General features: G+C 44.7%; 7 protein-coding genes and 2 long non-coding RNA genes across 52 annotated transcripts; 5 read left to right on the top strand and 4 right to left on the bottom strand.

Moving 5' to 3' along the window:
• Positions 1 to 1268: 1268 nt before the first annotated feature.
• On the bottom strand, positions 1269 to 23708 carry GDE1 (glycerophosphodiester phosphodiesterase 1). 3 transcript variants are annotated; one of them, XM_055299044.2, is made up of 6 exons: positions 21867 to 23708; positions 16503 to 16678; positions 10033 to 10138; positions 6921 to 7013; positions 4106 to 4317; positions 1269 to 2844 (listed from the first exon to the last, which is right to left on the bottom strand). In XM_055299044.2, the coding sequence occupies exons 1-6, from the start codon at positions 22125 to 22127 to the stop codon at positions 2697 to 2699; spliced, it is 996 nt and encodes a 331-aa protein (XP_055155019.1). In that variant the 5' UTR covers positions 22128 to 23708; the 3' UTR covers positions 1269 to 2696. The 3 variants fall into 3 exon arrangements, with proteins under 3 accessions (XP_055155019.1, XP_055155021.1, XP_055155020.1); XM_055299046.1 differs by having other exon boundaries at positions 16503 to 16674; positions 21867 to 22008; XM_055299045.2 differs by lacking the exon at positions 6921 to 7013 and having other exon boundaries at positions 21867 to 22277.
• A 298-nt stretch (positions 23709 to 24006) lies between these two features.
• CCP110 (centriolar coiled-coil protein 110) lies at positions 24007 to 54591 on the top strand. Of its 12 annotated transcripts, XM_063612142.1 has the most exons (17): positions 24007 to 24249; positions 24941 to 25180; positions 25790 to 25932; positions 27932 to 28087; positions 32443 to 32571; positions 36778 to 38425; positions 41547 to 41677; positions 42767 to 42944; positions 43494 to 43633; positions 43750 to 43866; positions 45669 to 45770; positions 46290 to 46406; positions 47002 to 47075; positions 47594 to 47656; positions 49143 to 49202; positions 49703 to 49788; positions 52387 to 54591. In XM_063612142.1, the coding sequence occupies exons 4-17, from the start codon at positions 27947 to 27949 to the stop codon at positions 52437 to 52439; spliced, it is 3039 nt and encodes a 1012-aa protein (XP_063468212.1). In that variant the 5' UTR covers positions 24007 to 24249; positions 24941 to 25180; positions 25790 to 25932; positions 27932 to 27946; the 3' UTR covers positions 52440 to 54591. The 12 variants fall into 12 exon arrangements, with proteins under 12 accessions (XP_063468212.1, XP_063468213.1, XP_063468211.1 ...); XM_063612143.1 differs by lacking the exon at positions 25790 to 25932; XM_063612141.1 differs by lacking the exon at positions 25790 to 25932 and having other exon boundaries at positions 24941 to 25383.
• Positions 54592 to 56666: 2075 nt separating this feature from the next.
• VPS35L (VPS35 endosomal protein sorting factor like) lies at positions 56667 to 204533 on the top strand. Of its 6 annotated transcripts, XM_055299028.2 has the most exons (31): positions 56667 to 56924; positions 67412 to 67511; positions 71957 to 72124; positions 75642 to 75764; positions 77613 to 77637; positions 81590 to 81666; positions 84067 to 84195; positions 94252 to 94336; positions 104139 to 104198; positions 110654 to 110750; positions 111458 to 111505; positions 112803 to 112896; positions 118618 to 118695; positions 119186 to 119308; positions 128970 to 129016; positions 130472 to 130583; positions 131415 to 131531; positions 132529 to 132582; positions 135845 to 135925; positions 140376 to 140438; positions 142793 to 142878; positions 145079 to 145159; positions 147816 to 147879; positions 150752 to 150850; positions 154854 to 154931; positions 156428 to 156542; positions 173497 to 173636; positions 186913 to 187078; positions 193744 to 193862; positions 203349 to 203495; positions 204225 to 204533. In XM_055299028.2, exons 1-31 carry the CDS (start codon positions 56857 to 56859, stop codon positions 204321 to 204323), a joined length of 2943 nt encoding a protein of 980 aa, XP_055155003.1. In that variant the 5' UTR covers positions 56667 to 56856; the 3' UTR covers positions 204324 to 204533. The 6 variants fall into 6 exon arrangements, with proteins under 6 accessions (XP_055155003.1, XP_055155006.1, XP_063468220.1 ...); XM_055299030.2 differs by lacking the exon at positions 203349 to 203495 and having other exon boundaries at positions 56790 to 56924; XM_055299029.2 differs by lacking the exon at positions 154854 to 154931 and having other exon boundaries at positions 56801 to 56924.
• Positions 204534 to 210209: 5676 nt separating this feature from the next.
• KNOP1 (lysine rich nucleolar protein 1) lies at positions 210210 to 222959 on the bottom strand. 10 transcript variants are annotated; one of them, XM_063612154.1, is made up of 6 exons: positions 222353 to 222654; positions 221899 to 221959; positions 218642 to 219558; positions 215924 to 215992; positions 215053 to 215130; positions 210210 to 211081 (listed from the first exon to the last, which is right to left on the bottom strand). In XM_063612154.1, exons 1-6 carry the CDS (start codon positions 222386 to 222388, stop codon positions 210770 to 210772), a joined length of 1473 nt encoding a protein of 490 aa, XP_063468224.1. In that variant the 5' UTR covers positions 222389 to 222654; the 3' UTR covers positions 210210 to 210769. The 10 variants fall into 10 exon arrangements, with proteins under 10 accessions (XP_063468224.1, XP_063468226.1, XP_055155014.1 ...); XM_063612156.1 differs by having other exon boundaries at positions 218789 to 219558; positions 222353 to 222593; XM_055299039.2 differs by lacking the exons at positions 221899 to 221959; positions 222353 to 222654 and adding an exon at positions 222831 to 222959.
• On the top strand, positions 222757 to 363590 carry IQCK (IQ motif containing K). 16 transcript variants are annotated; one of them, XR_010114254.1, is made up of 13 exons: positions 222757 to 222937; positions 232998 to 233062; positions 236546 to 236675; positions 238190 to 238287; positions 268049 to 268101; positions 268236 to 268313; positions 293222 to 293306; positions 327748 to 327821; positions 332198 to 332309; positions 336942 to 337017; positions 360587 to 360810; positions 362544 to 362618; positions 363505 to 363590. XR_010114254.1 is itself a non-coding variant. In XM_055299048.1 (10 exons), the coding sequence occupies exons 1-9, from the start codon at positions 222757 to 222759 to the stop codon at positions 362603 to 362605; spliced, it is 864 nt and encodes a 287-aa protein (XP_055155023.1). In that variant the 3' UTR covers positions 362606 to 362618; positions 363505 to 363590. The 16 variants fall into 16 exon arrangements, 5 of the variants coding, with proteins under 5 accessions (XP_055155023.1, XP_055155025.1, XP_055155024.1 ...); XR_010114255.1 differs by lacking the exon at positions 327748 to 327821; XR_008661061.1 differs by lacking the exon at positions 360587 to 360810.
• On the top strand, positions 247720 to 249312 carry LOC129493190 (large ribosomal subunit protein uL16m). The gene has a single exon (XM_055299054.2). The coding sequence runs from the start codon at positions 248333 to 248335 to the stop codon at positions 249086 to 249088; it is 756 nt and encodes a 251-aa protein (XP_055155029.1). The 5' UTR covers positions 247720 to 248332; the 3' UTR covers positions 249089 to 249312.
• LOC134731738 (uncharacterized) lies at positions 264967 to 270737 on the bottom strand. Its single transcript, XR_010114259.1, has 4 exons — positions 270167 to 270737; positions 266970 to 267223; positions 266056 to 266224; positions 264967 to 265762 (listed from the first exon to the last, which is right to left on the bottom strand). It is a non-coding gene; the product is annotated as an uncharacterized lncRNA (long non-coding RNA).
• A 1429-nt stretch (positions 363591 to 365019) lies between the features above and the next one.
• On the bottom strand, positions 365020 to 391684 carry GPRC5B (G protein-coupled receptor class C group 5 member B). 2 transcript variants are annotated; one of them, XM_055299041.2, is made up of 4 exons: positions 391614 to 391684; positions 378212 to 379242; positions 367903 to 368039; positions 365020 to 366590 (listed from the first exon to the last, which is right to left on the bottom strand). In XM_055299041.2, exons 2-4 carry the CDS (start codon positions 379239 to 379241, stop codon positions 366546 to 366548), a joined length of 1212 nt encoding a protein of 403 aa, XP_055155016.1. In that variant the 5' UTR covers position 379242; positions 391614 to 391684; the 3' UTR covers positions 365020 to 366545. The 2 variants fall into 2 exon arrangements, with proteins under 2 accessions (XP_055155016.1, XP_055155015.1); XM_055299040.2 differs by lacking the exon at positions 391614 to 391684 and adding an exon at positions 391145 to 391313.
• Positions 391685 to 462626: 70942 nt separating this feature from the next.
• LOC129493192 (uncharacterized) lies at positions 462627 to 466462 on the top strand. The gene is made up of 3 exons (XR_008661070.2): positions 462627 to 462774; positions 463571 to 463629; positions 466386 to 466462. It is a non-coding gene; the product is annotated as an uncharacterized lncRNA (long non-coding RNA).
• The last annotated feature ends 21125 nt before the right edge of the window (positions 466463 to 487587 follow it).

Below are 487587 nucleotides of genomic sequence, written 5' to 3'. Positions count from 1 at the left end.
TGGTGACAGGTGGAACCCATAAACCCTACTGGTAGGGAGTTTGTGAGACCCTTTTGAGGCCCTGACCATCTTAGCATAGGATCTAAATCCTTAATTTGGCCTGGCTGAATCAAAGGCAAAATGGATTTGGGATAAAGATCAAGAGACAGAGCTCTCATGGCTCTTTAGAGATCTTCCCACAATACAAAGGGATATTATTATTATTATGAAATTTTTAGAGATTGGAGTCAAACTCTGTCGCCCAGGCCAGAGTGCAGTGACACGATTCTAGCTCACTGCAGCCTCAACCTGCTAGGCTCCAGTGATCCTCCCATCTCAGCCCCAATTTTTAAATTTTTTGTAGAGATGGAGTCTCACTATGTTGCCCAGGCTAGTGTTGAACTCCTGGCTTCAAGCAGTCCTCCCGCCTTGGCTTCCCAAAGTGACAGGATTACAGGCATAAGTCACCATACTTGGCCAAGGGATATTAACTCCATACCGCCCCCAAGAGAAATCTTTCCCTGCCAGTTGCCGTGTACCCTCAGAAGGTACCCCAGGTCTGAATTCAGTTCACGGAGGTATCTTTTTTTTTTTTTTTTGAGACAGAGTCTCGCTCTCTGGCCTAGGCTGGAGTGCAGTGGTGCAATCTTGTCTCACTGCAACCTCTGACTCCTGGGTTCAAGCAATTCTCCTTGCTTCAGCCTCCTGAGTAGCTGGGATTACAGGCATGTGCCACCATGCCCAGCTAGTTTGTATTTTTAGTAGAGACGGGGTTTCCCCATCATGGCCAAGGCTGGTCTCAAATTCCTGGCCTCGAGTGATCCACCCGCCTCAGCCTCCCAAAGTGCTGGGATTACAGGTATGAGCCACCGCACCTGGCCTGATGTATCTTCTTTGGTCACTTTTTCCTCCCTCTTTCACTCTAGTCATAACATGGCACGGAAGTACATGCAGTTTAGACATTTGTTCCACTCAATGAACAAATCTTTGTTGTTCACTTTAAAATTCAAGACAACTTTTTTGCAAATGCTGATTCAAAATGTACCAAGCCCCATCTATCTATCATGCCTATGCCAATACAATCTGTCACAAAAAAGTTTGCTTCTCATCGTCACATAGCTGTGGGGACTGGTGGCCTTCTAAAATCACTGTCCGGCTGCTGCAAGTGTGAGGCCAGCAACCCACGGCAGGGATGCAGGAGGGAAGCCATGGCTAAACTGTGGGCCTGGACAAAAGCCACAGATGGGGTTGAAAGGTGAGAAGGGGTAAGCTAGAGGAGACAGACGGCGTTGCCATTAAAAAAAAATTCAACTTCATTTTAATGTTGCTACTTAAGTTCACAATAAAATCCCTGGAAGTTCAAATTGGAAAGAGCAGAGTTGGGGTCATGGGCTCAACAATATAAAGGCAGATTCAGTGGGGGGTAAGGGTAGTGGCTCTGGGGGCAGACTGACCTAGATTTGAATGCCAATTGTACCAGACTCAAGACACCTTGAGTAAGTGGTTTTATGAAGTACCTCAGTTCTTCATCAGTAGAAAGAGTGCTAACACCTCCATAAGACTTTTGTATGGATTGAGTAAGATAATGCATGTTAAACCACTTGTATAGTTTCTGGCTAACTGTAAACAAGAAGTTCTAGTTATCTTTTTTTTTTTTTTTAAGAGTCAGGTTCTCACTGTGTCACCAAGGTTGTAGTGCCATGGTGTAATCATGGCTCATTGCAGCCTTGAACTTCTGGGCTCAAGTGATCCTCCCACCTCAACCTCCTGAGTAGCTGGGAATACAGGCATGCATCACCATGCCTAATTTTTTAGAGATGGGGTCTTGCTATGTTGCCCAGTCTGGCCTCAAGTAATCCTCCTGCCTCAGCTTTCTGAATTGCTGGGATTATCAGCATAAGCCACTGTGCCCAGCTAAGTTGTGACTTTTGAGGCAACCCCTTCCCTTCCACAGAGTTTAGTTTCCTCATTTGTAAAATGAGGACAAACCTACATGCTTTTGGAAGTTTCTTCCAGTTCTAATTGCCTATGCTCTCATCTGTTGCAGCTTCCTAAAAAGCCTGGAAAAGTGCAACTCTGCCCCCTGGTGGTTTGCAGCTCTCTATTCAAGATGCTGTAAATCCTTCATTGGTTTCAAGACCTCCCTACCATTTTGGTTGCTGCACATTGAAGCCTCACTGGATTGCATGGTGGCTTCCCCAAATTCCGTATGCCTTAGGATAGGATGCTTGGCACACAGTTTTCCTTTAGTGCTCCTTTTAATGATTTTATTAGTAATGCCACAAGTTTGATGTCTACAGTACATGTTAACATAGCTGAGTACAAATATTTGAAATAAGTGTGGCAAGTTTTAAAATGTCAACTCTGAGTTATCATGCATGTCCCATGCATTTACATCTGCATCTGCAAATTGTACAATTCAATCTGTGCTTATCCTCACTGGGTCTCCCTGTGTGCCTCAGCTAGAGCAGGGCAGGGGCTGTTGTGTTTTTTCAGACCCAGATTTTCAAGAGCAACAGTGTTGAACTCTGGCATTCCACGGTGCACGGTGGCAACACTGGGTTTAGCTTTGGTTCAGGTAAAAATGCAATGACCAACTATTGCATTTGTGTGAGTCACCTGATTCCCCAGGGCCTGGGCTAGCACAAAGGGTATTTTGATATCCCTGTATGAGGCCCCTGGCAGTTTCTGAACCCGTTTCGTCCCAGCGTAAAAGTCTAGAAGTGAGGTTCGCAGTCTTCCACCATGCTGTCAGTGATATAGCTGGAACCAAGATGGGACTCGTAGTAACTCTTTTCATCAAAGGTATTAACAGTCCAACCAACAACCTGGATTCCTTTAGCTGACCACTTCTTCAAGTAAGCCCTGGGGAAAGAGGAAAGCCAATCCTGTTAGAAGAATAAGCAGCTGTCTCAGGAATCTATAATGGCCACTATGTATGGTGTTCACTGCATACCAATAGTGCCCAGAGAATGCCTCCTACCTGGCCTCTGCACTGTGATCAGAGGGACTGTTCCAAAACCCAGGATGCCATGAACCTCCCTACATTGTCCCAGCTTAAAACATTTCAGTAGCTCACTAATGATCGCCACCCCCAACTGTCCTTGGCACAGCCACTGAAGGTGTGCCTGACCTGGCCCCGACCTGTCTCCTTGGCTTCATATCACACCACACTCCCCCTTTCTTTTCCGTGCTGATTAATTTTAAATTAATTGAAAGAATATTCATTTTCTTTCAATTCCTAGAAAGAACCATGCTTCTTCCTGCCAGAGCACATTACATGTATTTTTCTCTCTGATCTGGATTCCTCCCAATTCCCACTCACCCTTCAGATCTTAGCTTAACTGTCACTTCCTTGGGGATGCTGTTTCTGACAACCCAGACCAGATCAGATTACAGTCCGTGCACACTGTTCTCTCTGACATAGCCTGTATCTTAGTTTTAACTTTATATTGATTGGATTTTTATTTGATTAGCATCTCTCTCTCTCCCACTTGGCTGTAAATGTCACAAGGGCAGAGATCATGGCTTTCTTTACCCACTGCATCTTCAGCTTCTCAATATGGAACCTTGCAATAGTGTAGGCACTTACCAAATATTTATTGAACTGAATCATGTATGTCTGAAATAATACTAGACTTACAACTCTAAATAGCTGAAATATACAGATATAGAATTGCCAAAGAAATGATTCCGAGATCACTAGCAGGTTAGGAAACGGAAATTTTATGGGGAGAGGTGGGGGAGTGCCTATAACGTAAGATGGTAGCGGGGAGGATGGTGCCCACAGGATGTCTTCACTGTGGTTCTCTCCAGGATCCTGTGTTGGCTTTCAAAAAAACCAGTCACAGAAATAAAATCCCTTTCTCAGCATAGTTTCACAGGTTCATTTTTTTTTCTTCAAAATACACTAAAAAACCAAAAATATGTGATCGACTTGGTCTGAAAACAGTGAAATATGCCTGAACTCTTCCCACCTAAGAAGTGAAACTGGCAATCCAATTTAGAGGCATGGTAAGCTTTGCAGGTCAAAACCAATTCAGGTTGTCTACTCTGTTAATCTTTCGTTTCGAATAGGAGCATTCAGGACATGTGTCTGGGTAAAATAAAAAACCTTCCAACTTACGGGGATACAAAATCCTTTTGCATGAGGAAAGCTGAAATTCCACACAGGTACCACAAGATATTATGCATGCTCCAATCGAGCAAAATGTCCATCATAACAAATATAAAGTGTTTCCAGAAAGTATCATAGCGTGGTTTCCCATCTCCTGTATGGCTTAGGCTCCAAGGTCTGTGAGTTAATGCTGTTATTACATCCCGATCTGTTTGTCTCATCTGAAAAGGAATTTGGGGAAGTAAAATAATGATCATATATAAAGTTGAATACTTATTAGTTTAGATTTAGCCAATGTGCTCAACCAGATGAGGTGGTCATGGTTGGTACCCTGCCCCGCTATCTACTAAATAAGTTCTCAATCATAAACCCTTTGAGAAAATAATGTGAAGAATGTAAAGCATTAATATGTGGCACATATGAGAACATTTTTTTTCACAAACCTTAAAAACTGCAATCCGATCTTTAAAATGGAAAAATTAAAACCTCAGGATCAAATTTTAATAACGTCACGAGAATAAACTTTTAACTGGATATCAACTTAAATCCTGGCCGGAGATAATTAATTAGAAGTCAATGAGGATGGAACCAAGGTCAGTTCAAGATGGGCCGTTTAGTTTTGACCCTTTCCAGAGCAAATGGCTGAAGAGTTGCAGGGGTGAGGAGGAGGATGGGGAAGTGAGGTGGGAATGGAGAGAAGGAATTGTGACGAGAGAATGGGAGAGGACAATACAGAAATGAAGAGTTTCTTCAGTCTCTGCTCTTGTGCTCCTCTGGGGGAATGTCTTACACATTTTAAAGGACTCTGTGGTCAAGGAAGTTTGGGAAACACTGTTCCAAATGTCTACAAGCCCCATGACCCTATTCATCTCCATGACAGCTTCTATTGATAGGCTCTATCCTCACTGTAAAAATTTTCCGTGTATGCTCTGTTGGTCACTGGTAAAGAATGCTATGGAACCAGCTCATTATTTTGCAAACTGGTAAATAAAAGGAAAGATTAAGCATTTATTCTGCCTATTTGGTAACTAAATAGTAGAGGAGGGAAAGTTTCTTTTTATAGATCTATTTCAGCTAATGCAAGAAGTAATAGAATTAAAATATCAACATTTTGTAGCTCCCTAGAAAATGTACAGATCTGGCCAATGAGCATCAACAGCAGCTAACAACAACAGGAGTCAACCAGATGTCAAGTGCCTCCTGATGGACAAACACCCTCATCTCTAGAGTTACCTTGCCAAGAATAACCAACCCTAACCTCAACAAGGCAAGCTTCCAGCTCTCGCTACCAGTTTATAGAAAATAAAGAGAAAAAAGTATTAAACCATATCATGGCATAATCAGCAAAATCTGGATTTGGGTAAACTCTACAAAACAATAATCTGGTTTCTTCAGTAAATACAAAACAAGAAGTCCCCCCCCAAAAACAAACAAACAAACAAAACCCAAAAAAACAGAGAGAGAGAGAGACAGAACCTGCAAGTTTTAAGATTTACAGTTGCCGGCAGGGCACAGTGGCTCACACCTGTAATCACTTTGGGAGGCCGAGGCAGGCAGATCACCTGAGGTCAGGAGCTCGAGACCAGCCTGGCCAACATGGCGAAACCCTGTCTCTACTAAAATACAAAAAAAATTAGCCAGGCATGGTGGTGTGTGCTTGTAATCCCAGCTACTCAGGAGGCTGAGGCAAGAGAATTGCTTGAACCCGGGAGGCAGAGGTTGCGATGAGCCGAGATCATACCACTGGGCGACAGAGTGGGACTCTGTCTCAAAAACAAACAAAAAAAGATTTACAATTGTAACACGCAGATCTTATTTGGGTCCCATTCAAATGAGCAATTTATGAAAAACAAAAAACCATTTATGACATTTCTGAGACAAGTCAAAATTTAAACACTGGATTATTTGATGATATGAAGAATTTATTGTTAATAATTTTTAGATGGGACAATGGCATTGTGGCTATGTTTTTAAAAAGGCATCACTAGGTTGGTTATGGTGGCTCATGCCTGTAATCCCAGCACCTTGAAAGGCTGAGGCGGAAGGATTGCTTGAGCTTAGGAGTTGGAGAACTGCCTGGGTAACACATGGAGACCCTGTCTCTACAAAAAATAAAAATAAAAAATTAGCCAGGTGTGGTGACGTGCTCCTGTCGTCCCAGCTACTTGGAAGGCTAAGACAGGAGGATCATTTGAGCCTGGAAGGTCAAGAGTGCAGTGAGCTGTGATCACACCACTGCACTCTAGCCTGGGAAACTGAGGGAGAACCCGTCTTTAAAAATAAATAAATAAATAAATAAAATTAAATTAAATTAAAATAAAATGGCATCACTTTTTAAAGATTCTTAATGCAATTTTATGGATAGAATAAGATTTGCTTCAAAATAACACTGGGGAGGATCAGTAGGGTTATGGGTGAAATGAGCTGGATCATGGTTAAGGGGGGGTGCACTGTACTACTCTATTTTATGCATGTTTTAGATTCTCCATAATTAAGAATTTATTTTATGAAGGTATGTTCTGCTGTTAGTTGGTGAGAAGAGGGGGCTACATAATTCTTTTCTGTTGTGAGAATTTTACCACAGTAATCTGAATGAGCCTATAAACAACATAAAAGAAGGGGCAAAAGAGGAATAATGGCATTCTGTAAGGGGTATCAGTACATTCCCCTTCTGGAATTTCTCTTGTTAATTTAAAAGAGGGGCTTCTCAACTGTGACCTTGACGCAGTTCAATTTAATAGGCATCTATCCTGTGCTTACGCAGCCCATTGCAATTATCTACACCAGCTCACCTAATACGTACAAGAAAAATCCCGAATGTTACCTTATAGATAACTTCTGGCAAGAAAGAACAGACCACACTATTATTGTACAGTTGAGGAAATTCCATATACATTTTCTTTAGAGCCTCAGTAGCCTGTAAAATAAAGAGATTCATATATTTAAAATTGATTAAAATGTGATAGATAGCCTCAGCCAGTAACTATCATATATTAAGTACAACCCTATGGAATAAAACAGAAGTTTACTAGAAATGGAGGTGCTGAAAGTATTGGCAGAATCTATTATCCACTGGGATGCATTTTAAACTCACACCAGCAGCAAACAAGGAAGAAGGTGGAGTACTGCTGCTTTACTCCTTCTGAGGGCCTCACCCCTTTTGTCATACTTTTGAAAAGTGTGGTAAGCCGTAGGCCAGATGAGGCCAGAGGCAAAATTTTCCTTGCCTTATACTCTAGTTTAGCCACTATGAAAAGTCTTTTCATACCCACAAGCTCTATCACTGTGCCTCTTCCAAACGAAACATGAGCCAGCCAGTCTGGGAACTACAGAGGGTAGACTGCTCAGTCCAGGGGACTGAGAGGACGTATTACCCATCACCAGTATGGAGGGAGAAGCAATGGGGCAAGGGTAGGAGGGACTGGGAAGAGTTAAGGGGCTCCCAATTCTTCCCAAGGTGAATGGAAGTTTCTTTTTATAGTAGTCTAGCTACGAAATGAAGAAGACATGATAGAATTTAAGTATTATTTGGTAACCCCTAGTGAAGTGACATCAATAGCAGCTAACAACAAGAAAGTTACCAGCCATGTAGGACGCAATGCTGCTGCTGCATAATTTGTGAAACACTGCTAATTTTTGGAATGTCACACATACCCCTAACCAAATATGTTGGGCAAAATGCATTCTCCCACCAAAATAAAAAAAAACACAAATTATCTATATCATGCCTCTTCTTCACTAATGCAACTGAAGGTAAGCTATAGAAAGCTGTTTTTTCTTTTTCTTTTTTTTTTTTTTTGCTGTTTGAACAAAGACATGCACTATAAACTCTTTGCTTTTACATTATTTAATTTTCACAACAACCCTATGTGGTAACTGCTTTTAGTATCCCCATTTTACCCATGAAAAAACTGAAGCTCATCAAAGTTAAGGTTACCCTGTAGTAAGAGCTCAGTCAAAGACTGTTGGAGTCCCAAGCCCATGATTTTGGCCACCGTGCTCTACTAGCTCCACTTTGTTGCCTACACTTGTCCCTTCTACTACCATCTTGGTGAATTAGGTCACTATGTTCTACCCAGTCTTGGCAGAACACCCATGAGCACCCATCCAGAAAACCAAATGGCTAGATTTTTTTTTAAAATATCTACTTCTTTTTAAAAGGTATTCTAAGAGAAGGCAGGTGTGGTGGCTCACACCTGTAATCCCAGCACTTTGGGAGGCCAAGGTGGGCGGATCACTCGAGGCCAGGAGTTTGAGACCAGTCTGGCCAACATGGCAGAGACCGGGGAGACGGAGGTTGCAGTGAGCTGAGATTGTGCCAGTAGTACTCCAGCCTGGGTGACAGAGTGAGACTTCGTCTCAAAAAAAAAAAAAAAAAAAAACCTGAAATGTGGAGCCTAAGTATACACTCTAATTTTATTATAGTTAACTCTTATTTTTGAAGAAGGAAGAGAATGGTAACTAATGTATTATTCTGGTAAACTGATAGTTGTATACATCTAGGTTTTCCAATCGGTCTGCATTAGAATCACCTGGCATATCTATTTTAAAATACAAATTCCTGGGCCATTCTCCCTAGGGAAGAGATTCTGAAAATGTCTAGGGTGGGCTCAAGGAACATGTATTTTTAATGAGCACCTCAGGTGCTCATTGTTGATGTTGCAGCCCGCATTTGGGAACCCTGATAGGTCCTACATTTCACCCATGGTATACTGACTTTCATGCTTATTCTCTTAGTTTTTTTTTTTTTTTTTTTTTTTTTTGAGACAGAGTCTCACTCTGTCACCTAGGCTGGAGTGCATTGGTGTGATCTCGGCTCACTGCAACCTCTGCCTCTGGGTTCAAGCAATTCTCCTGCCTCAGCCTCCCGAGTAGCTGGGATTACAGGTGCCCACCACCACGTCCAGCTAATTTTTTATTTTTAGTGGAGACGGGGTTTCGCCATGTTGGCCAGGCTGGTCTCGAACTCCTGACCTCAGGTGATCCACCCGCCTCGGCCTCCCAAAGTGCTGGGATTACAGGCGTGAGCCACCCCACCCGGCCCATTTTGGGTTTTAACAACTGGTTTCAATGATATCATGGGATTAATAAAAAAAAAAATTGGCATCGTCAGAATTCTCAACCAGTAGATGGCCATTACCGATTATTAATATTGCTAGGGGAAAAATACTCAAGTTGCCCAAATGGGGAAAAAAGTACTTGCACTTGAAAAGCTGGTTATAAGAGAACAAATGTAATCAGAATCATATCTTCCCACTGATTTTCACTGTAATAATATGTTCTTATGAGTAAAAGTGCAGGCCCTAAAATTTAAGCAAAATTTTACCTAGGAATGTCAAACACATTTGAAGAAAATAAATGATTTTCTGATAAAAGTATAACTGCTAAAATCAATGAATAAAAAACTATACATAAGGGATATAAATTATACAAAGGGATACATCTATGTAAAAGGTATGTGTTCTGTTAACTATTAGAAGCTTTTAATATAGGAATTCTCTTTAAATGCGGTCCATAGTTGTCCATATAAGGCCCTTAACTTTTAAGCTAGATAAAATTGGTCTTGTGTACAACTTCGGAATTCCTTTTTATGAGGTTACTTGAGTGGTTTTTTCTAGAAGTGCCTTTTTTACTATTTACTTAATATCTTTTGTAAATGCTTTATGTAAATAATAGAAACTTGACTCTTCCATTTTGTGCTGGTTATTGAATATCAGAAGTTTTGTAAAGGTTCCATAAAAGGTTAAAAAGTTCCATAATGTACTGTTTCCTTAAATGATATAGATTCCTGCATTGTACACTTCCATTAAACAAATATAATTTATAAAAATAAGTTTTAAAAAGAATAAATCACAAAATATATGTAACTTTGGAAATGACTGTCAATGAAATAAGATGTCTTTTTAACAAAGTGAAGTCCACAGTTTAAACTGTACCTTGTTTGCATGGCCTTTGACATCAAAGAAGATTGTGAGGTTATGGTTTAGGCACTCTGCAATGGCTTCCCTCAGGGTAGGGATCTTTTCATCAGGGAAATCATTCCTGTAAGAGAAGAGAAAACACATTGTAAGAAAAAAGAGAAACAGATAAACTATATTGTAACAAACATTTTGCAAATGTCTCTCAATCAAAAGGAAAGAATGTTTTCTCCAACTTCCTTTCTTCGACCATGGCAAAGTCCAACGATAATTTACTGTAAGTTTTTTTTTTTTTTTGAGACAGAGTCTTGCTCTATTGCCCAGGCTGGAGTGTAGCGGTGCAATCTTAGCTCACTGGAACCACCAACTCCCAGGTTCAAGCAATTCTTCTGCCCCAGTCTCCTGAGTAGCTAGGACTACAGGCATGTGACACCACGCCTGGCTAATTTTTTGTATTTTTAGTAGAGGCGGGGTTTCACCATGTTGGCCAGGCTGGTCTTGAACTCCTGACCTCAAGTGATCTACCTGCCTTGGCCTCCCAAAGTGCTAGGATTCCAGGTGTGAGCCACCACGCCTGTCCTACTGTAATAATTTGAACCAAATTATATTCTTTTTTCCACATTTTTATTGCTATATACTTAGACATATTTTTGTGATATGCGCCTAATGTATACTGATGAAATCAGGGTCTTTAGGATGTCCATCACCCCAAATATTTATCATTTCTTTGTGTTAGGAACATCCAAATCTCCTAGCTATTTTGAAATATACAACAGATTGTTAACTATAATCACCCTACTATGTTATTGAACACTAGAATTTATACCTTCTAACTGTATGTTTGTACTCATTAACCAAATTCTCTTTATTCTCCTCTTCCCCCAACCCTATACCCTTCCCAGCCTCTGGTAACTATCATTCTCCTCTCTACCTCCATGAGATCAACTTTTTTAGCTCCCATATATGAGTGACAACATGTAATATTTGCCTTTCTGTGCCTGGCTTATCTTATTTCATTTAACATAATACCTTCAGTTCCATCCATGTTGCTGCAAATAACAGGATATCATCCCTTTTTATGGCTACATAGTATTCCATTGAGTATATTTACCACAGTTTCTTTATCCATTCATCCACTGATGAACACTTAGGTTGATTCTGTATCTTGGCTATCGTGAATAGTGTTGCAATAAACCTGGGGGTGCAAGTATGCCTTTGATACACTAGTTTCCTTTCCTTTGGATAGATACCAACTAGTGGGATTACTGGATTGTATGGTAGTTCTATATTTTTAGTTTTTTGAGAAACCTCCATACTGTTTTCCATAATGGCTGTACTAATTTACATTCCCACCAACGAATATGAGTTCCTTTTGCTCTGTATCCTCGCCAGCATCTGTTATTTTAAAAATCTTTTAAATAATGGCCATTCTAACTAGATAAAATGGTATTTCATTGTGGTTTTGATTTGCATTTCTCTAATAATTTGTGGTGTTTTTTCATATGCCTGTTGGCCATTTGTGTATCCTCTTTTGAAAAATGTCTATTCAAATTAGGATTTGAGTAGATGTTTTTAATGGGATTATTATTGTTTTTGCTGTTGAGTTCCTTGTATATTCTGGATATTAGTTACTTGTCTGTTGAATAGTTTGCAAATATTTTCTCCTATTCAACAGGTTTTCTTTTTACCCTGTTGATTGTTTCCTTTGCTATGCAGAAGCTTTTTAGTTTAATATAGTCGCATTTGCCTGTTTTTTTTGCCTATGCTTTTGAGGTCTTAGCCATAAAATCTTTGCCTAGACCAATGTCGCAGAGCATTTCCCCTATGTTTTCTTCTAGTAGTTTTATAGTTTCTGGTCTTAAATTTAAACTTTTAATCCATTTTGTGTTGATTTTCTAAATATGGTGAGAGATAGGGGTCGTTTCATTATCCTGCATATGGATATCCAGTTTACCCAGTACCAGTTATTGAAGAGAGTGTCCTTTCCCCCACTGTATGTTCTTGGTGCCTTCATGGAAAATCAGTTGGCTGTAAATATATGGATTTATTTCTTGATTCTCTATCGTATTCCATTGGTCTATGTATCTGTTTTGTGTGTGTGTGTGAGTTTTTACACCAATACCATGCTGTTTACTGTGGCTTTGTAGTATATCTTGAAGTGAGGTAGTGTGATACATCCAGCTTTGTCCTTTTTGCTCAGTATTGCTTTAGCTATTTGGGCTTCTTTATGGCTCCATATGAATTTTAGGATTGTTGCTTTTCTATTTCTCTGAAGAATGTCTTTGATATTTTGATAGAGATTGCACTGAATTGTAAATTATTTTGAGTAGAATGGTCACTTTAGGAATATTAATTTTTCTGATCCATGAGCATGGGATGTCTTTCCATTTGTTTGTGTCCTCTTTAATTTTTCTCATCAGTGTTTTGTAGTTTTCCTTGTAGAGCTCTTTCACCTCTTTGGTTATATTTATTCCTAGGTATTTTATTGGGTTTTTTTGGGTAGCTATGTAAATGGGATTGCTTTCTTGATTTCTTTTACAGCTAGTTCATTATTTACGTATGGACATGCTACTGATTTTTGTACATTGATTTTATATGCTGCAATTTTACTAAATTTGTTTATCAGTTCTAACAGTTTTTTGGTGAAGTCTTTAGGTTTTTCTACATACAAAATCATGTTGTCGGCAAAGAGGGACAATCTGACTTCCTCTTTTTCCAATTTGGATGCCTTTTATTTCTTTCTCTTTCCTGATTGTTCTGGCTAGTCAATCATTCCATATTTAGCAAAATTGATATGAAGGTCGAAAGAATCATGGAGGAAGTAAATCATATTATCCAGAGTTTGCTGTACTTGGGACTGATAAAACCGAAAGCATCCAGTAAGTACAGACTAAATGCAATCATAAACTTCCCTTTTATTGCATGAGACTTTCAAACATGCTATGGTTGCTTTTAACCACAAGTAGGTTGGGCTGTAATTGTGTAAGAAGCAACAAGTAAATGGTTTGCACAAGCACTTTTAGAAAGGTTAAGACAACTGGACCACATGGTGGTGCCTAAGACATTTTTAATTCATATCCTGGTGACAAGTGAGCATTGAAAACCCAAGACTCACAGGTGAGAAGAATTGAAGCACACAGATACCTGAGCACAGAGATTAGAGACTGACGGTCTTTGGTTTCTTACATTGTATAATGGATGTTACTTTTCTGTTTTTTGTATTGTTTTGTTTTGTTTTGATTTGTTTTCCTTTTCTGGTAATTCTGTGCTTCTGACACTAGCTATAAATTGGGGTTCCCACCTCCTCCTCCTTGGGTTCAATTAATTTGTTAGAGTGGCTTGTGGAACTCAAATAAACATGTTTACAGGTTTATTACAAAGGATGTTACACAGGATACAGATGAAGAGATGCGTAGGGTGAGGTATGGGGAAAGGGGCATAGAGCTTCCATGCCCTTTCTGGGTGCTCCATCATTCAGGAACCTCCATGTGTTCAAATACAGATATTCTTGACCAAAGACCAGCAACAACAAAAATCATTTAATTTTTGAGAAATCACTGAATTTCTATTGAATTAATAACATTATTAATAAATAACCCTACTCCCCAAAGGGCAGAGTATATGCCACCTTTGGAAAACTCAGAGACTTAATTTTCAGATTGTGATTTCCCTAATAGAACCCTATCCAGGAGGAATTCTTAGGAATACATAAATCTGGCCGGGCACGGTGGCTCACGCCTGTAATCCCAGCACTTTGGGAGGCCGAGGCGGGCGGATCACGAGGTCAGGAGATCGAGACCATCCTGGCTAACATGGTGAAACCCCGTCTCTACTAAAAATACAAAAAAAAAAAAAAAAAATTAGCCGGGTGTGGTGGTGGGCGCCTGTAGTCCCAGCTACTCTGGAGGCTGAGGCAGGAGAATGGTGTGAACCCGGGAGGCAGAGCTTGCAGTGAGCCGAGATCACGCCACTGCACTCCAGCCTGGGTGAAAGAGCGAGACTCCGTCTCAAAAAAAAAAAAAAAAAAAAAAAAAAAGGAATACATAAATCTGTTAACTGTATTGTGTATTTATTTAAGTGCAACTGTTTAAAATAAATAATTTTCTAAGACATAATTTTCTGATAAAGAAAATGAAAACTAAGTGCTTGATACAAAAGAAATTAGCTTTTCTCTCATAATAAAATTATTATTTAACTTAATGCTAATTCAACTGCATTATTTCAACTGTAAGATCATGCTTTAAAAAAAGGGTAAGGATAGGCCAGGTACAGTGGGCTCATGCCTGTAATTTCAGCACTTTGGGGAGCCGAGGTGGGCAGATCACCTGAGGTCAGGAGTTTGAGACCAGCCTGGCCAACATGGCGAAACCCCGTTTCTACTAAAAATGCAAAAATTAGCCAGGTGTGGTGGCATGTGCCTGTAATCCCAGCTACTCTGGAGGCTGAGGCAGGAGAATCGCTTGAACCCAGAAGGTGGAGGTTGCAGTGAGCCAAGACCATGCCATTGCACTCCAGCCTGGGCAACAAGAGTGAAATTCCATCTCAAAAAAAAAAGATAAGGATAATTTAAACATTACAGGCAATTATCCTAGCCATTCTAATCAATTTCTATTCCCTGAGAGTGAAAGATGGGAGACCTGAATTCGTTGTTCCTTTGGCTGATCTTAGTTTCCTCCTTACCCTCCTCTCAGGACACGCATCTACCACACTGAACATAATTCTAGAGAAAATATCTATTTCTTCCCACAACATGATCTGTAAACACAAGCCAATTACTTTATTTAGTGTTCAATCATAGAAAACACACTCCGTTCCAATAGTGGAGCAAAGACTGATTGTGTTAAAGATATTGGGATAATATGTTGCCTTTGCTATGGTGTCTTCTTAAGGGATTTTTTTGAAAATCACAATTTTTTTTCCTAGGATGCACAAATTCCAGAGAAATGGACTCAGTGCTCCCTTAAAGGATTTTTAAGGGTAATGATGACCCTAAACATTTTTGCTTTAAGTATTAACTTTGAACCTGACATTTTATTAGTTGCAATGTCATTATAATATTAAAACCAGCCTTTCCCTTGCATAAGCAGAACAATACAATATCTGATGACAGTCAAGAACAATTCTAGCAACTTGGACTCATAATTCTCAAGTGTTACCAATATTCTTTCCTGCCTACAGTATGATTTCCTTCGGCTGACTAATGTTTTCAGATCCTAGGAAAATAGGTCTGAATCATCTTTTAGGAAAAAGTATAACTTAATTGTTGGGTCAAATACTTAATTTTCCAAGAGAATCGATCATTGTCTGGATAATTGATATTACATGAATAACCAGTGAGCACACACTTTTCAGTACTGCAAAGATGACAAGCAGAGAGGGATTTAAATAACCACATTCCAAAGTACAGTATATTACTCAGCATACCAATTCCAAGGGTGCTTACAGCTGTAAGTGGGGAAGAGGATGTAGGTTCTGTGGTCATGTAAGTTTGAGAAAAGCTAAGTTACAAGTAAGAATCAGCTGATGTGGACTGTTTATCCACAACAGAAGTATTCAGAGTACACTGTTTGATCTTATTTGAACCCTGTTTTTGTGGAACAGCTTGTAAGATTAGCTCTGGTGTATATACTTTGGAAACTATGTGTACACTCTACCAGGAAGGAATTAAATTAGACACTGAAAGAACTTTTGCTCTTACAGGGTTGAAAGACTAGGGGCAGCTAAAAACAGCATGATTTGGACTAAAACGGGATAGATTCTAGTTTTGGCTTCTTTATGAACTAGTTATTTGCCCTTGAGTAAATAATTTAACTTTTCTGGGATTATCTCTAAAGGCAAGATTGATCTAGATCTGTAGTATCCTATATGGTAGCCACACATGGCTATTTCAGTTTAAATTTACATTTAAATTAAAAATTCACTTCCTTGTGTCACTAGCCACATATCAAGTGCTCAATAACCACAGGTACCTACCATATTACACAGTGCAGATATAAAATATTTCCATCACTGCAGAAAGTTCTACTGCAAAGTGCTATTCTAGATGATTTCTAGGATACTCTCTATTCCTACAATTCTGTGATTCCTCAGAAGTTTGTTATGAGGATCAGAAGAATTAAATGGGTTAAGTTAAAATGTGATATTATAATGCTACTTGAAGCTTTCATTGAATGTATAATTTGCTTCTTGGTACACCTGAAGGCAAGAAGATTGCCAAGCAAGGGCTTTCAGCCTCATGATTCTATAATGACTAGACAGTATTATCTTGAGAATAATTCTGAAGCCAAATTTAACCTCAGTGGGAAAGATTAAAAACATAATGCCGAATTTCTGTTGTTCCTGGCACTTGCTCATTACTTAGGAGACCTATATACAGTTCAAAACAAAACAAGACAACTCTCCTGGGGCAGATGTAATTAGAAGGCACCAGTGTCTGTGATTTCCAATAAAAGCTAAAAGATCTGTTTAAGTGACAATAAACTACTTACCTGAGTCTGTGGTTTGCTGCAGGATTCAGCTTCCTAATTTGTTCAAACGTCAAATCACACAATCGACCAGTCCCATCAGTCGTCCTATCTACTGTGTTATCGTGCATTAAGACAGGAATCCCGTCAGAAGTAAACTCAATGTCCAACTCCACGCCTGTTGCTCCATTCTTAGCTGCCTTAACAAAAACATCAACAATATTGCTGTCAAAGGGCCACAAACATTATTTTGCATCTAACCACCTAAAAGACCAGCAGGGCTCCTAAGACAGCTGTCCTTTTTGATTCACTTTCCTTCCACTTCCCCACCAAACAGCAATCCTGACCTGTTTCTGTTTTCTGTGTATATAACCTTACTTCAATTCCTAACTGATGGGTTCTTTAAAAACTTTTAAAAAATTTTCCCACTCTTCTTACTTTCACAGTGGAAGACTAGGAGACTTCAGGAACTTATGTTTTCTCTGGATGTTTAACTATATGGGTCATCAATGGCTTTTGAACACTTAGACAATTCCACTGTTTACCTGCACTCTTTGTTGGTACAGCGGTTCTGATGATCACCCTATGGTTGTTGATTAGTCAGATATTTCACTACTTTGGCATAAATGAGTCAGGTTTTTGTTGGTTTAATTCCACCCTCTACCACAAAGACACCACGCCTGCTTCTAGGACATATCACATTTTGTTTATGTAAGCGGCACTGGCTGTTGGCCAGTAAGTTGTTAAGCTTGATGAGGTAGATTAGAATTTATCTAAAAAGAGAATTTGAACCTTAAATTATACGAGTCATGCTCCTCTGGAGACACACTATTTAATGTTTGCTTCCTTGGCTTCCTCATCACAATAAAGATGTGAAATGCTCATTACGATCAAGATTTCTTTTTTTTTTGGAGACAGCCTGTTGCCCAGGCTGGAGTGCAGTGGCATGATCTCAGCTCACTAAAACCTCCACCTCCTGGGCTTAAGCCATCCTCCCACCTCAGCCTCCCAAGTAGCCGGGACTACCGGCACGTGCCACCATGCCCAGCTAATTTTTGTATTTTTTGTAGAGATGGGGTTTCACCACGTTGTCCAGGCTGGTCTTGAACTCCTGAGATCAAGCAATCCTCCTGCCTCAGCCTCCCAAAGTGCTGAGATTACAGGTATGAGCCACTGTGCCCAGCCATGATCAAGATTTTTAATTTTTTAAAAAATATTTTAAGTCATGGTCTATTGCAAACATCTACAGTAAAAAAGATATAACCTATGTGAATATTTTGACCTAATTTCCTCAGTCTCTTTCTGTACTAAAACAAAAACAAAAACTATTATTTATTGAGCCTTTTCTATTTGCCAGGCACTCTTCTAAGTGCTTTAAATGTATTAACTCATTTGATCCTCACAACCCTGAAGCAGGTACTATTAATATTCTCATTTAACAGATAAGAAAACTGAGACAAAGAAAGAGTAGGAAACTTGCCCAGGGCTGCACAAGCTAAGATGCAGAAGTTGCACTCTTATCCACTTCAGTTTTACTATCAACACTACAGATACAGCTGAAATTCTCCCTTTCATTCTCCTCCTTTCCTCTCCAGAGGTAATTACCATCTTAAAGTTGGTGTGTATCATTCTCATGTCACTCCCTTACAGGTTTTTATTTAAGTACCCATAAACAACACAGAGCACTGTGCTAGTGAATAGTTAAGATTTCAATAAATGTCAGCCATTGTTATTTATTATGTCCTTTTAAACACATCTTTAAAGGTAATATAGTCAAATTTATCAGTAATGTCCTTTATGGGTGGAGCTTTTTCTGCCTTATTTAAATCTTTTCCTTTTCCCATGTGACACAGATGTACAACTATTTTGGAAAAACACATCACATTTTCCCTCTGCTCTCACAACAATCAACCCTGACTTCTGTGACCAAAAATGTGGGGGTTTTTCCCCACCGATAAGTAGTGGACACCAGCTGGGCATCCTCCGACTCAATTCTGACACTATCTACCTGGAGATAGTGTCAGATCATAGGTTGAGGGCTTGGTCCCCAAGACTGCACCCCACCCTCCTCCAGACACAAATAGCAAGCTGGGGCCTCTGGAACTTCTGACCAATTGGCTTCAAGTCCTCTTAGGTTTATTTTAGTTTTTATTTTTTTAATTCCTCTTAGGTTTTTATGGAAGCTTCATGATGTCAGCATTCCTTCCCCCAGGGTATAGGGTGGGGTCCCTCTCTGAGGAGGGTCTTAAGACTCACAATTTGAAAGACAGGGAAAGATTCCAGTCCTGCCTTGGGGTAGGTGAAAGGAGGGCAGGAGAAAGTCGGAGAGATTCTGTTTCCTTTCCTGAGGTCTGCTCCTAACGCCTAGGATGCCTAACAAAAGACTGTAGCAAGGGCTAAGAGTTATGAGCCAGGAACCATGGATGAAAACCTATATATGTGTGTATATGTGCATATATATATATATATATATATATATACATACACAATACTTAATAGATTACAATATAGTGTAAACATAACTTTTATATGCACTGGGAAACCAAAAAATTTGTGACTCCCTTTATTACAATATTTGCTTTATTGACTATTTACTCAGGTCTGGAACTGAACTTGCAATATCTCCTATATATACTAATATGTGAATTAGAACCAGGGGTTCATCTTTTTTTTTTTTTTTTTGAGACAGAGTCTCGCTGTAGCCCAGGCTGGAGTGCAGTGGTGCGATCTCGGCTCACTGCAGGCTCCGCCCCCTGGGGTTCACGCCATTCTCCTGCCTCAGCCTCCCGAGTAGCTGGGACTACAGGTACCTCAGCCTCCCAAGTAGCCGGGACTACCGGCACGTGCCACCATGCCCAGCTAATTTTTGTATTTTTTGTAGAGATGGGGTTTCACCATGTTGTCCAGGCTGGTCTTGAACTCCTGAGATCAAGCAATCCTCCTGCCTCAGCCTCCCAAAGTGCTGAGATTACAGGTATGAGCCACTGTGCCCCAGCCATGATCAAGATTTTTAATTTTTTAAAAAATATTTTAAGTCATGGTCTATTGCAAACATCTACAGTAAAAAAGATATATCCTATGTGAATATTTTGACCTAATTTCCTCAGTCTCTTTCTGTACTAAAACAAAAAAACTATTATTTATTGAGCCTTTTCTATTTGCCAGGCACTCTTCTAAGTGCTTTAAATGTATTAACTCATTTGATCCTCACAACCCCCGCCACCTCACCCGGCTAATTTTTTTGTATTTTTAGTAGAGATGGGGTTTCACTGTGTTACCCAGGATGGTCTCGATCTCCTGACCTCGTGATCCGCCCGCCTCGGCCTCCCAAAGTGCTGGGATTACAGGCGGTTCATCTTTTTATCTCAATTACTGGAATAACATAGAAGTACTGGTAAAGCTGGCCAGGCAGTGGCTCATGCCTGTAATCCCAGCACTCTGTAATCCACTGAGGCAGGTGGATCACTTGAGGTCAGGAGTTCGAGACCAGCCTTGCCAACATGGCAAAACACCATCTCTACTAAAAAAAAAAAAAAAAAAAATTAGCCGGGAGTGGAGGAGCACGTCTGTAATCTTAGCTACTTGGAAGCCTGAGGCACAAGAATCGCTTCAACCTGGGAGTTGGAAGTTGCAGTGAGCTGAGATCACCCCGCTGCACTCAAACCTGGGTGACAGAGAGAGATCCTGTCTCAAAAATAAATAAATAAATAAATAAATAAATAAATAAAATTATTGGTAAAGTTGAATGTATATATACATATATACATTTCTGACAGTGCTAGAATTTCTGGTAGATTATAAATGAGATATAGAAGGAAAAACTTGATAAATGTGAGTTGAGTGTATTCCAAAAACAGATACACTATTGTAACAGTGGCAAAGGAATGAAATTACACCCAGAGTACATTCTCCACACGGGCCAGAGTGCAGCTTTAAAAGTATAAATCTTGGCTGGGCACAGTGGCTCATGCCTGTAATCCTAGCTACTCGGGAGGCTGAGGCAGTAGAATCACTTGAACCTGGGATACAGAGGTTGCAGTGAGCTGAGGTTGCACCGATGCACTGTAGCCTGGGAGACAGTGAGACTTCGTTTAAAAAAAAAGAAGAAAAAAAAAGAAAAAGGGAGGCCAGGCGTGATGGCTCATGCCTGTAATCCTAGTACCTTGGGAGGCCGAGGCGGGTGGATCACTTTGAGGCCAGGAGTTTGAGACCAGTCTGGCCAACACAGCAGAACCCCATCTCTACTAAAAATACAAAAATTAGCTGGGCGCGGTGGCACACGCCTGTAATCCCAGCTACTCCTGAGGCTGAGGCACGAGAATCGCTTGAACACGGGAGGCAGGGGTTGTAGTGTGTGGAGATTGCACCACTGCCCTCCAGTCTGGTTAAAAGAGTGAGACTCTGTAAAGTTAAAAAAAAAAAAAAAAAAAAAAGAAGGAAGGAAGGAGAGAGAAAAAAATAATAAAGAAGAGAATCAGATATATTTACACAGATGCAAAAGTGCCTAATCCACTGAAAAGCCCTCTCTGTAAATTGTCATTATTATGAAGCCAGGAGAATGCCAAGAGCTGGGAGGTACCAAAAGTTTCAGGAGTGCCTTGTGAAAAGGAGGGGGCAGAAACTGATATGAGTCCAGCTGCCAGGGTTGTGCGAGTGCGAATGTGTGTGTCTGGGGAAAAGGTGATAAGAAAATTACTCAAGTGATTCAGAAGACAAGCAAACATATGTCCTGTGAAGGGTGATCTATTTAGACTAACCTCAATTACTGACCAAGACCCTATTTGACCTGACCCATTTTCTGTTTCATTCACACATCAGTCTTTGTTCTGTTCCTTGAAGTCAGGCCACACACTGCCTCTTCTGTTACCTGAACACCCCTATATTATTCCCATCTCAAGACCTTCTGCACCTGCCTGGCTCCTTATAATTCTGGCTTCTGTTCAAAATGTTGCTTCTTCGGAGACGATTTCCCTTGACTATTCCATCTAAATAAAATAGCGTAACTCTTTCCTTCGAGTTCCCCCGATTTCTTCATTGCACCTTTCACTCTCTTAAAGTTATCTCATTTATGTGTTTACTTGTTTAAGGCTTGCCTCCCCCACTCCGATGTACACTCTGTAAACCAGGGACACTTTTGACCTTGTTCCTGGATGTAACCTCAGCGTCAGGCGCACAGAAACTATATACATATCTGCTGTTTTCTGTAAATATAAAACCTCAAGTCCGGAGATCCCTAGACACTGGGAGGGATCAAGGGCCGGGAGCGTGCCTTGTGGACGAATGAGGAAGTGGGAAGGCCGTCCTGAGAAGATCGGGGAACCCTGGGAAGGAAAAGTAGAAGTCCGAGCTCTCGGGAGGACCAAGGGGCGCGAGGCGTGGGGGTCTCACCTGCCGAATGGCCGCCAGCGTGTTCTCGGGCGCGTCGTGGCTGCCGCCGCGGTGGGCGATGGCAGAAATGCGGTCCCGGGGCTTGAGCACCTGCAGGGCCCTGCAAGAGGGCACCGGCTCAAAGCTGAAGACGCGCAGCAGAACGAAGAGGCTGCCGGTGAGGAGGCAGGCATTGACGGGGCTCCGCGTCACCAGCAGCAGCACCAGCAGCAGGAAGGAGAAAGGGCCCAGGAGGCCGCCCTGGTCCTCCCACAGCCACATGCCGGCGCCTGCACCGGCACAGACGGGAGTCCCGGACCCGCCGGGCTCCTGGGGCAGGAGAGTGAGAAGCGAGGGGGAGGGTCCAAGGCACCGGCAGCACCAAGAACCCTCTGAGGGGACCAGCGCCGCACAATGGCGGTAGCGGACACATCCAGAGAGGGAGTAGGCCGCCCAGCCAATCAGGGATCGGGATTCGCAGCGCTAGTGGGCGGAGCCGCTCCATGGCAACGGGGGCGGGCCCAGGCCCCAGGCCCCCAGCCTCACGTTCCAAACCCAAAGTGGGTTAGGGTTTTCCGGGGTCTGAACTTCAACCTGGGCGTTCAGACTCCTAGGCGAGAAAAGGAGGGATAAGAACCGTCCTAAAGCTGTAGGACTGGAAGGGATTTTAGTGACTCCTTTATCTGCCTTTGAGGAAACTGAATTCCAGGGAACTTGGAGAGGCAGGATGCTTAGACTATCAATTCAATCTAATTCAATTCAATTCAGTTCAGTTCAGTTCAATTCAAGATGTGCCAAATACCGGTCCAGGTGCTCTGGACACAGTTGAACAGGACCTACAGGGTTTTTGCTCTTATGGGACTCACATTCTCGTGGGGGGAAATAAAAGTTAGCAAGTACACCTAACGTTTACAGAGCATTTATCATGTCCCAGGTACTTGGTGAGCAAATACTTTATATGCTTATCTCATTCTCAATACAGCCTAACAGTTACTATCTCAGGAGACTGATTTCAATCGACTTTATTTTCCTGATTCTGGGGGACTGGAAGAGCCTAGGAAAGAAGGCACAATCGGATTATAAAACTGGAAGGGGTTTTAAGGATTCCCTCATTTCATAGATAAGGAAACTGAGGATAGGTGAATTAAGCAGTTAATGGCAGGGTGGGGACTGACATAAAGGCCTCCCCAGTGATTTGTGACATTTTCACTCCTCCTCCCCCTAATCTTACTTCTGCTAAGGGCTTTTGTACCAGGCACTGTGCAAGAGTTACCTCAACTGTGCCTCACAACCACCCTTGTGATAGGCACTTTTAAAACCCCCATTTTACATATGCAAAAACAGGCACTGGAAGGAGGGTAAGAGAGATAGACCGTAAAGCCGAGTTAGGGAATGAAAAGGGGCCCCTGGACATATTTTGGAAGGCTGGTAACATTTTTATGTAGAGAACTTTGCAAAAATATTCAGGGGTTTTTCTGTTACCTTTTTTTCCTTTAGTGCATTTTCCCACTGACTTGCAAAAGGGGATAGCTCTCTTAAGCCTTCCAGTTGGCATCTAGGATTCAGCCTTTTTTTTTTCTTTCACACAGTCTCACTGTATCGCCCAGGTTGGAATGCAGTGGTGCAATCATGGCTCACTGCAGCGTCGACCTCCTGGGCTCAAGCGATCTTCCGACCTCAGCCTCCTGAGTAGCTGCGACCACAGGCTCACGCCACCCCACCCGGCTAATGTTTAAAATTTTTGTAGAGATGCCGTCTCCCTTTGTTGCCCAGGCTGATCTCGAACTCCTGGGCTCAAGCGATCCTCCCGCCTCCAAAATGTTGGAATTATAGGCGTAAGCCATCACGCCCGATGGGTTCAGCAAGTTTTTACCTACAAGAAAATATTTTGGTGAATGTTACATGTTTTCTAACGGCTGCATAGAAAGGGGTATCTTTATACAGATAAGAAAAAAAAGGCAACTTCAAGGAACACTTCAGGGGGCTTCAGACGCTGAGGGGTGTTCCTATTCTACTAAATAAGTAAATTTATTAATAAATTCTAGTCTCTAGCTTGCAGTGAAGACTACGTTTCCCGGCGTGCAGCGTGCTGGCTGTAAGCATTACGTCCTCCCTCGCGGGCGCGCAATGCACCTCGGGGATGGTAGTGTTCTGGTGGCCCAACGGTTTTAACAGCCCGGGAAGCAACCACCGGAAGTGCCGGCCCTGAGAGGTGGAGTCGGGGTGGCAGCGGCGGCGGTTGCCAGGAGCCCGCGTTGCAGCCTGAGATCCGTAATATGGCGGGGAGGAGGAGGAGAAGGCGGCGGCGGACCGAGCTGCGCTCTGTCAGTGCCATTTGAGCCATTCGCTTCCTGACAAGGCCCGTGGCGAAGGGAGAGGAGCTGAAGGGGCCCTGGGGGATCAGGTGTGTGCATGAGGAGGGGGCTCGAGCCTCGATGGGTCCGGGCTGAGAGGTGGTCTGGCTAGGCGAAATTGGCGCCCTGAGAAGCTGAGGGCGGGCTCTGTGCTGGGCTCCCGGGCCTCGAGCCCCATGGAAAGGCGCCGGCTGTTGGGAGGCGGGACCCCCGGGGCAGCCAGCACCTGGCGCTGAGGTGATGCTCCGATGCCGGCCCCGCCTGGAGGGCCCGCGGTTTGGAGTCTTAAATCGGAGGAGCTGGAGGAGGTGGGCATGGGGCGCTGGGGAGAGGGCAGGGGGTCGTCCTTGGTGAATAAAACGCGGGCCAGAGCCGGAGAACCCCATGGTGGTGATCAAATTATTTGGGCCGTTTTTCTTCTCCCTCCCACGGTGCTGGAGAGGGAGGCTTCCCCGGGGTGTGCGTTGGCCATTTATGAGCCCCGGTTACCACAACCAAGGCCCTAGGAGCGCTGCTTACTTCGCCTTTGCCACTCTGGGGCATAAACTTGAGGATAATAAAGTAATTGATTGCCCCTGGAGTTGCTAGATGGTTCCCACCCTTTGATTCTATTCTGGTTACGATCCAAGCTCCCTACCCCCAGTTTAGGCAAATGGCAGCCATCTCGAGATTGATTTGACGGGGAGAGGTCTCGGGACAGGGAAATGAGGAAGCCGTTGTCCCCTTTTCTGTATTTTTCAGTTTCATTTGAATCCTACGGGGAACAAAGCACCGTCGCTGCCCTCCAGGAATTCATACTCTACTGCTAAAAATCGTCATCATCATTATCCTCTTAATAAGAAAAGCAGTCCCCATTATTTGTTGCTTTCTGCGTGTTCTGCACTATGCTAATTGCCCTACATGCATTAGCTCATTGAATTCTTACAAGATTCCTTTGAGACGGATACTGTGATCATCCCTCTTTTACGGAGGAGGAAACAGGTGTGGGGACGGTAACTGGCTTGCCAAGAACTTGCAGCTAGTATGCATCCGAATAAGAAATCTTCCCCTTTACCGCTTTTACAAGAAGTTTGCGTCTTTGGGGGAACTGACGGGCAAAGAAACACTAGGTTCTGCAAAAAAAGCAAGATCTGTTCTGTGTTACTTTTAGCACTCCTTTCAGTGACATGTCTGGCAGAGCACGGGTAAGGAGCAGATAGGACCATGAGTCTATGGGGTTTGCAAAGAGGCTCATTTGGACAAGGGTCAGTGGTTCTCTGTGGTATAAATGGAGAAGACAGGGCATGTCTGAACCTGCTGTAGCTGACAAATTATTACTGGAAGTGGACCAGTGATGCCTGATGGCAAGGTATAGGGCGGTAGATTTGTGGTTGGGGTAGCCTTGTAGTCAAGGCTCCCTTAAAATAAAACCTTGCTGACAGTGGTAATTGTAGTGTGAAAGGCATAGTGTCCTCTTGCTTAATCATGGGATATGGACTGCTCACTTCTTAAATGGTTACCTTTGCAGTCTGCCTTCTTTTTTTCTTCTGGTTTACATTATTGTTTGAGCTTATTATTATTCTTATTCATTTATTCAATACTTTTATCAAGTGCCTGCTGTGTGCTGATACTGTTCTGTGTAATGGGGATTCAGTGAACAAGACTGAAAAGGTACCTGTACTTATGGCGCTTAAATTTTGGTGGAGGAAGACAGACAAAAATCAAGGAAATAAACACGATAATTTCAGATAGTGGTAAGTGCTATGAAAATTGGGAAACAGCAGGGTAATGTGATAGTGATCGAGGCAGAGTTAATTTAGATGGGGTCATCAGGGATGCCTTCTCTGAGGAGGGGATATCCAAGCTGAGACTAAAGGATAAGAAGGATCCAGTCATGCTGTAAGGATCTAGTAATTTGTATAATCTCCATATTAGCACTCATATTTGAATGAGTAATGCGTTGTCATATGCTGTGTTATGCTGTAATAATAATATAGTATTATACATCTGCAAGATGTAGGACATACATGTACTATTTAAGGGATGTGAATAACTTTCTGAAACAATGAGGCATAGCTCTATGATGTTGAAAGAAAAATAAAACTATGGCCATAAAAGTATTATATTTCCTTAGTAATTTCCCTCACTTCTAAAACTGAATTTCATGCTTTGCTTGAGTATCCATAGAAGATATATTACTTTATTTGTATAATCTATTTACATTCTGTGTATTGCTGAATGCATGGCATGATTAAAAAATAAAATATTTGAGCAGAAATGGGGTTAAGAAATAATGTGAGTTGAAACCTAGACCTAAAAAAAGGCTATGCGTTAAGGTGTTTTATTGTTTTTACTTTTGCTTTTTAAAAATAAATAAAAGCTTGTAAAATAGTCTCACTCACACTGTAGAGAACCATTTGTTTGTCATTAGATTCCTACTTTAAATAGATTGAACACAAATAATTACAATTGATTGAATAGTAGGAAGAAGTTTTGTTATTGATTAGACTAGTTAGTAAAAAATAGCATTGTATCTTATTCCTTTATAACCTGATTGTAATTTTGACTATTTTTTTTCCCATTTCTCATTGCAGTATAATTTGTCCCTGATACTTTGGTGTACTGAATTTTTAAGTACTTTGAGGCCTACCGAGGACATATCCTATTTCATCTTTGCATATCCCACATCATGAATTGAATTTCCCTGCCCTCTCTTTTTTTGTTAAGAAGCTAATTATTTTAAAATGAAGACATAAAGGAACATTATTGTATTCTATTTTCTGTTTCCATAGTTCATACTGTTGCTGCTTATGATTCTGATGTCTTTTTATTTTCCCTTGCTTATTTAAAGGAAACAGTGCCACACATAATGCTGTCCAAATAAGCAATCAATATTTACTGTTTGCTAAATGAATGAATATGATGCCTAATCCCTCCTGGTTACCTTGTATTTTCATAATCACAATTTCCCAGAAACTGTGAAATTACTGGAATTGTTTTAAGTAGTTTAGTGATGGTTCCAATTTTCAACAATAAAATATAATTAATATCAGAGCCAATCGATTTTCTGTTTTTTACCTCTGACTGAGTTGGCTGGTGCCATGCAGTCCAAGTATAGTGTTAAGATAGGCAAATTGAGGCAGGAGGATTGCTTGAGTCTCGGAGTTTGAGACTATAGTGCACTGTGATTGAACCTGTGAATAGTCACTGGAATCCAGTTTGGGCAACATGGTGAGACTCTATCTCTTTAAAAAAAAAAAAAAAAAGATATGAGAGTAACCTTCGAACTTCAAAATAGAAAAATTTTAAAAGTAAATATTATTTGATTTAAGTAGGCATTTTTACTACAGTCTTTCTACCTGTGTATGATATAGTTTTTCTTGTGTAGATAAGTCCTGTTAAAGAAAATATAATATCCTGTTTTACAATCTGAAGTTAGTAAAGGTTTACAGAACTTTGTTTCCTTTAAGAAGGTTTTACTGAATTCTTAGCTAAATTAATCCCATTTAAAGATTGATTTACATGCAATAATATTCAGAAATATTTAATATGTAAAGTAAATCTTAATTGGACTGGTTCTTGGAGTGAATTACCATACCCAAGAATTAGCTCCTGATCAGTAAGACAATTCTGGGAGGACCAGTTATAGGAATTGTGAAATTACAGGGACTCTGTCATGCTCTACAAAATCTGCCAAATAATTAAGATCTGTTTTTCGCAGTACATTAAAAATAACATTTTTCTCTCTTGTAGTGTGACTGTGGGAAGATGGAGGAGTATGAGAAGTTTTGTGAAAAAAGTCTTGCCAGAATACAAGAAGCATCACTATCCACAGAGAGCTTTCTCCCTGCTCAGTCTGAAAGTATCTCACTTATTCGCTTTCATGGAGTGGCTATCCTTTCTCCACTGGTAAACTTGCTTTGTTTCTAAATAGTTTTTTTCTGTAGCGAACAACTAAAACAGTTCGTGGAAAAACAAAAGAGAGGCTTATAAACATTTGAAGAGATGCCCTTATTCAGAATTAGAGAAATGCAAATGAATTGGCATTTTTTACTTACTATTATAGATTGGCAAAGACCTAATAGAACCTTGTGTTCCTTAGATTGTGGAGAAAATGCACTTTTGCTAAAAGAATCAGTTTATTTTATTTCTAGATGAGCAGTTTGGTAGAATTTAAAAGCATACATAGCCTTTGGGTCAGGAGTTCCATTTTTGTGTATATCCTGCAATTATATGTGAGCCCAAAGAAATAAGTACAAAGTTACATTAGCATTGTTTAAAATAGCAAAGGTTGACGAACAACCTAAATGTCCATCAGTAGTGGAGGAGTTTATGGTCCATTTTATAAAATCTCATACATACCATTACAGTAATGCAGATGTAAATGTTGAGGCATGGAAGGATCTCGATGATCTAGTGTAAAACACAGTGTGCAGCATGCTGTCAGGGGCAGTACAGAGTCATGATTAGAGGTCCAGGCTCTGGGCCAGGCACAATGGCTCACACCTATAGTCCCAATGCTTTGAGAGGCCGGAAGGAAGAGGATTGCTTGAGACCAGGAATTCAAGACTAGCCTGGTCAACATAGCGAGACCTCATCTCTACAAAAACATTTTAAAAAATTAGCCTGGCGCAGTGACATGTGCCTGTAGTCCCAGCTACTCGAAGGCTAAGGCGGAAGGAGCGCTTGAACCTAGGAGTTGCAGGCTGCAGTGAGCCAGGATTGCATCATTGCCTGGACTACAGAGAAAGACCCTATCCCAAAAGAAGGAAAAACACTCCAGCCTGGGCTACAGAGCAAGACCCTATCCCAGAAGAAGGAAAAAAAAGCCTAGGCTGTGGAGCCTTCTGGCCTGGGTCCAAATCCTTGCTTTGCTACTTACTTGCTGTGTAAACTTGTGGTCTATTTTCTTATTTGTTAAATGGGGATAAAATAGTGCCTACCTCTTAAGGCTATTTTGAAGATTAAATGAATTTGTAGATATAAAATGGTTAAAATACCACCCGGATCATAAGAGGTACCCAATATAAGTTAACCATTTGGGTTTTTCAAAGGATGGCTATTCCTTTTCTGGGGAGTAGTGAGAGAATATAGGATAATAGGGAAGACACTTCATCATACACCCTTTGATACTAATTGGATATTTTAAAAATGTATATGACTTTATTTTAAATCACAAACTAATATTAGAAAAAAGTGAGCTTTAAATTTATTTTTAAATTTAATTTAATTAATTGAATTGAATTTTTAAAGACACCAGAGCTAACTGCCAGCTTTTTGTAATGAAACTTTCAAACATACAGCAAAGTTGAAAGGATAGTGCAGTGACCACCCATAGATTTACTATTAGATTAAATAATTTTTAACATTTTTGTCATCTTTGCTTTATTGTGTTTGTGATTTTTATATACATGTATGTGTGTGTGTACATATGACATACATTTTTAAAAATTGCCTAGCTATTTGAAAACCACAGAGACCTGACATTGCTCCCCTAAATATTTTGGCATACATCTCTTAAAAATAAAGACATTCTCCTATGTAAAGCCCCAATACCATTATCACATCTTAAGAAAATAATTTTTAATAATACCTAATAATTCTGTTCATATTAAAATTTTTCCATTTGTGCTCAAAATGCCTTTTATAACTTTATTCCCCCAATCTGGATCCAAAGTTCACAATTAGTATTTATTTGCTTGTTATGTTTCTTCATTTTAATCTAGAACAACTACTCTACGTCTTAAAAACAATTTTTTTTATTGGTTGGGCATGGTGCCTCACGCCAGTAATCCCAGCACTTTGGGAGGCTGAGGCGGGTGGATTGCATTGCTTAATCCCCAGAGTTTGAGACCAGTCAGGGCAACGTGGTGAAATCTCATCCCTACAAGAAATACAAAAATCAGCCGGGTGTGGTGGCGTGCACCAGGAGTCTCAGCTGCTCTAGAGGCTGAGGTGGGAGGATCACTTGAGCCCCGGAGGCTGAGGTCGCAGTGAACCCTGATCATGCCACTGCACTCCAACCTGGGTGACAGAGTGAGATACTATCTTTAAAAAAAAACAAAACTATGATGCTGAATTTTTAAAGAGACCAGAGCTATCGTCTTGTAGAATTCCTTAGATCTTGGATTTGTCTCATTGTTTCCTAATAGTGATATTTAACTTGTTTCTCTAGTCCCTGTAGTTCTTATGAACTGGAAGTGAAGTTTGATAAACAGGTTAAAGATTTTTGGAATTCTTTGAAGATAGGGCTGGGCGGGGTGGCTCATGCCTGTGATCCCAGCACTTTGGGAGGCTGAGACCAGCCTGGCCAATGTGACGAAACCCCGTCTCTACTAAAAATACAAAAATTAGCTGGGCGTGGTGGTGGATGCCTGTAATCCCAGCTATGTGGGAGGCTGAGACAGGAGGATCACTTGAACCCAGGAGGCGAAGGTTGCAGTGAGCCAAGATCCACTGAACCCAGGAGGCAAAGGTAGTGAGCCGAGATCAAGCCACTGCACAACAGCCTGGGCAACAGAGTGAGACCCTGTCTCAAAAAAAAAAAAAAAATGTAATCCCAGCACTTTGGGAGCCCGAGACAGGTGTATCACTTGAGGTCAGGAGTTCGAGACCAGCCTGGCCAACATGGCGAAACCCCTTGTCTACTAAAAATATAAAAATTAGCTAGACATGATGGTGGGTGCCTGTGATCCCAGCTGTGCAGGAGGCCGAGGCAGGAGAATGGCTTGAACCCAGGAGGGACTGGGATCACACCACTGTATTCCAACCTGAGACTCCATCTCAAAAAAAAAAGGAATTCTTTGGAGATGATGCCCTGTACTTCATACTAAATTAAATCAGAAGTTACAAAATGTTTAGTTGCCCTCTATTTGTGATGTTTAGTTTGAACACTTGCTTACAGTAGTGACTGCCAGATGGCTCTTTAAAGTACACATTTTCTCCTTTTGATTAGCAAGTAAATTGTGTAATGATTCTTTGGTACCATGCAATTAGGAAAAAGTTTTAAAACAACATATTTATCAGCTATTTGATAACATATTGCTTGATTTAATGTGGACCAAAATGTCTGAGGCTTGTTGTATAGGGTCTATGACTCCATGTTATTTATTTATAAGCAAAATCTGATGTTTATGGACCTAATCCACACTTTTATGTTGTATTTGATAGGTGAATATTGCAACTTTTGAAATAATTTTTTAATGATATATTTTCTATTTGTGTAAGTCTATGATAAGTTTTGACTGTTAACAGTGACTTAATTTCCCAGGACTTAATAATTAAGATTGAAATCCATTATAAAGAGATACAATGCTTAGAAGCCTTCCATTTTTTAGGTACATTATATTTTTATTGGAAGGTAGAGTGAGGTGAAAGAAAAGATGTATTCTGCTTTTGTAGGCAAATAATACATTATCTGTTTCTTTTATCATTAAACCTTTGGACATTTTTTGAGGCAGCAAAGAGTTAAATTGTACACTGCTTAGAAAATTAAAAGTTATGGAATCCAATTGACCAAGTGAAATAAGATACTGAACGTGGGCCAGGCGCGGTGGCTCACGCCTGTAATCCCAGCACTTTGGGAGGCTGAGGTGGGCGGATCACAAAGTCAGGAGTTCGAGACCAGCCTGACCAACATGGTGAAACCCTATCTCTACTAAAAATACAAAAATTAGCTGGGCGGGGTGGCGTGCGCCTGTAAGCCCATCTACTCCGGAGGCTGAGGCAGGAGAATCGCTTGAACCCAGGAGGTGGAGGTTGCAGTGAGGCGAGATCGTACCATTGCACTCCAGCCTAGGTGACAGAGCAAGACTCCGTCTCAAAAAAAAAAAAAAAAGAAGGATACTGAACGTGAATATTCAAGTCAATATTCAAGTGAAGTAATAAAAAACTCAGCAGTGGCCAAAAGGGCTTTAATTTTATTTCTGTCATTTTAGAACATTTGATTAGTGAACAAACTTTTTTCTTTTTAACTGAAAATAATTTACACATAGCAAAATGCACAGATCTTAAGTGTTAAAGTTCCATGAGTTTTGATATATGGCATACACATGTATAGCTCCCACCCACACAGGATATTTTCTTCACCATGGAAAGATCTCTAATGCCCCATCCCACTCAGTACCCAGTCCACTGTTCTGATTTCTTTCACTATAGATTAGTTTTGCCTATTGCACATGTTTTTAATCTTTCTGATTCAGAACTTCCCGATTTTATGATATTTTTATCGTGGGAAATAATTACATTTTTATGATGTTTTGCAGCTTAACATTGAGAAAAGAAAGGAAATGCAACAAGAAAAGCAGAAAGCACTTGATGTAGAAGCAAGAAAGCAGGTTAACAGGAAGAAAGCTTTACTGACTCGTGTCCAGGAGATTCTTGACAATGTTCAGGTGTGTGATTTCAGCTGTTTCAGTTATAATAAAGAAATCATAAGATAAGCATTGATGATAATTTTTCTGAAATATATTTGCACTTAACTAATTACTAATGTACTTTACTGTTACATTTGAGAAGCTTCATAATTTGTGATTTTCCATTTCAGTTACTCCAGAGAGAATGTACTTGCTTGTTAGTGATGCCCAGTACTTGAATCAGAGGATATTTACACAATGGAACCATACACTGAATATAATTGCTTATTGTTTGCATCTTATGACTCTAAAAACATTGGATTCTCAGTGACAAAATGATAGAATTGGGTATTATTGTTTACCCCAAACTAATTAGACTATTGACTAAATGACCTTATTCTCATTCTTTGCTTAAGTAAATAACTGCCTCCAATTTTTTTTTGATGAAAACTCTTAGATACACAAAATGCAGATTAGATAACATTGAATTGTTTAGATGCATCCTATGTCTAAAAACTATTTAAACAACACATCTACACCTTGTGCAGTTATTTTTAGATTTTTTTTTTTTTTTTGAGACGGAGTCTTTCTCTGTCCCCAAGGCTGGAGTGCAGTGGCGCGATCTCAGCTCACCGCAACCTCCATCTCCTGGGTTCACGCCATTCTCCTGCCTCAGCCTCCCGAGTAGCTGGGACTACAGGCGCCCGCCAACACGCCCGGCTAATTTTTTGTATTTTTAGTAGAGACGGGGTTTCACCGTGTTAGCCAGGATGGTCTCGATCTCCTGACCTCGTGATCCACCCGCCTCGGCCTCCCAAAGTGCTGGGATTACAGGCTTGAGCCACTGCGCCCGGCCTATTTTTAGATTTGTATAAACAATTTGTTCTGATATGTGGATCATTTTGTACTAAAAAGAAAAACAAATGAATTAGATTGAACAAATAATTTCTAAACATATAGCAGTGTTCTGCTGGTAACATCTTTTTGTTTTTTCATAATCTTAGGAGTTTGTGGTTTGTCTGTTTAATTCATATCAGATGACACGGTATAATGAACCTTAAGGGTTCATTTCTCTGTTGGTAGTGTAAACCGAAGAAAATGACTGAGGCAAGTCTCAATCGATTTAGAAGTTTGTTTTGCCAAGGTTGAGGATGTGCCAAGGAAAAAGAGACAAAAGTTACAGTAGAATCTGTGGCTTGTGCTTTTCCAGAAGAGGTTTTGAGGACTTCAGTATATAAAGGGGAAAGAACAGCAGGAGGGGAAAGAGGAAAGAAAAAAAAGGAGGGTAGGTAATGAGATAAGTGATCACATTTTTGTGAGGCTTTGATTAGCACTCACTGAATCCACATGTCGTGTGAGAAAGGTGGGGGTAGAGGAACAGTCAGTTATGCATTCATCTCAAGCTCAATAAATCTGCATTTTACATAGGATAAAGTAAGCAGAGTAGAGGCAGAAGTCAAATATACATTTGTCTCCAAAGGGATGATTTCTAGTCATCTTTGGTCTTTGTCGGTATCTTGTCAGAGTGAGATTCAGCAGAACTCTGGGTTGGTGTAAAGATTTTGGGGCCTACGAGGAATTTCCTCGTGAGCAATTTGCAAGAGAGTCTGCCTGGGTAGATAGGTGGCCTTCTATTTTGCAGCTATCTGTTTAGGAATAAAAGGAAGGCAGTTTTTGTATGACTCAGTTCCTAAGCTTTACTTTTTCCTTTGACATGTGATTTTCCATTTCAGTTACTCGAAATCCCTATGTAATGAGTCTTCAGAATCTGATGAAAAAGTCAAAGGAATATATAGAAAGAGAACAATCTAGACGCAGTCTAAGAGGTAGTATTAAGAGAATTGTTAATGAGAGTCATAGTGACTCTCATTTGACATAGTTAAGTTTGGGGTCCTGAGATTTTATTTCCCTTTCACAGTAGTATATAGTGTGTGGGTAGTAGATTTCATTTTGCAGATTATAATTACTGTCCATATTAAGTTTAAAAATATGTATTGAGTAGCACTAATTTAACAATAAGTGGTGGGTTTTTTACTTACTAGATATTTCCTGTGATTGAAATAAAAATGGCATATATTCTTGGTCCATTGAGGGAAGACAAAATATACTACTAATAAAATTGTTAAAAGAGCATGTATAATGTTGAACTGTAATGAATTAATTATTCAGATAGGAAAATTTTATATAATACAATTAGATTTCTGCTTCACCTGTAAAACCTAAGATTCTATGATAGATTTTTTTCTTGTTGTTATTTAACTTGTCTAACTAAAGGCTCATTTTAGTGACGTATAAACAACATAGCTTCCGAATATCACAAATGTGAAATATTTTATATAAGGAAATCATCTGTTTTACTTAAACCTGTGAACATGTTCATGGATTTCATAAATATGCATCATTTTTGTTTTATTTTGGTCCTGAGGCTGTGACTAAGTATGTCTTGTACTGTTGATTGCATAGTACCTGGAAAGCTTTTTGCATCTTTTTTGTTTTATTTTGGTTCTGAGGTTGTGACTAAGTATGTCTTATTGTACTATGTATTGCATAGTACCTGGAAGCCATTACCTGTCTTGGGATTTGTAAGGTAAAACAGGAGAGCCATGTAGTCTAGAAAAAAACAAGCACATTCAAAACAACCAAAAAATATTGTAATATTCAGACTTTTTTTTTTTTTTTTTGAGACGTCATCTCGCTCTGTCGCCCAGGCTGGAGTGCAGTGACGCAATCTCAGCTCACTGCAAGCTCCGCCTTCCGGGTTCATGCTATTCTCTTGCTTCAGCCTCCTGAGTAGCTGGGACTACAGGCGCCCACCACCAAGCCCAGCTAATTTTTTGTATTTTTAGTAGAGACGGAGTTTCACTGTGTTAGCCAGGATGATCTTGATCTCCTGACCTCATGATCCGCCCGCCTCGGCCTCCCAAAGTGCTGGGATTACAGGCGTGAGCCACCATGCCCGGCTAATATTCAGGCTTTTGATGTCTGTATTCGTATGATAATACAATGATTTTTGCCAGTTTAATATACGGATGTATAATTACCTTTAGAAACTATCCTAGTTCTCTTTTTATTCTTTTGCAAAGTTGGATTATTTAGATACAAAATATCTATTTTTACATTCATTCATTCATTCATTTATTTATTTATTTTTGAGACAGAGTCTTACTCTGTCACCCAGGATGGAGTACAGTGATGTGATCTCAGCTCACTGCAACCTCCACCACCTGGGTTCAAGTGATTCTCCTGCCTCAGCCTCCTGAGTAGTTGGGATTACAGGTACCTGCCACCATGCCTGGCCAATTTTTGTATTTTTTGTAGAGATGAGGTTTTGCCATGTTGGCCAGGCTGGTCTCGAACTCCTAGCCTCAAGCAGTTCACCTGCCTTGGCCGCCCAAAGTGCTGAGATTACAGGCATGAGCCATCTCACCTGGCTTTACATATATTTTACATTTTTTTTTCTCGTATATATAGTTGTTCTCATCCTTATCCACCAGATGTTTACCTATTTTGGCTGTTCAGAAACTCATTAACAAGTTGCTGTTTTAACTAAGCATCAATTAATCAAATTGAATTTTGTTTTAATGAATTGAGTTTTAAGTTGAAATATTTCTTATTTCTAAATAATTTAAGCTGCATGGCTGGGCTATTGTTTACTACAAATTTGCCTCATTTTATGGAGGGATTTTAGTTAAACTTTGGAGTAAGCATGTGGGTGCAGGAGTCTTATTACTGAATCATTTTTGCTTAATCAACGTCCTGGACAAGTTAGTCTTTGTTAGAGAGGGAATCGTTTAAGTAAGACATTTCATTGTTTGCTGTTTATTGCATATATTATTAACCTTGGATGATAGCTATCCTAGGAGGAATAGTTGGTAATGTTAATAACATATGACTAGAAGAAATGTAAGTGCTTCTATTCTAAAATTAAATTGCACATGGATATATGAATATATCTGTGTGTGTATACACATATATGTTCATATTTGTATCAGATTAGATGTTTCTTTTTATAACTCTTATAACTCTTTTAATAACTTAGGCAGGATGACCAGTAGGCGTTTTTTCAATAATAATTTGAACCCCCTGTGATACAGGATACCATAGATACCTGTCATCTTAGTTTTTCTTTATGTTTTGAAATGTCAGAATTCTGAATCTTCAATTTCACTTTTATTTTAGAAAACAGTGAAATCAGAGACTTTTTGTGCAATGAGGAAATATTAATTTTTAAATTTCCTGTTTCAGGTTAGAAAAGCACCTAATGCTAGTGATTTTGATCAGTGGGAGATGGAAACAGTTTACTCTAATTCAGAAGTCAGAAACTTGAATGTTCCTGCTACATTTCCAAATAGCTTTCCAAGCCATACTGAACACTCTACTGCAGCAAAGCTTGATAAGATAGCTGGGATTTTGCCATTGGATAATGAGGACCAATGTAAAACTAATGGAATAGACTTACCTAGAGATTCAGAAGGATTTAATTCTCCGAAGCAATGTGATAGTTCCAATATTAGTCATGTAGAAAATGAAGCTTTTCCAAAGACCTCTTCAGCAACCCCACCAGAAACTCTTATTTCTGATGGTCTCTTCTCAGTAAATGAACAACAGGATCTACCACTTTTGGCAGAAGTCACCCCAGATCCCTATGTAATGAGTCTTCAGAATCTGATGAAAAAGTCAAAGGAATATATAGAAAGGGAACAATCTAGATGCAGTCTGAGAGGTACTATGAACAGAATTGTTAATGAGAGTCATTTAGACAAAGAACATGATGCTGTTAAAGTGGCTGACTGTGTAAAAGAGAAGGCCCAGTTGACAGGCAAACACTGTGTCTCAGTTATTCCTGACAAACCAAGCCTTAATAAATCAAATGTTCTTCTCCAAGGTGCTTCCACTCAAGCAAGCAGCATGAGTATGCCAGTTTTAGCTAGCTTTTCAAAAGTGGACATACCTATACGAACTGGCCATCCCACTGTTCTAGAGTCTAATTCTGATTTTAAAGTTATTCCCACTTTTGTTACCGAAAATAATGTTATCAAAAGTCTTACAGGTTCCTATGCCAAATTACCTAGTCCAGAGCCAAGTGTGAGTCCTAAAATGCACCGAAGACGTTCCAGGACATCATCAGCATGTCATATACTTATAAATAACCCAATAAATGCCTGTGAATTAAGCCCTAAAGGAAAAGAACAGGCAATGGACTTAATTGTTCAAGATACTGATGAAAACACAAATGTGCCCGAAATTGTGCCAAAGTTACCAACTGATTTAGCAGGAGTTTGTTCAAGCAAGGTTTATGTGGGCAAAAATACATCTGAAGTCAAAGAAGATGTGGTTTTAGGTAAATCAAATCAGGTATGTCAATCTTCAGGAAATCATTTAGAAAATAAAGTTATTCATGGACTTGTTACTGTGGAAGGTCAGTTAACATCCGATGAGAGAGGCGCACACATAATGAACAGTACCTGTGCTGCGATGCCAAAGCTGCATGAACCATATGCCAGCAGTCAGTGTATAGCAAGTCCAAACTTTGGAACTGTGAGTGGACTCAAGCCAGCCAGTATGTTAGAGAAAAACTGCAGTTTGCAAACGGAACTGAATAAATCTTACGATGTAAAAAACCCTTCTCCTTTATTGATGCAAAACCAGAATACGAGACAGCAGATGGACACACCTACGGTGTCCTGTGGAAATGAACAATTTTTGGATAACAGTTTTGAGAAAGTTAAACGGAGACTTGATTTAGATATTGATGGTTTGCAAAAAGAAAACTGCCCTTATGTCATAACCAGTGGAATAACTGAACAAGAAAGGCAACATTTGCCAGAAAAAAGATACCCTAAGGGATCTGTCTTCGTTAACAAGAATAAAATGTTAGGAACTAGTTCCAAAGGTAAGGAATCTTTGAAGCGTTTGATACCTTCTATGCAGATAATACCTTTATTTTAATACTCTTAATGGACATTTTTGGGAAAAAAATGGTCTTTATTCATATGGGCACTTAATTTTATTTATCTTATTAGAAAGCATATAGTCAGCTACAGTTTATTGCCATTTGATAGGCTTTCTTAAAGATTTTCTTGAGACAAGGTCTGGCTCTATCACCCCAGTTTGGAGTGAAGTGGCATGACTTCAGCTCACTGCAGCCTCCGCCTCCTGGGCTCAAGCCATCCTCTCACCTCATCCTCCCAAGTAGCTGGGACTACAGGCTCATGCCACCATGCCCGGCTAATTTTTGTATTTTTTGTACTGTAGAGATGGGGTTTCCGGCATGTTGCCCAGGCTGGTCTCAAACTCGTGAGCTCAGGTGAGCCTCCCGTCTCAGCCTTCCAAAACTGTGGGATTACAGGCGTGAGCCATGGCCCCCAGCCAGGATTTTCTTTTTTGAGACAGTCTGGCACTGTTGCCCAGGCTGGAGTGCAGTGGCACAACCTTGGCTAACTGCAACCTCCACCTCCCAGTCCAGGCAATTCTCATGCCTCAGCCTTCTGAGTAGCTGGGATTACAGGCATGAGCCACCATGGCTGGATGGATCTTCTTATTTAAATGATGAAGCTTTCATAGTCCACTTGGTATTATTGAGAATATTAATAATTGGAGGAAACAGTTCTTTTTTTTTTTTTTTTTTGAGACAGTCTTGCTCTGTCGCCAGGCTGCAGTGCAGTGGCGGGTTCTCACCTCATTGCAACCTCTGCTTCCTGGGTTCAATTGATTTTCGTGCCTCAGCCTCCAGAGTAGCTGGGATTACAGGTGCATACCACCTGGCCCGGCTAATTTTTATATTTTTAGTAGAGATGTGGTTTCGCCATGTTGGCCAGGCTGCTCTCAAGCTCCTGGCCTCAAGCGATCCACCTGCCTCAGCCTCCCAAAGTGCTGGAATTACAGGCGTGAGCCACTGCACCCAGCCCCAAACAGTCTTGCCTGAAACATCACTCACAGTTTTAATTCACTGTATTGCTATGAGGTCTTTCTTTTGGACTATAGATTCTAATGTTTATTTCAATTAGCTTTTTCATTTGTAGTACGAGCTTCATGTAATTGGCCCTTCAGTAAACACTTTAACATCAAATTATTAGACAAAGTATCAGAAATAAGGCTCTGAGTAGGTGGTTCAAAGGCCGGCGCAGTTGCTCACGCCTGTAATCCCAGCACTTTGGGAGGCCGAGGTGGGTGGATCACTTGAGGTCAGGAGTTCGAGACCAACCTGACAAACATGGAAAAACCCCATCTCTACTAAAAATACAAAAATTAGCTGGGCGTAATTGTGCACGTCTTTAATCCCAGCTACTTGGGAGGCTGAGGCAGGAGAATTGGATGAACCCAGGAGGCAGAGGTTGCAGTGAGCCGAGATTGCACCATTGTACTCCAGCCTGGGTGACAGAGCCAGATTCCGTCTCAAAAAATAATAATAATAATAATAAAGGTTCTTAATAAAAATTATTATTTCAGTTTTTTTCTGTTGTATCCATTAACAGCAATTTATTAAAGCATGTTTTTCTCCTTCATTACCCCTTACTTTGTTGTCATGGTTGATAATTCTTTATTACTGATACAGAAGACATACAAATCAAGTAAATTAAGCTCTTAGGGCTTATGGGAAATACAGGGTTGGATCAGACTGCTTAAAACCTGTCCAACTTTGTTTTTTTTTTAATTTTTTTTTTTTGAGACAGGGTCTTGCTCTGTCACCCAGGCTGGATTGCTGTGGTGCGATCTCAGTTCACTGCAGGCCTGGGTTCAAGCGATTCTCTTGCCTCAGCCTTCCAAGTAGCCGAGATTTACAGGCATGCGCCGCCACGCCCAGCTAACTGTTATATTTTTTGTGGAGACAGGGTTTCACCATGTTGGCCAGGCTGGTCTTGAACTCCTAGGCTCCAGTGATTAGCCCTCCTTGGCCTCCCAAAGTGCTGGGATTACAGGTTTGAGCCACCAGCCCTGGCCCATCCTGTGCAACTTTATAAGAGCTCTAATAAAAACAACCACTGTTACCTGGGGAGCCAACTTGGATCTTCCAAGTAGACAGCATAGCAAGGTAAGAGGCTGCCTCAGTGAATATCAGGAGTACATAAGACCAACAGAGTGGAAATTTCTTTTTTTTTTTTTTGAGATGGAGTTTCACTCTTGTTGCCCAGGCTGGAGTGCAATGGTGCGATCTCAGCTCACTGCAACCTCCGCCTCCCAGGTTCAAGCGATTCTCCTGCCTCAGCCTCCCAAGTAGCTGAGATTACAGGCATGTGCTTGTATTTTTTTAGTAGAGATCGGGTTTCACCATGTTGGTCATGCTGGTCTCGAATTCCTGACCTCAATTGATCCACCTGCCTTGGCCTCCCAAAGTACTGGGATTACAGACATGAGCCACCACACCTGGCCCATACTTGGTATTTGTACATTTCAACATATCTTACCACATTCTATTTAGGAAGCTTGTATTGTCATAATGTTTTCTCTTAGTTAGTAACTAAAATATCTGGAATTTTAATGTCCAGTCCTTTTTGAAACCTCAAGCTGAGAAAGCTTTATACCATCAAGGAAACACTTTCTTTGAAAATCAAAACAAGGCAAAACAAGCTACAATACCAGAGATCCTGGAGGACAAGTGTCAAAAAAACAAATGGTGGTAGGATGCAGTGGAGGACCACATCTGAAAGTTAAGTAGAGTCAGGAGAATCTTGTCTGAATATATAGTCCTGGGTCTGTCATTTCAGATCAGGATGGGATCTGCCGAATGAGTGGGTAAAAGTAATGCAATACAGGTCTTACTTTATTGAGTAGCATGAAATAAAAGGAGTGGAAAGAGGAGTGGAAAAGGTGATGCAATACAGGTCTTACTTTATTGAGTAGCATGAAATAAAAGGAGTGTGGTTCGAAGTAGAGACCCAGCTATATCTTGATTGTATTATGTCAGATCCAGGAATATTCTCTTGTCAGAAGGATAATTTAAATTGATGGTATAAAATATCAGACATGAGACTTGTAGTGAATTTTCTAAATTGAGGAAACATGTTTCTTTTCAGAAAGCGAGGAGTTACTAAAAAGCAAGATGTTAGCTTTTGAAGAAATGCGGAAGAGACTAGAAGAACAGCACGCCCAGCAGTTATCACTACTCATAGCTGAGCAGGAAAGGGAACAAGAAAGACTGCAAAAGGTGAGGAGTGTGGAGGGAGATAGAACTGGTAAGTGAAATTTAGCCAAGGATACCTATGAATTTTGGTCATGTATAGAATACTTGTAATTTTTTCCTCCATATATCTTAAGGTAAGGGAGTCATTTTGATATGTGAATGGTATTTTTTGTCAAAATATGAAGTTTGATATTTAGATCCTTATCTAAAAGTAATTGCATAATTTATCGAGAATATTTTATTGAATCCTTGATTTAAAGCTTAATATTTTAAAAAGGTATTTTATAAATAGGTGCTAAAGTACACATTCCACAGGAGTTATATCATAAAAATGACACTCGTGCTGGGTGTGGTATCATGAGCCTGTAGTCCCAGCTATGCAGGAGGCTGAGGTGGGAGGATTGCTTGAGCCCAGAAATTCAAGGCTGCAGTGAGCTATGATTTCACCTTTGTGTAGCCACTGCACTCCAGCCTGGGCAACAGAGGGAGACCCTGTCTCTATAAAAAGAAAAAAAAAAGAACGACACTTGTTATGATATTATAATTAATAATTTATACATTATCACATATTAAAATAAATTATAGCCTGGGCGTGGTGGCTCACGCCTGTAATCCCAGCACTTTGGGAGGCTGAGGTGGGTGGATCACCTGAGGTCAGGAGTTTGAGACCAGCCTGGCCAACATATAGTGAAATCCCATCTCTACTAAAAAATACAAAATAGTGGTGCACACCTGTAGTCCCAGCTACTTGGGAAACTGAGGCAGGACAATCACTTGAACCCGCGAGGTGGAGATTGCAGTGAACCGAGATCGTGCCACTGCACTCCAGCCTGGGGGACAGAGCGAAATTCTGTTTCCTGAAACAAGAAAGAGAAGAGAGAGAGAGGGAGAGAGAGAGAGAGAGAAAGGAAGGAAGGAAGGAAAAGAAAAAAGAAAAGAAAAGAAAAAGGAGGGAGGGAAGGGAGAAGGAAGGAAGGATAATTTGAGGAAGAAAAACTTGAAATAAATAATAATTGCTGGTAATTACATGTACTTTTGGCTAAGCCTAAAATGATATCATTTTGGGACATAATTAAAAGGTTTAGCATGTTACAATAAACTGTTCATGTATAGGAAATAGAAGAGCAGGAGAAAATGTTAAAACAGAAGAAGGCAATGACAGCGGAAGCCTCTGAGTTGGACACTAACAATGCAGTGGAATTAGAATGGAGAAAAATAAGTGACTCTAGTTTGCTGGAAACAATGCTGTCTCAAGCAGACTCACTCCATACTTCAAATTCAAATAGTTCTGGTAAGTATTTAAAAATCCTTTTACATTTGGGAAAATGATCCTACAGTAAGATATTTATTTGGCACACTGTAAGATTATATCTCCTGTTTTCAAATGATTCCATGTCCAACCCTCTTTGCCAGCTGCTTAGTAACCAGTGAAAAATGACATGATAGGAGATCAAAGACTTGTGAGAAGATGTTTGTGAGCAAAGATTACCTTTGCTAGGAAAAGATCAGGAAATTTGGCTCAGAGCCCAGTCTGATCATTCATGCAGCAGGTGATATACTTCAAGTGAATGCTCTCTCCTGAGTGATCTTGAATTACCTCTAATTCCCTAGTCCCTTTAAATAGCTTATCTTCATATCTCAATTATCCTGAGATGCTGTTTGTGTTGAAAAGATCCATCTGGTATGTAAGCTTTAAAGTCCATAAATATTTTAAGTCAGCATGTGGGTCAGTTTTGGAGGCAGTTGTTATTCTTAATGAGTGTCACAAGTGTTTATTGGGATGTTCTTCGTATTCTAATTATATGACATCAAGTATAATACTATACGTATGTTTCTCTAGGTTTCACAAATTCTGCTCTGCAATATAGCTTTGTTTCTGCAAACGAAGCACCATTCTACCTCTGGGGATCATCAACTAGTGGCTTGACAAAACTCTCAGTAACAAGGCCTTTTGGAAGAGCCAAAACTAGATGGTCTCAAGTGAGTAAACTTAATGATACATGCCATCTATCTATTTATCTTTTCTTAAGAGCTATATTATCTTAGACTGTATAAATGAACACCAATAAACATTGTGTCTGTCTTCTTTCTTCTAGGTTTTTAGTCCAGAAATACAAGCAAAATTTAACAAAATAACTGCGGTGGCAAAAGGATTTCTTACTCGTAGACTTATGCAGACAGATAAGCTGAAGCAACTTCGACAAACTGTAAAAGTAAGATTCCTGTAAATCATTTGTATTTCACTTCTGTCTTAGTTTCTATCAGTCTTATGATAGCTGAGCTAACAGAGTAGTTCAGAACTTAAACGCTTTTTAGTCATTGTAATCTAGGCAGTTTTAGAAGTCTGATTGTTTGTTTCGGGAAGTCAGGGACCCCAAACGGAGGGACCAGCTGGAGCCACAGCAGAGGGATATAAATTGTGAAGATTTCATTTTAATATGGACATATATCAGTTCCCAAATACTTTTATAATTTCTTATGCCTGTCTTCAATCACTGAACATAAATTGTGAAGATTTCATTTTAATATAGACATTTATCAGTTCCCAAAATTAATACTTTTATAATTTCTTATGCCTGTCTTTAATCTCTTAATCCTGTTATCTTCATAAGCTGAGGATGTACATCACCTCAGGACCACTATTGTGTTAACTCTACAAATTGATTGCAAAGCATGTGTTTTTGAACAATATGAAATCAGTGCAACTTGAAAAAGAACAGAATAACAGCGATTTTCAGGGAACAAGGGAAGACAACCATAAGGTCTGACTGCCTGCGAGGTCGGGCGAAATAGAGCCATATTTTTCTTCTTGCAGAGAGCCTATAAACGGACGTGCAAGTAGGGAAGATATCGCTAAATTATTTTCCTAGCAAGGAATATTAATAATTAATAACCTGGGGAAGGAATGCATTCCTGGGGGGAGGTATGTAAACGGCCGCTCTGGGAGTGTCTGTCTTATGTGGTTGAGATAAGAACTGAAATATGCCCTGGTCTCCTGCAGTACCCTCAGGCTTACTAGGATTGGGAAACTCCACCCTGGTAAATTTGTGGTTGGACCAGTTCTCTGCTCTCGAACCCTGTTTCCTTTTGTTTAAGATGTTTATCAAGACAATACGTGCACAGCTGAACATAGACCCTTATCAGTAGTTCTGATTTTGCCCTTGTCCTGTTTCCTCAGAAGCATGTGATCTTTGTTCTCCTTTTTGCCCTTTGAAGCATGTGATCTTTGTGACCTACTCCCTGTTCTTGCACCCCCTCCCCTTTTGAAGTCCTTAATAAAACTTGCTAGCTTTAAGGCTCAGGTGGGCATCACGGTCTTACCGATATGTGATGTCACCCCCGGAGGCCCAGCAGTAAAATTCCTCTCTTTGTACTCTTTCTCTTTATTTCTCATCCAGCTGACACTTATGAAAAATAGAAAGAATCTATGTTGAAATATTGGGGGCTGGTTCCCCCAATAATTGTTAATCTTTCTTAGATAATATTATGAATAACATGTAAATGAAGCAGTTTGTGTGTTTTTGACTTGCTTGAAAGTGAGTGCTGTTTGACTTCTAATAAGTAATAGTTTTATTTATGTTCTTAGTACAGTTGGTCCTGTATCTCTGGGTTCCACATCTGTGGATTCAACCAACCATGGATCAAAAATAATTCAGAAAAAACAAATGATGGTTGTGTCTGTACTGAACATGTACAGATTTTTTTTGCCTTGTCATTATTTCCTAAACAATATAACAACTATTTACATAGCATGTACATTTGTTAGGTATTTTAACTAATCTAGAGATGATTTAAAGTATATGGGAGATGTGCTTAGGTTATATGCAGATAACTATTTTATATAAGGGACTCCAGCATCCTTGGATTTTGGTATCTGAGGGATTCCTGGAACCAGACCCCCATAGATACTGAGGAAAGACTGTAATTTTGGATTGACTGAGAAAAAAAAAAGGAAACTCCAGTGATCACAAATCTTTCTAGAAAAATGTTTTTGAAGGAGCATTTCTTTTTTCAGGATACTATGGAATTCATAAGAAGTTTTCAGTCAGAAGCACCGTTAAAGAGAGGCATTGTTTCAGCTCAAGATGCTTCACTTCAGGAAAGAGTGTTAGCTCAGGTAAATACATGGATCCTGAAGGCTTTTAAGACATGGACATATTAGGCCGGGCGCGGTGGCTCAAGCCTGTAATCCCAGCACTTTGGGAGGCCGAGGCGGGCGGATCACGAGGTCAGGAGATCGAGACCATCCTGGCTAACACGGTGAAACCCTGTCTCTACTAAAAATACAAAAAATTAGCTGGGCATGTTGGCGGGCACCTGTAGTCCCAGCTCCTCAGGAGGCTGAGGCAGGAGAATGGCCTGAACCCGGGAGGCGGAGCTTGCAGTGAGCCGAGATCGCGCCACTGCACTCCAGCCTGGGTGACACAGCAAGACTCCGTCTCAAAAAAAAAAAAAAAAAAAAAAAAAAAAGACATGGACGTATTATATTTCTCCTTTTTTATTTAATCACTGAAAATAGGTTTCAATGAAAACTAGTTTAATCTTTTTCTATAAATAAGTGTACATGGTATATAGTATTCCTGAACTCTAACCTCATCTTTTAAATGTATACAATATTTTCTTCTCTTGTGCCTAGTTGCGAGCTGCCCTGTATGGTATTCATGATATATTCTTTGTAATGGATGCAGCTGAAAGAATGTCTATTCTACATCATGATCGAGAAGTTCGCAAAGAGAAAATGCTCAGGCAAATGGTATGTTATATGATTTCTAATGAATAGAGTTCTTCTGGGTTTAGGGTAATTGATACTAAATGTCAGTTTTGGTTGACTTCAGCACCCTTCTGATAATTCTTAAGCACAAGTAATTCCTGGAATTACTAGCAACATTTAAATCTGTAGACAGATTTAAAAGAATTACATCATTTAAGAATTACATATTGTTTTCTGATTGGATTTTAGAGTTGAAGCTTTGAATGTTTTGCTCAGATGGCTTATACAATCTATCAGCTGCTCCTAATTGAATTTCCTTGAATTCAATTATAACGTGGGTTTTGCTTTTTTTGAAATCTAGTTAGAAAACAGGCTCCAAGTTAATTTGAAGTATATCAGAGTTTGTGATTTGAATCAATTATCTTAGTGTGATTGGCAAGCAAGCAAAATTTACATAATTCTAATTATTTAATTCTTAGAATTAGACTGATTCAAAAATACAAAACAAGATGATTTAACTAAATTAAAAATGTTAGTAGAGAGAAGCTTTGCCAGGCAATTTGGGATCATTCTGTATTATAATATAGTGGTATTAATTGGTTCCAGTAGGGTTTGACATTACTTTTGTATATTAAAGGATAAAATGAAAAGTCCACGAGTGGCTCTTTCAGCTGCAACACAGAAGTCTCTTGATAGGAAGAAATACATGAAGTAAGTTTTTTGTATCATGTCATGTTAGTTATCAAACCAATTAATTTTAGTCATCTGTTGGTCTATTTGCATAAATTTAGAAATAAAGAAGAGTTAATTTTTCTGCAGTTGAGCTGATAGAAATCCCCTTTATATAAAGAAATTTATTAAAATCAGGTGCTAAAATCTCATTTCATCTTAGATGAATTTATTTACTAAATTTGACAACATTCAACTCATATAACTGATAGCTGATCAATCTTAAAAACAGTTAATTTTTATATTCAGTGCCTAAATATATTCCTTTTCTGATGTCCTAAAGGTTTCTTGGGAATAAAGACTTAATGGGAAAAATATCTTAATAACTTTTTAAAAAAATTCTTCGTTCTTGAATGCAGTCTTTAATATGCTTAGTACAGGTCTTCCAGTAGTACACTAGCTTCTAAATGATGATGTTTCTGTCATCCTGTATTACATTTGTAAGCATGTTTTCTTCCCTTCTCTAAATACATTATGTCCTTATTTTTATATTGTGTTAGAGCTGCTGAAATGGGAATGCCAAATAAGAAATTTCTGGTTAAACAAAATCCTTCTGAAACAAGGTGAGAAAAATCACTTAGTCTTAATGAGAGGCTTTTTGTTTTTTATAGAAAAAAAAAATTGGCTGGGCACGGTGGCTCACGCCTGTAATCCCAGCACTTTGGGAGGCCAAGACGGATGGATCACCTGAGGTCGGGAGTTTGAGACCAGCCTGACCAACATGGAAAACTCCATCTCGACTAAAAATACAAAATTAGCTGGGCGTGGTGGCACATGCCTGTAATCCCAGCTACTCAAGAGGCCGAGGCAGGAGAATCACTTGAACCCAGGAGGCAGAGGTTGCAGTGAGCCAAGATTGCGCCACTGCACTCCAGCCTGGGCAACAAGAGTGAAACTCTATCTCAAAAAAAAAAAAAAAAAAAAAAATTAAAAAATTAAAATTTAAATCCCAAACTTCATTTTTGTTGACTTTGTTCTACTTGACATCAATAGAACACTTCTTGCTGAATTGGTTCGGGGGTGGTCCTCAGGCTCAAGATTCATACCAATACCTGGCCATATACCTGGTCACATGTCAGACCAGATGTGCCTGGAGCTTTTGTAGGACATGCTATCTGTGGTAGAAATTTTGAGCGTGATATGTCTTGAGTTCAGTTACACAGTCCAGAGGATCTTTGATACTTATTTAAAAACCTCAGAAAGCTAACTTAAGCTGGGCCGGGAGCAGTGGCTCATGCCTGTTATCCTAGCACTCTGGGAGGGTGAGGCGGGTGGATCACGAGGTCAGGAGTTCAAGACCAGCCTGGCCAAGATGGTGAAACCCTGTCTCTACTAAAAATACAAAAATAAAAGATACAAAAAGCCATGTATGATGGCGCATGCCTGTAATCTCAGCTACTCAGGAGGCTGAGGCAGGAGAATTGCTTAGGGAGGCGGAGGTTGCAGTGAGCCAAGACTGCACCACTGTACTCCATCCTGGGCGACAGAGCAAGACTCCATCTCAAAAAAAAGCTAACTTAAGATGGGCACAGTGGCATGCTCCTATGGTCCCAGGTACTCAGGAGGCTGAGGCAGGAGGATAGCTTAAGCCCAGAAATTCAAACCAGTATGGGTAACATAGTAAGACCCATCTCAAAAAAATAAATAAATAAGAAATAAAGAAAACTAAAAAGCGAACTTTAATATTTCTGATCTGTTTTTTACTCCTGTAAAATGAGAGCTATACTTTCTTCTCTCACTGGTTTGAAGGGAAAAGTTAGCTTTTGTAAAGCATATGTATAAGAAAATTATCTAAAAGCACAAGGGTTAGTCTATATGTTGGACATTTCTTTGCTGATAAAAACCTAAGGTTTGGACTCTTAGTGAGCAAAATATAAGTATCATATTAATATGCTTTAGTCGATTTGCTCTGCTTTGTGGTAATATATAGGCCATATTATCACATAGTTGACCTTTACCTTACGGTCATCATCTTTCATCCATTGAATGAAAATGGGAAAAAATGGAGTTTAACCTTTTAAATTAATTTTTTATTTAATTTGTCAACAGAGTCCTTCAGCCAAACCAAGGACAGAATGCACCTGGTCATAGGCTACTTAGTAGACAAGGGTAAGAATGCCACACACGGGTATTGAAAACTATGGAAACCAAGATTAGATTTGAGAGGGAAAAATAAATCTAGTGTTCTTTACGTAAAGGATAATGGTTTTTCAATGGGATTTTTTTTCTTTATAGCATTGGGAAAGATATTTTAAAGTTTTGTCTTCAAATGTAACCCTCTTGGTGTACTGTTGTGTATTCTTATTACTGTCTTATGTTGGCATGTTTTTACTTTTCATTTCATACCATTTTACTCATAAAGTATTTTAAATATCCATATAGTAAGTTCAGCATCACCGAAGTGATTCTCCAACAGAGTATGACTCATGCTTATAGTCTCCTGCTGAAGCCAGAGTTTAGCTTTCCTTACTGTGCGCATGCATGAGACTTCAGTTCTTTTCAAGCTTATTTGTGCTTTGGACAGTTGATGCAATGTGATTGCTTTCTTTGAATTTTGAACATTTAGACCTTAATGCCAGTGACTTATTAATTTTTTTATATTCAATTAGAACCCCTAAGACAACAGTGAAGGGGGTTGTGCAAAATAGACAGAAGCCTTCACAGAGCAGAGTGCCTAACAGAGTGCCTGTTTCAGGTTTGTAGAAAATAAATTCCTGAAGCCCATTCAATAGAAGGAAGTGCACAAGCTGCCCCGTAACTCAGGCCACAGAAGTGGAATAGATTGTCTTTCCTTGCCACCATAATTTTGGCATATTCACAGTCATCTTATTAGTGTTCTTTGGTCTTTGCATTGTATGGCAGTCAGGAAGTCTTAGTAACTAAGTGTGATTCCAGTCTTCATTTCTATAATATTTCTATGGAAAGCACCATGTATTTTTCATTCTGAAAAAATTGTAGAATTTGCCATGCTTAATTCAGAAAACCTTTTTATTTAATGAATAAAAGATAATGATCATCTCTGGTGCTAAGTCCGTGCATTGTCTGTTCAGCTTGGGGAAGTGTATCTGCACATAAGGGGATAAAACTTTCTCCCTCGGACTGTAAGATCACATGTGAATATGCCAGTGGGAGGAGGGCTTCATATTTTGCTCAGTCCAAAGCTTGAGCTAAATCTCTCCTTATGTTCATTATTTGAGGATTAAGAGCTAAACTAAACACTGTATTTTAAAATTCTGTTTATGGTGGCAAGAAGACAAACTCATTCTTGAGCTAATTCAAAGCTCTTAACCAAATGCTTTAATATTTTTTAGGTATCTTTGTTAAGACACTTTGATTAAGCTCACTTAAAAATTATGTGATCCATTTAAAAATACTTTCCAAATGTTGTGCTTTAACTATACTGCTTTCTAGACATTTACAAGAAACCTAAATTAATCACCAGGCATTGAAGATTAAACCTTTAATCAATTTTAATCTTTCCATTAATATACAATTAGGCAAATTTTAGAGCTTTTCTTACTAAGCGATTTCCTTCAAATTAGGAGGGAACAAGCTATTGATTGTAACTTTGAAATGATGGCTGACCTTTTGTATGTAGGTAGTGAATGTAATTCATAGTGTCACACATATATAGGATAATTTAAAAGGTCATCTTTGGAAATCATTGTGAGTGACAGTTAATGGAATTGTCTTAAAGGATTACATAGCTGAAGATACTGTTTACTCCAGAGGCAGTCAGAATAAGCTAGTTTGAAAGATAACCATTTGAAAGGACTCAGACCAAACACCAGACCTGTGGAATTTTAAGACATTTTCTGTTTTTCTCATGTTAGTATTCTATATTGCACTGAAACTTAGCAAGTTGGAAAATCATTGAGGACTTAGTATTGTTTTGCCTGATATCAATTTGCCACAGTGACTACTCTCCATGTTCTTTTCTCATGCATTTCATCTCCACTATTTGTCACTTGTGAACTTATAAGCAAAATAGCAAGTACTGTTTTTATTCAGCAATACTCAACAGTATAAAGGATGTATAGTCAGTCATTGAAGTTAGTAACATACAATGAAGTTCATTATTTTGAACTATTGAGATTTAATTGCATTGCAACATAATTATTAATACAAATAAACTTAACCCTTGAATTAATATGTATCTAAACAAGTACAAAAGTCTGTTGCTGTTGTTTTCTAAAGATTTACTTATACATGAGTGCATATTTAGATAATTGAAAGAAACTAAATAATTGTATTCTTTTTTTTTTTTTTGAGACAGAGTCTCGTTCTGTTGCCCAGGCTGGAGTGCATTGGTGTGATCTTGGCTCACTGCAATCTCCACCTCCCGGGTTCAAGCCATTCTCCTGCCTCAGCCTCCCGAGTAGCTGGAATTACAGGCGCATGCCACCATGCCCAGCTAATTTCTTGTATTTTTAGTAGAGATGGGGTTTTACCATATTGGCCAGGCTAGTCTCGAACGCCTGACCTCAGGTGATCCGCCCACCTCGGCCTCCCAGAGCTCTGGGATTACAGGTGTAAGCCACCGCGTCCAGCCAGAATTGTATTCTTTTATATAAACTGAGAGTTTGGGATATTGGCTGGTTAAAATGCTAACTATGAATCTGAACACAGGAATCCACTGTCACTCTTGAAAAGATTACTCTTTCTTGCTTAGAGTTTTAATGGTCTGAATTATGTTTTAAACAAATTTGAAATTATGTTTTGATTTGCTCTAAATGGAGGCAAATCCTTTGTTAAGCAATTAGTAGAAAACTAACTTTTGTTATGATAGAATATCACTCTTAGACTGAAGTAGAATTCTAAAATGTTAAAGTATGCTGCAAAGCATTTAGTTATTTATAGTTTTACAAACCTACATTGCAATGTCTGATGTTATCGTAAGTGATCTTTGACTTACAGTTTTAAAACACATTTCTTCATTTGATGTTTTGTGCTTGCCTAGAGTTTATATAGTGAAATTCAGAAACCACTAATCAAAGCAGAGTAGGAGGTGGTCATGCAAAATGGTTAAGTAAAATAACACATCAGGTGGAACTGGGTTATCAGAGTTCTTACTTCTAGCTCTGTTCCTTAGGCAAGTGCTCTCCTATGCCTCAGTTTAATTACCCTTAAAATGGTCATAACAATTTCTACCTCAGGATGATTCATATAAGGATTAAATATGATAATGTATATTGCCTAGCTCAGTGTTTGTTCCAGAGTAAAAACTCATTAAATTGTATCATTATAGAAAACCTCCCATTGAGAAGTAATACTAGTTTTGCTCTATTTTTAGGAGTATATGCAGGAAAAATCCAAAGAAAGCGGCCAAATGTTGCGACAATTTAAGAAGACAACATTCATTAGGATAAAACGGGGGGAAGGATTATTACTCATGTTATTTTCCCTGCCCAAGACTTTATTTAACCCTGGACTCCGTTTACACAGACAAAGTGACATCAGAAGGCTGAGCACTTATCTGGATCATTTGGTCAGTTTGGTAATTCCTGCTCCACGCCCCTATTTTCCTCTTAATAGTAAGTTTGGGTGAAGACAAATTAGTGTTTAGTAATTGCATCATCTCTGTGCTTACCTATACAAACATAAGTTTATTTTATATGCCCAGATGTCTACAGAGACCCTTTTTGTAAACATCAAGGACATTTGGGTTTACTTTTACAGAATATTGAAAAGATAAGACAAATTATAAATAAGTTCTAAAACAAATTTAATTCATCTCTGCATATTGATTTTTGAATTTGATTCAAAGGGAAATTATTGCAGAAGAATGCCTTTCCCTCATTTTATAACTTTAAAAACTTGGATTAACCGCTCAATGTCCACATTCTTTAACTTACAGTATAACGATGTAGCCAATTGTGGTCCACTAAAATCTACAGAAGTTAATGTGGGTCACCATTTTGGTCAGAAGCATACATTCCGGTCAACAACTAGTTGTCTTACAGAAATGTTAGGCTTCATGTATGCTACCCCAGTACTGTTAGAAACATTTGTACTAGGTTATAAGATCTTTCTGTGACAGGTAACAAATTTGGGGAAGACAGCACAATCTTCTTGAATGTAGCTCTTGGGAATGCATTATTACATCCATTTCTGTAACATAATAATATGTTGCATGCAGTTATATTTTCTATTTAGTCTGTATATTTTGTTCTTCATAGTCTTTTTTCTAGCATGCTTGATTTAGGAGAGAATAAAGGGCTATATAATAATAAATCCAGATTTCAGGATAAGAATATTGCCTGGTTAAAATTCTGCATTGCTTAAAGACACCCATGTTTAAGATTTTTCATCACTAACATATCCATTAAAAGTATCAACTGGCCGGGCAGGGTGGCTCACGCCTGTAATCCCAACACTTTGGGAGGCCAAGGCGGGTGGATCACCTGAGGTCAGGAGTTTGAGACCAGCCTGACCAAACATGGTGAAACCCCATCTGTACTGAAAATACAAAAATTAGGCATGGTGGTACATGCCTGTAGTTCCAGCTACTTGGGAGGCTGAGACAGGAGAATTGCTTGAACCTGGGAGGCAGAGGTTGCAGTGAGCCGAGATTGTGCCATTGCACTCCAGCCTGGTTAACAGAGCGAGACACTGTCTCAAAAAAAAAAAAAGTATCAACCAACAAATGTTACCAAGAAAACATGACTTCATGAGGGAGAATGTCACTATTAATTTATCATACCATTTCCAAAAAGGGCTTTGTGCTTTTCACATAAAATTGGGACAGTGTATATTTAATCTAATTTAAATTTTAAAGAGATACTGGTATTTTGAAAATGCAGCCTATATATATTCTTAATATCCTTTCAAGAATATGGAGATGAAGATTGTTTTCTCCAATTTTCTGTGCCATTTTAAATTTAACTTTGACATCCAGCTACAGACAGAAATAATAAGCCACCCTGGGTGTAAACTTGATTTTCTTTATTCAGATGTATCATGTATTGAATGAGTGAACCAGAAAATTAGAAGATGGTCAAAAAAAGTCCAAGTTACCAATTTTTTAAAATTTATAGGCAAAGTATAAAATTGTCTTAATATGATAAACTGTGCTTTATCGTTCTGAAAACTCAGGATACAGCTTATTCATAGCATTGTGGGTCTCTCCAGTACGAAAGATGCTAAAAGTTTTGTGCACTTTTTGTGTGTGTAATGCAAATTAGTTAAAACAAATAGTATGTTTTGGAGAAAGTTAAAACTAGCTTTAGAGTAAGGATGAGAAACTTGAGTGTGTTTTTAATTTAAAGATAAAAGCGTGTGTTTTACACATTCTTTTTTGGTGTTCATAGCTTTTTCTTATACAAGTGCCAGACACTGTTTGTGCTTTTGATGGATTTTTATTTATATACATTTTTTTGCTTATTTTTACTTTGAGTGGAATGTTCATTAATGTAAATTGTATTTATTTTTATATTTTTATTTTCACTAGTTTTGCTTCTAGGCAAAAAACAAAATAAACTTTTCATCTTAAAGAAAATCTAGTTTGATTGTTTTTATTTACCAGGGGAAGGACTATTAAGAAATAGGCCAGGCATGGTGGCTCATGCCTGTAATTCCAGCACTTTGGGAGGCCAAGGTGGGTGGATCATGAGATCAGGAGTTTGAGACCAGCCTGGCTAACATGGTGAAACCCCATATCTACTAAAAATACAAAATTAGCTGGGCGTAGTGATGCATGCCTGTAGTTCCAGCTACTTGGGAGGCTGAAGCAGGAGAATCGCCTGAGCCTGGAATGGGGAGGCTACAGTGAGCCGAGATTGTGCCACTGCACTGCAGCCTGGGTGACAGAGCAAGACTCCATATCAAAACAAAACAAAAAAGAAATAGATATTAGCCAGGCATGGCGGTTCACATCTGTAGTCCTAGGTACTCTGGAGGCTGAGGCAGGAGGATCACTTGAGCCCAGGAGTTACAGGCCGCAGTGAGCTATAATCGCACCACTGCACTCCAGCCTGAATGAGACTTTGTCTCCAAAACAAAAAAGAAAAAAAGAAACAGATAGTGAAAAGTATTTGGCCAAAACAAATATTGTATATAATCATTCTTTACAAGTTCCATGAAAGATATATCTCATTATTTAATATGTCCCCTGGGCCAGGTGTGGTGGCTCACGCCTGTAATCCCAACACTTTGGGAGGCCAAGGCGGGAGGATCACCTGAGGTCGGGAGTTTGAGACCAGCCTGGCCAACATGGTGAATCCCCGTCTCTACTAAAAGTTGGACTTTTCGGAAGGTAAAACTCAAGTCTGGAAATGTCTTAACTTATTAAGAGATAGAAGCCTGCTAACGGAAGGAGAGGGAGAAAAGAGAATGCGAAGGTTGAAGCTCACATCAAAGCTGTTAATTTGTACAACTTTAAGAATCCTCCTTTTGTTACTGCCTAATCATGTAGTGTGAGCCTAGGAAAAGGCTCTTCACCTTGACCTCTTACTGAGATGTTGCATGTGATAACATGCACGGCTGTATGGGAAGAGCTCCTCGCTTTCTCGTGGCCACCCTTTAACCCTTGTTCACTTCCAGTGTTGGGAATAGTAGGTATGACTGGAAATACTTTCCTACTCATACTGAGCTGAACACTGGAGGGCCCGTTCCGGAGATGATCCTTTTCCCTGTCATAGGTTAGCATCCCATGAACAACCACAGACCACCACCCCCGAAGGAAAAGTAAGCGTTATAAAAACACTGAATGCTTTCTCTCTAAGGGACCATAATGGATATCTAAGGAAGTTATAAAAGTAATACTTAAAAAAAAAATTTTTTTTTGAGACGGAGTTTCGCTCTTGTAGCCCAGGCTGGAGTGCAATGGCGCAATCTCGGCTCACTGCAACCTCTGCCTCCCGGGTTGGAGCAATTCTCCTGCTTCAGCCTCCCGAGTAGCTGGCGCCCGCCACCATGCCCAACTAGTTTTTGTATTTTTTAGTAGAGACGGGGTTTCACCATGTTGGCCAGGCTGGTCCCGAACTCCTGACATCAGGTGACCCACCCGCTTCGGCCTCCCAAAGTTCTGGGATTATAGGCCTGAGCCACCGCTCCCGGCCTAAAATAATTTTTAAAAACGTTGTGTGGTCGAAATGGATATCCACCTTCCTAGAAACACTGCTTTGCCAAGTTGGACGAAATGCGAACCCTAATTTCCCCACGTGCATTAGCTGTAGTCAATCATATTGGATCTAGGGCAGCCCTTGGTTGCTAGTCGTGGGAAGGGCTTTCTGCAAGTGCCTAAAACCGCCCGCAAAGCAGTGGGTAAAGCAGCGGCCTAGAGGGGGCATGGCTGACCCACACCAAACAGCGCATTAGCCGCAAAACCAGGTGCTGGCTGAGCCTCAGTTTGCGTCTTCGCTCCGCCGCCTTCTGGGGTCCTTTCTGCCTCTAGAGGACGCGGGTGGGCTAAGCAGCAGTCATGCCTTTTACCATCATGACGCCCGCAGGCGGGACCACCCGACACTGTAGACAGCTGCCCTTTACAATCATGGCTCATAGAAACTCTACGGCACTGTGGCCGTGGGCGACGTTGCTCCTCAGAAGCATGGCGCCGGCGGAAGTTGTAACCCGGGCTATCCAGAGCGGGCAACTGCCCCTCACAAGCATGGCGTCTGCTGAAAATGAAGCCTGTGCTCTGCGGAGCGTCGCCTGACCCTCACAAGCATGGCGTTTGCAGAACGTGCAGTGCGGACTCTGCGGGGCGGGCAGGTGCCCTTCACAAACATGGCGGCCGGGCGGTGCGGGGCGTTGTGGGATCTGGATGGGAAGCCGAGCAGACGGCCCCAGAACAAGCGGTCATGTGACTGGGAAGATGGCCGTCTTTCCTTGGTAAGGAAGCAGCGGCGGGTGGGCTTTGGGGAGGAGCTGTCCTTAGTTGTGATGGGGTCGGCCTGGGTCTGAGAGTGTGAATTCCTCTCTTGCGGGTTCTGGTGGTCGACCGCCCACCCCCAAGTTGTCTTGACCGTAGAATCCCTGGCCGCTACCGCGGTCCAGCGGAGCAATCTGAAGCCAGACTGGCGGGTTCTTGGTTCTTTCCCCGTCTGCTGCCTCTCTGCGCCTTCCACGGGCCCCTGTCCATTCATTCCCCAAAGAAAACTTGAGTTTCCAGGCTTCCGCGTCCCCAGGAGTTGGCCCGGGTTCTGGGGTCGCTGGATGAGGGTAATGGTGGACTCAGCTCTAAGTTTGGACGAGTCGGGAGATCTGGCTGTTGGTCAGTTTCCTGAGCTCCTCTGTTCACCTGGAGACTTGCTTTTCTCATCTGTAAAACGGCCACCATTCATCCTACTCTAAGCACAGCCCTCAGACTTATCCCTTGGCCTCCAGGAGCTGACAGTATAATGGGGCAGACACACAGTAGAGGGATGTCCAAAGAAGGCATTCGGATGAGGCACCAAGAAGGGAGTGATTATCCCCACCAGGGGGCTAGGGGAAGGCTAGAGAGGAAGAGTTAAATTGGGTCTTGGAGGATGAATAGGAGTTCACCATAGGGGAGGGCGTGGCGTGTGCCTGGTTGGCAGGCCCATAGGTCCCTTGTGGTTGGAGTAGCTAGGAGTGAGTGACTGAAGCTTCAGGGTTCAGCAGGTGGTATGTGTGTGAGTGAAGAACTTGAGGAAGTTGTGTTGTTGATGATAGTGGGATTTGGGGACGGGGAATCTCTCCTGCATCTCAGAAAGCGAGATAATTTACTTTCTCTTCAAATGATGTGAAGTAGCTTAGATTAAATGAGCAAATGAAAGACCTTAGAAATAATCAGGTACAACCTTTGCTTTTGAGCTTGATAAACAGTTCATTTTGTCTTATTCCTTTCATTTGCCCAACACTTAAGAGACTGCTTCCTTGACACACTACATCAGCATTGAATGCCTCTGAGCACTTCCACACCCTGAGGTTTTTTTTTTTTTTTTTTTTTTCAGTTAATAGTCATACTGGCTGGGTACAGTGGCTCACGCCTGTAATCCCAGCACTTTGGGAGGCCGAGGCTGGCGGATCAACTGAGGTCAGGGGTTCGAGACCAGTCTGGCCAACATGGCGAAACCTAATCTCTACTAAAAATACAAAAATTAGCTGGGCTAAATTAGTGGTGGCACGCACCTGTAATCCCAGCTACTTGGGAGGGTGAGGCAGGAGAGTCGCTTGAACCTGGGAGGCGGAAGTTGCAGTGAACGGAGATCATGCCACTGCAGTCCAGCCTGGGCAACAGAGTGAGACTCTGTCTCAAAAAAATAATAAAAAATAAAAAAGTCATGCTGGCTTGACCAAAAAGCTAACCAAAAACATGAGAAACATTTGACTTCAGTGGATTTATCTGGAGTTTGCAGTCAGAAAATCCAGGAAGATGCTATCTTAATCTCTGCATCCCAGTACATTTTTACCTTTGGAATTTTAATTTTATATTACAAGCAGGCAAACAGGTGCCATAACGCTTTTAGTGTTTAGGGTCTCTATAGTTCCTAATCTGGCCGTGCTCTAAACATTTTGTTGTTGTTTTTGTTGAGATGGAGTCTCGCCCAGGCTTGAGTGCAGTGGCGTGATCTTGGCTCACCGCAAACTCCGCCTCCCGGTTCAAGTGATTCTTCGCCTCACTCTCCCGAGCAGCTGGAATTACAGGTGACGCCACCACGCCAGGCTAATTTTTGTATTTTTAGTAGAGACGGTGTTTCACCATGTTGGCCAGGCTGGTCTCGAACTCCTGACCTTAAGTGATCCGCCCACCTCGGGTTCCCAAAGTGCTGGGATTACAGGCGTGAGCTACCGCACCTGGCCCGTGCTCTGAACATTTCCTTTTGAAGTATGCATTCATCTTTCAGTTTCCCTAATAGACTTCCTGCTCCTTAAAAGTTAAAAGAACTGGCTGGGCGCGGTCACTCATGCCTGTAATCCCAGCGCTTTGGGAGGTCGAGGCGGGCGGACCACCTGAGATCAGGAGTTCCAAGACCAGCCTGCCCAACATGGTGAAAGCCCATCTCTACAAAAATACAAAAAGTAGCCGGGCATGACGGCAGGTTCCTGTAATCCCAGCTACGTGGGAGGCTGAAGTGGGAGAATCTCTTGATCCCGGGAGAATCACTTGATCCCAGGAGGCGGAGGTTGCAGTGAGCCGAGATCGTGCCATTGCACTCCAGCCTGAGCTACTAAGCGAGACCCCGTCTCAAAAAAAAAAAAAAAAAAAGTTAAAGGGACTGAGTTTTGTCCATCTTTGTATGTGGAGCCTAGAACATGATGGTGAGTGCTGAATAATATTTATGAATGAATGAGGAAACTGAGGAGGACCGCAGAGGAGAAACGAGTTTCTGTCATTAAATTTACATTTATCAAGTCCTTATTTTCTGTCAGACATCACTCGTAAAGTGTATAACGTGTAACGTCATTAGGTTCTTATAACAACCCCATGTTTCGGAGGAAGAAATAGAGGCAGAGAGATGAAGCAGTTTACTTAAATTAGCCCCACAAGGGATAGCTGAGGTTTGGAAGCCAGAGGCTATGATAGTAATCATCCTCACCAGCTGGACTTCAAATCTATATCCTGGGCTGAGGTTTCTGGCTTGGGGGGGTTCCCCAAATCCCACTGCCTTGTCGTGGGTCTCCCCAGGAATGCCTCTTTTTACCCACAGTTTTTGCTATCCCTGCTATATTTTGGCCTGGCTAGGAGATGAGATGTCCTGTATGCCCTAGATCACATTTTCCGTTTAATCCTGTGGTTATAGCACACTTGGAAATACCACCCTTTGGGCCGGGCAAGGTGGCTCTTGCCTCTAATCCCAGCACTTTGGGAGGCCAAGGCCAGTGGATCACTTGATGTCTGGAGTTCAAGACACGCCTGACCAACATAGTGAAACCCTGTCTCTACTAGAAAAAAAAAATTCCTCAGGCGTGGTGACGGGTGCCTGTAGTCCCAGCTACTCCGGAGGCTGAGGCAGGAGAATTGCTTGAACCCAGGAGGCAGAGGCTGCAGTGAGCTGAGATCGCGCCACTGCACTCCAGCCTGGATGACACAGTGAGACTCCGTCTCAAAAAAAAAAAAAACAAAAAACAAAAAAACAATCCTTGGAGTCAGAATCTCTACATCATTTTAAGAGTTTTTTTATGTGTAGCGGTGATGGGGGCTGGGTAATATTGTGATTATGGAAGAAAAAGCTGTGTGGTCTGATTATGTGATTAGTAACCAAAAACTTATTTGAGAATTAAAATAGTTGAGCAAAGCATTTAGTGGATTTCGGTGTTTCCAGTATAAGGAGATTAATTTGGTTAATCATAGTGGGATTTCTGTGTATCCATATTATCAGAGGTAAATAATTTAAAAATAGGCTGTTGTCAACCTTTAATGTGCATATAAACCACCTGAGGATTTAGTTAAAATGCAGATTCTGATTCTGTAGGCCTGGAGTATTTTAGCCCGCCCAGATGGTGTCATTGCTGGTGATCTGTGAACCACACTTTGAATAGCCAAGGACTAAGCCCAGCCAACAGTGGAGGTGTGAAATGGTGGCCTTTTTTCCTGTGGCAGGTGCCAGTGATCCAGACAAGCCCTTTACATTGCTGGGGGTTGGAATTATGGGGAATTTTTACCAGTTTTTATCAACTGTGTTAGCAAAAAGAAAAGGAATGATTTTTGACAAAATGCCCACAAGAGGTCGCTGTTAGCCTTACCAAAGACCCAGAGATAAAAGAAAATGCTTTAAAATATCAGACTTGGGGATCAGAGAGCAAATTTGAGGAAATCATCAAAGAAGTGGTAGAAAATCAAAATATGATGATTTACTGTGGGCTTTCAGAAGGAAAAAAAATTTTTTTTAAGATTTATTTCCACAAGCAATATATATATATATTTTTTGAGATGTAGTCTCTCCTGCCACGATCTTGGCTCACTGCAACCTCCACCTCCCGGGTTCAAGCAGTTCTTGTGCCTCAGCCTCCCGAGTATCTGGGATTACAGGTGTGTGTGACCATGCCTGGCTAATTTTTTTGTGTTTCTAGTAGAAACGGGTTTTGCCATGTTGGCCAGGCTGGTCTCGAACTCCTGACCTCAGGTGATCCACCCACCTTGGCCTCCCAAAGTGCTGGGTAAATTACAGGCATGAGCCACCGTGCCCGGCCCAGAAGCAGTATTTTTTCACCACCATCCCCCTTTTAAAAAAAAATAAAATTCGTTCCAAAACTTGGCTCTTTTAAGGGAAATAGACATATGCTTAAATTTTAAAGTTCTCAGCATGACTTATAGATAATCTATGGAACTACTGAATCTGTTTCTATTGCTGCTCTCGCTTTCGACAAGTTTCCAACATTCTAACAGCCTCAGCTTCTTCATCTGAAAAATCGGCGTAGTACCTACCTTACTGGGTTGATTAAATGAAGAAACAGAGGTAAAGGCTGGCCCAGAGCCTGGTATACAGTAAGTGCATAATAAATGAGAACAGTTATTTGATTGTTGCATATGAAGTCATATTTCTGTTTCGATCTAGCATTTGCTCAGCTGTTGATTGTTAGTAATTCTAATAGGGACAGAAAACACATTTGGAACAGACTTTCCTGTCACATAAAATTTTCTACTTTGTTAAATGAACCTTTCAACATTCTACTTTTCTTGACACCAGATAAAATTAAGAGTCATTTGAGGCTGGGCGTGGTGGATCACACCTATAATCCCAGCACTTTGGGAGGCCAAGGTGGGTGGTTCACATGAGGTCGGGAGTTCTAGACCAGCCTGGCCAAAATGGTAAAAGCCCGTCTCTACCAAAAATACAAAAATTAGCAAGGCGTGGTGACACACAACTGTAATCCCAGTCACTTGGGAGGCTGAGGCAGGAGAATTGGGTGAATCCAGGAGGCAGAGGTTGCAGTGATCCGAGATCATGCCACTGCACTCCATCCTGGGGGAAAAAGCAAGACTGTGTCTCAAAAAAAGGAAAAAAAAGTGATTTGAAAAGAAGAAAAATATACTTTGATGTTTTAAACTCCATCTTGACTGTTGATGACTCTTATTCAAATTTATCCTTTGTGGTTTTTTTTTTTAAATAAATCGAGGATTGCCTGATAGCATCCTTGATGGGATGGGAGTTTGGAGGAATATTTCATAGGTGATTTCTATTGCAATCTTTTGGAAGATGAAGATAGTGTATATTTTGTAAATATGACCCCAGAGCGACTAGGCAAATTATTGTGAAAGGGATTTTCCCTTAAAAAAAAAATAAAAGTAGGGGCCAGGTGCGGTGGCTCACGCCTGTAATCCCAGCACTTTGGGAAGCTGAGGCGGGCAGATCACGAGGTCGGGAGATCGAGACCATCCTGGCTAACACGGTGAAACCCCCGTCTCTACTAAAAATACAAAAAAATTAGCCAGGCGTGGTGGCGGGCACCTGTAGTCCCAGCTACTCGGGAGGCTGAGGCAGGAGAATGGCGTGAACCCGGGAGGCGGAGCTTGCACTGAGTGGAGATCGCACCACTGTACTCCAGCCTGGGCGACAGAGTGAGACTCCGCCTCAAAAAATAAAATGAAAGTAGAACTGGCTTATTATTGTCAACCAGCCTTTCTCCTCCTTTCCTACACTCAAAGCCGAGTTCATTTAGAAAGGATTGAAATGAAATGACATGGGAGCTCAATTCGTTTGTGCTGGCTTGGGTTTCTGGGTTAATGGAGGATATTGGGTAAAGCTGACTAGTTGTACAGCACAATTAGATCTGGGGTGCTAGTATTTCATACAAAGGTTAATGAAGTTGGGAATCTAAATGGGAGCAGAAGGTGCGGCGGGGGGATGAATTTAAGGGACTTGGAGGCCAAGGAAAGTCCCTGTGCTCTCTGAGGTTCTTCTTTCCCTAAAGTGGGTTGGGGGAGACAAGAATTGTCCCATGTGCCCAGAAAAGCTGTTTTTCTGGGATGTGATATTTTACAAATGCGAAGTGCACATGTCTTTTGTTAAAGAAAAACTATTGGCCGGGCTCAGTGGCTCACGTTTCTAATCCCAGCAGTTTGGGAGACTGAGGCAGGCAGATCACCTGAGGTCAGGAGTTCGGGACCAGCTTGGCCAACATGGTGAAACCCCGTTTCTAATAAAAAATACAAAAATTAGCCAGGTGTGGGGGTGTGCCTATGGTCCCAGCTACTCAGGAGGCTGAGGCAGGAGGATGGCTTAAACCTGAGATGCGGAGGTTGCAGTGAGCTGAGATCGCACCACTGCACTCCAGCGAGACTCTTATGTCAAACAAAAACAAAAACAAAAAAAAATTATTCATGGTGCTTGTTAAAGGAAATGAGACAGGCTTTATTCCGGGGGGCTTCTATAGTGGGGTTTTGCAATAGGGGACAGAGATTGGCCTCAGCTCCTAATGCAACAAGGAATAGTGGGAATTTATAGCCAAGTATGGGTAGAAGAAGAATTTGATCAGATATTGAGGGCAACTGGATATGGAGGGGGATTCTGGCTCAATCAGCTTGACAGAATTCTTGCTAAAACTGGGCGGTGCAAAAACAAACGTGGAAACCCAATAGCTGAGCACTAGCTGGGGAGAACTCAGAGGAACCTGCCCAGAGTTTGGTCAAGGAGAGACTTTGTCACTTTCTGTACTGGCTGAGATGTTCTCCTGCTTGTAGAGTCAATGGAGGAGATGAGAAAGGGGTCAAATGGGTTAACTTGTCTATGACTTTGTGGCCCTGACGTTCTATGACTATGGTAGCTTTTAAAATTATATGTGGATACACACATTGCATAAACAATTTGGTTAAGTATGTGAGTTAAAAAAATTTTTTAACTATAACCTATGAAATTAAATTCTCAGATCTTTGTAATAGAGATTAAGAAATGTAAAGACAATCATTTAAAAACATTTTCTGCCTTCCCCCTGCTCCCATATTCCTCTCCTTCAGATTTTTTTCTTTTTAAGAGAGAGGGACTCATTCTGTTGCCCAGGATGGAGTGCAGTGGTGCGATTATAGCTCATCGCAGTTTTGAGCTCCTGGATTCAAGCGATCCTTCCACCTCAGCCTCTAGAATAGCTGGGACTACAGGCACACACCACCACACCCAGCAAATTTATTTATTTGTTTTGTAGAGATGGGGTTTCGCCATGTTGCCCAGGCTGGTTTCAAACTCCTGGGCTCAAGCAGTCCATCATCTGTACCTCCCAAAGTGCTGGGATTATAGGTGTGAGCCACCATGCCTGGCGGAGAATTTCTTAAAAGGAAAACGGATACTTTATTTTCAAAGGAGCAACAATAAGACTATTATTGCAGCACAAAGATGAGCACAGAAGACACAGGGACCGTATCTTTAAAATGCTCAAAGAAGGCTGGGCATGGTGGCTCATGCCTGTAATCCCGGCACTTTGGGAGGCTGAGGCAGGAGGATCACTTGGGCTCAGGAGTTTAAGACCAGCCTGGGCAACATAGGAAGACGCCATCTCTCAAAAAAACTTAAAAAAAAAAAAAAAGGAAAAGGAAAAATTCTGTTTGGTTTCTATACATTTTACTATAAAGGCTCCAAGTGTGTTTTGTTTATTTGCTTTTGTACTCGTCCTGCTTGGGCCACAAATGTTTCTTGAGTCTGTAGCTTGATGTCTTTCTTTGGTTTTGGAAAAGTTTCACCTGTTATCTCTTCAGAGACTGTTCTTGCACATTCTCTCTCTCCTCCTCTTTGGGATTCCAGTCATACGTGTGTTAGGCCTTCTCTTCACGTTGCTTGTGTCTTTGAAATTCTGCCTGTCTTCCTGTGCTTTTTCTGCTCCATGCTTCAGTCTCCCCCTTTATTTTCCAGCTCACAAATCCTTTCTCTTGTTGAATCCTCAGGAAACCAATGAAAACATGGTGAGCTCTTCATCTCCTTTCTGTGCGGCTCCTTTCTCTTGCCCTATGCAGCTCAATGGGCGAATACCTTGAGGGGAAATCTAGGCTGGATTTCTGTCTTTTCTGTGCTCTCTCCTCTTCCTCCTGGCTGTCTTGATAACTCTGAACACCTGTTTATCTGTGCAGCTCTTTGAGGTTTCCTTAGAGCCCTTTTAGCTGCTCTGCTGCCTCACAGCTGCCTGTGCTTGGCATCAGCCTCTTGTCCTGTGCTGAGAATTCACAAATGCCCTGAGCGGGAAAGCTGGGCAAGGAGTGTTAGAGTCACCTTGTGTCCGGAGTTGGTGGGTTCTTGGTCTGACTTCAAGAATGAAGCCGCGGACCCTCGCGGTGAGTGTTAGAGCTCTTAAGGTGGCACGTCTGGAGTTTGTTCCTTTTGATGTTCGGATGTGTTCGGAGTTTCTTCCTTCTGGTGGGCTCGTGGTCTCACTGGCTTGAGGAGTGAAGCTACAGACCTTCGGTGAGTGTTACAGCTCTTAAGGCAGCACGTCTGGAGTTGTTTGTTCCTCCCGGTGGGCTAGTGGGCTCGCAGGCCTCAGGAGTGAAGCTGCAGACCTTCGTGGTGAGTGTTACAGCTCTTAAGGCAGCATGGACCCAAAGAGTGAGCAGTAGCAAGATTTATTGCAAAGAGCGAAAGAACAAAGCTTCCACAGTGTGGAAGGGGACCCGAGCGGGTTGCCACTGCTGGCTGGGCAGCCTGCTTTTATTCTTTTATCTGGCCCCACCCACGTCCTGCTGATTGGTAGAGCCCAGTGGTCTGTTCTGACAGGGCGCTGATTGGTGCGTTTACAATCCCTGAGCTAGACACAAAGGTTCTCCACGTCCCCACCAGATTAGTTAGATACAGAGTATGGACACAAAGGTTCTCCAAGGCCCCACCAGAGTAGCTAGATACAGAGTGTCGATTGGTGCATTCACAAAGCCTGAGCTAGACACAGGGTGCTGATTGGTGTGTTTACAAACCTTGAAATAGATACAGAGTGCCGATTGGTGTATTTACAATCCCTGAGCTAGACATAAAGGTTCTCCAAGGCCCCACCAGACTCAGAAGCCCAGCTGGCTTCACCCAGTGGATCCTGCACCGCGGCTGCAGGTGGAGCTGCCTGCCAGTCCCGCACCGTGCGCCTGCACTCCTCAGCCCTTGGGTGGTTGATGGGACTGGGCACCTTGGAGCAGGGGGTGGCGCTCGTCAGGGAGGCTCCGGCTGCACAGGGTCGGGAGCCCTGCCCCACGAGCTAAGGCCTGGTGAGAAATCGAGTGCGGCGCCGGTGGGCTGGCACTGCTGGGGGACCCGGTACACCCTCCGCAGCCGCTGGCCCAGGTGCTAAGCCCCTCATTGCCTGGGGCCGGCAGGACCGGCTGGCTGCTCCGAGTGTGGGGCCCGCCAAGGCCATGCCCACCCGGAACTCCAGCTGGCCCGCAAGCTCCACACGCAGCCCCAGTTCCCACTCGCACCAGCCTCCACACCTCCCTGCAAGCTGAGGGAGTGGGCTCCGGCCTTGGCCAGCCCAGAAAGGGGCTCCCACAGTGCAGCGGTGGGCTGAAGGGCTCCTCAAGTGCCGCCAAAGTGGGAGCCCAGGCAGAGGAGGTGCCGAGAGCAAGCGAGGGCTGTGAGGACTGCCAGCACGCTGTCACCTCTCAACCTTAGTGAGTTTCCCTTTGTTCTGGTGTGTGGCATGACAAGTCCAGTATGCTGGCAGGTCTTTATACCTTTAAATATATCTATTTTTTGAGATGGAGTCTCACTCTTTTCCCCAGGCTGGAGTGCAGTGGCATGATCTTGGCTCACTGGAACCTCTACCTCCTGGGTTCAAGCGATTCTCCTGCCTCAGCCTCCCAAGTAGCTGGGATTACAGGCATGTGCCACCACACCTGGCTAATTTTTTGTATTTTTAGTAGAGACGGGGTTTCACCATGTTAGCTAGGATGGTCTCAATCTCCTGACCTCATGATCTGCCTGCCTCAGCCTCCCAAAGTGCTGGAATTACAGGCATGAGCCACCGCGCCTGGCCAAACAGGTTTTTTTAAATGTTGTGTTTTGTTTTTTATTTGCTATGGAGTCTTGCTCTGTGGCCCAGGCTGGAGTGGAGTGGTGTGATCTTGTTCACCGTGACCTCCACCTCCCAAGTTCAAGCAATTCTTCTGCATCAGCCTCCCAGGTAGCTGGGATTACAGGCATGCACTACCATACCCACCTAATTTTTGTATTTTTAGTAAAGATGGTGTTTTACCATGTTGGTCAGGCTGGTCTCAAACTCCTGACCTCACGTGATCCACCCACCTAGGCTGCCCAAATTGCTAGGATTACAGGTGTGAGCCACTGCGCCTGGCCAAAAAATTTGTTTTTAAATGTAGTTTCTTTTTGACTTTGGTGGGAATATTGTGCTATTCTTAAACTACTTCGTCATTGAAGAAGTCTCATCAGAAGTTGTTAGCGTTTTAAGTACCCCCATCCACTAATTGGCTGTGTTTCGCTGTTTACCAGGCACTCCAGGAACAGGAACTACAAAGCTGAATTTGCATCATGCCGACTGGAGGCTGTACCACTGGAGTTTGGGGACTATCACCCTCTGAAACCTATAACTGTAAGTTTTGTTAAGGGTCTTTCTGAATGATATTCTTATCCCCTAAAATGAAAGACAATCTTCCTGAGTCTTTTCCGTTTTGCCAGTGGTAGCCACTTTTGCATATTTGATTTTTTTTTTTTTTCAGACAGAGTCTTGCTCTGTCACCCAGGCTGGAGTGCTGTGTTGGCTCACTGCAACCTCTGACCTCTGTCTCCTAGGTTTAAGCGATTCTCCTGCCTCAGCCTCCCGAGTAGCTGGGACTATAGGCATACGCCACCATGCCTGGCTACGTTTTTGTATTTTTTTAGTAGAGATGGGGTTTCGCCATGTTGCCCAGGCTGGTCTCGAACTCCTGAGCTCAGACAGTCTGTCCACCTCTGCCTCACAAAGTGCTAGGATTACGGCTGTGAGCCACCGTGCCCAGCCTGATTTATTTTTGAGATGGAATCACTTTGTAGCCCAGGCTGGAGTGCAGTGGTGCGATCTCAGCTCATGGCAACCTCTGCCTCCCAGGTTCAAGCAATTCACCCGCCTCAGCCTCCCAAGTAGCTGGGAGTACAGGCATGCACCATCACTCTTGGCTAATTTTTGCTAATTTTTAAATTTTTAGTAGAGACATGGTTTCGCCATGTTGGCCAGGCTGGTCTCGAACCCTTGACCTCAGGTGATCCACCCACCTTGGCCTCCCAAAGTGCTGAGATTACAGGAGTGAGCCACCTCACCTGGCCTGCATATTTAAATCAACCACTTTGTTCACTGCCTCTTTTTTGTAATATTGGCCTCGCCTAGCACCATTTTTTACTCCCTTCCTTCCTCCTTAGTGAGGTCACCAAGTGAATGGGATGACTTTGTTCCTGATTTGGCTGTGTCAACAAAATGTATCTTGACTTTTAATTTTTGTATTTGTAATGTAAGAGTCACTCTAATTGCCAGCAGAGAATGCTGTCCTGAATAGCATCTTAGTCTATCTGTGGGTTTATTTAAAAAATAAAACAAAAGCAGGCAAGAGGCTTGGCAGTTCCTCTCTGCCAGGTTGGTACTGTCTTATTAGCAAGTAATAGGAACTACATGGTTGTCATGTTGGGGAGAAGAGAAGATGTGATTGTCAGCATGGAGGCTCTGGGAATGTATGGAGATGATTGCATAAAGCAGAAGACCCCAAGACTGAGACTCAGCCTCCCAGGACCCCTTCAGTCCCCATGCTGTTGTGTGGCTGTGGGTGACCTCAGCATAGCCACAGTTGGCGTTCATTCTCAGGTGCCCATTCCCCATGTTAAAAGAAAATTCTTGGCCGGGCTCCATGCCTCACACCCATAATTTCAGCACTTTGGGAGGCTGAAGCGGGTGGATCACCTGAGGTTAGGAGTTCGAGACCAGCCTGGCCAACATGGCAAAACCCCATCTCTACTAAAAATACAAAAATTAGCTGGGCATAGTGGCGTGTGCCTGTAGTCCCAGCTGCTCAGGAGACTAAGGCAGGAGAATCACTTAAACCCAGGAGGCAGAGGTTGCAGTGAGCCGAGATCACACCACTGCCCTCCATCCTGGGCAACAGAGAGAGACTCCATCTCAAAAAAATAAAAAGAAAATTCTCAGCCAAATTAAATTTAATGGAGCTTAATTAAGCAAAGAGTAATTCATGAATCGGGCAGCCTCCTGAGCCAGAGTAGGTTCAGAGAGGCTCCAGCACAGTTACGTGGTAGAAGAAGATTTATGCACACAAAAAGGAAAGTGACATTCAGAAAATAGAAGTGAGGTACAGAAACAGCCGGATCGGTTACAGTTCAGCATTTGCCTTATTTGAACCCAATTTGAACAGTTGCCCCCCCCCCCCTTTTTTTTTCTTTTTTTTGAGACGGAGTTTCACTCTTGCCCAGGCTGGAGTGCAGTGGCACCATCTCAACTCACTGCAACCTCTGCCTCCCGGGTTCAAGCGATTCTCCTGCTTCAGCCTCCCAAGTAGCTGGGACTACAGGCGCCCGCCACCATGCCTGGCTAATTTTTTTGTCTTTTTAGTAGAGACACAGTTTCACCATGTTGGCCAGGCTGGTCTCAAACTCCTGACCTCAGGTGATCCGCCTGCCTCAGCCTCCCCAAGTGCTGGGATTACAGGTGTGAGCCACTGTGCCTGGCCCAGTTGGCCCCCTTTAATTGGCCAGAACTTGGTGATTGGCACAAGGGTAGGTTACACTCTGTTTACATGTCCAGTGAGGTTATAGTTCACTATGTGCAGGGAAAATTTAGGCCAAACTTAAAATACATAAGGAGACAGCTTTAGGCTAAATTTGATTTAACACCCATACCATAACAGAATAGCTGAGAAGAGCTGCTACAGCTCCAGGCCTATCCTGTTAGGTTAGCAACATTGGCAGCAGGAAAATGCTTTTCTCGAGCAGTTTTCATTGACCCAGTTTTGTTATGCGCTCTACCCTGAACCAGCATTGGTGACCTGCTGTATAGGATAAGTTGATAGATTGGGGTAGGTCTAATGCTCACCTTGGGAACTGAGAACAGAGTTCACCGCACCAGGCCTGTAGGAACTGAGTGTGGGGGAGAGATGTTTTCTCAAATAAAAATTGGAGTATTAAATATTAAGCCTGTGAGGTGGAGGAATGGGTGCCAGGCAGACAAAAACAGCAAATGTACCCCAATGGGAGGTGCTTCTCTCCCTCCTCTAAACTGCAGTTCAACTCCATTCAGGCAGCTGTCACCAGCAATTAGCATCTGACTCGACAGGTTTGAGGGCAGGGTCCTCAGTGAGACAGCCCTGGCCCAGTGTGGTGGCTCATGCCTGTAATCCCAGCACTTTGGGATGCTAGATGGGAGGATCCCTTGGGCCCAGTTCGAGACCAGCCTGGGCAACATAGTGATACCCCACCTCTACAAAAAGTAAAAAAAAAATTAGCAGAGTGTGATAGTGTGCTTGTAGTCCCAGCTACTCGGGAGGCTGAGGCAGGAAGATTGCTTGTGCCCAGGATGTCGAGGGTACAGTGAACCGTGATCACACCATTGCACTCCAGGCTTAGTGACAAAGCGAGACCTTGTCTCCAAAAAAAAGAAAAAAAGACATCTTCACTTCAGAAACTCCAACTTTGCTACACGTTGGGAGTTCCCATGCCTCCCTCCCTCATGTTCAATAATTTGCTATAATGGCTCACAGAACTAGGGAAACATTTACTTATACTTACCAGTTTATTATTAAGGATATACAAAGAATACAGATGAACAGCCAGATGAAGTGGTATGTAGGGTGAGGCCCAGGGGAAGGGGTGCACAGAGCTTTCATGTCCCCTCCAGGTACCTCGATGTGTTCTTGTTCACCTACCCGGAAGCTCTTCAAACCCCATTTTTTTTTTTTTTTTTGAGACAGGGTCTCACTGTATCGCCCAGCTGGAGTGCAATGGCACAATCTCAGCTCACTGCAACCTCTGCCTCCCGAAACTCCATTTTTTTTTTTTTTTTTTGAGGCATCATTGCATAGGCATGATTGATTATTAATTCAGTCTCCAGCCCTCTCACCTTCACGAAGGATGGGGAATGGGGCTGAAAGCTCCAAGCTTCTAATCATGGCTTGGTCTTTCTGGTGACCAGACCCCATCCTGAAGCTCTGCAGGAGCCCATCGGGAGTCACCTTATTAGGACATAAGATGCTCCTATCACCCAGGAAATCTCCCAGGGTATTAGGAGCTCTGTGGGAGGAACTGGGGGCAGAGACCACATAAATTTAACAGCTTGGAGTGCAGTGGTACAATCTCGGCTCACTGCAACCTCCACCTCCTGGGTTCCAGCCGTCCTCCCACTTCAGCCTTCTGAGTAGCTGGGACCACAGGCATGTACCACCACACCTGGATTATTTTCGTATCTTTTGTAGAGATAGGATTTCGCCATGTTGCCCAGGCTGGTCTCAAACGCCTGGCTTCAAGTGATCCTCCTGCCTCAGCATCCCAAAGTGTTGGGATACAGGCATGAGCCATTGCACCCAGCAGAAAACTTAACTTTTATGAGGTGTTCAAGGGAGAAAGACAAGAAAAAGTACCTGGTTAAAGTAGAAATTCCCTGCTTAGAGGTTAGTTGTCAGTTTTGATTGGTAGTCTCTAGTTAGCGGGTAGGTGGCGATTTGCAACTGATTAAGCTTAAGTTCCATTTTGCTACTTATATTGAGTTGGATTTTGGTTTGCTGCATAGGCAACCCCAGGTGCTGTAGCCATCTCAGTCCAGTGACCTCTCAATTAATTTCTTTAACACTTCCTAACCTTAACTTCCCACTTTCCCTTCCTTGACAGCTGTGATCCTGAGTCATGTCCATTTGTCACAAAAACTAAGCATCCCCTGCAGATGGATAAGTCTCTGCTGCAAATGAACCATCCATTCAACTACCAGAATGGGAGGAAAGTACCCACTGGAGTGTTTCACTGGGGAGAGTTGTGGGAGCTCTGTTTTACCTCCAGAAATTTTCCTTACAGGTCACAGAGTCAAAGACAAAGAAAGTGAACCGGAAAGGAAGCACTTCTTCCACGTCCTCCTCCTCCTCCAGCTCCGTGGTGGACCCGCTGAGCAGCGTCCTCGATGGGACTGACCCCCTCTCCATGTTTGCAGCCACTGCTGACCCCGCAGCCTTGGCAGCTGCCACGGTAATGCACCCTGGCCATGGTCGTCCAGTGGGGGTTGGTTTTGTGGGTGCAGGAATGGGTGGTTTTCTCGTGCCCTACCCTTTTTTTTCCCCTAAGAGACAGAGTCTCACTCTGTCACCCAGGCTGGAGTGCAGTGGTGTGGTCATGGCTCACTGCAGCCTCCAACTCCAGGGCTCAGGCAATTCTCCCACCTCACCCTCCTGAATAGCTGGGATTATAGGTACGCACTACTGTGCCTGATTAATTTTTTATTTTGTTGTAGAGGCGGGGTCTTGCTGTGTTGCCCAGGGTGGTCTCGTACTCCAAGCCTCAAGCGATCCTCCCACCTGAGCCTCCTAAAGCTTCTTCCCCTTTTTTAAGTTGCACAAGTAATGCACACGGTACATTCTGGTTGGAACAGTTCAGGTCATCCAGACATGAGAGATTGGTGTAGCTCTGTAAAATCTTTTTCTTTTTTGTTTGAAAGCATTTAAAAATTTATTTTTATTTTTTAATTTAATTTAATTTCTTTTGAGATAGCCTTGCTGTGTCACCCAAACTGGAGTGCAGTGGTGCGATCTCACTGCAGCCTCTGCCTCCGGGTTCAAGCAATTCTCCCACCTCAGCCTGTTGAATTGCTGGGACAGGCATGCACCACCACGCCCAGCTAATTTTTGTGTTTTTGGTAGAGATGGGGTTTCATCATGTCGGCCAGGCTGGTCTGGAACTCTTGAGCTCAAGTGATCCACCTGCCTCAGCCTCCCAAAGCGCTGGGATTACAGGCATGAGCCACTGTACCTGGCTCTTAAAATTTATTTTTAATTTTAATTTTATTCTTCTTATAAATCTTTTTACATAATTACATAAGTAAATCACTCATTTTGATGTGAAAAAGTCAGACACTACAGATAAAGTCACGTAGAGCAATCCTCATTCCAGTCTCCACCCTGGCGGTTGTGAGAATGATGGCTGTAATGTGTCTTCTTCCATAGCTTTCCCCCTGTATTTTCACAGATACTTCCGACAGCAGTTTCTGAGCATTCCCATACATACTCATATATAAATAATTACAGCATCAACTTACTGCATGGCAGGCATTTTTTCGGAGTGCATTTCGTATTTGGTTCTCTTACTACCTTGTGAGAGGTATTGGAATCCTCATTAAAGAGGCAGCCATGGAGGGATAGAGATATCAAGTCACATCCAAGTTGGGATTCAAACCCGGCCAGTCTGACTTCAGAATACATGCTCTCAATCATCATCTTATGTTGTGTTTCATATTTTTTTCTTTTTTTGAGATGAAGTCTCACACTGTCACCTGGGCTGGTGTGCAGTGGGGTTATCTCGGCTCACTGCAGCCTCCACCTCCCGGGTTCAAGTGATTCTCCTGCCTCAGCCTCCCGAGTGGCTGGGACTACAGGCACGTGCCACCACGCCCAGCTAATTTTTGTATTTTTAGTAGAGACGGGGTTTCACTATGTTGGCCAGGCTGGTTTCGAACTCCTGACCTCGTGATCCACCCACCTCGGCCTCCCAAAGTCCTGGGATTACAGGCATGAGCCACTGCGCCCGGCCTGTGTTTCATATATTATTTACCATTGTTACATAAATGGAACTGCTGTTTTGTGACTTGTTTTTTTGGAGATAGTCTTGCTCTGTTGCCTAGGCTGGACTGCAGTGGCATAATCATAGCTGGCTGCAACCTTAAACTCCTGGGCTCAAACAATCCCCCTGCCTCAGCCTCTCAAGCAGCTGGGACTTCAGGTGTGCGCCACCGCGCTCGGCTAATTTTGGATTTTTTGGTAGAGTCAGGGTCTCACTGTGTTGCCAAAGCTGGTCTCAAACTCCTGGGTGCAAGCAATCCTCCTGCCTTGGCCTACCAGAGTGCTGGGATTACAGGCCTGAGCCACTGCACCCCACAACTTTTTCTTTTTTTTAATTTAATTTTTTAAATTTTCTTTATTTTTTTTGAGACGGAGTCTCATTCTGTTGCCCAGGCTGGAGTGCAGTGGCACGATCTTGGCTCACCGTGACCTCTGTCTCCTGGGTTCAAGTGATTCTCCTGCCTCAGCCTCCCTGGTAGCTGGGATTACAGGCATGTGCCACCACACCCAGCTAATTTTTGTATTTTTTGTAGAGACAAGATTTCGTCACATTGGCCAGGCTAGTCTCGAACTCCTAACCTCAGGTGATCTGCCCACATTGGCCTCCCAAAGTGCTGGGATTACAGGTTTGAGCCATGCCGCCCAGCCAAGTTTTTTTTTTTTTTTTTTTAACTTGATCATATGTCTTGGAGAACTATCCATGTTAGTACATTTAGAACAACCTTATTATTTTGACCAGCCGTATTGTATTCTAAAGACTGGATTTACCTACTTTAATTTGCCATTCTCCTACTGATGTATCCATCAGATAGAGGATATCCCAGATAGTTTCTGGGTTTTGCTGGTACAAACAGCAGTGCACCATGTGTCTCGAACATACACACATCTTGGTGCACGTCTGCAAGGATTTCTGCAGGATAGCTTCCTAGAAGTTCTTTGCTGGTTGGCCAGGCACAGTGGCTCACGCCTGTAATCCCAGCACTTTGGGAGGCTGAGGCGGGCGGATCACGAGGTCAGGAGTTCGAGACCAGCCAGACCAACGTGGTGAAACAACATCTCTACTAAAAATACAAAAATTAGTTGGGCGTGGTGGCACGCACCTGTAATCCCAGCTACTCGGGAGGCTGAGACAGGGGAATCGCTTGAACCGGGGAGGCGGAGATTGCAGTGAACAGAGATCACGCCTCTGCACTCCAGCCTGGGCGACAGAGCGAGACTCCGTCTCTTTGCTGGCATAAGGCAATGTGTATTTAAGGTTTTGATGGCTATCACCAAATTGTCCTCCAAAAGGAGTTAACCAGTCTGTATTTCCACCAGTGATGTTGAAGAGGGCCTGTTTCCCTGCATCCGTGCTAGCCTGACATCAGCCAGCATTTTAACTCTGACATTCTGATAGTTGAAAAAGTGGTCTTTTCCAACTATCCTTTCCTTAATTTGTAATGAGTTTGAGCATTTTTTGATATGTTTATTGTCCATTTGTGATGAAATGGCCTGAAATTTTTTTTTTTTTTTTTTTGAGATAGAGTCTTGCTCTGTCACTCAGACTGGAGTGCAGTGGTGCAATCTTGGCTCACTGCAACCTCTGCCTTCCAGGTTCAAGCGATTCTCCTGCCTCAGCCTCCTGAGTAGCTGGGACTACAGGCATTCACCTGGCTAATTTTTGTATTTTTAGTACAGATGGGGTTTTACCATGTTGGCCAGGCTGGTGTTAAACCCCTGCCCTCAAGTGATCCATCCACCTTGGCCTCCCAAAGTGCTGGGATTACAGGTATGAGCCACCATGCCTGGCGCTGTAATTTTTTTTATGATAGTAAACCTTGAGACAGGTCTCTTTTATTCCACAGTAAAGGACTATCTGCCTTCTATTTATATATGTATATATTTAAAGATTAAAATGATATTGCTGCTAAAGAGATTATCTTGCCTTTCTTTAGGACAGCTGCAGAAAGAAACGTGATAGAGATGATAACTCCGTTGTAGGATTGGATTTTGAGCCTTGGGCCAACAAACGGGGAGAAATCCTTGCCCGGTATACCACTACTGAGAAGCTGTCTATTGTGAGTACCCGGAGACCCTCTCCCGGGGTCTACTTTGGAGTTAGTAGTAATTTCTTTTTGTTATGTTGCTTCAACTCCTGGGCTCTGTAAGTTTCACTTATTTATTTATTTTTCTACTTCTCTTAAAAGCTCACATATAAGGCTTCACGTAGTATGTCAGTGTTGTTGGCAGAAAAATGTGCTGACAGGTTTCCCAAAAAAATATGTTAAGCATCAGGGATGTGGCACAGGCCAGAGAAAGAATCAGAACAGCAGAGTCTTGTCTTTGGAGGAGGTTTGAATTATGAAGGGAGGAGGTCGGGCACGGTGGCTCACGCCTGTTATCCCAGCACTTTGGGAGGCCAAGGTGGCCAGATCACTTGAGGTCAGGAGTTCGAGACCAGCCTGGCCAACATAGTGAAACCCCGTCTCTACTAAAAAAATTAGCTGGGTGTGGTGATGGGCACCTGTAATCCTAGCTACTCGGGAGGTTGAGGCATGAGAATTGCTTGAACCCGGGAAGTGGAGGTTGCATTGAGCAGAGATCACGCCACTGCACTCCAGCCTTGGTGACAGAGTGAGACCCTGTCTCGAAAATAATTAATTAATTAATTAATTTTAAAAATGAATTAAGGAAGGAGAGCACAACACTGGAGGAGAAAGGTGTCACTCAGTAAGTCCCACATAGCGGGGTTTTCTCCTGGAGCTGGAAATTCACTGTTTCTCTGGATGGCCATTAGGTGAAGTAGTTGGCTTCGGCCTCGAGACACTTAGCTTACCCTCCACTTGGCAAATTGCTATGGAAGGAGAGACTCAGGAGGGCTGAGACCAACGCAGTCGGGTTAATGCCTGTGTCAGTTAGGACTGGGTTCAGTTGCTTAGAACTAAAGTCCCTGCTAACATTGTAAACAAGAATGACCTGTATCCCTCCTTACACTGGAGAAAAGTCTCAAGGAGAGGAGTCCAGGGCTGGTTTGGCAGCTCCAAGGCATCAGGGTTCCACCACATTCTTTCTTGCTCCTCGGCTGTGTTGAGTGTTGCCTCACATTCATGTTGGTAGACAGAGGGAGGAAAGGGAAAGAAAGATGCGCCCCCTCCCATTTAGCAAGACTTCTTGGGGTCCCCCAACACTTTCAGTTACATTTGTCTTGAAGGTGTGGTCATGGGCCACGCGTAGATGCAGGGAGGCTGAGAAATGTAGCAGCGTGTCCATCTACAAATGGGCCTGTGCCCTGGAGGAAGCAGTGAACTCGGCAGGCCACGGGGAACGCTTGGCCACAATGCCTCTTCTCTTCATTTTTTCCTCCCAGGGTAGCAGAACACTCATTGAACAGAATGACAGGCAGAATTGCTGGACTATTTAAATTGAGTCTTTTTTTTTTTTAACTGTACAGAGTTAACTTAGAGCAGTGATTCTCAACCAGGAGTAATTTTTACCCCTGGGTCATCATTTGGCAATATCTAGAGACATTTTTGACTGTCACAGTTGTGGGGGTGGTACTGAGATTTATTGGGGGGAGGCCAGAGATGCGGCTAAACATCCAACGGTACACAGAATTAATCTCCCACAAAAAGTTATCTGGCCTCAAATGACGATAGTGTAGAGGGTGATAAACCCTGATGCAGAGTAGGTTAAAAATAGTTCTATTATGTGACTCTGCTGGCATATCAAAAATTTTAGTATTTGTCTGCTGCCTTTGAGAGCCCTGACTTGAGTAGAAATTTGAATCTCCAGTGGTTTTTAGTGACTGTATTTTCCTTCTTTGAATATATATTTCTTTCTCTTGGGTATGTAAATGGCTTTGTTGGAAAACAGTGAACATACTGCCTTAGATTTTTAAAATATTAATGAATTTTATGTCTCTGCAGAATCTGTTTATGGGATCTGAAAAAGGTAAGATGAGTTTGTTGTTGTTTTGATGGGAAAATTCTGGCATTACTTTTAATATAATTTTACAAAGGAAAAAAGTTTATGTGATATGATTCTGATGTTTGATTCAGTTGGAGCTGCTATTTCTTAGATTGTGGATAGACATAGAAATAAAATACATATTTAGAGCATGAATTAAAAAAATACCAAATACCAGCACTTTGGGAGGCCAAGGTGGGCAGATCACCTGAGGTCAGGAGTTCGGTACCAGCCTGGCCAACATGGTGAAATCCCATCTCTACTAAAAATACAAAAAATTGCTGGGCGTGGTGGTGCACGCCCGTAATCCCAGCTACTCAGAAGGCTGAAGCAGGAGAATCGCTTGAACCTGGGAGGCGGAGGTTTCAGTGAGCCAAGATTGCACCATTGCACTCCAGCCTGGGTGACAGGAGCAAAATTCTGTCTAAAAAAAAAAATATATATATATATATATATATATATATATATATATATATACAGCCAGGCACGATGTCTTACACCTGTAATCCCAGCACTTTGGGAGGCCAAGGCAGGCAGATCACCTGAGGTCAGGAGTTTGAGACCAGCCTGGCCAACGTGGTGAAACCCCATTTCTACTAAAAATACAAAATTTTGCTGGGTGTGGTGGTACATGCCTATAATCCCAGCTACACAGGAGGCTGAGGCAGCAGAATTGATTGAACCTGGGAGGCGGAAGTTGCAGTGAGCCGAGATTGCACTCCAGCCTGGGCAACAAGAGTGAAATTCTGTATTAAAAAAAATATATATATGGCCTGGTGCAGTGGCTCACACCTATAATCCCAGCAGTTTGGGAGGCCAAGGCGGGCAGATCACTTGAGGTCAGGAGTTGCAGACCAGCCTGGCCAACATGGTGAAACTCCGATTCTACTAAAAAAAAAAAAATTAGCCAGGCGTGGTGACAGACGCCTATAATCCCAGCTACTTGGGAGGCTGAGGCAGAAGAATTGCTTGAACCTGGGAGGTGGAGGTTGCAGTGAGCCAAGATCTCTCCATTGCATTCCATTCTGGGTGACAGAGCAAGACTCTGTCTCAAAAAAAAAAAAAAAAAAAATACCAAAGAGGTTACTAGGAGTAAAACATAAGCTTACTGTTTAAGAATTACAGAGGAAGTAGTCTCCCCCTTATTGTGCCTCCCTCACTAACTGGGGTTTAGAGAGCCTTTCCCTTGCCTTAAGTCCTTGTGCAATAAGATATGTTGGTGAGGGGGTCACATGCTTAGTCTTGTAGGCCACTGGTCCCTGAATGCAGTTCTCAGCTTCCTCTCCTAAGACACACAGTCAGAAGCTCTGGACCAGGGTGTCTCAAACTGCCGTGTAGCAGGATTTCCTGAGGAACTTTTGTATGAATGTGGATGCCTGGCCCCCACTTGCTCAATTAATCTTGCAGGATGGGATCCCAGAATTCCTATTTTGATGCTCCAAGGTGATTCTGGAGCAACTGATGGATCATGTGCTGCTGGGTGCAGATGAGCACAATCATAGTTCATTGCAGGTCTCTGATATGGCAGCTGCCATTCTCCCCATGGCTCTGCTGGATGAGACAGCACGTTAGAAATCAAGAGAGTGGGAACAGCTTTGTTATGCACAGAATTTTTTTTTTTGAGATGGAATTTTGCTCTGTCACCCATAATGCAGTGCAACCTCCGCCTCCTGGGTTCAAGCAATTCTCCCACCTCAGCCTTCTGAGTTACTGGGACTATAGGTGTGCACCACCAAGCCCAGCTAATATTTGTATTTTAAGTAGAGACGGTTTCACCACGTTGGCCAGGCTGATCTCAAACTCTTGACCTCAAGTGGTCTGCCCGCCTCGGCCTCCCAAAGTGCTGGGATTACAGGTGTGAACTACCACACCCAGCTTGTTATGGACAGAATTTTGATCCCAGACCATAAAAGGTAAATCATACCAGCACGTACCCACCAGTTTGTAAAGATCAAATAGAGTGATGATACCAAGTGTCTTAGTTTGTTTAGTGGTACTATAAAGGAATACCAGAGGCTGGCTAATTTATAAGGAAGAGAGATTTACTTGGCTTATGGTTCCACAGGCTATATAAGAAGCATGGTGCAGCATCTGCTGTTGGTGAGGGCCTCAGGCTGCTTCCACTTATGGTGAAAGCAAACGAGAGCAGGTGTGTGCAGAGATTGCATGGCAAGAGAAGGGAGGAGAGAGAAGGAGAAGATGCCAGGCTTTTTTCAACAGCCAGTTCTCATGGGAACTAAGAATAAGAACTCACTCATTACTGCAAGGATGGCACCAAGCCATTCATGATGGATCTTCCCTTACAACCCAGACACCTCCCACCAGGCCCCACCTCCAACAATGGGGATCACATTTCAACATGAGACTTGGTATGAATATAGAGCAATAGGAACTCTCATATGCTGCTGGTGGGAATGTAAAATGGCACAACCACCTTGTAGAACACTTTTGCATTTTTTATTTTATTTGAAGACAGGTGCTGTGGTCTGATTGTGCCTAACCCCACTCCCCTGCCCCGATTCATATGTTGAAATCCTAACCCCAAGATGATGGGATTAGGAGATGGGTCCTTTTCAGAGGTGATTAGGTCATGAGGGTGGAACCCTCATGAATGGGATTAGTGCCCTATAAAAGAGGTCCAAGGGCACTCCCCTCACCTCTTCCACCAAGTGAAAACACAGCAGGAGGACATCATCTATGAACCAAACCGGAAAGCAGGCCCTCATCAGGCACTGGGACCTAATCTGCTGGGACCTTGATCTTGGACTTCCCAGCCTTTAGGACTGCAAGAAATACATTGCTCTTATTTATAAGCCACCCACTTTGTAGCATTTTGTTATAGCAGCTCAAAGGGATTAACACAATGAGCCAACCCTTTGATCCAGCATTCCACTACTAGGGGTATCCCCAGATCAGGGGTTGGTAAACTGCATGCTGCAGGCCAAGTCTGGTCCACTGTCTGTTTTTTAAGTACAGCTTTATAGGAACAGAGCCCTATCAATTTGTTTACGTGTTATCTATGCCTGCTCTTGTGCTACAACAGTAGAGTTGAGTAGTTGGAGCAGACACTTTGTGACTCTCAAAACCTAAAACATTTGTCAGGCTTACAAAAAGAGTTCTGCAGCTCGACCCTAAGTCCACATTTCTTTTTTTTTTCTTTCTTTTTTTTTTTTTCTTTTGAGATGGAGGTTACAGTGAGTCGAGATCGCACCACCGCACTCCAGCCTGGGCGACAGAGTAAGACCCCTTCTCAAAAAAAAAAAAAAAAAAGGTACTAGAGCAGAGGCCCCCTTTAGATGGGGGAAGGATTCTGAAATAGATGGCCGCAGAGGGCAGCAGTCAGCTGGATGCATCGCCCTGCCTGATGGCTGGCCTGTGGCCTGGGGGCCTTTCCTTCATCCCTCCACCAGTCCCTGCTGATGGCGAAATTGTGCTGACAGGTGCTGGAAGGAGGCACAGCTAGTCCTGTTTGCTCGAAGACAGGGCTTTGAAGCCCTAGTGTTTCCACCCTGGGTAGACAGTGAGATGGTTGTTTTGTTAGCAGAAGAGCACAATTCTACACTGTGAGTAAGAGCCTAAGAGGGCCTTTTGTTCATAGAAAACAATTAAATGACGGATTTTTGGCATCCTTATCTGGACTGCCTTTCTTTAGGAATAAACAGATGATACAGAGCAAAGTTTGTAAATCTCAAATGCAGCAGTTAACCTCTTTGAGGCTGGCCCACTGGGCTCCCAGGGGCAGCTTCTATGTGGGAAATGTTTCAATGGAATTCTGGTTACATAAGGAAGTTGCTTTGAAAATCTGGGATAGTTTTCTATAATGGAATCATTCCCTTGTGTCTTTATTCACGATGAAGTTTAGAGTGAAAGATGCCTCCGCTGAGGGTATTGGTGCATGAGAAAAGCCACCTGTGTGATGTAAATTCATTCTGTTTAGGCAAAGCCGGGACTGCCACATTGGCAATGTCAGAGAAGGTTCGGACCCGGCTGGAGGAGCTGGATGACTTTGAGGAGGTGAGCAAGTCATTTGTGGAGTGCAGGGAGTGGGAGAGCTTTTCCTTCCTCCTGCCAAGTGAGACCAACCTCAGTGGCTGCTCTTTGATTAATTCCCGGGCTGTGCATTGTGCTTGGTCCTCCTGAGGCAATGACTCCATCCAGGGAAGGGTGCCGGTGTGCAGCTGGCTGAGCTCACAGAAGCCTGACTGGGGCTGCTTTTCTAGAGGCCTGTTTTCTCATTGTGATGCCTGAGCAAGGCTGGGTCGCCTGGCGACAGTGTCTAATGGTAAAAACCAACTGCAAGGCCGGGCACAATGGCTCACGCTTGTAATCCCAACACTTTGGGAGGCCAAGGCGGGAGGATCACCTGAGGTCAGGAGTTCAAGACCAGCCTGACCAATATGGTGAAACCCTGACTCTACTAAAAATACAAAAATTAGCCAGGCGTGGTGGTGGCTGCCTGTAATCCCAGCTACTCGGGAGGCTGAGGCAGGAGAATTGCTTAAACCTGGGAGGTGGAGGTTGCAGTGAGCTGAGATCGCGCCACTGCACTCCAGCCTGGGCGAAAGAGTAAGACTTTGTCTAAAAAAAAAAAAACCCAACTTCAGTCACCTCCCTGAGAAGCAGCCTTATGGAGTACAAAGACCTTGCTTTGCAACAGACGCTGTTCTGGCTGGCTGGATATGGCCCATAGGAATCTTTTAATTGGCCTACATGTACTTTGAAAAAAAAGTGAGTCTTTTGCCAACACTTAAACATTGGTAAATGTAACCAACAAATACAGAATTTCTTGAAAAAAAACTTGGCCGGGTGCGGTGGTTCATGCCTGTAATCCCAGCACTTTAGGAGACTGAGGCAGGTGGATCTCCTGAGGTCAGGAGTTCGAGACCAGCCTGGCCAACGTGGTGAAACCCCGTCTCTACTAAAAATACAAAAATTAGCTGGGTGTGGTGGCGGGTGCCTGTAATCCCAGCTACTCGGGAGGCTGAAGTAGGAGAATTGCTTGAACCCAAGAGTTGGAGGTTGCAGGTCACTCTGTCGCCCAGGCTAGAGTGCAGTGGTGCAATCTCAGCTCACTACAACCTCTGCCTCCTAGGTTAAAGCAATTCTCCTGCCTCAGCCTCCCAAGTAACTGGGATTATAGGCACGTGCCACCATGCCCAGCTGATTTTTGTATTTTTAGGTGAGACAGGGTTTCACCATGTTGGCCAGGCTGATCTCAAACTCCTGACCTCAAATGATCCACCCGCCTCGGCCTCCCAATGTGCTGAGATTATAGAGGTGAGCCACCATGCCCGGCCTACTCTTACTTCTTTAATAAAGAGTTTTCCACTTTGGATTGTAGGAAATATACATATAAACGTTGGTTCCAGGTCTCATCATGTGTGTTCGCATGACCTTCACTCCTGTGAGTTGTGTGAAGAGCCTCTTAACAATAGCCCAGGGTTAAGGAGCATCTTCTGTGCGTCAGGGACTGTGCCAAGTCTTTACCTACATGGTTATTTCATCCCCATGACAATCCCTTGCTCAGCTGCCAAGGGTTTTGCTATGGTTGTCTTTCTGTACTGATTACTCTCTCCTTGGTCTAATTAACACCCCCACACTCTGCAGTACTTGTACTCCCCTGAGAGTTTGTCTCAATTATCACTCCTCCAGGAAGCCATTCCTGATCCCCCATCACAGTTTACAGTCTATTTCTTTGTTACCATATTTCTTCCAGTCTGAGATGTACCATTTATCTCACATTTGAATATCTCTGAAATTGGGGTATATGTTCCTCAGTTGGTTCCCATCAGTGATCAGCATATTTTTCTTCCTTAGTAGCCCATGAAACAGTTGTGCTATTTCCAATGGGCACCTCAGATCCAGTGAACTATGATATGTGTCCCCATAGAATTGTATTTTCTCCTGAGCATTTATCTCAGTTTGAGTTAATATCCAACTGTCTTCAGTATCTTAAGCTCCATTAGTGCTGAAATACCCTGTCATGTCTTATTGCTTGGGAATCTTGAGCAAAAATGTCTTTGTATCTCGAGCATTTAGTCCTATGTCCTGCACACAGGAGGCCCACAGTTGGTTTAATGAGGTAAGTCTTGTTACCTCAATTCACAGATGAGGCTGTGAGAGGAAAGTAGTGACCCAGGGTCACACAGCTACTTGGTGACTGAGGTAGGAGGTGGCTTAGGTCTGACTTACTTCCAAGGCCAGCCTTTCAACCCACAGCACTCTGTCCATCTTTGTCAGAAAACTCAAAAGAACCTCTTTGATTGCAAATTGCAAGGCAAAGCTGTCAATCCTGGCGGGGATATGAGGAAAATTTAGAGACCAAAACTCAGCCAATACCTAGTATTCTTTATAAGGGTGTAGTTGAGCAATATTTTTCCTGCTATGCCTTCACCTTCTGCCTTCTCCCCACAGGGTTCCCAAAAGGAGCTGTTGAACTTGACTCAGCAGGATTACGTGAACCGCATAGAGGAGCTCAACCAATCGCTGAAGGATGCCTGGGCCTCAGACCAGAAAGTGAAGGCTCTAAAAATAGTCATCCAGGTTAGATTTGGTGATCCCCCCGCCCCCACCCAGAATTTCCTATGTAAAATTCCACTGTGAGACTTAGAGTTTTCAGGGGCCTGCCTGCAGGGTCTTACCCTTGTTTTTTCATCCCTTTCGTTTTCATATACTTCCTGTGAAAAGCCATGATTATGAATCCGTGTTTTTATGAGATGGCTAATCCCAGGGTTACCATGTGCAGCTGCACAGGTTGTACACTGCACAACTCCAGGAAGCACTCTTCACCCTAGGTTACAGAATTGATGATACCCTATGTGTCGTGCAGTACATTAACCATGGTGCAACCCCTGACATATTTATGATTTGTACACACTAAAGATTGAGCAACTTTCTTTTGGGATTCCTTGACTGCATTGGCTTGGTATCTTTGGAATTAATGACGTATGTCCCTAATAAATGAATATTTCAGACATATTATGCATGCTTATGTGACAAGGAGAAGAAGTTTACAGCATTGGGAGAGGTACATACATTGAATCTTCTTTGTTGACAAATTTGTTAAGCCAGTGACAATTCATGAACCACAAGAACAAGTACTATGTGGAAAACAGCTTATATTTCTTGGTCCTAAAGATCCTGCTATCTCAGCAAAATGTGCTCAGAAGCACATTTGGAAAGGAATAATTCATTAAGTTATCATTTTCAAAGCAGAGTCAACAAAGGATTTCTGAACTGCCATTTTAGTTCAAAAGGACAGATCCCATTCTCATTCCATGTTATGATAATGTGACATTTGTTTTCTCACATGTTCTTTTGAAAGACAGGAGAGTCAGGGAGTCTTCACACTGGACACTCGAAGTCTTTTAAGATGACTCCTTCTATAGTAGGGGTGATTTCTTTGGTCTTTCATGGTGGGAGGCAAACCCACGCCTGTTTCTCTTCAATCACTGTTGTTAGTTTACAGAGTAAATAGTCCCGAAGGCCAGGCCTCTCATCCTGGAAGCCCATGGAGAGAGTTGCTTGCTGAGTGTCCCGAGTGAGAAACTATCTGAACTAACAAGTGCTTCTTCACAATATTTGCATTGGCAGCATCTCTCCATAGATTATTATAGTTTCGAATCGTGTCTTCTAAGAGGTTTACACCTGGGAGAGATTTGATTCATGTCTTCACAAACAAAATAATCATAAGTGTGTTTCATCAGCTCCACATCTGGCTAATAGTAACGATTCAACAATACATTAAGGACTGCCTTCTTTATCCAAAAGACATAGTCAAGGCTGGGCACAGTGGCTTACATCTGTAATCCCAGCGTGTTGGGAGGCTGAGGCAGGTGGATCACTTGAGCGCAGGAGTTTGAGACCAGCCTGGCCAACGTGGTGAAACCCATCTCTACTAAAAATACAAAAATTAGCCAGGCTAATTTGCTATATGGTGAAATTTTTTTGTGTGTGTTGGGGGGGTACCCGGTGGCTGCTTTACTAAGGCATATTTTACGTATCATAAAGTCCACCCATTATAAGTGTGTAATTCAGTGATTTTTTTTTACTAAATTTATAGAGTTGTGCAACTAACATGCAATCTAGTTTTAAAACATTTTTATACCTCCCCAGATTCCCCCAAGCCTGTTTGTAATCAAACCCCACTGCCATACCCAACCCCAGAAAACCACAAGTCTGTTTTCTGCCTCTATAAATCTGCCTTTCCTGGACATTTCATATACATGGGATTATTCAGTAGATAATCTTTTGGATCTGGCTTCTCTCACATAGTATAATGTGCCTTTTTAATTGATACATAATAATTCTACATATTTATGGGGTACAGAGTGATAGTTTGATATATGTATTCCGTGTGCAATGATCAAATCCAAGTAATTAGCATATTCATCACCTCACACGTCTCTGATTTCTTTGTGTTGGGAACATTCAAAATCTTCTCCTCTAGCTATTTGAAAATACACAATAAGCTGGGCCTGGTGGCACACCCCTGTAATCCCAGTTACTTGGGAGGCTGAGGCACGAGAATTGCTTGAACATGGGAGGTGGAGGTTGCAGTGAGCTGAGATCGCACCACAGCACTCCAGCCTGGGTGACAGAGTGAGACTGTCTCAAAAAAAAAAAAGAAAGAAAAGAAAATACACAATAAATTTTGAACTGTAGTCACCCTAGGTGCTGTTGAACACTAGAACTTATTCCTCATATGTAGCTGTAATTTTGTACCTATTAACCAACCTCTTTGTTCTCCCCTTGCCCCTACCCTTCCCAGCCTCTAGTTGTCGCTGTTCTACTCTCTACTTCTATGAGCTCAACTTTCATAGCTCCCACATATGAGTGAGGACATGCAGTATTTATCTTTCTGTGCCTATTTCACTTAACATGATGGCTTCCAGGCTCATTTGTGTTGCTGTGAATTACAGAGTTTCATTTTTTTATGGCCAAATAATGTTCCTGTGTGTACCATGTTTTCTTTATCCATTCATCCATTTGTGTACATTTAGATTGATTTCATATCTTAGCTATTATGAATAGTGCTGCAATAAACATGGTACTGCTAGTATTTCTTTGATATACTGATTTTCTTTTCTTTAGATGATAACCTAGTTGTGGGATTACTACATCATATGGTAGTTCTATTTTTAGTTTTTTGAGAAATTTCCATACTGTTTTCTAGAATCGTTACACTAATTTGCATTTCTACCCACAGTGTATAAGAGTTCCCTTTTCGGCTGGGTGTGGTGGCTCACGCCTGTAATCCCAGCACTTTGGGAGGCTGAGGCAGGTGGATCACCTGAGGTCAGGAGTTTGAGACCAGCCTGGCCAGTGTGGTGAAACCCCATCTCTACTAAAAATACAAAAATTAGCTGGGCATGGTGGCAGGTGCCTGTTAATCCCAGCTACTTGGGAAGCTGAGGCAGGAGAATCGCTTGAACCCAGGAGGCGGAGGTTGCAGTGAGCCAAGATTGCACCATTGCACTCCAACATGGGTAACGAGCAAAACTCTGTCTCAAAAAAAAAAAAAAAAAGAATTTCCTTTTCTCTGTATTCTTATCAGCGTTTTTTTTCTTTTTTTTTTTTTCTTAAGAGATGAGGTTGCCCAGGCTGGAGTGCAGTGGCTATTCACAGGCATGATCATACTGCATTACAGCCTAGAAATCCCAGACTCAAGTGATCCTCCCACCTCAGCCTCCCAAGTAGCTGGGACTGTAGGCACATACCACCATACCCATCCTATTTTTGTCTTTTTGATAGTAGCCATTTTCATGTGGTTTTCATTTGATGATTCCCCTGATGATGAGTGATGCTGAGCATGTTTTCACATACTTGTTGGCTAATTTGTGTATCATCTTTTGAGAAATGTCTCTTCAGCTCTTTTGTCCACTTTTTAATTGGATTATTTTTTTCGGCATAATATGTTTGAGGTTCATCCACATCATATTACGTGTGGGTACTTTGTTCCTTTTTACTGCTGAATTGTATTCTAATGTGTAGTTATCTTAACAAGTTGATGGGCATTTGGGTTGTTCCCACTCTCTGGCTGTTATGAATAATGCTGTTCTGCACATTTGCATACAATTATTTGCATGGACTTACGTTTTTATTACTCTTAGGTAAAATTTTAGGAATGGAATTGCTGGGTCATATGGTAAGTTAGGATTAACTTGTTGAGAAACTGCCAAACTATTTTCCAAATGGCTGTACCATTTACATGAGGGTTCTGATTCCTCCACATCTTCTCTGACACTTGGCATTGTCCATCTTTTTTTCTGTTTTCTTTTTTTTTTTTTTTTCAGACAGGGTTTCACTCTGTCACCCAGGCTGGAGTGCAGTGGTATGATCATAGCTCACTGCAGCCTCAAACTCTGGCCTCAAGAGATCCTTCCACCTCAGCCTCCTGAGTAGCTGGGACTACAATTGGCCACAACCATGCTCAGTTTATTTTTAAAAAAATTTTTTATAGAGACAGGGCCATGCTGTGTTGCTCAGTCTGGTCTTGAACTCCTGGCTTCAAGTGATCTTCCCATCTCAGCCTCCCAAAGTGCTGGGATTACAGGTCTGAGCCATCACACCTGGCCTATCACTTTTGTTATAACCCTCCTACCATCCTAGTGGGTTTGAAGTGGTACTTCATTGTGGTTTTAATTTGTATATCCCTAACAGTGATGTTGAGCATCTTTGTACGTGCTTATTGGCTATTTGTATATCTATGGTGAAATGTCTATTCAAGGCCTGCCCATTTAAAAATTGTGTTATTTGGTTGAGTTATAACAATTTTTTTTTCTTTGGGAGACAGGGTCTTGCTGTGTGACTCCAGATGGAGTGCAGTGGTGCCATCACAGCTCACTATAGCCTTCACCTCCCGGGTTCAAGTGATCCTCCCATCTCAGCCTCCCCAGTAGCTAGGACTATAGATATGTGCTGCCACACCCGGCTAATTTTTAAATTTTTTGTAGAAATGGAGGGTTTTACTTTGTTGTGCAGGCTGGTCTCAAACTCCCGTGCTCAACTGATCCTTTCATCTTGGCCTCCCAAAGTGCTAGGATTACAGGCATGAGCCAATGCACCTGGCCAGTTGTAACAATTCTTTATATATTTTTGACACTATTTCTTTGTCAAATATGGGATGTCCTAGTCTGTGACTTGTCTTTTTGTTTTCATAATTGTGTCTTTGAAGTGCGGAAGTATGTACGTATGTATGTATTTATTTATTTTTTTGAGACAGAGTTTTGCTCTCGTTGCCCAGGCTGGAGTGCAGTGGCGTGATCTCAGCTCACTGCAACCTCCGCTTCCTGAGTTCAAGCGATTCTCGTGCCTCAGCCTCCTGAGTAGCTGGGATTACAGGCACCCGCTACCACGCCCAGCTAATTTTTGTATTTTTAGTAGGGATGGGGTTTTGCCATGTTAGCCAGGCTGGTCTCAAACTCCTGACCTCAAGTGATCTACCTGCCTTGGCCTCCCAAAGTGCTGGGATTACAGGCATGAGTCACTGTGCCCAGTCAGAAGTTTTTACTTTCAGCTGCATTCTCAATTTTCTCTTTTTAGCTTATGCTTTTATAGTTGTATCTAAGAACTCTTTGCCTAGCTCAAGGTCATGAAGATTTTTTTGTTTTCTTCTAGAAGTTTTATAACTGTAGCACTTACATTTAGGTCAGTGGTTCATTTTGAATTACTTTTTATATATGGTATAAGGTAAGGATCTAAATAATTTTTTTTTGCATGTGGAGCTACAGTTGTCTCAGCAACATTTGTTGAAAAGACTATTGTAGTAGTCCATTCTTGCATTGTTATAAAGAACTACCTGAGACTGGGTAATTTATGAAGAAAAGAGGTTTAATTGACTCACAGTTCTGCAGGCTGTGTAGGAAGCATGGCTGTGGAGGCCTCAGGGAACTTAAAATCGTGGCGGAAGGCAAAGGGGAAGCAGGTACATCTTTCCATAGCAGAGCAGGAGAGAGAGAGAGAGAGAGGGAGAGCGCAAACAGGGAGGTGACACAGGTTTTCAAACAACCAGAACTGTCTCACAGGAACAGCAAGCGGAAAGTCTGCCCTATGGTTCAGTTACCTCCCACCAGGCCTTTCCTCCAACACTGGGGATTACAATTCAACATGAGATTTGGGTGGGAACACAGAGCCAAACCATATTAATTATCTTTGTCTCTACTGAGACCTTGGCACTTTTGTTAAAAATCAATTGACCAAGGCCGGGCGTGGTGGCTCATGCTTGTAATCCTAGCACTTTGGGAGGCCGAGGTGGGCGGATCACCTGAGGTCGGGAGTTCAAGACCAGCCTGACCAACATGGAGAAACCCTGTCTCTACTGAAAATACAGAATTAGCTGAGTGTGGTGGTGCATGCCTGAAATCTCAGCTACTTGGGAGGTTGAGGCAGGAGAATCACCTGAACCTGGGAGGCAGAGGTTGCGGTGAGCCAAGATTGTGCCATTGCACTCCAGCCTGGGCAACAAGAGTGAAATTTCGTCTCAAAAAAAAAAAAAATTGACCACTGGTGGCAAATTCAGACTACTTAAAAAACAAAAAAACAAAAATCAATCGACCATAAATGTAAGGGTTTATTTCTGGACTCTCACTGTCATTCTGTTGATCCATAAGTCAATCCTTACGCCAGTTCCACATTGTCTTTTTTTTTTTTTTTTTTTGAGACAGAGTCTTGCTCTGTCACCGAGGCTGGAGTGCAGTGGCGTGATCTCTGCTCACTGCAACCTCTGCCTCCCAGGTTCAAGCGATTTTCATGCCTTAGCCTCCCCAGTAGCTGGGATTATAGGTGTGTGCCACCACACCTAGCTAATTTTTGTATTTTTAATAGAGGTGGGGTTTCACCATGTTGGCCAGGGTGGTCTCAAACTCCTGACCTCGAGTGATCCACCCACCTCGGCCTCCCAAAGTGCTGGGATTAAAGGCATGAGCCACTGTGCCTGGCCAGTTCCATATTGTTTTGATTACTATGGCATTATAGCATGTTTGAAACTGGGTAATATAAGTCTTTATTTATTTATTTTTTGAGACAGAGTCTTGCTCTTGTCCAGGCTGGAGTGCAGTGGCATCATCTTGGCTCGGCTCACTGAAACCTTCACCTCCCAGATTCAAGCAATTCTCCCACCTCAGCCTCCCGAGTAGCTTGGATTACAGGCATCTGCCACCATGCCCGGCTGATTTTTGTATTTTTAGTAGAGACGGGGTTTCACCATGTTGGCCAGGCTGGTCTAATTTCAAACTCCTGACCTCAGGTGATCCACCCACCTTGCCCCCCAAAAGTGCTAGGATTAAGGCATGAGCCACCGCGCCTGGCCTGGGTCGTATAAGTCTTTTAACTTTTTTTTCTTCTTCTTCTTTTTTTAAATTATTTTCACTGTTATGGGCCCTTTGCATTTCTGTGTGAATTTTAGGATCAGCTTGTCAATTTTTACAAAATAAAAAAAACCTTCTGGGATTCTGACAGGGACTGCATTGAGTATGAAATCATCTTCTGATGCATAAATTTTGCCATCTGTTGATGAGCATCTGGCTCTTTTCTTTTTTCACTACATGGACGATGTCGCTGTGAGCAAGCTTGGTCACGTTTGCTGGTGCCCATGTAAAGCTTTTCTCTAGATAAGAGCCTATACCTAAGAGTAGAACTGCTCTGTGCCTCTTCAGCTTTTCCAGATAATGCTAAGTTATTTTCCGTAGTAGCTGTGCCAACATACGCTTGTAGTAGCATGTGGGCGTGTGAGAGTCTGTGCTATTCAACATTCTACCACCATTTGGTATGAGCAGATTTTCTATTTTAATTTTTCCAGTCATATTTTCTTGTGGTTTTAATGTGCAGTTCCTCGATTACTAATAAAAATGAGCATCTTTTCACATGTTTATAGGCCATTGGGGTTTCCTTTTTTGTAAAATGCCCTTTGCTGATTTCTTTTGCCCATTTTTCCATTTTGTTATCTGTGTTTTTCGTACTGAGTTTTGGAATTTTTAAGATGTATTGTGGATAGTAATGGTCTACTTCTTTCCTTCCTACTCAGGTCATCTTTGAATGTATGCATTTGTTCTGGCTATTCAAATTTTTTTAACCTTGTTTTTGAGACAGATTCTTGCTCTGTCTTCCAGACTGGAGTGCAGTGGGGCGGTCTCAGCTCACTGCAGCCTCTGCTTCCCTGGCCCGAGTGTCTCCCACCTCAGCCTCCTGAGTAGTTAGGGCTACAGGCACACACCACCATGCCTGGATAATTTTTGTATTTTTTTGTAGAAACTGGGGTCTCACTACATTGCCCATGCTGGTCTCAAACTCCTGGGCCCAGGCGATCTTCCTGCCTCAGCCTCCCAAAGTGCTGGGATTACAGGCGTGAGCCACCATGCCCAGCTGGGATTTGTATTGTTAACACATACCTGGGTTACCTGATTCTTATCAGACAAGTTTAGGAAGCGGCACCAAAGCTTTAAAAACTGTGGCATCTTCAAAACAGTAATTTAAAAAGTAACTTCAATTTATAAGATCATTATAGCTTTAACTTTGGATTAAAAACATAATCTTGTTCCTGTTGTCCTTTATAAAATATATGTTCTATGAAACCGGCTTGGGAGAAAATCAATGCACAGATGTTTGGGAAGCCCCAGCTGTGTTTAATTTGAAATCCTCTGTTTAAATTGTCTCTCTCACCTCACCAGTGGGTAGTAACTCATCTCTGAGAGACTGTGCAAGCCCAGCTCTGGGCAGAACTCAGAGATGTCACATCCCTAGGAACCGAGAACTGTGTATTGTAAACAGTCTCTAAGATTTGGAGTTGTTAGCTTTTTCCAGCCTTGAAATCTCATGGGGCAGTTGTTTAAGTTGGAACTCTCACAAAGGGCATATGAAAATCGCAGAGTGAGGTGTCAGGAAATGGAATTCCACATACATCCAATTGCCACGGTTGGTGTCAGCACTATTGTTTTTACAGCTTACATTCCCGCCCCCCCCCCCTCCATAACATCTGGGCTGTAAGAGGATGTTTCGCAAATCAGACACGTTGTTTACTTTTAGGCCTGTAATGCTATGGAGAAACTTGGTGACTCTAACAATTTAGATGTTGGGTAACAACATCAAACTGAAAACACATGTCAACCTATCTCTTGACATGGTGAACGTTCTCACCATTCTCTGCATATTGGAATTGCATATTAAATAATCCTTTCTAAATGTCTGAACATCTTTTTTTACATTTTTAAATGACATTTTTCTTGAGGGTCAACCACTGGGGTGATGAAGTGTAGCAGTTATTTATTTCCTTATGCTGACTTTTGAATTTGTAAAGACTTCAGAGCATGGCGTTAAATTTAGTTCTTCAAAGTAGAAAGAGCTTCTCTGTTTCTGATGATAAAAGATAATCTAAGGTGTTTGGGGCCACATTGCGTGACTGCGGTCTTCCATTAAGAGTCCTGAACACTGAATAGCAGATGAGTACTCAAAAAAAAGAGTTCTGAACATGTTGGCCGGGTGCAGTGGCTCATGCCTGTATTTGCAGCACTTTGGGAGGCTGAGGTGGGAGGACTGCTTGAGGTCAGGAGTTCAAGACCAGCCTGAGCAACATAGTGAGAACCTGCCTCTACATAAAATTAAAGAAACAAAATTAGCCAGCCATGGTGGTACATACCTGTAGTCCCAGCTACTCGGGAGGCTGAGGCGGGAGGAGTGCTTGAGCCCAGGAGTTCATTGCTGCAGTGAGCTATGATTGCACCAATGTACTCCAGCCTGAGCGACAGAGCAAAACCTTATCTCTAATAAAATAATAATAAAATTTAAAAAAATTAAATAAAGAGTCCTGAACATGGCTGTGACCCTTTGGCATGAATGAGAATGTAGAATTCAGCAATTCCCCACAAAGCTGAAATGTTTTCAGCATTGAAGGTCATATTTCCAGAGTAACATGTATTCATTGAAGCTATGTTCCTTTTAGGGGGGAATTTGGGACTGAGTATAAATAATCAGTGTGAGTTTATGAAGCCTTGGGGATTTACTTATAGGGTCATTTCTTAGAAAAGAATGTTTAAGGATGCTGATCACCCTGAAATCAACAGAAGAAGCCAGTCGGCAAAGCAGTTGAACAAAGATGGGGGCCATAGATGAGGACTGTGATGAGAGAGATGTCATTCACTTCTGTCAGTGATTCTGAGTGCTTCCTGGTTCAGTATACAAGCAGGATCCTTTTGGATAAGGCTTTCCTGAAGAAGGTGATAGTGTATTTCCTTAAGAGACTGTGTTATGGGCCGGGTGCGGTGGCTCACACCTGTAATCCCAGCACTTTGGGAGGCTGAAGTGGGAGGATCACTTGAGGTTGGGAGTTTAAGGCCAACCTGGGCAACATAGCGAGACCCCATCTCTACAAAAAAAAAAAAAAAGAAGGGAAAAAAAAAAGAGATTCTGTTGTGAGCAGAGTCCGGCTCTGTCTGTCAAAAGCACAGTGCTTTAGCTTGTCATTGTATGCTCAGTGCCTCGCACAGGCCTTGGCACATAGTAAGTATCTCAACTTGTTTCTAGAAACCATTAATTTTTCAGATCTGGAGTGTCCTACCCATACCAGACATGCCAGAGTGAATTTTCTCTTTTTTTCTCTTTTTTTAGTGTTCAAAGCTTCTTTCAGACACCAGTGTTATTCAGTTCTACCCAAGCAAATTTGTCCTTATCACCGACATACTTGATACATTTGGTAAGTACCTGTCATATGCACCTTAGATCTAGGAAATGTGTTCGTTTTGTCAAGAATTGGGTGGTAGAGTTACTGTAAATTAGGTTCTGCTGTGGTTTAAGTTATTAAGTAAGTCATGAGAGAGATCAAACCATCCCCCCACGCCCATTAATAAGGGTGCTATTTTTGAAACATTCTAAAATTTATAAAATTTTATTTTTTCTTCTTTTTTTTTTTTGAGTCAGGGTCTTGCTCTGTCATCCAGACTGGAGGGCAGTGGCGCAGTCATAGCTCACTGCAGCCTCGAACTCCTGGGCTCAAACCATCTTCCTACCTCAGCCTCCTGAGTAGCTGGGGCTACAGGCTCATGCCACCATGCCCAGCTAAGTTTTTTTTTTTTTTTGGTAGAGACAGAGTCTCGCAGTGTTGCCCAGGCTGGTCTCAAACTCCTAGCCTCAAGTGATCCTCCTGCCTTGGCCTCCCAAAGTGCTGGAATTACAGGCATGAGCCACCGTGCCTGGCCTGTTTTTCCTAATCTTGTGATAGCTTAGTAAAGTGAATGAGTGAAGCAGGGCAGGCTGGGAGCACTAAGCAGCATGGGTCCCTTGCCGTCTCACAGGTACCTGAAACTGAACTTGGCATCTGTTCCCAGCCTTTTCCCTTTTTCCACTGAGTTTCTGTCTCCAGGAGTGGCACTACCATGTACCCAGTTGCCTGAGATGGGAATCTGAGCATCTTCCCCCACATGCCCATGTCCAGTCACCACATTCTTCAGTTCAGCCTCCTAAAGCTCTCCCCAGCATGTCTATTTTTTTCTTTCTTCACTGTTAAAATTTTTCTTTTTTCTTTTTGGAGATAAAGTCTCTGTCCCTCAGGCTAGAGTACAGTGGCATGATGTCGGCTCACTGCAACCTCTGCCTCCGGGGTTCAAGTGATTCTCCTGCCTCAGCCTCACCAGTAGCTGGGATTACAGGCATGCACCACCATGCCTAGCTAGTTTTTGTATTTTTAGTAGAGATGGGATTTCATCATGTTGGCTAGGCTGGTCTCAAACTCCTGACCTCAAGTGATCTGCCCGCCTCGGCCTCCCTAAGTGTTAGGATGACAGGCAGGAGCCACTGTGCCCAGCCTCACTGTTAAAATTTTAATCCTAGCCACAGTCCTCTCCCACCTGGATACCTTCCTGCATCACTGTGGCTGCCCCTAGTCCCACACACCACCTCACAGGTAGAGAGGCCTTTTGGAGCCAGGTAGAAAAGGTTTAGACTGAAGAGAATAACCTGGAGGAGCAGGAGGCCCCTGTGCTGCTTGGCAGTGGTTGGTTAGGCCAGAACATTGTGCCATTAGCAGTTTGCTCAAACCATGCAGCCCTCTAAGCTGTATGTGATGTGCCCCACAGCGAGGCACCCCACCAGAACTAGGAAATAAGGGCGCCTTCTGAGAGTTGAACACGTGGAAGATTAGAATAGAGACATTCAGTGTCTTACAGGGACCAATGGGCTCCCAACCCAGCAAATCTTATCTGTAACCCATTGAAAGATATAATGTGTCAGAAAGCAAACTGTCAATCTGAGAGACTCATTCATTTCTGTGCATCCCAGTCCTGTCCAAGAGACCGGAGGCCTGAGTGTGCTAGCTAAAACAAGTGACAAGAAAGCTAACTAACCTTGAAAAAGTGGGTATTTATTGGCTTATGCTGAAAAGTCCAGGGGTAGTTTGGCTTCAGGTGCAGCTAGATCCAGGAACCCAAACAATGTCATTAAGACCTTGCCCTTGGGTCGGGCATGGTGGCTCACACTTGTAAACCCAACACTTTGGGAGGCCGAGGTGGGTGGATCATCTGCAGTCAGAAGTTCAAGACCAGCCTGGCCAACATGGCGAAACCCCGTCTCTACTAAAAATACAAAAATTAGCTGGATGTTGTGGTGCGCACCTGTAGTCCCAGCTACTTGGGAGGCTGAGGCAGGAGAATTGAACCCAGGAGGTGGAGATTGCAGTGGGCCACTGCACTCCAGCCTGGGTGACAGGGCGAGATTCCGTCTCCAAAAAAAAAAGAAAAGAGAAAAAAAAGACCTTGCCCTTGGGTTGGGTGCATTCTCGACTTCACAAGCTGTCCTCAGCTTCTGCTGGCTTTACTGCTAGTGGTCCCAGGGCATGGAAAGAGCTGCTTTCTCCAAGCATTCCCACAGAAGTTTCAGAATCCCATCTCATTGGCCTGGCTTGGATCATATGTCAGTCCCTGAGCCAGTTGTGTTATCTGGGGGATGAAATGCACTGATTATCCAGGCCTGGGTCACCTCAAATCTAAAAGAGTGATACAGTTAGCAGAAGAAAGGGGAGTGATGCTACCTGGGCAAAAAGAAGAGATGTTCCAGCTGACAGATGAGGCCTGATGGGTTCAGATGGCCCGGAGAGGTGGTATCAGGCTCTCTGCAGGCCACTAGGGAGGTGTCCACAAATGGAAGGGATAAAAATCCTTGCCTTGGCTAGGCACAGTGGCTCACACCTGTAATCCTAACACTTTGGGAGGCTGAGGCGGTTGGATCACTTCAGGTCAGGAGTTCGAGACCAGACTGGCTAACCTGGTGAAACCGCATCTCTACTAAAAATATAAAAATTAGCCAGGCGTGGTGGCAGGCACCTGTAATTGCAGCTACTCGGGAGGATGAGGCAGGAGAATCGCTTGAACACGGGAGGTGGAAGTTGCAGTGAGCTGAGATCATGCCACTGCACTCTAGCCTGTGCCACAGAGCTGAGATTTCATCTCAAAATAAAAAAAACATAAAAAGAAAGAAAAGAAAAAAAATCCTCACCTTTGTGGTGCTTATGTTTGCAAAAAAGAGAATTTACAAAACAATAAGTCAACCCAATTTTATGTTAGACCATGATCCATGCTATGGAGAAAACCAAACAGAGTGGGGTGAGGGGGTGAAGAGGAATGGAGGGAATTAGGTGAGGGGGTAGGGGTGCAATTTTAAGTAAGGTGCTCAGAGGAGGCCTCATTGAGAGGTTACCTGAGCGGGTGCTTGAAGGCGGTGAGAGGGGAGAGATGAGCCCGCTGGGTCTATGGGGTAGAGGCCAGGGGCAGAAGAGGCCAAGGAACAGCTTGTGCGGAGATCCTGGGGTGGGAGCATTGGGAGCATGCCAGGCTAGCCTGAGAACCAAGGAGGCTAAGAGACAGGCGATGAGATGAGCCCGGGAGAGGGGCAGAAGCTGACATGGTCAGAGATCGTGGTGGCCTTGGGGGCCACTGGAAGGACTTGGGCTTTGACTCTGACTGTGAGGGCAGGAGGGGCCACCAGAGGGTGTTGAGCAGAGGAGGGAGGTGATCCCACGTGGGATTTAACAGGCTCTGTGTTGAGACTAGACTGTAGGGCGGGGGTAGAGCCTGGAGCCTGTGGCAGCACTTGTGGTGAGAGGCAGGGGTGGCGTGGCCCTGGGAGGTGGTGGAGATGGTGAGGAGAGACCCAGGATGGATTAGGGCTTTAGGTTCTCAGGTTAGATGTCAAATCATACACTGCTGGTCCTTGACGTGTCCATGCACACGGCTTACCTTCAGGGAGTGTGAGGCCCTCACTGGTGGGGAGACAGGCTGGTGGCTGTGTCTGGCTCCCCTGGCAGTCTCATTCCTCCTGTGAATTAACCTCTTGGCCTTCTGGTTCCCTAGCCAGCCTCTCCTAAGTTTCTTTTGTATGAGTCAGCTTTCCTGAGCAAGATTAGCTCTGAGACACTGATTAGCTCTATCCTGCAAGCCTGGCCAGACCCAGACAGCTCACTCACCTTGCAAGAACTCTGAGCAGCCACTCTGCCAGCTCCTGCCAGCAGCTCCCCAGCCCCGTCCTGGACTCGCCGGGCTGTAGTGCAGATGCTGCTGTCCTTTTTGCGTCCCAGAAAATAGCCGGGCTGGGAGTTGGGAACAGCAGTGGTAAACCTTCAAGAGATGATGACCTTGGGCAGATTGTTTAGGTGCTTTATAGATATTAAGTCCCGGCCAGATGCAGTGGCTCACACCTGTAATCCCAGCACTTTGGGAGGCCAAGGTGGGCGGATCACAAGGTCAGAAGTTCAAGACCAGCCTGGCCAATATGGTGAAACCTCGTCTCTACTAAAAATACAAAAATTAGCCGGGCATGGTGATGGGCGCCTGTAGTCCCAGCTACTCGGGAAGCTGAGGCAGGAGAAAAAAAAAGATATTAAGTCCCATAATCTGCGTAACAGCCCTGTGAGATGGGTCTGGTTGTTATCCCCATTTTATAGATGAGGAACCTGAGGCTTGGAGAAGGAAAGTAGCTTGCCCAGGGTCACCGTTATAGTGAATTGCAGAGCTGAGGCTCAACTAGCTCTCTGCAGTCAAAGTACCTACTTTATTTCTCTTTATACATTGCTTATGGGGGAATGCAAATGCATATACCTTTTTTTTTTTTTTTTTTTTTTTTGAGACAGGGTCTCACTTCATTGCCCAGGCCACAGTGCAATGGGGAGATCATGGCTCACTGCAGCCTTGATCTCCTTGACTCAAAGGATCCTCTTGTCTCAGTCTCCCAAGTAACTGGGACCACAGGTGTGTGCCACCATGCCTAGCGAATTTTTTTTTTTTTTTCAGCAATGGGATCTCCCTGTGTGGCCCAGGCTGGTCTCAAACTCCTGGAGTCAAGGCATTCTCCCACCTTGGCCTCCCAAAGTGCTGGGATTATAGGCATGAGTCACTGCACCTGGCCTAAATGTATATACATTTAACCCAACAGTTTCACCTCTGGGAATCTGTCCCACCTGTAATAGCAAACTATAAGAAGCAACTCAAGTGACCATCAATAGGAGCTGGCTAAATAAATTATGGTGTGTCTGTATAGTGGAGTACTAGTGGCTCTATGAAATGAAAAAGCTGGGCATGGTGGCTCACACTTGTAATCCCAGCACTTTGGGAGACCAAGGCGGGCAGATCACTTTGAGCTTAGGAATTCGAGACCAGCCTGGCCAACATGGTGAAACCCGTCTTTACTAAAAATACAAAAATTAGCTGCGTGAGGTGGTATGCACCTGTAATCCCAGCTACTCGGGAGGCTTAGGTGGGGGAATTGCTTGAACCCAGGAGGCAGAGGTTGCAGTGAACTGAGATCAAGCCACTGCACTCCATTCTGGGCGATAAAGTGAGACTCTGTCTCAGAAAAACAAACCACAACAACAACAACAACAAAACAACAAAGCAAAGAAGGGAAGGAAAGAGCCGGGCATGGTGGCTCACACCTGTAATCCCATAATCCCAGCACTTTGGGAGGCTGAGGCAGGAGGATAACTTGAGTCCAGGAGTTCAAGACCATCCTGGGCAACATAGCAAAACCCCATCCCTACAAAAGATTTTTAAAAAATAGCTAGGTGTGGTGGTACGAGCCTGTAGTCCCAGCTACTCAGGAGGCTGAGGCAGGCAGATTCCTTGAGCCCAAGAAGTTTGAGACTGCAGTGAGCTATGATAGTACCACTGCACCTTAGCAAAAGTAAGACCCTGTCTCAAAAAGAAGAAAAAAAAAAGGAGGAAAATGTAGAATACATGTTGATATTCACTTATGTCTCCCTAAGGAGACATTAAAAGGATACCCAAGAAACCGATAGAAGTGGTTTCTCTCAGAGGGTGCGCAGGGCAGTGAGGTGGATGGGATGGGCCAGGAGAGAAACCGCACTTGATACCGTCTGCAGCCTTTTTGAATTTTGAACCATGGGAATGTTTTACCTATTCAAAACCAAACATTCACACAAAGTAGCTGCTTTCAGCACTTCCCAAAGTCCCTGTCCTTCCTCTCCACTTCAGAATGGTGTTCCCAGGGTGCTGTTGTTTAAGTCTATTGTGAATAATATTCCTCAGGACTGTTGAGGCAGCCTGCATGGACAGGTGCTCAAAGAGTCTTTATTAAGATTTGGGGCTAATGAGCGTTCACTTTATAAAAAAGGAGTGAAACCCTGACTTGCTTGGTGGAAATGTGGAGTCCTGAGCTCCATTTTTCTGCACATGGTCATTACTCTGCTCTAAAAGAAGATGCATGGACATGTGCATGGAAGATACAGGGACAGGTGTTTCATGGTTGTTGACATCGTTGACAAGAGGGTCAGAGCATCTTGCTGTGCCAGGGATGCAGGCTAGGGCCCCAGCATCCACAGAGACTGGCATGCACAGTGGGAAGACATGTGCCTGGTTTCTGCTGGGATTTCACTAGAGACATTGGGTACAGAGGTGGGCTTCTGGCTTCCAATGCCTGCGTCTCCTCTTTCAGGGTTGTGTGAACTTGAGCCTCAGTTTCTCTAGCTGTAGAATGGGGCTTTTGTAGACCCTGTCTCCAAGGGTTTCTGGAGAGGACTAAATGAGAGGATTCATAGGAAGTATAATGTCTTTTCTAAGAGCTTGCTGGCAGGATTAAACGACCTTGAATAGTGCTTGGCACAAAGTAAATGCTCAGAAAATGCTAGCTGTTACCACTGTTATTATTTATCTCTTTTAGTGCCTTTGATTTATAAGAAAGCAAATCAAGACAGGAAATAAATCTAGGATCAAGTGTTATTTCTCAAAATAGTTGTCTACTAGCTTAACAGTAGACAAATCGCTTTTTTCAGTAAAACTAATTTTGTGGTTAAAGGGTCCTTAAAATATGAAAGTGAGGCCCAGTACAGTGGCTCATATCTGTAATCCCAGCACTTTGGGAAGCCAGGGCAGAAGGATTGCTTGAGCCCGGGAGTTCGAGACCAGCCTGAGCAAATGGTGAGACCTCGTCTCTATGAAAAATTTAAAAGTTAGCCAGGCGAGGTGGCGCGTGCCTGTGGTCCCAGCTACTCAGGAGGCAGAGGTGGGAGGATCCCCTGAGCCCAGGAAGTTGAGGCTGCAGTGAGCTGTGATTGCTCCACTGCACTCCAGCCTGGGTGACAGAGCAAGATTCTGTCTCTAAAAAAAAAAAAATAAAAAAGAATGTGGAGATGAAATTTTTTTTTTTTTAAAAAAGCTAGTTTTAGAGGGATGGCAACTTTTGTGTAGGAAATAAAGGTGTTTTGTGCTGGGTTCATTCTGTGCACCATGGGAGATGAGAAGTTATGCAGCCGCCTAGCGTGGTTTGCTGTGTGATGGTCCGAGGTAACATTGCATGCATCCCTAATGCCAGGGTTCTGGGGTCACCACAGGGGAGGCCTCTCTCTACACGAGGTGTGGCTGCTATAGGGAACCCAGAGCCCCTGAAAAGGAAAGCTCGTTCTGCCAGGAGGAAAAAGGCAGGTGGCTTTGAGACCTGGGGCTTGTTCTCTAAGGCCTTCCAGGGGCTTCTAAATGGAGCCAGTGGTTTGGAGCAGTGCTTCTCATACTTGGCTGCACATTGAAATCACATAGGGAGCTTTACAAACACCCGCAAAGTCCCAGCTGCGTCCAGACCATTTATATGAGGACCTCTGAGGATGGACGCAGACATCCACATATTTTCAAGAGTCCCAGGTGCTTGGAGTCTGCAGCCCAGTTGGAGAAGCACTGGCTCAGAAGGAAGAGGGAGGTTTGTTGCTGTTTCTGTAGATTCCAGAGGCAAGGCAAGTTTTAGCTCAGAGACCCATTGGTGTCTGCCTAAATCAGTGGTTCTCACACTTCAGCGTGTATAAGGATTTCCCAGCAAGGTTATTCAAAAATCCATATTCCTAGTCCTCATCCTCCAAAATACTTTTTTTTTTTTTTTTTTTTTTTTTTTTTAAGAGAGACAGTGTCTCACTCTGTTGCCCCAGGCTGGAGTGCAGCGGCACAATCATAGCTTCTATCTCTGCCTCTCAAGTAGCTGGGACTACACGTGTGCACCACCACGTCTGGCTATAAAATATTCTTTTCCAGTAGCTATAAGGTGGGCCCCAGGAATCTGTATTTTCAACAAGCACCTTCAGGAAATTTTAATGTAGGTGGGCCAAGGCCAGGCATGGTGGTTCACACCTATAATCCCAGCACTTTGGGAGGCTAAGGCAAGCAGTCACTTGAGCCCAGGAGTTGGAGACCAGCTTGGGCTGGGAACATAGGAAAATCCCATCTCTACAAAAAAATAATTAGCCAAGCATGGCAGCGCATGCCTGTGGTCCCAGCTACATAGGAGGCTGAGGTGGAAGGATTGCTTGAGCCCAGGAGGTGGAGGCCATAGTGAGCTGTGATCACGCCACTGCACTGCAGCCTAGTGACAGAGTGAGACCCTATCTAAATGAATGAATGAATGAATGTAGGTAGGTAGGTATTTAGGTAGGTGGCTCATACTAGGAGAAGCACCTGGGTGGTACCTCTTAGCTTGGCTGGTTTCCTTCACTTAATCCTAACATTGTGTCATCTCTTGATATCATTTGATCGCACGTTCTTTGACTTGAAATGATCTTTGTATTTTCCTGTCTCTTTTTCCATGTATGGACAAGCTGTGTTGTTCTTTATTGCCCTGAATAAAGGGTTATGGAAAAAAAAAAACCCATAGAGGGAAATACTTTCACATTGAAAGTGACTTAGGAGAGCTCAGAAAATGAGTAAGAACTCTAATTTTTTACTTCCACGTATTGATAACATTTTGAAAATACATGCACAGAATAAATAAAACTTTTGGTACCAGTTTAGGGGTCCAGGCTGCCCACCTGTTGTGTAGAGTTTTATCGGAACACAGCCACATCCATTTGTTTGCACATTGTGGCCACTTTTGTGCTACAGTGGCAAAGATGAGTCGTCAAGAAAGTGACCTATGACCTGCAAAACCTCTAGTATGTTCATCCATCCAACAAATATTGAGTACCCCCTGTGTGCCAGGCACTGATCAGTACTGGGAATATGTCAGTGAACAAAACAAGCACAAATCTCTGCCTTTGTGGAGCTTGCATTCTAGTTGAATCTCAAATTCTGATGCTTCTAGGGACCAGGCAGGTCACATAAAAGAGTGAAAAGCAGGCTGATGATGAGAGACGGTAGGGAATGGTGGAGACTGTGGCAAACTGGTTAGTGTATATGCCATTTCAAGGGGCAGCTACTAATTTGCTCTAGCTGTGTTATCCTATAGAGATATGGCCACATTTTTGGCATATTTTATGTGAAGAAGGAGAAAATAAGGCACGTGAGTTCTCCCAAGTTGTAGAGTTTGTTTTAGTTTTTGTTTTTGAGACAGGGTCTTTACTCTGTCACCCAGACGGGAGGGCAGTGGGCGATCATGGCTCACTGCAGCCTTGAACTCCTGGGCTCAAGCAAGCCTCCTGAGTAGCTGAAACTACAGGCGTGCGCTGCCATGCCTGGCTAATTTTTTAATTTTTTGTACATACCCGGTCTCACAACGTTGTCCAGGCCGCTGTTGAACTCCTGGGCTCAAGCAGTCTTCCTGCCTCGGCTTCCCAAAGTGCTAGGATTACAGGCGTGAGCCACTATGCCCAGCCTCTCCCAGTTTTTACCTGTTGGTAACCAATTCAAAAAATGTTAAAACACTTTGTGGGCTGTTGTGGTGAGGCCACGCACAACTGGTCACGGGCTGGATTCAGCCCACGGGCTGCCCATTTTCACCTCTGGCCTAGCATAGAGTGTGGACCATCGTCTGAGTGGATGGAGATACTTGAGACTCCTTTAGACTCCAAAGGGTAAAACGATCACTTTTCTGCCTTTCAAAGAAAGTAAAAGTCTACTGCAAAAACTAAAAACAAAACAAAAAAATGTGGCTTAAAATCTGTCCCACCAGGTGGCAGCATACCATCACAAGTTAAAGCCTGTCTGGGCAGTGATAGCTCTGGGTCCCTAATTAACAAACATTTATTTACTGTTTGCTCCTGAAGAGTGTGATACTAACACCATCTGTCCTTTTCCTCCCAGGAAAGCTCGTGTACGAGCGCATCTTTTCCATGTGTATGGATAACCGCAGTGTCTTACCAGGTAATGTCACAGCTGTTCCTGGGGTGTCGTTCTGCCCTGGAGTCAGGACTAGAAGGCTTTTATTGAGTCAGGATTCATTGGAACTTGATAAAGGTTTTAATTTTGGGTGTGTTAAAGTAAAAGAAACACCTTTGAAGATTTCTGATTATCTCGGTCTTCTAAAAATATTAGAAGGTTTCTAAATGGCCCGTGTAGGAACTCGGGCAAATAATTTGAATCTGCCAAAATGAAAAGGCATCACAGTTAGATTCAGCTGAACTTTCGCACCAACATATTTTCTTCTGCTGCTTGACTTTAATATTTTTCCTATGTATCGTTCCCTCCTAAGAAGCAAATTGCTTGGAAAAAAAAAACAAAAACGACTTTATGTATATTAAAGAACGATGTCAAATAGATCAATAGTAATTGATGCTTTGAATTCACAATCTATACCCAAGTGATTTTGCATTAAATTGACTGTCAATCAAGTTTAAATTCCTGAGAGGTTATAATGGAACAAGTGGATGATGAATTTCTCTTGTCATATAACTGGTAAGAATGATATGTCTGGCAATGCAGGACTCTCAGCCGCAGCATCCTTTGCCTTTATTCCTCTTTTTAACTTCCGAGCACTGCTATGAGGAAATGTTCTCATCTGTCCAAGCTAGAGCAACCAGCTTACTCCGTTGCCGCTCCACTTCCCCCTGCTCCTGCAGTGGGGCTTCCCAGGAGGTGAATGGAAAGTGTTTGTGACAGTAACCTATAACCTGACCTATATCCTTCCGTCTTTCCTCTTTCCTTTATTCCTCCCTCCTTCCCCTTCTCTCTCTTCCTCTCCCTCCTCCTCTCCCACCTTCTCCTTTTCTCTCTCCTTCTGCTTCCTATCTGTCCATCAATCAATCAATTTATCTTTATTTAATTTTTTTGAGATGGACTCTTGCTCTGTCACCCAGGCTGGAGGGCAGTGGCACAATCTCGGCTCACTGCAGCCTTCGCCTCCCGGATTCAAGCGATTCTCCTGCTTCTGAGTAGCTGGGACTACTGGTGCCTGCCACCACACCTGGCTAATTTTTGTATTTTTAGTAGAGATGGGGTTTTTACTATGTTGGCCAGGCTGGTCTCAAACTCCTGACTTCAAGTGATTCATCTGCCTCGGCCTCCCAAAGTGCCGGGATTATAGGCATGAGCAACCGTGCCTGTCCCTTTTTTTTTTTTCTATTTAATATTTTTACTTTTTCATCTTTGTAGACACAGGGTCTCCCTATGTTGCCCAAGCTGCTCTCAAACTTCTGGGCCCAAGCAGTCCTCCCACCTCAGCCTCCCAAAGTGCCAGGATTATAGGCATGAGCCACTATGCTTGGTCTGTCTTTTTAATACTATTTAATGTGCACATTTGTCAGAAAGAAAGAGACAGAACTCAACAGGCTTTTAGGTTTTTTAGGTCTCAAAGTGCTTTAGGTCTCGAAGGCTTTTTAGGTCTCGAAGTGCTTTTAGGACCCATCTTGTTTCATCAGAGATGGGCAGACCCAGTACGGAAGAGTCTTGCCCAGGGCCCTGCCACCAGCTACTGAGAGCCTTGCTCTTTCTTAGTGCTGCATCTACATTGTCCAGTACAGCAGCCACTGGCCACGTGTTGCTCTTGAGCACTTGAGATGTGGCCAGTCCAAATTGAGATGCGACGTTAACTATTAAAAAAGACACTGGATTTCAGAGACTCAGTACAAGTAAAAGACAGTAAAGTAGCTCACTAATAGTGTTTATGTTGATTACATGTTGAAATGGTATTCTGGATGAATCGGGTTAAAGTACATGATTAAAATTAATTTCCCCAGTTTTTGACCTTTTTAATGTGGCTCACGTGGTTTTTCTTTGGGACCCTCTATGCCACTGCGTCACACCTGTGATGATGTTTTTTCAGCAGCTCCTCCCATGTTCTGGCCATCTCAGGGTTGGAGGCAGTGATCTGGGAAAGGCAGGCAGAGGCCAGCCCAAGTGGAAAGGAAAGGCCTTCTCTGCTGGCTTGAGGATTTGGGAAATATGAATTGTTTACTTATTTATTTATTTATTTTTGAGACGGAGTTTCACTCTTGTTGCCCAGGCTGGAGGGCAATGATGCAATCTTGGCTCACTGTAACATCTGCCTCCTGGGTTCAAGCGATTCTCCTGCCTCAGCCTCCCAAGTAGCTGGGATTACAGGTGTCCACCACCACACCCAGCTAATTTTTGTATTTTTAGTAGAGATGGGGTTTCACCATGTTGGCCAGGCTGGTCTTGAACTCTTGACCTCAGGTGATCCACCCGCTTTGGCCTCCCAAACTGCTGGGATTACAGGCGTGAGCCACCATGCCCGGCCGAATCCATTTATTTAATTCACACTTGCCACCATGTAGCATGCTATATACCATTGGCAGCAAACTTGAGCCGACAGGTGGGATTGAACCAAAATAGGTCTTTTTTTTTTGGCAACAACAGCATTAAAAAAAAAAAAAAAAAGACTTTTAATACAGGCTCTAGTTCTTCCTATTGTTGTATACCCAACCTCTTAAAAATTTTCATATTTACCTGCCTGTCCCCTAGAGGCATTTGAGTTTGCCTCTACTGCAATAATCTTCCTTTCTCTCAGTCTTCAATGACTATACAAACAACATTTTAGGGCCAATTAAGGAAAAATTACTAATAACTAACTCCTTGCCTAAAATTAAAAGTTCAAAACAACAGATCAGTCCTTGTTTAGATATGTTAATTATAGCACTTTTATCACTAAAATTCTTCCCTCTCCAAATAACTATTTTTGACCTTGACCAAAGCAAATCATTTGTTTTTTTTCTTTAAATGATATCATTGTTTGTTTTCCTTTTAGCTAAAATTTTCATCTGCTTGTGTTCGCTCCAGTTCCAAGAACCTGAAAAGAACAGTAGATTATGTTTTCAAAGTTGTTGGTGATCTGAGGAATGACTCTTAAGTATAATTATCATGAAAGCTTTAGAAATCTCCTGTGCCGAATTCTGCCCAAAGAGATTGTGTGTGAAGAGAAATTTGGTGGCATTTGTACTCATTCTTTCCATTTAAATCAAGTTCTGTTGGGTGAATTTCATACTTGAGCCCTTTGCCTTCAGGAATTTTAACTAAGGTATAGCTCTTCGGAGTTGAGAAAGATACAGTGTCTTTTGGGTTCATGAAAAGCACACACTACTAGATGTGGTCATTTTTTCCCAACAGTTCTTAATCCAGCTTATGCATAAAGAGGCCATCGACTCTGAGAAGCCAAATCATTTTATTTCCAGCTTGGGAGAGATAATTTGGGTTTATTGTATTATGGTTCCCATCACCATCTTCTCAGCATTCCCATCTTCAGTTTTCCCCTGTGGCTGATGTGGGCCACATCGGGATAAGCAGTGGCCTTAACTGACCTGGCCTTTCCAGCACATGCTACCTAAGATGGTGCCAATCCCTATAACACTGTTACGTAAAGAGACCTCTCGCTGCTAGGGTAGAGACTTGGCAAATAAATGAAAGAACTAGACTCATTGGTCTCCTGCCTCCTCTTAAAATACCCACAGAAGTTCAGGTCTGAAAAAAAGCAGCACCATAAGAGAAAAATAAGTGGGAGCTAGAAAGAGAATCTCTGTTCTTTGTTATATTGAAGTGTCTTCTGAATTAATTTCCAGATTTTGAAGGAGTCTCCATGTAGCAGCCCAAGTGCTGAAGTCTAAACCGTGTCATGTCATTGCCATTCCTGTGCTCAGAACCCTTCAGGGGGCTTCCATTATGTTTAGAAAAACTCTCAAACTCCTCACCAAGGCTTCAGCCCTGTATGAACTGGCTTGTGAAGCTGGCTGCACCCCTTTCTGCTCAGCAAATTGGCTTGCTTTTTGTTCTTTGACCATAGTGAGGTTATACCAACCTCAGGGCCTTGCACTTGCTGTTTTCTCTCCCTGGAATATATTTCTTCCACATCTGGGCATGGCTGGCTCCCTTTCATAATTCAGGGCTCAGCTCAAATGCTGCCTCTGTGGGAGCCTTCTCTGACCACTGCATCTAATGAGCCCCTTCCCCTAAATCTCACTCAAGTCACTCTTTATTCCAATACCTAATTTAGTGTCTTTAATAGTACTTACTGCTGTTAGATATTAACTTATTTGTTTGCCTGCTTATTCTCTTTCCTGTTTATCATTTGTCTCACCCTACTGGAATGTAAGTTTCATGAAGATAGGATCTACCTTGTGCACTGTTATCTCCCCAAAGCCTAGAACACCACCTTTAGTTGGCCCTTAAGGCATTTGTGTTGAGCACATGAAGTAAAGAAATATAGTATTTAGTTTGCTGTAAGATCTTAAAGTCCCGCATAACATAATCCTTTTCCTAAATTATCTCTTGAGCTGGAAGGAAAGCCTAAAGATTCTGTATTGGTGTATGCAGATTGTCGTATAGCTTGTAGTCAGTGTGTGTATGCAGGGCAGCCTGCCTTTAGCCTGATTTCCAACTCTTTCAGGCAACCCAAACCAGTTTGTTTTAGCCTTTGCTAGTTCCTTCAACTAGACAGTGAGAGATTTTATAGATGACCTCAGAGACCTATTTTTGCTTTTGGATTTTAAGCCACAAGATTCAGTCATATGAAGGGAAATTAACACTGCTCTTCCCTCTCCCCAAAGAGAAGATTGACAAATGAATGTAAGAATAACTGCTATCTTTTCCTGTCTGGATCTCTTGAAAGTAGAAAAAAAGTTACTTCATGTGTAGAGATCTAGGCTGGAAAGGGGAAAATGGTCATTTCCCATCCTTTTGAAAATGGTAAGCAAATAGTTCTCAAGTGAATGAGGCATGCCAGACATCCAAAAATAGAGTGAGGAGATTGCAATTTCAAAATATCTGTAGTTGTGATTAGTGACTGTTCTCTGCTAGAGAAGTACCTAGAGGTTTATCTTTTTTTGCTGATTCTATGGGAATTTTGATCACCTTCATATACCGCCAAATGACAGAATCAGGGATGACAATGACTCATTGCAAAACAGGATGAAAGCCAACAAGCTAAGAATCATTTGCTATATTCTAAAGTAATTAACTTCTCCCTTTTAATTTATGTATTCATTTTTTTTAGAGACAAGGTCTTGCTCTGTCTTACTCTGTCTCGCTCTGCCCAGGCTGGAGTGCAGTGGCTCGATCATAGCTCACTGCAGCCTCAAACTCCTGGGCTCTATTGATCCTCCCAACTCAACCTTCCGAGTAGTTGGGGCTACAGGCTTGAGCCACTGTGCCTGGCCAGCTTCTCCCTTTTTGAATTAATCCTAGAAGTATAAAACACCCAGTGGTGGGATAGAGCTCTAATCTTTGCCAAAATCATTTAGAAGAAATCATTTCCATGTGAGAGGTTAACAATGGCCTTCATGGTGTTGATAAGTTTTGTGTTTTTTCATTCGTTTCTCCATATTCTCTTCCATTCCTTAAGATGTATGTCAAGTCCAGAACTGTAAGAAATAAATTTCTGCTGTTTAAAAATATGTATGTCAAAATCAAGCTTGGGTACCAGTTCCAGAAAACTCAAAATAACAGTAATGAAGGTCAGAGCTGATGGGCCAGCTAGCCCCTGGTACCAAGGATCCTCACTTCTGTCTTGTTGCTGTCATGGTCAGTATGGCTGCAGAGGTTCCAGCTGTCATGTCTGCATTCCAGTCAGTGAGCAGGAAGAAGGAGTGAGGGAAGGCAAGCACCTTCCCTTAAAGATACTTCTCAGAAGTTTCCCTTCTATTTATATATCCTGGGACCAGAACTTGACCCACATGATCACACCTAGCTGCAAGGATGGCCCTGTGCCCTGCAGGAAAATGTGAGTTCTTTTATTAAAGAGGAAGAGAATAGCTAATGGAATAAACTGGCAGTTTCACAAGGTGACTCGTCTTGGAGCCAGTCGTGAGCTGGCAACATAATTCTGGCTGGTTTTTCATCTCAGGGGCCTTGCTTTACCTTCCTCTGGCCCATTGGGATGTGTAGAGCAGTCGCAGGTCCCTAAAGCATCTGGAATTCTCAACAATGTTGTCATAGTTACTGGTAGGTAACCAAGAACCTCTGGATTATATTAGAGGCAGTGGCTAAGAATGCTGGCCGCAGGGCCAGACTGCCTGGGTTGAATTCCAGCTCTTACATTTGCTTGCTGTGTGCCTTGGGTGAGTCACTACATTCCACTGTGCCTTGGTCTCTGCAGCTGTAAGATAAGATAATAAAAGTACATACCTCAGAGGGTTGCTATATGGGATCAGGTGAGCTGTCTGTAAAGCACTGCGAACAACACTTGGCACTTAGAAAGCCTGTGTTTGTGTAAACTATTGTTATCATCAGTTACTTCCTAATAGTGATATTTGGAAGGAAAGACACAGGCTGAGTCACCCCCTTTTCTGCTCCAGGGTAATGTGTTCCCATCTGGGGATTTACACAGATCCTGAGATTTAGGAGGGCTGATGGGTCTTGTTTTTGTATTACAGATCACTTTTCTCCAGAGAATGCAAATGACACCGCCAAGGAAACATGCCTAAATTGGTTTTTCAAGATTGCCTCCATCAGGGAACTCATTCCAAGATTGTATCCTTTTTTTTTTTTTTTTTTTTTTGTCTGATGATTTTAAAGATAGGCTAAAAGAGTTGTACTGTTAATAGAAGCCATGTGATGGGATACCCTGACATTCTGATTGAAAATTTGGTCCCGTTACGGTTGCTAGCCTGAAAACACATACAGGGCAAGCCACATTGTAGAAACCCTTGGACTCTTGCTCTTTCCAGTTTTTTGTCTTTTACTTTGAATACAATGCCATGTGTCAAGCATTTGTTTCCTTGAGGAACATTCCCACCTTAATTCTCTCAATTAAAATGCTTCATATTTGTGTTTTCTCTGATTCCAAGAACTTGAAAGAACAGGGTCAAGCTTTGCAGGGCAAATGCCAATATTGAAGAGCAGAGAAATCGACTTATACATAAATTGCATCTTAGTTATCTAAAGTTTTTTTCTTTCCCCATAAAGCATTGATTAGAAGTGCTCAAAACCCAGTTTATATTTCAGCATGCAACTATGAGTCAACGTGTAACATTTTCCACAATTTATTTTAAATAAGTATGAAACCTTGAAAACCATATGTAGAAACTATAAGCTACCTTAGTTCGCTGGATTGTTGAGGGCCACTGTGGTCCCCGTCTCCTAAGACCTGTCTACTTCTATTCATGGATAGTTTAGTCTTTTCTCCATAGGGAGTAGACCTTCTGGAAAACATCTTCCTTAACAGGATGTTTTTGTAGTTACGTGGAGGCATCCATCCTGAAATGTAACAAATTCCTCTCCAAAACGTAAGGCTTTTCGGTAAAATCTAGAACCATAAAATTTCTAAAAATCTCCCGTGTGTACACAGATAGTAGTGGCAGTGTAATAGTAGCCATTATTCACTGAGTACTTAATGTGTGTTAAGCACCTTCTGTGCATTTTCTCATTGAATCCAAATGAAAACTGAATGAAGTGGAGACACCATCCTAATCCCCATATTAGGGAGAGGAAAACTCAAGTCTGGAGAAGTTGGTTGAGGAGGTCATGGAAGATCAGCTCAACTACATTTGAATCTTGGCTGTACTGGTACTAGCTGTATGGTCTTGAGCAAGTTATTTACAGCCGCAGAACCTCAGGCTCCCTCTCCTGGGAACATGGCCCTAACAAGAGCTTTGGATCACACATGCAACAATTAGAGTCACACCTGGCACATGGTGGGCCCGTCCTCCATGTTGACTGCTGCTGTTGATAATGATGATGATGAAAATGATGACATCAGAAGCAGAAGCCTTTGCCGTTAGTGTTTTAGGTCCATGCTACTCAATTTATCACAATGTTTTGAGAGTAGTTACAGGATGTGGGGGACCCAGATCTGCTTTCTGCAGAGCAGGTGAAATGCTGAGTCATGTTAGATAGCTAGATAATAAATTCCTTGAAGCCCAGCAGTGACTGATTCGTGATGCTCCACAGATAGCTCTTCTGATTGGATTTAGAATTTATCTCAAGTGTGTTGGATTTGGATCTAGGGATGGCTGGAGTAGTTTGGGGGAATAACATGGGTGCTGAAGAAACATTATTTTGCCTCACCAGTTGGAGGAAGATAATGCCTTAGGCAGAGGGGAGACATAGGTTGCAGGAGAAATAAATCGTAATTCACATTGTTGGTGGTTGGAGGATGTCAGATGCCAGCCTGAGATTCACGGAACGAACAGGATACGGGACAGTAAATCTGTGGCAAACGAAAATAGATGTGGAGAGAAGATCAACGGGTGCCCAGTTGATGGGAAATAATTGAAGACAAAAACTGTTAAAATTAATAAAATAAATGTGACCTCGATTGGGGAAAAAATGTGGTTAGCCTCCACCACTGAGCAAATGATAACGATGAAAGAAATCATTCAATGAATGAATTGTATCAGAAGAGAAAGACTGTTGTTACATTGCCTTAGAAAACTGAAACTTTGACCTTGGTTTGTTACTGAAACTTGATTTTTCTTCCCCCCACTCCCCGAAATTTAGGAAGTTTTTATCTTTATTTTAAAAATAAAAGAACAGCGAGTTCTCACATTGAGTATAATGCTGGCCATTTTTTGTCTCTCGCAGGGGAATTTCAGAGTGCCTGCCCCGGTTGACATGCATGATCAGAGGGATCGGAGACCCGCTGGTGTCGGTGTATGCCCGTGCCTACCTGTGCCGGGTAGGCCATGCAAGTCACTGCCCTTGACGGCACGGCTGTCGCCCGTCTCCTTGAATGTTCACACAGGGCCCTCCTTCCCCACCACCCCGCAAGTCATTGAGAGAAGGACTTTATTAGCAGCTAATTTTAGATGATGGCTCTGCCACGGAAAGTAGAACTGTAGGGTTTCTTTTAAAAGTTAATTTTAAAGTAGACCAACTTACCGTAGCTCTAATTAGGGGATGTTTAAGGTCATCTTCTTACAAATGAACTGGTTTTCAGAATTAATTGTTTCTCAGTTCTTGCTGGGAAGGAGGTTCCCAGGGCCTTTGGGCTAACAGGTTGCTTTTCATTGACTTGAAACATGCTCTTCCATTGTCTTGACTTTGATTGTTTTATTAGTTTTCTGCTTGGCAGGGGAGCAGTGTCCCACATGATGGCAGGCCTCAGGGTCTGTGTGGCCTGGCTTAGGTGGCTGCTGTGAAAGGGGGTAGAGGGACTGATTAGAAATTACTTGCCCATGCCCTGCTTTAAAGCACTGTGAGGCTTCAGCTAAGCTACTAAGTTTTTTGTGTATGGAAAAATGTAACCAATGGAGGTTATATGGTCTTTCTTTTTTTTTGAGATGGAGTCTCACTGTGTCGCCCAGGCTGGAGTGCAGTGGCACCGTCTCGGCTCATTGCAACCTCCACCTCCTAGGTTCAAATGACTCTCCTGTCTCAGCCTCCTGGGTAGCTGAGATTACAGGTGTCCGCCACCATGCCCGTCTAATTTTTGTATTTTTAGTAGAGATGGGGTTTCACCATGTTGGCCAGGCTGGTCTCGATCTCCTGACCTCAAGTGATCTGCCCACGTTGTCCTCCCAAAGTGCAGAGATTACAAACGTAAGCCACTGCACGCGGCCAGTATATGGTCTCTCCATAGTTTTCTTCAGCTTACGTAGGGGCTTTGCCTCTGTCAGGACTCCCCTAGCAATGAGAATCTTCCCTATCATCCCGTCAATATTGCACATCCTTAGAGAGAGATCATTGCCCCTGATAAGCCCCAGACTTCCTTGAGGACAAAGCTGCAGTTAGAGCCTCCCCCATGAGTTTGCGTCTTATTAAATCAGAAGGCAAGAACATGTAGCCTGTGATTTGCTTCTTCTGCATGACAGCCAGCAAATGTCGGAAGCCCTGTGGTCTCAAGTGTCACGAAAAACTAAGTCAGTGCCCTCAGAGTGAGGAGCAGACTCTGTTAGGAAGGGCACTTTTTATAGGTCTGTTTCTTGATACTGAGAATGAAAGAAAAAGCCATTCGTTTAAGGGCACCCTCTTCCCTCTTTGTAGCAGAGGCCAAAGTATGTATGCATCGCCCACTGCTTGAAACCTGGGGGGATTTTCCATCCAGAGATATCAGGTGTGTTTCCAAGGACAACTTTTGAGTATATTAAAGCTTGAATATTCCTCCCAAGTTAGTGTTTGCTGAGGCGCTACTGTGCACGGAACACAATGCCGCATCCTCTGGGAGAGATGCAAAGATATCATTTGCATATTTCTTTTTCCTTTTTTTTTTTGAGACAGAGTCTCGCTCTGTCACCAGGCTGGAGTGCAGTGGTGTGATCTCAGCTCGCTCTAACCTTTGCCTCCCAGGTTCAAGCAATTCTTTTGCCGCAGCCTCCTAAGTAGCTGGGACTCCAGGTGTGTGCTACCACGCCCAGCTAATTTTTGTATTTTTAGTAGAGACGGGGTTTCACCATGTTGGCCAGGATGGTCTCAATCTCTTGACCTCATGATCCACCCACCCCGGCCTCTCAAAGTGCTGGGATTGCAGGCATGAGCCACCACACCTGGCCTTTTTTTGTTTTGTTTTGTTTTTTTGCGCCAGAGTCTCACTCTGTTGCCCAGGCTGGAGTGCAGTGGTGCAATCTCAGCTCACTGCAACCTCTGCCTCCTGGGTTCAAGCGATTCTCATGTCTCAGCCTCCCGAGTAGCTGGGATTACAGGCACCTGCCACCATGCCCAGCTACTTTTTGTATTTCTAGTAGTGACGGGGTGTCACCATGTTGGCCAGGCTGGTCTTGAACTCCTCACTTCGGGTGATCTGCCTTCCCCGGCCTCCCAAAATTGCTGGGATTACAGGTGTGAGCCCCCGTGCCCAGCCTTGTTTATGTATTTCTTCTCTGCTGCCTTTTGCCTTGTAGAAAATAGCAAATGCTTTGAACACACCTTGACATCATTTGAATAAGGCCTGATATCGGAGACCCGGTGATAAAGACTTAGAATCATGCTGTCTCTTATGCAAATAATTCTGGTTATTAAAAAGAAATCAGAATGTGGGGAAGTATGTATTTTTTGCAAGCCTGTTCACTTTTAATGTTTGAGATCAGGTACGTGAGTTAGGGTACACGATCATATTTGTTACATATAAAGTGCCTTTGAATGGCAGATGCAACTTGAAACACAGTGACAATGAGGAGAAGATGCAGAGGACAGAGCAGACCCCCCAGCAAGATTGGTAGTAGAGTACCCTGCGTCTGTTGAAATCATTTTTGTCAGTCCAGGCAATGCATTGAATCCCCTGGTTGGGTAGTTTCTAAAAGTCTCTTTAACATTAAAAGAGTAAGAGAGACCAAGCGCGGTGGCTCATGCCTGTAATCCCAGCATTTTGGGAGGCCGAGGCAGGCAGATCACTTGAGGTCAGGAGTTCAAGACCAGCCTGGCCAACATGGCAAAAACCCGTCTCTACTAAAAAATACAAAAAATTAGCCAGGCGTGGTGGTACACACCTGTAGTCCCAGCTACTCGGGAGGCTGAGGCACGAGAATCACTTGAACCCAGGAGGCAGAGGTTGCAGTGAGCCAAGATCGCGCCACTGCACTCCAGCCTGAGTGACAGAGCAAGACTGCCTCAAACAAACAAACAAAAAGAGACAGCCTGTGTGTTAGTAAGATTTCTTTCAGTTGCAAGTGGCAAAAACGCAGTTCATACTACTTTAAGCAAAAATAGGAACTTACTGGCCAGTGTCTGGAGAGGCCAGGGGTAGTGCAGGCATGGCTGCATGCAGGCCCTCAAAGGGTGCTGTCAAGAATCAGCCTCTCCCCACATCACTCAGCTCTGCTGTCCTCTGAGTTGGCTTCATTCTGTGGCTTGCTTTTTTTATATGATGGCCCATAGCAGCCTCTGGCTTCCATCGTACCACCTTAGGAACCTTATTGGAAAGTGTGTCTTCTTGCCAGTAGATCTAGCCAGAGCCTCAGGGCTGATTCTTGGTGGATTACCTTGGGTTGCTTGTCCACCCCTAGACTAGTCATGTGGCCATGGGTTGGGGTCTGGGGTTGGTGTCTGGGTGCTTACTGACTGAGCCTGGGTCACATGCCCTTGCTTGGAGCTTAGGGTGAGGTGGATCTAGCTCCACCACAAACCTCATGGTCCAAGAGGAAGGTTTGATTCCCCGGAGACAAATCTAATTTGCTGATACCAGCAGTGGGGGGCGGGGGGCGGGTGATGAATGCTGGGCAGGCCGAAACAGCAGATGGGAATCATGAGCAATACCCTTGCTGCTCTGGGTAGAAATCTTTTAGACCCAAGCAGATATCCAAGCTGCTCATTTGGCCCGATGAGAAGAGAAAAACAGAAAACAAAAGCTCTGAGTGGGTAGAGCGTGGGGGGAGCTTGAAGCCGTTTATTAAAGGAAGGTATGATTAACTCCTAACTCACAGCTGCTTCAGCTCATCTCCACGGCTCAGCCACCAGGCCAGCCTTTGCTGTCACCTAACAGATAATTATTGTCTTTTCTACAATATGATTAAGTGGAAGGAGAATCAGAACACTGTAGAGCTGGATCTGATGTTTCTTGTTAGTGTGTGTATATATATATATATATATATATATATTTTTTTTTTTTTTTTTAATCTATGTGCTTGTCCTTGAAAACAGTACTTCCTGTACCCAACAGTCACAGAGCTGCTCTTGGAATTTAATGCCCTGGTGGTTCTCGAATGCCATCTGAAAAACATTATTGTTGTTACCCATCATGACCTCTGGGTAATGGAAGGTGAATGGGAGAAATCTCTCCCCATTTGAAGAAATGGGGAACCAGTCTCACTCTGTTGCCCAGGCTGGAGTGCAGTGGCACAATCTTGCTCACTGTAACCATCACCTCCCGGGTTCAAGCGATCCTCCCACCTCAACCTCCCAAGTAGCTGGGTCTACAGGCCTGTGCCACCACGCCTGGCTAATTTTTGTGTTTTTAGTAGAGACAGGGTTTCACCATGTTGGCCAGGCTGGTCTCAAACGCCTAACCTCAAGTGATTGGCCCACCTGGGCCTCCCAAAGTGCTGGGGTTACAGGTGTGAGCCACTGCAGCCCAGCCTACGAAGTTATTTTTGCAGTTAAGCAGCAATTTGGAAATGAAGCGTTTCTGAGGAGCTCAGTTTAAGAAACGCTGTGATGTTGTGTTTTAAACCTATGAACTCCCCTCCGTAGCTCATTACTCTACTTTTCCATCTAACCCCAGTACTGGCACCTTCTCTATGATTAGTAAATTTCTTCAGCTGGAAATGTTACAGTCTGTTTTTTAACAATGAAGTCAGGACCCAGTGGATTATAGCATCGTTACACTTCATGCTCATCTTATATAAAATTGCATAAAATGTATTAAAATTTATGTTTGCTCCTATGTCTGCCTTGCAAAGAATGGATTTGTATAGCTTTTAACTAACCATGTAACAGGGGCAGCACCACATCTGGAATTCAAGCTGACTCTCTCACGTACCGTAATCTTTGTGCTTCATCTAATAAGTACAACCACATGTGTGTTTATCATTTTTTTTATTGTGTACACAATTTTGAGAGTACATTCCTTTTTAGTTCTGTATTGATTTGTTCTCTTGGTCATCTGTTCAGAAATACATTCAATACCTTTGGGGAAGGGCAAAGATGATTTCTGCAAATGTTGCTCTTTTTTATTAAAAATAGCTTCTGTGGTCTTTCTTATAAAAGCAATACATGTTTATTGAAAAAGAAAACAGGCTGGGCGTGGTGGCTCACACCTGTAATCCCAGCACTTTGGTAGGCCGAGGCGGGCAGATCATCTGAGGTCAGGAGTTCAAGACCAGCCTGGCCAACATGGTGAAACCCCGTCTCTACTAAAAATACAAAAATTAGCCAAGTGTCGTGACACATGCGTGTAATCGCTGCTACTTGGGAGGCTGAGGCAGGAGAATTGCTTGAACCCAAGAGGTGGAGGTTGCAGTGAGCCAAGATCATGCCACTGCACTCCACCCTGGGCAACAGAGCGAGACTCTATCTCAAAACAAAACAAAAAACAGATAAGGAAAAAAAAAAAAAATAGGCCAGGCACTGTGGCGCACACCTGTAATCCCAGCACTTTGAGAGGCCAAGGTGGGCAGATCATGAGGTCAGTAGATCAAGACCATCCTGGCCAACGTGGTGAAACCCCATCTCTACTAAAAATACAAAAATTAGCCGGGCATGGTGACACGTGCCTGTAATTCCAGCTACTCGGGAGGCTGAGGCAGGAGAATCCCTTGAACCAGGGAGTTGGTGGTTGCAGTGAGCTGAAATTGTGCCCACTGCATTCCAGCCTGGCAACAGAGTGAGACTCCATCTCAAAATAATAATAATTTTCTGGACTTTTTCTATGTCTATAAACATAGGTATATAAATTTTTTAATTTCCAAAAATAAAATCATACTATAGTTATGATTTGCAACCAGTTTTTCCATTTGTCTGGCTGCAGGTGGGAATGGAAGTGGCCCCACATCTCAAAGAAACCCTAAATAAGAACTTTTTTGACTTCCTCCTTACGTTCAAACAGGTAAGAGAACACTATCAGAATAGCTCATCGATATAACAGTTCTATGATAGCAAATTCACAAAACCCAGTTGGTTTTCCAAGTTGAGAATGCCTTAAAGCTCTTTAAATGTGCAAGCCCTGGAAAATTACACTAGCTTCTGTTGTAGACAATTAAAATGTGTTGATTGTACTGAATAAGCGGAGAAAGTTAATATGCATGTGTTAACAGGAAACGTCTCCAGTCGATCAGCCTTGCTTCTGAGCATCTGCTGGCTCCATTTTTATCAGGTTCCTGCTTTCCACAGCGCTCATTCCCAAAACAGCTCAGCTTGGTGACATGAGAAACTTTCTGTGTTTTTTTCTGGTTTAAAAAAAACAACTGAGAAACCAGGCTATTTCTCTCAGGGCTGTCCACATGCTTACAAGTATGCACAGTCTGTGAGTTGTGTGTGTTTTGTTTGTTGTTTGATTTTTCCCCTCCTTTTCTAAGTGTTTGTTTGGCTTCCTGTAGATTCATGGGGATACGGTCCAGAACCAGCTGGTGGTCCAAGGAGTGGAGCTCCCATCGTACCTCCCCTTGTACCCGCCTGCCATGGACTGGATCTTCCAGTGCATCTCCTACCATGCCCCCGAGGTAACTGCCTGGTGGCTTCAGTGTGATGCTCACCTCCTGTATGCTGACAGCCCCTGCCCACTGTGCCCTTTAATGTTAACGGGACCGTTTCATAACAGCTATAGCAATGTTAGTGCTAGCCAGCCTTTATAGAGGGCTTGTCATGGTGGCTGGTTCTGTGCTGAATGCTTTTCTGAGATTGTCCCATTTTAACAACTGTGGGAGGGGAATGTGGTGGCTCCGGAGGCCATATACCTAAGTGAGGCCACACAGCTAGAAAGCAGTTGGTGGCTGGGTGTGGTGGCTCATATCTGTAATCCCAGCACTTTGCAAGGCCAAGGTGGGAGGATCACTTGATTTTAGGAGTTTGAGACCAGCCTTGGCAACATAGCAAAACTCCATCTCTACAAAAAAATACAAAAAATTAGCCAGACATGGTGATATATGCCTATAGTCCCAGCTACTCAGGAGGCTGAGGTGGGAGGACCACTTGAGCCCCAGAGTTCAAGGCTACAATGAGCTGTGATTGTACTACTGCACTCCAGCCTAAGTGACAGAGCAAGACACTGTCTCATTAAAAAAGAAAAAAAAGGAAGGTGGTTGGTGACTTGATACAAACCCATAGAATTGGGCTCCAGGGCCAACAAGCCTTATTGCCTCTTCACTTACCTTCATGTACCCCTTTTGTGTTTATAATAATCCAATAAAGTCTGTAGAGCAGGTATTTTATGGAAGGAGAACAAAACTCAGATGCTTAATTTCTTTTATAAGATTATTTTTCTTTTCTTTTTTTTTTTTTGCCAGTTGAAGTATTGTCAGGAATTGAAGTGACATCAGAATCATAGCAGACACATATTTTTTTTCTTTTCCAAGACTGAGAAGCAGTTTTAGTAGAACACCAGTTCAAACTGTCATGAAGACTGTGATAGGCCGGGCACGGTGGCTCATGCCTGTAATCCCAGCACTTTGGGAGGCTGACGTGGGCAGTTGACTTCAGACCAGCAGTTCAAGACCAGCCAGGCTAACATGGATATATAGGTGTATATCACCATGCCTGGCTAGTTTTTTGTATTTTTTTGTAGAGATGGAGTTTGACTATGTTGCCCAGGCCTGTCTTTCATAGAGACCCTGTCTCTACAAAAAATACAAAAATTAACTGTGCGTGGTGGTTTGTGCCTATAGTCCCAGCTACTCAGGAGGCTGAGGCAGAGAATGGCTTGAACCTGGGAGACAGAGGTTGCAGTGAGCCGAGATCACACCACTGTACTCCAGCCTGTGCGACAGAGCCAGACTGCCTCAAAAAAAAAAAAAAAAAAAGACTGTGATTGATGAAGCTTTCCTTGTCTTTATTTGATCATTGAAAAGAAAAGAGAGACTACAAAACAAGGACATATAGAGCAAAGCAAAGTTGAAAGATATCTGCCTTTTCCTAGATCTTGCCAACACGTGTTGAAAGCTGTACGGAAAAGAAAAAAAAGGACATGACTTTAACCGAGCAATCCCACTTTTAAGAATTTATCCTGTAAGTTAGACGAGTGCATAAACATTATAAACACAGAGATGCACACACGGTTTGTTCACAGTGGTGCAAAATTGGAGGCAAGCATCAGGGAGGACTGGTTATGGTGTGTGCATTCAGTGGGGTGTTATGGGGCCATTTAAAATGATGGAGACTCCTGATGATCTGTACATACTGACGTAAGCATATTCATGGTATTTGGCTAAGTGCAAAAAGAAAGTTACACACATTGCTGTGTGTGTTGTAAGTGGCAGTGTGGCCTAGTGTTCAGGTGTGGGCTCTGGAGTCAGGGTGCCTGGGTCTGCATCTCAGCTCCATTACCGCTGTTGTGATAGAGCAGGGAGCAGGTTAACTTGTTCCTAACCACTCTGAGTCTTCTCTCTTTATCTGTGAAATGGGAGCAATATTAATGATTCCTATTTTCTAGTCTGTTGCAAGGATTAAAGAAGTCATTGTATCTACAGTGCTTAGTGTAGCGCCCCACATCTTAGTACTCGCAGACATGATTTTTATATCTGTGCGAGAGAGCTGGGAAGGAGAAATGACAGAACATCACTGGAGTGTGAGATTTGGGGCCATCGTAACTTATTTTTCTTTGCCTATCTGTTTTTTTCTTCCTTCCTTTGTGACAGTCTCTCGCTCTGTCTCCCAGGCTAGAGTGTACTGGTGCAATCTCGGCTCGCTACAACCTCCACCTCCCAGGTTCAAGCGATTCTCATGCCTCAGCCTCATGAGTAGCTGGTACTACAGGCATGCATCACCACACCCAGCAAATTTTTGTATTTTCAGTAGAGATGCAGTTTCACCTTGTTGATCTCGTGCCGATCTCTAACTCCTGGCCTCAAGTGATCCTCCCGCCTCGGCTTCCCGAGTGCTGGGATCACAGACAAGAGCCACCGCGCCCAGCCGCCCATCTCTGTTTTCTAACTTTTCAACAAGTATGCACTGCTTACATTTTTACTTTTTGAGATTCTAAATTCTGAGAAAAACTGGGACATCTTGTACTTCAGGTGAATAGTCTTACCATTAAGTAAATTGATTTTAAATCAAGCCAGTATAAGGGGAAGATTGAAATTTTGCTGCTGGTTCTCTGTGGTCCTCAGCATAGTTTCAGCAACCACATGCTGTCCCCCGCTTCTGGGAAGGGTACCGTGAACGCAACTGTTTTCTTGGTATTCCACTGAATGATGGAAACATACAAGCAGGACTGACGTGGTGAAATGAGAATGCTTTTTTTTTTTCTTATTTTAGCGAAAGGCAAAATCAGATTAAAAACAAAAGGTACATGTCACAAGGCAGTCTTCTTTTTATTTTAAGCCCCAGTCATCTCAAAGGATGGCAGAAGCTGGGAATAGAGCTTTCCTGGGAGTAAGCTCTAGGAAATCATTATTGCACTAGAATAAGTGATTAAAAAATTAGGTCACCTGAATAATAATAAACTCTGATTCTTGGGCACACTTAAATAAGGGACATGCAGTGTCTTGTTAAAAAAAAATCATTTTCAAACTGCAGAAGAATTGATGTCGGTATGGAAGGTGGTCTTAAAGGTGCATGTGACCATTTGGTGCCTAAAAGCTCTTTGATAGTGGCCGCTATGAGTCACCTGCAGAGTAGAACTGTGTATATCCATTAGAGGCCAAGACTTCAAAATAGGGGATGGTAAAGTTCGGCTGCAGCAATTAGTAATATACAGGGCAGGCAGGTGAGAGAGGGAAAGGAGAAATACCTTTAGTTGTGAATATCTCATCTACAGAATTTCAAATTGAAATTGAAATCCAAGGTAAAAAATCAAGGCATGTCGTAGTCCGTTTGGGCTGCCATAATAAAGCACCATAGAATGTTTAAAATAGAAATGCAGCCTTGGCCTGACTTCTTTTCTCTCTTCCTGTACTTTTGAAGTGGGTAAATAATTATAAATAACCTAATCTGGAGATCACCATAAAAAATCCAACAGTTAAATATGGTTGTGGTTCTCCAACTCCATATACATTGGTAAAATGGTCATTGAATTAGACACAAAGACATGCTCTTCTTCCCCGAAAAAGTATGCCTGTAAAACATGGTGAAATTGTCTAGTTAGTTGTGTTATACCAGTGTCAATTTCCTAGCTTTAATAATGCATTATAGTTATGTAAATGGGAGACGCTGGGTGGTGGGTTCCCAGGACTTCTCTCTACTGTTTTTTTCAATTATTGACGAGTCTGTAATTAATTCGGAATAAAAGTTCTTTTAAAAATCCTTCAATTGGGATGAATACTCCATTCTTCATGATGTGATTATTATGTATTCATGCCTATATCAAAACATCTCGTGTACCCCATAAATATATAAACTTACTATATACCCTCAAAAAATAAAAATTAGGCCGGGCGTGGTGGCACATGCCTGTAATCCCAGCACTTTGGGAAGCCAAGGCGGGCGGATCACTTGAGGTCAGGAGTTTGAGACCAGCCTGGCCAACATGGCGAAACCCTGTCTCTACTAAAAATACAAAAATTAGCCGAGTGTGGTGGCATGCACCTGTAATCCCAGCTACTCAGGAGGCTGAGGCAGGAGGATTACTTGAACCCAGGAGGTGGAGGTTGCAGTGAGCCAAGATCACACCACTACACTCTAGCCTGGGCGACAGAGCAAGACTCTGTCTCAAAAAAGAATAAATAAATAAAAATAAATAATTAAAAATTAAACAGAAAACAGAAACAGACATCTGTCAGTTAGGGGCAGTTTGAAAAATGATGTTATATCCATGGCATGGATTAAATAACCATGGATTAAAAGAGTGAGGTAGATTTGTGTAATAACATGGAGAAGAGTGGGCCATCTAGATTCTCCATTAAAAAAGGCCATATTTAAATATCTCCAGCCCAGTATTTATAAGAGTATCCCATTGTGTAAAAACAAAACTAGGCTTCTGTAATAATATATATCCATAAGGCATAGGCAGAATTCTAGATAAGAACATCAAAGTCCTAGATAAACACCAAAGTGTTGACAGTGGTGATTTCTAGGACGTGGAAGTTGGGAGGGGGGGACATTCGCATCTTTCTTGATGCATGTCAATGTTGTTGGGACTTTTGTCTATAAAGCATTTCTTATTTTTACAATTTTTAGGAGAACAATGAAATGTTACATAAATAAGTGGCATGTAGGGCCAACAGCAACAATAACAAAAGCCTAAAAAACAAACCAGCACACCAAGCAAATGCCTGCCTTGTGAATCTTCTGAATCTTCAAGTTCTGGTGTGTGTGAAAATGAAAGAAATACGCTGAGCTGCTTTTTCAATGGTTGATCCCAGCCAAAGGGCTTGTTTCAATCTCCGTCTGCTTTGAGCTGTTGTTCATCGTGTTCTTGCCAAAGATAATCAATTCTGTCACTTCTTAGAGGGGAAAAAATCAGTAACCTCCAGCAGACCTGCCTGGGGATCTATAACATTTGGCTCTCTGGACATTTACATGTATTCCTAAGTTCCTTTATGACAAAAGAGTCTTTGGTTTTTTTAAAGTTATATTCTTGGATGCATTTTTAGTGCATTCATCTTTCGTGAGAGAGGGAACTTTTTAAGCATTTATCTTGTCTTAGTGGTAAGAATCTTTTGTCCATATGTTGGGATTTGCCCTAGTTAATCTTTCCAGAATTGGTGGGCCAGGAGGTCTCATTTATGTGTGTATGTGTGCGTGTGTATGTGTGCATGTGTGTGTGCACGTGCATGTATATGAGATAGAGTAAACCTCACAAAGGCATGGGTTTCTGTCTGTTTTCCTCTCATCTTACCCTCAGTGTCTGGAACAGTGGCTGGTATAGTCATCCCTTGGTATACTTAGGGGATTGATTCCGGGATCTCCATGTATATCTTTTTTTTTTTTTTTTTTTGAGACGGAGTCTTGCTCTGTCACCCAGGCTGGAGTGCAGTGGCGCGATCTCGGCTCACTGCAAGCTCCGCCTCCCGGGTTCACGCCATTCTCCTGCCTCAGCCTCTCCGAGTAGCTGGGACTACAGGCGCCCGCCACCATGCCCGGCTAATTTTTTTGTATTTTTAGTAGAGACGGGGTTTCACCGTGGTCTCGATCTCCTGACCTCGTGATCTGCCCGCCTCGGCCTCCTAAAGTGCTGGGATTACAAGCGTGAGCCACCGCGCCCGGCCATCTTTTTTTTTTTTTTTTAAGACGGACTCTCGCTGTGTCACCCAGGCTGGAGTGCAATGGCCCCATCTCCACTCACGGCAACTTCTGCCTCCCGGGTTCAAGCAGTTCTCCTGCCTCAGCCTCCCGAGTAACTGGGACTACAGCCACGCCACCACGCCTGGCTAATTTTTGTATTTTTGGTAGAGACGGAGTCTCATTATCTTGGCCAGGCTGGTCTCGAAATCCTTACCTCAGGTGATCCACCCGCCTCAGCCTCCCAAAGTGCTGGGATTACAGGCGTGAGCCACTGTGTCTGGCCCCCACGTATATCAAAATCCATGCATACTAAAGTCTCACAGTGTCACAGTTGGCCCTGTGGAACCCACGTATACTTGAGTTTGGTATCTCACAAATACTGTATTTTCGTTCAGCATATGGTTGAAAAAAATCTGTGTCTAAGTGGAGCCACGCAGCTCAAAACCATGTTGTTATTCAAGGGTCAACTGTATACTAAAGTTGCTCGTTAGGTAGGCGTTGAATGATTATTTCTGTGTGTCAGGGAGTATCAGTGTGATGATTATACAGAATCTCTCTTTTCCTTTCTTAGCCTTTTCCAAAGGCCGCTTTGCTATTGGTCTTTAAGCATGACTTTTCAAATGTAAATACCCAAGAGTGGGTTAGGGAAGCCATTTATGATGTGGTCAATTTTGTCACCAGCTAGGGTGCTTTTGGCTGCAAGGAGCAAACATCTAACTAGTCTGGCCTCCACATATAATTCCATGTGTCCTCCTCCACAACAAGTGGAGGCTCTTGGGTGGGCAGCTTCAGTGCATCTTTTTGCTCTGCTGTCCCTGATTAGTAGCAAGGTGGGGGCAACCATTCCAGGCATCACGTCCAGAGCCGGCAGCATCCAGGGAATCTTTGATTCTTGGGTCTTTGTTTAAGAACAGGAAACCTTTCTCCAAATCCCCCAAAGACTTCCCATCCTGTCTCAGCAGCTAGAAATGGGTCATGGGCAAGGAGAACAAGACCCACTATGATTGGTTTGGGTCTGTATTAATCTGCTTGGTCTTCCATAACAAAATACCACAGACTAGGAGCTTAAACAACAGACTTTATTTTCTCATAGTCCCGAAGGCTAGGAGACCAAGATCAAGGGGCCAGCAAGGTTGGTTTCTGGTGAGGCCTCGCTCCTTGGCTTGGAAACTGCCACCTTCTTGCTGTGTCCTCACATGGCTTTTCCTCTGTGTACACTCATCCTTGCTGTCTCTTCCTATAAAGAGGTTAGTCCTGTGGGATTCGGATCCCACCCTTATGACTCCATTTAACCTAGAACAGTGATATTAGGGATTAGGGCTCCAACATAGCAATTTAGGGGAGTTATAATTCAGTCCATGACAGAAGCCAACCTAGTTTATGTGAGGCATAGATGGAAATCTGTATAAAATCAGGGTTTTGGGGTAGGGATTCCAACAGTATCTCCAGCGTCAGCTCTCACTTATTCAGGCAACATGACAGAGAGGGGTGCCACCAGAAAGGGTGGAATTGCACTTAAGAACACTCCTTTTATTTTTTTACTTTGGGTCCAGACATAGATGTAGATATCTTTTGTTTTTTTCTTTATTTTTTACTTTTTACTTATTTATTTATTTATTTATATATTATTGTTATTATTATTATTATTTTAAGACAGGGTCTTGCTCTGTTGCCTGGGCTGAAGTGCTGTGGTGCAGTCTTGGCTCACAGCAGTCTCGACCTCCCAGGCTCAAGTGATGCCCCCACCTCAGCCTCTTGACTAGCTGGGACTATAAGCACACACCACCATGCTTGGCTAATTTTTAAATTTCTTTTAGAGATGGGGTTTTGCCATGTTGCCCAGGCTGGTCTTGAACTCCTGAGGTCAAGCCATCTGTCCCCAATCAGCCTCTCAAAGTGCTGGGATTACAGGCATGAGTCATCATGGCTACCAGGTCTTTTTTTTTTTTTTTTTTTTTTTTTTGAGATAGGGTCTCACTCTGGTGCCCAGGCTGGAGTTCAGTGGCACAATCACAGCTCACTGCATCCTCCACATCCTGGGCTCAAGTGATCCTCCCACCTCAGCCTTCTGAGTAGCTAGGACCACAGGCACGTACCACCACACCCAGCTAATTCTTTAAAAAATTTTATGACTGGGCGTGGGTGGCTCACTCCTGTAATCCCAGCACTTTGCGGGGCTGAGGCGGGCAGATTGCCTGAGTTCAGGAGTTCAAGGCCAGCCTGGCTAACATGGTGAAACCCCATCTCTACTAAAAATACAAAAAAATTAGCCAGGCAAGATGGCACACACCTGTAGTCCCAGCTACTCGGGAGTCTGAGGCAGGAGAATCTCTTGAATCCAAGAGGCGGAGGTTGTGGTGAGCCGAGATCGTGTCACTGCACTCCAGCCTGGGCAACAGAGCAAGACTCGTCTCTCCGTCTCAAAAAACAAACAAACAAACAAAAACACTTATGTAGATATGGGATCTCACTATATTGCCCAGACTGGTCTTGAATTCCTGGGCTCAAGCGATCCTCCCACCTCAGCCTCCCAAAGTGCTGGGATTACAGGCATGAGCCACCACCCCTGGCCTGCACAAATCCCATTTTTGCCACTTATTAGGAAGTGGCTTAACCCTATCTGAGCTTTGGCTTTTTCCATCTGTAAAATGGGGATAATGTTCCATGGACCTCACAAGGACATGGTGAAGAGTAAGAGAACAAAGGGAAGTCAAGGACTTAGCCCGAAACCTGGGCAGTGCTCAGTGTCCTGTAATTACCTCTGGTCTTCGGCTTGACCTTCCCCAAACCACTGCCCTAAATGATCCTTCTTCCATTGATTTTCTTAAAAACAGGAGCTCTTGTAAAGATATGTAATTGTCTTAAGATAGCTCCAAAGCCATTAACAGTATTCCAGTGAGTAAAAAAAAAAAAAATCTACTTCCTTTGCGGGGGGCGGGGAAATAGACTTCCAACTGTGTTGGAGAAGAAATGTATTGAAGAACGTGGCCTTTGATCCCAGTCTGCCCAGGTTCATGTGTGCCTGCCATCACTAACTGTGCGACCTTGGGTGAAAAACACTGCTATTCTTGGCTTTGTTTTTCATCTGTGAAATGGGAGAATAGAGCCCCTGCTTCAAGGGTGGTTGGAAGAGGTAAGATCATGAGTGCAAAATGCTTCTCATCATGGCTGGTGGGCACTAAGCTCTAGCCCTGTGTTTGTTGCTCATATTACTAAGTGCACGTTGGGCACCTCTTGAAATGGGGAAGAATGTGGGGTTACAGAAGAGGTGGGGAGCAGAGTAATTATCATTCTCATTCGTGCCCTGGAATGCAGGAGTTATCTCCTATCATCCTGTAGTGACCCCACAGATCAGATAGTACCACTTGTAGCCTTCCAATAAGGACAAGGAGACCCAGGTTCGACAGAGTTGGCAACTCTTCCGAAGTCTCATCATTGGTAGTTGGTGAGGTTGGATTTGAATCCAAGTGTGCCTGATGCCAGGGCCCTAGCTTCTGTTGATTGATCAATTGATTGATTGAGACAGGGTCTCCCTCTGTCACCCAGGCTGGAGTGCAGTGGCATGATCGCAGCTCATAGCAGCCTCCACCTCCTGGGTTCAAGCGATTCTCCTGCCTTAGCCCTCTGAGTAGCTGGGATTACAGGCACCCGCTATCACACCTAGCTAATTTTTGTATTTTTAGTAGAGACAGGGTTTTACCATGTTGGCCAGACTAGTCTTGAGCTCTTGACCTCAAGTGATCCACCTGCCTCGGTCTACCAAAATGCTAGAATTATAGGTGCGAGCCACGGTGCCCGGCCCCCTCCTTCTATTTATTACACTAAATGCCATGAAAGTGAATTTTTTTTCTCCCCAAGCCTCCCCATCCCTACCAGACACTGAGAATTATCTTAATGGACATGTGGCTACATTCATTTTAGAGTTTGACTTTGGAAATCTCTTAGAAATGTTACTTTAGCTCCTCCAACCTGATTTTTTAATTATTATTATTTTTAACATAATAGGCTCTGCTGACCGAGATGATGGAAAGGTGTAAGAAACTAGGAAACAAGTAAGTATTTTAAGATTCATAAAGCATGAATTTGAAAATGGCATTGGCTGCTATTTTTGAGCTTGGCCTGCTTACCTGGGTATGAGCTGAAGAGAGAGAGGCAGGATTGCATGGAGGTTTAGAATGCTGGAGTCCCGTTGCCTGGCCTCAGACCTTGGCTCTGTTCTGTCTTAGCCCTGTGACCTTGGGCCGCTTGCTTGACCTCTCTGTGCCTCTGTCTCCTCATCTGTAAAACGAGTGTAATAATAGTTATTTCCAACTGGGCGTGGTGGCTTATGCCTGTAATCCCAGCACTTCGTGTGGATCACCTGAGGTCAGGGGTTCGAGACCAGCCTGGCCAACGCGGCAAAACCCCATCTCTACTAAAAATACAAAAACTAGCCGGGCTTGGTGGTGTATGCCTGTAGTCGCAGCAACTCAGGAGACTGAGGCAGGAGAATTGCTTGAACCCTGGAGGCAGAGGTTTTAGTGAGCCGAGATCATGACACTGCACTCCACCCTGGCGACAGAGCAAGACTCCATCTCAAAAAAAAAAAAGAAAAAAGAAAATAATAGTTATTTCCCCATGGGGCTGTGGTAGGTGGTTGGGCTAGGATGAAATTGATCTCCCTGACTCTCACAAATATGAGGTTGTCTCTCTGCTTTCCTTTTAGTGGTAGATACATGGAAACAGCCTTGCATGGGCTTTGTTTACCACTGTGTCCCCTGTGCCTGGTGCCATAACATAAGATCTCTTTCCTAAGATATCTCTTGCATAAACTGGCCAGACACAGTGGTGCACGCCTGTAATCCCAGCACGTTGGGAGGCTGAGGCGAGTGGATCACCTGAGGTCAGGAGTTCGAGACCAGCCTGGCCAACATGGTGAAACCCTGTCTCTACTAAAAATACATAAAATTAGCCGAGCATGGTGGCGCATGCCTGTAATCTCAGTTACTTGGGAGGCTGAGGCAGGAGAATCACTTGAACCCAGGAGGTGGAGGTTGCAGTGAGCCAAGATTGTGACACTTTACTCCAGCCTGGGCAACAAAGTGAGACTCCATCTCAAAAAAAAAAAAAAAAAAAACAAAACTCTTGCATAAACGATGTGGATATATATTTACAACATGGATCAATATTGTTATTTAATGTTCTGTCTCATTAGTGCACCAGCTTATTGAATGCTCGCTCTTCTTCTCCTTAAATGAACTGGATCACTTGCTGATCTGTCTATCCACCCTGCCATCTATCCATCCATCCATCTAAACATCCAGTTAATTCAACATTTATTGAGTTGCAAATATGTATAGGACACTGTGTTAGTCTCTCCAGTTTACCTTTTTACTCTGATCTTTTTTTTATCCCCAACCCTACCGCTAAAGAGCTGTTAGTCATCCTTCCTGGCAATATATATCCAAAAATTAAAGCAACTTTGATTGAGGAGAAGCCAGGCTGACTTGGGGATCTGTGTCTTGCAGTGCCTTGCTGTTGAATTCCGTGATGTCTGCCTTCCGGGCTGAGTTCATCGCCACAAGGTCTATGGATTTCATTGGCATGATTAAAGAGTGTGATGAATCTGGTTTCCCCAAGGTAGGCTCTTGACTTCATGCTCAGTAGGATACAAATAAGCGGTGTGTATCCGATAATTCTTGAGAGACAGTCTGGTGTTGGGAACAGCATGGGCCAGCAGGAACACAGGCGAAAGCTCTGTTTCTGAGGAATGCAATGGAAGATGAGTTAGAGATTGGGATTGTCAGACACCATGTGATTGCCATGCTTCAGGCCCCCATGAGCCCTAAATCTATCAAACTGGCTCCCTATGAAGGATTTAAGAAAGACTTTGGTCTAACATATTTAAGAATATATCAGGCTGGGCACAGTGGCTCATGTTTAGAATCCTAGCACTTGGGAGGCCAGGGCAGGAGGATCACTTGAGGCCAGGAGTTTGAGACCAGCCTGGGCAACACAGCAAGACCCCATCTCTACAAAAAATCAAAACTTAGCTGGGTGTGATGGTGCATTCCTGTAGTCCCAGCTACTTGGGAGGCTAAGGTGGGAGAATCACTTGGAGCCCAGGAGGTCAAGGCTGCAGTGAGTCATGATTATGTCATGAAGCCTGGTGACAGAGTGAGACCCTGTTTCAAAACAAACAAAAGGATATATCTTCATTCATTATTTATGAAAAACTTTGTCCAGTAGAATATTATGGCCCCAAATTAGACCAACAGATGGAGTTAACTCTGTGTGAGCCTCTCAGTATAGCTGGGGCAGATATGTGTGATACAACTTCGGAAGGAGGTTGTTGGAAGATTAGCCCCAAGAAGAATTAAACATTACAACCTTTTCTGTTTTCTTTTCTTTGAGCTTCAAGTTAGTTTGATTTAAAATTTCCAAAACCTGATGGTTTGACTTTTTTCTTAGCATCTCCTTTTTCGATCACTGGGATTAAACTTGGCCTTGGCTGATCCTCCTGAGAGTGACCGACTTCAGATTCTCAATGAAGCTTGGAAAGTTATCACTAAGCTGAAGAACCCACAGGTGGGTGGCCATTTTTATTTATTTATTTATTATTTTTTTTTGAGATGGAGTCTTGCTCTGTTGCCCAGGCTAGAGTGCAGTGGCACCATCTCGGCTCACTGCAACCTCTGCCTTCTAGGTTTGAGCGATTCTCCTGCCTCAGCCTCCCGAGTAGCTGGGGTGACAGGTGTGTGCCACCACACCCAGCTAATTTTTGTATTTTTAGTAGAGATGGTATTTCACCATGTTGGTCAGGCTGTCTCAAACATCTACCCATCTTGGCCTCTCAAAGTGCTGGGATTACAGGCGTGAGCCGCTTTGCCCGGCCTGCCATTTAAACTTTAAATCAACCACTTTTTGTCCAAGTTTTGGCATCTACTCTTTTAAAAAATTACCCTTCCAAACCGAATATGGTGGCTCACACCTATAATCTCAGCACTTTGGGAGGCTGAGGCAGGAGGATCGCTTGAGGCTGGGAGTTTCAGACCAGCCTGGACAACATAGCAAGACCCCTGCCTCTATATGAACTAAAAAGTAAAAATTATCTTTTCATTAGTTACACATTTTTCCCTAAAGAAATCTATTTATTATAATTGTATTATTTGTTTACCTGTAATGGAGAATGGATAGCTTTAAAGATGTAATTTCTTTGATTTTTTAAAAATTCAATTCTCACAGCCTTAAGATATGCTAAAAGTATAAAATTACATGATCATGCATTCGGAACTGCCATAAAAAACAAAACTTAAAAAAATGCATAACATTACAGATATTTGAAACTTTATAAAAGATCAGCTAACTTTGTAGTGGGCATCCAAAATGTAACAGTTTGTAAGATTTAGGTTTGAAAATATTGTTAGTAGGATATTCCTAAATAAAAAATCAGCCTTTAAGCCAGTAATTAGCAAAAGGAAATTCCAGTTTCCAGCCATTGAACGGAGCCAGCTGAAGCCTCCTGTTTGCTGTAAGGCATACTGTGTTGTACTTAACGTTAAGATGTTTTCCTTTTCCTTTGTAGGACTACATTAATTGTGCCGAAGTGTGGGTAGAATACACCTGCAAGCATTTCACGGTATGTGTGACTGTGGTATTGTTTTTGAAAGAATTAGATTTTTTCATGTTTATAATAGTGAATTAGCCTAGTTTAGATATTGAGGCATTTGACAATGGTACTTGCTCTTGTAATTTATAAAAATTGCATTCTTCATAATAAAGCATGATGGAGCATTAATATGTGTACTATAACAAAAAATAACTGTTCCATGTTTACATTTAAGTTTGGAAAATGCAGCATTATACAAAGTTAAACCATTTTTTTTTTACCATAGGATACCTTAGATGCTTATATGCTAAAGTACATTGCGACTGTACGTCAGAGTCTAGTAAGCAGCATTTCCCAAACAATTTGACTGGCATGTAATTTTTTTCCTAAGCAAATGTTTCTTTCCCTAGGCATAGACTAGAACCACAGTTAGGGGAATACTGGGCTTCTCAAAGAGCAGAGACTTTAGAAGCAGATAGAAGTGGGTTCAAAATCCTTGCCAGAGTAATTTATTTTAATCAAGCCCTAAATTTTTTTTTTTTTTTTTGAGATGGAGTCTCGCTCTGTCGCCCAGGCTGGAGTGCAGTGGTGTGGTCTCAGCTCACTGCAAGCTCCGCCTCCCGGGTTCACGCCATTCTCCTGCCTCAGCCTCCCGAGTAGCTGGGACTACAGGTGCCCGCCACCACGCCTGGCTAATTTTTTTGTGTTTTTAGTAGAGATGGGGTTTCACTGTGTTAGCCAGGCTGGTCTCGATCTCCTGAACTTGTGATCCGCCCACCTTGGCCTCCCAAAGTGCCAGGATTACAGGCGTGAGCCACCGTGCCTGGCCAAGCCCTAAAAATTTAAGTGTGGCATTGCTATGGTCTGAATGTCTGTGCCCTCCCAAAATTCATATGTTGAAATCCTAGCCCCCAAAATGATAGTATTAGGAGGTGGAGCCTTTGGGAGGAGATTAGGTCATGGCAGGCAGAGTCCTTATGAAGGGGATTAATGCCCTTATAATAAAAGAAGCCCACCAGCCTGGCCAACATGGTAAAACCCCATCTCTACTAAAAATACAGAAAAAATTAGCCAGGTGTGGTGACACCTGCCTGTAGTCCTAGCTACCCAGGAGGTTGAGGGAGGAGAATCGATTCAATGTGGGAGGCAGAAGCTGCAGTGAGCCAAGATTGCACTGCTTCACTCCAGCCTGAGCGACAGAGTGAGACTCTGTCTCAAAACAAAAATAATAATAAAATAAGTCCCGAAGAGCTCACTGTCCCTTTCCATCCCATGAGGACTTGGGGAGAAGATGCCGTTTGTGAGGAATGGGTCCTCACCAGACACCAAATCTGTCTTGATCTTGGACTTCCCAGCCTCTAGAACTGTGAGAATTACATTTCTGTTGTTTACAAGCTTCCTGGTTTATGGTATTTTGGTAGAGAAGTTCAAACAGACTAAGCCAAGCACACATGCAAAAAAGTACACATATCATAAGTTTGCTGCTCAATGAATTTTCACAAGGTATGACCATATAGTCACCATCCAGAGTAAGAAATAGGAAATAAATGACCCCGCAGAATCCCCAGAACTGCCTCTCCCTGTCACAGCTCAGCCTTTGGGCAGGTGAAGGTAGACACCATCCTGGCCTCTAACACCAAAATTGATGTTGCCTCATTTTGAGCATTAGGTAAATGTTGGTCCATTGATTTTTGTGGGTTTTTTTGGTCCTATTTTTGTTTTACATTTTATTATGGAAATTTAAAACATATGTGCTCCTTGGTACCCATCAATCAGGAATTATCAATTTATGACAAATCTTGTTTGATTTATATCATTACCATGTCCCCCGACCCCTGGAATATTTTGAAGCACATCTCAGACATTGTATCATTTCATCTGTCAGTATTTCATCACACCTGTAAAAATATAAGGATTCCATTGATTGATTGATTGATTGGTTGATTGACAGACAGGATCTCACTCTGTTGCCCAGACTGGAGTCCAGTGGTGCGATCGTGACTCACTCCAGCCATGACCTCCTGAGCTCAGGCAATGCTCATGCCTCAGCCTCCCGAGTAGCTGGGACCATAGGCACATGCAGAGATGTAGAGATGGGGTCTCACCATATTGCCCAGGTTGCAGGGTTCCCTTCCTTAAACCAGATCTAAATACATTATTCTAAGGAAAAAAATTACTAATTTTTTTTTTTCTTCTTTTTTTGAGATGGAGTCTCACTCTGTCACCCAGGCTGGAGTGCTATGGCACGATCTCAGCTCACTGCAACCTCCGCCTCCTGGGTTCAAGTGATTCTCCTGCCTCAGCCTCCTAAGTAACTAGGACTACAAGTGTGCGCCACCACACCCCGCTAATTTCATGTATTTTTAGTAGAGACAGGGTTTCACTATGTTGGCCATGCTGGTCTCAAACTCCTGACCTCAAGCAATCCACCTGCCTCGGCCTCCCAAAGTGCTGGGATTACAGGCATGAGCCACTGCACCCAGCTGAGTTACTAATTATTTAGTATCATAAATACCAGTCAATATTCTGATTTCCCCAATTGTCTCATTTTTTTTGTTTATTTGTTGAAATCTGGTTTAAAATAAATTTTAGGATACTTTCGATGTATAAATTCTCTCTCAAACTGTCTCCTTCTCTCCTTCCCCTTTCTTTCCCTGTAATTTATTTGTTGAAGAAATTGGGTCTTTTGCCCTACAGAGTTGCAAAGACTGGATTTTTCTCATTGCGTCCTTGTGATGGTGTCTGGCGTGCTCTTCTGCCTTTTGTATTTTCTGTAAATCAGCAGTTAATTATAGAGACTTAAAAGCCATTCTTAGCTTGTGGGCCTTATAAAAACAGGCCCTGGGCTGGATTGGTCTGCAGTTGGCTGACTCCTGCTATAGGTGACAAAAGTGAACAGTGAGCAGTTAGGTCAGACAACTTGTAAGGGTGAGCCTGCGCTCTTCCACAGTGCTTCACTGTTCTCTCTGCAGGCACCTGAGGGAGAGCCTGGGACAGGCAGGCAGGAAGAGGCATGGCCACTTTGACCATCACGCAGGGAAAGCAGGGACAATGTAAAGCCCCAGAACCTTTGAGAACAGCGTTTAGTCCTGACCTAGGTGTGGGGCTGTGGTACTAGACCAGGTGATATGAGTGAGATTTCCTCCCTTCTGTTATTTTCAGCAGAATATTGAAATCGATTTCCTGGAAGATGTGTGATGTATTCTGAATATGTTAGTCCTTTCCCCCAGGAACATGGTCAGCAATTGCCATACAGTGTCTAATCCAGGTTTGGTTCCTTTTTCCTGCTTAGAAACGAGAGGTGAATACCGTTTTGGCGGATGTCATCAAGCACATGACTCCAGATCGTGCATTTGAAGATTCCTACCCCCAGGTAACAGATTTGCATTTCTCATTTCAACATTGTGAGGAATTTTGCTCTGTTGGATGAAATAGGCGTGTTGCATGGGTCAGGCTATAAAGGCACACAATCCTGTGTTTGAATCGTAGCTCTGCCATATCCTAGCCATGTGCCCTTTGATCAGTTACTTAACCTTGTTGTGCCCCAGTTTTCTCACCTGTGAAATGGAGACAGTAATAGTGCTGCCTGAGAGTTACTGTGAGGATGAAGTGAAGCCCTCACACAGTGGCCTGGCACGTGGTAAATGCTCAGTAAGTGTTGTCTTCATTGTTGTCACCAGTAAGTAAATTGCGAGTATTTTTAGCTAATTCAACTTTTTTTTTCCTTTTTTTTTTTTTTGAAACAGGGTCTCGCTCAGTCATGGAGGCTGGAGTGCAGTGATGTGATCACCGCTTGGCACAGCCTCAACTTCCTGGGCTTAAGCATAACTTTTTTATGTGGAAATAAATTTAAGCTTATTAGAAAGTTAAAAGAAAGCTCAAATAATTCCTATTATTCTTTACCCAGATTCACTAGCTGTTAACATTTCTTTTTTTTTTTTTTTCTTTTTTTGAGACAGAGTCTTGCTCTGTTGCCCAGGCAAGAGTGCAGTGGCGCAATCTCGGCTTATTGCAACCTCCACCTTCTGGGTTCAAGCGATTCTCCTGCGTCAGCCTCCTGAGTAGCTGGGACTACAGGGGCGTGCCACCACACCTGGCTAATTTTTTGAATTTTTAGTAGAGATGGGGTTTCACCGTGTTAGCCAGGATGGTCTCGATGTCCTGACTTCGTGATCCACCCGCCTCAGCCTCCCAAAGTGCTGGGATTACAGGCATGAGCCACTGCACCTGGCCAACTGTTAACATTTTACCACGTATGCTTTATCTTTCACGCATTCCACACATATATACATGTATATGTGTACAGTTTTTTTCAGAATTATTTGATAATAAGTTGCATACATTATGTCACATTTTGCTTCTAAAGAGTTTAGTGAGGCCAGGTGTGGTGGCTCATGCCTGTAATCCCAGCACTTTGGGAGGCCAAGGAGGGCAGATCACTTGAGTCCAGGAGTTCAAGACCAGCCTAGGCCATCTCTACAAAAAATATAAAAATTAGGCATGCGTGGTGGTGCATGCCTATAGTCCCAGCTACCTGGGATGCTATAGTAGGAGGATCACCTGAGCCTTGGAGGCCGAAGTTGCTGTGAGCACTCCAGTCTGGGTGAGAGAGAGACATGGTCTCAAAAAACAAAAAACCCACTAATGTGAAATACCCATGTGAAAAGGGTATAAGAGCAGCTTGAAGGGGCTCTCACTTGCTCCCAATTTTGAGGATCAACTGGAATTAGAACAGTAACGGATTATAGCCCATTGAATAAAATAGGAATCCAAGAGTCCATCCTTGTGATGAATAGATAAATAGATGAGTGGATTGAGAAATGTGAAAGAAATGATAGAATTGGAAAAATCATCATTTTGCAGCCATCACAGTAAAGACAGGAATTGTCTTCCTTTAGGTAAGAATTATTGGTGTATGCTAAACCTGGGAAGAAGAGTTTTGCATGCATTGAGCAGGAGAGAGATTTTGAGAGTTTGATGAGGAGCAGGATATTTGCATATCTCAAAAGGTCTTCCTACTGAGCAGGTATCAACTGCAATGGGGAAAATAGTGACTATACAGCAGAGACACTGGAACAGGCCAGTTAATGAGAGTTCATCTCACCAGTGAGGAGCAAAAGGCCATGATGTGCCTGCAGATGTAGTACCCTAAGAAAGACACAGCATCACCTGTATAGAATTTCAGTTGAGAATGCATAAGCTGAATTTAATCACAAGGGAATGTCACACATGCCCAGATTGAGAAGCATTTTATAATTCTTCAGAAATATCACCATGGCCAGGCTCCATGGCTCACACCTATAATTCCAGACTTTGGGAGGCCGAGGCAGGAGGATTATTTGAGGCCAGGAGTTCGAGTCCAGTGTGGGCAATACAGCAAGACCCTATCTCTACAAAAAATTAAAAAAAGAAAGAAAGAAATTAGCCAGGGGTGGTGGTGCATGCCCGTAGTTCCAGCTACTCAGGAGGCAGAGCTGGAAGGATTATTTGAGCCCAGGAGTTGGAGGCTGCAGTGAGCTATGATAGCACCACTGCACTCCAACCTCAGTGACAGAGTGAGATCCTGTCTCTAATTGAACTAAACTAAAAAGAAAATAAATAAAATAAAATAAATAAAAAACCAAAAAACCCCAGAAATATCATTGCCATAAATGACAAAGACGGAATTAACTTGTGAATTAACACAGACTAAAGAGACGTGAAAATGGAATGCAATGTGCAATCTCAGACTGGATCCTGCAAAGAAGATGGAAAAAATAATGTCAGAAAAGACTAACTGAGACAATCAACAGATTGGAAATGGGTGATGAGATCAAATTAGATTAGATTTCATTATATCAGTGTTAACTTTCCCGATGTGATGACAGCAAATGGAAATGTCAGAGAATATGATTATTCTTAGGAAATAAAAAATGAAGTGTTAAGGGGTAAAGACGTGATTCATGCAATCTACTCTCATCTAGGTCAGGGAACAAATAGTATGTTTTGCATAGAGAGAACCACAAAGCACATTTGGCAAAATATTAAAAATTGATGGATTTGGGTAAAGAGTATATGGGAGTTCTCAGTACTATTCTTTCAGCTTTTCTGCAAGTCTGAATTTCAAAATAAAAAGTTAAAGCCAGGTGAAGTGGCTCACGCTTGTAATCCCATCACTTTGGGAAGCCGAGATGGGCGGATTGCTTGAGCCCAGGAGTTCAAGACCAGCCTGGGCAACATGGCAAAACCCTGTCGCTACTAAAAAAAAATATAAAAATTAGCTGGGTGTGGTGGCATGCACCTGTGGTCCCAGCTACCCTGGAGGCTGAGGCAGGAGGATTGCTTGAGCCCAGGAGGTCAAGGCTGCAGTGAGCTGAGATCATGCCATGCTGCACTCCAGCCTGGGCAACAGAGAAAGACCCTGTCTCAAAAAATAGTAATAATAAAACGAAAAGGTTTTAAAAAGTGGATGGGCTGTGTGTTTACAAATTCTATCAGTAGATGGATGGATAAGTGAGAAGATAAAGTAAATGTATTAAAATGCTAGCTTTTGTAGAATCTAAGTGGTGAATAAATGGGTGTTTGTATAATTCTTTCAATATTCTTTATTTTTGAGCATTTTTATAATGAAATATTAAGGGGAAAAAATCCTATCTTTTAAAATCACTGTTTATGTGTAGCTGTGCTTAAGTGTTAACAAAAAATTTCTTATTCTAAAGAGATTAGGTGCTTTGTGCTTCAGAAACTATTTTAATCAGACAGCATTGCAGTGTCTTACAATGGTATGCCTTGGAGCGTTGTTTATGATGAAGTTTTGAAGTCCTTTATTAGTTTTTTGCTTGACTGACCTAGTAAGCTGCCTAATTATGAAAAAAAGTGGGCACATAACGTTCTTCATGTTCTGTTTTTAGAACATGAGAGTTTTTTTGGAAATTATTGAAACAGCAGTTTTTTTTAGTGTAAACAAATTGTCAGTACATTTTCTTGATAGCAACCAGAGGTAGAAAGTTCTATTTTATTTAGAAACAGCATCTCCTTGGCTCTCCTGGACCAAGGCCCTGTCAGCCTTTCAGTCTGGACTGTGCATCGCAGAGTGAGGGGCGGTAACCATCAGTGTCTGGGCATTTTTGAGGCAGACCTCACAGACTGTGCCACCATCCTTGGGTAATACCTTGGCCTTTAACTCTACCAGCAAACTCTGTCCAAATCTTCTCCAGTGAATAATCAAGAAACACAGGGCCACACGATGATGTAGAATAGGGATTGGCCAACTACAGCCCATAGGCTATATGTAGCCTGCCACTTGTTTTTGTGAATAAAGTTTTATTGGCACAAATTCATTTAATGCGCATTCATTTAATGTTGGCAATGGCTGCTTTTGCACTACAATAGTGTTGAGTAGTTGTGATGGACTGTAGGACGTTTATAAAAAAAGTTTGCCCACTATTCAAGAAATAACAATAGCTGACATTAATGGAAAACTTTCTAAGGGTGGGCACTGCACTCAGGACCTTCCACGAACCATTCCATTGAGTCCTTACTGCTTTGATCTCCAGTTCACAGATGAGGAAGCTGAGACTGAGACTCAGTTACTTCCCCAGGACTACAAAGTAGGATGTACAGAGTCATTGGGCAAACTCAGACTGAGACAGAGCCTACCCTAAGCCCAGTTCACCATATGTCGAACAATCCAGGCTTACCTTATTGTAGTTATAGTTGCAAATTATGAAAGGTGATTGCCTTTTTAAAAAAAAATTCAGGTTTTCATGAGAGAATGTGAACCAGAAAGAAATTTTTAAAAATTACGTTTTTAAAAATAAGATTTTTGTTTGTTTGTTTTACAGCTTCAGTTAATAATTAAGAAAGTTATTGCCCACTTCCATGACTTCTCAGTTCTTTTCTCCGTGGTAAGTAGCATTTCCTAATTATCTTTGGAAATTTGTACCTGGCTCAGAGGTTCTCATTGTCTCAGTAATGTTTTCATGATGCCCCAGGCCAAAAGAAATATTCAGCAGTTCCTTTTATAAAGTAGTTAAGTCTGATCAACTTAAGTATTCATGTCCTAACAGATTAAGCAGTATTTGAAAAAATAATACACAAAAACTGAAAGAAAAATATTATTTCTGTTTCATTCCTTACTTATGGGATATGTGCTCCACTGGGCATTACACAACTTCTCAAACCTTCAAAACACTTTGGACAGCCTTCTCTTACTTCGCTCGTCCACAGTGATTTTCACAGGGCACTTGCTTTTTAATCACACAGCCTAGTGTTGAAACTATGAAATACATTGAGCTAGTAGTTGTTTCAGTGTCTGACAGTTGAGATTTACCATGATTCCCTCAAAAATTTAAAATATCCTGCGATGTCTGTTCGAGTTTGCTCAGTGCCCTGGGCAAGTAGGAATCTAGGTTATTCCCTGTATAGTAACATTCTCTGTCTCTCCCTTCGCTTCCCTCTTTCAGGTTCCATTTACATGTGCTCACAGGATTGTAAGATTTTTTATTTTAATCATAGCAGCTAATATTTATTGGACACATACCACACTCCAAGCACTGTTCTGGGACTTTACATGTATTGCCTCACATCAGATTCATACCACCGCGGGGAAGTAGGAGTTATCACTATAGTATTGCCTTCTTATCCAGGGAGAATACGTTCCAAGACCCCCAGGAGTTGCCTGAAACTGCAGACAGAACTGACTCCTGTGTATACTATATTTTATCCTATAAATACATACCTACAATAAAGTTTCATTTATAAATTAGGCACAGTAAGAGATTGACAACAATAGCTAAAATAGAACAGTTGTAACAATATGCCGGCATCGGTACTCTTGCACTTTGGGAGCATTATTAAGTAAAATAAGTGTTCTTTGAACACAAAAATGCTGTGATACCGTGACAGTCAATCCGATGACCAAGACAGCTACTAAGTGACTAACAAGCGGGTAGCATCTACAACGTGGAGACGCTAGACAAAGGGATGACTCACAACCTGGGCGGTGCAGAACAGTATAGTGTGAGATTTCATTACACTACTCTGAGCAATGCACAGTTTCAAATGAATGAGGCTGGGTGTTGTGGCTCACACCTGTAATCCCAGCACTTTCAGAGGCCAAGGCAGGCAGATCTGAGACCAGGAGTTCCAGACCAGCCTGGCCAACATGGCAAAACCCTGTCTCTACTAAAAATACAAAAAATTAGCCAGGTGTGTGGTGCATGCCTGTAGTCCCAGCTACTGGGGAGGCTGAGGTTGCAGTGAACCGAGATTACACCAGTGCACTCAAGCCTAGGCAACAGAGTGAGACTCTGTCTCAAACAAATAAAATACAATAAAAATAAAAATGAAAATGAATGAATTGCTTATTTCTAGAATTTTCTATTTAATATTTTCGGATGGCCATTAACCGAGGATAACTGAAACTATGGAAAGCAAAACCGCAGATAAGGGAGCAACTACCATATTCCTACTTTACAGATGAGAAAACTGATGCAGGAAGAGGTAGAGTAACTTGCTTACAGCCACACAGTCACCGAGGTCAGGATTCAGAGCCAGGCAGTCCAATTTCGAGGCCATCTCTGAACAGCTCTACTCTGACTCTTCTTCCATTGCTCATCAATATAATCATAAAAAGACTGAAGTCTGCCTTGCCCAGAAAAGCTTGTGGTCATCAAATGTTGCCTGGATGGCTCACCAAAATGTTAACTGGTTCCAGCACCAATCCCTGGAATGCATATAAGTTGTTTTAATAGTAACAGTTTTTTTGTTTGTTTGTTTGTTTGTTTGTTTTTGAGACAGAGTCTTGCTCTGTTGCCCAGGCTAGAGTGCAGTGGAGCAATCTCGGCTCACTGCAACCTCCACCTTCCTGGGTTCAAGCAATTCTCCTGCCTCAGCCTTCCAAGTAGCTGGGACTACAGGCATGCACCACCATGCCTGGCTAATTTTTGTATTTTTAGTAGAGACAGGGTTTTGCCATGTTGGCCAGGCTGGTCTTGAACTCCTGGCCTCAAGTGATCCACCTGCCTGGGCCTCCCAAAGTGCTGGGATTACAGGTGTGAGCCACCGTGCCCGGCCCAGTAACAGCTTTTTACAAGCCCAGTCAGGTCCTCTCCCTGATTTCAGAGGAGTCCTCATCTGACCTGACTCAGAGAGATGAACCTCTGTTCTGCTTCTTTGACCTCCACAGAAAGAGACCCACAGATTCCTTCCTTCCGATAACTTGTGTCATTTGCATATAGAGTGCTTGCTTTATTTATAGGAAAAATTTCTGCCGTTTCTGGACATGTTCCAAAAAGAGAGTGTGCGAGTGGAGGTTTGCAAATGCATCATGGACGCCTTTATCAAGTGAGTGCCACAGTGTGCAGCAGAAGCCTTGATTCCTAGTGCCCTTGTGAAACCTGTTGATAAAAAATCAGTTCTTGCACTTTGAGGCCGAGTGATGTGTATTTATTTCATACAGAAAACCACACTGGAAGGAAAGCCACAGTAAAAGCAGCAGTCTGATAAAAGTTTGTAATTCGTGTTTAAGAAGACAGAGTAGCAAGTGTTATCATGAGCCTGGCCAGCAGCTCCATTTTACTTTGATATGTTTTTAGAAGGAGGAGTCTTTTGATAAATTCCCCCAAGAGTAACATTTTTAAGGATACAAATCAGGGCATACATACTTACAAAGAAGGCACCGGTGCTAGAAAGGTTTTCATCTTCAGTGTTTAGTTATGTAGCTGACTAATTTATGATCAGTTTTCAAATTTAGCTCTTTAACAAAAAAGAAAAAAAAATCAAATTTAGTTCTTTTCATTTTTTTGATTAAGTCTGTGTTTCCCACAACTGCCCGACTGCTAGTGGTACATGAAATAATTTTAAGGTGGTACATGGAAAAAAGGTGTTTTTGTTTTTGTTTTGAGACAAGGTCTCACTTTGTCATCCAGGCTGGAGTGCAGTGGCACAATTATGGTTCACTGCAGCCTTGACCTTCTCACGCTCAAGTGATCCTCCCACCTCAGCCTCCCAGGTAGCTGGGACTACAGATGTGCCCCAGCTGATTTTTGCATTTTTTGTAGATGTGAGGTCTCTCTATGTTGCCCAGGCTGGTCTTCATCTCCTGGGCTCAAGCCATCCATCCACCTCAAAGTGCTGGAATTGTAGGCGTGAGCCACCTCGCCTAGCTAGGGTTTTATTTTTATTTTGTTATTTTTTTTTTTTTAATTTCAGGCAGAACCCTGCTTTGTCACCCAGGCTCGAGTGCAGTGGTGCGATCTCGGATCACTTCAGCCTTCACCTCCTGGGTTCAAGCGATTCTCCTGCCTCAGCCTCCCGAGTAGCTGGGATTACAGGCACCCACCTCCACGTCCAGCTAATTTTTTTGTATTTTTTGTAGAGACAGGGTTTCACCATGTTGGCCAGGCTGGTCTCGAACTCCTGGCCTGAAGTGATCCACCCGCCTCGGCCTCCCAAACTGCTGGGATTACAGGCATGAGCCACCACACCCAGCCTGTTTTTATTTTTAGAGTTATATATTGATTTTAAATGTATTAGGCAGTTTATAACTAGTTTAATGTGATTTCATGTACGATATATTATTTTTTAGGACAGGGTTAAGAAAAAAAAGCTAAAGTTACTTTAAATATTAGGTGTATAGATATGGTTCACTTTGGAAAATTGAGTTTGATATTGCTCACATGTTTTAAGCTTTCTTGTCATCTTTCTAAAAGATTAATTCCTTCCTAAGGATTAATATCAATTCCTAATTAATATGCTTGGAATAAATATACCTAATTTACTTACCTAAAGATTTGTTATAAGAGTTTGCCCTTTTATATTATTTGAAAAACCAAATGAATCATTTTGCCTGGCAAAATTTGCCTGTTAAGAACACAGTGACAAAAAAAAAAAAAAAAAAAAAAGAACAGAGTGACAGGTTGTGGGCAGCTTCAGAAGGTGTAAGAAGCATAGTTGAAAACAAACAAACAAACAAAAACAGGTTTGCCCTTAGCCCACCTGGTTTAAGAAGGGGAACAGTTCTTCTGTGATTTTACAGTTAGGAGAAGTTATGTGTGTAGAAGAGCAAACTTGTTATTTAAAGAATTCTGGGCCAGGTGCGGTGGCTCATGCCCGTAATCCCAATACTTTGGGAGGCTGAGGCAGGCGGATCACCTGAGGCCAGGAGTTCCAGAGCAGCCTGGCCAACATGGTGTCTACCAAAAGTACAAAAATTAGCCGGGTGTGGTGACGCACACATGTAGTCTCAGCTACTTCGGAGGCTGAGGCAGGAGGATCACTCCAACCCAGGAGGCAGAGGCTGCAGTGAGCTGAGGTCACACCACTGCACTCCAGCCTGGGTGACAGAGTGAGACTCTGTCTCAAAAGTTAAAAAAAGAATTCTGAGACAACCAGAGAACATGGCTCGTTACTGGTAAACTGGGCTGGGCAAAATGCCAGCTGGATAATTTGCTGCTTTTCAAGTGTGTACAGTGGATGAAAAAATCCACTTTTGCAGTGCTGTCAGTGGACAAAACTTTGACTTTTATCTTTAAATGTCTCCTAGGCATCAACAAGAGCCCACCAAGGACCCGGTCATTTTGAATGCCCTTTTGCACGTTTGCAAGACCATGCATGACTCCGTGAAGTAAGCCATGCTTACAGCTGAAATATAACATGGATTGGGTCTTAATGCCACCTAATAGAACATTAGGGAATGACTGCTTTAAGCTGCCACTGTGAATAATATTACTTTATTGGGCGTATTAAGATTCTTGCTAACGAGGACATTCCAGTCCAGGAGAGGAAGGAGGCTGAGGGTAACCTTCTTGAGAAAGCAACGTAGCAGATGTTGATAGAAAGGAATTTATGTTGCGGGTAAAAAGCTGGTTTTATTCAAGTGAACTCAAACTCCATGTCTCTTGGAGATTTCTGAGAGCAGCAGATAGTATAATAATGAGCTCACTCATCCAGTAATATAGCCTTTTTATTTCATCTCTTTATTAGCCAATTATTTGAAATTCAAATGAAACTGCTTACATTTCTAACATGAAGGACTTTATTTCCTCGGTATACTTGAGGCTAAGACCTATCCACAGGCATTACCTTTCAGTCAAAGGCTGAATAGTCACTGCTTTGCTTTCTGGTTTTTGTTTGTTTATTTTTAAAATATGTTTTCATTTGACTGTGCTTAGGGCAATTCCTGCTTATTTGTGGCTGAAATTTTAGTCCCCAAAGAATTTTTAAACACAGCAGCTTGATTTACTGGAAAATGTTACAAGAATGGAGAAAATTGTTTTGGAACTTAACCATCAGCAAGATGAACTGTATTTCTTCTTTGTTTTCTCTGCATTTTAGAATATTTACTTCCATGATTTTGTGTGCTTTCAAATTCCTGGGTAGTTACGAAAATCAAAGTGTCGAGGCATTTCATAAAAATGGAACCGGTAGACTTTAGTTGGACAAAAATAGAAATAAAGATACAAAAAGCATCCAGAAAGGCACTTAGATTCGTGAGATATTGGGTTTTGGCTTAAGTAAAATAGAATGTTGATTTCTCTATTGTTAAAATTGTGCATAGTTGACAGACCAGAAGGTAGGGGTAGGGCAGCTCTTCTTTCAAACATCATCCAGGGACCCAGGTTATTTCTGTCTTATTGTTCTCCCAGTCTATCTGGGGTGTTGTCCTTGTCTTCTTCTGGAAGCTGACGTACCTCAACCATGTCCACGTTCCAGCCTGTGGACATTGGGGAACAGCAGCTTTCCTTTAGGGACAAAGCTGGGAAGGCTCACACATTACTTGTGTTCACATCCCATTGTTCAGAACTGTCCCATAGCCACCCCTAGCTGGGAAGGAGGGTAGGGAATGTTGTTCTAAGAACAAAGTGGGGCTGGGCATGGTGTCTCACACCTGTAATCCTAGCACTTTAAGAGGCCAAGATGAGTGGATCACCTGAGGTCAGGAGTTTGAGATCAGCCTGGCCAACATGGTAAAACCCCGTCTTTACTAAAAACAAAAACAAAAACAAAAAATTAGGCAGGCATGGTGGCACATGCCTGTAATCCCAGCTACTTGGGAGGCTGAGGCAGGAGAATCGCTTGAACCTGGAAGGCACAAGTTGCAGTGATCCAAGATCACGCCATTGCACTCCAGCCTGGGCAACAAGAGCGAAACTCCATCTCAAAACAAAAACAAAAACAGAACAAAGTGGGCATTTGTATTGAAGAACAGTGGGTAATCTTTGCCAAAACATTTTCTCCTAGAACAAACCAACAAGCAAAAACCTTGACTCCTGTTTTCTCTGGGCTCTTAAAAAATTTTTTTTAAATAAATTTGGGGAACTATTTTTTTTTCCTTGACCACTGACTATACTGTTTATTTTATTTTATTTTTTTATTATTATTATACTTTAGGTTTTAGGGTACATGTGCACAATGTGCAGATTTGTTACATATGTATCCGTGTGCCATGTTGGTTTGCTGCACCCATTAACTCGTCATTTAGCATTAGGTATATCTCCTAATGCTGTCCCTCCCCCCTCCCCCCTATTTGGGGAACTATTGATAGGCCTTCACAAGTATAATCAAAACTATAATGACTTTTTCTTATTTATATTTGTATTAAATTTTCTATTAAATAGAAGCAACTGAGACCTGAGATTTACTTTACAGTGTATCAAAAAAATAAGACGGATTGATGGATGGAGAGGGGAATGGATAATTATGTGTAAAACAAGTAAAATGGTGATGGCAGGATTTCGATGGTGGGTGTATGGGTGTTTACTGGAAAATTCTTTCAACTTTGCTGTACATTGGAAATATTTCTGTTTCCTTTTTGGGGAGAACGGGGTCTCGTCATGTTGCCCAGGCTAGTCTCCAACTCCTAGGCTCAAACGAACCTGCTACCTCTGCCTTCCTAAGTGCTGGGATTACAGGTGTGAACCAGCACACCCCACTGGAGATTTTTAAAATAAAATATTCAATGAAATTTCCCTGAAATACAAAATTTGACATTAGACCTTGCTGCCCAAGTTCCAAAGAAGTGAAAGTTAACCTTTTCTTTTCTTGTTAATAAATCTATCTTGAGAACAGCATCTTTGAGGGAGATGAGAAACATATTTAAATTATGTTAATTGTGATTATGTATTTTTATCAAAGGAAAAATAAACAGCCTGTTGGGAGTTTTTTAAATCTAGGAAATGCAAAATGTTCTTACCTGTTAAATTACTTACCCCTTGTGTATTTTTTTCTTTAGAAACTTTCATCTGTTACCTGTGTTAATTATGTACAATTATTGATTTTAGTGCACTCACTCTTGAGGATGAGAAAAGAATGCTGTCATATTTGATTAATGGATTTATAAAAATGGTAAGTATTAGGGAAGAAGTTTCAGTGCACTTGGAAGTCTGATGTAATTGTTTATCCTTATGCTGGCGAACGCAGTTAACATTATGTTCTCTGGTGCTTTTCATTCTTAGTGAGATAAGATGAAATTAGAAAACATCTTACATTAGCCAGGACTCCCCTGGGGGCAAAGACAGCCAAGACAAACCGGCTTAAGAGGAAAAAGGTGGGGAGCGGGAGGGTGATGGGAGGAGGGATTTCTTGGCTGATGTGACAAAAAGTCCAGGGGCTGGAACTCTCCAAAGCAGCAGCCGGGCTCAGGGTCTCAGGGATGTCATCAGGACCTGTCTTCCCTGTCTTTTTTTTTTTTTTTTTTTTTTTTTTTTGAGACAGAGTCTTGCCCTGTCACCCAGGCTAGAGTGCAGTGGCGTGATCTCGGCTCACTGCAAGCTCCGCCTCCCGAGTTCATGCCATTCTCCTGCCTCAGCCTCCCTAGTAGCTGGGACTACAGGCGTCCGCCACCAGGCCCAGCTAATTTTTTGTATTTTTAGTAGAGACGGAGTTTCACCGTGTTAGCCAGGATGGTCTCGATCTCCTGACCTCGTGATCCTCCCACCTCGGCCTCCCAAAGTGCTAGGATTACAGGCGTGAGCCACCGGGCCCGGCCCCCTGTCTGTCTTTAGCCCTGGGCCCTGTCCTGTTGCCCTCCGGCTCAGCTGGGCTCGCCCCACCACAGCTCCAGGTTTCCATGCCCCCCAGCTCTGCAGCCCAGCAGGTGGGACTCCAGCAAAGGCCTGGGATTGAGTCTCTTTGGATTAACATGGGTCATGGCCCCAAGCACACCTGGGTGACCTGAGTCAGGAGGGCCGAGAGTGGAAAGAAGGTGTGCCCTGAAGCAGCTGATGCAGATCATCAGATGGTGATGGAAACTATGCCGGGCAGGCAAAACGCCAGATATCCACTCCCCATCTGTTTTACTTATCTACTGCTGAGTAACAGCTCATCCCAAAACTTAGTGGCTTTAAATAACAGGGCTTTTTTTTGTTTGTTTGTTTGTTTTTTTGGGAGGGGGTCAAGACAGGGGTCTCGCTATGTTGCCCAGGCTGGTTTCCAACTCCTAGTTTCAAACAATACTGCAGCCTCGGTCCCCCAAAATGCTGGGATAACAGGCCTGAGCCACTGTGCCCAGCATGAGTTTTTTATTAGTTCTCAAACTCTGTGGATCAGCTTGGTAACCAGGCTGCCACAGGGAGTGTGGTGTGGTACTGGCGTGGCACAATTGGGCTGGAGGATCCACAGTGGCCTTGTTCCCTTCTCTAGGATTTTGGTGCTGGATATGGCCTGGGGCCATCTTGATTTTCTTCCACGTCCTCTCTTTCTCTCCACTTTTCTCCTCAGTCAGTGGTTTCAGTTGAGCTCTCTTACTTGGTGCTGCCTTCTATGAAGGCACAGACAGAAGCAGCAAGGCATTTTAAGGCCAAGGCTTAGAAATCACATGGTGAGGCCAGGCACGGTGGCTCACATCTGTAATCCCAGCACTTTGGGAGGCTGAGGCAGGTGGATCACCTGAGGTCAGGTCTAGACCAGCCTCACCAACATGGTGAAACCCTGTCTCTGCTAAAAATACAAAATTAGCTGGGTGTTGTGGTGCATGCCTGTAATCCCAGCTACTCGGGAGGCTGAGGCAGGAGAATCGCTTGAACCCGGGAGGCAGAGGTTGCGGTGAGCCAAGACCATGCCACTGCACTCCAGCCTGGGCAACAGAGCAAAACTCTGTCTTGGGAAAAAAAAAAAAAAAAAAAGAAATCACACAGTAAACCCCTGCCACATTCTGCTGCAATCTGTGGGTCAAAGCAAGTCACAGAGCCAGTCTGGAGGTGAAGAGGCTCTGCCTCTTGATGGGGGGTAGTCCACAGAGACATTGCAGAAGAGCCGGCAGACTGAGAGGGATTCCTGCAGCCTCCTTTGGGAACATCCCACCATTATACTATCCCAGCCTGAACAGTCTTCACCTTCATTCTGGGTCCTCTAAGCCAAAACACCAACTGCTGCCAGTATCTTCTATTTTAATAGAAAAGTCAGGACCAAAGCTGACCGAGATGAAAATGACGAGATCACTTTGAAAATAACCTTGAAATTCTGACTTGTTCAATAGTGTGGGTTTTTTAGTCCACCTGACTCTGTGGGTGAAATATCAATTTTGATGAAAATTCAGGATTAGCCTTTCAATTCTCGTATTAGGAAAGAGACCTATGGATTTTCCCAGGTCACTCTCCTTTGCCCTTGCTTTTTGTACTCATCATGTGGTATTTATCTTTTCATGGCATTGTCTGAAAGTTACCAAGTTATTATGGAAAAGAATATAAGGAAATCAGATATGAAACATGATAGCTGTAATGGAAATGGCGATGTTAAACCTCATCTGGACAAAAATGATTGATGTACAGTAAAGTTTTTCTTACTAACCAGCTGTTCATAAATTTGAAGAAATAGGAGAAGAGGGGATGTTTAATGGTGGAAAAACTTCCATCTATGGCTTCTGTAGCCACCAGTGAGCTGCCAAGGTTGGGTCCCCATCAGGAAGCAGAAAGGTGTGACCGTTACGACAGCAAACCTGCTGACAAATGGCCCCCAATAACCACATTTATGTTCTGTGAAAAGGCCACAGCTGACAAACAATATCCCATTATTCCCTTTCCAGTGGTTTCCTTCGGAGCCTGGAAAATTATACTTACACTCTGAGCTTCTGTTTTATACCCTTTGACTTCTTATGTTCTAGTCCAGTGCCCATATCATAAAGATGAGGTGGCAATAATAATATTTCAGTCATACCATGTGCCTGTGTTCCCTCTAAAAATACCACTGTCCCCTTCAGCATCTTTCTCCTTGATTCTAGATTTCCTTTGGCCGTGATTTTGAACAACAGCTGAGTTTTTATGTTGAGTCCAGGTCGATGTTTTGCAATCTGGAGCCTGTTCTTGTGCAGTTGATTCATGTAAGTATTTTCATTCATTAGTTTCTTCTCTCAATAAATATTTATTGATCATCTACATCCCAATCATTTATTTTTATTTTATTTTATTAGAGACAAGGTCTCACTCTGTCACCCAGGCTAGAGTGCAGTGGTGCAATCATAACTCACTGTAGCCTTGAACTCCTGGGCTCAAGCAATCCTCCTGTCTCAGCCTCCTGAATAGCTGAGACTACCAGCTCAAGCCACCATGCCTGGCTATTTTAAATTTTGTTTTGTTGTGTTTTGTTTTGTTTTGTTTTTTGAGAGATGGGGTCTCAATGTGTTGCCCAGGCTGGCCTCAAATTCCTCACATCCAGCAATTCTCCTGCCTTGGCCTCCCAAAATGCTGGGATTACAGGCATGAACCACTGCACCCAGCCTTAATCTGGGACTCTTCTGGTCCTATTTTGTTACTGTTCTCTATGGTATGAAAGGTGGTTTCTCAAAGGTTAATAAACTTACAACTTTGGTTTTATTAATCTGTTTTTCTGTGAGATTTGCATTTTCCCATTTCTGCATGCCAGCAACAGAGTTAAGTGATTGACAATGATTAGTTACAGAAATCTAACCAGAAGGAGCCCCTTCTTACCTAACAAGACGTTCCCAACTTTCTTGGATCATGGCATCTCTCAGTAACTTTTTATGGTACCCTTAGACCAAAAGAATTAATAATAGCCCTGTTTATTAAGAAGTTAGGTTCAGGCTGGATGTGATGGCTCACACCTGTAATCCCAGCACTTTGGGAGTCTGAGGCTGGCAGATCACTTGAGGTCAGGAGTTTGAGACCAGCCTGGCCAGTATGGTGAAACCCTGTCTGTACTAAAAATACCAAAATTAGCCAGGCATGGTGGCAGGCACCTGTTGTCCCAGCTACTTGGGAGGCTGAGGCAGAAGAATCGCTTGAATCTGGGAGGTGGAGGTTGCAGTAAGCAGAGATTGCGCCACTGCACTCTACACTCTAGCCTAGGCAACAAAGGGAGACTCCATCTCAAAAAAAAAAAAAAAGTTAGTTTCAGACAACTTAAGTATTTATGCTCTAACAACTTGATAGCCATTTGAAGAAAATATATATATAAATTGAAAGAAAAATAATACTTTTCTTTACTTTCTGAGATGGAGTTTTTGCTCTGCTGCCCAGGCTACAGTGCAGTGGCGTGATTTCGACTCACTGCAACCTCTACCTCCCAGGTTGAAGTGATTCTCTTGCATCAGCCTCCCGAGTAGCTGTAATTACAGGCACCTGCCACCATGCCCGGCTAATTTTTTGTATTTTTTAGTAGAGACAGGGTTTCACCATGTTGGCCAGGCTGGTCTTGAACTCTTAACCTAAGGTGATCCACCTGCCTCGGCATCCCAAAGTGCTAGGATTGCAGGCATAAACCACCAAGCCTGGCCTATTTTTTTCTTTTTTAATTTTTTTTTTTTGCACACAAAACAATAAACATTTTCTAAAAGTACATACAAACAAAAAGATGCATATCAAACATATTAGGAAGGTTGCCCATGGGAAGACGGGGAATAGAAATGGGGGGTGGGAATTAAAGAAAATAAATGAGAGAGGGACTTTGTATGGATCAATGATAATAACTCAATCCTCTATTTGACAAAGAAGAAGGAGAAGGAAGAGGAAGAAAAAGAAAGTGGGATAAAGGATCAGAAAGGGAGGAAAATAGAAAAAATTAGAGTACGACTCCAGGGTAGACCTGTTTTGTTGTCGCTTGGTTGGTTGGTTGGTTGGTTGGTTTGTCAGTTGTATTTTTCATATGTTTCGCCATGTTGGCCAGGCTGGTCTCGAACTCCTAGCCTCAAGTGATCAACCCGCCTCGGCCTCCCAGAGTACTGGGACTACAGGCGTGAGCCACCACGTCCAGCCCCCACATTGCTTCTGGCCTCTGTGGTAGACCTCCCAGACGAGGCGGCCGGGCAGAGGCGCTCCCCACATCCAAGACGGGGCGGCGAGGCAGAGGTGCTCCTCACTTCCCAGACGGGGCGGCCGGACAGAGACGCTCCTCACTTCCTAGATGGGGTGGCGGCCAGGCAGAGGCGCTCCTCACATCCCAGATGATGGGTGGCCGGGCAGAGGCGCTCCTCACTTCCCAGACGGGGCAGCCAGGCAGAGGCGCTCCTCAATTCCCAGACGGGGCGGCCGGGCAGAGGCGCTCCTCACATCCCAGACGGGGCGGCCGGGCAGAGGCGCTCCTCACTTCCCAGACGGGGCGGCCGCGCAGAGGCGCTCCTCACTTCCCAGACGGGGCGGCCGGGCAGAGGCGCTCCTCACTTCCCAGACGGGGCGGCCGGGCAGAGGCGCTCCTCACTTCCCAGACGGGGCGGCCGGGCAGAGGCGCTCCTCACTTCCCAGACTGAGCGGCCGGGCAGAGGCGCTCCTCACTTCTTCCCAGACAGGGCAGCCGGGCAGAGGCGCTCCTCACTTCCCAGACGGGGCGGCCGGGCAGAGGTGCTCCTCACTTCCCAGACGGGGTGGCGGCCGGGCAGAGTCGCTCCTCATATCCCAGACGATGGGCGGCCAGGCAGAGACGTTCCTCACTTTCTAGACGGGGTGGCGGCTGGGCAGAGACGCTCCCCACCTCCCAGACGGGGCGGCGGCCGGGCAGAGGCTGCAATCCCAGCACCCTGGGAGGGCAAGGCAGGCGGCTGGGAGGCGGAGGCTGCAGCGAGCCAAGACCACGCCACCGCACTCCAGCGCGGGCAACACCGAGCACCGAGTGAGCGAGCCTCCGTCTGCAGTCCCAGCACCTCGGGAGGCCGAGGCGGGCAGACCATTTGAGGTCAGGAGCAGGAAGGAAGGAAGGAAGGGAGGGAGGGAGGGAGGGAGGGAGGAAGGAAGGAAGGAAGGAAGGAAGGAAGGAAGGAAGGAAGGAAGGAAGGAAGGAAGGAAGGAAGGACTATTTTTTTCTTAAACATAATTAGTAATGATGGGTGTGTACTTATGAGGCATATCACAGCTTCATAAAATTTGGAATTAGATTGGTGATGCTATTCTTATTTCTTGTTTTACATTCACTTTTTTTTACATTTATTCTTGCACAGCGATTAAACTTGCTTTTGATCACAGTAGCCACGAAAAATAAGTTTTACAAATACGTGATGTGGCTATAAGGGATGTAAAGCAGTCCATCATCAAATCAGCCTTGCACCAGTGCTTTGCACAATGCACAACAGACAAGTATTGCTGTGTTTCCCTAAAAAACTGTGGTGCCCCTATGAGTTTGCTGCCTTTTCTGCAGCACCCCAGGATGCCATGGTGCACAGTTTGGGAACCGCAGGTCCAAACTTTTTATATCTGTGGAAGTGTTCCCTAAGGCTCTGTCATTATTTCATGTCTATTCAAGGAGAATAACTTTCGTATGTATTTGTTTGTTGGTTACAAGTTATTTAGCACAACTAAACTTAAGACCTAAATTTAGAAACTTTATCTGGAAAACAGAGGAGGTAATAGTATCCACCCTGGGATTATGAAGCTTAAGTGAACCAATGAATGTATAGCTCTTAAATAGTGCTTGGAACACTATTAGTGATGATGTGGCTCCTATCATTATTGTTCTTATTGTTGGTATTGTATAGCTGAATGGTGTGGTCTGATTGTCTAAATGGTGTGCTTTGGAGGTGTCTCTTAAGATCTCTAAATTCTTAAAATTTGGTGTGGTGGGATTTCTGGAAATGGAGTAAGTGAGCCCCAGCTATTCATTAAGCCAGAAAATGGTCACTTAAAATGCTGATCGAAAGGCATGACTAACGTAGCAAACACTGCCTTTTGTTCTACCCTCTTGGAGATGTTTGCTCAAGCCATGATTGGATCAGGCCTGATGACCCCTTTGGCATTTCAAGGTTTGGTGCTAACCAGTCTTGGTCCTAGAAAGCTTGTTCTCATTGACCTGTATGTAGTTAATGTTCCAATCTCTATGGAAGACACTCATCTGAATCGGCCATCACTTCATTACTATTTCTATTTTATTAACAAATTCAGAGTGTGAACCGGTTGGCAATGGAGACAAGAAAAGTAATGAAAGGAAATCATTCCAGAAAGACGGCTGCATTTGTCCGGGTATGTTCTCAAGATAAGGACTGTCGGACTTCAAACTTCAGTGGGCTGTTTAGTTTGCAGGTTACTAAATTACTCTTCCCAGAAAAAGATGAGTGTGTCATGATAAGAATGGTTTAGTATTGATTTTTCAGATTAATTTTTCCCTGTATCTATGGGCTGATCCATTTTCTAATGTTTTCAAGATAAATAGTTAAATGAGTCTGAATTTTAACGTGTTGTGGGGAAGGTGAATGAGTGATGGATCTGCATTTTTATGTGCCAGCTGAATTAGCTTTCATTTTCTCTAATATAACACATATTTTATAACATTGTAAAATAGTTTTCTAATATAAAAATATGTATAATAATATTGTTCTTGTAACTGAAAGGCCTTTTTTCCTCTAGATAATAATGATGCCCAACTTTGTTTTTGTCTTTTTTGAGATGGAGTCTTGCTCTGTCACCCAGGCTGGAGTGCAGTGACGCGATCTCGACTCACTGCAACCTCCGCCTCCCAAGTTCAAGTGATTCTCCTACCTCAGCCTCCCGAGTAGCTGGGATTACAGGCACATACCACCATGCCCGGCTAATATTTTTGTATTTTTAGTAGAGATGGCAGTTTTACCATGTTGGCCAAGCTGGTTTCAAACTCCTGTCCTCAAGTGATCTGCCTGCCTTGGCCTCCCAAAGTGCTAGGATTACAGGCATGAGCCACCACACCTGGCCTGATGTTAAACTTTGAAAAATCATTTTCAGCTTCTTGAAGCTGAAAATTTTATCAGATGTGATGCTGCTCAAAATTTATTTATTCATTCATTTATTTATTTTTGGAGAAAGGCTCTTGCTCTGTCACCCAGGCAGGAGTGCAGTGGCACCATCATAGCTCACTGTAAGCACCTTGCCCGGGTAAGTTTTTTGTTTTTTTGTAGAGATGGGGAGTCACCTATGTTGCCCAGGCTGGTCTTGAACTCCTGGCCTCAAGTGATCCTCCTGCCTCAGCCTCCCAAAGTGTCGGGATGACAGGTGTGAGCCACTACACCCAGCCCTGCCCAAAATTTTAAGAAAGAAATATGCGTCTGTGTTTTTAAACATGAAAGTATACTGAAAAGATTACAGTAAAAAATAAGCATCCTGGCTCTGCCGTTTGTCGCCTTGCTTCTCTTTCCTCAGTCAGCCACCTCAAGCTCTTTAGCAGCTGTTTCTAATTACCTCCATATTTTTAAGTAATTGGTTTAAACAGCTATTTCTCAGTTTATCAATGTTAGGTGCTACGTATTTACTTCCCGTGATGATGGGTGAGGATTTGTTTTTCCTGCATTCTCACTCACTCCCCTCACACCCCTGTCCTCCTAGAGGGTCATCAGAGGAGAGTTGTACAAGAGGGGAAAATTGGGGCTCAGAATGGGGAGATCCACTGTTGTAAGTTTCTTTCCTTGGAAATACATGAGGGATGAAAACAGGAGTATGATTCTGCCACCGTGGCGTTGCCAGCGTTAATGTTTCTTCCCTTCTCCTAGGCCTGTGTTGCCTACTGCTTCATCACCATCCCCTCCCTGGCGGGCATCTTCACACGTCTCAATCTGTACCTGCACTCTGGTCAGGTGGCCTTGGCCAACCAGTGCCTCTCCCAAGGTAAGTCCCTCATTCTTTCATCTCAGGCACTCCCTTGCTGTTTAGGAAAACTGACTCAGGTGTGTGCGTATGTGTGTAGAGAGAGACAAAGATTTCTTTTTTTAGAGACAGAGTCTCGCTCTGTCACCCAGGCTGGAGTGTAGTAGTGCGATCATAGTTCCCTGTGACCTCGAGCTCCTGGGCTCAAGCAGTCCTCCCGAGTAGCTGGGACTGCAGGCGCACACCACCACACACAGCTAATGTTTTTATTTTTATTTTTTGTAGAGATGGAATTTCGCTCTGTTGCTTTTGTTGCTTTGGCTTTTCTTGAACTCCTGGGCTCAAATGTTCCTCCCGCCTCCCATCTGGCCTCAAATGATCCTCCCAAAGTGCTGGGGTTGTATACAGGCATGAACCACTGCAGTCGACCAAGAGAGATTCCTTTAAGGAGGAAAGATGAATAAATGATGAGTTTTAAATTTGTTTCTCTGCTAGGAAGCACATTAGACACATATGCATTTATAGAGTCAGACAGATCATAGAGCACAGATATCTTCCTGTGAGAACCTTCTTAAATCTGCCTAGGACAGACCAGGTCATGCAGCTCAGACATCCTGAGCTCAGCACACTTGGAGAATATGAGACATGAGGACTTCTTCACAGTGGCGGATTCATGTTTGTTTGTTGTTGTGGTTGTTGTTGTTTGTGTGTTTGAAACCCCAGAGACACACAAGTACCATCGAATCTGTGGTAGAACAAATACCCTACAGTTTGCTGTTACAGATAAAATTTCTGCCCAAGACTGATCTTTCCATACTAGACACCAAAGCCATCCATTAGGCAAGGATGTTCAGGATCGTTTATTTGGGAGAAGGTGATCTCAGTGATACCAGAAGAGTGATGTGAGATGAGACAGGGAAGGAAAGGAAGCCAGAAAAACAGGCAGCATCGAACAAGTCGTTCCTGTAGGCAGCTGAAGCTCATTCCCATCTGGGAGGTGTTGTCAGACACAGCCAGTGTTTCTCCACCTGAAGGGCAAGGAAGACAGGTAATTTTCCCTTTATTCTCATCTGTCACTGACAGAGCGCTGCTTCTGGGATATTAACCCCATGGCATTCTGGCCTGCTCCACACTTGAGCCAAGAGAAGGCGCTCAGGTGGAAAGCCCAAGTGTTTGCTGCAGGACACCCTGGTTACCTACTGCAACGGTGTACGCCAAGGGCCTGCAGGCAGGTCGGCAGCAGGGTACCCACCCTGCAGGCCATAACACAGAGGGTAAAAGAAATCTTTACACGACATTTATGGAGCATTTGTTATGTGGCAAGCCCTTTGCACAAGTTATCTCATTTCATCCTCCCAGCAGCCACATGGGGCTGGTGCTGTCGTTGGTGCCTTATTACCCTGGTGAGTAAACTGAGGCAGGGAGTGGCCAACTAACTTGCTTAGTAGGTCCATTCCTGAGTCACTGAGCCAGCTCTCAGCCCCGATCTGTCTGGCCCAAGGCCATGCCCTTCACCACTGCATTTACTGGGAAGCCTAAAGGAATGCTGGGGCACTTCCATAGCGCCATAGGAGGTGGACTGAGGTTTTCAGTGGTGGTTCTTTTCCCGACACAACTGCACAGATTATGCCAAGGCTGGCGCCTCAGCACTGGTTGCCATTGTCTTGGTAGGGCATTCTGGGCCAGTTGGAGAGTGATCACTTCTCCATCCTTTGAACCACTGCCATGGAAGTTCTGGGGATCATCTGTGTCATGATTCAACTGGAGCAGCTCTGGGCAATGAAGTCTTCATACATGGTTACTGCCCAGACACCTGTAAAGCTCGGCTTGGTTTTGCTTCTAACTCATGGGGGACTTCAGTAGCTTCTGAGTGCAGCTGAACACTTGTCTCTTGAGTTCCCCTGTGAGCTGGTGCCTGCCCACCTCCATCCTCAACCGCCTGCATCCTCATCTCCCGTTTGCTTTAGCCACACAGGCCTGCTTCTGTTCTTTGAACATACTCAGTAGTCTCCCAGTTCAGAGCCTTTGTGGCTTTGTTCCCTCTTTCTACAATGATCTTTCCCCAGATAGTTGTGTTTTTTTAAATTACAAGGCAGATGGTGAGAATAAGCCACAGCTCCTTACGGAGGCCTCTGCTGGCCACTCTGGCTAGAGTAGCCGCCCCACCCCACTCTGTCACCTCTGCAGCATCATCCTCATTATCACCGTTGCACAATCCACAATCCAGTGCTTTCTTACTGTGTTTACTTGCTTATTGTCTGTGATACCCCCTCTCCCCACTAGGACAGGCACGTGTCTTCATTGTGTGTAGGTCAACATGGAACTTTCTCCTACTGCTTGCTTTGGTAAGAAAGATGGGTTATCGGGAGGCTGAGGCACAATGATCTTGTGAACCTGGGAGGTGGAGGTTGCAGTGAGCCTAGATCGCACCACTTGAGCAACAGAGCAAGACTGTCTTGAAAAAAAAAAAAAAGAAACAACAATGGGTTAGTGAGAAACAAAACAAAAATTAACAGTCACCAACAAAAACCTAGTGATGCACAGGATGAAAATTAGAAGACGCTTCCTTGGATATTAGAAATTTTAAATCTGCTTATAAATGGGTTCCTTCTTTAAAAGCTCAGGAATGGTGGACCTAGGTAGGCACACCTGAGTTGGTTTTACCTGCAATACTAGGAACAAATTGTGAGCTGCAGATACCAAAGCTATGTCACCGCTTACCAGAACTGCAAGTGGAGGCTTTAGAAGCCTAGATCTTTCTTCTTCCCATGTTATAAAATCAGGACCATGGATCTGAATGTTGTGGATCTTGGGAAATTTATAATTAGATCCCGTATAGGGCTTTATGATAATTTTTTTTGAAAAAGCAAAACAAAAATTCTCTACCTGGTTAAAGGTATCCCCCTTATCAAAGATTTGGTGCTCCCAAGAACTGTCGAAGGAGAGCTGTGAGTAGTTTCTTCCTGTTGCGCTTCCTATAACGTCCTCAGTCCCCACCAAGGGACAACTGGTGTAAGAACAGCCCCATACACTGTGCATGGATAAAGACAGCATCCTTGGTGTCAGGACTCTGGGCTCCTTGTCTGCCTCCCCTGTCACTTTTCAGCTACTGCAGGAGAGCAGGAATGTGGGCCCGCTTCATGTTTAATAATTTATCTGATGATTTTTACTCGAGTCTCTAAATGCTGTGGCGCTAAACCTTAAAAGCCTATTATTTTTCTTCTGAAAGCCACAGGCAGCAATTGCTGGCCAAAATAAATAATGCATTCAATTACTGAGAATGAGAAGGCTAAATATAAATTAAATGAAGCTCATGGAAATGTGCTGCTTTTGTTTGCCTCCCTAAACATCCTCCCCTTGCAGCTGGTTATAAAATGTCCCCGTCCCTCCAGTTCATTTTCTTGCCTCCCTTAATCCGGCCTTGGTTGTATCTTCTTCGGCAGGCTGTGGCTTTCCCAAGGCTGGGTCCATCCTGACAAGTAAACTCCTGTTGAACTCTCAGGCAGGCTGGCACAGGATGCTGATGAGGGCTTGTTGCAGGGGGAGGCCTGGTTCTGTTCCTTTGTGTACACCGGTGCTGCACATAGACTGGATTGTGCAGGGATTTGGTGCACATGCTCGTGCCCACCATCCCAGAGTATTTAGGAGAAATGAAGGACTTGCAAGCCAAAGATGTGGTCGATCAGATGCTTCTCAGCTGGAGATGGCCTAGCAATGCCTGTTTCTCTTTTCTTTCAGTCCCTTCTCTAGGTAACTTCTTGACCTTGTTTGTCAATGGCTCTTTCTAGAAAATTATTACCAGGCCACAGCAAGAGCAGGCTCTTTTTTCCTTTATTTTTACCTTTGTTTCTTTATCTTTACAGTTCATAATCTAGAAAAGGTGGGTGTTTTATAGGCCAGGTGTGGTGGCTCATGCCCATAATCCCAGCACTTTGGGAGGCTGAGGTGGGCGGATCACCTGAGGTCAGGAGTTAGAGACCAGCCTGGCCAACATGGTGAAACCCCGTCTCTACTAAAAATTAAAAAAAAATAGGCAGTTGTGGTGGTGTGCTCCTGTAATTCCAGCTATTCAGGAGGCTGAGGCATGAGAATCGCTTGAACCTGGGAGGCAGAGGTTACAGTGAGCCAAGATATCACCACTGCACTCCAGCCTGGGTGACAAAGCGAGACTCTGTCTCAAAAAAAGAAAAAAGAAAGAAAATGGGGGCATTTTATAATGGAAGTATGTTTAAATCGGGTCTTAAAAGAAGAACGTGTTTATGAGGATGTGGGAAGGGAAGAAGGAAGGATTAGCATTCCTGGTAGAGTAAATGGCCTGAGCAAAGGCGTGGAGATGTGGAATTACATGATGAATTTGGCCAACAGCAGAATGTTGGGATGAGGCCCTAATTAGTACTGACTTTCAACTCTTCTGCTTGCATTGGTCCCAATCCTGACTCTGCCACCTACAAGCCAGATGCTCTTGGATGACTCAGCCTTTCTGTCCTGTTTCCCCATCTGTAAAGTGGAGATGATGACAGTGGTACCTGTCTGTTGAGTGTTAAATGAGAAAATGGCCTTAGAGCACTTGGCCCACTGGCACGTAGTAGCTGCTCAGTAAGTATTATCTTAGTATACACATCTCTCAAATGATGAAAGTATGCCATGAGTTTTAGCAGCTAACTGTATACAGTACGTTGATAGCTGTTTGATTTTATAGTTTGAAAGCCAGATTATTTTTCATATGCAAAGCACTGGGGAATCTGTAGGAAACTTGATCTTTGTTTTGAGACAAACTGATGAATTATGCTAAAAAGAATTGCAGTTCCTCCAAAGCTGAAACAAGATAGAACAATTAAAGAGAAATAGTGGTCAAAAGAACTTTTTTTTTTTTTTTTTTTGAGACAGAGTCTTGCTCCATCGTCCAGGCTGGACTGCAGTGGCGTGATCTCTGCTCGCTGCAACCTCCATCTCCCGAGTTCAAGTGATTCTCCTGCTTCAGCCTCCCAAACAGCTGGGACTACAGGCATGCACCACCATACTGGGCTAATTTTTGTATTTTTTAGTAGAGATGGGGTTTTACCATGTTGGCTAGGCTGGTCTCAAACTCCTGACCTCTGGTGATCCACCTGCCTCAGCCTGCCAAAGTGCTGGGATTACAGGCGTGAGCCACCGTACCCAGCCAAGAATGATTTTTTATTATCATTAATAATAATGCTTTTCCCACCTTCTGTAGGGATCTCCCCTCTTCTTTTAAAACTTACTTTCTTTTATTTTTTTGCATCTTCATCCTTCAGAGCTGGGTTCATATGTCATGTCTTTAGGAAAAGCATCCTTGGCCTTCCCATTTCTGCAGATAAACAAAAAGTTAGGTCAGGTCATCCCGTACGGTATATTATCTGCTCACCAGTGCTTTTCCTCCATTATGCTTATCGCTGTTATTTAACCAGTAAATATGTAAGTAGTTGTCTGCTTTTCCCACTGTAAGTGCATCACCTCCATGAGGTCCTGTCTGTCTGGTTTACTCAAAAAGTTTGGGATTTGGGAGCATTTTGGATTTCAGATTAGGAATGTTCAACCTGTATATGGGGCCCCTGGCTACTACAAACTGTAATGGCTAATGGAAATAGCCAGGGCCATGGTGTGGGCGAGAAAAATTATTTTGCATTTCCCCTTCCTGGAGAGTCAAGAATGGCTTGTGAAGGAGAAAAAGTGGTTTTCACTCATTTATCAGGTCTTGGTGATTTATGTTTAACTTCATATTTACTAACTTAGTTAACAGAACATCCTCTGAAGAATGTTTGATTTGATTGTTTTCTCCAACTCTGAGGCCTCTTTGATGAATGCAGACAAAGTAGGTTATTTTAGTTGGAACAGTTCACAGCAGGGCAGATGGCATCAGGCTTGTCACCCATGTACACATCTGTCCATGCATGATCTATCCACCTTAGGGAGTGTCAGGGCCTAGGCTGGATGGCAGCTGCTCGTGGAACCCACAGAAAAAGGGCATGGGCAAGTCTCCTCCTGATGATCCCTCGGACCCTTATAATAGTTACATTATAACCTGCAGTTTGCTTCCTCCTGTCAGTATTTTTTGGTCATCTTTTACATGCAGCCCACTGTGCCAAGCATTGTATGGGCAACAGGAATGCACTTAAAGAGACTACAGGCTGGGCCGGGCACGGTGGCTCACGCCTGTAATCCCAGCACTTTGGGAGGCCGAAGTGGGTGGATCATTTGAGGTCAAGAGTTCAAGACCAGCCTGGCCAACATGATGAAACCTTGTCTCTACTAAAAATACAAAAATTAGCCGGCAGTAGTGGTGCACGCCTGTAATCCCAGCTACTTGGGAGGCTGAGGCAGGAGAATCACTTGAGCCTGGAGGGAAGAGGTTGCAGTGAGCCAAGATTGCACCACTGTATTCTAGCCTGGGCAACAGAGTGAGACCATGTCTTAAAACAAGAAAAAGAGACTACAGGCCATTCAGGGAGAGCAAATCTGTTTACAATTATTACACTAGGCAGCACATGATAAAGGTCATGCAGTATGGACATAAAATGTGCTTGGGAATTTTAGAGCAGAGAGAATTAACCCTTGACTTGAAAGAGGAAAAAAAAAAAAAAGAGGTGGCATTGAAGAGCCTGGAAGGTCAGGGAGTATCTTGTTATACTGAAGTAAGGTGTATGGCATTCTAGGTTGAGGCCTGGAGGCTGAGAAAACAGTACATCTGGAAGAAATGAGGAGGCGATCAAGTTAAGGTGATAGTTTGGGACCTAATTGTTGAGAGGTCTGAACTCCTGGCAAAATAGTTTTATTCAGTACATATTATTAGGTAGGTGGTTTATCTTTATTTTGCAGATGGGGAAACTGAGGCTCAGGCCATGCCTAGGAGCATCCAGCTAATAAGTGGCCTTATCTGGACTTGACCACTGTGCCTCTCTATATTAGGTTAGTTCTTCTGTACCATAACGCAGGGTTGTATTTCTAATCCCAAGTGCACGTGGTTGCTAGAGGTCAATTATTACAGACTGAGCATTCGATAAACTAATTTAGGAAACAAAGAACCAAAATTAAGATAAGGAATACCTAATCCTTTCTGCTTAGGGAAATCTAAGCCTACTATTCACAGACAATACGCAACCTCAAGTGAGCTACTGCAGGGATGAGAGAAAGATATGTCATCTTAGAGTATCTCAGAGGTAGGAGTTAGGTAACACATGGGCTGAGCGTGCTTGGCTCAATGAGAGAGCCCTTGACAGTTCAGAGAAAAGAGGGAGGGAGAGTGCAGGAGCCTTCTGATGATACTACCGAAGCAAAGAAGTAATTTATATGTCCCAAGTGGATTTTTCACATTAAGTGTTGGTATTCAGAATGAACTTAAAAGGCATTCTGCATAAACCAGGTGGCAAAATCAAAGTTAGATTAAGCTGTCATTGGTAGCAATTAAGCATTAATGTATAAGGTATTTAATTGTTCCTGGAGATTCATATTTCTTTATATCTTGCTCTATGTACATATCAAAAGAGTGGCCCATAAGTCCTCAAACTTAACTGTTGGAATAACAAGTTCTATTACAAAAACACAGGCTAGTAATAGATAGTGGTTAATCTCTATCAGTGACTTGCCTGTGAATAACTTGGCCATTGAGACCACAAGGCTTTGCCAAAGGCACCCCATCACTTGGTGACAGCACATCTTCATTGCAGACAAAGTTTTCAGGAAGAAAATATGTCTGGATGTTGCATTTTATGTGGTAGTTTCCATGATATTGATATTGTCAATCCAAACCTAAACTCATACAGAGATAGAAAATGTTGAAGATGGGTAAAGATGTTTTGCGATGGGGTTTGTATACCTTGAGAGAGAGTGATGATTTTTATAGCCAGAACTCTGCTTTACTAATACATATTCAAGAGATGGGAGTCTTCAACCCCCTGGAACATCTTGTCTTAAGAACTTAGGATTTTTGGCCGGGCATGGTGGCTCACGCCTGTAATCCCAGCACTTTGGGAGGCCAAGACGGTGGATCACTTGAGCCTAGGAGTTCAAGACCAGCCCGGCCAACATAACAAAACCCTGTCTCTACTGGAAATACAAAAATTAGCCGGGCGTGGTGGCATGTGCCTGTAGTCCCAGCTACTCGGGAGGCTAACAAGGCACGAGAATTGTTTCAACCTGGGAGGTAGAGGTTGCAGTGAGCCGTGATTGCACCACTGCACTCCAGCCTGGGCGACAGAGTGTGACCCTGTCTCAAAAAAAAAAAAAAAAAAAAAGAAGAAATAATGGTTTTTCTATTCGTCGATCTTCCTGGGCTAGGACAGCCGTCAGTCTGAGTTACTACCCTCCTAGGTAGTTGGATTGATGGATCTAAGATCTAGGAGTGAACTGAATTACCTTTGAGGTCTTGTTTAGCCTCAGGAGTTTATGACTGACGAGTGGTAAAGATTTCCATTAGCAATGACCTAATGCATTATTGAAAAAAAGGCAAAACGCCGATTTTGAAGGTGGGTTGGGTTATCACTTCTTGACTGTCACTTATGATTCATGTATTGACTCGTTTTCCATATCACCAATGCCAACGATACAAAAGGTTGCATTTACTCCTGTAGGTCCTAGTTAAGTCTGAATTCCTTTTATCGTGTATTGAGGGTGTTTGGTGAGATTGTCCTCTATACAGTTGAAAATCTAGGCAATCTGTATTTTAAATCTTAATGACTTTCACTATAAAAATTCAGAATGCTCATTTGAGAAACTTCCAACAATACAGAAATGTAGGACTCTTAAAAAGTAAAAAGCCCTGAGATAAAAGTCTCCAATAATATGCTGTATCTCCCCACCCCACCCCCAAATCTGCTGTTGTTAACAGTATGGACATCTTGATTTTTTTCTTTTATATATCCATTTTAAAATATTCATTATTCTTATATGCTCTCTGCCTCTCTATTCTACTTTCCTTTCTCCTTCCCTCTCCATTTATCTATATTCTCCTATATATATATATATGTAGTTCTCTTTCCCCCTTAGCAATAAATGGAATTATGTCTTCTACAGTGTTTTTCATAAGCCTTTTTTGGCTTCTCTGTAAATCTTGGTGTCAATCAATACCCTCTTTGTAATGGCTGTTTGGTATTCTGTTTCTTCTTCTTTTTTTTTTTTTGGAAGTGCTACAAATTATTTCTTCAAATGACCCCCCTCTATTTTTTTCCTCCAAACTCCTGTTGAAAAATATATGAACTCTTTGCAAGTTTTTGCTCTTGGCAGACAATAAATAACCTGCATCTTAATTCTGAGCATTTTGAAGCTTTCTGACAGTTGTCCAATTGATATTTTAGCCTCTTAGAATGTGGAACTCTATTGTTCAGACAGAGGCGTATTCAAAGCCTCAGTACACACAACAGATGTCAGTGGGGCTCCTCAGGTAGACGTCCCAGTGGGAGGTTACTGCCCCTGAATTATCTACAGGAGCTCGAAGAGGCCCCAGAGCATGGTATGGAGCTTTTTAAAGCCTTGAGAAGAAGAACCCTTGCAAGTGGACTGACTGGGGAGCTTCAAGCCTGAAGTCTGACTCATTTCATGGAGAAGCTAATTAGAGAGGACCCTTCCTGCCATCCTCATGGTGCAGTGCAGAACAGCATCCCTGGTTGGTCCCCACAGAGTGTGTGTCACCCCTCAGCTTGGTGCTGTGCCTTACACATACAGGGAACTGGGGTGGCTGCCCCTTAAAACAGCAGGAGTATTAAGAGTCCATGCAGTGTGTGGCCCTGTCCCTACTCCCATCTCCACCTTGTCCTACTCTGGTTAAATAGGAAGAGAGTACATTGTTTTGCCATCTTTCTGTTTTATACATTTCTAGGACTGAACATTTTACAGCAAACTTGTATTGCCGTTGTATGTTCAAGAAAAATTATTTTTAGAAATTTAAGCCTGGGCAACATAGTGAGACCCCTGTCTGTACAAAATATGAATTAAAAAAAACTAAAAATAAAAAATTAGCAGGCATGATGGTGCACGCTTGTAGTCCCAGCCACTTGGCAGGCTGAAGTGGGAGGGTTGCTCAAGCCAGGAGGTCGAGGCAGGAGTGAGCTATGACGGTACCACTGCAATCCAGCCTGGGCACCAGAGCAAGGCCCTGTCTCAAAAAATAATAATAAAAATAGGCCAGGCACGGTGGCTCACGCCTGTAATCCTAGCACTGTGGGAGGCAGAGGCAGGCAGATCATCTGAGGTCAGGGGTTCGAGACCTGCCTGGCCAACATGGTGGAATGCCATCTCTACTAAAAAAAAATACAAAAATTAGCCAGGTATGCCAGGTCTGACCTGCAGACCCTGACCCAGAGATGGATGAAAGACTGATACAGATATTTTGCCTGTCAGCATGGCTAAGAGGCTCTGCTGCCTGAGACTACAGCATTGGCCTCGATAAGCCGGCAAAGTTCGCATTTGTTTAGTACAGATTAAATGACAAAGGTCTCGAGTAAACACCACTAGAAGGTAATTAACATTGCCGACCTCCTGAGTAGAGAGCAGTCATACACCCACAGATGATCAAAGGTCAGTCTTAGGACCACAGGAGTAAACAAGCTATTTAGATAAACTCCCCCACATTCACTTATTATTTGCTCTTTTGCTATCAACTCAAGGTAAAGAGGATTAGGCTGCCTTCAGCCATAACCCTTTCCTAAAGCTTTTGTAAAACCTTCCTGCCTTCCAAGAAAGCTTGCGTTTTTCCTATAATTTTCTCTTACAATTTCTCCCACCACCCTAACTGAGCTCCTACAGGGGCATGGTAGCAGATGCCTATAATCCCAGCTACTCGAGAGGGTGAGGCAGGAGAGAATTGCTTGAACCCAGGAGGCAGAGGTTGCAGTGAGCTGAAATTGCACCACTGCACTTCAACCTGGGTGACAGAGCAAGACTCTGCCTCAAAAAAAAGATAATAATAATAATAATAATGATAATAATAATAATAGGCCGGGCACAGTGGCTCATGGCTGTAATCCCAGCACTTTGGGAGGCAGAGGCGGGCAGATCAGGAGTTCGAGATCAGCCTGACCAACATGGAGAAACCCTGTCTCTACTAAAAATACAAAAAATTAGCCGGGCATGGTGGCTCATGCCTATAATCCCAGCTACTGGGGAGGCTGAGGCAGGAGAATCACTTGAACCCAAGAGGTGGAGGTTGCGGTGAGCCAAGATCATGCCATTGCACTCCAGCCTGGGCAACAAGAGCAAAGTCTCAATAATAATAAATTTCAATTAAAATTCCAAGACAGTAACCTATCAGTAAGTGAAAGATTTGGTGTCCATCCTTATCCACCACTCCAATATTACACCTAATAGTTTGGCATTTATCTTGCCTGACCTTTCTATGCATCTACATAAGTTTATGTACTTTTTTTCCTTTGCAAAGATAGGCTCACACGTATACAGCTATATGATTTTTTGTCCTTTTTTTTCATTTTTCCCCCACTACCCTCCCCCCGATTTTTTGTATATAATATGTCATAGATGTCTTTATACCTCAAATATACCTCAAAACATATAGATCTGCCTTATTCTCTTTATTAGCTATATTACTTGCTTGGTGCAACAGTGCAGTAATTTCTTTTTTCTTTTTTTTTTTTTTTTTTACATTTTGGAACTTTAGGCTGTTTTCACTTTTTCTTCAAATGATCTTAGAGTTGTTATAAAGATATCTTCATCCAAAGGGAACAATTGACCCAATCATTTATAGTAGCTAGGCAGCATGAATAATCAAAACATACAGTTTACCTAGCATCTTCAACTAAGCCCTTATTTTCAGCTTCTGTCTGCATTTCACCCTTTCCCACAGCTATTTGCTTGTAACATATATTTTGGAGTCCATCTGTGAGGTTTTAGTGGCTTTGTATTCTGAGTGTTTGATTTCTTCCTGTCCTTGCAGAAGTTTCCCGAATATCATGTTCTTTCAGTGGTCCACAGACTCTTTGAAACTACTCAGGTTGAGAACAGGAGAGCCTGAAACTTCAGATGGAAAATGTCAAATGTGCTATTTTGCGAATGACCATCCCTGGCTTTTACTCATCTTATATACAAAATGATGAGGTAGTCTGTCCCCATATTTTTAGCAAGAACCGCAACAATTCTTACAATAGAGCCCTCCAAGAGTACTACAGTGCTCTTACCAATATGGGGGCAGTGGCTATGTTTATGCAGTTTCTCTTACTACGAATACGGGGACAGTGGCTGTGTTTCTGGAGTTTCTCTTACTACGAATATGGGGATGGTGGCTGTGTTTGCTCTCTGCCCAGAAGAGAGCAGTGCCATGAGATACGTCAATTGCTGTGTGGAAAGAACAATAGAATGCTGCTCGAAAAAGTGAAGTCCCTGCCCCAAGAAAAAGGGGTCTCAAATACAGTGAACTGTGGTGTTGGGTCAGCAAGGCCTGAGTGGGGTTTTTCTGGTTTGGTTTTGCCATTAAGATGGGATATGCAATGATCGTTCTGAGACATTGGAAATATAAGCAAAAAAAAAAAAAAAGGGATATGGAAAAGAAACATGGATGTCCCAGCTGGGAACAGTGGCTCATGCCTATAATCCCAGCACTTTGGGAGGCGAAGGCAGCTGGATCACCTGAGGCCAGGAGTTAAGACCAGCTTGCCCAACATGGTGAAACCCTGTCTCTACTAAAAATACAAAAAGTAGCCTGGCACGGTGGCATGTGCCTGTAGTCTCAGCTACTCGGGAGGCTGAGGCAGGGGAATCGCTTGAACCCGGGAGGCTGAGGCTGCAGTGAGCTGAGATCACATCACTGCATTCCAGCCTGGGCGACAGAGCAAGAGTTCGTCTCAAAAAAAACAAAACAAAACAAAAACAAAAACATGAGTGTCCCGTGAACCCCAGAGGACTTGGATGGAGGAAGCCTAGTCCATGTACTTGCTGCTTTTCCCCTTCCTCTAGTGGAACCAGGACAATATATATTTTTTCCTTTTCTAAAAAACTTTTGTGGGTACTTAGTAAGTATATATATTTACAAGGTACATGAGATGTTTTGATTCAGGCAGGCAGTGTATAATAATTACATCCTAGAGAATGGGGTATCCATCCCCTCAAGCATTTATCCTTTGTGCTACAAACAATTCAGTTATATTCTTTCAGTTGTTTTAAAATGTACAATTGAATTATTGACTAGAGTCACCGTGTTGTGCTACCAAATACTAGGTCTTATTCATTCTTTCTAACTATTTTTATTTTGTACTCAGTAACCATTCCCACTCCCCACCATGCCCCACCATTACCCTTCCCAGCCTCTGGTAACTATCCTTCTACTCTCTGTCTCCATGGGTTCAATTGTTTTTATTTTTAGCTCCCACAAATAAGTGAGAACATGCAAAGTTTGCCTTCCTGTGCCTGGCTTAATTCACTTAACATAATGCCCTCCAGTTTCACCCATGTTGTTGCAAATGACAGAATCTCCTTTTTTATGGCTGCATAGTACTCCATTGTGTACATGTACATTATCCATTTGTCTGTTGATGGACACTTAGATTGCTTCCAAATCTTGGCTATTGTGAACAGTGCTGCAACAAACAGGAGTGCAGATATCTCTTGGATATACTGATTTCCTTTCTTTTGGGTGTATATCCAGTGGTGGGATTGCTGGATCATATGGTAGCTCTATTTTTAGCTTTTTCAGAAACCTCCAAATTGTTCTCCGTAGTAGTTGTACTAATTTAATATTTGCATCAGCAGTGTGTGAGGGTTCCCCTTTTCTCCACATTCTCACCAGCATTTGTCGTTGCCTGTCTTTTGGATAAAAGCCATTTTAACTGGGGTACGATGATATCTCATTACAGTTTTCATTTGCATTTCTCTGATCAATGATGTTGAGCACCTTTTCATATGCTTGTTTGCCATTTGTATTTTTTTTTTTTTTGAGAAACATCAATTGAAATCTTTTGCCCATTTTAAAATCTGATTATTAGATTTTTTTTCCTATAGAGTTGTTTGAGCTGCTTATGTTCTGGTTATTAATCCTTTATCAGATGGGTAGTTTGCAGATATTTTCTTCCATTCTGTGGGTTCTCTTTTCACTTTGTTGATTGTTTCCTTTGCTGTGCAGAAGCTTTTTAAGTTGATGTGATCCCATTTGTCCATTTTTGCTTTGGTTGCCTGTGCTTGTGGGGTATTATTCAAAAAGGGAACAATATTATTTACTACTGGGAATCTGAGTTCTCCTTTTTCTGTAGGTCTTTAAAAAAAAATCCATTATATCTTAAATGGGCTTCTATGGCTCTTAATAGCTACAAAACAAAGGGTTACATGAAGTTGACATGATTATTCTGAACTTTAACTATAAGGATAAACTGCTCTCACATGGGGTAGGATTTGATTTCTAATTACTAAGATAAGATTGAGAAGTCTCCAGACAATATTTTCTATATGGGGCAAGTCTTCTGAGGATAGAACTAAAAATCTGCTTTGGAACCCCGCATGCCCCAACCTTTAAATAACTGTTTATTTTAGCTCCGTCCTTTAGAGTGGAAACTGGGCGGGGCGGGTGAGAGGAGCCAAGTTCTGGGGACAAAGCTGCTCTCTTTTTAATGAGGCATAATAATAGGCACATTCTCTGGGCCAGTCAGTAACAAACACATAAATAGAAAAAAATGGTCTTTCAAGTTGCTCTGAGCAGAATTTGCATTCCCACTGAGAACCTTGTTTCATGATATACTTACTTCACTGTGGGACTGCCGGAGGACTAAGGAAATGAACTGCTTAAAGATAGGGCCTAGGAGATCCTGGGGGTTCCATAAGTAGGGCCATGTCTTTTTTTCTCTTTCTTTCTTTCTTTCTTTTCTTTTTTTTTTTTTTTTTTTTTTTTTTTTTTAGACAGAGCATTGCTGTGTTGCCCAGGCTTGGCTCACTGCAACCTCTGACCAATGGGTTCAAGTGATTCTCCTGCCTCAGCCTCCCGAGTGGCTGGAATTACAGGCATGTGCCACCATGCCCAGCTAATTTTTGTATTTTTAGTAGAGACAGGGTTTCACCATGTTGGCCAGGCTGGTCTCGAACCCCTGACCTCAAGTGAGCCACTGTGCCCAGTCTGGCCATGTCTTACTAGTGATCACAAGATAGAAGACCCTGCAGGCTCTGACCCTTTCTGGAAGGTTTCTCTATCAGAACCGACATCAGGTGGCTTTTCCTCAAGCCCCATATGTAGTGTCTCTCCCGAAAACAATTGAGATAAGTGGATTCATAGGCCAAAATATGTAACAGGCTTAGGAATAAGTGTTGGCCCAATGCGGTGGCTCACACCTATAATCCCAGCACTTTAGGAGGCCGAGTCAGGCAGCTCGCTTGAGCTCAGGAGTTTGAGACTAGCCTGGGCAACATGGTGAAACCCCATCTTTACAAAAAATACAAAAATTAGCTGGGGATGGTGGCACACTCCTGTAGTCCCAGCTATTGGAGAGGCTGAGGTAGGAGGATGGCTGGAGCCCAGGAGGCAGAAGCTGCAGTGAGTCGAGATCACATGACTGCACTTCAGCCTGGGCGACAGAGCAAGACCCTGTCTGGAAAAAAAAAAAAAACAGAAAAGAAAAAAAATAGTTGTTAATTAGTATGATTATGTTGGTCTCATTGCCACAGTTTATGTTGTCAACGCTTTCTCTCACTTTTTTCACCTGTTTGTCCACCTGCCCATGACAGTACCCTGTTCACAGTTGGTGCTTAATAAATGTGGAAGGGGTTTGAGTTTGGGGTTCGGGAGACAGCCAGGCAAAGAAGCTTCCAGAGCAGAGCTAACTTGACTCAGAAGGCTTTACAAGGAGTGTCTTTCTGTGACATGTTTTCTTTTTTTTTTCCTCTCCTTTGAAGAAGGAAGAGATGGGAAAACTCCACCATCCATCTTCAGACACATACTCTTCTCATTAAACGTAGGCCTTTCTTCCCAGGAAAGTGAGCATTTGCTGTTGCATTTGCCCCTCTGGTGTGCTGGCCGGCGTTCCTGTTTTAATTCAGGATGCTGTTCACCCCTACAGTGTTCTCTTTGCATCACTGGAAGTCGTTTTGGAGTGGAAGTCCATTTGGACCATGAAAACATTTGATCTTGTCGAGTAGTTTAAAATTTCATTTGTCAGATCAATGTTTTGATTGTTTTAACCTTGAGGCTTTTTCTCACAGTCAATACCTTGGCAGTTTTAGAAAGAACTTTCTCTCCCTCGCAGCCTTCCCCTCCGCCTCCCATCCTTCCTGCTCTCCCTCATCCCTTCCACCCCATCTCTATCCTGTTGTGCACACACATTCTCTCTCCACTCCTTTTCTTCCTCTCTTAACTCCTTTTGAAGTCTTCTTGTTTTACAGATTTTTTCATAGCTCTTTAAATATCTTCGTTTCCCAAACGATTCTATGGAGCTGATGTTAATCAGAAGTCTTTAAGCTGTGTGTGTGTGTGTGTGTGTGTGTGCGCGTGCGCTGTGTTCCTTCAGACATTTTGTTGGCTATTTAACAAAAATGGCGTGCACTAGAATAGAGTCAAACAGACCCGGGTTTGAGGTGCGGCTCTACCACCAACACTGGAACTTCCTACATACACAGGACACTGTTGCAGGATGAATTGCTTCTCTTTCCTTCCCTTATTTCTTGTCTGTGAAGTACACCCATTGACAGCACCTTCCTCGCATTGGTAGACATGAGAATTCAACGAACCAATCCAAGTTGAGCCTTTGGCCCAGGCAACTGTCATTTCTAGACTTTTTACAAAAATCTGTGACCTGCTTTTTTCACTCAATAACCTAAAGGCAATTTAACAGAGGCTCTCTGAGCTGAAGCAGTGCCCTGTCAAGCAAATATTCCTCCAGCTCTATCATGGTTTGCAGAAACCCTCTGCTAGGACCTGCCTTTGGCATGGCCTGGCTTCTACCTAACTCTCAGGACTGGCCTTCAGGCCACGTGAAGAAGAAAGCCAACTAAATTTCCCAGAGTTCTAATACACTGACTTTTATCTTCTGTCTTGCAGCTGATGCTTTTTTCAAAGCCGCTATAAGCCTCATTCCGGAAGTTCCAAAGATGATTAATATCGATGGGAAGATGCGGCCGTCGGAATCGTTCCTGCTGGAATTCCTCTGCAATTTCTTTTCTACTTTATTAATAGTTCCGGTACGTTTCCTCAGCAGAACCATAAGACATGTCTTCCTTTGACCTGCCTGATAATATTATATGTGTTCTTAGGCCTAAAACTGCAGGAACATTCTATCTAATATCTTTGTGTTGGTTTTCCAGTTAGGTATTTGAATTGCTTAATGAATTTTCTATTCTTGCTGGGTGGGGATCATACTATAATAGTAGAGGTGAGGTACTGTGTCAGCTCAGGCTGCTATTACAAAGTGCCATAGACTGGGGTCTTAAACAACATTTATTTCTCAGAGTTCTAAAGGCTGGAAGTCCGAGATCAGGGTGCCAACCTGGTTGAGTTCTAGTGAGGACCCACTTCCGGGTTGCAGACAACCATCTTCTCTCTCTTTCTGTCTCTTTTTTTTTTTTTTTTGAGATGGAGTTTCACTATTGTTGCCCAGGCTGGAGTGCAATGGTGTGATCTTGGCTCACTTCAACCTCCGCCTCCCGGGTTCAAGCGATTCTCCTGCCTCAGCCTCCTGAGTAGCTGGGATTACAGGCGCCAACCACCATGCCTGGCTAATTTTTGTATTTTTAGTAGAGATGGGGTTTCACCATGTTGTCCAGGCTGGTCTTGAACTCCTGACCTCAGGTGATCCACCTGCCTTGGCCTCCCAGAGTGCTGGGATTACAGATGTGAGCCACCGTGCCTGGCCTTTTTGTGTGTTTAGGAGTCTCGCTCTGTCACCCAGGCTGGAGTGTATTAGTACAGTTATAGCTCACTGTAGCCTTGAACTCCTAGGCTCAAGTGAGTCTCCTGCCTCAGCCTCCTGAGCAGCTGGGACTACAGGCCCATCTTCCCTTTATGTCCTCATGTGACAGAAAGAAAAAGCAAGGGCAAGCTCTCCAGTCTTTTGAGCAATTGGTCCTCTGGGACCTAATTACCTCCCAAGGGCCCCACCTCCAAATCCTATCACATTGGGATTAGGGTCTTGGTGTATGAATTTGCAGGGTGATACAAACCTTTAGTCCACTGCACTCTCTATACTGCCAAGGCAGAGGTGTCCCTCAGTGGGGAAGGGCACAGGCCTTGGAACCAAGATGCCCGGCATGGAATCCTGGCCCATCCTTCTTCCAGCTCTGCATTCTTGGGCAATAATATAACATCCCTGGGCTGCAGTTTCCTTGTCTATAAAATGAGGATAAGAACTGTCACTTCTCTGGGTTGCCATGAATATTAAGTTAGTGAGTACTCACAAGGTCAGAACCGTGCCTCTGCACATAGTAAACTTTCTAGAAAGCACTAAGAAAGTGGCAACAAAGTTCTTTTGATGGCAAGTAACAGAACCTAAGATAGCAGAAATTAAGAGGGGCATTGTTGGAAGGATGCTGGGTTTTTCGTAGAACGGAAGAGATGTACAGCCAGGCTTGAGTTAGAAAGAATGAGGCCACTCCCGGGACCCAGCAGGAGGAATTCCTGGACCCTCCCTAGCAAGGGTCCTTATAACTTGGAGTCCATCTACTCCCTGGGGGTCTGGCAGAGTGACATGAATTTGGATGAGGAAAATGACAGCTTTATTTTAACAAACCTCTGAGTGAAATTTACCTTTCACTCAATGATGAATTACAGACAAAAAGCCACAGTAGTAGTAGCAGTAGCTGGGACTTTGTCACCAAAAGAAATCAACAGATATGTTCACATCACATTTCAGATGTGAAAGATATTTCAGAAGATTGTTTATGTTCTTCTTCCTTTAAAAGCACAGCAGTTATTAAGCCCATTGCTAGAGCTGTTAATGCATTCACAAAGAAGCAATAGATTACAGTATCACAAATGCATTGAAAAAATATTTTGCCAGCTGTATTTTAGTATAATTGGTTTTCTTTGTAGTTTTATGTGTTTTATTTGCTGCATTAAAAATAATATTCCGGGCCAGGCGCGGTGGCTGAAGCCTATAATCCCAGCACTTTGGGAGGCCGAGGCGGGCGGATCACAAGGTCAGGAGATCGAGACCATCCTGGCTGACACAGTGAAACTCTGTCTCTACTAAAAATACAAAAAATTAGCCGGGCGTGTTGGCGGGCGCCTGTAGTCCCAGCTACTCGGGAGACTGAGGCAGGAGAATGGCGTGAACCCGGGAGGCAGAGCTTGCAGTGAGCGGAGATCGCGCCACTGCACTCCAGCCTGGGCGACAGAGCGAGACTCCATCTCAAAAAAAATAAAAAATAAAAAATAAAAATAATATTCCAAGGGCCGGGGACCGTGGCTCATGTCTGTATCCCAGCACTTTGGGAGGGGGAGGTGGGCAGATCACCTGAGGTCAGGAGTTTGAGACCAGCCTGGCCAACATGGCAAAACCCCGTATCTACTAAAAGTACAAAAATTAACGGCGTGGTGGTAGGCACCTGCAATCCCAGCTACTTGGGAGGCTGAGGCAGGAGAATTGCTTGAACCCAGGAGGCCTAGATTGCACCACTGCACTCCAGCCTGGACAACAGAGCAAGACTCCATCTCAAAAAAAAAAAAAAATGTATTCCAAGGGCCAGGCACAATGGCTCACCCAGTAATCCCAACACTTTGGGAGGCCGAAGCGGGTGGGTCACCTGAGGTCAGGTGTTCGAGACCAGCCTGGCCAACATGGTAAAACCCCGTCTCTACTAAAAATACAAAAACTAGCCAGAAGTGGTGGCAGGCACCTGTAATCTCAGCTACTGGGGAGGCTGCGGCAGGAGAATCGCTTGAACCTGGGAGGTAGAGGTTGCAGTGAGCCAAGATTGTGCCACTGCACTCCAGCCTGGGCAACAAAGCAAGACTCCATCTCAAAAAAAAAAAATAGTATTCCATGGAGTGTATAGGCTTCACCTGGCTGCCGCAGGGTCCATGGCACAGAACAGATTAAGCACCACTGGTAGAGCTTAATGTGCGTGGGAATCTCAGACCCTTGTTAAAATGCAGATTCGCCGGGCCCCTCCCAGAGTCTCACTCAGTAGGTTGAAATAGGCTCACAAATCAGCATTTTAAAAATCATCCCTTTGTTTTATTTTGAGACGGGGTCTTGCTGTATGCCTAGGCTGAGCTCCTGGGCTAAAGTGATCCTCCTGCCTCAGCCTCCCAAGTAGCTGGGCCAACAGGCATGTGCCACCACACCTGGCTAATTTTTTTAAATGTTTTATAGAGGTGCATTCTCACTACAATTCCCAGGCTGGTCTTGAACTCCTGGCCTCAAGCAATCCTCTTCCCTCACCCTCCCCAGTACCTGGGATTACAGGTGGGATCAACCATATTTGGCAAATGGGCATTTTTAAAAGCCCCCTCAGTGATTCAGGGGTAAGTGGTCCTAGGACCATATTTGAGAAACATCACCCTGAACTTGAGCCATAAAAGTGCCTGAGCTCCAATGGATCCAAGTTCCTTTTTGGGGTGATGATATGTTCTAAAATTGACTGTATTGATGATCACACAACTCTGTGAATATCCTGACAATCACTGAATTGTACATTTTAGCAGGTATACTGTTTGGCATGTGAATTATATCTCAGTAAAGCTGAGAAAACAGAAAGTGACTCAGCTTCTGACTCTCCCTGTTCGGATTCCAAGTCCTCAGAGAGAGGGGAGCGAGGTCAGGAGGCCGGGCTCAAGGACTGCGGACATGGCTTCAGGATGGGGGCCTCTTGTTGTCCTGCAGGGAGGATAGGCGGCACCCCAAGATAGGGCAGCGTGCACTGGCATTTTCTAGAGCCCCTTCACTTGACACTTGATGTCACTGTTTTCAGAGCTCCATATTAGTACTTTGTAAGTTTCTCTCTTTGGGTAAGCTAGTTATTTATCAATTGAGAAGGCAAAAGAAAAAAATCAGGGTTTTGAATTAAGCAGTTGGTAAAAGTGAGAAGGCAAAAGAAAAAAATCAGGGTTTTGAATTAAGCAGTTGGTAAAAGTCATTGTTTATTGATTCGGGACGCACTCAGCATCTGCAGGTTAAAAATCACTGGAGGCTTTTTGAAAAGCCTTCTCAGATTCAGAAGCTTCTGTTCAGTCCTGACCTGAAGACTTCATAGTGCTGAGACCTTGGGAAAGTTTTATAACTCCTCAGAGCTTCAGTTGTCACCTTTCTAAGGTGTCATCACAGTGCCCACCTCAAATGACTCCTGTGAGGGTTAAATGAAATGATAGCTGGGAAAGTGCTTTGTAAACCCGAAACTCTGTCCCCTGGGATTACAGATTGATGTCTGGAGGGCAGATCCAGCCGGTAGACATGTAGACACTTGCTGGCCATGTCCTGATGGAGAACATTTGGAATGAGTTTCCTACATTTAAAAATTGGTAGATCACAGAAAATCCCAGATTTGCATCTCCCCTTGAAAAATCAGGTCCTATCACGTGGGGCCCGCATCCTGCGACCTGGCCAGTTGGCTGCAGCTGGCGTATGCCTTTCTCTCCAGTTTTCCTTGGGCGCCTCTGGACCCATTAACCCCATTTCTGTTGTCCACTTGGCCCCTCAGGCATTTGTGGAAAGTGCTCCTGCTCTCAACAGGTTTATTATTCCTTGAACAGATTTATTATTCCTTGAAGAGATTTGAGTTACTATTCCTTGAACAGATTTGAGTTATTTTTCCTTGTAGCATTGCATGTGTTTTAGCTGGGGTTTAGTAGTGATATGAGACAAAGAATAGCTGCAGTTCACGACACCTCACTAGGTGCCCCATGCCTTGCCAACGCCTCTCATTAATACTCACTTCCTGGGAGTCCTCCCCCCAAGCCCCCCAAGGTAGGAATCATTGCACCTTTTCCACTAATGAAACCTGAGCCAGAGGGCCCTTGCAATGTGCCTGAGGTCACAAAGCTTATAAGTAGCAGAGCTGGGATTCAAACCCAGGGCTGCGCTACTCCAGTGCCTGTCCTGCATGACCTAAGCCGGAAACGTTTGCAGCGTGCCTTATTTGCTCAAGTTCATTGAGCACTAGCAACCCTATATCCCTCCTTGTGGGATGCAGCATTAGTAACTACTTACAGACACTACAGGATGTTTATCCTGAATAGCCAGGGCTAAAAGCTGAATAAACTCCCAGGTGATGAGATGCACCACACCTGAGCCATGCCCACTATGAGTAGATCTAGCATGAACAAGACTCCCACATCTCACTTCTTCCCACATCTCACTTCTACCTGGTTCAATTTTTTTCTTTTTTCTTGTTTTTTTTTTGGAGAGTCTTCCTCTGTCACCCAGGCTGGAATGCAGCGTGCGATCTCGGCTCACTGCAACCTCTGCCTCCTGGGTTAAAGCAATTCTCGTGCCTCAGCCTCCCAAGTAGCTGGGACTACGGGCGCCCTCCACCACACCTGGCTAATTTTTTTGTCTTTTAGTAGAGACGGAGTTTCATCATGTTGGCCAGGCTGGTCTCAAACTCCTGAGCTCAAGTGATCTGCCTGCCTCGGCCTCCCAAAGTGCTGGGATTTGTGCTGGGATTACAGACGTGAGCCTCTGCGTGCAGCCTACTTGGTTCAAATTATTTGTTACCTTTCAGGTCACAGCTTTTATTTTAGTTTTATTGTATTGCGGTGAGAACACTTAAGGTGAGATCTACCCTCTTAACCAGTTTTTACGTGTACAATACATTACTGTTGACCTAGGAACTGTGCTGTGTAGCAGATCTCTAGAGCTTATTCATAATTGAAACTGTCCATTGGTTAGTAATTCTTCATTTCTCTACCCCCACCCCCTGCAACCACCATTCCACTCTCTGATTCTATGAATCTGACTATTTTAGATACTTTCTTTATATGTGGACTCATTCAGTATTTGTCTTCCTGCAACTGGCTTATTTCACATAACTTAATGCTTTCGAGGGTCATCCATGTTGTTGCATATGGCAGAATTTCCTTCTTTTTTAAGGCTGAATAATATTCCATTGTACATAAGTATCATGTTTTCTTTTCTTTTCTTTTTTTTTTTTTTTTTGAGACAGGATCTCACTTTGTTATCCAGGCTGGAGTGCAGTGGCATGATCACACTCGCGGCATCAACCTTGTCCTCCTGGGCTCAAATATTGTCCCAACTCAGCCTCTTTGAATAGTTGGGACCACATGGGTGAGCCACCAGGCCCATCTAATTTTTTATTTTTGTGGTGACAAGGTCTCACTATTTTTCCCAGGCTGGTCTTGAACTCCAAGGCTCAAGTGCTCCTCCAGCCTTGAATTCCCAAAGTGCTGGTGTTACAGGTGTGAATCACTGCACCCAGTCTTTTTTTTTTTTTTTTTTTTTTTTTTGAGTCTTGCTCTGTTGCCTATTCTGGAGTGCAGTGGTACAATCATAGCTCACTGCAGCGTGAGCCACTGCACCCAGCTACCCCATTTTTCGTTAGCGATTTATCTGTCAATGGACATATAGATTGTTTCCGCATCTGAGCTCTTGTGAATAATGCTGCAGTGAGCATGGGAGTGTAGGTATCTCCTCAAGATCCTGATTTCAATTTGTTTGGATATGTACCCAGAAGTAGCATTGCTGGGTCATGTGGTAGCTCTATTTTTAATTTTTTTAGGAAACTCCATACTGTTTTTCTTTTTTTTTTTTTTTTGAGGGGTCACCCAGGCTGGAGTGCAGTGTTGCAGTCTCGGCTCACTGTAACCTCCGCCTCTCCAGTTCAAGTGATTCTCCTGCCTCAGCCTCCCAAGTAGCTGGAATTACAGGTGTGTGCCACCACGCCCAGCTACTTTTTGTTTTTTTAGTAGAGACAAGGTTTCACCATGTTGGCCAGGTTGGTCTCCAACTCCTGACCTCAGGTGATCAGCCCACCTCTGCCTCCCAAAGTGCTGAGATTACAGGCGTGAGCCACTGCACCCAGCCCCCATACTGTTTTTCATAGTGACTGCACTATTTTGCTTTCCTATCCACAGTATGCAAGGTTTTCTTAAAGGATGGGTTTGAAAGTTTGATTCATTTTATTTGTTTAGAAAAGATAGGAACCACCGGGCATGGTTGCTCATACCTGTAATCCCAGCACTTTAGGAGGCCAAGGCGGGTGGATCACCTGAGGTCAGGAGTTCGAGACCAGCCTGGCAAACGTAACAAAACCCCATTTCCACTAAAAAATACAAAAATCAGCTGCGCATGGTGGCATGCGCCTATAATCCCAGCTACTCAGGAGGCTGAGGCAGGAGAATCATTTGAACCCAGGAGACAGAGGTTGTAGTGAGCCAAGATCATGCCATTGCACTCCAGCCTGGGTGACAAGAGCAAAACTCCGACTCAAAAAACACACACGCGAAAAGAAAAGATAGAAACCATTTGATACCAGATCAAGTCCCTGGTCCGATTTATTGATGCTTACAAATGTGGGATCAAACAGTCCCCAGGGTGGCCCTCTCTCCCCTGCAGACAGAGAACTTTTTGGAGCATGTTAAAATGTTCTGCTTTAGCATCAGTAGTCGTCAGCCTAGTCAAGGACTAGTTTGTGGAATAATCTTCCCTATATAATCAAACTGGCTCATTTCATGTAACAATGTGGTAAGACAAAGTAGACTTGACTGAACAAGTTCAGTATCATAGTTTTGAGGCCTAGTTTTGATTCAGTTGCAATTTGCAGGAAATGGAAATGCTACTACCATCAGTTTTCTAGCACTAATGATCTGGGGTCCAGCAGGAAGATGTCTTTTCTCCTTCTTATCCTGGAGAAAAGATCCAGCCATAAACACAGCAAGATGTCCAGGTCTATGTTTCATCATTCAGTCTATTCCACAAACATTTGTCAATCCAGGAATTAAGGGGTGAGCAAGAGAAGCATACCCCCACTCAGGAGAACAGACTTCATGTTAAACAAATAAGTGCACATTTAACTACAATTGCACAAAGCGCCATAAAGAACTACAGTTGGCACTGGTCCACCAACAGGCTGATGACTACTGATTAGTGCTGGAAAACTGATGGTATTAATAATAACACTTCCAGCTTCTCAGGAGGCTGAGGCGGAAGGAATGCTTGAGGCCAGGAGTTTGAGACCAGCCTGGGCAACATGGCAAGACCTCATCTCAAAAGAAAGAGTTTCCTTTTTTTCTTTTTTTTTGAGATGGAGTCAAGCTCTGTTACCCAGGCTAGAATGCAGTGGTGTCGGGGGGAGGCACAGCATTAGGAGATATACCTAATGCTAAATGACGAGTTAATGGGTGCAGCACACCAACGTGGCACATGGATACATATGTAACAAACCTGCACATTGTGCACATGTACCCTAGAACTTAAAGTATAATAATTAAAAAAAAAGAATGCAGTGGTGTGATCTCTGTTCACTGCAACCTCCGCCTGCCAGGTTCAAGTGATTCTCTTGCCTCTGCCTCCCAAGCAGCTGGGATTATAGGCACCTGCCACTGTGCCTGGCTAATTTATTTATTTATTTATTTATTTATTTTGTATTTTTAGTAGAGATGGGGTTTCACCATCTTGGCCAGGCTGGTCTTGAACTTCTGACCTCATGATCCACCCGCCTAAGCCTCCCAGAGTGCTGGAATTACAGGCGTGAGCCATGTGTCCAGCAAGAAAAAGTTTTTTAATGAACCATAGAGACTTCTCAGAGCTCCAGATTTGGAGAAGGGGGTCAGATAATCAGGAGAGTTCCCTAAGAAAGTGCCATCTGAGCTGTGATCTGAAGGAAGACTAGTAAGTAGTCAACTAGGCACAGATGGGGAGAGGAGAGGGCATTCTGGGCCGAGGACACAGCATGGGTGAAATCCTGGAGGTGGGAAGCAGCACTGTGCCCCAGAGGGACTGGAAGAGAGCCAGAGTGACTGGCACATCGGGAGGGCACAGGGGACGCCCAAGGAGCTGGTGAGACAGACAGGACTGAGAGAAACAGCAAGCCGGTCCCAGACAGCCTCCTGTCAAGTGGTGATCTGTCTCCCCTCCTCCTCCCCTGCCCTCCCACTATCTCTGTTTTCCCCAGTGCCCTTTCTTTCCTTTCCCTGTTCTTTCTTTTGGAAGAACATAAGAGCTCACCTGTGTTGTGGTTTCTTTTCTAAAGGGCTTTATGATTACTTAACCAACCTCATAACCATGGGCCAGCCAACATTTCACAAATATTCACTCCAAACAAGCCTGTTTTTATCACCCTCGTTTCATAGAAGTGGAAACTGGGGTGCAGAAAGATGAAGGGTCAGCAGCTGGTCAGTGACGAGCCCGGGTCTAAGGCCAGGATGTCTGCCCAGCTGCCATGCTCACTGCCTCTCATCTTGGTTCTCCTAGGAAGAGTTAGTTACTTCTAGGGTATTATTAGATTGGTGCAAAAGTAATTGTGGGTTTTGCCACTGAAAATAATTACTTCTACACCAACCTAATACTTCTTCTCCCAAGGGGTTCAGTAGAAGGATTCTTGCAGACCAGAAACCCAGAGGGTTATTGCTGATGTGGTAGGTATTGGGCCAGCAGGGAGAGAGGTCTGAGCCCCTGCCAGGTGCTACCTGGGAGCCACTTTGTCAGCATTTGTTTGTTCCACTTGGGAGGCAGCCCTGCCAGGGACACTTGGAGACACCTTTTCCCACTGAAAGCGCCATCTGAATCCAGAACCGTTTTCTTTGTCTTAAAAAAAAAAAAAAAAAATCTGTGTCTGCCTTACTTCAGCTGTTGGCACTGAACCATCCATACAATTTTTTTTTTTTTTTTTGAGAGGAGTCTCGCTCTGTTGCCCAGGCTGGAGCGCAGTGGCGCGATCTCGGCTCACTGCAACCTCTGCCTCTCAGGTTCAAGCGATTCTCCTGCCTTAGCCTCCCGAGTAGCTGGGATTACAGGTGCATGCCACCATGCCCAGCTAATTTTTGTATTTTTAGTAGAGATGGGGTTTCACCATGTTGGCCAGGCTGGTCTCAAACTCCTGACCTCAAGCAATCCACCCGCCTCGGCCTCCCAAGGTGCTGAGATTACAGGCTTGAGCCACCACACCCAGCCCATCAGTACAATTTAAAAAAAAAAAAAAGTTACAACCACTGAAGCATGGATGTCACATGGGAAACTTTGTCCATGTACAGAAGGTCGGAAATAGTCTCCCACCTCTTCGGTTGTGAGCAAAAGCTCACGGAAATGGCTCACTACAAACCTTTACGTCTCCACTGGCCCTTGTACCACCTTTTTGACAGTGTGTTGCATGGTCTGTCACAAGACTTATGCATTTGTGTTGAAATGAAGTTGCTGGAACATTCAGATTGTTGTCTATTCCCATGGCAGATCTTTAAATAAAATATATTTTTGGACAGCCACATAGCAGAACCAAATAGCCTAGTTAAAAACAGCTGTTAGCAAAAGAAGGCGGGGGAAGTTCCCAGCTGAAACCAGCTCTGAGTGGAAGGCAGATCATGGCGTGGGCAATTTTGATGTGTGTAGTTTGTGGATGTCAGACTTCTGAGCATCTTGTATTCTCATTCTTGCCAGTATCAAAGAGCAATTCTTTTTTTCTTTTTGTAAGATGGTCTCACTCTATCACCCAGGCTGGAGTGCAGTGGTGCCATCATAGCTTTCTGTTGCTAAGACCACAGGTGCACACCACCACACGTGGCTAATTTTTTTTTCTTTCGTAGCAACAATATTTGTTATGTTGCCCAGGTTAAGAACAATTATTTATTTATTTATTTATTTATTGGAGACAGAGTCTCGCACTGTCACCCAGGCTGGAGTGCAGTAGTGTGATCTCTGCTCGCTCATCCTCCACCTCCTGGGTTCAAGCAATCCTCCTGCCTCAGCCTCCTGAGTAGCTGGGATTACAGGCGCACACCACCACACCCGGCTAATTTTTGTATTTTTAGTAGAGATGGGGTTTCGCCATTTTGGCCAGGCTGGTCTCAAACTCCTGACCTCAAGGGATCCACCCATCTCAGCCTTCTGAAGTGCTGGGATTACAGGCATGAGCCACTGCTATCTAGCCCAGGCTAAGAGCAATTCTTACAGATATTAACAGCTTGTACAAAACATCCCACGCCCCTCCACAATTGTCCTCACCCACTTGAAAGTATGACTGTGATATGTACACACATTCACGTTGGATATAATGGCAATGCTGTTCTCATACTCCATACTTGTATTCTAAGTAGCTGACTGCATGTATGCCTCCCCCAGTTCACAAGTTCTATAAAGTCAGAGACGCTGTTTATCTGCAGAGAGGCAGTGTGAATATGGTACCAGTAGTTAGAAATGTCCACTCTGGAGCCAAACTCCTGGGGATTGAACCTTGGGTCCCCAAATACCAACTGTGTGACCTTGGGCCACTTAACCTCTCAGTGGCTCATTTCCTACCTGTGAAATGGGGCTTCATCATAGTATCACCCTGGAACATAGAATAGCTATGGTAGCTGCTATTAATGTTAGCTGCTGTTGTTTTTGTAGCCACATCAGTGCCTGACACATAGAAGGTACCCAAAAACTGCAATCCATTCAACATTGTTCACCCAATGCATGTCAGTGTCCAGCACTGTCCCTGGAGCCAGAGACAGGGCTGGATTGAATGTCATCAGGGACACCATCCACACTGAGTTCCGGGAGGCATCATTAACAGAATACAGTGTGCAGCCAGCAGACCTGGCGGTGTATTGGTAAATGCAATAGATGAAGTGCCTGTCCTCCTGGAGTTTATAGGCTAGCATGAAACAGAGAGAACCAGGAAAACCACGAGATACTGTTGGGCAGGTCATTGAACGAATACATAGATCATTTCAGATAGTGAGAGGTGCTCTGTAAAAACAACACAGAGGCTGGGCGCGGTGGCTCACGCCTTCAATCCCAGCAGTTCAGGAGGCCAAGGCAGGTGGATCGCTTGAGCCCAGGACCTGGAGACCAGGCTGGGCAACATGGCAAGACCGCATCTCTACAGAAAATAGAAATTCGCCAAGCGTGGTGGTATGTACCTGTAGTCCCAGCACCTCGGGAGGCTGAGGTGAAGATCGCTTGAGCTCAGAAAGTCAAGGCTGCAGCAAGCCGTGATCGTGCCACTGTACTGTAGCCAGAGTGACAGAGTGAGACCCTGTCTCAGAACCAGCCCCCCCACCCCAAAAACAGGATGATTTGTGATGAAGAGAGAGAGGGCTGCAGATGGAACGTCAGGGAAGGCCTCATTAAGGAGCTAATGTGTAAGATGAGAACTGCAGGCTACCAAGGAGCCAGTCTGGCCAAGCCCTGGGGCACAGACTCAAGTCAGAGAGAACGTGCCTGGCTGGAGGCCAGAACCTGGACGTGTGTGCTGGCCCCTGGTGCCACTCTGTGCCCTTTGTCCTACTGTGTGTGTGGGAGACTGGCCTCTGGGGACTGCCTCACCTATCCTTCCTCTAGCTCCCAATTTGTTCAGCCAGTAGGAGGCAGCAGCATGATGCAGGGCAGGAGGAAAGCGAGGCTGGGGTATTTCTCCCCCATTCCCCCAGGCCATGTTTTGGCAATGGCTTTGTTCCTGCACCTAAGACTACATCTTGGGCTAGATGCAGGTTCCAATTATGCCGCTGCGGGTTCCAATCATGCTGTTTCCCCTGCTGCTGCGGGTTCCAATCGTGCTGTTCTCCCTACCTTAACGTGGCTGGGGTAAGGGAAGGGGACCCGCATGGGGCGGGCCAGTGAGGCTGTGGAGGGGGCTGGCCACGCAGAGCTTCTGCACAGAATGAGAAGTCTGGAGAGCTTTCAGCAGGGCATCCCCAGATTCACATACACCTTTTTGGAATGGAATTGAAGCTGCTTACTTTTTTACACCCCAAAACTTTTTATAGATTCAGTTTAGCATCTGAGAAACACTGTTTGCTATAAAATCCGTGACTGTCTCTCAGGTTTTGCCTCTCCCAAGAGAGCATCCTCCATTTGGCTGTTACTGTTGTTGAGCATCCCAAAGAGTGAGGCTCTACTTAAAGTCACTGCCTCGAGTGGTGACAGGGATCATCCGGGGGCTCACCCAGCGTAGGTGGCTTCTGCCGTTCCATCTGCTACGATACCCGCGATCTTGCTTTTGTGGTTGGAACAGGGCTTCCTTTTTTTTACCTCCCACCACCCACAGAAAAACAAGAGTGTAATTTTGGAAATAGGCCATTAAGCTGACAGGTAACTTTGCCTTCTCCTTTTTGGGATCCAAAAAGGGACTCTCAAAGCTCGTTTGCCCAGACAGGAGCATGTTGATTCGTGGGAATCACATTTTGTCATTTTTCTCTGTATTGTTTAACCAGGCTTGTGAGTGGGGTCTTGCCTTTGTTCAGTAACTGACAACGTTAATTTCTCTACAGCTGCTGAGGGGGGAATCTGGGTTTCTGTGTTGATTTTCTTTTTCCCTCCCCGCTTCATCTTTGGGATTATTTATCCTTTTTTTGGTTCTCTGCTAGGATCATCCTGAACATGGGGTCCTGTTTCTTGTTCGAGAGCTTCTCAACGTGATCCAGGACTACACCTGGGAGGACAACAGCGATGAGAAAATCCGCATCTACACCTGCGTCCTGCATCTCCTCTCTGCCATGAGCCAGGAGACGTACCTTTACCACATAGACAAAGGTAGCAGAGCCTCCGCCACCAAACAATGCTCCGCGTGGATTTCATGAAAGGCAGACAGAATGCATTCATTTTCTCTTTTATTTTTTCCTCCCTTGTATTTTAGCTCCCATGAAATTCTAGTCCAGGGTCTAACTGTATTTACCTATCTAAGACTTACCTGGGGCAACTCTTAAGAGTACAGATTCTTGGGCCGGGCGCAGTGACCCACGCCTGTAATCCCAGCACTTTGGGAGGCCAAGGCGGGCAGATCTCCTGAGGTCAAGAGTTTGAGACCAGCCTGGCCAACAAAGCCAAACAGAGCTGGAGTGCAGTGATGTGATCTTGGCCCACTGCAGCCTTTACAGCCCAGGCTGAAGCAGTCCTCCCACCTCAGCTTCCCAAGTAGCTGGGAATACAGGCATGTGCCACTGCACCCGGGTAATTAAAAAAAATTTTTTTTGAAGACAGGGTTTCACCGTGTTACTCACGCTGGTCTCAAACTCCTGGGCTCAAGCAATCTACCCGTCTCAGCCTCCCAAAGTGTTGGGATTATAATCATGAGCCACCACACCTGGCCTTCCCTCTTAATTTGCATCTTTAACAAGCACCTGAGATCATGTCGAACATCAGACCAGTCTGGGGAAACATTGTTTAAAAAATAATTATAATAATTTCAACTTCTGTTTTAGATTTAGGAGGTATACGTGCAGGTTTGTGACAGGGGTATATTGTGCAATGCTGAGGTTTGGGGTGCAAATGAGATAGTACCCAATAGGTAGTTTTTCGGCCCTTGTCCCCTCCCCTTCCTCCTCCCTCTAGTGGTCTCCAGTGTCTGTTGTTTCCATCTTTATGCCCATGGGTACCCAATGCTTGGGGCCCACTTACAAGTGAGAACATGGCGGTAGTTAGTTTTCTGTTTCTGCACTAGTTCATTTAGGATAATGGCCTCCAGTTGCATCCATGTTGCCACAAAGGCCATGATTTCGTTCTTTTTTAGGGCTGCATAGTATTCCGTTGTGTGTATGTGCCACATTTTCTTTATCCAATCCACTGTTGATGAGCATTGAAGTTGATGCTATGTTTTTGCTATTGTGAATAGTGCTGCAATGAACATACATGTGCATGTGTCCTTTCAGTAGAACGATTTATTTTCCTTTGGGTATATACCCAGTAATGGGATTGCTGGGTCAAATGGTAGTTCTGTTTTCAATTCTTTGAGAAATCTCCAAAACTGCTTTCCACAGTGGCTGAACTAATTTGCATTTCCACTGACAGAGTGTTAAGTGTTCTCTTTTCAGAGGAACCCTCTTTTGGATCAGTGTGCTACACAATAAACTGGAACAATGGCTAAATATACACATGTATGAGCTTCGTGCCAGGCCTGTTCCTTACCACGGTCTCAGGCAGGACCCTGGTGTGGGTGTTTGCAACCTGCTCCTCAGATGATGCCAAGGCTCAGCGGCCCTTGTCTGGAGGAAGGAGGTGGCCTTGATCACCTGCTACCAGACATTTTGAACTTGCTAGTACAAGTTGGGAGCAGCCTCCTCATGTCCTGGACTTAACACAGGACATCCCAGTTCCAGGCCTTTTCCCACTGAGCCCAAGTATCCTCCTGCCTGGCAGACCCTCAGTTCTAATTTTTGGGTTCCAAAAATTGGTCTTAATGTCAAAAGTGCTTTGGCCAGTAATTGTGTACTTTACGGTTTAAAAAACCATCTCTATACTTGCAAGTTGTAGTGAACACATTAGCAGTGCTTAAGGGATGGCCTGCCTTCTGTCATACCTCTCAGGCTTTGTCTAGCTGGGTCTGGGGACTGAGGATAAAGATGTAACTCAGGGAGGCTGGTTCATAGCAAGAATGATGGCAGCTACCCTGATCTGAGCACTTACTGCATGCCAAGGACTACATCAGGCTCTACAGGCCTTTTTTCCCTTAATCCTTACAGCTTTACTATGAGGACAGGCATTCATGTCCCCATTTTATGTATAAGCAAGAGGAGATCCAGAAAGACAACGTGATTTACTCCAGGGCTTCTGGTAGTTAGTGATGGAAGTGAAACTGACACCCAGAGCAGTGGGACGTGCATTACACTGCTTTGTTGATTACAAAATAACAGTGTTGGCTGGGCACAGTGGCTCATGCCTATAATCCCAGCACTTTGGGAGGCAGACGCAGGCGGATCACCTGAGGTCAGGAGTTCGAGGCTAGCCTGACCAACATGGCGAAACCTCATGTCTACTAAAAATACAAAAAAATTAGCCAGGCTGTTGGCAAGTGCCTGTAATCCGAGCTACTTGGATGGCTGATGCAGGATAATTGCTTGAGCTTGGGAGGCTGCAGTGAGCCAAGATCACACCAGTGAACTCCAGCCTGAGTGACAGAGCAAGACTCCATCTCAAAAAAAAAAAAAGGCAGTATTTTAATTAAAGTGTATTATATAACATATATGCAATAAACTAGAGAGCTCAGTAAATTGTCACAAAGTGAACACTCCCAGGTAACCACAGTCCAGATCAAGAAATAGAACACCTTCAGTCAGCATCACCACCCTACTCTCTGAAGACACACCACTCTCTCTCCTGACTTCTAGCATTATTAATTAGTTTACCACTTTCTGAATAAGTAAATGGAATATTTTGCAAGCGTTCTTTGGTATTTGGCTGCTTTAACTCAGCATGATGTCCAAGATTCATCTGTGTTGGTATGCAAAACCGTTTACCTTTTGCATTGCTGTATAGTATTCCTTTGTGTGGATGTACCAAAATTGATTCATTCCTTCTGGATGGAAATTTGCATGTGGCCAGGTCCAGTTTGGGACTATTATGAGTAATGCAGCTGTGAACATTCTTGCATGTATTTCTTGGTATACATTCCCACTGGCTGTCTGCATGGAGGTGGCATTGCTGGCTCATAGGATCTGCTTATATTCTGCATTGGTGGATACTACCTCACAGTTTCCCAAAGGGTTAAACCAATCGGCATTCCCGCCAGGTACGAATGAGGCTTCCATTTGTTCAGTTGCTATGGTCATTCTTTTTCATGTCAGCTGTTCTAGGAGTGGAGTTTGCATTTTTCTAATGGCTGGCGAGGTTGAACACCCTTTCCTGTATTTCTTGGCATCTTCGTTTCCTCTTTTGTGACGTGAACACTGAAGGCTCTGAACAAGAGAGAAAGCCTTGAGGACCAGACAGAGACCTGGAAGTGAAGCTATCACAGAAGCATGCCCTGCCCTCTCCCCTCCCTCCTCTCTCTCCTCTCCTTCCTCTCCCGCAAACAGATTCAGTCCATCCTTTCTCTGAACAAGCCCACTGGTAAAGACTACCAGAGCCAGATTGACAGCAGAGGGAGCGAGGCTATATTTGATAGGCAAGAGTGTAGTTTTCTAGCTTTTAAAGATGAAAACAGAAGGATGGATTTTCTTTTTCTTCTTCTTAGTCCAGCTGTGTTTACTTTGAGTGTACAACTGTGACCTGCCCGGCGTCTTGGTAGGAGACCCAGGGAATCACAGAGGCTCTGCAGATTGTGGGGGCTCCTTTTTCCCTGTTCGCTTCCTCATTCTAGGGGAGGCTTTTAGATGATGTTGACACAGCTTAGAACTTGGAGGAGAGGGGTTAAATAATTTCTGCATTTTTGGAGGATGCCTTGGCCACTTTCTTCCCAGATTAAGAAAAAGAGAAGGCTCTGACGTTGCCTGGAGCAATCCCTCCGGTGCTTTTACACGAGGTTACAAGAGAGCGTGCATGTTTGATGTAGAAGTGAAGAATAGTCCTGGATCCTCAATGTGTATGTATTTAGTGTGCAGATAGAGTGTGTCTTTATTGGAAGATACAACTCAGGATGCTTCTGCGAAACCAAGGCGGCCCTCCTCACTCTTCCACATCACCTGCCAGGCCCTCAGAGCATTCGGGTTTGCAACTTGGGGTAGGACAGATGCAGAGATTGTGGGCTATTTTTAGTGGCCATTTGCAGGGCACATCATTTCTCCCCCTTGTGAGAGCCACGTCTGGACTTGAAGGCCCACAATACATTCTGACCTGACCAAATTACTTTTAATTCTCAAATGCGCCCTTTTCTCCTTCCCTCTATGACCACCAAGTGTTAACATGGAAAATAAATTCCTCCCTTCTCACCCCTTTTCCCACTTTTGCTAGCGAATTCCACCTTTAGGACTCAGTCTAGGTCTCACTGATTCCAGAATCCTGTCCCAAGCATAGATTTTAGGATCCCATGATCCCCTGTACTGCCCCCCTTCCTTGAGACCGGGAGGTGGAAGTTGCAGTGAGCCAAGATCGTGCCACTGAACTCCAGTCTGGGCGACAGAGCGAGACTCCATCTCAGATACCTCTGCACACTATTGCAATTGCCTGTTTGTGTGTCTCTGTCTCCTCATAGACTGTGAGCTCTGTGTCTGTGAGAGTAGGGCCAGGTCAGCCTTGTCCCTCGCTAGGTTCCCGCTCCTAGCTTAGAAGCTGGCATGAAGCAGGCCTTATTCAGTAGGTGTCGCATGTGGGTGTGAGTGGCCTGCTCTAAACATACCTCTGGCCCCTCGGGGTGGTTGGACCTTCCCTCTTCTCCATTGCTGGGCTGTTCAGAATCAAAGTGAACTCCAACCTGGAAGAAGACTGGGAATTTATGCAGGAACTATTCTGGTCCTCAGCAGCAGACATGAGAAATTCCTTCACCAGCTGCAGTTTTGCTGCCCTGCACAATCAGGTGGTGTTGAATGGCTGAATTGAACTCTTCTCGCTTCTTACAAGAGTAACTGCCGTCCCCCACTGGGGAGGTAACAGTCATGACACAGCAGCCAGAGCCGGCTTGGAAATTCCAAGATTCTCCTGCGGCCCAGGGCCAGTAACTACCAACCTGGTGTCAGACGAGCAATCAATCGCAAAGGAAACCTTGGGGAAGTATCCCAGCAGAGTCCCCATAAACCAGTTTAAGACTGGATAAGAGATTCCTGTGATCAGAGAAGCTGGGGAACAAAGGAACCAGTTGTTCTCCTTATTCTCAGGCAATATGCCTGCAACCTGCTTTCAAATGGTTCAGCCAAAAAAAAAAAAATTATGTGTGTCTGTCCATCCTTGTAGAGACAACAAACAAGACAGCTTGCACAAGAGTAGCAAAATGTTATCAATTGGTGATTCAAGAAGTAGGCATTCATGGCCCGGCACGGTGGCTCACGCCTGTAATTCCAGCACTTTGGGAGGCCAAAGCGGGAGGGTCACTTGAGGTCAGGAGTTTGAGACCAGCCTGGCCAACGTGGAGAAACCCCGTCTCTACAAAAATACAAAATGTAGCCCTGCCTGCAGTGCAGTGGCGTGATCTCTGCTTGCTGCAACGTCTGCCTCCTGGGCTCAAGTCATCCTCCCACCTCAGCTTCCCGAGTAGCTGGGACTACAGGCACACATCACCACATCCGGCTAATTTTTGTATTTTTATTAGAGACAGGGTTTCACCATGTTGCCTAGGCTGGTCTCAAACTCCTGAGCTCAAGTGATCCTCCTGCCTCAGCCTCCCAGAGTGCTGGGATTACAGGTGTGAACCACTGATCCCGGCCCCAAGATTTATCATTAAGTTAAAAAAACAAAGTGTAAAGCAGCACAGAGTGTAGTATCTTTCGTCACCCAGATCATGCTCTGTGTGAGGGTCAGTTGAGAGGAAGGAGCGGGGAGGGAAAAAGGAGGGAGGAGGAGCTCAGACTCAGGCTGTCCTTGGCTGGGCCTGTCTTACTCTAGGCAGTGGTTGTCACAGGACGAGACCAAGCAAACAGTGGAGGAGCTTTTGGCAAGAGACATTATCGAAGGGATTTACACTTCTAGAGTAGCTGAAATAGAAAATCTCTGCAGTCCTTCCCAAGCCAGCTTTGAGGAGAGGGTGGCAGGGCAGGCAGCTGGATGCGGTAGCTGAGTGTGAGCTCTGGAATCAGACTTCCTGGTTTAGGATTCCAGCTAGGACCACCTCTGAGCCTCATCTCCCTAAAAGGGAGATATTAATATCATCTCTTGGCTGGGCTGGTTGCTCACACCTGTAATCCCAGCACTTTGGGAGACCGAGGCAGGCGGATCACTTGAGGTCAGGAGTTCGAGACCAGCTTGGCCAGCATGGTGAAACCCTGTCTCTATTAAAAATTTTTTAAAAATTTTAAAAATAGCCAGGCATGCTGGCAGGTGCCTGTAATTCCAGCTACTCAAGAGGCTGAGGCAGGAGGACTGCTTGAGCCTTGAGGCAGAGGTTGCAGTGAGCCAGGATCGTGCCATTGCACTCCAGCCTGGGTGACAGAGACTCCGTCTCAAAAAAAAAAAAAAAAAAAAAGAAAAGAAATATCATCTCTTCACATACTGGTTGTGGGGGACTCTGCAATAAGGCAGTTAAAGCCCTAGCCCAGTGCCTGGCAGCTGCTGTGATGATCATTATGATTATTAATGTCCCCCCCGCTCCCCGCCACGCACACATGGGCTGGAGGGGTGACTTCCACACCACTGGCTTAGACTGTCCTGCAGGCTGGGTGTTTTCTTTGTGATTCCCAAGGCCCCAAGCCCAGTGGGAAATTTCCGCCACTTCCTTGTGCCCTGCCACGACTTCCTGCCATCTGCTGACGTGGTGTGACATGACACGCGGCTGCCTCTCCCTGGCCAGCATGGCCGCGGGGCTTGGGTCTGTCTCACTGTTCTTGTTTGTTCAACAGTGGACTCCAACGACAGCCTCTACGGGGGAGACTCCAAGTTCCTGGCAGAAAACAACAAGCTGTGTGAGACGGTGATGGCTCAGATCCTAGAGCATCTGAAAACCCTGGCCAAGGACGAGGTGGGTGCCCTCTGCTGTCCTCCACCCGCCTCTTGCTCTGAAAGCACAAGTTTCCAGGGTGGTTCAACGTTGGTTCATTCTAGAAAGGAAAGTATGTCATGTGAGTAATGTGTTTATGTGCAAACCACTTCTCCATTGCTTTGGGGCCTTCGCTCCTGCTGTTTTCTCTGCCTGGACTGCGCCTCTCCCACGGCTTCCCCTGGCTATTCCTTCTCGTCATTCAAATCTCAGCTCAAAGGACCTCCTCAGAGAGGCCTTCCCAGACCCTGTCTCAAGGAGCCACCACCACCTGCATGCCTCTGCCCGATTGTCCCTGTAGCGCCTGTTCAGTCACTGTCTGAAATGTTCTGTGTTTGTCTGTCTATCCCCCAGCTCCCTGACTAGAATGTAAGCTCCATGGGAGCAGGGACCTGGCAAGTCTTTTTTTTTTTATTTTTTATTTTTTTATTTTTATTTTTTTTGAGACAGTCTCACACTATTGCCTCGGCTGGAGTGCAATGGCATAATCTCGGCTCACTGCAACCTCTGCCTCCCGGGTCCAGGCAATTCTCCTGCCTCAGCCTCCCGAGTAGCTGGGATTACAGGTGCCTGCCACCACACCTGGCTTATTTTTTGTATTTTTTTAGTAGAGACGGGGTTTCATTATGTTGGCCAGGCTGGTCTTGAACTCCTGACCTTGTGATCTGCCCACCTCGGCCTCCCAAAGTGCTGGGATTATAGGCATGAGCCACTGTGCCCGGCCCGGACCTGGTGAGTCTTGAAGATCTGCCTGTGTCTGAATGACAAGACAGGGACTCTGGGACTCCCGGTAACTCTTTGCACCACCCCACGTCTCATGCAGAGCCCGGCCTGCGGCAGATGCTCCATCAGTTCATGGTGAATCCGTGATAGCGTGGGATTGCTATACCTGGGCTCTTTCAGTGCCCACAGCAGCCCTGTGAGATGTAGGTGCTGTGTTTATTTCCATTGAATGGGAAGGGAAACTGAGGCTCAGAGAGGGTTGGTTATTCAGAGCCCCTAGTATCTCCTCTGGCTGTGTTGAAACAGCAGAGATTCTAACCCGGATTCCCAAACCTGAACTCTGCACTGCTACATTGCCCTCCTCAACCAAGGCCTTTCCACTTCACTTTTCTTTTTCTTTTTCTTTTATTTTTTTTGAGACGGAGTTTCACTCTTGTTGCCCAGGCTGGAGTGCAATGGCGCAATCTCAGCTCACTGCAACCTCCGCCTCCCAGATTCAAGTGATTCTCCTGCCTCAGCCTCCCGAGTAGCTGGGATTCAGGCGCCTGCCACCACACCTGGCTAATTTTTGTATTTTTAGTCGAGATGAGGTTTCACCATGTTGGCCAGGCTGGTCTCAAACTCCTGAGCTCAAGTGATCCACCCACCCTGGCCTCCCAAAGTGCTGGGATTACAGGCGTGAGCCACTGTGCCTGGCCCACTTCACTTTTAAGAAGTGGTGTGTGGTCATTAATAATAGTAGGCTGTTTTCCCAGCCTTCATTATACATTAAGTGTAGTATAAAGAATTTTGCGTGGATTATTTCACTTAATTCTCACAGCAGTGCTTTATGCCATACAGATGAGGAAACTGAATCCTAGAGCGGTAGCTATGGAGTATGGTCAAGGCAATTTTCTAGAAGCCCTGCTCTTATCCACAAGCTAAATTCTTTTTATCAGATGTTGTGTCTTTTGTATTTTCAGAACAGTTTGTTTTTCATATTCTCCATAGAGATAGTTGATTGATTTCAGTGTAATTTCCATCGAGTACAACCCAATTAACTACCTGCCTCTCTTCCCAACCTGACCATGGCTTCCATTTTCACAGCTTTGGCCCAAATGTGTGAGTGACACATGGGTCCCAGAGACCCTGTCTCAGACGTGGCCGAGTCAGTCAGTTGTGTAGACATAGGTGTGTCTCTCTCACTGTGGTTAAGGCTGATTGCTGTAGCGTAGTGAAGATAGAGGCGTAGGGGGAGGTTGGCAGCATCTTGGGAGTCAGAGCCAGTGCTTGGCCTCTGTCTGCGTCCTTCCCTGACATTCTGCCTCCAAGCACTTCTCCTAGATCTTGCCCTTTATCCACTATGAGCTGTTTGCTCGAAGCTCTGAGCATCTCGATTATTGTATTCTCACCTAGCAAAAGATGTTGCCTGATAGATAACTCATTCCTGATATCCTCCTGGCAGGAGGGGACCTCTATTCTCTCGCTCTCCTCCTCCTCAGTTCCCTTCCCCAAACCTAAGATGATTTTTGGCCCCCGGGTTCTCAGTGCCTTTCCCATGCTCCCACTCCTTCTAAGGCGCTTGACCACCTCCCTCCTCCAGCTCCTTCATTCCCAACCCACTGGGTCTTCCTGGAGTCCTTGTTCTTCCTGGGTTTTGCTCCCATACCTCTCATCTCACATCCTTTCATAGCATCCAGACCCTTTCAGGACAAAATAAGATCAAACTGGATTGTAGTAGTTCTTTGTCATTTCCAAGACTGTATAAACCACCACCCATCCTCATGTTCCTTATGCACCCACCAAAAATACCACATTGTTTAGCTGTAGATACTCACATGCAGTATATTCCCATTCTTTTTTTGTTTTGTTTCGTTTTGTTTTGAGACAGAGTCTCGCTGTGTCACCCAGGCTAGAGTGCAGTGGTGCAATCTCAGGTCACTGCAATCTCCGCCTCCCAGGTTCAAGTGATTCTCCTGCCTCAGCCTCCTGAGAGCTAGGACTATAAGCACATCCCACCACACCAGGCTAATTTTTGTGTTTTTAGTAGAGACGGGGTTTCACCATATTGGCCAGGCTGGTCTCGAATTCCTGAGTTCAAGTGATCCGCCCACCTAGGCCTCCCAAAGTGCTGGGATTACAGGCGTGAGCTACTGTGCCCGGCCAATATATACCCATTCTGTCCAGGGTGTTCAAGCATGTCTTTGAGAGAGTAGGATTTTTTCTGGCCTCCAAGTTCAGGGGCACTGCCCAAAGGGCTGGCCTTAAGGTTAGTAGTTGAAAGGGCAGAGACCTACATGCCCAACAGTTGTAGAAATGCTGCAGCCCTGGGGGCCCGTAGCACCTTCTCTAGGGAGGGAGGGTATGTGACTGTGTCCTACTGACCTTGGAGACCCCGAGCTGCAGTACCAGAACTCTGAGCAAGTTAGTGCCTGGAGGGCTCTTGGTTGTTTGTGGAAAGAGTGGCATTGGAACCCCAGTTTCTTCTTCAGGAAAACTGGTTTATCAAACCAGTGAGTATCAGACGAGGCAACTCTCCTAGAATGATTGATACCAGAGGCTGGGAAGGGTATGTGGATGTGTGTGTGTATGCGGGGGTGGGGAGGGCAATGAAGAGAGGTTGGTTAATGGGTACAGAGATAGATACAGTTAGAAAGAACAGGCCAGGCACAATGCCTCAGACCTGTAATCCCAACATTTTGGGAGGCCCAGGTGGGAGGATTAGTTGAGCCTAGGAGTTTGAGACCAGCTTGGGTAACATGGTAAGATCCTGTCTCTATAAAAAAAAAATTAAAAATTAGGCTAGGTACGGTTCACACCTGTAATCCTAGCACTTTGGGAGGCTGAGGTGGGCAGATCACTTGAGGCCAGGAGTTCGAGACCAGCCTGGCCAACATGGCAAAATCCCACCTCTACAAAAAATACAGAAAAAATTAGCTGGGCGTGGTGCTGTGCACCTGTAGTACCAGCTACCTGGGAGGCTGAGGCAGGAGAATCGCTTAAACCTGGGAGGCGGAGGTTGCCGTGAGCCCAGATCACACCACTGCACTCCAGCCTGGGCAACAGAGCAAGACTCTATCTCAAACAAAATTTTAAATTAGCTGGGTGTGGTTGTGTGTGCCTGTAGTCCCAGCTACTGGAGAAGCTGAGGCGGGAGTTCAAGTTGCAGTGAGCTGTGATCATGCCACTGCACTCCAGCCTAGGCAGCAGAGCAAGACCCTGTCTCCAAAAAAAAGAAAAAAAGAAAAAAGGAGGAATAAAAGGGAGTAAGTTCTAATGTTCAATAGCAGAGCAGAGTAACTATAGTTAACACCAAGGTATTATACATTTCAAAATAGCTATTTAAGAGAAGACTTGAAATGTTCCGTACACATAGAAATGATAAATGCTCAGGTGACAGACACCCCAAATACCCTGGCACGATCACTGTGTATTCTAGGCATGTAACAAAATATCACATGTACCTCATAAATACACACAAATATTATGTATCAATAATTTTTAAATGTTGCATAGCTGAGGCTCATGACTCAAGATGAGAAAATAAAACCCTAAATACACATTGTTTTAAAAGACCTTTTACAAACATGCATAAACACTCAGCAAGGGTTCATACCTCTTCCCTTTTCTGTGTAGATGGTTTTCAGGAGAGAGCCCTTTCAGCCTACAGGAATAATGGAAGCCCATCACCTTCAGCTTGTACTAAGTAGATCCCCCCATGGAAAGCTTGTCTTAGCTTTTTCCCCTGATTTCTTTTCTTTTTTTTTTTTTTTTTTTTTCCAGAGACAGGGTCTTACTCTGTTATCCAGGCTGGAGTGCAGTGGCACTATCTTAGCTCACTGCAGCTTCAACCTCCTGGGCTCAAGTGATCCTCCCATGTCAGCCTCCCAAGTAGCTGGGACTACAGACGTGTAACCACCACACCCAGCTAAGTTCTTATTTCTTACACGGCTGAGGTCTCTCTGTGTTGCCCAGGCTAGTCCTAAAATACGGAGCCTGGCTGGGCACGGTGGCTCATGCCTGTAATCCTAGCACTTTGGGAGGCTGAGGCAGGCAGATCACTTGAGGTCAGAAGTTTGAGACCAGCCTGGCCAACATGGTGAAACCCCACCTCTACTAAAAATACAAAAATTAGCCGGGCATGGTGGCACGTGCCTGTGATCCCAGCTACTCGGGAGGCTGAGGCAGGAGAATTGCTTGAACCCAAGAGGGGGAGGTTGTAGTGAGCTGAGATCACGCCACTGCACTCTAGCCTGGGTGACAGAACGAGACTCCGTTTCAGAAAAAAAAAAAAAAAAGAGCTCAAGTGATCCACCCACCTTGGCCTTGGGCTCCCAAGGTGCTGCAGATTCTGGGCGTGAGCCACCATGCCCAGCCTTCCCCTGATTTCTTGAAACCACTGGCTCTGGCTCCACCTTCTAGTCCAGGGACCTCTTAGAACAATGATGTGTGTTTGACAAGTCACACTCACAGAAAACTTGACATGTGGTTCAAAATTACATTTCTTCATGCCAAGGCAATAGGCTGGGTTTAATCAGAGGTGGTCACTGACAGCATAAATGGTCATAGCCCAGAAGTCCCAAGCTTGCAATAAAAATAAAGCCCAGAACCATATAATTTGGAGCTATTTATATTTAACATTTATGTCTCTTTCTCTGGTGGAGAGAAGGGTTGATGGTGATAGTGATTCTGAAAGAATAGCAAAGATGGAATGTTTCTGAAGAACATTTCACGTCGCATCAATACCAGCGATGTTCACTGAAATTGTCTGTCCATATATGCACATTTATTAGAAAAACATCGGTCAGGCATGGTGGCTCATGCCTGTAATCCCAACACTTTGGGAGGCTGGGGAAGGAGGATTGCTTTATTCCAGGAGTTTGAGACCAGCCTGGGGAACATAGTAAAAGCCATCTCTAAAAAAAATTTAAAAGTTAGCCAGGCATGGTGGTGTGCACCCTGAGTAGCTGGGACTACTCAAGAGGCTGAGGTGGGAGGATCGCTTGAGCCCAGGAGTTTGAGGCTGCAGTGAGCTGTGATTGCACCACTACACTCCAACCCTGGCAGCAGAGCAAGACCCTGTCTCTAAAATAAATAAATAAACAAAAACATGGTCATATGGGTGGACCAAGCTGAAACTCAACATGTTATCCTTCTTTTTTTTTTGAGACAGACTCTTGCTCTGTTGCCCAGACTGGAGTGTAGTGGCACAATCTCAGCTGACTGCAACCTCCACCTCCCAGATTCAAGTGATTCTCCTGCCTCGGCCTTCCGAGTAGCTGGGACTACAGGCGCGTGCCACCACGCCTGGCTAATTTTTTGTATTTCTAGTAGAGACAGGCTTTCACTGTTAGCCAGGATGGTCTCGATCTCCTGACCTCATGATCCGCCCGCCTCAGCTTCCCAAAGTGCTGGGATTACAGGCATGAGCCACCACGCCCGGCTATCCTTCGTTTTAATGGTGCAATTTGGAGTTCAGCTCAACAGTCATATTGGAGTCCTCTGAAGTCTGGTACCCCAAGAGCATGAGGCTTGGTGTCTAGGCCCATCACAGACCAGGAAGGGCCTGGTGGATTTCTCCCCACTGAGTGGGGTGGGTGGCTTCCTGCTGTTGGAAAACCCTGATGCCTGTGCTGTTCTGAGAATCATACCTCAGCTCTGGTAGCAACCCTGCTTCCAAAATCATCCTCTAAGGCCACATGAAGGTGCCAGCCTCATTTTAATCACAAGCTGTATTTTATGAAGTTGTTTGTTTGGGTGTGGTGGAGCTGGGAACCATGCCAAACCCCGAGAGCTTCCTGGAAATGACAATTCTCATAGGAAAAGCAGCTCTTTTCTATTTAAAACCTCTGTGGCGAGGGGAGGGGATCAGGCCCTGATTTGGTTCCCAAGCTACGTGTTTGTATTTTTCTCGGTGTTTGAATATATCAGCTGGCATGTGTCTCATCCCTCAGACATGTCTCCAATGATTTCACTTTTAATGGGCTTTGCCATTTAAAACACATGCGAATTGAGCTTTTTGCTAATTGAGAAGATATGGAATGGAGAAATAGCCAGTTAGGTATTGTGCTGCTTGTCTGACTTTTAAAACAGTTTCTCCCACTTCAGTGAAAGGTAGTCAAAGGGCCTCTCTCCAAGGAGACTTTTAGTTGGCTTTGAAACAGTTTTATTTTAGCTTGGTCTTCTAGATCCAAGCAGAAAGCAGGGCTCCCGTTCTCCCAAGTGTCAGACGAGGACCAGGTTAAAAGGAGAGCAGAATGGGCTCAGGTTCCCACTTGGGGCATAACTGCGTTGTCTGTTAGAACAAATGAAGCCAGAGCAGGTGGTCGCCAGCCAGTTTGCGAGTCCGTGCCCAGTAGGTGCCAGCCCGTGTGCCCCATGCCAAAGCGCTTTTCCCTCGTTGTCCGCGGGCCTGGGCGCCCACAGCACAACCTGCTCCTGATGATTGGGCTCTTCGCCGTCAGCTCTGCTGCTTCTGTGACTGTTGCTGCTCTAGGCTGTTGCCAAGGCAGGCTCAATTTTGACCGGAGTGGGGAGGGGAGGTGCCGAAGATTCTTAATTGCCACTCAGCCACCTTGCCCAGCTGCATTTGAAGCTGTCCCTTGACTTTTTATTTAAGACGGGGTCTTGTTCTGATGCCCAGACTTGAGTGCGGTAAGATCATAGCTCACTGCAGCCTCAAACTCTTGCCCTCAAGTGATCCTCCAGCCTCTGTCAGCCTCCTGAGTAGCTGAGACAATAGGTGTGTGCTACCATGCTCAGCTAATTTTTTTCTTTTCACTAAAAGACTTTAAATTCTCACTTGGGAAAGGACAGTAAAAAGGGGTAAATCAGTTGGCATAGCAGCTAGCAGGTGCCATGTGAATTATCTGTGGAACGTTGGATGGATGGACAGTTGATAAGTTGGTTTTAGCCACCAAGAGTAGTTGAGAAAAGCAGGAAGAAATGTGTTTTGGTGTAAGCTCAATCAAGCCATTCTTACTCCCTGCATAAAACTGCATAGCCGAAGTTGGCTCGCAGCACTGGCAAGTCTCTCAGCGCCTTCTGACTGCGATTCCTGATAAGATGCAACCCTGAGTGTGTGGCCTGGAGAGGGCTGTGAGTACGGGCACAGGCTCTGGAGTCACAGAGCTGGAGCTCGGGCTCCCCTCTGCATTGTGAGGACCCATCAGTGGTCCTTGGGCAAGTTCCTAACCTTTCAGAGCCTCAGGTGCCTCATCTGCAGAATGGGAATGTATTCATTTCCTGTTGCCACCATAACCCATTGCCACAAACTTGGCATCTTAAAGCAGTACCCATTTTTGATCTCACTGGTAGGTGAGAAGTCAGTGCTGGCTGGGGCCGGTGTGTCTGTTCTGGGTTTCACAAGGCCAGAATCAAGGTCTTGCTGGCTGGGCTCTTAGCAGGAGGCACTGGAAAGAATCTACTTCCTTGTTCCTTCAGGGTATTTGCAGATTGTATTTCCATGTGATCATGGACTGAGATCCTGTGTCTGTTGGCCGGGCGTCCTTCTCAGCTTCTAGAAGCTGCCTGTGTTTCTCAGCTCATGGCCAGCACTGGTGGGCCAGGTTCTCCTCATGCCTTGAATCTCTGGCTTCCCTTCTTCCTCCTCTTTCCTGTTTTTCTCTTTCACTGCTTGTCTCTGATTCTGGTCGGAGAAATGCTTCTGCTTTTAAGGGCTCCAGTGATTCGAGGGCCCACTCAGGTCATCTAAGATACGCTCCCTAATTCCATCTGCAGTCTCTCCACAGCAGCACCGGGATTCATGTTTGAATAACAGGGGAAGGAATGTTGGGAGACACCTCTAGAATTCTATCTATCACGGGCGGTTAGGAATGTACCTGCCACAGAGTTGTCATGAAGGTTAAATCAGTCGAGTTGTATAAAGCACAGAGCAGAATCCCTGGCACACTCTTAAGGGCTCTTACACGCATTCACTGTCAGGGAGCAGACACGAGACTCTTGGCAGCACTGATGTTGTGCAGATGTGGGATATGCCCTGGCCCCATAGGCTTCCTGAACAGCAGGTACCCACCTGTTGATGTGGCTTTTCCAGGGGCCTTCGTTTACCTTGGGGAAGTTGTATCCTTTCTCCTGGGCCTGGTGTTGCATTCTGGAGATTTAGTTTCCCTTTTGTCTTTATCACTCAAAGCTGGAGTTCAGGTTCGGTCTACCATGACACTGTGGTTAGACTTTTTCTGGCAAGATACCTCTCACATCAGATTATTGAGCAAGAAAGGGAAGATCTGATGTCAGCGTGTAAAGGCTGGATATGGGCACCAAGGATTGGGAGCTCAGTTCGGGAGGAGATGTGTTTTGGTCTTTATTACCGGCAGCCCAGGGGCAGGAATACTGACTGCAGCTCTGGGTAGTTTGAGGATACATCTGAAAGAGGCAAGCTGAAGCCTTTCAGTTTTCAGCTGTACTTGCATTAAAGCAAGGCTTGTCCCTGCTGGGGTACCCTTCATTCCTCGACCTCACTGACTGGCGAGTTTCTTCCATTTCATGAGTAATGACCATCTGTGGGCACAGAGCTTTGTCATCTTACTGAATCCCCACCCTCTGCAGTGGTGACCTTACTGTCATTTACAGATGAAGAAGCTGGGACTTTGGGAGGTTCAGCAGCTTGCCGTACAGCAAATACATGGCAGAGCTGGCACTGGAACTCAGGCATGACCTACCCCAGAGTCAACACTGTCCACAGCATCTCTGCGGGGCACGGCCTGAGCCCCAGTGCAGGGCAGTAACCTCCCTTTTCTGTTTCAGGCCCTGAAGCGCCAGAGCTCGTTGGGCCTTTCCTTCTTTAACAGCATCTTGGCCCATGGGGACCTACGCAACAACAAGCTCAACCAGCTCTCCGTCAACCTGTGGCACCTGGCACAGAGGCACGGCTGTGCAGACACCAGGACCATGGTGAGGCGCTCAGACGGCCCCGTGGTATAAGCCCACTGGCCAGTGCACAACCACCCTCAACACAGCATTGTGGCCTGGACATCAGACAGACAACCCTATACTCCCCTTTTAGAAAAGCACTTGGTCCATTTCTACGGGATCACTTCCTAGCAGTAAAAAGCAGAGCTGGCCAGGTGTGGCAGCTCATGCCTATAATCCCACCACTTTGGGAGGCTGAGACAGGAGGATTGCTTGAAGCCAAGGGTTTGACACCAGCCTGGGCAACATAGTGAGACCAGGTCTCTACAAAAAATAAAAAATTAGCCGAGCATGGTGGTCCACGTGTGTAGTCCCAGCTACTCGGGAGGCTGAAGAGGGAGGATGGCTTGAGCCCAGGAGTTCGAGGCTGCAGTGAGCTATGATCACACCACTGCACTCCAGCCTGGGTGACAGAGCAAGACCTTGTCTCCAAAACAAAAAACAAAAGCATAGCTTTAAAAGTCTATTCCCTCTGAATAAAAACCATACATATAAAACATCAGTCATTTCTGGTCACATCCAAATCTGATTTTTAGGGCAAGCTGCAATCCAAGAAGTTAAAGACTTTGATTTCTTCCCTCCCCTCATCCCTCAAAAAACTCACTATTCTCTGCTACGAAATCTAAGCTCACATAATGGCTGATTCATTAGAGCCTTGGGCTCCAAGGATAATGAACCAGAAAGGAGATGGATCTTTCTTTTTCCTCGTAGGTGAAAACGCTAGAATACATCAAGAAGCAAAGCAAACAACCAGACATGACTCATCTGACGGAGCTGGCCCTCAGACTCCCTCTGCAAACAAGGACCTGACCCCTGGGCCCATCCCCAGGCTCAGGGACTCTGGCGCCAAATCCAGAAAGATCTGCTCTGCTGCCCTGAACTCTTACTGCAATTTAGGTTTCTCATTTTTCTTTTCTTTTTACATATGTACAAATTGGTTTAAGCTTTGGCCTCTATCCAGGTTATTCTGACAATGAAGAAATGGGAGTTGTCAGAGCATTAAAATGCAATCTTCGTTAAGAAGCAGTCTCTGTGTTTTTGCACAAGTGGCCTTCAGTCTACTCAGCCCGACCCGATGGGCCTTTTTAGCAAGAGAGAAACAAGAATGCAAGTAACATCCTTCTTCTCTGGAAGGTGTTTGTTTTTTCATAGTTTAGAAATAAGGACTTTAAAAGTGGACTGCTTTTCAAAGTGCCGCTGTTCCAGACCCATTCCATTCCAGACTTTGTACCTTACAGTTAGAGCACACCCAAAGTCTAGAACTGTGTTACCTGAACCCCTATAGAGGATTTATAAAAGGCAGAAATAGCACTCCATTAACTCTTTTTCCTATCAAAAGCAGTTCTTGATTGGACTTAGAATCTGTGTTGGTGGATCAAAGGAGAAAGCGAGGTCAACTTTGAGATTCTCTGTGGCTTCAGTATACAGTAACTGCATAAATGTCCTGAAGGAGCATTTATGTTCATGACTGTTCATTTAATTACTTCTGACTGTCTTCCTCCAGAAGAGAGAGAACGTGTCTAAATACATTAGCCTGGTTTGTTTTGCAGCCACAATTCTAAACAGCATGTGATTCTGTCTGCTTTTCTTCCAACAGTTTGGTGGAACCTGATTGTTCTATTACGGCTGGTGAGCTTGCACCCACATTTCATTTTGAATCAGTAAAAGCATTCATACTGATTGGTGATTCATCATCTCAGCCCCACTGCCATTGTGAAAATGCATCCACATTGTGGATTAAAAGTGCCCCAAACTATTGTGCTTCTAGAAGATCCACACTGGAACTGGACATAGATTACACTTCATCTTTACTCTGAGAAATACAAGACTACAGTTGAACACTTAGTTAACCTCAGACAGTAAAAGGGACTAAAAAATTTTTTTAAATCAATTTATTGGCTGGGCACGGTGATTCACGCCTGTAATCCCAGCACTTTGGGAAGCTGAGGCAGGCAGATCACCTGAGGTCAGGAATTCGAGACCAGTCTGGCCAACATGGTGAAACCCCGTCTCTACTAACAATACAAAACTTAGCCAGGTGTGGTGGCACACACCTGTAATCCCAGCTACTTGGGAGGCTGAGGCAGGAGAATCGCTTGAACCCAGGAGGTGGAGGTTGCAGTGAGTCGAGATTGCGTCACTGCACTCCAGCCTGGGCGACAAGAGCAAAACATCATCTCAAAAAAATTAAAGGACAGCAGACACTAATGAATGCTTCTTTCCCTCCCCTCTACTAAATAAATCATACAGAAACTCAGAAAGCATTGTGGGGTGGCTCAGATACTCCCAAGTGGCCTTTATTTCACAAAATTTTATTTTTTTTCTTTTTTTGAGACGGAGTTTCACTCTTGTTGCCCAGGCTGGAGTACAATGGCGTGATCTCACCCCAACCTCCGCCTCCTGATTCTCCTGCCTCAGCCTCCTGAGTAGCTGGGATAACAGGAGTGCGCCACCACACCCGGCTAATTTTATATTTTTAGTAGAGATGGGGTTTCTCCATGTTGGTCAGGCTGGTCTAGAAGTCCTGACCTCAGGTGATCCGCCCGCCTCGGCCTCCCACAGTGCTGGGATTACATAGGCGTGAGCCACCGTGCCTGGCCCACAAAATTATTTTCATTAAAATTATTTTATCTACTACTTTTACTGTGTGATGCTATAAAATGAAAAAAACAAATTAGCAAATTCACAAATTATGTTCTTCAAGTCATTTCTTCTCCTCTGAGGCTGAACGTGTTGGGTGGCATTAGTTCCCAAGCCTAGGCCAGTGAATTCTTACCGCTCTCGCATTAACTTGAACTTGGACTTTCACATGAGGTCAGGTACCCATTATACCAAAGGTGCTTCTGAATCTTGTCATGTGGCCCAGGCGGAGGCTTAGATTTTGTATGTCCCTGTGTGTACAGTTTCCCCCAGCCCTTTACTGAATCAGTAAGCCGGTCTCTGAAAACACTGGTCTATATGAGATGAAGTCTATCATTAGCAAGGATGGAGCAATAAGATGTCAGCCAGAATTGTAGAAAATAAAAATGACGGGGCCTGGGTGCGGTGGCTCACGCCTGTAATACCAACACTTTGGGAGGCTGAGGTGGGTGGATCATGAGGCCAAGAGATCAAGACCATCCTGGCCAACATGGTGAAACCCCATCTCTACTAAAAATACAAAAAAAAAATTAGCTGGATGTGGTGGTGCTCACCTGTAATCCCAGCTTCTCAGGAAGCTGAGGCAGGAGAATCGCTTGAACCCTGGAGGTAGAGGTTGCAGTGAGCTGAGATCACGCCTCTGCACTCCAGCCTGGGCGTGGAGTGAGAGCGAGACTGTCTCGAAAAAAAAAAGAAAGAAAGAAAAAGAAAATTATGGCAACTTCCACAAGACTTGTGTTAGGTCTTCTATTGTTACTTTAACAAATTGCCACAATTTTAGCGGCTTAAAACATAATGTGGTCATCTGACGGTTTTATTGGTCTGAAGTCCGCCTAGTCTCACTGGGCTAAAATTAAGGCATCAGCAGGGCTACGCTCCTTCTGGGAGGCTCTAGGGGAGAATCTACTTCCTTGCCTTTTCCAGCTTCTAGACAGCACACACGTTCTTTGGCTTCTGACCCTTCCCTTCCCACCTTCAAAACCAGCAGTGTCTACTCAAGTCTTTCTTAAGTCTCTTTGAGGCGGACTCTTTTTTGCCTTCCTCTTCCATATTTAGGGATCTTTGTGATTCCTCTGGCCCACCCAGAAACGCAGGATCCTCTTCCTATTTTAAGGTCAGCTGATTAGCAAACTTAATTCCCCTTTGTTTCGTAACCTGCCAAATACACAGGTTCTGAGATGTGGTAGGAACGGGTGTTATTCTGCCAACTTCCTTTGTGAGGACTATTTGGCAAATACTTTTTTTTTTTTTTTTGAGCTAGGGTCTTGCTCTGTCACCCAGGCTGGAGCACAGTGGTGCAGTCATGGCTCACTGCAGCCGTGACGGAGGGTGGTGCTCAAACCAATTTTACAAAGGATGGGAGCTCAGAGTGATTCTCCCAAGACAAGACTGCCAGAGGGTGGGGTCCCGCTCATCTGACAGATGGTGATCTGCACTGGCAGAAAGCAAAAGGACAAGGTTAAGTCCATTCCGAAGACACCCAGCATTGTGGTGTCTTGGCTGCCCAACCTCTACTGGTAAGAAGACGTGAAGTTCTTATGTACATAGAAAAGCAATAAAGCTCCCCCTGTGCAAATGGAACTCCTAAGCCAGTGGTGATGTTGAGTTAGAAAGTCACACCCTGTTACAGACATAATTTACACCAGGCGCAAGGCCTGACCATCACACCCTCCTGAGAGCGACCAGTCATCAGGGCTTGGATGGGAGCAACACAGCGGACATAGGATCACCTCTCCACAATCACCTGAAGAGTTTTTTTTGTGTGTTTTGTTTTTGAGACGGAGTCTCACTTTGTCGCCCGGGGCTAGACTGTGCAGTGGCGCCATCCCAGCTCACTACAACCTCCACCTCCTGGGTTCAAGCGATTCTCCTGCCTCAGCCTCCTGAGTAGCTGGGATTACAAGCCCGTGACACCACACTCACCCAGCTAATTCTTGTATTTTTAGTAGAGACGGGGTTTCACCATGTTGGTCAGGCTGGTCTTGAACTCTTGACCTCGTGATCCACCCACCTTGGCCTCCCAAAGTGCTGGGATTACAGGCGTGAGCCACCACACCTGGCAGAGCACAACCTTTTTAACAGAGCTAAGGCAGGCCAACGGCAGGGTGACCTCTTGGCAAGATAAAAACTATGAGTAGAAATGGCTGATTCCAGCTACTTAGGAGGCTGAGGCACAAGAATCGCGTGAACCCAGGAAGCAGAGGTTACAATGAGCCGAATCACACCACTACACTCCAGCCTGGGCAACCGTGAGACTCCATCTCAAAAAAGAAACGGCTGGTTCCTGTTTACACCAGGCAGATTCCTGTAGTGTTGCTCAAGGTCAGGAGGGATTTGTTTCTCCATCAATCAGAGGTGCCCAGAAGGCACTCACTCAAATCCAGAACACTGCCTCTTGGGCTTTCCATGGCCTCTCCCATTATGTATCTCAAGGTTGAATCCAGGAAAGAAAGGCAGGCCAAGTTCACGTCCTGAGGGAAGTGGCCCAAGTAGGTCCTTGTAGCACACACTTGTCCAACTATTGACCTGGCCAATGCTTGCGGGTCAGGGTTCAGAGCCAGGGAAACCGCCTGAAGTGCCTGCCTCACCTCTGCCCAGTGGGCAGCTGTGGACACCATGGCCACCTCACCAGCATCCACTCTTCTTGACTAAGGGGAATCACCACCCTTCCCATGACAGGGGTGGGTGCAGGTATAGGCAGATGACTCATTGCCCAGCAATGGAGGCTTCTGGAAGTTTCCTTGAGACAGAAAAAGGCTTTTCTTCCTCTGGCATGTTCTAGGGTCTTGATATGCTGCCTGGAACTGTTACTGCCATCTTTATACTAGCCTTGATGAAGCCAACACTGGGGATGATGGAGAGAATGCTTCCTTGGCGGTCTGCTGAGCCAGGCCCTAATCAGGCCTTCCTGCCATGTGAGACTGAACTTTCTGGCCATCGACACCTGCTTGGGCTAGAATGTCTGTAGGAGGCACGTTCAGGCCGAACGATCATGAAAATGTCCATCAGAACCTGTATTTTGGGATGCAAAAGGCGAGGTGAATGGAAAGAAGGTGGTCACAGATGGTCACGTGCAACTTGGGCCACTGGACCTGGAGCTCTTTGAGGCTTGCTGTGGAGTCCAGGCTTGGAAACGCTGTCCCCACAGCTGATAAGGCAACTTCCCATGTCATCTCCACACGTTCATCTCTTCCTCCTGGCATTCAATATCCTCCTACAGAAGTCACCTGGGATTCTCTTCCTTGTGTTAAAAAAGAATCTCATCAGACACATCCCTGGGGCTAGGCACGGTGGCTCACACCTGTGATCCCAGCACTGGGGGGCTGAGGCAGGAGCATGAGTTGAGTCCAGGAGTTTGGGACCAGCCTGGACATATAGTGAGACCCTGTCTCTACAAAAAATTTTAAAAACTAGCTGGTTGTTGTGGTGCACACCCGCAGTCCCAGCTACTTGGGAGGCTGAGGTGGGAGGATCACTTAAGCTGGATAGGTAGTGGTTGCAATAAGCCGTGATATGCCACTACAGTCCAGCCTGGGTGACAGAGTGAGACCCTATCTCAAAACACACACACACACACACACACACACACACACACCACACACACACACACGTCCCTGGTAATCTGCCATTGGTTCATTTGCGGGACTAACCACTCTTCCTAAAATGCCTTGTTCAGAATCCAGTCAAAGCACAAAAATCCTACCTCAGCACTTAGGGCCGAAGGGACGCCAGTGGAAACGGCAGGACTGGTTTAGAGGCACATTTCCCAGCAGCAGAAGCTCAGTCACATGTGTTTGGTAACAACTCAGACACCTCTCTGCCTACAGCTGCTCTATGACAGGGGAAAGGAAAAGAAAGGAAAAGGAGCTTGCGATTCTCCCTTTGTCATTCACTACACTTTTTATCAGAGATGCAGACTTGTCATAAAACTTTTTCCTCCATCTAAAGACATTTCAATCCCCAATGAGGATTCTGGTGGAAATTCCCTAAAGGGGACATTCAGAGTGGCGAATAGTGAACTTAGGGCTTCGGGTACAAAAATACAACACCCTGCACTTAGTGACTCGGTGACCCCAGACAATTTTATTACTTTATCCCTGAACCTCAGTTGCCTCATCTATAAGATGGGACTAATAATAGCACCCATTTCATAATTATGAAGATTAAATACATTAAGGAAAACACTAGTATGTGCCTAGCACCTGCTAAACACTCAACAAAGGTTAACTGTACATACTGATGTCTCAAACAGGGACGGAATGTTTAACACAGAAAACAGGAGGTTTTAGCCACTCACTCCTTCTCCTGGCTCCCAAAATATGAGCTGCCCCACCCCAGTTCATCCAAGCCCATCAAGATAGTTGTCCTCGTCCTTAATCTCCACAGGTGTTCAATGTGAGCCAACTGTCAGATGGCTTTCATTTGCACAACTGAATAAACCATTTATGCCTAGTGTTCCATTACTGTAACGCTAAGCTTATGGGAGTTATTTATATCCTACTGCTCGAGGTCATCACCAAGATCTGATTTTTTTCACAAAAAAAATTTGTAATCTCCAGCATAAATGGAATAATCAAAGCAACTGTGGCAGTTTTGGGGGGACAAAACTCTAGCGTTTAATCTTCCAGCTTGACTGACTTGGAAGCGTTCCTGTCGATGTAAAAGATCTTGTTGGGGGTGGTGGAGAAGCCGAGGCCGGCTCCCCGGCTGTACTTCCAGCTCATGGCCCGGTCGTAGTCCCGCTGCAGATTCTGCTGCAGGCTGTCAGCCGCCTTCTTGCCAAGGGCCATGTTGGGCCTTGCAATCGTGCTGGTGGGGCGGCTGAACGAAGGGGACAGGTTTTTGAAGCCACCCATAAGTCTGAGAAATTTCAGTTTCTGGTCCTCGTTCTCAAAACCAGCAGTATCCCACTGGCCAAACTGGGTTCCCTGTGAGGAGAGGAAAAAGGTGGCTATTTTCCTTGAGTCCAAAGCCCTTTCCTTCCCTTGACCCCAGCCTCATCAGGGAGGGCCCAGCAGATTAGATGGCTGCTGTGTACCAGGCACAGTGCTAATAAGCTCAACAATGGATTATTCCGTTAATCCTAATGACAGCCCTATGAGAAACACTGTTGTTATTCCCATTGCACAGAGGATAAAATAGAGGTCCGCAGCTTAGCTGGAGACAGAAACCTAACTAGTGACCCCCAGAATTCCAGCCCAGGTCCAGCCAACACCACTGCCCACCTCTGCACACAGAGCTGCCTTTCCGCCTTCCTCCTCCTTTCCTAACTCATGACACACAGCACAGTGTGCCTCACTTCAAAACAGTACACTCCCCCCCCCACCCTACACAGTGCACTCCCCCCACCACCCTACACAGCGCACTCCCCCCACCACCCTACACATCACACTCCCCCCACCTCCCTACACAGCGCACTTCCCCCCACCACCCTACACAGCGCACTCCCCCCACCACCCTACACAGCGCACTCCCCCCACCACCCTACACATCACACTCCCCCCACCTCCCTACTTCCCCCCACCACCCTACACAGCGCACTCCCCCCACCTCCCTACACAGCGCACGTCCCCCCACCACCCTACATAGTGCACTCCCTCCACCTCCCTACACAGCGCACTTCCCCCCACCACCCTACACAGCGTATTCCCCCCACCACCCTACATAGCGCACTCCCCCCACCTCCCTACACAGCGCACTTCCCCCCACCACCCTACACAGCGTACTCCCCCGACCTCCCTACAGTGCACCTCCCCTCCCCCCACCTCCCTACACAGCACACTCCCCCCACGAACCTACACAGCACACTCCCCCTACCTCCCTACACGGTGCACCTCCCTACACAGCGCACCCCGCCCCACCTCCCTACACAGCGTGCTCCCACCTCCCTACACAGCGCACTCCCACCTCCCTACACAGCGCACCTCCTCCCACCACGCTATACAGCACACTCTCCCCCACCACCCTACAAAGCGCACTTCCCCAACTACGCTACACAGCACACTCCCCCCACCTCGCTACACAGCGTACCTCCCCCGACCTCCCTACACAGCGCACCTCCCCTCACCACGCTACACAGTGCACCTCCTCCCACCCCACACAGCGCAACTCCCCCACCTCCCCATACAGCGCACCTCCCACCCCACAGCGCACCTCCCCCCACCTCCCCTCACAGCTCACCTCTCCCCACCACCCCACAGCACACCTCCCCCGACCTCCCCACACAGCGCACCTCTCCCCACCACCCCACAGCGCACCTCCCCCAACCTCCCCACACAGCGCACCTCTCCCTACCACCCCACAGCACACCTCCCCCAACCTCCCCACACAGCGCACCTCCCCCCACCTCCCCACACAGCGCACCTCACTCCACCATGCATCTCACAAGACAGCACACCTCCCCCACCTCCCCACAGGGCGCACCTCCCCACAGGGCGCACCTCCCCTGCAACACAGGGCACCCCACAGCCCGGCAGCAGGGCGCACTCACCCAGCAGCCTAACGTTTGGGTGAGTTGGAGGGTGGGAGAAGGCGAGTGGGAATCTGAAGTGTGCTTCTCAGAAGCACTGTTTTATGGCGGGAACGGGTGCAGGCCCACAGGAGTAAACGGTCACACAGCCAAGTCAGACTGAGCCAAGCCCAGGAGCTCCGGGGTCCCCATTCCAGCCAGAGTGCACTACCACCCATGTGCAAGAAAATGCAGGAGAGCCCTCCAGACCCCCTTCTCCCAGGTCGGTGGGAGAGGAAAGAAACTCACCTCCCAAGAAGACTGTGATTCTGAAGTCAGGCAGCCCTGGGAGGAAGCCTCCCCTGGGTGACCCTGCTCAAGTCCCCTAACTTCTCTAAGCCTCAGTGTCCTCATCTCTAAGGTGGGGTGATAACATCCCCCTCACAGGGCTTCAGTGAGACATATGTCAGATTTGACACCAAAAGCCCAGTGCACGATGCATGGCACACCTCAAGCCCTCAGTGACTGGCCACTCCTCTCCCCCTACCCTAACCAGACTGCTGACCTCCACGCTGCCTGGGAACTTCCCGCCCATAAGCCAGAGGCCAGCCCAGCACTTATTTCTGGGTTGGCTTTGGGAAAATAAGAACCAGTTGTCACTACAGCTGCCCTGAGTGAACCGGTGACACATTCTCCCAGCTTCATGGTGGCCCAGATGCAGGAATAACGACAGCTCCCCTGCCCTGCAGTTTCTAGAGTGAGAGGCCATCTATGACCACCCCACATGGGTTTTGGGGAGAGCAGGAGACTGCTAGGTGGTCCTGCGTCAACCAGCACTTCCAACGGCTGCTGCCCACCCACAGGACCACTTCACCACATGTCTCAGTGGCATGGCATGTCCCAGCCCCTATGCCCCAGGATCACTCTCCTGCCGTCAGGTCCTTCCAGGGACAGCCCCCGGCACATCGGCTCCGAATCACACTGCCTTTTTTCTTGCCCTCCCTATTCAAGCTGGATGTCCCATCAGCTCGGCTCAGCTCAGCAGGGTGGCATGGAGAGAAAGGGCACCCCAAGGCAGGACCCATAACAAAGCCCCACTCCATACCCCACCAGGCCAGGGTACGAGTCCCATTTTACAGGCTCAGGGGAAGGTACTTGGCCAGAGTCCCACCACTAGACAGTAGCAGAGACAGTAGTGAAATCAGATCTTTTGATCTGAATCAACTGTTCTTTTCTGAATGCTCTGACAGAGCCTGAAGGCCAGCATCGCTGGTCACCCAGACCCTTCTTTTCCTCTCCCGGAAATCCAATCTATGAACAAGTCCCGCCAGCTGTGCCTCCAAAGTAAATCACAAAGCTGTTTTCTCTCTCTATCCTCTGCCACCATCCTCAGGCTGTGGCCTGCCGGCTGAGCCTTCTACCAGGTCTTCCCGCTTGCCGAATCAATGCCCTCCAGCCAATTCCACTTAGCCAGATCCCAGGCCAGCTCTCTACCATGGCCGCTGAGGCTGAGACCTGTGGCCTGTGGCCTGCAGCCCTCTCGTCCCTCATTCCAGCCGCAGTGCTGCCTCACTGGCCTTCCCTACAGATCACTCCAGGCCCTTTCCTACCTTAGGGGTCTGCACTGGCCACTGGCCTCACTGAAACGCTCTTCCCCCAGTGTCCTGAGGGCTGGGGCCTCTGCAACCTGAACATCTCTGGACAAATGCTACCATCTCCCAGCCCTCGCCCATCTGTTGCAGCCCCTCTCCAGCTCACTGTTCTGTTTCTTTCTCCTGACCGCTACGGCCACCTCAACTGATCTTCCTTTCCTTGTTTGCTAACCATTTCCCTTCCATGCTCACCCCGCTCTGGCCTCTAGACTGTGAGCGCAATGATGGGGATCACATGGGCTTCATCTGCTCCATGTCCAGCACCCAGCACAGAGCCCTCACTGAACCCTGCCAGAGCCCCAGCCTGACAACCTCACACTCTCCAGCCCCATGATCCTCACACTCTCCTCCCTCCTGAGACATCTTCTCAGGCCCAGCTTGGACATTTCCCAGTCAGACTGGATCTGAAAACCAGGCCTGAGAGAGGCCGTGGCCACTCCCTTCCCTCTGCCTCTTGCCCCTGTTCCCAGCAGCCCTCCAAGGGCATTGTCCACCGCTGGCAAGAGCTCGCTGGAATGTGTCCTCAGCGATTAATCCTTAGGACACCCCACCAGTCCAGGGCTGAGACAGCTTATCTCACCGGGCCAGCTCTCTAGGAGGGAGGCAAGCGCCCTTTTCAGAAGGAAGGAAATTAGCTCAGAACAAATTCTGCTGTGGAGGGAGCCAGCTGCAGGCTAGGGCTGCCTCTGGGGCCTGGACATACTTGGTTCTCCTGCTCCACTCCTCGTGCTGGAAGCGAGGGGAGGCATTGGGAGGCCAAGCGTGCCACCTCCTCACAGAGCCCTAGCCCCAAACTTACCGTCCACTTCCTGGTTTCAGAAGCTTCCGTTTTGCCTGACTCGCGATCGATCTCTTCTTGCAAGGCCTTTCGCCTCACCTGAGCAAGGATGACAGAAGAGGGCCATCAGACACAGAGATCTTCTTTCAAGCTTAAAACCCAGGACAGAGATGGGGCTGGGGGAACGGAGCATGGGAAGAACTAACGCAGCCTGAATCTGCTACAAACAATGGGAAGCTGCTATCAAAAGTATTCTCTTAGCATCTCAAGGGCTACAGCCCCTTGGCCTACACTGGGCAGGCTCATTTATCCTCTTTAGCCTCTTAGGAATGAATTTTCCTAGAAACTGAGGCTTAAGAGCTTGCAGTGAGCCAAGATGGCGCCACTGCGCTCCAGCCTGGGGGACAGAGCGAGACTCCGCCTCAAAAAAAAAAAAAAAAAAAAAAAAAAAAAAAAAAATCCCCAAGGCCAGAAAGTCCAGTTCCCACAGGGATGCATTTGCCACGGGATCTGGGAACGACAGAAGTGGAAGCTGATTCACAACAAAACTTCTCCTCTAAATGCTCCTGAATTAACCCAGGGGGTGGCAGCATGTGTCACCTGTCCAGCTGCAGGGTCTTAGGGACATGTCCCCCACATCCTGCAGCAAGTAACAGGGAATGGCCAGTCAGGCCTCTCGCCTATGGCCACGGCAGCCGGAAGGGCCCCCAGCATGATGGGGAAAGCATGCATTCCCAGCCCGGGAGGTGTGCGTTGGCGGCTGGCCCAGTGGCCTCTGGAGTCCCTGGTGCCCCTGAGACCAGGATCACGTAGCCAGCCTGGCAGGCGGCAAGTGAGACTCCAGGGGTGGCAGGAGGCAGCGGGAGGGGCCTGAGGAGGGTCTGGGCTGTACCTGGTCTATGTGCGCCTCATCCATGTTGCCTTTTTTTTCCAATACCACCTCTAAGTCCGTGTCTGTTTCCTGCAGGAGAGGGCAGAGCTGGGTAAGGTTCAAGTTTACAATGAATGGCCTCTGCCCCTGCACCCAGCCGGGGTGAGACCACGACAAAGTCCAGAAAACACCTCAGACCACGGCATCACCCCCAGCCCTGCCACCTAGAAACATCTCATAGTCAGCAAAGCCCTTCCCATCCCTTCTCTTCCACAATTCTCCCACAAAACGGTAGTACTAACCTATTTGACAGATGAAGAAACTGAGATTCAGACAGGTAAAGTGACTACAAGGTTACCCCATGGCTCAGGGACTGGTGATTCTAACCCACATCTCCTGACCCAGGGCTTGGTGTCCGACCTTTCCCACTACACACGTCACTTACCTCCTATGGTGACACCAAACTAGAGGACAGAGGCCAAGGACCACACTAACATGCACCACGCTCTCCCACCCGCCTTGGCCCTGAAAACACCCTCCAACAGCAAGACCTCAGGCCGGCCACTTTCTCGAGGTTCTTTAGTGACGACAAATGCTGACATTTCATGCATCCTCACGATAAGTGTGCTGTGCCTGGCACCTAGCGTCACGTGTGTGATGACCCTGGAAGCCCTCTCCATTTCCATCACTCATCCAGGCCTGCAACACGTGTGCATTTGCCGGACTAGGTGGGCTGCTGTGGGAGGTAGAGTCCCCCCCACAGATGTTAAGCAGAGGGAACCCCCTTTCACTGAGCTCCTGGGAGAAGGGATTCTAGAGTCTGATGGCGGCTGGGCCCAAGCCTCTAGGGTTCCTCCCAACTCCAAGTTTCTGAATAAAGGAAGATGCTGGTAAAACCAAGGCTAATGGACTAGGGCAAAGCTGGGGAAATCCCAGCAACTAAAGCTAACACCTGGAGGCCTTTGATATGGAGGCCACCCCTCCCCTCCCTTCACCCTCTAACCGAGCAATGGCTGGTCCAAGGTCACCCAGCAGACTGGTGCAGAGTTCGGAAGAGAATCTGGGGTTTATGCTAATGGAAAGATGGTCATTTCTGGGGCTCTACTAATACTGGCTTCTGTAAGAGATTACGTAGATGGTTTCTGAGAAGGGATAAATGCCAACTTCAGAAGCCAGACTAGCTGAGTTTGAACCCACCTCCACCTCTTGCCAGCTGCGTGACCTCAGACAAGGTATTAAGTCTCTGGAGCCTCAGTTTCCTGATCTGTTAAATGGGGGTGCCCACAGCAGCTACCTCACCAGACAGGTAAGAGGATGAAATGGGTTGATACATGGCAGTCTGGGCATACAGTAAGCACTCATGAAATGTCAGCCACCGGCCACACGGAAGGGCCGGACACTGCCTGGAGCAGGACACACACCCTGAAACAAGACACACACCATCTTGTTTTGGCCCACATGTCCATGCACACACCTGAGGACGGGAATGGGGGCCTGGCCCTGGAAAGGCTGTGGGTCTGGGGAGCCCCCAGCCCTCCGGCTCACTTCAGGCCTCCCTCTCCCACTCCAGGCAGCCTGGCAGGCTGAAGACAGCGGGTCTCTGTGGTTTTCACCCAGCCATCATCCGCTCCTTCCCTCCTGGTAACAGAACTCCAGTTTTCCTCTCAGAAACTGCCTCCCCGCATCTCAGACAGTGTGGTTTAGTTGGGACTGACACCCCCTGCCCTTCACCTCAAGTTTTTTTTTTTTTTTTTTTTTGAGACAGTCTCACCCTGTTACCCAGGCTACAGTGCAGTGGCATCTCGGCCCACTGCAACCTCCACCTCCCGAGTTCAAGCAATTCTCGTGCCTCAGCCTCACGAGTAGCTGGGAATACAGGCACCTGCCACCATGCCCAGCTAGTTTCTGTATTTTTAGTAGAGACGGGGTTTCACCATGTTGGCCAGGCTGGTCTCGAACTCCTGGCCTCAAGTGATCTGCCTGCCTTGGTCTCCCAAAGTGCTGGGATTACAAGCAGGAGCCACCGCACCCGGCCACCTTTGGTTTTAAATTAGAGCTTCTGGATAGATTGACCCAACTGAGGCCTGCGACAGTGGCCCTGAGACTTCTGTCATAGTTTTACAGGGGCTACCCTTCTTCCTTTGGGGGTGGCTGAAGTGCTGGGACCATCAAGCCACAATGTGATGGAGGTGGAGGAGGAGGATGGGCCATAAACCAAGATAGAAAAATACAAAGCCCAGAGCTGAGGAAATCTCATACAGGCACCTCCTGCTACCCAAATCTATTTGATGTATAAATTGTGTATACTGAGCTCTGATGATACTCAGATAGCTATGGGCACTACGTTATCTCATGTTACCTGGTTCCTGAGTTTTGGATAGCAAGTGGCAAGAATTCAGAAAGCAAGAGATTCATCTGAAAACTTGATCCCAGTTAATTCAGACCCCAACGGCAGACAGGGAAAACTTGGGTGGTTTCAGCAGCAAAGGATACCTGCAATTATCGATGATATTGCATGAGCCCCTGGATCCAGCCATACCTGAAGCTAGTTTAACCATAATCTTTCCAATTGCATATATCAATAAACTCCCTATTCTGGCTGAAATTAATTTAACCAGGGTTTTAGCTAAAAGCATGAGTACTCGTGCATGTGCAAACTCGCACACATGCCTACACACCCCTCCCAAGCCCCACCCTTAATTCTCCCAAGGCAGAGTCCATTTCTGAAGGAAAAGCTACCTCCTTCCAAAGGTCTCCTGCTACCCCACTCTCTTTCCTTTTCTTCTTTTTCTTCCTTTTCAGAGCTGGCTCCTCGATGACTGGCTGCTCTACCTTCTTTTTGGACTTCACCTTTTTCTTTGCGGAGGCCTTAGGGTCATCACTTACGGGGATGTATTCCAGAGCCTCAACTTTGACTGGCTTCTTTTTACTTCCTTTCCTAGGGCTGCTCTCCATGGACCTGGAGGGCTTGGAGTGGCCTGGGAGGACGTCTCCCTCCTGGTGGAGTTTTTTCTTCTTCACCTTCCCATTATGTTCTCTGGGGCTCTTCCGCTTCCGTTTCTGCCCCAAGGCTGCCTGTTTCTCATCCTTCTTCCCCACTGAGCAAGTGTCCCCAACATCCCTGGCCTCCCTGGCCTCACAGACCCAAGGGTCCTGGACCAAGAAGGCTGTGGGGTCCTGGGCCCCCTTTTTTTCCTTCTTGTGTTTTTTGAGCTTCTTGCCAACTCTGGTTTCCTCCTCACCCTGTCTAGGGTCTGGGGAGGTTTTCACCCCAGAGGCATGGGACATGGCCAGAGGTGACTTCTTCCTTTTCTTCTCCCCACTGAGGAACTCCAAGTGGCCAAGCACCTGCTTCCTGGGGCTGGGTGACTTCTCTGTCCGTCTGGCAGGCAGCGTGGTCTCAGGTTCTACATGCTCCTTGCAAAGGGTGCTGACACCCTTCTTTTTCTTCTTCTTTTTCTTCACTAGAGGCATCTCAGGTGCTTGCCCATGGGCCACGCTCTTAGAGGGGGATGTGGCTCTTATAGGAGAAACATCAGCAAAGTAATCATCATTGTTTAAAACTGAGTATCGAGTCTCTGGTTCTTTGACCACTTTCTTTTTCTTTTTCTTCTCTGGGAGCCCAGGGTCTACTTTGTGTGTCTTGGTGATCATTCCTGAAAAAACAAATGGTACAAGTTACCCTTATACCAAGCCATCCTGTGTTCAATTTTATTAAGCATTGCCAAGAGCCATGTTTCTTTGAGTGGGTGGTCTAAGCGTTGCGGGATAGGGAAAATGGACATGATTCCTTTAGAGCAAAAAAAGAAATACACAGAAACAGCATAAATTTTAAATCCACATAGCCCTAGGTTCAAACCTAAATGGCTCTCTCACCTTAAGTAAATCAGCTAACCTCCCTGAGCCTCAATTTCTCCATCTGGAAAATGGGGGAATATAACACCTCCCTCCTCAAAACGGTGTTGGAGGGAGTAAATGAGATGACCCATGGAAAGGGCTTGGTACACTGTTAATTCCCTTTTTCTTTTTCTCTTTTTTTTTTTTTTTTTTTTTGAAACAGAGTCTTGCTCTGTCACCCAGGCTGGAGTGCAGTGGCGTGATCTCGGCTCACTGCAACCTCCTTCTCCTGGGTTCAAGTGATTCTCCTGCCTCAGCCTCCCCTGAGTAGCTGGGATAACAGGCACCCGTGATCATGCCCAGCTAATTTTTTTTTCTTTTTTAGGAGGGATGGGGTTTCACCATGTTGGCCAGGCTGGTCTCAAACTCCTGACCTCAAGTGATCCCCCCGCCTCAGCCTCCCAAAATGCTGGGATTATAGGCATGAGCCACCTTGCCTGGCCTAGTTTCACTGTTTTTAAAATTTGAAGTTGATTGCCAACACTGAATGAGTCACAGTGACACACAGTACTGAGGGCACCCAGCTTGTCTTGGACAGGTATCATGGAAGCACCTGTGAGAATGGGCTGGGGTCCTCAATACCCATCAGTGTCCAGCTGGACCACTTCTCTCACTCCAGTCCCCAGCCAAGTTCCTGCTGCTCCCTGCACCAGACATTCCCAGAATCTAGAAGCAAAATATCCCAAAATATTTCACAGCAAGTTAGGATCATGGGAGGGAAAGGAAAAACTTCTCCATCCTGCAGCCCTCCTCAGCTTCGGAACTTAGAGGGTCCACACTGGAGCTGGCTCACTCTTAGCAGCTTCAAAGAGCCAGGCCTGAGCTACAGGTCAAGTTCATTCATAACCCACTCCAGGAGCACCTGGAGAGTCAAGGGAATAACTATACTCATTCATTCCTGTCTGCCCTGTTTCCCGGTTTATTTCCAGTGTCCTGCTCAGTGCCTGGCACATAGCAGGTGCTCAATAAATACTCACTGGATGAATGAACACATGCTAGGGATACAGAGATGAACAAGATAAAACACCACCCACCAAGAAGCACGTAGGTGTGGGAGGGAATAAGGGTAATACAATGACACAGGTGATAAAAGCAAGGACAGTGGTAAGATCAGGGTGGTGGAGGTTGTGGAAACTGTCCTACCAGTTGTCAGGAAAATTTCTGAAGGACTGCAGGATGGTGGTATTAATCCCTGAGACAAAGGTACTGAAGGCAAGTGGCTGAAGGAACAGGCTTGATTGGACAGATGACTTGGAGATGTTCACTGAACAGGTGAATATATGGATGAGGTGTCTGGGTGGCTGTGCTGACACGGGCGACATAAAATTAGGAATGTATGGGTGGTGATTAAGCCTTGAACAGAACAAGCCTGAGACAAGACCTCAAGAAATACAGTAGCCCCCCCGCCCCGATCCCAGGTTTCCTCTTCCCAGGTTTCAGTTACCCCTGGTCAACCCTGGTCCCAAAATAGGTGAGCACAGTACAGGAAGTTATCTTGAGAGGGAGACCACATGCATGCAACTTTTATTAGAGCATACTGTTGTAATTGTTTTATTTTATTACTAGCTAGATTGTTGGTAATCTTTTACTGCACCTAATTTTTTGTGAGACAAGGTCTCGCTCTGTTGCCCAGGCTGGAGTGCAGTGGCATGATCTTGGCTCACTGCCACCTCCACCTCCCTGGTTCAAGCAATTTTCACGCCTCAGCCTCCCGAGTAGCCGGGATTACAGGCATATACCACCACGCCCGGCTAATTTTTGTATTGTTAGTAGGGACGGGGTTTTACTATGTTGGTCAGGCTGGTCTCCAACTCCTGGCCTCAGGTGATCCGCCCGCCTCAGCCTCCCAAAGTGCTGGAATTACAGGCATGAGCCACTGCACCCGGCCCTACTGTGCCTAATTTATAAATTTTGACATAGGTAGTATACACAAGACAAAACAGTCATAGTTAGGGTTCAGTACTGTCTGTGGTTTCAGGCATCCACTGGGGGTTTAGGAACTTACTGCCCGCGGATAATGGGGGAGGGGGACTATTGTATTGGCATTTAAATAAGTGGGCAGAGATAAAGGAGCTTGCAAAGAAGAAGGAGGTGCAAACCTTGAACTAGTGTAGTTAAGAGAGCCAAGACGACTTCAGAATAGGGGAGTGGCCAAGAGATCTGGTAAGAACAAAGAATCCACCGGGAGGTTGCAGGTCAACTCTTAATCCCCTTCTCTCCCCATCTCTGCCATTTAGAAAAGTATAGCATCCTCCTCTTTAGCCCTGCGACCAAATGCATTCACTCTTTCAAGGGGAAAGGAAAAGAACATTACAGTGCATCTCCTGCAAACACAAACGCTTTCTCCAAAAGCCTTGTGAGGATCTTTGTGAATACCCGACCTCACAAGCTCCAGAGACTTCAATAATTCACTTGCCCTAGGTTCCAAAGCCAGGAAGTGGAAAACGGAGACTGGAATTCCGCCCACAGGACTCCAAAGCCTGTGCAGCAACACCCCACTCCCCCGCAGGATCACCAGCAGGACGCGCGGCAGCCAGGAAGTGAGATCCGTACCTCCAAGGCTCCCATGCGCCCAAGCCTCCGTATCATCAGACTGGGAAAGATTACGTGGGGTCCCAGGCCCGGCTCTGAGGCGGGAAAACTTTCTGGAGGCGGCGGCCTCAGGCCGGAGCGGGCGCACACCAACTAGAGGGGTCGGATTTAGGGATGCGGGTGGCCCGCATTTCCCCATCTTCTCCGCCGCGCATTTCCTCTGGTGCAATCTCCAGACCCCGCGCCGGCCCGCCTGCAACGCTCCCTGGCACTCACCGGTGGGCGAAATTTCCCCGCCTCCACGTGAGAGCCCGCTCCGCCGTGACCCGGAAGTCCACTTCGAGTCTCCGGCCCACCCTCTCGGTTTCCGGCTTCTTCCGGGTTGCAGCCTTCCGGCGAACGCGGTTACCGTGGAAACCGCGGCCATGGCGGCACCGAGGCAAGTCCCCAGCCACATAATGCCCCGCAAGCCCAGCTGCTCTACGAACTCGTCGTTTACCCGGACGCCGGTGTCCACCGTGTCTCTCGAGTCCCGGGAGCTGCCTGTCTCGCCGTGGCAGGTCGCCGAGCCGTCGAGCAAGAGTCTGTGGGAGCAGATATGCGAGGGTAGGAAGCCTGGGCTGGCCGAGAGGGGCGGGACCCGGGCGGCCGGGCGGGGGCTGCGTTTGGGGAGCGCCCACTGTGCGCCTGGCGGCTGACGCGCGGGGCCGCAGGGCAGCCGCTTCGCGCGCCCGGGCTCCGCATTTTACGCACGGGGAAACTGAGGCTTGGAGAGGCTGGCCCGAGGTTACGCAGCGCGGACTACAATCGCGATCCGTAATGAGGTCAAAGGCAAGGGAACGGCGAGGGAAAGCTGAATAAAGAGAACCATGCGGTGTGGACCATTGGTTCTTAAACCTCGTTTAGTGAACAGAAAATAATTGCTGGGGCAGGGGCAGGGGCGGGGGCGGGGGCGGGCGCGGGGATCTTGTTATAAATGGAGGTTCCCAGGCCCCGCCCACAGAGGTTCAAATTGGGATGCAGGGAATCTGCACTTTTTAAAAGAGCACGTCGGGTAATCCTAACATAGGTAGTCGATGGCCCACACCTTCAGTAACCATGGTGTGGACAAACGGGTTTTAGTCCCTTCTTGCTTCAAACCTTCCTTAACCTCCCCAAACGGAGTTGAGCACATCTTCCTTTGTGGCCCTACTCAGTATTCGTTACTTAAGTTGGACAAATTATCTAACTTATTACCCGTCTGCGAAGTAGGCATAATAATGGCACTTATTTCGATGGTGTTAGGAACACGGAACCAGATAGTCATAAAAAGTGCTTAGCAAACTGCCTAATTTTAGGAGTGCAAAAGGCTTATTGGGAAAAAATAAAAACAAAAACAAACTGCTCGATTTACAGAAAAAGCTGCGTAAGCGCTAGTTCTTAATGAATAATGTTGGGTGGTGGTGGTTTTTTTTTTCCTCCACGAAACCATAAGCTCCTCAAGGTCAATGACTCAGATTTTTCATTTGTGTGATCACTCCCTAAGCTGCCTGAAACAGCGCGGTGAAACCCCGTCTCTACTAAAAAAAAAAAAAAATTATCCGGGCGTGGTGGTGTGCGCCTGTAATCCCAGCTGCCTGGGAGGCTGAGGCAGGGCAGGGGAATTCCTCGAACCAGGGAGGTGGAGGTTGCAGTGAGCTGAGATCGCGCCACTGCACTCCAGTCTGGACGACAGAGCGAGACTCCGTCTCAAAAAAAAAAAAAAAAGTGGTTATTTAGCATTCGAAATGTGGTTAATGCAGTTGAGGAACTGAATTTCTTGTTGGACTTTTTTTTTTTTTGAGACGGAGTGTTCGCTCTGTCGCCCAGGCTGGAGTGCAGTGGCGCTGTCTGGGCACACTGCAACCTCCGCCTCCCAGTTTCAAGCAATTATCCCGCCTCAGCTTCCTGAGTAGCTGGGATTACAGGCACCCACCATCATGCCCGGCTAATTTTTTTATTTTGGTAGAGAAGGGGTTTCGCCATTTTGACCAGGCTGGTCTCGAACTCCTGACCTCAGGTGATCTACCTGCCTTGGCCTCCCAAAGTGCTAGGATTACAGGCGTGAGCCACCGGGCCCAGCCTGGACTTAATTTTAATAAATTTAAATAGCCATATTTGGATAGTAGCTACTGTATTGGATAGTGCAGGTCAGTAAATGTTTATCGAATGGAAAAAATGAATGTACCAGTATACATGACTTGAAAGAAGTGGAGAATACAGAGAAGGAAGAGAATAGTAGACTCAGTTGATAGATGCCCTCAAAAGTTGTCTATTTCAACCCCATCCAGTACTTAAATTCCTTCTCCAACCTTACATCATGCTAGAAAAATCCCTTTCATTTTGGATGTTCTCTTTGTCACCTTCACCCCTAGGTCCTTACCTCTGGGTGCTATGACCCAAGGAGCTGCTTACTCTGTCCCAAAGAATCTACTCAGATATTTAACGGTAGTTATTATGGCTGCCTTTCCCCCAGAGCTTTCACTTCTCCAAGCCAAACAGTTTCTTATAATACAGTTTACTAGAGGATTGTTGGAAAAGTTACTCAGCCTCATCCGTAAGAGACAGATAATTGTTGTACCTTCCTCACAGGGCTGTTGTGGGGACCAAGTAAGCTAATGTATGAAAAGGTGCTTAGCACAGTGCCTGGCATTTTAAAAGTAGTCAATAAATGTTCATTATTGTTGACAAAGAAACATGCCTTGTGTTGTGATTTACACACCGAATTTATTTTGGTCAAATAGGCCTCTAGAGAGAAAGCAAAGACAAAGGGTTTTGGTGCTCTCTGAAAAGCAAGTGAATTGATGCCACTTATAAAATGATAGAGTTACAGAATGAGGTCAGGCATGGTGGCTCACCCCTGTAATCCCAACACTTTGGGAGGCTGAGGCAGGTGGATCATCTGAGGTCAGGAATTGGAGACCAGCCTGGCCAACATGTTGAAACTCTGTCTCTACTAAAAATATAAAAACTAAGTCGGGCGTGGTGATGGGTAATCCCAGCTACTCAGGAGACTGAGGCAGGAGAATTGCTTGAACCTGAGAGGCGGAGGTTGCAATGACCTGAGATGGTGCCACTGCACTCCAGCCTGGGTGACAAAGTGAGAATCCATCTAGAAAAAAAAAAAAATTCAATGAGGTCAACATTGGCAAACTATACACATGGGCACAGTGATGATGATTATAACCTAGATGGATAAACCCAATTCTTAAACATCTAACAAATGCAGTTTTCTATAACATGTAGTAAATTCAGTTTCTCACAACAAACATGAAAAAACAGGCTTTGTAGTAATCCTATCTTTGAGGTTAAGTACTACATTCTATTAAGATAGTCTCCATTCAAAAGACAAATTAGCATACAGACCTGCCAGAAACTCAATTTCATGAAGACAAAATACAAAGTAGGTAAATATCTAACTTACACAGACCTTAACCAACCTGACTAGCGCTCTTTTGTATGTATGTGCATGCTCACCACTATAACTTATTTGTACATATTCTTCAGTTTTCTCTCTCATCTTTCCAGTGACAACTGAGTTTTGTATTCTAAAAAGCGCTTGTGTTAGTATCAATAAACGTCTTCCCGGCCAACACTTCTAATCAAATCTTATAGTAGTTTGTGACTTGCTGTGTTCATGGTTTTAATCAAGACAATCAAAGGATGTGGGGCTTAACAGTTTCCTTTTTTTTTTTTTTTTTTTTGGAGATGAGGTCTGGCTCTGTCACCCAGGCTGCAGTGCAGTGGCGCAATCTCGGCTCACTGCAACCTCTGCCTCCCAGATTCAAGCAATTCTCCTGCCTCAGCCTCCCGAATAGCTGGGATTACAGGTGCCCACCACCATGCCTGGCTAATTTTTTGTAGAGTTGGGGTTTTGCCGTGTTGGCCGGGCTGGTCTCTAACACCTGACCTCAAGCAGTCTGCCCGCCTCATCCTCCCAAAGTGCTGGGATTACAGGCATGAGCCACTGCGCCCGGCCTTACAGTTTCCTATTTTGATATGCTATGATTACTCTTATCAGCATCCTCACTATTGTCATTGGTTCATCACTTAATCAAGCACTCTCTGGCTTTAGCCCCCAATGCTGTTGTAAAATCTGGTCTTTCATTTCACCTGCCAGATAACGACATGGATCAGTTGTGAATCAATACTTGTTCCTCCAGCACAACCACTGAGCCAGCTGAAGAAAGATGACCCCAACTGTCTCTCAGCACTGCTCAGCAATCAGCATCTCTCAGTGCCTTCTCCCATTGCCTGGTTCTACTAGTCCAAATTTCTAACACCTCCTGAAATGTTCTGTGACACCTCTTAGCATAGGAGGCATTCACTGAGTCAGGCAGTCAGGAGTAGGGAGGGAGTCCGCTAACATCCATCTGTACACGTGGAAGAAGCTCTCACCCCGCTACTCGCCACTCAGCTCTCCATCTCTGCTTACCATCCCCTTGCCATTCCAGGATCCTGCTTTATCACTCACCTCCTCTACTACGCCTTTAACTTCTTTACTAGCTTTTTCCTCCAAACACCCCTGTCCTGTCATCTCAGGAAGAAACCTCCACCTTGACCCTATATCCTCTTCCAGTTCCTATCAGTCTTTCATTCCTATTCCCTTATCAACCAAGGGCAGACCAGCTTCTTCCTTATTTCTCCGAAGAAATTGTTCTTAAGCATTGAGCCAACTTGTATCTACCAGAGCTGGGAACTGTTTTCAATGCTGGGCCAGGCATGACTGCAGGCACTGTTTTAGACGCCAACAACTTACCTCCATCTCCACGAGTGTTACCATCGTTCACTTAGCTACCCAGTCCAGACTTTTTTTTTTTTTTCTTCCTTGAGACAGAGTCTCGCTCTGTTGCCCAGGCTGGAGTACAGAGGTGCGATCTCTGCTCACTGCAACTTCCGCCTCCCGGGTTCAGGCAGTTCCCCCACCTCAGCCTTCTGAGTAGCTGGGATTACAGGCACTCACCACCACACCCGGCTAATTTTTGTATTTTTAGATGGGGTTTCACTATGTTGGCCAGGCTGGTCTTGAACTCCTGACCTCAGGTGATCCACCCGCCTCAGCCTCCCAAAGTGCTGGGATTACAGGTGTGAGCCACCGCATCTGGCCTGCTTCCCTTTCACTTTCCACGGCCCCACACTCTAATTTGCCAATCCTTATAGATTCTACCTGTTTAATATCTCCCACCATCCCCACCCTGCCTCCACTCCCCACCCCCGCCAGTCTTCATGTCTGCTGCCTTAGATCAGGCGCTTGCCACCCCCTGCTTAGATTGCTGCTGTGGCTTCTTAATTGAGGCAGGCCTCCTTCCAGACCACATCCCACTGGCTGTCGTAGGAACCTCTGTAAAATTCAAATCTAATCGCATCATGCTGTGACCTACAATGATTTTCATAGCTTACGTGATAAACTCCTTAGCTTAACCCTTAAGCTTCTTAACGTCCCATCTCTGTTTTCTTAGTTCATGACATACCATTCACCCAAATCATCCTAATGGCAACCATTTATTGAGCTGCTATTTATGTGCCAGGCATTGTGCTAGGTGCATTACTTCTCATTTAAGCCTCAGCAACAGATGAGGAAATTGAGGCTTAGAAAGGTTAGGAAACTTGCCCAAAGTAAGTGGCAAGGTCGGCTGCAAACTCAAGTCTGTTTTGACTCTCAGGTTCAAACCCTTGAAGAAGACACGAGCATGGTTTTAAAGCATAGACTGGGAGCACCTACATCAAAATCTGGATACATGTTAAAATGCAGCTTCCTGGCCGGGCGTGGTGGCTCAAGCCTGTAATCCTAGCACTTTAGGAGACCGAAGGGGCTGGATTGCCTGAGCTCATGAGTTCGAGACCAGCCTGGCCAACATGGTGAAACCCCATCTCTACTAAAATAAAAAATAAGAAAAATTAGCCAGGCGTGGCAGTGTGCACCTGTAGTCCCAGCTACTCAGGAGGCTGAGGCAGGAGAATCGCTTGAACCCAGAAGGAGGAGGTTGCACTGAGCCGAGATCATGCCATTGCACTCCAGCCTGGGCGACAGAGTGAGACTCTGTTTCAAAAAAAAAAAAAATGCAGCTTCCTTGGCTCCCCTTCCTGGCCTGATGGGCCAGACTCCTTGGGGGTGAGTCTTTGAGTTCTGCATTTTAAACAAGCACTTCGGTACCACTGTTGTGTTGTGTACTTGGAGTCACACAAAACTGTTCCTCCAATACACCATACTATTCCTCTCCTCCATGCCTTTCCACAAGCTTTGTCTCTTCCTGGAACATCCCTGCCTTCTCATTTATCTCTCTAGACTCAGTCCACGTGGCCTCTCTTCTGGAAAGCCTTCTGTAATTCCTCAGGCCAATTTCAAAGCTCCTTTCCCCTCCTCTAGGCTGTGGTTGAAGCCCTCTACAGCAATACTTTCACTTATCATAACCCCTGGTTTATCATTCGTCCCCTCTCTGGAACATAAGCTCCTCTGCCCCGTTCATCTGGCTCTCCAGCAACCTGGTACAACCTCCCACTATAGTATATGCCTGTCAAATGTTGGTCTGATTCACTCCCAGCATCACCTTCCTGTTCCATCCCCTTCCAATAAGCTACTGTGGGTCAATGCTACATTTTTGTTGTTGGGTTTTTTTTTGTTTTTGAGTCGGAGTCTGGCTCTGTCACCCAGGCTGGAGTGCAGTGGTGCGATCTCGGCTCACTGCAAGCTCCACCTCCCGGGTTCACGCCATTCTCCTGCCTCAGCCTCCTGAGTAGCTGGGACTACAAGTGCCTGCCGCTACGCCCGGCTAATTTTGTTTTTGTATTTTTAGTAGAGACAGGGTTTCACCGTGTTAGCCAGGATGGTCTCGATCTCCCGACCTTGTGATCTGCCCGCCTCGGCCTCCCAAAGTGCTGGTATTACAGGCGTGATCCACCGTGCCTGGCCACCAGTCAGTGCTATATTTTAATTGTTTCTATCAGGAACATGTTCAGCTGCAAACAGCAGAAAGCCCAACTCATAATGGCCTAAACAAAAACATTTAATTATTCTCACATCCCAGAAGTTGAGGGGAGAGGGTTCACTTGTGGCACAGGGGCTCCACTCTGCCAACAAGTTTCCAGGCTCCTGCTCTGCCTCTCCTAAAATGTTGCCTTTGTTGCATAAAACGAACAGCAACTTTCACTTGTTCATAATGTTTATTTAATATGCATGTAACATTAAATTCTCCTAATCAATTAATGCCATTTATAACCTTTGGTAATTGAAAGATTGTAAACATTTATACATTTAATATACCTGATTTAAAAAAAAATTTTTTTAATTTTTATTTTTTTGAGACAGGCTGATGCCCAGGCTGGAGTGCAGTGGTGTGATCGTACTTACTACAGCCTCAACCTCCCAGGCTCAGGCGATCCTCCCACCTAAGCTGCCAAGTAGCTGGGATTACAGGCGTGCGCCACCACACCCAGCTAATTTTTATATTTGTTGTAGAGACAGGGTTTTGCTGTGTTGCCCAGGCTGGTCTTGAACTCGTAGGCTCCAACAGTCTGCCCACCTTGGCTTCCCAAAACGTTAGGATTACAGGTGTGAGCCTGTAATCCATGCCTGGGCCCCTGAGTTAAGTATTTCTAATGCAGAACAGAGCAGATAAGCACACTTTTCTAAGCACTGAAACAACTCTTGGAAATGGAATTAATTAAACTATGGTAAATCAAGTTGTTTTAAAGAGTCCAGTACTCTACAAACTTAAATTCTTTTATGCCTTTCAATGTAAAAGCATCAGTCTGTAATCATACTTCAGATTGAAACCATAGGGAAAACTGACATTCTCAAATATGTTAGATTCTCTTAAACGTTACAAAGGTTTTAAGTAACAGGTCAGATTGTCTTGAAGCTAAAGTATTTTCCTATACTTCATACTTCTACATAATCATTTCAACTGTATGTCTTTTGTGATCGTATGATGAAGAAATTTGTGTTTTTTCCATCAAATTTAAGTGAACTCCTGAGAGATTTCTTTTTTTTTTTTTTTTTTTTTTTTTGAGACGGAGTCTCGCTCTGTTGTCCAGGCTGGAGTGCAGTGGCGCAGTCTCTGCTCACTGCAAGCTCTGCCTCCTGGGTTCACGCCATTCTCCTGCCTCAGCCTCCCGAGTAGCTGGGACTACAGGCGCCCGCCACCAAGCCCGGCTAAGTTTTCTATTTTTAGTAGAGATGGGGTTTCATCATGTTAGCCACAATGGTCTCGATCTCCTGACCTCGTGATCCGCCCGCCTTGGCCTCCCAAAGTGCTGGGATTACAGGCGTGAGCCACCGTGCCCACTCCAGAACTCCTGAGAGATTTCACTGGAAAAAATATGATAGCAAGTAATAAAGAAATGCAAATAAAAGAAAATACCATTTTTTTCTTTTACATGTGTTGAAAAACTTTTAATGTATAAGACTGATTATACTCTAGAGAAACAGGCAGTGTCACTATTGGGAGTACAAGTGACTAAACTTTCTGGAGAAAAGTTTGGCAATTTGGCCCAATTTTTAAATTATTTTTTCCTTTGACAAAAAAAATTCCACATCTAAGGATCCTACCAAAATACCTCTCTGTGGATTAATGATGTTTGTATAAAGATGTTCATTGAAACATTGTTTATAATAATAAAATAATGGGAACAACCCAAATGCCCATTAAGAGTACACTGGTTAAATAAATGTGGCACGTCATGTATGTAGCAACATTGAAAGGAGTCTCATATTTAACACACAGAATGGTTCATAGCAGGTAATGGGCTTACAATAGATATAAATGAATGAATAAGGCATCAAAAGTAACTTACCATATGGTTGGTTCTGTTCATCCATTCATTCATTCATTCAGCCAGTATTCTGTGGGGAAATAATGGTGAGACAACAGATCCGGGCCCTTCCCTCACAAAACATATAGCCTATTAGAAAAGATAGTCATTAATGCCAGGCATGGTGGCTGAATCCTGTAATTCCAGCACTTTGGGAGGCCAAGGTGGGCAGATCACTTGAGATCAGGAGTTCGAGACAAGCCTGGCCAACATGATGAAACCCTGTCTCTATAAAAATACGAAAATTAGCCGGGCATGATGGTGGGTGCCTGTAATCCCAGCTACTTGGGAGGCTGAGGCAAGAGAATTGCTTGAAGCTGGGAGGCGGAGGTTGTAGTAAGCCGAGATCATACCACTGCACTCCAGCCTGGGCGACAGAGCAAGACTCGGTCTCAAAAAAAAAAAGAAAGAAAAGAAAAGATAGTCACTAATTTTTATAAATTTCAAATAAGGCAAAAACTGAGTTATGAAGAAAAAGGACAAAGTGTTATGTGGTTCTATGCATGGGCACTTTGACCTAGCCTGGGAAATTGAAAGTAAACAAATGTATCGTGTATTATATACATATATTAGTAAATACATTGGCATGCTACCACTGGGAGGCCAAGGCGGGCGGATTGCCTGAGTTCAGGAATTCGAGACCAGCCTGGGCAACAGGGTGAAACCCCATCTCTACTAAAATACAAAAAATTTGTCCGGTATGGCAGCATGTGCCTGTAGTCCCAGCTACTCGGGAGGCTGAGGCAGGAGAATTTCTTGAACCCGGGAGGCAGAGGTTGCAGTGAGCCGATATCACGCCACTGCACTCCAGCCTGGGCAACAGATCGAGACTTTGTCGCCCCCCCCCGCCTCCCCCCAAAAAAAAAATTTGGTTGGATCTATGCCATATCTAACAATGGTTTTAGGGTTGCAATAGGACTAGGTGTGACTTTTACACTCTACATAAGACATCCCTATGTTATTTGAAATTTTCTTTCAATAAGTATGTCTTGCTTTTGTAATCAGAAAGAAGTATAAATGTATACATTTTAAACCCAAATAAACAATTTCACACTATATCAATGGTTCCCAAGGCAGCTGGGGAAGAAGGGTGAATTTACATGCTTGCCGGAGAGGAAGAAAAATGGTAGAGCTTGGGCTGATATGGTAGGCAGAATTCTAAGATAGCCCCCAATATTCTTGCCACCTCGTGAACACACCTCAGTTATTCAATCAAACGTTAGTCTAGGTGTGGCTGTCAGAAGATTTTCCAGATATGTTTAAAGCTTTTAACCAGCTGACTTTAAATTAGGGAGATTAGGTCAGTGCTGGGATTACAGGCATGAGCCACCGCTCCTGGCCTATTTTATTAATAATTTTTTTTTAGATAGTCTCGCTCTTGTCTTTCAGGCTGGCTGGAGTGCAGTGGCAGGATCTTGGCTCACTGCAACCTCTGCCTCCCGGGTTCAACTGATTCTCCTGCATCAGCCTCCCAAGTAGCCGGGATTACAGGCACCAGCCACCATGCCCAGCTAATTTTTGTATTTTTAGTAGAGACGGGGTTTCATCTGGTTGGCCAGGCTGGTCTCGAACTCCTGACCTCAGGTGATCCTCCTGCCTCGGCCTCCCAAAGTGCTGGGATTACAGGTGTGAGCCACCACACCCGGCCTCTTGCTGATTTTAAATACCATCAAATGTTAACTTTAAATTACATTAAATGTTAACCTGTCATGGCCAGTTGTTTTTTCATTTCTGTACACCACCAGCCAAAATAAGAATGTTTTATTCAGAGAGAAGGAAATTACACCAGAAACTCTAGTGAAGTATGGAATTGAGGATTTTTTTCCCTTCCCTTTAGAGTATGAAGCTGAGCAGCCTCCCTTTCCAGAAGGATATAAAGTCAAACAGGAGCCTGTGATTACGGTGAGTATTACCCAGGCCTCAACCTAAGCAAGAAGCTCTTAAATGAGAATAGCATTGATGGCCTGTCAATGTCACTGAGTTCAGGAGGTGGGAAAGAGAAGGCACTGGAGCGAGAACCAGAAACTTGGGGCCAATCCCAGCTCTAATACTAACAGTTTGGCCGGGCACGGTGGCTCACGCTTGTAATCCCAGCACTTTGGGAGGCCGAGGCGGGCGGATCATGAGGTCACGAGATCGAGACCACGGTGAAACCCCGTCTCTACTAAAAAATACAAAAAATTAGCCGGGCGCGGTGGCGGGCGCCTGTAGTCCCAGCTACTCGGAGGCTGAGGCAGGAGAATGGCGTGAACCCGGGAGGCGGAGCTTGCAGTGAGCCGAGATTGCGCCACTGCACTCCAGCCCGGGCGACAGAGCGAGACTCTGTCTCAAAAAAAAAACAACAAAAAAAAACAAAAACAGTTTGACTTAGAGGGCATCACATAACGTCTTTGAGCGTTAGTTTCGGCATCTATCTATCTATTTGTCGGTCTATCTATCTATCTATCTATCTAATCTATTTTTTGAGACAGGCTCTTGCCCTGTCGCCCAGGTTGGAGTGCAGTGGCACAATCTTAGTTCACTGCAACCTCAGTAGCTGGGACTACAGGCACCCGCCACCGTGCTTGGGATTTTTTGTCGAGACGGGGTTTCACCATGTTGTCCTGGCTGGTCTCATACTCCTGACTTCAAGTGATCTGCCTGCCTCAGTCTCCCAAAGTGTTGGGATTACAGATGTGAGCCACTGCTCCCAGCCAGGTTTCTGCATTTATTAAGTGGGACAGATAATCCTTGACTAACTCACAGGGCTTCTGTGGGGCTCACATGAGATCCTGGATGAGAAGAGCCTTTGCAGTGGATCTAACACTGTGTCCATGTGAGGGACAGTTGCAGATAGACCAAGTTTCTCTGCATGCCAGGGTAGACAAGATGAAGACTGTGCTAAGGAGAGAGGGCTAAGGACAGGGCAGCCAGGAAGAGAGGCCCTCATGAAGTCTACCTTGGAATTAGGAGCTTAACAGAGTTTAAAATTTTTAAAAAGCAAGGCTCTGAGAGATGAAGGGACTTGAGCACGGTAACACAGATGGAATCAAAACCTGTTTCTCGACTTCTATTAATTTCCATCACTGCCGCTGCCTCTGACAGAGACATTGCGTCTAAAAACTTTTCTTGTTCTGTGATTGTTCCTTTTCTCCTAGCATCCTGTTCTTGCTTTATGGATGTGATTCTTTCTCAAATTTCTCTGCAGATAAAAATCACAGTTCTCTTCCCTGAATTCTCTGTGCTTCTTCCAGGGTCAGCTGTTCTGACAATATGTGTTGATCTTCGTCTCTTGTGCTATGATCTTCTTGACCTGTATAAAGAGATTTGATTGTTTATTTAAAACGTACAATGGTCCTGAGTGGATTTTTCTATATAGCTGGTATATTAGGGTTCTCCAGAGAGACAGAATCAGTAGGATATATAGAGAGATACATATATGAGAGGGGATTTTCTGGGGTAATTGGCTCACACGATTATGGAGGCTGAGAACTCCTACATTAGGCTGTCTGCAAGCTGGAGAACCAGGGAAGCTGGTAGAGTGGCTCATTCCAAATCCAAAAGCCTCAGAGCCAGGAAGAAACAACAGTGTAACTACCAGTCTGAGGGCCTCTGTTTATGATACATTGCAGGGTTACATGGAAATCTAGCTGGACTTAATTAGCCTCTGAGAGCCCCAGGGACCACTGGTGAGAGCCCTGGAGTCTCAAAGCCAGAGAACCTGGAGTTCTGAGGTCCAAGGGCAGGAGAAGAAGGGCGTCCTAGCTCCAGAAGAGAGCAAGAATTCAGCCTTCCTCAACTTTTTGTTCGTTCCAGGCCCTCAGCCAATCCAATGGTGCCTGCCCACACTGAGGATAGATCTCCACTCAGTCCACCAACATATACACCAGTCTCTTCCAGAAAACCCTTGCAGACATATCCAGACATAATGCTCTGCTAGTTACCTAGGTATCCCTTACTCCAGTCAAGTTGACACTGAAAATTAACCATCACAGTATCACGGCTGGTGTGGCTTTCTCCTACTGCTGTACATGTGGGTTTGTTTTCTGGATGGGTCTCTTCTATGAATATCAGCAAAACACTGACTGGGTGCTCATGAAGGGTGATTGTCCACTGGCCGACTTTTCTTCAGGGTGAACAGGCAGAGAGTCGGTATTTTGGGATTGGGCGGCGGTGGGGGGGTCTCTAAATCAACTTTTTCTTTCTTTCTTTTTGAGACAGGGTCTCACTCTGTCATTAGGTTGGAGTGCAGTAGTTCACTTCCTGGGCTCAAGCGATCTTCCCGCCTCTTCCTCCCAAAGTACTGGGACTACAGTCGTATGCCACCAGTGCCAGCTAATTATTTTTTAATTTTAGTAGAGATGAGGTCTCACTATGTTGCCCAGGCTGGTCTCAAACTCCTAGACTCAAGACATCTGCCCTCCTTGGCCTCTCAGAGTGCTGGAATCACAGGCATGAGCCACCACGCCCAGCCCAATTTTTTTTTCTTTCGCTACCATCATAGTGCCCTAAGTGGTTCTAAATGTTCTACTCCTTTTCAGGCTGTTTCATTGGTTTACAGAAGAGTTCCTGGAGAGGAGGGGGAGCTGGAGATCCAGCTGGTGTGAACACAGCTTTATGATATTGAGGGACCAGAAAGAAGCCTGAGGGGAGTGTGGGCAGCAGGCCAAGTTAGCCCAGCCGGATTTCCACCCAGCCTCGCCATGTATCATTCCATTCTTGTTCCCACCCTGTGCAGTGCCTGTCAACTTGAGTGTTGAGTCCCTTTGGGATCTTTTGGGAGGATGGACATCTGTCCTCTGGGGCAGCTTCCTCCTGTGACTGTTGCTTCCACTCTTGCTTCTTTTATTTATTTGTTTTTTTGAGATGGAGTTTCACTCTTGCTGCCCAGGCTGGAGTGCAATGGCGCGATCTCAGCTCACTGCAGCCTCCGCCTCCTGAGTTCAAGCAATTCTCCTGCCTCAGCCTTCCAAGTAGCTGGGATTACAGGCACCCGCCACCACGCCCGGCTACATTTTTGTATTTTTAGTAGAAATGGGGTTTCACCATGTTGGCCAGGCTGGCTTTGAACTCCTGATCTCAGGTGATCCGTCTGCCTCAGCCTCCCAAAGTGCTGGGATTACAGGCGTGAGCTTCTTGCTTCTTGAGTGAGGCTTCATCCCTGGTGTTTTGGATATGTTTACAAATGTCTCATCCGCAGATGCTCCTTCTTTTCTCTATCAGGAGTTTCTGCCTTGTTGTTTATAGGTGTCTCAGGAGGGAAGGGAGACAAAGATCTGTGCTCAGCGTACCCCCTTGAACCTTGAAGTCTGATGTAGAATTTTATTCCTTCATAAGGTTATACCAGAAAATACAATTATTTAAGCTGTTTGAATGAATTGCCCCCCCTCCCCTGTCTGCCTCCAGGTTGCGCCAGTAGAGGAAATGCTTTTTCATGGCTTCAGTACAGAGCACTATTTTCCAGTTTCCCATTTCACCATGATCTCACATACACCCTGTCCTCAAGATAAATCGGAAACAGTCAACCCAAAAACATGTGAGTAAGAGAGATGCCATCTTTTATAATTTGGGGCTTTTACCATTGCAGAACCACAGGGTGGGTATGGAGGCGGACAGATAGACCTCAGAGAGACCACATACATAAGAAAGAATGTGTTCTTGTTTTATTTTTAAGAGAAATGTCCTTTATTTCACTGATTTATCTTTAAGGTTAAAAATGTAATAAAGATAAGTAACAAAAAGCATACTTTGATTTTACATTAAATGAAAAGTAGGAAAAGAGAACAGTAAACAAATGTAGCCAGCTGTGATGGCTCATGCCTGTAATATCAGCACTTTGAGAGACCAAGGCAGGAGGATTGCTTGAGCCCAAGGAGATCCCATCTCTACATCTCTAAAAAAATTTAAAAAAAAATTATCACCAGATGCAGTGGCTCATGCCTATAATCCCAGCACTTTGGGAGGCTGAGGCAAGAGGATCACTTGAGGTCAGGAATTCGAGACCAGCCTGGCCAACATGGTGAAACCCTGTCTCTACTAAAAATACAAAAATTAGCTGGGCATGGTGGCAGGAGAATTGCTTGAACCTGGGAGGCGGAGGTTGCAGTGAGCTGAGATCGTGCCACTGCACTCCAGCCTGGGCAACAGAGCGAGACTCCATCACAAAAAAAAAAAAAAATTATCCAGGCATGGTGGTGCACACTGGTAACCCTAGCTATTTGGGAGGCTGAGGCAGGAGAATTGCTTGCACTCGGGAAGCAGAGGTTGCAGTGAGCTGAGATCGCACCACTGCGTCCCAGCCTGGGCGACAGAGCAAGAAAAAAAAAATTAGCTGGGCGTGGTGGCAGGTACTTGCAGTCCCAGCTACTTGGGGAGGCTAAGGTGGGAAGATTGCTTGAGCCTGAGAGGTCCAGGATGCAGTGAGCTATGATTGTGCCACTGCACTCCAGCCTGGGCGACAGAGTGAGACTCTGTCTCAAAAAAAAAAAAAAAAAAAGTAAAAACTAGAAGAAAACATCATCATGCTTCCCTGCTTTGTGTGTGGAAGCAGGGGTGTATACTGCAGATCTGAGTCATAGTTCTTTGGGCCCTCCCTGGTACCAGACCCTCTCCTGCTGGTTTGTTCTGTGCCTTCTGCATGCCTTGGGCCTTGGCTAATGACTGCCTTTATTACCGTGACCTTAAGACCTTACCCATTATACTCTCACTCCCAATTCCTCTGTGCTCCCATTTCCTACCACACTCCCCTTGTTTTTGTCCCTCCGGCCACACTGGCCCCCTTGCTATTCCTGCTTTGGGGCATAACAAGCTGGTGGACCTGGCCTTATGTAGGATACTTCCTACATCTTCACCAGACTATAGAGGCTCAGAGGGACATTTTAAGTTACTTTAGCTATACAGCCCAGCTCTGCAGTCTGGAACAAAATATAACATCTAAGATCATGTGATTGAATGGACAGTACCTTTTTCTGGCTGAAAAGTAAACATTTCTCCCAGATTAGCTTGGGCCACTGGGGATTTGCAGGGGGAATTTTTGTTTGTTTGTTTTAGGTTCTCCCAAAGAATATTTGGAAACTTTCATCTTTCCTGTTCTGCTTCCCGGAATGGCTAGTCTGCTTCACCAAGCGAAGAAAGAAAAATGTTTTGAGGTCAGTTGTTTGGCAGGATTTCTTTATTTTAAGATTCTCAATCATTCATTATTATCAGATGATAGCTCATTGTCTTGGTACCATCAAGTTGTTCTCCAGATGACCTCTTCGGGAGGGAAAGCCTGTGTTTGGGGTCACTTACCCAGTTCCAGCCACACCATCTAGTTGTGCACATACATGCGCTGCCATCTGTCTGGCCACTTGGACTCCAGAGAGCTTTTCCGCCTTGCTTGGCCTCCTGCCTGCCCTTCTCCTGTGCAGTTTGGCATCCACCAGGTTTCTTGGGTCTTCAGCTTCTGTTTATTACATGCACTGATTAAAGCTCTCCTTGGCCAGGCACAGTGGCTCATGCCTATAATCCCAGCACTTTGGGAAGCTGAGGTGGGAGGATCACTTGATGCCAGGAGCTCAAGATCACTGGGCAACATAGTGAGACCTCCATCTCTAAAAAAATTTTTTTTTTAAAAAATTAGCTAGGTATGGTGGTGCATACCTATAGTCTCAGCTACTCAAGAGGCTGAGGCAGGAAGATCCCTTGAGGCCCGAAGTTTGAGTTTGCAGTGATCCATGATCACGCCACTGCACTCCAGCCTGGGCAATAGCAAGACCCCCGGCTCAAAAAAAAAGTCCCACAAAACTCTGCTTACTTCCTACTTGGCTCTGGATTGATTGTTCCCCCTGGCATCTCTCTACTCCATGCCAACTGTCATGAATGTAAACTGCTTGCAGAGAGTCTTGGAACACAGTAAGTGCTCAGTAAATAACAGTTAACATCACACTGCAGAGAATCAACTTCTCTGCAGGGAAGTTTTAGTTTAGTATCTTTTTTCTTTTTGAGACAGGGTCTTGCTCTGTTTTCAGGCTGGGGTGCAGTGGCGTAATCATGGCACACTGCAGCCTCAACCCCCAGGGCTCAGTTGATCCTCCCACCTCAGCTTCCTGAGCAGCTGGGACTACAGGTAGGCACCACCACTCCTGGCTAATTTTTTTTTTTTTTTTGTAGATACTGGGCAAAAACTTGGTAAACTCAGTACAAACCGAGTTCTGATGCTGGCCTACGCCCACGTGGATACCCTTAGAGTTTCCCTCTTTTCCGTAGTTCACTGGATACTTTGGGTGTATGTGTTCCCTGCACAGTTTTGAATTCTAGAATTTTGGATGATCCAGATGAAGAGAGTAAAATTACAACATTTATTATTGACCAGGCACTCACTCTGTGCCAGGCACTTTGCTGAGTGCTGCATCTTCCATTATTGCAGTTGCTCTCCCCAGCCATGTGAGCTTCCTTCTATTATTATTATCTGCACTCTGCAGAGGAGAAAATGTAGGGACACAGAGGCCTGAAACATGATCAAGGGTGAATGGCAGAGTTAGGAGTCAAATCCAGATTAAATGATTCAAAATGATACTAAAGGCCGGGCACAGTGGCTCATGCCCATAATCCCAGCACTTTGGGAGGCCAAGGCAGAAGGATGGTCTGAGCCCAGGAGTTCGAGACCAGTCTGGGCAACAAAGTGAGACCCAGTATTTACAAAAAAAAAAATTAGCCAGGCATGGTGGTGCATACCTGTAGTCCCAGCTGCTCATGGGGCTGAGGTGGGAGGATCAACTGAGCCCTGGAGGTTGAGGCTGCAGTGTGCCATGATCATGCCACTGCGCCCCAGCCTGGAAACAGAGCAAGACCCTGTCTCAAAATGAAAAAAAAAGATACTAAAAAAGTCGGCAGTAATGACGGTGTAAGCCCCAATGAGTTTGACACATCCTGGGTCTATAAAATTATCCATAGTTAATGATATCACCCAACTAGTTGCCCTTCAGCACAGGGTTCCCATCTGAGAACTGCCTACTGCCGTGCTGGTACTTCTATGTACTGAGGAAATAAGGTTTTCCCATGTTCTAGCAAATACCCGATGTTTCCTCAGCAATGCCTTGACAGTATCCTGCCCCACTTGCCTCTTAATCACTCCATATTATACCTCCCCCTAATTGCCTGCCACTTAATCTGCTCAGCATAACATTCCTTTGACAGGCCTCACCATGACAGTTGTGTCTTTACTTGAGGCAGAAATGGATGATGAGACATTGATCAGAATTTGGGTAGCACGCTTAGAAAGGAAGAATTTGGGATACACCTCTGGGCCGTGGTTCACCATTTGACAACAGTGGATCCACATAATGAAGTCACTAGCCCTCAGCCTAGCTTTCAAGGCTCTGCCTAGTTCATTTGTTCAATGATTCCTTCCTTCCTTCCTCCCTCCGTCCCTCCCCCGCAGTGCTCCCCTTCCCGATGGTACCCTCCACCCAAGCAGAACCACTTGAGTTCGCTCCACCAGCCCCCACCTCACGGCCTCTGTGCATCTGCTCCTGCTTTTTTTAGAAAAAAATCCCTGAGCTCCTCTTCTCTGCATATTTAACTTCTACTTGTTTTTCCAAACTCAGCTCCATAACTTCTCTCTCAAGCTTCCAGTTCCCTGCTGGGCTCAAACTAGAAGTAATTGATCCCAACTCTCAGATTTCAGAGTATTTCATCTGTTCCTCATTTTATGGCAAATTAAGACATCCTTAATTAAGACATTCTTAGCCCACATATACTTAATTTTATGCATGTCTGTCTCCCCCCGTATTTTAAGTTCCTTGAGGACAGATTCTCTGATTTATTTTTATATCTCTAGTCAATGCTATCCAATGCCTAGCACATGGTGAACATAGAGTTGGCCCTTGATAAATATTAAATAAGTGAGTGCATGATTATACACCAGGGAATGTCACTATTACTATGTCCTTGACCAAAACCCAGCTTCCTTCTATCTGGGAAGGCTGTTCTGTTGGACTTATCCCTGGAGAAATTCCCTGGAGGGATGAGGGAAGAAGATATGCATCTATTTCATGAGTTTAGTTGATGGGGGAGAACAGTGGGGGGCAAATGGCACAGTCTGACCCCCCCATATATTAATTATGCAAGTAATTAGTAAATTGGGCCTTGATTTATAGCGTAGCAGTTAAGAGCAACACTTGAGTCAAAGTTACCTGATTTTGAAGTCCACCTCCATCCCAACTGGCAGCCCAGCCCAGGACAAGTCATTTCATCTTTCTGAGCCATTATCACTTCCTTCCATGTAAAATGAGGCTGACCATAGCATCTGCTCATGGGATTATTATGCTGATGAAATGAGGTAGCTCATGTAAAGTGCTTAGGCCAGTCCCTGGAACCTAGGAAGAACTCAATACATGTTAACTTATCTCAGTGATACAGTGGTACAGGTACTTCCCAGATAGGGTGGGTTACACCTGCTACCTGAGTGGTGTCACTCTTGTTCCTTGGCCATCTAGAGTCCTTATTCAGGACTTGGTCCCAGTTCCCAGAAAAACCATCCAATTCCACAGTGATCTTGCAAGGAGGGTTTGTTTTATGGGTCCTCTCATGGGAAGGTGGGGAAGAGGGTTGTGTTGGCACTTATCAAGCAATACTTCGTTAATCCTCTCTGGAAGCATTTCTGACCCTCCAGGAACCCCCTCCCCATGCTCACTCTGCAGACCCCTTTTGGATCCTGAACAATTCAGCTGTGGCTCTCAGCTTGCATGGCCCACTCAGCAAGGCCAAGCCCAGCATGCAGCTTTCCCTCCTCTCTTAAATGCAATTCAGCCATCATGTAGCCCTTGCAGGTGGAACTGGGGGTGGGGGCTTCACATCTCTCACCCCAACAAAGACACAGTTGTAAGGTTTTCCTCATATTGCTTTGTCAGAAATCCTAGTTTTGACACATAGGCCTGGTGAATTCAAATCTGGGGACCTCACTCCCCACTCTTTCTCCTGACGTGCTACTACGGACATGGTTGTCATATTGAACCTGGGAAGACCACAATGATCAGATCCCTTATTTTCACTAACAAGAGAGGGCACTCTGCTGATGAGAACTGTAAACAAAAAAGCAGGTAAAATAAAGTCAATGATTCAGGTACTGATGATTAAATCCAAGTAATTGCTCTCCTGTCACCTGTGGTTTGACTACTGCTATGATAATCATCAGAAATTGTATCAAAAGTCAGAGAAGGCCCGGTGTGGTGGCTCATGCCTATAATCCCAGCACCTTGGGAGGTTGAGGCGTCTAGATCACTGGAGCTTAGGAATTTGAGACCACCCTGGGAAACATGCCAAAACCCCATCTCTACAAAAAATATGAAAATTAGCTGGGCATGGTGGCACATGCCTGTGGTTCCAGTTACTTGGGAGGCTGAGGTGGGAGAATCACTTGAACCCTGGAAGTTGAGTCTGCAGTGAGCCATGATGGCGCCACTGCACTCCAGCTTGGGTGACAGAGCGAGACTTTGTTTCAAAAAAAAAGTCAGAGGAGCCCTCTCATTGATTTATTGCCCGTTGTGCGTCAGCACTGGCTTCCTATGCACCACCTTGTTTCACCCTTACAATAACCTTCTGAACCAGATCCTCTTTTTGATCACCTCCCTTTTACCAAGGATGGCCCTGGGACGCAGAGAAGTTGAGCATTACTCAAGGTCATCTAGTAAGTAACAAACAGCACACATCTCCAACCAAGGCCCAGATGATCCTGAAGCCTGGGTTTCCATCCCTCCTAGTAAATGGGAGTTGGAGGCTGTCCTCAAAATAGCTCCCAGAGATACTGATTTTTTTTCATTCATAGCTATTTTCTGAAGAACAGACTGCTTACTTGCCTTCGGTTATCAAATTTAAACTGCTTCTAATTCTCTTCTCTTTTTTCATTTGCTCACTTGGCTTTTCCTGACAATTTAATTCTTGTCCACTACTCATTACTGACCTTCCCCAATCATCTGTGTTTCGACTACTGCTATGATAATCATCAGAAATTGTATCAGATTGTGGTGTGATACAGTTGGTAGGTATCCTGTGGTGTTAAACAGGTGCAAGGTGTGGCTGAGTGGAAGGGGAGTGAGGCTGGGCTGAAGAGTGTTCCCAGAGCAGACCTTCAGCCTGGCCATACCATTGTTAGATGGCTTTGTCTCTCTGCCTTCTGTTCTGCTGCTAAGTGAGAAAGAGCACCTCACGAGTCACATTTCAGCAATTGTATCACTTTTTCCTATCTTGCTGTTGACCAAAGTATATTCAGTGCACTGTGTCTTTTATTCGATTGAACAAAGGATGGAATATAATGATCAAACGATGAAGTGAGCACAGTGAAATAACCTTTGTTTTCATACATGTAAAGAATATCTGGTGGGCGCGGTGGCTCATGCCTGTAATGCCAGCCCTTTGGGAGGCTGAGGCATGTGGATCACGCAATCAGGAGTTTGAGACCAGCCTGGCCAACATGGTGAAACCCCATCTGTACTAAAAATACAAAAATAAGCGGGTCGTGGTGGCAGGTGCCTGTAGTCCTAGCTACTCGGGAGGCTGAGGCAGGAGAATGGCTTGAATCCGGGAGGCAGAGGTTGCAGTGAGCCAAGAGTGCACCACTGCACTCCAGCCTAGGCAACAGAGTTCCTACTATGTTCCAAAAAAACAATATCTACAAGCAGGATGAAGCAGGATGAGTCGCCCGTGTTTAGTTCTGTTCAACAAACATTCATTAAGCCCTGCTGTGTGCTGATCATGAGGCCAGACCCCAGGGCACACTGAGGGGACAAGAAGACATGGTCCTGTCCTAGAGGAGCCATAATGATGAACTAAAGTTTTTATTTTTCTTCCCCTTGTGTCTGTTTTTTTCACTCCTCTGAAATAAGAATGAATAAGGAGAAATGACTACAGTGGATCTGTAGCTGGGGATTCATTTCTAGACCTTGGTGCATGTATATTCCATTGTGCAACCTTTATTCTAATTTACTTGGCCATTATTCTTCTAATTTATACCCTTTCAGAGGGCACAGAAATCAGCTAAAAGGGCAGTAATTAAGATTTTACGTGAAGGTTGCATATCTAATATTTGCCCATAAATAATTTTGTAACAAGGAGGCTAGAAACAGTTTCCAGCCTCTAAGCAGTGATAAAATGCTTTGAAAGAACCAGATAAATTTCTAATTGTATTAGAGATTAATGAGGCATCCTTGTGCCAACTCATATTTCATCGTTGACATCCTACAGATGAGCTACTCCTGAGACTAAATGAAAACAGTCTAGATGTCAAATGCTCCAGGGTGCTTGAACAGAGCATTAAATTTTATAATGAATGATAAAGGAATGTAGAAAATGTGGGTTGTTAAAACTGTTCATGTGTGGCCAGGCATGGTGGTACATGCCTGTAATCCCACCACTTAGGCCGAGGCGGGAGGATTGCTTGAGCCCAGGAGTTCGAGACCAGCCTGGGCAACATGGTGAAATCCTGTCTCTACTAAAAATACCAAAATTAGCCAGGTGTGGTTGCAGGCACCTGTAATTTCAGCTACTTGAGATGCTGAGGCAGGAGACTTGCTTGAACCTGGGAGGCAGAGGTTGCAGTGAGCCGAGATCTCACCACTGCAGTCCAGCCTGGGTGACAGAGAGAGACTGAGTCTCAAAAACAACAACAAACCTGTTCACTTGTAAGAGTGGAGAAGCTTGAAAGGCAGGCACACGGGAGTTCAAAATCCTGCTAGACTGCTTCCTTGCAGCATGGCCCTAAGTAATCCGTGAGCCTCAGTTTCCTCAACTATTAAAAGGACAGCAGACCTGCTCTTGTCATTGGGCGGAAGAGGGGAAGTAATGAATGATACTCCCAGACCCAAGGAATGTTAACTTCCTCCTCCTCTGCTTCTCACGCTTTGTCAGGAAATTCAGTATTTTGAATGCCACAAATATGCAAGGTGGGTAAATTACTATTAACTGTCTTCATTTCCTGACTTAGGGTTTTTAAATTAAATCGGATTCCCTCCATGTTCCCCCCCAGTCATGTAGTCTTTTGTGGGTTATTTTCGAAGGCTTAAAAATCACATTAGTGCCATTTCAACATTTGTCAGACCCAAGTGGAACTCCCCTTATCCTGATCTGCACAACAGATTCACATTTTCTTGATTCAGCTGTTCCTTACATCCTGTCATTGGGAATAGATGTTTAAACTGAATGATGACTGGCCTCCAACCAAAATTACATAACTGGGGCATTTTTATCTGTCACCCACAACTGAACTTGCATCCAAATGGCTCTTACACAGCAGTGTAATTCATTGTTTATTGGGGCCATTCAAATTATATCTTGAAATAGCATTTATAATGAGTTGCTCAAAAATACTTGCTGATCTGCATTTTGCCCTTAAACTGCTGATGTCTAGTTATTTATGCTTGACTTCATTATTTTTCTGTGTTTTTTTTTTCTATGACATAGCCTCCACAGTGCCTGGAACATAGTAGGAACTCAATGAGTATTTATTGGATAAATGAATGAATATGGATTCTCAAAAATTGGGGCTGGCCAGATGCGGTGGCTCATGCCTGTAATCCCAGCACTTTGGGAGGCCGAGGCGGGTGGATCACTTGAGGTGAGGAGTTCAAGGCCACCCTGGCCAACATGGCAAAACCCTGTCTCTACTAAGAATACAAAAAAATTAGTTGGGCATGGTGGCATGCGCCTGTAATTCCAGCTACTCGGGAGGCTGAGGCAGGAGAATCACTTGAACCCAGGTTGCAAAGGTTGCAGTGAGCTGAGATCACACCACTGCACTCCAGCCTGGGTGACAGAGTGAGATTCTGTCTCAAAAAAATAAATAAATAAATAAAAGTCAGGGCCTACTTTTAAGATAGTAATTAAGCTACACGAGCACTCTGTGGAGGTCTGTGACCTTTATCCAGTTTGTTGTAGCTATTACACACAGGAGGTAATTTATTAACTATACCTGCAGTGTCTGGATCTACTGCCTCTGGAGGGAGGTAGACAATGGGGAGACTGCCTAAGTCTGCTAGGCTCCCTGGAGCTGGAGCTGGGCAAGGAGCAAATCCCCTCAAATTGAAGGAGCCTCATTCATAGACAATGGAGAGCCAGAGGGTAGAGCAAGAGGCTAGGATTCAAGAATAGTAGTTGCCAGCACTTGTTGAGCCTTGCTTTGTGCCAGATGTCATTCTAAGCACTTTACCTGCAGTCACTCATTTAATCCTCCCAATAATCTTTGGAGGTGGATGCTATTATCATCATCTTACGGATCAGGGCTGTACAGCACCAGGGCTCACCAAGAAGCTCAAGCTCACAGCTAGAAAGTAGTAGAGCCAAGACTCAAACCAAGAATGGTTCCAGAGTCTAAGAGTTTGACCACTGCTCCACTCTGATGGTCAGTCTCACAGCTTGCTGAAAGCAGAGGTCAGATTCTGACATGAAAGATGGGTCTGGCGGGGCGCGGTGGCTCATGCCTGTAATCCCAGCACTTTGGGAGGCTGAGACCAGCAGATCACGAGGTCAGGAGATCGAGACCATCCTGGCTAACACAGTGAAACCCTGTCTCTACTAAAAATACAAAAAAATTAGCTGGGCGTGGTGGCAGGCCCCTGTAGTCCCAGCTATTCGGGAGGCTGAGGCAGGAAAGTGGCGTGAACCCAGGAGGCAGAGCTTGCAGTGAGCTGACATTGCGCCACTGCACTCCAGCCTGGGCGAGAGAGCCAGACTCCGTCTCAAAAAAAAAAAAAAAAAAAGAAAAAAAAGAAAAGAAAAATGGGTCTGGAGGCTGTGGAGAAGAGGAGTGAGAAGTTAGCAAGCCTTTTATTTAGGTTGTCTTGCCAGTACCATGAAACTCCAAGGAAGACTGGGGGAACAGAGCAGACAGAGAAACAGCAAGAGCTGGCACCTAATTACTATGCCATAGAGCATTTGGCCAATTACACACACATCTGTTGTGTGATGTGTGGTGTGTGTGGGTGTGTGTATAGGTGTAGGTGTGTCTGCACACATGAATTGAGGCATTGTACGGTACTTGGTTCAGCAATTCCATGATTCCAGCCTCTGGAATCAGGCAGACCCTTTCAACCCAGGCCTGTTCCCCAAAAGCTATGTAAGCTTGATTATTTTGATTTTGAGTCACTCATCTTCTGATTCTTTTATATATATATATATATAATTTTAAATATTACGAATTTAATATAGTTTCTAACCAGTTTGTTCCTGCTTAGTTTATTTTTTCTTATCTCTAAGCACACAAATAGTATATTTTTTCATTTTAAAAATTATTTTCATTTTTATTTTTAGAGATGGGGTCTCACTGTGTTGCCCAGGCTGGTCTCAAACTCCTGAGCTCAAGTGGTCCTCCTGCCTTGGTTTCCCAAAGTCCTGGGATTACAGGGATAAGCCAGTGCACCTGGCCCATCTTTAGATATTTAACTGTATTTTAAATGCTCAATATAATATTCAGCATATTTAATAGGCAGGTATTTCTCTAATCCTTAATTTTTGGTGGAGATTACAATTGGGAGAATAAACCTTAAGCACATGATTTCCATGAATTATCTCAGCCTGAGAGTTAGATCAAGACCTGCGCATTTCATGATATGAATTTAACAAGTGAAATAGATTTATTTAACCCTTTCTCAAAGGGTCGTTTTCAATCATGTAAAACAAGTAATTGAGATTTTTTTAAGTGGCATCTATATGGCATTACAGTGACAATCTACAAATAAAGCCAATGGCCTTCTAGTTTTGCTGTGAAATTAGCTGGGTGCTAGCAGTATTTTGTATTGTGTTAAACAAATATACTCTGTGAAAGATAAATAACGGAAAATGATTGCTTTGTACAAATAGCTGGTGGAAGTACATCTGTGGCCAACAATAGATATTGTACAGACATTTCCTGTGTGTATAGCGATTTATGCAGCCATGTATACAACAAGCCAAGGTAACAGAATGCAGATAATAGTATCTAAATTCATTAGCCAATAAGTGAAGAATCACATGGAAGATGGGGAAGAGATGAAAGTTTGGACCCTTTGCTCTCCTATATTTAATATTCCAATATTTTGGGTATATTAAAAAATTTCAAAAGTCCCACTGAGCAGTGTCCTGAGCCTATTCCTCCAGCTCGGTAGTAGAGGTCTGCTGCCTACCTTGGTGCAGGAGACAGCTGGAGTCGCTGGGGGAGCTCCGCGCCGCCGGACGCCTGTGACCATGTGGAGGCTGCTGGCTCGCGCTAGTGCGCCGCTCCTGCGGGTGCCCTTGTCAGATTCTTGGGCACCCCTCCCTGCCAGTGCTGGCCTAAAGACACTGCTCCCAGTACCAAGTTTTGAAGATGTTTCCATTCCTGAAAAACCCAAGCTTAGATTTATTGAAAGGGTACCACTTGTGCCAAAAGTAAGAAGAGAACCTAAAAATTTAAGTGACATACGGGGACCTTCCACTGAAGCTACGGAGTTTACAGAAGGCAATTTTGCAATCTTGGCATTGGGTGGTGGCTACCTGCATTGGGGCCACTTTGAAATGATGCGCCTGACAATCAACCGCTCTATGGACCCCAAGAACATGTTTGCCAAATGGCGAGTACCAGCCCCTTTCAAGCCCATCACTCGCAAAAGTGTTGGGCAACGCATGGGGGGAGGCAAAGGTGCCATTGACCACTACGTGACACCTGTGAAGGCTGGCCGCCTTGTTGTAGAGATGGGTGGGCGTTGTGAATTCGAAGAAGTGCAAGGTTTCCTTGACCAGGTTGCCCACAAGTTGCCCTTCGCAGCAAAGGCTGTGAGCCGCGAGACTCTAGAGAAGATGCGAAAAGATCAAGAGGAAAGAGAACGTAACAACCAAAACCCCTGGACATTTGAGCGAATAGCCACTGCCAACATGCTGGGCATACGGAAAGTACTGAGCCCATATGACTTGACCCACAAGGGGAAATACTGGGGCAAGTTCTACATGCCCAAACGTGTGTAGTGAGTGTAGGAGATAACCGTATATAGGCTATTGAAAGGAGGATTCTGCATTTCTATTCCCCTCTGCCTACCCACTAAAGTCTTTGGGTAGCTCTTAAGCCATAACTAAGGAGCAGCATATGAGAAGATGATTTCTGAAAAACAATGTTATTTGTTGATTTAAAAAGAAAACTGTATTTTTATTAAATAAAATTTAAACATCAAAAAAAAAAAATTTCGAAAGAAGCACGAGTTACCTTTGTAATCAGGAAAAATAAAAGTTAATGATAAGTAACATTTTCAAGTCCTTATATTTGACCCTGCTGCCTCATCTAGGTTATTTTCTTTCTCTCTTTCCCTTTCACTGACGCACTCAGTGAATCACCTCACCTACATCTTTTTACCATTCATTCTTTAATGTGACACTCTGGCATCTAAATGCTCACTATGTCTGGTACAACTCAAGTTTACCAATGACCCAGTACTGCCAAATTCTGTGACCTATTCCAGGGACAAAAAGGAGGCCAGTATGTTTGGGGCAGAGTAAGCAAAAGAGAGGGGAGGTGAGTTTGACAGGGTCAGCCCCGCAGCGGCCGTAACATCACATGGGCCAGTAAAGAAAGTGGGTTTTATTTTAAAAGCAGTTGGAAATAATTAGAACTGTGACTCAACCCTACTGGGCCTAGTGCTCCCTTGTCATAGCATTGTATAGTGTGCTGCTTGCTATCCTGAAATGAAATGCTTAGATGATATAATATAACCTATTTATCAGTTACCTGATTGCTGTGTTGTACAATAAACTACCTGAAAATTTTATGGCTTAAAATAACGATATATTATTTCTCATGACTCTGGGCCGACAACTGGGCAGTTCTGCCGCTCTCTCCTGGGGTCACTCATGTGACTGCATTCGGCTGGTAACTGGGCTGGGTTGGAACGTCCAATTCTATCTCACTCGTGTGTCTGGGGCCCTGGTGCTGCCTGCTAGCTGGGGCACTTTGGTTCTCCTTCGTGGGGCCTCTCATCCTCCAGCAGGCCAGACCAGCTCCTTTACAGCGTGGTGGTCTCCAGCAGCTTTCCAAGAGGGTAAAAGCAAAAGTGCAAAGCCAAGACCTTCTGGAACATGACTTCCACCAAGTTCTCTACTAAAAATACTAAGAATTAGCTGGGCATGTTGGCATGCGCCTGTAATCCCAGCTACTCAGGAGGCTGAGGCACGAGAATCTGGGAGGCTTGAACCTGGGAGGCAGGGTTGCAGTGAGCAGAGATCCAGCTGGGGGGACAGAGTGAGACTCTGTCTCAAAAAAAAAAAAATTAAGAGTCTGGCTTCATTTCTTTTTTTTTCTTTTAATTTTTGTGGGTACATGGTAGGTATATATATTGGGTGCATGAGATGTTTTGCTACAGGCATGCAATGCGAAGTATCATGGAGAATGGGGTTTCCATCCCCTAAGTAACTTTGTGTTACAAACAATCCAATTGCATACACTCTTTTACTTATTTTAAGATGTACACTTAAGTTTTTATTGACTGTAGTCACCCTGTTGTGCTATCAAATAGTAGGTCTTAGTTGTTGCCATTAACCATCCCCAACCTGACATTCATTCCTACTGTGTCTCATGGTGATAAGGCTGTGGGTGCTGAAAATATTTCCCATTGTGACTCTTAGAATTGCTGTCAGGTCTAGTTTGTAAGCCACGCAAGAAAATCTTATTATAACTTTACAGTCAAGTTTCTTTTCTTTTTTATTTGTAACAAAAGAGCATTGATCACTTCATTTCCCAAACTTGGCTACGAGTTGCTTTTGTTTCTAAAAATCAAAGTGATCCTCAAAGGACAAGGCTTTGAAAAGAAAGTCAGCAGGGTCTGACCAGAGGGTGACCCCATGGTTCTTTTACAAAATGAAGGGCAGTGGCTTTGTGGCAAGATTTTCCTTCTCTGGTCTGAAGCTTTGTCCTCTGGCTTTGAGGGGCATGGCTTTATGCCAGATGGCTGTGGTAGCAGTCTTGACTAACTGCCAGATAGGGAGAACATTATCATTTGGCCATAAATTGCATTTCGATTATTATGTACTTTATCAGTTAACTTTTTGCCATATAACAAACTACCTCAAAAGTTAGTGGCTTAAAATTACAAGCATTGGTCAGGCATCATGGCTTATGGCTGTAATCCCAGCAATTTAAGAGGCCAAGGCAGAAGGATCATTGAGCTCAGGAGTTCAAGACCAGCTTGGGCAACATAGCAAGACCCCTATCTTTGCCAACAAAAAATCATAACCATATATTTAGCTCACTTTTCTGCAAGTTAGCAACTTGGGCTAGATTTAGCTGGGAGTTTCTTCTGGCCTTGGCTGGGTTCATTTATGTGTCTTTGGCAGCTACTGGATAGGCTAGATGCTGGCTGGTCTGGGATGGCCTCAGCTGGGATGAGCTGTTCCATGTGGTCTCTCATCCTCGATCAGATTAACCCTAGGTTGTTCATATGGCAGCCAGGCAGGGTTGCTTCAATTCAGTCAGACACGTCAAGGCCTCTTGAGCCTGAGGCTTGGAACTGACATAGTGTCACTTTTACATGTTAGATTGGCCAAAGCAAGTCACAAGGCCAGCCCAGATCCAAAGAGTTAGGAAATAGATTCCTTTTTTTTTTTTTTTAAGTAAACGTATGGGGTATAAATTCAATTTCATTACATGCATAGATTGCATAGTGGCCAAGTCAGGCTTTAGGGTATCTATCACCCAAATAACACACATTGTACCCAATAAGTAGTTTGTCATCATCACCCTCCTCCCACCCCTTCACCCTTCCGAGTCTTCATTGTCTGTCATTCCACTCTCTCCATCTGTGTATATACAGGTTTTAGCACCCACTTATCAGTAAGAACATGCGATATTTGACTTTTTGTGTCTGGCTTGTTTCACTTAAGGTAATGCCCCCCAGTTCCATCCATGTTGCTGCAAAATACATGAGTTTGTTCCCTTTTATAGATTCCACTTCTTGATGGGAAGAGCTGTAAAGTCACACTGCAAAGTGCAGATACAGGAAGGATGGAGAATGGTGGCCCTTTTTGTAACTTACCATATACACTGCATTAGAAATAATATGGACCGGGTCACAGATGGCAGCTGTGACTGCTGGCTCCAGCCTGGTGACTTCAGGCAATATTAAATGAGCTAATGTGTGAAGGGCCTTGTTCTGGAGTTCAACCATCTGGGCTCAAATTCTTTTTTTTTTTGAGACAGAGTCTTACTCTGTTGCCCAGGCTGGAGTTCAGTGGTGTGATCACGGCTCACTGCAACCTCCACCTCCCAGGTTCAAGCAATTCTGGTGACTCAGCCTCCCGAATAGCTGGGATTACAGGTGTGTACCACCAGTCCCAGCTAATTTTTGTGTTTTTAGTAGAGACAGGGTTTCACCATGTTGGCCAGGCTAGTCTGAAACTCCTGAATTTAGGTGATCCGCCCACCTCTGCCTCCCAAAGTGCTGGAATTACAGGCATCAGACACCGAACCCAGCTAAATTCTTATCCTTCCATTTACTAGTAAGTGACTTTGGGCAAGGTATTTAGCATCTCTGTGCCCCTGTTTTCTGATCTGTAAAACATGAATTATAGGTAGTACATCGTAGTAATATGTCCTCGTTGTGAGGATAAATGAGTTAAGTAAAACTTAAGAGTGTCTGGCATATCGACAGCACTCAATACACATTAACTGTTGTTAATCCTATTAGTGTTTCTCTTGGAAAACAGCCAACCTGTAAAGGAGTGCTATTCCCCATGGCCTCTTCTGGTTGACCAATTGTTACATGAGTGAATGGAGGGTGTAATTCTCTTACTGCATTCTGGACATTACAGATAGATGGCCAAGGATGGACTCTCCTTGTCATTCTGAAAATACTAGTACCTTTTTAAAATGATAGGTATTAGTAAAAATCAAAACATAACTCTTAGAAATAATGATGAGCTTAGAATCTGAGAATGTAATATAAAGACACCTCCCAGAATTAAGCAACTGCTAGAATCACAGCCTGTAATGGAAAAAAACAAAACAAAACAAACCAAAAAAAACCAGCCCTACAAGTATTCCAGCCTTCTCTTGAGAATTTATGTCTAAAGAAGGAAGCCATTTTTTAAAAGAATGAAAATTAGGTTTTTTTGAAAACATTATCTTAAAGTAAATCATTGACTTTCTTGGTTGTTTAGAGAACTGCATTTCTCCTGCTACATTTTAGGAATAGGAAAAGCCAGGTCATAAACTAGTCCCAGATCCAAAAGATGTTTCAATTGTTAACCCCTTAGAATCATAAAGGGTTATCCAGGAAATAGAGAAGAGAGACGAAACAGAGCTTTCTTAAAATCAGACTTCAGTGTCAGAAATCAAGTACTATGGATGTTTCCATGACTCCTTATGAAAGATCATCTGTCAGTTATTCATAACTTTACGAAGCTAACGCCTTCCAACTACACAGGTCAGCTACCTGTTTTTGTAAATGAAATTTCATTGGAACACAGCTACGCCTGTTCCTCTACCTATTGTCTGTAATAGCTTTTGCACTACAATGGCAGAGTTGAATATTTGTGACACGAGCCTATGTTTACTATCTGATCCTTTAAGAAAAAGTTTGGCCGGGCATGGTGGCTCACATGTATAACCTCAGGACTTTAGGAGGCTGAGGCAGGAGCATCGCCTGAGCCCAGGAATTCAAGACCAGCTTGGCCAACATGGTGAAACCCTGTCTCTACAAAAATTAAATTTACACAATTTGCTGGGCACCATGGTGTGCGCCTGTAGTCCCGGGTACTCAGAAGGCTGAGGTGGGAGAATCCATTGAGCTTGGGAGGTTGAGGCTGCAGTGAGCTATGATTGCAGCACTGCATCCCAGCCTGGGCAACGGGTGAAATCCTGTTTCAAAAGGGGAAAAAAAAAAAAAAAAAGAAAAAGAAAAAGTGTGCCTATTCATGCTTTGAAGTCCTGGAGCTATCCATATTTTTATAGTCATAGCTGTTATGTGGGAGGCAGTCTAGTATAAAGGAAGCTGAATGATTAAGTAGTTATTGTTGTGTAGGAGGCACTACAGTGTAAGGGAAGCTTAATGATTTAGTATAGGATTTGGAGCCATTTTCACCTGAGTATAGGGCCTCATTCCACCTCTTTCTAGATGCGTGACCCAAGACCTTGCTGGTATTGTGACCTTGTAATTTTAATCTTTCTAAGCCTCAGTCTCTTCCTCTGTAAAATGTAAATAATAATAGTAATTGCTTCAGATAAGGGAGTTTATGATTTTTTTTTCTTTTGAGACGGAGTCTCGCTCCGTGGCCTAGGCTGGAGTGCAGTGGCATGATCCTGGCTCGCTGCAACCTCTGCCTCCCTGGTTCAAGGGATTCTTCTGCCTCAGCCTCCCAAGTAGCTAGGACTACAGGCGTGTGCCACCATGCCCGGCTAATTTTTGTATTTTTAGTAGAGACGGGGTTTCCCCATGTTGGCCAGGCTAGTCTTGAACTCCTGATCTCAAGTGATCTGTCCGCCTTGGCCTCCCAAAGTGCTGGGATTACAGGAGCGAACCATCGCTCCTGGCCTAAGTTAATGAGAATTTTGGTTTTTTGTTCTGTTTTGTTTTGTTTTTTTGAGATGGAGTCTTGCTCTGTCACCCAGGCTGGAGTGCAGTGGCATGATCTCGGTTCACTGCAACCTCCAACTCCTGGATTCAAGCAATTCTCCTATCTCAGCCTCCCAAGTAGCTGGGGCTATAGGTGTGTGCCACCATGCCCGGCTAATTTTTGTGTTTTTAGTAGAGATGGGGTTTCACCATGTTGACCAGGCTGGTCTCGAACTCCTGACCTCAAGTGATCCATCCAACTGGGCCTCCCAAAGTGCCAGGATTACAGACGTGAGCCACTGCACCCAGCCAAGAATTTAATAAGATAATGCATTTAAAGCATTCAGCTAAGTGCCTGGCACAGCTACAATGAAAGATAACAATTGAATAACAACAAAATTAAATTGGAAAAAGTGGAAGTCTGAAAATGAGGACAGTCTGCGAGGAAGAGGTGGACTGGGACTGGCCATGTAGGGGGAGTTGAATGGTAGGGGTGGTGTCAGAAATGCGGAGGGCTGTGGCAGGTACGGTGATGAGGGTGGGGCTGCTGGAGTTAGATGGGCTTGAATCTGTCCTTCAGCTCTGCTAGCTCTGTGCTCCTAGGAAGTTCCCTGAAATGCTGTGAGCCTCGGTTTTCTTATCTGTTAAGTGGGGAAGTGATAATCATATTACCCACCTCACCAGGGCTGTGGGGAAGAATAAATGAGATGGGGTGTGTCAAGCACAGTAATGGGAGCCATCATTATTAAGAATTGTGCTTGGCCAAGCACAGTGGTTCACACCCATTATCCCAGCACTTTAGGAGGCCAACGTAGGTGGGTCACTTGAGACCAGGAATTGGAGACCAGCCTGGGCAACCCCATCTCTACAAAAAATAGAAATTAGCCAGGCATAGTGCCATGTGCCTATAGTCCTAGCTACTCGGGAGGCTGAGGTGAGAGGATTGCTTGAGCCCAAGAGTTTGAGGCTGCAGTGAGCTATGATCACACCACTGCACTCCAGCGTGAGTGACAGAGCGAGACCCTGTCTCTAAAAAAGATAAATAAATAAAAATAAATTTTAAAATTATGTTTGAAGGAGGGAGGCAAATATGAGCAAGTGCAAAGCCAGAGGAAAGAGAGATGAAGTCCAGGTATGCGGTGAGAGAAAGAATAAATTCAGTTTTAGGCAGGAGTAGCGAGGTGGATCAGGACAGGTGTGTCATCAAGCCTCTGCCAGTAGCTTCCTTTAACACAGGGCTTGGCATGCCTTTTCCAAGCAGAGAGCAGGCCTTGAAGGGAGTGCTCCAGATCCCTTGGTTTCTCGGAGGCATGGCTTTGAAGCTAGGTGTGCAAATAATTTTGAGCCTGAGATCAAAATCTGTGGGAGTAGAGTTTGTACAAAGACTTGCCTTCTCCTTATTGAATCTGCATTGACGTTGACCTTTCTGATCTTCCGATTATAGTTATAGCTGCCTTCCTGAGTGCCCCTGGGCTGGCTACACTCTACAAGAGTTGGAAGGGGAAAAGGTTGTAAGGCAGGAAATCAACTGTGCAATTGTTAAAATAGAACTTCAACAGTGTTTTTAGACTGAAGTCTAGTTAAAAGGCCACAGTACTGTTCCTGCTCTACCGTGACCTGCATTGCATTCCACTGGAACAAATTAAGTCTGAGATGTGTAAATAGCATTATGAAGATTAAACCTTACAGTTAGGTTGATGTTCTTAAGGAATTCCATGACATTCAGCCCTGCCTTTGGATTAGCTTAATTGGAACATGAGCGATCAGAATTTAATTAGAATTTAATTGAACTGCTATATTAAACAGAGCTGGCTCAGTGGCTACGTTGCAAACTTCGCTTGGAAATTCTTTCTGATGCATCTCTGAAAATATTTTGAGCACTCAGAGTAAAGTTAATCATTTTTACTGTAAGCATTTTTTGACAAAAGGCTTACATTGTTAGCAGTAAAAAGTAGTGGAAACTCAAATGAGTTTGTTTCAGCTGGGGAGTATTAAGTATGCAGAGCTAAGATTTCCTTATTTGCTGGAGTTAACTCTTTGAGGGCAGGTCCTGAACATGGCAGAAAACCCATTCAAACTGCCCTAAGTAGAAAGGGATTGTTTTCTTTATTTCTTTACATATTACTTATTTATTTTTTGAGATAGGGTCTCACTCTGCTGCCCAGGCTGGAGTCAGATCATAGCTCATTGCAGCCTCAATCTACCCCAGCTCTAACAATCCTCCCACCTCAGCCTCCTGAGTAGCTGGGACTATAGGCATACATGCCACCATGCCTGGCTAGTTTTTGTATTTTTTGTAGAGATGGGGCTTTGCCATGTTGGCCAGGCTGGTCTCGAATTTCTCAGCTCAAATGATCCACTTGCCTCAGCCTCCCAAAGTGTTGGGATTACAGGTGTGAGCCATCATGCCCGGACCTTTTAAAAAATGTAGACAAGAGGCCCACAGGGAGATCTTCCAGCACAGCTTGATCTGGTGGCCCAGATGATGACTCCATGACTGTTCTCTCTCTTTCTCTCTTGACTGCTTCGTCTGGGTTGGCTCTACCCTCAAATGAGCCCTCATCTTGTGGCACCAGCCTATGTCCTATAAGGCTCAAGTGTAGCAGAGAGAGAGAGAGAGTCTCTCCCAGAGTTTCTCTCTAATTGAGCCAACTCAGGTCAATTGAGTAATTTGGGCCAGGCATAGTGGCTCATGCCTGTAATCCCAGACACTTCGAGATGCCAAGGCAGAAGGATCACATGAACCCAGGAGTTCCAGACCAGCATGGGCAACATAGCAAAACCCCTGTCTCTACAATAAAAAAAAAAAACTTTTGAAAATTACCTGAGCATTACAGGTGGCATGTGCCTGTAGTCCTAGCTACTCAGGAAGCTGAGGCAGGGAGATCCCTTGAGCCTAGGAATTCAAGGCTGCAGTGAACTATGATCATGCCATTACACTCCAGCCTAGGTGACAGAGCAAGACCCTGTCTCTAAAAATAAAATAAATAAATCAATAAACATACCTTCTTTGGAATAAGTCCTTGAAACTAGGGGAATTATGATTTAGTGGTGTGTTAGGCAAGGAGAGGGGCCCCATCCAAAGCCCATAGTTTTTGCTGAGGAAAGTTGGATTCCTGAAAGGAACTCAGGGTGCTGTTACCAAAACAAATGGAAGGGATACTGAGCACGTATCTTGGTTAGGGTGCATTTTGTTACAACTAGCAGGAAACTGACTTAAATAATACAGAGGATTTATTGGCTCAGGAAACTAGAAGGCCCCAAGGTAGAGACAGAAGGCTTCAGGGTTGGTTTGATTCAGGAACTCTGTGATATAACTGAGGAGGACTTGGTTCTCTCCTGCCTCTCTGCTTGGCCTCTAGCAGTCAGCTTTATCCCAGGGCTGGCTTCCTTTGGATTGGCAAAATAGCCGCGACCACTGCCTTGGCTTTGTATCCACCTACTACATCAAACAGAAGGGGGACAACAAACTCTTTCAGGAAAGCAAAGGAAATTAACTTCCCAGAAGCCCCAGCACACCTCCCCTGACATCTCATCACTCTGAAATGGGTCACATGCCCATTCCTGATTCAGTGCATCCCTTTGGCCAGGATAAATGTGGACCAGATTGGCTCAGGTCTAGGTGGGGTGAGGTGGGATTATCTCACCTGCCTTATCAGAGTTCACACCTGGAGCTGAGACGGAGTTAACCATCTGCACCTACTGTCACTTACTACCCAGGTCAGGAGCTGCAGGGTGGCAGTTTGGGGGCATTTAATTAATAACCACACTGGAGCCGTGCCTTACTCATTTTCTTTATCTCTTGTGTTTAGCACAGGGCGTGCACACAGTAAGTAAATGTTTGTTGAACAGAGTCAGACTGGAACAATGCACTTTGCTTAATTTGGAAAGAAATCAGTTTTGTGCATGAGTAAAACGATGGCTGAAAATAAATTTTATGTCAGCTTTAAATATGGATTAAATGTGGACTGTGGGTAGAGGCCATAAGACCGCCTCTTTTCCTGTCTTACTCCATGCAACGTAAAATTTTCCCTTTCGGCTTTTGGTTGCTTATCAAATTCCATTACAGTGAAGACTATTGTAGACCATAGTTGGTATCAGGAAACTATTTCTAACTCCTGACAAGTTCTTTGATGATCTCATGACACTAAAATTTGCTACTACGAATAATTCTGTAAAATTACAGAATTTTTTTCTCTTTCTTTCTTTTTTTTTCTTTTTACATTCCTTGCCCATCTCATAGTCATTCATTGTAGTTATTTTCCTTTTTATAATTAAATACCTGAATATCCTTTTAAAAGTACAAGGGCTTTGGTCAGTGAGGGAAGAAACTCTATTTCCTGGTCTTGACCAATAAGGAAAATTAGTAATACCATCGGCTTTTGTTCAAAAACATTTCTAAGGAGTGGAAACAATAGATTCTGGCAGGAAAGGTGTGGTAGAATTATTTTAGCATGATCTCTTTTCAGCCAAAACACTTTCTGAAATGACCCTGTGGCCTGGGCTGGAGGTCTTGGTCAATGTTATTAGTGCATTTTTTGAACTTCTTTAGAGTAGTATTATTTTTCACTAATGAAATGCCTTCTCAGTGGAAAAAAATGTGAATACCTGTTTGCAGTTTGCTATAAATATTTTGGCATCTGGTTATAGGCCAAGTGTATGCTTATTTCTAGGTTCATAGTTATGGATGGTTTCATCGTGTCTGGGAATTATTGGGTATCTGGAAATGTACTGCAGAAAATATGTGGGAAAGGAAGCTGCGATGTTCTCTGTGTATGCCACATCCACAGTCCTTAACTGCTGTTCTTTGTCCCTATTTTATCCATGTCTTCATCACCCTGAATACAAGTGATTGAACCAGGAATATGGATCAGGCCCTTGGGCAGCCACTCTTAGATGGCAAATGACTGTGAAATGGTCCACCCAACAGGGATGGTCTCTCTTGGGAGTGTCTAACTAGTCCTATCAGATTCTCTCATCTGGGGAGGTGGGATGTCACACTGCAGAGAGAACAGGCAGACTGTAGTGTAGGGAGGGGGGGACACCTAGAGACAACCTTAAAGGCAGAGAAAGGAGGACAGAGAATCAATTAGGAGAGAACAGCAGAAAAAGCAACAGCAAGCAATGAAAGGAGCCACGGCTAAGGAGCTGAGCTCCACATAACTGGAACCGGAACCAGAACCGTTGTTGAATGACTGTAGCCTCGCCTGTGCCCTGAACAGCCATAAGCAATGGTCCAGGTCTTCCTGAGACCTGGCTCTGCCACCAGCCAGAGAGATTCTCATTTTCCCCCACCATTTCTTTTACCTTTACAGTCACTCCCCGTGGTAGAATAGATTATACTTCAGAAATATTTTTGGCCTCTCCCTAAGGGAGGTTTGACCATGTGACTGACTGCTTTGGTCAGCAAAATGGATGGGCATGACATATGCCATTTCCAAACACATGCTGAAAGAGTCAAAACAGGGCAAGCACAGTGGCTCACACCTCTAATGCCACCACTTTGGGAGGCTGAGGCCGGAGGATCACTAGAGCTCAGGAGTTCAAGACCAGCCCAAGCAACATAGCAAGACCTTGTCTTTACTAAAATTCAAAAAAATTAGCTGGGCCTGGTGGTGCATACCTGTAGTGCCAGCTACCTGGGGGGCTGAGGCAGGAGGATCACTTGAATCTGGGAAGTTGAGGCTGCAGTGAGCCCTGATTGTGCCACTGCACTCCAGCCTGGGTGATAGAGTGTCTCAATCAATCAATCAATCGTCAAAGCATGGTTCACCATATTCTTTTGATTGGCCATAAGAACTGGTGATATTTGAGATACAGGCTGCTCTGTCAGCCTGAGTCCTAGAGTAGAGACAGCATGGAGCAGAGAGCCACAGCTGATTGAAATGTTCATGTAACATGAGTGAAAAATAAACCATTGACAAGCCACTGAGACTTGAAGTTTAGTTATTATCACAGCAAAATGGAGCCAAATATGACTAAACAAACAAACCCAGTAACTGAGGTACTATGGTCTGAATGTCTGTATCTTCCCCCCAGGTTCATATGTTAATCTCATCTCCAGTGTAATGATATTAGATGGTAGAGCCTTGGGAGGTGATTAGGCCATCAGGGTGGAGCCTTTATGAGTGAGATTCGTGTCCTTATAAAAGAGGCTCCATGGCCAGGCGCCTTGGCTCACGCCTGTAATCCCAGCACTTTGGGACGCCAAGGCTGGTGGATCATGAGGTCAGGAGATCAAGACCATCCTGGCTAACACGATGAAACCCTGTCTCTACTAAAAATACAAAAAATTAGCCGGGCGTGGTGGCACATGCCTGTAGTCCTAGCTACTCGGGAGGCTGAGGCAGGAGAATGGCGTGAACCCGGGAGGTGGAGCTTGCAGTGAGCTGAGATCGCGCCACTGCACTCCAGCCTGGATAACAGAGCAAGACTCCATCTCAAAAAAAAAAAAAAAAAAAAAGAGACTCCAGACAGCTACCTTGTCCCTTCCATCTATGGGTGCCATCTGTGAGGAACCAGACACCAAATCTGCCAGCACTTTTATCTTGGACTTCCCAGCCTCTAGAATTGTGAGAGACAAATGTTTGTTGTTTATTAGTTACCCAGTTTATGATATTTTTGTTATTGCCACCTAAATGGACTAAGACATGCAGTAAATTGAGCATATTTCTATTCCTTGTAAGCCCAAAGAGTCTCAATCAACACAGTGCCATAGCCAGCCACACTTCAGTCCCCTGAACTCACAGCATGTGCTTTTGACTTTTCCAGGTGGAATTATATGAGTCATCTGATGCAGATTCAATTGCTTTTTAATGCTAGCTGTTTCTTCTCTCAGCCTTTGGTCCTCCAGTGTGTCTCCTCTACGTGCATCCAGTATAAAAAATTGGTACAAAATACTGTCTGGATTGAACCTCTATTAATTTCCTCATTTTCAGCTGGGCACTGTGGCTCATGCCTGTAATCCCAGCACTTTGAGAGGCCGAGGCGGGTAGATCACTTGAGGCCAGCGGTTGGAGACCAGCCTGGCCAACATGGCAAAACCCCATATCTACTAAAAACACAAAAATTAGCCAGGCCATGGTAATCCTCTGCCTACGCCTGTAATCCTAGCTACTTGGGAGGCTGAGGCTTGAACCCAGGTGGTGGAGGTTGCAGTGAGTGGAGATCGTGCCACTGCACTCCAGCCTGGGCTGTTTAACAGAGTGAGACTCTGTCTCAAAAAACAAAATTCTGCATTTTCTCTTTTAGAAGTCTGGGTCTTTTATGATGGTATTTTCCTTCTATTTCTCTAATCTTCTAATTTTATTATTAAAAAAATTTAATCAGATAGATGAACTGAGAGAATTTTGGAATGAATTCCCACATATCCGCTGTCTTGATTCTACAATTTCCATTTTGCTTTATTTGTTTTATCACATATCCATGAACCCATCAATCCATCCCTCTATTCATTCATCTCCATTTTTTGGATGCATTTCAGAGTAAGTTGCAGACTTAATGAGGACATGATGACGCCTTAACCCTTGACACCTAGTCTTTTTCCTTTTAATTATAGATTAAAAGAATATTTTTAAACCTTGTTAGAGGCTGCCTTAACTCTTCCCTCTGCTCTCACAAACTTGAGCATTTTCACCCTTTAACAATCAAGGACTCAGTGTATTTGCCCACATTACATAAACCCTGGGTGCCCTCGCTGTCTAAATTTCGCTCTTTAATTTCTTTCTCTCCTACTTCCTCTCTTATTTCATCACTCACCACAACTTTTCATTTGCTTTTCCTTCTCTCTTTCAGCTCCTCAGCAGATAATTTTTAAACTAAACAACAGCTGAACAATATCCCCACTGTTCCACATGTCTGGGTATGCACAGCACGTCCACACTTGCCCAGAACAGAAGGAAAACGCTATTTCTTCCATTTTATTTCTTTGCATCAAAAGTGATTAAATCTGTGTTCATGACCTTCATACATCAGACCATTTGGCTATTTTTAAAGTCTATTTATTAAAGTCAAGCTGCATTCTCTTTACAGAAGAAATCTTTACCACTAAATGATGTGATAAATGCCAAGGGAACAATGCATCTTTTGTAGGGCAGGAGAGAGACACTGCCATCCTACAATTGACAGATTGTTTAAATTATTATACGGCAATTCAGGCTAGTTACATATTTGCATTGTTATACAAGTATTTTCTTATTTTGGTTAAAGATGGCTTTTTGAAGGGACTCCTATTCTTGCAGGGCAGATTAGAAGACCCCATTACATGGTCTGATACATTGCATTTTATTACACCAGCCAGCAGTATTTCCATTTTTTCATAAAGGGGTTTCAGCAATGAGGTAAAAGATTGCAGATAATCTCCAGTAACTCAGGCACCACGATATTTTATTTACTAAAAACTCCAGTAAAGGTTTCGGTAAAAAGTGTTAAGGAGAACTTTTCTTTTTGGTGAAACATCAATTTCACAACAATCGTTTCAAACTTATCTTGAATTATAAAGCTGAGTTGGCCATTTCAAAGTAAAGAGGAAAAAAGAAAAAAATTTATGGAAACATTTTCCTAGTAAATATTGTGGGAAGAAAGTAAAGAGAAATTGTCCACAATTATATTAGCAATTCCTACTTGTAAATATCAGAACCTGTGTACGTGAGTTTTTTCTTGCTTTGATGCTTGAGAGTTGAATGGTGAATTCATTCATTCATTTACTCAACAGGAACTGCTCACCTGCTCTGTCCAGTGCAGTCAAGTTTTTTAAATTAATTATTATTATTATTATTTTGAGATGGAGTCTTGCTCTGTTGCCCAGGCTGGAGTGCAGTGGCGCGATAGCTCACCGCAACCTCCACCTCCCAAGTTCAAGCGATTCTCCTGTCTCAGCTTCACGAGTAGCTGGGATTACAGGCATGTGCTACCATGCCTGGCTTATTTTTGTATTTTTAGTAGAGATGGGGTTTTGCCATATTGGCCAGGCTGGTCTCAAACTCCTGACCTCAAGTGATCCGCCTGCCTTGGCCTCCCAAAGTGCTGGGATTACAGGTGTAAGCCACCATGCCCAGCCTCAGTGCAGTCAGTTAAGCACTGGGAATATAAAGAAAAAAAAGACATGTGGCCTGTCGTCACAGAGCTTATGATTCACTAGGGAAGATAAACATGGCAGACTTATGTTACAGTCTCAAGTGCTATGACAGATAAGCACACGGAAAACTGGAGTAGAGCCCACCCTAAACTGAAGAGGGCGAGATTGGGCAAAGTGCTCCATGTCTATAATCCTAGCACTTTGGAAGGCCGAGACGGGAGGATCACTTGAGCACAAGAGATTGAGACCAGCTTGGGCAACATAGTGAGACCTCATCTCTACAAAAAGTTTTAAAAATATATTAGCCAGGTGTGGTGGCGCATGCCTGTAGTCCCAACTGCTCAAGAGGCTGAGGCAGGAGGCAGGAGGATCACTTGAGCCCAGGAGTTTGAGACCAGCCTGGGCAACAGAGTGAGACCCCGTCTCTACAGAAAGTTTTAAAAGTATATTAGCCAGTGTGGTGGCACATGTCTGTAGTCCCAGCTACTCAAGAGGCTGAGGCAGAAGGATTGCTTAAGCCCAGGAGTTTGAGGCTGGAAAGAGATCATGCCACTATACTCCAGCCTAGGTGACAGAGACAGACTCTGTCTCTAAAATTTTAAAAAATATATAATTTTTTAAAAAGACAATGAGAATTCTCAGAAAGGCTTCCTGGAGGCATCATGAAGGATAAATGGTGGTTAACTGATTGGAGAAGACAATAATAGTGCTAAAAAGTCTCTGTGTTTCAAATAATAAACAACCTAATGCAAACTGGCTTAAGTGCAAAAGAGAATATATTGATTCTTGTACCTGAAAGGCCCAGGGAATTTTGGCTTCAGTCATAGCTGGACCTAGGATCTAGTAGAGTATCATCAAGGATCTGCCACTGTTTGTCTACCCAACAGCATCTCTCTTCTTCCTTGTTAATAGAGCCCCAAATTTGTTCACTCTCAGTGGAACTGCTTTGTCTTTCAGGAGTGGCTGGGCTTAACTCATTACATCTGTGACAATCCTGTTTCCAATACAGTCATATTCTGAGGTCTTGGGAGTTATACTTCAACATATGAATTTTGGGGTGATACAATTCAACCCTTAACACTTTGCCTTTCCCTTCTCCATTTCTCTGATCTCCTACTGGTATCTCTCGTTGGCTGGACTGATCTGGAGGGTATGTTACAGGAAAGGGGTCCTGATCCAGACCCCAAGAGAGTTCTTGGATCTTGTGCAAGAAGAAATTCAGGGCGAGTCTGTAAAGTGAAAGCAAGTTTATTAGGAAAGTACAGGAATAAAAGAATGCCTACTCCATAAACAGAGCAGCCCCGAGGGCTGCTGGTTGCCCATTTTTATGGTTATTTCTTGAGTGTATGCTAAGCAAGGGTGGATTATTCATGCCTCCCCTGTTTAGATGATATAGGGTAACTTTCTGATGTTGCCATGGCATTTGTAAACTGCCATGGCGCTGCTGGGAGTGTAGCAGTGAGGATGCCCAGAGGTCACTCTTGTCGCCATCTTGGTTTTGGTGGGCTTTGGCTGGCTTCTTTACTGCAACTGTTTCATCAGCAAGGTCTTTGTGACCTGTATCTTGTGCCAACCTCCTATCTGATCCTGTGACTTGGAATGCCTTAACCGTCTGGGAATGCAGCCCAGTAGGTCTCAGCCTCATTTTACCCAGCCCCTATTCAAGATGGAGTTGCTCTGGTTCACATGCCTCTGACATTTCCAATAAGGTTACATTCCAAAGGGGTTATACTTCACCATATGAATTTTGGGGTGATACAGTTCAACCCCTAAAATTCTTTCTTTCCCGCCTTCATCTCTCTGGTCTCCTGCTGGTACCTCCCATAGGATGGACCCATCTGGAGGGTACAGGAGCCTGGTTGATGTGAACCATGAAAAGCAGCTTCCTGAGGCACAGAGCAGGGTAGGGAGAGTGGATCTGGAGGGGCAAAGAGGATTTCCAGGACACTTTGCAGCACCTTTCTTCTTGGGAAGGATCTCTCCACATGGCAACCAACACCTCTAGACTGACTTGATTCTTAGCTCCTGCTATTTTAAAAGAAGACACAGAGATTTTATCACCCGATTTCCATAACAATTCTCTAAAAGAAGTTTACTGGTATTCTTTGGGTTACAAGAACAAACTTGAAATGGAAATAGAAGACAGGATATCTGGTGCTCCACCCCATTGGCAGGCTCAGCTTATCTTCTCCCCATTACTCTGGGATGTCTTTTCCCTTGTGGCTTACTAGGTATCTATCCCTTAGGGGCTGCATTCAGCTGCCTGTATTGAAAACTCAAGAACGGTGGTAATAAAACGAATGAAGTTTATTTCTCCTTACACATTTAGATGTCCAGAGTAGGGCAGGCCCAGGCTGGTGCCGTGGCTTAAGGAAGTCAGCAAAGACACAGGCTCTTTCTATCCCCTGCTTTACCATCCTTAGCACGTGGCTTTGGGCTTCATGGCTAAAAGGGGCTGCTCCACTTCCAGCCCCACATCTGTGTTCCAGCCTGGAAGAAGTGAAACGAAACTTCAAGGAAGAAGGGGCAACAGAAATCAGGAAAGCAGAATTTTCTCAGAGGTCCCTAGAATATGTCTGGTTTTAGCTCATCGGGCAGAACTGTATGACGTAGCTGTCCCTTGCTACATGGGAGCCTGGGAAATGTAGATCTTTGGCTGAGCTGATTGCCATTTGGAAGCAATCAAGTTTCTGTTAATAAGGTTGAAGTGGAGAGTGGACTTTGGGTGGAGAGCTAGCAGGGTCAGGCACACTGCTGGCGGCACCTGTGTGCGGGGTGTCTCGTGAAGGTGGCACTCAGACCCGAAGGACTGCTGCTCGGAGGATTTGAGTGGATTTGGGGTAAAGCAATATATACAATTACTCATAAAAAAGAAGCACAGTCTAAATTTAAATAACAAAATCCTTCAATTCCAAAAGCGTGTAATAAGCCCTGATACGAACACTGTCTTTTATTAGTACCTAATGTCAGAAAATGTGCTTATTCAAAGAGGACTAAAGAAATGTCTTTGGAATTCTTTGCCCAAGTTACTGTTTGTTGATGTTCTTATAAATCTCATAAAGAATTCATGCGTATTTCATCTAACACAAGCAATCAATTAACCTCCCTTCCTTTTTCCTACTCAGGCATGTGGGCAAGGTAAGAATATACAGTTGACTCCTAAACAATACAGATGCCAAACCCCCGTGCAGTCAAAAATCCACTTATAACTTTGGCCGGGCACAGTGGCGCACACCTGTAATCCCAGCACTTTGGGAGGCCGAGGCAGGGCAGACTGCTTGAGCTTAGGAGTTCGAGACCAGCCTGGGCAACATGATGAAACCCCATCTCTACAAAAAATACAAAAATTAGCCAGGCATGGTCGTGTGTGCCTGTAGTCTCAGGTACTGGGGAGGCTGAGGTGGAAGGATCACTTGAGCTCAGGAGGCAGAAGTTGCAGTGAGCTGAGATCACGCCACTGCAGTCCAGCCTGGATGATAGAACAAGGCCCTGTCACAAAAAGAAAGAAAGAAAATCCACATAAAACTTTTGACTCCTTCAAAACTTAACTACTAATAGCCTACTGTTGACTTACCAGTCACACAAATTTTATATATGTATTATATTCTCAAAACTTAACTACTAATAGCTTACTGTTGACTTACCAGTAACACAAATTTTGTATGTTTTATGTATTACATACTGTATTCTTATAAGTAAGGTAGCAAAAGAAAATTTATTAACAAAATTATAGAAAAGAGAAAATGTATTTACTAGTCATTAAATGGAAGTGGATCATCATAAAGGTCTTCTTCCTCATCTTCAGGTTTAGTAGGCTGAGAAGGAGGAGGAAGAGGAAGGATTGGTCCTGCCGTCTCAGAGGTGGTAGAGGTGGAAGGGGAGGCAGGAGAGGCAGGCACACTTGGTGTTAAGTTTCTTTTTTTGTGTGTGAGGCAGTCTCACCCTGTTGCCCAGGCTGGAGTGCAGTGGTGCGATCTCGGCTCACTGCAACCTCCACCTCCCAGGTTCAAGCAATTCTCCTGCCTCAGCCTCCTGAGTAGCTGGGACTACAGGTGCCCACCACCACGCCTGGCTAATTTTTGTATTTTTAGTAGGGACGGGGTTTCACTGTGTTGGCCAGGCTGGTCTCGAACTCCTGACCTCAAGTGATCCACCTGCCTCGGCCTCCCAAAGTGCTGGGATTACAGGTGTGAGCCACCATGCCCAGCCGGTGTTAAGTTTTATTGAAAAAAGTCATGTATAAGTAGACCTGTGCAGTTCAAATCCATATTGTTTCAGGGTCAGCTGTAATTTAATTATCTCTTCTCTCTTTAGAGGAAAAGAACCAAATTCATTGCCTGTGATTTTCTGACCGAGTGGTTATACAAGTAAGTTGTTCATGTCTGACTATTCAGTGATCCTAAGAATTCAGTCGTGTTAATTTGCAAGCAGAATAGCAACAACTGACTTGAATTCTTGCTTATTGTTTTCTTGTCAATCAAACATATGGCATTGTGACCAGCCAAAATCCAAAGAGGGCAGGGGAGCCATTCACAGAATTTTTCTCCATTCCGTTTGTGGAGGAGTGGCTAAAGCAACAGTGAGTATGACACAAGGCTTTGAATAATTTATTCCTAATTTAAGATTGCATTAATAATAGTTTTCTTCAATCTAAGAGAACAAACTGATGTGATCCATCCAGGACTTCGGGCCAGTCGTATTTGTGACTCCTGTCTCTAGTTATTCTTAGCCTAGGCTAACCTTATCCTAATCAGGCCAGTAATTTCATTCAAGCACTCCAGAAATAAAATAGAAAACTTAAAAAAAATTATTATCCTAAGTAATTTATCCCTCCATTCCCTTCATTTTTTTCTCTCTCTCTGAATGTAATTATGTCTCAGCAAATATGACTAAGCTTTTCTAAATACTTAGAAAATACTAAAAAAGCTTAAATAATAAGTTACCTGCATCAATTCTCCATTTATAATATAATAAAGAACATTACAGATAAAATTAAAACTCTTTGACCATTCTAATATGGGTTTCCTCCCCACATTGAAGTAATCACTTCAGTCTACAGTGCAGCCTTCCAGACCTCTTAGTTATTTAGCTATATAAAATCAGTTTATGCTGCTCTGTCTATGGAGTAGCCATTCTTTTATTCCTTTAATTTCTTTTTTTTTTTTTTTTTTGAGATGGAGTCTGCTCTGTCGCCCAGGCTGGAGTGCAGTGGCGCGATCTCGGCCCACTGCAAGCTCCGCCTCCCGGGTTCATGACATTTTCCTGTCTCAGCCTCCCGAGTAGCTAGGACTACAGGCGCCTGCCACCATGCCCGGCTAATTTTTTTTTTTGTATTTTTATTAGAGACGGGTTTTCACTGTGTTAGCCAGGATGGTCTTGATCTCCTGACCTCGTGATCTGCCTGCCTCGGCCTCCCAAAGTGCTGGGATTACAGGCATGAGCCACCGCGCCCGGCGGATCACGAGGTCAGGAGATTGAGACCATCCTGGCTAACATGGTGAAACACCATCTCTACTAAAAATACAAAAAATTAGTCGAGCGTTGTGGCGGGCGCCTATAGTCCCAGCGACTCAGGAAACTGAGGCAGGAGAATGGCGTGAACCTGGGAGGCAGAGCTGGCAGTGAGCCAGGATGGTGCCACTGCACTCAGCCTGGGTGACAGAGCAAGACTGCGTCTCAAAAAAAAAAAAAAAAAAAAAATCAGTTTATATCTGGCCGGGCATGGTGGCTTATGCCTGTAATCCCAACACTTTGGAAGGCCGAAGCAGGCAGATCACTTGAGGTCAGGAGTTCGAGACCAGCCTGGCCAGCATGACAAAACCCCGTCTCTACTAAAAATACAAAAATTAGCTGGGCATGGTGGCACATGCCTGTAATCCCAGCTACTCGGGAGGCTGAGGCAGGAGTATCACTTGAACCCGGGTGGTAGAGGTTGCAGTGAGCCGAGATCGCATCACTGTACTCCAGCCTGGGGGACAGAGTGAGACTCTGTCTCAAAAAAAAATTTAGAGTCTCGGCTCTCAGTTGTCACATATTTTGCTTAAATCTGCCCTCTTTGAGAATGCCAAGATGAATAGACCCTTGGCTGACTTTGGCAATTTTGAGAATTTAAAAAACCCCAGATATTAACCAGTTTTTTAAAAAAAAATCTAAGATTACACACTGAAAGGAGAGAAACATTGGAAAACCTTGTTTCTTATTTAGCTTTTAAACCTGTGCCTGATTTTATCTGCTATGAAATGTATAGTCCAAAATTTATTGATTTGCATATATTTTTCTAAGACAAGCTTCTTTGAGTATCATTCTCCAGGTTGCTGCTTTGCCTTGAAAATAAAATATTTTTCCATTTGTAATAACCAATGAAAAATAATCTTAAAAATAAGATAACTTCTCTAATAAGAATCCTCTTAGATTTATTTATTATACAAATACCTTAATTTTAAATGGCGCTGATGTCCACAGGAAGCTCATGTAAATATACTGTAAAGGAGCAGTAGCGGTCATTTCAGCTGCACTCCACAGGAACAGAAACACAAGAGCTCTTGCTTTAACTGGCATTTGTATTCTCTACATCCATGACGTTTCAAAGAGATGCCCAGATGCGTGATAAAAATTAAAGTGATATTAATCTATTTGATGCAATGAATATCTATTGAACACCTACCCAGTTCAACTGCACAGAGCTTGGTGCTGTGGAAAAAACAGAGATGAATAAAGTATGGCCCTGGCCTTTGGGGTGAGGGAGACATGTTTACAACTTGCTGTAGTTTCTGTAGTGAGTGTTGTAATTCAAATGTTAACAAAGCATTAAAGGGAAGCGGGGAAGCATGAGACCATCCACGTGCCCTTCCTGGTGGGCCTGGAGCCAGCCCAGCTGGGGCAGCGGCCAAGCTGGTTGGTGCCCAGATTTGGTCCAAGGCAAGAACTCAAATGCTACATTCTTCTTGTCTCAAGTAGGAATAGTCAGAGAAGCAAGTAGGAACCAAAGTTCTTAAGGAGAACAAGGGTGGGAGCCGGGAAATATCCAATCCAGGTTGTCTCAATCTTGACACTATTGACATTTAGGACTGGATAATTCTTTGCTGTAAGGAGCTGACCTGTGCATTGTAGGATGTTTTGCAGCATCTCTGGCCTCCACCCACTAGATGCCAGTAGCACCCTCCTACAGTTGTGACAATCAAGAATATCTCCAGACACTAGCGTATGTCCCCAAGGGGAACGAGGCAAAACTGCCTCTGGTTGAGAACCTCTGATTTAGTCCAGTAGTTTCAAAACTTTAAGCCAACACTTTGGGAAGCCGAGGTGGGTAGATCACTTGAGGTCAGGAGTTCGAGACTAGCCTGGCCAATGCAGTAAAACCCCATCTCCACTAAAAATACAAAAATTTGCCAGGTGTGGTGGCACATGCCTATAATCTCAGCTACTTGGGAGGCTGAGGCAGGAGAACTGCTTGAATCCAGGAGGCAGAGGTTGCAGTGAGCCAAGAAGGTGAAACGGGAAAAGTTACCTTGTCCCCCTCGCAGGGTGTGCAACAGGGGGATGTGGCTCGCTTCTTCAGTGCCCTGCTGCTCAAACCTCCAGGGGAGCATACAGGCAGGCAGGTTGTGGGACTCTCACCCGATGGCGGTGTCTATAGGTGAATTTACAGCTGAGGCCCCAGTGGGCATATGTTACCGGGTGCTCTCTTAGTTTGCCATCTATAGGCGGTTTGTGTTAACCAGCTCAATTCACCCTCTACCTTGTTGCAAGGACAGAGGGATTTCTGTATCCCAGGTTCTTGCCTTTGTGTACCGGAAGAATCAGATCACACGTGGGCTTGGAGAATGAGTGCGAAGTTTTATTGAGTGGAAGTAGCTCTCAGCCGATGGAGGAGCCAGAAGGGCACCATGGTTTTTCCCATGGAGTTGGGCTGCTCCGTGGCCACAGCTCTCCTCCAACTAACTGCCCTGGCCAAACTCAGCTTCGTCCTGCCAGGTGCCTGTGCCTATCCGTGTGCTCTTCTGCTGGCGTGCTCCTCTCAACATCCTCTCCATGAGCAGCTGCTTGTATCTTTTTCCGCTGACATGCTCCTCTCGACGTTTGGCTGCCTGGGTGTCTGCCCGCTAGGTTCTTGGGCTTTTATATGCCCAGGATGGGAGGTGTGGCAAGCCAGGGTGGTCTTGGGAAATGCAACATTTGGCAGGAAATGCCTGTTCTCATCTAGGTCCCTGGGGGTTGAGCCCTTGCCAGGGACCATGCCCTTCTCTACGGAGCACTTCCCCTACCCCCTTCTTCCCTTCCCAGCACTCCTGTATCAGTGGTACCACTGCACTCCAGCCTGGGTGACAGAGCGAGACTCCATCTCAATAAATAAATAAACAAATAAATAAAATAAAATCACCCAGGGAACTTTGGAAAAATATTGGTACCTAACTTCACCCAGATTGATTAAATCATAATCTTCAGTTATAGCCTGGACATTGTTTTTTTGCTTTTTTTTTGTTTAAAGCTTCCTAGGTAATTCTAATATATAGCCAGGATTAAGAGCTTTTCCATCCATAGGACAGAAAAAGTACTGCATCCAGGAACTAATAAATAGTATAATTGAGCCATTGCTTCACTAAGAGCTTTGATACATGCCATCTCATTTAATCTTCACAACAACACTAGGATGTAGGTACTAAAGCTGAGAGCCCACAGCTGGAAAGTCCATGAAGTGAGATGGGTTTTCGACAAATAAGGTGATTATACGAGTATTATGGATGGACATTTTGAGTACGGCTTAATGATACAGATTGGAGGAAGATAACTTTCGAGGGGGAGACTCTGTCAAGGCTTTTTAAAGGAAGTGAAATATAAACTACAGTAGTACTTCAGGCAGAATTAAGACCCTGAGCTTTTGGGATAGATAAACCAGTATTCAAATCTCCACCACTAGCTGGGGGCAGTGGCTGACACCTGTAATCTCAGCACTTTGGGAGGCTGAGGTGGGCAGATCACCTGAAGTCAAGAGTTTGAGACTAGCCTGGCCAACATGGCAAAACCCTGTCTCTACTAAATATACAAAAATTAGCTGGGCGTGGTGGTGTGCATCTGTAATCCCAGCTACTCAGAAGGCTGAGGCAGGAGAATCATTTGAACCCAGGAGGCAGAGGTTGCAGTGAGCCGAGTTCGCACCACCGTACTCCAGCCTGGGTGACAGAGTGAGACTCCGTCTCAAAAAAAAAAAAAAAAAACACACACAAAAAACATATCTCCACCACTTACTGATCCTATGATCTTGGGCAAGTGTTTATCTATTACTGTGTAACAAATTGCCCCAAAATGTAGTGGCTTAAAATCATAAATATTATCCTATAGTTTCTCTGGGTCAGGAATTTGGTAGCAGCTTAGCTGGGTGGTCATGGTTCAGAGTCTCCCATGAGGTTGTAGTCAAGATGTCACTGGGGGTGCAGTCATCCGAAGGCCCAACTGGGGCTGGAGGTTCTGCTTTTAAGATGGTGCACAGACATGGTGCTGGTTGTTGTTTGGAGGCTTTAAATTTTCCCCCATCTGGGTCTTTCCATGGGCTGCTTGAGTATCCTCTTAACATGGTGACTAGCCTCCTTCAGAGTGAAAGATTTGGGCACAAGAAGGAAGCATGGTACCTTTTATGACCTAGTCTTGGAAGTCAAATACCTCCATTTCCATCACATGCTATTAGAAGCAGGTCACCAAGTGCCACATTTGAGGTTTAATAATTAAGCTCTACCTTGGGGATGGAGGAGTATCAAAGAATGTGTGGACATATTTATTTTAAAAGCATCACAGCATGTCTGTCTCTAGGCCTCCAGTTCCTTATTGATAAATGTGGTGGTTGTGAAGATGTAGTGATACAGCTACAAATGGGATCGTGAACAAGCCCAACCTGTAATAACATGTGGCTTACTAAATGGTGAATAGTGGCTTATTGCCATTGGTGGACATTGTGACATTCCAGGCCAAAGACCCAAAGATGAGAGAAGAGACCAGATTTGGTCCAATCACAGGAAACCAGCATCGCTAGCTCCTGGAGTGTGTGAGGACGTAGGGATGAGATGGAAGCTACGGCTAGAAGGCAGTTAGGGGGTGGATTATGGTTTTCAGTAAAATAAAGAAGTTAGGGCATTATTCCATAAGCAAGAGATCATTCAAAGGCTTTGCTGCAGAGGTGAAATGGGATTAGGCTGTTTTGGAAAGATAATTCCTGAGACAGTGCACAGGACATCTGAGATTGGGGAGAGCCTGGAGTTGGGGCTACTAGTACCAAGACTGTCTTTATAGCCGTAAGGTATTGAGTTAGGGCCATGTTAGTGGTAAAGGGGGGACGTGGGATGGGTAGAATGGATGGATGACACAGGATAAATTTAGAGGTAGAAAAGGGGTGTGCCTGAAATGGTGAGATTTGCTCCTGGGTATGTGGGCGGCCCATAATGGAAGCCAAGAGACCCAGCCAGAAGAGGAAGTGCAAGGGTAAAATGATGATTCCTGTCTGGGGCACATTTAGATTGAGGTGCTTCTAGGATATCCATGCCAGAAACGTTGGCCTAAAGCTTACAAGTAGGATATGAAGAGAAACGGTTTGGGAATCAAGAGCCCCACATCGAATGTGTGGATTAAGTCAAGATGGACAAGGGCTGAACCGAGGGGTAGCCCAGAGTTGATTCCAGAAGTTCAATGAATGGCACTTACTCTAAGTCATGTGGTTGGCAGTGTAATGATGACTTGTTTCAACTTAGAGTCTATGTTGATTTTAAATGACTGGCAACGAGAAATAGGGGTGTGTTTATTTTCTATTGCTGCTGTTACAAATCACCCCAGAACTGATAGGTTTAAAACAACACAAATTTATTACTGTACCGTTCAGGAGATCCAAAGATTGACTTGGATTTCACTGGGGTAAAATCAAGGTGTTGGCAGATCCTAATTCTTTTCTGGAGTTTCTAGGGGAAAATGTTTCCCTGCCTTTTCAAGCTTCTAGAAACTGCCTGCATTCCTTGGCTAGTGGCCCCTGCATTCCTCTTCAAAGCCAACAATGTTGCATCTCTCTGACCCTCTTTCTTAGTCATATCTCTCTTTTTTAGGGGGGGTGGGGGGGTGACAGGGTCTAACTCTGTCACCCAGGGTGGAGTGCAGTTGTGAAATCTCGGCTCACTGCAACCTTTGCCTCCCAGGTTCAAGTGATTCTCCTGCCTCACCCTCCCAAGTAGCTGGGATTACAGGCATGCACCACCATGCCTGACTAATTTTTGTATTTTTAGTAGAGACAGGGTCTCATCATGTTGGCCAGGCTGGACTCAAACTAATTTTTGTATTTTTAGTAGAGACAGGGTCTCATCATGTTGGCCAGGCTGGACTCAAACTCCTGGCCTCAAGTGATCCACCTGCCTCAGCCTCCTAAAGTGTTGGGATTACAGGTGTGAGCCATCTCTCCTGGCCTCTCTGACTCTCTTTTGCCTCCATCTTCCACTTTTAAGGACTCCTGTGATTACATTAGCTCACTAGATAATTCAGGATAACCTTCCCATTGCAAAATCCTTGACTTAATCGCATCTGCAAAGTTTCTTTTGCCATTGTCAGGTAAATATTCACAGGTTCTGGGAATTTTTTGGGAGGGATGAGAGAGTAACAGGGTCTCTCTCTGTTGCCCAGGCTGAACTGCAGTGGCACAATCACAGCTCACTGCAGCCTTGACTTCCTGGACTCAAGCCATCCTCCCACCTCAGCCTCCTGAGTAGCTAAGGCTACAGGTGCATGCCATCATGCCCAGCTAATTTTTGTATTTTTGGTAGAAACAGTGTTTTGGCATGTTGCCCAGGTGGGTCTCAAACTCCTGAGCTCAAGCAATCTGCCTGCCTTGGCCTCCCAAAATGCTGGGATTACCGTTTTAAGCCACCATGCCCGACCAGTTTCTGGGAATTTTGATGCAGACATCTTTAGGACCGAAATTCTGCCTACCACAAAGGGTAATGGAGAATGTGGAGAAATTTAAAGTCCCTTTCTCTTAGAGATCACCTACATTTTGCTGAAGATTGCTTACATTTTAAAATAGTATTCCAGGTTTTGTATAATAAAAATGATACATGCTGAGTGAAAAAATTCAAACAAAACAGAAAAATCAAAAAAAAATGCACAGATCACCGAAGAGCCGGCCTCCCAGATATAACCATTGTTGACATTTTGGTGAACTTTTCAGATACTTTTCTATGTATCTCCATATGTATATAGACATAAAAAAATGTGTAAGTATTCCTCTGAGACCAGAGCTAAGAGTGAGAGAAAATTTGAGGTGGAGGGAGAAGCACTGAGAAAGTTCATGGTGGGTGCTGTCACTAATGTTCACATTCATGTAGGTGTGAAGGCATCTGCTGAGAGGGAGGCAGAGGTTTATGGAGGAGGGGAGGGGGTTGCAACAGCTGCTGTGGTGAAACCGACAGGGAATCAACAAGGGATAAATAGGGATGGCCCAGCTGATGGCCTGAATTTGTGGTGCATATAAACAGCCTGCTTATGTGATTGTCTCCAGCAACCCTCCACAGCTCTGGAAAGGGGGTGGAGAACAGATGGTTGATAAAATCAGGGTTGAAGACTGGCAAAGCTAATCTAGTAAAAGGTCTAGACTGGGCCCAGGGGATCGTAGGTACAAGTGAAAGCATTGTTTCCTTTTTAAAGAATGTCTTACATTTTTAAATCATAAATTACCATATTTTCTGAATTATGTTAACGCTTTAGCAACCAGTTTTCAGGAAGAGAAAGAAACCCTACATAAGGTGTTCACATTGAAAGTAAGAAACATACCAAACTCAGAAACACTAAGATGAGGGTAATGGGGTCCATCTTAGAATCAAGACAATTTGTTTTTAAAGATTCCAATGTGTGGATCTTAATTGGATCCCAATTCAAAGAAGCGATATAAAATATTGGAGACAACTGAAAATTTGAACACTTAATAGTTGATGAAATAAAAAAGTTATTATTTAAGATATGATGAAGAGAATACTAATTTCATAGTCATGATTAAAAAGTTATTACTTTTCAGAGAAACATGCCAAAATATTTATATATGAAATTACATATTCTATGGACAGGGGTGAGGGAGGGAGGGAAGCTACCGTTAACTGACGTGGAGAACAGTATAATTGAAGCTGGTTGATGGAGACATGGACTCCTTTTAATTTTTTCTGTCTACTTTTGTATAGCTTTTAAAATTTACATAACAAAAATTTTTTTAAATGAGATTAGGGATAGATGCAGTGGCTCATGCCTCCCAGCACTTTGGGAGGCTGAGGCAGAAGGATTGCTTGATCCCAGGAGTTTGGACCACCTGGGAAACATAGTGAGACTCCATCTCTATACAAAATCAAAAATCAGATCATGGTGGTGCTCACCTGTGGTCCCAGCTACTCAGGAGGCTGAGGTGGGAGTATCACTTGAGCCCCAGAGTTTTAGGCTGCAGTGAGCTGTGGTTGTGCTGCTGCAATCCAGCCTGGGTGACAGAGTGAGATCGTGTCTCAAAAAATAATAATAATTTAAAAAACATTAAAATGAGATTGTTCAAAGCTCCTTATGAGCACTTGATAGTGTAGGAGATGTGCCCTGGGCGAGGAGGTATCTACTGGAAGGCAATGAACCAGGAGGGCTGGGGGCCATTCCCTACTGGAGGTGGCTGGAGTGACAGACAATGGAGGACTGAGTTTTCCTATGATCATGCTGAGAAACTCAAATGGCATTGAGGGAAAATGGCCCTGGGGAAAGAGGAGATGGCAGGTGCAGCCCAACTGACAAGTGTTGTGGTGCTGAGAAGGTGTCAGTCACCCCTCCAGAGACCTGGCTCTGAATGTGCACAACTTCCCAATCAATTCTCTTATGTTAGTCTCAGGTAACTCCAACCCTCCCACCAAACCCAAACCCAGTTTCCCCAGAAACAATGAGAAGGAGGATTAACATGATCAGAGCCTTGGGTTTGTTCTAAAGAACAAGTCTCCAATAATCTCAGAGTTCCTGGGGAACAAGGACATGGCTTTCTATGTCAAGGGTCAGCAAACTTTTCTGTAGAGGATAGTTAAGTCTTTTAGGCTTTGCAGGCCACAGACGGTCTCTCAGCTACTCAACTCCCTAGTTGTGTCATGAAAGCAGCCATAGATGTACCATATGTGAATGAATGGGTGTGGCTGTGTTCCAATAACACTTTATTCACAAAAACAGGTGGTGGGCCAGATTTGTCCCATGAGCTACGGTTCGTTGATCCCCTGTTTCAGGTGGACACCAATAACCTTCCCAAACCATGGTCTCATGTAAAAACAAAAAAACCCAACATAATTAGAAGTAAATAGTAGGTGGGAAAGATGGAAGGAGAGAAAAGTTTATGGTTACATCAGGAATTCAGGAACTTGATATGTGACAGTCTTCAGTGATGAACCATTCTAAGATGTGACCTTTCTGTTGGGTGACTGACCCAGAAGGAAGGTAGGGTTCATTGGAAACATGTGGACCCAAAGTCATGGTATTACGGGGGTCATCAGCATAGATAATGAAGTAGCTGAGAACACTGGGAGGAGACAGCTGAAGAAGATGGCAGTGAGTCAAATCCCAAAGTTGCCAAAGGAAGTGTAGGAATGTTCTAGAAGTCAAAGAAGTGGCAGTGTAGTGTGGTGGTTAGGAGCTTGGAAGCAGTAGAATCACACCTCTGCATTCTAAACTCAGCTCCACCACTTCCAGCTATGTGACTTTGGGCAAAGATGACTTAATCCTTCCAAGCCTGAGTTTTTCCATCTGAAAAATGGCCTTTCATCTGGACGAAGTTCCCCACCTAAGAGGAATCCTAGTGCCAACTATTATTATATTTCATTATTGGTACATATACCAAGCAGGTATGTTCCAGCTAAAGGGAATTATTTATTTAGCTAATACTTTTTTTTTTTTTTTTTTTTGAGACAGGGTCTTACTCTGTTGCTCGGACTGGAGTGCAGTGATGCGATCTTGGCTCACTGCAACCTCTGCCTCCTGGGCTCAAGCCAGCCTCCCAAGTAGCTAGGATTATAGGTGTGTACCACCATGCCCGGCTAATTTTTTGTAGATTTCACCACATTGCCCAGACTGGTCTGGAACTCCTGAGCTCAAGTAATCCGCCCTCCTTGGCCTTCCGAAGTGCTGGGATTACAGGCATGAGCCACCGCGCCCAGCAAGCTAATAATTATTGAATGCTTAAATATGCTCTTAAATTATGGGGCAGGTATATTCATAAGAGGGCTGGCTACCATTTATGAAACACCTACTATGTGCCATGGAAACATGACACGTGGAAACAGCAAACATGGTTCCTGTTTTCATGGACAGACATACTGTGTATAGTTGGATTGAAGTGTATGTGTACTTAATTTACGCTAATTCAATGATATGCTTTTGGGAAGAAGAGAGAAAGACAGAGAAGGGAAGAAAGGGAAAGGGATAAGAATTTTTAAGGCCGGGCACGGTGTCTTACGCCTTGCCTGTAATCCCAGCACTTTGGGAGGCCAAGGCAGGTGGAGCACAAGGTCAGGAGTTCAAGACCAGCCTGACCAACATGGTGAAACCCCATCTCTACTAAAGATACAAAATCTTAGCCAGGTGTGGTGGTGCGTGCCTGTAATCCCAGCTACTCAGGAGGCTGAGGGAGGGGAATCACTTGAACCCGGGAGGCGGAGATTGCAGTGAGCTGAGATTGCGCCACTGTACTGCAGCCTGGGTGACAGGGTGAGAGACTCCGTATCAAAAAAAAAAAAAAAAAAAAAAGAAGACTTTTTAAAATGCAAGCAATTCTTGCCACTTTACTCTAGAGGTGACGCATAAAATAGGACACGTGACTTAGCTCTTTCCTCAGCTGTTTTCAATTTTGGGTACCCCTCATAACATAAGCAGCTCATAAGGCAACTACTTCCTTCTGTCTGTCTGTTTTCGTATTTATATATTTAACTACCTACCTACCAAACTTTACATAGTGTTTACTTGGGTATTATTCTGGGTACTTTACAAATATTACCTAATTTAACTTACATCACAACCCTACAAAGTAGAAAATCATAGTATCCCCATTGTATTAGGCTAGGCTAGGCTAGGCTAGGTTGCAGTTATAAACAATACCAAAATACCAGTGGCTTAACCCAATAACAGCTTATTTCTTGCTCACAAAAAGACTGTGGTAGGTTGGACAGCCGTCTTACCTCTGAGGTCACTGACACAAAGGAAGAAAAGAATGTAGGAGGTCCCTCAGCTCTTAACCTTCTTAGTGTAGAAGGTTCTTAACCTTCTCACCTCTCTTTACAGAGCATGGCTTCAAGCCAGTTGCAGGGGAGGCAGGGATACATAAAGGAACATGTGGATATTGGTGAACACTAGCTGTTCTGGGCAGGCTTTTTTCTTTCTTTCTTTTTTTTTTTTTTTTGAGAAGGAGTCTATTTCTGTCATCCAGGCTAGAGTGCAGTGGCACTATCTAGGCTCACTGCAATCTCTGCCTCCCCATTTCAAGCAATTCTCCTGCCTCAGCCTCGCAGGTAGCTGGGCTATAGGCACCCACCACCATGCCTGACTAATTTTTGTATTTTTAGTAGAGATGGGGTTTCACTGTGTTAGCCAGACTGGTCTTGAACTCCTGACTTCAGGTGATCCACCTGCCTCGGCCTCCCAAAGTGCTGGGATTACAGGCATGAGCCACTGCACCTGGCCCACACGCATATTTCTAAGAAAGAACTGAGGCAGAGAGAAATTAAGTCTTTGCCCAGGATCTCAAGCCAGTGCATAGCGGAGGCAGGATTTGAACATAGGCAACCTGGCTGCAGAGTCTATGCACTGTTAAGAGTGTGGCTAATTACTCTGTTCTACTTCCCCTTCTGTCACCTGGTCCTTAAAGTGATCAGTACTGAGACTGGGAGAAACCTGGCTGTGTGAGACAGCTTGAAAGATGCCATGTCCCGGGCACGGTGGCCATGCCTAGAATCCCAGCACTTTGGGAGGCCAAGATGGGCAGATACCTGAGATCAGGACTTTGAGACCATCCTGGCCAACATGGTGAAACTCCGTCTCTACTAAGAATACAAAAAAATTACCCACGCATTGTGGTGCACGCCTGTAATACGCCAGCTACTCGGGAGGCTGAGGCAGGAGAATCGCTGGAACCCGAGAAGCGGAGGTTGCAGTGAGCCAAGATGGTGCCACTGCACTCCAGCCTGAGTGATAGAGTGAGCCTCTGTCTCAAAAACAAACAAACAGACAAACGAAAAACGATCTCTCACGTACTCTAATTGAAGTGTGATGAGGGTGTTTTTGTCCTTACCTTTTAACAGGGATAGATGATGTCATATCTCCCGTTGGCTTTAGTCCTGTTTATTAATCCAGCACCATCCTCTTTTGTAGTATATAGTCGTGACTCAACCAGCCAATCAGAGGCAATGAAATTATTTTCTAGCACATTAAGAAGAGAAAAAGTTTAAATTTCTATTTTGGCCAAAAAGAATGGCGCTGAGAATCGGTCAGATTCATTTGCAAAAATAAATAACTAAATGAGCACGAAGAGCAAAAGTGCACCACTGCCTTTCTGGTCTCATGTCCCAGAAGGGAAGGCTCATGAAAGACATCATTAAAACTGAGACCTTCAATGAAACAAAGATTGTGTTTTTGAAAAGAAAAGGTTGCTTTGGGTGAAATGTCTTTTCAGCTAAATTTTATCCTTGAAACAAAAAAAAAGGTGGAGGGCTGGGGGAACCTGTGATGTGTTCATGTTGATGAAAGGTATCTTGTGACCAAAAACGGAGGTGAAAACAAGTGTCACCGTGTCATTTGAGGACAAGCTCCAGTCGCATGATGATCTATTTGTGCTGAGGCTGATAGTGGAACTGAAAATGCTCCTACCTTCAGAGTGGCACAAAAAAACTGCATTTCGTACTGAAGATTATAATTAAATGGTGGCACGGCAGATAATTTGCTGTCATGCCCTCTTGATAGAAAAAAAAATCCTTTTAATTTATTTTGTCTTATAGAAGAGTAGATTTCTGTGTCAGTAATTTCGGAGGCCAGAGAGTCCCAAGAGGATAGTAAATCATCTTTGCTTTTTATATTCACATTCATCTTCAAATAGAGGGAGGAAGGAAAGCTGTTTTCCTGAATTTGGGACGTGCTGAGATGTGTAAATTCTCTAGTGCCTCCCTCTTGCTGGAGGTTTGACGTATGGGTGGCCCTTTCTCAGGGGCACTCAGTACTGCTTCCGTTCTTTCTTTCTGCTGTTTCTCCATGGCTGTTTAAGAACCAGTTCAGGGCTGGGCACGGTGGCTCACGCCTGTAATCCCAGCACTTTGGGAAGCCGAGACTGGCGGATGACTTGAGGTCAGGAGTTCGAGAGCAGTCTGGCCAACGTGGTGAAACCCCATCTCTACTAAAAAAATGCAAAAATTAGCTGGGCATGGTGGTGCACGCCTGTAGTCCCAGCTACTCGGGAGGCTGAGGTGGGAGAATTGCTTCAACCCGGGAGGCGGAGGTTGCAGTGAGCTGAGATCGTGCCATTGCACTCCAGCCTGGGTGACAGTGCGGGACTCTGTCTCAAAAAAAGAAAGAACTAGTTCAGAGACCCTGTGCGAAGCAGTGTGGCACGCACATCTAGGCTCCAATCTTAACCCCACCATTTAGTAAAGCGTTTTCCCTGAGTTCTATGAGCTGTTGTAGAAAATTATCGAACTTGAGGAGGGGATTGTGGGAGCCTCCAATTTGTAGCCAAGTCAGGCAGAAGTATGAGTAACCTGGAGACCCATTCCTTGTGACTGGCATCTGTAGTGGAGAGCATTCTTGTGGGACTGAGCCCTTATCCTGTGGGCTCCCTATGGGCCTTCTGTGGGGTCTGCACTAACTGTGGGTAGTTAGTGTCAGAGTTAAATTAAATTGTAGTGCCTGTAATCCCAGCACTTTGGGAGGCCGAGGCGGGAGGATTGCTTAGGGTCAGGAGTTTGCAACCAGCTTGGGCAACATAGTGAGACCCCTATCTCTACAAAACATTTTTTAAATTAGCTGGATGTGATGGCACACACTTGTAGTCCTAGCTACTCTGGAGGCCGAGGGGAGAGGATCACTTGGGCCTGGGAGGTGGAGGCTGCAGTGAGCCATTAGCATGCCACTGCACTCCTGCCTGGGCAACAGAGTGAGACCCTATCTCAAAAAATAAATAAATAAATAAATAAATAATAAATTGTAGGATGCCCAGTTGGTATCTGCAGAGAGCTGGAGAATTGCTTAGCGTGAAAAACCCACACATTTGGTGTCAGAAGTCTTGCGAGTAGAGAAACAAAGATTTTTCCTTTTAGTGCCCTCAAGATGTCCACATCCAATTCCCAGACCTTGTAAATATATATGTTCCCTTATATGGCAGAAGGGACTTTGCATATGTGATTAAGTTAAGGATCATAAGATGGGAATTAGTATATTAGTTTCCCAGGGCTACTGCAAGAAATTACCACAAAGTTGGTGCTTGAAACAACACACACAATTTTTTTTTTTGAGTCAGGGTCTCACTCTGTTCCAGGCTGGAGTACAGTGGTGCAATCATAGCTCACTGCAGCCTCGAACTCCTGCCCTCAAGCAGTCCTCCTACTTCAGCCTCCCAAAGTGCTGGGATTACAGACGTGAGCCACCACACCCAGCCTTCAGTGTATCTGTTAAAAAGATCAGTCTGGCATCTGGATGGGGTATTGACTGAAATCAACCTAATAGTGCATACAGGGAGGTGACTACAGTGAAGAGATGATGCCCTCATGGAGAGGAGGAAGTAAAATAAATTGGATTTGGGACATGTTTTGAGGTTGGAACCAAGAAGACTTGTTGATGGATTGGATGTTTGGGGAGAGAGAGGAGTCAAGAATGCAACAGAGATTTCAGGCCTGAGCAACTGGCTGAATGGGATCCCTTTACTGAAACAGAGTAGGGGAAATAACAGTTCTCTTTGAAAATGTAATGGGTACACTGAAAAATCACAAATTATTGGGAATAAAAACATGAAAAGTTTTTTCTTTTTTCCCACTAACCACCACACTATATTATATTGACTCCATCTGCCATCTGGATAGCAGCTCTTTAATAATTTTTGACCAAATTCCCTAATTTTCTGGTCACTCTTTTTAGATCGTCTCATTTCACCATTAGGATTTATCCTCATTATTTTTTTAAATCACAAGTATTTTTTAAATATTTATTTATTTATTTATTTTATTTATTTTTTGAGATGGAGTCTCTCTCTGTCGCCCAGGCTGTAGTGAGGTGGTGCGATCTCGGCTCACTGCAAGCTCCGCCTCCTGGGTTCACACCATTCTCCTGACTCAGCCTCCCGAGTAGCTGGGACTACAGGTATCCACCACCACGCCCGGCTAATTTTTTGTATTTTTAGTAGAGATGGGGTTTCACAGTGTGCGCTGGGATGGTCTCGATCTCCTGACCGCGTGATCCGTCCGTCTCAGCCTCCCAAAGTGCTGGGATCTTACAGGCATGAGCCATCGCACCTGGCCTTATTTATTTATTTATTTATTTGAGATGGAGTCTCGCTCTGTCATCCAGCTGGAGTGCAGTGGTGCACTCTGGGCTCACAGCAACTTCCACCTCCTAAGTTCAAGCGATTCTCCTGCCTCAGCCTCCCAAGTAGCTAGGACTATAGGCATGTGCCACCTTGCCTGGCTAATTTTTGTATTTTTAGTAGAGATGGGGTTTTACTATGTTGGCCAGGCTGGTCTCGCACTCCTGACCTCAAGTGATCTGCCCGCCTCTGCCTCCCAAAGTGCTAGGATTACAAGCGTGAGCCACTGTGCCCAGCCAAAAATTTATTATGTTTTTTATAGAGACAGTGTTGCCCTAGCTGGTCTTGAACTTCTGACCTCAAGCCATCCTCCCTCCTTGGCCTCTCTAAGTGCTAGGATTACAGGCATGAGCCACTGCACCTGGCCCATCTTGTTTATTTTTAAATCTTTAGTCTTCAGTCTCCAACTGGATATAAAACCCATCTTTCCCCAGCTCCGGCCATAACTAACTATGATTCAGGGGTCCCAGAACTTGGAAGGGGAAGGAAATTCCTACTTTATTTTCACTAATCTCTCACTTAAATCCAGCGTCTCCTTTAAGTATGAATTTGGACAACAAACCTCAGTAGTTTCCATAGTGTCTGTGAGTTTGTCCCTGACAGCAATCACAGATATTCTGCTGTCACATTACAGTTGTTGCAGAGATCAAGAAATACCATTTACACTTGTCACACCTTTCAAATTACAGTAGTTAATTGGCCTGCTATTAGCTCTTGTTATTTACTGCATAATTTAGAAGCACATATATTACCATGTCACCAGCTCTTGTTTTAATATTTTGATACCTTTATTTCAATATAATTGGTTTGCGGTAATCCTATTGTTTTTATGTTGCTAAAAACATTATTGTGAGAAGGAATCCAAACCGCCAAAGTATAAAGGGATCCGTGACACAAAAAAGGTGAAGATCCCCTGGGAGAGGTTTGAAAAGGGTGGGCGGTAGGTGGTCTGCTCTTCTGAACATCCCCCTTGCCTGGGCCCACCCTTTAAATCCGGGAGAGGGAGACTAGGGAGTAGGTGGGTCTCCTTAAATTTTTCCTTTAGTCACACTAGAGAAAATGTGTAATCAGTTACAAAGACATTAAATAACACCACAATCTGGGCATATTTTATCAAGAAATATCAAGTATCACAGCCTTGGTTTTTTTAAAAAATGGTTATATCTGAAACCCTCATGGGAGCACGTGGTCTTGCACTTTGCTGCTTGGCGAGTTCTGCTATCTGGACACGTATGCAGCTTCAGTGATGGGGTTGGTAAAATGGAACTCAGCTCTGTCTGTAACTAGGAGAATGATTCAGCCTGATGCTGGAGTAATAACCGCTTGTTGATCTCCCAGGGTAGAGATTAGTGAAGGGGCCAAAGCAACATCATATCCCGGTAACCATGATTTCTAAATATGCTTTAAGGCTACAGAGAGTAATGCTCTGCGGGTTTTGGAGCTATTCGTGTGTTCACAGAAGGCTGGAATTGGAAGAATCCTATGAGATTCCATCCTAACGACTAGTCACCATATGTGTGGGAGTACCATTCCAGATAACCTCTGTTGTACTTTTTAGAAATATTTTAAGTTTGTAAGTCAAGAATGTGTGATGCCTCGGCAGGGCGTGGTGGCTCACGCCTGTAATCCCAGCACCTTGGGAGGCTGAGGCAGGCGGATCACTTGAGATCAGGAGTTTGAGACCAGCCTGGCCAATATGGTGAAACCCTATCTCTACTAAAAATACAAAAATTAGCTGGGTGTGGTGGCAGGCGCCTGTAATCCCAGCTACTCGGGAGGCTGAGGAAGGAGAATTACTTGAACCCAGGAGGCAGAGGATGCAGTGAGCCGAGATCGTGCCCACTGCACTCCAGCCTGGGTGACAGAGTGAGACTCCATCTAAAAAAAAAAAAAAAAAAAAGTGATGCCTCAATATAGAGCATTTGGGAACCCAGTTAGGATGGAAGGCGAGGACTGGGTAAGGTCTCTTTTGCTGACTATGACAAGTGGCCATTATCAAATACTAGTGTATTGCAAAACTTCATGATGATTGATTTACAGCATGTGCCATCTTTGTAAATGGCCTTATATCTGGATTGTGCTTTCATATTCCAAGAAAACAACTTAATCTCTTAGTTAATGAAAAGTGGAAGGCCGGGCATGGTGGTGGGCGCCTGTAATCCCAGCTACTCATGAGGCTGAGGCAGGAGAATTGCTTGAACCTGGGAGGCGGAAGTTGCAGTGAGCCAAGATCGCACCGTTGCACTCCAGCCTGGGCAACAGAGTGAGACTCCATCTCAAAAAGAAAAAGAAAAGAAAAGTGGAGAGCCTGGGCACAACCTGGGCAACACAGTGAGACCCTGTCTCTACAAAAATACAAAAAAAAAAAATTACCTGGGAATGGTGGTGTGTACCTATAATCTCTGCTGTTCAGGAGGCTGAGGTGGGAGGATGGCTTGAGCCCAGGAATTTGAGGCTGCAGTGAGCTATGATCATGCTACTACACTGCAGCCTGGGTGACAGAGCAAGACTCTGTCAAAAAAAGAAAAGAGAAAGAGAGAAAGAAAAGTGGATAGAATTTTGATTCCAAAATTTCATTTTCAATCTCAAGCAAGCTTTCTTCCTTTCTTCTTTATTCTGATTAAATGTGATTTTTGATGACACCTCTCTAATTGTCTTTGAACTGGATGAAGAAATTGATCAAGACTGACGTCTCAGATTTTCTTATTATGTATTTTGTTAGCATGCTGTATCTTCATGTCCTGCAAATCTTTTACTTTGCATCTGAAAAAGGGGAAAGAAGCATGTGTATGTGCACACATGTGCACATACATTTATATATACACAACACAATCAGAAAAATAAATTTTTGTTCCTTCTCAGAATTATAGCATTGATTCTTCTTTTTTTTTTTTTTTTTTGTGAGACGGAGTCTCACTGTGTTGCGCAGGCTGGAGTGCAGTGGTGCAATGTCAGCTCACTGCAACCTCTGCCTCCTGGGTTCAAGTGATTCTCCTGCCTCAGCCTCCTGAGTAGCTGGGGTTACAGGTGCCCGCCACCACGCCTGGCTAATTTTTGTTTTTAGTAGAGATGGATTTTCACCATATTGGCCAGGCTGGTCTCGAACTCCTGACCTCAGGTGATCCACCCACCTCGGCCTACCAAAGTGCTGGGATTACAGGCGGGAGCCACTGCGCCCGGCCAGCATTGATTCTTACAGTTCAAATGTATTCACATTTGAGAAAAAAAGGAGGAGGACATGACAAATGAGCATTACTAGTATAACAATTCTCCTTGGAAACATACCTAGCAGTGCTGTCGTGCCCGTCTGAACATGCAAAAACGTCTGCTTTGGGGATGTCTGATTTAAGCACTTTAAGGCCTCAGCTGCCTCCTTCTGTGATTGACATGTTCATCTCTCTCCTCCCTGGTTCCCTGGTGATGAGCAGTCGCCTCTTTATTTTTATTTGACCTTAAGCCAGTTGCACGGATTCCAAGAGAGAGGAAAGGGCCTGGCGTGGCTTCTCTCCCTTCAAGCTGGCCCGCTGAAATGATTGATAATTCCCAGGACTACTCTTCGAAGAGTAAGTCCTTTTCATTTGGCCTGATTTACCATGGCTTTCTCATACTTATTCTTGGTTTGGGAACTAGACAGCGCCCCATTATCTAGCTATGAAAGCAGGGATGTCACTAAAGGTGGCCTCTTATTACTGCTTATTGTAGGCCTATTAGAAATCTCATTTTGCTTTTTGGAAATGTCGTTGTGATGCAAAGCGGTTCAGGGTTTCATTACTGGTGAAAGCCCTTTGTTTGGGCTCACCCGTTGTGTTCTGAGATTTGCAGTTCTGTTTTCTTGCTGCTGTTCCGAAACAGGAATACTGTTACTTTGAGGATTTCATGACATCAGTTGTGAAAAACATACTTAAAGCAGGAAAATTGCCGCTGAACAGAAAGGCGCTATCAAATCTCCCCTCCAATACAAGTGACAAACTCTACTCTGTTTAGCCTTCCTGACATAGGATTCCCTGCGGAGGTTCAGATAAATGAATATCTGCCAAGTTATTACTGTAAAGTTCAACAAAGAGGGTGTTTTCTATGATTCTGCACCCTCCCTGCCCCCATTTTTTTTTCTTTGAAGCAAATGATTGTGTTTTCTTCTCCTTAACACTCAGCAGCTGCTAGACCCTGACTTCCATGCTACTGACCTTATAAGCTGGCCTCATCTTCTCTCTGGGCCACTGTTTCGTGGGCAGTTTGCATTCTCAGCTGGAAATGCTCAATGACCTTGAACACAGAGTCCCTTTACCCCTCTATGCCTCAGTTGTTTCAACTCTAAACAAAGGATAACAACTCATTCTTCATGTTGTGTGGATTTAACAAAATCACTTGTAGAAAATGCTTAACACACAGGTGGGCACAGAGGCAACTACTCACTCCACAAGTATTTGTTGAGTGTGCCTACTATGTGCCAGACATTGTCCTAAGTGCTGGAGATACCAAGAGGAGCAAAGACAGGACCAATGTCTACTCTTGTGGAGCTTTCAGACCAGTAGAAGATTCGAGCATTAATTAGATAATTACAAGGGCTTCTATCTCCAAATTGGGCCAAGGACCAGGAAGGAAAATTACACAGAAGCTTCCTGGGGCCCTGATGTAATCAAAGGACATTTTTCAATTACTTTTTTTTATTTTTGTGATGGAGTCTTGCTCTGTTGCCCAGGCTGGAGTGCAGTGGCACGATCTTGGCTCACTGCAACCTCTGCCTCACAGGTTCAAACGATTGTCCTGCCTCACCCTCCCAAGTAGCTGGTATTACAGGCACACACCACCACGGCCGGCTAAATTTTGTACTTTTAGTAGAGATGGGGTTTCACCATGTTTGGCCAGGCTGGTCTCGAACTTCTGACCTCAGGTGATCCACCCGCCTCGGCCTTCCAAAGTGCTGGGATTACAGGCCCATGAGCCATGGCGCCCCGCCTCAATAACATTTGAATGGAGATCAGAAGCAGTAATAAGATGGAACCAGGAAAAAGAGGTGTCAGGCCTTGCACCAGCCCCAGGGTGCATTTGAGCAAATTAGGAAAAGATATCCTCACCTTAGGGTAGATGTGGCCACACACCCAGGAGCAGAGCATGTGCTGGGTTTTAGCACCCTCTGGCCGATCTGCTGGGTGCCTTTGAGCAGAGAACAACCAGGACCTCTCTACAGGGTGCCCCTGGCTAGGGGTATACTGGAGGCAGAGGAAAGCACTTTAGCAAAGGCCCTGAGATGGGAGAAGCAGGCACATTTGAGGAGCTGCCAAGTGCCAGTGAGGCAGGAGAATAGGGTCTGGAGGCAGGGAACCTAAGGCTGTCTCACGCTGACATCCCAGAGCTAAATCGAAAGGAAAACCCTAACTTTCCACGCCTAAGTAACAAAAGGACCAGAGGCTTCCCCTTTTTCAACTCCCAAAATTTTCTGCGCAGCAGATGGGGAATTGGCTGTCCACAACCAGTCAGACTGATTGCGGGCCGAGTCTTTGTTTGCATAGAAGTATAACTTTGTAACTTCACTTCAGCCTCTGGTTGGCTGCTTTCTACAACCAATCAGACTGATTGCTGGCTACCACTTACTTCATTTACATGAGGTGAGCATGAAGTGGCCAATGGGAAACTTCTAGGGGGTATTTGGACCCAAGAAGATTCTGTATCCCGGCCCTTGAGCCCCTGCTTGGGTCCGCTCCCACACTGTGGAGTGTACTTTTGTACTTTCGTTTTCAATAAATCCCTGCTTTCGTTCTTTTGTTGCTTCATTCTTTCTTTGCTTTGCTGGGCGTTTTGTACAATTCTTTGTTCAAAACGCCAAGAACCTGGACAACTTGCGGTCACGACCCTCTACCAGTGACACCCACAGGGCTGGAGCATGAGGAACAAGGCTACTGGGAGGGGATCCAGAAAGTTCTCAGTAAATATCAGCCAGTGAGAATGCATTAGAGCATCATTCCCATGAATTCACTGCCAACACACCAAGGTCTCCTTGTAAACACCAAGGTCTCTCTAGAAGCTGTTGAATTTTAACTAGTGAAGGGAAATTACTTCAGGGATGTGATTTGTTGGTGTCACACAACTGAGATATAGAGAATCAGGACAGTGGATGAGGAGAGACATTTAATGTGGAAAACAGGGAGCCCGGGCTGGGCGGGTGGCTCATGCCTGTAATCCCAGTGCTTTGGGAGGCCGAGATGGGAGGATTGCTTGAGGCCAAGAGTTGGAGACCACATAGCGAGACCCTGTCTCTACAGTTTTAAGAAAATTTACTTTAAAAAATGTAAAAGAGGCTGTGCACGGTGGGTCATGCCTGTAATCCCAGCACTTTGCGGGGCAGAGGTAGGCGGATCACCTGAGTTCAGGAGTTCGAGACCAACCTGGCCAACACAGTGAAACCCCATCTCTACCGAAAAATACAAAAATCGGCCGGGTATTGTGGTGTGCTCCTGTAGTCCCACTCCTCAGGAGGCTGAGGCAGGAGGATCACTTGAACCTGGGAGGCAGAGATTGCAGTGAGCCGAGATTATGCCACTGTACTCTAGCCTGAGGGACAGAGTGAAACTTCATCAAAAGAAAGAGAGAAAGAAGGGAAAGAACAGAAAAAAAGGAAAGAAAAAGGAAGAAATGGAAGAATCACCAAGAAAGAAAGAGAGAGAGAGAAGGGAGGGAGGGAGGGAGGGAGGGAGGGAGGAAGGAAGGAAGGAAAGAAGGAAGGAAGGAAGGAAGGAAGGAAGGAAGGAAAGAAGGAAGGAAGGAAAGAAAAGGGAAGGGGAGGGGAAGGGAAGGGAAGAAAGGAAAGAAAAAGGAAGAAATGGAAGAATCACCTTTACTTGGTGTCTTAGAAAGGACCTGTCCAGCCAGAAAACCAGAGCCTGGCAACAGCACTGCACTCAACTGCTGATAACTTCTGTGTTCTTTGTGGCTTTGATTTCTTTGGTTCTGGAAAAATTCAAAAGAGCACTCATTCATTCAAACAAATAGACTATATCAAGCTTTTCTTTTTCTTTTTTTAAGTCAGAGTTTTTGGAGGGAAATAAAACCCTTGGATCCTGGAGAATCATGCACCGTTACCAGTTAGCTTTGCAGTCTGTGGCAGGCCGGGCATCTGCATGTGTTTGCCCAGTTGAGGCCTGGTGTGTCAGCACTCCATGGTAAGGGATGCCTGGGCTTTGGGATTGTACAGATCTGGGCCCAGATCCTCACTAGGCACCTACAAGCTGTGTGACCTTGGGCAGGTTAGTCAACCTGTCTGTGCCATGAGTTACTGTAAGCTCTAGCTGTTATTTGGGAGAGTTTTGAGGCCAGGGCACTTGGGAGTCCCTTACTTGCAAAGTCATTTCTGGGGATGCTATACTGGGAGTAGCCTCCATGTGATCCATATCCTTGAGGGTTTCTTTCTTTTATATCTGAACAGCCTTGGCCTTTGCTTTTCAGGGGTAGCTATGCTTTGCTGTGGGGGAAACATAAAGAACCTGAATTAAGACAGATTTGTAAGAACTTGTCGTCAGTTAGTGCCTGTTAAACTTTTAGGGGAAAAAAAAGAGTATGTAGTCTTGATTTTTTAATGTGGTATCTTTGATTTTTAAAAAAATCCCATGATATGAAAATCCCACAAGAGCAGACACTATCAACTGATCCAGCACTTGAGATATTTTATTTCTTATTAAGATGAAGCAGTGAAACCAACCCAATGTCCTATTGTTTTTGTTGTTGTTGTTGTTGTTGTTTTCAGATAAACATAGAAATTGACCCTTCTGGCCTTAAAGCTTACAACTTAATTTATCTGAGTTCCTTCCTCAGGGAAGGACCCCCAGGCCTCTCAAAAAAAAAAAAAAAAAAAAAAATCAGATCACCACATCTAGACAACGAGATGCCACAGCCCTCATTCATCATGATTGCTTCCTTGCTTCTCCCTAGTTCTTGTTTTCTTACACATTGTCACATTTCTTTCCTGCTGTATAAACCCCTAGTTTTTGTTTTTCTGGGAGGTGGATTTGAGACTGATCCCATCTCCTCCTGGCAGCAGCACTCGATTAAGATTAGAGCCTTCTTCCCTGGTAATACTCATCAGTTTAGTAATTGGCATTCTGTGTGGTGAGCAGCAAGACCTACACCAAACCCTTGATGTTTCTGTTACAACAGCAGAACTTAAAAATGTGTTTGAATTTAAACCACATTAACCTGGAATGCACACTAATCAGAAATAAATTCCAGTATTCCTTTCAGGAAAGAGATGAACTGCAGTCCTTAATTTCTTTTATTTATTTTTTTTTTTGGAGACGGAGTCTTGCTCTGTCGCCCAGGCTGGAGTGCGGTGGCGCAATCTCGGCTCCCTGCAAGCTCCACCTCCTGGGTTCACGCCATTCTCCTGCCTCAGCCTCTCCGAGTAGCTGGGACTACAGGCGCCCGCCACCATGCCGGCTAATTTTTTGTATTTTTAGTAGAGACGGGGTTTCACCGTGGTCTCGATCTCCTGACCTCGTGATCCGCCCACCTCAATGGAAAGTTGGAGAAAGAGCTCTTTATTATGTCTTAGTCATACTGCAGTACATAAAGGCGGCTGCTCCTCTGTCTCTTGCATTGTATCCAAATAGTCTCATGTCAGTAACATGTATGTTGCACCTTTAGGACTAAAATGCAAGTATAGCAGCCTGAGTCCTTCAAAAGAAAAATAGGCTAACAATGATTTAAGATTATACTTTTTAAAAAAAAATCCTTCCTAGATTTTGAAATAATAAATGCTAACTCAAGCATATACTTTTCTATCTAAAATGACACTGTTGCCTGCTAAGAAAGGGGATGGATGAAGCACTTAATCAGAGAGGTCATTATGTTGTCAAAGGCAATGCCAAGACTGAAGGACTGGATTCTCATGGGCATATGACCATTTTATTGCTTTTCAGCCCACGGCCGCCAATCACACTCTCCCTCCTGCTGACAGAAGAGGAAGCAGCCCTCTACATTCAATCCTTCTGGAGAGCCTATGTGGTAAGAATCATATGCGACTGCGGTATTTGATTTAATGGGGAACTTTTGTGAGGTGGAGGGTCCAGGGGAAACCTTAGATGAGCTCGGAACAGGATATTATAACTAACATCCAGACCTCAGAAATAGGATTCTCTGTAAAATGGGTCTTAAAGAGTGATTTAGAATTTTTACCAAAACTGGCTGGGCATAGTAGCTCATGGCTGTAATCCTAGAACTTTGCAGGGGCCAAGGTGGGAGGATCACTTGAGCCCAGGAGTTCAAGACCGGCCCGGGCAACATGACAAAACCTCGTATCTGCCAAAAAAAAGAAAAAAAAATACAAAACTTAGCCCGTGTGGCGCGTATCTGTAGTCTAGCTGCTGTTGGGAGGCGGAGGTGGGAGGATGGCTTGAGCCCAGGACGCAGAGGTTGCAGTAAGTGGAGATTGTGCCACTGCACTCCAGCCTGGGAGACAGAGACAGACCCTGTCTCCAAAAAAAAACCACAGAGACTTTTTACCAAAACTTATTTTGTAGTTATTAAAAGTACTCTCTTAACCTTTTAAAGTTGGGTTGACTGGCCTGTGTTCATATATACAGAGAAAACTACATTGTCATTTTAGAAAAAAAAAAAAACTAGAAAATTCTGGTAAGTCGGATAAAATAAATAAAAATTTTTGAGTCACTGATAACTCCATCACCAAAAGATAATTATTGTTAACATTTTGGTATAAAACTTCAAACTTTAAAAATCTGAATTCACACAGTGACGTATAAATACTTAACATAGAAAATAGCCTTTGCCTTTATAACGTCTTTTTTAACCATTTTTCTATTTGAGACTTTGAGGTTATTTACATTATTTTTTATTATTGTAATAAATGCTGCAATAGACACCTTTGTGCAGTCACTTTTGCGTATTCATCTGGTCATTTATATAGGAGAATCCTAGAAGTGGAATTTCTAGATGAAAAGGTAAGCTTTTTTTAAAGCTCCTGATCCTGGCTGGGCAAGATGACTCATGCCTGTATTCCCAACACTTTGGAGGGACAAGGTAGGAGGATCTCTTGAGGCAGGAGTTAGAGACCAGCCTGGGCAACATAGTGAGACCCTGTCTCTGCAAAAAAAATACAAAAATGAGCCAGGTGCAGTGGTGGGCATCTGTAGTCCCACCTACTTGGGAGGCTGAGGCAGGAGGATCACTTGAGCCAAAGAGGTCAAGGCTGCAGTGAGAGATGACTGTGCCACTGTACTCCAACCTGGGTGACAACTGGGTGATAAAGCAAGACCCTGTCTCAAAAAACAAAACAAAACAAAACAAAACTCCTGATAATATTGTCATATGTAAGAAGTTCTCACCAAATACATATGAGAGTAGCGTGTGTATCTCATTCCAAAAAGTATACAACCTCTCCAATTATTTGGCAATTAGTGTATCAATGTTAACAAGCTTCCATGAAGCTCCCGTTCTAGGTAGCAAGATGACTTTCCCCAAATCTGAGCATCAGATATCATGGAGTGAGCTTACATTTAACATCAGCAGTGGCAAACACTGCCAGAAGGAGAGGTCCCAGTGGATTTCCATAGAGGCCAAAGCTCTTCATACTCCATACACAGCTGGTGTAGGAAAAAGAGACTCTGATAAACACCTCGGCAAAAAGCTATCAATTAAGAAGTTGGATTAATCCTAACAAGCTACAATTAATCAACAAATATTTGCTACATGCCCATTAGTGGAACTGTCCCTGAACACAAGAGCTTACTGTATGAGTCAATATTGTCCAGTTATTCCATTCCTTTTGTGCATGGTGCATTCCAGAAACTATGGCTAATGGGAAGTGTGAAAGTTAAATAACATATTTGCACATTAAAGGAGCAGTCTATGCCTAAAGAGTTAAAACAAACAAACAAAAACACCCTGTTACAGAAACCCCTATTATTCCCCGTGATTTAGACATAGTTTTTTATAATGTAGGTTTTCAGTATTTCATACATATTTTATATATGTGGTCTTTTTTCTTCATTGAACACCAGAAGGTTAGCTTACATCCAGGGATGTCTAACCAAGGCAAAATATTCCTGGCGTTCAGATACTACTTGAATTCCATCTTTGATTTGTGAGACTTATACTTGTTACACTAGAATCAGCAATTTTACTTTTCTATTTTTATGAAATGTTAACAGCAGACTGTGAGTGGTGGCTCACACCTGTAATCCCAGCACTTTGGGAGGCCAAGGCAGGCGGATCACTTGAGGTCAGGAGTTTGAAACCAGCCTGGCCAACATGGCAAAACCCTGTCTCTACTAAAAATACAAAAACTAGCTGGGCATGGTGGCACATGCCTGTAATCCCAGCTACTTGGGAGGCTGAGGCACGAGAATCGCTTGAACCCACAAGATGGAGGTTGCAGTCAGCCGAGATTGTGCCACTGCATTCCAGCCTTGGTGACAGAGTGAGACTCTGTCTTAATAAAGAAAAGGTAAGAGCAAAGTGCAATAAAATAGTCATTTTCAAGCCCGTCCTTGAAACAGGTGTGTGCTGTTTATTTCAAATGAAATCATACCCAGAAGCCCAGTATGTAACCAGTATGTAACAGCAAAAGGGGAACTGTTCGTCCCTGATTCTCCCATGGTAAGATTCCACCCACCCTCATCCTTCCACACGCAAGGAGCTTTGGGATTCATTCTTAGTGATATGAATACGCATGAAAAGCAGTCTGTAAGACGACTGAATTCCCCTTATCATACCAACAAACGCTGCCATATAAAAAGATGTCAAAGTGGCTCAAAATTTAACTGTGGCTATAGCACCATCATCACACAATAGCTATAAATGTGTTTATAGCTAAAAAGATGTTTAGGGGGATATCAGTGTATACTGTATGAAAGTTCAGGCTGTTCAAATCTAAACACCTCCCCTGCTAAAATCATAACCAGAGGGGACTACAAAAGGGGGAACAATTTTGAGCCATCACTAGAAGGAAAAGATGTCTGATGTATGGATGACCTTAGAAGGCACCACAGAAAAGAGGGACTTCCTGAGTCTTAAAGAGGAGGTGGGCACTGGTATGTCAGCTGGGACCAAGAGGGCATTCCGGGGAGAGGAAACTGCATACATACATTGTTAAAAGAAAAACTTTAGACAAATTTAACAGAAGTTATTTGAGCAAAGAACAATTCATGAATTAGGCAGCACTCAGAACCAGGAGAGAGGTTCAGAGCGCTCTACCCAGCAACCTAGGCAGGCCTTATTTATAGACAGAAAGTGGAAATGACATCCAGAAACAGCTTGATTGGTTACAGTTTGGCATTGCCTAATATGGACGCGGTCTCATCAGTTGGCAGCCTGCAATTGACTGAAGCTTGTCTACTGTGATTGGCTGAGACTCAGCTACTTGTTACAAAAATATACTCTCATAGATTGCAGTTTATGATCCATGGCTGCAGGTTTAGGCCGAATTTAATTTGATACTATTATGCCATTTTTTGTTAAAGCATATTGTATATTTTGAATACATGCACACACACACGGATAGGAAATTAGCTAAAAGGAAACAGCAATCTGACAACAGTGAGTACCTTGGGGCAGTTGGGAAAGAACTAGGAAGACTCTAGCCTTATGTATACTGAACACCTTTTTTTTTTTGAGACGAAGTTTTGCTCTTGTCACCCATGCTGGAGTGCAGTGGCGTGATCTCAGCTCACTGCAACCTCCACCTCCCGGGTTCAAGCGATTCTCCTGCCTCAGCCTACTGAATAGGTGGGATTACAGGTGCGTGCCACCACACGCAGCTGATTTTTGTATTTTTAGTAGAGACGGGGGGTTTCACCATGTTGGCCAAGCTGGTCTCGAACTCCTGACCTCAGGTGATCCACCCGCCTCAGCCTCCCAAAGTGCTGGGATTACAGGCGTGAGCCACTGCACCCAGCCACACTGAACACATTTTTTTTACAAAGAGAATGTAGTATGATTTTGTTTAATTAGAAATGAACTTAAACCAGAGATCATCTCAATGGATATAGAAAACGCATTTGTTAAAAATGTTTTCATGACAAAAACACTTAACGAACTGGGAATAGAAGGGGATTTCCTCAACCTGATAAAGTTATGAAAACCACAAAGCTAACATCACATTTAATAGTGAAAGACTGGATTATTTGCCCCCAAGATTAGGAACAAGAGGAAGATGTCCTCTCTTGCCACTTCAATTTAACATAGTACTGGTGGTTCTAGCCAGGACAATTAGGCAAGAAAAAGAAATAAAAGCATTTGGATTGGAAACAAAAAAGTAAATATATTTCCAGTCATAGATGACATGATCTTATATATAGAAAATTGTAAAGATTCACTAAAAACCTATTAGAACTAATAAACAAGGTTGCAGGATACAAGATCAGTATACAAAAAGCAACTGAATTTCTATACACTTAGCAATGAACAATCTGAAAATGAAATTAAGAAAATAATTCCATTTGCAATGGCATCTAAAAGAATAAAATATTAGGAATAAATTTAACAAAAGAAGTGCAAGGCTTGCATGCTGAAAACTATATAACATTGAAAGATATTAAAGAAAAACTAATCAAATGGAAAGATATCCTGTGTTCATTGACTGGAAGACTTGATATTGTTAAGATAGCAGTACTCCCCACATTGGTCTACAGATTCAACACAATGCCTATCGAAATCTCAGCTGGGTCTTTTTTTTTTTTTTTTTTTTTTTTTTTGTGAAATTAACAAGCCAGTCCTAAAATTCGTATGAAGATGCAAAGGGACCCAAAACAGCCAAAACAATCTTGAAAAAGAAGAGCCAAGTTGGGGGACTCACCTTGCCCTATTTCAGAACTTTCTACTAAGTGCAATAATCAAAACTGAGTAGTACTAGCATAAGGATAAATGTGTATATAAATGGAATAGAATTGAGAGTCCAGAAATAAACCCTTACATTTATGGTCAATTGATCTCCAACAAGGGTGCCAAGACCATTTAATGGGGGAAAGAATAGTACTTTCAACAAATGATGCTGGAACAACTGGATATTCACATGCAAAAGAATGAAGTGAGACCCTTACTTCATATCTTATACAAAAAAAAACCTCAAAATTAATTAAATATCTAAATGAAAGCGTGAAAACTATAAAAATATTAAAAGAAAGCATGGATGTAAATTTTCATGACCTTATATTAAGCAACAGTTTATATAACAAAAAGCGAAAGCAACAAAAGGAATAAAATAGATAAATTGGACTTCATCAAATTAAAAACACATTTTGTGCTTCGAAGAACATCATGAAGTGAGTGAAACAAGAACCCCCAGAACAGGAAAAAATATTTGCAAGTTCAGGCATTCGATAAAGGTCCCGTATTTATAATATATAAAGAACTCTCACAACCCAACAGTAAAAGTACAAATGATCCAGTTAGAAAATTGGCAAAGGATTTGAGTAGACATCTCTCCAAAGAATATATACAAATGGCCAAAAACATGAAAAGATGCTCAACATCACTAGTCATAAGGAAATACGATCAAAACCACAATGAGATATCACTTCATATCCACTAGCATGGCTATAATCAAAAAGACAGTAACCCAATAACAGGTGTTGGTGAAAATATAGAGAACTTGGAACCTTCATGCACTGCTGATGAGAATGTAAAATGGTGCAGCCACTTTGGAAAAGAGTTTGGCAGTTCCTCAAAGAGTTAAACATAGAGTATCCACTTTATATCCATCAGCTTCACTCTTAGGTATATATTTAAGATAACTAAAAAACATCTGTCCACACAAACACTTGTGCATGAATGTTCATAGAAGCATTATTCATAGTAGCCAAAAAATGGAAACAGCTGAAATGCCCATCAACTGATGAAAGGAGAAAAAAAAATGTGATACATTCTTATATAAAAAGAAAATACTGTTACATGCTACAAAACGGATGAATCCTTAAAATATTATGCTAAGTAAAAGGAGGCAGGGCACAGTGGCTCATGCCTGTAATCCCAGCACTTTGGTAGGCCGACACGGGCAGATCACCTGAGGTCAGGAGTTCAAGACCAGCCTGGCCAACATGGTGAAACCCCATCACTACTAAAAAAATGCAAAAATTAGCCAGGCATGGTGGTGGGCGCCTGTAATCCCAGCTACTCAGGAGGCTGAGGCAGGAGAATTGCTTAAACCCAGGAGGCGGAGGTTGCAGTGAGCCAAGATCGTGCCATTGCACTCCAGCCTGGGCGACAGAGCGTGACTCCGACTCAAAAAAAAAAAAACATGTTATGCTAAGTAAAAGGAGCTAGACAGAAAAGGTCGCATTTTTACATGTAAATGATTCAACTTAAATGAAATATCCAGAATAGAGAAATCTACAGATGAAACTAGATTAGTGGTTGTCAGGGGCTGGAGAAAGGGGAGAATCAGTGACTTCAAATGGCTACAGGGCTTGTTTTTGGAGTGATAAAATGTTCTGGACTTAGTGGTGATGGTTGAACAGGTTTGTGAATATAAGAAAACCACTGAATGATAAACTTTAAACGGGTGAATTTTGTGTCATGTGAATTATATAAGAAAAAATAAACAAATAATATGGGGAAAAATATAAAGCAAGTCATCATTTTATTCCTTTTGACCATGTTCCTTTTGACAAGTTCTTGATGTTTGACCTGGTTTTGGCAGTAAAAAGTAAACGTCCTATAACTAGCAAAAGGGACTTTCAGGAATTCACGAAATGAATCTTGAAGCTCCCTTACTCTGTCCTTACCCACTGTCATGTAGGTTTTACTCGATTTGCCAGCAACAAATCTTTTACTTATATTCTCTCAAATGCCCTGAAGGAAAAAAAGAGTCTTTCTACAAGGTTTTTTTTTTTTTTTTTTTTTTTTTTTTGGTGTGTGTGTATAGCAAAATGTATCTAACAGAATTTACCGTCTTAATTTTCAGGTGTACATTTCAGTGGCATTAAGTACATTCACAATATAATGCAATCATTACCACCATCCATATCCTTTTTCCTCTTTCTGAACTGAAACTATGTACCCATTCAATAATAACTTCTCATTCTCCTTCCTCCTAGCCCCTGGCAATCACCATTGTATTCTCTGTCTCTATGAATTTGACGACTTTAAGTATGTTATATAAAGGAGGTCATATAGTGTTTGTCTTTTTGTGACTGGCTTATTTTATTGAGCCTAATGTCCTCAAGGTTGTTATATCCATGTTGTAAGCATGTGTCAGAATATTCTTCCTTTTGAAGGCTGAATAATTTTCATGCCATGAAGTTTTAAAATCCAGAAATCTGACATGTTCACCCATCTAACACAAAACAAGCCAGACATCTCATAAAAATATTAATATATTTTAACCAACCACGTTAACAGAGACATCATGTGATCTGAAAGGCTATTTGTAGTGAACCATTGTTGGTAGCTGTGATTTTGTAATTAGCATTCTAAATAGGTCCTGGATATTTATGACTACACATTAAGCACTTCTGTAGAAGTGGACATTGTCTTCGTTTATTTATTTATTTATTTATTGAGACAGGGTCTTGCTCTGTCTTACAGGCTGGAGTGCAGTGGCATGATCTCGGCTCACTGCAACCTCTGCCTCCCAGGTTCAAGCTATTCTCCTGCCTCAGCCTCCTGAGTAGCAGGGATTACAGGCGCACACCACCACACCTGGCTAATTTTTGTATTTTTAGTAGAGATGGTGTCTTACCATGTTGGCCAAGCTGGTCTCAAACTCCTGGCCTCAAGTGATCCGCCCTTCTCAGCTTCCCAAAGTGCTGGGATTACAGGTGTGAGTCACTGTGCCTGGCCTGTTTCTTCATTCAAAATTCGAATCTAGTGGTTGAAAAGTCAGATTGTTTGGGTGGTCAAGGTGGATGGATCACCTGAGGTCAGGAGTTTGAGACCATCGAGACCAACCTGACCAATATGGTGAAACCCTGTCTCTACTAAAAATACAAAAATTAGCTGAGCGTGGTAGCGGGCACCTGTAATCCCAGCTATCGGGAGGCTGAGGCAGGAAAATCGCTTGAACCTGGAAGGTGGAGGTTGCAGTGAGCCAAGATCGTGCCATTGCACTCTAGCCTGGGGGACAAAAGTGAGACTCTGTCTCAAAAAAAGAAAGAAAGAAAAGTCAGATTGTTTCGAAGTGCAAAAACTGAGTGTTAGTTTTTTAATATTGTGAATGAATTCTGGTCCTCTTCTGAAAACTCTCCTTTTCCAAGTGTGATTGGTGATAAGTCACGCGCTATTGCATCACTGGTGTTGTTTGGTTTATGAAATCTTGGATACAAATGGTAAGAAAAAAACCTTGCTTTCTTGTGAAGTTCAAATATGAGGTTCTTATGGGCCGTCATGATTGAAATTTCTTTAATGATTTTAGAAGTAGAGACCAGATAAATCTACTGAATATGTATTCCATGTAAATAAGCACCCGTGGTGTTTTATGCCTTCTACTCATTTGTTTTGTTTTATTCTAACTCAGCGGAGTCACCCACGGTGGCATGCATTAGCAATCCTCCCCTCCTCCCAACATCAGCTCCCCCTCCAGGCGTTGTGACAACTGAGAATTACAAAGTCCATCAATCATTACCCATTATTTGATGAACAATACAGTGCCAGGTTGCTACAGCAGCCCCTTTGAGGCCTTGCAAAAAAAAAAAAAAAAAAAACCAATAAAATAAGATAATGGAGATTTCTCATCTCCACTTGCAGAGAACAGTAAGAATCTGTGCATTGAGCGAACTGACCTAGGGTAAATGAGCGAACCCCCAAGGAGAAACAGCTTGTTATCAGCAGAGTACAAGGTTGAGGGTGGGACAGATCTCACCCTAGATGTGGAGGGGCTGTGGCAGCCTGGACACGTATTCCATCCTTCTGGCTATAGGGCTTAGTGATGGGCAGCAGACGGAAATCAGGCCAGTCAGACCTAGTGAGACTCTGTTCTGGGATCCTCATTGGAGTGGCTGGGATAGAGCAGCCCTCTTTGCACTGGGGTTACCGTTGAGGCCAGACTGTCAGCACCATCTTAACACAGTGTGAAGAGCCTGTTGGAAAAATGACCACAGAGGCAAGCAGGGCTAAGAGGCAGAGAAAGGGGCTGGGTCCTGAACTTGTCGTTTGAGGGCCTGCATTCAGCTATACCAATGAATCCCCTTCAAGATGGACTTCAGGCCGGGCACAGTGGCACACGCCTGTAATCCCAACACTTTGGGAGGCTGGGGCAGGCGGATCACTTGAGGTCAGGAGTTGGAGACCAGCCTGGCCAACATGGTGAAACCCCATCTCTACTAAAAATACAAAAATTAGCTGGGCATGGTGGCAGGTGCCTGTAATGCCAGCTACTTGGGAGGCTGAGGCAGGAGAATCACTTGAATCCAGGAGGAGGAAGTTTCAGTGAGCTGAGATCAGGCCATTGCACTCCAGCCTGGTGACAGAGCCAGACTCCATCACCAAAAAAAAAAAAAAAAAATACTTCGGTCACCTACAGCCTAGAGTCCTGACAATAAAATTTTCAGTGTGAAAATATCCAGACTCTTTATTACTTGCACACAAAGGAGGATATTGGCACAAAATGAAAATCTGGACCCAATGGTACAGAGCAGCCATTTCACTTTGTCCCAGGAAAAGACTGTCCTATGTCAGCTAGAGGCTTGGCCACGGCTGGAGAGGAGAGCCTACCCCAACAAGCAAATTTGTCTAAAACTTATATATATTTTTTAATTGTGCAAGTAATGCATATCACTTGTGGAAAAAATAGATAATGCATATAAGTTTTGGGGTCTTTTTTTTTTGACAGACAGGGTCTCACTTTGTCACCCAGGCTGGAGTACAGTGGTGTGAACTTGGCTCACTGTAGCCTTAATCTCCTGGGCTCAAGCAATCCTCCCGCCCCAGCTTCCTGAGTAACTGGGACTACAGGCATGTGCCACTATGCCTGGCTAATTAAAAAAAAAAAAATTGGAGAAGGGATCTCACTATGTTGGCCAGGCTGGTCTCAAACTCCTGGACATAAGGGATCCTCTCACCTTGGCCTCCCAAAGTGTAGGGATTATAGGCGTGAGCCACCGTGCCCAGCAATGCATATAAGCTTTTTAAAAATATATAATATTCATCCTTCTAGAATTTTTTCTATTCATATGGAAATTAAAAAAAATTTTTTTACAAAATTGCGATTATAAACACTTTTTTAAGCCTGCTGTCTCTCCTTAATGATATACTGGGAATATCTTTCATTGTTGCCACACAAAGATGTACCTCACAAATTTTAATTCTTCTATGGTATATATATATATATATTTTTTTTTTTTTTTTTTTAATTTATTTTTGAGATGGAATTTTGCTCTGTCACCCAGGCTGGAGTGCAGTGGCGTGATCTTGGCTCACTGCAACCTCCGCCTCTGGTTTCAAGCAATTATCCTGCCTCAGCCTCCCGAGTAGCTGATATTACAGGCGCCCACCACCACACGCATCTAATTTTTGTAGTTTTAGGAGAGACAGGTTTTCACCATGTTGGCCAGGCTGGTCTCGAACTCCTGACCTCAGGTGATCTGCCTGCCTTGGCCTCCCAAAGTGCTGGGATTACAGGCATGAGCCACTGCACCTGGCCTATATTTTATTTTATATATATATATATATAAATGTGTATATATATATAAATGTATATTTATAAATGTGTATATATATATAAATGTATATTTACAAATGTGTATATATACATATATATATACACACACACACACACACGCAGTGAATACATTTAGTCATAACTTAATCATAGGTGGTTAGACATTCTCGTTTCCTCTCCTATATATTCAGTGAAAAACATTATTGTTCGAATTCACACACCTGTAGTCCCAGCTACTCAGGAGGCTGAGTGGGAGGATCACTTAAGCCCTGGGAGGTCGAGACTGCAGTGAGCTATGATAATGCCATTGCACTCCAGCCTGAGTGACAGAGAAAGACCCTGTCTCTCAAATAAAACAGAGCAAAACAAAAACAGAAAACCAAAAACCCAAAAGCATCCTCGTTCATATGTCTGCACACTTGTCCAATTTTTCTCCAGATTAATTGCTGGCAGTGGAATTGATAGCTCAAAGAATAAGTACCGTTTCTCAAGAGTTCAGATCATTATTGATAAATTACCCTTTAGAGAGGCTAGAGTTCAACCCCTAGACCAATCTATATGCACACCAGCAATGTATGCAAGTGTACGTTAGCCGTAGGTTTTGATGGGAAAGTAGAGAGAGAAAGGAAGGGATTGGGAACGTGATGCATGTCTCGGGAGAGTGGAGTTGTGAGGACACCATGCTAGAGGGTATGAGAAGGGAGGACCAGTTTGTTCAGTTGTGTGGGCTGTGCACTGCACAACTTGGGGATACCATTCAAAACCATATGTATTAGACATCTGAGGCTTGGAGAAGCTTGGGAAATAGTAGTTGAGTGGCCACTTGCTACACATTTTAAAATCCCGCTGGCTTACCCAGCTGCTAGCCTATGGTTTAGAAAACCCATCTGCTAGCTGGAGGCTGGATGAGTCAATGGAGTGTGTATCAGTGATACCATATAGAAGCACTACTGTTTTGATCAAGAATTTGCATTTTCTTCCTGAAATTTATGCAGCATCTTAGATTAAACGTGAATATTCAATAATATTTAATATTCAATAATAATAATTATAAAATAAACATTGGGAATTTACTCCATAGAGTATTATTTAAACACTAAAAATAACATCAGTCATGGTAACAAGATGGAAATTGCCCATAGTATTACTAAGTGAAAAATGAATAAAATGCCATATGCAGATTATTTTATGACTATGTAAAAAATAACTTTATATAGAAAATAGGCTACAAAGACATATGTAAAATATTGTGATTGTTCAGTGGCAGGATAAGGAGTGATGTTTTTATTCTCTCTGTTTTTATATTTTTAAAATTATTTGCAAAGAATATATATGGCTTTTACAAAGTAATAAAAACTTTATTTACTTAGAAACCTATATTCTACCATGATAATATTTTTTACTCTTTTCTTCTTTAGTTAAAATTTGACATAATTAGACTAGTTTTTCTGAGCCTTTTTAGGAGTGTGTGTTTATGTGTGTGTGTGTAAATATGCAAAAAAATTTGAAACAATAGTATTTGGAAATTGTTCTTTGTTTTATTTTAATCTGATTGCTAGTGTACTCTGTTCATTCTGAAATTCCAAAATCATCTTGTTTTGTATTTCGTAGTCTTTCTAACAGTGTTTTTGGTTTTGAGTTTGGGCTGTGTGTGTGTGTGTCTATGTACACAATAAGTGCTTATGGTTAAATAATATTTTCACTAGCAGAGAAGTTTGAGGATTTTTGCCTATAGACCTCCTATTACAAGTCTTCACAGTCTTTTTCTCTCTCTCTCTCTTTTTTTTTTTTTTTGTGAGACAGGGTCTTTCTCTCTGTCACTCAGGCTTGAGTGCAGTGGTGCAATCACAGCTCACTGCAGCCTCCGCCTGCTGGGCTCAAGTGATCCTCCCACCTCAGCTTCCTGAGTAGCTGGGATGACGGCACACTCCACCATGCCTGGCTAATTTTTGTATTTTTTGTAGAGATGGAGTTTCATCATGTTGCCCAGGCTGGTCTTGATCTCCTGGGCTCAAGTGATCCTCCCTCCTTGGCCTCCCAATGTGCTGGGATTCCAGACATGAGCCACTGCACCCAGCCTCTTCACAGTCTTAACTGACAAGAAATCATAGACTGCAAGTCATCTGGAGAACAGTTTGGTCTCACAGAGAAAGCCTTCCATGCCACACGTGTTATACTTCACTGGAGAACACGCACTGAATCAGCGGACATTCTAAAAGGCAGGGCATTCAGAAGACTCAGTTAAAAGTGGTGGGTGTTCAGGTGTGTTTTGATTTGATTCAACTTTATTTTTTATTCTGAAAAACCACTCCTTTCTATTTAGAGAAGATCTGGCCTACATAGTTAGGTAGAAAATAGATGATGAAAACAGCTCAGGATAAAAACCAAACACGTATGGAAAGGACCTTTAAACAATACAAATAAAAGGTTTTGTAGTTCCTCCCATATTTTTCTACAAAAAGCAGAAATTACAACTTCAGGCTCAGCACTGAGAGGGAGAGAATTTTCTCCAAGTTGGGCAGCTGGCTGGGCTATTAGGCATGACAGGTTTTATTTTTTCTGAAAGGTCACTTGAAGTTCTCATTACTGGCCTTAACTTTCTTGTCTTCAAAGTTGTGGCTGAAGAGAAAGACTTATTTTTTTTTTCCAGGTAAAACATGCCCTATAGCAATTTGTTAATAATATGGGCTCTAGCAGCAGACAGACCTGTTTGAATACCAACGTGTCAGGTTATTAACCCATTTATGCCTGAGATTGCAATGTTTTGAATTTTTGCAACCAGACTTTAGTGACGACTTTGAGCAGTAGGATATAAATAACTCCCACATAGGCATAAATGGGTTTTAATAACTATGGGCAGATTATGTAACTTCTGAGCCACAGTTTTCTGTTTGTAAAATGGGAGTAATAATTCCTGCCTATGAAGATTGAATCAGATGCTTCAGTCCACATAAGGGACATGGCACAGTGCCAAGGACATAGTAAATCCACAAGAAATATTAGCTGTTGTTGTTATCGTTGTTGCAGTTGTTGGCTCTATTTTCCTGAATAGGGGTTCTTTTTAAAAAGCCAACTAATGCCCTCCTTTAAGTTCTTCAAAGGCACCAAGCAGGCTCCCATCTCACCTTGGAAATCACTGATTTGTTTTGTGCTCCTATACTTTTGCCTTTTCCATCATCTTACATAAATGAGGTCATACATCACGTAGCCTTCGAGTCTGTCTTCCTTCACTTGGCTCCATGTGTTTGCTGTTCTCCCACGTGTTTGGGTGTGTGCGTAGTCCCTTCCTTTTTATTGCTGAACAGTATTCCACTGTAGAACCCAGCAAGAGAAGAAACACGAAGGAAGGGGTTCTTAACTCTGCTGATGAATAAACACATATGACTTTTACGTAAGACTCGTTTATTTGAACCTATGGATCGTGATGGTCTCGAGCTTCACTGTTCATCAAAGCCATCCACTGAAAGATTTTGTTTTTAATTTCTGATGCCTGGGGTCTTATTCCCCTGAGATTCTTGTTCAACTGGTCACAGTGAGAACAAGAGATAGCTTTGTTATTGTTGGTTTTTGTTTGTTCGTTTTTTGTTTTTTTTGTTTGTTTTTTTGAGACAGAGTCTCGCTCTGTCACCCAGGCTGGAGTGCAGTGGAATGATCTCAGCTCACTGCAACCTCCATCTCCCAGGTTCAAGCAATTCTCCTGCCTCAGCCTCCCGAGTAGCTGGGATTACAGGCGCATGCCACTGCACCCGGCTAATTTTTACATTTTTAGTAGAGACAGGGTCTCACTATGTTGGCCAGGCTGGTCTCAAACTCCTGCCCTCAAGTGATACGCCCACCTCGGCATCCCAAGGTGCTGGAATTGCAGGCGTGAGCCACTGCGTCCAGCCAGAGATTGGTGTTGTTTAATAGCTCCCAGGTGACTCTAACATGCAGCCAGGATTGAGACCCACTGATGTATTGGAATTGACTTCGCTACCTACCAGTTTTATGATCCAGGACAAATCACTCAACGATAAATCACAACATTTTTTCTCTTTAGATGAAGAATAATAATAGCTGCCCAGTCTAGCTCACCAAGTTAGCATGATAATTAAAATGTTTTATTTTTTATTTTCAGAGACAAGGTCTTACTTTGTTGTCCAGGCTGAAGTGCAGTGGTGCAATCATAGCTCACTACGGACTTGAACTCATGAGTTTAAACTATCCTCCCAGTTCAGCCTCCCAAGTAGATAGGGCTACAGTTTTACACCACCACAAACAGCTAATTTTTTTTGTAGAGATGGGGGTCTCATTATGTTGCCCAAGCTAGTCTCAAACTCCTGGCCTTAAGTGATTCTCTCACCTTGGCCCTGCAAAGTGCTGGGATGACAAATGTGGGCCACTGTGCCCAGTCTCTAAATGTAACAACACAGGAGATAGTGTTCTGTAAACTGTAGATGCAGAAATGAATGGTGTCAGTATGGAGGTGATTATGTATCAGTGACTTTCCTATTTGAAAAGTACTGGAGGTTCTTCGCCGGGCACGGTGGCTCATGCCTGTAATCCCAGCACTTTGGGAAGCCAAGGCAGGTGGATCACGAGATCAGGAGTTCCAGACCAGCTTGACCAATATGGTGAAAGCCTGTCTCTACTAAAAATAAAAAAATTAGGCCGGGCCCGGTGGCTCACGCTTGTAATCCCAGCACTTTGGGAGGCCGAGGCGGGTGGATCACGAGGTCAGGAGATCGAGACCACGGTGAAACCCCGTCTCTACTAAAAATACAAAAAATTAGCCGGGCGTGGTAGCGGGCGCCTGTAGTCCCAGCTACTCGGAGAGGCTGAGGCAGGAGAATGGCGTGAACCCGGGAGGCGGAAGTTGCAGTGAGCCGAGATTGCGCCACTGCACTCCAGCCTGGGCGACAGAGCGAGACTCCGTCTCAAAAAATAAAAAATAAAAATTAAAAAATAAAAAATAAAAAAATTAGCTTGGCATGGTAGCAGATGCCTGTACTTGGGAGGCTGAGGCAGGAGAATCACTTGAAACTGAGAAGCAGAAGTTACAGTGAGTCGAGATCATGCCACTGCACTCCAGCCTGGGTGACAGAGGGAGACTTCATCTCAAAAAAAAAAAAGTATTTGAGGTTCTATTTCCTAAACAGATGTAAGAGGTTTGTTGTGTGTATGTGTGTGTGTGATGGTTTTTTTTGTTGTTGTTTTATTTTGAAACAGGGTCTCACTTTGTCACCTAGGCTGGAGTGCAGTGGTACGATCTCACCCCACTGCAACCTCCACCTCCCGGGCTCAAGCAGTCCTCCCGGTTCAGCCTCCCAAGTAGCTGGGACCACAGCTGTGAGCTACTACGCCAGCTGATTTTTGTATTTTTTTAGAGACAGGTCTTGCCATGTTCCCTGGTCTCAAACTCCTGAGCTCAAGCGATCCACCCCCTCCGCCTCCCAAAGTGTTGGGATTACAGGTGTGAGCCACTGCACCTGGCCAGTATTTGTATTTAAAGAAAAACACACTACCAGTGTGGCTGATGGGCTGGCATTTAGCCAAACATTTCTCATTCACAATACTTTCAACTCAGGGTGAGCCCTGAGATGGCAGGACCAAAGAAACCTTTAGGAGTTGGTCTTGATTTTTATTATATTTCATCATAAAGTTCCAACAATCAGTTGTTTAAGCACCAGATTCTTTTTTCCTTCTGCTTTCTCTTGAGTGCCTGGCTTCCCCACATTGTTGGTCTGCTTTCCCCAGCTTCCTCTTCCTCCTTTCCAGAGGGGGGCGTCTCCTGCTGCAGCTGTTCCAGGAAGGGGGGTGGGTTGCATTTCCTCCCTTTGTGTGAGCTCATTAGCCCTGTCTCTGGCTTTCCTCTGGGGACAGCCTGCCAACCAGGTGAGCCAGTGTCATTTAAAGCAGCACTTCCGTTCTCAGGCAGGGGTTGGTTGTCGTTTCTGGCTGACTTCAGATATGGCCCAGGTGAAGAGAGATGGCATCTGGCACAGAGACAATGGCCAACAGCTTGGTGTATGAGTCACATTTTCCTGGTAAATAGTATGCTGCCTAGAACTCCTGTGCAAGACAATTATTTTTTGATACTTTGCAATTTGGGGTCTGATTTGAAGGCAATATAGCATCATAGTTAAGCAAGCAGGTGCTACAATGAGATCGATTCATTCGCTAATATTCACTCACTAGTAATTACTGGGTGCCTACAATGTGGCAGGCAGGCATTGTTCTGGATGCTAGGCATACTGCAGGGAAGGAGACAAAGTCCCTGCCCTTATGGAGCTTGCATTCTTTCAGGAGACTATAAACAGATACAAATAAATACATAGTAACATAACATCAAAGAGTGTCAGTTAGCTATTGTCACAATAATGCTGCATAACAAATCACCCCCAAACTCCAAAACTCAGCAGCTCACAATATACATTTTCATCTTATAACCACCCCATGGGTTCTTCCTGTGTGCTGCACAAACAAAAGCAATTCTTAGAGACCAGGCATTGCAGTAAAGAAAGAGTTTAATTGACACGAGGCCAGCCATGCCACATTTGAGACAGAGTTATTACTCAAATCAGTATCCCCAAAGGCTCAGAGGCTAGAGGTTTTTCAAAGATAGTTTGGTGGGGTGGGGGGCTAGGGAATGGGTGCTGCTGATTGGTTGGGGATGAAATCATAGGGGTGTGGAAAGCGGTCCTCATGTGCTGAGTCTACTTCTGGGTGGGGAGCCACAGGACTGCTTGAGTCACAGCACAGGTCTGGATGAGGCCGTCTGGTGGTCAGAAATGCAAAAGCCTGAAAAAACATCTCAGCTACTATTTTAGATGGTGAATTTGGTCAAGGAAGGCCTCTCTGAGAAGGTGTTATTTGATCTGAGACCTGAATGAAGTTCATTTTAGGCAGAAGGAAAAGCACATGCAAAGGCCTGCAGGAACAGGAGGGTGCTGGATGTATTGAGGACCAGCAAGAGAGTCAGTGTGAAAGTGAGCTGGAGCTGGGCATGGTGGTGGAGGCTAATGGAGGTTAAAGTGAGGGGATGGCTTGAGCCCAGGAGGTTAAGGCTACAGTGAGCTCTGATTGCACCACTACACTCCAGCCTGGGTGACAGAGCGAGACTCTCTCTCTAAAAAATACAATATATATATATATTAGAAAATAAAAGTGAGGCCAGGCTCAGTGGCTCACACCTGTAATTTCAGCACTTTGGGAGGCTGAGGCAGGCAGATCACTTGAGTCCAGGAGTTTGAGACTAGCCTGGGCAACATGGTGAAATGAAGTCACTACAAAAAAAAAAAAAAATAGCTGAGTGTGGTGGCACGCACCTGTAGTCATAGCTACTTGGGAACCTGAGGTGGGAAGATGGCTTGAGCCTGGGAGGCAGAGGTTGCAGTGAGCTGAGATCATGCCGCTGTATTCCAGCCTGGGTGACAGAACAAGACCCTGTCTCAAACTGCACCCCCCACCAAAAAAAAAAAAAGGAAAAGAAAAAAAACAGTGAGCTAGAGGTGAATGGGAGAGGAGATGAGGAAGCAGTCAGGGGACAGATCTTGTAGAGTCAAAGGTGAGCTTTCATTTGGATGCTGGAACTTTGGATGTTATTCTGACTCTGATAAGAAATGATGGGCAGAAGAATGACATGATCTGAGTTTTCATCAGGAAACTGTAGTCAGCATCCACAGTGACTCCCCAGTAACCCCCACCCCCTGGGATTCCCATTACTGAGGAGTCTCTTCCCACATTGTATCAGGGTTAATATGTGTGGCAGTAGAATATGGCAGAAATAATGGTGTGCCATGTCCAAGATTAGGTTATTAAAGACACAGCAGTCTTGTGCTCACTTGTTCTCTCTCTCTGGGATCATTTCCTCTGGAGGATGCCAGCTGGTCTTGAGCATCCCTGTGGGGACACCTACCTGGCAAGAAACTGAGGCCTCCAGCCAATAGCCATGGGAGGGAGCCATTGTGGAAGTGGATCCTCCAGCCCAGTCGAGCCTTCAGATGATTGCAGGCCCAGCTGACATCCTAACTGCAGCCTCGACCCTAAGCCAGAACGCCCCAGCTAAGCTGCTCCTATGTTCCTAATCCTCAGAAATTGTGTTGTTTCTTAAAACTGCTATGCCTGGGGGATGTTTGTTATGCAGCAATGGAGACCAATACAATAACTCAGGCTGCTGCAGAGAGAACAGATTGTAAGAGGATAAAAGTAGAAGCAGGAAAACTTGTAATATTTGTTTGCATCCAAGAACCAGTGCTATTATCATCATCAACTGGCATCTGGTTGGCATGCAGAATCTCAGGTCTCATCCAGACCTCCTGAATCAAAAGCTTCATCTTTACATGGTTCCCAGGAGAGTCTTTGCATGCTGAAGTTTGAGAAGCAGTCCTATGGGTGACAGCCTAGTAGGGTGCCATGATCTGGGTTTTAATCCTGGCTTGCCAACAATGTGACCTTCAGTAAATCACTTAATTTTCCTAAGCCTCAGTTTCCTTTCTTGTAAAATGGGGATAATAATATTGCTGCTGTCACAGGGTCATATGTGAGGGCATAAATGAAATGGTGCAGGTAGCATAGTGCTTGGCACATGGTTAAGGGCTCATAAGTATTAGCTCTGTATTGGCTGGGTCTGATCTATGCATTTGCTCCCTAAGAATATATTCCTGATCATTTCCTGATGATGTTCCTTAAATGAGTATTTTTTTTAATTCCCTGTCAAAGAAAATCCTGTTTTGTTTTTTTTAAAAAAACATCCTTGAGCTCATCAAGAAAACTTTTGTCTGTGCCCAGCATGATTCCAGCCATACCCCAGAATGAAGGCGCCTGGTTTCCATGGTCTGTTTCTAGGCCCAGTTCTCAGGGCAATTTTCAGGGCCACCCGGCAGGCCAAAATAGGCCACAGCACTATAAATAGTGGATTTGGGCTGCTTCGGGCCTGACTTCTCAGGTCAGGCCCTTCCCTTCCCCCTGCCTGCTCCTGTAGTTGTTTAAATATACTCTGGGTTAGAGCTGCAACTGCATTTTCCTTAATATGCCCAGAAAATGTCTTGCCAACTTGCCAGGCTATCAGCAAAACCCCCTTTTTATTTGCTCAGTCACAATGTACCCCAAGTATGTGACAAAAACATAAACCACACTCCAGGTTTCACTCAATGGTTCACACAGGGTTCACTGCAGTGAACTGGCTCCAGGGCTCAGGGATTTGAGAAGCCTGAGTGCCACCCTGCCTCTCTTGCCATGTGACCTTGTATGAGTATTTCACTTCTCGGAGCCTCATTTTCCTTATCTGTAATGTGAAGCTGATAATAATAAGGAATTCTAGTTCCTAGGGTGGTTGTGTGGAGTAAATGAGAAACCTGCATATTAGCAGGACTGGTTATATATTAATTTGCAGGGCCCAGAGGAAAATGAAAATGCAGGGCTCCTTGTTCAAAGTGATTAAGAATTTCTAGATAGTGTCAGGGGAGCATAAAATAAATGTGAGGCCCTTGTAAGCATGAGTCCTGTACAGTTGCACAGGGCAGTGCCCATGAAGCCAGGCCTGCATGTGAGCCACCTAGTACCCCTGCCTGGCGTTAGCACCAGCCAAATCAACTTTCCTAGAGTCCTTTTTTTTAGGTGGAGTTTTCACTCTTGTTGTCCAGGCTGGAGTGCAATGGCACAATCTTGGCTCACTGCAACCTCCGCCTCCTGGGTTTAAGTGATTCTCCTGCCTCAGCCTCCCAAGTAGCCTGGATTAAGGCATGTGCCACCACGGCCAGCTAATTTTTTGTATTTAGTAGAGACGGGGTTTCACCATGTTGGTCAGGCTGGTCTCGAACTCCTGATCTCAGGTGATCCACCTGCCTCGGCCTCCCACAGTGCTGGGATTATAGGCGTAAGCCACCACACCCAGCCGCATCCTTTTCTTTTTTTTTTTTTTTTTTTTTGAGACGGAGTCTCGCTCTGTCACCCAGGCTGGAGTGCAGTGGTGCGATCTCGGCTCACTGCAACCTCCGCCTCCCGGGTTCATGCCTTTCTCCTGCCTCAGCCTCCCGACTACAGGCACCCGCCACCACGCCCGGCTAATTTTTTGTATTTTTAGTAGAGATGGGGTTTCACAGTGTTAGCCAGGATGGTCTCGATCTCCTGACCTCGTGATCCACCCACCTCGGCCTCCCAAAGTGCTGGGATTACAGGCGTGAGCCACCGCACCTGGCCCGCATCCTTTTCTTTTAAGGGCTAACCAGTTTCCCTCCAGGGCAAAGTTTAAGGTAAACTGCGCAGCTGCAATCTAGTCCCTTCTGCTGAGTAACAAACCACTCTAATATTTAATGACTTCAAACCACAGCAGTTGATTGTTTTTCATGACGTGGGTTAGCTGGGTAGTTCCTCTACTGGTCTCACCTAGACTCGATCATGTAGCTACATTCAGCTGGTGACCGGGCTGGGCTGGAATGTCCAAGCTGGCCTCACATGTCTGGCAGGTGGTGCTGGCTGCTGGCACCGCAGTTCTCCTCCATGTGGCTTCTCATCCTCCAGTAAACCACATCAGCTTCCTTAAATTGTGGCAGATACAATCCAGGGGACAAAAACAAAAACTTCAAGCCTTCTGGAAGTTGCACAACACAGCACTTCAGTTACCGTCTATCTGTCAAAGCCAGTCATGAGCCTTGCCTAGATTCAAGAGAGAGGCGATAGACTACCTCATTCAGTGAGAAGCACAACAATGTTTTCAAGGGGATAGGGGCCCAGGAAGATGTGATTCACTGGGGCACAGTGCAGCGGTTCTCCAACTTTAGCCCGCATCATAATTATCTAGAGGGCCTGTTAACACACAGCTGCTAAGCCCCACCCCCAGAAAATCGGAGTCAGTAGGAGTGGAGTGGGGCCTGAGAATTTGTGTTTCAAACAAGTTCTCAGGTGATGCAGATGCTGCCAGTCTAGGGATCTGACTTTGAGAGCTGGCAGAGGAGTTCGGTGTCCACACGTGAGGGCAGTGGCGCTCAACCTTGACTGTACATTAGAAGCAGCAGGGCAGCGATAACAATCCTGAAGCCATCAGTTAAATCAGAATCTGTGGTGGTAAGACTCAGGCTTCAGTGGGTTTTTTTTAGAGCTCCCCCAAGAGATTCCAATGGGCAGCCAGAGCTAAGAACCGCTACTTTAGAGTTAGGCCATGTAGGTTCAAGCGCTGGCTACAGTATGCACAAGTTTAGGCAAGTTATTCTACCTCTCCTTGACTCGGTTTCCTCTTTGAAAATAGGGATGTTTGGCCAGGGCGGTGGCTCATACCTGTAATCCCAGCACTTTGGGAGGCTGAGACGGGCGGATCACAAGGTCAGGAGATTGAGACCATCCTGGCTAACATGGTGAGACCCCATCTATACTAAAAAATACAAAAAATTAGCCGGACATGATGGCGGGTGCCTGTAGTCCCAGCTACTCAGGAGGCTGAGGAGGAGAATGGTGTCAACCCAGGAGGCAGAGCTTCCAGTGAGCCAAGATCGCGCCACTGCACTCCAGCCTGGGTGACAGAGTGAGACTCCATCTCAAAAAAAAAAAAGAAAAAGAAAATAGGGGTGGTAGCCAGGTATGGTGGTTCACGCCTGTAATCCCAGCACTTTGGGAGGCCAAGGCGGGCGGATCACCTGAGGTCAGGAGTTTGAGACTAGCCTGGCCAATATGGTGAAACCCTGTCTCTACTAAAAATACAAAAAGCTGGGCACAGTGGCAGGCACCAGTAATCCCAGCTACTCAGGAGGCTGAGGCAGGAGAATCACTTGAACCCGGGAGGCAGAAGTTGTAGTGAGCCAAGATCGCGCCACTGCACTTCAGCCTGGGTGACAGAGCAAGACTCCAGCAAAAAAAAAAAAAAAAAAGAAAAGAAAATGGGGATGGCAATAGTTTCTAATTTGTATGGTTGTTCTGAGGATTAAAAGTTAATATGTATGAAAGTCTTAAAACAGTGCTGGCACTATTATGTAATGAAAGTACTACATAAAAGTCAGCTCTTGAATACATATTAGTGGTAAAGAAGAGATCAAGGCATTGAAGGCATTGATTGTGCAGGCTGGTGCAGTGGCTCACGCCTGTAATCTCAACACTTTGGGAGGCAGATTCTGGCAGATTTCTTGAATTCAGGAGCTTGAGAACAGCCTGGGGAACATGGCAAAACCCGGTCTCTACAAAAAATGTAAAAATCAGCCAGGTGTAGTGATGCATGCCTGTGGTCCCAGCTACTGGGGAGAATTGCTTGAGCCTAGGAGGTTGAGGCTGCAGTGAGCCCAGATTATGCCACTGCACTCAAGCCTGGGTGACAGAGCGAGACCCTGTCTCAAAACAACAACAATGCATTGTACAATGATATGGTCTCTGGCATAGCAAACTTTGCTGTAGTTTAACCCTGTAAATCGTTGGAAAGTTTATCAAATACCTTAAATGCTTTTGCAACTTATTCATTCCCTGGTTATTTGGGTAAACAAGTGCAACGAACAGTTGGGTGAACTTTATCTGAACTATTATCACTGAGCTGTTGGGGGAAATTCCGTCTTTTCCAAATATGTACTGCGATATAGTCTTATTATTAAAGGGACTTTAACAAAAAATAGGTGTGGCTTCCTGGGAGGCCTCTTTATATCCGGCACTGCAAAGATGACCCCACCAAAAAGCAGCTGCTCTTCATGAGTCACAGACATAGTGCCTTGCTGACTATACATTAATAACCTGAGCAGTCCTTTTTGACTCAGATTTTATGGATTTGCAATAATCAAAGTGGCATTCTTGTGAGCAAGAACTGAAAGTTGTACAGATGTTAGGATGGTAAGTCTTGTAACATTAAGTTCATTCTTAACATTCTGTTTATTAGAACAGGGTTCCCCAAACTTTTCAGATCATTAGAATTACCTAGGTTTCTTCCTGAACATGCTGAAACCTTGGTTCTACCTCACACATGCTAAATCAGTACCTACAGGGAAAGGGTCTGGGATTCTGTTTTGAACAAGTACCTTCAGTGATCTCAGTGTCATCAAGTAAATTTAGGAAACAGCCTTAATTTTTTTGTTTGTTTGTTTTTTGAGACAGAGTCTCACTCTGTTGCCCAGGCTAGAGTGCAGTGGTGCAATCTCGGCTCACTGCAGTCTCCGCCTCCTGGCTCACTGCAGTCTCCGCCTCCCGGTTTCAAGCAATTCTCCTGCCTTCCTGCCTTAGCCTCCCCAGTAGCTGAGATTACAGGTGTGCACCACCACGCCCACTGATTTTCCTATTTTTAGTAGAGATGGAGTTTCACCATGTTGGCTAAGCTGGTCTCAAACTCCTGATCTCAAGTGATCCGCCCACCTGGGCCTCCCAAAGTGCTGGGATTACAAGCGTGAGCCACTATGCCCGGCCATGGAAACAACCTTAAATTAATATTTATGTAATACATATAGAGAGATGGAAGAGGCAATAAGGGAAGCTGGGGGCTATAGGGTCTAACGGCCACTCAAGAGCAGGTGTTTGTAAACTATAGCCCACGGAGCAAATCTAGCCCACTGCCTGTTTTATAAAGTTTTGTTGAAATACAATATGCCTATTTTAAAAACATGTTTTCTATGGGTGCTTTTGTACTGTAATGTCAGAGTTCGCATTATTATGACAGAGACCATATGACGCACAAAGCTGAAAATATTTACTATCTGATCTTTTACAAAAAAACAGTTTACTGACCCCTGGATAAGAGCTATGATTTCAGACGTGGGCAAACTTGGAATTGGAACTAATAGTTATGAGCTCATAATAAAAAATAAACCAACGAGAAAGGAGGGGAGTCAGTAGACACAATCAACTGGAAAATCCAAATCCCCAAGAGTGGCAATTTGAGACTATAAAATAAGTATAAGATTATTAAGATTTGCTAGAAAAAATATATAAATCTTGCTGAAAGAAAAAGGCAATTCATTGCAGAAAAAGGGAGGGAGGGAAATTCAGATTTGAAAAAACTAAGTGCATCCTCTAGAAATGAAAGCAATTGAATCAATGTACTAAAGCAGTGCTTCTCAAACTTCAGTGAGCATCACAATCACCTGCAGAGTTTGGTAAAACACAGATTCCCGGGCCCCACTCTGTTAAATGGGTCTTGGGTGAAGCCCATGAATTTGCATTTCTAATAAGCTCCCAGGTGATGCTGATATTTCTGATCCATGGACCATATTTTAGGTATGAGTTAAACAGCAGATAGACACAGCTGGAGAAGTAATTAGTCAACTGGAAGACAGATCTGGGAGATAGAATGCAGTAGAGAGATAGGGATAGGAAATGTGGAAAAGCAGTTAAGAGACAAGGACAGAATGAGAAGGTCCAACTTAAGTCTACTAGGAATTCCAGAGGGAAACAATAGAATGAGTGAGGGAGAAGCAATATTCATAGAGATATTGAGTGACAATATTCCAAAGTTGAAGAAACATGAATCTTGAGCTAGATAAATAAGGACAAAACAATACCAAAATGCTTCATGGTGAAACTATGCAAAGAAGCCTGCAAGCTATCTTAAAGGAAAGATTACCTACAAAGGAAAACAGTGAGACTGATTATAGACGTCCAATCAGCAGCAGTATATGCCAGAAGACAGGGAAGTGTAACATCTTCTAATCCAGACAAAATAATATTCAACCTAGAATTATGTGCCCACTAAATTACCATTCAAGAGCAAGGGCTATAAACAAAGGCATTTAAAAACACATCTCTCATTGAAAGAACTGCTAAATGATATACTTCAGCTAGAAGGAAACTGAACCCACAAGGAAGGAGTGGGATGCAAGAAACAATGGTGAATGAGGAAGCTGATAGATCTAAATAGTTATTAACCAATGGGAAATAAATTAGGGGAAACTAAAATACTAGATAACAATAATATAAAAGTTGAGAATTGGAAGGTTGGAGTTAAGCATTTTAAAGTCCTTATGTTGTTTGGGAGGAGGCTGGACAGCCTTTTTTTTTTTTTTTTTAAGTAATTTGTTACATTATAACAACACATTAAAGAAAACAATTAGGGCTGGGCGTGGTGGCTCATGCCTGTAATCCCAGCACTTTAGGAGGCCAGGGTGGGCGGATCACTTGAGGTCAGGAGTTCGAGACTAGCCTGGCCAAAGTGGTGAAACCCCGTCTCTACTAAAAATACAAAAAAATTAGCTGGGCGTGGAGGCAGGTCCTGTAATTCCAGCTACTCGGGAGGCTGAGGCAGGAAGATCGCTTAAACCCAGGAGGCAGAGGTTGCAGTGAGCCGAGATCGTGCCATTGTACTCCAGCCTGGGCAACAAGAGCAAAACTCCATCTCAAAACGAAACAAAACAAAACCCACAAAAATTAGCCGGGCGTGGTGGTAGGCACCTGTAATTCCAGCTACTCAGGAGATTGAGACAGGAGAATCATTTGAACCCAAGAGGAAGAGGTTGCAGTGAGCTGAGATCGCACCATCACACTCCAGCCTGGGTGACGAGAAACTCCATCTCAAAAAAAGAAAAGAAAAGAAAACAAATAGAATATGAACGAATAAATCAGTAGAAGGAAACAAGTAGAATGCAGAAAATTCAATGCAACAGAAAGCAGGATAGAAAAGGCAAAATTATAACAAAAAAACAGTGAGAGACATAAATACAAACATATCACTAATCTCAATAAATGTAAATAGAATGAAGTCTTCTCTGATTTTCAGATTGAATTAAAAAAGAAATCTGCCTCTATGCTGGAGGTATAGGCGCATAAAATGACCCAGAATGGCTGAAAATAATCAGATGGGGAAAGATCGACAACACAGGTACTAACCAAAAGAAAAGTGATATAGCAATATTAAGATGAGATAAATAGACTTAAGGCAGAAAACATTAGGAATAAAGAGGGTCCTTTTTTTTTTTTTTTTTTTTTTTTTGAGGCAGGGTCTCACTCTGCTACCCAGGTCGGAGTGCCATGGTGCAGTCATGCTGACTGCACCCTCGACCTTCTGGGCTCAAGCAATCCTCCCACCTCAGCCTCCCGAGTAGCTGGAAGTACAGGTATGCACGATCACACTTGGCTAAAATTTAGTTTTTTTGTGGAGCTGAAGTCTCACTAAAATGCCCAGGCTGGTCTCGAACTCCTGTGCTCAAGTGATCCAGCTACCTCACCCTCCCAAAGTGCTGGGATTGTAGGCGTGAGCCACTATGCCTGGCCTGGAGAGGGTCCTTAATGATAAAGGAATAATTATCATTTTCTATATTTTCCATTTGATTATTTTTTAATATCATTCACCAGCCACCCAAATGAATTTGCCACTCACTAATATGACACAACAGTCTGAAAAATGCTGCTCTAGAACACACTTCTAAACCTCCCTGAAAGCCCCACGTAACTCTAAGAGGACTACTGTCCTACCTCAATAGAATATCTGTAACACTTCCACAATACCAGGGAATAGGTGATATCTACAGCTTTTACAAATTAGATCCTTAAAGGCCAGACGCCAGTGGCTTATGCTGATAATCCCAGCATTTTAGGAGGTGAAAGTGAGATGACTGCTTGAGCCCATGAGTTCAAGACCAGCCTAGGCAGCATAATGAGACCCCGTCTCTACAATTAGGAAAAAACAAAACAAAACAAAACAAAACTAGGCATGGTGGTTTGTGCCTGTAGTCCCAGCTACATGGGAGGCTGAGGTGGGAGGATCCCTTGAGCCTGGGAGTTTCAGGTTGCAGTGAGCTCCAATTGCGCCACTGCATTCCAGCCTGGGCAACAGAGCAAGATCCTGTCTCAAAAACCAAAAACAAACATTAGATCCTTAAGACAATAAGGAACACTAATAATTACCAGAATGAAAAACTAGCTTTTGTTTTGTTTCATTTTGCCAAAGATCTAAGAAGAAATCACAAAGCTTCCTTATAAAGTTGAATTCAAGAGAGTTATGAACTCTGAATATTTTATTAATATAAGGTCATTGAAAAAGATTTTGTAAACATGTATTTCCTTTATGTTGAAATCCGCTTTTCTTGAGTATAAAATCCTTCAGTATAATCATTAGTATGTCACATCATTAGCAAAGATGTATTAAGAACCTTCTATGAGGCATTTCACACCAAGTCGGTGGTTCACTCTTGTGAACATGACTGAAGAGGCCTGACCATTATGTTATTTCCCCAGCTTCTTTCCAGCAACTGTAGTATATGAACTGCCTTCCTCCAGAGCAATTAGAAAAAGCCCTGGGAATCATCCTCAGTCATCCAGGCTGTTGCTAGGTTTTTGTCTGTTTTGCCAAGAATCAGAGAAAACAACTGAGGAATTTAGAAGTCTAGATCCACAATGGGTAATTTCAGAGTCCCAGGCAACAGTCTCCCTCCTCTTCTCTGCCTGCAACCACCACCTCACAGCAACACTTCTTTTTTTTTTTTTTTTTTTTTTTGAGACGGAGTCTTACTCTGTCACCCAGGCTGGAGTGCAGTAGCGCGATCTCGGCTCACTGCAACCTCTGCCTCCCGGGTTCAAGCGATTTTCCCACCCCAGCCTACCAAGTAGCTGGGATTACAGGTGCGTGCCACCACACCCAGCTAATTTTTCTATTTTTAGTAGAGACGGGGTTTCATCATGTTGGCCAGGCTGGTCTCGAACTCCTGACCTCAGGGGATCCACCCGCCTCAGCCTCCCAAAGTACTGGGATTACACAGGCATGAGCCACTGCACCTGGCCAACACTTCTTTCTGCTGCCTGGCTAATGCCTAAAATTATAAAATTATGAAATCATTTATATATTCAACACTTTGTAAACCCTTGGGAGGAGGCTTGCTTTCAGTTTTCTGAATAACTGGCTCCTCAGCCACTTGGTTCCATGTACTAATAGCAATTGTAAGATTCAACCTGAGAGCTGAATCCAGATTATTCTCACTACTTCATCAATTGATTTAAGAAATTACTAACAGTGAGAGCTTGCTATGTGTAATGACACTGGTTTAGCACTTCGCATGTATTATCTCAGCTTATTTTCACACCAACCCAATGAAAACGTATTTTTATTTTCCCCATTTTACAGATGAGAAAATTGAGGCTCAGGAAGTTTAAGGAACCTGCCCAAAGCTCCTTAGTTTGTAATTTGTGGAGCTGAGATTCAACCTCAGGCTATCGGATCCAGGGTTGGCTTTTAAAACCAATGTGGTACCCTGTACTAGCTTCCATCAGGGCAATCTATAATTAGGAGAATCTCATGGTGTCATGGGCATTTTTAAAAAAAAACTGACATAAATAATGTATACCCTATTTATGTTCCCGTCTTGAAGGCGCAAATGGAGACTCCACACAGTACTTTTTAAAAATAAAAGTAGAAAGCTCTTAGTAAGGGAGGCTTTGTTTGGCAATGAAATTGTTTATGTGTTAAACATTAAACTGCACTCCATGGTATTTGCTGATTGGCACAACCACTGCCATTGAAATTGATTCCCTAATCAGGATGATAATGACTGGGATTAGCTCAGTTCAATGGGTGCATGCTTTCCCCAGGGCTCACAAAAGCCTTCTCTAGGGATCCAGGCTTCCCTGATAATGAACTAACAAGGCTGCTGTATTCTCTATGGGTAAATAGCAGTCCTCACTTCAAAATGAAGGAAATTAAGGAAAAGAGCAAAGGGTCTCTGGCCTGACAGAGCAAAATCACGCTAAACTGGTCAGCAGAACCCTATGAACAATTGCAGGCTTCCAGAATGATGAGGAAATGGATGTTTCTGTTTTTGTTGTTGTTGTTGTTGAGTATTTAGGTAATGGAGAGTCGAATGATTATAGGAAAAATTAATTATTTATAAGTTAAAGGACTTTTATTTGCCTCTCAGAACCTGTTAACTTAAAATTTTAAACACTTCTTGTATTCCTAAAACAATACATGCTCATTGTAAATATCCCAAACAATCCAGTCCAGAAAAACATGGACTTAAAAAGTGACAGTCCCTGATGACGAACCCACCTTGTATGTCCTTCCAAACATTAAGAGTAAACCAATTGTAAAGAAAGAATTTGACTGCGATAAAACATAGTCAAGTTGCTGATTCTAACTAGGCCTTCCTTTAATGATTCAGAAGATCCGTTGGGTTTATTCTCATGAAGGTTATCAGTTGTCGCGGTCCAGAAGTATGGGGATTCTTGTGTGCTTAGATCCCGATAAACACGAGCCTGTGGGAAAGTTGGGGTTAATCCCTTGTTTGCCTCCTCCCCTGCCCTTCGCCTCTAGGAGGGTTTGGGTTGCTGAGATCACAGCTAAAGTTATGGCTAGTAAGATATGATAACCCATCCTACCCAGAACAGAGATGTCTAGGATGCCTGATTCTTATGATCATAAGACTTTAAGAAATACTGTAAAAACATTGGTTTGTAATAAAAAAGATTTGGGGGCTTATCCCATGTTCTGTGACATTAATATAGAGCTGATTTTCCTCTCTGAGATTTGCATGACACACTACTTTCTGTGTGTGTGTGTGTGTGTGTGTGTACACATATATAACGTTTTACATATATACATTTTTCTTTTTCTTTTTTGAGACGGAGTTTCGCTCTTGTCGTTCAGGCTGGAGTGCAATGGCATGACATTGGCTCACTGCAACCTCTGCCTCCCGGGTTCAAGTGATCCTCCTGCCTCAGCCTCCTGAGTAGCTGGGATTACAGACATGTGCCATGACGCCCAGCTAATTTTTGTATTATTAGTAGGGATGACGTTTCACCATGTTGGACAGGGTGGTCTAGAACTCCTGACCTCAGGTGATCTGCCCGCCTCGACCTCCCAAAGTGCTGGGATTACAGGCGTGAGCCATCGTGCCCGGCCGTTTTTTAATATATATTTAGAGATATATTGTGTATTTTCTTTCTATTAAGCAAGATAAACTTCCATTTTTAAGTTTAGCTGAAAACAATTAATCTTCTTTATTTGGGAGTAAAAAATCAGTTGAATGGTTTTCTTAAAACAAGTAAGGCACCCTATGCTCTGGAAAAGGAAGTAATAGGAAGGACTTTATTTTTCTTGAGTTTGACGAGACCATCTATCCAAATTCCTCTCAGTGAGTAAAGCTCTGGGGTGGCATCAGATCAATTGTCATAAAAAATCTAGAATTTTCTGGGAGGAAAGGGATTGAGATCACCGCAATCCCAATATTTCTCCCCAAGTTTCCTAGTTATCAAAACCTGTTAGAGGCCTTTGATGTAGAAGAACAGGATCAGAGAGCTGAAATGTTAAAGGATGTCCACGATGGTGAGTGTGTTAAAGCTGGGCTCCCCACCACTGGTGGATCTGGACCTATCACGGTAGCTTTTGCTGCTTATTCTTTTGTTTCAAATTCCACAGGGGGCTGGGTGCGTTGGCTCACGCCTGTAATTCCAGCACTTTGAGAGGCTGAGGCTGGCAGATCACTCAAGGTCAGGAGTTTGAGACCAGCCTGGCCAACATAGTGAAACCCCGTCTCTACTAAAAATACAAAAATTAGCCGGTCATGGTGGCGGGTGCCTGTAGTCCCAGCTACTCAGAAGGCTGAAGCAAGAGAATTGCTTGAATCCGGGAGGTGGAGGCTGCAGTGAGCCGAGATCGTGCCACTGTACTCCAGCCCGGGTGACAGAGCGAGATTCCATATAAAAAAAAAAAAAAAAAAAAAAAAAATTCACAAGGGCAAATCTCTTCGGATCACCAGTAGACTTACAATGTATTCTGTAGAAAATATTTCCACATTTCCCAAATGCTCTTTTAATCTAGCGGTGATTAACATGTTTGGAAGTAATTCATATGATAAATTGGAAGCAGTATTGACTATGTCAAAATTTAATAACTATAGACTTAGTTTTATTTACAACTCCTATACCTTATTTAGAAAGTCCATACATTTTGGCCGGTGCAGTGACTCACGCCTGTAATCTCAGCACTTTGGGAGGCCGAGGCGGGCAGATCATGAGGTCAGGAGATCTAGACCATCCTTGCTAACACGGTGAAACCCCGTCTCTACTAAAAATACAGAAAGTCCATACATTTTAACTTGAAAAAAAAAAAAAACATGCATTGTGGGAAAAGAATTAAGAGTCTAGAAATAAACGCATACCTCTGTGGTCAATTGATTTTTGATAAGGGTGCGAAGACCATTCAGTGGGACAAAGAATAGTCTCTTCAACAAATGGCTCTGGGACAACTTGGTGTCCACATGCCAAAAATGAAATTGGACCCTTACCCCACACCATATATAAAAATTAACTCAAAATGGATCACAGAGCTACACTACCCAACTCTTAGAAGAAAACATAGGGATAAATCTTTATTATCTTAGATTTGGCAATATTTCTTAGCTATGACACCAAAAGCACAAATAACAAAAGAAAAAAAATAGATAAATTCAGGCCAGGTGCGATGGCTCATGTCTGTAGTAATCCTAGCACTTTGGGAGATCAAGGCAGGTGGATCGCTTGAGGTCAGGAGTTCGAGACCAGCCTGGCCAACATGGCAAAACCCCATCTCTACTAAAAACACAAAATTGCGGGGCATGGTGGCTCATGCCTGTAATCCTAGCACTTTGGGAGACTGAGGCGGGTGGATCACGAGGTCAGCAGATCAAGACCATCCTGGCTAACATGGTGAAACCCCGTCTCTACTAAAAATACAAAAAATTAGCCGGGCGCGGTGGCAGGCGCCTGTAGTCCCAGCTACTCGGGAGGCTGAGGCAGGAGAATGCCATGAACCCGGGAGGCGGAGGTTGCAGTGAGCCGAGATCGTGCCACTGCACTCCAGCCTGGGTGACAGAGCAAAACTCTGTCTCAAAAAAAAAAAAAAAAAAAAATTTAGCCAGGGTGGTGGCACACACCTGTAATCCCAGCTACTCAGGAGGCTGAGGCACGAGAATCACTTGAACCCAGGAGGCAGAGGTTGCAGTGAACCAAAATTGTGCCATTGAACTCCAGCCTGGGCCCCAGAGGGAAATTCTGTCTCAAAATAAATAAATAAATAAATAAATAAATAAATAAATAAATAAATAAAATAAATTTGATTTTATCAAAATTTAAAACCTTTTGCATCAAAGGACACTTAAGAGAGTGAAAGACAACTTACAGAATGGGAGAAAATACTTGTAAATAATACATTTGAGAAGGGTATAGTGTCCAAAACATTTAATAAACTCTTACAACTCAACAACAAAATGACAAGCAACCCACTCTTTAAAAGGGCAAAGGGAAGTGGAGGGAGAAAAAAGTAAACAAATAAAATGGGCAAAGGCCTTGAATAGACATTTCTCCAAGAAGATATACAGACAGGCGACAAGCACATGAAAAGATGCTCAATGTCATTAAACATTAGAGAAGTGCACATTTAAACCACAATGAGATGCCACTTCATATCTACTAGGATGGCTATAGTGAAAAACAAACAGAGCTAGGCACAGTGGTACACACCTGTAGTCCCAGCTAGTCAGAAGAATGAGGTGGGAGGATCACTTGAGACCAGGAGTTTGAGACCAGCCTGGGCAAAAAAGCGAGACCCTATTTAATTTAATAAAAAATTAAATTAAAAATGAAATTTAAATGTAAAATTAAAAAATCAAAAATAACACATGTTGACAAGAATGTGGTTCAGTTAGAACCCTCATTCACTGCTGGTGAGAATAGAAGATGATTCAGCCACTGTGAAAACCAGTTTGTTTTCTCAATAAGTTGAAAGTAAAATTACCCATGTCACCCAGCAATTCGACTTCTAGGTCTACAACTCCCCTTCCAAATTGAAAATAGGTGTTTAAACAAAAATTCGCCTGTAATCCCAGCACTCTGGGAGACCGAGGCGGGTGGATCACCTGAGGTCAGGAGTTCAAGACCAGCCTGACCAACATGGTGAAACCCCATGTCTACTAAAAATACAAAAAATTAGCCAGGCATGGTAGCATGTGCCTGTAATCCCAGCTACTCAGGAGGCTGAGGCATGAGAATCGCTTGAAAGTGGAGCTTGCAGTGAGGCGAGATCACGCCACTGCACTCCAGCCTGGGTGACAGAGTGAGACTCCGTCTCAATAAATAAATAAACAAAAACTCCTACACAAATGTTCATAGCAGCCCTGTTCACAATAACCAAAAGCTAGAAACAACTCAAATGTTCCATTAAGTGCTGGGCTTGGTGGCTCACACCTGTAATCCCAGTACTTTGGGAGGCTGAGGTAGGAGGATTGCTTGAACCCAAGAGTTTGAGACCAGCCTAGGTAGTATAGTGAAACTTTGTCTCTACAAAAACAAAAAATTAAAAAATTAGCTGGGTGTGGTGGCGGGCCTGTAGTCCCAGCTTAGGTGAGAGGATTGCTTGACTCTGGGAGGTGGAGGTTGCAGTGAGCCAAGATCATGCATCACTGCACTACAATCTAGGTGACAGAATGAGACCCTGTCTTAAAAAAAAAAAAAAAAAAAAAGGCCAGGTGTGGTGGCTCACGCCTGTAATCCCAGCACTTTGGGAGGCCAAGGCAGGCGGATCACAAGGTCAGGGGTTCAAGACCAGCCTGGCCAACATGGTGAAACCCCATCTCTACTAAAAATACAAAAATTAGCTGGGCATGGTGGCGGGTGCCTGTAATCCCAGCTACTCAGGAGGCTGAGGCAGGAGAATTGCTTGAACCAGGGAGGTGGAGGTTGCAGTGAGCTGAGATCACACCACTGCCTTCCAGCCTGGGCGACAGAGTGAGATTCTGTCTCAGAAAAAAAAAAAAGGCAAAACAAATGTTCCATTAAGTGATGAATAGATAAAAATAAATATGGTATACCTATATGATAGATATTATTCAGGAATGAAGTATTGATACATGCTGCAATGTGGATAAACCTTAAAATATGATATGCTGACTGGAAGAATCCAGACACAAAGGACACATGATTGTATGATTCCATTTGTAGGAAATATGGAGAATAGGCAAATCCAGAGAGACTGTGGATCTAAAGACACAGAGAGGCTGTGGAGACTACAGCAGGTCTGTGGTTGGCTGGGGTAGGGAGAGGGGAGAATGGGAATTCACTGCTTAAAAAATGTGAGATTTCCTTTTGGCCTGATGAAAATGTGTTGCAACGAGAGAACGGTGATGGTCGCATAACATTGTAAGTGTACTTAATGCTACTGAACTGTATACTTTAAAAGGATTAAAATGGTACAGCTTATGCTATGTGTATTTGAGCAAATTTTTAAAAAATCACTAAGGTTACTTGTGAATCTGATACAATTTCAGTGGCAGGAAAGGACAACAAGGCTCTTTGATGTAAAATTATTAAGAGAGTTGGAAGAGGTGGCCCCTCTATCAATAGGGGAGAGATGAGAGGGAATGGTAGTTCTGGGGCTGGGAGGTAGCTGATGGTGAAACCAGGTTCAATCTCACCCTTTGGGGACTGTGTCTGTGTCCTAAGATGGTGGATGTGTGGGTGACTCGAGCAAGTTGAAACTTGGGAGCCCAGGCTTGGGCTCCCTCAAAGGATAGCAGTGACCATGGTAGGAAGCCCAGGGACTAAGGTAGGAAATCCCAAGATCCAGTGGTGATCTGAAAAAGCAAGAGATGGAGCTCTGGCTTGGTGGCATCCCCATGGTCAGCAGAGTTGGGGAGCAGCCATCCCCTTTAGACAAGCCTGGCTCTCTGGTCTGTCCTCACCCTGCTCTCCCTTCACCAGTTTCTCTTAAATGCTGGGTCCTGCAGGCCTGGCAGGTTTCTATTTCTGCTTCAGTTTGCCCTGCATCCCTTCCAGCAGGAGAGACAGTAGTTCCTGACTATCAGACTGGCAGATCTGAGTTGTGGCTTTAAGAAGAGAAGAGGAGCAAGGAGGCCACCCTTCTAGGCACCTGGGGTCCCTGGAGAGGCAGGAGGGGACCACGGCCTAGAGAGGGAAGCACTGACCTGGGCATGTGGCATGTGACTGCCCCAGTTCTGCATGCTCATTCCAGTTCAGGCAACTGTTCCTCCAGAATACACAGCTATTGCCTCATTTAAAATGAATGGAGCTTGCTGGGTGCAGTGGCTCATGCCAGCACTTTGGGACACCAAGGTGGGCAGACCACCTGAGGTTAGGAGCAAGACCAGCTTGGCCAATATGGCAAAACCCAGTCTCTACTAAAACTACAAAAATTAGTCAGATATGGTGGTGCATACCTGTAATCCCAGCTACTCTTGAGGCTGAGGCAGGAGAATTGCTTGAACTCAGGAGGCGGAGGTTGCAGTGAGGTGACATCGCACCACTGCACTCCAGCCTAGATGGCAGAGTGAGACTCCCTCTGAAAAATAAATAAATAAATAAATAAATAAATAAATAAAGCTGATTAAGATGGTGGTCCCCAACCTTTTTGGCGCCAGGGACCAGTTTCATGGAAAACAGTTTTTCCATGGATGGGGGACTGGGGTGGGGGGATTGGTTTTGGGATGATACAAGCACATTACATTTATTGTGTACTTTATTTCTATTATTATTACATTGTAATATGTAATGAAATAATTATACAACTCACCATCATGTAGAATCAGTGGCAACCCTGAGCTTGTTTTCCTGCAACTAAGTGGTCCCATCTGGGGGGGTGATGGGAGATGGTGACAGATCATCAAGCATTAGTTAGATTCTCATAAGGAGCATGCAGCCTAGATCCCTCACATGTGCAGTTCACAATAAGGTTCATGCTCCTATGAAAATCTAATGCTGCCACTGATCTGACAGGAGGTGGAGCTCGGGTGGTAATGTGAGTGATAGGGAGTGGCTGCAGATACAGATGAAGCTTCACTGCTCACTCACCACTCACCTTCTGTTGTACTGCCTGGTTCCTAACAGGCCATGGACCAGTACCAGCCTGTGGCTGTGGGGGCTGGGTACCCCCGAAATAAGGGGAACCCCCAAAGTAGCCCTATTTAATAGTTAATCTAGAGAGCTGAGTCAGGGACTTCTTTGGAAAATGTTGGATCTCATTTCTCAGGAAATCTCACAGCATTCTTTTTTGACTTTAACTTATCTTTCAAGATAAAGTTGACACACATCCACATATATAAAATCACTCCCTTCCAGTCTTGGAATCTGCTTTGTGAGATGCAGCTCCTCTGGCAAGTGAAGAGGTAGAAAGATGAATCAGGAAGAGGAAGGATGTGAGTGGCTGTGGCCTTTCTGAGCCCTTTGTTACTTTCTCACCTTAGAATTCCTGTATCATCCAAGACTGTTTCACCCTTCTGCACCTCTTGCAGAGGCCAGTATCTCTCCCAGGAACACAATTAAACTCCATCCCTTCTTCCCATGGTGAACTCTAGTTCATCCTTCAAAACAGCCCAGGAGTTTTCTGACCTCTCCAAGGGTAGGTTAGATGCCCCCTCTGTTTTCCCTTGCACTCACCAATTTCCCTACTCTTACCATACCTTATTGATCTTGTTCCTGTGTCTCCTCCTACACTTTAACTTTCTCAAATCAATCCATTCAAGTTTTAATTCCAGCTCCACCATTACCAGTAAGACTTGGCAAGCCACTAAAACTCAATTATCTCATCTGTAACATGGGGATAATAATTTCTGCCTTATTGGCTTGGCTTGGTGATTCAAATTTGTAAAATAGGCGGGGAGCAGTGGCTCACACCTGTAATCCCAGCACTTTGGGAGGCCAAGGTGGGTGGATCACTTGAGGTCAGCAGTTCAAGACCAGCCTGACCAACATGTGTGAAACCCTGTCTCTACTGAAAATACAAAATTAGCCAGGCCTGGTGGCACACACCTGTAAGCCCAGCTACTTGGGAGGCTGAGGCAGGAGAATTGCTTGAACCTGGGGGGCGGAGGTTGCAATGAGCTGAGATTGCACCATTGCACTCCAGCCTGGGCAGCAAGAACGAAACTCCATCTCAAAAAAAAAAAATTGTAAAATATTTGGCCAGGCATAGTGGCTCTCACCCATAATCCCAGCAGTTTTAGAGGCCAAGGTTTGAGCCCAGGAGTTTGAGACCAGCCTGGGCAACATGGCAAGACTCTCTACAAAATAAAGAAAATAAAAAATGAAATAAAATTTGTAAGATACTTCAAACCATGTCTGGAGATAAATGCTCAATAAATATGAGCTATAATAAAAATAAAAATAATTATTGTTACAATGAATATTATTCATCTCTTTAATCTCAACGTCTAGCACAAAAGTTGGTATGAAGTAAGCAGTCAGTGTTAAATAGAACTGTGGTTAATGCATTAACTGTGGTGAACCTAGAACTGTGCTGTTCTATGTAGTAGCCACCAGCTACATGTGTCTGTTGAGCACTTGAAATGAAGTATGTTGTAAGTGCAAAAACACACAGTGTTGAAGACTTAGCATGTAAAACAGAAAGTAAGATAACTCATAAATAATTTTTTGTTTTTATTTTTTTGAGACAGGATCTCAGGCTGGAGTGCAGTGGCACAATCTTGGCTCACTGCAGCCTCAACCTCCCAGGCTCAAGCAATCCTCCCATCTCAGCCTCCTGAGTAGCTGGGACTACAGGTGTTCACTACCACACCCAGCTAATTTTGTTTATTTTTTATAGAGATGACGTCTCGCTGCATTGCCCAGGCTAGTCTTGAACACCTGGGCTTGAGCAATCCTCCTGCCTTGGCCTCTCATAATACTGGAATTTACAGGCATTAGTCACCATGCCTGGCATAATAATTTTTTATATTAATTACATGTTGAAGTAATAAGATTTTGAATGTTTTAGGTTAAGTGAGATATATTCTTGTTTGTTTGTTTGAGACGGAATTTCTCTCTTGTCGCCCAGGCTGGAGTGCAATGGCACAATCTCGGTTCACTGCAACCTCTGCCTCCCGGGTTCAAGCGATTCTCTTGCCTCAGCCTCCTAAGTAGCTGGGATTACAGGCACCCACCACCACGCTCAGCTAATTTTGGTATTTTTAGTAGAGAGGGGGTTTCACCATGTTGGCCAGGCTGGTCTCGAACTCTTGACCTCAGGTGATCTGCCAGCCTCGGCCTCCCAAAGTGCTGGGATTACAGGAGTAAGCCACCGTGCCTAGCCAAGTGAAATATATTCTTAAAAATAATCTTATCTGCTTGCTTTTACTTTTTAAAATGAGATGCCAGGAAGTTTAAAGTTACAAATGTGGTGGCTGCATTATCTTTCTATTGGACAGCACAGGCCTATTCATTCTTAACCTACTGTTACTATAGCAAATCTTCACACAACCTCATTTATGCTCAAATATGATGTAAGCTCTAGGAGTGTCAATAATTCATTTAGGACAATGATTCATTGAGAATCAAAAGTACATCCAATTGGTTTGTAAAGGATTTTCCACGCAGGGTTAATAAGTTAGTGTACAGAAGTATGTTGAAAAGGGACTAAAGTTTCACTGGGATTTTCCAGGTTCGCTGTGATCCTGAGATTCAAGAACTGCGTCAGTGGCAGAAGAAACTTCGCGAGGCCAAGCACATTCACCAGCGAGTCAAAATTTTCTGGGCCAAGCAAGAACAAAAAGGTAAGTTGCTGGATTCACAGTCCTTAGTTCATTTAAGAAAAGCCTGATTCTTATTCCAAGCTCAAGAAGGAGGCCCTCTGAGCTTTTGTAAGGTCCTTGTCTGCATGGAACTCAACTTGTGCATGGGGGAAGTGGCTGCATATTAAGATTCTCCTCTGGAATGACAGAGGTGATGTGATATAATTTACAGGGCCATTTCTCTCCCACAGGGACAAATTCAGTGTCTCCCTGTGTCTGCAGACTTCTATTTTTGAAGCTACAAGGCATCAAGAATAACCCATTATTTTGGAAACACAGTGTCTATCAGTATGATGGATAGTTATAGTTATTCTTCTAAGTTGTTGATTGTGTGTCTGAACTCAGATGGTATTTTATGCTTGTCTTCTCCCCTTTTGCGATGGCTAATTTTATGTGTCAACTTGACTGGGCTGTGAGATGCCCAGATTAAACATTATTTCTAGATCTGTCTGTCAAGGTGTTTCCAGAGAGATTAACATTTGAATTGATTGACCGAATAAAGCAGATGGACCTCTCTAACGGGCTTCATCCAATCTGTTAAGGGCCTGAATAGAACAAAATGGTGGAGGAAGGTTGCATGAACTCTGCCTGGCCATGTGAGCTGGGGCCTTGATCTTCTCCTGCCCTTGGTGTTTCTGGCTCACAGGCCTTCAAACCCAGACTAGAATCTACACTATTGGTTCTCTGGACTTCCTGGGTCTCTAGCTTGCAAATGGCAGATTGTGGGACATCTCAGTCTCATAATCAGCCAATATCTTCTTCTTTTTTTTTTTTTTTTTTGAGACAGAGTCTCACTCTGTTTGCCCAGGCTGGAATGCAGTGGCGCAATCTCGGTTCGCTACAACCTCCGCCTTCTGAGTTCAAGTGATTCTCCAGCCTCAGCCTCCTGAGTAGCTGGGATTATAGGCGTGTTCCCCCACGCCTGGGTAATTTTTGTATTTTTAGTAGAGACAGGATTTCACCATGTTGGCCAGGCTAGTCTTGAACTCCTGACCTCAAGTGATCTGCCCACCTCAGCCTCCCAAAGTGCTGGGATTACAGGCATGAGCCAGCGTGCCTGGCTGATATGTTTTCTTTTCTTTTCTTTTTTTTTTTTTTTTGAGACGGAGTCTTGCTCTGTCACTCAGGCTGGAGTGCAGTGGCTTGATCTCAGCTCACTGCAACCTCTGCCTCCCAGAGTCAAGCAATTCTCCTGCCTCAACCTCCTGAGTAGCTGGGATTACAGGCACCCACCACCATGCCCGGCTAATTTTTGTATTTTTAGTAGAGACAGGGTTTCACCATACATATTGGCCAGGCTAGTCTCAAACTCCTGACCTCAGGTGATCTGCCCGCCTCAGCCTCCCAAAATGCTGGGATTATAGGCATGAGCCACCACGCCTGGCCTGATATGTTTTCAAGTGGAGAAAATTAAATTGCAGAACTGTAAGTTTTTATTCATATAAAAAATATATGCATGGCCTGTAATCCTAGGACTTTGGGGGCCTGAGGCAGGTGGATCACCTGAAGTCATGAGTTCAAGACCAGATTGGCCAACATGGTGAAACCCTGTCTCTACTAAAAATACAAAAATTAGCCGGGCGTGGTGGCGGGCACCTGTAATCCCAGCTACTTGAACCCAGAAGGCAGAGGTTGCAGTGAGCCGAGATTGTGCTACTGCACTCCAGTCTAGGCAACACAGCCAGACTCCGTCTCAAAAAAAAAAAAAAATATATATATATATATATGCATGGAAACACAGAGATGCTAAACAGTCTGGAAGAAAATTATTGGTAGTTACCTTTGAGAATTTGGACCAGAGGAGTGGAACCATACTGTTGGAATCTTTTAGATAAGCACATAGTACTTTATCATTATGAGAAACTACAAAAAATAGTCATACATCCCTCAGCAGGCCACAGGCCATCATGCCTTGGATCCTCTAACCTCCCCGTCCTACCCTGTCCCCATCCTCCCTCAATGGGCTGCAGCCCCTCTAGTCTCTTTTCTGTTCTTGCAATGTGCCAATGCCTTCTTCACCTTGGGACTCTGTACTTTCTATTCCTTTTTTTTTTTTTCTGAGACAGAGTCTCACTCTGTCACCCAGGCTGGAGTGCAGTGGTGCAATCTCAGCTCACTGCAACCTCCACCTCTGGGGTTCAAGCGATTCTCATGCCTCAGCCTCCCATGTAGCTGGGATTACAGGCGTTTGCCACCATGCCCAGCTAATTTTCATTTTTTTCGGAGAGACGGGGTTTCACCATGTTGGCCAGGCTGGTCCTGACCTCCTGACCTCAAGTGATCCTCCTTCCTTGGCCTCCCAAAGTGCTGGGATTACAGGCATCAGCCACCGTGTCTATTGCTCAGCCAGGATGGAGAACCTAAGGAGATGTGAGATGCCCAGTTGTTTTGTGCTTTCTTTAAAATGTGGAGTCCTTTAGGCCTATGCTCTCGGCTCTGGGCAACAAGTCCTGCTGATGCTTGACTGTACAGCTGCTATTAGGTTGGTGCAAAAATAATTGCGGTTTTTGCCATTAAAAATAATGACATTAAATGGAATTACTTTTGCACCAGCCTAAATTTATTTACTGGACAATTGTCTTCCCCACTAGCATATAACCTACATGAAATAATAGGACACATTGACATCATGGTACCTCCTGATGTGATGTGTCTGCCTGGCTTAACTCCTAGTACAGTGCCTGGCACAAAGTGAGCACCAGATAAATATCTGTTGAACGAATGAATGAATGAATGGAGCTGTGAGGTTTAAACGAGTCAATAAACAGAAAGTTCCTGGTGCAGAGTAGGCGCACATCAAACTGGTGATCTAAGCTGCCCTTATAAAGAAGCAGCTTGAGCTATTACTGTTTGGCTGGCTCAGCACAGGCCTCTGTTCCATGCACAAATGCAGTTTCATTTGGCTTCAAAACTGGAAGGCAATCAGGGCTGTAATCAGTTTAAAGGTCGAGGAAAGTGCAGCATGCCTATTTCTTTCTGTTGGTCTGTATTCTTTGGATTTGATTTGCAGTTGGTTGATTGACTGATTGGGCTCGCTTCGGAGCAGGGAGAATAGACTGGAGTTCATGCCGTTATCCAGCCCGCAGCAGAGGGGCTGGAGGGGCTGGTGGAAGCAATTCCACTTCCACCATCTGCTGCTGGCTTCCCGTGCCACCTTCCAAGGGCTCCAGAAGGAGTGAGCCGTGCTTTCCAAACAAGAAACACCTCTTCAGTAAATACCCCAGTGTGAACCCATGGATAGGTTCCCATTTACGCTGAGACCGTGAAATGGCCTTTGGGCAAACAAGCCAATTCTAAAGTCTGTCCCCAGGTCTGTGATCAGTTAAGAAGGAAGTCAGGACAGCAGAAAGGACAGGTAAAGGACCAGGCTTTGGAGCTGGCCAGACCTGCCCTTGGAATCCTAACTACCACTTCTATCCATGTGACCCTGATCTAGTGAACTTCATGAAGCCTCAGTTTTCCCTTGTGCAAAATGAGACTAGTAATAATAGTGTCTATCTCGTACAGGTGTTATTACAAGATGATAAGAGATGATGATCTTTAGAACAAGTCCTGGCACATAGCTCCCATAAATGCGAGTTATTGTCATGATAGTATTATTAAAATATTTGTGTTGATATCTTCCAATAGACTCCAGGCTCCATGGGCTTTCTTGTAGGGACCGTGTTTGTCTTAGTCATCATGAGCCTGGCACAGAGCAGGTGGTCTGTACATATTTAGGGGATGAAGCTCTGGGCTTCATTTTACATATGAAGAAATGGAGTTCCAGCAAGATTAAGTGGCTTGCTCAAGGTCACACAGCAGAGGAGAGTCTGGGGCTGGGCCCAGGACTTCCCTTTCTCTGTCCAGTGTTCTAACACATCCTGGAGGACAGATGCAGAAAGCTAAGACATTCTCTTAGATTCTGCCTTCAGACCCAACTTCTCAGGAATCTTCTGGAACATGACATACGACCTGTTCAGTTTCTTCTCTGGGCTTCAGGGTTCTTGCTGTTTATGTTTTCATGGACTGAAGCCTCCAGCTAGGGGCTGAATTATGAGAAGCAGAGTACAACCTGCTGCACACCAGGCGAAGCAGAACTTCTTGTTCCCTTTAACTGTCGCCGAGTTGAATCATTTCATTAAGCTCATGCGCTAGAGTTACTTCCTATTTTAAACCTTATGAATCTGGGTAGTGTGGGGGGTTACAAAATAAATCTCCCCAGCCAAGGTGATACCTCAGTTAGACCTCAAAGGCTTGCAGTGAAGCAATTTGAAAATGGATGTTAAGCACATGCTAGTTCTCCTTTAGACTTGCAATAAAAAATAGTGGAGTGATTGCAAATGAAAACGGTTATTCAACTTCATTAAAAAAAAAAAAAAAAAAAGCTCATCTATGTACAAATCCAGGAGACAGGCATATCTTTTTAAGTTGTTGCCATTTTATCCACATTGCGCTACGGCATTTACAGTACAAATAGATTTTACCAAGTTCATAGCTTAGAGCAACCTTGGGCAGACACGAGGTCTGAGGGAGAGTCACATCAGCTGTCGGGGTGGAATCGTGGTCATATATAGCCCATCTCACGTTACAGTGAGTAAGAGGCTGCCTGTCCCAAACAGTATTTTCTTCTAGGACGGAAGCGGTGTGAAGTTATCTTCAAGTCTCTATCCATCAGGACAGATACAGAAATTATTTTAAAACGTGTATGGTAAGAATTTCAGCCAATGTAGTTTAAAATAAGATGCCCAAGTCATTTTTGAGATGTAGTAAAAAGTATCATGTCTCGATTAATAGCATATTTTTAGACTCACATAGTCAGTAATTGTTTTCAAATGTGCTTTGTAATTGAATATCCATATTTTATTTAGAAATCTAGTATGAGCAGGGAGAAAGAAACCATAGAAATTGTTCCCATAGCATCAGATTAAATTACATATGTGTGTGTGTATATATATATATGCACACACGTATATATACATCATATATATCATCAGATAAACTTATCATATATGTGTTTGTGTGTATATTCTTTATATATGCACAAATAATCTCTAAATAACTATCACTTCTTAATGTTTTGAAGAAAAGGCAGAGACTTGGAAGGAGAGATTGATTGATCTGTCAAAGGAAATGAATTGTCTACTTTTTGTTTGCTTAACTGTTTATTTCTTACTTCATTCCAAGTGTTGTTTTTAGTAGTTACAGAAATACACACAATATGATATTTTTAGATAAAGGTGGTAATGAAGGAATAATTAAGATTAGGGAAAAAAAGCCACTCAGTGCTGTAAGTAAAATACTTCAAGGCCTAGGCTGACAAATACAAATTATATATATTCAAGGTGTGCAACATGATGATTTCTTATTTGTACACTGTATTAGTCCATTTTCACAATGCTATAAAGAATACCTGAGACTGAGTAATTTATAAAGAAAAGAGATTTAATTGACTCATAGTTCTGCATGGCTGGGAGTCTCAGGAAACTTAAAATCATGGTGGAAGGCAAAAGGGAAGCAAGGCACGTCTTATATGGTGGCAGGAGAGAGAGAGTGAGGGGGGAACTGTCAAACATAAACCATCAGATCTCATGAGAACCCACTCACTATCATAAGAACAGTATGGGGGAACCTCCCCCATGCTCCAGTCACCTCCCACCAGATCCCTCCCTCCACACATGGGGGTTACAATTCGAGATGAAATTTGGGTGGGGACACAGAGCCAAGCTGTATCATACATACTGTGTGATGATTACTACGATCAAATTAATGAACACATCCGTCACCCTTAATTACGATTTGTGCGTGTGTATGTGTGTGGTGAGGACACTTAAAATCTGCTCTCTTACCAATTTTTAAATAAACAATTCAGTATTATTAACTGTAGTTACCATACTTTACATTAGATCCCCAGAACTTATTCATCTTTTTTTTTTTTTTTTTTTTTTTTTTTGAGACGGAGTCTCGCTTTTTCACCCAGGCTGGAGTGCAGTGGCGCGATCTCGGCTCACTGCAAGCGCTGCCTCCCGGGTTCACGCCATTCTCCTGCCTCAGCCTCTCCGAGTAGCTGGGACTACAGGCGCCCGCCACCACACCCGGCTAATTTTTTGTATTTTTAGTAGAGACGGGGTTTCACCGTGGTCTCGATCTCCTGACCTCGTGATCCGCCCGCCTCGGCCTCCCAAAGTGCTGGGATTACAAGCGTGAGCCACCGCGCCCGGCCAGAACTTATTCATCTTATAACTGAAAGTTTGTACCCTTTGACCAACATAGAAGTTTCTTAGAAAAACATGCTAAAGTAAAGATGGAAATAGAATCTATTACATAAATTCACAGTGTCCATAAGAAAAAAGACAAACCATTTGTTCAGGAAATACTCAGCGCTTCCCTAATACATTATGCAATGTGAATCATGGCCTCAAAAATGTTCCTCTAGTGAATAAAAATATGGCTCTGAGTTTCCTGGAAGCCACAACAATAAAGGAAATAGGATCATTAATGGTTTATTGTGTCCTCAAGATTAAGTAAGTTTCTTGGAAGCACACATTCCTGGAGCTGAGACTTGATTTTTCTTTCATAAAGAGGACACTGTAACATACTGAACACCATTTTATTCCCAAATATAGTACGTTTCTTAGAGCAATGTTTCCTTCTAGAGGGAAAACATGAAAGCCCAGAGTAGAGGGTGGAGACCACAGAAAGTTCTTTTCCCTAATTTTAATTTAGATCACAATGACAAATCCTAGAGATTAGGATTTCCCTGTGGTTTAAAGGCTATTCTTCAGATGAACACCTCATCTTAGCCACCCCACCTGCTTGTGACCTTAGGATATGCTGGAGGCTGTGGTCACGGCTGTAATCCCAGCGCTTTGGGAGGCCAAGGTGGGAGAATTGCTTGAGCCTAGGAGTTCAAGACCAGCCTGGGCAACACAATGAGACCCCATCTCTACAAAAAATAAAATTAGCCAGGCGTGGTAGCACACTCCTGTAGTCCCAGCTACTCAGGAAGCTGAGGTGGGAGGATTGCTTGAGCCTAGGAACTCGAGGCTGCACTGAGAGGTGACTGCACCACTGCACTCCAGCCTGGGTAATGAGCAAGACCTCGTCTCAAAATAAATAAATAAATAAGATATGCTGGAACTCAGTTCTTTCCTTCCTAGCCCATGTAATTGGGTGCATTGCCGAGAGCAGAGAAGGATGTCTGCAACTAAGGAGTAGCTACGAGCGATGGAGCTTATACCATGTGCCAGACACTACACTAAGCACCTTATGTTTCCACGTAGTCCTCACACCTGGTATCTCAGAGAGGTGAGATTATCTCCATCGTACAGATGAGGAAACTGGGGCTGAAAGGATACATGGCTTGCACAAGTCCACGCAGCCAGTCATACCAGAGACCAGGGATTTGAACCTGGATCTACCTGATGCCAAAGAGGCTAGGGCCATCCCAGGCCATGCTGTTCTGTAACCCAAGTGCCCAGTAGGCCAAAGTGGTCCAGTGCACAGCTTCCCAGCATGGTAACTAAGGACTCACAGGCTGGACAGCAGGCAGTGTCTGGCTATGCCTCCCAGCCTGCACCCTGACACTGGAGTGACCACAGAGCACTAGTACAGGGGAGGCTTGGCACTAGAGGAGGCTGAGAGCCCCATTCAAGGGCTGCAGGATCTACATGAATGTTTTGGGGAGATACTTTCACTAAAGCAAGAAACCAGGGTTAAGTGAATAAGGATAAGAATATTCTTTCCTCCCTCTTTCCGAATCCTCTGTCCATCTACATTTGAGGAGCAGAGAAGGGTTTGGCCACCAGAGAGGGAACCTGGGTACAGGGAACACTCTAGCCTGTGGCTCAGGAAGTGGGTTCTAGCATTAGTTGAGAACCTTTGTGACCAACAGTCTATCATCTAACAAAAAAGGTCAAGTTTTAGTGATGTATTTTCCAAAGACAATCACTGTTGAGTATATCAGCCCATAGTTTTCCCATTCATCTATCAACACACAAATATAGGCCAGGTGTGGTGGCTCACACCTATAGCTCCAGCACTCTGGGAGGCCGAGGCAGGCAGATCACTTGAGGCTGGGAGTTCGAGATCAGCCTGGCCAACATGGTGAAACCCCGTCTCTACTAAAAATACAAAAAAAATTAGCTGGGCATGGTGGCACATGCCTGTAGTCTCAGCTACTCGGAAGGCTGAGGCATGAGAATTGGGTGAACCAGGAGGTGGAGGTTGCAGTGAGGTGGAGGTTGCAGTGAGCCGAGATCACACTACTGCACTCTAGCCTGGGTGACAGAGCAAGACTCTGTCTCAAAAAAATAAAAAAAGTAAATATATATATTTATAAACATGTAACCATATTATATATGCTGTACCGTAACTTGCTTGTTTTTCCTTCACTTGGCAATATATCATTGCCATCTGCTTCATGCCAGCACACACAGATCTATCCCATTATTTTTAGTGGCTCCATAAAAATGATAGCGCTGTACCATACTTTTGTAAAACCAATTCCTATGAATGGATAGTTGGCTTGTATTATGAACAATGCTCCATAAACATTGTTGTAGCTATATTCTAGCTTACTTGTAGAAGTATTTCTTTTTCTTTTCTTTTCTTCTTCTTTTTTTTTTTTTTTGAGACAGAGTCTTGCTCTGTCGCCCAGACTGAAGTGCAGTGGCACAGTCTCGGGTCACTGCAACATCCACCTCCCAGGTTCAAGCAATTCTCCTGCCTCAGCCTCTTGAGTAGCTAGGATTACAGGTGAGTGCCACCACACCCAGTTAATTTTTGTATTTTTAGTAGAGATGGGGTTTCGCCATGTTGGCCAGGCTGGTCTCGAACTCCTGACCTCAGGTGATCCATCCGCCTCGGCCTCTTAAAGTGCTGGAATTACAGGTGTGAGCCACCATGCACAGCCTTGTAGAAGTATCTCTATAGGATAAATTCCTAGAAGTGGAATTGCTGGGTCAAAGGACAGGCACATATTAAATTTAGACAGTGATCACCGTATTGTCATCCAAAAATGTTATATTAATTTATACTTAATGCTACCAACCCACTGTGGGACTTTTGATGGGTGATGTCATCTTTGTGCTACATCTACTTGTAAAATGAGAATTCTTATGCCTCAGTAATAATTCTAAATGAGGTCATTGTTTTGATAGGACCATGGCTCCTTCAGAAGAAATATATCTGTAAATCTAAGGTGTCATTTTCATTCTTTTCTTTCATAATTCCTCAAAACTTAGTTCCTTCTCCATTTTAACCTGCAAAATAAATAATTTGATTAAGAGACATCTAGTGACTTCATGCCTTGGCACTGCCTTCATCAATTCTATTTTTAGGACTCACCAGTGTCTGGGGATGTTTGGATGACATCAAGTTTTACACATATCTTTTCATTTAAAATTTCCAAAAGTCTGCACAGCTATGACATGACACAAGCTTCCTACTGCAATGCCTGAAGATCCCTACTGTTCTGAGATTAAAAAATAAAAGATGATTTCCTTTCTTAATGATTTGCCCTAAAAGTTCAAGATCCTATATTTAAGTTTATGCGAATGACCACTTCCAACTTCATGAGCTTCATCTCTGATGTGATCTCAGCTCACTGCAACCTCCGCCTCCCAGGTTCAAGTGATTCTCCTGCCTCAGCCTCCCGAGTAGCTGGGATTACAGGTGTGCACCACCACCCCTGGCTAATTTTTGTATTTTTAGTATAGACAGGGTTTCACCATGTTGGCCAGGATGGTCTTGATCTCTTGACCTTGTGATCCGCCTGCCCTGGCCTCCCAAAGTGCTGGGATTACAGGCGTGAGCCACCATGCCTGGCCAATGCATAATGCTTTTGAAGGATATAGATACATCTACAAACCCCTAGACGGCTCATGACCAGATTGGGCTAAGTTTCCCATTTCTCACTGTGCAACATCGAGCAGGTTGCTTAACCTCTCTGTAACTCAGTTTGTCTGGCAATACAGTGGCAATACTAATACTAGTAACCAAGCCATAGAGTTTTTGTAAGGATTAAATGAACTGGAATAGTGCCTGGCCCATAATAAGTGATCAATAAATGATAATTATTATTAATTAAGCAAAGCATTCAACATATGGTTAATATATATTGTTAAGAATATTGGCAGCCAGGTACAGTCGCTCATGCCTGTAATACCAACACTTTGGGAGGCCAAGATGGGAGGATCACTTGAGAGCCCAGGAGTTCGAGACCAGCCAGGGCAACATAGGGAGACTCTATCTCTACAAAAAATATGAAAACTAGCTGGGTGTGGTGGTCTGTGCATGTGGTCCCAGCTACTTGGGAGGCTGAGGCAGGAGGATCTCTTGGTCTTGGGAGGTCGAGGCTTCAGAAAACCATGATCATGTTGCTGTACTCCAGCCTGGGCAACAGAGTAAGACCCTGTCTCAAAAAAATAAAAATAAAAATATTGGCTTTGGAGGGTCTGACAGAACCGAGCTCCTGCCTTTTACCATCAGGATGGTATCCTGGGCAGGTTATTAATCCTCTCCAGGCTGTTTTCTCCTCTGTTGTGTGGGGACAATTAGGATCTGTCACAAAGGGCAACTGTGAGGATTAAGTAAAACAGCCGTGTATGGAATTAAACAGGTCTCTGGCACAGAGTGAAAGGTCAGTAACTGGTGGCTGGTTTTAGTAATATTTTTTAAAGCTGTCAGCAAAAATAAAGTTTTTATTCCAGGTAATTTATGTACAGCAGTGGTTCTCAATGCTGGCTGCAGATTAGAATCTCCTGGGGGAAATTTATAAGCTGTGTCAGGCTAGAGGCCAGAGAAAGTGATTACATGGGTTTATTCTTAGTAGAGAATGTGTTGTAACCACATCAGCAAAGCCCTAATACTATGGATTAGCTACAAGATCCCAGTAATAGCTTTGGATTCAAAATCTTCCTTTGCGAGGCTCTCCTCACTAATGCAGTTTCATTTGGTCTAAAATTCAGGGGATCTGAGTTCCTGTTCGACTCTGCAATTTAGCAGCTACATGGACCTTGCTTTCTGCTTTGAAAAATTGAATGGTTGAATCAGGAAATCTCTGTAACAGCAAAACAGAATATCCCGTAGGTGTCTGCTGTAGAATCTCCTGCCTCCCAGGCAAGAGGCCTGCTGTCTGGGCGAATTTAAACCTTGAAAACCTGTTGCTGCCGTTTTGGTGGCTGTTGCCGGGTTTGGGAGTTTGGTCTCAGCGTTGAAGGCAAGAACAATAGATCGTGAACGTTCTGCTCACTACTGGGCTTTTGTTGGGGAAAGCGAGGTGGGATCACTGGGGGAGGCAGAGAGTAAATCCAGAAGTTTAGAGGGTGAGGCAGAGAAGAGGGAGGCATGAATTTGGTATTTGGGAAAGTTTGGAGGAAAGGAGTAGGGAGGTTTAAAGGAGATTTTTGTGAAGTTTGATCACGTTTGAGAAGGTAGGAAGCATATATTCTGGAAGGAGTCTCCTCCTGTCACTACATTTGAACCTGTCACACCCAGAATGACTCTTTCTGAACGCAAGTTGGAGCTAATCGGGAGGGCAATGGGAAATTCTGTCTACCTCGTCAAGCTGTGTCCCGGCCTACAGGACAGCATTGCCTACCTGTGGCTGCCAAACATTGGGTGTCTGCAAAGACCCGCAATCCTCATAGCAGCTCTGATTTAGAGTGCCAACTACATGCCAGGCACTTTGCATATATTATTTCTAATCTTCACAGCAAACAGAATGAGTAGAAATTATTATTGCCCGGCTGGGCACAGTGGTTCATGCCTGTAATCCCAGCTCTTTGGGAGGCCGAGGTGGGCAGATCACTTGAGGTTAGGAGTTCGAGACCAGCCTGGCCAACATGGTGAAACCCTGTCTCTACTAAAAATATAATAATTAGCCAGGCATGATGGCGGGTGCCTGTAATCCCAGCTACTCGGGAGGCTGGGGCTGCAGAATTGCTCAAATCTAGGAGGCAGAGGTGGCAGTGAGGCAAGATCACGCCACTGCACTCCAGCCTGGGCCACAGAATGAGACTCCATAGCAATTAAAAAAAAAAAAAAAAAGGAAACTATTATTGCCCCTATCTTTCAGGGGAGGAAACTGTGTCTCAGAGGTTAAATCATTCACCTTTGGTCACATAGCTTTGAAGTGGCAGAACTGAGAAAATTAATTAATTTATTTATTGGAGATAGGGTCTCGCTCTGTCACCCAGGATGGAGTGCAATGGCATGATCTTGGCTCACTGCAACCTCCACCACCAGGGTTCAAGGGTTCCTCCTGCCTCAGCCTCCCGAGTAGCTGGGATTACAGGCGCGTGCCACCACACCCGGCTAATTTTTGTATTTTTAATAGCAATGAGGTTTTACTATGTTGGCCAGGCTGGTCTCGAACTCCTGACCACAAGTGATCCACCCTCCTCGGCTTCCCAAAGTGCTGGGATTACAGGTGTGAGCCACCACACCCGGCCAATCACCCAGGATTTTAATGATTTATTTTGTTTATTGTCTATGTGACTGCACTAGAATGTAAGTTCTCTGACAGCAGGGACCTTTCTTTCCTATTTTGTTCACTGCTCTATCCTCAGCATCTAGAACAGTGCCCAGCACATAGTAGACAGTCAAGGAATACTTGTTGGTTGAATGAATGGATCTGTGTTACATAACCTCCTTCCCAGATCAGCCAGCTTGCCAAACACTCTATGGGCAAGTAAACAGAACTGAGCCTGGACACAGTGGCTCACACCTGTAATCCCAGCACTTTGGGAGGCCAAGTTGGGTGGATCACTTGAAGAGTTCGCGACTAGCCTGGGCAATGTTAAGAGACCCTGTGTCCACTAAAAAAATAAAGAATAAATAACTGGGTAGGGTGGTGCATGCCGGTAGACCCAGCTGCTCAGGAGGCTGAAGCAGGAGGACCTCTTAAAGCTCAGGAGGTTGAGGCTGCAGTGAGCTATGATTGTGCCACTGCACTCCAGCCTGGGAGACAGAGCAAGACCCTGTCTCCAAAAAAAAGAAAAATAAAGCAAACAGAACTGTTTCCAAAAAAAAAATTAAGGGAAGCTATATGCTTACATATAATATATAAATGGATGAAGACCGCCTGTAATCTCAGCACTTTGGGAGGCCAAGGCAGGTGGATCACCTGAGATCAGGAGTTCAAGACCAGCCTGGGCAACATGGTGAAACCCCACCTCTACTAAAAATACAAAATTAGCCTGGCATGGTGGCAGGCACCTGTAATCTCAGCTACTCAGAAGGCTGAGGCAGGAGAATCGCTTGAACCCGGGAGGTAGAGGTTGCAGTGAGCTGAGATCGCGCCATTGCACTCCAGCCTAGGCAACAGGCGAGACTCCGTTTCAAAAAATAATAAATAAAGAAAGAAAGACAAAAAGCTCATTAGAATATAATCCCCAGATGCTAATATTGATTATCTCTGGGTGGTTGTAATGCAGGCGACTGATGAGTTGATTGATTTTTGCCTTTTTTTCTAAAACAGAAATGCAAGTGATTATTTTTCTTTTTCGATTATCCATAATTTCTAAAAATAATAAAAAGGAGTGTTTGTTTACATTCATTGTGCACTTACTATGAGGCAAGCATTTTCCCAAGCACTTTACTAGTAGTAACTCAATTAAATAATCTTTACACCTTTGAAGTAGGTACTGCTATGGTCTCCATTTTGTAGATGAAGAAACTAAGGCAGAGAGAGGTCAGACAATATTATCTGGGGCCACACAGCAAGAACGTAGCAGAACCAAGCAGCTTGACTCCAGAGTCCTCCCTCTCTCTCTCCTCATTAGGCTGCAATGCACAGATGTTATTTATGGAGTTCAAATGCTCGAGAGAAATCTGTTGGTGTTCAGTTTCCTACAAAGTCCATTAGGACTTCTGGTTGCATTGCTAAGGGCATGAAGCACATGCTTCTTTATGCCTGTGAGCCTGCCTTAAAGAGTAAGGATCCCGCCCACCAAATTGTCCCTGCTTCTTTCTGTGAGCACCAGTCCAAGTCTGTTGACACATGGCGTTCACCCTTAGGATCTAAATTTAGGATCTGAACAGCTAAAGCGTCTTGCCAGTTTTCAGATTCAACTCTCATTATCTCTTTTAAATTATCTTTTTAAAAATAATTTAAAACCTGTCCCCATATCAAAGCAATACATTCTCATTATGAAAAACATAGAATAGTACCAAGAGATCTAAAAAAGGTACCCACCTCACTGTCACTGGTAATACTTCGGTGGCTAGGAAAACTTTTCAAAAATGCCTTACTTTGCCAGATCTGAGTAGGAGGGAGATGGGGGAGACTAAGGAATCTTTTGCATGAGCCCTACTGTTGCCACGTGCATTGGAATTGCCCTCATTTTCTTCTCGTGGCATCCAGAGACTTGTCACTTAAGAGGTTTCAAAGTGACATTTGAAGCTGTTCAGGATGAGCAGCTAATAATAGTAGAAAGTCCTAGGCTTGGAGTCCCAAGACCTGCATTGGAACCCTGGCTGGAAAATTCCTGGCTGTGTGTCCTTGAGCAAGGCACTTAACCTTCCTGATCGCTCATCTTTTAGATGCAGAATGAAATTAACACTCTCCCTGAAAGCCCAACTGAGAGACAAGTTTATTTGTGTCAAAACAACAACAACAACTTGAGCTAATTTCACCTACAAATTCTTACTGGCTATTTGACCTTAAACAAGTTACTTAACCCTTCTAGCTTTCAGTTTTTTCACCTGTACAATGGAAATAAAAGTATCCCCCTCACTGGATTCCGAAATGAGAATAATGCTTGTAATGAATATGCTTAGTCCAATGCCTCATAAACATTAGGTGCTCAATAATGATCAGTGTCTAGCATTGTAAGCCATCTTTTTTTTTTTTTGAGATGCAGTTTTGTTCTTGTCACCCAAGCTGGGTGCGATCTCAGCTCACTGCAACCTCCACCTCCCGGGTTCAGGCAATTCTCCTGCCTCAGCCTCCTGAGTAGCTGGGATTACAGGCGCCCGTCACCACGCCCAGCCCATTTTTGTATTTTTAGTAGAGATGGGGTTTCACCATGTTGGCCAGGCTGGTCTCGAACTCCTGACCTCAGGTGATCCGCCCACCTCGGTATCCCAACATGCTGGGATTACAGGTGTGAACCACCACACCTGGCCCCATATCATTTTTGAATCATTTTAGAGCAGTGTCTTTTCCCACTGAGTGGTGAAATCAATTAGTGGGTTGCCACAAACATTTTGAAAAATGAAGTACAATATAGAGAAAATATCAACATGCTTTGCTTATTGTAAGGGAAATACTTTTTGGAGAAATATTTGTTTGAGATATGTTTGTGCATTGTAAAAGCAATGTAAAACATTTTTTAAGTTGAAGGTGGCAGTTTAAAAATATGAAAACCACTAAGTTAGATTATAAATTTGGTTCCCATGGTTTTAGATTTTCCCTGAATTTGCCAAGGTGGTGTGTCTTTGGCTTACAAACCAAGGTACCTTTGGGAAATAACCATGTTAATGTACTTTAACATCTTCTGTAAAATTTTTTCTTTGAATCAAAATCCATTAAATCCCTTTCAAAAATAAATCCATATGTGAAATGTCATCCAGCAAATGGTGCCAGGAAAAATGTTGCTTCCCTTGAAAATGGTTTGCTTCTTCCCTGTCTTTCCCTTTTTGCCTTGTTGGCCAGGATGCTCAGAGTTCAATGTGAAACTCATTTATAGCAATGTCTTAAACGCTATAGTTAGCATATCTAAATTCTCCATTTCTCTTCATGCTTGGTTTTCTTTTTCCGTTTTGATTTACCATCTTTTATTATAAATTATCTCAAATCTTTTAAGGAAGGAAGCAGGATGTAAATACATTCAGGAGGAAAACAGTTGTTTTCCTTGCTTATAACACAGACAGCTTGTGAACCTCAGATGAGATAATGTATGGGGAAGAACATTAAACACTGGGAAGCCTGGCCCAGGGGGAATTGTCATTAGAGCATATCTGACTCTTGCAAAGGTGTAAGTTTTATCAGCTTTGTTGACAAGGAGAATAGGGCTGGCATTTGTTTTAACAGAATTGTTAAAAATAACTTTTTTCTTAACTGATTGTAGAAGTAATACTTGCTCTTTGTAGAAAACTAAACAAAAAAGTGGATGATTCTGTCTCACCGCCTAGAGTTGACCATTATTGAAATGTCATCTTTCTTTTTTTAAAAGTTTTATTGAGATATAATTCATATATCATGCAATTAAAAGTGTACAACTCAATGGCTTTTAGTATATCACAGATACTACAGATTTTGCAACCATCGCTAAATGAATTTTAGCACATTTTCATCACCCCTAAAAGAAACCCTACACCCTTTAGCCATTATCTCCCAAGACTTCCATTCCTCCCAGCCCCAGACAACCACTAATCTACTCTGTCTCTTTATGGATTTGCCTGGTCTGGACAGTTAATATAAATGGAATCATTCAATATGTAATCCTTTGTGACTGACTTCTTTCACTTAGCACAATGTTTGCAAAGTTTATCCATGTTGTAGCATGTGTCAGTACTTTACTCCTTTTTACGGCTTGTATTAGTCAGCTCAGGCCACCATAATAAAATACCACAGGCTTGACAGTTTAAACAACAGACATTTGTTCTCTCACAGTTCTGGAGACTGTAAGTCTGAGATCAAGGAACCAGCATGGTCAGGTTCTAGTGAGGGCTCTCTTCCCGGCTTGCAGACAGCCACCTTCTTCCTGGGTCATCACATGGGAGAGGGAGCTCTCTGGTGTCTCTTCCTCTTCTTGTAAGGGTACCAGTTCTACCAGATCAGGTATCTATCCTTAACCTTAATCACCTCCTTAAAGGTCCTATCTCCAATACAGTTAGATGGTGGGAGTTAAGGCTTCATCATATGAATTCTGAGGGACATAACTCAGTCTGTAGCATGGCTGAGTAATATTCCATTGTATGGAGGTATCACATCTCACTTATCAATTGATGGGCATTTGAATTGTTTCCACTTTTTGGCTATTATGAATAATGCTGCTATGAATATTCATGTACAAGGTTTTGTGTACTCATATGCTTGCTTTTTTTTTTTTTTTTTTTTCGAGACAGGGTCTGGCTCTGTCACCCAGGCTGGAGTGCAGTGGCACGACCTTGGCTCACTGCAAGCTCCACCTCCCAGGCTCAAGCGATTCTCCCACTTCAGCCTCCCAAGTAGCTGGGATTACAGGCACCTGCCACCATGCCCGGCTAATTTTTATATTTTTAGTAGTGACAGGGTTTCACTATGTTGGCCAGGCTGGTCTCGAACTCCTGACCTCAGGTGATCCGCCCGCTTTGGCTTCCCAAAGTGCTGGGATTACAGATGTGAGCCACTGTGTCTGGCCGGCCTTGTTGAAGACTTCAGAGTTGAACCCAATTTCAGCTGGGCCACACAGCGTTAGGAGGGCTTTATAGGAAAGATGAGTATGGGGCAGGTTGGAGATGGGTCGGATGACCCAGTGGCAGTAAGAACAGACAAAAGTGGACAGATTTAGGAGACATTTATGGGGTAAAAATGACAAAGATGAGATCAGTGATCTTTTCTAAAAATGCAGCTTTGTTTGTAGATAAATGTATTTCTCATCTTAGTAAGTGGTTGAAAACGTTCACGTTTCCTTTTCAGTGGACCAGGGGGCTTCCTTTTAGAAAGAACGCTGGTTGAAACTCGAAGGATGTTAATTCCCATCCTCTTTCTTCATGTTTGGTAAAAAACAACAACAACAACAACAACAAACACCTTACCAAACGTGAAGAAAGGGGATGGGAAGTTTTGTTTGTTTGTTTGTTTTTTGAGACGGGGTCTTGCTGTGTCCCCCAGATTGTAGCACCGTGGCACAATCTTGGCTCACTGCAACTGCTGCCTACTGGGCTAAAGTGATCCTCCCACCTCAGCCTCCCTAGTAGCTGGGACTACAGGCACACGTCACCATGCCCGACTAATTTTTGTAGTTTTTGTAGAGGTTTCGCCACATTGCCCAGGCTGGTCTCGAACTCCTGGGCTCAAGAAATCAGCCCGTCTCAGCCTCCCAAAGTGCTGGGATTACAAGTGTGAGCCACCACGCCCTGCCAGTTTAGTTTCTTATTCCTTGGAGTTTCTTGACGTTAGCCCTATCTGCCCTGGGTTCTGAGTCAGCCATCAAGATGAGTGAATCTTGTCTCGCAATCCTTAAGTACAGATTGAAATAATTTCTCAATTGTTTATTAATTTGTTACCCTTGTAGAGGAGCTGTTTAAAAATAAACTGGAGGGTTTGTCTCTGTTGTTCTTAAAGGCAGCGTGTAATATACAGAGCTTCTGCCAGTCTGAACTGGCTAACAGTTTATACCCTAAACTCACTCAGAATGCCTGGGATATTTCTAAAGGTTCAGTTTGGGCAGCGGCAGCTGAGAATGCAGTGATAAATAAAAAAGTCATAAGACACGGCTGACGGGGTTTGTCTGTGTTCATTCACACCCATGACTCACTCGGCTTTTGAAGACACAGAATTTCGAAGGACAACTAGATGGTGGCTGTTTAAACTGCAGCACTAAAACTCCAATCTCAATGTAATTCAGCTAATCGCAAAATGGAGTTACCCTTGTAAATTGAGATATAGAAAGAAAATACGAATAGATCTATAAATACATATGAATAACACATAAACTAAGGCTTACTCAATGATTTAAAGAAAACCTGCTTAAATATTTGTTTTAAAATATTATATTTTCCAGTTTTTCTGCAGTAACTGCATTACTTGTGTGATAAAAAATAATTTTATAGCTGGGCATGGTGGCTCATGCCTGTAATCCCAGCAGTTTGGGAGGCTGAGGCGGGCGGATCGCTTGAGCTCAGGAGTTCAAGACCAGCCTAAGCAACATGGTGAAACTCCATCTCTACCAAGGACACAAAAAATTAGCCAGGCGTGGTGGTGCACGCCTGTGGTCCCAGTTACTTGGGAGGCTGAGGTTGGAGGGATCACCTGAGCCCAGGAGGCAGAGACTGCAGTGAGCTGAGATCACATCACTGCACTCCAGCCTGGGCGATAGAGCGAGACCCCATCTCAAAAAATAATAATAATTTTATCTAATATTTATTATGTGCCATACAATATGTACCATTTCATTTCATCTTTGAATTCTACCAAAAGGAAAGTCTTCCTATCCTCCTTTTATGAATGAGAGAGCTGAGGCTTCCAAGAGGTTGAGAGACTTGTTCAGGCCACCCAGTTGGTAAATGGTGGTAGGATTCAAAGCCGGAGCTGCCTTCTCCCAAGTGGTGTGCTCTAAGCAGCTAAGCTGTGCTTGGATGGCCCCATTGCTAGGTTTGATTTGGTGGCTTCCTTCCCCTGTCAATAACTCAGTTTTCACCTATTAAAAACAAGCCTTTTATTGAATCTCTCTTTTTCCAGGAATCAAGACCCTTTACGGGTCAACCCTTTTTTTTTTTTTTTTTTTTTTTTTTTTTTTTTTTTTTTTTTTGAGATGGAGTCTTGCTGTGTCACCCAGGCTGGAGTGCTGGAGTGCAGTGGCGCGATCTCAGCTCACTGCAAGCTCCGTCTCCCGGGTTCACGCCATTCTCCTGCCTCAGCCTCTCCGTGTAGCTGGGATTACAGGCGCCCGCCGCCACGCCCGGCTAATTTTTTATATTTTTAGTAGAGATGGGGTTTCACCGTGGTCTCGATCTCCTGACCTCGTGATCCACCCGCCTCGGCCTCCCAAAGTGCTGGGATTACAAGCGTGAGCCACCGCCCCCAGCCTACGGGGTCAAACCTTGATAATCCCATGGCTCTGTCTCAATATAACCATTGTTGCCACTCCCACGCCAAATGTTTCCATTTAAAATACTGCCTTCAAGGAGCCTTTGCTCTGGATTAACTTTAGTAACTGTTTGGAAGTCAACAACAGAAAGCCGCAATTACTGCACAGTCAAGGCTGTCACGTTCTGCCGGAATGCCTTGTGGCTTCCAAGTTGGCTTAATTTTCCCAAAAATAATGCAACACAGCATCTGGTACTGTCAAGAAATGGAAGTAAATTTACCAGGCTACTGACATTTACTCCCTGAATATCAACATATATTTCTTCTTTTTTTTTTTTTTTTTTGAGACGGAGTCTCGCTCTGTCGCCCAGGCTGGAGTGCAGTGGCGCAATCTCGGCTCACTGCAGGCTCCGCCTCCCGGGTTCACACCATTCTCCTGCCTCAGCCTCTCCGAGTAGCTGGGACTACAGGTGCCCGCCACCACGCCCAGCTAATTTTTTTTGTATTTTTAGTAGAGACGGGGTTTCACTGTGGTCTCGATCTCCTGACTTCGTGATGCGCCCGCCTCGGCCTCCCAAACTGCTGGGATTACAAGCGTGAGCCACCGCGCCCGGCCTCAACATGTATTTCTTTGTAGAAAGGAATCTTCCACAATTTGTTCTTCTAGTTGGGGGGAGAGGAGCATAGATTTTTTTTTCTTTTTTTCCTGTATTCTTTGAATTTTCTATAATGTATTGCTCTTCATGGAAAAATAAAATCTCGGTAATATATATCATACACTCCCCTGCCTTTCTAATTTTAAGGACCAATTCTTACTCCAAGGTGGTGTCAGATGATGGTTAAGACCATGGATTTTGGACTCAAAAGATACCAAGATCAGAATCTTGGTGTGGCCATTTACTTAATTCTGTGACCTTGGGCATGTTGCTTAGTATCTCTGAGCTTCAATTTCTCAGTCAGTAAAATGGAAATGAGGATAGCATCTACCTCCAGGATGGTTGGGAGGATTGTATGAGATCATTAAGGTATGTAAAGCCGTGAGCCTAGTGTCCAGAATCTGGCTAGTGCAAATTTCCTGATTAATTCTATGATATTGTTCATAGGGACCCTCTCAGGTGTGTAAGACTCTTTGAGGGTCTGACTAAAAAGGTGGGCACATTTTTGTGCCTGTTTTCTTCCTCCCCATTGTTCCTATTTTAATTTTTGTGATTGAGGTGGCACTCACATGCAGTGGGGTACACTGGTCCCAGTGCAGTGCTCCGTGAAATTCTGTGCATGAATCCAACCCAACCACCACCTGGATCCAGATAATGAACATGGGCGGCCTCCAGCCAGCTCCCTCATGCCCCATGCGGTGTCCCCTTCCCTTGAGGTAAACTCTGTTCTGACTCCTTTCACCACAGAGTAGTTTTGCTTCTTCTCTGCCTAACTGGAAAACACAGAATGAACTCCTTTGTGTCTGGCGTCTGTGTCTTCTGCTGAACATTATGTCTGGGAGATGCAGCTAAATTGTTGAGGGTAGCACTCAGTTGATCTTCTATTGCTGTGTTGCTGTTGTAGCATTCCTTTGTATGATTATTGTCACAAGTTGTGAATCCAGTCACTTTGTAATGGATTATTGGATTATATCCACTTTTTGGCTATTACAAAAAAAATGCTGCTACTTTGTTGATTTTATTATTATTTTTAGAGATAGGATCTCACTCTGCTGCCCAAGCTGGAGTGCAGTGGTGCAATCATAGCTCACTGCAGCCTTAAACTCTTGGGCTCGAGCCATCCTCCAGCCTTGGCCTCCCAAAGTGCTGGGATTATAGGCATGTGCCACCACACCTGGCCCAATGCTGCTGCTTTGAACACTCCTGGATCTGTTTTTTGGCAGATGTAAATACTCACTTCAGCTGTGGATTTGGAGTTGCTGGGTTATAGGGCATACATATGTTTAATTCTAAGATATTTCCAACTCATTTTCCAAAGTGGCTGTACCATTTTACATCCCCATCAGTGATGCACAAGCAGTCTGCATCTTTACCAACAATGAGTGTGATGAGTCTTCCGTTTTAACCATTCTGGTGGGTGTGTGGTGGCTATCTCATCGTGGCTTTAATTTCCTTAATGATTAATGACATTGCACACCTTTTTATGTGCTTATCAGCCATTGGGACCGTATTTCATTCCTAAATTCATTTCTGCTGTTGGGATATCTGATAGGTCAACTTGCCAGAATGATGTTTAAAGAATGAGCACCCATGCTCTGAGTTTGGGGAATACATTCCGGAACATCCACATTGGCGTCTTCTGTTTACTTTCAAGTTCTTGGCTGTGTTTGATACCTGAGTTTGCAAAGATAAGTAATGTTCAGATGAGTGACATCTTATGAATTTTAAAAGATGCTAAATGAACTACTTAGCAGCAATTCAGCTTACAGTCCTGCAGTCCACCTGGGGGGAAAGGAAGCCACACTTGTTGAGTACCTTCTTCATGTGCCACATACTGGTGCCACCAGTACCACTGGTACAGTGTACCAGGCACTTTGAGTGGATCATCTTTAATCTTCATAAGGACTCTGTGAGGTGGATATTATTATACCTATGGCTCAAATGAGGAAATTGAGGCTGGGGGCAGAGGTGGGGTATCATCCAGCTATTAAGTGGCAGAGCCAGGATTTGAACACTGCGTCTGCTTGATGCCAAAGTGTACCCTTTTGTTAGCAAGCAAATTGAGGAGGAAACGTTATTTTCCTAGAAATTTGCTAATCAGAAACTTTTCCTAGCAAACATTTCATAATTATTTCTGTGAATGGTTACCCCTACTAAGGCCACACCACTTGTGGGTGGATCTCTCGTCACTGTCACCCCACCCTGGATCTGATGATCGGGGAGTTTCCCCTGCAGCTTCTGATTGGCCACTTGATACCATTTCTCATCCTTCCTGCCTTTCTCCCATCTTTGGGCTCTAATTGCAGCAATACTGTTTAGGTGTTGATTACCCTGAGGGTCTTTTTCTTTTGTCTGGTATATTTTCTGGTGATTCTTTTAGAAAGTTTCCCCCAGTTGTATAGCAATACATGTATACTGTGGAACATTCAGGAAAACAAAAATTCACCAGTTTCCTTTCAATCATTACATCTATGTTCAGGTTTTTTTTTTTTTTTTTTTTTGAGACGGAGTCTCGCTCTGTCCCCTAGGCTGGAGTACAGTGGCACGATCTCGGCTCACTGCAACCTCTGCCTCCCGGGTTCACGCCATTCTCCTGCCTCAGCCTCTCCGAGTAGCTGGGACTACAGGCGCCTGCCACCACGCCCGGCTAATTTTTTGTATTTTTAGTAGAGACGGGGTTTCACCATGGTCTCGATCTCCTGACCTCGTGATCCACCCGCCTCGGCCTCCCAAAGTGCTGGGATTACAAGCGTGAGCCACCGCGCCCGGCCAGGTTTTTTTTTTTTTAATGTATTTGAGATGCTGGGTTATAACTTAGTTGAGCAATAGATGTAATTTTGGAGGTAATGAATGAAATTTTCTACAGGGTGGTTACATTTAAGTGATGTATTATGAAAATCTCACCCAAGAATGAATGTGGAATAGGAGTCAGTTGTTCTAAAAAAATAAAAATTTTAAAAAGTAAACTTTTTTTTTTTCTTTAGAAAGGCAGGGGCTGGGTGCGGTGGCTCATACCTGTAATCTCAGCACTTTGGGAGGCCAGGACAGTAGGATCGCTTGAGCCCAGCAGTTCGAGACTAGCCTGGACAACACAATGAGACCCCATCTCTATAAAAAGTAAAAAAAATATCCGGGCATGGTGGTGCACACCTGTAGTCCCAGCCACTTGGGAGGCTGAGGCAGGAGGATCACTTGAGCCCAGGAGGTCAAGGCTGCAGTGAGCTGTGATTGCACCATGTACTTCAGCCTGGGCAACAGAGTGACACCCTGTCTCTGAAAAAACAAAAAAAGAAAGAAAGAAAAGATAAAGAAGGAAAGAAAGAAAAGAAAGGAAAGCAGGGATGATTAAATGAAAGAGCCTGGTTTACATCTTAGAGACATCATCATGCTTGGCTTCCAGCTCTAACAGACAGAAGCCTCCATGCCCTTGTGCCATCCTTGTACTCCTTGGAGACACGATTAACTTGGTATTGAACAATTTCAAATTTGCATAATGGAAATTTACAGGAAATGTGCTGCACTGTATTTTCCCACCGACATTTCTCCCTGTTTTTACACTTTGCCAAAACATCATGTTTTTATGGCTTCATTATATTACATCACATCAAGGTTATAGGTTATCAGATACTTAATCATTCCCTGACTGTTGGGCATTTAGGTTGTTCTCAAACTGTTTATGTGGTAGAGGATGCGGAAGTGAACACCTTTGTCTGCATAACATCATTGTTGCTTCTTTAATCACAGACATTTTTACTGTCCTGGTGGGAGGCAGTTGTGAGATCTTGACCCTGTAGAGTTTTAAGAGCAGCAGCAGCCAGACAGCTCACAGGGTAACCTTGAGCAAGTTACATGACCTGTCTCTGCTTCAGTCTCCCTACCTGTAAAACTGCGGAAAATAATAGCACTTAGCTCACTATGACTTCGTATGTGTCAAGGGCTTCATAAGTACCATAGAAGTGTTTGCTTTTATTATTTACCTGGAATCCTAGAAATCGGGAGCTAATTGAGTAAAAGATGAACATTTTAAGGTTTCTCATAGATATTGCTGATTTGGGAGCGTGAGCCAGTCTCCTCCTCGTAATCCCAGGCCCCAGCACGGTTATGGTCCACAGCTGTGTGGCAGATGATATCTAGTGAAGCAAGTTCTCTCCACAGTATGTGAGCATCTCCTGGTTCTTACAATTTCCTGTTGATTTTTTCTGCCTCACCTTCTATACTGTGACATCTTTGAGGGCAAAGAATATGCCCTAAGAATAATAATAGCTGGCTAGGTGCTGTGGCTCACACCTGTGACCCTATCATCTTGGGAGGCTGAGGCAGGAGGATTGCTTGAGCCCAGGAGTTAGAGACTAGGCTGGGCAACATAGCAAGACCCTATCTCAACCCAAAATAAAAATAAATTAGCCAGGCATGGTGGTGTGTGTGTGTGGTCCCAGATATTAATACTTAGGAGGCTGAAGTGGAAAGACCCTTTGAGCCCAGGAGGTTGAGACTGCAGTGAGTCCTGATTTGCACCACTGCTTTCCAGCCTGGGTAACAGAGCGAGACCTGGTCTCAATAAAAATGAGAATAGTAATAGCCGATATTTATCAAGTGCCTAACTCTGGGTCAGAACCAGTGCTGAGCACTTTGCATTTTGCACGGCTTGCCTCTTTTGCTTCTCTCAGCACCCTTAGGAGGCAGGTGCCATTCTCAACCCTGGCTCACAGTTGACTCAGGAAACAGGCACGTTTCCCAAACTTGCCCAGATCTGCCCTCTTTCCCAAACTTGCCAGATCAAAACGCCCACCGACAGCACTGAGGTGGAGGGGGATACTGATTCCCAGGCCTCACTCCTGGAGATTCTGTTTCTAAAGGTCTGGGGTGGGGCCCAGGAATCTATATTTTCACTCCAGGTCATCCTTTTATGCTGAGGCCCTGTCTGGACAACATTGTATGAGTGGCCAGATGACCCTGTGGTCCCCAAATTTCCTGTCTTGAGCTTTAGGCATCTTCTTTATCTGTCCTGTGCTGCTGGCTGGGAGGTTTTTCTCTGGGCTGTGAATTGAATTTCTCAGTCAATTCAATTGACTGAGAGGATAAGGGCGACCACGAGGAGAAGATGTACCGAGTCTTATTAGCATGCAAGGCTCTTCTTGTCACATTGCCTTTAATTGAAGCTGAAGGGCTGGTGTATCTCTCTCTGGGATTTTCCACTCTCCCAGCCCTTCCGGAACTGGCTGGGCATCAGCCTGCTGAGAGGGACAAGGACAGCGTAGGGGCGCTGAGGCATCTGTCTGTTGGTGTTGGAAGCCAACCACGATGATGTCTCTGAGCTAAGGTGGAAGCTGCATTTTACAGCATCCTGGCTTGCTTCTTCTGTCCTGTCTCTCACCCCTGCTTCCCTCCCCCTTTCCTCCCTCCACTGATCAAGTACCTACCTGTGCAAGGCTGTGTTCTGCAAAGACCAGGAGGAGGAAGACCACCAAGTCGTGATTTTATCTCTTGCTTAATTTTTAGCAAAGTAGTGCATCCCCAAAGGCAATGACTTTGAACTTCAGCTGCTCCTAGGGGCGTTACTTCTGTATCTGGAACAGGCCTCTATGGTAATAAGATTTTCAATAGGATCTACTGATTTCCTGCCATGATAGGTGAGGGTTAGCTTAGATTCCATCCCTCTCCTCCTGAAAACAGCTAAATCGTTCTTTTCCATTCCTTTATTGGTTGGCTTTGTAATTTCAAGCAGTACACGAACATACCTATTTCTTTTTACCTTTTGGGGGGTGAAATATACGTACAACAGTGGCTATAAAACACATATAACAATAAATAAAACATTTGTGGAGGATCTCTTGAGCCCAGGAGTCAGAGGCTGCAGGGAGCTATGATCGCACCACTGCACTCCAGCCTGGGCAACAAAGCGAGACCTCTACAACATTTAACAAACAAACAGAACACTGTCAACAGTTTTAAAGCTCTTCCCCCATGAAGCCACTTCCCTGACTATCGTGATAGCTGTTCTCTTGCTTTTCTTTGGAGCTCTTTTCACCTTTGTATGCATCTCTCAGCATTTAGATTTGCTATAAATAGAATCACACTATATGTATTATTCCGTGCCTCTCATCTTTCCTTCAACATTTTTTTTTTTTTTTTTGAGACGGAGTCTCACTGTGTCGCCCAGGCTGGAGTGCAGTGACACGATCTCGGCTCACTGCAAGCTCCGCCTCCCAGGTTCACGCCATTCTCCTGCCTTAGCCTCCCGAGTAGCGGGGACTACAGGCACCCGCCACCATGCCCGGCTAATTTTTTGCATTTTTAGTAAAAGACGGGGCTTCACCATGTTAGCCAGGATCTCCTGACCTCGTGATCTGCCTGCCTCGGCCTCCCAAAGTGCTGGGATTACAGGCCTCACTGAGCCACAGCGCCCGGCCTCCTGCAACATTTTTAAGCTAATCCAAGTTGATGCGTGTGGCTGTGGCTCACTCATGTTCACTGTTGTATAATCACTGGTCAGGTAGACCACAGTTGGTTTATCCAGTCAACAGCTGATGGACATTTGGGTTGTGTCCAGGTTTTGCTATCACGAGCATCCTCCCAGTACACGTATGGAAGGGTTTCTGCAGTGGGATACGGGAGTGGAATCGTTTGTAGTCACTGTCAGACTCAGTTCCACTTGGTAACGCCAAGCAGTTTTCCAGTGTGGTTGTGCCTCCAGAGATGGTGACCTAATTGTGTAGGGTTTTCAAAACTCCCCAGGTAATTCCACTGGGAGGCTCCACATCCCACCTTGATTTCCAGCCCGTCAACTCGAGATAACACCTCTCAGTCCTCCACCGTGAACAAGGTCCCTAGCTCATTCCTTTCTGCCCTCCTCTGTCAAGATTTCTGAGTGATGATCTAAAGAGATACTAAGGGGCTTTTTCCCAGGCAAGGTCAACACATAGGGAGTAGCCAACAAGGTTGTCAAGGCATGGACAGGAATTGGGTAAAATACCAGGACAATGGCTTGCAGGTGAATTCTTCCTTCAGGCAGTTGAAGAAAACTAAAGAAAACCCAAGGGCTGGGGAATCCTCCCAGAAGCCAGTCCTTTCCTCCAGCTATTAATTGCCTCCAGCATCTGTCTGTCTGCCAGCTATCTCTCTCTCTCTCTTTTTTTTTTTTTTTTGAGACAGAGTCTTGCTCTGTCACCCAGGCTGGAGTGCAGTGACACGATCTTGGCTCACTGCAACCTCTGCCTCCCTTCAAGCGATTCTCCTGCCTCAGGCTCCCGAGTAGCTGGGATTAACAGGCGCCTGCCACCATGCCCAGCTAGTTTTTGTATTTTTAGTAGACAGGGTTTCACCATGTTGGCCAGGCTGGTCTCGAACCCCTGACCTCAAGTGATCCACCTGCCTTGGCCTCCCAGAGTGCTGGGATTATAGGTGTGAGCCACTGTGCCCAGCCTGTCTGCCAGCTCTCTCTTTAGCAGCTTAAACTGTGAGACTCACAGGCAGCCAGCATGATGCTAAGAAGTTGAGGGGAATTCTAGACTCCTCAGTGTCTTACAGTCATGTTTCTTTAAAGGGATTCTAAGCCCCATCTGTGTCTCAACCCTGGCTGAACCTTAGCAACACACGGGAGCTTTACCTAGCTACTGATGCCCGGGCCCCAGGGTAGTTACATCAGAATTGCTGGAGTGAAACCCAGGCACCAATAAATTTCAGAAGCTGACCACGTGATTCTTACATGCAGCCAGGGTAGAAAACCAGTAATCAGTGGTTCTCAAACTTTAACTAGCATCCATCAGAATCACCTGTAGGCCTTGTTAAACTGCAGATGGGTGGGCTCCACCCCCAGTGTCTGGTTCTGTCTGCCCGGAAAAGGGCCCTGAATTTGCATTTCTAACAATTTCCCCCTATTGCAGATGTCCCCAACTTGTCCCTAGAGAGCCAGCCTGCAGGTCTGAAGTTATGCCTGATGCTGGCTGCACTAGTTGACCTGCGTACCTCCCTGGGGGGATCCAGGGCAGGCCCGCTCCATCTGACTGTGCGCACCTCTTCCCAACTCTGTTACATTGTCAGGCTGCTGGCTTCCAATAGGCTATGGAAATGGCAAATGCTACAACTCGGGACTCTCCCCCAGTCCCTGGTGAGTTGTTAATCACCAGCGTCTCAGGGATCAGTGAGCTAGTGGGACAGTCTTTAGGGAGGTGTGGCGCATCCTTGACTATGAAGGGTTAATGTCATCGTTAGTAGGGTCTAGATGCACATAGGGTTTTCACTGTGATTGCCCATAGAGCTTCCATATATATGGAATAAAAAAGGTATATACCTTGAAAAAATGTTTTAAAATGTCCTGTGACCACAGGCTCCAAGTATTAAAAATATTTTTTTCTGATTTGTGTTGCTAATACAATTATTAGTAGTAGGCAAAACCAAATAAATACATGATACAATTTGATAGTTGTCAAACATAGAAAATAAGGAGACTCTGAGGGCCCTCATTTTGAACTGCCTTCTTGTTTGGCACCTGGGGAGTTTTTACACACCGGGCCAGGAATGACAGGAGGACAGGAAGCTGATGATCTGGAAATTGATTTCCTTTGAACCATGACCAAGAACCCTTGCCCTCAGTTTGAAGACTGCAGGGCTGGTCTGTGTTGCTGAAGGCCCTCATCCCACCTCCATCAGAAAATAACCACATTAGGGCCAGGTGCAGTGGCTCACACCTGTAACCCCAGTACTTTGGGAGGCTGAGGCGGGTGGATCACTTGAGGCTGGGAGTTCGAGACCAGCCTGGGCAACATGGGGAAACCCATCTCTACTAAAAATACAAAAATTAGCAGGGCGCGGTGGTGCACACCTGTAGCTACTTGGGAGGCTGAGGCAAGAGAATCACTTGAACCCACGAGGCGGAGGTTGCAATGTGCCGAGATCTTGCCACTGCACTCCAGCCTGGACAACAGAGAGAGACTCTGTCCCCAAAAAGACAAAAAAAATGCATTTCATGGGATGATGTACATACCTACCTCTTTGCCACATCTGGCTGATGCATGCCCTTAGTTGCTGGGAGGTCAGGACGAGGGCAGGTTCACTTGAAACCTCAGCCCTACGTAGTAACAAGCTCAAACACCCTTTTTACCAGACCGATGCTCTCCATAAATCATCAGAGTCTGTGGCCTGGCTCAAACCACCTTTCAAGACATTCACATATGGGCAAGCGGCACTTGGACACTCAAGGGAAAGATGTATGAAAATAGAGGGTCTTTCCAAAAGGATCCCTACTGCACCCACCAAGGGACTGGGTTTCCATATTTAACTGGGGAGAGGCTTTTATCTGTTGGGATTAATTCCCCTTACACACAGAGCCATGCCCTGTATGGAGCTAACTTTCCTGTTTGGCAGACACAGGAAATCCCCGAGATCAGGTTCTTGGTCCAGACCATGACATAAAAGATTTTCTTCTGACCTTTGCATTGACCCCAGTGATACCCTGAGTTTTCCATTTTGGGTGGCTGGAGAACAGGGTGTGTGGTGACAGATGGGGTTGAGTGGAGAGCCTGGAATCTGTCATCATCTTTAGTAAAATTGCCTTCCTTCAGTACCCTGACCGGCAAAGCACACTTCTGACCTCTTTCTGAACTGAATTAAGAATGGCCATGAACAGTCCGGGAAGTGGTTTTGAACTTTCAGGTGCTGTCCTTAGAGCACAATGGGCCTGTGTTCTTCCCCGTGGATCCATGGGGCCGGAACCATGAATAGCAGGCACACAGTGGGTTTTGGTGCAACTGACCTTGTCCACACATCAGTTTCCGGTTTCCCAATGACAAGCCTGTCTACGTATGTAAATTGATCGTGACTTTCCCTTTCTTTTCTTTGCAGTGAAATGCAAAATGGAGGATGATGCGGTACCTGCAGCCAAGATGAAAATTCCATCATCTTAACCATAGCTAAGACGTATCTTTGCCCATTCGAGCACAAGTTCCCTTATGCAAGGAAAATGTCCATATGATGCTCTCTCTCATGATTTCTTTAACAAGACTTGGAACATGTGAAAATGGAATCTTGTCTGTACAAGATAGGATTCATTGCAAACAAGGCTTAGTGCAAATAGTTTAGAAAAGAAAGGACCAGTCTTCACTTTCTGCATTATCCCCACATTTTATTCATTCATCCAGATTACTTCTTCAGTGCCTCAGGAGTATCCATCTACACCAGCTGCTGTTAAAATGTACAATGAACTCTAGTCCCAAGGGATACAGAAGTGCTCTTATTACCAGTTTTCCCACTTGTGGCCGCCTTTGCAAAGATGCATATTCTAATTTAAGTCCCCAACCTCTGAATTTGGTTTTAAGTTTACCTAGTGACTGACCACTCTCTTTATAATAAAGACCTTATACTTATGATCATTTCCAAAGGAGACCACTCCTTAACTTTTACTGCAAACCCAACAAGATGAGACACTTAAACCCAGACAGATGTAACAAAGGATTTTTGTTAAGTCCCAAAGTATTATATAGAAAGTTCCTGCTTTTATGGGTAAACTTATTACCTTAATTTGTTCTGTGGTTTGCCGTTAACCAAGATTCTCCCATTTAAAATGCCACGGACTGAGCCTCAGGGCAGATCTGAAAGCCTAGTAGTTAGTTGCATTGGGTTGTTTTGACAAGCTACCACACGTCTTAAGTAAATAGTAAAGCCTTTATTTTTGTGTTAAGAACAGCATTTTGAAAATAAAACCTATCTGCCCATGCTTTACAACCTTTTAAATTTGTAATATTTATATAGTCGTTTATGGTACATATTGATTGTCTTGAAATTTCTTTAACTTCTTTTTTATAAGTATGCAACAATCAGCCGGGGGAAAGATAAAGGTACATTATAAAACACACGTTAATGCATTTAATAAATATATATTATCTATCAAAAGTGAGCCTTAGCTCTTCATCAATTAATAAAAAGCACCTGCTGAGAACTCCTGTAAGCTGGTATCATCATTGCATCATTGGATTATAAAAGCCACAATGCTCCCTTTCAACTTGGGGTTTGGCCTGAGGCGTTCAACTCAGCCTCGGCCAACCAAGACCACCACCCTAGTTCACCCTTGTTCAGTGGGTCCTGATGGCATCTGGGCTAAAAAAAAAAAAAAAAGCACTGGGCGCCCAGCTTCCAACAACTGCATCTTCAACTCTGGAATCCCTGGAGATGCACAGAACTTCCCAGTTTGTAAGCTGTCAGAGTTGACTCCCTTCTCTTCCCACCCTCCATCTCCAGTAGGGAGAAATCCAGGCTAGAATGACAATTTTCTACTAAAAGGGGGGACAAGAGTGGCTGTTATAGACCCAAAGCGATTTTAATAACCAGACACGGAACGATTTGTGCTTACAATGAGAGATTTGGATCACAGATGCTCTCCTCCCAGGACGTTTTCCCCAAACGAGCATTGTTTACACAAACACATCTTAAACAGAGGTGCCATTTATTTTTGTCTTTAAACCTTGCTCCACGGGGGGCAGCTGGCTGCTACAGTCTCTTGGCAAAGATGCCTCTTGGTACTTTTCAGGTGTTGTCATTAGAAAAAGAACAGCTGTCTCCCTTCTCCTCTCACTCCCGCCTCCGCCCCCATTATGAAGGCGTTCAGCCCACTCTCAACCTTAAAAGCCAAAATAAAACAAAACTCTAAGTGCGATAACATATCAGATTTAAAAAGGGGGGAAGGTCTCATTAAGTGAGGCTTCCCATGGCTCAAAGATGGCTCTGTTCTTATGTTGGAGAAGCACGACTTTCCATGGCAGCCATTTGTGCTGTGCTCACCTTATATGCTTGGACAATAAAGAACTTAGAAAACGAACATGTGAATTGCTCCATCGTGTGAATGGTATCAGAAAGCTCCAAAGGACTCCAGAGAGCGGGGGTGAGTAACCATTTCCTGGCACGAGAATGTGTAATGCTGTCGTTTTTCACCGGAGAGGACCGAGGTGTTTGAAGATTTCTTTCTTTTCAGAATACCGGGTCTGCATGCAACCGCCCCCACCCCCACCCCAGGTCCTAGCTTCATTCCCTCCCACCCCTCCCCAGGACTCTTACATTTTCAGTCCACGCAATGACTGGAACGGGATTCTCTAGAAGCAAGCACATGCTCTGGGCAGAGGCGGGGTGCTTCCGGGGAGCTCAGGTGGGGGTGGCATTCTGGGGCCATGCGTTTTCTTCCCCATGCGTGGTAACACAAGGAAATGCACTAGCTGTTAAGGAAAACTCGAAGGAGGGCCACACAGGGAGGGCCAAATTGGCCTTATTTTCCCCAATGCTTTGCAAGGATGGGGTGGGAAGGGGAGACAGCAGAGACTAGGGCCTCGAGAAATATCAAAAGGTTTATTAAAACATACTCAGCTCAGACGTACTGACTTACGAAGAGGTCAGTCCTCCCCCGGCCCCCAAACACTAACCTTTTTCATTTTTCTTTAAAGGTTAAAGGCTTATGGGTAGTTTTATAGAAAAAGCAATGTAGTGATTAGAGTATCTGCAGAAGGACCCACCCTCATTTATACATTCCATGCCGTCAGGTTAAAACTCTTTGCTTTGAATCGATGCTAGAGGTTATGCTGGCCAAACAGTGCAGAGAACATGGGGGCTTTGAATGGCCGAGATGTTCGAAATGCTAAATAACAAAGGAATGACTTGCTCAGGACAGATGGAAACCATGACAGAAACAATGGGCTTGGTAAAGGGCCGTTTTCATGGAACCTGCAGAAAAACCAAGACAAAATATCCCCCACACCCTCCAAAAGCAACAAGAAACCATCATGTGATCTATTCCTTCCAGGAACTTTCACCACAGCAACGAAAAGGACCCAAGGTGTCACTGCTTGTGAGGCAGCGAGAGGTCATCTCTGCATCCTAGTGGGAACCCCTGAAGCCCTGCTAGGTGACATCATCGCGGAAAACCTGCAGTGGTGCCTGCCTTCCAACCTGCCTCCCGGAGGGGCTTTCGGCTGGTGACCCCATTGGAGCTCTTGAAATGAGTAAGGGAATAAAATTGGGAGAGGGTTTGGAGATACACCTGTAAGTGTAGGAACAGGACGAGATGATCAAGGGAAGGAGGGACTGCTGCCCCAAGCCAGAATATTTCTATGGCTCTACAAGGGAAGGGGGCAGGGCCTGTGTTCTCGCCATAGACGCTAGAGCAAGAGCCCCATAGAAGAAACAGTGGTTGATCACTTTCCAAATATGATGGTCACTTCATCACCCAGAGGGCCTCTTCTTTGGCACATGCCAGGGTCCCTCCACCTCCACTGGCTATAAAGCTCACCCCATGATTCAGTTGGGCCTCGCCTTGGAATCCCACCCACAACCTCCTTAACTCTCCTAACCCCCTTGAAATGTGCCAACCACCAGGCAAGCCGATGGCAAAGTCCCCATTTGTCCTCAACGCAACGGTCTTCTCCAAGAGGCCACCTGGGGTCCAGCAATTGCTGGGGAGGGGGTGATAGAGTGGGAGCCCCCACCTCCAACCAACACCAGTCTGGCCCACCAGCTGTGAATTTGGTTCTGTTCTACCCCCAGAGGATGAAACAGTCTTCCCAGCCACATTTTCTAGTGAGCCTAATACTATTTGCAATTAGCTTTGCTTTAGTTTGCGGGGATTGAGGTTGGTCTGGTATTACGTGTCTGTGTGTGTGGCAGGGGAGGGGCGGGCAGTCGGTGTTAGCTTTTCAGTTCGTCAGTGTTCACATTTACACGAAATCCCCTTGGCTAGGATTTCCAAATTTCCTGGCTGTGAGGCGGCCTGGTTCGGCTACTGTTACCGATTTCTCCCTCAAGAAAGACACAGCCAGGGAGGGAAATCGGTAAGAGAGATTCTGATTCTCTGGAACTTAAAGTCTTTCACCAAAGGTGTCTTCCTGTGTGACTTGGCGGAGCAGTTGGGATCTGGAATAATACATAAGGATAACACACTGAGAACTCTGTGCTTTGCAAAGTCAGCATTAGAAACCGATGCGTAAACAACGCGGCAAAAATAAGTTACCTTGCTTTTACCTAGATGGGCCGAATAATTCCCAGGAGAGGCAGCAATGACTGTGAGTCATGCTGCTGTGGCTCTTGGGAAGCCCAGCTCCCTTTTCTATAATCATCCACCCCTAAGGAATGTGAGTTCAACTCATTCACTTTCTGTCTTGACTACTTTTTCACACACTGGCCTTGAAGGAACCAGGAGGGCTTAAGAGTGACGGATGGGGGCTTTTCTAACCGTATTTATTATAACACACAGGCCGAATGCTTGTGAATCAGGCTTTTCTTGGCTCGGGACAATAAAACAGCCCAGTTGTTGGCAGGGGGTTTTAAGAATGCAAATCTGTGATTCTGTCTTTGAGCCTGTTGCAAACCAATGCAAACCAATGTCTAGCATACCATTCAAAAGGCCAGGAAAACCTCAATTCCCTCTAGAGATCAAAGACCATCCCTGATTTACATCAAAAAAAAAAAAAAAAAAGAAGAAGAAGAATGCTCAGGTTGGGTTATGGAGTTGGAGCATGATATAAAGAATGGAAACCCAATTTACACATGTAAACTGGCTCAGGCCTTGTTTCTGAAAGAAGCATGTAGCTATGTTTGGAAATTAAATGTGGGGATGAGAGTGCATCTTTGGATTGCTGGAGAAACAAAATAATGTCATTCCACGGAGGCAAACGTAAACAATGACAATTCTGCTGAAGGTCTGTTTGGCATCAGATAGTAGTAAACCTGCTTCTGTGTTTGAGGCAGAGAAATAGTAACTGCTTCAATTTCTTAAGACATCTCTTAGGGAATGGGAGAACCTGGTACCCAGCTGGGGGGAATCAACAGAGGGGTGACCGGGGACCTTAAACAAGGCTGGATGTCAGCAAAATCTGCTAGGGGCGCTCCATCATTCTGGGCTTTTTCCAAAAGTCACCTCCCAGGGACAAAGCTGGGGCACTGTATCATGAAAGCCAAATAATTCACTTGGTCCAACAGCCTCAAGGATTACGAGCTCTTTCAAACGAATCTACAGATGGTTTTCTAAATAGAGGTGGGTATTCCGTGTGTGGAGAAAAGGGGTAGAAAGGGAAAGAAGAAAAATAAAAGCATTGCATGCGTTTGAGCTGCAGTCCTTGCAGGCCACATGAGCAGCCTCCACGGAGGAGTATGTCCCTGTTGAAGCTGCTTCCCCACACTGTACACTCCTAGGCTTCCTACCCCCACATCACATCTTGATACTTACGGTCCCACCGTTGAGCACGACGGCCATCTCAGTTGGCTGATACACGTTGCTTCTAAACGGAGCGCTGGGTCTTTTCCCCAAGCTGCCGCTAGGTCTTTTTCCCAAGCTGCCGTTGGGAAATCCTGCTGTTCGGAGGGCTGGGGGAGGGAGGGATTGGCAAGACAACATCGCCAAAAAAAAGATACAATTTTGTTTTCTTCCCCTGCAACAACAACGCGCTCCGGGCACCCCCATCCATCCAGCCCAGTGGCTCCTCCCCTTTGTCACAAGCCTGATTCAAAACAAAAGTCACAAAGGGGCTTTGTTCTCAGGCTGTCTAGGAGCCTGACCCATCTCAGTGGGTTTGGGAAAAGCTGCTGTGAAGACCAGGGGAAGAAGGCCCATGGCTGGGCCTCTAGTCCCCCCGCAAGCCACGCAGCCTCTGCAGGCCGTGGGTGACAGGCGCCTTCTCACTACAGAAAGCCATTCATGTAAAGTTCAGCATCACGCTACTCAAAATTGCTTTTGCCGTTTCTGGACACACACTGAGGAGGAAGCTGCTATGAGTCTTCACTGGAAAGTGACCAGGGATGAGAACAGGGAGACTCTAACCACACGTGTAGGGTTATTCCAAACAAGGCTAAAAGGGAGACCTAAAGCCAAGATGGCATGTCGGCACTTTTTCCCTCTGAAAGATGGGTAAAACTGGTGTTTCTTATATACTGTACTTTCAGAGATTTGAACTTCCTTTTTGTTAAAGAAAAATTAACATGAAAAGACATGGAGGAATCTTAAAAAAAAAAGTGGGGGTAGAAGCCGGGCGCAGTGGCTCAAGCCTGTAATCCCTAATCCTAGCATTTTGGGAGGCCGAGGCGGGTGGATCACTTGAGGTCAGGAGTTCGAGACCAGCCTGGCCAACATGGCAAAACCCCCCCCTCTACTAATAATACAAAAATTAGCCGGGTATGGCGGTGCACACCTGTAATCTCAGCTACTCGGGAGGCTGCGGCACAAGAATCACTTGAATCCGGGAGGTTACGGTTGCAGTGAGCCAAGATTGCACCACTGCACTCCAGCCTGGTGAAACTGTGTCTCAAAAAAAAAAAAAAAAAAAATCTTCCCTGAAGGGAGCCACTTTTCTGGCTAAAAAGCAACAAGAGAGCTTGTTTTTGTTTTTGTTTGTTTTGTGAATTACTTGGGGCAGGGACCAAAATCACCTTAGTTATACAGTTAAGCTTCATAGAGCACCAACCAGGAGCCAGGCACTGTGCAAAGTACTTTATATACATTAACCATTAACTCATTTAATTTTCTTTCTTTCTTTTTAACTCATTTAATTTTCATCGCAAGATAGGTATTATTTTTTTTTTTTTTGACAAGTTATTGCTGTTGTCCAGGCTAGAATGCAGTGGCACAATCATAGCTCACTGCGGCCTTGAACTCCCAGGCTCAAGCAATCCTCCTGCCTCAACCTCCTGAGTAGCTGGGACTACAGACACATGCCACCATGCCTGGCTGATTTTTTAATATATTTTTTGTAGAGACGGGGTGTCACTTTGTTGCCAAGGCTTACCATATGTACTTTCATTATTTCCACTTTGCTTGGGGCACAGAGAGGTTAAGTAACTTGCCCAAGGTCACACAGCTGGTAAGGGGCACAGTCAGCATTGGGACCCAGGCAAGGAATCTGTGTTCTTTTTTTTTTTTTTTTTTTTTGAGACAAGAGTCTTGCTCTGTTGCCCAGGCTGGAGTGCAGTGGCACAATCTCGGCTCACTGCAACCTCTGCCTCCCAGATTCAAGCAATTCTCCTGCCTCAGCCTCCTGAGTAAAGTAGCTGGGACGACAAGCACGTGCCACCATGCCCAGCTAATTTTTGTGTTTTTAGTAGAGACGGGGTTTCGCCATGTTGGCCAAGCTGGTCTCGAACTCCTGACCTCAAGGGATCCATCCACCTCGGCCTCCCAAAGTGCTGAGTTTACAGGCATGAGCCACCGTGCCCAGCTGGCATTCGATTCTTATAGGAGCTCAAACCCTACTGAGAATTGTGGATGGGAGGGATCTAGGTTGCGCGCTTCTTATGAGAATCTAATGCTTGATGATCTAAGGTGGACCAGTTTCATCCTGAAACCACCCCCCAACCCCCCAACCTTGATCCATGGAAAGATTGTCTTCCATGAAACCGGTCCCTGGTGCCAAAAAGGTTGGGGACAGCTGCTTTAGCCTACTCACAATGGATTTGTTATTACTTGCAACTTACTTCAAGAAGCCCAACTAACACCCTACCCAGACCTGGGCCAGAGACAAAGACAAGCCAGGCTCACCCACCTTGCTTAGGATCTCTCCTAAGACAAGAGGTCCCCTTAGGAATCAAAGCTCACATGGCTGAATGCTAGCCTTTTCTTGCATAGACCCTGCATGTGATGCCAGGCTGGCCTTGCCCCCAAAGCCAACTCGGGGCCTTCCAGCAAGAAGCAAAAGGTCATTTTAAATAGACCTTGGCACTAATGAGATCTGAGAGCCCAAAGCCCCTACCTAATAGAAGGAACACTTTTCTTTCTTTTTTTTTTTTTCTTTTTTGTTTTGAGACGGAGTCTCGCTCTGTCCCCCAGGCTGGAGTGCAGTGGCGCGATCTCAGCTCACTGCAAGCTCCGCCTCTCGGGTTCACGCCATTCTCCTGCCTCAGCCTCCCGAGTAGCTGGGACTACAGGTGCCCACCACCATGCCCGGCTAATTTTTTTTTGTAATTTTTAGTAGAGACAGGGTTTCACCATGTTAGCCAGGATGGTCTCGATCTCCTGACCTCGTGATCTGCCCGCCTCGGCCTCCCAAAATGCTGGGATTACAGGCATGAGCCACTGCACCCAGCCAGAACACTTTTCTTTCTTGCTCTGTTGAAAGTGAACATTTCAAGTGCCTTGTTAACGCTTTCCAAGATGTGATCTGAGGTGCTACATCTCTCAGTGTATTTTAATCTTTTATCACATACCTTATGCCCTGTTGATACTTATTAGTAAGGAGCAGGTGGGTGAAGTTGTATATATCTGAGATCTCACTCAGTGGAAGGATATAGGGCGTGGAGGCTTCTGGGGCTTGGCAAAGCCACAGGCCAGCCTGGAGAATGCCCTTCCCACCGCATGAGCATGTCAGGGATGGACTCTCAAAGGAAGAGAGCCCAAAAGGCTAAAATGCAAGAGAAACTGGGCCAACCATAGCTCCTGGGCACTGGCTATTCTGTGAGACCCAAGGGCTCAAGGATAAGGTGTCTGCCTCATGGGGCCTGGTTCCTAAAATACAAGCTGGCTGAGGTCAGCACCAAAGATGCCAACAGCTGTTCCTCCTGTGGCAAGGGAGCATGTCAGACAGTCCCCAGCCAGCAAAGCAAGGGTTTCTAGAACAAAGGCCATCTAGCCAGGACTCCAACTTAGCCTTTCTGTGGGAGCTGTGCCCCGTCTCATGGGATTTTTTTTTTTTTTTTTGAGTCAGGGTCTCTGTCTTAGGCTGGGGTACAGTGGTGTGAATATGGCTCACTGCAGCCTTGACCTCCCTAGCTCAAGTCACCCTCTCACCTCAGCCTTCCAAGTAGCAGGGACTACACACGCCACCATGCTTAGCTTATTTTTATATATTTTTTTGTAGAGACAGGGTCTCCCTGTGTTGCTCAGGCTGGCCTCAAAATTCTTGAGCTCAAGTAATCCTCCTGCCTCAGCCTCCCAAAGAGCCGGGATACAGTTGTGAGCCACTGCATCCAGCTTCGTGTGAATTTTGGTGGACACACATTTGGGATGATTCAAAAGAAGGCTATTTTTAAAAAGGTCTGACAACGCCCAAGGTTGCCAAAGAGGTGGAGAGATGGGGCTTCAATGCGTTTATCAAGGGTAAGGACAGTCCACTGGTCTAACTTTCTGGGGTGCCATCTGGCCATATGTACAGTAATTCCTCACTTGATGCCATCAAAAGGTGCTTGAAAACTGTGACTTTAAGTGAAGGAACGTACAAGAGATCCTGAAATAGTGTCATTGTTTTGCTACTGAAATTGATGAGAAAAAAACTGGTTTTATTATACATCATTTCACTCAAAGTCACAGTTTACAAGAACCTGCTAATAATGTCAAGTGAGGACTTAACTGTATCAAGATTTGAAGTGCAGACTCTTTAACCCATATCTAGAAAATTTTTTTGCAAGGAGTGAATTGATCAAAAGCGTGAAGATGAATGCATAAGAATGTTCATTGCAGCACTGTTTATCATCGAGAGCCAGAAGCAGGCAGAATATTCAACAGCTGAAGATTAAAAAAAGGAGACGGTAGCTCTGCAGTTGCTGATCCTCACTTACCTCCTTAACATTGATTTAAAGCAAGCACGCTGAAGAACGTCACTTAGACCAGTGGTTTCAACCTGGTTACATCTGAGAATCATTTGGAGAGCTTAAAAAATACCTAATCCCAAACTCAGACTTAATCACAGTTGAGCAAGCACTGTTTTTGTTTTTTGTTGTTTTTTTTTTGAGATGGAGTCTCGCTCTGTCGCCCAGGCTGGAGTGCAGTGGCGTGATCTCAGCTTACTGCAACCTCCGCTTCCCAGGTTCAAGCAATTCTGCCTCAGCCTCGCGAGTAGCTGGGATTACAGGCATGCGCCACCACGTCTGGCTAATTTTTTTGTATTTTTAGTAGAGACGGGGTTTCACCATATTGGCCGGGCTGGTCTCGAACTCCTGACCTTGTGATCCGCCTGCCTCAGCCTCCCAAAGTGGTGGGACTGTGCCCGGCCAAGCATTGGTAATTTTTTAAAGCAGCCCAAGTGATTGTAATGTGTAGCCTGGTTAAGAAGCACTCTGCCCCATTGTGTGTGAGTGTGGAAGCAAACCGTTGCCCCGGGCAAAGGGATTTTAAGCAATTTTTGTTTATTATTGTTTTATTTTATTTTTCATTTGAGATAAGGTCTCCCTTTGTCACCCAGACTGGGGTGCAGTGACGCGATCTCAGCTCACTGTAACCTCCGCCTCGCCGGTTCAAGCGATTCTCCCACCTCAGCCTCCCGAGCGAGTACCTGGGACTACAGGCATGCACCACCGTGCCCAGCTATTTATTATTATTTTATTATTTTTTATATTTTTAGTAGAGACAGGGGTGTCGCCACATTGCCCAGGGTGGTCTCCAACTTTTGAACTCAAGCAATCTGCCCGCCTTGGCCTCCCAAAGTGCTGGGATTACAGGCGTGAGCCACCGCACCTGGCTATTATTTTTACTTGTTGAACCTACATGATTCCGCTGATTCTGTATGATTATTGTTGCTTATTTGTCACCAAGAAGGAGTAATAAATGTATTTTTGTTTTGGAAAAGAAAGAGGGGAATAGAAAGACAACTTCCTTGGCTTTGGAATGTGTCACTGTGAAACAGATGTGAAACAGATAAGGTGTGCCGCACCTCCAGACTCTCCATCGTCCCCGCGCCAGCCCCAGCTCTGCTGACACCAACCTGGGTCCCAGAGCCCTTGCATCTCTGGATCTTATCTGGCTATAAAGTCTTGGCTGCATTTTTACAAGAAAGGATGTCAGTAATGGAATTCAGGAAACCAACTTTTTCCCTTCCTGCTCTGCCGTGTATTTATAGCCTACGCTTGAACAAGTTGCCTGACATCCCTGGGCTCAGTTTTCCACTCTGTAAAATGGGTCTGATAGTCCTCATCTTTCCAAATGCAGAGTGGTCCTGACACCTCAGTGAGATGAGGGGCGCTTAAGTGCTTTATGGAGAGGAGGGAAATTCCATGGCACAGGGGTCAGGCATGCAGGCTCTGGAGCTATCCCGCCTGGGTTCAAACTCTTGGCTCTGCCTGGATTTAACTCTTCCTCTGCCTGGCTTCAAATTCCGGCTCTGCCTCTTGGGCAAACTGCTTAGCCTCTCTGTCCCTCAGTTTCCTATCTGCAAATCAGAACTCATGGAGTTATTGTAGAGATTAAAAGAGATCAGTCACTAAAATGCTCAGAATGATACTGGGCCCCCAGGAAGCCCCCAGTAGAGGTTAGTTATCTTACACTGTGAAGGCCATAAGACTTGGGTAGCTCTGGCATCGTGGTTTTACTTCAAGAAATGGAACCATCATGTTCAACAACACACTGGTTCTTCACCTTTTGGGGGTCATGGGTGACTTTGAGAATCTGACAAAGCCATAGAACAATTCCCTAGAGAAACATGTTAAAACCTCATCTCCAGTGTGATGATATTAGATGGTAGGCCTTTGGGAGGTGATTAGGCCATCAGGGTGGAGCCTTCATGAGTGAGATTCGTGTCCTTATAAAAGAGCCTCCATGGCTGGGCGTGGTGGCTCACGCCTGTAGTCCTAGCACTTTGGGAGGCCGAAGCAGGCAGATCACGAGGTCAGGAGTTTGAGACCAGTCTGGCCAACATAGTGAAACCCCGTCTCTACTAAAAATACAAAAATGTGCCAGGTGTTGTGGCTCACACATCTCAAGTGTCCATCTCAAGTAGTCCCAGCTACTCGGGAGGCTGAGGCAGGAGAATCGCTTGAACCCAGGTGGTGGAGGTTGCAGTGAGCTGAGACCACACCATTGCACTCCAGCCTGGGCGACAGAGTGAGACTCCGTCTAGAAAAACAAAACAAAAAAAGGGGCTGGATGCGGTGGCTCATGCCTGTAATCCCAACACTTTGGGAGGCCGAGGCGGGTGGATCACCTGAGGTCAGGAGTTTGAGACCAGCCTGACCAACATGGAGAAACCCTGTCTCTACTAAAAATACAAAATTAGCCAGGCGTGGTGGCACACGCCTATAATCCCAGCTACTCGGGAGGCAGGGGCAGGAGAATTGCTTGAACCTGGAGGCAGAGGTTGTGGTGAGCTGAGATCATGCCATTGCACTCCAGCCTGGGCAACAAATGTGAAACTCCATCTCAAGAAAAAAAAAGAAAGAAAAAAGAAAACATGAATGTATAAAAGTTTGTATCCGTTTCAGGAGTTCTTGCTATTTTTGAGTTCCAGGGGGAGTTTGGGCCAGCAGAGAGATGGCCCAACCAGGACCCCAGGAACTGACCAGCTCCTGATCTCTGCTCACCACATTCCCTGAAGGGTCCGTCCTCTGGGTTCCCAGTGCTGATCTCTGTCCTGATCCCTATCTTCTGGCATCCCAGGGAGCCAGCCTCCAAGCTGGGCTGACTCTGCCATCTTTGCCAAATCTCAACAAACACGGGCTTGCTGTCCTGGAACTTCCTGGTAAGAAGAGAGCGGCTGATAAAACCACACTGGGATTTCCAGCCCTATCTAGCGGAGGGGCCACTGGCGTTCCCTCCTAGAGATCGGGCCAGGGGGAGGGGGCCCATCCAGGCGGGAAGGAGGGATGTGGATAGCCTTGGATAGGATGAGCAGCTGCTGAGCATGGCACATGCACCAGGCCCCTGGGTGAATGTCACTGAAGAGGGAATCATGACAATCTGAAGTCCTCGGACAAGTCATTTAATTCTCAGAGCCTCCATTTATTCACCCATAAGATGGGGATAATAACAAGATCTACCTCATTAGGTGGCAGTGAGGACTAACAAGCTAATGCAGGTCAAATATTTACAATAGTGGCTGGGCGCAGTGGCTCATGTCTGTAATCCCAGCACTTTGGGAGGCCAAGGCGGGCGGATCACATGAGGTCAGGAGTTCAAGACCAGCCAGGGCAACATGGTGAAACCCTGTCTCTACTAAAAATACAAAAATTAGCCAGGTGTGGTGGCACGCACCTGTAATCCCAGCTACTCGGGAGGCTGAGGCAGGAGAATCACTTGAACCTGGGAGGCGGAGGCTGCAGTGAGCTGAGATCAAGCCACTACACTGCAGTCCAGCCTGGGTGACAGGGCGAGACTCTGCCTCAAAAAAAAAAAAAAAAAAAAAGATTCACAATAGTGCCTGACACACAGTTAGTGGTCAACAAACGATGACAATACTAGTTATTATTATTATTAATGTTGTAGCCCCTGATGCATCTTCAAAGAACCGAGAAAGGGCAAGTTTATTTAATCTCAAGTGCTGGGACCCTGGCTGACTCCCTTCAAGTAATGATTCTAAGAGATACTTCTCAAGCATCAATAGCAGGGGATTTGGGTTCCTGTATCACATCCCCTAGGCAGGTCCTATTGGGTTCCTATGCCACATCCCCTAGACAGGACCTCACTTCTGAAGCCCCCTGCAGCAGTACTAGATAGCCCTGGGTACCCAGATAACGTCCATCTCAAGTGCTCAGCAAATCTGTTTTTCTGCCTTGGAACCGATGATATCCACCCCAGTCACCAGAATTATAGGGGATGTTAATAACACTGGGGGGCTCAGTGCTATGGCTCATGCCTGTAATCACAGCACTTTGGGAAGCCGAGGTGGGGGGATCACTTGGGCTCAGGAATTCGAGACCACGCTAGGCAACAGAGTGAGACCCCGTGTCTATCAAAAATAAAAAATAAGTTAACTGGGTGTGGTGGTGTATGCCTGTGGTCCCAGCTACTTGGGAGGCTGAGGTGGGAGGACTGCTTCAGCCCAGGAAGTCAAGGCTGCAGTGAACTGTGATTGTGCCACTGCACTCTAGCCTGGGCAACAGAGTGAGACTCAATCCGTAAAAAACCAAAAGCAAAATCAAATAACACTGGGGGATGGGAGCTGGTGGACAGATGCCCCAGCCTCCTTTTCTTCCGGGACCAGTTCTGAGGCTCATTCAGCATATGTCCTCAGAGGATTCCCAGCACAAACGAGCCCCTGTCGCCCGTGGCACTAACCAGCTCATTAATGCGCTTGTGTTATCTTCTCTGCCTTCTCAGTCTCATTCTCCCTGCCCTCTCCCTTGCAGGGACCACCTCCCCACTAAACCACCTGCACTGGAGCCCTTGTCGCAGATTCTGCTTTCCGGGGAAGCCAAGACAGATGCACAGAGAACACACCAGGTACCAAGAGGGCTTTGTACTCACTGTGTTCCTTCTCCTAACAGCTCTATGCGGTACAGTCTCTTACTATTTGTAGTTGACAGATGAGAAAAACTGAGGCTCATAAAAGTAATATAATTTGCTCAAAGCCACACATCTAGGAAGTGGCAGAGGCAGAATTTGAACCCAGACATCTGCCTCCAGGGCCCAAATTAGTACATTCCTGGTAACTGAGGTAGAAGAGGGGATGGGAGCAATCCCCGTTGTGGCCCCCTACATCCATCCAGCACATGGGTTGCAGACTCAAATGCTTTGGGGGAGCCAGGGAATTAATGTTACTGTGCTATATAGCAGCTGGGTCAGGAGCAATAGAGAGTGGTGGAGAGTGCGGTGAACAGAAAAGTGGATTCCCATCTAAAGGGCAGCCACAACTCCAGGAGGGGCCAGAGGCAGGGCCTTCCAGTGCACATGGGCTCAAGTCAGTTTCAGACCATTGCAGCCCGGTGCAAATGTTGGTCCAGTGTTGCCAGATTCAACTTTGCAAAAGAAGCCAGAAACCTGTATTTTTAAAATAAATTGGCTGGCAATTGGTAGGGAAAAAGAAAAAAAAAAGCTTAATAAAAATCCATATCTGAGGCTGAGCATAGTAGCTCATGCCAGAGTTTTGGGAGGCTGAGGCAGGAGGATCATTTGAGCCCAGGAGTTTGAGACCTGCCTAGGCCACATAATGAGACCCTGTCTCTACAAAGAATAAAAAAAGTAGCTGGACATGGTGGTGTATGCACGCAGTCCTAGCTACTCAGGAGGCTGAGGTGGGAGGACTGCTTTAGCCAGGAGTTCGAGGCTGCAGTGAGCTATGATCACACTGTTGCACTCAGCTTGGGCAACAGAACAAGACCCTGTCTCAAAAAAAAAAAAAGAAAGAAAAAAACCACAAAAAACCCAAACCCTGCTGGGCATGGTGGCTCACTCCTGTAATCCCAGCACTTTGGGAGGCCGAGGTGGGCATATCTCCTGAGGTCAGGAGTTCAAGACCAAGATGGCCAACATGGTGAAACCCTGTCTCTACTAAAAACACAAAAATTAGCTGGATGTGGTGGCATGTGCCTGTAGTCCCAGCTACTAGGGAGGCTGAGGCAGGAGAATCACTTGAACCCAGGAGGTGGAGGTTGCAGTGAGCTGAGATTGCACCACTGCGCTCCAGCCTGGGTGACAAGAGTGAAAATCTGTCTCAAACAAACAGACAAACAAACAACCCAAACCCATATCTGGGCCAGTTTCAGCCCAGGAGCCAACATTTGTGGGTTCTGTTCTGCTAGGTCTGCCCCAGGCCCTGGGACCGCCCATCCCCACTGGAGAGGACGAAGAACATCTTTTGAGATGAATGGTCCCTGGGCCTGACCCAGCCGGGCAGTGCCCACTTTACCTGCATTGTGTTCATCCATGGAGAAGGCCTTGTTCTCCATATAGGCCCGCGGCAGCTGCACGTCCTCCTCGAAGGCCGTCTCTCGCATCCTGGGCTGCGACGTGTCGAAGTAGTTGGGCGTGTTCTCCTGCAGGGCCGGCAGAAGGGTGCAGTGGATCTCAGGGATGGCGTGGAAGATGACGAAGACCCAGCCGCTGGCCGCCAGCGTGATGGCCAAGGTGGGGTCGTTCCAGGCATCTCCCTGCTGCAGCTTGACATTGCCGAAGAGGTACATGGTCATCCAGGCCACCCAGATGAGCACAGAGAGGAAGGCTGTGATGAGGAGGAAGGCCCCGTTCAGCTTCCACCTCTTGAACTTGCCACACAGAGTGAAGAGGGCCAGCCCCAGGGTGACCACAAGCAGTACCATGTCATAGATGAGGGCCATCACAAAGTCCATGGGCTCGTAGGCGCAGGCTGGCCTTGTGTCGCGCAGCACGGTGAGCACCAGCCACTCCACAGCGATGATGACTTGCACCAGCATCAGGCACAGCGCCAGGCCCACCAGCTGCCAGCCCGCGGGGCCCGTGCCATGCCGCACCAGCCTCCGCACACGCCATGCCTGGCTCAGCAGGCAGGAGAAGCAGAGCGCAAAGAGGACGCCCCAGAGGAAGCGGCGGACGGAGCAGATGGTCTCGTCCTCCTGGATGATGAAGGCGAACGTCAGCCCGAAGAGGCCCAGGGTCCCCAGGAGGAACAGAAAGTGGAGGCCCACGGGGCTCTTCTTCTCCTTCTCCTTGATGAATGGCAGCCGCACCAGGAGGATGAGCATCAGGAGCAGTGTGATCAGGGCGCCCGCCCCGGCCACCGCCTCCACCACAATGCCCCAGATGGCGTCCAGGTCGCACAGGGACACGTACTGAGGGAGGAGGTCCAGCCCGCAGCCTCGGGACGTGCTGGCGTTTTCAGAGGCCACCGAGGTGATCACGAAGAGCAGGAGGAAGGTGAGCACCTGGTGAGCTCTCATCTTTCTCTCTGATGCCACGAACATTCTAGAAAAGTCAAGGGGGGAATGGTTGGGGGGAAGGAAAGATCAATTCATGGGAAGACTCCCCCTCTCCTGATTTCTTGAAGAAGACCCACCTCATTTCAAACCTGCAAGCGCACATGGCACCTTTGCACACATAGGAAAACCTGCCCCTTTCTCCAGGCAGGGAGATTTTGGGTCCCATCTGTACCCTTGGCTGGGTGCAGTGAAGAACCGTGAATCATCATCACTGGTGGCTGAAGGACAGGGTAGGAGAGAGGCCAGCTTCTCTGTATACCCTTTTGTATTCTTTGAATTGGATACTCTGTGCCACATCCAACCTCTTGAAATGTAAGGGGAAGGCTGGGCGTGGTGGCTCACGCTTCTAATCCCAGCAGTTTGGGAGGCAGAGGCGGGAGGATCACGAGGTCAGGAGTTCAAGACCAGCCTGGCCAACACAGTAAAATACTGTCTCTACTAAAAAATACAAAAATTAGCTGGGCGTGGTGGCGGGCACCTATAATCCCAGCTACTCGGGAGGCTGAGGCAGGAGAATTGCTTGAACCTAGGAGGCGAAGGTTGCAGTGAGCTGAGATTGTGCCACTAAACTCCAGCCTGGGTGACAGAGCTAGACTCCATCTCCAAAAAAGAAAAAAAAGAAAAAGGAAAGAAAGACGGAAAAATAACGGGAAAAAAACGAAACTTTAAAGAGACAGCCACAGGCCAAGTGCCGCACTGGGAGAATGAATGGCACGGATTACCTGGTCTCAGCCTCTTGAGGCTAACAGCTAACAGCCAGGAATTGGACACATCCAGTCCTCACAATACCCTGTGAGACAGCTCCTATCAGGACCTCCATCTTACAGGTGACAATACAGAGTCTCCAGGAGGTGACAACCTTTGCACAAGGTCACACAACTCAACTCCTGGGTGCGACCTCACTCCGAGGGCTCCCAGCATTTATTTCCTTTTTTTTTTATTTATTTGAGACGGAGTCTGTCTGTTGCCCAGGCTGGAGTGCAGTGGTGCAATCTTGGCTCACTACAGCCTCTGCCTCCCGGGTTCAAACGATTCTCCTGCCTCAGCCTCCTGAGTAGCTGGGATTACAGGCGTGCGCCACTATGCCTGGCTAATTTTTTTTGTATTTCTAGTAGAGACGAGGTTTCACCATGTTGGCCAGGCTGCTCTCCAACTCCTGACCTCAAGTGATCCACCCACCTCGGCCTCCCAAAGTGCTGGAATCCCAGCATTTCAAATGTAGTAAACACAAAAGCAGTTGTCTTCCTTGGTTTCAGGCTGCGTCTCTCCCTCACCTCCCACGCTCGCTCTCCAGAACATCTCTGGAGGATTCCCCGGAGTGTGTCTCTCCCTGGGAAACCTGCAGAATTCTCCCTGCTGCCCTCTCTCTTGCCCATATACGAGCTGGAGTCCACACAGCAGCCTCAGTGACGGGTCTAACCCAAGTCTCCTCTTGCCCCTTCGCTCCCTCTGCCTGGCCACTCCTCCTCCCTGTGCTGAGCTCAGCTCTGATGCCATCAACTCACACTTGGCCAAGGTCACACCCCAGTCCTCTCCACCACAGCCTCTGGTCTAGTCGAGTCGGTCATTTTCTGGCTGTTTACTTTATTTCTGCCTTCCCTTCCTCCTGTCCTCCCATCCTCACTTCCTCCATTGCAAGACGTGGCAGGGCAGGGACATGGTCTCTCTTGTTCACCGGCAGACAAGGCTCCTTCAGTCTCGGCACGACCGACATTTGGGCTGGGTTGTTCTCTGTCATGGGGGACTGTGCGTTGAAGGATGCTTAGCAGCATCCCTGGGTTCTACCCACTGGACACCGGTAGCACGTCCCCTCCTCCAACTGTGACAACCCAAAATGTCTCTAGACAGTGCTAGATGTCCCCTGGGGGAGCAAAATCGCCTGGATGAGAACCACGGGTGTAGACACACAGCACCTGGCACGAAGTAGATGTTTAGTAAATACTGAATGAATGAGGAATATAGTGAGGACCGTCCTCTACCTCACGGCTACCAGCTTCTTGCTTTTTTTTTTTTTTTTTCTCTAACAGCCCCTTGCTTTCGAAGGGAGCCTGGTCTTTAGGAAAGCCACAGCCCGCACGGCTGGCTGGATGCTCGTTTCCTGGCCTCTCAAGCCAGACTTACTGCCCCAGCTCAACCCACGTGTGGGGTTGTGGCCAGCTGCTCTCCCCGGGCTCCAGTACGTCCCTGGGGCTTCCCTAAGTAAATGCGGTATCGACCACCTCACTGTTACGGAGATCCTGTGAGCGTCTCAGATCCTGCCCTGGCTGTGAGGCTTTCCAGTGGCATAAATTATTGATGTTACTGAAGGAAAAGGTGCCTGGGGCTGTCGGGCTCATGTCCTTTGCCTACTGATGAGAGGAGGCAGGCTCGGAATAGAAGGCATCTGGCCAGCATCCCCCCAGCATCCTGCTCAGGCACATTCCGGGGTGAGGATGCACCCCAGGCATCGGTCGGCCTGCACTCCAGCACTTATTCTTGGTCCTGCCACGTCGGTCGCTGACGTGCCACCGCAGCTACTTATGCTTTGTCCACATGCCACCTGGACGGTTATTTACTTAACTTTTGAATCAACCCACTTAAAAGAAAACCAAACACATTCAAGTATTTATCTCCAGACATTTTAAAATTGCTCATTGAGACTGGGCGCAGTGGCTCATACCTGTAATCCCAGCACTTTGGGAGGCTGAGGCAAGAGGATCACTTGAGGACAGGAGTTTGAGACCAGCCTGGCCAGTATGGTGAAACTCTGTCTCTACTAAAAATAAAAAAAATTAGCTGGACATGGTGCCACGTGCCTGTAGTCCCAGCTACTTGGGAGGCTGAGGCAGAAGAATCGCTTGAACCTGGGAGGTGGAGGTTTCAGTGCGCCGAGATCTTGCCACTGCACTCCAGCCTGGGCAACAGAGCAAGACTCTGTCTCAATAAATAAATAAATAAAAATAAAATAAAATTGCTCGTTGATGTAACCCATGTTGCATACCCACTGGGCACATTTCAACCTACCACTCTTTGGAGAAACATCATTGTAGCACAATTGCTTGTCACGAGGTACTAAAGCACACAAGGATCAAAATTTAAGAACTGGAGGTGTCAGAACAAAATGCCAACAGTCCCTGACCCAGTGGAGGGGGTCCTGGAATGGATTCCCCTGAGACATCTCATCAATGGCCAGCTCAGTTAAGAGACTTCTCAGCAAGTTTCAGCAAGCAATGCTCCAAGCAGCCTCTCTAATCCCATCCAGCCCCAGGGTGGCTGGGAGGATGACAGGCAGGAATATGCTTTGCAGTCCTGACTACCACCGATTCCCCAACGCCTCCTCCCCCTGTAGGCCAGTGGTTCCGAACCAGTTGCAATTTTGACCCCAACGGGACATTTGGCAATATCTAGAGACATTTTTGGTTGTCACAACTAGGGAGGGAGATGCAATTGGTATTGGGGGGATAGAGACCAGCAATGCTGCCAAACATCCTACAATAGGACAGCTCCCACGAGAAAGGATTCTCCAGCCCTACAGGTCAACTGTGCCAAGGTGGAGCAAGCCTGGTTTAGGCACGTAAAGAGAGAATTGATGGGGAAGATGCCACAAAACCAGCCGGGCCCCTCAGCAGCAGGCCTGCACCCTGGGTCTCTTTGCAAGAACTTGGGCTTCTCAAGCTGTTTCCATTCACTCTCGGAGGGGGTTCTCTCTTTTCCAGATCTGGCTGCAAATTGGGACTTTTGTTTCTCCAGCTCCTCCCCCTTCCTGCTCAGCCATGCAACCACAACAGAAAACCTATGGGGAGGATGCCAACACCAAGATGGCGACCAAGCTTCTGAAATGGTGCAGAGTTCTATGGCCCTGGTCCAGGTTTCCAGCTCCTGACTCCTCTCTGACATAGGAAATAGATACACTCTTGCTTTCTGTTTTCATCCCTGAGGGTGGAACTCTCTGCTCTTCCGGGACAGCTGTTGTTTTCGCTGCTCAGCATCCGCTTCTCCCATTTCTGGAAAGAGCACCTGATTTTCCCTTGGAGAGCTACCTTGCGTCTGAGCTCCCAGCATGAGCATCTGTCCTAGGCCTGGCCAATCAGAGCATTTATGCTACCCTTAGCCACAGTGAGTGGTTCATGGAAAGGCACGTGGCCTGAGTCAGGCCCATGAGAATCTGCTCTAGGATTGTTCTAGCACTCACTGGAAAAGAGGTCTTCTCTTTCTGCTGAGGTTGAAAAACTACTAGGATGAAGGCATGAAGCTGGAGAACACACAGGGTGAGAACTTGTCTGAGAGTAAAGCTGTCCCAGAGGAAACAGCTATGGGATGGACCACAGTCCTAATACACTGAATGGCTGGATTCATCCATGCCTGAAGCCAGCCTGGTCTTTGCAGTTCCAGCAGCCAGTTAACTCCTCCAGCCCCTGCTTTTTTTGTATTAAGCCAGTTTGAGCTGGGTTTCTGTCACTTACCAACAAAGAAGTTCTAACGTTCCTCCCACATCTTACGGCCCCCTTCTTCCAGGAAGTCCTCCCTACCCAATATCTAAGCACATAGATGCAACTGATGGCACCACTTGTCTCAAGTGGGTCATTATAATTGCCAAGGCTGCCCATGAGGTGACAGCCACCCCACTCCATAGGACAATGTCCAGGATGTTTGGGGGGGGGGTGTGGCACACCGCCTCACAGACTGACGCTGAGGCAGCTCATCTAGGATTTCCGGGGGGATTCAGAAATGCCCCCCAGAGTTTCCTATTGCAGCCAAAGTGACAACAACAATAACTGGTTAACCCTTGCAGTGCTATGTTCTAGGCACTCTGTGTACTTCACGTATATTAATACCTAATGATCCACATTATAATTCTATGAGGTAAGTACTATTACTATCTCCATTTTACAGGAGACAAAACTTGGTACAGGGAGGACAGCAGGCTTGTCCAAGGTCACGCAGCTACAAAGGGGTGAGGCCAGACGCAAACAATTGTACTATTGCTCCTGGGCTTTTACTACACTCTAAGAGTCCTAGAAGTGCCACTTGCTGAGCCTTTGACTGGCAAGTCAATCAAAGTAGATTCTCCCTGGCCTGGCACAGTGGCTCACACCTGTAATCCCAACACTCTGGGAGGCCGAGGAAGGCAGATCATTTAAGGACAGAAGTTTGAGACCAGTCTAGCCAACATGGTGAAACCCCGTTTCTACTAAAAATACAAAAATGAGCCGGGCGTGGTGGCACGTGCTTGTGATCCCAGCTACTTGGGAGGCTGAGGTAGGAGAATGACTTGAACCCAGGAGGCGGAGGTTGCAGTGAGACGAGATCACGCCACTGCACTCTAGCCTGGGCAACACAGTGAGACTCTGTCTTAAAAACAAACAAACAAACAAAAAAACCCAAAGTAGATTCTCCCTGTCCTTGTCAATAATTTTGATTGTTGTCTTTGTAGTGTGTACCTCAATTTTCAATTATTTGATTTTATTTTTTTGAGACAGAGTCTTGCTCTGTTGCCCAGGCTGGAGTGCAGTGGCATGTTCTCGGCTCACTGCAACCTCTGCCTCCTGGGCTCAAGCGATTCTCCTGCCTCAGCCTCCCAGGTAGCTGGGATCACAGGCGCCTGACTAATTTTTGTATTTTAGTAGAGATGGGGGTTTTGCCATGTTGGCCAGGCTGGTCTCGAACTCCCGACCTCAAGTGATCTGTCTGCCTCAGCCTCCCAAAGTGCTGAGATTACAGGTGTGAGCCACCACACTGGGCCAGATTATTTTATTTGTATTACTTTTTTGGTCTGTTCCTCACCATTCCCCTCTTCCCCCAACCCCTACCTCATGCCCAGGACCTTGTCGTCTGCACCATTTCCCCAGTGCCTGGCACTTGGGCAGTGCTCACAATCCAGTTGCCGAATGAATGGATAAATGTGGTCTCCAAACCTCACACCACCCCGAAAGGCCGTGTGTTGTCATTCCCATTTATAGAGGAGGAAACTGAGGGTCTGAGAGGTTTACGTCGAAGTTTGGTTCTCGGGCTGGCAAAACCAGCAACATCGCCCTAGAGCTCTTTAGAAATGCAGATTCTCAGGGAGTGGGTCCAGCCACCAGTGCTTCCACCAGTGCTGCAGGCAATGTGGGGGTTAACTGAGGCTGGATACACAAGGACACGTACAGCAGCGAAAGCCGGAACTCAGAGCCCTAGCTCCTTCACCTCCCCACCCCAGCCCAAGACAAGGCAGGCAATGCCCACGATCCACTGTGCCCCCCTGGCAGGTAAGCCCCCATCCTGCTAAATTAGCCACCTGGTGCCTCCCACCCCCGAGAGCTGGGCAGCTCTCCAGGAGCCCCAAAAGGAACAATACCAGATTAGAGGTTTCGAGTCAGCCTCGAGGCAGGACTGATTGGAACGGGATGAATATATGGCAACAAACCCGTAGGATGCAGGCGTGCGCTTCTCAAAAGGAGTAATGAATAAATGTGAACGAATGCACAAGACTCAGCTCACATACTAATTACCTTTGCTGCCAGCCAGGCTCCTAGAAATGTGACTCACTCAGATGCTCTTAAATATATTGCATCTCTCTCTCTCTCTCTCTCACACACACACACACACACACACACACACACGCGTGCGCGCGCATGCACGCACTCTGCAGAGGGGCCAGAAGCAGCTAGCAGGTGGAGGAACAGCACACTCTATCTCTCCACGTGCTGGGGCCTGCAGAGGCCAGAACACAGGCAGGCAGGATTCCTTGCGTGAGAAGGAAAACAAGGCCTGCCCAGAGGCTACACCAAGGCCATACCTTGGTGTGAACTTAGGAATCAGATCTCCCAGTTTCCGGTAATGTCTCCACACCACCTGCTAGCACCTTGTGACTCTGGGCAGCTGCCATCTTATGGCAGGCTGCAAAACAAAGGTGATAACAGTGTCCACCCCATGGGGTCGCGGTGACGGTTAAAATAATTAGGGTTTAGGACAGTAGTTAACGGGGTAAGCACTTTATATAAGGTGTCTATTAAATACATAAAAAAGGCCAAGCGCAGTAGCTCACACCTGTAATCCCAGCACTTTGGGAGGCCCAAGGCAGGCAAATCGCTTGAGCCCAGGAGTTGGAGACCAGCCTGGGCAACATAGTGAAACCCTGTCTCTATAAAAATACAAAAATTAGCCAGGTGTGGTGGTGTGTGCCTGTAATCCTAGCTACTCAGGAGGCTAAGGTGGGAGGATCCCTTGAGCCCAAGAGTTTGAGCTGCAGTGAGCCGTGACTGAGCCACTTCCCTCCAGCCTAGGTGACAGCATAAAGACCCTGCTCAAAATATAATAATAATAAAATAAAATAAATACATAGATAAAAAAAGATTGGCAAACGCTCCCTTGTCTGAGGTGGTGAGCTCTTCTGAAACTGATTTTTCTAGAAGGGGCGGTTGCCATGGAGATGGTGTTGTAACGAGGTGGCTCGTCTAGGTATTTGTCCACTGCTGGTTTCCAAGCTCATGCCTGTAATCCCAGCACTCTGGAAGGCTGAGGTGGGAGACTGCTTGAGGCCAGGAGTTCAAGACCAGCCTGGGCAACATAGCAAGACTCTGTCTCTGTTATAAAATAAAATAAAATAAAATAAAAAAGAAAAGAATGTGTTGTAATGAGATTACTGGTTTAGGTTTTTGTCCACTGCTGGCTTCTAGCCTCCCCCATCACACACCAACCAAAGAGGTCCCTGAGGTAGTGTGAAGGGGAGACCCTCTTGGGGTGGTTGGCCCTGGGGACTCCCACACTCTTCTGCAACCTGCAGCAGTTGCTCTAAGTGACAGCCTCACTGTGGACGTAGAACCCAGGCCAGAGGACCTTTGGGGTGCCCTGAAACTCTCTTGCAGAGTCAGAGCCAGGACACCCGGAGAGCAGACACCAGCCATTCTCTTGGGAATCAGCATCCTCATCTTCCCTTTCACTCACGAGAAAGGAGACATGAAATGTACAAAACCGTTCTAGAACATTCTTACTGGCCTTGCCCCAGCTGCTACCAGCATGGCTCCACCCTGTGTCCCCTCGACCCCAGCCATGTCCCCTCCCTGTGTCTAGCAGGTCAGTGGCATCTTAACCTACCTTCTCTAAAGATGGTGGTAGGCACTGGAACACAGAAGGGAAAGACAAAATGAGCAGGTAGGGTGGGAGTGGATTTCTGAGCCCTGCACATATTTAATAGTTCAGTGCCCAGTACCCACATGAATACGGGTACACGGTTCACACTCCCATCAGGCTGAAAGGCCTCAGCGGGAGGGAGGCCAGAAGAGGGGAGTCAGACAGAACTATATGACACTGGGCATTACTTAACCTCTCTGAACCTCAGTCTCTTCATCTGTAAAATGGGGATAATGATAGCGCTGCCTAACCTCTCTGAACCTCAGTCTCTTCATCTGTAAAATGGGGATAATGATAGCGCTGCCTTACAAGGCTGGTGTGAGCAGTACGTGAAAAATACTCAGTCTGGGCCAGGCATAATGGCTCATGCCTGTAATCCCAGCACTATGGGAGGCAGGAGATTGCTTGAGGAAGGGAGTTCAAGACCAGCCTGGGCAACATAGCAAGACTGTCTCTATTATAAATAAATAAAACAAGAAAAGAAAAGTCAGGATTGGTGCCCGACACAGAGGAAGCAACAGCTTTTTAGTGAATTGCTTGTTAAAAAGTCAATCTTGGCCGGGCGCAGTGGCTCATGCCTGTAATCCCAGCACTTTAGGAGGCCGGGGTGGGCGGATCACTTGAGGACAGGAGTTTGAAACCAGCCTGGCCAACATGGTGAAACCCTGTCTCTATTACAAATATAAAAATTAGCTGGGCGTGGTGGTGCACACCTGTAATCCCAGATACTCGGGAGGCTGAGGCAGGAGAATCTCTTGAAACTGGGAGGTGGAGTTAGCAGTGAGCCGAGATTGTGGCACTGCCCTCCAGCCTGGGCGACAGAGTTAAACTGTCTCAAAAAAGAAAGACAATTGTGATTCCCATTTTCCTGTTGGGAAAATGAAGGCAGAGACGTCAGGAAAATTGCCCAGAGGCTCACTGGAATTTACAGGCTGGCCTGGGACTAGCACCCATTTCTCCCAGCTCCTGACCTCAAGGCCTTTCTGCTGCATCCCTGTTCTGAACCCCTCACGTGTGGCAGAGGCCCAGGATGGGGCTGCAGAGCCAGTATCCCCATGCACCCCAGCATCACAGTCTGTCCCAGCTCACTCCTGCTGTAGCCTCTGGTCCATTTCCTGCTCTGCAGGATTAAACTGTTACAAGGTTTCCTGACTTTAAGCTCTTTCCCAGACCCGCTCTTTCCCAGACCCCCAATTCTCACCCTCTGATATCTTTTCCAAGTTACAGGATCTCATAATCTTCATTTCCCAATGCTGACTAGACCACTGGCCCATTTGAGGGCTCTCAAATTAAAAAATCCTCATAGGTTAGTAAACAGGGTTGCAAGAACACAAGCTCTGTGATCCATGAATATGCAAAGCAGCTCCAGTCCTGTAAATAAAAGCAATCATTGAAATGCAAATTGCATCCTTGGCTGCCCGATCCACAGTGGTTGGTTCCTCTCAGGCTGTAATTCCGAGAAGAAAATGTGACTAAGCGGAACCCCCAGGAAGCTCTGCGAGAAAGTGCTTACGGGGCCGTGGCTCCGGGTGGCTCCATTAGGGTGGATAAAAACTGTTTCAAAGTAGGGAGTGGATTTTAAAACCTGAGCTGCTCCTCCGGTTGGCTTGCAGTGGCTGGCCAGGCTCAAAGCGGTCCCCCAAGGCTGGACAGAGCCCCTTGGAGGCTCCCAGCGTCTCTCTATCCCCATGGGCAGAATGGAAAGGGGGGCTATTTTCCATCTCCTTGTCAACGTCAGGGGAGCTTCTACAAATCAGATCCCATGGCCTCTCCCTCAAAACCCTCCAAGGGTTCACTGGTCCAGACAGAATAAACCCTGAACTCCTTTCTATGGCCCAAAAGATAGTGATCTGGCTGGTCCCTACCACTCCCCTATCCCCACCCCCAAATCTGCCTACAGCTCCAGCCACAATGGCCTTTGTTCAGCTCCTCTAAGCTCATTTCCACCTCCAAGCTTTTGCACGCACAGTGCCTTCCTCCTGGTTCAGTCTTCCTCCAAGACCTCCCAGCGGCGGGCCCCTCTTCTAGCTGGGCTCCACTCAAATGTCACTCCCGGAACGGTCTTCTCAGGTACATACACTCCTGTCACCTTCTTTTACATCACCCCATCTTATTTTCCTGGCCGTCCTCATCCCAATCGGATTTCACAGCCATTTGCTATGGGTTTGTTTAATGTTTGTCCACTCACCTCCCCAGCCCCGGGAGAGCAGGGGTTTTGTTCGTTTTATACAAGGCACCCAGTTCTGTCCCTGGCACGTTTCTTGAAATAACATATTAATCCAATAAAGATTCTGAGTTTATCTTTCTAAGAAAACTGCCTGTCTTGCTGCCTGTGCCCCAAATGGCGGCTCCTTCCCCCTGGAATCTCCTTCCCTTCCCAACTCAGCTGACCCCTTTCCAGGCTTAGAGCAGGGAGCAGATAGGAAACTGTTCACTCCACAGTCTTAGACACCAAACTGGCCGGGAGGGCTTCCAAACGACAGATGCCAATTTGCATTCTATTTACATGTCATTTGCATGCAGTTTAACTCAAAGCCTGGATCCTCCGCAAGCCCGAGTCCCCACCGAAGAAACTTCTGAATTAAGAAGGTTCCTTGGCTGAAGTGCCGGGGTTTTTGTGCCAGATCCCTCCCCCACTTCTCTTGTCTTTGCGGGGTCCCCCAGGGCTTTCTGGGCTCTGTTCAGGTGCCCCCCAGCCTGGTGCAGTTGGGCGGCCAATGTGGCGCGTGGGCTGGGGCCCCAGGCGGGGACGCCGCTGCCCGCCACACTCCAGGGGCCTTTGTCCGCGCTCCAAGGAGCCGCCCCCTTAGCGAACGGGGGACGGAAAGGGAGGACTGGCTAGGCCTGGGTGTGACAGAGCAAGGACGGAGGAGTGAACCCGCTGCACGGGGGAGATTTCTGGGGCAAGGTCGTTGGCCCCCTCCCAGGCAGTTCAACCGGCTGCCCGGGGCCAAGGCGGGTGCGGGCTCCTCCCGCGCCCTCCCTTTTCGGCCCAAGCCCTAGGGACCCCAGGATGTGTGGGGTCCTCGTGGGGCTGGAAGCCTGTGTCCCCCAAGGAGAGGGGACAGAGGACAGGTCTAGTCCTTATCGCCAGCCTAGCCGCCTCTCCCAGAAGTCCAAGTGCCCCCTGTCTGGAAGGGAAACGCCACTCCCCCCACCGCCATTGTATGCAGCCGCCCCCTCCTCCCCACCCCTCCCCGTCATCCGTCCCCAGCCCAGGTCTCAGCTCTGCCATCTCCCACCGCCGTGTCCCCTCCCTCCCCTTGCTGAGTAATGAGCACTCAAGCCGGCTGCGGGCTTGACCCCCAGCCCCCGCGACAGGTGCGGCTGTTCACCCCCAAAGTCCAGCCCTTGTGCCTCCAGCTGCGTCTGCCCTGTCCACAGTCAGCCCCCCACGCGGCCCCAGGACCAGCCCGCAGCTCCTCACACACGACGAGTCACTAGGACACGGCTGGGCTCCTTTACGCTCCCAGCTGCCCTTCACCTGTGGTCGCCCCCAGACCCTCCTGGGAGACTTGGATCTCTACCTGGTCCGGGCACAGTCTCCCTCCCCGCGTAAAGGTCCCCAGACCCTCCTCTCCCCCGCCCACCCCTCTACGGCTCTGCTCTCGCCGCACCGTGGTTCCCCTCGCCCAGATCCCACATCTCCCCCAGCAATAAACTCCCTGGCTTGGGTTGGGGGGGGGCGCTTAGAAAAACACAAGAAGCGGACTCCCCTATTCTCCCAAATCCACGGCGGGAAAAGTTTCTGGGGTCCCCACAGCGTCCTCCACGGCATCGGCGCAGCTCGCACTCACCGACCCCCGCGGCCCCGCAGCGCCGACGCTCCAGCTGGCCTTTGGCCGGAGTCACATCTCTGCAGCGCGGCCGCGGCCCCTGCTCCACGTACGCCCGCCTGCGGGTCCAGCTTCACTGCAGCGCCTGCCAGAGTCGCTGCCGCGCGAGGCGCCCCCTGGCCCGGCCCGCGCTGCTGCAGCGGCCGCGGCCCCGCCCCCGCCCCCAGCCGGCCCCGCCCCCGGGCCTCCGAGCCCCACCCCCGGTCCCGCCGGCGGTTCCGCGCTGGGCTAGGCGCCGTCTGCATGCACCCCCGGAGCCCAAGCTCGTGGCTTCTAGCCCGGATCGCAGAGACGACCCCCCCACCTCGTGTCCCTAATTCGGGGACATTCCCCCCACAACCACAGTGCGCCCGTAAACAGCCCAGACTAGCCAGGCAACTCCCCTGGGTAGATCCATTTGCAGGAACACCCCCCTGGCCAATACACTTACTGAGGGGTATCGCGACCCGGGGGTCCCAGCGCAGGAGCCTTCCTGCCGCCAGGCCACGCTCCAAGGTGGGTTCATAAGCAGTAACTTCCGGAAACACACCAGCACCAGGTCCAGCACGCAGAGAGGATCGATCCCGCCGGGTGCCTTTCGAAGTCACCAACGCCCCGGTATACACCTAGGCGCACACACACCGCTAGGCCTCCTCCAGGCAGGTTCCTCCTGGACACACTCTTCTCTCTCCTCACTGCCTACCTCCCAGATGTCCTTGGCCCTTTACGCACACTGAGACCAACACCCGCGTCCTCGGCCCCTCCAAACATACACGTCCACACGGTGCACCCCTCACGTGGGTCCCTACGCAGGATCGCCAGCACCCCTACCGCACACATCACCCACGTACGCACACGTCCACTGCCCTCCAGGGCTCACACACTTAGCGGCCCGGGCCACTGGCCGTGCGCTCCGCAGACGCTCAGGGCACAGCCCGGACGCATGTCCGCTGGGCGGCCGCGGGACCTGCTTGAAGGAGGGGTCCGGGACAGCCGGCACTGAGTCCTCCTCACCCCGTCCTAGTCCACAGGCCTCTCCGAGGTCGGCATTGCTTCGACCAGGCCTGGGAGCTGCGCTCCGGAACCTCATATAGGGCTGGTTCCCTGAGTGACCTTCAGACCATCAAACCCTGGCAGTCTCAGGTGGCCCCCAGCCAAAGCCAGAAACAGACCTTTGAGCAGCATCCCTTCCCCGCACTCCAGATTCTCAGAGTGAGATTTCCTTTCTCCCTCCGCGGTCCCCCCACCCCCCACCTCTCCCCCCGTCGCTGCAACCATCCCAGCCACATAAGACCCAAAGGGAGAGGACGGATCTGCTCCCCTCTCCCGGGGGCTGCAGGAAGGTGAGATGCAGAAGAACACTCCCTTCTGGGAATAGTTGCAGCCCCTGATCTTTGGGGACCGTGGCCTTCCAGATGCTCCCGTCCCTCCCCGCCAGCCTCCCAGTCCCGGTCGGGTTAGGCCACATCCCCCCTGGGCACGCATCTCTGGGATACCTTTTTATTATATTCAAGGGAAAATGGAAGGGAAGAACCATAATGGCAGTTTTTCGCCCCACCCCTGGTTTATTTGCATGGATCCTCAGAGCCTAGAACGGTTCCAGGTACACAGTAGGCGCTCATTAAATGTTTGCGCGACGACTCAAAGTGTGTTCCCGCCAGACTGCGCAATTGGAAAGTGGATGGGCACTGCCACCTGGTGGCAGCTGTTGGAACTGACGCCGAGATCCTTCTGTCAACGTGGGCAAGTTCACTTTTGTGAGCCACATGTCCTCAATGTCTGCAAAACGGAGATCTTTTTCATCGCACATGCCTATTGGAGTTGTTGTGAAGGTGTAACACGTGTTACATGTAAAGTGCTTCACGCAGGGTCTGCCATGTGGAAAACCCTTAGTATGAGCTGATTAGCATTGCAGTTACGGTTATATTCCCTTTCCCACTTGTTTTACAGAGGACCCTGACTGTGATGGTCAGTTTCACTTTGGGTGACGATACCACAGGAAGCACAGAGTGAAAATGAAGGAGGACATTGAGTGGCAGGTGCATTCCTTCCCTCCAAAAAGTTCAAACACCCATGGATGATAATAACAATAATAGCAGAGTACATAGGGCTTTCTGTGTGCCAGGAGCTATTCTAAGTGTTTTAAATTCTTTAACTCATTTAATCCCCCCAGTTACCCTTTAGGCCAGAGACTGTTATTCTCCCTATTTTACAAATGGAGATACTGAGGCCAAGAGGGGTTAAGTACTGCCCCAGGGTTAGACGGTTGGCAAAGACAGAATCCAATCCAGGCCATCTGGCTCTGCAGGCCATATTATCAACCAGTGGTTAGACTGGTGTCATTTGCTGTCAGGTCAGACATTGTCACAGAGGAACCTCACCTCCCAGGAGAGTTCACTGGGTCTCCACCCTTGGAGAGAATGGCTCCAGGAGGTCCAGGGAGCCATGTCAGGCTCTCAAGTGCCCAGTTCACTTTGTCTAATGAAAACCAGTGGCTTCCCTGGCTCTGAGAAATGGTCAGTGCACTGCCCATGGCTTCCCACTGACAAATGTCACGGTATGTGTGTTAGTCCATTTTCATACTGCTGTGAAGAAATACCCAAGGCTGGGTAATTTATAAAGAAAAAGAGATTTAATGGACTCAAAGCTCCACATGGCTGGGTAGGCCTCACAATCATGGCAGAAGGCGAAGGCGGAACAAAGGCATGTCTTATATGGCAGCAGGCAAGAGTGCATGTGCAGGGGAACTGCCATTTATTAAACCATCCGATCTTGTGAGACTTATTCACTACCACGAGAACAGCATGGGAAAAACCCACCCCCATGATTCAATTACCTCCCTCCAGGTCCCTCCCATGACATGTAGGGATTATGGGAGCTATAATTCAAGACGAGATTTGGGTGGGGACACAGCCAAACCATATCAGTGTGTAATTAGGTATTTGCATGGCTCTCTGCTTGGTGTCTGTCTCCCCTACAAGACTGTAGCTCAGTGCTGTGCTGTCCAGTCTACACTGTCTGATAATGGCAGCCGCTAAACATGTGCCCACTAGGCACTTTATATGTGACTCGTATGACTACAGGATTGAACTTTCAGTTTTTGTTTGTTTTTTTGAGATGGAGTCACTGTCACCTAGGCTGGAGTGCAATGGTGCGATCTCGGCTCACTGCAATCTTCACCTCCTGGGTTCAAGTGATTCTCCTGCCTCAGCCTCCCGAGTAGCTGGGATTACAGGTGTCCACCACCATGCCTGGCTAATTTTTGTATTTTTAGTAGAGATGGGGTTTCACCATGTTGGTCAGGCTGGTCTCGAATTCCCGACCTCAGGTGACCCACCTGCCCAGGCCTCCCAAAGTACTGGGATTACAGGCGTGAGCCACCGAGCCCAACCTCAGTTTTATTTATTTTTAATTGATTTAAATTTAGGCTGGATATGCATGATGACTCATGTCTATAATCCAGCACTTTGGGAAACTGAGGTGGGAGGATTGCTTGAGGCCAGGAGTTTGAGGCTGCAGTGAGCTATAATTGCACCCTTGCTCTCCAGCCTGGGTGACAGAGTGAGACTCTGTCTCTTAAAATAAATAAATAAATAAATAAATAAATAAATAAATAAATAAATATCAATAACCACATGTGACTACTGTATGCATAGCATATCTTTAAGCTTGATGAGGACAAGAACTATGTCTGTTGTTTATCCTGGCATCCCGTGTGTGGTACAGGGCATGGCTCATCGAATATTTGTTTACTAAACGAATAATTAACTTTGGGAGGTCAAGGTAGCAGGATTGCTTGAGGCCAGGGAGTTTGAGACCAGCCTGAGCAGCATAGGGAGAACTGTCTCTACAAAACATTAAAAATTAGCCAGGCGTGGTGGCGTGCACCTGTAGTCCTAGCTACTCAGGAGGCTGAGGTGGGAGAATCGCTTAAGCCTGGGAGGTCGAGGCTGCATTGAGCTGTGATCATGCCACTGCACTCCAGCCTGGGCAACAGTGCAAGACTCCGTCTCAAAAAAAAAAAATTTAAAAGAAAATAAAAAAAAGAATAATTGAATTCCAGCTTTGCTTTCCCCTTTCAAGTATGTCTATTCTGTGTCCAGACCTTTCATGATCATCCTCTTGTCTCTGCTAATAAGCAAAGCATCCCCTAAAGGAATGTGGCACTCAGGGCTTTGGAGTTGTCAAAGTAGATTTCCACGAATCATCGTGCCTGAACAACAGAACCTTCTGAGGTCGGTGTCTGTGTCGCATGTGGTAAAATGAGGCTTGGGAAGGTTGAGGGACTTTCCCTTGGTCTCACAGCTGTATGTGTCAGAGGCAGGACTCAAACCCAGTTACCCATAGTCTTCTCACTTCCCACTGTGGTCCCAGTGCCTGACCATGGGACCTTGGCAGGGTCTCCTCAGTGCCAGGCTCTTTGCCTGATCCCGTTGGTGGTCCCTAGATGGATATGGTGTGATCTTGCACTCAGGATGCTCCATGTCAAGGAGGAAGGTTGACCTTCTCGGTAGAGTGTGAGGAGGGTTAGGACAGGGCACTGTGGAAGGACCTCTGTCTTAGTCCATTTTGTATTGCTATGAAGGAATACCTGAGGCTGGGTAGTTTTTTTTGTGTGTGTGTGTATATTCGTTTTTTTTGAGATGGAGTCCTGCTCTGTCACCCAGGCTGGAGTGCAATGGCATGATCTCGGCTCACTGCAACCTTCATCTCCTGGGTTCCCCAAGCAATTGTCCTGCCTCAGCCTCCCAAATAGCTGGGACTACAAGCTATTGCATGCGCCACCATGCCTGGCTAAGTTTTTGTATTTTTAGTAGAGATGGGGTTTCACCATGTTGGCCAGGCTGGTCTCGAACTCCTGACCTCAGGTGATCCACCCGCCTCGGCCTCCCAAAGTGCTGGGATTACAGGTGTGAGCCACCACATGTGGCTGGGACTGGGTAATTTATAAAGAAAAGAGATGTATTAGCTCAGAGTTCTGCAGGCTGTACACGTTTGACCCCAGCATCTGCTCGGCCTCTGGGGAGGCCTCAGGAAGCTTTTACTCATGGCGGAAGGCGAATGGGGAGCTGGTGTGTCACATGGTGAGAGAGACAGCCAGAGAGGTGCCAGGGTCCTCTAATCAGCCAGCTCTTGTGTGAACTAACAGAGAGAGAACCCACTCACTACTGTGAGCCACTCATGAGGGATCCATCCACATGACCCAGACACCTCCAACACCAGGAATCACATTTCAACATGAAATTTAACGTGGACAAATATTCAAACCATATCAACTTCCTACCTACATACTTTGCTTGGCTAGGCTGAGAAGGGTCCCAGGCTCCCCTGAGACTCCAGCACTTGATATTCTCCTTAGAGCAGCAATGGGGGACATTTCAGGCTGTTGGCATTTCTGGAAGCATCTTTGGGGTGAGCAGCCGCGAGCACTGAGTAAACAAATGTGGAACACACCATTGCCACCATTCCACTATTTTGTGTCCGTGACAGACATCACCAATTGATTGCTGCACTCTTTTTCTGCTTTTAATGCCCTCAGTCTGTAACTGTAACTGCCCATTATGTGTTAGAAAATTCAGGCTGGGTATAGCGGCTCACACCTGCAATCCCAGCACTTTTAGAGGCTGAGGTGGGAGGATCACTTAAGCCATGGAGCTCAAGACCAGCCTGGGCAACAGAGCAAAACTCCCATCTCTACAAAAAATTTGTAACCAGGTGTGGTAGCATGTGCCTGTATTCCCAGCTACTCTGGAGGCTGAGGTGGGAGGATTGTTTGAGTCTGGGAGGTTGAGGCTGCAGTGAGCTGTGATCACACCACTGCATTCCAGCCTGAGCGACACAGCAAGAAAGACCTTGTCAAAAAAAAAAAAAAAAAAAAAAAGAAAGGAAGAAAAGAAAAGAAAATTCATTCACAGTGGCAAAGTGCTCTTCAGTTGTTTCTGGGAGTCCCCAATGGGGTGTCCCCATAGACATCCACAAACCAGTGTGTCAGTTGCAGTCACAATGTGACTGCCACCCTCTCTTCCTTTCCTGGAATGGCTCCCACAGGTTCTTGTCTGTGAGTATGCAAGATTGCTTGGAGTAGCCTCATCATGGCCCCATTGGTCCCCTGCAAGGCCACTATAGGGACACTCTCCCAAAGCCCCCAAAGCTGTCAGGAAACATTTAAGCAGCAGGACAATTGTTACGGCCTACACAATAGGGATGTTTGTTATCACACAACAATAAGTTGGGACGTGGGTGATCTCACAGTTGGTCCATTGCTCAACAATGTAAACAGGGGCCCAGTGTCTTTCTAGTAGTCTTCTGATCAGCTGTCCTCTGCTTGGGACCTCATGGTCACAAGATAGCTGCCATGGCACCAAACATCACATCTTCACTTGACAATCTCCAGTATGGGAAAGAAGCTGTCCAGGGAAGAGAGCTCTTCTTGTGAGCCTCCCTGTTAATCAGAAAAAAAATCATTCCTAGAACTGCCCCACTTCTCACTCCAGGTGCAGAATTACTCTTATATTTCCTTGGTCAGAACTGAATCACCTCGCTTCACCTAGTACAAAGGAGGCTGAGAAGTGAGCTCTTGGCACCAAGAGACTCAGTAAAGAAGGAGGGTGAGGGAAAGGTGCTTGAGGCAGGAACCCTCAGTGTCTGCCCCAAGGGACCTTCCTGAGAGTTGAAGGAACAGGGGCTTGAGCTGGTAGCATGCATGTCCACTGCCCTACCCAGCCACCTATGAGGGTAGCTTCTGAGCTTCTGAGTCACCACTGTCTAAGGGGGATCAAACCCAATCCCAGGGCCAGATAGAGTGTGGCCCCTTTCCCTTCTCCCCTCCCCTCCTTTTCTCCTGATGCAACTCTGTCACAGAAGCAGCTCTCTATCTTCATAGAAGGTTTCTGCTTTACCCTTTGGGAGGCCGAGGTGGGTGGATAGCCTGAGGTTAGGAGTTCGAGACCAGCCTGGCCAACATGGTGAAACCCTGTCTCTACTACAAATACAAAAAAATTAGCTGGGCATGGTGTCACCTGCCTGTAATCCCAGCTACTCTGGAGGCTGAGGCAGGAGAATCACTTGAACCTGAGAGGCAGAGGTTGCAGTGAGCCGAGATCGCGTCACTGCGCTCCAGCCTGGGCAACAGAGTGAGACTCGGTCTAAAACAACAACAACAAAAAAAAGTTTCTGCTTTGTCATTTCACTACTAGAAGTTCCCTTGCTGTTTCCCCAAAACAAAGGAACTGTCTGCCCTGCAAAGACAAACTCAAGCCTCTACCCCTATGTAAAACAAAGAATGATTTGAATAGTTGCAATTCTAGGTTATTTATTTATAGGTGTTTATGAACTTCCTGGAGGTTTAAGAAATGTTGGACCATTTATCTTTACTCAGTTATGAAGCTTAGAGTGATGTGGGATCCACTTTAAGAGAGAGGGTGGAGGCAGAGCCTGGTTGTGCCAGCCCCAGAGCCCAGGCTCTAACCACTGCCCCATCCAGCTGTCTTACCCCCAGGCAGGAATCCTATGATCAGCTTCACTTTCTCTTAGTTTTTCCTTATGACACTGTGATGTGCTTCCAAATCACCCAGGCTCTTGTCCAAATGAACACTCTGGTTCAGAGGGTGGGAGAGGATTCGTACCCCCAAAAGCTCCCAGCTGGGCTGCCAGACCCAGGACCTCACTCTCAGTGGCAAGACCTTGGCCCAGTTCTTCTCAGTCCTGGCTGCTCAGGAGAATCACCTGAGTCAAAAAAAAAAAAAAAAAAAAAGGTGCCTGGGTCCTCTCCCGGCCGAATTCAATTAAGTGAGAATCACTGGGTCTGGAGGCTGAAGCAGGCTCAGACCATTGCTAAACAGGGTGGGAGATGTCAGAAACACTGAGGATGGAATCTCCAGGTGCCCATGTCATCTTAGAGAAATCACTTAGTTTTTCTGCATCTTGGTTTCTGCATCTATGAGATGAAGGGGCTCATAATAGCCTCCACCTGTTAGAGCTGAGTGAGACGCAACCAATTGGACTCAGCCAGTGCCTGGGAGGGGTCAGGTGTTGTGGTTTTAATTTAAAAGGGCTTGAAGGAGATTTGGATCAAGAAAGCAAACCTGATCTCTAGTTACTCGTTATTCCTTTGGTGAGTACGAATGGGGTGAAAACATGAAAATATGCTTGTTTCTTTCTACTGTCTTTCCTCAATGTATCAAGTGGTTCTTGAAGTGTTGTCCAGGGAACCTCTCTGGGGGTATGCAGGATCAAAACTGTTTTCATAATAGCTCTAAGACCTTATTTTCCACTTTCACCATCATTCCCTCACGAGTGTACAGTGGAGTTTCCCAGTGGCTTTTGGAAATGTGATATTGCAACAGACCGATGGCGGGAGCAGGCGTGACGGTCCTGTTGTCTTCTATTAAAGTCAGACATTTCAGAGGTTCTCAAAAATGTAAACTATTGCCATGCTTCTCACTAATTTTCACGCGCGTCCATGTGAAGAGACCACCAAACAGGCTTTGTGTGAGCAGTAAAACTTTTTAATCACCTGGGTGTAGGTGGGCTGAGTCCAAAAAGAGAGTCAGTGAAGGGAGATAGGGGTGGGGCCATTTTATAGGATTTGGGTAGGTAAAGGAAAATTAGTCAAAGGGGGTTGTTCTTTGGCAGGCAGGGGCGGGGGTCACAAGGTGCTCAGTGGGGAGCTTCTGAGCGAGGAGAAGGAATTTCACAAGGTTAATCGCTCAGTTAAGGTGGGGCAGGAACAAATCACAATGGTGGAATGTCATCAGTTAAGGCAGGAACCAGCCATTTTCTCTTCTTTTGTGATTCTTTACTTGCCTCAGGCTATCTGGACATATAGGTGCAGGTCACGGGATACAATGGATTAGCTTGGGCTCAGAGGCCTGACACTAATGGCTTTTTCTTTTAGAAAATACAGTTATTCTTCATAAAAAAGCTTTTATGTTAACATGTAATAGGTTTATTGTATGAATATTTTTAAATTTCCTTGGCTTTAATTTGAAATAGGGTGAATATTGGTAGGTATTTACTCGGTACTTACCTACCAATATTACCTCCTCTAAGTCCTTTAATTTTATTTATTTATTTAGTTTTTTGAGATGGACTCTCACTGTGTCACCCAGGCTGGAGGGCAGTGGCATGATCGTAGCTCACTGCAAACTCCACCTCCTCTCAGGTTCAAGCGAGTCTCGTGCCTCAGCCTCCTGAGTAGCTGGGATTACAGGTGTGCACCACCACACCTGGCTAATTTTTTGTATTTTTAGTAGAGACGGAGTTTCACCATGTTGGCCAGGTTGGTCTTGAACTTCTGACCTCAAGCAATCCACTGGCCTTGGCCTCCTAAAGTGCTGGGATTACAGTCGTGAGTCACCATGCCTGGCCTCCAAATCCTTTTAAATAAGAACAATAGCTCTTAATCTCTACTGGGCACTGACTCTGTCCGAGGCAGGATATAAAGTATTGGCATATACCTAAACAGAAGCTCTTTGGGGGTCTTCCACCAATTCATCAGTTTGAAGAGTGTGAAAGTGTCCCAAGACCATGAAGATTGAAAACCACCACTCAAGGAACACTTATTTAGAACCATCTCTCCAAAAAGAGTAATGAACAGTTATATAGCATTTACAGTTTGCCAGGCACTGTTCTTGTTTTTTTTGTTGTTTTTTTAGTTTTTTTTTGAGATGGAGTCTTGCTCTGTCGCCCAGGCTGGAGTGCAGTGGCGCAATCTCACTGCCTCCCAGGTTCAAGTGATTCTTCTGCCTCAGCCTCCCAAGTAGCTGGGACTACAGGTGCATGCCACTATGCTTGGCTAATTTTTGTATTTTTAGTAGAGACGTGGTGTCACCATATTGGCCAGGCTGGTCTCGAACTCCTGACCTCGTGATCTGCCCACCTTGGCCTCCCGAAGTGCTGGGATTACAGACATGAGCCACCATACCCAGCCCAGGCACTGTTCTAAACACTTTGTATACACACACACGCATACAAATAAACTTTCTGATTCTCATGACAATCCTATGATGTGTACTATATCCCCACTTTACAGAAGTGCAAATTGAGGCACAGGGAGCTGCTCAAGTCCCCTGACAGAGGCCATGGGCCTAAGCCTCGTGTGCAGAAGAGCCTCCTCTAGAGGTCCTCCTGCCAGTTGGGCCTTGTCTCTGTTCTGTCCCACTGCTGGGAAGGGGAGGGTCCTCCTCTTCCTCCTCCTCCTTCTCCTCTCTCTCTCTGTTTTCACATTTCTTACTGAGGGCTTGGCCCAACCAACTGTGAAAGATTGTACCAGACAGGGCAGGCTGAGGTGGGAGCTGTGAGGTGGGGAAGGGAGCCTGAGGTGACTCGAGTTACATAAGGGCCCCTGGGACAGGGGACAGTTATGTAATGGTGGGGAGAGGAGGGCAGGGATGGCGCAGTGAGTCAGGGCTAGGGAAGACACCGGGAGCTGGAAGAGGAAGGAGGAGGACAGAGCAGAGGAAATTATCCATTGCTAGCCAGGGTGGCTGCCATGCAGGAGGAAATCGGCACAGGGGATCGGGGCAGTTCTTCCGTCCTGTTGCCGCCCCCAGTGCCAGGGCCCCTGCCCTGACAGGCTCCATCCTCCACTCTCCTGGCCCCACTGAGTACAGATGATTCTGGAAGTCCTCTCATATATTTTTACCAAACTCCTCGACTGTTTAATTAACCATAGCCCATTTCCGTTGCTTGCAAACAAGAACCCAGAGCAATACAGAGCCCTTTCCTGCCCAAACACCTGAATGGATAGGGGTCTGGAAACTTCCAGGCATGTGGTAGGTGCTCAATGTATGCACATAGAATGGATAAGAACACAATGGCTGGGTGTGGCTCACACCTGTAATCCCAGCACTTTGGGAGGCCGGCGTGGAAGGATCACTTGAGGTTAGGAGTTGGAGACCAGCCTGGCCAACGTGTGAAATCCCATCTCTGCTAAAAATACAAAATTAGCCTGGTGTGGTGGCGGGTGCCTGTAATCCCAGCTATTCAGGAGGCCGAGGCAGGAGAATCGCTTGAATCCGGGAGGCAGAGGTTGCAGTGAGCCAAGATTGTGCCACTGCACTCCAGTCTGGGCAACAGAGTGAGAGTGTTTCAAAAAAATAAAAAAATTACTCAGTCAAATAAAGTATTTTGTTATAGAAGCCCGAACAAATCAGGACAGAGATCAGAACTTCTCTGATGTATTGGGATAATCTTCAGTGAAACTGGAGTCTGAGCTCGTGTCCTGGACTTAGTGTCAGGGCTGGGACTTTTCTTTTCTTTTTTTTTTTTTTTTTTTGAGATAATCTTACTCTGTCACCCAGGCTGGAGTGCAGTGGTGCAATCTCAGCTTGCTGCAACTTTCACCTCCTGGGTTCAAGCGATCCTCCTGCCTCAGCCTCCCGAGTAGCTGGGATTACAGGCGTGCGCCACCACCCCCAGCTAATTTTTGTATTTTTAGTAGAGGCAAGGTTTCACCATGTTGGCCAGGCTGGTCTCAGACTCCTGACTTCAGGTGATCTACCCACTTCAGCCTCCCAAAGTGTTGGGATTACATAAATGAGCCACCACACCTGGCCAGGGCTGGGATTTTTCTTTAGTGGGAAGATCTCTTCTGACACAGGGGGTGGCTGAGGGTGGGAGGTCCTCTGTACTCAGCCCCTCTGGCTGGGGGAGCAGTGGCTGAGCAGGTGAGTTGACTGTGGTCAGCCCTGGGGCAGTAGGCACAGGAAGGCAGCCCCACCTGCATGGTAATGGTGGGGGTGGGGGTAGAGGTGCAAGAGTACTTTTTCAGACCCTCCTGCGGATTTGACGAACTTTCTCTCTTGACTAAAAAAAAAAAAAAAAAAAAAAAAAAAAAAAAAAAAAAAAAATCCACATTGGCTTTCGTCTTCTTCATCGCCCATAAACTTTGTCCTTCTTAACCCATCCCACTTCCCTCAGTTGCTCGCTAGAGGAGGGGGCCTAAACAGGGTAGAGAGAAGTGCTGGGTGAGGGAAGGGCTTGCTCTACCTGAGAGCAGCCAGTGCCTCCAGGGAAGGCAATTTATCTCCCTCTGCCCTCTGTACGGGGGTAAAGAGTGGCTGTAGGGGTAGAAGTGGGAGATGGTGGTGACCTCCAGACTTCAGAGATCCTTATGAGGCAGGACAATTGCATGACAAGGTGTCTCAGCCAGCTCTGGCTGCTATAACAAAATACCATAGAATGGGTGGCTTAAACAAGCACATTTATTTCTTGGAGGCTGGAAATTCAAAATCAAGGTGCCAGCATGGGTGGGTTCTGGGAAGGGCTCTCTTCTTGGCTGCAGATGGCTGCCTTCTTGCTGCATAGTGATATGGTGGGGAGATTTTATTTTTATATATATATATATACACACACACACACACACACACACAGAGAGAAAGAGAGAGAGAGAGTGCGAGTGAGCGCATGCCAGAGAGCTTTGTTTTGTTTCTTATAAGGGCACTAATCCCATCGTGGGTGCCCTGCTCTCGTGACCTCTTCTAAATCTAATCACCTTTCTAAGGCCCCACCTCCTAATACCATCTCACTGGGGATGAGGGCTTCAACATACCAATTTGGGGGGACACGAACATTCAGTTGATAACAGAAGAAATATCTGGGGGATCCAGGTGAAGCAAGAGGGGATGGGTGTGTGCCCAGTGAGCGGAATTGGAGTCGGGCATGAGAAAGCCACCTGCTGGAGCTGCTCCCTGGGAATACAGCTGGTGGTGCAGGTGGGTACCTTGGGAAGCAGGCTCTGAGGTGGAGACTGGCACATGGGAAAGGTTTTGGGGAGTGCTCTCAGGATCAGCATCCAGGGTGGGAGGAGGCAGCACTGGGCAGAGGGACAGGTTGGGCTGCATTGCCTTCCTAGCAGCTCTGGAGCTGGCCTCGTAGAGTTGTCCCACACTGGGGAAGGGGGGCTGAGCCTTCGTGCCTCACATCAAAGCGGCTGCAGACCCTGGCTGAGTCTGCTCACCTGCTTCCTGAAAGAAGAGGCTGGGAGGGGACGCGGCCACCAGCAGGTATTCATTGTCTCCATTCTCTGTTACTCACTCTTGCTCCCCTTGCCCTTGGCCGTGCCCCTTGCTGACCTCAGTGGTTCACCCAGGGGCTGATCAAGACCTTTGTCACTGAGGGTCCTGATCCCTGGTCATCATCCCCTCCCTTCTCAGGCTGTGGCTTTTGTGTGTGACCACTTCCCATCAAAAGTGAGCCAGAGGCTGGGTGTGGTGGCTCATGTCTGTAATCCTAGAGCTTTGGGAGGCCGGGGTGGGAGGATCAGTTAAGGTCTGGAGTTTGAGATCAGCCTAGGTAACATAGTGAGACCTTGTCTCTGTTAAAAAATAATAATAATAAAAATTAGCTGGGCAGGGTGGTGTGCACCTGTGGTCCCAGCTACTTGGGAAGCTGAGGCGGGAAGATCACTTGAGCCCAGGAGTGGGAGGCTGTAGTGAGCTATGATGGCACCATTGGACACCAGCCTAGGTAACAGAGAGAGACGCTGTCTCTCTCTTAAAAAAAAAAAAAAAGTCAGGTAACTAGAAATGCCCAGGTGAAATCACCCGAGGGCTAAACAGCCCTCCCTTCCTGACCCCAGGCAGCCCTCCCTTCTCCTGAGGCTGGAGTTCATTCCTCCTCCCAGGACAGAGGCTCCTTTCTTTGCCTGTTCATCCTTCCCACCATGAAGCGTACAAAGAGACCAGGTGGCAGCTGCAGCGTGAGATTTAATGGGATATTTTCTGTGTCCCTGGTGGAAATGTTTTTTCCTCTGGAAGCCAAGACCCCAACATCCTACAGAGCCCAGAGTTTCAGCTGAGTGGTGGTGGTGGCTACCCGGTCCCTACACTGCCCATCCCCACACCCAACCTGCCTCCCAAATGCCCACCCCTGCCTGCCCCAGGAGGGCCGAGTGTGCACCCATGACCTAGGTCGTGACTTTCCTCCTCGAACTCCGCTTTTGGGTTCTCATTCAGTGGTGAATTTGGAGGCTCCCTCTTCTCCTCTTAGACCGCATTTCCCCGCATTTCCACTTGGGGGAGACGTCTCTCTTTGTCCTGATCTTTACATCTGTCTCTGGTCAGACACCTCATTTAAAAAAAAATCTTCACTGTCTTTGGCGTGTCCTATGCTTTGGGCTTTGTTATAAATGAGTAGACGGGATTGAGTGGAAGAAGTAATGGTACCCCTGATCATCTTTTTTCTTTTCTTAGAGACAGAGTCTGTCTCTGTTGCCCAGGCTGGAGTGCAGTGGTGCAATCATAGCTCACTGCAACCTCAAACTTTTGGGCTCCAGTGATCCTCCTACCTCAGCCTCCAGAGTAGATGGCACTAAAGGTGTGCACCATCACGTCCTGCTAATTTTTAAATTTTTTGTAGAGATAGGGTCTCACTAAGTTGCCCAGGCTGGCATCTAACTCCTGGTCTCAAGTGATCCTCTTGCCTCATCCTCCCAAAGTGCTGGGATTATAGGCATAAGCCACAGCGCCCAGCGTCCCTGACAAATTTTTGAATGCACAATCTCTGCCTAGGGCTCCCCAGAGACACACAGATTCCTGGGCTCTGAGACATGACATGGGGCAAATTCTTAAAGGCGTCTGAGAACATATCTCTTCTAAGGATTAGTAATATTATTTACAGTGTGTATGAACATATATTTGTTTATTAATTCATTCAATTATTCATTCATTCTTTGCCCTATTCCAAAAAGAACAGAAGCAAGCCCATTCCTTATTAAACAACCTCATAGACAGCATTGTAAACAAGCAAATCACAGTGTGCTTGTGGCTGAAGTTGCTTGGGGTCCGAAAGCTCTAAATAACAGCTGGTGGCTGTAATCCCAGCATTTTGGGAGGCTGAGGCAGGTGGACCATTTGAGGTCAGGAGTTTAAGACCAGCCTGGCTAACATGGTGAACCCCTGTCTCTACTAAAAATACACAAATTAGCCGGGTATGGTGTTGCTTACCTGTAATCCCAGCTACTTGGGAGGCTGAGGCAGGACAATCACTTGAACCCGGAAGGCAGAGGTTGCAGTGAGCAGAGATCGCACCCCTATACTCCGGCCTGGGCAACAAAGTGAGACTCCATCTCAAAAAAAAAAAAAAAAAATCAGCTGATGATAGAAATTCACAGTAGCACAGATCACCGTTTGAGTTGCCAACGCTGCATCGTAAACTACTCCAAAATGCGGTGGCTTAAAATATAACCACTGATTTGCTCCTGACTGTGTGATTGGCATAGGGCTTATCTGTGGTTCTCATGGCATCCACTAAGGCTGGAAGATCCAAGCCATCTCTCATGCTCCAGGGCCCTCTTTTCAAGTGAACTTCTCTCCAGTAGGGTTGGTGGACTTCTTTATGCCATGATGGCTGGGTTCCGAGAGACAGTGGTCCAACAGGCCAATCCTCAGAGCAAATCTGCTGGCCTCCTACGTGCAAATGTTCTATTGGCTGAAGCAAATCCCATGGCCAAGCCACGTCAGTGTGGGAGAGGACCACACAAGGGGGCCCATTTGGGGGCTGCCAACGTCATTGTCCACAACCATCACTTGAATCTCTCTTGCAGTCATGTCATAGTAGACAGAGCTGGGCTTGAATCCTACCTCTGCCACATACCAGCTTGTTAGGGGTTGAATGGTAACCCTTCTGCTGTGGTTTGGATATTTACCCCACCTCCGAAACTCATGTTGAAACTTAATCCCCAATGTGACGGTATTGAGAGGTGGGGCCTTTAAGAGGTGATCAGATCACGAAGGCTCTGCCCTCATGAATGGGTTAATCCACTTATGGATTAATGGGTTAATGGGTTATCATGGGAGTGGAACTAGTGGCTTTATAAGAAGAGGAAGAGAGACCTGAACTAGCAAGGGGCAGCTCAGCCCGCTCACCACGGGATGCCCTGTGCTGCCTGGGGACTCTGCAAAGGGTCCCCCACCAGCAGGAAGGCCCTTACCACATGCGCTCCTTTGACCTATGGGCTCCCAGACTCCATAACTGTAAGAAATAAATTCTTTTTCTTTATAAATTATCCAGTTTCAGGTCTTCTGTTATAAGCAACAGAAAATGGACGGAGACACATTCTTCCCAAATGTATATGTTGACATTCTAACCCCTGGTACCTCAGAATGTGACCTTATTTGGAGAGAGGGTCATTACAGAGGTCATCAAGATGAAGAGAGGTCACGAGGGTGGCCCTAATCCAATATGACTGGAAGTTCATATTCCGGGCGCTTGGCCTGGAAGTTTGGGTTTTATTCCGAGTGAGGGGAAGGTCTTGGAGGGTCACTGGGGTCCTTATAATAAGGGGAAATTTGGACACAGACAGACAGAGAGGGAAGATGATGTCGAGAGAGAGAGAGAGAGAGAGAAGATGACCATCTGCAGTCCAACGAGAGAGGCCTTGAATGGGATTTTCCTTTACAGCCCGCAGAAGGAACCGACCCTGCCAATACCTTGATTTTGGACATCTGGTCTCCAGCACTGTAAGCCAATAAATGTCTGTTGTTTAAGCCCCACAGTCTGTGGTACTTTGTTATAGCAGCTCTGGAATGCTAATCCATAGCTATAGAAGGTGAACAAGTCATAGAACCTCTTTGCACCCCAGTTTTCTCCTTTGTAACACAGGGCTAATAATAATACCTATATGACTTGATACAGCAACTTACAAGCACTTGTTACTTACCAGGCACTGTCCCAGGCCCTTGGGATACAGGAGACAGATGACATTTCTGGTCTCATGGAGCTTACCTTCATGACAGACAGAAAATAAGCAAGTAAATACAATAATTGAGATAATTTGAGATAGTGATAAATGCTAGGAAGAAAATAAAATGGGCTGGATGTAGTGGCTCATGCTTGTAATCCCAGTACTTTGGGAGGCTGAGGCAGGAGGATCACTTGAGGCCAGGAGTTTGAGACCAGCCTGGGCAACATAGCAAGACCCTGTCTTTACTAAAAATAAAAAAATTAGCCAGGCATGGTGGTGCACGCCTGTAGTCCCAGTTACTCGGGAGGCTGAGGCAGGAGGATCACTTGAATCCAGGAATTTGGGGCTGCAGCGAACTGTGATTGCACCACCGTATTCCAGCCTGTGTGACAGAGCAAGACCCTGTCTAAAATAAAGTAAAATAAAATAAATAAAATAATGTGATGTGCTAGAAAGTAACAGGTGTAAAAGGAACTCCTTTGGATAAGGCGATCTAGGCAGGGCTCTGTGAGCAGGGATCTGCAGTATGAGAAGTTGCTACAGGTGGAAGATGAGCAGGAGGTGTGTTTCAGACAGCAGAGAAGGCAGGTGCAAAGGGCCTGGGGTGGGAAGGAGCATTGCGTGTTGGAGGAACAGGAAGAAAGACAGAGTGGCTGGAGCGTGGTGAACAAGAGGGAGGGTGTTGGGCCGTGGGGTCATGGGAGTTGATGCTGAACAACCTTGTAGCTGGAAGTTTTTTTTTTTTTTTGAAATGGAGTCTTGCTCTGTTGCCCAGGCTGGAGGTGCAGTGGCAAATTCTCTGCTTACTGCAACCTCCGCCTCTTGGGTTCAAGCGATTCTCCTGCCTTAGCCTCCCCAGTAGCTGAGATTACAGGTGTGTGACACCATGTCCAGCTAATTTTTTTTGTATTTTTTAGTAGAAACGGGGTTTCACCATGTTGGTCAGGCTTGACTCAAACTCCTGACCTCAAATGATCTGCTCACCTCGGCCTCCCAAAGTGCTGGGATTACAGGCGTGAGCCACCACGCCTGGCCTGGAAGTTGGGGTTTTATTCTGAGCGAGGGGAAGGCCTTGGAGGGTGGACAGCAGAGCAGCAGCAAGATTTGATCTTTGGATTAAGAAAATCACTCCAGCTGCTGGGTGGAGAATGGTCCGGGAGCACCAAAGCAGAAATGGGAGATCAGGCAGGAGGCTATGCAGATATCAGAGGACTTCCACCCAAACTGAGCTGCTGGCTGACCTTGACTTTCTCTGTCCCTTCCCTTTGATAGGCAGAAGAATGTACTTCCCTTCTCCCGCCTCCAAGGATGTCCATCTCCTGGTCCCCAGATCCTACGATTATGTCACAGGGCAAAAGGGACTTTGCAGATGCAATTAAGTTAATGATGTTGGGATGGGGAGATGACTTGGGTTGATCTGGGTGGCCCAATATAATCACCAGTATCCTTATGAGGGGCAAGAGAGGAGACAGGAGAGTCTAGGTCAGAGAAGGAGATGTGAGGATGGAAGCAGAGACTTTCTAGCACCTTGCATTATTTTATTTTATTTTAGACAGGGTCTTGCTCTGTCATGCAGGCTGGAGTGCAGCAGTGATCTTGGCTCACTGCAACCTCTGCCTCCCAGGTTCAAGCGATTCTCCTGCCGTAGCCTCCCAAGTAGCTGGAATTACAGGCACCCACCACTACGCCCGGCTAATTTTTTGCATTTTTAGTAGAGATGGGGTTTCACCATGTTGGCCAGGCTGGTCTCCAACTCTTGACCTCAGATGACCCACCCGCCTAGGCCTCCCAAAATGCTAGTAAGGGATGAGACCACCCCTCATATTGTCTTATGACCAATTTCTGCCTCAAAGAAAAAGTAGGAGTTAAAGAAAAGACAGAAGTGAAATCAGTAGTCAGACAGCCCAGTGCTACATTCCAGGCCTAGTAGTTAAAGACTAACCCCTGATCTAACTGGTTATGTTATCTATACATTCCAGACATTGGATGGAAAAGCACTGTGAAAATCCCTGTCCTGTTCTGTTCCGTTCTGATGACCAGTGCGTGCAGCCCCCAGTCATGTACCCACTGCCTGCTCAATTGATCACGACCCTCTCATGTGGACCCCCTTAGAGTTGTAAGCCCTTAAAAGGGACAGGAATTGCTCACTCAGGGAGCTTGGTTTTTGGAGACATGAGTCTGCTGATGCTCCCAGCTGAATAAAGCCCTTTCCTTCCACAACTCGGTGTCTGAGGGGTTCTTGTCTATGGCTCGTCCTGCTACACTAGGATTACAGGCGTGAGCCACCGTGCCCGGCCCTCTCTTCATTTTATATCAGTTACTAGACTTACAGCCTATCCTTACACAATATGACTTCATCTTTTTTTTTTTTTGGAGACAGGGTCTGGCTCTGTTTCCCAAGCTGACATGCAGTGGCATGATTGCGGCTCACTGTAGCCTCCACTTCGTGTGCTCAAGCAATCCTTCCAACTCAGTCTCTGAGTAGCTGGGACTACAGGAACACGCCGCCCTGCCCAGCTAATATTTTTTGGTTTTGTAGAGATGGGGTCTCACTCTGTTGCCCAGGCTGATCTCAAACTCCTGGGGCCCAGCAATCCTCCTGCCTCAGCCTCTTAAAGTGCTTGGATTACGGGTGTGCGCCATAGCACCCGGCCATGACGTTATCTATTCCATCCACGAAGCCCTTATTTCCAAAAAAGATCACATTCTGAGATTCTGAGTGGACATGAATTTTGGGGGAAAAATAATTCAACTCATGACAGAGCCCACTGATTAACAATTCATTTGATCTCACTGCAATCATGTGAGGTAGATAAGGAAGGGGCTGTTTTCATCTTTATTTTACAGTTGAGAAAACTAAGGCTTAGAGAGCCTTGGAGGCTTCCAAGCCTCTGCACCATTCACTCATTTATTGAATCAATAAATAAGATATTCCAGCCTGGGCAACATGGCAAAACCTTGTCTCCAAGAAACTACAAAAATTAGCCTGGCTGATGGTGTGTGCCTGTAGTCCCAGCTACCCAGCTACTTAGGAGGCTGAGGTGTGAGGATGGCTTGAGCCAGGGAGGCTGAGTCTGCAGTGACCCATGATCATGCCACTGCACTCCAGCCTGGGCAACAGAGAGAGACTCTGTCTCAAAAAATAAAATAAAAAATAAATAAATAAATAAATAAATAATGATATGAGCCAGGTACTGTTGCAGACACAGCAAGGAAGAAGACAAGAATCCCTGTCCTATCAAAACTGGCATTCTAGTGGGGGAAGAGACGACAAGCAAAAGACATGTAGTCTAAGGTGTTAAATCGTGTTGCATCTTAGACGGGGATGAACGTTGTAATATACACTGCTGGGGGGTGGGGAGTGGCGGGTTCTAGAGAGAAGGGCACCGCTGAGCGGAGGCTTGGAGGGGTGAGAGATGAAGCCATGGGGATATCTGGGGAAGAGTGTTCCTGGTAGGGGAACAGCGTATGCAACGGCCAGTGGTGACTTAGAACCAGGCTTTTGCGCTTTCTGGCATGCCGTGCTGCCCTCTCTCTCTTCTAGGACTTGTTATATTTTGTCAGCCTCCAAGGCTGACAGCCTGAGAGGCTCCCCACCTCCCCCGTGCGCGCCACTTTTGAATCCTGCAACGGGTTTGCCTCTGAGCCAGTGGTGAGCTTCCACCAGGGCCCTGGAAGTGGCCTGCAGTGGAGCACAGGGGCCACAGGGTGGCAGTGTTTCCTGAGGATGTGGCTTCCACCCAGCTCAGGGGCGCTCAGGGAGTAATTGGTTAAGGCAGGTCTGTTTCTCTGTCCTTGAAAGGACAGCAACTTTGAGCTCCAAGGAGCAGTCTTCTTTGTGTTTTAAGGCTTTTTGAGTCTCTACTTTCTGCCTCCCCAGGATGAGGAATGGTATGGGAGAAGAGTAGGACTCTCCCGCGGGAGACTGCTAAGATGATCAGTTTTAGGGTATAGGGTTGTGATAAGGAACTTGAGACTCAGAGAGGGGAAGTAAGTGATCCAAAGTCACACAGCTGAGTGGTACCCGAACTGCATCTTCTGATCCTTGCATCAGTTCCTGTCTGCTATGCCACTTGGTCAGCTTTCACAGGCCGGTATGCAAATGGAAACATTGGGGTTGGGATTTTCACTCGCATCCGTGTGAAGAGACCACCAAACAGGCTTTGTGTGAGAACAAAGCTGTTTATTTCACCTGGGTACAGGCGGGCTGAGTCCAAAAAGAGAGTCAGCAAAGGCAGACAGATGTGGGGCCGTTTTATAGGATTTGAGTAGGTAGTGGAAAATTACAGTCAAAGGGGGTTGTTCTCTGGCAGGCAGGGGTGGGGGTCACAAGGTGCTCAGTGGGGGAGCTTTTGAGCCAGGAAGAGCCTGCAGAAGGAATTTCACAAGGTAATGTCATCAGTTAAGGCAGGAACAGGCCATTTTCACTTCTTTTGTGATTCTTCAGTTACTTCAGGCCGTCTGGATGTACGTGTGCTGGTCACAGCGGATATGATGGCTTAGCTTGGGCTCAGAGGCCTGACAGGGATGGAGGATGGGGAAGGGAAAGATGCTGAATGAGCACTGGGTCAAGAGTCTAGAAATCTAAGCTTCACTCCCAGCGCATGAGAAGTGGAATTGGAAAGGTGGTCAGTCCTTGCTGCTGGGGTAGACCCTGGGACTCAGTTTTCTTATCTGTAAAATGGAAATAAATGGGCCAGGCACGGTGGCTCACGCCCATAATCCCAGCACTTTGGGAGGCCACGGTGGGCAGATTGCCTGACTCAGGAGTTCAAGACCAGTGTGGCCAACATGGTGAAACCCTGTCTCTACCAAAAAATAAAAAAAATTAGGCAGGTGTGGTGGCACGTGTCTGTAGTCCCAGCTATTTGGGAGGCTGAGATGAGAGGATGGTTTGAGCCCAGGAGGTGGAGGTTGCAGTGAGCTATGATCATACTACTGCACTCCAGCCTGGGTGACAGAGTGAGACCCTGTCTCCAAAAAAAAAAAAGAAGAAAAAAAAGATAAATGAGTGGGTAATAATACATGTGTGTAGATCCCAAATGTTGGCTAGTGTTGTAGGTAAGGCTTTTATTCTGACCTCTCAAGATCTATGTTGGAGGAAAAAAATGACCTGAACTTTGGGGAATTAGATACGCTTGGTCTCAGAGCCCATTGCATAGCTGTATGATCTTAACCTCTCTGAACCTCAGTTTCTTCCTCTGTAAAATGGATCTAATAATATCATGGATTAAATGAGATAATCCAGGTAAAGATCCAGCTCAGTTCTTGGCATATGATGAATATTCACTATATGTTAATACTGGTTGGTATGGGGAGGGGAGGGTAGCTAAGGTCAGAATGGTGGGAGGGTTGGGGCTCAGAAATATAGAAATGAGGGCAAACACTCACTTCTCAGGGTGGGCAAGGGAAGGCTGAGAATGTGGCTTTATTACTATTACTGTTATTTATTTATTTTTTTTGAGATGGAGTCTCGCTCTGTTGCCTAGGCTGGAGTGGAGTGGTGTGATCTCAGCTCACTGCAACCTCTGCCTCCCGGGTTCAAGTGATTCTCCTGCCTCAGCCTCCCCAGTTGCTGGGATTACAGGCACGTGCCACCACGCCTGGCTAATTTTTTATATTTTTAGTAGAGATAGGGTTTCACCATGTTGGCCAGGCTGGTCTCGAACCCCTGACCTCAAGTGAACCCCGCCTCAGCCTCCCAAAGTGCTGGGATTACAGGCCTGAGCCACCACGCCCAGCCTGGATTGATTATTTGTTTAATTTAGAGATGGAGTCTCCCTGTGTTGGCTAGGGTGGTCTCGAACACCTTGCCTCAAACAATCCTCTAAAAGTGCTGGGATTATAGGTGTGAGCCACCACTTCCAGCCAACTCTTGACTTTAAACTAGAAGTAAAGATAAAATAATAACCACAGCAGCTACTATTTCTTAAATACATACATTATTTCCATTATTTCTCACAACTGTCTAAGAGGTGAGAATCTTTATTATCCCCATTTTACAGGAGGGGTGACTGAGTCTCAGAAAGATCAGTCACTTGCCTAAGGTCACATAGCTGATAAGTGGCAGAACCTGAACTTGAACTTTTGGATGCCAAAGCCATCATTCAGTGCTGCCACTGTGCCATAATGTTCTCTAGTTTTCCTGGGAATCAGTTTCCCTAATCAGCACTAATGAGGGCTCTGGAGATGATGAAATCTACAGGGACTCATTTCGTAATGCAGATTTCTTGTCCTCAACTCTCAGTGACAGTCTCCAATTCTTCCAGTTCTCCTGCCTCCAGGCGAGAAGGGAGCCAGTCTTTTTTTTATTATTTATTTATTTTGGAGACAGGGTCTCCCTCTGTGGCCCAGGCTGGAGTGCAGTGGTATGATTTTGGCTCACTACAACCTCTGCTTCCCAGGTTCAAGTGATTCTCCCACCTCAGCCTCCTGAGTAGCTGGGATTACAGGCATGGGCCACCACAGGCTGGCTAATTTTTGTATTTTTACTACAGACAGGGTTTCACCATATTGGTCAGGCTGGTCTTGAACTCCGACCTCAGGTGATCTGCCCGCCTTGGCCTCCCAAAGTGCTGGGATTACAGGTGTGAGTTGCCATGCCCAGACATTTTTTTGTTTTAAAACAGTTAATCTCTTAAAATTGTTTTTACTTTTTATGATGGTAATTTCCAGAATCATACGTAGTATGTGTAAATTCAACATCACCCAGATTTAGTAGATATCAATCTTTGCAATCTTATTTCATCTATCCCCACAGCCCAAATTCAAAATTTTTTCTTAAGAGAGATTTCTCAAAATTTAACTTAAATATTTTTTAAAGTCAAAATCGACCCCACTCCTCCCTCCACACTTAGTCTGTTTTTTTTCTGAGAATATTAAAAGTAAAATTTTAGGCATTTTATCATTTTATGTCCTGGATTTTTTTTTCTTTCTTTTTGAGAGGGTCTTGCTCTGTCACCCGGGCTGGAGTACAGTGGCGTGATCACGGCCCACTGCAGCCTTGACCTCCTGGGCCCAAGCAATCCTCCCACCTCAGCTTCTCGAGTAGCTGGGACTATAAGCACGTGCCACCACACTCAGCTAATTTTGTTTTAATTTTTGTAGAGACGGGGTCTCACTGTGTTACCCAGGCTGGTCTCAAATTCCTAGGCTCAAGTGATCCTCCTGACCTCCCAAAGTGCTGGTATTATAAGCATGAGCCACCACGCCCAGCCTATGGCAGGGATCTTTTAAAGTTGTTCTATGCACTTGTACTGTGTTGGGAATACTTATACCAATAAAAAATGTGTTCCACTGCAAATAAGAGAAGACTCAAATAATAGGAGCTTAAACAATCAAGGCGTTTAGGTAATGGGAAGTTTGAAAGTAGGGGGTCAGAGGTTAGGGCAGTGACTCAGTGACTGCGAGGCGCTGGGGTGCTATCTCTGTGAAGCCTTGGTTTTTACCTCATGTTTGCAAGATGGCTGCCAAAGCTCCAAGCTTCACATCACGACACAACAGTGTTCAAAAGAGAAAGGGTGGGAAAAGGGAGCAATAACAAACCTCTTCCCCAAGTGATTCTTATCAGCATGCAATTTGGGGGATGCCAGGCCTTATAGCAGGGGTTCTTAAACTTAAGTGTGTGTCAGAATCACCGGGAGAGCCAGACATTAGTGGCTCATGCCTGTAATCCCAGCAGTTTGGGATGCCCCAGCCCTGGATTGTCTGAGCCCAGGAGTTTGAGACCAGCCTGGGCAACATACGGAGATCCTGTCTCTACAAAAAAAAAAAAAAAAAAAACCCAAAATCAGCCAGCCACGGTGGTTCGAGCCTGTAGTCCCAGCTACTCAGGAGGCTGGAGGCTGAGCTGGGAGGGTGACTTGAACCCAGGAGGTCGAGGCTGCAGTGAGCTGTGATTGCACCACTGCATTCCAGCCTGGGTGACAGAGCCAGACCTTGTATCCAAAAAAAAAACAAAAAACAAAACAAGAATCCCTTTGAGAGCTTTATAAATCAGTGCTAAGTCCCACCCCCAGAGTCTCTGAATCAGCAGGTTGAGGTAGGACAGAGGGACAATCTGCATTTCTAACACGTTCCCTGATGCCCATGTGTGGGTCCCTGGACCATACTCTGAGAACCACTGGCTGATAGCAGCAGGTCTCAGCCCTGGCTGCACATTAGAATCATTTGGGGGAACTTTAGAAAAAAATCCTGATATCCCAGCCACACAAGGGCCCCAACACATCAGAATTTCTGCAGTTAGGATCCAGGCATTAAAAAAACAAAACCAAAAACTAAACCTCCTCCCCCCACCTCCCCCACTCCGTTTCCCTCCTTCCCCATGATCCCAATGTGTAGGCAGGACTGAGAACAGCTATCTGAAAGCCTTAAACCCTGAGGTGGTTACCAAACATGCAGTCTTCAGCTCTACTCTGGAATCAGAATGGCTGGGGGCTTCAGATCCTTGTATTTTAAACAAGCGTCCCCAGTGCACTGAAATTTGAGAATCACTCTCCAGCCACATGGTAGCTGCCATTCCATAAACCCCAAAGCGCCGGGGGAAATGATGTGAAAGTGATCCAGGCCATCTAATGATACAGTTAATAACAACAGCTACCATGCGCTGAGCCTCACTGCAAGCTGGAACATTTAAATATCACATCTTCTAGCTCCCAGTAGGAACATGAAAGAGAGGTGGAAGTGATTAGCCCCATTTGACAGGTGGGATAACTGAGGCCCAGAGACATGAAATGACCTGCCTGAGGTCACTCTGTTGGTCAGTGGCAGAGCCAGGATTCGACCGAGTCTCTCAAGCTTTGAGGCCCACGTCTTCTGTGCCAGGCATGCTGCCTTTTGCTTCTTCTTTGAGGTCTTCTTTGGGAAAGGATGGGGTGAAAATTGGAGAGACTTTCAGGGGAAGTACAAATAATTTGATATCAATGAAGATGTAGCCTGGGTGGCCAGGACATGGTGGTTGTCGAATCTACAATGAGCAGGATTCACGAGTGCGAGTCCTCTTGCCTCTGCCTTCCAGAGCTGGCTCATTGGTATTAATGGATGAATGGGCCTCATCTGGGCAGTTGTAATTAACACGCTGACTACTGAGATGATCTCAGCCCGAGTCACTCCCGAATGGCATAAAGCATTGCTCAACATGCGGCTCATCCATTATGTTGTTCTGGGTCCCAGGCTCAGGAGTGAGCTGGCCCCAGGCTCAGGGTGGTCAGCAGAAATGAAGGACTATTGGCATTTTCAAATCATCAGCTTAGTTTGAGCGCTTAGCATTTCCCTGTCCGGCTTGGCATCGATGGCAGAAGCTTAATTAGTGGGGGCCGAAGGAAGGAAGGCACTTAGGAAGTGAGATGAAGTTTGGGTTCATGTCCACACGAGCTGCTCACAACTCAGTCATCAGGGCTTTGGATCGGACAGACTTGAGGTCAAATTCCTGTTCTGCCCCTTTTTTGGGGGAAATGATGAATGACCCCATCCCTCTGAGTCTGTTTCCTCTCCTGTAAAATGCAGATCATTATGGTGCCAGTTTCATTAGGTCATCATGATGGTGAAATAAAATAACAGGCAAACCCCTCAGCACCATCCCTGGCACCACGCCAAGCACTTAATAAATGCTAGCTCTTATTAGTATTTACCTACACATTTATTTATTTATGAGAGGAACACAGCCCAAAAATATACACAACACTCACTGAGAAGAGGAATCATAAAAATAGGCTTAGAGGATCGATGGGGATATAAAAGTCGGTGGTTCCTGGAGTCTGAGTGAGAGCTTTATTTCAGTTCGGAGTGGTAAGCGTTTCTGCATCGGAACCTGAGCTGATTCACTCCGAGAGCCTGAGCAAAGTAGGGAGAGTGTTTGAGGCTCTCGCTGGGCACCCGGGGGGTCTGTTCGCAATTTAGGGTGGCACTTTCCATCCTGGGACCCTCCTTTCTAGTTTGCAGTTGAGGTTGGTAATCTGAAGACTGGATGTATCCGTGGTTGCCTGGCAGGATGGGGAGGCCAAGAGAGGCTCTGGAAGAAATTCTGATGAGCCATCTGCTGTCCTCACCAAGATCCACAATAGTAACACCTATCATTTTAAAAGATGTTTTATTTTGCATTATTATTATTTTACTTCTTATTTTTTTGTGACGGGGTCTTGCTATGTTGCCCAGGATGAACTCAAACTCATGGGCTCCACCAAGCCTCCAGCTTCAGTCTTCTGAGCAGCTGGGACTATCGGCATGCCCCACCACACCCGGCTATTGTTTTTTTGTTTTGAGACGGAATCTCGCTCTGTTGCCCGGGCTGGAGTGCAGTGGCAAGATCTCGGCTCACTGCAACCTCCACCTCCTGGGTTCAAGTAGCTAGAATTACAGGCATGCACCACCATGCCTGGCTAATCTTTTTTGTATTTTTAGTAGAGGTGGGGTTTCACCATGCAGGCTGATCTTGAACTCCTGACCTCAAATGATCCTCCTGCCTCAGCCTCCCGAAGGGCTGGGATTACAGGCTTGAGCCACCGTGCCTGTCCCACATCCAACTTTTAAGCACTAACTATGTGCCAGTGAATTTGCTGGAGCCTGGAGTTACAACCTTGACTCTTAACTAGGCCACAATCACAGAAGTCTTCGTGGTCAATGTGTAGCGAATCAATAATACTGTGTGCTCAATATGCGTTAGGCACTGTGCTAACCTCCTTATATGGGTTATCTCATTTCATTCACATAAGAAATCTATAGATATGCATTAGATACCTATAGAGATATGCATTATCTTATTTAATTCACATAAGAAATCTATTATTCAAATTCTTATTCAAATAAGAAATTATACAGGTGTAATTCTTGTTTTACAGGTAACGAAGTGGAGGCTCAGGTAAGTTAAAAGACTTACCTGAGGGCTCTCAGTTGTAACAGGTGATGTTGGAATATGAACATGGGTCTGTTTGATGCCAGGGCTTTGCCCAGAGTGGAAGGTATGCAGCTCGGTTTGCTAATGTGCCTGCGAGCCTGAGTATTTCTCCTTCCGCTGGTTCCTCATCTTCTCCCATTGAATGTGCTCCAACCATGCCAGCCTCCTTTCAGTTCTGAGAACAGAACAACCTCCTTCTTTTTATTTCTTTATTTTTATTTTTGAATAAAATAAAAATCATTTTAAATTTTATTAAAATATAAATTTTTGAATATTTTAAATATTCAAATTCGAGATGGAATCTCACTCCTTAAATATATTTATTTATTTTTATTTTATTTTATTTTATTTTATTTTGAGACGTAGTTTTGCTCTTGCTCAGAATGGAGTGCAGTGGTGCGATCTCGGCTCACTGTAACCTCTGACTCCTGGGTTCAAGCGATTCTCCTGCCTCAGCCTCCTGAGTAGCCGGGATTACAGGAGTGCGGTACCATGCCCAGCTAAGTTTTTGTATTTTTAGTAGAGAGGTGGTTTCATCATGTTGGCCAGGCTGGTCTTAAACTCCTGACTTCAAGTGATCCACCTGCCTTGGCCTCACAAAGTGCAGGGATTACAGCATGAGCCACCGCACCCGGCCCACTATATTTAAAACATTCAAAAATATTTTTAAATTTTATTTTTATTTTGGAATATTTTAAAATTTATTTTATTTTATTTTTAAATATTTTTATTTTTATTTTTGAAAAATTAGTCAGCCATGGTGGTATGTGCCTGTAGTCCCAGCTACTCAGGGGGCTGAGATGGGAGGATTACCTGAGCCCAGGAGGTCGAGGCTGCAGTGAGCCATGATTGTGCCACTGCATTCCAGCCTGGGCAACAGAGTATTTTTTAAGTTTGTTTTTATTTTTATTCACATACCATCACGGCTGGCTATTCTTTATTTATTTGTTTTAGTATTTTTTGTAGAGACAGGATCTCTCTATGTTGTCCAGGCTGGTCTCAAACTCCCTGGCATAAGCGATCCTTCTGCCTTGGCCTCCAAAAGTGCTGGGATTACAGGTGTGAACCATTGCGCCCCGGCCCAACCTCCTTCTCTTGGATCCTTTGTATTTGCTGTTCCCTCTGCCTGGAACCTGCTCCCCACAACACTTTCACTTAAGTATCTCCTGTTTATTCTCCCAGTCCATAACAGGGGCTATGTATTACCTCTCGATCATAATTCTCCCTTTTTGGTAATAAAACCCTGGGCATCTCTTTAGAGCTCACATGCCTCAGCCTCTCTTCCAGCGTGCTATATTCACGTAACTAGTTTTGGGCCAATGAGACGGACGTGGAATATTTTGTGAAACTTATGGTCAGCTCCTTAAGTGGACTGGGGAGGCGTCCCTTATGTCTCTAACATCCTTGCCCTATGTTGTTGTCTGTGAGGCAGATACAGTGGCTGGAGCTCTGGTAATCATTTTGGACCATGAGACAACCTTAAGGATGAAAACCACATGCTAAGGGATATGGAGCAGAAAGACAGAAGGAGGCTGGGGTCCTGATAACTGCTGGAACTCCCAAATCAGTCCTGGGCTGCCTACTTTCTGATTTCCTGTGGAACAAGAGAAAAAAGAAGCTCTGTTTTACTAAAGCTACTAAGTCCAGCCTCTGTTACTATCAACTAAATAAAATTCCTGACAAATACAAGGTCTTGGTTTAAATATAACTTTCTGGCTGGGTGTGGTGGCTCACACCTGTAATCCCAGTACTTTGGCAGACCGAGGAGGGTGGATCACTTGAGTCCAGGAGTTCAAGACCAGCCTGAGCAACATGGCGAACCCTTGTCTCTACAAAAGACGCAAAAATTAGCTGGGCATGGTGGTGCGTGCCTGTGGTCCCAGCGACTTGAGAGGCTGAGGCAGGATTGCTTGAGCCTGGGAGGTCAAGTCTGCAGTAAGCTGTGATCGCACCACTGCTCTGGATCCTGGGCAACAGAGTGAGACCCTGTATCAAATAAATAAATAAATAAATGTATATAAATATCACTTTCTCAGAATGGCTTATGTGAAACTCAAAATAGATCCATCTATTTGTTCTCTCTTTTAAAGCAACATAGTCCTTTTTTTTATTGCCCTGATTAAAATGAAAATAAATATATACTGCTTTGTTTAATTTATCTTCCCTGCTGAACTACTGGAAATATGGGCAGGGAAACTGTATATAGTTACATAGGTTGTACACTGCACAAATCCAGAGAACACCAGTTAAATAATAGCATATGTGAATGTCACATCCTGAAATTGTGCAGTGTGCATCCTGTGAGGCTGTACATGGCAGCCCTGTCTCTATGGTCAGGAGGGATTTTGCCCCGGAGGGTTATCAATATACTCACAGCACTTAGCATAGTGTCTGGACCATGATCAGTTCTCAACAAATATCATTGCAGGATGAGTGGAGGAACAAAAATGACAGAAGTTTAAAGACGTCTTGGGCTAGATACTGAAGGCACAGAGATGGACAAGGTATGAGAATGTTGGCAACAAGATGTGGTCAATGCTCCAACCCGGAGAAGAACAAAGGGCTCTGGGAGCTCAGAGGGAGGCGTCTCCACCGCCATGAGAGCCAGAGGCTTTGTGCACAGAGGGAGCTTTCTCTTATTTGGTCTCAGTTTCCCATCTGTAAAGTGAGGACATTGGTGCGGAAAAGTGGTTTTGTGTAGCCTTTATTTTTTATTTTACATCTTGTTTGTTTTGAGTAAGGCAATGTTTGCATAGTAATGGAATTAAACAGTGGCTAGGCGCGGTGGCTCAAGTCTGTAATCCCAGCACTTTGGGAGGCCGAGGCAGGTGGATCACCTGAGGTCAGGAGTTCCACCAGCCTGGTCAACATGAGGAAACCCCGTCCCTACTAAAATATAAAAAAATTAGCCAGGTGTCGGGGTGTGCGCCTGTAGTCCCAGCTGCTTGGGAGGCTGAGGCAGGAGAATCATTTAAACCTGGGAGGCAGAGTTGCAGTGGGCTGAGATCACGCCACTGTATGCCAGCCTGGGTAACAGAGTGAGACTCTGTCTCAACAAACAAACAAAAAAAACAGTACAAAAAGGCATAAGGCATAAGGAGAAAAGTGAGTTTACTTTTCATTCCTAGCTCCCAGAACCTCACTCTCCTAATGTCCTCCGAAGGACCAAAACTACTGGTTACCTTTGAAATCAGGTTTTTTTTTTTCGTGTGTGTGCATCTTTCCAGAGTTATCTGTAAAATACAAGTATATATCTGCTATATATTGAGTTTGAATATCCCTAAAATGGAAATTTATCCTTCTTTCTTTCTTTATTTTTTTTTGAGAAGGAGTCTCGCTCTGTCACCCAGGCTGGAGCACAGTGGCGCGATCTCGGCTCACTGCAAGCTCTGCCTCCCGGGTTCGAGCCATTTTCCTACCTCAGCCTCCCAGTAGCTGGGACTACAGGCGCCCACCACCACGCCTGGCTAATTTTTTGTATTTTTAGTAGAGACAGGGTTTCACCGTGTTAGCCAGGATGGTCTCAATCCCAAAGTGCTGGGATTACAGGCGTGAGCCACCTCTCCCGGCCGGAAATTTATTCTTTAAAAATTTTTAATTATTTATTTTTAGATCTGAACTTTAAACCAAGAAAATAATGACAACACGTTGGGAGGCTGAGGTGGGTGGATCACCTGAGGTCAGGAATTTGAGACCGGTCTGGCCAACGTGGTGAAACCCCGTCTCTACTAAAAACACAAAAAATTTAGCCGGGCGTGGTGGGGCGTGCCTGTAATCCTAGCTACTGGGGAAGCTGAGGCAGGAGAATTGCTTGAACCTGGGAGGCGGAGGTTGCAGTGAGCCGAGATCACGCCACTACACTCCAGCCTGGGCGACAGAGCGAGACTCCGTCTCAAGAAAAAACAAAACAAAACAAAACAAAACAAAACAAAACAAAACAAAACAATGATTATTACCAATTATTAAATGATCATTACTAAAATGACTTTGTCATTAATCATACACACAGTTTCAGACCTTATTATTATTATTATTTCATTTAATAAAATGTCTCGATATTGTTTCATTGATCCGACTACTCCTCTTATTTAAATGGTTGTCTAGTATTCCGCTGCGTGACTATACTCTAATTGATTTAACTAGTCTCCTGTTGGGAAGTGGGTTGTTTCTGAATTTTTGCTACATCAGACTATGCTGCAGTGAATATCCTTGTACTTAAATATTTTCACACATATGCAATCATCTCAGATGGTTAAATTCCTAGGAGTAGAATCGGTGGCTCAAAAATTAAAAGTGCTTGTAATTTATAGATACTGTCTAATTCCTGCATGGAGTTGTACCAATTTACCTTCTTACCAGCCTGTGTCCCCAAACCTTATCAGTGCATTACCAAACTTCCAGATGGGTTGGGTGTGGTGACTCATGCCTGTAATCCCAGTGCTTTGGGAAGCCAGGGCAGGAGGACTTTTGGAACCTAGGAGTTTGAGACGAGGTAGGCCACAGAGAGACATCCCCATTTCTACCAAAAAATAAAAAATTATTTGGATGCGTGCCTGTAGTCCCAGTTACTCAGGAGGCGAAGGTAAAAAGATCTCTTGAGCCCAGAAGCTGGAGGTTGCAGTGAGCTATAATTGTGCTATTGCACTCCAGCCTGAGTAACAGAGAAAGACTCTGACTCTTAAAAAAAAAAAAAAAAGAAAAAAAAATTAAATTAGGAATGAAATGATCACCTTTTCATATGTCTAAGAATCATTTGTACAGTTGGTCCCTTGGTATCTGTAGGGGATTGGTTTTTGGACCCCTTTAGTTACCAAATCTGTGCACCCTGAAGTGTCTTATGTAAAATGGTGCAGTATTTGCATAACTTATGCAACCTTCCTGGATACTTTAAGTCATCTCGAGATTACTTATATTACCTAATACAAGGCAAATGCTATGTAAATAGCTGTTGTACTGTATTGTCTTTTATTTGTATTTTTATTGCTTTTTCCCCTGAATAGTTTTTTTAATTCACATTTTTAATTTTTGTGGGCACATAGTAGCTGTATATATTTATGGGGCACATGAGATATTTATTTTTTTATTTTAAATTTTTAATTTATTTTTGCACACAAAACAATAAACATTTTCTAAAAGTACATACAAACAAAAAGATGCATATCAAACATATTAGGAAGGTTGCACATGGGAAGACGGGGAATAGAAATGGGGGGTGGGAATTAAAGAAAATAAATGAGAGAGGGACTTTGTGTGGATCAATGATAATAACTCAATCCTCTATTTGACAAAGAAGAAGGAGAAGGAAGAGGAAGAAAAAGAAAGTGGGATAAAGGATCAGAAAGGGAGGAAAATAGAAAAAATTAGAGTATGACTCCAGGGTAGACCTGTTTTGTTGTCGCTTGGTTGGTTGGTTGGTTTGTCAGTTGCATTTTTCATATGTTTCGCCATGTTGGCCAGGCTGGTCTTGAACTCCTAGCCTCAAGTGATCAACCCGTCTCGGCCTCCCAGAGTACTGGGACTACAGGCGTGAACCACCACGTCCAGCCCCCACATTGCTTCTGGCCTCTGTGGTAGACCTCCCAGACGGGGCAGCCAGACAGAGGCGCTCCCCACATCCCAGATGGGGGCACATGAGATATTTTGATACAGGCTTACAATGTGTAATAAGCACATCAGGGTAAATGGGATATCCATCACCTCAAGCATTTGTCCTTTCTTTGTGTCATAAACAATCCAATTATACTCTTAGTTATTTAAAAATGTACAATACATTATTGTTGACTGTAGTCATCTTGTTGTTCTATCAAATACTAGATCTTATTCAGTCCATTTAACTATATTTTTGTACCTATTAACCACCCCCCTACTACCCTTCCCCGCTTCTGGTAACTATCATTCTATTCTCTATCTCCATGGGTTCAATTGTTTTAATTTTTAGCTCCTACAAATAAGTGAGAAGATGTTAAATTTGCCTTTCTGTGCCTGGCTTATTTCACTTAATGTAATGTCCTCCAGTTCCATCCATATTGCTGCAAACGACAGGATATCGTTCTTTTTTATGGCCGCATAGTACTCCACTATGTATATGTACCACGTTTTCTTTATCCATTCATCTGTTAATGGACACTTAGGTTGCTTCCAAATGTTGGCTATTGTGAACAGTGCTGCAATAAACATGGGAGTGCAGATATCTTTTCAATATGCTGATTTCCTTTATGTTGGGTATATACCTAGTAGTGGGATTGCTAGATTGTATGGTAGTTTTATTTTTAGTTTTTTGAGGAACCTCCAAACTGTTCACCATAGTGGTTGTACTAATTTACATTTTCGCCAACAGCGTACTAGAGTTACCTTTCCTCCATCTCCTCGTCAGCATTTGTTATTGCCTGTCTTTTGGATAAAAGCCATTTTAACTGGGGTGAGATGATATCTCACTGTAGTTTTGATTTGCATTTCTGTGATGATCAGTGACGTTGAGCACTTTTTCATGTATCTATTTGCCATTTGTATATCTTCTTTTGAGAACTGTCTATTTGGATCTTTTACCCATTTTTAAATTGGATAATTAGATTTTTTTCTATCGTTGTTTGAACTCCTTATATGTTCTGGTCATTAATTCCTTGTCAGATGGATAGTTTGCAAATATTTTCTCCAATTTTGGGGTTGTCTCTTCACTTAGCTGATTGTTTTCTTTGCTATGCAGAAGAGTTTTAAGTTGATGTGATCCAATTTGTCCTCACGTTTTTTAAGCAAGGGCATGGCATTGCCCAATTTAGGTTTTAAAAGGATCACTCTGGCAGGTGTTATGGAGATGCATTACAGAGGCAGAAATGGAAGGAGGAGCAGGGTGAAGGAAACAGTGGGAGGTCTTCACTGTAGTTGGGCAAGTGATGTTATGATGGTGGTTTGTGCTGAGCTGTGGCAATGAAGCTGGAGTGAAGTGGAGAGATACCAGAGATGTTTAGTAGGTAGATGTATTAGTCTGTTTTCATACTGCTATAAATAACTGCCCAAGACTGGGTAATTTATAAAGGAAAGAGGTTTAATTGACTCATAGTTCAGCATGGCTGGGGAGGCCTCAGGAAACTTACAATCATGGAAGGAGAAGGGGAAGCAAGGCACCTTCTTCACAAGGTGGCAGGAAGGAAAAGTCCTGAGTGACGGTGGAAGAGTCCCTTATAAAACCATAAGGTCTCGTGAGAACTCACTCACTATCATGAGAACAGCATGGGGGAACCACCGCCATGATTCAGTTACCTCCACCTGGTCTCTCCCTTGACACATGGGGATTATGGGGATTACAATTCAAGATGAGATTTGGGTGGGGATACAAAGCTTAACTATATCAGTTGAATAGATAGAACTTGCTGCTGGTGAAGACAGGGAAGGAAGTGTGATGGCCATGAGGGTGACCTTGGGACCTTCAGGGAGTGTAATTGATTCAGGGGCAGACCTCACCAAACCAGTGGCTTCAATGCTGGCTGTAAGTCTGGAATCTTACGTGAAGGCTTTAAAAAATACAAGTGCTCAGGCCTCACCCCTTGAGAATCTAATATATTTGGCTCGGGTGGGACCTTGATGAAATTGTTTCTAAAGTCTCCCCAGGTAATTGTAATGAGCATCCAAAGTTGAGACCACTTTTTTTGTCTTTAGAGACAGGGTCTTGCTCTGTTGCCTAGACTGGAGTGCAGTGGTATGATCATAGCTCATTGCAGCCTCTAACTCCTGGGTTCAAGTGATCCCCCTGCCTCAGTCTCCCAAGTAGCTTGGACTACAGTCACATGCCACCATACCTGGCTAAATTTTTAAAATTTCTGTTTTGACAGGGTCTTGATAGGTTTCCCAGGCTGGTCTTGAACTCCTGCTCTCAAGTAATCATCCCATCTTGTCCCAAAGTGTCGGGATTACAGTCGTGAGCCACCACAACCCACCTGAGGACCACTTTTCTAAGTAAACAGGGGCACTGGGGAGCATGTGTTTGGTTCAAACACCATAACTGGAGCAGAAGTTGAGTGATTTGCTGGTACAGCCCAGTGTCTGTCACACATCTCATTGAGAATGATACTTGATTTCTAAGGCCAGGAGTAAAATACAGTAAAGTAAAATAACCATAAAAGAAAAGTAACAATGTAGCTCAAAGCATCAGTGGGTTGAAGGTTCCAGCTTCCATGGGAGACTGGCCTTGGTGTCAGAAGTTCTAGCACGGCTATCTATGGGAAACATCAGTGGAGATATCTTCAATCATAATGGGTTAACAGTTTTGGCATGAGAAGAAGACATTACCACAGCTATTAGGAGCAGGAAAGACAGGAGTAGGAGATGGCCAAACAATGAGGTCATTGTACTTGACATTGTTTTTATCTGCCAGCATTGTTCTCTCGGGAGAACTCCTTTCCCTCACTTTCTCTTGCAGGTGAAGTTGTCAATTACAGTGTCCCCCTTGGGCATTGGCTGGGCCAATCATAGTATAGACTTCCCCTGAATCCAGTGATTGGTTCAGAGATGGTTACATACATCAAACAGTATTAATCACAGTCCTTCTGTAAATATTGTATCTGGATGCTGCATGAGATGGCATCATTAAGTTCTTTATGTGTTAGTTATCAATTGCTGCATAACAAATTATCCCAGAACATAGTGGCTTAAATAATGATAATATATTATCTGTCACAGTTTCTGCAGACCAGGACTTCAGACAGGGCACAATGAAATGGATTGTCTCTGTTTTATGATGTCTAGGTCCTCAGCTGGAAGATTTGAAGGCTGGAGATCAGAATCATCCCAAGACTCCTCCACCCATAAGTTAGGCTGTTGATGCTGACTGTCAGCTGAGCCAAGTGGAGGTGTTATTGTGTGTCTCCAGCGTCAGTAGGCAATTGAGCCACAGACCAGAATCTAATGACCTTCTTGCCACTTGGAAACCAGCCCTCACTGGGCAGCCCTGGGCCAAGTTCACCAGACCACTCCCACAAGGTGACTTTCACATGGACTCCAGAGTGGTTGAACACAAAATAGATTGTGTTTTCGATCCCTAAAGAGGCAGGATATCATTCAGCCACTTGGAGAAAAAAGTTCAGTCCAAAGATAATTGGAAACCAAATTTGTCTGCCTTTCTTCTAAGACTCAAGGTTGGGGAAAGTTCCGGAGGGTGGGGCTGGTTTATGACCTCAAACAGGTTGTTAATTACTTTGAATGGGTCTCACGTGACACTTTTAAGCACACAGGTTTTGCCCAGGGAGGATGGAGTGGGCAGTTTTGTTTGTGATTGGAGCAGGACGTGAGTGAGGTTTTATAGATCCATATGCCTGGCTGTTCTGAGCTTATCATCCCTGTGCTGATGAGGCCATTGCGGTCAGTGGGGCAGAGTGGGTGAGTGTGGTGAGACCCAAAGAGTGTGGGATTTCTTGCTTCTGTTTGTTTTTCTATAACTCAAGCATTGAGGTGTGGTGTGGTAGGGGCAGCGATTTCTTCCTCGGGGTACATTCACCCCAAGTGCCACTTTTCAACAATTTATTCAAGGTGGGTGGTTGTATAATTTGTCATTCAAACCAGCACTGTTAATAGTTATACTGGGACAACAGGTGCAAATAAGGATTTTGTTGGGCAAACAAAATTGTATAATCATCTTCGGTAATCGTGGAAACACGGTTGAGAAAAGATGTTAGAGGAAGTTGTAGGAAAGCAAGAAATGAGAGACATACAGAGAGGAGAGTTGGAGGGTGAAGCTGGTTTCTGCCCCAAGCCTGTACCTCCTGATGAACTTGGCCACCCCCTGCTCTAAGCGGCACCTTGCTCGCTTCTACTTGGCTGAACACTTGGGGAGGGTTGTCTGAAAAGGTATAATCATGATATTCATAATGGCTTTTTTTATTTATTTTTTTGAGATGGAGTTTTGTTCTGTTGCCTAGGCTGGAGTACAGTGGCACGATCTCAGCTCACTATAACCTTTGCCTCCCAGGTTCAAGCAATTCTCTTGCCTCAGCCTCCCAAGTAGCTGGAATTACAGGCGTGCATCACCACGCCCAGCTAATTTAATATTTTCAGTAGAGATGGGATTTCACCATGTTGGGTAGGTTGGTCATGAACTCCCGACCTCAAGTGATCCACCCACCTCGGCTTCCCAAAGTGCTGGGGTTACAGGCTTAAGCCACTATGCCTGGCTCATAATGGCTTTTTTTTTTTTTTAATTTTACTTTAAGTGCTGGGATACAAGTGGAGAATATGCACTTCTGTTACGTAGGTATACATGTGCCTTGGTGGTTTGCTGCACCTATCAACCCGTCATCTAGGTTTTAAGCCCCGCATGCATTAGGTATTTGTCCTAATGCTCTCCCTCCACTCGCCCCTTACCGCCCAACAGGCCCTGGTGTGTGATGTTCCCCTCCCTGTGTCCACGTGTTCTCACTGTTCAACTCCCACTTATGAGTGAGAACATGTGGTGTTTGGTTTTCTGTTCCTGTGTTAGTTTGCTGAGAATGATGGTTTCCAGCTTCATCCATGTCCCTGAAAAGACATGATCTCATTCTTTTTTTTTATGGCTAATAGTATTCCATAGTGTATATGTGCCACATTTTCTTTATCCAGTCTATCATTGATGGACATTTGGGGTGGTTCCAAGTCTTTGCTATTGCAAATAGTGCCACAATAAACATACATGTGCATGTGTCTTTATAGTAGAATGATTTATAATCCTTTGGGTATATACCCAGTAATGGGATTGCTGGGTCAAATGGTATTTCTGGTTCTAGATCCTTGAGGAATCACCACACTGTCTTCCACAATGGTTGAACTAATTTACACTCCCACCAACAGTGTAAAAGCGTTCCTATTTCTCAACATCCTCACCAGCACCTATTGTTTCCTGACTTTTTAATAATCGCCATTCTGACTTTGTCTCGCTCTGTTGCCCAGGCTGGAGTGCAGTGGCACGATCTCCACTCACTGCAACCTTTGTCTCCTGGGTTCAAGTGATTTTCCTGCCTCAGCCTCCTGAGTAGCTGGGACTACAGGTGTACACCACCACACCTGGCTAATTTTTGGATTTTTAATAGAGATGGGGTTTCACCATGTTGGCCAGGCTGGTATTGAACTCTTGATCTTAAGTGATCTGCCCGCCTCAGCTTCACAAGTGCTGGGATTACAGGCTTGAGCTACCCTGCCCAGGCTATAATGGCTTTTTAACTTTTTAATTGATATGTAATAATACAGCTATAGTAAAGAAAATCTACATATGTGTACACCTGTGTTCACCATAGCTTTTAAGCTTTTACATTGATATATAATAATACGTTTACATATGTATACGCCTGTGTAATCACTAGCTAGATGAAGATTTAGAATGTCTTTCTGGCTGGAATATTTTAACTTTTTTCATCCTTCTGGGAAAATATTTGTTTTGTTATGTTTCCTTCAGCCTCCAAATCATGCTGCATTAATTTCCTATGGCTGCTGTGACAATGACCACAAACTCAGTGGGTTAAAACAACACAAATTTGTTATCTGACAGTTCTGGAGGTCAGAAATGCAAAACAGTTCCCCCTGAGCTATAATCCAAGAGTCAGCAGGGCACTGTTCTTTGTGGAGCATCTAGGAGAGAATCCATTTTCTTGCCTTTCCCAGCTTCTAGAGGCTGCCTGCATTCCTCGGCTTGTGTCTCCTTCCCTCTACAACGCCAGCACTGCCCAGTTGATTCTTTATGATGTTGCATCACTTTGAACTCACTGTTCTGCCTGCCTCTTTCACATTTACGGACCATTGTGATATAGACACTGGATCCTTCCCCTGGATAGTCCAGGAAAGTTCCTCCCACCTCAAGGTCAGCTGATTAATAACCTTAATTTCCATGTATATTCTTTTGTTTCGTTTTTGAGATGGAGTTTTGCTCTTGTCGCCCAGGCTGGAGTGCAATGGCACCATCTCGGCTCACTGCAACCTCCACCTCCTGGGTTCAAGTGATTCTCTTGCCTCATCCTCCCAGGTAGCTGGGATTAAAGGTGCCCGCAACCATGCCCACCTAATTTTTGTGTTTTTAGTAGAGATGGGGTTTCACCATGTTGGCCAGGCTGGTCTCGAACTCCTGACCTCAGGTGATCCACCTGCCTTGGCATCCCAAAGTGCTCGGATTACAGGTGTGAGCCACAGGGCCCGGCCCCATCTGTATTCTTAATACTCCCTTGCCATGAAACAAAATATATTTATAGATTCTGGGGATTAGGATATAGACATCTTTGGGGACATAATTCTGGCTGCTACACATGCTACATTATCTGTGCACTAATTAAAAACCCACCTCTACTCATTATATTTTTGCTGTTGAATAGTCCATATTTTTGTATGGAGAGGGTGTTTGGAGGAGAGAACTTACATGTATTGAACACCTAATATGTGCCGCTATAGTAAAGCTGCTATGAATGTTCTTGTTCAAGTCTTCTTGTGGTCACGTGTGTTCATTTCCTCTTGGATGTCAGCTTTGGAGTGGAATTGCTGAGTCATAGGCTGGGTGCATATTTACTTGGTTATGTAGAGTCCAAGGGGGAAAGATCCCCTTGGCTCTTTGAAGTTTTGCTGAAAAATCAACTTGCAATAGCAGATTAGAAAAAAGGCATGCAAATTTATTTAATGTGTATACACAGGAAACTTCACAATGAAGATCCAAAGGAACAGGGGAATTGTCCATTTTTATGCTTAGGTTCAATATAGTATAGATAGCCATGCAGAAATACAATATGACTTGACAAAAAGGATACGATCGAATTGTAATAGACTGAGTGAGGACACCTAGCAAGGCCTGTCTAGATTCACCTTGGCCTCCCTGGGAATCGTTCCTTCCTTCTGGGTGTGGGGCAGGATCTTCTCTGGAATGGGAGTCTTATGACCTGCAGTCAAACAACGTAGGTCAGAGAATTTCTTTATGCCAGTTTTTACACAGAAAGGTGGAGGCAAAGTTAGAATAATATTTTTAGGGTTATGCCTGGCTTTGGGGGAAAGACCTGCTTGAGGAAGAGGGATTCTAGTTTCTCTGGCTAGCCTTGGAGGAGAATGAGGCTGAGAGACAGGAGGGCAGGAGAAGGTCAGAAAAAACTTTTGCTTCTGAGGCCTTTATTTTGGGATGTTATTTTCTGAGCCCCAATAGTCAGAAACTGCAAATTGCCTCTTGATAATGGTCCTCCTGAAAGGAGGGGAGATGGGGAATGTAGGGAGAGGGGCCAATAGGGAGAAGAGCTTCAGGGACTTCAAGCATATAAATTCACCAGGGATCATAGGCATGTGGCATCCGGCAGTTTATGAAAATGCATGAAAAGAGGTGAAATTGAAGCCCGGTTCCTCAGCTCTGGCCACTTTTATCACATGGAAATAGGAACCCAGTGTTGCCAGATAGTCTAATTTTTTTATATTATCATTTTTTGGGACAGAGTCTTGCTCTGTTACCCAGGTTGGAGTGCAGTGGCACCATCTCGGCTCACTGCAGCCTTGACCTCCTGGGCTCATGTGATCCTCCCACCTCAGCCTCTGGAATAGCTGGGACCACAAGTGTGCATCACTACACCAGGCTAATTTTGTTTACTTATTTATTTATTTTTTTGTAGAGGTGAGGGTCTCACTGTGTTTCTCAGGCTTGTCTCAAACTCCTGGGCTCAAGCAATCCTCCTGCCTTAGCCTCCCAAAATCCTGGGATTACAGGCATTAGCCACCACACCTGGCCTAGATCTTCTGATTTTAATCTATTGATTTTCTTTCTTTTTTCTTTTTTTTGAGACAGAGTCTCACTCTGTCGCCTAGGCTGGAGTGCAGGGGTGTGATATTGGCTCACTGCAACCTCCGCCCTTGGGTTCAAGCAATTCTCCTGCCTCAGCCTCCCGAGTAGCTGGGATTACAGGTGTCTGCCACTGCGTCTGGCTAATTTTTTTTTGTATTTTTAGTAGAGACGGGGTTTCACCATCTTGGCCAGACTGGTCTTGAACTCCTGACCTTGTGATCCACCTGCCTTGGCCTCACAAAGTGCTGGGATTACAGGCGTGAGCCACCGCACCCAGCCTAATCTATTGATTTTCAACTTTGACCTCCCATTGGAATAACCTGGGAGTTTGAGTTCCAGTCTCAGAGATTCTGAATTCAAGGATGGCATGTGAGCTTAGCACCTGGATTTTTAAAAGCTCTTCATGTGATTCCGATATGCACACAGTGGGTGAGAACCACTGCTTTAAAGCAAACCCTTCAAACTTCAATGTTAAAATGCAAATTGTGGTTCAGAACATCTAGGGTGGGACCCGGGATTCTTGCATTTCTGACAAGCTCCCAGTTGGTGCCAATGCTACTGGTCTGTGGACCGCACTTTGAATAGCAAGATTTAATGAGAGGTCACAAATATGGATTTTACAATGGGAAATCTCCTAATTAGAAAGGAAACAAAACACTGTGTCCACTAAACAAGTCTATAGGTTGGACTTCCCTGCAGGTCATTGGTTTAATGGGTGTATGTGTCTCTTTCGCAATCTCTCTCTCTCTTTTAGATCTCTTTTGTAGGGTTCCTGTTATGGCCAGGACACAGGGGTTTTGTGAGGTCTAAGGCAAGATCCCTCAGTTTCAGAGACTCAGAACTGGGTTTGTCGGGAGGCAGAGGTGGAACAGGAAGGTAGGCAAGCTGTCAGCCTGTTTTGGGACATGATGATCTGGAAAATGCCTCGGAACAGTCTTCCCCACACCACCCCAGGGCAATCTCACCCATAATTGGCATAACTGATTTTCCTGCAGATGAGAAGAGGCTAGACAAGGTCCAGACAGCTCCCCATCACACCCAGGCATTAGGAGCACGCCTTTCTCCTCTCCCTTTATCAGATCAAAGTCTTCCATCAAGCTGTCCGGTTCTGTCTTATTCAATTAAACTTTTTAATTCAATTCGACCCATGCATTCATCTTCTTTGAAATCTGAGAGACGACAGCATCTGCTACAAATTGAGAGTAAATGGCCGAATTAGCTTTCAGAGAGGATCCAACGAGACTGTTTCTTCCCAGGGACCAACAGGCCCTTTGGAGCAGCTGGATCATAGAGGAACGTGGCTGGGGGCATGGACGGAGGACAGTGGGGTCTTAATCACCCTTCACCTTGAGACCCTTGGAGAGATGGCATGGCACAGCCACTGAGAGCACAGACTCTGGAGCCTGAGGGTCTGGGGTCAGATCCAGCTGGGTCATGCCAGGCAAGTGCCTGAAATTCTATGCCTTGGTTTCCCCATCTGTAAGATGAGGGTGATAACAAAATACCAACCTCTGAGGGCTATTGACAGGATTAAATTCATCCACACATCTGTGTAAAACACACAGAATAGCGCTTGACACGTGACAGCAGCTATATGTAAGTGTTACATGGTACCGTAATTCCTCTGGAGAGTTAGTTCAGCATTTCTGCACGGTGTGGTGGAGTCACACCACATGCCCATTTAACTTAGTGGGGGTTATACCACACACGCTTGGGTAATATATCATCACCCAGCAAAGCAATCAAACCAAACAACCCACCAATAGGTATTTTTTAGGTTGTTTAACTGAAGGATCGACATTCTGTTTTGATGCTGGAGAAAAAACCTGGCTAGCAGGGGTAGTTACGTAATATTCAGAACCACGCTTACTTTATTGATGAAATAAGGGATTTTTTCAAGGTGAATTTTGGACCGTTTTGGGGGTTTGCCTGAATTATTATTATTATTAGTTTTGAGACAGGGTCTCACTCTTGCCCAGGCTGGAGTGCAGTGGTGCGGTCTCGGCTCACTACCACCTCCGCCTCCTGGGGTTAAGCAATTCACGTGCCTCAGCCTCCCAAATAGCAGGGACTACAGGCGTGTGCCACCATGCCTGGTAAATTTTTGTATTTTTAGTAGAGATGGGGTTTCACCATGTTGCCTAGACTGGTCTCGAACTCCTGAGCTCAGGCAATTCACTCACCTCCACCTCCCAAAGTGCTAGGATTATAGGCATAAGCCACCACGCCCAGCCTGAATTATTGATTTTGCAATTTTTCTACAGATTTTGGACTCTGCCATGTCCTGTTTGATCCTTGTCCAACCTGGTGAGATAGGCGAAGTGTGTTAAAATAACCAGATAGCAGAGTATGGTAGTTTGGACTGGGAGCTTGGGAGTCAGACTGCCTGGGTTCAAATCCCAACTCTGCCACTTACTCTTGGATATGCTATAGACAAATCAACCTCTATGTGTCTTCATTTTCTTATCTGTAAGTAGAGATGATGATTAGCACAATAATAAAATAATAGTACCACCTAGGGGTGTCTCAAGGTTAAATGGGTTAATACACATGAAGTGCTTGGAACAGTATCTAATAAATGTTAGTCAAAAGTGATAGCAACAGTCATAAAACAATGACTAGTGCCAAGGCCTGGGCGATGCATTTGGTATGTATTACTGCATTTGAACCTGGTAAGAGCCCTTTTTGAACAGGTGACAGGATTTGCCAAAGTCCCACAATCACGACCTCAGCTCTGGAGCTCATGTGTGCCTTTAGCCCTTGGTGGGACCCTATGAGAGTATAAACGGTGCAAACCTTTAAGGATGTACACCAGAACTTCAGTTTATTGAGTACCTACTGTGTGCAGGACATTGTGTTAAGTGCATTATCTCATTTAATCTTCACTGTGACTGTATGAGGTAGGTGCTCTCACTAGCCCCATTTTCTTTTCTTTCTTTTTCCTTCATTTCTTTTTTCTTTTTCTTTTTTTTTTTAAGACAGGGTCTCGCTCTGTCACCCAGGTTGGAGTGCAGTGGGGCTATCAGAGCTCACTGCAGCCTCTACCTCCTGGGCCCGAGAACTACGGCCTCAGCCTCGTGAGTAGCTAGGACTATACGCAAGTGCTACCACGCCCAGCTAATTATTATTATTTTTTTTTTGTAGAGATGAGGTCTCGCTCTGTTGCCCAGGCTGGTCTCAAACTCCTGGACTCAAGTGGTCCTCCTGCCTCAGCCTCTCAAAGTGCTGGGATTAAAGTGTGAGCCACTGCACTTGGTCCTACTTTCATAGAGAGAAACTGAGGCACAGGGGCCTGTGTCTTTTTCATTTCTGAGGTCTTAGTACCCATGCTGGGTCGGTTGGGTGTAACCGTTTGCTGAATGAGAGGTTGGCTTCAGCTTCTGGGATTCACTTGTGGTCTGTTTCATCCGTCATAAGAAATGGGGAAGGGAGCAAGAGCTGAGTGGGGTTTTGAGAGGAATGCACAGTGAGGGCCCAGGGGCAGAGAGCCCTCTGGAAATGCCAGCTGGGAACACTGAGATGCCTTGTCTTGCTGTCTGTGAGCGCTTATAGGGAGCTGTCTGACAAATCTAGCCGGGCAGGCACTGTGGTGACTTATGAAGCTCAACCAAAGGTGTGTGATCAACTCAGCACAGTTGGAGGAGGTCTGGGGTGTCTTCCCTGACCTGGGGAGGTTTGGCTTCATGTAGGGTCATGTGTGCACATGCATGTGGGGAGGGGTATCAGCAAGAGACAGTTTGTGTGGTCACAGATAAAGGTGCTTATGACCTTTTTGTGACTTTCACCTTGGCCTAGGGAAGAGATTCTCTGTGAAGCATTTGTTGAGTTTAAATGTCACTCTGGTGTGGGGGGATATGGAAAAGGCAGAATCTAAACTGGGTGCAAATCTGGCCAAGTCACTTTGGGCAAGTTACTCAACCTCTCTCCGCTTCAATCTTCTCATCTACACAAGGGGAATAATAATCTCACTCTCACTACCATAATGCCTAAAACAAGCGGGTGCCCTGTAACTTGCTGCTCCCGCTCCTCCGAAGTGGATTATTTCTGCGGGAATCAGGAGAACCCACATATGCCTTGGAGACAGATAGTCTGGGCTTGCTCATTTTCATTTTTGTTTTCTTTTTTTTTTTGAGATGGAGTCTCTGTCACCCAGGCTGGAGCGCAGTGGCACTATCTCGGCTCACTGCAACCTCCGCCTTGCGGGTACAAGCGATTCTCCTGCCTCAGCCTCCTGAGTAGCTGGGATTACAGGCGCCTTCCACCATGTTGGCTAATTGTTGTTAGTTTTTGTTTTTTTTTTTGAGACGGAGTCTCACTCTGTTGCCCAGGCTGGAGTGCAGTGGCATGATCTTGGCTCACTGCAACCTCTCCCTCCCGGATTCAAGCAATTCTTCTGCCTCAGCCTCCTGGGATTACAGGTGTGCGCCACCACGCCTGGCTAAATTTTGTATTTTCAGTAGAGACAGGATTTCACCACGTTGGTCAGGCTGATCTCTAACTCCTGACCTCAAGTGATCCACCTGCCTCGGCCTCCCAAAGTGCTGGGATCACAGGCATGAGCCACCGTGCCTGGCTGGCTTGCTCATTTTCAAACCCTTTTAGGCCTCAGTTGCATCACCTGTAAAATGGGAATGACAGCAGCCAGCCTGGTAGTGTTGTGATCACCAAGGGAAAGAATGAATGTAACATGTTTGGCCATGGTAACCATTCATGTTAGTTTTCTTTTCTTGTTCCATTTCTCCATTCATTTCTTCGAAGCTGGGTTTCTTGACCCAGGAGAATATGGACAGGATTTGTGGGGGTGGGACTGGGAGACCTCAGAGCTTTCTATGGTACTTTTTGTATCCTTTGTTAAGTTTGACTCTTGTAACAGCTCCAGGAGGTAGGGTAGGTGTCATCTCCGTGTAACGAATAAGAAAAGCAAGGCCCAGAGGGGTCAAGAAACTTACCAAGGAGTATCCAGCAATGAGGGTGGAGCCGTGCCTAGACCCCAAGCCTCCTACCTCCCACCTATTGTTCTTTATATAGCAGTGGTTCTCGACTGGGAATACTTTCACCCAAGGGGACATTTGGCCATGTCTGGAGACATTTTTGGTTGCCACCATTTGGGGTAGGTGTGCTACCAGCATCTAGTGGGTAGAGGACAGAGTTGCCGCTAAATGCCCTACAGTGCACGAAACAGCTCCTAAAACAAAAAATGGTCCAGCCCTAAGTGTTATTGATGCCATGGTTGAGAGATCCTGTTCTATACTCGCTTCTTAACTTCATACTGATTATTCTAAAATAATAATGCCTGACATTTTTAAATCATTTACCATGTTCCAGCCGCTGTTTGAACATTTACACCTGTACTTGTATAAACCCGTTTAATCCTCAAACAATCTCAGAAGTAGGTCATAGACTATCCCTATTTGATAGTTGAGGAAACTGTGGTACAGAGAAGTTAAGTACCTTGTCCAAGGTCACACAGTTAGTAAGAGTTCGTATCTGAACCCAGGCAGTCTTGCTCTGGAACCCAAACCCTTAATCTCTCTTTTTGCTAATAACAGAGAAGGGAGGGAATTGGTTATGAATGAATTCAGAAATAAACCCATCCCCTTTCTCAGAGGATCAGAAAATGTAGTGCAGGCAGTATTTGCTGTTTTGTCTGCCCAGTACTCCTCCCTTCTTCTGGGAATGCTTCATTTTTCTCCCACCTCCAGTCCCTGCCAACCTTCCTTTGTTGAACTGAGTTTGCTATTCTTCCCTATTCCATTCCCACCTGAGGATTCTTGTGGGGATTGTCAATTTCAGGTTTCACCCTTGTAGCCATAGTTGATTGACCCAAGGGTGAGCACATGACCTCCCATTGGACCAATCAGAAGCTTTCTCTGGGATTCTTTTTGAAGGAGAAGTGGGAATACAGCAGCAGTCTCTTTTTGTGATTGATAGTGCAGAGTGTGTGTTAGAAACAGGCCCGGAGAAGCAGGAATGCGAGAGTTAGGACAGAGACCCCAGAAAGTATTAGAATGTCCAAGTTCGGTTGTCCCCAGGTACTACCCTACCTTTCCCAAGATTGATGAAAACTTCCGTTATATCCTATTTTGATACATAGTCTGTAATTTCTTCCTGTTTGCTTTGGAGATCTTCTCTGTATTTAGCACGATATGTCTGGGTGTGAATTTAATTTTTTTTATCCTGCTCAGGACTTGACTTTCTTTGTGACATGTTTTTCAAGGATTTAGAAAAGTCTCAGCCATTTTGTCTCCAAAAACTGGTTCTTTTCAACTGTTTTCTCTAGTCTCTCCTCTTTTGTATTCCTGTTAGATTTTGAAGTATCTCATCTACCTACCTACCTACCTACCTACTTACCTGTTTAACCATCCACCTGTCACATTTCTATCTCTTTATCTCCCTGAGCAGAAGGCTCTCAAGTGAAGAGATGGATACAGAGATTGGATATAATATCTCACTTGGCTCATTTTCTTTCACAATATTGTGACAGCTTCTCTCTTTGTAGCTATGAGTTTTCTATAACGGAAGATTTATTGCCTTCACTTGGTGTTGACCTCAGGGCTTGGTTATGGCGGGTGATGTGGCAGGTCATCACCTTGTGGAGGGTTTGGGATGGTGGAGGGCTTGGGATAATGGAGCTTCTTGAAGGCTTTGGTTGGAGATGCCATTACCCAACTTTGCTGAACACTTACACCTCCTGTTGTCTGGTGAATTTCTCCTATATGTTTTGCTGCCTTATATGTTTGTATATGTATATCCTGCCCATAATTACCTTGCAAGGTTTTTGGTTCTTCTTCTCCCTTTGGTTTCCTCCATAGTGCCTGGGTGCTGAGGGGCATTTAGGATATAGCCAGGACATGTCCTTTCCTGATCGTGGGGGTTGTGGTGAGGTGGTTGATCCAGCCGGTGTGGGATTTTGAGGGGCCACTCTCCTTTTTGAGAGGCTAACCAGAACACAATTTCCAAGGTTTCCATGACATTTAGCAAACTTGAGGTTATTGGCAATCCTCGTGAAGAGCTGTTTTAGAGACTGCAGCAGGATTGCAGGGACTGAGAAGTGAAAAAGAAAGAGAAAGTACAAATACATTAGGCTCCTTTCTCTGAGAAGCTTGGTTGCAAAGGGGCAGTGCATTTTGTGGTTTTAAGTTGCATTTCTTTAACCGTGAATGAAGTCAACCCTTTCCACATTTTGTTAGTCATTTGGATATTCCAGATGTTGTAGTTTTAAATGGAACGTGCAGTGAGAGTCTTACTGAGAAAGGGACATTTGAGCAAAACTTTGAAGGAAGTGAGAGAGATGATTCAGGACAAAGGAAGGATAGCGTGAGGGGAGTCAGGATCTGGGGCACACAGGGGACTCTGTTCTATATGGGAGGAGGCTCTGGGCACAAGATAGGGATCGGCTTGTTAAATTCTCACAAACACTGGACTGAGAGGAACATGGAGCTCAGAGAGTTTAATTGACGTGACTGAGATCACACAGCTAGCAGGTGATGGAGCTGGGATTTGAACCCAGTGCCATGACCATTGAGCCTTGGCTCTTTACTCCAGGAAGTGTGGGGGAGACCACTCAGTCAGTTTCACAAGAGCCCCATTCCTATCAAGAGCAATGCTCATGAATGCACTCCAACTGAGAGCTGTGCTGAATGGAATTCTAAGGACAATAAGAGCAGGAGCCCAAAGGACCATTTGTGCCAATAAATTGATTTCTTTATGTCCTCATGCTGCTAGCTTACAAGAAATGAGCCAGGCCTGCTGCTGCCCAGGGAGTCCCTGGGGAGTTTTTTTGGAAGCCCCTGTTGCCAAGGCAACCCAGGATCCCTCTGAAAGTGTGTTGTCCTGCATGTGTTCCTGTCTGTCCCCTCCCAGCTGGTTGTCTGGACCTCAGCCAGCCTTTCCTGGTCACTGTCCAGCAAGAGCAGGAGGTGGGTTGCAGCAGGAGAATTCAGGGGATACCCTGCCCCCCACCCTGTGACAGATGCTCATTTCTCTATTCCAAACCCTGTCTCACGCAGACTTAAGGATGGGGTCCTTGCAGAGCCCCCCAAGGCCTGCACGATCTTATCACCCTTCTGTCCCTCCAGCCCAGCCTCCTTGCTGATCTTCATTACTCCAACCCTACTCCTACCCCAGGGCTTTTGCACTTGCTGTTCCTTCTGCTTGGAAGGCTCTGTCTCCAGATTTTGGCTAGGTGCATGCCATTACGTCCTCATACCATTTGCTGAAATACTACCTTCTCAGCCAGGACTTCACTGACTGCTTTATTCAGAATTATATCCCCATATTCCCTGTCTTTATTTCTTGCTATGTATTTTTCTTTATATATACTATAATATACAATATGGTTTGCTTTTTTTTTCTTGTGTACTGTCTTGCTCCCTGTGGCAGGTAGCCTCTATCATGGCCCCTGGTAATTTCCACCTCCTGTTATTCATGCTGTTATGAAATCCCCTCTCACTGAGTAAACTGCTTCTAGCCAACAGAATATGACAATATTGAGGGGAGGTCACTTCTGTGGTTAGACTGTGCCTCTGTCTTGCAAGACAACTCTGTCTGTTGCCTTCCTGGCTGGCACACTTTAATGAAGCAAGCAGCCACATGGAGAGACTCATGTGGCAAGGAATTGAGAGAGGCCTCTGGCTCATACCCAGGAAGGGACTTAGGTTCTGAGTTCGGCAACCTTTGAGGAACTGAATCCTGCCAATAACCAGTGAGGTTAGAAGTGAAGCCCTCCTTTTTTTTTTTTTTTTTTTTTTGTGAGAAGGAGTCTTGCCTTGTAGCCCAGGCTGGAGTGCAGTGGAGAAATCTCGGATCACTGCAACCTCTGCATCCTGGGTTCAAGCGATTCTCCTGACTCAGCCTCCTGCGTAGCTGGGATTACAGGCGCACACCACCATGCCTGGCTAATTTTTGTATTTTTAGTAGAGAAGGGGTTTCGCCATTTTGGCCAGCTTGATCTTGAACTCCTGACCTTGTGATCCACCCACCTCGGCCTCCCAAAGTGCTGGGATTACAGGCATGAGCCACCGTGCCCGGCCGGAGCCTTCATTTTTATGGCTGCATAGGATTCCATGGAATCCATTTGCTTTATCCAGTCTATCATTGATGGGCGTTTGGATTGACTCCATGTCTTTGTGAATAATGCTACAGTGAACATATGTGTGCATATATCTTTATAATATAATTATTCATATTCCTTGGAGTATATACCTAGCGATGGGATTGCTGGATCAAATGGTATTTCTGCTTTTAGATCTTTGAGGAATCACCACACTGTCTTTCACAATAGCTGAACTAAGTCACACTCCCACCAACAGTGTAAAAGTATTCCTTTTCTCTACAGCCTCGCCAGCATCTGTTGTTTCTTGACATGGATGGAACTGGGAGCTGTTATCCTCAGCAAACTAATGCAGGAACAGAAAACCAAACAGTGCATGTTCTCACTTATGAAATGGGAGCTGAATGATGAAAATACATGGACAGATGCTGGGAGCAACACACAGTGGGGCCCGTTGGCAGGGTATGGGGAGAAAGAGCATCAGGAAGAATAGCTAATGGATGCTGGGCTTAATACCTAGGTGATGGGTTAATTTGTGCAGCAGACCAGCATGGCACACATTTACCTATGTAACAAACCTGCACATCCTGCACATGTACCCCGGAACTTAAAATAAAAGTTGAAACACAAAAAAAGAAGTGGTGCCTTCACTGATCGAGACTTCAGATGCAACCCCAGGTTCAGCTGGCACCTTGATTGTAGCTTGGGAGAGACCTGTGAGCAGAGCACCTAGCTAAGCCAGGCTCAGATCCGAGTCACAGAAACTACAACATAATAAATATGGGATGTTTACAGCTGCTGAGTTTTGTGGTAATTTGTTGCACAGTGATAGATAACAAATACATTCCCCTCCTAGGATGTAAGCTCCACACTCTTGTTAAGGTTGCCAGTGATCCCAGTTGCTGAAACGCAGCAGACACTTTTCATTCTATACTCTGCTTGATCTTGCATGAAAAACCTGCTGCACCAGCTCTGGGCCCTTGGGTGTCCACCTGCCTGGCTGGCCACCTGCCTTCAGTGAGCAGGGACCTTGCTTCCTGAGAGACCAACTGATTCGTTTGGAGGAAGACTGTGAAGACATTGCTCAGTTGGGCCATTGGGGACTGTCCAAGGGAGGGGGAAGGGAACCAGAGAAGGAAGGAGAACATGTTACCTTCCTTAAGAAAATAAAGTCCAGACCCCCTCACTGGAGAGAGTGTCTCTGTGTGGAATCAGCCTTTGCTGTCTCCAGCGCTTCTCCTTAGAGGTTCATCTTCCTCTTGGTGGCTTCTGGAGGCATTGCTGGATTCAAGGGTGACAGCCTCCCTTTAGTCTTAGATTCTATTCTTTTGTGTTGCTTTTTAAAACAATAGCTTTATTGAGGCATCAATTTATATGCCATAAAGTTCACCATTCTAAGTGTACAATTCAGTGATTTTTAATAAATTTACAGAGCTGAAAATCATCATCACTGTTCAGTTTTAGATCATTTTCAGCATTCCAAAAAGGTTCCTCATGCCCGTTTACAGTTATTCCTAGGATAATAATCCCTGCCTCATGGGGTTGTTGTGAGGATTGAGGTGTCTGAAAGGAATATGGCTTGCCAGATGGCTGACAAACTGGACATGTACTCTGGTCTTTGGAGCCAAACAGATTTGGATTTGAATCAAACTCTGCCATTTTCTAGCTCTGTGGCCCTTCTGTAGCCTCTTTGCCTCTCTGTGCTTTTGTTTTCTCATTTGTAAAATGAGCATAAGAGGATCTACTAGATCATAAGTAAGATGTGAGGTAAAACAAGATGACACAGTTTGCCCCCAAGTTACCTGGTCAGCGGCATCACTTGGCTCTTTATCCAAATGCAATTTCTCAGCTTCATCTCTGAATTAATAAAACTGAGGTGGGGGTCCAGGAATCGGTAATTTTAATTGGCAAATTTGGGAAATACCAAGATAAATATCCAAACCACTTAGTTCTCTGTATATTTATTTTACCTTATTAATTATAGTGTGTGACATACAGTATTATCATAGTTGTCATTTATTCATTTAATTAATTAATCAATTTATTCATTTATTTATTTATTTTTGAAATAGAGTCTCGCTGTGTCGCCCAGGCTGGAGTGCAGTGGTGCGATCTCTGCTCACTGCAACCTCTGCCTTCTGGGTTCAAGTGATTCTTGTGCCTCAGCCTCCCAAGTAGCTGGGATTACAGGCGTGTGCCACCATGCCTGGCTAATTTTTTGTATTTTTTAGTAGCAATGGGGTTTCACCATGTTGGTCAGGTTGGTTTCGAACTCCGGACCTCAAATGATCTGCCCGCCTTGGCCTCCCAAAGTGCTGGGGCTACAGGTGTGAGCCACTGTGCCTGGCCTTATTTATTTATTTATTTATTTATTTATTTATTTATTGCCTTGCACAGAACCTGGCTGTGGTGAGGCCCCCACACCATCACGTGTGGACAGGGTGCCCTTGCCACCAGCTCCTCTCATGTTCCTACCTTCTTTCTGCCTCCTTCTATAGCAGCTGAGCAGAGGAGCGGCCTTCTATGCCAGGCCATCCATCAGCTCAGGTCGAGTGCTGCTGAAAGGTTCACTCTTGAAGCAAAGTGCTTTCTCTGCTAAACGCATTATTTCTTCCAACAGAGCCGGGAGAGGATATCATCTTTAAAACCCACTCAGGCCCAGCCAGCAATGTTTTGCAGCACTGTTGCTTTTGGAGGGCAAAGGCATAATCGCTGCCTCCTGGATCAGCCAGGGTCCAAGAAAAAAAAGACTCTAAGTTTTAAAAACTGAGGGAATGTAGATACTCAGGGGATAGGTAATGCAGAGGAGGGAAGAGCTGGGGTAGCCAGGCAGGAAGCCACCACCATCGGTAGGGCTGGAAGGGCAAAGGAAGGTAGTAGAGGCACACCCCAGGGCTTGGTGTCTTCCAGAAGAAGCTGGTATCATGGGGGTTTGTCTGATGGGGACTGGAGGCTCAGAGAAGATAAATGAACTGCTGGAGAAGCTGCCCAAACCTCAGGTGTGGAAGGAAATGTCCTTGCTTTGTTCTTTCTCCTATCTGTGATCTGCCAACGATTGCCAGACACACACTGACTCAGGACCCTGGGGAACACAGGCTGCGGGGGTAGCATCCCTGTGAGCAGGGGTAGGGGTAGGAGTCTCTGAGAGCAAACAGGCCTAGATCCAGCAAACCTCATCCCCAAAATATCCTAGCACAGGAGTAGGTAAACTACAGCCCAAAGGCCAAATCCAGCCCACCACCTGTTTTTGTAAATAAAGTTTTATTGGCACCCAGCCAATGTGTATGTCTTGTCCATCATTGGCTGCATGTGCATGCCAACAGCAGAGTTGAGTAGTTGCAATAGATACCATGAGGTCTGCAAAGTCTAAAATATTTACTGTCTGGTTGTATTAGTCCATTCTCTTGCTGCTGTAAGGACATATCCAAGACCGGGTAATTTATAAAGGAAAGAGGTTTAATTGACCCACAGTTCCACAGGGCTGAGGAGGCCTCAGGAAACTTACAATCATGGCAGAAGGGGAAGCAAACACATCCTTCTTCACATGGTGGCAGGAAGGAGAATGAGTGAAGGTGGGGGAAAGCCCCTTATAAAACCATCAGATCTCATGAGAACTCACTATCAGGAGAACAGCATGGAGGTAACCGCCCCCATGATTCAGTTACCTCCCACTGGGTCCCTTCCATGATACGTGGGGATTATGGGAACTACAATTCAAGATGAGATTTGGGTGGGGACACAGCCAAACCACATCACTGGTCTTTCATAGAAAACGTTTGCCAACCCCTGCTCTAGAGAAAGGTATCTATGGGGGAAAAATGCCTCCCATGGAGAGTGTCTTCTAGGAGCTATCAGGTCTTTCTGCCTGGGGTTCTTGGGCAAGGGCAGAGAGGGGATAAATTACACAGCGGGAGTTCTGGGAGAATCTCTCCTGTTGCTGGCCCTGGCCATGGAAATGAGTTGATTGGAAGGGGTTTGATTCTTCTAGCTAGACCGAGGGCTCCATGAGGGTAGGAGAATTAGCAGTGGTAAAATTCTCCATTTGTGATCCCAGGGAAGCAGTATGAAATGTTCCTCTGATGAACCATCTGGGAGCTGCTGATTTTAATTATAAGAGGTCCTTATTATCCAAAGACAATTTATGTTAGGGTCAGCTCACTAAAAGTGAATCTTGTTTAAAAGGGGACCAACATTTCATTGGAGACAGTGGGGGAAAATAAGGAAAAATATAAAAGAGTTATGAAATTGGAAAAGCTAAGTTTTATATTACATTTGATGTACTAAATATAATTTTGGTTATACTAACAACTCTGCACTAAATCTTAGGACAAACAAAAAATGAGCCACTTTTTTTGACACATAGTTTTCTACCAAAGTTAAGTGACAGCATGATGTGACAGCCTTCACTTCATGTTTGACTGACAACACCATCATAAATAACTCTCCTTTGTGTGCTAAGTTTGAGAGCTTCACCAAATTTCCCAAGGCTCTCTCAATCCATAAATATTAAAATCTAAGTTTTGGTGCCCTGGAGCAAGTCTCAATCACCTCATCCAAGCTATAGCTCAGTGTGACACATGCTTGGTACTGAACAGATATTTCAGAACAGAGTAAAATCTAGAAGGAACAGGAGAAGCCAAGATTTGTACTAATTGATCAATCTTTTTGGAAACTAAGAAGCATGAATATATAGTTTAGTTGAAAGTAACAAAAAGCCAACTCAAAGTTGCCTGGGTCAATAGGGGATTTATTGGCCCATAGAATTCAAGTAAGGGTTAAACAGCAACATTGCAGGAAGGGCTGTGAGGCAGCTGGACCTGATGAATCATTGGAAGCAGGACCATTCTTCTCTTGTTTTTGCCCCTTTCCAATTGTTAACTTCTCTCATGATGGATGAGTAACTCCCCATGGTAGAAAACATGGTGGCCATTGGTGTTGACTTTTTCAAATCATGGTCATACCAACCAGGTGGAGGCCACTTATTGCTCTCTGTGGCCCAAAATAATAATAAAAAATCTTGACCTCTGATTGGCCTGGTTTGGGTCACGTACCCATCCAAGAACCAATCAATTGTGCCTTGAGGTCAAAGAAGAACTTGCCAGCTCTTAGAGAAATCTTATGGATGTATCTGGGAGAGGATAAATTCCCAGAAGAAGCAGGGAGACACAACATTAGATACCTGTACAATGGGTTTATCAACTATGCTTTGTCCTGCTCCTCCTACCCAGACGTTGCAACACAGAGAGACTCTTGGACTCTTGTGAGGCACAGATTTTGGTGTAGTTGAACACCAGAGGCAGTTTGTGCTCTACCCAGAACTCACTTTCTCATCTTTCAAGCATTTTCTCCTCCAAGAAGCTGTCTCAGTGACCTCTAATCCAGAGAGAATTGTCTGCTCTCTTCTTTGTGCATCAACATTTATCCTTATGTGCTTATATGTCATTTCCTCTACCCCGTGTGCACTTCGGGGGTAGAGGTTATGCCCCCACAGCTGGGGTTGTGCACAGCTTATAGTAAACATTCAGTAATTGTTATCTTTGCTGATTGAAGGGGAGGCTTCCAGAGAGTGATCATCATATGAGGACAGCACTCAGTGTTGCCAGTTGTGTGAGTTTTGGAAAAAGGAGGCAGCATAAAATAGAGGTTAGAAATCCAAACTTCGGAATCAGCAAATATGGATTCCAGGTTTGGCTCTGTCACTTAGACAGGTTGGCTGCATGACCTTGGGCAAGTTACTTAACCCCTCTGAGCCTCAGAGGTTAAAATGGGTGCATAATAATAGCACATTCTTTTTTTTTTTTTTTCTTTGAGATGGAGTCTCACTCTGTCACCCAGGCTGGAGTGCAGTGGCACAATCTCCACCTCCTGGGTTTAAGTGATTTTCCTGCCTCAGCCTCCTGAGTAGCTGGGATTACAGGTGTGTGTCACCACACCCAGCTAATATTTGTATTTTTTAGTAGAGATGGGGTTTCACTATGTTGGCCAGGCTGGTCTCGAACTCCTGAGCTCAACTGTTCGGCCTGCCTCGGCCTCCCAAAGTGCTGGGATTACAGGCGTGAGTCACCATGGCTGGTCTTAATGGTACATTCTTTATGCAACATTTAGCACAATGCCACGCACATAGCAGGCACTCGACGGTAGCTGTAAGATGGTTAGCCTGTCCTTGTTTTTCTCTTCGGTGAAATGGGGAATGCTACTGTCCAGTGAAATTGAGGCAATAAACCAGGAAAGGAAATTCTTCAGAGGAAACATTCTTCATAACCCCAAAGCTTACCTGTTGGGAATCTTAATATTCTTTGGTACAGCAGCAGTTGAACGCTGTTTCAGACAGTGGCTTAGTTGGATTTTACTTTATCCTCTTTGATTATTCTGATCTAAATAGCAGGTGTATCTAGGGAGATCCCACTCATCCAGTTAGAGCAAACGTGCAACACATACTCACTAATCCAGCCCACTAAACAATAGATCCCAGTTCAGACTTCTAAAGCTGAAGCTTCCCTGGTGAATAATTTATTCAATTTTCCTTTCAAGCCCTTATTTGTTATTTCACTATGTTTAAGAGAGGGCAGATGCTTTACACAAAACTCGTGTCATATCCATTTTAAGTTGTATTAATCAATGATCACAAGAGAAAACCATTCCCATCTTTGGAAGTGATGGTAATCATTGAAGTGAATGCTGTGGTTCCAGGGAGATGGGGAGCCTCGACCTACCTGCAGTCAATACTGAGGTTAGAGTGTCCGTGCCTTGTCATCCTCTCCTACTTCATAATCCTGGGCTGTACCAGGTGAGTGCACAAGAAGGAAGGTGGTTGTTACCATCTGGCTTAATATTTTCCTTTTTGCCCCTGCCTCAGGTAAAGTGCACAGGTAAGAAGGTGGTTGTTACCTGTCTGGCTTGTTACTTTCCTTTTTGCACCTGCATCCGTAGACTTACCATTATGAAAAAAGAAGGAAGAAGCTTTACTACTGATAGAACCCGCTTAGGGCAGCAGTTCCCAACGTGCCTAATCTGAGAATCGCCTGAGTCTCTTATAAAAACACAGAGTCCCAGGTCCTGCCACAGTAGGTTCTGATTCAGTAGGCCTGAAGTGGGAGCGGAGATGTAAATTTGTTCATGCATCCCAGGTGAGTCTTATAATCAGGGAATCTTGGGAAATGATCTCTTAGATCGCTGTTTGTCCAACTTTAGTGCGCACGGGATTTACCTGGCGATCTTATTCAAATGGAGATTCTAATTCAGCAGGTCTGGGGTGGGACTTTATTTATTTTTATTTTTAAATTTTATTCATTTAGTGTTTTGAGACGGGGTTTTGCTCTTGTCATCCAGGCTGGAGTGCAATGGCGCAATCTCAGCTCACTGCAACCTCCGACCCCTGGGTTCAAGCAATTCTCCTGCCTCAGCCTATTGAATAGCTGGGATTACTGGCACCTGCCACCATGCCTGGCTAATTTTTGTATTTTTAGTAGAGATGGGGTTTCACCATGTTGGCCAGGCTGGTCTCGAGCTCCTGACCTCAGGTGATTGGCCTGCCTTGGCCTCCCAAAGTGCTAGGATTACAGGCATGAGTCATCATGCCCTGCCTGGGGCAGGACTTTAGATTCTGCGTATTCTTTCAACTGTCCTCTTAGGGGATGCCGATGCTGTGGTCCATGACCACACTTAGGGTACCTCAGCTACTAAACTACTGGATGAATATACTAGTTGGTATAAGTTGGTTTATTGGGGGTTAGAGACCTAAGATACTGGCTTGCATAGGTTGTTTATTGGGGGTTAGGTAATTAAGAATCACCGTAAGGAATATTGTTTTGAAAATGACATCTATTCAGTTTATATTTGGGGGACCTTCACTGTTTAGAGCAGTGGACTTCTAAGTAGAGACATTCTTTAGGATGTGGGGAGAAAAATTAGACTTTTCTTTCTCTTTATTTTTTATTTCATCCTTAAAAAAATCCCCTCCCGTGCATGTTTTATAACTATCCAATATATCAACACAGTTGGACATGCATCTATTTTGTATATAAGTGTATGTATGTACCAGGGTGCATAGTCAAAAGCTTATTAACACAGTGTGCAGTAAGGACATCTGGAGACAATGGCTTTAGGTTCTCATGAAAGGAAGGCGTTTTATGGGGAGCTTAATGTAGTTTCTCAAAAGATAAAGTGATTGTTTCTGAAAGAAGAGAAGGGGCTGAGCAGACAGCGATCAGTGCTTATTTCCATCTGGCCCATAGACCAGAGCAGTAGAGGTCAGACATCCATCCAAAGGGCAGAGGTCAAATAGGAGTGGATTTCCTGGAACTTTATTACAAGGATCTCTCTCTCTGTCTCTCTCTCTCTCTCTCTCTGTCTCTCTCTCTCTCTCTTGTTCCTCCAGTTCAGGCCCCTCCCTGGGAAGATGTTTGTGCCCAGGTGGCACCAAGACAAAACTTGGCAGGACAAGCTCATAGCCCTTTAGCCCTTTCCTGGAACACAGGAGAAAGAACTCTGTGGGCAGGCCCTGTAGTTTCATCTTTCCTTGATTCACTGGTGTCTCTGGTCCCTATTATCCAGTTTTTCGCCTTCTCTCCTTTCTAACTGAGTGGTGCTGAAAGGTTTGACAAACATCAGTGTGATGAATATACTCAGAAGAGTCAGAGAAGGTGGTGAATTCTGGCCCCTGATTTATGTCTCATGAAAGCTGAGGGTAGAGGTGGGGCGATCAGAACAGCCTAGTAATTCAAAGCCGTGTGATCATTCAGCTGGGTGTGTGATCTTTGGCTACCAGGTCAGTCCCCATTCCCAAGGACACTTTGTCTTCCAGTGGGTCCTTCAGCATCCTCAGGGTAGGGTACTAAGTTAATACAGAGGCCCCTGGCTGTTAGAGCCATAGAATATCTTCCTGGGCCAAAGGCATGTCCCATAGGAGTCAAGCAAAGCCCAGGACCAACTTGAATCATGGCACAGTGTTGACCTGTGCCATCTAAGGTGGGTAGTATGTAGTATGAACCAAATATATGCTGACTGTGTACCTAAGTGATTTTGGTTTTTTTGCTTTCAGATGTTCTAGTTCTAGATAACTAAATTACCTAGTTCCTTGGACCCTTCAGCCCCATTCATTCATTTGACATTCAGCAAATCATTTCTAAGGGCCAAGTACTATGCTAGAGGCTGGAGATATAGCATTGAACAAAATGGACAAGGTCCCTGCCCTCTTGAAGCTCACATTCTTGGAGTCAAGGTAATAATCAGATAAGCAAATAAATAAAGGACATACTTTCAGATATTGATGAGTTATGAGCAAAATAAAATATAATGGGCTAGAAATTGGCTACAGAAGTGGTTATAGAGATTTTTTTTAATTAAAAATTTTTTTTTTGTTGAGACAAGGTCTCACTCTGTAGCTTAGGCTGGAGTACAGTGGCACAATCACGGCTCACTGCATCCTTGACCTCTCAGGGTCAAGCAGTCGTCCCACCTCAGCCTCCAAGTAGCTGGGACTATAGGTGTGTGCTACTACACAAGGCTAATTTAATTTTTTTTTTTTTTTTTTTTGTAGAGATAGTGGTCTCACTATATTACCCAGGTTGCTTTCAAACTCCTGGCCTCAAGTGATCCTCCTTCCTCAGCCTCCCAAAGTGTTGGGATTACAGGTGTGAGCCACTACGCTTGGTCCTAGTTTTCCTTTTTAAGGGATCTGGCTGAATATTTGGGGAATAAAGGGCAAGAGTGAAGGCAGAAAGACCAATAGTGAAGCTGTGGCATTAGCCCAAGTGAGAGGGGGCAGCAAACTGGACCACGGAGATGAAGTCCTTAGCAGAATCCTCACAGCTAGTATGTGACCCAGGGCTCAAATCAATGGTGACAGAGTAGACAGACTGTTAGCTGAAGGACCAAGCTTCTGCTGAGACCCTGAGTGACTTGGATCTAGACAAAGAGACCGAGAAGCATGACTGGGACACTAATAATAAGAATTGATCTTAAGACTGTTCTTCAGTGCTGGAGGCTCCTAATCAATTTCCTTATTAGGGCCACAGTTGGACACAAAATGGACATGGCCTGAACCATTTAAGTGAGACAAGAAAGTCTCGCCAGGTGAGAGTGGAGATGTGATACAGCAGGCATCTGGTTGACCCTGATGGTAAATCTCCCTTGGATCCCAACAGACCTCCAGACAGAACCCAAGCACCCAAGCTATGTTAGTCCTGAAGCGCCTCCTAGTGGCTGCCTTCAGATAGTCTGATTTATTCCGTCCCTCTTTTTTTTTTTTCTTTTACAGTGGGTCTCACTGTTGCCCAGGCTGGAGTGCAGTGGCACAATCAGAGCTTACTGCAGCCTTGACCTCCTGGGCTCAAGCGATTTTCCCGCCTCAGCCTCCACAGTAGCTGGGACTACAGACACCTACCACTACATCCAGCTATTTGTTTTACATTATTATTTGCAGAGATGAGGCCTTGCTATGTTGCCCAGGCTGGTCTCAAACTCCTGGGCTCAAGTGATCCTCCCACGTTGGCCTCCCAAAGTGCTGGGATTACAGGTGTGAGCCACCGTGGATGGCCTCATTTTCTTTCTTACTATCTCCTTTTTCCCTCTGCAAGGGGATTGAGTGCACGTGCTGCTCTCCTTGTTCACTGTTTGAACACGCAAATCTTGGTTCTATTTCAGGAATCTCACTGGTGCACACTACATACATGTGCTCCCTTAACTTCCACCCTCTCTTCCATCTCTTACCCAGCTCTTCTCCTTTAGGCAAATCTTTCTCTTCCTTTCCTTTTATTCTGTTTCACATAAAAGCCTCAGATGTCGGCCGGGCACAGTGGCTCACGACTGTCATCCCAGCACTTTGGGAGGCTGAGGCAGGCAGATCACCTGAGGAGTTTGAGACCAGCCTGGTCCAACATGGTGAAACCCCGCCTCTACTAAATATACAAAAATTAGCCAGGCGTGGTGGCAGGTGCCTGTAATCCCAGCTACTCAGGAGGCTGAGGCAGGAGAATCACTTGAACCCGGGAGCTAGAGGTTGCAGTGAGCCGAGATCGTGCCACTGCACTCCAGCCTGGGTGACAGAGTGAGATTCTGTCTCAAAAAAAAAAAAAAAAAAAAAAGCCTCAGATGTCATAACAAGGCCTGCCAAGTGGTAGAGCAGTTTGGGTGATATATCTGAATTAACGTGAAGGAACAACTCTAGTTTCGATCTGGCACACCAATGTCACAGAGAACCATCATGTTAACCCCAAAAGCCATTGAAAGAATCCAGGGTTGCACTCAGAATCCACATGAATGACTCCCTGGGTCTCCCTGTTGTCTTGTTAATTAAACCTGGTTTTTATCCTCCTCAATCGTGCAGATACAAATCCTACTGTGTGAAGGGCATCTGTTTCCAACTTAAGAATGTCTTTTTTTTATTTTATCCTTTAGTTGCCAGAACTCATCGGGATTGCTTTTTACCCCTGAAAAAAATTACAAAAATTTGGAGGACTTAAGTTACTTTAGTGCCAAGCTATTGAGAATGACTCTGGGAACTCCATCACCAGGTATTCCTACAGGAAGTACTTTGTTTAATGCAAGAGATATTTATGGAGCACTTAGTGAGACACGGTAGAGATGGGGCTTGGTTTCAGCTCACCCCCACTACAGCATTATTTCATGCATTCCCGCCCATCACAAAACCACACCACGTCCTCACTGCTAAAAATTCCAGGAACTGGCTCTAGGAGAAAACTAAGGTTGTGGAGTGTCCCACCTGGGAAGGAATGCTGAACAATTTGTTTGCAGCCTTGTTGCTGCAGTCTGGACCACCAGGTGGCCCATGATTCACGATAACCATTGCAACGAGATCTGTTGACCTGCATACCGTACCTTCACGTGCTTTGCCCAGCCCAGCCTCCATACTCTACCCCGATGTCAATTCCTGTGCTTTGATTAGTAAAAAAGCCCTACCTGCTCTTTTCAGGGCATCAGTTCAGGGAATTCTGTCTTTTATGCTGCTTCCCTTATGCCCAAGCATAAGTTCCAATGAAGCCTTGTTTGGGAAAACTCTTTCGGCACCATGGCAATTTCTATTGCATTGAAAGCCCAAGAACCTGTGGCTGCTAACATATTCTCTGGGGGCTTGTCTGGGATTACAGGACATGGGGAGCCTTTCTCTCTCTAAGAGGGAGACTTGTGAGCTGATGAGACTGCTGGACAAGATCCCTTTGCGGCTGACAAGCGGCCACCTGAACTTTTGATTCAGTGTCATTGCGATGGGTGAGTCTTTTCTGGAGCCTCCCGAACTTCCTTGCCTCCCCTCAACTAGCCATGCTTTTCTCCCTCCCCTTCTTTCTCTTTCTCTCCTTTTCCTTTTCTGTCTTTTCTGTCACTCTGGGTGCTTTACTTCTCGTCTCCTACTTCTTACTGCTGTGGGTAGCCTAAAGCAGTGGTCCCTAACCTTTTTGGCATCAGGGACCAGTTTCGTGGAAGAATATTATTCCATGGACCGCGGTCGGGGGGATGGTTTTGGGATGATTCAAGTGCATTACACTTATTGTGTACTTTATTTCTATTACTATTACATTGTAATATATAATGAAATAATTATAAAACTCACAATAACAGAATCAGTGGGAGCCCTGAGCTTGTTTTCCTGCAACTAGATGGTCCCATCTGAGAGTAATGGGAGACAGAGACAGATCAACAGGCATTAGATTCTCATAAGAAGTGCACAACCCAGCCAGGCACGGAGGCTCACACCTGTAATCCCAGCATTTTGGGAGGCCAAGGCAGGTGGATCATGAGGTCAGGAGTTTGAGACCAGCCTGACAAGCATGGTGAAACCCCGTCTCTACTAATAATTCAAAAAAATTAGCTGGGCGTGGTGGCATGCACCTGTAATCCCGGCTACTCAGGAGGTTGAGGCAGGAGAATCGCTTGAACCTGGGAGGCAGAGGTTGCAGTGAGCCAAGATCTGGCCACTGCACTCCAGCCTGGGCGACAGAGCGAGACTCTATCTCAAAAAAAGAAAAAAAAAGTGCACATCCTAGATCCCTTGCATGTGCAGTTCACAATGGGGTAGTGCTCCTATGGGAATCTGATGCTGCTACTGATCTGATGGTAATGTGAGCAATGGAGCAATGGGGAGCAGCTATAAACACAGGTGAAGCCTCGCTTGCTTGTCCACTGCTCACTTCCTACTGTGTGGCCCATTTCCTAACAGGCTATGGACCGGGGGTTGGGGACCCCTGGCCTAAAGAGATATCCTTGAGAAACCTTGAAATGGCTTCCCTGTTTTACTTATAGACATCCCTGAGGGATGGATTGAAACAGGTGATATCTGGGTCTGATCAACCCAGCAGGCAGTGAGATGGGCTGCATCCCTCCCCTGGCCTAAGTTGGTTTGGGGTTGAGTCCCAAGAAAATCCCTCTCTCTCTTGTCACTCTCCCTACCTGGCACCCTGGCCCTTGATCCTGTAACTCTATTCAAAACCCCTCATTGCTTCACTTCCCTTTGTCACCTCTGATGGAGAAGAGAGGCCTGTCATCTTTCTGGGCATCTGTCTCACGTGTGGTCCTTTAAGTGTGGGGAGAATGCCTGAGACAGGGTGCTGGGGATGCCTGGCTGGTCTTCAGGAAGGCACCAGGGATGCCTATGAGTGACTGTCAGTATGGGTTTTCTGCACAATAAGAAAAGTTCAGGCCGGCTGTGGTGGCTCATGTCTGTAATCCTAGCACTTTGGGAGGCTGAGGCGGGTGGATCACCTGAGGTCAGGAGTTTAAGACCAGCCTGGCCAACATGGCGAAACCCTGTCTCTACTAAAAATACAAAAATTAGCCATGCGTGGTGGTGCATGCCTGTAATCCCAGCTACTTGGGAGGGTGAGCAAGGAGAATCGCTTGAACCCTGGAGGTGGAGGTTGCAGTGAGCCAAGATCACGCCACTGCACTCCAGCCTGTGCAACGGGAGTGAGACTCAATCTCAAAAAAAAAAAAAAAAAGAAAAGTTCAGGGATCAAATGTTTCACCTGCACCTATCGAGTTCAGTAGAGTAATTTGAAAGGCTCTAGCCTGTGGTTCCATGAAATGGAAATAGATGATTTTCTTTTGTAATGTGACTTGGCCCCCCATAGCTATGGTGCAGTGAGCAAGCTCAGCAAAAGCAGCTCTGCTTTTCCAGAAGCTGCAGAGAAATGGAATCCAAAAGCCTGGCATGCCAGCAAGAGGGTAAGAATTTCTTACCCTCCAGGTTCCTGGCTTCTCTCTCTCTGTGCAAACTGGTTGAGTGAATGGTAAAAATCACTGTTTGTTTTCTCTGCAAGGTTTTGATTAATGGGAAAAAGGATTTGTCTGTGTTGTTCTGTCGTGGAGAGGGGCACCGCAAGACAGAACCTGGGGATAGAACTCATGTACGCTCGCTGTTTGAGACAGCCCAGCAGACTGGTCAGTTACAAACTTTGCTGCCGGTCCCTGAAATAAAAACTGGATGAGGTTTCTCCTCGTTTTGTTTTATGTCCTTGAGAGCTTGACTTTGTGACCATGGAGGTCACTTTCTTCTGGTCTTTGCTACCTGGAGGGTGAGAATTTTCGGGTTCATGTCAGGCATTTGGTCTGAAAGGAACATGATGATGTCACAACTAGTTTTAAGAAGTCTCTTGAGCAGTTAAAAATCTTTTGCAAGTTCAACAATGACTGCTCTAGATACCTTCTGGGAAAAACAGTGGTGACTGCCTCATGCTATAGTTCAGTAGCTAAGGGTTTGCTGTTTGATGAAGGTGGCTAGGATTCAATTCCTGGCTTAGGGAATGAGTTCTTTCTGGTTTGATAACATGTGGGACTTTTGCCATTTATTAATTCTTTTCCCCTCCATGGACAGCTTCTGATTTCCTGTCTTGAATTTTTTTTTTTTTCTCTGAGCTATCTTTGGGGCGATTCTAGATCTTCTAAAAACAGCTTGTCATCTCTTTGGAAACACTTTGTGCATCCACAATTAAGTCATAATCTTAGTTAAGGCTTATTATGTCATTTGGAAAATACCTTTGGGGAGAAAAAGCTTAAAAGCCAGAGGTGTTGGCTGTTTGTCCTGGCTAAAGTCTGGTAATATAATATTTTAAAATATATTTTTTCTTTTCTTTCTTTTTTTTTTTGAGACGGAATCTCACTCTTTTGCCCAGGCCGGAGTGCAGTGGCACTATCTCAGCTCACTGCAAGCTCCACCTCCCGGGTTCACACCATTCTCCTGCCTCAGCCTCCCCATTAGCTGGTACTACAGGCGCCCGCCACCATGCCCAGCTAATTTTTTGTATTTTTAGTAGAGACAGGGTTTCACCGTGTTAGCCAGGATGGTCTTGATCTCCCGACCTCGTGATCCGCCCGCCTTGGCCTCCCAAAGTGCCGGGATTACAGGCGTGAGCCACCGTGCCTGGCCATATTTTTCTTTTTTAAAAAGAGCTCTATGGTTAAAAGCCAGATTAATTTTAAAAGTCTTTTATGCTTTTTTTTTCTTCTTGGATCTTGTTTTTTGAAAAATTTTTTTTTTCTTCTTAGTTGACTAAATTGTTTCTCCATTTACTTCTGTCTGTTTCCTTGCCACCCACAATGCCCACAAGAGAGGACCTAAGGTCATTTCTAACAGCCTAGGACTCCTTGGAAAAACGGAGGCGTCGCAGACCCTGTTTTGGGAGAAACCTCTGTTTTCCTCATAGAACCCCAAGAATTGTAAGCAGACAGATTCCTCTCACAAGCTAATGCTTTGCTTTGTTTTGTATTACATTACCTAAACATTTTGACTTTTGGGGGCATCACATAATACTTTACATTATGAGAAAACTTTTAGCCTTGGTGTGTAAGAGCTAGATGAGAAATTTACTTTTAGGGATGGCTAATGATAGTTGCTTACAGTGAATGTTTGTTACTACAGGGCGATACTCCTTTCTTTGAACATTTAGATAAGAAAAGTGTGCTCTACCTAGAATGTATGGAATTGGGGGGATGGGCTGATTACCCAATGGGCTGATTGGTACTGGGCTACCCACTAGCATTGGAGAAATGTCCTTGCAGTGAGATGCTCTGTGGAAGCATTGCACTGTCCTGTCTTGTAGTGTTTCCCTCTTTTTGGGGACCCAGGATTCGGGATAAAAATGGGATCCGTAATCCCCGGGAATCTGTTTTGCCATCCAGCTGTGCCAGCTTATTAGGCCTTAGAAACAGACTTTTCTGGCCTTGTTCCTTAAAAGGCTCCACCCCAAAGCCAATAATCAAATTTAAAAATTTACATCTTTGGCCGGGTGCGGTGGCTCACGTCTGTAATCCCAGCACTTTGGGAGACCGAGGCGGGCGGATCACGAGGTCAGGAGATTGAGACCATCCTGGCTAACACGGTGAAACCCCGTCTCTATTAAAAATACAAAAAATTAGCCGGGCGTGGTGGCGGGCGCCTGTAGTCCCAGCTACTCGGAGAGGCTGAGGCAGGAGAATGGCGCGAACCTGGGAGGCGGAGCTTGCAGTGAGCGGAGACCGCGCCACTCTACTCCAGCCTGGACGACAGAGCGAAAGTACGTCTCAAAAAAAAAAAAAAAAAATTCCATCTTTAAGGAAATCTCCATGAGTAAGAGTGTCTGCGTTTCCTAGCTATCTTTTTTTTTTTTTTTTTGAGACAGAGTGGCGGGTTCTGTGGCCTAGGCTGGAGTGCAGTGGCTCAGTCTTCTCGGCTCACTGCAACCTCCGCCTCCCAGGTTCAAGTGATTCTCATACCTACGTCTCCCAAGTAGCTGGGATTACAGGCGTGAGCCACCATGTCCAGCTAATTTTTGTAATTTTTAGTACAGATGGGGGTTTCACCAAGTTGGCCAGGCTGGTCTCGAACTCCTGACCTCAAGCAGTCTGCCCGCCTTGGCCTCCCATAAGTGCTGGGATTACAGGCATGAGCCACCTCACCTGGTCCGTTTCCTGGCCATCTTAACTGAACTTTTGCTCACACCATTTTCCCTTGGTTTGAGTAAAATACTAGTCTTCTATCTTGTTTCACCTGAGTTGTTCCTTTACAAATGCAAATTTAGAGTTGCCTAGCTGACAATTATTTAGGCAGGAAACAGGTAATCAAAAGACTCATGGTCTAAAATGGTCAAGAGAGACAGAAACTGACAAATGAAAAATTTATTACCATACCAGAGCAGCTTCTGTCTGTGTATTTATATGTGTTGTGTGTGATGTGTATAAAAAAGAGCTCTAATTAATTGGCTTAAAGAAAAATAAGTGCTTAAATAATATACTTTGTCAAAAAATGAAAACTTTAATGCCTTTTAGTTCACGTGACTTTAGTAATCTTTGGTACTACTACTAATATTTTAAAGATTATGAATAAAATAAAAACAACTTCAAAATTCAAGCATTTGGTCTACATTAGACAGCTCAGATACTGTCTTTACTAGATAGCTTCGAAGGCATTAACTGCTTTTATGACTTTTGATAATTATTTGACTTGCTGGCTTTAGAACTATTATTAGGTTGGTGTGAAAGTAATTGCAGTTTTTATTATTAACAATAATAGATTCAGCTGGCCGCGATGTCACATGCCTGTAATCCTAGCACTTTGGAGGCTGAGGTGGGTGGATCACTTGAGGCCAGGAGTTCAAGACCAGCCTAGCCAACATGGTGAAACCCCATCGTCTCTACTAAAAATACAAAAATTAGCCAGGTGTGGTGGCACACGCCTGTAATCCCAGCTACTCGGGAGACTGAGGTATGAGAATTACTTGAACCTGAGAGGCAGAGGTTGCAGTGAGCCGAGATCACGCCACTGCACTCCAGCCTGGGAGACAGAGTGAGACTCTGTCTCAAAAAAAAAAAAAAAAAAAAAAAAAGTAATAGATTCTAGGTGAGGTTTGGGTACATATGGTGTTAGCCATGAGCCCCAGCTATGCTAGAAAGAGTTAGACATTGTCTGCAGTTCTGTCCTATGTCCTAGACTCTGCAGCTGATACATAATTATAATTGCTTGTGCTAAAAATAAAAATTATATGTTTTTGGTAAAAAGGCATGGGAATGTGGATTTTAAGAAAAAGTAGTTTTGTCTAATTTAAAGAGTTTGTAAAAGGAAAATAAATCTTGGAAATCTTGGGGCCCCCAAATCACTAAGCTAAAGGGAAAAGTCAAGCTGGGAATTGCCTAGGGCAAACCTGCTTCCCATTCTATTCAAAGTCATTCCTCTGCTCACTGAGATAAATGCACATCTGTTTGCCTCCTTTGGAAAGGCTAATCAGAAAGTCAAAAGATACCATTCAGGACATAGGCAAGGGCAAAGGCTTCATGACTAAAACACCAAAAGCAACGGCAACAGAAGCCAAAATTGACAAATGGGACCTAATTTAACTAAAGAGCTTCTGCACAGCAAAAGAAACTACCATCAGAGCGAACAGGCAACTGACAGAATGGGAGAAAATTTTTACAATCTATCCATCTGACAAAGGGCTAATATCCAGAATCTACAAAGAACTTAAGCAAATTTACAAGAAAAAAACAAACAACTCCATCAAAAAGTGGGCGAAGGATATGAACACTTTGCAAAAGAAGACATTTATGCAGCCAACAAACATGAAAAAAGCTCATCATCACTGGTCATTAGAGAAATGCAAATCAAAACCACAATGAGATACCATCTCACGCCAGTTAGAATGGCAATCATTACAAAGTCAGGAAACAACAGATGCTGGAGAGGATGTGGAGAAATAGGAATGCTTTTACACTGTTGGTAGGACTGTAAATTAGTTCAACCATTGCGGAAGACAGTGTGGCAATTCCTCAAGGATCTAGAACCAGAAATACCATTTGACCCAGCAATCCCATTACTGGGTATATACCTAAAGGATTATAAATCATGCTGCTATAAAGACACATGCACACATATGTTTATTGCAGCACTGTTCACAATAGCAAAGACTTGGAACCAACCCAAATGACCATCAATGACAGGCTGGATAAAGAAAAAGTGGCACATATATACCATGGAATACTATGCAGCCATAAAAAAGGATGAGTTCGTGTCCTTTGCAGGGACATGCATGAAGCTGGAAACCATCATTCTCAGCAAACTAACACAAGAACAGAAAACCAAACACCACATGTTCTCACTCATAAGTGGGAGTTGAACAATGAGAACACATGGACACAGGGAGGGGAACATCACACAATGGGGCCTGTCAGGGAGTGGGGGACTAGGGGAGGGATAGCATTAGCAGAAATACCTAATGTAGATGACGGGTTGATGGGTGCAGCAAACCACCATGGCACGTGTATACCTATGTAATAAACCTGTACGTTCTGCACAGGTATCTTACAGGAACTTACAGTATAATAATAAAACAAATAATAACTTAAAAAAGGAGAAGAAAAAAAAGAATGCAACCCGTTTGTCTCTCACCTACCTGTGACCTGGAAGCCCCCTCCCTGCTTGAGTTATCCCATTTTTCCAGAGGGAACCAACGTACAGTACATCTTACATATATTGATTAATGCCTCATGTCTCTCTAAAAGTATAAAACCAAGCTGTGCCTTGTCCACCTTGGGCACATGTCATCAGGACCTCCTGAGGCTGTGTCTCGGGCATCCGTCCTCAACCTTGGCTAAATAAACTTTCTAAATTAACTGAGACCTGTCTCAGATTTTCAGGGTTTGCAGGTTTAAAGCTTGTCTTAGGTTAAAAGAAAGATAGAATAAAACTGATGGTTTAAGCAAGTTGAAGAAGGTATGTGAAAAATTAATATTATTAAGAAAATTCTGTGTGTGAGCAAGTTGGCTAAAATTAAGATTATTATTTAGTTTCCCCATAAATTACACATTAAAATAAAATCATATTGATGCAGGGCCAGAATTTGGGCCCATGTGTCAGAATAACAGGGTTTTCTTGGAGTATTGATCTGTTCTTTAACAAAAAATTCTAAAGGGTTATAAAAGGTTTATAAAATTCTTACCTTATGGTCAAATTGGTTACAATTCGATAGATTTCTTTATAAAATTTTATTAAAATGAACTTTAGCATTAATATACTAATGCAGAGGTAACATATGGTTTTCTCTTTTAAACAAGATTTTCATTTGCCTGCAGGAAAAAGGGAGAGAGAAGAGACAGATTCAGCTGGCTTCATGCTGTCTTTTTTGGTTTTTGTTGTTTGGAAAGCTGTCTCCTCTCTATAAAAGACTAATGGATTTTTGCTTTTTTGAAATCTTTGAGTTAATCACTTTGACTAAAATAAACTGTGGTTCTATTTTGTGATGAAAAGTGTTTTAAACCTTTGATATTTGATTAACTTTTCAAAATCACACTCTAATCTTTTTTTGACTTGATTGACCTTTTTAGATATTAGGTTCCCTGAAGTCCAAAAGAGACGTATCTAGCTTATTTGGTACATAAAAACGTGCAGAAGACATTGTCAAATATAAAATGGTGTTTAACTTTCTTTGGGTTATATTTATATGTGATTTGTATGTATCACAAAATTATATAAAATTCCTGTAATTCTAATATATCTCAGTATTATGTTGTTAATAATTATGATTATTATGTTAAATTACCGTGTGCCACAGAGATGACTAGATTTCCTTGTCAATTGTGGCTTTAACTGTGGCTGCCCTAAGACTTTTGTCCTCTACAGACAATCATCTTGTTTTGATCTTATTCAAAAGACAGTTTATAATCAGCTAGAGGACTCTAACAGGTACTCTTGAATTCAGGTCTCTGATAACTTTGAGGACTGAGTCATTAGAATAGAGGTAAAAATTTCCAAGACTCTCTTGGGGAGGTAACGTGTTCATAAATATTGAGCAGACCAGAAGTTAATTGCACAGACCAAACTAATAAAAGATTTTGCTTGAAACGTTGCTGGTCCTTTTTGTTTTGTTTTTCAGAGTCAAGAACACTTTTTTTTTTGAGCTACTTTACAGGTTTTAACAATTGAGTAAAGTATGCTCCTGTGAACAAATTTTCTCTGCCTGATTTCTCTATTTTCAAATAGAATTTGAAAACTATTTGTGAGTATTCTTAACTTATGGCAACATAGTTATTTGCGTAAGTGCAGTAAGAATCTGTTTTCTTTTATAATAGGACACACTTGGAGATATTGGTTATTTTACCAAGGCTTTCACTGAAATGACATGCTTTCACATATAAGCAGACTGCTTTAGGGAATCAAAGTTGACTTATAGACTGATAAATCTCCTTGGAAGAAAGAACTGGTCTCATACTTCATCTACATAGTCCCTGTATAGGGTTCCTAACTGTGGTAAGTAAAGAACATCACTTTTTTTTTTTTTTTTTTTTTTTGGAGATAGAGTCTCACTGTCACCCAGGCTGGAGTGCAGTGGCATGATCTTGGCTCAGTGCAACCTCTGCCTCCTGGGTTCAAAGGATTCTCCTGCCTCAGCCTCCCGAGTAGCTGAGACTACAGGTGCCTGCCACCACACCTGGCTAATTTTTGTATTTTCAGTAGAGATGACGTTTCACCATGTTGACCAGGCTAGTCTCAAACTCCCAACCTCAGGTGATTTGCCTGCCTCGGCCTCCCAAAGTGCTGGGATTACAGGTGTGAGCCACCATGCCAGGCAAGAACATCACTTTCTAACAGGCCCAGAAGCCCCCATTTATCTTGGGACCTCCAGAAGAGAGGAATTCACCCAACTCGTATAAGTATTTGAAGGCACAGATAAATGTGTGACTGGGCTTGAGGCTCTAAAAAGTCAAATCTGATATTCCTTATGGAAAAAGTTCTAGGAAAGCCAATTTAGAAGAGAGCCTCTATGGGAAATAATTATTTTTGTTGCACTTTATGCAAATAATCAGGCCAAGTATAATAAGATCAAAACTTGCTTAGCAAATTGGTCCTGCTGTGATTTGCCATTGATAAAAATGGAAGACTGGATAGAGAAAGCTTATAATATACCTGCTGTTAGATTCTTGTTCATTGTTTTTGAGTTGTAAAATTATTTGCTGCTATTTGGATTGAATCTTAAGTCCTTTCTGGGCTACGAGTCTCCAAACTAATGTTTTCAAATTTTTCTTCCATTTTCCTGACTTAATAGGGTTTCTACTGTCTTTTTCCTGATTGCCTGCAAGCTAAAGCTTATTCTTTATGATACAGGTGAGAACATGTCAGATTGCCACTGCCTTTCTCTGTAACTAAAGATGCTTTGAATCTAACATCTGGATAGATTATGCCCACCATTAATGCTTGTTTTTCCTCTGTTTCCATAGAAATGCCTCTATTAAAAGTCTGTTTGCTCTATATTTCAGAAAACAGGAGACTGGTTTTCCAGGCTACTAACTTAAATTTCAAATGGCGTTCAATCCCTTCTTATAAGCATTGTTAAACTGAGCTTAAGCATTTTATTAATTATTACTGTGTGCTATTTGATTTTTGAAATAATTATCTGTTATATTCAACAGGGGTGCAGATGGTTAAAGTTTGTCTTCCAGGCTTCAACAGTTCATGTCAAACTGATAGTGGTGCAAGGATTCCAACCCCTACCATCCCAGGAGGAGCCAAGCTCCTATAAAACACTAAATCAAGAGGTTTTTATGACTTCATAAATTAGGCAGAAACAATGACCCTGGCCAGCAGGAAGTAGCTCCAAAAGATGAAACAATTGCCCTTTCTCCTTAAGAAGAGGGAGAATAAATTCTCTCAGCAGGGAATAAGACACAGTAGAGATGGAGTTGGTTCAGCTCACAAGCTCTAGAGCATTCTTTCATGCATTCTTACTGCTCACAAACCCACACCAGTTCCTCAATGCTAAAAATTCCAGGAACTGGCTCTAGGAGATAACCAAGGTTGCAGAGTATCCCACCTTGGGAAAGAAAGAATGCTGGACAATTGATTTATAGCCTTGTTGATGCTGGCCAGACCACCCGGTGACCCATGACTCCAAACAGCCATTGCAACCTGATATACTGAACTGCATACCCTACCCTTCACATGCCTTGCCAGTACAGCCTGCATACCCTCCCCCTGATGTCAATTCCCATGTTTTGCCTAATAAAAAAGCCCTACCCACTCGTTTCGGGGAATCGGTTTAAGGAATTCCCTCTCTCTCTTGCGCTGCCTCCCTTAATGCCCGAGTATAAACTCCAATGAAGCCTCATTGGATATCCCATGATCCCACCATTGCACTCCAGCCTGAGTGACAGATACTGTTTCAAAAGAAAATCTTTTGATGCCGCTCCCTGGGGGCATAATCAGAGAAACACAGGAGTTCAAGGGACTTGTGTGGGCTTAGACTCAGAGTCAGCAAACTATGGCTGCCACTTGTTTGTGTAAATAAAGTTTATTGCAACACAGACAAGATCATTTATTTATGGATTTGCCTGTCGCTGCTTTTGCAATACAATAGCAGAACTGAGTAGTTGCAGCAGAGACTGTATGGCCAGCAAAGTTGAAAATATTGACTATCTAACCCTTTACAAAAAAAACTTTGCTGACTGGCTTGAACAATGTGCATTTCAGCAGAGACTACATAGGGCACAGCCTATGATTATTGCCTTGAAAGGATAGGGCTAAGACCTGAGAACTTTTGTTCACCCCTTGTGGGTAGGGGGTGGTGCTCAGAAAAGGTGTTCTGATTATCGCTGAAGTCTCCTTTTCCACCAGGACAGTGGATGGCCACCCAGAGTTGGATTGAAATTGATTTAAAGAAAATAAAGGAACAGGATAACCTTGCACACTGGAGATTTGTATCTGCTTGGGTAAAAATAGTATGATAGTATTATATTACCCAGTGCATCCCACCACTTCTGGAAATTTCGTATATCATTCTCCCTCCCACCTGAGACTGCAGTATTCCATACTCATCACCATCCGGGGATGGCTGTTATGGCAGGAATGCATAGAGGAAGAAAAAAAAAAAAGCCAATGCTCAGCTTTTGAGTTTCAAAACAAGTTTTTGAAATGCTTGGCACCTGACAATAATTTTGAAAACCAAGGATTTTGCTTTATAAAAGCCAGTTTTAAAAAATGGTTTCGAAAGCTTAAGTCCTAAAGAGCTTAGGGTGTATGGTTTATATCATAATAAAAAACTTGGAAAGGGTAGATGAAGAGGCAATTTCATCACTACAGAAATGATAACATCTCCCTGGGAAGAGACAGAAACAGGGAGATAGAAGAGAATTAGGTGTGGATAAGTATGGAATCCGTTATTTATTGCTGCATAAAAACCACCCCAAAACTTAGTGGCTTAAAATAACGATTCTTATTTATTTTGCTCACTGTTCTGCAATTTGGGCAGGGCCTTCTCTGCTCCAGTGACATCAGCTGGGATGGCTTGATGGGGTGGGGGTTGGGAGGTGGTTCGGAGATTTGTTTTCAGGATGGCTCATTCATATGGCTGGTAAGTTGGTGCTGGCTGTTGAGAAACTCAGCTGGGGCTATGGCCAGGGATCTCAGTCCTCTCCACAAGTCTTTCCTTGGCTACTTGGACTTTTCTGCAGCATGGGATTTGGGTTCTAAGAGCAAGTATCCCAAGAGAGGAGGATAGAAATGCATAGCTTTAAAATGATCTAACTTTGGTAGTCAGATAGTATCTCTTCCACCGTCCTCTATTGATGGAGGCAGTCATAATGTTCTGCTCAGGTTCAAGGGAAGGTGCTGTGGTTTGAATGTTTATCCCTTCCAAAACTTATGTTGAAACTTAAATCCCCAAAGTGGCACTATTGAAAAGTGGAGCCTTTAAAAGAGGTGATTGGACCATGGATGCTCTGCCCTCATGAATAGATTAATCCATTCATGGATTGATGGGTTAATGAATTAATGGGTTATTATGGGAGTGGCATTGCTAACTTTATAAGAGAAGAGACACCTGAGCTAGCATACTCAGCCCCCTTCCCATGTGGTGCCTTCCTCAGAACTCTGCAGAGAGTCCCCACCAGCAAGAAGGCCCTCACCAGATGCACCTCCCTTGACCTTGGACTTCTCAGCCTCCAGAACTGTAAGAAATGAATTTCTTTTCTTTACAAATTTCCCAGTTTAAGGTATTCTGTTATATGCAACAGAAAATGGACTAAAACAGAAGGAGATACAGACTGCACTACTCCATGGTTGGAGTACCAAGGTTACATTATAAGAAGAGCAAGTTGAACAAGAGACATTATTGCCCCCATCTTTGGGAAATCCAATCTGCCACAAGTCTATTTTAGAAAGGGCTTTGGCTCTTGTTCCCTCACCTGACTCTCAAGTGGGGGAGAGGTTCCATAAGTAAACTCTAGTGAGGTTGGGAGGTCAAGAGCACTGGGGACTTGTGTCTCAGCTGTCAGGCCTTTCAGAGAGGCTTCTACTCGGCTCAGCTTGAAATGATAGATAAGAGGTGGCTGTGAGTGTTGTCTGGGCAGGCTGGTCAGGGGCAGGCTCAACTGCATCATCGACATCCCCAGTGTCTCCTAGGAGAACAGAACATGCTTCTATGGCCAAGGTTAGCATGGTGGGGGTGGTGAGAGCCTTGTAGGGGAAATGAGGGAAAATGGCCATCACTGACTAGTGAGACCAGTAAGCATTAAGTCCCCACGAAGTCAATGAGGAGTAACGGCATTGATTGAAGAGAAGCTACTTCTCGGTGGCTACCAAAGGGATAACGAAGGGCCAAAGAGTGCCCCCCACCAATGCCATGATACTATGAACACCTCCCAGAAATTCGATGCAACTGGAAGGAGAAGGCAGAAGGAAGTAGACCATGAAATAACCAATGAAACCTTGAATTTGCTGAGTTCTTCCTGAATTGTCTGAGTTTATCCTCAATTGAACAGGATTAGGTTTACTGCAGCCACATAGTGTGGGGGCCCTGGAAAATAATAAAATTCAGTTATAAGGAAGTAAAAGAGATTATATTTTTCTCACCTGGGTTTGCGGCTTTTAAAACGTTATATCTGCTGCAAAGAGATATGCATTGGCTACAAAAAGCAGCAGAGAACCAAACAATTTTGAAAAAAACATTTAGGAGGTGAGGTCGGGGCTTGGTGCTGAATGAGTCAGTAGGAAATCCAGACAATGATCTTTTGGAATACCTGCATTGTAAGGTGCCTATCTTCTCTGAATCTTTGTGGAACTGAGGGGTAGCCTGGCGACAGACACGGTTTTAATCCTTCTTCTGAAATGCAAGACGGAGCCACAAAATTGAACAGAAAAAAAAAAAGATAGGCATTTTTGCATCGTTGTCCAATTTGGCCAAGGCTATATCAGCTCCACAAGCAAACAAGCACTTGGCATCCCTCCGTAGGTTTTTCCTCGAGTCTCATTAGTTCCCCAAATGGAACAGCTGCTGCCAAAGCAGTTTGCTCCACCAGCCCAGCACTCGCTCCTCTGCCTGCTCAGGCTCCCTCAGCTCTGGAGGAATTAATTTCATCTGTAGCAGAGCTCAGAGGCACTATGGTGACTTCAGTTGGCAGCCAAGGGGCTCCATGCAGCCAAGCTAAACATGGTGGGGGAAGCAAGCCCTGTTGTCCCAGCTCATTGCTGGCATGCCAAGACTCCATTAGTTAAGAGCGCTTCCTGGTGCAGGCCGGAAAAGGAAGGAGGGTGGAGTGCAATTGCATCCTAAGCATGGAGCACACCTGCAAAGGGGGAGCTGTGTTCAGAGCTGCTGCCCCTAGTTTTCTGCATTTATGCTACCCTATACTCTTCCCTGTAAATGGCCATCCCTATAAGTGCTTCACTGCACCTGAGTGGCTGGATGGTCTAGTCAGTGGTAATGCTCCTCAAGTGTTAATTGTGCACAGGATACCCGAGGATCTTATTATAAAGGCAAATCTTGGCTGGGTACAGTGGCTTACACTTGTAATCCTAGCACTTTGGGAGGCCAAGGCAGGAGGATCACTTGAGGCCGGGAGTTCAAGACCAGCCTGGGCAACAAAGTGAGACCTCCATTTCTAAAAAACTAAAAAAATTAGCTGGGCATGGTGGCATGCACCTGTAGTTTTAGCTACTCAGAAGGCTGAGACAGGAGGATCTCTTGAGCCCAGGAGCTTGAGGCTATAGTGAGCCATGATTGCACCATTGCGCTCTATGTACTCTAGCCTGGGCAATAGAGCAAGACCCTGTCTCTAAAAAAAAAAAGAAAAAAAACTTGGCATGTTCTGAGACTCTGACTTTTTTGAATTTATTTATTTATTTATTTATTTTTGAGACAGAGTCTTGCTCTGTCACCCAGGCAGGAGTGCAGTGGAGCAATCTTGACTCACTGCAACCTCCACCTCCTGAGTTCAAGTGATTCTTGTGCCTCAGCCTCCTGAGTAGCTGGGATTACAGGCGCATGCCACCACGCCTGGCTAATTTTTGTATTTTTAGTAGAGATGGGGTTTCACCATGTTGGCCAGGCTGGTCTCAAACTCCTGACCTCAGGCGATTCACCTGCCTCGGCCTCCCAAAGTGCTGGGATTACAGGTGTGAGCCATCATGCCCAGCCTGAAATTATTTTTATTGTGATTAAATATACATAATACAAAGCACACCATTTTAACTGTTTTTAAGTGTACAGTTTTGTGGCATTAAGTATATCACATTGTTGTATAACCAATCTCCAGAACTGTTTTCATCTTCAGCTGAAACTCTACCCATTAAACAACTCCCCATTCTTCCCTCTCCCTGACTCCCGGCAACCTCTATTCTACTTTTTGTCTCTATGAATTTGACTACTCTAGGGACCTCATATAAGTGGAATCACACAGTACTGGTCTTTTTGTGGCTGGCTTATTTTACCCAGCACAATGTCCTCAAGGTGCATCCACATTGTTGTATATGTCAGTATTTTCTTTTTAAGACTGGATAATATACTATTGTATATACTACATTTTATCCATTCTTCAGTCAGCAGACATTTGGGTTGTTTCCATCTTTTGGTTATTGTGAATAATGCTGCTGTGATCACGGATGTACAAATAAGACTTTGCATTTCAAACAAGCTCCCAGGAAAGGCTTGCTGCTGTTGATCCTTGGAACCCACGCTGAGCAGCCAGAGCCCTGTAGTGAAGGGTCTGGGCCCCAGATTCTCACCCTCTGGGTTATATCTTAGGTCTGTAATTTATTAGCCATGTGACATTGGGCAAATAATTTTTTTTTTTTTTTTTTGAGACAGTCTTGCTCCGTTGCCAGGCTGGAGTGCAGTGGCGTGATCTCAGCTCACTTTAACCTCTGCCTCCTGGGTTCAAGCGATTCTGCTGTCTCAGCCTCCCAAGTTGCTGGGACTACAGGCACGCACCACCACACCCAGCTAATTTTTTTGTATTTTTAGTAGAGACGGGGTTTCACCATGTTGGCTAGGATGGTCTCAATCTTCTGACCTCATGATCCGCCCATGTTGGCCTTCCAAAGTGTTGGGATTACAGGCATGAGCCACTGCCCCGGCTGGGCAAATAATTTGTTTTATTTTTAATTTTTATTTTAGAGGCTGGAATGCCGTAGTGTCATCATGGCTCACTGCAGCCTTGACCTCCTAGGCTGAAGTAATCCTCCTGCCTCAGCCTCCTGAGTAGCTGGGTTTATAGGCATGTGCCACCACACCGAGCTCAGGCAAATAATTTAACCTCAGTCTCCTCCTCTGTTAAATGGAAATAGTAATGGAATCTGCCTTGGAGGGTGATATGGCTTGGCTGTGTCTCCACCCAAATCTCATCTGAAACTGTAGCTCCCACAGTTCCCACATGTTGTGAGAGGGAGGGTTAGAGGTAATTGAATCATGGAGGTAGGTCTTTCCGGTGCTATTCTTGTGATAGTGAATAAGTCTCATGAGATCTTATGGTTTTATAAAGGGTAGTTTCCCTGCATAAGTTCTCTTCTCTTATCTGCCACCATGTGAGATGTGCCTTTCACCTTCCACCATGATTGTGAGGCCTCCAGCCATGTGGAACTATGAGTTCATTAAATCTCTTCCTTTTGTAAATTTCCCAGTCTCGGGTATGTCTTTATCAGCAGTATGAAAATGGACTAATACAGAGGGCTGGATGGGTATTGAATAAAATGATTATGTGTTAACTGCCTAGCACAATGTCTGGCATATGTTAGGTTTCCCCCTGTGAAACTGTGCTTTATGAAATTGCCCAGGTCAGAACTGGTCAAATATCAATTCATATGAGTCTGGTCATATGAGAGTTGGTCAAATATCAATTTCATATGAGTCAACCTAATTACAAGCTTTTAAAATATTTTAAATAATAATTATTGAATAATGTTAATATTAATCCTCATTTCCAAACCATAGTTACTCATCTCCTTCCAGAATATAGTCTGTGTCTTGGGGACTTCCAGAAGGGAAAATCACCACCACTTTGCTTCTTTCCCATCCCATCTTGACCCCAGCCAGCAGTCACGGCTGCCACCTTGGCCTTCCTTTTGGCAGCATACCCCTTTCCCCTAGCCTGCCGAGGTGAGAAAAAGCCTTCTGAATGTCCAGTGGTGCTGTCTGCATTTTTCTGCCTAGAGATAATTTTTGGGTGTGTGTATATCTTGCCCTTGTGTGTGTTCAGTTTTACTAGTGACCTGATTTTGCAGAGCTCAGCAACCCGTGAGGACAAATAGGGCCTTGTTGACTAGGACAGTTCAGCATTTGCTGGTTCAGGCATTTAACTGCATAATGCACGATGCCAGTGGACCCAGCCCTGAGTCTTCCCTCATCATCCCTGTAGTCCCACGGGTTTCTCACATGTCCCCCTGACCAGTCCTCTCAGCTCCCACTCTGCATCCTCTGGCTGACCTTGGCTGTCTGATAAGATGTGGGAAGGGGAGATGCTCACTGTGGCTGCTGAGTTGGTGCCTCTGAAAATGCCAAGCCCTTGGTCAGGGGGTTGAGTCCTCCACCCTCCAAAAATGACAATCCCTGAAGATGATGAAAAACACTGCATCTGAGTCCATTTCTTGCTGCATCCTAGTCCCAGGGTGGAGAGAAGGCCTTTCTCGGCTACTCTGGGTCACATTTTATCCTGTGGACCTAGGACCTAAGACAGCCCTTGTTTTTTTTTTTTTTTTTTTTAGATGGAGTCTTGCTCTGTCACTCAGGCTAAAGTGCAGTGGCACGATCTCGGCTCACTGCAATCTCTGCCTCCCGGATTCAAGCGATTCTCATGCCTCAGCCTCCTGAGCAGCTGGGATTACAGGTGAGCAACACCACACCTGGCTAATTTTTGTATGTTTAGTAGAGACAGGGTTTCACCATGTTGGCCAGGCTGGTCTTGATCTCCTGACCTCAAGTGATCCTCCTGCTGTGGCCTCCCAAGGAGCTGGGATTACAGGCATGAGCCACCGTGCCCAGCCTGTGTTTGGGTTTTATGTTGAAACTAGCTCCTTTGGCTGTGTCTCCCAACCATGATATCCAAGAGGCCAATGAAAGGACAAACTCCCAGTCATCCTCTTCATCTTCCCCTATATCTTTGTACTTCAGAGCCCAAACTTTTCCTTGCCAACTCCTTTTACCAAGTGTGAAAAGCATAATCACTAACTTTTACTGAAGGGTATTTTAGATTTTATAATTCCCCCCTAGTTATTTGCCTCCTGATAAAAGGATTATACATTCCTGCTCATTACTGTGTGATTGACATGCCTCCCAGTGAGAGGAGCAACATTCTTGTCCCGCTGATACTGGGCTTGGCCCTGTGACTTGCTTTGGCCAATGGTGTCTGGAGGGATGTGATGGATGTCTGAGCAACTTTAAACTGTTGCCTGTTTCTGCCAGCTCCCTTGTTCCTTTCCTCTGTCACAAGAATGGTACATCTTAGGGCTTATCCCAGTGAGGGGCTGCCCTTCAGCATGAAACCAGGAAGTAAACTTTTGTGGTTGTAAGCCACTGAAATGTTGGAGTTATTTGATATTATAACAAAGCTGATTAATAGAAGAGCTTACCATGTCTAGGCACTGTTCTGTGTTTCATGTATATTTAATAATTCATTTAACTCTTAGAACAACATTATGAGATATTTGGTTGGTGCAAAAGTAATTGCGGTTTTTGCAATTAAAAGTAATTGCAAATGTACTAATTTTGTAATTTTGCGGTTTTTGCAATAAAAAGTAATTGCAAAATTTATTAATTTTGTAATTTTTTGTTACTACAGCAATCCTACCCCATCCTACATACCAGTCAGGATGGGGTAGGCTTTGCTGCAGTAATAAAAGAAAAAATTCCAAATACTCTATGGCTTAGCTAGAATAGAACTTACTTTTTCCACATGCTGTGTGTCTGCTGAAGGTCAGCAGGGGAATCTTTTCCTCACTGTTACTGAGGAACCCAGGATGATGGAGGCTCCAAACTGTGACATGTGGTCACAGTACAAGAAAGGGCACATAGCACATAGTGCATTGGCTCTTAAAGTTTCTTCCTGGAACAAATACACGTCATTGTGCTCATGTTTCACTGGGTCAAAGCAAGCCTTAATTCCACATAGCAACCCTGCAAAGCAGGTGGCCTTCTCTCTAGTTCTCAGATGAGAGACCTGAGGTTCAGCAGGTGAAGGACTCGCCCAAGGTCACACAAGGGTGTGGAGCCTGCATTTGAATTCAAATCTGTTTGACTCCAAAGCCTGTTCTCTTAAGCAGCACATCCTTCCGCCTTGGAAAAGTTGGTCATTTTCAGGTCAGATGACCTATGGTTTCCCCCAGGAAAGGGTGTTCTTATCTTCAGATTTTTCAGCTTCCTTGAGCTCAGAAATGGCAAACAGAAATCCAAGGGTTGGATTTGACCTCGAGAAGTAATTTGTTTGACTTCTATGTTAAAACATTCTTAAAAACTAATTGCAGGTATTTAAAATGGAAAGATATCAGAAACTCATACACAAATCCCCCTTTCCCAAATTCTTGGAAAATTGAAGATCCTCTCACAATGGGGCTCATTTGCATATGGGCAGGCAACAATGGCCAGGAACCGAGTAGGGCCATCCCTTTTAAGTGATGTCTGTGCTCTCTAGTTTGTCTCTTCCCCTCGTCTCCCAGCCCAATTCACTCATTTGTCATGCCCGCCTGGTCCTGGCAGGCACGTGAATTTGGACTCTTGCCCTAATTCTCCCCTACTTGGCTTAGAGAGTTGCCAGGTGGAAAACCAGCCTGCACCCAGTCAGTGGAGATGGGAGGGGGTGTGACTTCCTGTACAAAGAAATGAGCAAATGGGTTCACCCATCAATAAAACGGTAACACAATAATCTAGAGTGGTCCCAGCCTCTAGAACAAGCAGGCTACACATGCAGAAGCAGGCTACACATGCAGAAGCAGGCTCAGGGACAATCAGATTCAATAAATATAAATTTTATATCAGCAAGTTTTGCCACCAGCTCATTAAACTGGAGTAATAAGTATGGGGCTGAGTACCCTCTTAACACACTGCAGCCAGAAGGAGGGCTGATGGAGAACCAGGCAAGGGACTCACTGGGGGAACGGTTACAGGCAATAAGAAAACATTCATCACAGCTGCTGAGGAGGCCTGAGAATGCCCCACGATGCACAAACTGTAGAGGCCATGGAGGAAGAGGTAGAGGGAGAACACCGAACAGGAAGCATTTAAGGCAGGGCAATTTGTTCATGGTCCTGGTGAAATTAAGGGACTGTTAACTATTGCCTGGTGCCTTGTTCCTTTCTTCAGGAATGCTTTTTCTCCCCAGTGCAGCACAAGGTTGCTGCAGACAGTTGTACAACTGCACAACCCTAGGGGGTGCCATTCCCACCATGTTCATATGAATGTGTCTGCTGGAGTTGAGCAGTGCACAGTCTGCACAACTGCACGTGGCAGGCTGGTTCCAGCACTTCCAAGTCCCACTCATCTTTCCAAGTCGAGTTCAAATGCCATGGCCTTCCAAAGCCTCTTCTAACCTTCTTCCTTTGAACTGCCTCTACTTTTTGCTGTCTCAGTTTTCTAGCATTTACCATTTCTCCAGAGAGTTCTTCCCTGACCAGCCCTCTCCCCGACAACCTAAATGAATTTTCTCTTGTTATTCTCTCTCATAGCATCATGTTCTTTCCTTCATGGCATTTATCCAAATTTGTAATTAAATATTTATCTGTGTGATTATTATTTCATGTCCTTTTCTGCAGCTGGGCTGTAACCTCCCTAAGAACAGAGACCAAGCCTTGATTTGTTCACGGCTGTAGTCTCATTCGCAGCACATAGTAGGTGCTGGGTAAATATATAATGATGGAAAGAACGTGCATAATTATCATTTCATTTGCTATTCTATATGATATAGTTTGGTTCTGTGTCCCCACCCAAATTTCACTTTGAATCGTAATCCCCATGTGTCGGGGGGGAACTCAGTCGGAGGTGATTGGATCATGCGGGTGGTTTCCCCCATTCTGTTCTCGTGATAGTGAGTAAGTCTCAAAAGATCCACTTGTTTGATAAGTGTGGGCCTCTTTCCCCTTCATGCTCTCTCTCTCCCTCTCCTGCTATCTTGTGAAGAAGGTGCCTGCTTTTCCTTTGCCTTCTGCCATGATTGTAAGTTTCCTGAGGCCTCCCCAGCCATTTGGAACTGTGAGTCAATTAAACCTTTTTCCTTTATAAATTACCCAGTCTCAGGCATTTCTTTATAGCAGTGTGAAAACGGTCTAATACCCTATAGGCTAAGAGAGGGCAGGAACTGGCCTTACTCCTGGTTGGGTCCCCCAAACACTTGGTAAAGTCCTAGCACACAGTAGTTGATCAATCAGTGTTTTATAGAAAAGTACAGGATATGAGCTCTCATGATGAGATGGACTGTAATTGCTTTGGTCTTTCTCATAGCAAACACCCCTTCCTGGATCTTCACCACTTCTGCTATGCATCTGTCTTCCTCCAGCTTCTTGTCTAAGAGGCTTTAGTACCTAATGGACAAACATGGGTTCCATCTTCCTTAGGTGACCGTCTAACTCAGGGTTCACCAACTACAGCCCATGGGTCAAATGCTACCCCTTGCCCATTTTGTACATAAAATCTTATTAGAACACAGCACGACCCATTTGTTTATGTATTGTCTATGACTGCTTTTGTACTGCACTGGCAGAGTTGAATAGCTATGACACAGACCATGTGACTCACAAAGCCTAAAAACTATTTGCTATCTGTCCCTTTACAGAAAATCTTTGCTGACCTCTGTTCTAGCTCAATGGCCTTGAACAAACCATTTAACTTCTCTGAGCCTCAGTTTTCTTACAAAGGGGATTATAGGCACAGTGGCTCACATCTGTAATCTTAGCACTTTGGGAGGCCAAGGCAGGTGGATTGCCTGAACTCAGGAGTTCGAGACCAGCCTGGGCAACATGGTGAAACCCCATCTCTACTAAAATACAAAAAATTAGCTGGGCGTGGCAGCGTGCGCCTGCAATCCCAGCTACTTGGGAGGCTGATGCAGGAGAATTGCTTGAATCTGGGAGGTGGAGGTCGCAGTGAGCCAAGATCGAGCCATTGCACTATAGCCTGAGCAACAGAGCGAGACTCTGCCTCAAAAAAGAAAAAAAAATGGCTTATAATAGCTACTTCATAAGATTATTGTGAAACTTTATGTATAGTAGGTGTTCAATAAATGCTTGTCTTGTCTCTTTCTTGCTTACTTTTGTAAACAGAATTCTGGCCCCTTTTCCTGTACCTGAACAGAATCTCTGTGTTGTTCATCCATTCAACACATGTTTATTGGGTGTCAACTATGTGCTAAGTATTTTGTTAAGTACTGAGCATTCAAGGGTGAACAAGGCAAAGACTCTGTCTTCATGGATCTGCTGGTCAATAAGGGGAGACACAATTAACAGGTAACCAAAATCCAATGTGATAAGTGCAGGTGGGTGAGAAATGCAGAGGACTGAAGGAGCACACAGTGGGCCAGCTCATTCAGCCTCTGCAGGCGAAGTAAGCGTTATAGAAGAACTAACATTTCAGCTGAGACTAGAATGCACAAGAGTGAGTTAGCCAGGGGAATACATCTTAGAAGGACTGTCTCTGGAACTCTTTCTGAGTTAGTACTTCACGGGATGGCAAGATACTACTGCTGAGTAATTGCAATGATCCAGCTGGAGTTGAAGTTGGAAGGGGAGAGAGGTGAGCAACAAAGCTGGGCAGGAAAGCAAGAGTTTAATCGAGGGGGCTTGGAAGCCTCTTGCTCCAGGTCTATCACCAGAATATGGGTGTGGAGTCCCAGGGCAGCCCCAGGGCTGGTGCTATGAAATGAGTGCTGGAATTTGTGGCTCTTGGGGAGGAACAATGATGGACATGTGATTTCAACGAAGCCCACAGGGTCACCAATGCAAAGGCCTGCAGGGAGGGCTGGTTGCAGCATGCCCATGTCCATGGGGGATAGGCAGGTGACTAAGTGCTGTGGGTGACCCAACAGCCTTCCTCACCCCTAAAAGTGGGCAGACACCACCTGGATCCAGGTAAGTGTGGCGGTGAGAAAATCAAGAAAATCTAGAAATCTACATTTTATTCTGTTTTCTTTTCTTTTGAGACTGAGTCTCACCCTGTCGCCCAGGCTGTAGTGGGGTGGCACGATCTTGGCTCACTGCAACCTCCGCCTCCTGGGTTCAAGTAATTCTCCTGCCTCAGTAGCTAGGACTACAGGTGCCCAGCACCTCGCCCAGCTAATTTTTTAAATTTTTAGTAGAGATGGGGTTTCACCATTTTGGCCAGGCTGGTCTCGAACTTCAGACCTCAAGCAATCCACCCACCTCGGCCTCCCAAATTTCTGGGTTTACAGGCGCGAGCCAATGCACCCGGCAGAAATCTACATTTTAATGTTGATAGCTAATCTTTATTGAGCATTTACTCTGTTCCAGACACTCTTTTATAAGCTTTCTATCAATGAACATACTTAAGTCTCTTATATAACTAGGAGGCATGAACTACTATTACCCCATTTGGCAGCTGAGAAAATTGAGGTCAGCATGTGTGAGCAGCACAGGTGGAGGCTGGGGGAGCTGGGATGTGAACCAAGGTGGTCTCTGTTTAGGACCATGACTACACTCTTTCAAAACACTGGTCTAAGGGCCTAAAATGCTGGCCAAATAAATTCTCAAGTCTGCCAGCTTTAGCTCTTTGATTAAGAGGATGAAAATGAACTTCATAAATGTAAAATGATGATGGATTTAAAAATTTGGCTCACTAATATTAAACAGCGCTCTTGCAAAAGCTGCCTTGTTCTTCATGGATCAAGATGTACCAAGCATCAGAGAGGGGTGCATGTGCTGCGATTCCCAAGCCCCAGCATGCTTGAGACTCTTTCTGGGGTGTTTATTTAAGATGCAGACTCCAGATCTTTTGGTGAGAGTGTCTGTTTCAAAGACTGGGGGCAGGATCAGCTAATCTGCCTTTTAACGTGTACCCTAGTTTGATTCTGCTGGGGGTGAAGCCAGGACCACCTTTAGAGGATCAGAAAAGGTCTGATCCAGCCTCCAGGTGGGTGATGAAGAAGATCAGATGCTCTTTCCATCTCTGGGCATCAAATCAACTCTGCACTTGAGTTCAGAAATAATGACCACATCAGCTAGGTGCAGTGACTCAAGCCTGTAATCCCAGCACTTTGTGAGGGCCAGGTGGGCAGATCACCTGAGGTCAGGAGTTTGAGACCAGCCTGGTCAACATGGTGAAACCCCCATCTGTACTAAAAATACAAAATTTAGCCAGTCATGGTGGTGCATCCCTGTAATCCTAGCTACTTATGAGGCTGAGGCAGGAGAATTGTTTGAACCTAGGAGGCAGAGGTTGCAGTGAGCTGATATCGTGCCTCTGCACTCCAGCCTGGGCAACGCAGTAAGACTTTGTCTCAAAAAAAAAAAAAAAGAAATAATTACTACATCACTTTCCAACCATGTGGTCCTCCCTCAGAAAGCCACCTGATCTCCCAAGCCTCAGTTTTCTTATCTGTGAAATGGACATAAGCAATGTGATGAGGACCGAACTTATTTGCTGCTGCTTTTTTTGTCTTTTGAGAAGGGGTCTTGCTCTGTCTCTCAGGCTGGAGTGCAGTGGTGCCATCATAGCTCACTGCAGCCTTCAACTCCTGGGCTCAAGTGATTCTCCTGCCTCAGCCTCCTGAGTAGCTGGGATTACAGATGCATGCCACCACGCCCAGCTAATCTTTGCAAAAAAAAAATTTTGTAGAGATGGGGTCTCGCTTTGTTGCCACGCTGGTCTTGAACTCCTGGCTTCAAGCAATCCTCCCTCCTTGGCCTCCCAAAATTGCTGGGGTTACAGGCATGAGCCACCATGCCTGGCCATTTGCTTCTTAGCTGTGTACTATTGAGTAAGTCAGAACCTCTTCAAGCCTCAGTTTTCTCATCCATAAAATGGGCGACAATAATAGTGAAGACTATTGGATAATAAAAATAAAATAATTATGGATAAACAGAGACTGACAAAAAAGAAAATAAAATAATTAGGAAAAAAGTTTATCAGGTAAATTAAATAAGGAAAAATTGACAAGCAATAAGGAGGCTGTTGATAAATGTTTCTTTTCTGCTCCCTCCTACTCTTATTGGTTCTGTTAATTGCTTCCTCTGGGTGAATTTACTGCTTCAAAAGGAGCTGCTTATTCATGGTGGGCACTTAGAGCTTGGAGTTAATGAGATCCCAATTGTGATTTGAGCCCCAAGGTGCTGGGAGATTTAGTTGCTTCCATTCAGAAGCCCCTCCTGTGAGTTTCCTCACTTCAGTCTGCAGCCCCCACCAGCCCAGTGACCTGGCAGATCAAGGCAGATGAGGGAGGGCAGGCAGAGGGAGGGCAGGCAGAGGAAGGGCCATCCATCACCATTACCAGCCAACCCTCTTCACAAGACACAGGTATCCTTCAGCAGCACTCAGCAGCAGCAGCCTGGAATGGGAAGACAGCTCGTTATGAGTTTATTAATGCACAGTTTGGCGGGGCTGGAAGAGTTTGCTGGGTATCCTGGAGGGTCCAGCCAGGCCACGCTGGCAGCTGGCCCAGCTGTCCTCCTGGGTTTCTGGGAAACTTTGGGAACAGCCTTTGCCCCTCAACCCCGCACTTCTCCAGGTTCTCAGCAGGACCTTTATCAATCTGTAGGGGACTCCGGAAGGCCTCACAGAGCTTCTTCAAAGAGGACAAAGAGGAAAATTTGTACTTGGAGAAAATGTCAGTGGGAGGGGTGGTTTCTGGGTGAATCGCATTTTCCATAGAGCCTGCCATGACACCCTCTCCATTTTCAGAGAAAACAGAGTACTTTCCTGCTTTGTGCCCCATGATGCCTGAGCACCTGTATTACTATTTGACTGTTTATGTGTTGGTTTCAATTGACTATTTATTTGACTATCTATTTCTTGATTTTGGTTGTTAGTTACACAATACCTGAACTGTTGTCCCTGTAAAAAATGGAAATTACAAGTATGTCTAAAGACCCTTTTATTCTCCATTCTCATTCCAATACCCCTGTTTATATTATTATCATTATTTTTCTTTTTTATTTTCATTATTTTTATTTTGTATGTATCTTCGCAGATCATTAGTGGTCATAGGAGTAATAATAACCATTATGTTAGTATTGATAATAGCAAACATTCATTGAGAACTTACTTTGCATCAACTTTATATTAGCTAATTTGATCCTCGCAATAACCCTATGATGTATATACCACTTGTATTAGTTTGTTTTCATACTCTTATAAAGAACTGCCTGAGACTGGGTAATTTATAAAAGAAAGAGGTTTAATTAATTCACAGTTCAGCATGTCTGGGGAGGCCTCAGGAAACTTACAATCATGGCAGAAGGCAAAGGGGAAGCAAGGCATTTTCTTTACAAGGCAGCAGGAAGGAGAAGCGCTGAGAAAAGGGGGAAGGGCCTCTTACAAAACCATCAGATCTTGTGAGAATTCACTCACTATCAAAAACAGCATAGGGAAACCACGCCCATGATTCAAATACCTCCACCTGGTCTCTCCCTTGACACATGGGGATTACAAATTGTACAAATGTACAAGTTAAGATGAGATTTTGGGTGGGGATACAGCCAAACCATTATCATTTCCATTTTACAGATGAAGAAACTGAGGCTCAAAACATTTCAGAAATGTTTTCAAGGTCACATAACCAGTAAATGGCATAACTGGAAGGTGGGTCCCAGAAGTCTGAGTCCATAGTTTGTGTCCTTAATCCTCATTGTATAGTTCTCTACCTACTGTACATGTTTATATATCATTGAAGGTAAATGCTATTTATGTGTGTATGTTCATGCATATGTGTGTGCACAATGGGTTTTTTTTTTTTTTTGAGAGAGAGAGAGAGAGTCTTGCTCTTTTGCCCAGGCTGGAGTGCAGTGGGTGATCTTGGCTAACTGCAATCACCTCCCCCCAGGTTCAAGCAATTCTCCTGCCTCAGCCTCCCGAGCAGCTGGGATTACAGGTGAGTACCACCATGACTGGCTAATTTTTTGTATTTTTAGTAGAGATGAGGTTTCACTATGTTGGCCAGCCTGGTCTCAAACTCCTGTCCTCAAGTGATACACCCATCTCGGCCTCCCAAAGAGTTGGGATTATAGGCATGAGCCACTGTGCCTAGCCCAAATTGGTTATTTTTAAATTGTAAATAGTGTCTTATTGAATAGTTGTTTCTCATACAACTATTCAATAAGACACTATTTACAATTAAGCTACTTTTTTCCTAACAAATTCAACCAGCAATGTGTCTTGGAGTTTTTTCCATGTCAACAGATATAGACTTATATAGACAGATATAGACTTACTTCATTATTTTTAATGGCTGCTAGATACTTTATGGGATTCACGGACTGCAAATATAACTGTGTTTTGGTGTTCTTTTTTGGGGTCATTCTCCTGTTGATGGACGCATTTGTGTTTCTTTTCTCCTTTATTTTAAACTAAATTTTCCCTTTAAATTGTAACCAAAAAAATGTACATTTCTTAGTACTTAGGACTTACATTTTGAGGAAAGAGATTGCCATGCACACATTAACCCTGCATCCTTGTGCACGGATTCCACATTATTTCCTGCGGGCTGTGTACCTTGCTCTTATTTATATGCAAGTCAGATCCTGCACTAGAATGAACAACCTGAGGATACAGACCATGCCCCAGTTCTTTCTGTGTCCCCTCCGCTAGTATTGTGCCTGGTATGTCGTAGGGGCTCAGTGAATGTTTGAATGAATCAGTGATTGAATGGTGTATTAGTTATTGCTGGTTAATAAATTTCCACAAGGCTCAGTGGCTTATTTTACAGTTTCTGTGGCTCAGGGATTCAGGCAGAGCTCATCTGCACAGGCTGCAGTTAAGGTGTTAGCTGGGGATTCGGTCATCTCAAGCCTCCACTGGGCAAGGATTTGCTTTCCAACTCATGTGGTCATTGGCTGGATTTAGTTCCTTGTGGTTGTTGGAGTGAGGACCTCAGTTCCTGTTGTTTATTGCCACGTGGATCCTCCAACATGGCAGCTTGCCTTATCAGAATGTGCAAGTAATAGAGTCTGCTGGCAAGACAGGAGTCACATTCTTTTGTAACCCAATGTGGAAACAGCATTCCATCATGTTGGTTGTGTTTTGTTGATTGAAAGCAAGTCACAGGTCCCTTGCACACTCAAGAGGAGGGAGTTATACTGGGACTTGAATACCAGGGAGCAGGGATCACTGGGTGCCCTCTTAGAATTCTGCCTACCACAAAATAATAATTTAAATAATAACATCAAAAAATAATACAGTTGACCCTTAAAGAACATGGGCTTGAACTGTGAAGATTCAAATATGCAGATTTTCTTCTGCCTCTGCTCCCCTAAGACAGCAAGACCAATCCCTCCTCTTCCTCCTCCTCAGTCTACTCAAGGTGAAGATGACGAGGATGAAGACCTTTAAGATGATCCACTTCTAGTTAATGAAGAGTAAATATATCTTCTTTTTCTTATGATTTTCTTAGAAACATTTTCTTTTCCCTAGCTTACTATATTGTAAGAATATAGTGTATAATACATATAACATACAAAATATGTGTTAATTGATTATGTTATTGGTAAGGCTTCCAGTGGACAATAGGCTATTAGTAGTTAAGTTTTAGGGGAGTCAAAGGTTATATGTGAATTTTCAACCGTGTAGGGGGTTGGCATTCCTGACTCCTGTGTTGTTCAAGAGCCAAATGTATTTGTATATTTCTTACAGATTACAAAGTGCTTTAATGTTCATCACTGTACTTTAATGCTCGCAGCTACCCCAAAAAGTAATTACCATAAGAAAACCAGGGCAAGATTATTATTCCTGTCTTCATGTTGAGGAAATTGGGACTTAGAGAGTTCAAGTGATTAGCCCAGGATCACACAGCTAGCAAGAGGAAGAGCCAGGATGTCAATCTAGAAATTACTCTGAGTATAAGCAGTAAGACATTCAGTACTGGATTTTGCCTTGATATAATCTCAAATACAAGGGCATACATAATGAGAGGGTTACAAGGAGGCATCATGGTGTGGTGGAAGAAGATGGGGACTTTTTTTTTTTTGACAGAATCTCGCTCTGTCACTCAGGCTGGAGTGCAGTGGCACGATCTTGGCTCACTGCAACCTCCTTCTCCTGGGTTCAAGCAATTCTCCCTGCCTCAGCCTCCCAAGTAGCTGGGATTACAGGTGATCGCCATCACGCCCGGCTAAGTTTTGTATTTTTTAGTAGAGATGGGGTTTCGCCATGTTGGCCAGGCTGGTCTTGAACTCCCGACCTCAGGTGATCCACCTGCCTAGGCCTACCCAAAGTGCTGGGATTACAGACATGAGCCACCACACCTGGCTAAAGGTAGGGACTTTGAAGGCAAGACTCAAATTTGAATCCTGGCCCGGTGACTTCTGGCTGTGTGAATTTGAGCACTGTTTTCTGTTATCCTCTCTGAGCTCAGACTTGTCCTCTGCAAATGGAGTTGTTGTGAGGATTAAATGCCATAATTAATGTAGGTAAAGTGCCACTCAGTGTGCTTGCCACATAGCCTGCACCCATTGGGTGTTGCTGCTGTTTTTACGGGAGCTGGTTGGGCAGTAGTATTGTTTATAAACATGTATGACGTGCTTTTGAAAGCTCCTTCAAAACTCAATGATTAATTGTTAATGGACTGAGCCCGGGGCTTCTCTTTTTGAGGTATCGTTTACGTGGATATTGTTTGTTGCTTTTGCACATATAAACCCACTTGATTAAGAATTGATGAAAGGAAGTCATAATTCAAGTAAATAAAGGATGCTCCATGAAGGTAAGTTCTGACAGCCTTGAAATTAGTGCATGAGTATTGTTGCCATGATTAATCGGGACTGAATAATTGGCCTTAGGAAGAACCTGCCAAGTGAGGCAATGGATATCAAGGGAACTTACCCATTGGGGATGAGATCAGGCACCCAGAAGGCACACACTGGGTGGTGAGGTTTTAGCCAGATGGTCACCTCTTTGCTCTATGGGTTTTCGACCGACTGAGAAATTAACAGACACAGGAGTCAGGAATCAAAATACCAGGCCTGTTCCTGGCTAATGTGGGTGGGAGGACATGGCTTGGACCTGTGGACCTAATCATCCTCCTTAATTCTCCTCTCCTGGTCTCGAACTTGAGAACTTCTTAAGGGGCGAGATAAGAGAAAGGGGAAGAGAAGGCCTAAAAAACAAAAAACAAAACAAAACAAAAACCAAAAGCAAACGAACAAACAAAAAACAAAAAATACCCCAAAAAACCGCAGGGAGGAAAAGAAAGGGAGAAAAGGAAAGAGGAAGGTGGTAACGCTTTAACTTTTCCCCCAAATAGTAGACCAGTGAAGCTCAGATTCTTACCAATCTGCCAATCAGATGCATTGCTCCACCTCCCAGAGGAGGAAGAAAAAGCTTATTCACCTATCGATGGCACTAGTCAGTATTTTATGAGCCAGCCTGGCTTCTGGGTGAGGGAGGCTCTGGTTTCCCCTTTCATTAGGGAATGATCATCATCATAATACCAAATATTTATGGAGTTTTTACTTGTGCCAACTCCTTTAAAGGAATTATCTAATTTAGTTATTGAGAGTCAAATGTATTTGTATATTTCTGGTTATCACAGCAACCCTTTGGGAGGGAGAATAAAATTAGCTGCAGTTTACAAATGAGCATGGTGGTACCATGTCACCTTTTTGACAATCCAAGGCCACACAACTAGTAAATGTCATGCTGACATTCAAGTTCAAGTCTATCTGCTCTCAAATTCTGTGTTTTTTATATACTAGTTTTCTCTAAAGGTGGTCCATGGACTTCCTGATCAAGAATCATCTGGGATGTGTTTAAAAAATGCAGATTTCCAGCATGGCTGACTCTCACACCCAAATGCTGACAGGAGGTCTCAGGAGGGGCACGGTGATGTGTACTTTAAATAAGGACCCTGGCTATGTGATTCAAACACACATCAAAGTTCGTGAGTGATTGCACTGGAAGGATAGGTGTCCAATTCAGCTTTTACTAATGTATCTATGGGACAAGTAAATGGACACTTATTTGCAAACAGAATTTTTATTTACTGATTTTTCTAATGTATTGAATCTGACAGTTTGTTGGGAGCCAGGCAAGCCAGGCCTCAGGTAAGCTGGGTCTCAGGTATCTGAACTCCTGCAAAGATCTGGATGTCACCTCTGGTACAAATTTTCTCACAATTTTCAATCTAGAGACTTTGACTTTTTGCCCAGTGATGGCTCCTACACCAAGAGAAGCCAAGACCAGGGGAAACTGCCTTCTGAAAAAGCTGATCCTCCTTTTTGCTTTTCAGGACATGGTCATTTACATAGATTAGCATGGCCACTTACATATATTTGCATATATCTGCATAGATTTGCATGCATAGGGTATGTGCATGGCTTTCTCTTATCCATTTGGCTCCATTCTTGAGTATGCTCTGTATATTGCAACTTCCCATCCTCTCATCCTCTGATTTGGACCTTCTTGAACTTTGATTTCAAAGTTTAATTTTAAATTTTCCACATGGTGGGCAGTTGGCTTTGGGAACCGGACCTGGTTGCTGGGACAGGTGGAGTTTCCTTTACTGGCCGATGGGAGGCAGCGAAGAGTAGTAGCTAACAGCATAGAATGCAGTTAGATCTGGTTTATGCACTTACTAGCTGTTTAACATTGAATAAGTCACTTAACGGGCCCAGGGCTTTGTTTCCTCAACTCTTAATGGGAATAATAATAGTACCTACCTAATAGTGTTGTTTGAGAATTAAGTGTCTATAAAGCAGTTAGCATACTGCCTGGCATGGATCCAAAATGGTACAATTAATATGGTAATTTTCTTGTGATGATGATGATGATAATGAAGATAATGATGCAGTACTCATCATAATGCCTTCTAAACTGTGACTCTCTTAATCCCAGAAGATAAGCACTCAGTGGAAGACAGAAAGGATTTAGTGATAGCATGGTTTTAAAAAATATGTCCACAAATTCTTTGATATTCTCCCCTTCAAGAAATGTAACTTAAGGCTGCTCTTTTTGAGTGTGAGTTGGACTTAGTGCTTAACTACTTCTCTTCCTCCTCCTCCTTCTTTCTTTTCAGAAATAGTCTGAAAAACATTTTATTTTTAAAATTTTTAAAAATGCATTTACTTGTCTATTTTAAAATTGATAGAGAACACTGTATGTTTTAATCATGTACAAAATGATGTTTTGAAGTACATCTACATTGTGAAATGGGTCAGTCCAGCTAATTAACAAATGCGATACTCACATAGTTAGCATTTTTGTAATAAGAGCACATAACAACCACCCTCTACATTTTTCAAGAATACAATATGTCATCATTAACTATAGTCACCTTGCCGTATAATAGATCTCTTGAAATTTATTCCTTGGTGCCTGACTTCTAATGAATAACATATGGCAGAGGTGATAGGGTTTCATTTCCAAGATTAGGTTATAAAAAGGCTCAGCTTCTGCCTTGGGTGCATACATTTCCTCTTTCCTGATTCACTCTCTTTATGAGCAGCCCTAATAGAGAGACCCACGTGGTGAGGGATTGAAGCCTCCTGCCAACAGCCATGTAATTGAACTTGGAAGCAGATCCTCCAGCTCTTTTAGAAGCAGCTGCAACTCATGGAGATCTCATGAGAGAACTTCAACCAGAACCATGAACCTAAGCCTCTTCACGTTCCTGACCTTCTGAAACAATGAAATAATAAATGTTTGCTGATTAAAGTTTTAGGATAATTTTTGCTACGTTTGGGGGCAATTGGTTATACAGCAGTATATAAATAGAACAGTTGGGAAGAGGGTATTCCAATTGTGGATACCCAGTTCTGGGGACTGAGGTGTTATACCTCTTGGTCTGAAGGCAGAATGCTCAAGGTGGTGCCAGGAGAGGTCTATGCAGAAGTGCATTGAGGAATAACTGGAATAATGGTGAATGTTAACTTGTTGTTGACCGCCATCCACATAATTGATTCCTTTACTTGCATGACACACTCACATATACGTTTCTAGATTTCAGATAACTTAAACAATTCACGAATACATAAAACATGAGTAGGGGAGAAGATATTTCTTTTCTTACCCATTGCTAGGTTCATGGCTGAGGCCCCTATAAGAAGAGACAGATTAACAAGAGAAAAGCATGCAAGTTTATTTAATATAAGTTTTTCATTACATAGGAACCTTCAGAAATGAAGACCCAAAGAAACAGGGAAACCTATGTATTTTTATGCATAGGTTTGATGGAGTGGACAATCATGCAGAAGTATGATTGGGCAAAGGTGGTGTGATCTAATGGTAGTAAACTGGGGGGAACTTAGCAAGGCCTGTTTGTTCAGATTATTCACTGCATCCCTGTGTCATCAGAGATAAAGACATTCCTTTTTTCTGGGTATTGGGAGGGCACTTCTGGAATGAGGGTCTTATGACCTGCTTCAGGGGAATGTCGGAGAATTCTTTTCCGGCCTAATTCAGCGGAGAAGGGTGAGGGGAAGGTAAGAGTGACCTTCCTGCTTCTGCTGTTTTCTCAAATGCCAAGGTGTTATATCTTGGGGTAGCATGTCTTGAACCTCATCACATGACTATAGTTTGCAACAGCTATGAAGGTACATTAGTACTATTAGTATTCTATAGAGGCTGAAGCACAGTTGAGCTATGCAAGGGTTACATCCCAATTTTATTGGACACCCACTCCCTTCTCTTCCATTTATAAAGCATAGATGATGTTA

This window comes from Symphalangus syndactylus, chromosome 11, assembly GCF_028878055.3.
Source record: "Symphalangus syndactylus isolate Jambi chromosome 11, NHGRI_mSymSyn1-v2.1_pri, whole genome shotgun sequence".
Classification (NCBI taxonomy): domain Eukaryota; kingdom Metazoa; phylum Chordata; class Mammalia; order Primates; family Hylobatidae; genus Symphalangus; species Symphalangus syndactylus.
The sequence above is the reverse complement of the archived record's forward strand: the minus strand, read 5'-3'. Positions and strand labels throughout refer to the sequence as shown.

Excerpts from the sequence above, each read along its gene's own strand:
- GDE1 (XM_055299044.2), bottom strand. The coding sequence starts at position 22,127 with ATGTGGCTGTGGGAGGACCAGGGCGGCCTCCTGGGCCCTTTCTCCTTC. Across the intron at positions 10,139-16,502 it reads GCAGCAAACCACAGACTCAG|GAATGATTTCCCTGATGAAA; the intron begins GTAAGTAGTTTA and ends CTTCTCTTACAG. Across the intron at positions 2,845-4,105 it reads CAAAAGGATTTTGTATCCCC|GGCTTACTTGAAGAAGTGGT; the intron begins GTAAGTTGGAAG and ends CTCTTTCCCCAG.
- CCP110 (XM_063612141.1), top strand. Across the intron at positions 42,945-43,493 it reads TTCAAATTCAAATAGTTCTG|GTTTCACAAATTCTGCTCTG; the intron begins GTAAGTATTTAA and ends ATGTTTCTCTAG. Across the intron at positions 43,634-43,749 it reads CCAAAACTAGATGGTCTCAA|GTTTTTAGTCCAGAAATACA; the intron begins GTGAGTAAACTT and ends TCTTTCTTCTAG.
- VPS35L (XM_055299028.2), top strand. The coding sequence starts at position 56,857 with ATGGGAAGCCGAGCAGACGGCCCCAGAACAAGCGGTCATGTGACTGGG. Across the intron at positions 84,196-94,251 it reads CTCTAAAAATAGTCATCCAG|TGTTCAAAGCTTCTTTCAGA; the intron begins GTTAGATTTGGT and ends CTCTTTTTTTAG. Across the intron at positions 111,506-112,802 it reads AACAAATTCCTCTCCAAAAC|GGGAATTTCAGAGTGCCTGC; the intron begins GTAAGGCTTTTC and ends TGTCTCTCGCAG.
- IQCK (XM_055299048.1), top strand. The coding sequence starts at position 222,757 with ATGGCGGCACCGAGGCAAGTCCCCAGCCACATAATGCCCCGCAAGCCC. Across the intron at positions 233,063-236,545 it reads AACAGGAGCCTGTGATTACG|GTTGCGCCAGTAGAGGAAAT; the intron begins GTGAGTATTACC and ends GTCTGCCTCCAG. Across the intron at positions 238,288-268,048 it reads AGAAAGAAAAATGTTTTGAG|AGGAAAAGAACCAAATTCAT; the intron begins GTCAGTTGTTTG and ends TTCTCTCTTTAG.
- KNOP1 (XM_055299035.2), bottom strand. The coding sequence starts at position 222,788 with ATGTGGCTGGGGACTTGCCTCGGTGCCGCCATGGCCGCGGTTTCCACG. Across the intron at positions 215,993-218,641 it reads CAGGAGACCTTTGGAAGGAG|GAAACAGACACGGACTTAGA; the intron begins GTAGCTTTTCCT and ends CCTCTCCTGCAG. Across the intron at positions 215,131-215,923 it reads ATGAGGCGCACATAGACCAG|GTGAGGCGAAAGGCCTTGCA; the intron begins GTACAGCCCAGA and ends ATCCTTGCTCAG.
- LOC129493190 (XM_055299054.2), top strand. The coding sequence starts at position 248,333 with ATGTGGAGGCTGCTGGCTCGCGCTAGTGCGCCGCTCCTGCGGGTGCCC.
- GPRC5B (XM_055299041.2), bottom strand. The coding sequence starts at position 379,241 with ATGTTCGTGGCATCAGAGAGAAAGATGAGAGCTCACCAGGTGCTCACC. Across the intron at positions 368,040-378,211 it reads CATGGATGAACACAATGCAG|CCCTCCGAACAGCAGGATTT; the intron begins GTAAAGTGGGCA and ends TCCCTCCCCCAG. Across the intron at positions 366,591-367,902 it reads TCGTGCTCAACGGTGGGACC|ATCCCAACTGCTCCGCCAAG; the intron begins GTAAGTATCAAG and ends GTATTATTCCAG.